Source organism: Bubalus kerabau, chromosome 20 (genome assembly GCF_029407905.1).
Source record: "Bubalus kerabau isolate K-KA32 ecotype Philippines breed swamp buffalo chromosome 20, PCC_UOA_SB_1v2, whole genome shotgun sequence".
Lineage (NCBI taxonomy): Eukaryota > Metazoa > Chordata > Mammalia > Artiodactyla > Bovidae > Bubalus > Bubalus kerabau.
Window position 1 is genome coordinate 51953320 of NC_073643.1, and position 481082 is coordinate 52434401.

The window sequence follows — 481082 nt, forward strand, 5'->3', positions numbered from 1 at the left end:
CTGAGTCAAGATGGGGACTCCAGTGCTGCACCAGCCTGCCAGGGCCAGCAGACATTCTTAGAGGGTCTGAACAGTCCTCTAGCTGATGCCAAGCCCCTAGTTTGCACTGAGTGAGGCTTGCCAGATGCCTGCTGCTCACAAGAGAAATCTCAGGCAGCCCTGCTCCTCAGTACTTTAGCTGCAGGCTCTCAAGTGTGGAGGCCTTGGTAGAAGTGTAGTGTGGTTCAGTATCAGTTCCCTGATACCAGGAAGCTCTTCAGAAGCCTAGGAGCCACAGAAGGCTGGGGGAGAGAGGGGTCTGCCTTGTCTGGATGTCATAACCTTAGGGGTAAGGGGTCACAGGCTGTAGAGAGGAGATGCTCCACCTGGGACATTCTCATTCTCACCTAGGGCTTGGGCTGGGGTTCTCTCCTCCCCAGCCTAGCCTGGGGCTTCCCTGATCTGGGTGTCTGGGAAGGATAGGGACTGAAAGAAAAGTGGGCAGGTGGTGGTGGGCTGGCCATAACACCCCTCTATCTTGTTCCTGGGGTTCTCTGTGGTCTCCCCATGGTTGGCCTGCCCATCTATGACCTCTGAAGGGCTGTTACTATATAGTCTCAACTCTTGGGCTCAAGGGACAGGTAAGATGGAAGTGACTTCTCTTTGGCCTTGGCCCCCATCTGCTGGCCCTGCAGTGCTTGGCTTTGGCACTCCACATCCATCCTGGGGAAGGAGGGCCCCTCTACCCAAATGACTGATGGGGTGGGATCACAGCCATAGGGAGAGCACAGGGGAGGCGGGGAGGGCGGCCTTGTTGCAGGACTCTCCCCATCTTCTGCCTTGAAAGCTTTTCTCTGGGGGAGGCATCGCCTGTGGGGTATGGATCTGCTACAGAGACAAGTCAAAGTGTAAAGGAATTACATGAACATGAGGCATGATGGGGTACTGCATGGGGCTTGGGGCCCCATCATTCTCTAGACCCAGTCTACTCTGCTCAGAGGGGCAACCACCTGTCTGTCCTGGATGGTTGGCTCCTCTTCTCCCAGTCAGGAGGCAGGTGGGGTGAGGAGGGGATGCTGGGCCTCAAGAATTTACGATGACCAGACTAATGAAGTGGGGTCCTGAGCAGAGAGGACACTAGTGGGAGCAGAAGGGCAGGGACTGGACAGTGTCTGCATCCCTCTCCCTCGATCCTTCTCAGATGCCCTCTGCCCAAATCCAGCCAGCACAGGGTTCCCTAAGCTAAGCTCCTTAATACCAGGACACAGTATAAACAACATCTGTGCCCTATTGTCCTGGGGTCTGTGTCCAGTGCCTTGATATCCTCACACGAGCCCTGGAGACATGGAGGGGAGGTCTGGGAGGGTCCCTACTGACTCTTTTTGCTCCTGCAAAGCCACACAGGCTGTACTCTCAACCAGGCCTCCCAAGTGTGCTGGCCTCTGCCTGCCCAGCCATGCAAAGACATCATCTTTCCCCTGTGGACCTGGATCTGGACAGGGAACAGGGAAGAGGCTGCCCTCTTCTCTGGGGTCTAGGGTGCATGAAGGAGTCGGGGAGGGATGGGGCCCAAGTCTTCCCACCAGCCCCTCTGGTCTTCTAGCCCCTCCCTTCTAAGATTCAGAAAAGAAAAGAGAAGAATGAGGTGTCTGAGGATGAGGATTGAGGGGTGGAAATTACCTCAACTGAATTTTAAAAACCCCTGGCTTGTTGCCATGGTAACAGAAAGGTGCATCCCATTGCCATGGCAACAGGCAAACACCGAGGTTTGCTGCTGGGATTGGGGATTTGGGAGGTGGCCGGAGGGGGTGGGTGGAGGAGGCTGAGCCTAGGCAGGAGCACTTTTTGTGTTGGGGTGGGGGTTGCTATCCAGCCTGGGATCACCTACCCCCATGCTTCCAGGAGGCCAGGCTGGGTGCCTTCTCCTGGTAGTGGGATGAGAGGAGAAAATACCGCCAGGAATAATAACCTAACCTCTACCACCCACTCCCTTCTCAAATATCTCTGACCCATAGGAGACCCGAGTGGGATTCTGAGCCTGCTTAACTGAGCTCTTAACTGGGCACAACCTGGACTTAGAGACTATCCAAGTCAGCCCCTTAGGGAGAGGAAGTCTGGGAGTTACTGTCAGTCACTGGTCCCCAAGAAAGAAAAGTGTATGGCCAAGAATTAGTTCCATGAGGTCTGGAGGACAACTATGTAACATACCCTGAGGACAGATGAACGTACCTGGAGGGCTGCTACATACACCTGGAAGATGACAACACTTACCTGGAGGTCGGTTTCTTAAGGCGACAGTCCTTTCCTCCAAGAGCCTCCAGCCTCCAGGACTCCAGATCTATCAACAGAAACTTGCGTTAGTGTCAGGGTTCAGGGAGGGACAGAAAGGCTCCTCTGAGGACACTCTCAGGAACCCCAGGACAGCCTGGCAACCAGAAGCACAAGTCCCATTTGATAGGTCTTGGTGTGGGCTCAGGACTGACCTGTGCAGCCATTGGGTCCCAAACGACTCTCACACTACAGGCTCCACGCAAGAGACTGGACATTCAGGTTCATTGGCCCTATGGCCTGACATCCTACCATCAGAGTCGGTCTCTGGGGTTCCCAGTGACGCCAGAAGATGCTTGTTAGACACACCTGGGAGCATCTTGGCTCCCGGAGTCTCAGGCTTTTCCATTAGTGCATTAGTGTAGCCAAGTTCAGAGATTATATGAGCTGCCTGTGGCCTTGGAGACCTGGCTCTGTGTGTGTGTCTGTGTGTGCAGGACAGTCAGCAAAGAAGGTGGGGGTGTCTACCCTCCCAGTCTCAGCCTCAAGCAGGCTTGTCACACTCTGGATTTCCAGACCCATTTCCAGGATTCCCTTCTGCCAAAAGCATGGCACAAGAGTTCTGAGGAGACACTGGAGCATCAATGAGGCTGTGTAGCCCCAGGCGACTACCAGGGGTGGGTGGAAAGAAGAGAGAATCCATCTAGGGGAAAAGCACCTCTCGGGCAGGTAAGAGATGCCTCCTGACTCTGGAGAAGGCAGAACCCAAGGCACTGTGATGACTCCTGCCCTTCCTCACTGCTGCCTTGGCCTGGTCTTCCAGGAGTCTGGGTACTTCTGGGTGAAAGAGAGGTATTCCTTTCCTCACTCCCCCAGCCCAACTACCCATCTCACAGGTGGGAAAGCTGAACCCAGAAGGGTCCTACCTCTGCTGAAGCTGCTCCACCCGGCCCTCAGAGGGGAGATCCAGCCCAGGGTCCTGCCTTCCCACCAGCCCAGTTGGCCCAGGTTAAGGAATTCTGAGGTCTGGACACCGGATGTTAAACACAAAACCTTCCAGAAGGTTTCAGGAGCCCGTAGCAGCCCATATCTGCCCTGCTCAGTCAGACTGCGGGTAGGAAGTGCCTGGCTGGGGTCAGATGGGGAGATTACCATTCAGTCTTGAGAAACCTATATGTAGGTCAGGAAGCAACAGTTAGAACTGGACATGCAACAACAGACTGGTTCCAAATAGGAAAAGGAGTACGTCAAGGCTGTATATTGTCACCCTGCTTATTTAACTTATATGCAGAGTACATCATGAGAAACGCTGGGCTGGAAGAAGCACAAGCTGGAATCAAGATTGCCGGGAGAAATATCGATAACCTCAGATATGCAGATGACACAACCCTTATGGCAGAAAGTGAAGAGAAACTAAAAAGCCTCTTGATGGAAGTGAAAGTGGAGAGTGAAAAAGTTGGCTTAAAGCTCAACATTCAGAAAACGAAGATCATGGCATCTGGTCCCATCACTTCATGGCAAATAGATGGGGAAACAGTGGAAACAGTGTCAGACTTTATTTTTTTGGGCTCCAAAATCATTGCAGATTGTGATTGCAGCCAGGAAATTAAAAGATGCTTACTCCTTGGAAGGAAAGTTATGACCAACCTAGATAGCATATTGAAAAGCAGAGACATTACTTTGCCAACAAAGGTCCGTCTAGTCTAGGCTATGGTTTTTCCAGTGGTCATGTATGGATGTGAGAGTTGGACTGTGAAGAAAGCTGAGCGCCGAAGAATTGATGCTTTTGAACTGTGGTGTTGGAGAAGACTCTTGAGAGTCCCTTGGACTGCAAGGAGATCCAACCAGTCCATCCTAAAGGAGATCAGTCCTGGGATTTCTTTGGAAGGACTGATGCTGAAGCTGAAACTCCAGTACTTTGGCCACCTCATGCAAAGAGTTGACTCATTGAAGAAGACCCTGATGCTGGGAAGGATTGAAGGCAGGAGAAGGGTACGACAGAGGATGAGATGGTTGGATGGCATCACTGACTCGATGGACGTGAGTCTGGGTGAACTCCAGGAGTTGGTGATGGACAGGGAGGCCTGGTGTGCTGCGACTCATGGGGTCGCAAAGAGTCAGACATGACTGAGGGACTGAACTGAACTGACTGAGAAAGCAGCTCAAACCACTACAAGCAGGAGTCATGACTGGTGGGGAGAGGGTGCAGACCCTGAGCCATGAGAGGGGCGGCAGCTGGGGTGCACTCGGGCTGCACCTCTCACTTACACTGGGCACACATATGGGAAATATAGGGGCAATGGAGCTGGCTGGTGGGGACACTGGGACCTCTTGCCACCACACATTCTTCTCAAGGTGGCCGTCCTCTCTTCAGAGCAGGGACCCTCCAGCTCCCCCAAGACTGGCGAGTCCCAGCCTGCTTCAGTCTCCATCCCCCTCCTGGTTCCCAATTCTGGTGCAGTCCCTGTGGCCCCAGGCCAGTATTTGATGCCCTGGAGTCACATGCAATCCCTGCTGGTTCATCTGGGCTTCTGGCTTTTGTTTCAGAGAACTCAGCAGGGCACCCTGCTCCCAGGAAGAAGATCTGGGGCCCCACTAGGCAGGAGCCATAGAATGCAGGTGGTAGGGTAGGGGGTCCTTCCCCAGGCTTCCTGAGGCTGCCCCCACCCCCTCATCAACAGCCAGGAGCCCAGCTTGGCTGCCTTGCTGGGTTTACACCCTGTAGCCAGGTCTGGAATCCATGGTGACCCCTTGGATCACCTGGGCCCCATCTCTTTAGCCAGGAATGCCCAGAGTCTCATTGGACTTAACCATTAATGGCATTCATTCATTCCCTCTTCAATTTCAGGGTTTCTTTGAATTACTGAGCTCAGAACTGCCCCTAAGTATGGCTTTAACCCCACCCTGGCTATAGCAGATATCCATGCTGCTGCAGGAAGTAAATGGGACCCAAGTACAGGCGTGTACCCTTCTCCCATCCCCATACAAGACCTGCCAGGGTTGGGGAGAATGACCTTGGCCTGTGTGGCACCTTGGAGGAAGCTCCTTTAGGCACCCAGGGCTTCAGGGGCAGCCCAACCCTGCCACCTCATTAGTGTATGGAGCCCAAGAGGCCTGTCCCCACCCAGAACCAGAGACCTAGCTTGGCCCCCAGACACTCAAGTCCTGAGGTTTTGACCCTGTCTCTCCCTCTAGCTCCCAGGACAAAGGTTTGGGCTAGGACCTGACAGATCCTACTTATCTTGTCATAAATATTTATCAGGCTCTAGGGGCTAGAGCCTGCAGCTGACTCTGAGCTGGGGGTGTGGGGGTGGCGGCAGATGCTTTAGAACAATCTCAAAGCCCTTTCCTAATGAGGGTGCTGCGAGGGGAGAGTGCCACCTGGGCCTTGGGCTCCTCGGGGAGGGGGGTGGACAGATGGACAGCGGGACAGAGTCAGAGAGAGCCTGGGGGTACTTAGGTATGCTCCAGCAACCAGACCTCCCCATGCACCCCAGGAATGTGGGGGAGGAGGATTCAGAAGAAGCCAAGGGTACCAGAGACATGGCAGCCTCCTCCCTGAACTGTCCTCTGACAGACAGAATATCATTTAGAGCAGCACTCCTGACACACATCAGGCCCCCAGATATGCCCCCCACCCTGAATGGTACTCCATATTCTCCACCCTCCAGAGCTGCACTCTCCACACATTCAGGAGCCCCCTCCCACCATCACCCATCATGGGCCTGCTTTCCCCACCAAGCAGGACTCCTGACCACAGCTGCTGGAAACCCCTCCAATGAGCAGAGCAGACTCCCCATCCCAGGGGTCCTGCCAGCGCCTCAATTCCAGCTCTCCCGTGAGCCACAGAGGCCCCCTGCCTCCCTCATTGGCATGCTGGTGGGGCCCACAGGTGGAATCAAAGCCCTTTGCTCAGCGCTGAGCTGCACAGCAGGGAGCGGGAGCCTTTGTCTCCCCAGCCCTGGGGGAGTAGGGGAGATGGGGCAGAGAGGGTACATTTTGGGGCCCACAGCCACTTCCTCACTGCCACAGGCAGGCACAGCTGCAGATAAGGGGGCAGCCTGAGCCAGTGAGCACCCCCAGTAGATAATGAGGGACTGGGGGGAAGGGACAGCCTCAGGCACAGCCTTGGGGGGGAAGGCTGCCTCCCAAAGCCCAGAGCGCTCATTAGTGGGAAGCCTGGGAGGGGAGACAGCTAAGTGGGTCAGTCCCCCTCCCCCAGCCTGCCTGACAGGTGTGGGTGGGAGGGAAGACTGTCAGTCTATTGTCCCCCACTGAAGCCAGTCCCACTCCGAGACGAGACCCCTTTCCCGTCAACCCCCTCCCCGAGTCCCCTGCCCCTCCAACCCACCCTCCAGAGTCTCCTTTCCCTCTCCAAGACCCCCTCTGTGGCCTTCTCCCGTTCCAGAGCCCCTCCCACTTTCTGCGCTACCCTCCCCCCCAGGTGCTGGCCCCTCAGTCAGCCTCCCCAAGGCATCCTCCAGACTGAGCCACACCTGGGAGAAATTGAAATCTTAGACTCTTCCTCTACCCCCGCCAATGAAGCAGACATCCCTGTCCGGGCCACGAAAGGCAGTAAAACACGGCTCTACTGGGGCCCAGCGGCGGGCTGAAGACTATGCCAGAACAAGCATCCAGATTTTTGGGGAGGGAGCCAGGCGGGGCTCGCTGTGGGCTCCAGGCCAGGGCTTCGCTGCCCCCCTACCCCTACAGTTGATCCTCTCTAGGTACCTACCCTGGGATCTCCAGCTTCCCTCTTTGCCCCCCACCCCCAAGTTATGAAGATAATTGTCCTATCACAGAAGTAAGGTGGGTGGAAGAAGGATGGGGGTGGGGAGCACCACAGAGGCAGGGTCTTCTCCCGGCTGGGTGGGGAGATTCAAAGAGACAGGGTCTGTTGCCTGGATCCTCCCTCCCAACTCAGGACAGAGCCAGGGGAACACAGGAAGGGCAGCCCGGCTGGCAGCTGCCACCCTCCTCACCCCTCCCCCTCCAATCTTTGGCTGGGCCCCTCCCTGATCAAGGACTTTCTAGGGCTCCCCATTTCCTGTCAAGGCCATCTTTCTCAGGCTCGGAGAAACTTTTGGACCGGAACTTCTGGTCTCGGGGCAGAAGGTAGAGCATGTATGGTGCTCTGCCACCTTTGATGCTGCAGGCACACAGTTCTGGAAAGGGTTGAGTGTCCTGGTTCCGCCAAGCCCCACCCCAGCCTGAGGCCCGGGGAGGGGGGCGGGTCACTATACACTCATTAATCTCTATCTGGCTACACAAGGGTTAATCTCAGGGTGCCGCCTCCCCCACCGCCTCCCCCCCACCACGTGTGCACAAATTCCAGGAACGCTTTCCATTAAGGACGCTGAGCAGATTTCATTTACATTAATAAGAACCAGAAAAATCTGTGAGAGGGGAGGACAGCGGTGTGTGGTTGCTGCTCACGTTGTGTATCTGAGTCTGGTAGAGCCTGCGGGGCTCAGGCTGGGGCTCCTAGACTTAGAGGAGAGGCCCAGAAAAGCCAGTGCTGGGGTGCGCACTCCTAGAGGAGAAGCCATCCAGTCCTAGGAGATTCCAGTCTGAGAAAGGAGGCAGAGCCCAGCTGATTCTGAGCACTACTAGCCCAGGGTCTCCATGTCTGTGTCTGCGGGGAATGAAGAACCCAGTATTGGGTGGGATAGGACACCAACCCGCGGAGATGGCCAGGGGCAGGGATAGGAGCCCCGTGCTTCCAAGAGCTGTAGATGAACCGTTTCATCTACAAACAGCCAGGGTTTGCCGGCAGCCCATCTCTGAGCCTCAGTCCGCAGTCTGTCTGAGAAGGCGGCTCCGTCCTCTCCCCGCTAAGCGCGGCTATGGCTAACAGGAAGGTTTTGAGCTTTGAGCCAGTATTTCAGGAGCACCGTGTCCCCTTCCACAGCCTCCTCTCCCGCTGCAGCTCTGCATTTCAACCCTTGGGTAGACCCAGGACACTGGATTCATTAAGCTCAGAAGCCTGTTTAGAGAGGAAACCCCAAGACCCACCTACCCCAGAAGGGGACGCCTGAAAGACTGCGCGAGAGCGGTGCGTGCGTGCGTCCCTGCTTGCAGTGCGTGTGCGCACGCGCACAGTGTGCCTCTGTTTTGCCAGTCCGAGCCCTTCCCGCATATGGCAGATAGGGACCTCCTACTTCTTTCCCAGCTCCCAACAGGTTGTCAGACCAAGTTTCCTTCCTTCAAGGGTAGCGCAAGCCTGATTGCTGCCCCCTTGGGCCAGAGGAGACTGTAAGCATGTGCAGGGGTTAGAACTCATGACTGGACCTGGCCTGCCCATGTACAGGTGGTTGGGAAGAGGTGTGTGTGAGCTTGCATGCTTAGGCATGGGCAAGGCCTGGGGTGGGGTAGGGTTTAGTATCTTCGTGTGCTACCCCAACACAGGAGCGTGCTGGAGAACCATGCCTGCTGCCGCAGGATGACTGTCCAAACCTGTGCGTGCGTGTGCATGCGTACACTTGCATGCTTGTGCATGCAGAGGACCACCCTTAAAGCCAGGCTAGGATTTGGGGAGAAAGGAAAAGCGCTCCTCCTCCCCCCCCACCCCCCGCCCCCCACGTATTTGGGCCCAGTCTCCCTTGCTCCAGGCTGGAGATCTGCAGTGGATGACCTGGGGCACTCTGCTGCGCTTTACCTCACCCTTGTATAGCAGGCCAGGGTTCCCATATCTGCATCGCCTTCTAACCCCCTTCCCCCTAGTCCCGCCTGAGCAAGGGGATAGTGTGGAGACACTTAATTGCATCCATGAATCATTCTCAAATAGCTCCTGTCCAACAGCTGGACTCAGGGTGCTGGTGCCTGCCTGGAGTGGGAGCCAGGCCTGGGTGGGCCAGGCTCTGGGGGGATGAAGGGCGCTGCTCACTCTGGCAGGAAAGCCGGCAGGGGTCCTGGCCAGACCACTGGCCCCTCCTCTTTCCACAGCCTGCTGCCCCTCACCCCCACCCCCCCCCCCCACCCCCGCATCGCACAGAATTCACCCACTGCTACTTGGCTGTCTTATCTCCTTGGCGGCCAGGGGGTGGAGCGGAAGCAACTCCCCCAGACCTGGCCACCCCCATTCCTTGTTATCTTGCCGGGCAGCCTCCTCCCACCCCTTGCAGCCACTGCAGACCTTTCCCTGCTCCTTTTCCCAGCATCCTCTAGGCCTTGCTTTGTCTGCAGTTGTCTTTTTTTCCTGCCTCTCCCTGTCTGTCTTCTCTCTCTAGGGCATTGAGGGGGGGCATCCCCCAGGCCCAACACATCAGCCGGAGCATGTCATCCTGTCCCAACTAGAGACTGACCCTGCGCTTGCAGCTAAGGATCCATTTCTACTGAGTCCCTTCAGCTGGCCCAGATATTAGTTGGGCAGGGGTACCTAGGTCAGAATCTAGGCTCAGCATTTGCCAGCCTGATAACTTCCAGCAACTTCTCTGCTTTGAGCCTGTTTCCTCTTTAAATGGGATGAAAATGGTTCAGGGACTAAAAGTGGTTCAGAGACTAATCAGATGCTGTGAGGGCGCTGCCCCTGGCTGTGCCTCCTGCTGGAAAGCTTCCCAGGCCTCCTACCATTTGGGAGGCTGGGTGAGGGCACGTGGACGTCCCTTGCCTCTACCTGAGAGCCCTGGGCAAGCTCAACCTCAACTTCCTCTAGCCTGCCAAGGGAGTATTTCTGTGTCAGTAATCATGCAGATGGGTAAAGGGAGTGTGAGAGGCAGAAATGCATTTTATCGACTATAGAAATTATTTACCTGGGTTGAGAAGAATTGCTAAGAGATTGAAGCACTTATTGTGCACAGGGCCAGCCTGACCCTTTGCCCCACAACTGGGCGACAATTTCCTTTTCTAGCCCGAGGTGATCCGTGGGGGTAAGGGACCTGTCAAGAACCTGCAGGTCCCCAAATTTGTTGCCTCTTCTACTCTACACAGATCTTCGAGGCCGAGTTCTAGCCAGGTCTCCTTGAATCTGAGAGACCTGCAAGCAGCCCAGCACCCCAAGACTTCATGAGACCTACTTCCACCAAGAGCACCTAAACCAGGCCAACCCATAAATGGTGGGGTGCTGCCACCTGGTGGCCACCAGCAGCACAGCCCTTCTCCAGGGTCCAGTCTCCAGGGCAATTTCTGCACCCCCCTCCATCCCCACCTGTCCCTGAGGGCTTCATCCTTTGGGAATCAGGGTGGCCAATGGCTGGACTCCAGGCGCACTTGAGACCTCCAGCAGACTGTGCATGCCTGGGGAGCTTAGCTCAGGCCTGGCTGCTCATCTGGGCTTTGAAACTCTTTTGATGCATGGCCATGACAGCTGCTCCTGGACGGCTCTCAAAGCCCTGCACAGTGTAGCAGCTGTCCCAGCAAAGGGCGGGTTGGACTTGGGAACCCTGGAGGATCCCTCTAGGTCAGAGGAGACCCTTCCAAATTCAGAATTTGGGTTTTGCTGATTGAGAACTTTGCACTGCTCTCATAGCACCACCATCAGCCATGGCTGGGAGGAACAGCAACCGTGTGGGCAGGGTAGGGCAGGGCAGGACCTGGCACACTCATTCCTGGGCTTGGGGTTGGAGCAGCCCATGACGGGCAGTGAGGAATGCCTGGGTCCTTGGGCTTAAGCCTCAGGTTCTCAGGGGGTGAGAGTCACTTATCACTAGCAGGATCTCCCAAATACGGTTTTACATGAGATCCAAGGCAAGTGTACAGCCTATCAAACTGGAAGAAACTGGACCATGGGTTCCGATACAGGATGAGGGCAGCAGTCACCTGCTATGCTGGTGACAGGTATAGCTGTGGAACAGACTGAAAGTGGGAAAGTGGGCTGCCAGCTTCTCTGAGGGGCTGATGAGAGGATGGATGCTAAACTCATCTTTATAGGAAAGCCCATGGCAGTGCAGACAGCAGATGCAGTGGTCAAGAGCTGTCTTCATGAGAGTCTTGAACAGCTGAGAGGACCAAGTAGGTTGGGATCAAGCGCCCTTCCTGATGTGGGCAGTTTGAGGCTCAAGAGAGCTGACGAAGGCCTGGTACTCCTGCTGGTGCTCAGCTGTGGCTTCCCCAGGGGACCGGCTTGCACGGGCTCGACCTTTGGTGCCCTGCTTCCCAGATCTCCTTCCTGATGGGTGTCCTCACCTGCAAGAGCTGTCCAGGCTGACTGTCGGAGGTGTCTAATTAAGCTGCTTGTGACTGCTGCTCTGATGCTGAGCACCAGCTTCTGCAAGGGTTCTGGAGGTGGGGCTGGTCTCCCCGCCCTGGCCCCTGCTGACCCTAGATGGGGATGGCAGTTGGGCCCTCATCTATGATGTTCCCAAGCCCCAGCCCACAAAAGCCCAAGCTTGAGCTTTCCGCATTTGCCTCCACATCTCCCTAGCAAAGCTAGGCTCAACTTCTCCAAGGTACCCCCAAGGAGACTGGGGTGAGGGCCCCTGCCCTTAAAGCTCCTCCTGTGCAACCCTTCATCCTGATTTTATACAGGCCAGGCCTGCCTGAAAACAGAAAAGTATGACCATCCACAAAAGCCATGGAGTTCGAGCTTTAACAAGTTTCCCCCTCCCTGACTAAATGCCAAACATGAAGCCCACTCACTCAGTTCAGCCAGATGGGCAGCATGGGTACCCCATCGCAGCTGGTCTTGGGAACAGCCTCAGACTCAGGCACACTTCCTGCCCTTCTCAAGCATGATCTTGCTGGCCAAAATGATGACAGGGATGGGACGACACCTTGAGAATGGAAAACCTTGCAATGTCCCTGACCACCTCCCGGGCAGCTGATTTGGAGAACTGGAGTGCTTCAGGAGAGAAAGGGCCTCTCAGCTCCTCCACCTCAGCAGAGGGCTCTTGTATTATGGCCAAAAGCAGGGAGGTTGTTCGTCACAGAGCAGTACATGCCTACCCCCATGTCTGGACTTAGTCTGTAAAAAGTGAAGATGCGCAAGTGCTCACACTCACTTAGGCCTAAAGGGAGTAGAAGGAAGTGGAAAAAGCTGACTCAGTTATGACGGAATTTTCATGAAGAATTTTCACGTACTTATTTTATCACCAAGCTTGACTGGCTCCAACATGCTCTGCTTACCTGGCTACCCAAGAATAAAGAGACACACACACTCATTTTTCAAGGTATTTCTTTTGTAAAGGAGCCAGATTTGGCAACTAGACTGAAAATCTTCCAAAATTCTGTACAAATGTGTAATATACAAATATACATAAGGCTTTTGCCGAGAAAAGACAGCACAACAAATGACGAGGCGGCTTTGGTGTCACATACCACCCTAGGGCATCTCAACACCCCCTAGGAATGCAAGGGGCTGATGGACCACAACATAGGCTACACATGTAAAACACACTACATTACAATATGTACATGAAGTATAAAAGACGCACTGTCCCCTTGGTCAGCTCACAGGCCCTCTGGCAGGAAGGCAAGCCATTCACCAGATAACCCATACAAGGGGAACTCAAGTGGGAGAACCTTGCAGAATGAACTGGTTCACCCTAAAAACCATTAACAGCACAGGGCATGCCCTTAAAGAGAAAGGTGGTCAGAGTGAATTCAGGAGATGGAGCATTCCTTGTGCTCTTTGGAGCTCTTCGTCATCTCTCTCTCTCATGCCCGTGTCTCACTCCATCTCAGTGAACCGGGCAAACATGGCCTTCCGGACAGCATCTTTGTAGGAATCTGCACCAGATAGTCCGTATGCGCTGCCTTTGGCGCCTAGGCCAGCTCCTTTTAGCCGGACTTGAGCCTGGTGGGTAATGAAACTGTAGTCAGCAGCTGGCAGGTACGGTGTGGACTGCTCCCTCTCCCCCACGTCTAGCCCACTTCCTACTGAGCTGGACCACCCCTCAGGAGACAGAAATTTTAAATGAAGACAGGGATTTCTACTTTGGAGACCTGGAAGGACTGAGGGGATCAAATGGGTGAGGGAGAAAGGCAGACAGCAGCACACCCTCCCCCAATTCCATGCCTGTTCAGCAAGCACCGTGCCTACTAAAGGGCCCCAAAGCCTTGCACCAAAGCCCAGCGAAGGTCTGGTAATTCTAGGTACAGATCATGGCAGGACAGCTCAAAGTCAGCAGAACTCGCCTGCACAGACCAACAGCAAGTGTTTGTTCTAAGCTATGCTGCCAGGTCAGGGAGAGAGCAACCACTGGCAGTGCTCTCGTCTAGAAGGCCAGTGGTCGAGGGCCTCTGGTCCTGAGCTCTGACTGAATAAAGCATTTCTTATCATGGATCAAAGTCCTACTAAAGGGTAATTGTTTTATACATAAGCAAAAGTCACTTAGAAATGAAAGCACAGTACCTTTCTGAAAATCCAATCTAAGCTACTGAGTCAGCGTTAAGGTTTGTTTATATCGAAGGACGTAGAAAGACACAGCTCCTTAGGAGAAGGTAGGCTTTATTTACCCAGAGACCCAAAAACCAGAAAAATCAAGCTGGGTGCCACACCTGTTCCTCCCAACTGACATCTTAAAAAGAGGGTGCAATATGGGATGGCTGCAGGGAATACAACTCCCACTGGGGCCCAGGCCCTCCGGGTGCTTCAACCTCATCCCATCTCTGGGACAAGCCTGCAGGCCGCTGAAGCCCAATCCCACTGCTTACCTCAATGGGGGCTGTGATGCCTTGACACTTTCTCCCCAAACCTGAGCCTTCCCGCCAACCCATGGCCTGCAGCATCTTGTTGCCAATGTTACTGTGGTCAATGCCATCTTTGGTGGGCTGCTCGTAATTCCTGCCAGTGGCAAACACACAGTTACTCAAAACAGCCAGAGCCCCGGCTCAGAAAGCGGAAAATGTGCACAACACATACACGGTGCCAGCATCAAACTGCTTCTTGCGCTTGGGTTCTGGAGGCTCTGGGATGCCGTATTTCTCCCGTCTTTCTGCAGCGCGATCCCGGTATTTCATCTACGTGGGAGAACAGCCCGGTTAGAGATATTCAGACTTCAATCAATCTGTCGCAGTCTCAAGCACCCACACTTCAGACTGTCACCTCAGGTGCTTCCTTCATCTGGAGCTTGGCCTTTTAGAGTGCCTGCAAATACCACATGCCCTGTTTCCCTGGCTGCACTTCGTCATATCCCAAATGGGAGGTTTGTAGAGATGATGTGTGTGTGGAACCTGGGGCAAAACTACGTTTCCAACAACCAGTTTTATTTAACGAGTCACCTCTTGTCAAGCTCTTCAACCAGCCTGCTGGGTGTGGGCATTGCTGGGTGTGGGCACAGCCTGCCAAGGTCCTTGAGGGAGAGGAGGGCAGGGCTACTGTTCTTCCTCAGCATTTGGACAGGCCCGCCTCCGGAAGACAGAGCCAAGAGGTGGCTTCCTGAGACCTGCTCTACAGTCCCTGGGGAGCTGGCACCATTAAAGAGTGGGAAAAAACAGGAAGGTAAAAAGCTTTAGCTATAGATACCTCAGAACTATCTTGGGGTGAGCAACTTCAAGTCACTTGCTCAGAGGTTCATCTCTAAGCCATAGGCCTCCATTTGTACTTAAAACTGGGTGGTTGGATCTCAACCTGCTTCATCAACCACCAAATGACTGCTCATTAGGGGTCCCACTGCTTCCTTCCAGGTCACCTGCAATCATTCTGTCCTGCTATTCCCTAGGCCTCGTCTGAGCTCCCCTCACTGTCCACAAAGGCTTCCCTGGCCAGGCCAAACAAGCTCACTCTGTCCTTACTACAACCCAGTGTACTTCACCAGTGGGTCTCTGGCACCCAGGACTTGTGAGTGGTCTCAAGCACCCTCATGAAAGGATACTGCAGGGCTCCCAGTGCACACAGCTTGGGTCCAGTCTACATGAGCCATGACGGCCAGGCGACAGATATGTGACATACCCTACCCTGTTCCTGGGACCTGGAACAAGTGCTACGAGTAAAAGACAAGGGCAGTTACCCCAAGACACGCGAGTGGCACATTGACCCCCATTCACCTCTCTCTCTCTCAGCTCCAAGGCTTCCAGCTCCTGCTCGCTCAGTCTGGATCGTCGGTAGATGTCCATGTTTTGCTGTATGAGAGATTTAATAAACATAGTAATTCGTATCTTCCTAATTTGAGATGTCAAAATATTAGTATCTATTGTGCTCCATCCAAGTCAAAGTCCAACAGGAAAGCCAGAATTGGGTGTACCTGGAGCTGCCACGCTCCTTTCTACTCACAATCTGGAACAGACTATACTGAGGAGCTGCCTTGTAAGAGGCAATCACTTAACGCAGGTATTTACTGAAGCTTCACTACCATCAGGGCACCCACAGCGTCTCATTGCCTCCCATCCCTGTCTCAGATCAGCTCAGAGAAGCATGGCCACCTTGTGGAGGTCTGAGAGTTGCTGGTGCCTGACCAGGGCGTCTTTGTTTGGGAACTGGCGCCGGCAGAGCAGGCAGGCCATCTTTTTCCAGTCGGCCAGCTTCTCTTCTTCGCTCTCGAGTCTCTCCACCAGCTCCTCTTCGTTGTCACTGTCACCACTGTAAGCGGCAACCAGACCCCTCTAGAAACAAGAGGAAGCTGGGTCATTGGAAATGTGCAACCGAGAAACAGCAATGGCTAAAGTAACGCCTAATCCAAGCTGTGAGAATGCCCATGTCCATACGTCACACATCAGTGAGTAGAGCAGCTAGGTCTTCCAGTGCTGGGCCCGACAGCCTCCCACCACCAACCCTCTTGGGAACCAAGAAGACTTCCTGGATGACTTTTCTCAAACTACTGACCATGTCTGAAAACTTCAAATACAACAGATCAGAGTAATGACCCACTCAGGTAAGTATCTACCAAGTAAAACACGCTTTTTTGGTCTTAATTTTCTCTTTCCAGACTGTTAAAACTCACTATTTACAAATGAAATAAATCAACTGAGCTCAGGAATCTGGGCTTTATTCTCTGTTCCATCTCACTTGCTCTCACACAGAGAAAACAAAGCCCTGAACATAGATTCTGTGTGCATAAGCTGCTTCAAATACCCACTGACAGGGACACATCCGTTTTAAGCAGGAATGAGATTAGCCAGATGCTTAGCTCAGATGGTAAAGCATCTGCTTGCAATGTAGGAGACCCAGGTTTGATCCCTGGGTCAGGAAGATCCCCTGGAGAAGGGACTGGCAACCTACTCCAGTATTCTTGCCTGGAGAATTCCACGGACAGACCATGGGGTTGCAAATAGTTGGACATGACTGAGTGACTAACACTTTCACATTAGCCAAGATGCAGATCAAAGTGAGACACAAAGCACAGACACAGCCTTCAAACACTGGTTTAAAGCTGGTATTTCCTTACTTTGAGGGGGTTCTCCTCATCTCCATTTCGCACCAATTCGGGGATGAGCTGTTGCCTTTCTGCTAAGGCTCCCTGGGAAACACAGAACAAGTCATAAGCCTCAAGTTTTACCTAAGCTGCCCTTATGAAGTAAGGCCATCCTTGTTACTGTTACCTTCTTCTCAAAGAGAGCAAAACCGGCATCTGCGGCAGCAGATTCTCTCCTTTCTTCTTCCCTCAAAGAATTAACAGGTTGAAAGCTGTTTTTAAAATTTTCTTTCTGCTTGTTTAAACTCTTAGCCCAGCGTTCCATGTCTTTGGCGATCTACAGTCAAACAACAATGACAGAGATTTAGGTAGAGGAACTTAGCAAACAGTCTCCTATGCCAAGAGAACAAGCCATTATTGTAACAAACTGTAACAAAACCCCTTTTGCCCTTATCATTTTTGAGATACTGCATATTACCAAAGTCATTAATGAATATTGTTCCAAAGTCTGTGAGTCTTTCAGGCAACTGACAGATAACAAAGAATAATACTAAAAAACTGCACAGTGCTCTAGGAACTTAGGGCTTCCCTGGTGGCTCAGATGGTAAAGAAATCTGCCTGCAATGCAGGAGACCCAGGTTTGATCCCTGGGTGGGGAAGATCCCCTGGAGAAGGGAATGACTACCCACTCCAGTATTCTTGCCTAGAGAATTCCACAGAGAAGCCTAGTAGGCTATGGTCCATGTGGTTGCAAAGCAGTTGGACATGACTGAGCGACTAACTAGACTATGAGCTTAATGTAAATAAGATGTATGACCCAGTCTTTAAGAATCCAAATAAAGCTAAACGCCACAGCCCCACCCCACCACTTGATTTAAAAAAAAAAAACAACAGATAAAAATGGGTCTGCTAGTTGGGTCATGATCTTACCTGCTGGGCTGTTTTGCTCTTGGGTTTCTCCTTCTTTTCCTTTCCTTCTTTTGCAGGAGGTAGGCCTGTCTGCTGGTGGGAGTTAGACTCTGCAGCCAGCATGTAAGTCTCCTTCTCTCCATCCCAGTATAGGTACTGCTGCGTTAAAGAATTGTAGTAATACTAGAATAAAAAACACAATTAATGTAGACTTTCTCCTGGGTCAAACCACTAACCAACCTAAAGGAGTATTTTTACTTCTTTACATCTCCATTATTTTGTCAAAAAAATTAAACATAAAAACATAAAGCATGCTGCAGACCAGTAATATTTCCTGGGCAGAGAGGAGGTGCTATACACCTTGGTGTAGGTGAGGATGGTGAACCAGCTGGCCAAGAGGTGTGAAACTTCTTGGGTGAGTAGAATGTGGTTTTGAGAGTCTCAAGTTCCCATTAATTAATGCCTGGGCCTGGAGGGTACCCAAAGAGTAATATGCCTGACTCCTTTCCACAGACAAGACCATTTACACAAACCAGGTGGCCAGAGCAAGTGGTTCAGGAGGAGCTTTTTCTCACACGTCCTCCATGACAATCAGTTAACATCTCATTGCTAGGTTCAACCATACAGAACCCTGCCTGTTCTGTTTGGATGCCCAGGCAACCAAACAGGGTTGTAAAACACCAGCTCGGGAATCTGGAAGGAGGTGACAGGTGAAGGAACCTGATCTGAAGTGTGTGGGGAGAACCACAACAGAGAATGGGGGGCAGCTACCTCTCCTCTCCTCTATTGTCCAATCGCTTACTCTACCTGCTCAACAGGGGCTCAGGAGAGACTGCCTTTTGTATCTTTTCCAGGGGAGGCAGTGCACGTCAGACACAGGAGCCACAACGTTTATGGCCACCAGGAACGGCCTGGGAAATGGCCAGACTCCACAAGAAGAGCAGTGGAAGCAACATGTACAGGCCCCAGCCCGCTTGGCAGGTCCCACACAGCGTCACACCTGACTCTCAGAAACCACAAGCTCTCAATGCCAAATTCCTGTTAAAAGCACTTATTTTTACTATTCTATATATACACACAGCTTCTGGTCATAAACAGTTCTTATTTATGGAGTGTTAATGTTGCCTCTCCTCTTTAAAAAGTTCTATACACTGCCAAAAATAAAATATCACTCCACAGATCTGCTGATTTCTACTCTCAAAAATACTAAGTAAAAAAAGAGCTGTACACAAAAAGTCACATATTATTTGATTCCATTTATACAAAATGTCTAGAACAGGCAAACCTAGAGACAGAAAGCAGTGGTTGCTGGGGTGGAAAGGAATTAGGAAGTAACTGCTTAATATGTAGGGTATAGGGGTTTTTTTTTAGGTTGATGAAAATGTTCATCAACATTAGATGATGGGTGTCCAACACTGTGACCACACTAAAAAAACTATTGAACTGAACACTCTAAATGGCTGAAATGTGAACTTTCTCTCAGCTGAAAAAAATCACAATTTAAAATTTGTATATAGGTGTCTACATGAAAATTAACAGTCACCTGAAAACTTTAACGTGACAAAATAATCCATGGTAATAGGAGAAAGAACAGTGCTTGGGGCAGGGGAGGTGGGACTGACCAACAAGAGGCACCAGAGAATGTTTAGAGTGCTAGGAATGTTCTTGCTCTTATCGTGGTGCTGGTAAATGAACAAATGTATATATATGTAAACAAACATTCAAAGAACTGCAAGAACTGCATGTGTCAGTTTCATGAATTTTTCAGTAAGTACATTACACCTCAAAACGTGTTTTACCCCTTAAATTACCTGTGAGTTGGGGTCATAGTACAGCCCTGTTGTTGGATCATAGTAATATCCTGAAGATTCATCATACTGATACGTGGATGTGTCAGGCACTGCTGCAAAAACAAAACCCAGCACACAGTCATTCCAGGGAAGAGACTGGCTTTACTTCCAATTCTAAGCCACTGAGATGCAGCAGGTCGTCTTCTCTCACATCCCCACGTGTCCCGCTGACACCCACAAAGGGAGAGGAGCACTTATTAAACAAAATCAACAACTAGGACCTTCCAACTGTCAACAGCCCCATGAGGTTTGGCTTACCATATTTGGTACCAGGAACTACACCAGTAGGGGAAGCGGCTGGGGCCTGTGTACTTGTGCTAGTGCTAGGCTGTGCTTCCTCAGTCTGGAAAGAACAGCAGCTTCAATATAATTTCAACTGTAAAGCCTCTCAAGAGAACTAAATCACTGCAATCATCCAGCAGGAAGGGTCCCCTGACAGACCCACTGTAGCAATGGTCTAGGGCAATCCTTGAGCAAAACACATGCTGACAACTGTCTTCCTAAAGGTCAAGTCGAAGCATGCACAGTATAAATAGACCCTGTGTGGAATCTTGCATTTAAAATATGGACACAAAATTACTTCAGTACATAATACAATTAGACAGAAAGAAGTAAGGTTGGAATGTGTGTGTATCAGTCAATCCTGGCTCACACAGTGAGAAAAGGTAGTACTTGTACAGCAACAGTTTCCCCAACAATCACCAGTTCTATATCTAAGATGACAGGATTACCGGAGAGCTGGGTGGGTTGGAGGTCTGATTATACAGCTGGGGACTCTGGGATACGACAGCCGCTGAGGTGGTGGTCACCGCTGTGCCTGATGATAAACACCGGAGTTACAACAGCCAAGGCACTGAACTCTAAACCCAACATCCTTACCTGGAATGCCCAATCGAAAATCTGTCTTTGTATATGTCAGTTCTTAACCACCTAATTCCCAGTAAGTACTCTTTAACCTATGATATTCTCACTTTTATAATCCTACTAGAATGTGATACACAAAGTCAGACATTCTGTATGATGGCTAAGAAGAAGGTTTCCACATCTGCTCTGGGGTTGAAAATAGATTTAACTGCCACAACTTTGTAATACTGGAACAAAAAACTAGAGCAATAGCTTTTAAGAGTGACCCTTCTGATTGATGTCTGGACAAGAGACTGCTCACCTGAACTTACATGGGCACCCACAATTCCAAACAGCACAGAGAGGGAAAATACTGAATTCAACTCAAGAATGAACGCTCATTATGGCATAGTCTCTAAGAGCTTCATATCAGCTCCTGATAGCCACAAGTGTTAATCGCTCAGTCCTGTCCGAATTTTGTGACCCCATGGACTCGAGACCACCAGGCTCCTCTGTCGTGGAATTCTCCAGGCAAGAATGCTGGAGTTGAGAAGCCATTCCCTTCTCCAGGGAATCTTCCTGACGCAGGGATCAAACCCATGTCTTCTGCATTGCAGGTGGCTTCTTACCATCTGAGCCACCAGGAAAGTCCATTGCACAAGCACTGCCGCTATCCCCCCAGAAGCTTAGGTACATGGTGACAACCCTGAATGTGCCCAATCCCCCATCTTACAGGGAAACCGCTCTCCTAGATTTATCTGAATCTAATGAGAACATCTAGCTGTATGTCCTCAACTGTATTTGCTTAAACAGGAGATAAAAAGAATATGAAATCTATTACCTGTTGCAGATGATGCATCGGATTCTAACCCTCCAGCTTGTTGCTGATAAAACTGTTGGTAATCCTGTGAGTACTGAAGAAGAGTCCACCATTAAAGCTGCCATTCTTGGACACACTCTGGAGACCAGAAGTCAGATAATGGTCCAGTCTACCCACCTGAGCATACTGGGCATAGCCATCTTGGCCTGGCTGCAGGTAACTGTAGTCCACACTGCCTCCTTCGCCACTCTGAGACTACAATGTCAAAAGAAGAGGAAACACAGACAAACTTAGTGGACACTGAGGTCTTCAAATGTCCTTGGAGAGCTTCTAAGGCAAGCACAATCACAGAGCTGACTTCTGTGAATCTGGGCACCACCACCACCACCACACTACTTGGAGCGAAAAGATCCTTCCCTTTACCTGGGTGGATGACCACTGAGCAGCAGCAATGGCTGTACTAGCCACAGAGAAGGCGCTGACCCTGTTACCATCTGGTAGGACCAAGTCTCTGAAACCACAAAAATCCAACCATGTGATTTTATATCAGTACGCTTCCCATCACTTAACCCCACACTACCCAGAAAACAGTAATTCACTCCAGACTTTACTGGAAGGTTTGCAATGCCAGCAACACCACATTTCAGAGTGAGGAAGGGTTTCCACGGGCAAAGCCCTAAGTGGGCATGTGTCCCTGCAGTATAGTTGCTTTCTTTTGTACTTTTGTATTTAATAAGGTGTCTACTTGATGAGCAATGATACTAGAAATGGGAAATTTACATCACTAGAATGAAGCTCTATATACATGAAGCTGTATTAGCATGCTGTTCTGGAAGGCAAGAATTATTTCCAGATGGGTCTGCACCATTCTGAAGCAGTTTGCATAGCGTATATTCTCAACCCATCTACCAAGTCTGTTTTGTCCTGCTCTCAAGCCTTCTGGCAACTGGTTATTGAGGACAGGAGGGAATAAGTGCTGTGAAGACAAGTGCATCCTCCCCAGCCAATCAGGAAGGATTCCATCTTGGTACAGAGAACATGGGCTTCGAGCGCAGTTAGCAGCACATTCTCGGACAAGCACGCAGATGCAGCGGTTTGAAGTAAGGGCAATGAAGCCACTCACTTTCTGGCACTTTTTGCAAAATCAACCCCAATGGTTTTGCCATCAATTTTCAAAGGAGGATGGAGACTCTGTAGTATCTGTAGCAGCTGAGAAGCATCCTGCAGGAGAATGTGAAGAAAAACAATTTTGTCATCTTTGTCATGTAACTGAAAATCTCTACCATCTATCCTAGTCAAAGAAATTAAAAAAAAAAAAAAAGCAATTCATTATTATCTGTGGATATGAAATCATGAGAAATTAAAAAAAGCCCTCTCTCAAGGTATCTAGTATTATTAAAGGAGCCAGTGCTAGTCAATCTAAAAGCATGAAAAAAGACTAAACTGTGGCTCGGACTTCAGTTCAGCTAGTTATCTACAGGTATACCAATGGTATTTTTACCACTTACTAAAGCCATCGGCCTATAATTTAGCACCGCAATAACTGTCATTACTTAAGTCTTGAACTTTGGGCTCCAAGAACATTAGACGTAGTATCACAACTGGATGAACCACATTCGCCTCTTATCTCAGTTTCTTTTAAAAGGAAAGATTCAATGAACATCTCACCATTGCAGAAGACAGCTGCACAAACGCGAAGCCTCTGTTTTGCTGGGTCTGTTTGTCTTTTATGAGGCGAATGTTATTGACAGCTAAGGATGCATAGGGAGACAGTGCTGTCATGATGGAATCCACCACAGTGTGTGGAGCTATGTTTCGAAGTATGATTGCTGCAGGTGAACGAGACAAATGACAGAGACATGCATTTCTACCACCAGTGCCTTTCAAAGCAGTTTCAAGTACAAACAAACCCATTTTGAGAGGTTTCCAGTATATTTGACCCTTGAATGCAGGGGGATGAGGGGGTGCTGACCCCACTCCCACCACGCAATAGAACATCTGTGCATAACTTTACAGCCAGCCCTCTGTACTGGTAGTTCCACATCCCCAGATTCAGCCAGTAAATAGTGTAGTACTGCGTGTGCTTAGTCGCTTCAGTGGTATCTAACTCTCTGCAACCCCATGGACTGTAGCCCACCAGGCTGCTCAGTCCATGGGGATTCTCCAGGCAAGAATACTGGAGTGGGTTGCCATGCCCTCCTCCAGGGGAGCTTCCCAACCCAAGGATTGAACCCAGGACTCCCACACTGCAGGTGGATTCTTTACTGTCTGAGCCACCAGGGAAGCCCAGTGTAGTATGGTAGCATTCATTAAAAAAAGAAAGAAAGAAAATCAGCATAGATGCATGTGGTTCAAACCCATTGTTGTTTAAGGGTCAACTATCCTTCACTTTGACATTGAAAAGAAATCCAAAAATCAGTCTTTAATGAGACAACCTGAAGCCACTGACTGCTCATTAAAAAAGAGCAGGAGAACACAAAACATCCAAAGGAGATCAGTTTCCAACTTAACGGCCGAAAGATTCCATTTGCACTTACTATCACAGTAGTAATCAACAGACTGAACTGATTCTGTGGTTCCAGGGGGCACTTCCTGTTCAGAGTCTACAAGAAAGGGAAGAAAAGAGGAAGAATCAGTAATTGAAGACAAACAACAAACCAACATAAGAAATACATTCAAATACCAAAGTTTTAAGTAAACGGAGCTGTTATTTTTTCTTTTTTAACCATTTGTGGCTACAGTAAAACCTCATTAATTTTGACATGAATTTTAAATGTGGAATGCAAAAACCAGGCCACTGGAGGACTTCAGAGGACTTCATCTCTGTAGTAAAAAAAAAAAGCAGATACAGAAAGCAAAGCAGGAAAGCTGACTTAATTTTGAAAAATAAAAGAACTCTTTGTATTCTTGCACTCAACACCAGGATCTACTAAATCTAAGGAAGGAGGTTTAAAGAAAATAACTACATAACCTAAGGTAGAAGGTTTAAGGAAAATATACACGTTATTGCTTAAACACCCCACAGTCTGTACTTTTCCTTAGGTTCACAGATAATCCAATTAGTCAAGTTTCAATACATATTCCCAAACAGCCAAATCTGGGCTTACCAAACTTGTCTGCTCCACATCGGAAGCATTTTAGTCTTTTCCTGAAATTGTTAAGGCAGCACTGGAAAAAAAAAAGTTTTATCTGTAATTCTATCTCATGGTAGGCCAGGTTTACTAGTAACAATGTGGATTAGAGCAAGAGGGTCACAGGCAAGTCCCAGTGAGGAGCAATAAAAGCAGAAGGTGATCCTATGCATTGAAGACAAGGAGCATTAACCTAAAAATTTCGCTATGTGAATGACCCCCAGAAAAATACATTCTGATGTATTTTGAAGTAGATTTCCATTTTTCTCAAGTTGCGGAGAAGTTTCAGTTCACCCCAAAACCCTGCAGCAAGCCACTGGCAAAGTTCTCCCTTATGTCAGAAAAGCACTATATAGACCACTCTATATACACAAGTACAATGTGAATGAGATTCTGTCTAGAGCCCTGCTGGACATGTGACACCAAATACTCTCAAAATGCCAATAGCAACACCTACTTTGTGACTTTGGTGACACTTGCCCCCTTAGGGTTTTGCCCATGGATACCGTTCCTCACTCATAACAGATCTTATATAACTCCCTTATATAACTCGAGCAGGGCCACAAAGGGTTTTGTTAACAAAGAGATTGCCAAAAGATGAGAGCGCTAGAATTCAGAAACCATAAAGTAAAACAAACTTAAAATCTTAATTGAAACACTGGGCTTAGAATCTGGTTCTTAAAATCTCTCATGTTTGAGGGAGTCTGTCCTCTAATACCTACTCAGGAGGACCCAAGAAACTCACAAAGTATGAAAATCACCTCCTGATAAAAGCTGGTAATCATATATTTTACTCATTTTCTTGTTTGGATAGTCAAACAAATAGAAAACAAAAAACCCCAAGAGTTTGGTTTGTCTGGAAAGAACACATGCTTACCTTGTTACAAAGCCAATCTTCAAACTTAGGTCTGGGATTGCTATAATGCATTGCAATATGCTTTCCTTGAATCACCAGCTTTTTCTGTAAAAAAAAAAGAAGTAATTAGTTATTCCCATTGTGAGGAACATGTGTCCATTTTCCCAGGGCAGAGCACACTTCGGAAAAATCAGTGCTCTGGAATTAAATGGACAACATACGGGGAGGACCAACCACCGCCACCTATACTCTGCCCATCCAATCCTTCAGATAGGCAGTAAGAGAATGGGATGCGGAGTAAAGGTAAACGGAGTCAGGGAGTGCTGAGAAAGCTGACACACGCTATAAACGCTGACATGCACCAGGCCGTGTCTCCAGCAGAGACAGAAGTCCTAACATTCAGCATTGACAGGCTGCCTGAGAGTTGACAATCTAGTTCAAAGAGCAGAAGACACAACTCTCCCAGTTCTGAGGTTGTCTCCTACTTTAGCCCTTAGCATGTTGTCCTTGGGCTTCGCTTCACTGTTCCCCCAGTCCCACATCCTTATGCAAAGTGAAAGCCTTTACATTTCCCCTTCACCCAAATTCCTGCTTCAGGATGTGTCCTTTGGGGACAATGAGAGGGAAACCCATTTTTAAAGGGAAGCTGGTGACAATTTTCTCAGTAGACACTAGTCTGAATGCCATCGATTCTAAAAACAGCTAAATGAGGTTTCTTCCTGCCAAGTGCAACCACGTGATGTCCTGAGTGACAGATGTGTTTTTCACTGAAATAAGATGGTACTCTCTTCAAGATGAGTAACCAGGAGGCCAATGAAGTTTCTTCAGGGGGTTAGGAAAAGTGTGTAAGTGTTCATATGCCACCTCATCCTTCTAGTCAACTGTGTGACTACAAGGGATTTTATTTTCAAAGGTGAAAATTCCAAGCTGAAACAGTTTACCAAGAGCACACCCAGCATCTGCCCCCAAAGAGCCTTCATTTTAACAGGAACACCTTTTCTGTTTTTTTTTCTCGGGGAGGGAAAGGGAGTGGGGTGTTCTGACACCGTCAGAAGGGATTTAAGTAGGAGGTTAGATATCCAAACTTTTTAAAGGAGTCTAACCCCTCCAAACATACATACTGTTGAGTAATTTGGTTCTTGCAAATCCTGGAAGAGTTAAGACATGCTGTGAATGTTGTCTCTGCAATATCTAAAGGCAAGACTGCATGTCTGGCCAAGAGGGAAAGAGCTGAAGGTCATCCACTCACTGTGTTGTATAGAAGCAAAAATAAAGAAGCTGGGAAATAAGTCAACAGATCATCCCACTAGGAGGGATGTGCTGGTTTGGGGAGACTCCAAACTATCACTGAGTCCCTAATCCTACTGGCCTTTCATTTCTGGAGTGAATTTGAACTGTAATGAAATAGTTACATATTAACACAGCTTTGTATACATTAAAATTGTGCCGCTTTTAAGTGTCTTTCAGGTTTTAATTTCCCAGGAGTTTTAAACTCCCAAGTCATTCTGATACATCCATTATATTAGTAAGATGCTTTAAAAAGATGCTGTCGTGTAAAGAAAGCAGGTTCACATGAAGCTTGTGTATGTCCTGAATTTTACTAGGATGGTGTCCATGGTATGAAATAAATTAAGATCTACCATTATGAGATCAGGTTGTCACCTCTGGGTTAAGGATGTGAGAGGCTTAAAAATCTAACAAGTCAATCAAGATGATATCCTCATTAGTGAGTCTCATTATTAATGATATTAAGTTTCCAAAGAATATAACTCTTATTTATGAGTAACAAATCATAAAATGCTACAGAGAAGCAACATAATGAGTTAAGCAAACTTCCCAGAATGCACTTGGCTAAGGCATTCAATACTGTGCTTTGGAGTTGTGGCAAAAAATGTTATTTATGTGCCAAGTACTGAACATTATCTTGATGAACTGCAGAACGATTCAGTTAATGCCACATCAAAGAAATCATCAAAGATTTGCTTTGAACAGACTGTAAGAGGCATTCTCAGGGAGATTAGGATGTTAATGCCACTCTAACTAGATTAGACAGCAGCAGGACACCAGCTCTTAGGCTAATCTCATCAGACTTACTGTTCATAAATTCTATTAGATCCTTAAATAGTTCTTGAAGACCCATATGAGCAGTTATGCCTCTAGGAGGCTTGAGGTCTCCAAGTTGAAATAATTACTTACAAAATTCCTACAGCAGACTTCAATTATATTCTCTTCATTGTCAAATTGAGAGTTGGATAATCTAAGATGACTCTCAAAGGACATAATAAACAAGAATATAATCAGGGGAGGAAAGGGGGAATATTTAAGATGTTCTGATAACTACCAGACAAACATTCAGTGGTTAACAAGGCCATGTCAGGTAGCCATGTTTAAAGGCAGAGCAAATTCTGCAGTGTAATGTGTGGTACTGTATTTATTCCAGTAACATCAATTTTAATATATACAAAGCCTTTTTTTTAAAAGTCACTCCTTTGGAACAAACCACTCCTTCAACCTTTTTTTTTTTAAATTGTACAGACTTGTTCCATTTTCATGAATATCTAGACTTGGTGAGTGAAGCAACCTGATTGGCTTCCATCCAGCTGGTAGCATCTTGCAAGTGATAAAACTCCACGAAGGCGAAACCACGGCTTACACCTAGAGACAGCATTCAGATATAGACGGGATACTCGTGTTAGTCAGTTCCTTTATAACAGGTGAATCTCTCTCCCACTGCTTCAACACTGCGTGACAAAGCCAATTGGGAAGCAGCTTTACAAATGTGACTTGACTTGGGGATCTTCTTGATACTTTGCCATGGCAAGGAACCAAGCCGCCTGAACTAAATGCCATTCGATTTGATTCCACGCTTAAAAACCATGCAACCGATTACAAACAAACAAGGAGTTTATACATCACTACTTACCGAAGGGAAAAAAAAGCCCCTAAAAACAAAGTTTTTAAAAAGGTCCTCAGGTGCTTTCTAACATCGTTTTCAAAGAGTCACATTCCTTAGCCATGGCAAACCTTTCATTCTGAATTCATGTGCTTGAAGACTGGGGAATATCAGGATGTTCTTTAGGGACTGAGGTGGGAATGGGGAAGAGAACCAGAACAGCAGGAACTAAGCAAGCTCTCACCTGTTTTCCTTTTCATCAGCCTCACGTCCGCAGGCTGAGGGCCTTCAAAGGATTCCATCATTTCTCGAATCTGCACAGGGTTTTACACATTTACTGTTAAAGCTTTAGCCACAAACCATTCCACACTAGAGAGTTCAAAGACTAGGGATTACATCAACTTAAGCTTATATTACTTAAGCTTAATTGGCCAAGCTTTTAAACTTCTATCATCAAAATGCAATTAGTCTAAAAATAGAATAAAAGAAGGCACGCTTCTCATAGAAACTGATGCACTATAATAGCTCTGAAAGCCTTCTTTACCTGCTGATGGGGGATTTCCTCAAGTACAGCTACTTTATGTTGTGAGACACAGCCTTGCTTGTGGTGTGCTGACCCTCAAGCCTCCACCCACCCCCCCTCAGGCTAATCTTGTCCTTTGTTCTAAAGGACCAGAGAGAAAAGAAAAAGATTTAAAAGAGGCAGATAATATGTCATCATACTCTGAAGTAGAGTCTCTGAAGGAGACTAAGAAATCAATAGCACCAAAACAAGGAACTCCCTTAAGATGTTTTTTGCACAATGTCTTAAAGAAATAGTTTCCTTATATTTACATAAAAAAAAAAAAAAACCTTTAATATTCTTAGGCTCCTAGTGAATCAAAGTGAACATGAATTGGGCCTGAAGAAAGACTTCTGGCTGCTAAGCTTATTACCAATTTCAAATCAAACCTTCACTGCAAAAGGCAAAATACATTAAAAAAGACATCAATTTCTCCAGCAATCATACCAGGCAGCAATACTCTCAGGAAAAACACCAGGGACAAATTTGTGAGAGACTCTTAGTGGCTTCCCCATTTCATTATTACGTGTAAAGGTTGCAGGATTATATAAAATCAGTCCTCATTATTTGGGGTAGATTTGCCTACTAATTAAAATTCATTATACTCCAAATGAATACTAATTGCGCTTTCAAGGTCATTTGCAAACCCGTGCAGAGTAGTAAAAAATTTGAGTTGCCTGATGCACATGTTCCTGGCAGAGGTTATGCTATGCTTTGTATCAGCTTTCATATTGTAAACCGACGTCCTTCTCCTAGTCTATTTAGTGGCAGGTATTTCACATTTTTGTACTTTTCGTTGGCGATTTCACTGTTTAAAATGGCTCTCCAAGTGTAGTGCTGAAGTGCTGTCTAGTGTTCCTAATGCAAGAAGGCAGGCTGTGATGTGCTTCACAGAGAAGATACGTTAGAAAAGCTTCCTTCAGACATGAGTTACAGTGCTGTTGGCTGTGAGTTCAATGCTAATGAATCAAAGTATATATTAAATAAGGCACCTTTAAACAGAAATATACACGAAATAAGGCTATATATTGATCTGTTAATGAAAATGTTGTGACCAGAGGCTTATAGGAATCTAAGTTTGTATCTCCCCTAAGAGCATGAGTCAATACTCCTAGTGGCTTTGGAGACTACCACAAATAGAGACTCCGTAGAAGTGTTACATCAAGCCAGACCCAATCACCTGACTCAAGTTCATGCTTGGTAACATAGTTACCGATAACTTAGCTACCAGAGTAACTAAATACAAACTGGATGAATATAGTGATACAGTAACACACATAGTAACAAAATTAACTAAACATAGTTACTCTAGGAGTTCACATGTCAGTGAGGGGATTACAAAGGACAAATGATGATGAAAGTGACAAACTAAAGTTCATTCAAGAGAACACTATAATTTTTAAATGCTTTTAAAGATCCCAATATGAGGAGGCTTCCCTCATAGCTCAGTTGGTAAAGAATCTGCCTGCAATGCAGGAGACCCAGGTTTGATTCCTGGGTCGGGAAGATCCTCTGGAGAAGGAAATGGCAACCCACTCCAGTATTCTCGCCTGGAGAATCCCATGGACAGAGGAGCCTGGCAGGCTACAGTCCATGAGATCTTAAGAGTCAGACACAACTTAGCAACTAAACCACCACCAAAGAGCCCAATATGCAAATTTCCCACAAATATTGCACAAATTTGGGGAATCTCAGAAAGTCTACTTGGAAAAACCTGCCTTCTTATGGTAAGCACTTCTAGCTCCCTGAGAAGCCTGAAGTAAGCAAGAATTACAAAAATCTTGTTTCATTACCAGAAGGTAGGTCCCCCAGGGCCAGCTAGGGCATTGCTCTCCCCATTGCCACCCACTTCTGCAGGCTTCAAGGGCCACAGGCTTAACCGACTCAAGGGAACAACATGATCAACAAGTAAAGTTTCCTCAACTGACTCCTGCAGGATTTCTTCTATCCCCTACTCTACATGCCCATGGCTACTGCTACCTGAGCTCAGCTCTGCCTTCCTTCTAGCCCCTACCACTCCCTGACTCTACCATTCAAACCTGCACAGCTTTGTTACCAGGCAAAAACTTCAGCAGCTTTTTTTAATACTTAGCTGGGCTTGCAAAGATTCCAGCAGTGGCCCCCAAATATGATTTTCTCCTGCCAAACGTCTTTGATTTCAGTCAAATCAAGCTAGTTAGGGCCAGTACACATCTTATCCTCAGTTCTCAACCAGATCAAAACATTTTCTATCCCTCAAGAATGAGCTCAACTAACAGCTCCCTGGAGCTCTTCCTTACCCTCCACCAGTAACACAGGTCCCTTAAAGAAGCCTCGAGTTACTACTCCACAGAACTACTTTCAACAAGACCTCTTCCGACACTTATCCCTTTCTATTCTGCATTGCCTTCATTATCTGTTGACTTTAGCTATCATCCTTAAGCGTTTATGAGGCAGGATCCATGGTTCTACAGTGTAACAGTACACAGTGGAGCAAGTGTGTTTTGGAACACAAATAAATACCCACTATTAACTCAAACATCCCATCTCACATTTTGTCACTTAGAAGACCAAGGCTGTGTGAACTCAATACAGCTCTAAAATTCATAGTCAGACTATTACCTTGAATACCCTAAGACAACAGATACTGGCATAATACTGTGCATTTATATGGTTTATAAAATATATTTCAAAACATCACATTCATTTTACAGACACTGGCTGGGCAGCCTCCTGAGAGTTCAAGGGTTGGGGATACACATAAGAAATTCTGCCTGGGGACGTCCTCGGTGGTCCAGTGGTTAAGAATCCACCTTCCAATTCAGGGTTCGATCCCTGGTCTGCGAACTAAGATCCCATATGTTGCAAAGCAGCTAAGCCCACGTCCACAACTAGACAGGTTAAGACTCTGTGCTTCCAACCCAGGGGGCACAGGTTCCATCCCTGGTTGGGGAACTAAGATCCCAAATGCCCACAGAGCACGGCAAAAAAAAAGGGGGGGGGGCATGGGGGCATATTGGTAGAACAATGGACACGTACAAAGTTGCCTGCAGCAGAAGCCAAGTGGTGGATGGGGCTGGAAGGAATGGGTGAAGGCCAGAGACACCAATGGAAACCAGGCAGTGCCTAGTACACCAAAGCCATAGTTGACCAGTCTGAGAAGGGGGAAGCCAGGCTTGTCAAAAGGCTTTCCAGAGGTTTCAAATGGATAATACAATTTCCATCAAATCAAAGGATGCTGAATCATTAAAATGTTCTTATGGATATAATCTCAGTGAATAAGTGACCAATTCAACAAAAATGTACTGACTACCTTCTAGGAGCTATTATTGAAAGAATAAAAACTGTCCCCTGTAGTTCTGAAAGCTGTATATTGAGCTTCAAAGTCTAAATACAAAGATTATCTATGAGCTAAGTTAAGAGAACTTCACCCTACTTATAGAAAGGTACTTCACTAGATATTAACTTGAGCTAAAAAGAACACAAGAAAATAATAGTAGAAGCTTAGAGTCTGTTGGGCCTACTGATGGCTCATTAGAACAGCTGGTCCCCCTTACATCGCTCTCCGTGATGGTGATGGGAAGGCCACGAAGCATGATGGTCTTGCTCTCCCTCTCGTCACTGATGTCATGCCTATAGTCATGTTCACCATAGTCACCATCAGAATGGTAGCCATCTTCGGATCGGTCACTGTTCCTTCTTTCACGTTCTCTCTGATTTACAATGAACAAAATTGTAATTCAAATCACACTGTGCTTTTTATACCCTTTGATCCCCTCCCTCCACTCCTAATAATTCATCTTTAGGAACAGATAATACAAGAACTCCATGATGATGTTCACCATAGTGTCTTCTAAAATAGCAAAAAACAAAAACCCCCAAACCTGGCAACAATCATTTAATTTCAGGAAGAATGGTTTAACAACTCACCGAACAGTATATCAACACACAAATAGTATTACTTGTTAAAGTAAGATGATTATATGCATAAAAAAAAGAAAAAAAAAAGTGCCAAATTATATGGGTAGCACAATATTACTTCTCAACAAAGTTGATGCATATGAAAAGAAAGGTGAAAAAAAGCTATGCTACAATATTAAACTACAACTTTCAGAAACTATCTGAGGCCAAGTGATGGTATATAATTATGCCCCAATTGCCTCATCTTTAAAATGGGTACAGTAACTACATTATATGGTTGTAGTGAGATTTGAATGAGTTCATCTAAGTCACGTGCTTTTCAAAAGAGTGCCTGGTGAGCCCTATGTAAACCCTGGCCAAGAATTCTGACTACAAGTCTCCGTCTGTCTTTGAGAGTTATAGCTGACTAAACAGATTTCAGAATACTGAAGTGTTTGAATAGAACACTCCTCCTGAGAGATTCTCACACTTGGTATACTTATTTCATAATTCTAACAACTCCATAAACAGTTGCTGGTCACTCACCTCTGGACTGTCATAGTCTCGGTAGTCGTCATATCTATCACCCCTCCGATCATCACTAGATCTTTTGTAATCTGAGTCCCTCCGCCTGCTTCTGGATTCACGCTCATCACGGTCATCCCTGTCTATGATGGAACCATATCTTCCACTGCGCTCCGTTCTACTCACACTGCCAGGGAAGAAAATTTTCCTTTATTCTTAAGTAAATCACATTTTGTCGCTTTAGAAAACATGGTTGAAAAAAATTTCAATCCAGATTTTGGTTTATAAGGTATCCAAATAGTTCAATGGATCCCTTAAAATTTATCACCAAATAACAACTTACAATTGAGACAATTACAATTGAGACAGGTTGTCTGTCCATGTTTATCCTGCATTTCCCCAAGCCTGTGATCTACGTATCACTCCTTTCATCCCTGATTTCAGATCTTACTGATCAATTTAAATAGGAAGAATGCAATTACAGTTGTTCCTGCCAGGGACTGTTTCCAGGACCCACTGCAGATACCAAAATCCATGGATGCTCAAGTTGCACAGTAAGCCCTCTGGTATACCCAGTTCTGCAGCTATAGATTCAACCAACCACGGATCATGTAGTACCGTATTTATTGAAGAAAATCTGCCTGTAAGTGGACCTGCACAATTAAAATCTGTGCTGTTTAAGGGTCAAATGTATTCTCATTTCATTCAGTTTCAAAAGAAAACATATCCTGACTCATCCACTCTGAAGGGTATTCTCACTACTGAGCAATGGACCACTGAACTGGATGAGTTAGTTTTTCTTTTTTTCCCTGTTAGGCAGTTAACCAAGTTCAATTGTTATAATAAGTAGCATCATCAGAGAACATTATTTCCTATAACATCTGATTTATTTTTGATTACTGGGCAGCACTGGGCTTTACAAGAAAATCTAATAACAAAAGGCTTAAACCCACTGGACCACAAACAGTTCTTTTTTAAAAAATTAATTTATTTATTTTAATTGGAGGGTAATTACTTGACAATATTGTAGTGGTTTTTGCCATACATTGACATGAATCAGCCATGGGTGTACATGTGTTCCCCATCCTGAACCCCCTTCCCACCTCACTCCCCATCCCATCCCTCAGGGTCATCCCAGTGCACCAGCCCTGAGCACCCTGTCTCATGCATCGAACCTGGACTGGCGCTCTGTTTCACGTATGATAATATACATATTTCAATCCTATTCTCTCAAATCATCCCACCCTCACCTTCTCCCACAGAGTCCAAAAGACTGTTCTATATATCTGTGTCTCTTTACAAACAGTTCTTTGATAAACTGTTTACCAGATTCATAAAACTCTGTGTAAGGACAAAATAAAGGGAAGGGCTATAGGGCATCATTTAGAGTATACAAATTTAATAAAGAGAAGTGAATGATAACAAATAGTCCAGGGCAATTTCACAATGTAAAGTATGTGAATGAGAGACCCTAAACCGGTAAATGTTTATCTGAAACCAAACAATGACATCATGTAACATGAACATTTCCTGAGTCCCAGTGGGCCATCAGTTTGATCTATCACTGGGACTGGATTCAATATTAAGAAGGCAGCTGACTGAATAAGCAGAAATTATGTGTTTAAATCAAATGGTTTGAGTGGGAGACTCCACAGATGACACAGGAGCCAAATGCTCTCATCTTAATTCTGTTAATTCTTCAGCAGTTTTTCTTTCTTCTTTTTTAATGTAACTCACGGTCCAAAGCTTCTCAGCTCTATAATCTGGATCATCTTGTCATGGAGGAGACAATAATGAGAACTGGCCTTCACTGACTGCTTTCTACAGCCAGGTACTGTGCAAAGCGACAGGACAATTTCCTACTTTCTGCCAGAGGCTGTTATCCACACCAGGAACCTTCATGATCTCCTACTCCACCAAGCCCTTCTTTGCTTAATTCTTTCTTACCCTTCAGGCTTCACCTTAAGAGAATACTTTCTCCAGGAAGCTTTCCTGGCTATTTCCAAGAAAACACAGGTTCCTAAGTGTTCTAACAGCCCCCTCAACTTCTTTTACCACAGGACAGTTCACACAGTATTTTTATTATCTCATTAAACCATGTGCTTATGCGAGCAAGTATCATGAAAGTGCTCACAGAATGCATGACACAAAACACAGACTCAAATATTCGTATGGTAAACAATTCTCAACAAACAGCTCAGTTGCCATTAAAATGTTGAGATCAAAGGCATTTACAGTAATAACTTACCGTTTGTCTGAACCCATTGTTCTACTGAAGATCTAGGACACTGCTCCAAAAGGTTCAAATTCGCTTTTTTCTAGGAGACAAGAGAGATCCGTTGCTGCAAATCTGAGAGATCACCTAAGTCAACTGTTTCATAGCTGGGACACCACTGAGACTGGAATTTCTTCAAACCATTAACAGTGATGATCTAAGGTTGAGGGGTGGGGGCCAACTGTCAACATTAAAATCAAACGATGGTTTTGTTAACAATGAGCATAGCAGGAAGGCGAGCAGAGTTAAAAATATTAGATTCCATATTCAAACACAAACCCATAAAAGGATGTAAGCAGATGATGCCTTCCCTGCTCCCACTGTAGGATTACAAAGCAAAAAGGGCACAGCTGCAATCAGCTCCCTGTGTTCTGAATCAAAGCAACTCCAATGGGGTAGTTGAGTCCTAAAACATTAACCAAAGTGTCTTTATTAATACAAGGAGCTAAACGAAATTCAAAAATTACTCATGAAAAATTTAAAACCTTTCAGAAAGCCGATGCTGGGCTAACTGAAAATCGACTCCGTTTAAAACGCAACGGCAGATCCAAAGCTATATCAAACAAGAGTAAACATCCGTACGACTTAATTCCCAGGTAACAATAATCACCACAGGTCCCTGAGGCAGCCAACCTGGCCCCGCTGCGCACTGACGGTGGTAAAACATCACACAGCTAGAAGACCTTCGATGCTTGCGAGGTCTGAGAAACTAGTTACAGCCGTCCCTGGCGCCTGTTCTAGGCAGGCGCTGAACGAACATGGGAATTAATACAGGGAACAGAACCATCAGGGAGGAACAAGGGCCTGGGCAGAATCCCTGCTGCAGCCCCTCAACGCCTGGGCACTGCCCAGACCCACCTCCGTGGGAGTCGCGGGTGAGATGGCGGCGCCACGGACTGCGCGACCGACTCAGGCGTCCAGCTTTCTCTTCCTGCTTGCATTTGCGCCTCCCGACCCCTAAGAGGTTCCCAGCCCCAGATCACCCTTCACCGAACAGCTTTTCGGAGAGTTGATTCCGGCGAACGTGCGGAGCTATGGCGGCTCGAGACTGTCAGGGTGCCCCTGAGAAGTATCTGAGGGACAGACGACGACTCCTTGCTCAACTTGGCCTGGGAGTTGGAGACACGTCCCGGGCGGGGCACACTCACAGCTCCAAGAGAAGAGGGCCTCGGGCTGGCCGGGAGAACGCTCTCTGAAAGCTGACAGCGCTGGTGGCCAAGAGGGGCGCGGCCCTCCAATGCTTCGGGTAGCCCTTCGAGATCCCGCTGGGGCTGAACGGCCGCAGCTTGCGGCTAACAGGGAGGCTCTATAGGGCCTGCCACAGCAGAAAGAACCGCCAGTCATTATGGGCGACCACCGCACTTACCCCCAAGAAGGACGGAAGTAGCAGCAGTAGCAGTTTATGCCAAGGAATTCCAACAGGGTACGGCCGCTTCACAAAATGGCGCCTCCGCCGACGGCCGTCTCCTACCCACAGTACTTCGCGCCTATCCCCTTCCCCCACTACACGTTTCCTAAAGAGGCGGCCAATCCGCGAAGGTGTCTGGCTGCGCGAGGGCTGCTGGGAACTGTGGTCGCTAGGGCAGCATGTCACTTAACTACAGCCTGTGTCAATTTCCTACGTATTTCCCTTTCTTCAAAATCTCGGCCTTGTCTGCCTTTTCCAGATCCGGATTAGACCTCTTATCTTTATTAAGCATAGTAATTATTTGCCTTTGCTACATGGGCCTTAGTGCAGTTTGTTTTCACTGACGCGATGTAAACCATCACATTTAATCTTACTTTAGGAGAAGGAACGTAGGTTGATCACCTTTTGCATTATTGAATACTAGATTTTATTACTGGGCTGCATGCTTCACAAATATCTATTTCCATCTTCATAACCTTTTTGGGATGACTATTAAACCCATTTTGTAAGTAAGAAAAATCGACGTTTGTGGTAATTAAGAGGATTCTTGAAGGCAGTCTTCAGAATATTATCTTATTGATAATCTTTAGTCTAAGGCAAGGACACGGGAAAGTTACTTTCCAGGGTTAATAGAACAGTTGAACGGCACCATCGACTCAATAGACATGACTTTTGAGCAAACTCTGGGACATAGTGAAGGCCCGGGAAGCCTGGCATGCTGCAGTCCAGACAACTGAGCAATTGAACAATTTAATAGTTACTAATTGGCTGTCTAATGTGTATGCTATGTTCAGTCATGTGACTCTTTGCAACCCCAAGAACTGTAGCCTGCTAGGCTCCTCTGTCCATGGGATTTTCCAGACAATACTGGAGTGGGTTGCCATCTCTTTCTCCAGGGGATCTTCCTGACCCAGGGATCGAACCCATGCCTACCTGTGTCTCCTGCATTGCAGGTGGATTCTTTACCACTGAGCCACTGGGAAGACATCCCAAAATTAACACAGCCTGGGAGCCATCCATGACTTTTTTTCCCTTGCACTCAATCTATCAGCAAATTCTGTTGACTCTATTTAAACAGCTGCCCCAAATGCTGTTCTCCTAGTCAAAACCATTATCACTGTCCTTGTTTTAGAAACAGTAGGTCACACTAAAAGGTCACACTATGGGTTCCACACTATAGTGGTGGAACTGAGATTTGAATTAGTAAATTTGGTTTGAGTCCATGCCTTCATCCACTAGAATGTAAACTCCAGAAGGGCGGGGACTTTTCTCCATTTAGTTCACTACTATATCCCCCAGTGCCTCTGCCGCTGCCAGGCACATTGTATGCCACTAATAAATATTCGTTGAGTGAACAAATGAATCCACTACCAAAATTAAAAGTGCAACATTTGCAGCAGAAGCAGCAGAGATGCTTCAGCAATTCGAGAGAGATTTGGATCCTGACTCATCAGTCAAATGGTGGTATACCTTTGTATCCAATTGACATAACTTGCCCACTGGCATTCTTTATAGATACAGTTTAAGGGAACTGATTTTTAAGGTCACATATACAGATTGAAAAACTAGACCATAACAATGCAAAGGAAGGTATTAATTATGGAAAACCAAACTTATACTCTTCTCTTTTGGGGTAAGAAGAAATCTTTCAAGAATTCAGTAGAAGGATGGCAAAAGAGATTTCAAACCAGAAGCTTCAGATTATACCGGGAAATCTTTTTCCCAGAAAAACATGTTTTAACTAAGGCTTATCCTTCAAGGACATTAAGTGACTGACACTGGAAACTCTTGGAATAATTAAAAACATACCTCACTTTGGCAGCACATATACTAAAATTGGGATGATAAAGAAGATTAGCATGGCCCTTGTGCAAGGATGACACACATATCTGTGAAGCGTTCCATATTTAAAAGAAGAAAAAAACCCCAAACACCCCATGAGAATAGATGGAAAGGTAGAAATCACTGGATTTCAGAATGGATAACTTTTCTCTCTCTCTTCTCCTGGCTCTATCTTCCTATCTACCTACCTGCTTCCCTATCTATTATCTACCTTTTGTTCCAGCTGCTATAACAAAATGCTGCAGAATTGTTAAGTTGTAAACAACAAAAAATTTTTTCTTACAGTTGTGGACGCTGGGAAGTCCAGGATCAAAGTTCCAGCATGTTTGGGTGAGAGCCCTCTTCCAGGCTGCAAAATTCTTGTATCTTCACATGGTGACTTCTGTGGAATTTCTTTTATAAGAGCACTAATCCCATTACGACAGCTGATACCTCCACCTTCGTGACCTTATTACCTGCCAAAGTCTTCACCTAGCAATACTATCACCTTTGGTGTTTAGGTCATAGTGGTGGTGGTGGGGAACACAAGCATTCAGACCATAGTACTGCCTACACACATAGATTTTTCTACATTTTCATATGTATGTATGTATCTATATGTAGCATCCAACAGGATGACACCAAGTTAGAAGGAAAACTTAGTCACTAGTTCAGGAAAAGCTTGGACCAGCTTCCAAAAAAGTGTTTTGACCTACTCAACAAAGGTTGGACAGAGAGTAATGAGATATACCACAGATGCACTTGTGACTATCAGTTAGACCAGAAGGGCTCTTCGAGTACGTCTGTCTAGGGCTGAAAGATTCAAATGGCCCTTCTTCTAAAATGCTGCCCTAGTGGTAGCAAGGCCCAGAAGACTTTTGATCAAGGCTCTTGATCCTGAAGCCAATGTACTCCTGTTTGTCTTCCTTTCCGAAGGGGTCAAAAGATTAAGAGGGGTTATTCTTGGACACAGCATAGCAAACTATTTAAATTCACATTTACTGTTGCTAGAAATGTTTATTCCTTGGTATACTCCTCCATCTTACCTCTCCCACCCCTCACTGCTCATCCTGTCCAAAAATGCCAATACCCCTACTCAGTTTTTTGTTTCGTTTTTATAGAACCCTCCTTGGTCCTTCCTTAGGCATGGAGACTGTCGTTTGACCAAAGATTGGCAAAAACCACAAGCCCTGGGCCAATTCTGGCTTGTGACTGTTTTTGTAAATAAAGTTTTATTGGACCACAGCCAAAATCACTTGTATATGTATTGCCTGTGGCTGCTTTCTTACTATAGTAGAGCTGAGTTAGTTGCAACAGAAATCCTATGACTTATAATATAAAGACTAAAATACTGACTCTCTGGCTCTTTACAGAGTTTACAAACCCCTACCGTATACAATCAAGATGTTCCTTCAAACATGCAGTTCTCTTCCTAAGAAACATTCTTCCCCTGAGATACCTGAAAAGTACAATTCTTAGTACCCTATGCTCCCTTGAGAAATTATTTTTAAGTTTTAATAGGTTCGCAAGATATAGTAGTCCTTTTAACTACAAGGAATTTTTTAAAAAACCCTTTCCTTTGGAAGCAAATTCTGTGAAATGGTATGAGTGATATGGTGGGCAATAAAGAAAGATTTGAAAGAGGGCAGACACTTCTTTGGAGAATCCTAGCCATGGAGGGAAGGAGAAGCTGGGGCAGTGGCTGCAGAGAAGTGGCATAATTCATATTATGTTGGCATAATAATTCCTATTATGCCAGCTTGCTGTGGTGATCACAATGTGTGAAGCACTGAACACGCAGCAGACACTCAGAAAAAGAGGTGTCACAACACTGCCTCCCCTGACCACCAACAAAGTCAGAAGAGCACTTCTAAAGGTCTAATGAGTAATAAACCCACATATGGAAATAGGTTCAGCCTTAGCAGTTACAATAATGAGATGCTGTTTTCACTAATTAGATTAGATCTGACAGTATTCATACAAGCCAGTGTTCAAAGGTCCCTGCAACCAGTCCTCTCACACTGACAGTAGGCAGTGTTCCAGGGCTCACTAAAACCCTTGCTGCCATTTCAGCATCACCTCAAATGGGCCCACATCAAGGGATTCTCCCCCTCCTACCATTAGCCCCAACCCCTACCCATCTCTGGAAGAAAAATTTAACCACCCCCCCCACAAAAAAAAAATCACATTGAAAAAAAGTTTATTTAAAAAAGTTCTAGCAGCAAGAACAGTAACAAAACAAAAAGAGAGACGGACAAACAAAACAAGAAGGAGGTTGTGTCCTACGGGACTTGTCTCCACTCTTTAATCGAGTTCTTTATACCGAGCAAACATGACTCTTCGCACAGCATCTCGGTAAGTCTCATTGGACTGTCTCTTGCTGGTTCTTCCTGGAGCTCCCACATTGGGACCCCTCATCCGACTTTCAGTCTGTAGAACAAAGACAAACATTGAAGTGGGCTCTGTAAATTAATTAGCTTCAGAGCTGGTTTTAACATTTCTGGACTAGTAAGGAGAGGAAGATACAGGAGAATTTTTACAGAATGCTTAATTAATCAACACTCAAGATGAATAAGAAGGATGGTGACACCATGACTTCAGGATTCAACACCAGAAATATGAGAAGCCAACCTCTTATACTTGGCATTTTCAGATGAGGACTAAGACAACACAAAATGGGCACTGTTCCTTTGTATCACCTTTTCTATCTTCTTTTCCTGAAACATGAGGGGTGAGACCCTTCATGAGAACCAGGACTAACATCATGCTCCTCAAATTTTAGCCATCAAAAACCTCTGATGACAATTCCTCTTTGAGATGCCTTTATACCTTTTATTGCTGGTTCCCTGGTTCTTTTCACCAAATTATTCTTCACTCTCAAACGGCCTGATTCCCACGCTGCCCCATGTCTTACTCTTTGTAACAGTAAAATGAGCCCCATTCCAACTTTTCTCTCTGCTTCCCATTGCCAATCAAACTGCAAAGAGCCTAGCATGCCTAGCTATAACCTAGGAATAAAGACTGACAGGCTTCTCAGCTCTCAAGTTCTTTGCCAGTGGTGGAGAAAGCCCATCTAATAGGCTGGGACATAGCTGTGGGCCACAGAATGAGAGGAAGCCAGGTATATGCCAGGTTCATGACACCCCTAACAAGATGGAAACCATTTCACCTCCTCCGCCGAACCCAATCCTGGATGGCCATATCCGAGGCCTGCCCCCTTCCTCCAGCCTGTGGCCTGTTGGACATAGCCTCCTTTGCTGCTATTGTCGATGCCTTCTTTACCAACAGGCTTACGATCGCTGCAAAAGAAGCATACATACTAAGACACCAGTGATATGCTTATGAGCCCAATAAAAACCTCTGTCCTCTTGATTCAGACATGCCTCCTCTTATTAAACAGTTAAAAAAAAAAAGTATTAAACAGTATCTTTCAGTGCCTGCTCTCTACGAAACCAGCTTTGTCCTGGGGATACAGAGACTAAGACCTGACCCTGTTCATGGGGAAGGATTTGAGAAGGATAATATGTTAACAGATGCTTATAGCACATTGAAGAGCTCAGCCACGGATGTGGCAGCAGTACATATCTATTATGGAAATAAAAAATCACAAACCTGAAGGGGTATCATCACAAATGAGGAATTCTAACAAAAGGGTATACCTGAACTGGTTCTCAATGAATGATGAGCTTGTGAGCTAGAAAAAGCATGGGAGGAAAGGAGGACACAAGCACAGAGAAGTGAAAGAATGCAACTTGTCCACAAGAGAAGCGGTAGGAGCTGACCAAAGGCTGCTTGAGCCAGACTATGAACAGCCATGAACATCATGCTAAATCATGACCTTTCCCCCAGAAGCACATTCTGTCCTGGCTACTAGTTCTTTCATTTACCAATGAAGAGACTTGCCCAGATTTCACTAGATCAACACCTTACTTAAAATCGTTTCATAACCTCCTATTGCCCTAAGACAAAATCTTAGTAAGGTGTTCAAAGAGCATGAACTTCATGAATAGGACTGAGCCAGCCTCATCTCCTTGTCACTCAACCACATTTTCCCAGTATTCAGCCCATCAGGCTATGTACAACTTCTCAAATGTATCACAACCTCGCTCTCTTTCATCCATGAAACATGCAGTTCCCTGCAACTAAAATGCCCTCCCCTTCCTCACTGGATTTCTGTGTCTGCCCTATGAGACAAAATATTACCGAAGCCTTCCTTAGTCTGTGTTCAGACAGCCAAAAATAATATTTATCTTTACCCCTGAATATTCCTTGCACTTGGTGCAGTATCTGTACACAGTGGGCTATCAGAAAATTTTCTAACTCTGGACTCAAAACTTGGGAGCTCTCTGACCATAAACAAGCACAGGAAGCTACAGATTATATATTACCAACCAACCACTTATTCAACACTTATGTGGCAACCCATTCCAGTATTCTTGTCCAGATAATTCCATAGACAGAGGAACGTGGCCAGCTATAGTCCATGGGGTTGCAAAGAGTCAGACATGACTGAGCGACTAACACACATACACGTGAGAATGAAGGTTCCCTGGAGAAAAAGTCCAAGAGTGTGACATTCTTATCAGGTTAATAAAGAGATACAGCATTACTGATGAGAAGAGAAAGGGTTCCCAACCACAGCCACTCCAGCCCTGGTTTTGAGCAGCTAAGCAGCCAATGATTCTTTCATGCAAACATATATACTGCCTGTGTTAAGACAGGTGGTCAAAAGGCTGGGGTGAACCTCATGCTCAAAGAGTTCAGACAGAACCTGCTCCCGATAACCTCACTCTCTGAAATCAGAAAAAGACAGCAAATCGGAGAAAGGTGTAGGCTGAGTAAAGAGTTTCTAGTTTACCTGTCAGTTTCCCTGGAGTATTTAATGCGTTTCCTTTCTGGAGAATCCAAAGACTGGAGCTTTTCCCTTCGATCATTTCCTCTTTCTTTAAACCTTCCCTGTTCGTAAGGAGAAGAACAGATCTGAGATTTCCATATGAGGGGATGGGGGAGTGGGAAAGTTTCACTTTATTCTGGGTATTTCCTATAACGAGAAGGGAATTCAACTGGTAACTCCTGGAATCTCTCACTTTAAACATTCGTGAGAAAGTAGTGGCTTCTCTTAACTGGTAAATTTGGGAAGAACAGGTTATCTTCCCCTCTTCTGAGGAAAAGATAGCCTTCACAGATGGATTCCTAACAATCACATAAGCCTCATCATAGGCCGGTAAAGCCTGTAGCTGCCTAAGTGAGTCCGCCTAATTGTGTGGTCTAAATAGCAAGTCCATTTGGCTCTCAGACTAAGGTACTTCCTCCAACTTGGCTTTTAACCGTAAAAGATACTATTTCAGCAGCCCAAGCCAACATTTTTTCATAGGTTTTAAAAGCTGGGCAAGAAAGAGGAGTGTTATTTGACCTACCCAGAGACCCTAACATTACTTTTGAAGGAACCAATTTTATTAAAGTACAATTTATAAATTAAAAAATGCAACCACTTTAATGTAGTTTGATGAGTTTTGAGAAATGTACACACCATCTTTTGGGGCTTCTTCGTTCTTTATCTTCAGCACAGCCTGCATATGTTACACCAGAAAACTAAAAGAGCTGGGGTCAAGGGACTAACATGCCACCAAATCTTACCTCCCGTTCTCTCCTCTCCAGATAGGCTAACTCCTGCTCAGACTGTTTTATCTTCCGGTGGATTTCCAGGTTTTGCTGAGAAGAGAAGGAGTTCTTTGAGTGTAGGTCTACAAAAAGAGTGGTCCGAGCAATGAGTCTAGGCCTTTTCTGATAGCTGTGTTAGGACTGTGGCTCCTTTCACTGGCCAACTCTCCTAAGTGATCACTGTACTACAGAATCAGCAACCCCTAAATCTTGCGTTAACCTCACCAATGGGAACCCATGTTCTGACACACAGATTAGTTCCATGTTGTGGCACAAGGCAGAATTTTATCCTACTTCTCCCTGAAATGTAGAAGACACACACCTGGTTTCTATCTCTTTATCCAAGGTAAATATGGGAGAGGGGACTCTGAAGACAACACTGATGAAAACCAAATACCCACACGCTCTGCCTACCGCCACCATCACCAGCCATCCTGACTCTAGTTACTCCTTCCACACCCAGAGAGAAACATGCAAAGGAACTCCAAGGACACAAAACAACAGATTGCTCTGAGAGTCCCGTACTCCTCATGTGTGGCTTCACTACACAATGCCCTCTGGAATATATAAGAAACTTAAGGTGTCTACATGAAGATATGGCAGAATGTGACTCACCTTTCGAGAAAACTGCACCCTGTCAGAGCTAGATGGAACCAGGTAAAGCCACCAAGTATCAGAGAAGTAAAGGGCCTTATCTGAAGACCAACTGTGAGGGTAACAGTAGAGCTAAGATGAGAAACCCAGCAAGTGAGTGTCCTTTTCCATGACCCCTGCTCCTCCTGACTTCAGCACAGCCTCCATTCTTGGTGCCTCAACCCCAGACATACTGCTTGCCTTGTGTCTATACACTGAAGTTTTCTGAAGCTGGGCACAATCTTAATGCAGTGCGACTCATGAACAAAAACGTGGAAAAACAACTCATTTTTGAATTAGACTGATTTAATTAGAGGAGTTGGGGAAGAGACAGGGTGAGAAGGACAGTATAAGCTTCTTTATTTACTGTAATGCTCAACGATGACAGTCAAAGTTCAGAAGGCCAGGGCCCAGTCCCTAATACCTTGTGCAGATCTGAAAGCTGCTGGTGTTTGATTAAAACTTCTTTATTGGGAAACTGCCTTCTGCAGAGCAGGCAAGCCAGTTTATTCCAGTCAGTGAGTTTGTCTTCTTCATTCTCCTTCTTGGTCAGCTCCTCCCGCTGTGGGGGCTGTGCTGTGCGGGGCTGTGGAGGAGGGGTCTGCTCCTCCTCCTCTTCCTCCTCATAGTCACTGTCTCCTCCATATTCACCCAGGAGGCCAATCAGAGGGTTTACCACCTTAGGCTGGAAGGAGAAGGCCAGGGATTAACACAACCTCAACCTGTATTTTGGAGAAGGCAATGGCACCCCACTCCAGTACTCTTGCCTGGAAAACCCCATGGACAGAGGAGCCTGGTAGGCTGCAGTCCATGGGGTCGCTAAGAGTCTGACATGACTGAGCAACTTCACTTTCACTTTTCACTTTCATGCATTGGAGAAGGATATGGCAACCCACTCCAGTGTTTTTGCCTGGAGAATCCTAGGGACAAGGGAGCCTGGTGGGCTGCCGTCTATGGGGTCGCACAGAGTCGGACACGACTGAAGTGACTTAGCAGTAGCAGCAACCTGTATTTGGGGCCTGTTTTCTAGATATTCTGATATGGGCATCTCATTTCTTCTCTTTTGGTTTGGATAATGAACTGGGTTCAAAACAGGCCCATTGACCACACTGTTCATCTTCCAGATGGAAGCAACATGGCTTGAGCTTGATTTTCCTCCTTGTCCACTGACATAAGCCAGAAAGGTTCCTTTAGAAGTGATGCTAGGAATAGAAGAGTGATGAAAAGGAAGAGAAATGGAAACTCACATAGCCCTCAAAGAAAGAGTCTAAAAATTACAAGTTACTTCTAAAGAGCAGAGTCATTGTAACCCATGGAGAAAAGACAACTTTCATCCAGGCCACAGAAACCCCTATAGCAAGAGAGATTTAGGAGATGGACTAAAACTAACTAAAGGATAAACACCCAGGTAAATAGATCCAGCTCCTGAATAAGGTAAAGACAAAGGCACGGTTAGGACAGATACTACAGTGAACTGAATCAACAATGTAGAGCAGCAAAAAGTATTTATCATGAGTTTATATAAAATGTTAAATAATGACACATGATCATTGGCCTAGCATCAAAATAACTTTTGATTACCTTAAGACTATTACTTTTAAGGCATCTAAAAAATGGGTACCAGTGTTAGCTTTGTTCACTCTGGCAGGCAAACGATAAAAATGACATATGCATGCACCTGACATTTAAGATGTTTTCATGCAGCATCAAAAAGTAGAAAACATTAGGGCCAGGAAAACATGTTTCCTTGGTCATTTAGAAGAGAAGAATTAACAAAATCAAGATTCTAACTTAAAAATGACTGGCATTCTCTGGTCTGGTAGGAACAGCACAAGTTAGAGAGAAAAAGGACAGATAAGGGCCTCTGAGTCTCAAGGAACACTCCTACTAACAGACAGGAAAATGTACCTCATGTTTACAGTCAAAAGGAGTCCTTGTCTGTGAGACACAGAGAACTACAGGACCAATACCGAAGTGAGTCATCAACTTTTGAACTTTCTTTCCCATTCGCAATCAGCCCCAGCCCTAGCTCAGCACATCAGCTTAGCCTTACTGGTGGAGGACTCTCTTCCTTCTTCACAGTGGGAGGCAGAGGCTTCTTAAACACATCTTCTGCGGGAGCTGTCCCCTCACTGGCATTTTCCTGAAACTGATCAAATCCCAGGTAATTTTTATATGATACCCATAAAAGCTGGGTTTAGAGTTCACCTGTTGAAATGAATCTGATTTTCCAAACCTCTTAATTTTTGAAATATCTGTGATATTACTATAGTGATTCCAAAATAAAAAAAGGTTTAAACACATCCCATTTAGTATATATTGAGTGATTACTCTACGTCAGGTACCAGATGGTGCATTTATATACATTATCTCCTTCAGCCTTTACTACAATTCTATCTTGAAAAATATATACATTTAGTGTGTATTGCATATATTTTTCAAGATAGAATTGTAGTAAAGGCTGAAGGAGATAATGTATAGTGTGTGCTGTGGAGTACACACTAGTCGAGTACTGTGGAGTACAACATTTAGTGTGTACTGTGGAGAAGGCAATGGCACCCCACTCCAGTACTCTTGCCTGGAAAATCTCATGGGCAGAGGAGCCTGGTGGGCTGCAGTCCATGGGGTCGCTGGGAGTTGGACACGACTGAGCGACTTCACTTTCACTTTTCACTTTCATGCACTGGAGAAGGAAATGGCAACCCACTCCAGTCTTTTTGCCTGGAGAATCCCAGGGATGGCAGAGCCTGGTGGGCTGCCGTCTATGGGGTTGCACAGAGTCGGACACGACTGAAGCAACTTAGCAGCAGTGTGTACTGTGGCGAAAAGGAAGCAGGATTCACAAGTCCTCTTACCCTCGTGACTCCTCGGTCTTTTTTCTCCTTGCTGTCTCTTTTAGACGTTTCCTTCTTGCTACTTGACTTTCCTTGACTGCTGGGTTTCTTCTCCTTGATATCTTCTTCCTCAGGGGACCCAGGATCCTGGGGTACATAGACTTCTTGCTGCAAAACAGTTAAGTCTATAGAACATTTCACTTTCCCAGAAATTCCAGGTCTAAGGAGCACAGTTCTCTTCTGAGGGAAAGAAACAGCTTTCTCCCTCTTGCCTAAGAGGAGAACATATCAAACAACCTAAAAACCCACTCCAGGGGTCAAGACGTAGCCAGACCATTCACTGTCCATTTTTTCCAAGAGCGGCGCTGTTCTCACCTGTAATGTCACAAGGCATTGATTTTTCTATATACACAACAGTTAACATGAAGATTACCATCTTTAAAATCCACCTACATAATTATAACTCAATATAAAACCTGGACATTTCAAAAAAACAAAATATACACACCAAAATAAGGACTTCCCTTATGGTCCAGTAGTTAAGAATCTGCCTGCCAATGCAGGGGACAAAGGTTCAATTCTTGGCTTTGGAAGATCCCACATGCTGCGGAGCAACTAAATCCATGCGCCACAACTACTAAGCCCATGATCTACGGCCTGTGAGCTGCAACTGCTGAAGCCCCATGCCTAGAGCCTACGCTTGGCAACAAGAGAAGCCACTGCAATGAGAAGCCCACTCGCTGCAACGAAGTGTAGTCCCCACTCACCACAACTAGAGAAAAGCCCAGGCAGCAATGAAGACCCAGCACATCCAAAAATAAATAAATAAATCTTTAAACAAATAAATAAATATAAAAGAATGATTTACAAAATAACAAAGCCCCAAACTCACCTGTGTATTGGGGTCATAATAAGTTCCTGCCAAGGGATCATAATAGTAGCCAGTAGCAGAATCATATATGTAGCAGTCAGATGAAGCTAGAGGGAATAAAACCAGAGCCAGTGTTAGCCCCTGTCCAAAGAAGCCTTTGCTGGGGACTCATCAAGAAATCTAAAAGGAGGCTGGGCAACCGAAAACCTGTAGATGGAGCTCTCTGAGTGAGCACCCTTTGTCTCTTTCCAACTTTGTGACCATCAAGATTTCAATTAATGGGCAATCAAACCAGAAAGAACAATAGAGATAAGACAAAGGTTACTCACACTGTTGTCCTTGTCGATTTACATCGGAAGACCAGTCTGAATTTCTGCCACCTCCCCGCCTATCTCGGAAATATTTTTTACCCTATCACAGAAAAACAAGTTAAAATTATGGAACTTCGGATAGCCATTTACCTTAACAATCACCCATTAGAGAGAAGTGAAGATCACTTTTTCAGTCACTTGAGGATCTTAACAAAGCACCCCCCAACTGCTGAAGCCTACCTGATAGTAGTGCATGTGGTCAGAATGGTCCCCAGAATCATTTCTGCAACAAACAACACAACATGTCTTGAGCCTGCTACCGAAAGCCACTTGAGGGGTGCCCAACCCTAACAGATCTGCTGAGAAACTCTATTCCCCCTGTGGCACGGAAAGGAATCAACCCAGATAGCAGCAGGTCTGGCGATGCAGAGACTCCTGAAGGGAGAAGCAGCGGGACTCCTGAATAACTATCTGCTGGAGGAAAACAGCAATTGAGTTGAGGGTACCAGAACAGAGCTGCCCCCTCCCTGTAAGCCTGCCTCTCTGATGCTGCCACTTCCCAGTTACCACTTCTGGGTCAAGATGAATGAAGGAGTAAAGAAGAATAAGATTTCCCAGCACTATGGGGGTATGAACAAAGTCAAGACAGCATTTTCGTAGGATTCCAGGGAGCAAGGATATATTGCAATTTTTTTTGCACATACAAGGTTGTACCATCACCTGGGGCCCAAGGGGAAAAAAATAAGTACTCAGTACTACTATTTAAAAGGAAAAAAAAAAAAAAAAAAAAAAAATCTAGAGAAAGAACAAGGCAAGCTATAGAAAAAGAAAATATACATGTGAATCTGAAGCAACTCACACTGGGAAAGCATGCTTTACCATCTGTATCTCCAGTCAGAGGTAAGAGCTGCCTCCCAAACATCTGAGTGGGGTAACACAAAGGAGCCCTATCCCTCTGCTTTACCTTCGTTTTCCAGTGGCCAGGTTTACAGCTACCATTTTCCCAGCAATGCTAAATGGTGGATCAAGGTTCTGCAAGATCTTCACTACTCGAAGAGCTTCCTGGGGAAACAAAGACTCATCTGAACCCAAAGAGAGAAAAGGACATGTCCTATGAAAGAAAACTGAACATGGATTTTCCTTCTCTCAAAAAAAACACAAACCCACAACTTTATTAAACATTATGTTCTGGTCATAATTATAATACTAAGAGCACACTGGCAAAAATAAGCAACCCTTAATGAAGCGTTGATCAGAATAATGGTCAGTGTAGCCATCAGTTCTTAGTATCAATTTCAAAAGTTCAAATCCTCTTCTTTTAGTCTGCAACTGTCACTGCATCAGATCCAGTTTACGAAGTCTCTTGTGATTTTTTGAGTGCAAAACATAATTTTCATTGCTACCTTCACATTACTTACATGGAAAAGGACCCCACAACTAGAAATTCAAGGCACAAGAATCTATTAAAGCAACACTTTGAGGAAAAAGGGCGAATGTTCTGTTACCATCAAACAGAAAACTGTGATTGGTCAAAATGATTTAATTAGAAAATTCAACAAAATCTTGACAAGGTTCAGTACTCAGATTTTCCAAGTGACTAAGTTGTCACTTTATTTTAACTGGAAACTGAAATGCCACCAGACAAGAAATGGACCTGCAAAGTTCCAACTTTCTAGGGCAGTCACTTCACTTGAATGAGCCAAAGGAAACAATAACAGGGGTTATGGTACCAAGTGGCACATGACAATTTTAAGGATCAAGTCCTTCAAACTTTCTTGAGGTTTCCATAGTCAGTTGTTCCTAGGCCATCCTGGGGTGAAAGGGTAGGGTGAGGGGCCTGGGGGACGGGGGTGATGGACAACTGCAACTCACTGCGTGGGAGTCCAGGTCAATAAAGCCATAGGTGTGGCCCATGTGCCCTGTTCTGTTCTTGATGATACGGATGTTGGCAGTAGTAAGGCGGACATAGGGCTCCAGCACTTCCACTATCACCTCAGGTGGAGTGGAACGATAGATGCGTTTTAGCATGATTGCTGAACAAACCAAGCACAAATGGGAGAGGAGAAAGCAAAGAGAGAAAGGTTTACAATTTTGAAGTCTTCAGAGTTTGAGTGTATTTTTTTTTTAATACTGCAGATGTTACCCTGCTTTACCAAGGGTGATTCTATAACAGAATGCTAGTCAAATACTTCACACTTTTCTTCACAATACTTAGAAATCTAAAGTTATGCCTTGCTGCATTTGAATAGCAACTTGCTAGTTGGAGGATATAGATTTTGTCAGCGAGGCCTGCAAAAAACAATAGCGTCTACAATCAGGTTGAGCAGTTTTACTAGGGTGTAGGAAGTCACAGTACAAGTCATCTATGCCCCAAGCATGGTGGTCACAGACTGGTATATGCCCTGACAAACCACTTACTTTTGCTTTCCCCATCCTGGCGTGTCTCCCCAGACCATGGCTCCTTCTCTCGGTCTCTTCGGAAGGTGAGCCCTTCCCTTCGAGGAGGCAGATACCTTTCTGATTCTCTCTTTTGATGTCCCAAGCGTGGTTCTTGTCCTTCTTCCCTCTTCTTGGGTTCAGATTCCTTATCAGCTGACCTTGAGGGTTGGCTGGCTTGTTTTTCTGATAGTGCTGGTATGGATGTTTTCTGAGGCTGAGGGTAGGTTACTAATTCTTGCTTGGCTTCTGTCATTAGATGAACAGAAATAGAAAGAGAATCTCCAACAGGTTTTAATCCCCCAAACACTACTCTTATGGTTCCTCCTTACTTGCCAACAAATACTCGCACTAGAATGTTTTTATTTTTGTTTTTTTTTTGGCCACAGTGAGCAACATGTGGGATCTTATTTCCCTGACCAGGGATTGAACCTGTGCCCCTGGCAGTGGAAGCTCAGAGTCTTAACCACTATACTGCCAGGGAACTGGCTTATATCCTGCAAGCTATATGGCTTGCAGGATCTTAGTTCCCTACCCAGGGACTGAACCTGGACCATGACAGTAAAAGTGCCAAGTCTTAGCTGCTGGTCCACCAGAGAATTCCCTGGAATATTTTTAAAAGTAAAAAGAAAAAAACAAACCTACCAAAAAGTCCTCTGACAAACTTTAAGCAGAAAGGCTAACAAGACAGTAAATAGAATAGTTTACAGAAGAAACTATTTAAAAAATTTAATCTTATGAGTGAGTTTTTTATCACTTCCCCAACATTTAAATCTTTCATGAGACCCTGGACTTTACTATTATAACCACTGATAAGAACAGATTTGAGGACAAAATTATTAAACATATGGTCTTTCTAGGAGTTTGCTAGAAACATTTACGTCAAATGTGTTATGCCTAGGAGTCTTTCTTTTTCCAGTGTTACGGTACTAAAATAGCTGCTCAAATTCTGTAAGATTTAGACACCCTAGTCTCCTGCGAAAGTAAGAAGAGACCTATCTGTACAAGGCTCATTTACATGCCAATAACTATAACAGGTAAACATCCTTCAAAATATAAATGATTCATTTCAAATCTCTTTCTATATCAGGATAATGTGTCCAGTTAATTGGGGGCATTTTTTTTTTTTTAAACAGTTAATTCATTCTTAAGGGAAGTCATGTGGCTCAAAGAGACATTCTGTGGGAGCAGTGTAGAGATTACTTAACAGTGGTGACAGGCGACTAGTGAATGCCTGCCATGTATGTTTCTAGCTTAAAGCTGTTTCAACCATCTTAGTGGTATGGTGCTCAAGGGTTTCTATAACCCATTTATTCATTTGTTAGAACAGACTGAAAAAAATGACTTTCTGGAGGGAAAACACAATTTTGCATAACTGGAGTTAATATAGCAAGCTAAAAATCTCCCAACTGTCTATAGGAAAGTTATTTACTCACCTTCCCACGTGCCAGTTTGGTCTCTAGAGCATATACAGCCTCCCCGCAAAGATTTTCAGAACACCTGCTTCATAGCCCTCACTTGAGAGCAGAATCTCCACTACAGGCCAAAAGCGAGCTAAAAAATTCCTTGGAGGCACACTAAAGTCTAACCTTGGAACAAACAAATCTTTTAGAAGACTACCAGGATCCCAGCACTGAACTGTATTTTACTGTCAGGTACTAGCTTTCCTTACAGGATAGTATCAGCAAGAGGCACATAACAGTCATCGTTATAGGACTACTGTTATAGATGCCTTTGACAGACTCTTAAGGCTGTTTACCTAGAGGTTCTCAGGAGAAATTAACTTTAAAATCAAGTCACTGAGAAGCTGGTAGGTTTATCACTATAAAAATAACACATACCCTCAATCCTGATTTTGTCTTGTTTATACTTTTACTGTTACTTTAAGGATGTGTTTGTGTTAAGACCCTCAAATGTTTATAACGTAAATGAGAAAGCAATAACAATAGCAAATTGTCCCCAATAACTTCAAAGAAGTGGGAGTGGAGGGGTCACATGGATGAATGCCATGCAGACTGTCCCTCAACCTAGTATCCTTAAACTATAACAATAGTCTAAGTAACAACACTGCTGACCTCTGGTCAGCTGCCCAAGCTAAGTAGCCCATAATCCATCTCCTGCCCTTGGCAGAACTCTGAGACCCAAAACTATTTACTAACAGGTCACACAAAGTTAGTTATCACATTGCACTTTTACGAGTTTTACAGATGAACTTGTATTTAGTGGTGATCAGTCTTTAAAGCCAAGGAAAGCAGGAAATTTGTCATGTTCAGTGTACAAAATAATAACTACCACCTTCGCCTCTACCACCACTCACCTTCCCTTGGGCACTTGCAGAATGAACATGAAGATCGGTGTCCACCAGTGCTGGCTTTACACTGCATGGGGAAAGTAAATAATTCAATTTGACCAAAAATATATACATATATATTTTAACCTTATATATATATCTAACACAGTTGACAACTGCCAAAAATGAAAGAAATAAGCCATATCCCAGATTCCTGTAAAACCTAACCATTCTGATATCCTCTACTCATCAGAGCTGGCACAGAATCTGGTGAGCTGCTGTCTGAGAGCTGCCTCTAACAGAGTATCTAGCTGGATCTTTGAGCAGCCCAAATGCCTTTGCTCTGGACAAAGATTTCTCCCGGAAGTAAACTTAACTAAGGAAACTGGACTATTAAGTGGTTTATAGGAGATTCTGTCCTAAAGCTGTGACTACTCAGCCTGCACCCAAAAATCTGATCCTGAACTGGTTATGATGGCCCGATTCAGGCTTGGCTGGAACTGAGAAGAATTCAGTGATCAATTCCTTTCTCAAACATTGATTTTAAAAAGGGCAAGGAAGGAAGAGGAAGATCCATAGGTAGCACCTCTGCTAGCTGTTCTGAGGACGTTAAAAGTGTTACAGAGCATTTACACTGATTTATCTACTATACGTAATCTAGAGATGATTTAAAATATATGAGGGAATGTGCCTAGGTTATATGCAAATACAAAATCATTTTATAAAAGGGACTCGAGCATCTGTGGATTTTGATACCAAAATATAGGGGAATCTACCCCCTATAGATACCGTGGGAAGACTGCACAGCAGAGCTTTAAGTGGGGGAGTTATGATCCTAACCTAGGTAGCTATAGTTAAGACACCATAAAACTGATCAGTTTTAAGTGTTCAATTCAAGGATTTCTAGTACATCTATAGTAAGATCATCACCAAAATTTAACTTCAGAACATTTTCTTCATCCCCCAAAGAAAAACCTAGTGCAGTCATCTTCCATTCTTACCTTCAGCCCCACAGAATTGATCTTTTGTGTCTGGCATAGTATTTTTAAGTTCATTCATGCTACAGCACTGATCAGTATTTCATTCCTTTTTATTGCCAAATAGTATTCCATTGTATGGTTATACTACATTTAGTTTATCCATTTGTCGGCTGATGGGCATTAAGGCTGTTTCCACTTCCTGGCTATTATGACTACTACTGCTATGAATTTTTTTTTAGAAGTCAGTGCATTTCACATCAGGCCAAAGATCCTATATGCAGGACCGGCAGTTCAACCCTTCCAGAGAAGCACAGAAATTACAAAATACCCCTGAAATAGCTAAAGGAGTGGCCTGATATTTTAGGGAACAATCTAACCAAGCCATTCTGCTCTTTCAAGCAACATCCTTGGTAACAGTTGTATAATTCTGACATCAGATACCAACATATTTTTTTTTTGCTGGTTAACAGAAAACAGAGTTCTAAAATTTCTCTTTAATGCTAGTTCCCTCCAGCTCTGATTATAAAATAAACAATACATGTGCATTATAGCTCATAGTGGAAAGAGATGGGGGAAAATCACTCATAATTCCAAGATGTAGAGACAATCACTACATAAACGCAAAATGTTCTCAAAATTCTAATGGCCTTTTTTGCAGAAATGGAAAAGATGATCTTCAAATTTATAGGAAAGTGTAAAGAGACACTGAGTAGCCAAGACAATGAAAAAGAACAAAACTGAAGGACTCACACTTTGCAACTGCCAAAACTTACTACAGAGCTGCAATAATCAAAACAAGTGGTACTGGCATGAGAACAGACAACAGAATAAAACTGAGAGTCTATATAACTAAATCTAGACATCTATGGGCAAATTATTTCCAACAAGAGCACCAGAACTATTCAACGGGGAAATAACAGTTAATTCAATAAATGGTTCATGGAAAACCGAATATCCACATTTCAAAGAAGATGGACCCTTACCTCATATCCTGAACAAAAATTAACTCAAAATAGATCAAAGGTCCAAATATATTTAAAAGCCAAAACTATCAAATTCTTAGAAGAAAACATAAGGATACGTCTTCAAGACTTGGATTTAAGCAATACTTTCATGATACCAAAGGGCAAGAAACAGAAGAAAAAAAAATAGATGAAATGGATTTTATCAAAATTAAAACTCTGTATATCAAAGGATACTATCAAGAAAGTAACACACAGTAACAACACACAGAATGGTAGAAAATATTTGCAAATCCCCTATCTGACCCGGGTTCAATTCCTGGGTGGGGAAGATCCCCTGGAGAAGGAAATGGCAACCCACTCCATTATTCTTGCCTGGAGAATCCCAAGGACAGAGGAGCCTGGTGGGCTATAGTCAATGGGGTCACAAGAGTTAGGCACAACTTAGTGACCTAAACCACCATACTTGATAAAGGATTAACATCCAGAATATATAAAGAACTCTTACAACCTTTTTTTGGCGGGGGCAGGGCCCACACTGCACAGTTTATGGCTCCTAAGTTCCCTGACCAGGGGCTGAATTTGGGTCACCACAGTGAAAGTGCTGAGTCCTAACCACTGGACCACCAGGGAATTGCCAAGAAGAACTCTTACAACTTAAAGACAAACAACCTACATAAAAACGAGCAGAAGACCTGAATACGCATTTTTCCAAAAAAGATACACAAGTGGCAACAAACACAAGAAAAGATGCTCAACATCACTAATCATTAGGGAACTGCAAATCAGCATCACAATCATGAAGATGAAATACTATTTCACACCCACTCTGTTCAGTTCAGTCGCTCAGTTGTGTCTGATTCTTTGCGACCCCATGCATTGCAGCATGCCAGGCCTCCCTGTCCATCACCAACTCCCGGAGTTCACCCAAACTCATGTCCATCAAGTCAGTGATGCCATCTAGCCATCTCATCCTCTGTCATCCCCTTCTCCTCCTGCCCCCAATCCCTCCCAGCATCAGAGTCTTTTCCAATGAGTCAACTCTTCGCATGAGGTGGCCAAAGTACTGGAGTTTCAGCTTCAGCATCGGTCCTTCCAATGAACACCCAGGACTGATCTCCTTTAGGATGGACTGGTTGGATCTCCTGGCAGTCCAAGGGACTCTGAAGAGTCTTCTCCAACACCACAGTTCAAAAGCATCAATTCTTCGGTGCTCAGCTTTCTTCACAGTCCAACTCTCACATCCATACATGATCACTGGAAAAACCATAGCCTTGACTAGATGGACCTTTGTTGGCAAAGTAATGTCTGTGCTTTTGAATATGCTATCTAGGTTGGTCATAACTTTCCTTCCAAGGAGTAAGCGTCTTTTAATTTCGTGGCTGCAATCACCATCTGTAGTGATTTTGGAGCCCAAAAAAATAAAGTCTGACACTGTTTCCACTGTTTCCCCGTCTATTTGCCATGAAGTGAGGGGACCAGATGCCATGATCTTCGTTTTCTGAATGTTGAGCTTTAAGCCAACTTTTTCACTCTCCTCTTTCACTTTCATCAAGAGCACTAGACCATTCAGGTATGACCTAAATAAAATCCCTTATGATTATACACTGGAAGTGAAAAATAGATTTGAGGGACTAGATCTGATAGATTTAGTCTGAACTAGCCTGATGAACTAGGGACAGAGGTTCGTGACATTGTACAGGAGACAGGGTTCAAGACCATCCCCATAGAAAAGAAATGCAAAAAAGCAAAATGGCTGTCTGGGGAGGCCTTACAAATAGCTGTGAAAAGAAGAGAAGCGAAAAGCGAAGGCAAAAAGGAAAGATATAAGCATCTGAATGCAGAGTTCCAAAGAATAGCAAGAAGAGATAAGAAAGCCTTCTTCAGCGATCAATGCAAAGAAATAGAGGAAGATCTCTTCAAGAAAATTAGAAATACCAAGGGAATATTTCATGCAAAGATGGGCTCAATAAAGGACAGAAATGGTATGGACCTAAAAGAAGCAGAAGATATTAAGAAGAGATGGCAAGAATACACAGAAGAACTGTAAAAAAAGATCTTCACGACCCAGATAATCACGATGGTGTGATCACTGACCTAGAGCCAGACATCCTGGAATGTGAAGTCAAGTAAGCCTTAGAAAGCATCACTATGAACAAAGCTAGTGGAGGTGATGGAATTCCAGTTGAGCTATTCCAAATCCTGAAAGATGATGCTGTGAAAGTGCTATATTCAATATGCCAGCAAATTTGGAAAACTCAGCAGTGGCCACAGGACTGGAAAAGGTCCGTTTTCATTCCAATCCCTAAGAAAGGCAATGCCAAAGAATGCTCAAACTACCGCACAATTGCACTCATCTCTCACGCTAGTAAAGTAATGCTCAAAATTCTCCAAGCCAGGCTTCAGCAATACGTGAACCATGAATTTCCATATATTCAAGCTGGTTTTCGAAAAGGCAGAGAGGAACCAGAGATCAAATTGCCAACATCCGCTGGATCATGGAAAAAGCAAGAGAGTTCCAGAAAAACATCTATTTCTGCTTTATTGACTATGCAAAGCCTTCAACTGTGTGGATCACATCCACTAGTGGTTGTTAAATAGTTTGACGGCTACTACCAGGAAAAAAGCGGGGGTGGGGGGCTTTGGGGGGCAAGAAAATAACAAATGTTGGCAAGGATGTGGAAAAACTGGAACCCTTAGGACACTGTTGATGCGAATGTAAACTGTGCAGTTACTTTCTGTGGAAAAAAGTTTAGTAGCTCCTGAAAGAGTTAAAACACGAAAGTACGATATGACCCAACAATTCTACTCTTGGGCATAAAACCAAAAGAACTGAAAACAGGTTTTCAAACAAAAACTTAAACCTGAATATTCATGGTATTCTTATTGTCAATAGCCAAGAAATGGAAACAATGCAAATGTCCACTGCCTGATGAATAAACAAAACATGGCATATCCATTAATTATTCAGCCATAAAAATAAATGAAATACTGATACACGCTCTAACACAGATGAACCCTGAAAACATGGTATGTGAAAGAAGGCAGACAAAAGTCACATACTACATGGTTCTACTTACGTGCAATGTTCAGAATAGGCACACTCACAAAGATACAAACAGAATAGTGGTTTCCAGAAACTCAATGAAAGGGGAATGGGGAATGACTGTTTAATAGATATGGGGTTTCCTTCAGGGTGAAGAAAAAGTTTTTGAATTAGTGTTGGTGATTGCACTTCACTGTGAAAGTACTGAAGGCTACTGAATTACATGCTTTAAAATGGTTAAAACAGCAAACTAATGTTATGTTTAGTTCATCACCATTTAAAAAATAATTAAATGTCTTTCTAAATTGACAGCTTATGGTAGATATCCATGAACTATGAATGCTTTGGTTAATGACAACTGTATCTATTCAAATTGTATTTCAAAATGTCAAGCTAAAGCCATTACTTAATTTTATCAAGTTGTACAATACTTTTAGTGAATCTTGGTTCAGAAACTGTATAGACTTTTCAAACTTACTTTTGAAACTAACAGCGCGATGAAAAATGATAAAATGTATGTTCACACTCATTTGCAATCAAACTGGACATCTAAAAAGAGTATAGCCTAAAATCTTTAAATATACCATTCAAGAAGAATATGAAGTTAAACAGAGGACAAATACTATGTTACCTGAAGTTCTATATCCTTGGAAACCCCTGAATATCCAAAAAAAATGTATACCTCTCATAGATCCAGCCTCTGTATATAGAGTTTTCGAAATATTAGTAAATCCTCTTTAACCACTCCCAGGAAAGGAAACTGAGGGTAGGCTTTAAATCAAGGGACTGTGTTTCCTTCAGTTCAAAACCAACAAAAACATGGCATATGTCCCTGGGAAAAGGTCTCCATCTACAGGCCTTGAATCCTCTATGGCCACAGGCAGTAGCTGGGATGACTTTGCCCTGACCTTCAGTTCATTTGAAGTGAACCAAGAAAGAACTTTGCCCTTGGCAATGTATAATACACCAGGCAGCATTCCTGGAAACATGGAGGAACTATGACGCTGGATCCTTACTTCTAAAGAGAGGAATTCTGGGCACTCACCCATTTGCAGTACCAAAAATCCAGGCTTGGTACATACTCGAGCGTGACCTCTTTGTCATGGATCATTAGAGTTCCCTGTGAAGACAAAGACAGAGCCATCAACATTAACCCTTGGAGAAATGAAGAGACAGGAAGGCACAAGAGAGCCTTTCCAGTCCCCCAAGCTGAAACATTTTACAAAGAGTGAGCTTATTCATGGACAAAAGGAAATGGCTGTTATAAGCCACAGTCTTGGGGCAGTGTCTGCTGGCAGAGCAAGCTTAAGCTTAGGGAAGGGAGTGGGAGAAGGTGAGATCAGTCTTCAGCCTTGGCTCCTGTGGGTTGGGGGGCGCTGTCTTTGGGCAGGTTAGGCCCGGTCTATCCTCCAAAGGTCATATAATCCCAGCAAGTCCCCCACCTGGCTAGGGAGCTAACACACTATCAAGAAGCAAACTCCTTCCTTCTCAGCACAGAGGCACAGGAGCCCTCTCAATCTCCTTCTTTGCCATAGCTAACTCAAATCCCTGTGGTAAGGTAGTAAGGGCTCTTCACTTTGGTGCCTGAAAACTTTTTTTTTTTTTTTGGCAATACTGCTGCGTGGCAAAAGCACCAAAAGAAAGAGATACAACACTGAAGACAGGAAGGAAAGAGGACTGTGAAAGCTTCACGGCAGGTCACATCCTTAGAGCAGGAAACTGAGTGGCTGCTGGTGGTGGCGGCGGCGGCGGCGGCAGCGTCACCGGGCTTGGAGCCTTCGGAGTGAGCTGGCCGTGAGAAGTGAGAGCAACCGTTGGCAAGTGAACACTTTGGGAAAGTCTGGCACAGGAACAGGTGGGGAAAAGGGGTTCAACAAGCCTGCAGTTACAGAGCTCCTTTGCCTCTGCATTTTGGACAAGACACGAATTCTTTCACACCAAGAAAAATGAAATAAATTTTGTTTAATAATAGACACTAGACAGCAGATAGGTGTTAGAGCAGAGGGGGGAAAAATCTCTGCCTAATGACAAGGGACCCTCACCCACACTTGCAAGTGAACTAACCGAGGATGCGACTCTGGAACTAGCCCCTGCGCTGTGTTCATTCTCCGCCCTCTAGGGTCCTCTGTGTCTCCTCAGACAGGGCTCTGAGTTATACAAGGCATTTCTTTGCAATTGGACCTCAGTTTCTTGCTTGAATCCATACATCTGTCAAATAATGCTTTACCTCTCTGCTTTTCACACCAAAAGAGTCAAGAGAAATACACAGAATAAAATTATTGTCTTGTCAAAACCAAAAAAAAAAAAAAAAAAAAAAAAAAAACCAAAAACCTGCCCGCCTACCTAGGTCTTAGAACCTGGTCTCTGAGAAACTGTTTTGTGGTTTGCTCTTAAGACCAGAGGATGATGATAACAAAAATTTGCTAACCAACTTGAAGTGCTTACTCAGAGCCAAAGATTAAGTGTGTTGTTATCTTCTTTAACCCCTAAATGATCCCATGATCATTCTCTCCACTTCACAGGTGAGGAAACATGCTCAGAGAGGCAAAGTTACCTAGCTCGTCAAAGGCAGAGTCAGATTAACTTCTAGGGCTGTAGGTAAGTGGCTATAGGCTACATTTGGCAACTCCTGCTCACTCTGAGGGTTAGGTAAGCTGCCCAAGAAGCCAATATAGGAAAGAGAGACAGCTGTGCAGACAGGGAGGGTCAGGGGATTATCACTCTGCCAAGCCCTATCATATAGGAGGTTGGTCAAGATGGTATCCTTCCATCCAGAGGCAGTATGTCATTTAAGTCATTTAAGAGTATGGACTCTCAGTCAAGTTCCCTAAATTTGTATCCTGCCTCCACTCCATGACCTTCAGCAAGGTCCTTAACTTCTCTGAGCTTCAGTTTCCTCTATTTGTAAAGTAGGACTAACAGTATGTATACCTTATAAGGTGGTTATGAAGATGGATTAATTCACTGCAAGTGCTTAGCATGGGATATAGTTAAGCTTAATAAGTGTATTTCTCACTTGCTTGTCAGGGGTTAATATTTCATACCCCATTTCAATTTATTGAAAGACTTAAGCTTTCATAAGGGCAGGGTCACTGCCTGTCAGAACCTATATTTTTATGACAGCCTTTAGTGTTAGTTTTCAATTGCTGGACCATATCTGATCAACCAAGCTAAATCTTGCTGGTCTTTTATTATCAGTAGTCAGCCCACTGCTTAGTACAGAAAAGGAACTTTATAAGCATTTATGGAATGAAAAAAAAAAGACTTGAATGCATCCAACTATGCCTGGAAGACTGGAGTGCTCAGCACACAGTAGCTCTGGAGGAAGGTTCTGCTGTCATAGTGCACATCTGTATAACCGTCCATAAAATATGTGGGATGCTATTTGAACAGTGAACAGTGCCATCAGAACAAGGCACTACTGTGAATCGCAGTCAGTTGCAAACTCTGATTTCACCACTTGGAGGCATCAGTAGATTCAGGAATTCCTAAGGCAAGGAGCACATTCTACTTCTCAGATAACAAATATGGATGGATGTTCCAGGAGCCTCTGAGGACTTTCTGCCAAGGGTAGGGAACTTCCCCTGCTAGGAGTACTCATAGAGGATCAATTGGAGATCATCTTCAACTCATGTTAAAAAGGCCATGTATGATTTTTTTTTTTTTTTTCCTGCACTGCAGAGCTTATAGGATCCTAGTTCCCCAGCCAGGGATTAAACCTGTGCCCACTGGAATGGAAGCACAGAGTTCTAACCACTGGACCACCAGGGAATTCCCCATGCACCATCTCTTATTTCTCAGGGTCCTTTATCTACAACTAAGATGGCCCTTTCTTTTCCACCTGCACATGGCTAGATATAAGGCTACCAGAGACCACTGCTAAGGAATACAAAATGGTTGTGAAAGCCATCACTGTTGAAAAACAGCCAACTGTTTGAGTAAGAATAAACAGACACAAAACAAACTCAAATGGTTGACTTATGATCCGATTCCCCAGTTGCTATCATACATCAGCTGCTCAGATATACCAAACACAGGCGTGACATATGCTGTACTCCCCCCAGGCCTGTCAAGTCTTTTCTTCAGGTTTCATAGTCAAGATCTGCCAGTGTCTCCTAGGGAAACAACCTGTGGGGAGCTGGGTAGGATGATTTCATCATTGTTTGGTTGTCCATATTTCATTGTCTAATACCTACCATCTTCATTCACACACTAGAAATTTTATTTATCATTGGAATTAGTGGGTTGTTTATTAAGGCTCCTGAAGCAACCCCATGAAGACTGCAAGTCTGATTAACCACATCTGGCTTCTAAAGATGTACCACCATATATTTGAAAGTAAAACCAAAGATACCCACGCCCTTTCTCAGTCATTGGAGATTAGGCTTAAATTAGATTAAAACCTACTTGAATCCTCCTAAGCTGAAAGCCCTCACTTGACAAAGTCATACAGATGCGTTCCTAAGTATATCTTAATGTGAAGCTGCAAGGACTGAGAGACAATCAAACTTTTGAACTGCAAACCGAGTCCTTGCTCTCCACCTCAGGGACACTGGAGAGTACCATAGTCTGTGCCTGAGGGCTGCTAAATTCAATATGCACAGTTCCATTTCCCTTTTCATCTGCTGCTTTTGGAAACTTGATAACTCCATTTTGTGACCTGTGAAAAGAACCTAGGTCAGAGAATTGAGACTCTACCTTAAGTTTTAGCTGATTTATAACCAAACCCAAGGATTCTTAAGGTACTAGGAGGTATAGGAGAAAATGGAAATGAAAGAACATTTCTGGCAGCAGCTCTGCGTCTTTGTTGAAGATCTCCCCCAAGCACAGTCACAGTTCTACTTTGTACTGAGAATACGGCTGCTGTGTGACATAACAAGTCATCCCATTCAAGAACGGAGAGAGACAGGCAGGATCAAAGGCAGGGGGAAAGTATGTGAGCCTTGTGAATACAACTTACACTGAAAAATCAGCAAGCCCTCTTTGTAGATTTATGCTTCTTCCAAGCACAGGATGGGAGAATCAGGTTACTGGTGGTTGAAAACTGGTACTATCAGAGATAGTAATCTTTATTCACAAAGCAATTATAGTTTACAAAGGCATTCTTCACGAATGTCATCTTGATCGATCCTTGCAAATAGGGGATATATAAAATCTATTTCCACATGGGAAAGTATGACTGAGATACAGAGCAGCCTATTCAGAATTATAGAGCTAGTTAGCAATATACATGGGACCAAACAGCAGGTTTTCTTTTCACCATCTTGCTTTTCTTTGTTTTTAAACTTCCAGAGTGTCAGCTAACTCTTAACACTTGCCACACCACCGAGGTGGCTTCTAATGAAAAAGTGCATAAGCTAGTGTCTAAAGAAATTCACAGGCAATGGCACCATAGGAATTTTTAGAGAAACTGTCACAAAGATCCTGATAGTGTTGCCGGTCCTCCAAACTGGCCTGCTCAAGGTATTCTTAATGTGCTTAAAGCACCTATGATTACTTTAGGCGCTGTGTCTAAGACAAAGATGGCTGCTAACTGGTACTCTACAAAGAATTTCAATAACAACAATCAAATGGATCTGCAGAAATAATAAATCAGGAGGAACAAAATAACAGGCTTAACACAGATGTACAGTCATCTCTTGATAACCATTGGTGACTGGTTCTGGAACTCCACAGATACTACAATCCAAGGATGCTGCAGTCTGGCACAAATGGTGTAGCAGAGCTGGCCCTCTGTCAACGGATGCAGACCTGTGCATGTGGAGGGCTGCTCATATGTCATTCCCCCCAGCATAAAAGGGAAGCTTTTTATAGAAATCTTTTGCAAACCACCTAGACTCATTCTTTCCGCTACAAGGATATGTAACAGCTCAAACATCTCGTAAAACTAAGTATTCTCAAAGGCCAAAACCAAAACGAGGCAGAAAGAGGAAAGGAGAGGAAGGAAGGAGAGGCCAAGAATCCTGATGAAACTACACAGAATGCTTTGTGACAACCTTAGCTTGGTCCACTGACTCCCGGGTACCTTCTGCTTAGAATGGCCTTTCACCTGACAGGAGCCGACTTGCCCCCTGAGCGAGCATGAGGTGAGGTCCTGAAGAGAACTCTGCTAGAAACAGAATCGAACTTGAGGGTCTAAATAACACTGAGGAGCAAGGAGACAATGCCCTCTGAGCAGCGACTTATCTTGATACCTTTTCTTGTCCAGACGAAAGCACAACAAACGTTTTCTAAAATGCTCCTTAATAACACTATTTTACTACCTGACTAATTTATCTGTCATTTCCTAAAAGGAAACAATTTGTATCACGCTAAAACTAAAACCTTATTTGTGTTCTCTGAAGCCATATGGCTGGACTGTGTTTCACTGAGCCCCTCGACCAGGCTCAGCCTCAGTGGAAGTAAGGTCTCAAGATGAACTCTGCTCCAGGAACACAACACAGGTCCCAGCACAGGCATTTGGTGCTGTGAATATAAACCGCCCACTCCACCACCACTCCCTGCCATTCTTCTGTGGATTTTAAAGTGAGATCCCAGTTCCTCCAGAGAATGCCTCTGTCATTGTCAAAGAAAATCAGTGATCTGCAGTTTTGGAGATGATGTCATACTTGGCTCCAGGAAGACTTAGGAAGAAATCAACTCGTCTACCAGGGAATATATGAGACTCTCCCATTCTAAGTCATCTGAGGCAAAAACAAAGAGGCAAAGTATAAACAAACAAATAAATGAAAAATCAAACAAATTAAATGATCAAGACAGCCAAAGTCTTTTCTTTCCTTGTTAGAAGATGAGGCTTGTCACTGCCAGGCAGATGGGGCACTCAGCAAATTCCTTCACCACAAAGAAACGATTTACAAGCTCCAGCTAACAGTACTGAGAATAATCAACAACTACGAACCACTAAGATGCAAATCATTTTTGAAACTTTCAGTTTGTTATAATTTTGCATGGTTTACAACAACATTTCAGCCAATATTTATAAAGACCTCAGTTAAGATTTCCTGGTTAATCAATTATTAATTTCCAAATAAAGATATGACCTAGATCTCTGTGGAAGAGGATATCAGGTTCGAACATAGCTTACTGATGCTCAGAATTCCTTTCAGAATTCAGGCTTCCATAACCTCCATTTTATTCTTTCATATTCCGAGATAACTACTGTTCTAGTTCCCCTGGGCTCTTTTCTTCTGGGAAAAGAGGACCTTAAATTCGACACATACTCAAGCTTCGTTGTCTAGGTCTCTAAACAGAGTCACTGTAGGGGAAGAAAAAGGAAGTTTCTAAAATCACTGTGGAAAACATCAAGCTTATTTTATTTGCTGAATAACATTCAAACCATTTCTCTCATTTCTTTTTCTTTCAGAGCTGACAACTGGAGGTAGCAGGAACAGCCAAGAGAATAGATAAAAGTCCTAAGACACTGCACAGGCCACACAGCTAAGCCCACCACAAAAGCCGTACAATGTTCCCCAGGCGTCCCCCAAAGAATCAGCAGCAGCTATTCTTCCGGCCTCACCAATGAAAAGAGATTATTTCTCCTGGCTCTTTATCTCCTACCTCCCACCCAAGAACCTTAGCTCTCTCAAAAGCAGTCTCTATTAGCCTCTCTGGCTTCAATGTCCTGGGCTCAGACATTTCAGAAAACCCAGTTGACATACTTTCTGCAGAAACAGGATCTTGAAAAGATGAATAAAATACAAACCTGCCAGATTTCTGAACACTGTTCAACTGCAGGGAAGCAACCACCCACCATTCTTTATTTCTTAGTCAATAAGCCACAGACCCAGTGCCACACTGACAGAAGCAACAAGACCAACAATGCAAGCTTCAAGTCAGAGAAGGTTCATTGGGACAGGATCCTTCACTCTTTTAGATTTATTCCTTCTCACACACAAATAACACAGAATTATCAAACTTCAGCCCCTAATAATAAGGGATGGCTTTTCACATGGAAGACGTGCCCATGTTAAATTGGTCCATACTGAGGAAGCAACATCTGCTGAGCTGTAATATCATGGCTGCTACCACAGCAGATACGTCTAGAGGATAAAGGAATGAATGATCTCTGCACAGGGCAGAAATCCAGGAGCCTGGGAGGAGACAAAGCCAGGAAGTCTCTAACACTATCCCAGCTAGAGGTACTATCAAGTGCTACAAAGGAACAGCCTCCAGCCATCAAGAAACCCTCCTGCTCAAACCTGTATGCTTTAGAAATCTAACATACACTTAACCTTTAGATGGCTTGAAATACTCTCAAGACCTAAGGATATACCTTAGAAATAGATTTAAGGGCCTAGATTTGATAGATAGAGTGCCTGATGAACTATGGAATGAGGTTCGTGACATTGTACAGGAGACAGGGATCAAGACCATCCCCATGGAAAAGAAATGCAAAAAAGCAAAATGGCTGCCTGGGGAAGCCTTACAAATAGCTGTGAAAAGAAGAGAAGCAAAAAGCAAAGGAGAAAAGGAAAGATATAAACATCTGAATGCAGAGTTCCAAAGAATAGCAAGAAGAGATAAGAAAGCCTTCTTCAGCGATCAATGCAAAGAAATAGAGGAAAACAACAGAATGGGAAAGACTAGGGATCTCTTCAAGAAAATCAGAGATACCAAAGGAACACTTCATGCAAAGATGGGCTCGATAAAGGACAGAAATGGTATGGACCTAACAGAAGCAGAAGATATTAAGAAGAGATGGCAAGAATACACAGAAGAACTGTAAAAAAAGATCTTCACGACCCAGATAATCACGATGGTGTGATCACTGACCTAGAGCCAGACATCCTGGAATGTGAAGTCAAGTGGGCCTTAGAAAGCATCACTACAAACAAAGCTAGTGGAGGTGATGGAATTCCAGTTGAGCTATTCCAAATCCTGAAAGATGATGCTGTGAAAGTGCTGCACTCAATATGCCAGCAAATTTGGAAAACTCAGCAGTGGCCACAGGACTGGAAAAGGTCAGTTTTCATTCCAATCCCAAAGAAAGGCAATGACAAAGAACGTTCAAACTACTGCACAATTGCACTCAACTTACATGCTAGTAAAGTAATGCTCAAAATTCTCCAAGCCAGGCTTCAGCAATATGTGAACCGCGAACTTCCTGATGTTCAAGCTGGTTTTAGAAAAGGCAGAGGAACCAGAGATCAAATTGCCAACATCTGCTGGATCATGGAAAAAGCAAGAGAGTTCCAGAAAAGCATCTATTTCTGCTTTATTGACTATGCCAAAGCCTTTGACTGTGTGGATCACAATAAACTGTGGAAAATTCTGAAAGAGATGGGAATATCAGACCACCTGACCTGCCTCTTGAGAAATCTGTATGCAGGTCTGGAAGCAACAGTTAGAACTGGACATGGAACAACAGACTGGTTCCAAATAGGAAAAGGAGAACGCCAAGGCTGTATATTGTCACCCTGCTTATTTAACTTCTATGCAGAGTACATCATGAGAAACGCTGGACTGGAAGAAACACAAGCTGGAATCAAGATTGCCGGGAGAAATATCAATAACCTCAGATATGCAGATGACACTACCCTTATGGCAGCAAGTGAAGAGAAACTAAAAAACCTCTTGATGGAAGTGAAAGTGGAGAGTGAAAAAGTTGGCTTAAAGCTCAACATTCAGAAAACGAAGATCATGGCATCTGGTCCCATCACTTCATGGGAAATAGATGGGGAAACAGTGGAAACAGTGTCAGAGTTTATTTTGGGGGGCTCCAAAATCACTACAGATGGTGACTGCAGCCATGAAATTAAAAGACGCTTACTCCTTGGAAGGAAAGTTATGACCAACGTAGATAGCATATTCAAAAGCAGAGACATTACTCTGCCAACAAAGGTCCGTCTAGTCAAGGCTATGGTTTTTCCTGTGGTCATGTATGGATGTGAGAGTTGGACTGTGAAGAAGGCTGAGCGCTGAAGAATTGATGCTTTTGAACCGTGGTGTTGGAGAAGACTCTTTGGAGTCCCTTGGACTGCAAGGAGATCCAACCAGTCCATTCTGAAGGAGATCAGCCCTAGGATTTCTCTGGAAGGAATGATGCTAAAGCTGAAACTCCAGTACTTTGGCCACCTCATGCGAAGAGTTGACTCATTGGAAAAGACTCTGATGCTGGGAGGGATTGGGGGCAAGAGGAGAAGGGGACGACAGAGGATGAGATGGCTGGATGGCATCACTGACTCGATGGACGTGAGTCTCAGTGAACTCTGGGAGTTGGTGATGGACAGGGAGGCCTGGCATGCTGTGGTTCATGGGGTCGCAAAGAGTCGGACACGACTGAGCGACTGATCTGATCTGATCTGAAGGATACACCATCTAGTATATTAAAAGGTATCCCTTTTATTTGATGATCACCAGAATAACCAAGATAAGTGATCATATAAATAAAAATTTCTCTTTTTAAGAAAAACTGGGGGAAAAACATATTAAAAAGGGGAGAGGTTTGAGCAGTGTCAGGAAGCATCCTGAAGTTTCCAGCACACAGAAGAGCAGGCACGTCTAGATTTTTTAGGATAGTTCCAACTTTGTGTTTTGTCCTGTCAAAAGGCAATGCACACCAGTTTGAAGTTTAGGAAGGTAGTCAACATTACAACACAGCTGGCTCCTCTCCAAAATATTTCAGTTCAGTATACTGAGATTATTTCTTCTTGTGGGAAGAGTTCTAGAGTTTTACAGATTAAAAATGCCTTTAACCTTTTTCCTACTGCCTCCTCATCCCCCAGAATCTATAGCCAGAACAGGCTATATTTTCATTATTCAAGAGCAGCTATTTCCTCACAGCAGATGAAATATGGGGGGTTCAGTACTGAATAAAATCTAGCAATGCTCTCATACAGATTTTTTTTATGATAATTTTTCAAAACACGAGAACAACAAACAAGTATTGTTTTAAACAAATAAGGAGCATATATCTTGACCTGAAATTCTTATCAGGAGAAAAACACACTGGAAAGTGTTTTTTATTATTGCCAGAAGTGAAGAGAGACAAATGGAGTAAGAAAGTTTATGCTAAGAGGTCAACTGTCTGACACAGTCCACCACATATAAAATGCACTGTAAGCAGCACATACAATGGACAAAGCTGGATGTTACCCATAGAGGAGAAACTGATAAACCACACTTATGTGAGAGAGCCAGCAATAAGTAGGATCAAGGCATATCTATCTATATATAGATAGATATAGATAACATGAGCCTGGCAGAAATGCTAGTGCCTTCAGGGAAGGAGCATTCTATTTCTGCCCTCTATAAATCGTACAGTTTACAAACAATAAGTCATAGAACAACTCATACAGAAAGGCTATACCCAAAGACGCCTAGTTAAAATATGGTCTTTATCATGCTCTAACTTCTCTAGCTTCTGAATTCAAATATTAGACACGAATATCAACAGTCTATGCCACAGTGCCTATTTAGCTACTATGTGTCTATTTAGTGTTTGTTTAGCTAGTATTTAGTGTCTATTTAGCTACTATTTAGACACTAATATCAACACTGTCTATTCCACAGTGTCTATTTAGCTACTAGTCCTCAGTCTATGTGACATTTTAAACCATACAAAAACAGAAATGTACATTTTAATATTTTATTTATATATTTTATTATTGTTTAGTATTTTTATTATTAGGATAATTTTATTATTGGGATAATTATTTTATTAGTAGTATTTTATTATTCATAATTTTTTAATTATTAGGATAAAGTTTGAAAAAATAGGTTTCATACATGACCTAAATGAATTTGGAATCTGGTTCTTAGCCTGGAAAACTACGAGAATCAGAGTAGTCTCCCAATGACTATTTGCTTCCTTTTTCTTGGAAGCAAATCCTTGATTTTTAACTGGGTACACGGCTGCCTAGACAAAGAATTTTCCCAATCTCCCTGCAGTTAAGTAAAGCTGTAACTAAATTCGAATAAACTGGACATAAGCAGAAATAGTACTTGCAGAGTTCAGGAAGCATTCATTCTTAAAGGAATGTCCATTTTCATCCTTTCGTCTTTACCACTGGTCGGCAAGTCAAAGTGATGGCCAACACCCAAGGTGCCACCTTGGACAATCAGGTCGCAGCCACACATTGAGGATGACAGGGTTACACGATGAAAAGAGCCCGAATCCTTGACGATCATACCACCCTAAGAACACCTGGATGGCTTGGATTTTGTTTATGTTAAAGAGAAATAAATCATCTCAATTTAAGCCATAGTTAATTCTAGTTTTGTGAGCGAGTTTTTTGGTGAGTTTTGTCACTCACCAAATCTAATCCTAACTTACCTAGATGCTTTTGGAGATTATTGGTGATAGGCAGAGGGAGGTATTACTCTGCCCCAAAGACTAAGACTTTAAAAAAAGGTGAAAACTAGTTAAATAGTGGAACAAAAGATATAAAAAGTAACAATGAAAAAAACCACATGTTTATGTTCTGCCAGGCACCAGTACTGAATCTCCGTCAGTAACCTAGAGATCCTGCTGTCAACTTCACACTCAACAAGCATCTGCACCTCTCCCTTCCCAATGCCTTCCTTTTACAGATGTTTACTTTCTGTTCAAGCTACTACTGTTCTTCTAACCTCTGAGAGGCCTCTAAATCTGCTCTATCTTGTTCCTCTGTCCAATATCCAGTGTTACCAAACCTTAAAGAGTCTTCTTTCAAGCCTGACATTTTCATTACATACCTGCTCCCACCCCCTAGTGGAAGCCATCATCTCCTCACATCTCAATTTCTGCTTCAGATTCTAACAGACTTTTTACTCTGCGGTTTCTCCCCTCTAGTCAAGTCTATATTCTATTACAAGAGTTTCCCTATAGTGTCATTCCTGTGGTTCCCTTGTGTTTTTAAAGACTAAATGTAAGGCCCTTGACAACCTACTTTGCACTTTCCAAGCTCTTCCTTTCACTACTTCCTGGAGTATGACAAACAAGATGTGGTGACCGCTATTAGAACAATACTATATTACTATCTGCTACCAAACATAATAGGGTAGAAACCTAACAGAAGTACCAGAATCTGGCAGGTCAAGAGGCTACTCACGTTGGGAGGATAAGAGCCCTCTAACTGTGCAGAAAGATCACTAAAGGCTTATGAAGAAGGAATAGTCAGAAACCCCACTTTCAGTGTGCATTACCATACAGAAACAAATATTTAGCACATTATACGCTGCCAGTTCAGTTCAGTCATTAAGTTGTGTCCAACTGCGACCCCATGGACTGCAGCACACCAGGCTTCCCTGCCTGTCACCAACTTCCGGAGCCTGCTCAAATTCATGTCCATCAAGTCGGTGATGTCATCCAATCATCTCATCCTCTGCCGTCCCCTTCTCCTCCTGCCTTCAATCTTTCCCAGCATCAGGGTCTTTTCCAATGAGCCAGTTCTTTGCATGAGGTAGCCAAAGTACTGGAGCTTCAGCTTCAGCATCAGTCCTTCCAATGAACATTCAGGACTGATTTCCTTTAGGATTGACTGGTATGATCTCCTTGCAGTCCAAGGGACTTTCAAGAGTCTTCTCCAACACAGTTCAAGAGCATCAATTTTTCAGTGCTCAGCCTTCTTTATGGTCCAACTCTCACATCCATATATTGGAAAAACCAAAGCTTTGACTAGATGGACCTTTGTTGGCAAAGTCATGTCTCTGCTTTTTAATATGCTGTCTAGGTTGGTCATGGCTTTTCTTCCAAGGAGCAAGCGTCTTTTAATTTCATGGCTGCAGTCACCCTCTGCAGTGATTTTGGAGCCCAAGAAAATAAAGTCTGTCACTGTTTCCATTGTTTCCCCATCTATTTGCCATGAAATGATGGGACTGGATGCCACAATCTTAGTTTTTTGAATGCTGGGTTTTAAGCCAGCTTTTTCACTCTCCTCTTTCACCTTCATGAAAAGGCTCTTTAGTTCCTCTTTGTTTTCTGCCATAAGCGTGGTATCATCTGCAAATCTGAGGTTACTGATATTTCTCCCAACAATCTTGATTCCGAGCTCAGTACTATCTTGAAATTACCTAAGCACATGCCTGACAACACAGAGTCCCATTCATCCCAAGTACTCAAGAGACACAAGAGGCACTTTCCTAGGCAAGGCACCCAGACTCATGTTCTCTGACCTTAAAGAGGTCCAGCTAAGCTTAGAAATATGATAGGAATAAGCTCAAATGTTTCTATGAGCTGCCTTCCAGTTCATAGTGAATTCATGCATTGCTCTGGATTCACAGTGCACAAGAATCAAGTTAAAGAAGAAGAAAGAAAAACACCTTTACTCTATATCTTTAAACTAAGATACCTCAGGAATTATTAAAGAAAAAAAAAAGTTGACTCTGAGCAGGAGAACCTGTAAGGAATGAAAAGAAGAAACCTGACTGTTCAACTGCAATTTCTGGATATGCTCAAAACCAAGTAACAAAGGCTGATCCATGTCCAAGGCAGCAAGTGCTTAAAACACAAAAAACAATCCACAGTCCAAGGGAAAATTCAAAATGGCAGTGTGAATGCCCAAGGTATCTAAGAACTGAAACCTGGTCATTGGAACTGTGAATATTCTGTGTTTTCAATACCACACCACTCCAATATGGAGCCTAATCCATTAGGAGAAAGCTCTTGAAAAACAACAACAACAAAATGCTCTAGCATTTCCACTCCTAGACATATACCCAAGAGAACTGAAATTTGTTTATACAAAAATCTGTACATAAATGTTCATTTATGACACAAATGAACTTATCTATGCAACAAAAATAGACTCACACACATAGAGAGCAGACTTGTGGCTGCAGGAGTTGGGGGAGGATGGACTGAGAGTATGAGGTTAGCAGATGCAAATTCTTACATACTGAACGGATAAACAACAAGGTCCTACTGAACAGCACAGGGAACTCTATTCAATACACCATAATGGCAAATAATATGAAAATGTATATATAACAGAATCACTTTGCTGTACAGCAGAAACTGACAAACACAACACTGCAAATCAACTATATGTCAATTAAACAAATTTTAAGAAGATATACCACATTCTGATCTGTGAATAATGTTATTGTGGGGAAGTTTATCCTAAGCCAGGAGTACTTTTTGTCATGAAACTAAAATAATCAATTCTTTCATTGGTCCTGTACATGAATTTGAATACTTGTTTTAATAAAAATGGTATTTGATATTTTATTTTTGAGATTATAATCCTGGAATAATCACTGAAACTGTGTTAAATTTCTTTGCTTTCTTTAAAAAAAAGGGGGGGGGGAGGGGCGATTCTCTTTTCTGAGAGATAATTCTTGGGAAACACCAGGTCATATTCAGGTAGTATACTTGTTTTCAGCATTTCAAAAATTCTAATAGATATCCCATATATATCTACCTTAAGACTGTGTGTTAGTCACTCAGTCGTGTCTGACTCTTTGCGACCCCATGGACTGCAGCCTACCAGGCCCTTGGTCCATAGGATTTTCCAGGCAAGCATACTGGAGTGGGTTGCCATTTTCTTCTCCTTATTCACCTTAAGACTAGACAGGGTGAATAAGGTGTCCTGTTGCTTTTCTACTTCTACCCACTATGTATGTATCAGGAACCAACAATTTACAAAAGAAAAAAGTAGTAATCAAATATAAGAACATTCTATTTCACTAAAACCTAAGACAAAATTAAATCATTCCCTTATTTGCTACACTGGTAACGTATCTAAAAAATTATGAAATATTCCAAACACATAGAAAAGTAGATAATACAATAACAAATATTCATGTACCACTACTCAATACAAATATTTTGTTATTAACACTTTGCACCTACTGGGACATGGGAAAGACAGGTACTCTCAAATACTGTTGGTAAAAAAAATAAATAAATAAATGGGGAAATTTCTGGGTGGCAATTTGACTACATTTATTAAGTCATAAAATATGCTAACCTCTTAATCTGGCAAGTCTACTTGGGGGAATTAACTTAAAGAAGTAATTAAGGATGTGTGACTATTTAGCCACAAGAACATTCATCATAGCATTCCTTAATAAAATAAAGAAGCAATCTCAAAATATCAAATGAAGAACTAGTTAAATCATGGTAACCTATACTATGGAGCATTATAGTCATTAAATTGATGTGCGAAAAATGTATTTAATGGCAAGGAAGTAGGTCCACAATATTTGAAGTGAAAATGTTATAAAATCAAGTGCTCAAGATTATCCTACAGAAGGAATGGCAACCCACTCCAGTATTCTTGCCTGGGAAGTTGCATGGACAGAGGAGCCTGGCAGACTACAGTCTATGGGGTCACAACTTAGCAACTAAACAACAAGATAATCCTACTTTGTAAATACAAAGGTTATAGACGACATGTGCACGGAAAATTCAGAAGGGCACACATCAAAATAACAGTAATAATCTATTCAATGATTATAGACTATTATTCACTAATATAGACAGCATTCTGAGCAAAAAAAAAAAAAAACAAAACAAACAAACAAAAAAAAACACCTTAACACTTTTAAAACAGAAATCATACAATGTATGTTCTAAGATCACAACAGAATAAAACTAGAAATCAATAACAGAAAGACAGCTGTAAAATCTCCAAAGATTTAGAGATTAAATAACACATTCCTAAATAACAAATGGGTCAAAGAAGAAAAATCTCTCAAGAGAACTTTTTTAAATTCGAAACTAAATGAAGCTGAAAACATAACTTTTTGAAATTTGTGGGATGCAGAGAAAAGAAAGCAGTGCTCAGAAGGAAACTTATAGCACTGAACGCACATAACAGGAAAAAATGAATATCTAAAACTTAATAATCTCAACTTCCACCTTCGAAAACTATCAAAAGAACAAGTTAAATCCAAATGAAGCAAAGGAAATAAAAATCAGCGCAGAAATCAACAATACTAAAAACAGGAAATTCATAGAGAAATATCAATGCAACCAACAGCTGGGATTTTTAAAATATCACTAAAATGTAAAAATACCTAACCAGACTAAAAATACCTAACCAGACTAAACTATTAGCATCAAAAATGAAATAGAGGCCGTCAGTATTGATTTCATGAAAATTAAAAGGATAACAAAGAAATATTATGAACAATTCCATGACCATAATTTGATAACCTTGATGAAAAAGGACCAATTCCTAGAAAAACACAATTTGCCAAAACTCATACAAGGTGAAAAAGACAATCTGGATAGGCCTATATCTATTAAAGAAATTATAATCTTTAATAATCTTCCCAAACTGAATGCACCAGGCCCTGATGAGTTCACTAATGAAGCCTATCAAACATCTAAGGTAATTATACTAATTTTCTATAGTCTCTTCCAGAACACAGAAGTAGAGCTAATACTTCCTAATTCATTCTATGCAGCAGTGTGCTGTGCTAAGTCCCTTCAGTCATGTCCAACTCTTTGTGGCCCTATGGACTGATCCTGCCAAGCTCCTCTGATCATGGGATTCTCCAGGCAAGAATACTGAAGTAGGTTGCCATGCTCTTCTCCAGGGGATCTTCCCAACCCAGGGATCAAATCCGCATCTCCTGCAGCTCCTACGCTGCAGGCAGATTCTTAACCGCTGAGCCACCATGGAAGACTTCTGTGCAGCAGACATCACCCTACTATTAAAACTAGACAAAGATATTACATGGAAAGAACCAGTATCACCCATGAATGTAGAAGTAAAAACTGTCAACAAAATACAAGCAAATAAAATTCAATAATGTATCAAAAGAATTATATGTTGTAACCAACTGGTTACAATAAGTATGCAGTGCAAGATTGGTTCAACTGAAAAATCAATTAACATAATCCATCATAACAGGCTTAAAAAAATACAGTCATATCAAGAGATGCAGAAAAAGCATTTACAAAATTTAACAGTCATTCATGATAAAAACTCTCAGCAGAATTAGATGGGAACCTTCTCTACTTGGTAAAGAACAACAGGGGTGGAGTGAGGGTCGGGGAGAACCTTAGAGCTGGCAAGTAAACTTAAGAAAAGATGTTCACATCCTATGTCATTGGAGAAATACAAATTAAAATGAGTTACCACTACACAGGGCTTTCCAGATGGCTCAGTGGTAAAGAAGCCGCCTGCCAATGCAGGAGATGCCAGAGATGCAGGTTTGATCCCCTGGAAGAGGAAATGGCAACCCATTCCAGTATTCTTTCCTGGAAAATCCCATGGACATAGGATCCTGGCGGGCTATAATCTGTGGTGTTGCAAAGAGTTGGACATGACTGAGCACCCGCGCGCACACACACACAAAGAGCCACATAGCTATTAGAATGGTCAAAATCCTGAATACTGACACCACCAAATGCCGGCGAGGATAGAATTCTCATTCATTGCTAATGGGAATGCAAAACACTATAGCCATTGTAGAAGACAGTTTGGCAGTTTCTTACAAAACTAAAAATACTCTTACCATGAGATCCAGGAATTATGCTCCTTAGTATTACCCAAATGAGTTGAAAACTTATGCCATATAAAAACCTACACATGGATGTATTTTATAGCAGCTTTATTCATAACTGCCAAAACTTAGAAGCAATTAAGTTGTCCTTCAATGGGTGAATGAATAAACAAGCTGTGGTACATTCAGCCAATAAAGTATTATTCAGAGCTTTAAAAAAAAAGAGCTATCAACCCACAAAAAGACATGGAGGGATCTTCAATCCATATTACAATGTGAAAGAAGCCAATGTGCAAAAAGTTAAATACTGTATGATCCCAACGACATGACATTCTGGGAAAAACTTTGGAGACCAAAAAAGGGATTTGTAATCTAGCAACCATTAAGGAAAGGATGAACAGGTAGAGCACAGCAGGTTTTTAAGCCAATGAAACAACTCTGCATGATACTATAATTACTGATACATGTCATTATAAATTGATCCAAACTCACAAATGTACAGCACCAAGAGTGAACCCTCATGTAAACTATGGACTCTGAGTTGATAATGATGTATCAGTGATTGTGGTAAATGTACCGCAACGGATGGTGAGAAAAGCTGTGGGTGCAGTGGTGGAGGTGGGGTGCTCAATTTTTTGGGTGAATCTAAAACTGCTTTAAAAACAAAGTCTATTCAAAAGGAAAAATCCACTCATTTATCTTTTTTAAAAAAAACAATAAAGAGATTACTGGAGAAGTTAATGCTCTTCATTTAACTTGCGTTTTCTACTTCTTGTACAGTGAAATGAATAACCACCACACAGAAGAGCAGGTGAGATGGTGGAGAACTAACCTAACTTGAGAAAACAGTATTTTGATATATACTCTCAGGCTAAAGACAAAAAAAAAACCTCTACTCAAATATGGTATTCCACTTTTACAGGGGTATGAATTAACAATTCTGAAACTAATTTATGTATACTCTAGGACTGAGCAAATAAGTCAATATACTGTGGATGAGACCCAGGATTTTCACTTTGGCAAACGTGAACGTGAAAGTGAAGTCGCCCAGTCGTGTCCGACTCTGTGACCCCGTGGACTGCGGCCCGCCAGGCTCCTCCGTCCATGGGATTCTCCAGGCAAGAATACTGGAGTGGGGTGCCATTTCCTTCTCCAGGGGATCTTCCCGACCCAGAGATCAAACGCAGGTCTCCCGCATTGCTTTAACCTCTGAGCCACCAGGAAGTAAAGCTAGAATGAACTCTGTAATACTGGATTGGAATTGGGGAAGATAACATGATGAAATCATGTTTGTTTGTTTTTTTTTAATATATACACAGATAGATATAAAAATGCATATATGTGTATACACCATATTTTTTAGTTCTGGTCAATAAATAAAATAAAGGATATAGAATGGTTCATCCTTAAAAGCAGAATTCTAAAAAATGTGTAAGAAATGATGGAAACAGAAAATTACCCTTAGACAAAATCTACAGTAGCAACTTTACATGCATGCACTATTAATGGATGCTAAAATTAAGTGAAAAAGGAATGCTAAGAAACAGGATATTTATATAATCAAAGTATATCCTCACAAAATACTTACTAATTACAATTAATTAGTAAGTTAATTATACCTCAAATAGTAACTTTACAGTGGTGAAAGCTGCAAACACCACCTTAGCCAAGTGGTCTGTTTAGTATCTCTAGTAGAACAAAATCACGTGCTATCTGATGACATATAGGGAAAGACACACATCACTCCTGGGGCATTTTTGCTGAAAATGCATAACCTGAATTTAATCACAAGAAAACAGACAAATGCAAACTGAGAAAAGTCCTACAAAATAACTGCCAGTACTTTTCTGAAGTGTCAAGGCCATGAGAGCAAAGGAAGACTAAGGAGCTGTCACAGAGAATAAAAGGAGACGTGTGAAGTTGCTCAGTTGTGTCGGAGTCTTTGCAACACTTTAGACTGTAGCCTGCCAGGGTCCTCGGTCCATGGGATTTTTCAGGCAAGAATACTGGAGTAGGTAGCCAATTCCTCCTCCAGGGGATCTTCCTGACTCAGGGTTCGAACCCATGTCTCCTGTGTCTCCTGCATTGCAGGAGGATTCTTTACCGCTGAGCCATCAGGGAAGCCCCATAAAAGGACATACCACAACTCAATATAACATGCGATCCTGGATTGCATCCTAAGCCAGAAAAATGACATTAGGGGATGACTGGCAAGATCTGAAAAGTTCTTTATATTCAGTTCAGTTCAGTCTCTCAGTCGTGTCTGACTCTTTGTGACCCCATGAATCACAGCACACCAGGCCTCCCTGTCCATCACCAACTCCCGGAGTTCACTCAGACTCATGTCCATCAAGTCAGTGATGCCATCCAGCCATCTCATCCTCTGTCGTCCCCTTCTCCTCCTGCCCCCAATCCCTCCCAGCATCAGAGTCTTTTCCAATGAGTCAACTCTTCGCACGAGGAGGCCAAAGTACTGGAGTTTCAGCTTTAGCATCATTATGCTAACAATGATTTTGATGACTACACTATGAAATGTTGGAGTGAAGAGTATTGGTCTTCTTTCTACTATTTTTGTACCCCCTTTAAAGTCTGCGATTATTCCAAAATGAAAAGTCTTGAAAATAAAACATGCTTAAACAGCCTCCTACTACTAGACTATATGGAGACATGTCCATTTCATTCATTAAAAGGCATATACCACCTAGTCCAGGGTCGTACACATAGAAGTGCTCAGTATTTGCCACCCTAACCAAAGCTAAAATGAGTTGCTTCTGATATATCCAATGTGACTCCAGATAGACCAACAGTTTTCATAGCATGGTATGTCCCATTAATAATAAAATGGTATTAAAATAAAATATATACAGTATATGAATCTTTTACTTTGAGTCTCTATAACTACTTCGGCATGCTGGCTCCAGGTAGAAGGCTCCGGGAAACCTTTCAAAATACAGTCAAGGGAAAAGTTGATCCAAACACTTCCAATATTTAATACACTATAACCAAGAGCTATGAAAATCAGCACTCACATTTTAAATTTTCCCTGGAAAAATGACAGTGAAATACAATCTGTTTAAGGAATTCTCAACTTTCTGGTTATTTGAGTAGTAATTGCTGCTTTTTGGTCTAATGCCAACTAGCATACAGTCCCTCTTTATGTATCAGGCATCCAAATGCCAGCTCTCCTACCATATAACCCTGCAATCCTACTCCTGGGCATATATCTGGAGAAAAACATAATCTGAAAGGATATATGCACCCCAATGTTCATTGCAGCCCTGTTTACAATAGGCAATACACAGAAGCAACCTACATGTCCATTGACAGAGGAATGAATAAAGAAGAGGTGGTACATACACACATCTGGAATATTGTGTGTAATGGGATATTACTCAGCCATTAAAAAGAATGAAATAATGCCATTTGCAGCAACATGGATGGACCACAAGAGTCTCCTACCAAGTGAAGTAAGTTAGAGAAGGAAAGTATCATATGATATCCCTTATATGTGGAATCTAAAAAGAAATGATACAAATGAACTTGCTTACAAAACTGACTCACAGATTTAGAAAAATTAGCTTATGGCTTCCAGAAGGGAAGGGATAGTTAGGGAGTTTGGGAAGGTCATGTACACACTGCTATATTCAAAATGGATAACCAATAAAGACTATTGTATAGCACATGGAACTTGGTTCAATGTTATGTGCCAGTCTGGATGGGAGGGGAGTCTGGGGGAGAATGGATACATGTATGTGTATGGCTGAGTCCCTTCGCTGTTCACCTGAAACTACCACAACATTGTTAATTGGCTGTACCTCAAAACAAAATAAAAAGCTTGGAGTTTGAGAAAAAAAAAAAAAAATGCCAGCTCTCTCATGGGGGAAAACATTTGTTCTTTTTGTTTTGTTTTTAAAGACCTTCAAAAACCTTACAGTGTGCAGGAGTGCAAGATTTGAATCTGGCCCTATTTCCCATCCTCCAAATCTAAACCCCAAGCTCAGTCCTGCCCAGCAGGGAAGCCTCTTGGAAGCACAGACAACATATCTTAAGCCCTTATCACCTTACAAAGCAACCACTCAACCCACCAAAACTACATATTACTCTCTCCAACCAAAGAGTACCTTCAACCACCAAGTTAGGGAGTGTGATAGGAAGGTTAAATTCAGTGATGCCTCTTCAAGAGAAAAGTGTAAATCACTCAGTTGTGACTCTTTGCAACCCTATAGACTGTAGCCCGCCAGGCTCTTCTGTTCATGGAATTCTCCAGTTAAGAACAGTGGAGTGGGTTGCCATGCCCTTCTCCAGGGGATCTTCCCGACCCAGGGATTGAACCTGGGTCTCTGGCATTGTGGACAGATTCTTTACCATCTGAGCCACCAGGGAAACATTCAAAAATCTCTGCATTCAAATTTGGTAAAATGTTAACATTTGAGGAATCTGGGTACAAAGCACACAGGAATTCGTCGAATTATTTTTGCAACTTATCTTTAAGCCTGAAATAATTTTATTTCTAATTTAAATGTATCCCTGAATAGGAATCTTAATGATTATGGTTGCATGACTTGGTAAATTTACTAAAAATTACTGAATTATACATTTAAAATGGATGAATTTTATGATACTTAAATTACGAAAATAATAATTTTTTTCCTTCAAAGAAAAAAAAGGACCTCTGTATTCTTCTGGTACTAGAGGTCAAAGATGACAGCCACAGTGTCAATATTGCCAAAAGGAAGCCTCTGAGAAAGATATATATATATATACAGGGAGGGCACAGCCTCACCAGTGATTTGGCCTTCTCTACCCCCACACCTCAATTTTGAGCTTTGGTTAACAATTCCAGGAAACCAAGAAAGATCCACATTGGTACCTACAAAGCATCTAGTTAAAGGAATATCACCTTAAAAAAAAAATTTCCAAATGGCCTTTTGGGGTTTTTTTTTTTTTTGCATGGCTTGCGGGATCTTAGTTCCTGGACCAGGGAACGAACCTGCATCCTCGGCAGTGAAAAATGCCAAGTCCTAACCACTGGACCACCAAGGAATTCCCTTTCCCTTTATTTCTGTGTGGATATTAAAAAAGAAAGCCCACTTGACTGTACTGAGCAACTACTGTGCACAAGCCTAACAGCCACTTCAAATGCGGCTTGTTACCAATTCCATCTATCACCTTTCAGACTTTAAATGTTCTTCTATGGTATGTAGATACCATTAACAAAGAAATTCTTCATACATTTTAAGATCAAAGTTTTAAATCTCTAGCTTTAAGATAAACTGACAGACTACTTTTTTGGGGGGGGGGGGTAAGTGAATCTGTATTTTATTTTAGACCTGGATTCATTTCTATCAGGCTGGGAGCCTGAACTAATTTCCAAGCAAAGTTTAAAGACTTTTTAAAAAACTTCATATGCCATAAAATTCACTCTTTCATAGGACCTTGTACAATTCAATGAGTTTTAGTATATTTACAAGGTTGGTCAACCATCACCACCATCTAATACTAGAACCATTTTACCACCTCAAAAAGAGACCCCATTACCCATTAGCAGTCACTCACTCTTCCCTCTTGCTTTCCCCCTCTTTAAGTGCCTGGTAACCAATTATCACTATGCCAAAGCCTTTGACTGTGTGGATCACTATAAACTGTGGAAAATTCTGAAAGAGATGGGAATACCAGACCACCTGACCTGCCTCTTGAGAAACCTATATGCAGGTCAGGAAGCAGCAGTTAAAACTGGCCATGGAACAACAGACTGGTTCCAAATAGGAAAAGGAGTACATCAAGGCTGTATATTGTCACTCTGCTTATTTAACTTATATGCAGAGTACATCATGAGAAACGCTGGGCTGGAAGAAGCACAAGCTGGAATCAAGATTGCCGGGAGAAATATCAATAACCTCAGATATGCAGATGACACAACCCTTATGGCAGAAAGTGAAGAAAAACTAAAAAGCCTCTTGATGAAAGTGAAAGAGGAGAGTGAAAAAGTTGGCTTAAAGCTCAACATTCAGAAAACGAAGATCATGGCATCTGGTCCCATCACTTCATGGGAAATAGATGGGGAAACAGTGGAAACAGTGTCCGACTTTATTTTTTGGGGCTCCAAAATCACTGCAGATTGTGACTGCAGCCAGGAAATTAAAAGACACTTACTCCTTAGAAGGAAAGTTATGACCAACCTAGATAGCATATTCAAAAGCAGAGACATTAATTTGCCAACAAAGGTTTGTCTAGTCAAGGCTATGGTTTTTCCAGTGGTCATGTACAGATGTGAAAGTTGGGCTGTGAAGAAAGCTGAGCGCCAAAGAATTGATGCTTTTGAACTGTGGTGTTGGAGAAGACTCTTGAGAGTCCCTTGGACTGCAAGGAGATCCAACCAGTCCATTCTAAAGGAGATCAGTCCTGGGTGTTCTTTGAAAGGACTAATGCTAAAGCTGAAACTCCAGTACTTTGGCCACCTCATGCGAAGAGTTGACTCCTTGGAAAAGACTCTGATGCTGGGAGGGATTGGGGGCAGGAGGAGAAGGGGACGACAAAGGATGAGATGGTTGCATGGCATCACTAACTTGATGGACGTGAGTCTGAGTGAACTCCGGGAGTTGGTGACGGACAGGGAGGCCTGGCATGCTGTGATGATTCATGGTGTTGCAAAGAGTTGGACACAACTAAGTGACCGAACTAAACCAATTATCTACTTTCCATGATAACACTTCTTTTTCTTCTTTATATTTTGCTTTGGAAACAGCATTTATACAGACAAAATACAAATTTCATTTGGTCAAAAATTCTAATAAAATAAAATCAGTATACAATATTAGCACCACTCATGTCACCATGTAAGATTAAAGATAATTATTAACTTGGATGTTTATCCATGACTACCAAAGTCACATCAATACTCTTAACAAGAAATGTGCATATATTATATGTAATACATATTAAATAGGTACATTTTTATGTACCTAGCTCACATACAAATGAGCGAGATGGTAGAATGACAACATCTGAACCCTTAGCCCTGTGGAGAATGAGACACAAAGATGCATAATAATCTCCAAGGTCAACTTGAGTGAAGAAGACACCTAATAAACATTTGATGCCAGCTGCAGCCTAAGTGAGTCAGTCCTATGCAAAACTACCAGCATTGCTAGATTCAGAAATAAGGCTTTCCACTGTGGGACGCTGGAATGGCCATGGTCCTCTGCCCTCACATGCCTGTGCACCTGTCCCTCAGACGCTGTCATGACAGGTGCTACCCAGCTTCTTTTACTTTCAGTCCAGACGCCCAAGTTTCACGGCAGAGACACTGGACAACAGCACCACACGAACTGGCTGTCAATGAACTGGCTTCCACTCAAAGCAATGCTACTTTTTAGGCATCTCTGAGTCCCAGGAGGTGGATTAGCAGCCAAGAGAAAGCCAGGCAACCAAGTACAGTTCAGTGTTGTAGAATCACTCTGTACTACTGAATATGTACCAGGTGCTTCACATATATTACATGTTGAAATCTCACAACAGCTCTGAGGTAGGTACTGTGATTATTCCTCCATTTTATGGACAAGGAAAACAAAACAGCTAGGAAGTGATGAAGCTGGAATCTTAAACCTATCTGTGCTCCTAACACTATGCTGTCTGGAGGTTTACAAAGTCATAAACCAAAGGTATAACCAAGACCACAGACAGTCTGTGCCTCTGTGTAATCCCTGAACTACGTAATTAGAATTATACATATTCTGCTTTTTTTTTAGTAACTGTCTTCAATCAAGTTCCAAAATTAGCACTTTGCACAATCTCATTTTTATAAAAAAGTCAAACATCAACTAAAATTACAAGCTGAATGAAACAGGACAACGTCAAAGTACAAGGTTAAAACATACACGCACATTTCCAATTTAGAACAAATCAGGAACTAAATTACCTCAATTCACAGAAATGAACCATGAAATATGTATAACAAAAATAATTATAAACTTCATCATAGGAGATACATTAGAAATTCCCCTTACAACTGCCAAATGATAAGTGTTTACTTCTCAAATTCAAGAACACTAAATTGAATCCAATTTAGAGCACCTTTTACAATAATTGAAGAAAGTCTGAGATATGGCAACGCCAGGGGCTAGTTATCAGAGTTTAGGGTTTTAAAGTCACAGGCTAGATTTCCATTGTGGTCTAACTATACTTCATGCTCCACGGAAGGTACGTTTCTTGCCCTTTCTCTCGAGAGAACTGGTGATTTGAACATTGAGGCAGTAGAAACTCTTAGAGAGACCTGGAAGCAGTATGCTGAAAATCAGTCCCAGTCAAGGCTAAATAAGAAGCATTGCTAACGTAAAAACAATCCTCTGGGCACTGCCCCCAAATCCTTTTTTAACCATATATGCCATGAAGCCAAGACTGGAGTTGCTGCAACTTCAGGACTTTCTTGTTCCAGTCAGATAAGAAGCTGTCGTGTTAATAACAAACAAACACTCAATGTTCACGCATGCCAGGCTCAGTTCTAACCACCTTACAGGCATTAACTCATTCAATCCCTAGAAGGATGAGAGGACACTAAGACACAGAGATGTTGTGTTAGGCCACTTGCCCAAGTTACACAGTAGAAGGTGACAGAGCTGGGAAACAACCCCAAGCAGTCTGCCTCCGTGTATTTACCCACTGAGCAGGTCAGATGGAGAAGAGTCCATGTATTTAACTACTACGATATATTGCTTGGTGCCCAGCCAAGACTCAAATTACTGGACAGATAACCAAACTGCATAATCAGATCACCAATCCTTAAAATCATTTTTGATCTTCCTGAATACCCCAACTCTTCAAAGAGGGAGAATCTTCAATAATTGTCAATTTACAAAAGAATGACATGACTCAAGCCACAAGTTATACAGCTGAGTTCTGGCCAGAACGCCACAGTCTTTTCAGTGAAATAGTTTTAGCATGAGGGTTTAGGCAACATCACAGCCTTGCAGGAATTTATAAAGACTCTTATTTTTTTGTTACCTGGAAAGCACACAATTTAAGTATTAAAATGTTTCATACAATATTGCTACCAACCTAAAGAAGATTTAAAAAAAAAACTGGGTTTTTGCTTATTTTTTCCATCATGGTCTCAGAACAGTCTTCCCATCCCCCAAAACATAAGCTTTTCCCATTCATCTCATTTCAGGGAACAGATTCCACTTAAGATTTGGCTTCCTTCACATACCTTCAGAAATACCCTGGCTATTCTGGTATCTACAAAAGCTCAAACTCTCTTAAGTTTGTTGACACAAAAAAACACTCATAAAACTTCATGTATTCTACAGCCTTCATCCCACGTACTAGCATAAGCCAGCGTCTTAAGGAATTTTCATGTTAGATGATAACAGCATTCTTTTCCTTGCACTTTATAAAATTAGGCTGATACTGTCATGTAGCCAAGTCATCTCTGGCTAAAGAAGGCCACTGATGCTAGGAAAGTTGAGTAAAAACTCCATAAATAACTTCTTCTCAGAGCCCTGTTAAGGGCATTTTAGTGACTGGTTGGTTGAACAGAAACAGTCAACCAACATCAACCTGCAAATCTGAGAGAATAAAATGCTGCAGACCAAATGACAACGGTTTGAGAGCACAAGTATAACTGGGCAACCACTGACACAGATATTCTACCACAACGCTTCTTACTCACCTCCCCAGGTCCCAGTGCAATGGCACACACAGGAGGTAACAGTAACCCTCAATCCCTAGGGACCTGAACAATAAAGAAAGCCAAGGGCATAAGATACTGCTAGAAATACCTTTCCCGGGGGGGATGGTATAAAATGCTCTGCTCCTCAGTGTTTGCTGGCTTTCCAGTTCTCCTACACAGAGATGGTAGGAGTTGACAGAACTCTGCGGGAAGTTATTTTCCTAGACAGACAGCTGTTGGCTAAGAGCTGCCCTGATAAGTCCCCTTGGCCACCATGCTCAGTATTGCTGCAGGGCATCCTGTTAGTTTGACGTTTCCATTAAGGCACTGGGAAAGAGCTGGAGCAGCCTCAGTCATCATCCTGAACCTCATTACGTACACATACCCAACAATACCTGAGAAAGCAAGCTAGCAGAAGGCTTCTTTATCCCCTTCCCCCAGACCTGTAAGTATCAGTCTATGAAAAATAAGACACTTCACACTGAGTCAGATAGCAAAGAGTTACAAAAATTCAATCCAAACCATCTCATAGAAACCTCCTCAGAAGCACACATACAGACTACTCAGAGGTGCCCTGAAGATAGTGACTCAGAATCCATACTGATTTGGTCTATAAGTAAAACTCAGAAGGAAGGAGAAGAGATGAATAGACATCTTTCACAAACACTTCCTCCTAACCCTAAGGACTTCTTCCCCCACATTCTTATGGCTCTCATAAGATTTTGAACTGCTATGTCACTGGGAGCTTAATCCACATCTATTACCTTAAAGAATATCCATATATGAAATTTTTTCCCCAAAATACGGTTGGAAATCATTTGACATGAAGAAGAGGAGGATGAGATGACAGTCTAGTTGCAAATGCTTACTAGATACCAGACACTATGGTTAAGTATTCTGTATACATTATTCACCAAGAGTCACTACTCAAATGCCATGTTATTCTTCAAGAAGTTTCCCTAACCACTTCATCTAAAACTGCCCTCATATGCATTCTCTTAATACCCTGCTTCAGTATCTTTATAGCATTTAGCACTACCATATATTATTTTAAATTTGTCTACTTGTGCATGCTCTGACTTCTATAACTAAAACAGAAGTTATATGTGTCTTGTTTACTGCAGCGTCTCCAGCATCCAGAAAGGTACTTGCTACACAGCAGGCACTCGTGAACTCAAGATTTCATTGATTCTGCTCCAGAGTCCCCTGAGGTACAAGTAACAAAGGGAACTGAAGCCAAGGGAGATTAAGAAATTTGCAAGAGACAACCCAGTTAGGAAGTAACATTAACATCTGACCACAGAAGCTACACTCTTCTTTTTCTTATCGAAATGATTTGTACACATCTGAATCATGGTGAAATGAAAATGAAAGTCACTCAGTCATGTCTGACTCTTTGCAACCCCATGGACTATACAGTCCATGGGATTCTCTACGCCAGAATACTGGAGTAGGTAGCCTTTCCCATCTCCAGGGGATATTCCCAACCCAGGGATCAAGCCCAGGTCTCCCACATTGCAAGCGGATTCTTTACCAACTGAGCTATCAGGGAATCCCTGAGTTGTGGTAAAGGTTATTTAAAGAAAGATACTGATCATATCATGAAGTCTAAGCAGTTCAGTGAGAAGACTCTACTACATGGCAGTATTAGCAGGGTGACCTCTGCCCATGACTAGGGGAGAATAAAAATCTAGGAAATGGGGTCATCTGGATAAGAACATCAGTTCAGTTCAGTTCAGTTCAGTTGCTCGGTCGTGTCCGACTCTTTGCAACCCCATGAATCACAGCACACCAGGCCTCCTTGTCCATCACCAACTCCCGGAGTTCACTCAAACTCATGTCCATTGAGTCGGTGATGCCATCCAGCCATCTCACCCTCTGTCGTCCCCTTCTCCTCCTGCCCCCAATCCCTCCCAGCATCAGGCTCTTTTCCAATGAGTCAACTCTTCGCATCAGATGGCCAAAGTATTGGAGTTTCATCTTCAACATCACTCCTTCCAATGAACACCCAGGACTGATCTCCTTGAGAATGGACTGGTTGGATCTCCTTGCAGTCCAAGGGACTCTCAAGAGTCTTCTCCAACACCACAGTTCAAAAGCATCAATTCTTCAGCGCTCAGCTTTCTTCACAGTCCAGCTCTCACATCCATACATGATCACTGGAAAAACCATAGCCTTGACTAGTCGGACCTTTGTCGGCAAAGTAATAGCTCTGCTTTTCAATATACTATCTAGGTTGGTCATAACTTTCCTTCCAAGGAGTAAGTGTCTTTTAATTTCCTGGCTGCAATCACCATCTGCAGTGATTTTGGAGCCCTCAAAAACAAAGTCTGACACTGTTTCCACTGTTTCCCTATCTATTTCCCATGAAGTGATGGGACCAGATGCCATGATCTTCGTTTTCTGAATGTTGAGCTTTAAGCCAACTTTTTCACTCTCCTCTTTCACTTTCATCAAGAGGCTTTTTAGTTTCTCTTCACTTTCTGCCATAAGGGTTGTGTCATCTGCATATCTGAGGTTATTGATATTTCTCCCGGCAATCTTGATTCCAGCTTGTGCTTCTTCCAGCCCAGCGTTTCTCATGATGTACTCTGCATATAAATTAAATAAGCAGGGTGACAATATACAGCCTTGATGTACTCCTTTTCCTATTTGGAACCAGTCTGTTGTTCCATGGCCAGTTTTAACTGCTGCTTCCTGACCTGCATATAGGTTTCTCAAGAGGCAGGTCAGGTGGTCTAGTATTCCCATCTCTTTCAGAATTTTTCCACAGTTTATAGTGATCCACACAGTCAAAGGCTTTGGCATAATGAATAAAGCAGAAATAGATGCTTTTCTGGAACTCTCTTGCTTTTTCGATGCTCATCCAAGGTAAGGAGCAGCAGCTGTGCTTTGCTGGAGCAGCCATGAAGAGATACCCCACGTCCAAGGTAAGAGAAACCCAAGTAAGACAGTAGGTGTTGCGAGAGGCATCAGAGGGCAGATGCACAAACCATAATCACAGGATAAGAACATAGCAATGTCTTATTAAGAAATAACTCTAGTGAACACTGAAAATGTTACCAGACAGAAATTTGGAGTTTGTCTGAGAGGACACTCTGCTGCTGCTGCTGTGTCGCTTCAGTCATGTCTGCCTCTGTGCGACCCCATAGACGGCAGCCCACCAGGCTTCCCGTCCCTGGGATTCTCCAGGCAAGAACACTGAAGTGGGTTGCCATTTCCTTCTCCAATGCATGAAAGTGATAAGTGAAAGTGAAGTCGCTCAGTCATGTCCAACTCTAGCGACCCCATGAACTGCAGCCCACCAGGCTCCTCCATCCATGGGATTCTCCAGGCAAAAGTACTGGAGTGGGGTGCCATTACCTCTATGGAATTCATAAATACTATATAATCTCTGTCATCTTTCTTACTCTGAGATTATAAGCTCTTAGAAGACAGAGGCTATCTCTTACTTGTTCTCCTGCACAGAGTAATGTATGGTACCCTAAGCATGAGGATGGCTACCCATCAAAACAATCTATTTCATTTAAAAAATTCTGGCCTTGCTCTTGTTTTATTCTGGTGTACCATTCACTGGGCAAGGGTCATTAATGCAGGATCTAGGAGTCCTAACAGTGTTCACAGAATGTGTGAGAAGGGTGGGGGGAGAGATGTCTATAGGATAGGCCTCACCCACTTAATACAGCTTATGTAAATGAACATTTTTCCAGATGTGGCTCTAACAGAAATCCAGCATAAGGATAATCCTTATTTCTACAGAAGCCTACCCTAGTTTTACATGACATCACTCTTTAGGAGGCTGGATACTTTAGATAGATAGGATTTTGGGTAGGGATAGAGGGAAGAGGCAGTTAAGACACAATATTGTTATTTTTTTCAGATTAATCAGCTATGATAAAAAGCAACACCCCTCTAAGAGAAACACACAGTTGGGAGAATGGCACAAAAGAAATGGCAACTGCCATGGCTTGCCAGTTCTGTTTCTACCACTCACAGTATTTAGCACAGTGGTAAAGGATTTAAAAGTTACTGATAAAAACAAAATACTTATGGGTTCTCAAATTAGCACAGATTGTTAGAATGGAATCAACCATAAGTATACAAACTAGAACTTTTATTCTTCTCTCCAAATATTGGCAGGTAGCATTTTCTGGCACATAATTAGCATCTGTTAAATGACTGGCTCAATGATGGACACTGAACAAATCAAACAAGAACTCTGTCAAGGGGATACAGCCTTAATCCACTTATTGTCTAAGGATCTAGAAGTATCTGCATCACTAACAACAGGAACAGATATGTCAGGTTTCTTCTAATTACTTCTTGATCCCAAAAGATTTAGAGTTATGTCATCCTCATTGACATAAGGGGAGAATATGGTCAAAGAAGGAAAAAAGTGAAGTGTAATGAGCCATGCTGAATGGAACAAAGCTGATGAGGGGCATTAGGCTATGAAAGAGGAAGAGTTCTCATGCAATACTAGTATGCCCTGGCAGAGCCTTCTTTTAAGATTCTGGGTACATCGCAATCACAGTGTTAAGCACAGGCAGTGGGTATGTAAAAATCAAATTATATCACTAAGCTTCTTTCTCCCACTTCACAGATGGAGGAACTAAGACATCACAAAGAAAACAACTTTCCCAAGGAAATATGACGACAAGAAAAATTCTACCCATTTCATATTTCCTCCCAAAACTATCAAGCAGGGTTCAGTTAAAGACCCAGATGATAGTCCTATGTGGCAAGCTAAATATATCTAGGTGTTTCAAACATAAGGTAAGTACAGATTTCAATTCACCAGCTCAAACTATAATGCAGCTAGGAACTCGAGTACGGAACTCCAATTTGTAAAGAACAATGATGAATGCAGAAGACCCCTACAATCAACTGGTCTCTTCTCCCCAGCGGCCCTCTTGCAAAAGTAGCACATGCAGGCAGGACCTGACTGCCACAGGACTTGCCATCGGTAGTCTTCACCTGAGGTCTGGGTACAAGTACTGACCTAAAATTCCTGTGCCAGGAAGTTCCTTGAGATCACAGACAGGCAAGGATCGTTTTTTTTGCATCTGGATCCCAAGCTCAGTCACACTCTGAAGGGAAGAACTCCAGACCTGTCATTTTTTTCCACCTACTGTCTTTGGAAAATGATCCAATGACAACTGAATGCGTTTCTAAAATACACTCTGTGCCCATTAAATTTACTAGAGAAACTTCCTCATCCTCTTTTAAAGTTTCTCTTGGTTGGAATGTGGAATGCTCTAAGTATAGATTTCTGGTACCTTTCCAAAGTTTGATCATTTGAAGCCCTCCCTCCCCACTCATGAAAAATATATCCTTTCAGCATCATTTGACCGAAGTATAAAGCAACCTGGTTGGCCTCCATGCATCCGATGGCATCTTCCAAGAGTGAAAACTCCACGCAGACATAGCCATAGTCGTAACCTGGGGACAGCATTTAAATACAGACGGGAGTGGTGTTAGTGCCTTGAAAACACAAAAGACACACTTAAATCCCCTGTTTCCGAACCCCTTAAACACAAGCCCTCCCAATGGCCCCTCCCTCCCAAGCAGAAAAAAGTACTGCTACCCCAAACAGAAAAAAAGTACTGAAGGAAAAGTCTGGATGTTTCTGGATTTAGAGAGTCATTCCAAAATGGCCTTTTCTATTAACCAAGAAGATCCTCTGCCCTCTTTAGCACTGATGATCTGGTGAGGGTATCCCAGAATTGGGTAATCCCACAGAAAGTTCAAAGGGGGACCCGAAACATTGTAACCACAGGCTGAGTCTTCTGGAAAAACAAAGTCAACAAGAATAGGAAAGTATCTGGAAAAAAAAACAATGTATCCTAAAACAGGAAGGAGAAGCAATTATCCAAAAGCTATGCTAATAGTCACCACTTTTCAAGCAGAAACCACCTTCAAAGACTGAAGTGCTGACAGACTGAGGCAACTATTCTGTTTGGACACCACAGGAAGCTTCTGGTTGGCAGGGGACAGACCATATCAGGTCATCTTTTTTTTTTCCTTGTTTCAACTCAAGTCATAAACCAGCTAAAATCTTTATGAAAGGAAGAAGGTGTAAAAGCATAAATAAGTACAAACAGCTGGGTCCAAAATTGTGCTTATGCACAAAGCTCAGGTAGGCTGGGGAGAGACAGGAGTTGTTAGTAATCAATACATGTTAAAGAATTAAACATACCATCAGACTACAAGACTCTTCACCTTTTTCCTGAAAATAGTCATCGTGGACACTCATGACCCATGAAACAGGAAGTCATGGGATTTACAAATCGATACACTCTAATACTAACCCATCCTATAATTTCCTTGATACTGCCACCATATGACTACAATACACCTGTTAATGCAATGCTCCTCAAATGGCTTCCATACTTCCTCCACTGCCTCACAGGATAAAGAAGCTCATCTTTAGGAGTGACACTGTGCAGATGGAACAGCAAGAAAAAGACGTGATCTGTTCAGATGAGAAATAAAACTCAGGGAAAGAGAAACCACATGACACCTAGGTCAATTCTGAGCACAAAGTATATATAATAATAGGAAACTGGTATCATTGGATCAAGGTAATAAAGGCCACCAAAAAAAAAAAAAAAAAAAAAAGAAAAGAAAAGCCAATAAACTAGGGCAATAGAAAATAGAACTTAAAAACAGGCCAAATTTGGTGAAATGGGTTGGATTCCTTGTCACAAGAAATGAATAGCCTGAAATGTTTTATTATGACAGCAAAGCTGTGACTTTAGGTTTGTTAAATACTTCAAGTTCATTACAAAATGTTACAATGGTGCAATTTGATTCTTGCTTTGCATTCTGGGAAATAACCAGGAAGAAAAGAAAGCTACTAGAAATCTCAGCACCACCATCCATGGACAGAGACTTTCTACCTGTATTTTACAGCTTTGACCAACACAAACTAGAACTCCTAAAATCTCTATTTAAACCTACCATAACAAAATCAGTTTCCTCTGATTAGTAACTATTTGAATAAATGAAACTACTTTAAAAATAAACAGTATATGCATTTGTCTATATCCTGTTGAAACAGCAGAAATTGTTTTGTTAGGTAATTCCTTTCAAGTGGACTTTCTTGATTAAATTCAGTGACCATCTCACACATAAAACACTCTGCTTTTTATAAAGGGCTCTGAATGTTCTTGGGAAACACTGCAGAATAGAAGCAACTAAGGTGCATTTTCTCATGAAGTATCTACTGTAAACATTCAAATGCACGTCCACAATCAGAAAGGCGCAGCCATGGAACAAGCATTCTCTCAAGTGTGTTGATTACCTCAACAGAACATTATCAAAAGAGCATCCACGTGTGTGGAAAGCAAACCCTCTTCATAGCTACCAAAATGAAAAACACAGAGAACTGACACCAAATTGGCCTAGTCCTGAGTCTCCTTTCTGTTCTTAAAAAAGTAACTATAGTGGCCCAGAGGAGCACACAGAATCTGTGTATAGAAAAAGAAAGGATTCATGACAACATTCACAGTTTGCTCAAGGACAGACTTTGATAATAATGTCACTGGAAGGAAAAGATAGTCTAGAGGAGACATAAGGGATATCTAATAGCGCTTCTATACAATCCTGAGATACTCCACGTTGACAATGTACTTTAGATATAGTATTAAATTCACAAGTCCAACACTCAAATTCCTCTGCCTGAAACTTTGGCTGTTAGACAAAAACAGAAATTTAGTTTAGGGAATTTCCTGGTAGTCCAGTGGTTAAGATTCAGCACTCTTACTGCTAGGATCTGGGTTCAATCCCAGGTCAGAGAGCCAAGATTCTGTAAGCAGTGTAGTACAGTCAAAAGAGAAAGAAGAAAAAATATTTAATACTTAAAATTTTAAAAATAAACAAATAAAAACTTAAAAGTACCCAATCTTGATCCAAGTCATTTTGTGTGTCCAAGACTCATAGTTGTACTAGAGGATTTTCATAAACTGCCAAAACCTGTGATGATACCAAGTAATATACACTCAGCCCTTGTTGGTACAAAGCTGTATTCTAAACATTTTACATATATAGTTAATCCTCACAAGACTATCATATAACATAAAGATTATTAACTTCATTTTACCCATCAAGGGGAAGTAGTCAAAGAAAGAATAAGTAATTTGCTCAAAATCATCTCAATGGTAAGCAGCAATACAAAGTTTCAAACCCTGGCAGTCCAGACTGAAACGAGTGCTATTAATCACTGCACTGTATTAAGTTAACCTGACTTCTAAACTTTATGGAGCCCAATTACAGAAAGGACCCCACAAGTCTGAGCACAGATAAGACTATGCCTATGGTTAAGAAATACTAAAATTTGAGCACAACAGATATTCTGAAATGTCTATGGCAGAACCATTATTGTAAGTGGGCCCGAGTGTGCAAGTTACAAGGCATTCACTCTCTTGAATTGAATATAATGGCTATCAAAATTCTTTTGAAAAGACAAAAAACCCAAAAGTCCTGTTGTGAATGATGATTATAAAAATTACAATGTAAGATACTTGATCTAGTATGTTGAAATATAGCATTTTAAAAACTTTAAAAATGAAACCAATTATATATTATAAACTGTGTACAGAAAAAAAGACTGGAATTAAATACAATGAAGTTGCATCTAACTCAGAGGTTAAAGACCAAAGTCTGCATAGGAGATGAAAACCAAGCTCTGTTGATATACTCGAACACCTGAAGGTGAAGAACATACCATCTCTCAATATAGGTTAAGTCCAGCACTGACAGTTTTTCCTCCAGCGTCGTAAGAGATCACTTTTCTTTTGGCTGCCACCAGATGAAGAGGTTGGCTTGCGTGTAAGGGCCATAATGTATGAAAAGCATATCACTTTAAATGACAGAATCACAGCCAGAACAGTGAATGCTCACACTCAGAGGAAACTGGAGAGACCACTTGAAGCCACAGCCAGGTCACACCCCCACCTCTCATGCTCACTCCATGAGAGGGAAGATGGGGTCCGTGTGGGGCAAGGGAGAGGGGTTGAGCAAGCACAGGTGAATATACACAAATTTGAAAATAATGTAATGTGACACAACTGTACATGAAAATGTTTGCAGTGGTTGTATTGTTATAATGAGATAATTGGGATTTTTTTTTCTTTAGTTTACAAATGTAATTTTACAATTCACAGAAAAGTTCTAGTAGACAAAGATGACGCTCTACTTGGAGACCTGACTGTTCTGAAGACCACCAACCAATCTTACATTCAGAATTGCTAGGAACCATCTGGAATCATCAAGATGGTAAACTCAGTGTTAACAACCCCACAGACAGATTCTCACTTAGTATATGTGCTGCCGAAGCGAGCACAGATTCTCACTTAGAAAGAGTAATAAAGTCTCTATCACCTTTTCCTCCTCAGTCACATGTTGGGAAGAAATTTGGTGGGCTGGTGGGTTTTTGTGGCTTATTTAGATGACTATTAAAAAGCATATCTTACTCCATTTTCTAACCTAAATGTATATATTTCTCATAGAAATGTGAATGCTTAATATTTTTTTTTCAATGCTGAGACGGATAAGAACAAAGCAAAGGAAAGAAATCTATAAAGGTAACATTAAATTTTCAGTTCTTTCCATCTTCATTAATCATGTGATTGCCTGGTACCCCAAAAAGTATCTGTGATAAAAGCTAACACGTGCTTAGGGGAAAGCGAGATACAGAAAACAAAGCCCTGATAAGTAATATCCAAACCCAGAATTTCTTTAGTCTCTGCCCCTAAAAAAGTTGACTCAGTGATGCTAGCAAACACGGCTCTTGACCAGTCAAGACAACTCTTAGTCTAAATCAGGCCCAACTTTAGTAACACTTATACACCAAGATTTTTAATTACGCAAATGAGATAAGCAGCCCTATATTCAAACTGATCTAGAAAAACCCAACTAAACATTAACAAGTCCAGTTGAATTGCCCATTAGGAGAGTACTGGTTGACTAGGAAGCAGCCCAGAATGTACATACCAACTATGAAATGTAAAAAAGAATCAAGATTTTAAAGAACACAGGCAGAGGGGGGAAGAAATTTTTAAAATGTTATCTGGTATCTATGAGGAAAAAGAAAACACAGGGATTTCCCCCTGTAAACAAGGAGTATTCTTTCTGTGGAAATGAAGCATTATGAATATAAAAAGCAACATGAAAAATCTTAATAGAAATTCAAGAGGACTTAGTTTTATCGGTCTGTCTTTCCTAATTCCACTCTACTGGGAATACAGGTATTTAGAAGAAAAGTAAAATATTATCAGGTTAGAGACATTACTAAGCCAAACAAAACTGATCCAGATGTCTGAACTCCCATCAAAGGAAGTAACGTGACAGAGAAGGCTTACATGAATGTTTCCAACAGGTACTTTGCTCTCCGTTAAAATCTCAGATTTATTTGAGTATGTACCTGCAGCTTTCATTAGGAAAATATCTAATTTATATGTCAAACTACAATCTGGGAAGAATGAAACTGGCCCACATGAAATCCATCACTTTGACATCTTAAAGCACTTGCAATTCTCTCCCCTTCAACCATGCATATAAGGACTGTTGGTTTATAATAAAACACATAAAACAAGGAAGATATGCACTGATGATCACTTGCTAAATTTTTGAAAACTGCATATGGTTCAGTATTTTATCTAGCTTTCCATATACACTAACTGGTTATTTTTGATATATAGATATTTTTTTTTGGTTTGTATCTTCAAGTAGTTTTCAAAATCCAAAATCAATCTTAGGGTCACTTCATCCTGATGATGGTTCTGTGGGCCGAGCTTGACAGTTCTTAGAAAATTATCACCTTTATTCAACTCACTTCAATTCCACTGACATTAACAATACTATGTGAGTACAAAGGAGGAGCGTGCCCTGGCCCTCAGAGAGCTGAGTCTAATGGAGGAGTTATGACAAGTAGATAAGCATAGATCATCTCAAAATGCTACCTAAGTCAAAAAAGGGAACATCTATTCTTTTTTTTTAAACTATAATTGACAAACAACATTATATTACTTTTGGGATACAACATGATGATCTGATGTATGCATATACTGCAAAAAGATTTCAGTAAGTTTAGTCAACATTCATCAACACACATAGTTACATTTTTTTTTTTTCTTGTGATGGGAACTTTAAAAATCAACTCTTATATTGTAAAGTAATTAGCCTCCAATTAAAATAAATAAATTAAAAAAAGATCAACTCTTAAGCAACCTTCAAATACACAATAAGGTACAGTTAACTACAGTCACAACCCTGTATGTTAGATCCCCAGGAATTTCTTTTTATCTGGCAATAACTACTCTTTATAGAGCCAATGATCTAGTTCAAATTTTGTTCACTTCAAAACAAACAAAAAAACCTACAGAGTAACCATCAGGAATAGGAATAAGATCTGCTCATGCCACTACCATTGCCACCACCCCCCTCCCCAAGCTTAGGACACTCTAACCTATCCCCGCTCCAAGCTAAGGACACTCTAACCTGGCAGGAATGGCAAAAGGATCACCCGAGTGAAGCAGCATCAATGCTGAAGCAAACTGCCCATGCAGAGATGATTCCAGACTAACTGTGGAGGGTCTTTTCACCTGGCAGGCAATGGTACTCATCAATGCCGCATTACTTGTGATGAGTATCATCCCCGAAGCACACACAAGAAAGTAATTTCTACAGTTCTGTACATAAGCAGGGAACTATAGCTAATTCACCATTCGCTCTCAGGCAAGACATTTTTCTGAGCCTGGGTTATCTCATATGCCAGCTACCAACGATGGTTAACTCTTTTCTAGGGTGGTTTCGGGGGTGCATGAGATAATGCATGTTAGTACTCCTGTGCTTCTATTACAAAGCACTATTAGGGACTTACCTGGTAGCTCAGCTGGTAAAGAATCCGCCTGCAATGCAGGAGACCCCGGTTCAATCCCTGGGTTGGGAAGATCCCCTGAAGAAGGGATAAGCTACCCACTCCAGTTTTCTTGGGCTTCCCTGGTGGCTCAGACAGTAACAAATCCGTCTGCAATGCATGAGACCTGGGTTCGATCCCTGGTTGGGAAGATGCCCTGTGGAAGGAACAGCTACCCACTCCAGTATTCTGGCCTGGAGAATTCCATGGACAGAGGAGCCTGGCAGTCCATGGGGTCGCAAACAGTAGGGCAGGACTGAGCAACTTTCACTACTCACTATTAGGGACTAAAGATGAGACAGTTGTCCCTGTTGGTGCTCAGTCACTAAGCTGTGTCCAACTCTTTGCAACTCCATGGACTGCAGCACGTCAGGCTTCCCTGTCCTTCACTATCTCCCAAAGTTTGCTCAAATTCATGTCCACTGAGTCAGTGATGTTATCTAACCATCTCATCCTCTGCCACCCTCTTCTCCTTTTGCCTTCAATCGTTTCCCAGCATCAGGGTCTTTTCCAATGAGTTGGCTCTTCCCATCAGGTGGCCAAAATATTGAAGCTTCAGCAACAGTCCTTCAATGAACATTCAGGGTTGATTTCAGCTGCCTCCGTGTTGCTGCTAAAATTTTAAAGGGATAAATTTCCTCACTGACATCCAGTGTATACTAAAAACATATCTGATTTTCCCACAGGTACAAAGGTATTTTTATTTTGACTGGGAAGGAAAAATATGGCCCCCACTGCCTTGGTCCTAGTACAAAAAGGACAATTCACCAATGTCCCAAGGGGCTCTGGGAACACTCCACAAAGATAATGTCTTCCTAGCTGGAAGCTGTTCAGGATGACAGCAGATCACACTAGCCCAGCCACTTACCTATTCCAAAGTGAACTAGTTATCTACAGAAGTTATTAGACAACTGGCATGCTGTGACACTCATGCTGACCAGAACACGAGCCTAGGTCATCTCTGACCTATAATAGAGAACTAATGCCCAACTAAAGGCAGCAGGTACCAGCCAGAGGTAGCTGTAGAATTTCCATCTGTGGTATCATAGAAAGATATTGGTCTTTGTTCCAGTCTCCTAACACAGAGCTCCTAAAACTCTGGGAATTTCCTGAGTGTAAGAGTGATGAGTCTTTTGTCTTAATGAGATGACTCTTGGTGGGCTCCTAGATAGCTTCAGGATGGCAACCGGTCAATAGAAAACCAAGACTTCATTAGAAGCATGGAACTTTCAGCCTCATTCCCTAACTTCCAGGGAATGGAAAAGGGAGTGGTAATTGGGTCAATCACCAATGGCAAATGAGTTAATCAACAACGTCTACATAATGGAACTGCCTAAAAACCTCTAAATCATAAGATTTGGAAAGCTTCCAGGTTGGTGAATGTATCTAAATTACAGGAGGGCGGTACACCCCAACTTCATGGGACAGAGGCTCTTACTCTTGGAACCCTTCCAGACCAAAGTATCTATCTATGTTTTCATCTGCTCCTTTATAATAAACTAATTATTTATCTGAGTCCTGTGAGCCATTCTAGTCAATTATCAAACCTGAAGAGGGTGTTGGATTATGGGAACCTCCAACAGAAGTATGGGTAACCTGTGATTGGTATCTGAAGGCACAGTTGTGGGACTGAGGCCTTAAATCTGGAGTCTGATGTCAACTCTGGGTAGTTAGTGTCGGAACTGGATTGAGTTATAGTTATCCACTTAGTGCCAGAACTGATTGATGTTAGGGCTTCCCTGGTAGCTCAGTTGGTAAAGAATCCACCTGCAATGCAGAAGACCCTGGTTCGATTCCTGGGTCAGGATGATATGCTGGAGAAGCAATAGTCTACCCACGCCAGTCTTCCTGGGCTTCCCTTGTGGATCAGCTGGTAAAGAATCTGCCTGCAATGCAGCAGACCTGGGTTTGATCTCTAGGTTGGGAAGATCTCTTGGAGAAGGGAAAGGTTACCCACTCCAGTATTCTGGCCTGGAGAATTCCACGGGCTGTATAGTCCATGGGGTCGCAAAGAGTTGGACACAACTGAACGCCTTTCACATGGGAGGAGAAAATAAAATCTCTCATCATCTCTCTGCCTGTACGACACAGAGGCATACACTGCTTTCTGCTGACATCATTCCAGAATACGTTAAGACCTCCATTTCTCAATTTACATGAGGTTTGCCCCCTATGTCAAGTTCAACTGCAAATACCACTGTAATCAGCTAACTTACTGGCAGCACTTGTCCTCCACGCACCCATTGCAAAATACGAGACTACTCTTAGTTAAGGTTTACCAAAGCTTTTCATCAGATTTGCTTGTACACTGTCAAACATATTTATTGTCTGATAAACCAGGTGAGCATGTTCTAGGACTTGATATTGATCTGAAAGCTAAAATGAAAATTTTTAATTTTCTAACAAATATAGAAGTACTTATACAAACGGAACAGAAAACTTGACTCCCTCAACATAACACCACTGCATAGTTTTAGAAACTAAAGTCAAATCTGTCAGAATTTCTGATAAAAATTTCTTGAGAGGATCTACTCATTCAGTATATTACTTCCAGAGTTAGCACTAATACTTTCAGGTTGAAGAAACACATCACAAACTGAACGAACACTTTCAGGTTGAAGAAACACATCACAAATATTATTTAACCTCCAATTCACACATAACCTCACACATTGCTGCCAGGAATTTTTGTAGCTTGAAGTGTGAGATAAGATAACAGGACTATTGTAAAGTAATTAGCCTCCAATTAAAATAAATAAATTTATATTTTTTAAAAAAAGATAACAGGACTAATGTTGTTTTCTTTGATTTGGAGGAAAGCAATCGCAGGAAATAATGTGACATAAATTCAATTGCAAGGTTACCAGGAAAAACCTAATGAAGCTTAAGCTTCACTCATTAAGCAATGATTTTCCTACCCTGTCACCATCACTCAGGTACATTTGATTCATTTTTTAAAATGTTATCTAAACAAGGTCCCAAAGGTCCTACTGAATAGCACAGGGGACTATATTCAATATCCTATGATAAACCATAATGGAAAAGAATATTAAAAAAAGAATGGCTATGTGTACAACTTTACACATTTGTCACTTTGCTGGAAAGCAGGTTGGCACAACATTGTAAATCCACTATTACTTCAATTAAAATAAATTTTTAAAAAATGAGGGCAGGAGGAGAAGCGGGCAACAGAGGATGAGATGGTTGGATGGCACCAATGACTCAACGGACATTAGATTGCGCAAACTCTGGGAGGTAGTGAAAGACAGGGAAGCCTGCTGTGCTGCAGTCCATGGGGAGGCAAAGAGTCGGACACAACTTAGCGACTGAACAACAACAAAGTACTCCAGATCATTTTAAAACTCCCTGAAGGCACAGCAGCCCTTTCTTAGTAAGAAATAGAGACATTTCTCCCATACCAAAATTGAAACAACCAAGGCCTCCAAGGTCTCCAAACTTAAAGGCCTCCAAAGGTCTCCTGTACAGAAAACAGCTCCTCTCTGGGAATTTACAAATTCTTACAACTCAACTACATTTTTAGAGGTTGAAAATATTCTTTTTTAAAAAATATGCATTGGAATGGAGGTATAACGAGACTTCCAGAAAACACACAAAAAGGTCAGGTCTATTTGTACACATTTTTCTCTACTTCTTGTCTGATCATTTCCTATAATACTCATGAAAAGTTGATTAATTTCATTTCTCTGACACTCAGAGGATGTCACTTTATTTGATCTCTCTGACCAATCATTACCGTCAAGCATTCACCGAGCTGAATAAGGATGTTCTCTTACATAACCATAGCCACAGTAGTACCAACTTCAGTGAATTTAACACTGATTCACCACTACTACAATCAATATATAAAACAGTTCCATCATGCCCGTCAATTCACTCAAGCTTCCATCTTACAGTCAACTCCTCCCCCGATACCTTGGCACCACTATTTTCTATTCTTGTCATTTTTCTTTTCCAGAACGTCATATAAATAGGATCATACAGTATGGAGTCTTTTTTAAAATTATGATCAAATACACAAAACATAAAGTGTACAATTCAGTGACATTAAGTACATTCACCATGTTATGCAACCACCACCACTATCTAGTTCCAGAAGAACATTTTCATCACCCCCAAAAGGAAATCCCATATCCATTAAGCAGTCACTCCCCATTTCCCTCTTCTCCAGCCCCTGACAACCACCAAACTACCCAATCCACCTTCTGTCTCTATGGATAGGGCTATTCTGGATTTCATATGAATGGAAGCAGACAATACTGTGGTCTTTTGCGCCTCACTTCTTTCACTGAGCATCAAGTTTTCAAGGGTCATCCAGGTTGTAGCATGTATCAGTACTTTGTTTCTTTTTACTGCAGTATGTAGCCTTTTGAGCCCAGTTTCGCTTAACACAATGTCTCTGAGATCCACCCATCTTGCTTTGTGCATGCAATACCTGCATGCATAGTATCATTTTTACTGCTGAGTAGTATTCCATAGTATGTATATACCAGAGTTTGTTTGCCCAGTCACCAAAAGACATTTCATTGTTGATACTTCCCGAGAAATGTAATCATATAAGTCAAGGTATTTTACAATTAATAGGGCTACTATTGTATCTGCACTTGGCAATAGAAAAATTCAAATGTATACAACAGGTATAGGTTCATTATCCATTATCTGAAATTCCAAAATCTAAATATCTCCTAAGTGTCAAGTTTTTCAGTAAATTTTCTGTGAAGTCACTTGGCGATACATCTTGACCTATACTATAGTCTCTCTATAGTCTTTCTTAAGTCTTCTTAGTGAGAATATTCATTTTCTACAGAAATATTTTATCTTATACACATTCCACTGGGGGATATAATTCACATATAAGCTATTGGACCACATTATCTTTCTATAATCAGAAAAATTAATAAATTCATCTGACCCCACGGATTTAGATAAAAGTTGTGGCCCTGTACTTACACAGTTCTAAATGAGACAAAAATTAAGCTGATAATTACTCGAGTCAGTGAAGAGGCATTAAGCTTTTCTCTGTTACAGACTAGCTCCCCAATACATCAACTACAAGGATGAACATTACCCCACAACCCCCCTCTTATGAACAACATCCAACCTACATGGTCTTTGCAGGTTATCCTAACCTAAAAACTTGATGGCTGTTTATAAAAGACACCATTTCTACAGAAATTCAGACATACTCTTTGAACAGGTAAATGTTAAAGTTCTCAGAACATCTGACTGTCTCAAGACATGTTCTTCAGCACTCAGGAAGAGTGCGCTGCTGTAAAACCTAAAGTACCCTGTAGTGCCATGGGGTCTCCTCACTTGAAAGGAGACCACAGGGGCTCTCCAAATACATTATTCCATATACACCGCACTATTCATTCCATGCATACTGGGAACTCATCTGGGCTAGGCAGAGAGTCAAGAACTGGGGAAACAGGAGGGAACAAGCCAAACAAGGCTCCTACTGTCATGAAGCTAACTCTCCAATGAGAGGAATAAAACACACAAAAGCACTGAGAAAAATATCTAAGTGATAACTCCTACGATTACAAAAATACGATATAAAATGACTGAGGAATGATTTTAGATTGGATGGTGACTCAAGGCCTCTTAGAGTTGAAACTGAAGCCAAGAACTAAACCCCCAAAGAAAATGAGAATCAGAGAGAAGAGCAGTGCAAAGGCTGTGACAAAGCAATAAGTCCATATGGTCAAGGATGAGAGAAGGCTCAGGATGGCTAGAGCATGGTTAAGAAAGGTAAAGAGTGTAAGTAATGAGGTCAGACAAAAAGCCAAGGGCAGGCTCATGCAGGACTGTGTTAAGTCAGAACAAGAAGTTGGGAGTTTCTTCCAACTGAGATGGAACGGTGTTAAAGGGTTTTAGGGAGGGGAATAACATGACATGACTGATAATTTTAAAAGCTCATTCTACTTGCCATACAGTGATACAATACGGATAACATGGGACTGGTAATCCAATCCTTTCAATTCTTTCATTTTAAAAAGTATATATACGTGTGTGTGTGTGTGTGTGTTTGTGAGCTTCTATAAATATGGTGTGTGTGTGTGTGCGCACGCACACGTGTATGCGTGCACTTATACAAATACGATGGCTTCTGTGGTAGTTCAGACCAGGTAAAGAATCCGCCTGTAATACAGGAGACATGTTTGATCCCTGAGTCGGGAAGATCCTCTGGAGAAGGGAATGGCTACCCACTCCAGTACTCTTGCCTGGAGAATTCCATGAACAGAGGAGCCTGGCAGGCTACAGTCTATGGGGTCACAGAGTCAACCGCACAGAATGACATGACTGAGCAACTAACACGTTCAACATTTTCATATATGCATATATTCTAAAGGAGATCAGTCCTGGGTGTTCTTTGGAAGGACTGATGCTGAAGCTGAAACTCCAGTACTTTGGCCACCTCATGCGAAAAGTTAACTCGTTGGAAAAGACTCTGATGCTGGGAAGGATTGGGGGCAGGAGGAGAAGGGGACGATAGAGGATGAGATGGCTGGATGGCATCACCGACTTGATGGACATGAGTTTGAGTGAACTCTGGGAGCTGGTGATGGACAGAGAGGCCTGGCGTGCTGCAATTCATGGGGTCGCAAAGAGTTGGACACGACTGAGCGACTGAACTGAACTGATCACTTCATGTATTAAAATGGCCAGAAAAGGCAGAATTTCCTGAAAACTGATTTTTTTTAAACTATTGTCCTGAATGATTTCACATTTGTATCAGTCTATGGTCTGCCAATTATGATTTTAATAGCTGCCAGAGCCAGAAAATTTAAGGACTTCCTCTGTGAACCCTACAGATCAATGTAGGTTTTACTCTGCTAATAAATCTGACAATACATGTAAAAAGTCAATGAGTACTAAAGAAATGAAGGATTAAAATTGCTGTTATTTAAATACCAAACACATCTTTTTCCTAAATACCAATATTTAACGAAAGCACAGTTCATGAAATAAGATCAAAGCTGAGGTTATTGCCTTGTGAGTCAAAAAGCAAATGCAGCCTATAAATTCTATTTTTAATTTCCAAAGTTGATAGTAAATCAAGAAAGTCTCTATGAGACACATACCCCTCATCCCAAAAAGAGTTGTGTTTGAGAACATACCTACTCTTAGTCATACTTCCACAAATTTAGAGTTGGCATATTTCAAACAAAGAAATAATTAGCTTTCTGAGAAATAATGCTCCTGAGTTCACTGTCAAATTACAGGAAAACAATGTCTGTACTTAACACAAACACCAGATTATTTCAAGCACCAAAATTTTTGTGGACAGTTTTATTCTGTAAAACCAATCAGAAGAAGTAATCTAGTTAATGCAAAAATGTTATTCCATGGTGAACTGTTTAAAGGTAAACTATATATTCAAAAATATGGCTTGCTCTTACTTGAAGAGTTCTTTAACATGAATTACTGAGACTTGTGATTCTAAGACTTGTGAAAAGACTAATGCTCTACTTTCTTTAATTTAAAATAGACCACTTTAAAATTACCTTTATTTGTTTCCTATTGGGTAGTCCTAAAAATACTGGTCCAATACCTTGAGTGCTTGGCATTTCACTTTTGACTACTTTTTCTATAATAAGGTTTGAAGAAACTGACCAAATTAGGTACTCTAAGATACTAGGAGGATATTCTGAAAATCTAATCTGTAGAGCAGAGGTCAAAAAGAAAGGTCTTCTGGATCTATTCATGGATTTCAACAAAATAGCTGGTGCAGGACTCTGTCCTCAGAAAAAGACTAAAATCTCAAGAAACTACTCACTTGTACAATTTCTCTGGCAAGTTGAAACTTCCATGCTGAAGCAACGAAACGTAAAGTTTTACGTATAGTAAGGTAATTAAAATCTTACCCAGCTCAAACAGAAACATTCCACCACCATGAAGAACATCAGCAGCAAGTTTAATGATTTAATTGCATAAAATATATTTGGGGACAAATTCTACAACACTCACTTTGTATCTCATAGGCACTCAGAAGTACTGGAACATACATCCTCATCACCCATGAGTGGACAAATATCCACAAAGAACTACAGCTAAGGGTATAGCTGGCTGTTGTTTGAAGGCATCAACAGGAGGCTTCTGGAAATCTTAATTGTGGTTTCTTAAAAAAAATTTTGAGGAACACAAGATGCAGAGATCTGACAGACTCTTCCTAACCCAAGGCTGCATGCAAGTCATGAAACTCACCTGTGTTATACTCCTTTAACTGCAAGTCCTTCACAGGCATGCCATCAGGAGTCCAAAAGGCGTTAAGAATCTGTAAGAATATGGTATGCACACTAATGACATACATCATAATCAAATACTAAACATTATATTTCCCTAGTGGTTTTTATTCTACCAACTTTAAAGCAATGATTACTTTACAAAGGACAAATTAAGCCAAGTACACTCCAGGCATTCCAAAACTATTCAATGAGTAGAACATAACTACTCAAAAATTCTCAAGTACAAAAAAAAAAGGCAGAGGAGCATAACCTCAAGAGCTCAAGCTCTGAAATGAGACTGCCAATATTCCAAGTCTCTCCTCCTCATGTGCTGTGCAACCTTTCAGCACCCAGAGTCTCATTTTCTAAACCTAAGATCATGCAATGAGCTCATTCCTATTCAGGGCCATGGTCCCTAAACTCCCTCAGCCTGGTCAGCTCTTTTCCCCATTTTCAAATGGGCTGTTCTCTTACTTGCATTCAGGCCTGGGCTCAAATGTCACTTCCTCAGTGATGCCTTCCCTACCTACCCAATCTAACACCGCCTGCACCCGAGTGATGCTCTAAACCTTTACTTTAGTTTTCCTCAGAGCATTCATCACTGCTTGAATTTTTTTTTCCTGCTTATTCTTCTTACTATCCATGGAAGCAGTGACTTTATAATGTTCACTACTGTATCACTCAGTGCCTAGAACACTGCCTGGCATACAAAGGTGCGTCATTTTTGAATGAATGAATAAAGAGTACCTGTTTCATAGGATGTTGTGATAAATAAATGAACTAATGCTTTTAAGTATCACACAATGCCTAACACAGAGTAAAGTTCTGTTTGCTCTAGTAATTGTATATTCTGACCAAATTCTTCCTTAAGGTCATCCATAATTTAGTTACCAAGTTCTTTAACATTGAGGAGTTAGAAAGTTCCCAGTTTTTACTACTATAAACAGCATCTTTATGTAAGCACTCCAACCCTCCTCCCTCCCACTTGGATTATCCCCTCAAGGATGATTATCAGGTCTGAGGACAGCAATCACTTGTCATATATATATAAACAAACCTCACCTCAGTGAGTACTTAGTAACTGGTGAAATATGAATGATCTCTATCAGATCAGATCAGATCAGTCGCTCAGTCGTGTCCGACTCTTTGCAACCCCATGAATCGCAGCACGCCAGGCCTCCCTGTCCATCACCAACTCCCGGAGTTCACTCAGACTCATGTCCATCAAGTCAGTGATGCCATCCAGCCATCTCATCCTCTGTCGTCCCTTTCTCCTCTTGCCCCCAATCCCTCCCAGCATCAGAGTCTTTTCCAATGAGTCAACTCTTCGCATGAGGTGGCCAAAGTATTGGAGTTTCAGCTTTAGCATCATTCCTTCCAAAGAAATCCCAGGGTCTCTATGGATTACACTAAAGCTACATTCCTGGTTTAGCTACTGCTCTATAGGCGGGGGAAGGCTGGGTGAATGATAACCAAGATTTCCCTGAGGATTTCTTTGCACCTTCCTGTGAATCTACAATTTCTCAAAATAAAAAGTCTTTAAAATTTTTTAATTGACCGAAAAAAAAAAGAAAGGAAAAGGAAAGAGAAAAAAGAACAAGAGCCTTACCTCTTCCTTTGTGGCATTTTCAGGCACCCCATTTAATCGAATAAGCTTGCTTGGTTTCTCCTCATTTGGGCCAGTCCTATAATCTTGATCCTTTAATCCAAAGCAAAAAAACTTATTTCAGAAAAAAATACATGTTAATGTGCAAAATGAAACAACATGAAATACAGGTACTCAGGATAAAAAAAATCAAAATGACTTGCATCATATTAAGATATAAAAAGTTATAATTGTCTCTTTTTCTGAATTCCAAAATTTGATTTTTAAAAAAAAATGGGATCTTACTTCCCCAACCAAGAACTGAACCCGGTCCCTGGCAGTTAAAAAGCAGAGTCTTAAGCACTAAACCACCAGGGAATTCCCCTCAAATTTTATTTCAAATCATTACAATGTAAGTGTTCTAAGATCCATGCTCATTGCAGGAATTTTGAAATAGTAAAGCAGAAAACGAAGAGAAACAACATTGAAAGGGACTTTTACAAACAGGAAAAAAAAAATCAACTAGATTTTCAAAACTAGAATTTTCTTTTCCTGAATGAGAAAACAGCACATAAATAAAACCAGATGTCATTTATCAAAGCTGTTACTGATAAACAATCTCCAGAACAAAATCAAAGGGTGTCATCTGATGATATAACTTAATAGTACAAAATCAGAGAAATCTGCATTTTCCATATGTACAAAAGTCTCAGCTCTGATTCTTCTTCATTTCAAGTTATAAAAAGGGTTTAACCTTTGGGAAAAAAGTCTCCTACAACTACTTGACCACACCTACTGTCCGAGCATAATTACAAATAGTGTCCTCTTTTACTCTTGAAAGTGTCCTGACTTGAATAATGAATTATATGGCCATCCAGTTCTAACAATCTCAAAATCCATTTTTTAACCAAATATCTAACCAGCTTGTCTTAGAATTACTGTCCAAAATAACAGAAACTGCAATAGAGATGGGTAACACCTATTTTTAAAAGTAGTGTTTTCAATGTCCAACTGCAAACATGATTCTAAGATTATATGTACATTAGATTATATATTAGACATACAGAAAATCAACATTTAAGTCAATTAAGTTAGCTTCAATATTTGCAACATTAACATTGCCTCCTCCTAAGTATTTTCTCTTATCCTAGATATTCTCTAAATGATTTTAAGTAAGAAAATGAACCCCAAACAGCCACAAGGCCTGACTATGTAAGAGACGAGAGAACCAACTCCCAAAGACAAATACTTTCAAACTAAATTATCCCAAGGCATTTAAATCAGTACCATCAAGCGAGATAATGAAGAGATACACATCAAAAATATGATCTGAACTGAGGGCCCTTTCTCTAGAGATATACACTCCACTCGTGACTACAAATCTTGCTTTTTAATGGCTGTATAAAGTAAGACCCAGGACTAATGGACTCTATACTTCATCCTTCAGAAAAGTCTTAAGAAGAAGCAAAACTCAACAAAGCAATCCAGGGCTTCCCTAGTGGCTCAGTAGTAAAGAATCCACCTGCCAATGCAGGAGACATGAGTTCAATCCACGATCTGGGAAGATCCCACATGCCACAGAGCAACTAAGCCCATTCATACAACTGCTGAGTCTGTGCTCTAGAGCCAGACAGCCTTAACTAAAGAGTAGCCCCCCGCTCTCCTCAATTAGAGAAAAGTCCGCACAGCAACAAAGACCCAGCACAACCAATAAATAAGTAAATAAATAAAATCTTAAAAGACAAAACAGTAGTCCACTCTATTAACATACCTGAAGGTCCCGTTGGGCATCTTGGGAAGTTTTGCCCTCAGGAAAAGACTTGCTCTGGCCATAGCCAAATATTTGGCTTCCGGGCACTCTGTGATCCACATCACAGTACTCCATGCTTCTGTAATCAGTGTCCTGACGGCCAAGAAAGTCCAGACCACCTTCTTCTTTAAACATACCAGCATCCGAGCTCTGTTGTTCACCTCCAGAATGCTGTGACTTGTCCTGGTCTTGAAGAGGACTTTGGCTGTTCTGAAAGTCTGGTGGAGATGCATGGTCAAAGGCTACACCTTGTTTTTCTCCTTCTCCTGTTTCTGAATGCTCAAATTCTCCCTTCTGAATGCCAAAAGCAGGTCTTTCCGTTGTATGGTCATGTGCAGATTCTTCTCTCTTGTTCACATTCATACCAGAATGTTCTCTGTTTTGTGTGGAGGGCTGAACGTAATCCAAAATATCTGGATCCGCAGAGGGCATCTCCCTATCTTTAAATTCCATACAAGGTCCTCCCTCTCTGCCCCTAAAATCCTGATCAGTCCTGGATCGGTGTCTACCTCTGAAATCTGCATGTGGTGTATTCCTGTCCCTAAAGTCTAGATCACTAGTACCTGAACCTCGGCCTCTAAAGTCCACCTGGGTTCCGTCTTTGTCCCTGAAGTCCAAATCAGACACATCTCTATTCCTAAAATCAGAACGGGACTGATCTCTGGCCCTGAAATCCAAATCTGATAAATCCCTTCCCCTAAAATCTGCACGGGCTCCATCCCGCCCTCTAAAATCTAAGTCATAAGTGCCCCGGCCCCTGAAGTCAGGAGGAGGAACATCCCTACCTCTAAAGTCACCAGTATGAGCCTCCCTCTCTCTGTAGTTCATGTGAGATGTCTCCCTGCCTCTGTAGTCCAGAGAAGTACCGTCTCCACCCCGATAGTCCATAGGTGGCCCTTCTCTATCCCGAAGGTCCCCAGAATGGATGTCCCTTCCTCTGAAGTCCAACTGTGATGAATCTCTGCTCTGGAAATCAGAAGATGAAAAATCTCCCCCCCTGAAATCATGTCCATGGCCCTCCCCTCCTCGATAGTCACCATGCTGTCCGTCTCTAGCTCCATAGCTGAAAGAATGCTCCTCTACATTTGCAAAGGGAGGCCCCGAATGCCCCTGGAAATCAAAGGGAAGTGAATCTCTGCCAGGAAAGTTGCCAGAGTGTCTCTCTTGAGCATGACTCTTAAGGGGAGGAGGAGGATAATCCCTGTTCCACCCGGGAGCAAACCTTTCTTCTTGGCTCCCACTGTAGAAACAAAGACAGTGTTATTCATATTGTCCAGAGAGTTTGAAATCTACACACCAGCATATTCTTCTCTAATCACAGCACATTCTTCTGTAAACATTTTTTTTTTTTGGCAGAGTTCTGTAACAAGGTCCTAGATCTGCAGAAAACAGCAATGTTTTGCTATTTTAAGACGAAGTGGCGGAGTAAACTTTTAAGTTCCCATTTCAGAACACGAGGAAAGTCAACACAAGGTTTTCAACATGACTGCTGCAGAAAAAGCTTTCACCCAGTCCTGCAACAGGGAAAATCCGCAACACCAGATAAGCTAGCAATGGTGACACTCTACAAAAATTTCCATTTCCTACAGCCAGGGAACTTAGAATTCCAAGATCAACACGATGATTCCTATACATCAGAAAAATCAATGCGCTGTAAATTTTATACAGTAGGTTTCAGGATGTGTCTTTCTCATTGGTGGTGCAAACAAGAGTAACATTCCAAAATATCTGATTGACAGCTACAGAGTGGACACCACCCAATCAGAACAGATGCAGGCCCAAAATGAAGAAAACACTGGCTGTAAGCCACTAGTTGGAGTACACTAGTGTTCACCAGCTAAGCATCACCCCTGGCTGCATCTAAACCCCAGTTCCACAGTGGCTCCACCTAGAAGTGCTCTCACCTGGGTCCTATTATTAACTACTCAAGGGTATCTCAGAAGGCAGCATGAATCATGCCACACAGCGTGCGTAAGTTGACCAAACCAAGCAACAGCATCCAGAAGCTTAATGCTGAAAGGGACCTAGAGAGAGCATTAGGCTTTCATGCTTTATCCCCAGGTCCCAAATGAAGAAACTGATTTTTTAGATTCTAATGCCTCATCTAATTTTTCATGGTAATACAATATATTTTAAAACATAGTATTAAATTCACATTCTCAGTTTACAGAACTCAAGAGAACTGAGTTCTAAATAAGAACTGGCCCTATCTTTCACACTACCTAGCACCAGACCATTTTATATGTTTTGACTTTGGTAAAAGACAGGGAATTTAAATAGGCAATTAGGTACCTAGGATCTTGAGCTGAAAAAGGGAGAGGAGGGCATAAAAAAGGAAAACATAAAATGATCTGAGTGGTTACCTGCTATTCAGCAGCAAAACAAAAGTATTAAGAGATCAAGTTCCACTCAGTTCTCTCCTCTCAGAAAATATAGGTTCTATTATATGACCCTTCTGAACTCAGACTACACTGCTATAGAAAGACTCAACAGACAACTGCTTCTGGGTCACTCAGTTCAAGAGCAATGCCAAACCCTTTCCTGGAGTAACAGAAATTTAACAATAGTAACCCAAACAGTAGAATGATACATATTTAATAGATTTTCAGAACATAACTTCCATTAGCTTCATTAACACAAAAATATTAACATTATTTATGTGTATGGGGTTCATCATAAGAGAAGCAAGTTTAAATGTGCTTCATAAATAATACAACTTAATGCTAAAATTAAGACACTACCACTAGTTCTAGTGTCACCCATATTTAAAATCATCCAGATCCCAATAGTTAGCTTGTAGAAGCCTTAAGCCTAAGCAGACGTTCATGGGCTGAGTGCTGAGCTATCTAAATCTACATGTTCTCTGACCAAAACACATACAACACTGTCTTTGAATATTACCCTAAGGATTACCTTACCAGATAAAACTGAAATCAAATACATCTACAGTAATCACTACACTAGGGTTCTCAGAACTGTATTTTATGTAGACTATTCAAGAAACAGTTCTACCAGTTATGAAACAGCAGTGGCTATGAAAATCATTTTCAACCAAATTTTTAAGACAAGTTGTTAAAATAAATACAAAATCATTTTTCTGCAAAATATCTTTTTTCACCCAAATTAGTCCCCTCCCAAAAGTTATGCTATATAAACTATGCCTCTCTCTGGTCAAAGACCTTAAAAAATGGCATGTAATGACTATATTTAAACTAAAATTAAGGTGGGGAAATACAATTTTATATAATAGATTCAAAGAAAAAAATGTTCTGAAAAAAATTTTTCAGTGATGCAATAGAGCTGAAGTTATTTCTTTAGCTCTGAAGGCTCAGTGTAAACAGCCTTATGCAGAAAATAATTATCCATAAATATAAGTAAAAGAATAGATTTTTAAACATTAAAGTACAAACGCACTAATCTAGACTAGGGATCTGCAAATTTCTTCCATGAAGAGTCAGACAGTAATTACATTAGGCTTTACAGTTTCTGTCACAACTATTCAACTCTGCCCCTGCAACATGAAAGCAACTATAAACAATTTGTAAACGAATGATCAGGGCTATGTTCCAGTCAAACAAAAACAAGCTGCAGCCTGTTGACCATTGATCCAGACCTTAATTTTTTTAAAGGAAAAACATAACCAGCATCACTACTGCTGCTAAGTCACTTCAGTCATGTCCAACTCTGTGCAACCCCACAGACGGCAGCCCACCAGGCTCCCCCGTCCCTGGGATTCTCCAGGCAAGAACACTGGAGTGGGTTGCCATTTCCTCCTCCAATGCATGAAAGTGAAAAGTCAAAGTGAAGTCGCTCAGTCCGACTCTTAGTAATCCCACGGACTGCAGCCTACCAGGCTCCTCCATCCATGAGATTTTCCAGGCAAGAGTACTGGAGTGGGTTGCCACTGCCTTCTCTGAACCAGCATCACTACCACTGCTTTAAAGATTGCTAAGCAGAAAGTAAAGATCCCTTTATTCACGAAATTAGCTTTACTAAGTGTTACATGGATTTACTTTTAAACTTACTTTTCTAACTAAATTTTCCATGGGAACCCCAAACTTCAGAATAATAAAATAACTGTTGAATTTGCACAGGAAGATCTGCAGACTGCCAGTCCAAAAGAAAACTTACTTGTAACAAAAGTTTCAATTGGAGCATAAATTTTTTTTTTTGGCCATGCTGCAGAGGCTTGTGGGATTTTAGTTCCCCAACCAAAGACTGAACCCAGGCCCCTTGGCAGTGAGAGCATGGAGTTCTAACCATTGGAGTGCCAGGGAATTCCCTGGAGCATAAATATTTTTAATGTATAACTTTAAAAGTAAGATTTCTTTGCCATACACAAACTACAGCCGTAAGTCACATTCCTATAGCATTTCATTAACTGCAAACACAATGCAAAAGTTTTTAAAATATCATCATCAGTGTTTATTACACTGGCTATAAAAAATTAACTCCCTATAAATCTATGATGTAATTCATTTACAACTATGAATGGTACCACCTTCTCCACTTATCAAATTGATAATATAATTCACTTTATTGAATTATAAATTCAATATTTTATATAATTTTATTGTATAGAAAGAATGTAATTCATTCTCCCTACAAATCTATAATATAATTCATTTACAACTATGAATGGTACCACGTTCTCCACTTATCTTTGTATCCAGTAACCCCTAAAATTGTAATGCAGCTTAGGAAACTGCATTAAGTAAATAATTTTTCTTCCTCACAACTATTTCTGGTGGCTGAAATACATGTGTCATAGGAAAGACAGAGCTCTGGATTCTAGACATAAATTACTGAACTTAATGAAACATTCACATTCATTTATAAACACATATACATTTTTACTAGCTTTCCTTATTAGTTGCGTATTACTTTGCTAAAAAAGATAAAAAATATTTTTTAAAAACTGGGGGATTTTTTGTTAATACTTTAAAAATGCTAATACACAAAATACTTGGCATGCTAGGTATTCACTCTGACGATCACTCTAGAAATGACTAGAAAAATTTTAAGTAGTTTCTATTTTTAAAAATCAGAAAAAAAAAATCAAAGCTATTTCTACACAAAGAAAATATCCCTCTTTATAGTAGGCCATAAATGTTATACAGTATCTACACTGTTATAACAGACATTTCGATATTCAAATTTTAAGACTTACCGAAAAGGTCCTGTTCTGTTAGCAGATCGAGAATCCCCCCACATCTCTTTCTATGTCAAGAGGGCCCAAAAAGTAGATCCTTTTGCTACTAAACTCTGGTTATAGCAGTACCTGTACAAAACAAACCACAATAAATGAGTATGTAGGTACATGAAGTAAAGACTAAACCAATTTCCTCCTGTTTGACTTATCAGGGACCACATCAGCAAGAATATTTTTAGAAGTCACTTTTAAACGTTTATATATTACTTTACAGCAACAAAAACACATTTTAAATTTTTAAAAGGGCACCATCAATCTCTCAAAGTACTAAGAATGCTTCATAAAACATTTATTAAATTTTCCAGCACCCATTCTATATGCCTTTTTGGAAACAGCACCTTACCGTGTTTATTTACTACCCTCAGTCCACGTGGCTGATCCTACACTATTCAGCCTGGCCAATCAGTAGTCTATTACCACAGCGATTGCTCTGAAGATGAGCACGTAACCTATGACTAAGAAGTCCTCATAAGACCTGCACTCCAGCTACCGAAAGAGGCAAACTTTTTTTAGGTCACACGGCACAGCCTGTGGCATACCAGTTCCTCATCTGAACCCTGGCCCAGGCAGTGAAGAGCCAAGTCCTGACCACTGGACCACCAGGGAATTCCCAAAAGGAGGCAAACTTTTATAACCTTGGATTTGGCAAAGGTCTCTTACCATGACAACAAAAGAAAAAACAGATAAAGTAGACTTGATCAAAACTGAAAACTTTTCTGCATCAGAGTACCCTATCAAGAGAGTGAAAACACAACCCACGTCAGCAAAAATAGCACACTATGAAATTCCAAAGCCTTCTTCCTCCACAGAAACATTAAAAAATAAGCAGTCTGAACCAACTTTGTCCAGCCTTTAGAAAACAGTCAAAGCTTTACGATGACCAAATGAATGCTCAATGAAGAAAAAGACATCCTTAAAATAATCAGAAAGTTTTGGGTGATCCCTGACCCACCCCTCACCGCAGCATGGCAGTGGTTTTTGTCTTGAAGCAGTGGCATCCCACTTTCCCAGCTCCCTCCCTTAAACCAAAGGGAAAAGTGATTTGTAAATAACTATGTACTTCTGTTCTAGTAATGTTCTGTTCTGTATGGGGGAGAGGCTAAAGGACTGATGTAAGTTACTTGTCTCTGTTTTACCTAACAGAACTCTGGGGGGAAAAGTGGCAGGCACTGCTAATAAAACTAAAAAAGCAGACTAGAGACTCACAGATAAGGGAGAAGTTGCAGTGAAAATACTGTGAGAAGTTAGACATTTCCAAGGCAATACATATGTGAAAAAATTTAGAATGTCACAAGCATTCTCAGGCAAGACACGTGAGTTCACCTGGACTTACAGCCTAGTTTTACTCACCACAGGGCCCCTTCTGCTTACTGCTGTGCTGCATCTACTGGGGGTAGGATCTAGGCAGCGGAGGTGGCAGGCCTTGTCTGCAGGTTCAGATCTTGGTGGTGGTAGTTAATAGGCAAATGAGAGTTTTGACGGTTGAAGTGAAAAGTAACTCCACATGAACAGTGGTTGAACAGGGGTCATTCTCTGAGAGACAACAAGCATCACGTTATGCTATGGACTACAATCCAGTGACGCTCTTCTCATGGATTCCTTTAACTTTCAGCTTTACAAGGACACTCCCCCAGAACATAAAGAAGGACTCAGGTTTCTTGGAAACCAACCAGTGGGTTTGGGAAAGCCTCCCCATTGTAGGTCAGCAGCCTTTAAGGTTAGAACCATGATGTCAGATGACTCTTTTCGAGATTCCTTTGCCTTTGATTCGTGATTAATAAAAAATTCTTGGCAAACACTTTGATTCAAGTCCATCCTGCACAGGTCCAAGAAATCGACCTCTAGCAGCATAATATCAAAACCCGGGGCCATCCCTCTTAAATCATGACCTAAGTTCCAAACGCCAACAAAACAGAACCGGGGGTCCCATTCCATTAGTTTTAGCTGTGGTCTACAGCAGGCCTGTTTCTGCTTTAAGCACTCTAATTTTTCCAAAGTAAATGCTTTGGGGCAAACAGGACACTCAGCTATAGCATCAAGGGGTCACGACAGGCAGAAATTGGTGGGAGCATCTACCCAACTAAGATCCAACTATGAGTTTTTAAACAGCAGCAACTTTAATGTGCCCTTTTGGAGCTAGAATTAGTGGCTGCTGGAAGCACCCTTGCCCCCTATCCCCTACAAATTCTCATTAAAAAAAAAAAAAAATTAAATGTATTCATTTCAGTTACAGGGCCTTGAAAAGACTGCTCCTCAATAGTGATAGTGGTTTTTCAGGCTTCCTCTCCAGACCATGCTTTGCCTACCATCATACCACATTCAAAAGTTAAAATTGAAAGTGGATCTACATAAATGTAGAGGCTAAACTATAATGCTTCTAAAAGAAAACATAGGGAATTCCCTGGCAGTCCAGTGGTTAAGACTTGGCACTTTTACTGAGGTAGCTAGCCCAAGGTCAATCCCTGATTGAAGAACAAAGATGTTAAAAGCCAAATGGCCAAGCAAAAAAAAACAAAAAACAAACAAACAAAAAAAACACTGAGATGGTATCAGCAAAGACTTCTATAAAGGAACCAGAAAGCATTAATCATAAAGAAAATATAAAAGTTAAAATCTGTTCTTCAAAACACACTGAAAAATGAATAAGTAAACTACAGAACAGGGAGTAAATATTTTTAACACATGTCTGACAAATGCTCTCTATTATTAGTCATTAAGAAAACAGATTAAAACCACCGATACACACCCACTAGAACAGCTAAAATTAAAAAGACTTCCAAAATCAAATATACAAGGATTTCCAGCAATCAGAACTCATACACTACTCAAAAGATGGCAAAATGGTACAACCAATTTAGAAACTGGTCTGAGAAATACTACTCATGACCCAGCAATTGAACTTCTAAGTATCTGCTTAAGATATACGAAAACAAAAGACCGGTAGAAAAATGTTCACAACAACTTACTCGTAATAGCTTTAAAAAAAAGAGAAAGAACAACCCAAATATTCTTCATTGGGCGATGACATAAACGCTGTTTGGTGTCCGAAAGGGGATCCTCCCTGGGGTAGTGTATTTCACTTAGATATCAAATGGAAAGGTGACTTTTTGGTAAAATGAGAGAAGCATTAGTAAGAAAGCGGAGTGAAAGTCACTCAGTCGTGTCTGACTCTTTTCGACCCCATGGACTATATAGTCCGTGTTATTCTCCAGGCCAGAATATTGGAGTGGGTAGCCTTTCCCTCCTCCAGGGAATATTCCCAACCCAGGAATCAAAGCAGGGTCTCCTGCATTGCAGGTGGATTCTTTACCAACTGAGCTACCAGAGAATCCCCCATTAAGGGGAGGTGGAAATGAAGAATCAATAAAAACCTATTTTAAAAAAATTATTCTTAAAATTGTGAAATACATTTAAGTTTACCATTTTACAGTTAAGAGGGATTAAGTACATTTATGATGTTTTGCAACTTTTATCCCCATCCATCCAAGCTTTTTGCATCTTGTAAAACCAAAACTCCGTACCCATTAAACAGTAACTCCCCACTCCTCTCTTAACCCAGTCCTTGGCAACCACCATTCCACTTTGTCTATATAGTTTTGACTACTCTAAGTACCTCTTAATTCTAGTGGAATTAAACAGTATTTCTTCTTTCATGACTGGCTTTTCTCACCTGGCATAATGTCTTCAAGGTTCATACATATTATACCATCTATTGGAGTTTCATTTCTTTTTAAGGCTGAATAATAATTCCACTGTGTACACATAGTATATTTTACCTACTCATCCACTGATGGACATTTGGACTCTCCCATCTTTTGGATAATGTTAACAATGAGCATGCACATACAAATATCTGAGATCAGTTCTTCTGGAGATATATACACTCACAAGTAGAACTGGTGGATCATATGGCAATTCTAGTTTCAATTTTTCAAGGAACCACCATACTGTTTTCCACAGCAGCTACATCATTTTACCTTCCCACCAACAGTGCGCAAATGGTTCTGTTATGGACTGAATTGTGCCCCCCACAGCTTCAAGCCCTAACTCCCAATGTGACTGTATTTGGAGACGTGGCCTTTGAGGAGGTAATTACGGCTGACAGAGGCCACAAGGGTGGGGCCCCAATTCAACAGGACTGGTGTCAGTGGAAGAGACACCAAAAAATGCATGCACAGGACAGGGAAAAGCTAATGTGAGGACATGGCCAGGAGAGGGCCATCTGCAAGTCAAGGAGAGAGGCCCCACCAAAACCTAACCCTACTCATGCCCTGATCTTAGACGTTAGTCTCCAAACTGCGGGAAAATATTTTCCATTGTTTAAGCCACCTAGTCTGGTATTTTGTTATGGCAACCCTAGCAGAATGATACAAGTTCCAGTTCATCCACATCCTCACCAACACTTATTACTCTGTTTTTTTGTATTTTAGTAACAGCCATTCTGGAGAAGGAAATGGCAACCCACTCCAGTATTCTTGCCTGGAGAATCCCATGGACGGAGGAGCCTGTCGGGTTACAGTCCACGGGGTCGCAAAAGTCGGACGCGACTGAACTGAACAGCCATTCTAATGGGTGTGAAGTGGTATCTCGCTGTGGTTTTGATTTGCATTTCCCATATCATTAATGATGCTGAGCATCTTTTCATGTACTTATTAGCCATTTTACATCCTCTTTGGGAGAAATGTCTATTCAAGTCCTTTGCCTATTTTTTGATACAGGTTATTCGTTGCTGTTGTTGAGTTTAGGAGTTTTCCACATATTCTAAATATTAATCCCTTACCAGGCATGTGATTTGCAAGTATCTTCTCCCATTTTGTGAGTTGCCTTTTACCTTGTTGACAGTATTCTTTGAACACAGAAGCTTTTAATTTTAATGAAGTCCAATTTGCCTATTTTTCCTTTTGCTAACTGTGCCCTTGGTGTCATATCCTTTAAAAGTTCATTGTCAAATCCAACATATAAAGCTTTCCCCTTCAGTTTTCTTCTAAGAGTTTTAGAGTTATAGCTCTTACATTCAACAGCAACATCATTCTTAAGAACAGCATTTGTTGAAAGCAAAGTTCTGCATATTGATTTGTTTAAAAATATACAAGCCCACAATCTTCCTGGAATGTTTTTGTGTACGAAGATTAAAGACTAGTCTGAAGACTCTACCCTTACCTTGTTCTATCACTATCATTTAACTATTATTTTTTTTAATATTTGGCTGCATCAGGTCTTAGTTGCAGCACAGGCCCAGTTGCTCTGTGGAATGTGGGCTCTTAGTTCCCTGACCAGGAACTGAATCCACATCCCCGGCATTGCAAGGCAGATTCGAAACCACTGCTACTGACACAGTAGCAAAGTCCCTTAACTCCTTTTTTGATCTATATTATCACTCTCAGCCAGTTCAGTCGCTCAGTTGTGTCCGACTCTTTGCAACCCCATGAACTGCAGCATGCCAGGCCTCCCTGTCCATCACCAACTCTCGGAGTTCACTCAGACTCAGTCCATCGAGTCAGTGATGCCATCCAGCCATCTCATCCTCTGTCGTCCCCTTCTCCTCCTGCCCCCAATCCCTCCCAGCATCAGAGTCTTTTCCAATGAGTCAACTCTTCGCATGAGGTGGCCACAGTACTGGAGTTTCAGCTTTAGCATCATTCCTTCCAAAGAACACCCAGGACTGATCTCCTTTAGGATAGACTGGTTGGACCTCCTTGCAGTCCAAGGGACTCTCAAGAGTCTTCTCCAACACCACAGTTCAAAAGCATCAATTCTTCGGCGCTCAGCCTTCTTCACAGTCCAACTCTCACATCCATACATGACTACTGGAAAAACCATAGCCTTGACTAGTCGGACCTTTGCTGGCAAAGTAATGTCTCTGCTTTATAATATGCTATCTGCTTTTGTTCATAAGCATACTCCAGTCTCTCTCATATAAAACACCCCCCCCAATACAAAACCTTTAAACATCAGTTGACTAAATAAATGAATGTCCACCAAATATGCTAACTAGGCTCTATTATGTTCCCTAGCACTGCTCATGATGCTGTCCCTGGGTGCTATGGACTATACTGAATGTGTGTCTCTTCAAAATTCATGTTTAAGTCCTAATCTCTGACTTGATGGTAACTGAAGATAGGGCCTTTAGGAGGTAATTAGGTCATGAGGGTAGAGCCCTTAGGAAAGGGGTTAATGCTCTTCTAAGAAGTAATAAAAGAGAGTGCTCTCTCTCTGTACCATGTGAGGATACAGCAAGAAAGCAGCTGTCTGCAAACCAAAAGGATCTCACCAGGAACCAAACTATCTGGCACCTTAATCTGAAACTGCCCTGCCTCTAGAACTGTGAGAAATAAATTTGTTATTAAGTCACCCAATCTAGGGTATTTTGTTATAGCAGTCCAAGCTAAGACACTGGCCAATCTTGTCCATTCCCAATTTAATCACTATCACTACCATCTCTACGATTATAATTTCCACATCTCCATCACTAGCTTAGACTTTCCTATAAAGTCCAAATGTCTGCCAGAAATGGCCACTTGGCCATCCTACAGGGATCTCAAGCTCATGCATAAATTAGACTTCACTACTGTTGGGAGACATTTAAACACTTCATTAGAGCCACTTTTTCTTATGAAGAGAAATTTTCCAGATTTTAAATATTCTTATATCTTCACCCCTTACATGAGCAAATTACAGTCAGGTTCCTAGTTTAAAAGTGAATTTTGTAAGATAGCAAAGTGAGTTTTATAAGATAGCACAGTGTGGCAGTGAAGGGACAGGAGTGCAGTCTCTGGACCTACTGTGCTGGTGGGGTTCACAGCTCGACTGCTGGGAGGGAAATCATGGCTCGGCCACAAGGTACGTCCTTGAGCAAGTGATTTAACTTAATGCCAAATCCGGAATAAAGATAATGTCTACTTCATAGTTATCAGGATAAAATGACAATGCAAATTCACTAGAGCAGTGGCTGATAAATAAATTGCTCAGTAAATGTTAGTACTATTTTAAGAGTTTATTTCAAAAATCATTGGGGCTTAGCATGTTCCCACTGATGCAGACTCATTTGGCTAAATGACTGATATTAAGGTTTGATTTGCCATAGATTTAAATGCAGACATTTTCCATAAATAAAATCATCAGTTCCAAGATTTTGTCAACTATATATTTAAAGCACACATGCAATATATCATGCCAGAAAATACATCCTTTGCAGCCATCTATGACAGAAGTGTTAAGATGTCAACTTAGAAATGTACAAAGTGGTAAACAATTTTTTCAAAATTTTAGGAGTGAAAAATTTTTAATCCTTTTAGATGGTTCAAGAGAATTTCAAGACCACTGGCCTAAGTGAATGTGTTTTCAAGTCAGACTGCCTGGGTTTGAATTCAAACTCCGGCTTTTGGGAATTCCCAGATGGCCCAAAGGTTAGAACTCAATGCTTCCAATACTGAGACTATAGCTTCAATCCCTGGTCAGGTAACTAAGATTCCACATGCCTCTCAGCACAGTCAAGGGGGGAAAAAAAGGAAGAAAAAATTCCAGCTTTCTATGTACCTTTGGTAAGTTATATTTAAATTCTATATGCCTCAATGCTCTCCTCCTACACAACGAGAATAATAGTGGTACCTACTTCATATGATTACTATAAGGGTAAATGAGATCGTGCATAAGAAGAAGTATATTGATAGCAACATTATTATTATGAATAATAGCCAAACACTGAAAAGAATCCAAATAGATGGATAAACAAATGTGATATACTCGTAAAAGGAAATGCAACATGGAAGAACCTCAAAAAAATTATAAGTGAAAGAAGCCAGATATCCCAATTGTATGAAGTTACATAAAAACATAAAACTACAGAGGCAGAAAGCAGATTAGTGGATGCTAGGACTTGCAGTTAGAGTGGGGAGTGGAGATTAACAACAAACAGAAACTAGGGAATGTTTTGAGGTGTTGGAAACATTCTAAATCTGAATTATGGTGATGACTGCATCAAACTGAACAGCTACAGTCAGTGAATTTTATGATATATAAGTCATGCCTCCAAAAATTTTTTTGAAAAATTTTAAAGCAACAATGTACTAAATATTATTATTACTGCTACTATGCTCAGGTGTTTAAAATCACAGTCACATTAAGCTGGAAAGGACCCTTCTGAGTATGTCTACCTCTACACTCTGAAACAATAATAAAGGCAAGAATAGTTGAGTACTGACTCTGCCACAGTTATGCATTTTACATGGGTTCTCTCATTTAATAATCACAGGTCCTCCATGGGGTAAATTTTGTTACAACCCCCACTTCAGACTCTGAAAATGAGACTTAAATAGTTTGAGAGGCTTGTCCCAAAACAATATAACTAATATGAGGAAAAGCATACTCAAGACCATCTGATTCCAAAGTCCATCCTAAAATTCATATGAAATTTCATAGGTCTCTGAATAGCCCTGAAAAAGAACATAACTGGAGGATACTCACTTCCCAATTTCAAACTTACTATAAATTTACAGTAATCAAAACAGTGTGGTATTGGTGTAAGGACACACAGAACAATGAACTAGAGATCCCAGAAATAAACTCTCACATACATGGTCAAGTTATTTTCAACAAGGGTCCCAAGACCAAAGGCGAAAAGACAGCCTTTTCAACAACTGATCATACGGAACCTGGAAATCCACACGCAAAAGAATGAAGCGCAACCCTTGCCCACCACCATACACAAAAGCTATCCCAAAAAGGGTTTAAAGACCTAAATCTAAAATTTAAAACTCTAAAACTCAGAAGAAAACAAGCTTCAGGCATTGGATTTGGCAGTGATCTCTTGGATACGACATCAAAAGCAGAGTCAACAAAAAAAATACACAAACTGGAATTCATCAAAATTAGAAATGTCTATGTTTCAAAGAACACCATTAAGAGAATAAAAAGGCAACTCATGAATGGGAGAAAATATCTGCAAACCACATATCTGATAAGGGATTAATATCCAGAATATACAGAAAACTAAAACTCAACAACAAAAGACAACCTGATTCAAAAATGAGGAAAGGACTTGAATAGACATTTCTTCAAAGACACACAAATGGCCAATAAACACATAAAAAGACTCAACATCATTAACAATTAGAGAAATGTAAATCAAAATTACAAGATAACCACTTTATACCCATTAAGATGGCTATTAAAACAAAACCAAATGAACCTAACAGAAGTTAGTGAGGGTGTGAAGAGATGTGAACCCTGTGCATTGCTGTCAGGCATGTACAATGTATGCAGCCACTGCATAAAACATACAGCAGTTCCTCAAAAATTTAGGACAGAATTATTACACGATCCAACAATTCCAATTCTTTTGGGTATAAACCCAAAAGAAATGAGAGCAGAGACTCAAGTAAATATGTGCACCCCTCCATGTTCATTGCTGCATTATTCACAACAGCTACAAGGTGGAAGGTGGAAACAACCCAGTACCTATCAACAGATGAGAAGATAATGTAATATATACATACAATGAAATACTATTCAGCCTCAGAAAGGAATGCAATTCCGATAGATATAACATGGATGAATCTTGGAGATATTCTGCTAAGTAAAATAAGCCAGTCATGAAAGGACAAATATTGTACAATTTATGGTTCTATGTATATGGGGTACTTCAGTTCAGTTCAGTCACTCAGTCGTGTCCGACTCTGTGACCCCATGAATCGCAGCACGCTAGGCCTCCCTGTTCACCACCATCTCCTGAGGTTCACTCAAACTCATGTCCATCGAGTCAGTGATGCCATCCAGCCATCTCATCCTCTGTCGTCCCCTTCTCCTCCTGCCCCCAATCTCTCCCAGCATCAGTCTTTTCCAATGAGTCAATTCTTCGCATGAGGTGGCCAAAGTACTGGAGTTTCAGCTTTAGCATCATTCCTTCCAAAGAACATCCAGGACTGATGTTCTTTAGAATGGACTGGTTGGATCTCCTTGCAGTCCAAGGGACTCTCAAGAGTCTTCTCCAACACCAAAGTTCAAAAGCATCGATTCTTCGGCGCTCAGCCTTCTTCACAGTCCAACTCTCACATCTATACATGACTATTGGAAAAACCATAGCCTTGACTAGGTGGACCTTTGTTGGCAAAGTAATGTCTCTGCTTTTGAATATGCTATCTAGGTTGGTCATAACTTTCCTTCCAAGGAGTAAGCGTCTTTTAATTTCATGGCTGCAGTCACCATCTGCAGTGATTTTTGGAGCCCAGAAAAATAAAGTCTGACACTGTTTCCCCATCTATTTCCCATGAAGTGATGGGATCAGATGCCATGATCTTCGTTTTCTGAATGTTGAGCTTTAAGCCAACTTTTTCACTCTCCACTTTCACTTCCATCAAGAGGCTTTTTAGCTCCTCTTCACTTTCTGCCATAAGGGTGGTGTCTTCTGCATATCTGAGGTTATTGATATTTCTCCCGGCAATCTTGATTCCAGCTTGTGCTTCTTCCAGCCCAGCGTTTCTCATGATGTACTCTGCATATAGGTTCAATAAGCAGGGTGACAATATACAGCCTTGATGTACTCCTTTTCCTATTTGGAACCAGTCTGTTGTTCCATGTCCAGTTCTAACTGTTGCTTCCTGACCTGCAAACAGGTTTCTCAAGAGGCAGGTGAGATGGTCTCATATTCCCATCTCTTTCAGAATTTTCCACAGTTTATTGTGATCCACACAGTCAAAGGCTTTGGCATAGTCAATAAAGCAGAAATAGATGCTTTTCTGGAACTCTCTTGCTTTTTCTATGATCCAGCGGATGTTGGCAATTTGATCTCTGGTTCCTCTGCCTTTCCTAAAACCAGCTTCAACATCTGCAAGTTCACAGTTCACGTATTGCTAAAGCCTGGCTTGGAGAATTTTGAGCATTACTTTACTAGCATGTGAGATGAGTGCAATTGTGCGGTAGTTTGAGCATTCTTTGGCACTGCCTTTCTTTGGGATTGGAATGAAAACTGACCTTTTCCAGTCCTGTGGCCACTGCTGAGTTTTCCAAATTTGCTGGCATATTGAGTGCAGCACTTTCACAGCATCATCTTTCAGGATTTGGAATAGCTCAACTGGAATTCCATCACCTCCACTAGCTTTGTTCGTAGTGATGCTTTCTAAGGCCCACTTGACTTCACATTCCAGGATGTCTGGCTCTAGGTCAGTGATCACACCATCGTGATTATCTGGGTCGTGAAGATCTTTTTTGTACAGTTCTTCTGTGTATTCTTGCCATCTCTTCTTAATATCTTCTGCTTCTGTTAGGTCCATACCATTTCTGGTCCTTTATCGAGTCCATCTTCGCATGAAATGTTCCCTTGGTATCTCTAATTTTCTTGAAGAGATCTCTAGTCTTTCTCATTCTGTTGTTTTCCTCTATTTCTTTGCATTGATCGCTGAGAAAGGCTTTCTTATCTCTCCTTGCTATTCTTTGGTACTCTGCATTCAGATGCTTATATCTTTCCTTTTCTCCTTTGCTTTTCGCTTCTTAGGACAGGCAAATTCAGAGAGACGGAAAGTAGGATGGTGGTTGCCAGGGGAAGGGGTGGGGAGAATGAGAAGCTACTGTTTAATGGGCACAGAGGTTCAGTCTGAGAAGACGAAAACATTCTGAAGCTGGATGGTAATGATGGTTGCACAACAATGTGAAGGTACTTAATATCACTGACATGAACATTTTAAAATGGTCAAAATGGCTAAGAAAAAGGGAGGCAGAAGGAAGACATGGAGGGACTACTTCACACCCATTCAGGTGGTTACTGTACAAAAAAACTCAGAAAATAACAAGTGTTGGGATGTGGAGAAATCGGACCCCTTGCATATTACTGGTGGGAACATAAAATGATGCAACTGCTGTGGAATACAGTATGGTGGGTAGTCAAAAAGCTATACACAGAATTATCATATGACCCAATTCTGGGCATACACACAAAGATACTGAAAGCAGGGGCATGAAGAGATATTTGTATACCCATGTTCACAGCAGCATTATTTACAATCACCAACGGTGGAAACCCAACTGTCCAGCAAGTGAACAGGTAAGTAAAATGTAGCCTATACATAGCAACTGAGTATTGTTCAGCCTTAAAAGGGAATGTAGATGTCAATTACATCTCAATTTTTTTTTTAATTAAAAAAAAAAAGGAATGAAGTTTGGATACACACTACAACATGAATGAACCTTAAAAACATTATTTTACCTCAAAAAAGTCAGACATGAAAGGATAATTATTGTATGATTCCACTTACATAGGGTACCCAGAACAGGCAAATTCAGACAGAATACAGATTAGAGGTTACCAGGGACTAGAGGGAAGGGGTAAGGGAGTTACCTGCTTAATGGTTAGAGTTTCTGTTTAAGGTGATGAAAAAGTTTTAGAAATAGATGTGGTGATGGTTTCATTACATTGTGAATGTAATTCATGCACTGAATTGTATGTGAATTTTACATATAGAAATGGCTTAAATGGCAAATTTCATTACAATATATGCAACAAAATATATTCATCACAACTTCGTTAAAAAAAAAAAAGTACTGTAATACATGAAAAAACATTGAATTAGACACCTTAAATGGGTGAAATGTATGGTGTGTGAATTTTATCTCAACAAAACATTTTTTTCTTTTTAATTGTTTGGCTGCACCACATGGCATGTGGACTCTCAGTTTCCAGACCAGGGATGGAACCTACACCCCCTGCACTGGAAGCAGAGAGTCCTAACCACTGAACTGCCAGGGAAGTGACAAAAAATTTTTTTAAAGTAACAGTGGCGGCTAACACGTAGTGAACACTTTCCTCACACCAGGCACCGTCCTAAAAGGATTACGTAAACCTCACAACAACCTTCAAAGCGGCTGCATTTCTTAACCTCATTTCACACATGAGAAAACTGAAGTTAGGTAATTTATCCAATGTTGCTCAGTTAGTGGAGGAGTCAACAGTTCAAACCCTATCAATTTCTAGAGCTCCTACAGTATCCTATCACAGTGTGATAGGAAGGTTATAAAAGGTACCCAAGAGATGCCCCCTAAGTGAATGAAATGAACAACTACTGTGGAAGTCTAGCAGAAAGTCTATTCTAAGCAAGATGACTCCATGATTTATGATCTTTAAACATTTCAGAATTTTCCAACAGTTTTTTAATATTTTACAATTTTGAGTTAGATTATTAACACATTATTTTATGTATTTAAACACTGGCAGAAGAGTATAATCTTGCCCATGTATCTTCAATAAGACAGGAGCATTCACTTTGTAACCTCTCCATTGACAATTCTCCTATGAAAGGCTACAAAAAACTAGGCTCCCAAAGGCAACAAAAGTAAACCAAATTCTGGTAACAGAATTAAATGAAGAGGAATGCTACAGATGTCCAAAAACAGCCTATCCTAAACAGCCTATTCTATGGGCTAGGTACCTGGTTAGATACTAACTAACCAGGCAAGGTTCAGGTGCAATTTTTGTGTTTCACTAAAATGGTAACATACCATTAGACATTGCTTGTCCTACCCTCACTTATCAGTTCTTGAAACCTCTCCCTATAGTCCTCACAAGTCTGCTGATGTTGACATTATTAAACCATTCACAGTGGCGGCACTACTCAACAGGAAGTTGAAAGCTAACAAACCGAGGGCACAATCCAGAGTTCAGAAAAATGAACCAGGTGACCAGGAGCATCAGAGTCTACTAAACTCCACCTAGATCCCGCAACTCTGATGTTCACAAGCATACCTAGAATGTGCAAAAAATACAATTACCCTTACAGTTTACCCTACAAAACAAGACCCTTTCCTTTATTTAAAAAAAAAAAAAAAAAAAAATGCACGCCCAGAGTTAAGCCCGGTAGCACAAGATCAATTCTAAAGTTAAGAGAAAAACAGACTTACTGATACACCACTAAAAGGAATCTAAAGAGTGCATAATACGAGGAAATAACCCTGTCCTCCCACATTCGCCCAACTGGCACAGGACCCACCAGACCACTCCCCGGGATCCAGGTTCTACAGCCCGGCGCGCTGGACTCCGCGCTCCCGCGCCCTGTTGTCCGGCCGAGCCCACTCCGGTCTGTCCAGGTCTGAGGGCGAAGCTACGTGCTAAGCACAAGAAAAACTCCCTTTCGAGCGATGCCTCACAACTGGATCAGATTCCTGCAAATGCAGGGGGAAAAAAGGAGGAAGAAAGGGCCGCCTGCCTGCAGCCCCTCGGACCAAGAGCACCGAACCGCAACCACGCGCCAGCCACGGACCCCCGGCCGCCCCGAGACGGGACCGGTAATTCCACCGCCAGGCCGGGCCCCGCCCCGGGCCCGCGACCGTTCTGGGGCGTTCCTCCCGTGGGCGGCGCCTTCCTCACCGCCACTTGACTCTCTTCTTCCTGAGGGAGGCCGCGGCCGCCCCGCGACACCGAAGCCGCAGCTTCCAGGCCGCGCGGGCCCGCGACGTCCAGAGCGGCCTGCCAGGCCGGCTCCTTCCCCGCTGGCTCCCGCACGCCCTCTCTACCACCCCAAGCCCTTACCGAGGCAGCGCGGCCTCCGCGGCCCGCTCCTCCTAATCCTCAGCCGCCGCTACCGACCCAGCGCCGCGGAGACCGGAACTTCCTCCGCGCCGGGCCGCTGCCTCCACAAAGGTGCCGCCGCCTTTAGCGCTCGGCCCGCCGGGAGATGGAGTACACAGCGGCGGGTCGCGCCGACTCCACTCCCAGCGTACCCTGCGCGCGGGCCGGGGGCGGGGCGGGGGTGTGTGCTTGCCTGCGGGGGCGGGGCGTGAGGGGCACGCTATTGCCCACGCCCAATGGGAGGGTGCGCTTCCTTGCCCCGGTCCGCTGGGCCTGCTGGGGGTTGTGGTTTGGCCCTTAGCCCACGGCCGCTCGTCTTCTTTCGCTCTTCCGAGTATGAGCAAAGCGTGCAGTCTGTGGGTGGCTTGGCTTTCTCGAGATTTGCTCCCTGCCAGAGTGCGGACTGGACCCTGGCCTGTCTAGCTTAAAAAGGACTTATTCTCCGTTAATGTGAAGGAAATCTCCACCTAAGCCTTCCGGGGCAGGAGTTTGTGGCCCACATAAGAGCCTGGCTCCCGACCCTCCCATAGGATAGAGGAGCAGTAATCACACGCTCGTCCTCTTTTCCTTCTGATGAGTTTTCAAATTAGCCATTCCCAGCTCAAGAAAATCACTGGTGGGTAGTAGTACTTTGTCCTTCCAAGAGGTAAACATATGAAGGAACTAATTATTTTTGCCTTATGCCCACTCTCTTTGGGCAGTAATAATTGCAACCCTTCATCACAAGTCTGCTCCTGGCCTTGTGCTGACCCTTCATTATCTCATTTAATCTTCAGTGCTATTCACAGATACACTGGTGGGTATCATCTGTCTTAAAGGTTTAGTAGCCCTACCTATAAAGGAAATTCCACTCAGTTTCCACGAGGCCTTGCTAGCTCACGGGCCATAAATCTGGCCAAGAGTGACTTGTGCGAGGTCACAGAGGAACAGGAAGGTATCTGCAGATCAACAGTCTAGTGGAAAACGGGGCAGCACAGCTTTCAGTGTGCAGCTCACGTCCAGAATCTCCTCACAGCTAATGTTCTTCAAATGGCCAGCTCCAAGCTTCCAAGTGGATTGTACATTGTTGAAATGCTTGCTGATTCCAGCTACCCAGTATCCTCAAACTGTGTCCCCTCAGGGAAGGTAACCTGATTATAGAGCCTGAATTCAACATCATGGGATCAAAGAAGTCTGCTGCAAGAAAAGCCTATAAATTATTCTAAAATAAAGTAATCCTCATCTGTAGAGAAAAGAGATTGTTGGGTTAAGTAGTCTTTAAAGTTACTTTTCCACTTCTCAGGCATCTTGTCTGGAAGTCATTCATTCAAGAACTTCATGAAGCACCTGCTGTGTACCAGGCACTGGATCAAGTACTCGAGTTACAGGAGCTTGAACAAGGCTGATAAACTTTGCTGCTCTGGTGGCGATGGGAGTGGGGGTGGCTATCAAAGACAGGTGACAAACTAAATAAGATACACAGTCTCTGCTCAAAGGAGTTTGGTTTCCATAAGCAGGGAGATGTAAAGCTGTTGGGGGGCTCTAAACAGAACAATATCATGATTTCCAGGTAAATAGGATCCCTCTGGCTTCCGTGTGGAGAATAGGCTGAAGGTGAAAAGGGCAGAAGCAGGCCAGCTGGTTAGGAGACTGCCTGGAAAGATGGAAGAATGTGGGAAGAGCAATTTTGGCAGGAAGAAGAGGAGCTCAGTTTTCGGTAGGTTGTTTTTGATGCCTAGTAGACAAGATTTGGAGTTGGCAATTGGCTACATTTGCCTAGAGTTCAAATTAAAGGTCAGGGTTAGAGCTGCAAATCTGAGAGGTATCAACATATCACTGGTGCTAGTACCTAAAGCCTTGGGCCTGGATGAGATGGCTTTGCAAATGAAGGAGTGAGTTATAGACTAGACTGGAGCACTAAGAGGTTTCAGGGACGAGGAAGAACACCTACACAGAACTGTGGGTACTTTGCTTCCCAAACTGGGCCATTATTGGTGGATCCCTCCCTTATCACATAGTACTTTGTCCTTCCAAGAGGTAAACATATGAAGGAACTAATTATTTTTGCCTTATGCCCACTCTCCTTGGGCAATAATAATTGCAATCTTTTATCACAACTCTGCTCCTGGCCTTGTGCTGACCCTTCATTATCTCATTTAATCTTCACAGTAACCACATGATATCCCCTTTTGTAGTTATGGAAACCAAAGCCCAGAAAGATTAATTTGCTGCAGCTGGAAAGTAGAAGATGGGGGGATTCCAACTCAAGTCAGTCCTACTCCAGGGCTCATGCTGTTGACAACTTTCCCCTTCTCCTTAGGGTGATGATGGAGGGCTTTCAGAGAAAGCATCTGGATTTTTTTTTTTAAACTTACACTGGCCCATAGTACTTGTAAGGCTGTTTATACTATGCTATGCTATGCTAAGTCACTTCAGTCATGTCTGACTCTGTGCGACCCCATAGACGGCAGCCCACCAGGCTCCCCCGTCCCTGGGATTCTCCAGGCACTGGAGTGGGCTGCCATTTCCTTCTCCAATGCATGAAAGTGAAAAGTCAAAATGAAGTCGCTCAGTCATGTCCAACTCTTAGCGACCCCATGGATTGCAGCCTAACAGGCTCCTCCGTCCATGGGATTTTCCAAGCAAGAGTACTGGAGTGGGTATACTACCTAAGACCAAAAAGTGTGAACTGTTTAGAAGAGCTGATCCAGAACAGCGCCCTCACCCAGAATGGGGAGTACAACATCCAGTTGCAGAGGTGGGTTGGCTCACTTTCGGCCCCTAAAATTCTCACACAGATGAGCCCAGCAAAGAGGAAGGCTGCTCTGCTGCCTGTGGTTCATTGCTGCCTTGATCACACTTGGGGCCATGACTCTTCAGCCCTGAAAGTAGAGACTTGATCAAATGTTAAAATGAGAGACAGGAACCAGGAAAGATACAGATGATACAAGGACCACAGATGAAATTTTCCAGCAGATTAGGAAAGGCAGTTGCTTTACCAGGAACTGCAAAAGCAATAAAGGCAGGAAGGAAAACCTCTTTGAAATTTCCAGGAAAGGACTATTATTATTAGTTCAGAATACTTCATATTATATAATCTTATATTTGTAGGAGGGGGAAACTGCTGAAGATGCTGAAAGAGTCATTAAAGAATTTGCCCTGAGTCACACCAGCAAGAGAGCAACGGGGCTGGAACAGATCCCAGCCTCTGGATACAATCAGGCCTTTTCACTTCAGCTGCAACTTCTTCACAGCACCTCAGGTTCTGAAATGGCCACTCCAGTTATGAAAAAAAAAAGAAATCTGTGGAAGAACAGAGGTCTTTTACCTTTGTGCTTCCTCCTGGTGGCTCCGATGGTTAAGAATCTGCCTGCAATGAGGGAGAGCCAGGTTTGATCCCTGGGTCGGGAAGATCCCCTGGAGAGAGGAATGGCAACCCACTCCAGTATTCTTGCCTTGTGAATTCCATGGACAAAGGAGACTGGTGGGCTGCAGTCCATAGGGTCACAAAGAGTCAGACATAACTGAGCGAGTAACACGTACTTACAACTAGTCCTCATTACTGCTGCTGTAGAGATGACACACTGGGTCGATGCAAATCATGGGCCTAGACAAAACAGGAAGCTGAGATTTTGAGGACCCCCTGACCTGGAGGTGCAGGGTAGCTTGGTGTTTGTGGCAAAGGCTAAGGCTTAAAGTAATGTCATACAGTGCCACAGAGCCATAACAGAATTGACAAGCGCTATCATCCCAAAAGACCTAGATTTGTTTCTTTGTAATTCTATCAGCAAAAGTGACATTTAGGATGGGTTGTCCCAATATTCAAATGTAGATCAATAGGTAGATTAAAGCAGAGTTTTTTTTTTTTTGAGAGAATTATGCTTTTAATATTTATTTGTTTTATTTGACTGTGCCAGGTCTTAGTTGCGGCACATGGATCTTCGATCTTTGTTGCAGCATGCAGGATCTTTAGTTTCAGCATGTGGGATCTAGTTCCCTAACCAGGGATTGAACCTGGGCCCCCTACATTGGGAGCACAGAATCTTAGCCACTGGACCTCTAGGCAAGTCCATAGAGTGACGTACACTCAAGCGTTGTTAGAAGCTCATGGGATATATGGTCACTTGCTTGGCTAAGGAGATGCAATACTTCCAAGTGACAGAGGTGCTATCTGATAGAGCTGATGTGCTTGAAAGCAAGAGACTCCAAGAAACCCTGAGGTCACACGGAGACTGTTGTGGTTGGTTGGGTATGTTAGAAATCTTTAAATTTGTCTTCTTTGGGGATCAATTCTATGGGCTGAAGCTTCTGGTTAATGGAATGTAGTCAGCATATTTCTGTTCAAATCAGAGAATATGAGATCTTCTTGGCTTATACTCTTGTAATATGGCAGGACTAGTGAGAGTAAAACTGTATCAATGATATTTATTCTAAGGGAGGAAGCCTGTCCTCCTGAGCCAATGAGGAGAAAAATTACTGAATGACCTGTGAAGACAAGGATAGCTAAGGAATTGGGCATTTTCTCACATATTCTTAACTAAAAGGGAGGAGAAAGCTTCCCTTAAACTATGTGCATGAGTTTAATAGCCCTGAGCAAAGCCATCTCTCATAAAAGGCCACAGCTTTTTCAGTGTCAGTCACAGTCCAGTTTGTGGACATGGGCTCCAACTGGCAGCTGTCTGAGACTGTAAGAAAAGCCCCGGGGGCAGGGCTCCCCAGTTCTGGTATAGGACTGAGATGGAGACAGGACATTGCATTGGGGTGCTTGGAGCAACAGGGATAATCCGAGGAGTGACTTCAGACTTTCCTTCATCCCTAAACTGTTGGGTGAATTAACCATGAGGCTATTAAGTAATTTAATTGCTTCAGAGACACATGAGCAGTATCGTTGTTAATCCCTAACTTGATTTCTTTAAAGTACTCTCCAAAAATAAAATTGTTGGGAAAGCTTTATGTTGTCCTGTTTGTTTTTTAAATCACTTTGTCTCTAGGAAATCACAAATGTTCGTAGGAGAGTTTCCTTGCCCTGGCAAATCGCCTGGGAAGTTTTTAAAAAGATATGGATGTGTGAGTCCATCCCAGTCCAATTAAATCAAAAGTTCCAGGCATTTGTGTGTTTTAAGTTCTCCAGGTCATTCTATGTGCAGAATTGAGAACTACCATTCTAGAGACTCATATATTAAAATGTGATTGAAAAGATGTCCTTTTAGCATCAAACCGTGTGCCTACATCCTTTACAGCCAGTGTGGCCGGGCTCACTTATGACATTTATCCAGTCCCCAAACTTGCACTGTCCTTCCACAATTAGTGGAGGAAACTACGCTAGGGAGGAAAGAAAAGTCTCTTTTCCTCTAAGTAAACCTCTTGTTCGCTCGGGCAGAGGGTCTGGCGAGTTTGGGCCTGCGGTCCACCCGGGGCTATGGGTTTGGGGAGGTGTCTGAGCTTGGCTGGGACCCTGCAGAAGGCGGAGCGGGATGCGGGGACCCCTGCCTGGGTCAGGCCCAGCCCGGGGCTCTGCCCAGACCCGCGACCCTCCCCGCCCCGCGGCGGCCGTGCACTGCGGACTACATTTCCCATAATGCACACCAGGGGCGGGCAGGGCCAGGCCCAGCGACTGGAGCCGGGCCTCCGCCGCGAGAGGCCGGCGAATGCTGTCTTCCTGAACCGGCAATCGGCAAGGGGCGGTGGGAGGGAGTGGTGGCCTGCGCCGTGGCCATGTCTGCGTCCACAGGGGGCCGTGGTCCTGCGAACCTGAGCCATCAGTCTGGGCCCGGCCAGATACCCGTGCCCTCCCTGGGGTCCGGCAGAGGGCAGTGACCGGCAATCTCTGTGTTCTCCCCCTACCCCCTTCCCCGAGAAACAGGTGAGTCCGACTGCCAACCCACGTGGCCTGGGGGCGCCGAGAGACTGGAGAGCTGTCATCTTTGGAGGGAGGGGCTTGAAGACGGGGCCCCTACCGTCTACGTTGCTGTTTGCGGTAGGAGGACTGGGTCTCTCTAGGGTCCCTTAGCTGGTTCCCAGCTGGGGAATACAAAAGCGAGGCCTGGAGCTCTTCCTTTGGCTGGAAAGGCAAAGTCCTATAGCGGGCAGTGGCCAAAGAGTACCCGCCCACACTTAACGCACACAGATTCGGCCGGGCAGAGTACTCTCAAAGATTGGCAGAGGTTGACTGGTGGGTGAGCAGGCAGCTTCTGAAGGTGTCTTGCGTCTTGGGACTTTGCTCTCAAGGGTGCCCTGGCTCGGATAACCAAGCTGCCTCTTGTACCTGGTGAGCCACCCCTTTCTGAACTGAGTTTGCTGCGGGAGGGTGAGCAGCCTTTGTCAGAGAGGGGAGTGGTCACAACCATTGGCAAGTACCAGGCTATACTCTCACCACGGAGTAGACATCCTCCTGAAGCAGCTACAGCAGAGCCTGACCTGGACCCTGTCTGCCACACATCCAAGCACCCTGGCACCATCGTCCCAGACAGCCCACTTCCCAAGCATCAAGGCAGATTAGGGCACTATCTAAGCAGGAAGAGGGAGCAAGAGTGCTAGGGAGCCAATAGGGAGGGGTTCTTGCCAGGCCCTCCCACTCTCCAGACCAGGCACCTAGAGGAGGGAGGCATACCGGAAGGGCTCATTGAGCTAACTTGTTTGGTGACATTGCTCAAAGGCACAGCAGAGCACTTCTGGGGAAAATAGCAAGCCCTGGGGGCTTCTGGAGAGGCCGCCAAAGAAGGGGCCCCATGGGAGACTCTGGGACTGGTTCCAAGAGACCTCTCTTGTTTAACTGCTTCAGCCACCCAGGAGCTTCTGCCACACAGGTTATGGCTCCAATAGGGTTTGGGGTGGGGTTTGCTGTGAGTCATTCACCCTCTCTGCCTAGTTTTTTCCCGTGTTAAGTGTCCAGGGAACTGTTTGTTTCTTCAGGGCTTTTGACTGGATCCCCAGATTGGCCTTGGAGATCTTGAGGTATTGCATGATCTCAAGTGGTCGGGGAACTGTTCGGAATGAGGTGCACACTAGCCCCAAGCAGCTGACCCTGCCCTCACTCCATGCAGGTACCATGTTGAGTAGTACTCGGTTATGCTGGTATTCAGCTCAGTTACCTGAAGTCTAGTGGTGTCAGTGGGAAGTGGGGCCTCAGTACACTGGATAAGTGCTGTGGCCCTTGTTTGAGTCTTTGAGTCAGAGGCACAAGGCTACAGAGCAGGAGCATGTGGCGGAAAGGAGTTCAACTTGGGAGAGATTTCTGGGAGCAGCAGAGAACCAATGGTCTGTCCCGCCACTTCAGGATGGAGAACCAGGGAGCCTGGAGGAATGCCCAGCCCTAGGCCCAAAGGCATCTCTTTGTCCCAGCATCACAGATGGGTCATTTCATGTCAGAGCCCACCTAGCTTCACAAGGTCAGAAGCACCTTTTCCCAGGCCTGTTCACTGAAGGCCTGGCTCAGGATGAGCAATCTCTAAGGCCTAATTTATATTCCAGAGACCACTGGACCTGTGTATAAGTGCAGGTGCACACGGTCTGAATGTTAACTAAACATAATCATGATATACTAAAGACAGCTGAGTGAGTACATGCCTACTCTGTCTCAGAGTAACCAAACTACATGCCTTATCTCATTTAATCCTCACACAACCCAGTGAATCAATGCTATCATCATCTTCATTTCATAGGTAAGAATGCTGAGACTTATAAAATCAAGTCAGGTTAATCCTGGTCCCTCTGACTCCAGAGCCGTTTTTTACCCCAAACACTGAGGACAAGTCTTCCCCACAGGCTGGAGTCTCCTCAGGCTACATGGGAGCTGGGTGTTTTTTGAGGAACTTTCACCTTCTCCCTTCCAAAGTTATTTATCTGACAAGTGTTAATTAAAATCCTCCTGCCTATGGAGCTGACATTTTGCGACAGCTCACAGGGTGACCTTCAATGTAGAAAAATAAAATAGGGCTAGGGAGATAAGAATCCAGGATATTCCAGGAAATCCTCTCTGATAAGGTACCTCTTGAAAGCCTCTCTGATAAGGTACCTCTTGAGCATCAACCTGAAGGAAGTGACAGAGTGACTCATGTAGATATTTGCCCAAGTAGTGAGGTGGGGGGCAGGAGAGAAGCAGAGTGGTATGGTCCATGCAGAGAGTTCAGCAAGAGTGAAGTTCTAAAGTGAAAGAATTCTCAGGAATTATGTTTACACTGTACTTGTTGCTGTTTAGTCACAAAATTGTGTCAGACTCTTTGTGACCCCCATGGACTATAGCCCACCAGGCTCCTCTGTCCATGGGATTTTCTAGGCAAGAACACTAAAGTGGGTTTCCATTTCCTTCTCCAGGCAATCTTCCCAACCCAGGGATAGAACCTGCATCTTCTGCATTGGCAGGCAGATTCTTTACCGCTGAGCCACCAGGGAAGCCACATTATACTTAAGGAAAGCCATGAAGTCAGTGAAGCTGGGTTGAAGCAGAGCGAGTAGGGGCAAGAATAGGAGATGAGGCCGAAGAAGTAATTAGGGGTGGTGGAGCAGGGAAGCACGTGTGGACAGTGGTTCTTGTACACCACTGTGAAGAAGCTGGCTCTCTCACTGGGTCAGGTATGACTGTTAAAGAGTTGTGGGCAAAGAAATTACATGGCCTGACTTCTGTTTCAAATCAATTACTTTATGTACTGTGAGAAGGACAGACTCTCCAAGGACAAGGACAGAAGTGGGGAGACTAGTTAGAAGCCCGTGGCAACCATCTGCCAGAGAGATCATGTTGGCCTGGACCAGTGTGGTAGTGGTGGAGGTGATGAGATTGGTCAGATTCTGATTGCAGGTGGTTCCCCCTGAACATCAGTAATATGTTTCATGAAAGTTGGACATTCTGTCCAGAATCAATAACTTTGTATCTGTTGCCCACTTTTTTTTTTTTTTTGTCATTTAACTTTTTTTTTTAATTGAAATACAGTCTATTGGTGATGGATAGGGAAGAAGGGAACAGTGATGATCTGAGGGGGAGGCGACAGCTGCTGAAGCCATATGCTTGGGTAGGTGAGATGGGCTGGAGTGGAGGCGTTAGCCCTCAGTGGAGCCAGGATAGTGCATCTTCAGCAAGAAGGAAGGCAGAGTCTGGCAGGTAAGGTGAGGTGGTGGTGGGCAGCTTGGAAGTTCTCTTTGTGACTTCAGTTTCCTCAGTGAACTAGAAGGAAGGTTCTCACTGATAGAGCTGAGAGTGAGCATGGGAGAAGATGATAGAAGCTTAAGAAGAGAGATGATGTGAAGGTATCGACTAGGGGAGTGGGCAAGTGAGTACACATAGAAATGCGGGGCATGTGCACTTAAAGCAATGCTTCTGGACCCTCTCCTTAGAGAAAAGCACATCCCAGTCTAGGTCTCCATCTACGGAGCCAGGTCCAAAAGCCCTGGCTCCCCCTCTGCCTGCATCTGGACAGACTCATCTGTCTACAGTCATTCTCTTTACACAGCAACGCAGACCCCACCTTGACTTTTACGTTAGCTTGTGGAATAATGGTCTACAGGGTTCCTGGTATCGGCTGTGTCTTCTTGCTCTAGACCTGGACATGCTCTAGTTGCCTTCCCATCCACTGCCCCGGGCTCTGTGGTGTTGCGGTGGCTGTTTTGGCTTGCTTTGGCTGGCTTCTCTTGGTCTCAGTTTCAAAGGAGACCTTTCTGGACGCCTCCCCAGGTTTCTGTTGAGGCCACGCAGTGTCTTAATTACTCTGGCCTTTTGTCAAACAAGGTGGCCCACACCTTGGTCTTCTGGGCTCTGACCCTCGCTGGGAACCATCACTCTTGAGTGCCCTGGTGGACAGGCTTGGGTGGGCCTAGAAAATCCCCAAAGGTAGATGTTCTCCCAAATAAACTTCCTTTCAAGGTTACTCAAAGCACACTCTGTGTGGGGTGATGCTGTTGGCCAGCGGTCCCCCCTCTTAGGTCGTGGTGCTCCAGGAGCAGTGTGGGAATGGCCATCAGGCCAGTCTCTGGTCCCTGCCTCCCTGTCTGTCTGTTCTGCACATTGAGCTTCTGTAAAAGATTAATTTGAAGAAAGGATCCCATGGCTTACCACAAAGATGACAAGAAGAGCTTGAAAATCAGTTCTTTGAGTCAAGAGGGTGGTCAGAGAGAGAGATCTGAGATACGGAGAAGCTGGGGCTCCACCAATGCTAGTGATGGTGACGCTGCTTCCCTAAAATCACTCTTTTCATGAACGTTTTTGAGCACCTGCCTCATGCCAGGCTCAGGGTGGGGTCATTTGCCCAAGATGACAGAGCTAGTAAAGGGACAAGCCTCAGTTATTCCTTGTGGACTCTGCCCCAGGAGGGGCAGGGTCTCCTGTGCTCACACTGACACCAGCCCCGCCCAGGCCCTGGGCCTGCCTGCAGTGCCTGCCTCATGAGTCCCTGGCTAATCTCTGCTGCCCTTCTAGCCAAACAAATCTGTCTCCCCTAAAGGGTCAATGCCTCAGATGGAACCTGTCTCCTGTAGATGGTATGTTGCCTGCCAAATGAAGACCCTTCAGCCTGTCATTCGGGGCCATAGAGGCTGAGCCTCAGTCCACCCAACTTCGTTATCCCTGACATCCACTCTCGGCCACATCCCCCTGACCCTGAGGCTGCAGGAGGACTGAGAGACCAGGCTGCATCTCTCCTCAGTGTCCATCAAATTGGCACTGAGAACCCACATGGCCATAGTTGGTTTTGACTGGAAAGGGGAGCCCTGGTGCCAGATTCAATAGATGCAAAATGCAAGCGGAAAAACAAGGCTCAGGCCTGAAGACAAGCCAGCTTGCTCTGACTCACTTCTTTCTTAGTGCTTAAATATCAAAAGGAACTGATCGGTCAACTCGAGTTTTGAATAGAGAAGTATTTACGGTAGGATGTACAAGGGAAAATATCAGGATACAGAATGGTTTCAGTTCCCAGCTCCAGCTCTTCTTTCCTGTCTCAACCTTGAGTGAGGAGGTGCTTATACTCTCTCAGCTGCAGTTCCTTCACCTGTAAAGCTAGCCTGACAAGAGTACCTCCTCAGACAGGAGTGATAGAATTGGATAAAAATCTACATAAGCTTAGCATGCTACTGTGGCATTTGCGGGGTTAGCTGCTATTATCAGTTTGTAGATAAATACATAACATTTTATATACAATGTTTTAAAAAAGAGTAGAGGGAATTCCCTAGCTGTCCAATGGTTAGGACTCCGTGCTTCCAATGCAGGGGGCTTGGGTTTGATCCCTGGCCAGGGAACTAGATCTCACATGCCACAGGGCGTGGACAAATAAATATGTATTTTTTTAAATTAAAAAAATTTTTAAAACACTAGAAAGAAATATACTAAGATGTGAACAGTGAGAGATCCTGAATGGTGGGGCAGTGGTGACATTTCTTTCTTTTTTTTTTTCTATTTTCCAAGTTTTATAGAGTGAATAGATACCATGTGTTCTTCCTTGCAGAATCATCCAAAGAAGCGCATGCTTTTTCCGAAGGGCAAATATGCCCTTCTGAATATAGAACCTATTCCCTAGAGGTCTGAGTTACTTGGGTCCTGGTAAGGGGTACTTTTCTATACTTAAGCACAGTTAATTGTGCCAGTGAGCCCTGCCACTAGCATCTTGCCCTCAATGATGCCTTTGTTTGCTCCACAGGAGAGCCCAAGGGATGGCCGCTGACATGCAGAGGAAGAGAAGCAGCGAAGGCCCCGATGGCACGTTGGCGCCTTCCGATGGGCAGAGTGTGGAGAGAGCAGAGAGCCCCACACCAGGACTGGCCCAGGGGATGGAGCCAGGTACAGGCAGGGTCCTCGGGCACCCCCAGCCAGCTCACAGCCAGAGCAGCCTCCTGGGCAGTCTCGATTTCCAGCCACTCTTTTGCTCCTACTCATTCATGCATGTGTTCACTCCCTCACTGACTATTTGTCATGAGCTGGGGATACTGGAGGGATCCAGGCTCAGTCTGCCTCCGGCCTTCCTCTCCACTTCATGTTGTGCCATTCGCCCTGTGCTGTCTGACTGCGCATGTGGGCTTTCCTCCTCTTTCCTGGGTCTACAGATCCCTGCCTGGCTCCTTCTCCCTCCTTCAGCTTTCACCTTAAATGTCATCTCCTCACCAGAGAGGCCTGCTCTGACCACACTCTGTATAGAACACTAGTTTTATAGGGTTGTATTTGTGTGTGTAGGTATTGCCCATCTCTCTCATCCACAAGATCGGGAGCTCTTTGAGCACAGAGCTGTGGGTACCCGTGTTGTACCCTGATGCCTGGTACAGTGCTGAACTCATAATAGAGACTCAAAACTTAACTCTTAAACTATTTTGTACCAAAAAAAAAAAAAAACCTCAGTAAAGGAAGATCAACCTGGTCTCTGCCTTGGAGGAGCTGCAGGCTAGTGAGAGCATTCCACTGGAGGGGGTTCAGAGCCATGGGTCCCTGCATGGGCCTGGGGAGGCATCTCCCAAGGAGAGAGATTCATTGAGCACAGTGGGTATTACATGCACAAGGTGAGGTACTGGGCACACAGTGATGAACAACCAGGTTCCTGCCCTTGAGGGGGAACTCCACTGCAGTTGTGGAGAAGGGCAATAGCTGATAGGTGCCCCATGAGAAGTCAAGGAGGGGGTATATGATAGAGTGCTTGGGGCTAGGGGTCAGGTGACAGGGACAACTAACATCTTTGCTGAGAGCTGAAGTGTGACGGGAGAGCTGGCCTGGGAAGAGGTGGGGAGGCTTCCTGGCAGAGGGAACAGGAGATGCAAAGGCCCGGAGGTAGGTGAGGGTATTCAAAGAGCAGAGGGCGAGGGACTGTGAGATGAGAGTGAGAGGGACAGGCAGAAACCAGCCACCACCTCAGCCTGGAGGGGTTTGGGTCTTATTCCCAGTGTGAGGAGACCAATGAGCTGTAAGTCACATGACTTGTAGCAGACTATAGCTGGAGGGAACAGTGGCTTGCCTCATCACAACTGCCTCAGGCAGTCAAGCTAGAGTACTGTATAGGGTGCTGTGCTGGTGAATCAGTCTGCCAACAGGTACCACTCTAAGCTCCAGTGCTTTTGGCTGCCAGGTGCCGGACAGGAGGGCGCCATGTTCGTCCACGCCCGTTCCTACGAGGACCTGACTGAATCAGAGGATGGGGCGGCTTCTGGGGAGAGCCCCAAGGAGGGTGCTGGGGGTCCCCCACCTCTGGCTACAGACATGCGTCAGATCAGCCAGGACTTCAGTGAGTTGAGCACCCAGCTGACAGGTGTTGCCCGAGACCTGCAGGAGGAGATGCTTCCAGGAAGCTCTGAGGACTGGCCAGAGTCCCCAGGGGCAGCCAGACGACCAGCCACAGAGCCCCCAAGGGATGGCACTGGCGAAGGGGATGAGGAAGAGGCTGCTGAGGCCTGGCGACGGCACCAGAAGCATGTCTTTGTGCTGAGCGAGGCGGGGAAGCCTGTGTACTCACGCTACGGGTCCGAGGAGGCACTTTCCAGCACCATGGGTGTCATGGTGGCCCTGGTGTCCTTCCTAGAGGCTGACAAGAATGCCATCCGTTCCATCCATGCAGGTGAGCCCCCTGGAGGGGGTGCTGGGAGGTCTCCCTGGCCACACAGTTCGTTCACACCAGGTTTTGGACCCCCAGGGACTAGAGGGCTGGGATATACTGTGTGACCAAGTCCCTCTACCTCAGTGAGCCCCAGGTCCTCATCTGGGAACACAGGGAAACAACACTGACTGCCTCATAGAGCTGTTGTGAGGTTCAAAGGTGGCTTGCACATGGACTTCGCCCTTAGAGTAAGAAGCCTGGGGAGCGGACCAAAAAATCGCAGGTCTTGAGTCCACCCAGCTCTTGCCACTTAACTTAGCCCAAGAATGTGTGGGTTTTGTTTGTTTATTTGAGGATTTTCTTTTAATTTAAAGAAAAAAATTTCTTTCCATTTTTTATGCTTTTTTTCTATTTTTGTTTTAATTTATTAAAAAATAATTTATTTTTTTGGCACACTGTAGGGCATATGGGATCTTAGTTCCCCAACCGGGAATGGAACCCAAGTCTGCTGCAGTGGAAGGGCAGAGTCTTAACCACTGGACCACCAGGGAAGTCCCAAGAATGCGTAAACACACTATCCTGAAGTGCTTCCTATGTTTTAGCTGGTGCCAGTCTATGAAGCCGACTCCCTGGTAGCTCAGTCAGTAACGAATCTGCTTGCAGTGCAGGAGACCTGGGTTGGATCCCTGAGTCAGGAAGATCCCCTGGAGAAGGAAATGGCAACCCACTCCAGTATTCTTGCCTGAAAAATCCTATGGACAGAGGAGCCTGGCGGGCTACAGTCCGTGGGGTCGCAAGAGTTGGACACGACTGAAGCGACTCAGCACACACACACACACACACACACACACACACGTGCCCGAAAGTGACAGGCTCCAGCCGAGAAATTGGGGCTCTGGGGGTGCTGGGCCAGGCCAATCCGGGAGGGCTTTCCCAGGAGAGGGGCTGAAGCTGATGCCACCCCCATCCATCCACCCCCATCAGATGGCTACAAGGTAGTGTTCGTGCGCCGGAGCCCACTGGTGCTGGTGGCGGTGGCCCGAACGCGGCAGTCAGCGCAGGAACTGGCTCAGGAGTTGCTCTACATCTACTACCAGATCCTAAGCCTGCTTACGGGCGCGCAGCTGAGCCACATCTTCCAGCAGAAGCAGAACTATGACCTGCGGCGCCTGCTCTCGGGCTCGGAGCGCATCACGGACAACCTACTGCAGCTCATGGCGCGAGACCCCAGTTTCCTGATGGGGGCGGCGCGCTGCCTGCCCCTGGCGGCGGCGGTGCGGGACGTGGTAAGTGCCAGCCTGCAGCAGGCGCGCGCCCGCAGCCTGGTCTTCTCCATCCTGCTGGCGCGCAACCAGCTCGTGGCCCTCGTGCGCCGCAAGGACCAATTCCTGCATCCCATCGACCTGCACCTGCTCTTCAACCTCATAAGTTCCTCCTCGTCCTTCCGCGAGGGCGAGGCCTGGACGCCAGTGTGCCTGCCCAAATTCAACGCAGCCGGCTTCTTCCACGCACACATCTCTTACCTGGAGCCTGACACGGATCTCTGCCTGCTGCTCGTCTCCACCGACCGCGAGGACTTCTTTGCCGTCTCTGACTGCCGCCGCCGCTTTCAGGAGCGCCTGCGGAAGCGCGGCGCGCACCTGGCGCTCCGGGAGGCACTGCGCACGCCCTACTACAGTGTTGCCCAGGTGGGCGTCCCCGACCTGCGCCACTTCCTGTATAAGTCAAAGAGCTCAGGACTCTTCACCAGGTGAGGGTGGGCCTTGGGGACGCTGTTGGAGGGAGACAGGGGCGTGGGGAGGGGGCGCCGGTTGGGCCTGAGCCCTGATGCAGTCCTGAAGCTGACTCTGGGAATGAGCCGACCTGCTGTGTCTGTCTGACTCTGACCCTAGGGAACCCCACCCCCTATCACCCTACTCCCCATCAACCTAGACCTCTCTACTTCATTCATTTCCCAAAAGGCCTTGAAATACCCAATTCACCCAGGGAAGGAAGCTTTCACCGAGGTCTCCTGGGTTACTGGCCCAGGAGCTACTCTGCCTTAGGGGTCAATTTGGTCCAGCCGGCAGGCAGGACTCCTCCACTTCCTCCAACAGAAAGGCTGGGGCCGATGAGGCCTATTCTATCCTCCTATTACCCCCTTTTTGGTCCGGGGGGTTCCCAACTCAGTTCTCTTCCCGTCCTATCACTCTCTCTGCTAAGTTGCTAAGTTGCTTCAGTCATGTCCAACTCTGTGCGACCCCATAGACGGCAGCCCACCAGGGTCCGCCGTCACTGGGACTCTCCACGCAAGAACACTGGAGTGGGTTGCCATTTCCTTCTCCAGTGCATGAAAGGGAAAAGTGAAAGTGAAGTCACTCAGTCGTGTCTGACTCCTAGCGACCCCATGGACTGCAGCCCACCAGGTTCCTCCGTCCATGGGATTTTCCAAGCAAGAGTACTGGAGTGGGGTGCCATTGCCTTCTTGTCACTCTCTCTAAGACACCTAAACTCAGATTGGCTTCTCCAGAGGGAGGTTCCCCAAAGCTGCCATGAACTTGGGGGCGAGGGGAGAAGAGGGCTGCAGTCCCAGGGCTCTACCCGACCCCACCCCATGCCCACCCCTGTTCTGGGCAGTCTTCAGCAGGGAGGAGACAGTGGCTTGGCGGTGGGTGGGATGCATCTGGAGGTAGGCCACATGGTGGAGTCTCCCTGGCTAGGAATAGGCATTTCTGGATTTCCAGAGAAGCCAGTGGGAGTCAATCCTTTGCGAACCCACTCCCCCATCTCCAGCCCTGAGATTGAGGCCCCTTACGACAGTGAAGAGGAGCAGGAGCGGCTGCTGGGCCTCTACCAGTACCTGCATAGCCGCGCCCACAATGCCTCCCGCCCCCTGAAGACGATCTATTACACCGGCCCCAACGAGAACCTCCTGGCCTGGGTAAGGTGGCCATGGGGTGGGCTGGGCTGCCTCGGGGTCCTGGGCAAGGTCCTTAGACAACCTGGATGACCACCCTGTGCCCCCTCCTCCAGGTGACGGGCGCCTTTGAGCTCTACATGTGCTACAGCCCACTGGGGACCAAGGCGTCGGCCGTCAGTGCCATCCATAAACTGATGCGCTGGATCCGCAAAGAGGAAGACCGCCTCTTCATCCTCACGCCCCTCACGTACTGATGAGAATGTGTGTGGGCGCAGCCCTCTTAGGCATACCGGGCTGTGGAAGCCGTGGGAGCCTCCAGGTGGCCCTGGCCTCTCTGCTCCCCCTCCCCCCGCTGCAGCAGGCAGCAACTGTGGGGTGGTGTGTGCATTAAAGTGCTTTGGGGAAGACACTGAGGGGCCTTGTCACTGGTTCCTTCATTCAGCCTCTCTCACTCACATACAAACCCTGGCTCCTCCTCCCTAAGCCCTGCCCGTGCTTCCCCATGTACAGGGGCACATGCACATTTTTAAATAGAATTCTCTTATGATTTTATTTGATTTTATTATTTTTAAAAAATTTTATTGGCATACAGTTGCTTTAGCACATGCACATTTGAGCCTCTCTTTCCCCTCCTTTGCACAGCATCACATGCGCTCAGAGTCTGCCCCTGGGCTGGGCTGTTTTCATTCAGCTGGAGTCCTGCCACATGTAAAGAGTTCTCTGGGACCCCAAGGGCCTTCCCCCAAACCCCCTGCGAAGCCCCACCCCCACCCCAGTCTGAGCCCCTGGTGTGTCCCCTGTCACTCCTTGGTGGGATCCCCAGTTGTGTGCCCCCAAAGACTACCCAACCACCTGGGAGCCCTGGCTGACACTCTGCTTAAGGGGCTGCTGTTGTTCAGCAGGGGCTGCGCTGAGTGAGACAGGTACAGCCAAGGGGGGAGGGTCTGAGCCTTGGCATGGCTGGGAGCCCTTGGTGAGGTGACCTAGTATTAAGCACAGGCAAAGTCAGAGTCCAGCCTCGCTGCAGCTGTAGGCCTCTGGGAAAACTGTCCCAGCTTAGGCTCCCTCATGAAGGCTGTCCACCTCAGCTCCCCTACTTCCAGCCAGCACATTCCTTAGGATGGCCTCATGAGTAAGCTGGAGAACCTGAAAGAAGACCCAGCTGACCTCTGGGATAGGAGTGGATCCTGCCCTAAGAAGAACAGCCGATGCCCTCTTCAGTCACCCTGATGCCTGGCATGGCCCAGCCTACATGGGTCACCATGAACATCCCAGGAGGCTCAGAAGTGAAGGCCCAGCCCCATTCAGTCAACCATGAGAACTTTTCTGGACAGAGCCCAAGGCACAGTGCAGAAAGCCTCTACCTTCCTGCTGGAGGCTCTCCCAGTTAGGTCATAGCTTAACCATCTCATTGGCCAGGGAAGCAGAAGACCTCAGAAATACTTATGGGAGAATAGTGTCCACGGAATATGGTCTTCAGACTATAGAGTGAATCACCCTCATGCAGTCTGAGTGCCGGACCAAGACACTGTGCCACTAAAACCAACCCATGCTAGAGAATGTGTCTGTGTGGGTGGCATGGGCCAAGGATGCACTGGAATGATTCACTTACTGTCCCAGGAAAAGGCAGCATAGCCCTTCCCCTTGGGCCCACCCCTTGGCCTCACCCCAGATCATACTAGAATGGATTAGGCAGCAGGCTACCTGCCCAGACCCCGAAGCACCTGTGGAGCAGCCAGAGGCTTAGTGGCTGCCACTCACACTGCACATGTCCTGCATCTCTTTTTTACCTGTTTCCTGTTTTTATTACTTCCCTGAATTTTGGCCAGGGCACCAAACTCGTCTCTGGGGCCAAGGTGATGCCAGGCTACCTGTCTCTGACAGCTACTGGTGTTCTTTTGGGTCAGTGGCCAGCCCCCCAGTGTCCCTGCTGGCTGCCCTGATCTCTGTAGGGCTCCCAGCTCCTTGCAGTTCAGCACCTATTCTGGGTGGAGGTGGGAAGAGAGAGCCACAATTAGATATAGTAAAGAAACTTATATGACAGGTTCATTGGGTTACAGTGAAGCTGGAGGAGTCTTTAAGGCCCAGGGTTCTCAAACTCCAGGGAAAATTCAGGCAATGGGGAGTCATTGAAAATTTTTAAGCTGCAGAGTGATCTGGATATTTTGTGGTTAGAGAGATCCCTCTGCCACCACCAGGATGATCTTTGGATTGGAGAAGGAGTCTGGCATAAGTTCTCTGTGGTAGCATTCACAGGGAAGTGAGAGCCCAGAGGGCAAAGTGGCTAACACTCTTTTCAAGGGCAGTGGGGTAGGTACTTAAGCTGAACCTTGGCCGGGCCTTGTGAATTCACCTTGAGAAAAGCACTTGTTCTCAGCACTGCAAGGCCCCATTAGCTGACTTCCCCGACATTGCTTGCTTGCTCCCCTCCCACAGACCAAGCAGATGAGGAGGGAGGAAAGGGCACTCTATCCAAAACCAGGGCTGCTGTCCAAAGTCTAGGCTACCTGAGAGGAGATGCCAGCCTGGAGGCAGTCAACAGCTTGGCCGCATGATGGCAGCAGAGAACCAACTGTTGACTACTGCACACCCACTCCCCACTCCCAAACAGGTGACCAGGGAAGGCCCTTGAAATTTATTCCCAATTCCTAGAAGTCTCTCCCAATATCCTGAGCCAGGATGGAGGTCCCAAGAACCCATGCCTCGGTGCCAGGCAGGGAACATTTTATTTCAGTTTTGTCCCGCTTGACTACCTTTTAGACACGTTGACTGTGGAATATAGGAATGGTGCCATAATTTCTGAAGGTGTCTATTCATTTCCGGGCAATTCAGGTTAGAGAAGGGAGTGCCTTTTATGTTGCCTCAGGTGCAGTATGCTTCCAGCACTGGGTGTGGCCACCCTGTGCTCTTCCCCACCTCCCCCCAGTTGCTCCAGGAGCTCCAGCCTGGAGGGGTAGGGAAGTCCCGAATTAGGAATCGGTGAAGGGGGGTGTAAGTTATTCAGAGTGAACTGTTTTGGGGTGGGTGTAGCACAGGGTGTATGGCACCCACAAAATGGACTTGGCACCACCCAGATCAGGTAGGCTTCCTGGAGGAGATGCCACATACGTTGCAAGAGAAGGAAGGGGAAAATGTGTTCCTGGAAGGAGGAACTAGGAGTATAGGCTGGAGATGAGTGGAGGAGGTTCTCGTAGGGCCAGGCTGAATCTTGTTGGGCTGTCTCCTCTCCTCACCCGCACTCCTTACCCTCCAAATCTCTGGGACTCACAGTTCACTCAGAACTCAACCTAGGGTCACTCTGTGAAGCTTTCCCTCTCTCCAGGGCCCAGGTGCACCTGGCTGAGGGGGATATCAGGCTAAAGATGTCCCCCAGGACACTCCAGTGGTGGGGGGTGTAGTTCCCAAAGGGCAGATGCTGAGAGATGGCAAGAGCAGACCTGGGTTGACTCCCTTACTCCCACCCTGCACAAAATCACAGCCTGGAGAGAGAACTCTGGGCAATCACCTCATTTTGGAGACTGAAAGCCTGAGGCCCAGCAAGGCTAACAGAACAGGTTAGAGGTGCCCTGAAAGCCAAAGCCCATGTCTCCTGCATATCGGGGAGGTGCTGGAGCAGAACCAGGAAGGAAGGCCAGCACTTGTGTTCTGTTGACCCCATCCCTGCAGCTGCCACCTACTGAGGCAGTGGTAGACAGGGCAGAGCTAGGGTTGGGCCTCCATGTAAGTTGCTTCTCCTCTGACTCTAAGATCCAGCCAACAGGGTGGGCCCCATCTTATAACTCCCACTGCCCTGGGCAGGCTGGATGCAAGGCAGTAGCCTCTGATCGCCATCCTGTCGCAGTCAGCCCAGAGCAGGTCCACAGAGGGATAGTCCCAGAAGGGAATGGCAACCCACTCCAGTATACTTGCCTGGAGAATCCCACAGACAGAGAATCCTGGTGGGCTACAGTCATAGAGTTGGACATGACTGAATAACACTTTCACAGAGGGTAGTGCCACTCCTGGGGTCTCCTCACACCTCCCCTGTGGTTCTCCACACATTCCTGGCTTCTGGTCCCCACAAGGAGGGTCCCCTGGGCCCTGACCAGGAACGAGTGTCTGAGGATGTTGCTGTATCCTGGAGCCGAGAGAAGGATACCAAATGGTCCTCAAACGTACTGGGGCAACCCCTCCCACTTCCGCCCAGTCGATCGTCAGGGGGCGGGACAGAACAGCTCAGATCTACTAAACGTCTCTCCGGGCCACCCTACACCCACTCACCCACAGGCCACTGAGAAAAAAGGGTCCAAGCCTAGGTGTAGGACCCAGGCTTCTGAGGGCGGGGAAAGTCGGCTAGGCAGAGGGGCTGGGCTAGGCCAGCCAGCCAACCGGCAGGCCCCGCCCACAGCTCCGCCCCCACGCCCTGGTCCTGTCCGCCTGCCGGGGTAGCTCCGACAGACTTTGCTCTAATCTCCGGCTGGGAGCCGCAACAAGAGCAACAGGTGAGGCGGCCTCTCTGTCTATGTGTGCCCGCCCGCGCCAGGCGCTCGGACGCTGAGGGCAGGAGAGGGCTGTGGGCCTCTCAGGAGTCCTGGTGGGGTCAGCTGCCCCAGGGCTCCCCGGATCGACCCTCGACGCGGGTCCCAACCCAGACTTCGAGTCTGCTCCCAACCAGGCCTGGGTCTGCGGGAACCTCCACGGGGCCCTACCTGGGCCTCGATGGAGCTCCACCCGCCGCTGTTCCAGCCTTTCCTCTTACTGCTGCTGCTGCTGCCGACGCTGCCGGCGGTGCCCGAGACTGGCGGGTCCTGGCAGTGCCCGCGCATCCCGTATGCTGCTTCCCGCGACTTTGCAGTGGAGTATTCGGTGCCCAGCTTCTCCGCCGGCGGTCCGGTACAAGCCGTTGCAACCTACGAGGGCGGCAGGGAAGGGAGTGCGGTGTTCGTGGCCACACGCAATCGCCTGCATGTGCTTGGACCTGATCTGCAGCCAGTTGAGAGCCTGGCCACCGGCCCTGCTGGGGCCCCTGGCTGCCAGACGTGTGAGGCCTGTGGCCCAGGCCCTCACGGCCCGCCCGGAGACACAGATACGCAGGTTCTGGTGTTGGAACCTGCGCTTCCGGCACTGATCAGCTGTGGCTCCAGCCTTCGTGGCCGCTGCTTCCTGCATGAGCTAGAGCCGGGCGGGACAGCCCTGCACCTGGCGCCACCGGTCTGCCTTTTCTCAGAGCACAATCGGCCAGAGGATTGTCCTGACTGTGTAGCCAGCCCTCTGGGCACCCTCGTGACTGTGGTTGAGCAGGGCCAGGCATCCTATTTGTACGTGGCATCGTCACTGGACTCGGCGGTGGCCGCCAGCTTCAGTCCGCTCTCGGTGTCCATCCGGCGGCTCAAGGCCGACGGTTCAGGATTCGCAGCAGGCTTCGCAGCGCTCTCGGTGCTGCCCCAGCACCTCGATTCCTACCGCATCGAATATGTGTACAGTTTCCACGCCGGAACCTTCGTCTATTTCCTGACGGTACAGCCCGCCGACGTGGCAGCTGCTCCTGGCGCCTTGCACACGCGCCTGGCACGGCTCAGCGCTGTCGAGACCGACCTGGGAGACTACCGAGAGCTGGTCCTCGACTGCCATTTCGCCCCTAAACGTCGGCGACGTGCGGCCCATGAGGGCGGGCAACCCTACCCGGTGCTGCGGGCGGCCCACGCTGCTCCAGTGGGCGGCCACCTAGCCGCTGAGCTGAGCATCCCTGAGGGGCAGGAAGTGCTCTTCGGTGTCTTCTCGACTAGCAGAGACAGCAGCCCAGGTGCAGATCCCAACTCTGTGGTCTGTGCGTTCCCTGTCCACCTGCTGGACACTCTCATCGAGCAGGGCGTAGAGCGCTGTTGTGAGCCTCCGGTCCCCCCTGGCCTCCGGCGAGGGCTGGACTTCTTCCAGTTGCCCAGTTTTTGCCCAGATGCGGTAAGCAGAAGGAAGCGGCTCTCACTTGTGAGCAGTGTGTGTTCACTTCCCATCCATGGCTGAGAGGGTCTAGGAGGGGGAAGGCAGGTGGGGAGAAGCTTTCTCTTCCACCCAGTTTCTTAGGGGGTCAGTCAAACCCCATACTGAAATCTCATCTCCTGGCCAGGCTAGATCCTGTTGCTAAACCTTTTTCCTGCTTCACCCTCTCACTTACCATGGCCTCTTGCTTTTTTGGGTAATTTTCCTGGTTATGGGAAAATTGGATTGCATCATAACTGTCTCTCTGCCAGGCATACTTCCAAACTCTGGGTACAATGGTGGTTGTCCCTTTCTACCTTCCCCCAGTTTATACACTTAAGGACACACACAAAAAGTAGCCCCTCACCCCCAATCCACAGGCAGATACTCACAAATTCACCCAGACTCACATCTACTCACCAACAGTTTTGTTTTCCCTGTGGGAGTGCTTGTTTTGCTCTGCTTTCCCAAGAGGGTGGGGCAGGAGTTGTCAGAGAATGCCCCCCTCCACCCCTGTTCCATAGATCCTTCTGGGCCTTGAAAGTTGGTTGCTTGTCAGGCAGCCTGCCTGCCCTAGGCTTTATGGACCCACTCATCACTGATTGCTCTCCATGGGGTGACGGGGAGAGGAATCAGGGCATAGTGGGAAGGCGGCCTGGCTCTAGTGGATTCCAGGAAACTCACCCCGGTCTTATGCAAGCAACTATAAACATCTGCTTATGAGGAAAGGCCTGGCTGGATTGGTTCACCATGCAGGAGTCCCAGGCTTTCTTTCACCATACTTGGGGCCCTTCTCATCCCAGGAAGGAGGTCTCCCAGCCTAAGCTGAACTAAGGTGCTCCTCCCGGCAGACCCTGCTCAGGTTCCCTTCAGCCATGGTGTTAGGGAGCTAGAACAGAGACTAAGAGGATGGTCCTTAAAATGCTTTTTCCCTGAGGACAAACCTAAAAAAACCCTGACTTCTTGAGGCCACTGAAACAGTCCCACCCTACTTATAAGAGATTAAAACAAGAAAAATGGGTGAATGAATGAAGGAATGGCCTTGGACAAGTGGCCTTTCAGGGAACTAACCCATAGTCACTGGTCTCAGAGTCGTTATCTGTCCTGTGGCTCTGGCCTTGCTGTAACATTCTTCGCTGTCTCCTTTTGCTCTGATTGATGCCCCAGTGGCAGGAGGAGAGTTTACACACAATGAAGGTGGGGAGATCTTCAGCCTCCTCCTTCAGCTGACTCCATCTGGGTTGAGGAGGCCCTAGGGGTGGGAATCCCTAGTCTGGGCTTAGGGAACCCTCATTGCCCTCCTCTCCTTCTCTCTGGGGAATCAGGACCTCTCTCTGACTTGGCTAGGGGTCAGGAGATCAGAAGACACCCGGCCCTGCTTGGCAGTACAAGGCTCGAAAGGGCGAATCTCCAGCCCTACCCACAGTCTGGCCAGGCCCCCAGGCAGTGTGTGAACCAGCCTGTCCTGTGTTTGACCAGTGACTGGGCACACAGCCTCTAGGAGGAAAGCCACTCTGTGTTCCTTGTGGCTGCCCTCATGAAGCCTGAGGGCCTCAGAGCTGGTCCCTGCCCTCCATGGGTTCAGGTGGGGTATTGGACACTTCAGTGTTTTCAGGAGGCTGGGACCCCCAGACAAGCCTAGGAATCCAGAGCTAAGGCCCTGGAGCCCAGGGGCACACAGGCAGGGTAGGGCCTCTGACTAGGGTAGGGCCTCTTTTCCAGCGCACAGCCCCACCTGTCCCTGAGTCATACAGAAAACACCTGGCTGGCTTCCTGCTAGGATCAGGACTTTTACTCATCTCCAGTTAGGACAGACTCCTAGTCCCCACCCACCCAGATCCAGTGTGAGGAGTTTCAGGACCCAGCTCTATGCTGAGGTCTTGCTCTAAGACTTACAATCAGTGCTGAGGTCTCAGGACTGGGTTAAGCACACATTGTCAGATAAGGGCCTCCTATCAGGAGGAGGACCCTTAGGGCTGGCAAGGGAGGGTCCCAAGTTACGAGGGCTACAGAGCCTTGCCTGTACCTTGCATCCACCTCCAATACCCTTGCATCCATACCTTCACTTCTGGTTTCCCAGAAACTTCTACAACCCTGACCTGGGGCACTGGGTGTCCTCCAAACACCTTCCTGTTAAAAACAGGAGAGAAATTAGTGTCTCCTGGCACCCAGGCCTTCAGGCCCTGGTTTATCTCTCCTGTACCTCGAAGGAGATACAGGTAGCGGCTGGAGGTGCTGGAAGATCTTTGGCGTCTCAGGGAGAAAGACCGTGTTACCGAGCCCGTGCCACCCAATTAATCTCAGAGTTCAGCTCCTTAAGCAGGTGGAGACATTGAAGCCTAAAGAGCTGACAGGGTTTGTTGAAATATGGGGCAGGACCAGCAGGGGGCAGGAGAAGACTCTGGTCAGGAACTCAAGACTATCAACCCAGCTCCTCTCCTGGGAGGTGACAAGGCCTTTGACAGGTGGGCAGACCTCTCTGAGCCCGTTTCCTTATCTGTAAAATGGGAGTGATGAGAGAAGCCAACTCCACAGCGTGGTAGTGAGAACAGAATGGGGTTGTATCTGGAAGGCTCCATAACACGTTATCAGAATGGCTGTGGCAGGGAAGGGCTAGGCGCCGGGCGGGGGAGCCAGCCTTCTGGCCTCGGCCTTTTTCCCTGGCCTGGCTACATCTGAGAGCCCCATGGTGGAAGGTGGGGTGCCTGGCAGGTCTGGGGCCTTCTCCAGCCAGGCCAGGTGAGGGGTGGGAGTTTAGGCCACTGTGGTCCCTGACAGAGGCCCGAAGGGTTCGGTGCATGGAGATGAGCCCTGACTCCTTCTTTGACCTTCCCCAGCCTGGTCTGGGGGCCTCCAGCCCCAATATCAGCTGCCGCCACTTCCCTCTGCTCGTCAGCAGCAGCCTCTTACGGGTGGACCTATTCAACGGGCTGTTGGGACCAGTGGAGGTTACGGCACTGTACGTGACGCGCCTCGACAACGTCACAGTGGCCCACATGGGCACAGCCGATGGGCGCATCCTGCAGGTGGGTCCCTTGTCTCTGTGGTCCCTCGTCCCTGGATCCCTGTCCCCATTTTGCTCATGGCCAACCTGTCCCAGGTGGAGCTGGCCAGGTCTCTCAACTACTTGCTGTACATGTCCAACTTCTCACTGGGCAGCAATGGGCAGCCCGTGCATCGGGATGTCAGACGCCTTGGGGACCACCTGCTCTTTGCCTCTGGGGACCAGGTAAGGTGGGCAGGGTAGGGCCCGGGGCTGGGCTGTTGGGAGCACAGGCTCCCGCTCGAATCCAGGGAGGCACTGACACACCGGTCTCACCACCCTGATTTACAGTGGAACCAGGGGTTCTAGGGGGCTTAGCCTTCCCCTTCAGCCACCCCTGAGATACCTGTCTGTTCCAGGTCTTCCAGGTACCGATCTGGGGCCCTGGCTGCCGCCACTTCCTCACCTGTGGGCGCTGCCTGCGGGCACAGAGTTTCATGGGCTGTGGATGGTGTGGGGGCATGTGTGGCCGGCAGAAGGAGTGTCCTGGCTCCTGGCAACAGGACTATTGCCCACCCGTGCTTACTGAGGTATGGCTTGCCTGGCAGGGCACAGTTAAGGGATGGGACCTGCTGGACCTGGGGTGGGAGTCAGCAGGTCTTAACCATGATCTTCCTCAGATCTGGGATGTCCTAAGTAGCTACAAAGAGGGCACATTCAAAGACTTTGAGACAGAATAGTATTGAGTGGCGACTAACATGTGACCTAGAGCAGGGGTCCCCAACCTCCAGGCTGCAGATCAGTACCTCCTGTTAGATCAGCTGCAGCATTAGATTATAAACAAAGTACATAATAAATACAATGTGCTTGAATCATCCCGAAACCATCTCTCCTCTTCCTGGTCCATGGAAAAACTGTCTCCCGTGAAACCAGTCCCTGGTGCCATAAAGGCTAGGGACTGCTGACCTAAAGTGAAGGGATTCCCAGGTGGCGCTATCGGTAAGGAACCCACCTGCCAATGCAAGAGATGGGGGTTCAGTCCCTGGGTCGGGAAGAGCCCCTGTAGAAGAGCGTGGCAACCCACTCCAATATTCTTGCCTGGAGAATCCCATGGACAGCAGAGCCTGGTAGGCTATAGTCCATAGGGTCACACAGAGTCAGACATGACCGAAGCAACTTAGCATCCAGCACGCAAGCATGACCTAGGGTGACTGGAGTGTGGCAGGCAAGGAGTATGGCAGAAAACTTAGGGGGAAGCAGACAGGGCTGAGAGTCCTGACCCATAGAGGGACTCAGGCTATGTTCTCCTCCCCCTTTCAGTTCTATCCCCGCAGTGGACCCCTAAGGGGCAGCACAAGGCTGACCCTATGTGGCTCCAACTTCTACCTGTACCCTCCTGGTCTGGTGCCTGAAGGCACCCATCAGGTCACTGTGGGTCGAAGTCCCTGCCGACTGTTACCTAAAGGCAACTCAGACCTCAGGTATGACCTGGTCCCTGCTGTTTCTGTCCCTGATGCACGTAAACCAAGCAGCCCCTTTGCTGTGAGATCCTGTCCTCAGCTTGCATGGGGTAAGCTGCGGTGGCTCTGCTTGATTTGTGTCTGGGGTGACACCCCTATTCCTTTCTGAGCCTGCATGTGCCTTATCTGTCTGTTGAGTTATGGCCAAACTAGTCCCTGCACCGACAGTTCCTGTTGACCCAGGATTGAGGCATGGGTAGATAGATGCTATCTTTAAGCTCAGAGGAGACCTGTGATTTGTGGTGGGCAGGCCAGTAGGCCTGTGTGACCCACCCCCCCAGCCGACCTTGAGTTCCCTTGATGTCCCAGCCGACTGCCCCGGAAGGACTTCATAGAGGATTTTGAGTGTGAGCTGGAGCCCTTGAGCACGCAGGTAGCCGGGCCTGCCAACGTCAGCCTCACTGTGACCAATATGCCACTGGGCAGGCACTTCCGGGTAGAAGGTACCTCCATGCTAGGAGGCTTCTCTTTCATGGTGAGGTCACCTTGCCTTGTATGTGTCCTTGGGCAGGTGGGCAGTTCGGGCAGGGAAGGGTTTGGAGGGGAGGGCCTCCTATTCCAAGCTAAGCCATCTCCATGCCCTCTTAGGAGCCAGTGCTGACAGCAGTCCGACCCTTCTTTGGCCCTCGGGCAGGAGGTACCTGCCTCACCCTTGAAGGCCGAGGCCTGTCTATTGGCACCAGCCAGACTGTGCTGGTCAATGGGACTGAGTGCCCACTGAAACAGTAAGAGCCAGTGGGAAGGGGAAGGGAGGCAACAGGGTCCCACATAGGGGAACCCTCAGCAGGTAGGGCTTGGATCCGCGACAGGGCAGGGGAGGAGGGCTCAGTCACTCAGTGGAGGGAACGGTCCAGGAAGAAGTGTCTGTTGCTCCCTCCAGCCCCGAGGTGGTTTGGGGGTGGTGAGAGAGCCCATTATAGTGTCCATTGACTGCAGCCAGCGCTATGGGGTCCCTGTTCCTCCCTGACTTCTTGGAGGCCTTACTGGGACCACCCTGTCTTCAAACAGACCATGGAGTTTGGGCAGATCGGGGAGATGACCGACAGAGAAACTGGGAGGGGTCTGTTGGCCCCTGGAGGAGCTGGGCCTGGCCATCACTTGGAAGGTGCCCCTGAGCCCAATCCCCCCTGTTCTGCAGGGTCAGCGAGGGGCAGCTTTTATGCACCACGCCCCCTGGGGCCGCTACTGCCAGCGTTCCCATTCGCCTGCAGGTAGGGGGCGCCGAGGTGCCTGGCTCTTGGAACTTCCACTACCGGGAAGACCCCATCGTCCTGGGCATCAGCCCCAAATGTGGCTATACGTAAGTGTCACCTCCTCGCCCATTCTGGTCTCTGAAGGATGAGGGATCCAGCCTCAGAGAGCACCCCGAGGCCCACCACCCCGCTCTCCTCCACAGTGGTTCCCACGTCACCATCCGCGGCCAGCATCTGACTTCAGCATGGCACCTCACGCTGTCATTCCATGATGGGGTCAGGGCAGTGGAGAACAGGGTGAGCGGGCGCTGGCAGCTGCTGAGTGGGCACTTGCCAGGAGGGAGGAAGGCCACACCAGTCCCCTGAGTTCCAGCTCCAGCCCACGCTGGGTTCAGGGGCCCGGGGTGGCTGAAGGTAGGATACCGGAGCTTACCGCTCTCACCTGGGCCCCACAGTGTGAGGGGCAGCTCCCGGAGCAACACAGGTGCCGCCTGCCCGAATACGTGGTCCGAGGCCGCCGAGGGTGGGTGACTGGGAACCTGAGTGTCCGTGGGGATGGAGCTCCTGGCTACACACTGCCTGGCTTTCGCTTCCTGCCTCCACCCCACCCACCCAGCAAGGACCTGGCCCCCCTGAAGCCTGAGGAGCACGCCATTAAGTTTGAGGTAAGTGTGGGGGATGAGGGGTGAGGACAGTGGAGGGGGTAGGGCTGCAGCCTCGCCGAAGGAGCGTGGGGGGGGTGCGGGCACTGGCCAGCCCCCGTGGCTGTCTCTGCAGTACATCGGACTGGGCACTGTGGCTGACTGCGTGGCTGTGAATGTGACTGTGAGTGGCAAGAGCTGCCAGCACGAGCTGCGGGGGGATGTGGTCGTCTGCCCCCTGCCCCCCTCCCTGCCACTTGGCAAGGACGGTGCTCCACTGCAGGTAGGCAGCTCTGTTGGCCCTCCTCAGGAGACACGGGTCGGGGGGGCGTCTACAGGCTGGGCCTGAGCTGCCACCTAATGCCCCTCAGGTCTGCGTGGATGGTGGGTGCTACACCCTGGGCAAGGTAGTGCGGCCAGGTCTGGAAGGGGTCTCCCAGAGCACGCTCCTTGGTGTCCTCCTGGCTCTGCTTCTGCTTGTGGCTGTGCTGGCTGCCATACTGGTCTTCAGTTACCGCCGGAGGAAGCAGCTAGGTGAGCCCTCCACTGCCAAGCTGACCCAGCCCTCACTCCCAAACTATGACGTCTCCAAGCCCCTATATCCTCTCTGTCCAGGCCTTGGGGGTCTGCCCACACCTCCTGGCTCTGGGTAAGCCTCTAGGACCTTGGAGTGGCTGGCTACTAGCAGGCATTTGTCCACAGTTCTTTCTTCAAACCTGGAAGACTTGGCCTCCCTGGACCGGACCCCTGGAGCCATGCCTCTGCCTCTGCTCCGCTCAGGCTCGGATTACAGAAATGGCCTTGGTGAGATGCTGGAGGTGCTAGAAGGTGGGACCATACTGTCTGCTCCACCAGCCCCTTATTCCCTCTCTTCCTCCACAGCCCCTCCTACCACTGGCCAGGATTCCTCCACTCAGGTCCACAGAATATCCTCCTCAGACAGCGGGGATGGGTCCCGTGTCCCATTGCTGCGGAAAGGATCCATCCAGCTTGGGGACCTGGACTCTGTGCTCCTGGCTGAGGTCAAGGATGTACTGATTCCCCATGAAAGGGTGGTCACCCACGCTGACCGAGTCATTGGCAAAGGTATGAGTGCCAGACCAGGTGGAGCAGGGGAGAGATGGAGTCCTGAGATGACATGGGCTCGAGGAACAGTTGGGCAGGACTCTGAGCCTCCATTTGCTCATCTGTGAAATAGGAACTCTGTCTTCAGTGGGTTCTGGTGCAGATTAAGAGGGTATGTGAGGGCTGCAGGCTCTGCCATCACGAGTTGGAGTTCTGAGGTCTGGTTGCCGGTGGGTGGAAGTGGTGTGTGCTCTGGGCCCTGGGGCCCCTCTCACCATCTCTCCCTCATCAGGCCATTTTGGAGTTGTCTACCATGGAGAATACACAGACGAGGCCCAGAATCGAATCCACTGTGCCATCAAGTCACTGAGTCGTAAGTGGAACAGAGGCTGGGAGGATCCTCGTCCCTGCTGTGCTACCACTCGGCTCCGTGACCCTGAGCGGGAGACTTTTGTTTCCTCCGTTTCCCCATCTGACCCTTATCAAGGGGTTCCCTGCCCTGGGCCTGACTCCAGCCTCCTTGCAGGCATCACAGAGGTGCAGGAGGTGGAGGCCTTCCTGCGCGAGGGGCTGCTCATGCGCCGTCTGCACCACCCGAATGTGCTGGCTCTCATTGGCATTGTGCTGCCCCCGGAAGGGCTGCCCCGCGTGCTGCTGCCCTACATGCGCCACGGAGACCTGCTGCAGTTCATCCGCTCACCCCAGCGGGTCAGTCGGTGCTTAGCTGACTCTGGGTTCTGGGGGGTGGATAGGTGGGGGGGGGGGGGGCTTGGGCAGCAGCTGGGCATGGAGCTGCTCGACCTCACCTACTGGCCCACCTGTGCTTCCCACCCACCCCCAGAATCCCACAGTAAAGGACCTCATCAGCTTTGGCCTGCAGGTGGCCCATGGCATGGAGTACTTGGCCGAGCAGAAGTTTGTGCACCGGGATCTGGCTGCTCGGAACTGCATGTGAGTAGCCAGAGAGAAGCCAGGGGGCGGAGCGCCGGGGCGTGCAGCTGAAGGCGCCCCCAGGGAAGGCCCACGCTCCATTTCTTGCTATATAGCCCTGGACATGTCCTTCTCTTTCTGGCCCTCCATTTTTCTGTCTGCCCAGCGCAGGCTTGGGTTGGATGCTGTAGCTCAGAAACCCTGTGAGGGCCTGAGATAGATGGGTTTGGGCCTGGTGGGGACCAGTCCTGAGTGTGATCCTCCCCTCCCAGGCTGGATGAGTCATTCACGGTCAAGGTGGCTGACTTTGGTCTGGCCCGTGATGTCCTGGACAAGGAGTACTACAGTGTCCAGCAGCACCGCCACGCTCGCTTGCCTGTCAAGTGGATGGCGCTGGAGAGTCTGCAGACCTACAGATTCACCACCAAGTCTGACGTGGTGAGGCCCCACCTGCCCCAGAGTCCACCCAGCCTCAGACAACACTCGTTCTTGCCCATTCAACTCTGGATGTTGATGAACCCAGGGAACCCTGTGTTGGGTGGTGCCCATAGACCATTTGCCCATCTCTGGGCAGGTATCAGGGCAAGAGGTGGCTCTCACAGGCAATCCAGGCCTTGCCAAGCCCCAACTCTGGGCAGGCTCGGAGAGGGGACAGAGCGAAGATGCTTGTGAGGTATAGAAGAACAATTCCGATTTGGGGGTGGAGCCCCTCATTTCCAGCTAGCAGGCTCTGGGAGGGAGCAGACCTGGAGGGGTCCACCTGTCCCCAGATTTGAGCTAAGAGTTGAGTCCCTTCACCTGTCCCCTCCCACAGTGGTCGTATGGTGTGCTGTTATGGGAGCTGCTGACACGGGGTGCCCCTCCATACCCCCACATCGACCCTTTTGACCTTACTCACTTCCTGGCCCAGGGTCGGCGCCTACCCCAGCCTGAGTATTGCCCAGATTCTCTGTGAGTATATGGACATGGTAACGGGGAGGGAGCTGGGACTAGAGACAAGGAGGTGAGGAGGGGGCTGGAGACAGAGTTCTTGCCTGGCTTTTTGACTCATTCTCAGGTTGACCTAGAAAGGGACCCTCTCTGGGCCTCAGTTTCCTCATCTGTGGACTGGTTCCGCCAGCATCAAGGCTTGGTGCTAGAAGGAGATCATGGTTGCCATGGTAACAGCATTCCTAATCATTGGTTGAGGCCAGTGATTTCATTTCCCAGCACTCCTCTCCCCACAATCCCCAGCAAGGGGGGCTGTTTTCTATCACTTCCACTTACTTAACCTCAAGGAAAGGTTCCATTAGCTCCCACACTAAGCCCCCTCCACATCTCCAGATCAGAAATTGTTTTTCATTGGATATAGTTTCAGATTCCCTATTCCCAGAGGCATGGCGGCAGCTGTGTTTCATCAGTGCCTGTCGGGTGGTTCAGCTTCATGAGCAGCTCGCATGCCTTAGCCATGCTCAGGTCTTTGAGGTTAGAACGGGAAGAACCAGGTCACAGGTAAAGGTGGCTAATGATTCCTGTGTTGCTCAGCTTGTGTTCCAGAAGGGTATGAGTAACCCTTCCTCACAGCCCTGCCTGCCTTGCTTTTGCTTTTCATATTTATTTCACTGATGCATCTGCTTCAAAGTCAGGGAAATTAACTTCTGCCTCCGGGTCAGGCTCCCTGAAACAGACTCTGAGATGGAGATTTACACGTATGCAGGTGGTTGATTCCTAGGTTGGGGGCAAGGGAAGCAGGACTAGGGAGGCAGAGAAGTAGAGCTGTGATGCAGATGTAAAAGAGGCTGCTGTCCATCCCCCGGGATCTCTGGAATTGGAGTGGCCCTTTAGAGTTTTCTGAAATTGAGACCCAGGGGCCCGGGTCTTTGCACCATACATCAGTCACTGCTTACAGCTGTCCAGGAGGAAGGCATGTGAGCCTGGAGGAGGCATTTCTTTTCTACCTAGGGCAATTCCTAGAGGGCACCTCAGTCAAGAGCCATCAGCAACCACAGGGAGAATGAAGGGGGCCATGCCAGGATCCTCTAGACCAGGGAAGTCCCTTGTCTCTGGGCTTCAGTTTCCTCATCTGCAGAGTTAGAGTGATCACAGTACCACCCTCAGAGTTCTCAGAATTATACAAGATTATCATGTGTAGGGCACTTTTAGTATCATTTAGGGCAGGGATGACATTTCCAAGATAAAGGGGCATGTGTTAGGACCCATCAGACAAACACAAAGAAACTGCTTGGGATCCATGGTGCCAAAGAAAGTGAAAGGAAAGTGAAAGAAAAGTGAAAGTGCTAGTTGCTCCGTCGTGTCCGACTCTTTGCAACCCTGTGGACTGTAGCCCGCCAGGCTCCTCCGTCCATAAAATTCTCCATGCAAGAATACTGGAGTAGGTTGCCATTCTCTTCTCCAGGGTATCTTCCTGACCCAGGGATCGAACCCAGGTCTCCCGCATTGCAGACAGAATCTTTACCACCTGAGCCACCAGGAAAGCCCATATGATGCCAATGAGTTGCCCCATAATCTTAGTGCTTTGAATCCCCATTTCCTCAGACCTGGGCTTCCTTCCTAGAAGACCTGATGATAAGTGCAATAGCTTGTGAGCTGGGCCCTACGCTCGGAACTTCACAGGAGTCTTCTCATTTTATACCCCAAAAGCCCTGTGATCAGAGAAGGATCCAGAGGCACAGAGAGGTTAAGAAACTTGTTGAGATCACGAAGCCCAGGTCACAGGACACGGGAGTCCAGCCTCTCAACCCCTGAGGCAATTCGACCTCTGCCAGGGTGGGAAGGCAGGCAGTTATAATAAGAGCTTCCCTGTAATTGGGAGAGGCAAGGCATCAGCCATGTCGTACGCTGTGGCCTGCCAGGGGGCTAAGCGCAAGTGGATAGCCCAGAAGCTCGGGGTGGGGGTGCACCGTGCCGCTAATGTTTTCCTCTCCCCGGTAGGTACACTGTGATGCAGCACTGCTGGGTGGCGGACCCCATGGCACGACCCACCTTCGGCGAGCTAGCAGGGGAAGTGGCACTCGTGGTGGCTGCGCTGCGAGGGGACCACTACGTGCAGCTGCCCGTGGCCTACGTGAACGTGGGCCCTGGTGCTCCTGACAAGGCAATCATGCCCTTGGAACAGTCACCATCCCCAACAGTGCACAGGAGCCCAGGGCGGCCCCGGCCCCTCTCAGAGCCACCGAGACCCACGTGACCTCAGCCCCAGGCGGGCCTTGGGGCTTGGACCTGCATAGTGGTGGCAGTTACCCCAAGCTGCCTCTGGGCTGGCCTCTGCCGTGTCCCGGTCCCTTCACCTTCAGGGGCATAGGAGGACTGCAAGGCATATTGGTCTCTCGCTCCTCGGGAGGACCCAGTGCGGGGATCCTTGATGCAGTATTTATGAGGTGTCTGCTGTGTGCCTGGCTGCTGGGCACAGGGGACTCAGGGGTGACCACTGGCCCTTAAATCAGTAAATGAACAAATGAATATTTAAGTACACTTTGTGGTAAATGCTATGAAAGGAAAAGACAGGCTGCTCTGAGGGAATGGAGGACAGCCCTAGATAGATGAAGAGGGAGGTAAGGGAGGCCACCCCAGGAGGTGACATTTTTGCTGGGATGTTGTCAGATGGTAACTGCGCCAGAAATGGTTGAGGAAAGAGAGTTTTGGCAGAGTGAACAGCCCATGCAAAGGCCCTGAGGCTGGAAAGGGGTTGGGTCAGCAAGAAGGCTCCAGAGAACAGGAAGGGCAAGCCAGGCCCACATCTAGAATACAGGGCCCTGGGGACTTTCAGATGGAACCCAAGAGGGGTGGGTTGAAAACCCAGACATGCAGCAGCCACGATGCCTTCTGCTGTTGCCCAGTCCTCCCATCCCTTTGCCCAGGCCCTAGCCCCTCTCCAGGGCTCCCTGCTCCACCTGCACCTTTTCCCTAACTGCCTGCCCCCACCCACTGTTAAGGCATGGAGACTTGTCCCCCTCTCCCCCAATCATGCCAGCATTGCTCTTGCAGCCTTGAGAGAGATGAGCCTGCAGCAAGGCCTCAGCTCCACACTTACAAGGCACCAGCTTCGAGGTGCAGACGGCTCAGGCTATTTATACTCGTCAAGGCCACAGTACAATAGCCACTAGAAGGGCAGCTCCACCGGAGGAGAGCATCTTCCTCCTTGGACTGCTGCTCCCCCATGCCCTTAAGGCTGAGGGGGCCACTGGGCCCTGTTTGGTGTGGACACCTGGGCAACCAGGGTGACTGGGCCCCGGACCTGTGCCGTGGTGGGTCCTCTCTCTTGCTCAGGCTTCCCATGGCCTCTCTCTCATCAGTTGGGGGACCCTGACTCACCCTAAGGGAAGTACGCTCCTGCCCCTTTGAGTCACCAGCTCTCTGGCCTGTCATGCATGGAACCCTGGGTTTAGGGCAAGAGCCCCCTGGTAAGCAGAGGAGGGGTCTCCTTGGGACTGGAGCTGCCTAGCTGTTTTCTACCCATCTATTGCCCACTCTGTCACCTCAGGTCAGAGGAGGCCCAGATATGGGAACCTGAAGGACTCTGAGGACAGGTAGGTAAAGCTTAAATTGAGACTCAAGCTCTAGCGCAAGGGTCTGAAGATCAGAGCTCTAGAAGCCACAGAGGAGTAGAGATGGGCTCCGTCTGCCCATTTACCACCTCACCCCTAATGCCCAAGAGTGCAGGCACAGAGGAGGAGGTTGTAGCCTTGCACACTCTGCCAGGGACCTCTGGGCTCCTTCCTTGCCTGTGTCACCCCTGAGGCTGGGAGAGAAGTGAGTGGAATGGTCCTGGAACCCTCCCACAGCTGTGGTCCCCGTACCAGTTGGAAAGGACTGTCTCCATCCCTCTGCCTGGTAGTCCTTGTGCCCTAATCTCATCCTGGGGATCTAAGGGTGACCCCAGGCTTGGAGCTGGGTGGGAAGTGAGGACAAGGCTCAGAGGCTTCACTGAAGTTAGACTGAGGCTCCTTCCCCACTGGGTCTCTGCAGCTTAGGGACCATGGTCTTATCATGAGCCCAGAAAAGAAAAGGATAAGAAAGGGTCTCAGGGAACTTCCCTGGTGCTTCAGTGGCTAAGACTCCATGCTCCCAGGTTCAATCCCTGGTCAGGGATTAGATTCCACATGCCACAGCTAAGAGTTTGCATGTCTCAACTAAAGATCCTGCATGCTGCAACTAAAGATCCTGCATGCTGCAACTAAAGAGTCCACGTGTTGCAACTAAGACCCGGTGCAGCCAAATATATATATATTTATATATGTGTAAGAGAGAGACTCAGAGAGAAAGGGGATTCTCTGGATGGGAGGGAAGCTTATGGAGGAGAGAAGGGAGATGGAAGACGCTCAGCGTGTGTCAGTTTCCCGTGTAGCCAGAATATGGGGCTTCGGGCCTGTTTCTGGGCCAAGGGCCTCCAGGGCCAGGATTCTCCAGGGAGGGGACACACTTAGCAGGTGCTTGACACAACTGCACTGCCTCTCCCTCACACTGAAGCCCCCAAGCTCTGAACTCTGTTCTCAGAGCCATTTGATAGTTCTACGTTCATCTGGAGTGACTGAAGATGGAACTGCTTCAGGGTTTCCAGTTCCTGCCTGGGCCACCAGGGAAGAAAGGAGGGGTTAGTCCTAGCTGCCCACCATGGGCTGAGCAGAACAGGAGCTTTGAGTGGCTTCCAGGGTTCATGAAGTCTGGGTTGCCTTTCCCTTATTTATTTGTTTGTTTTTTGCTTTTCCCTTGGGGGAGGACTGAGTAGGGGCCGGAGCAAGAGGGAAATTGCTGGTGGCCCTGGTGGGCCCCGGGCCTGTCACTGGGGCTGGATGGGATGAGCGCAGGTTTCTCCCACGGCTTTGGAAGTCCAGTCTTCCCATCATGAGCTGTGGGGAGTGGGTGTCAGCTCATCTGCCTCATCTCCCTCCATTGCAGCTCAGTGGGGCTGGGGGCCGGCAGGTGCCAAGAGAGGCTGGAGGGAGGCCAGGCTGGGAGCTGGGGCTGAGGAAGCAGCAGATGACTCACACCCTCCTGATTGCCCATTGGTGTCAGTGTCGTCTGGCACCTGGAGGGCAGACATGGGGTAGACCGACCTGCTTTGATGGACCAGAAGTCTGGTCTGGGATTCCCCTTATGCCAAAGCCCCAGCCTTTCAGAGAATTTCCACAGGGATCCAAAGGCTCTCTAGGGGTCGCCCCTGAGGGCTCCAGACACAACCCCATTTCAAACCCTGAGACCTTTCTGGGACAATGACTTCATCGGTCATTCCCTTGGTGCAGCCCATGAGGCCCTGGGTCCACCTCTGATGCCACTGCATGAACTAACTCTCTGCAGCTGTAGGAGACCCGCCCCTCCTCCAGGGCTGGGTGGGGTTGGGGGGCCGTGGGTGCTGCTGGGAGGGTCTGAGGCTCAGGAAGACCCAGCATGCATCTTTCACACTTAGTGCCTCTGCCTGGAGAGAAGCAGCCCTGAGAATCGATAACCGAGCGCTAATCTGGCATCTGCCAGGCCCAGGTGAAAAACACCTATCACTCCACGCTGGGCTGGAGAACTCTCCTCCGTGAAGACCCGGGAACCGAGCATCTCTTCACCCACAGCCTCTGCTCTGTCTGTGTGAGAGTCCAGTCAGCTCAAAGGTGGAGCTACTCCAGCCTGGAGGAGGGGCGATGACTTGAACCACCCCCAGCATTCCCCATCCGGCACTGGGAGCCAGCTGAGCCTTAGTCTCTCTCTCCATTCTTTTGGGGGTTCATTCCAGTCAGAGTTTTTAGCCCAATGAGCCTAGATGCCAAGAGAACCTAGCACCAGCTCCTGTCCCTCCGCGGCTACCCATTTGCCCACAACTTCAGCTCCACCCATCCAGGAGCTGGGACCGTGGAAGGGAAGCAGAGGTATTAATGGTCCTGACAGCCAGCCTGTGCCGTGCAGGTGGCGGGAGGGTCCTTGGGTTTGGCCCTCATCAGTCTCATTGTTTGCTCTGTGGGAGCTTGAGCTCGTGGGGCCTGTCCTGTGATGGTTGCTATTCTGAGCTCAGATGGTGGGAGCGGAGGGACATTGCTGAATCCCTGGGGCTCTGCACAGGCAGAGGCAGATGGAGCATGAGATCCAGGGGCATCCTTGCCTTCTCTCTCATTCCCCTTCATATTGGTTTAGCCACTCGCAAACTTGTGATCTTAGACTGGGCAGCTGGGATCTGGGAATGCATCAGGGAAGACAGGGGACTCAAAAGCAGCTGGTGGCCAAGATTGCAGGATTCAATTAGCTCTGAAGCCAGATCTCCCTTCCTCGTGCCACAAGTCCCCCAACTCCCACCGCCCCCTTCCCCACCCCCCACCCCCGCTGATTCCAGTGCAGCCAGGACCATGGAGACTTAGAGGCCCCCAGAGGCACACAGCCCACGTGTCTGAGCTGTGCTCCTGCCTGGAGTACCCTCCCTCCACAGATCTAAGTGCTACCGTGTGCAGCCTCTGGGACACAGGGCTGGTGTCTGAGCCCCTGGACAGTAGGCAGGGATGAGCTTCTGGGGAACCAGGCATTACTTTTCACTCCATTAGCAAGTGGTTGTCTGCACTGGGAACCCTTTAAGACTTTTTTTTTTACATACTTTATTTTATTTATTTATTTGGCTGCACCAGGTCTTAGTTTTGATACAGGGGCTCTTTAGCTGCAGCATGTGGGATCTAATTCCCTGACCAGGGATCGAACTCAGGGCCTTTGCATCAGGGAGTGTGGAGTCTTAGTCTGTGGACCACCAGGAGAGTCCCCCCAAGGCTCCTCTGTAGTTCCTCTGGGCTACACGGTAGTGACAGCTTCAGCCAGCCATCGATCCTGCTGACATGTCTCTCTGAGCTGGGGAGCCCCCTCTTCAAAGGGGGAAAGGAATTCTTTGGGCTGCCCCATCACTCTGCCCCCATGGGCTCCTGTCCTGCTCTCTTTGACCCAGCCATCTGTTCTTAAAGTCTCCCCCACCCTCCACAGGGACTGGGCGGGAAGGCAGCCCTCCTCACATCCCCATCGCAGGTGTGGTGGGAGGTCTCTTCTTGCTAGTCTTGAGGCCCTGCTTCTGGCAGCAAGGACTCCCTCCTCCTCCCTCCCGACTCCTGGCTGGATGGGGGGCTGCTCCCAGGGAAGTGGTGGGGGGAGCTGGCCGCAGCCCCTCAGCCAGCTGTGGACAGCAGTCAGGGTGGCTGTGCTGTTGCCCTCCCTTGTGGCTGGTGCGGCTGGCCATCTTTCACGCAGAGTTACGTAAGCTTGAGTCAATTGGAGCTCAGAGCGGTTCATTGTGGGCTATTTTTAAGCTGTAACACATCACAGCAGAGGGGTCACTGCACCATGGCTTGCAGGGAAGGTTGTTTAAACATCTGTTATTTAAATTTTCCTGCGCCTTAGAGCTCAAAAGACCCGTCTTCCCTCACTCTTGGATTCTGCCTTTCACATCCCAGGTGAGGGGTATTATCACCCCTCATCCCGCCATAGCTTCCTCTGGGCTGGGCTTTCCTGCACCATAACTGCCATTGTTTGGGATCAGGCAGGGAATGGGGCAGGGAGAAGGTGCCAGATCCATGGAATGGGTGCACCCCGGCCAGAAGAGACTTCCAGGGAAGCAGGAAGTTAGAGTTCACAGGGAGGAGAGGAAAACGCAGAGTGCTGGGTATAGAGCTGAGAGGCGGCAGATACAGCCTTCCTCCTGGGGGGGCTTTGGTTTCCCATCAGGACCCACCCAGAGAGGGTTGATAACAAGGTCCTTTCAGGGGGCTTTTCAGAAGCCTGCCTTTGCCTGGGCTGTGTTCCTGCCTGGAGTGCCCTCCCTCCACAGATCTAAGTGCTACCCATGTGCAGCCTCTGGGACACAGGGCTGGTGTCTGAGCCCCTGGACAGTAGGCAGGGATGAGCTGCTGCATTGCTTTTCACTCCATTAGCAAGTGGTTGGCTGCACTGGGAGCCCCTTAAGACTTCTGTTTTACATATTTTATTTTATTTATTTATTTGGCTGCACCAGGTCTTAGTTGAGGAACATGAGCTTTTTAGTTGCAGCATGTGGGATCTAGTACCCTGACCAGGGATCGAACTCAGGGCCTTTGCAACAGGGAGTGCAGAGTCTTAGTCCCTGGACCACCAGGAAAGTCCCCCTAAGGCTCCTTTTGATCCTAGATTTTTTTAAAGATGTCTAGAGTCTTCCCAGAGTGCAGGGTGGGGAAGGCAGGTCACCTGGAAGAGTGCAGGGCCAGGGACTTGATGAGCTGACCCCTGGGAACACCACCAAACCCAAGACACGTCTGTGTTGAAAAACCAGGTCTGGGGAACTTGGCTGCTCACGGGGCCTTTCCTGCCTACTGTCCCCAGAACCTCCTGGGTAGGAGGATTCCAGCCTGATCCGTGAGGAAGGAGGGTTTCTCAGAGTGAGCGGACTGTCCCCATCTCCTGGAGTCTGACCCTCTCCCCAGGGTTTGGGGCTCCCCCAACTCTCCGAGCCAGCCTGGAGCGGGTCAGGTGAAGTGTGAAGAGAGGCAGCGCTGAAACCTGCCCTCACAGACGAGTCTCGGTATGGCCTTCCTCTCAGACTGAGCTCCTCCCTGTTGCTTCTTGGCCCCTTCATCCCAGACAGCCCTCAGCCTGGGGAATGGGCTCAGCTGGGGGGGAGGGGCTCTCCAGGTTGCCATGGCAACATGTTGGCCCTCCTCACTTTCCAGAATCAGAAATAGAATTGGATGCCCTTCTTCCTGGTGAGAGACTATTTAAAAACATGTTGGGGGGAGGGGTACAGGGGCAATGTCCCTGCCTGATCCCCAAGAGGGGCTGGGTAGAAGGGGCCCAGCCTGAGAGCTTCTCTGACTGCCCCACTGCCCCTCCCCTTAGCTGGATGAAGCCGAGTGGGCTTTGATCAGCCAAGAATTGTGAGTACAAAAGACTCAGCCTGGTCCCACAGGGTAAGTAACTAGCCCCTACTCAGCACCGCCAGGTTCCTGGGAGGCACTGGCTTAGTGCCCGCCAGGAAAATGCCCCCTCCCAGGCCTGAGCTGCCTGCTAAGCTACCGGGAAAAGCAGCAGGGCCAAGTGGGATATAGCTTGAGTATCGAGGGATTGAGGCTGCAGAGCTCGGAAGGCGAGGGATTGAGGCTGCAGAGCTCGGAAGGGAGGCATGTTGGTTCCCTTCCAGCAGAGTCCATGCCCGCCTGGCCCTGGGCATGGCACCCAGTGGTGGCACTGGAAGTTACAGAAGTGTGGGTCCAGAGCTTGGTGGCCTGGCCTCGGATTCCGCTCTACAACTCACTAGCTGCAACCTCTGCAGTCTCTCTCTCCTCCCTGTGCCTTGGTTGCCTCGTCTGTAAAATAAGGATGACAGCACCCGGCTCTCACTGAATTGCTGTGAGGCTGGCTCGCGATGCTCAGCGCTCCCAGGTGCAGAGGAAGCGCCCAGTCCATAGCAGTCGGTGTTCTCTTTTGCCATCAGGGGTGTTTGCATCCCAGGTGGGAAAAGCCGTCTCTGCTCCAGACTGCCTTCTCTGGTCCTTCCTTCGTGGGCCACACCCTTCTCAGGTCAGTTTGTCGCAGAGGACCTCAGCCCTGGCAGAAAGGGTTATGCCTCCTTCCCCAGGAGGTGGGGGGATGGCTTAGGGATGGCCAGGCAGTGATTTTCAGGGCCTCCCTCCCCGCCCCCCACTCCAGCCCTCCCACAAGCACAACAGGCTGCTACTAGCATCTCTGTCACGGGGAAAAACAAAACCAGATTAAACAAACAAAAAAAAGCAGTATGCTCGGGGACAGAAATTACTGAGGTGAATATAGTGTTCAGCAAGCCTGTGTGTGTGTGTGTGTGTGTGTGTGAATGCACGCATGCGCAGGCCACAGAGCCTTGGGCCATGCCACCTTCCTGGACCATAATCCGTCCAGAGACCTCTGTCCCCCTTCTTCATCAAAAGCGGCATCTGGGGAACGGGAAGGGGCCCTGGGGGCCTGAGCCGTGGCTGAGTCAGGCTTTGCCCAGGAAGGTACAGATGAAGCACCAAGCTAGCCTTGGTCCCTGGTCACATCACTTCACACCCCATGGCCATCCGTAAGCACTATTTTTAACTTTGGTGAAAATACACCGTTTCAGAGGACAAGACTACAGCCGCATTCTCCACAGACCTGTTTCCTGGGTAGAAAGACTGAGGCCTGAGAAAATAGCCCTGGGGGACAAGAGGGAAGAGGCCCAGGGCTCATAGCTGGGGGCGGGAGGAAGGTCTGACCCCACCCCAGTCAGAACTTCCAGACCCAGGCTTCGGCTATGGGGGCGGTTCCCAAACCGAGCCTGTTTTCTATGGCTGCCAGGCTCAACTGGGCCTGGGCTGGTGGGCCAGAAGGGTCCCATGCCTCCTGGACCCTCTGTTTGCCCATCTACGAAATGGAGCGTGGAACCGCCCACCTGGTCTAATACCCTCCTTTCGGGTGTGCTGCCCAAGCCCAGTCCTTTGTCCCACTTGTCCTCACTGTGTGTGGTCCCGGTACCCAGTCCTTCACCCACCATACTCCCAGTGTGGAACCAGCCCTGCGCCCTCGGTGTGGGCAGTCCCCTAACCTCTGTGTCCCTGTTGTGCCCCATTGCATAATTGCTCTTTGGCTGGTCCGGTGTCCTACGCCCAGTATTCTGCCAGCGTGAGGCTGACACAATGGGACAAGAGCTAGAACACTGTGACTGGAAGGTTCTGAGCAGAGGCCCCACCCCCACCCATGTCACCCCCATCCCCACCTCTGTGGGACACTGGGCTGGGCCTGAAAGACATGTGGCTCTGGGGAGGGGGCTCTGGGAGGCACAGGCAGAGGAAAACCATCTGGAGCAGAAAGACTGCCAAGGAGCGTCTGTCCCTGGAGCAGGAGCCGGGGAACATGGGGGAGGGGAGTTAGAGCCTGAGTCTGGGCCCCTCACCCACTTCCGGCTCTCAGGACTGAGTGGTGAAGGGGCTTGGCCTCCTCTCTCTCCCCACGGGCCTCACACACTTCGAACGGCATCCGTGGGTCAGGGTTTAAGCATCAAGTTGCCACATAGGAAATGGGGAAAAAGAGCCAAGTCTGGCATCTGAGGTAGAATGGGAACCCAGGGGCTTCGCTCAGCGTCTTTCCTGCCAACACTTTTTCCCCTTGACCTTATACCGTCCTTCACCTCTAGGAGCTCTACCCTCGCTCTTGGGCTGGCCTGGGCAGAGTGACTACCTGACTGTCAGAGAGGAGGACAGTGTAGGGTTGCCAGACTTCACGGGGATCCCTTGCTCTTCCCATTACCCAAGATTCCCTGGGCAGGCCCCCATTCCTCAGGGGGGTGGGGCCCCTGGTTTCCCACACTCTCTCACCCTCCCCCAGGTCATGGGGGTGCTATGATGTGTGGGGTTGCCATGGCAATGAAGTGGGGGCAGGGCACCTAGGGCATGGAGCAGGACTATGGAAGTCACCAAGCAAGTGGGGGGCCCTGATCCATCGGGCCCCCAGGGCCACCCCTCAATTGGCAGCCAGCAGCTGGGGGGTGGCGTTAGAGGATCCCAGGGACCATGGATAAACTCAGGATCCACATCCTCGAGGCATGAGGTGCCATTGTCCACCGAGGCCAACTCTGATGGGGCCTATGGCTCAGCCTCCCAGGCCCACACCCATGAGCCCTGTCACCAGCACCTCCGGGAGCCTACGGAGGCTACCTCCCAATGTGGCTATGAGAGGGCCTCCCAGGACACCCTGAGACTCCGCTCCACTAGCTTATTCCCAGGCTCTTCCGTGGGAGCCCGAACACATCTCGTCATGGAGACCAGGACCCCGGCCCTCCCGGTGTACACGCACGGTGATGCCACCAGTGACACGGCCCAGCATGGACTCTACTGTTCCCGGCTTCAGGTGCAGGTGGTGGGGGAGGGCAAGACTCCAGCTAAAGTCCTTGTAGGCTGGGGCAAAGGCCCCTGCAGCCCGGAGCAGACTGCCCCAGCGGGCATTAGGAAGAGCCGATGGCTACCATATATCCCTTTAGGGGAGGATGGCTCACCTGCAGCCCAAGGTCCTTTTCTGGCTCCAGGTCATGATCAGGGCCAGGGCAAGGGCCCAGGTCCAGTTCAGGCTCTTCCAACGCCAACTCCAACCCGGGCCAGTACTCCAGGTGTGGATCCAATCTCAATGGCAGGAGCAGAATCTTATCCCTGCAACCCTGACCACCTGACTGATACCAAAGCCACCACCAAGGACCTGTCCCAAGACCTCTTGCCTGGGAAATATGGCAACCAGTGGCCAGTCCAGTTGGATTCTTCCAAAGGGGTCACATCCTGCCAGAACAAACTGAATTTCCATCCTCAGGAGGAGCCTCCCACCCCAGCACCCACCCTAAACAAATCCCCGGACCAGAGCCAGGTACACGAGGTTACCCAAAGGCCAGTGTTACCCAGGCATCCCAAGAACCAAGTGGAAAAGCCCCTGGTCAGTATCTCTAGGCCAGGCAGCCCCAAACCAGGCTCAGGGCCCCCAGGAACCCCCAAGAGCCAGAGGGACAGCCAGGAGATCCGCAGCACTCAGCAAAGTCAGCAGCCCCTCAATGTTTGCAACAACCCCTGCTCCAGCAGGCCGCCATCTGCCTGCCAATTAAGTGGCCACAACCCAGACCCAGTACCTCCCAGGGAAGCCATGCAGATACCTGCCTCCAGTGCCCCTACCTGCCAGTTACGGGATGCTGTGGAAGACCGTGTGCTGGTGTTTGACATGGCCACAGGCAACACCAGGATGGGGCTGCTGTGTCATGATCCCATGGGCTCCCAGGCAGTGTTGGTGGGCCTCATGCCCACCCACCCACCCATCTATGCCTCCGAAAGCACGCAACCCACCCGCCCACTGCCCATGCCCATCCTCACCCCTGACAGCAATCGTTCCAGCTTCTGGTCCACCACGGCCGTGGTGTCCAGCCCTGTGCCCTCCAGCCTTTCATCGGGAAGCTACCGAGAGGTGGCCCTGGTTCCCAAAGAGGCCAGGGTCCACCTGGAATCACAAGGCTCCACTGCTGCTGAGACACCCATGAGGATGGGGATGCTCGGAGGGCCTGTTCTACTGGGGACGCCACTCCAATTTGGAGAGAGCATCCTGAGCCATGCCCATGATCCTGGCTGGTCCAAACCTGATGCTGAAAAAAACCAAGGGAGTCACACTATCTGGATGCTGGATGCCCCTGGGATGCAGGACACCTCTCTGGACCAGACCAAGAAACAACAGTGGATGAGCTCAGAGCAGACCACAGAGCCGGTGCCAGCAGCCAAAAACCAGGAGGTGCTCAGACCCCCACTCCAGGAGGATATAGGCAGCCACAATCAGAAAGAGAGCTGTCACCCTGACAGCCCTCAGGTCAAACGTGCTGGGCAGACCCCCCTTGGTGGTCAGCCCCCACTAGCTGAGCAGGCCCCCTCCACCAAGCAGCCCCCGCTTCCTGCTCAACCTCCTCTCACTGGAACCCCTATTTCCAGGCAGCCTCCCTTTTCCCAAGAACCCCTCATCTCCAGTGAGCCCACTCTCTCAAGGGGTGCCCTGACCACTAGGGAGCCTGGTCAGGCTTCCACCCTGGGCCAAGAAGGTGAGCCACTGGGCCCGCCTACCCATGTGGAGGTACACCGGATGCCCCCCGAGGAGACCTGCGTCTATGTAAACAGAGAAAAGGTTGGTGCCAGTGCTGCCCAAAGCTCCAGCATACATCGGCTCTTGTCCTGGCAGCATGGCAGCTCCCCCAAGGTGCAGGAGAAGCAACTTTCCCTGATCGCGATCACCGCACCCAGCCCCGGTTGCAAGGTCTTGCCCATGGTCACAGTGGGCACTCAGCTCCAGGGTCCCCAATTCAAGCTGACAACCGAGGACATGACCCACTCGCCAGTGGTCGCACACCTCAGCCTGCTCCGCGGGGCCTGCTATGAGCTGGTGCCCACCATGGATGCTCTGGCCGTACGGTCCCCAGTGCTCTGCCGCCACTCGCTGGGCCCCTACCAGGACATGGCTGCCGTGGTGATTGACACAGGCACAGGCTTCACCAAATGCGGGCTGGCTGGAGAAGACCACGTCCTCAGCGTGCTGCCTTCACGCGTGCAACTGCTGCAACACCCAGTCCAGGGCCAGCCCAGGTACACGGTGCCCGAGAAGCAAGAGCCCTCCTATTCAATGCTAAATCGAGGCGTGGTCTCTGACTGGGATGCCCTGGAGGTGCTATGGCAGCACCTGTTCTACTGCAGGCTGGGCGTGCAGCCCGAGGAGCTGGCTGTGCTTGTGGCCGACTCACCCATCTCCCCGCGCACCAACCGAGAAAAGGTGGCTGAAATACTCTTCGAGCATTTCCATGTGCCAGCCATGCAGACAGTGCACCAGGCCCTGCTGGCGCTCTATGCTTACGGGCGCACCACCGGGCTGGTGCTGGGCAGTGGCCATGGCACGTCCTACGTGGCTCCCATTGTCACTGGGGATCTGGCCCCCCTTGACACCTACCGGCTGGACTTGGCAGGTTGCGACCTTACGGAACACCTGGCTCAGCTGTTGCTGGCAGGTGGCCAATCACCACTCAAGGCAGAGCTGGTCAACTGGATTAAAGAGACCTGGTGCTACGTGGCCATGGACATGAAGGCTGAGCTAGCCCGCATGCAGTCCCAGACCCAGGTGGATTTTGTGCTTCCGGACAAGCAGGTCATCACACTGGGCTCTGAGCGCTTCTGCTGCCCAGAGGCTCTCTTCCAACCCAATCTGCTGGGCGTCAATCAGCCGGGCCTTCCACAGCTAGCCCTCCTCAGTATCAGCCGGCTGGAGGCTAAGCAGCAGGAGCAGCTGCTGGCCAATGTGGTGCTGGACGGTGGGAGCACCCTGTTGACTGGCTTTCCTGAGCGCCTGAGACAGGAGCTGGGCCCTGGTACCACCGTGCTGGGCTCTCCACACCGAGCCGTCACTGCTTGGCTCGGAGGCTCCATCATGGCGTCTCGGAACTCCTTCCAGAGCCTGTGGCTCAGCCGCCGTGAGTATGACGAGGAGGGCCCATGGGCCATTTACAAGTACCATCTATGAGCACATAAAAGTTCTGTTTCTGCTTGCTTTGACTACCATGGCGTATTTTAGGCACAGGGTGGCGGAGAGAAGGGCAGGGGTTGCAGGCATGGGGTCAGGGATGGGGGCCTTGGCACTCCCAAGGTACACCCTCCTCTACACACTGGAATTCCATGGGCCTTGGCAATTCTGTCCTTTCCAGGGAGGCCCAGAGCCCTTTGGCTGACATTGGCCCTGGGCTAGCCTGACCTTTACTGCACCCCAAGGGCAACCAGAGAGAGTGGCTGCTGTGGGTTTTGCCCTGTTGCCCTGGTGACAAGCTCAATTACCCTTGATTGCCAGCTAGTTGCCATGGCAATTTCAAACATAATGAAATAACCCACACAGCCTGGAGTGAGTCACGAAGGGGTGGGGGAGCCCCCTCCCCAAGCTCCAGAGGAAAAGACTGCTTGCCTTCCCTCATGTTGGGTCCTCCATGGGGGCCGAGGTCAGCAACATCGACAATAGCCAAACAGTTCCATCGATGGCTGGGAGGCCTGGAGCTTTGTTGCCTCCAAGGGAGGGTCTGTGTCAAAATCTGGGCTTCTTGGGGGAGCTAACCTGAAAGTGCAGATTCCCTCTGAAGTCCAAACCACGGCTGGAGCTCTGTGCTAGGTAAGCAGGGATTTCTGTCAGCCAGTCAGAATATGAAGGAGTAGGAGTGCTGGCCTTTGATGCCGTGGGGCAGGAACTCTGGGTAGGGGGCTCATAAGTCCTGGGTCCTGGATGGAAGATACAAACTGAGCTGGAGGGTGAGGCTCCTTTGTAGCCTCTGTGGATATGGAGACTCCCACCTTATCCTGCCTCTCTGGTGGGAGCCAGAACTGTCAACTGGGGGGTCCCTTTGCCTCCTCTGTCTCCCAACCCGGGCCAACCCCTGCCCACAGGGTGAATAGGATACAGATCTCGTTAGGAGATCCTAATAGAGGCTATGGGGTAATGCCAACGCCAACTGCTCTGTTTTAGTCCCAAACTCCACTATGTGTTAAAGGGCCTCCCATTGGTCAGGGAGTGGCTAGAATCCATGGCCCCTGACTTGTCTAGCTCTGAAGAGTGGGGCTAGGAACAAAGGTCTGTGTCTTCCATGGCCAGGAAGAGGTGAGAGGAGGCACTCGGCTGTGTCGCTACTTCCTCTCTGGAGGGCAGCTGGTGGCCGAAGCCAAAATATTGAGGCCCTGCCCTGCCTGTGCCCCTCTGGCTGAGCACTGAGGAACAAGCCATACCCCGGTCCCAACCCTGGGTTCTCATCTTTAGGGTGCCCTCTCCACAAAGGACAGAGACCTGGCTATCTCCGCACATACCTGAGAGTGAGAGATGGCCCTTTGTGGACAGACTACAAATGGCCAATGATATAGGGTCATCACAGCCCACCCCACCCCTGGGCACGGTTTGCCCTCTTCCTGAGTCTAGTTTTCACACCCTGAGTCGGACTCCCCAATCCTGAGGCCTGTGTCAGGCAGGAAGGGGACCAGGACTAGCTAGCTACAGCGTCCATGTGCACATGCACGCAAGCATGCCTGGGTGCACACAGAATGCAAACACATGCCCCTGGGCACCACTGCACACACTGTGCTGTTGCCATCTCCTTTGGCATAAGAGCGCACACTCACAGACATCATCACACGTGTGCACATACACCCTGCCACGTGCTCACCCACAGGCACATGGAGTGTGCACGGGACCCAGAAGAGGTGGAGCACTGCCAGCAGCAGGCAAGGCTCTAGCGAGCCACCTCTTCCCCTGCCTCGGAATCCCCCACGTTGGAGCTTCTCCTTGGCCCCAAGTCTCCACCATGATCTTCAGGAAAGGCAGAAAATGTGTGTGATGTGTGGGGTTGGCAAGCCATGGATCCGATGTACCATACAACTCAGAGAACTGTTTCAATGACAGTGGGCAGACAGCAGGAAGCACTGAGTGCTAGGCCATTCATTCATTCTGCAGACATGAACTGAGCACCCGGAGACAGGACACAGGCTCTGGCCTGTGCCCAGCTCACCAGGAGAGTCCTCACCAGTGGTGGAGTTGGTGTGGTAACTGAGACCACCCAGAGCCCAGGGAGCTGAGAGGCTGTGACCAAGCCAGGGAAGGATGTGAAGGGCTCCTCAACACCCCCTGAGGAGAAAGATACTGATGGGTCCTGCTTAAGTAGTCATGTCCCAGGCTAGACTTCCAGCCCCAGCCCCAGCTTCAGCTTCCTGACTTGGACACCTGCAGCCACGGGGAACCATCCAGGAGAGACTCACTCATGGCCAAAGGTTTGGAGATGACCCCACCCAGGATGGGGTCAGAAGGGTTCAGCTGAGGTTGGGCCCAGCTCCAGGCAAGCCTAAGTCTGGCCTTCAGACACTGGCCTTAAGGCTTGGGCGTGGGTGGGGGGTGGCATGGCAAGCATTTGGTCCACTTGCATCCATGACAAGGGACAGAGAAATGGCCAAGGACTTCCTGCAGAGCCTCCTCCTGGCAGTTCTCAACCAGGGGGCATGTTCTCAGGTCAGGTCAGGTTCTCAGGTCAGGGGACAGGTCTGCTGGGACTCCAGGGGGCTGTAAGTTCTCTTGTATCCCCATATCCTAGCCCAGGCCACCAGGGGTGATGCTGCTCAGGAAGTGCTCAAGGGTGATTAAACTGGAAAGAATGCAGAGTTTACCCTTATCATAGGTAACTTTCAGAGCTTGAGAAATTCAGAGGCACACTGGAGGGGGTAGACTGGGCCATCCACCCTGGCTGGGACTTGGAGATGGGAAAGGCTCTGACTTGGCAGGAGGGGATGGGAGGGTGGGCAGAGAGACTGGCACCAAGGTCTGGGGCCCTAGCTTGCAAGCACACACCCCCCCATGTGTTTACTAGCTAGGGGAGACCAGTCTATAGTGAAGCTTGCCCTAGAGACTGCCCAGTTAGTTCTTTTTAGTGGGTTCTGCTCTTTGGGTCAAGTTTTGGGAGCTGGTGGGTTCAGGTGGTAATCTGCCTGCAATTCAGGAGACTTGGGTTCCATTCTTGAGTTGGGAAGATCCCTTGGAGAAGGGAATGGCTACCCACTCCAGTATTCTGGCCTGGAGAATTCCATTGATTCTATAGTCCATGGAGTCGCAAAGAGGCGGACACGACTTAGAGACTTTCACTCAGTTTGGGGGCTGGACAGAGTGCCAGTACCCTAGAGACCACTACCTGCCAAGACACTCCTGTGCAGTTCCAGGACTCAGGCTTTCTCCTCATACCTTCTACTCTGCCGCACCCTCTTACAATGAACATCATAAGGTACCTCCAGTCTCTGTCGCCCGGTCAGTCCGAGAGCCTAAGGGAACCTTCGAGAGCCTGGCCCGGGCCGCGCAGGCCAGTGCTCACCGTCTCTGCTGCCACCCCTCATTAGCCCTTCTTCGAGTGGGATTCCGGGCTCAGGCTCCTCCAGGGTAGGGGCGGAGCCGGCGGAGGGAAGCCCCGCCCCCAGCCCGCCCCCGGCCCGGGGTGCGAATCCGGTGCCGGCGAGCGGCGGGAGATGCTGGAGGTTCGCGAGCCGAAGTGGCTGCAGCTGGCGCCGCGTCTGCCCCGCGTGCCCGGAGCGGATTCTGCCCGCCGCCCCCGTAGCCCTCGGCGCCCCCACTGAACCCGCGATCGCATCCTCCCTGTGACCGACCAGCGCTGCAGGTGCGGGGTGAGCCGGGAGGGGGTGGGCCCCCGGAACGCACGTTGCGAGGTCTTAAGGGATTGGGTCTCTGGCTCGAGGTTTGGGTAGCCGAGTGCGCGGGGGCGCTGCAAGGGCTTGGGGTCCTGGCGCCGGCAGAGTACGCGGGCTCTGCAGATCCAGGGCTGGGCGTGCGGGGTTGGGCTGAAGTTCCCCATCACCTCAGACGGCTCGGGGGTCCCAAAGGAAGCCTCTGAGACTCAAGTCCAAGCCAATCTCCCCTCCTTGTCCCCCATCCCATCCCTCGTCTCGCTGGGCTCCTAATTGTGAAAACAGTAACCTTCCAACATTGAGCTGCCCCAGGGGGTTAGGGGCGAGGGCTCAGCTGTCCCTCTGGACTCCCAGAGCCGCCTCCAGCCCCTCCCAACTGCCCCCGGACCCCCCCCCCCTCCGGCTAAGCAGTCACTAATTTCCATGACAACGAGAGTTCTTTATGGGCGACAACCTGAAGGGGGCTGGGCGGGGCTGCCGCGGGGTGGGGGAGGAGGCTCAAGACCCTGGGGACCAGCAACCCCCTAGGCGAGATCCAGCTTCCAAGCCTTAACTCGGAGGCCTCCCCGGGGGTCCAGGGTACCGACCCAGCGCTGCGCGGTGGGGGTGGGGGACGCACATGTTTCTGCCGGGAGGTGCGGGGCTTGGTGCTCACACGTGTGCCTCCCGCATGTGTGTTGCTGTGCCAGCGGGGGCGAGTCAGCAGCACTGGGGAAGGGGGTCAGGGTGGCAGCACGGTTGGGGAGCAGGGCCCCCGGCTGGCAGGGTGAACAATGAGAGAGTGAGACTGCCTTCCCCTGCCTGTAGCATCTGGCAGAGACCCTAGGCTCTCCCAGCCCCCCATAGCTGTGCCAAACTGCTTTTGTCTGCACCCCCTAGGCAGAGCCTGCTTCACCAGGTTCCCTCCGAGGAAGCAGGGCTCTCTGTCCATCACCAAAAGCTCAGTCTGCAGCAGTCCAGCTACTGGCCAACCACCCTCCTCCAAGGGTGGATTTGAGCCCCCCAAGGACCACCTGCAGGGACCTGGTGTCCTCCCTGTCCCCCATCCCCAGTCAATTCCTGTCAGCTTTAGGCACCTGCTGGGCCCGATTTTCCTCAACTGAGAAATTGGTGTCTCTGCTCCCCTCTGTGTCAGGCTGGGCCCTGGGCTGGAGCAGAGGTCTCTCTCTTTTTCGTTTACAGCATTTGGTAGGGATCCTCCTCCCATATCAGCTACCTCTTCCTATATCATCTGCTGGCCCTCCTCTCCCATCCTTGTCCTGGCAGGTGGGCAGTCCTTGCCCTGGGAGAAGGCCACAGAGTCAGTGAGCTCTATCCAGGGAAACTGAGGCAGAGTCGGTGAGGGGGGGAGGATGCTGTGCAGTTGTTATCCTGTTTCTAGACTGCTCGGGGTGCTGTTTCTGGCCTTCAGGCAAAATCCACTGTTGGGGAGGGGGGCAGCTGTGGCAGGGAATGAGGCTGAGCTGCCAGAGAGGCCCTGGGGACCCAAGGCCTCTAGGGAAGAGCAGATGGGGGTGGGGGTGGCTAGTGCGTCCAGGCAGAGCTGGGTCAGCTGACAGGAGGGGCTGCAAAGGGAAGCAGCCAGGTCTCCAAGCTTCGTTTCCATCCCCCATGCCTGTGCCTTCGACATGTTGGACCTGCCTTACCTAAGCTGCCTTGGTGACAGGGAGAGGGGCTGAGGAACTGTTGTGACCGAGGGGACCACAACAGATGGCCTCTTCCCACACTAAGTTCAGTGTCTAGGGGGATACAGGAGGGGTCAGTCTCAAAGGTCTAGGCATCAGGGGCAGCTCCTGGCCCAGGTGTACAGAGCACATGGTCATGGAGACCTTAGGGCTCTGCTGGACATCCATAGGCCCCTTCAAAACCCCCAGCCCACCTTTTCTCCTGTGTCCTTGTGCCTGCATCCTTTTTACTATATGAATTCTTTACCCCCCACCTTCCACCGCAGGTTGTGCCTTTGTCTCTCTGTGGCCCTGCCCCTCTTTCCTAAAGTCTCCCAGTTCTTCCCTGATGAAGACCAGGATCACAGAACCCATAGGGAAGGAATCAGGACAGAAGTCTCAGGGAATTCTTGGAGAAGGGGTTTGAATAACACCTCTCCTTACCCCTCCCCCCTTTTAAAAACTTCCATCACCATAGCAACCCTTTAGTCCCAAGGCCTTCTCTGCATTTCCGCTCCTCCACTCAAAGGACAGCAGGGCCCCCAGTGGGTTTTCTTTCAGGGGCTCAAAGCTTGGAACCCGGGTGCCTGGAAGGGGTCAGTTGGCTCTTGGCTTAGCCTGCATGTTTGAAGGCTTAACTTTCTGGAGACAGCACTGGATTGTATGCCCACCCCAAGACTGGAGAGCATTCCCCCCAACCCCGCATGCGCTCTCATTAGATGGGAGATAGTCAGCAGCCGGAACTAGTGACCAAGGCCCAGCCAGGGCAGGCCCCTGCCCAGTTACCTCATGCAGCTCGATGGTAGACGAAAAACTTGACTCTGCCTCCTGACACAGACCTGAGAGTGAGGTCTCTATTTCTACCCATCCTGTGGATGAAATCTCTGCCTCACGCTGGGCAGAGCTCGGACCAAGGCATGTCGATTACAACAGGAAACCCAGCTCTGGTCCTGAAAGTAGACAGCAGGGAAGGGGAGAGGGTGCCCTCAGGCTGGTGTTCACAGCTGCCACTAAATCGGGAGGTGTTGCCCACAGTTGTTGGGAGGCTGCTGGAGGCCTCCTGGGCCCCTCCTGGCCTCCCTAGATTTACTGCAAGATCTGGAACCCCACATGGCAGAGGACCAGGGTGGCAGGAAACTCCTGTTTATGGGTATGAAAGGTGGGGCCGGAACCAGGCTGACCCCAGTGGAGGAGGGGCCAGGACTCTGTGGGACCCCTGGACCTCTGGAGGGGCCTCTGTCCCATTCAGGCTTCCCCTGGGCCAGACTTTCCTTAGGCTGCAATAGGGCTGCTTGGGACCCTTTATTACCAAGGCACCCATAGGCTGAGGCTCCATCAGCGTTGCCCGAGGGGTCCAGACCTGAGTAGCTAGGGAATGCTTGGCCCTCAGGCCCCTCAGAGGCTCCCCAGGCTCTGCGCTTCCCCCAAGCTCCCTTGGGACCACCCCCTGTGCACGCCAGTCAGTTTCTCTGCAGAGAATGGAAGGCAGCATGTCTCTAGGGAAATGGCTGCAATGGGACTTCTGTGCCCTCCCTTGTCCCACTGTGGACTTGAGGTCCAGCCAGGGTCCCATGTCACTGGGAGGGAGCTCTGTGCTGTTGGATGTTGACTCTGGGCTGTCCAGGCCTTCTGCCTGGCCTTCTACTGTTCTTGACGATGTCTCAGCTGCTCCTCTCAGCTTTGGGGCCAGGGCTGCCCTTGTTGCAAGCAGGTGCCTGGGGCTTGGTACACACACCGGCAGCCTCCTAGGCAGCAGCAGTGGGTAGCAGATGGGAGAGTGGGTGGGGGTGGAAGGGACCAAGATGCTAATCGGAAGCAGGGGCCCTCTTTCTCCTCTCTTCGCCCTGGGGCCAGGTTGCGGGTGGAGGCGAGTGAGTGCAGTTAGATGGGTGAAGGGAGGTAGTGACTGGCTGAGATCAGGGCAGCCATGGGAGCGGGGAGGCAGGTGTGTTCCTCCATGAGGCTTCAGGACATGGCTCCAGGTTGATGTGACTGAGCAGAGGTCCCCATGGTGGAGACAGACCCCCAAGACTGGCCCTGGGTCCCTGCAGGTTTGAGTGCATACGCACGACCAGAAGCAGGGCCAAGATCAGGGACAGGCATATACGAAACCTCCCACACTGCATGGCTGAGCAGGGAGCTATTGGCATGGGGTTGGGGGGAGGTGGAGGTGGTGGAAGTTATCTCAGCAAAGGGCCATGTTGAACCTGGAACCTCAGGATGGTCGCCAACGATCTGTGGCACAAATAACCTTAGAACGTTGGGAATCACAAGGAAAGAAGAGATTTAGCCTTGGTCTTGGCACCCGGCTCACGTGGAGGCTGCTCCACAGGGAGGCCAGGATGGGTAGTGCCCCTGACAGTGCCCACACTTCCTCCACTGTGTGGACACGGTTGAGCTGGCGAGTCACCTGTTGTTGGTTGTTTAGGTAGTTGCTGATTTTTTGAATGTTATAAATAACTCTGCCGTGACAAATAGGATACTGATGGGAGGCTTGGGGTGGGGGGAAGGGCATTCCTGCCAGAGGGAATGGTATAAGCAGAGCAGCAGAGCTGAGCCATAGGTCCCTTCTAGCCCTCTGAGGGGACCTTCAGGTTGAGGTATCACCCTCCCACCCAGTAAAGGGCCCTTGGATTGCAGTCTGGAAAGGGAATCGCTGCACACCAGAGCCATCAGGGCAACTGATGCAAGCCCCCTCCCTCGGATTGTTAGGCCTTAGAGATGGGTGGCCGGCAGTGGTGGGTGGCCTCGCCTCTGCTCTCAGCTGTGAGAGTGGGATTCCAGCCACATGCTCCTTCCCGGCAGATGCAGGAGCCAGGCTGTGACCACAGTGGCAAAGATACGCAGTCGGGGACGATCTTCAAAGCTTCTCTTGTTTGCCTCTGCAGTACTTCACAAGATGGCTTAAGCCCTGGCTTGAATCACGCTGATGAAAAATGCGTTTCTGTGCCCTGAGCCCAAAGAACCTGGGTGAGGGAATGGTGGAATTTGTTCCCTAATGCAGAGGGCAAATTTGAGGGAGAATTTGCAGGACTGGGTGCCCTGGGAAGCAGGTAACCTCCTCCTGGGAGGAAGCAAGCACCAGCCAGGGCCGGCCAAGGGGCTTGTGTGGGTCCTGGCCTTTGACCCCAGCTGGCAGAGTCCCTCTGAGCAAGCTTCTTCCTCGGGTGGGAGTGTCCTCTCTCCTCCATACCCTGTGGCTGTGAATCATTTCAGGCAGGGCACCTAGGTATTCAAGGCCCCAGGCCAGGCGTTTGCACAGCAAGTGCTAATCAGGCTGGTGAGAGACCGTGCACAGTCAAAAGCAGAGCGGTTTGAATGCAGCCTTTTGTGTGAAGCGTGTTATCACCTCAGTGTCACACCAACCAGGCATTAAGGAGGCCAACTTTGAGTCAGATCTGGGAAGGTCCAGACTCTCTCACCAGTTCTCCTCCTGAGGTTTACCTTTGAGCAAGGGCTGCAAAGGCCTTTTCCTGCGGGTGTGGGCACCAGTCCACCCTGCATCCCAGGTATTGGGCTGGCAGGGTGGCAGATCTGTGGGGTGCCATGCTCCAGGTGCCAGAGTGCCTGGAACCTAATGCAGTCAGCTGTGCTCCTCCTTCTGCCTGGAGTAGCCACCCGTGACCAGAGGCCTCTCCCCTGGGCCCAATGGCCAGGTCTCCTGTGGGCCCTGGCAGCGAGGCACAACACAGGCTTGTCTTGCTTTTCCAGACCGTTACCCCTGCACACCTCTTGGCAAATCCTTTCCCTCTAAGGCCCAGCCTTAATGCTGCTTTTTCCTCAAAGCCTTTCCTCGCTTCTCTACCCAGATGGGGGTTCTCCCTCTGAGGAATACCCCAAGCACTGTGCCTGAATGCAGTATTTATTAAATCAGTAAAAACAACCAAAGTACAAATTCTAACAGAAAATTAATGAACAGTAGACATCATCGACTCAATGGATGATGTCTGAGAGAGACAGTGAAGCACAGGGAAGCCTGGCATGCTGCAGTCCATGGAGTTGCAAAGAGTCGGACACGACTGAACGACTGAACAGCAACAGAATAAATCTGCCCCTCTGACACCCAATTCTTTCCCCCAAAGGGACTCTTATTTTCTTCCAGAAAGGACTTTGAGTGTACACAGATACATAAAGTTTAAAAAATTTACCCCAGTGTAGCACCCTTCACCCACTGTTCTGTCCCCTGCTTTTTCTCACACTCTCTTACTGCAGCACATTTTGATCTATTTTATTCTTTTTGATAGCGATCAAGTATTCGGCAGTATGTAGGGCCATAATTTTTACTCACATTTTTTATTGTGAAATATAACAAAAATCTAGGAATGAACCCGATACATGTATGTACATTTATCCAAATTATTATAAAGCTCAGACCTGTGAAACCACTACTCAGGTTCAGAAACAGGTCCTCCAGAATCCCCCCCAATCACAACCTCTTTTATTTCTCTTAGGAGGTCTCATGGTGTTTACTTCCTAGTGTTATAGCTTGACCAGTATGTCTGTATCCTTAAACAGTATAGATTAGTGATGCCTGTTTTGAACTCTGTATCAATAGATTCACATTCTATGTATTGTGGTTTTTTTCACTCAACACTTGTATTGGTGAGATTGACCATGTGGTTGGGTAGAGCTGTAGTTCCCTCATTCCCCTCATTTCCATTGTTGTGTAATAATATTCCATTGTGTGACTCTCCCACAATACATCCTGCTGCTGATGGGTATGTGGGCTGTTTCCAGTTTGGGGCAATTCGGAATATTGCAGCCATGAGCACTCTTGTATGAGTGTCCTGCTGCACAAATGTATGTTTCTGTAGGATGTATATTCAGCTGTGCAACTGCTGGTTATTAGGGAATGTTCGACTTCAGTAGCTTCACCAAACTATTTTGCAAACGGGAAACTTGCTCTCCACCAGCAGTGCTCATGTTCTTCACATCTTTGCCAATGCCTGGCATCTTTAGATTTGCGGAGATGACTCTGACTGGTGGGTAGCTACAACCCCCTTCATCTGTGAAATCACTGAAATTTAAATCAATCATTTGATAAATCTCTTTTTGATTATACATAATGCAGAATGAGTCTAGGATATGTCAGCTTAATATATTTTTCATAAGCAGGGGCTGCTATAGCTTGGGCAGCCAAGCTGAGTGGCTGGAAGTATGGCCAAAAAGGCAGGGGTTGGATCCCAGTCTGATCACCCTCTAGCCCTTCCTGGTGTAGACTTGGCCTCTGGCTTGATCTGAGCCAGGCTGGGGTTTCCCAAAGACAACCTCTACATTGTGCAGAGAAGTGGGGAGTGGGACAGCTGAACCAGACCCTATCCTGTCTGCAGCTCAGAGCCCGGCAATGCCGTTTGGGTGTGTGACTCTGGGCGACAAGAAGAACTATAACCAGCCATCGGAGGTGACTGACAGATATGATTTGGGACAGGTCATCAAGACGTGAGTGCCGGGTCTGTTGGGCCAGGGTGGGCAGGCCAGGGCTGGGGAAAGAGGAGTGGAGTACAGCCCATGCTGAGGCCAGGGCTGAGTGGAGTGCCTGCTGGCTGCAGTGAGGAGTTCTGTGAGATCTTCCGGGCCAAGGACAAGACAACAGGCAAGCTGCACACCTGCAAGAAGTTCCAGAAGCGGGATGGCCGCAAGGTGCGGAAGGCAGCAAAGAACGAGATAGGCATCCTCAAGATGTGAGTGTGAGGCCCTGGCGTGGCGACGGGGGGGGGGGGGGGGGGGGGGGGGGGGAAGCAGGGCAGGGCTTCGAGGGCCAGGGACCTCAAGCAGTACCAGCCTCCGGCCAGTGAGTGTGCTGTGGCCCACAGTGGCCACCAAAGCCTCTCTGAGGGGCTTCTCCCAGCTCTAGGGCTTGGCTCTTCTCTCTGCTGCCAGGGTGAAGCATCCGAACATCCTGCAGTTGGTGGATGTGTTTGTGACTCGCAAGGAGTACTTTATCTTCCTGGAGCTGTGAGTGTGGGTCTGGGGTTCCAGGAGTCCTTAGTCCTCCCAGGTCTATACCTGCTCTGCCCTCTGCAGCCAGGGCAAGCCCCACTTCTGTACCCCTGGGGTCTCAGGCCCATGTGCCTTGCCCAGCCAGCTGCCTGGTGTCGGTAGCCTGCCCATGTACTCCTGCCCCACCCCCGATCCTGCCCACGCCAGGCTCAGGGGCTGGTGTCCCTCAGGGCCACGGGGAGGGAGGTGTTTGACTGGATCCTGGACCAGGGCTACTACTCGGAGCGAGACACGAGCAACGTGGTGCGGCAGGTCCTGGAGGCAGTGGCCTACCTGCACTCACTCAAGATCGTGCACAGGAACCTCAAGGTGAGGCCGGCAACCAGGTTGAAGGGTCAGTTGGCAGCTAGCCTGGGGCTGGGATGGGCAGCACTTTGGGGCCATGGTCCAGCCTCTGAGGGTTTCATGGTGTCTTCATCTGCCCACCCGCATGCCATTCCCGGCTGGAGCAGCTGGAGAACCTGGTTTACTACAACCGACTGAAGAACTCAAAGATCGTCATCAGCGACTTTCACCTGGCTAAGCTAGAGAATGGCCTCATCAAGGAGCCCTGTGGGACCCCCGAATACCTGGGCAAGCAGGGAGTGGGGCAGGGCAGGGTGGGACACAGCCTTCAAGGACTGGCTCTGGGTAGTGGAGGAGGAAGTCCCCATCCCAGCAAATGGGTGTGGGTGGTACAAGGCCAGGCCAAGGCTGATACTGACCAGCAGATGGATCCTGTTTGCAGCCCCAGAGGTGGTAGGCCGGCAGCGGTATGGACGCCCTGTGGACTGCTGGGCCATTGGAGTCATCATGTACATCCTGTGAGTGGATAAGTGGGCAAACAGGCTGGCAGTGAGGTGGGATGAGGGTCTGCATCCATGGCCTTCCTGAATGACCCTGAGTGTGGGCCCCCATGCAGGCTTTCAGGGAATCCACCTTTCTATGAGGAGGTAGAGGAAGATGACTATGAGAACCACGACAAGAATCTCTTCCGCAAAATCCTGGCTGGCGATTATGAGTTTGACTCTCCATACTGGGATGACATTTCACAGGCAGGTGAGGAGGTACCCAGCATGAGAGCAGAGTAAAGGGCTGGTGTGGGGGACTACTGTCAACCTTCTCTGCTGGACTCTGATCCCATCCCCGAGCCCATTCATCACCTCTAGACTATGAGAGGGGTGCCCATGCCTAGACTCTCCCTGGCTTTCTCCCAGCCAAAGACCTGGTCACAAGGCTGATGGAGGTGGAGCAAGACCAGCGGATCACTGCAGAAGAGGCCATCTCCCATGAGTGGTGAGCAGGGAGCAGGGGGGCAGGCAGGAAGGATGGGAGGAGAGGCCAGGGGTTCCTTGTCCTCTGTCTTCCTCACACCTAGCAGTCTCCATCCTTGAGGCCTTGAGTTGGGTTGCAGGGGGGTACCCAGAGCTCAGGCCAGCTCAAGGGTCTGCCTAGGATCTTATAAGGAAAGGGTTGGGCACAGTCTCCATGAAGGCCGTATGCCCTCAGATCTAGACACACTTGTACCCTTTCCAGGATTTCTGGCAATGCTGCTTCTGATAAGAACATTAAGGATGGTGTCTGTGCCCAGATTGAAAAGAACTTTGCCAGAGCTAAGTGGAAGGTAAGGGTTGGATGGCTCTCTTTCCTGGCTTGATCCCCAGTGCTCCTTCTGGCACCAGTTTCTTGCCTGCATCACACCCCTGCAGACATACACAGGCTTTTCTTAAACCATCAGGTGTAGCTGTAGTCACTGTTATGACCTTTAGGCAGGTGTGCTGAGCAGCTGGGTCCCTGGCCCTGGGGTGGTCAGAGGCAGCCAGAGCCTCATGGAATGGTCTGGGTTTGGCCTTTGTGAAGAAACAGATCCAGTTTCCATAAGCCTCACTCTGAGCCTCTCTCCACTGTCCTTCTTTCAGAAAGCTGTCCGAGTGACCACCCTCATGAAACGGCTCAGGGCCCCAGAGCAGTCTGGCACGGCTGCAGCCCAGTCTGCTCCAGGCACAGACACTGCCACCCCTGGGGCTGCAGGCGGGGCCACGGCTGCAAGTGCAGCTGCCTCAGCCCTTGGGGGCAGTGCCACCCCAGCCACAGCGGGTGATGCTACAAAGAGCGAGAACGTGGCCCCCGCCGACCGTAGTGCCACCCCAGCCACAGATGGCAGTACCACCCCAGCCACTGACGGGAGCGTCACCCCAGCCACCGATGGGAGCATCACCCCAGCCACCGATGGGAGCGTCACCCCAGCCACTGACAGAAGTGTTACTCCAGCCACTGATGGGAGAGCCACACCAGGCGTGGAAGAGAGCACCGTGCCCACCACCCAAAGTAGTGCCACACCGGCTGCCAAGGCTGTTGCCACCCCTGAGCCGGCTTTGACCCAGCCGGACAGCACAGCCCCAGGGGGCGCAACAGGCCAGGCTCCACCCTCTAGTAAAGGGGAAGAGGCTGCTGGCTGTGCCCAGGAGTCTCGGAGGGTGGAGACCAGCTGAGGGGGCAGGCTGTGGGGGGCGGGGGATGGGCAGGAGGGTGGGAGAGTGGATGAGGGGCTTCTCACTGTACATAGAGTCACTGGCATGATGCCCTCGCTCCCCCCCGCCCCTGCCTCCCAGCATGGGGCATGTCTGGGGGCCGCAGGAGACCAGTCTCATCTCCTGTGTGTATGTGCGTGAGTGATGGGCAGGCCAGAGGTGGGACCAGCCCTAGCCCCTGCATGGATTCCTTGTGGCTTTTTCTGTCTTTTGCTAGCTTCATCAGTTTCTGTTTCTTGTGGGATGCTGCTCTAGGGATACTCAGGAGGTCCCTGCTCCCCTGCCCCCCTCCCCTCTCTGCCTCACAGTTCCCCCCAACCCAGGCAGGCCCTGAAGGTCCCATCCTCTCCCAGGCCCTAAATTGGGTGGCCTTGCCCTGAGAGCTGGTCCTCCAGCGAGGCCCTGTCAGCGGTCTTAGGCTCCTGCACATGAAGGTATGTGCCTGTGGTGTGTGGGCTGCTCTAGGAGTGGAAACAGGCTGATATAGAGAATGCTGTAATCTCGGGCAGAATGCTTTAAGACAAGATGGGTCACATGGCTGGGGGCGCTGCTTGGTAGCCATGGGGGTCCTCAGGAGTGAAAGAGAAAGAGTTGGGGGTAGAAGCTCCCACCTCTGTCCCTGGGATGTCTCTCCTAAGACCCTTGCGCTGTTTCCTGACCTCCTGGGTCCTGCGCTTCAGGAGCCTGCAAGGGGAAGGAGGAGCAGTTAGGATGTGGCCATGAGATCTGGGAGGGCGGAGTGCAGACCCAGGACCTAGTGTACCAGCCTAGCTGGGTCCTTACCATGGGCCGAACAAGGACAGCTGCTGCTGGCTCTTCCCAGTTGGGCTCCCTTAGGCTCAGTCCACAGTCCTCTCCATCCCAGGCAGGGGGCCTGCTGCCTGGCAGTGTCCTGTAGTCTGATTTGGGGGTTTGCCCTTCACGGGGCCAGATTTTCTGCTCTCTCAATTCAACAGTGAAATAGACAGGAACACTCTCTATGTCTATGACCCACTTCCCCTTCTATCAAGGCTTAGAGAGAGGCCCAGGTGTCTCTGGGCCATGCTGAGTTGCTTTTGCTGGAATTAGGGAGTGAATAAAGCTCCCCAGTTTCCTAATGGAGGCTCCTGGCAGGTGCCCTTTGTCAGACCCTACTAGAGCCTGGGCAGGCAGCCACACTGGTCCCAGCCCTCGCTTGGCACTCGGGGGTAGTCCTGCCCTTCTCCCTGCATGCCTGTGGGTCTGCTCTGGTGTATGAAGGTCGGTGGGCTGTGTACCTGCTGAACCTGGCAAATAAATGTCACTCTGCCAAAGCCTCTGGCCACCCTCTCGCCTTTGCTTCCTCTATATTACTGGGGAGGGCCCCTGGAAGGCAGTGGGGAGGGTAGAGGCTGGGGGTAGTTTCGCTGGTAGTGGTCTGAGCTCAGTGCCATGTGGATTGCTTGGGATGCCACAGGATGGTCCTTGATGGTAGGGGTCCTCTGGACTCTAGAAAACCATGTGGGGCTACTGTTCTGACAAGTCTTATTGAAAAAGGAGTCCTTATCTTGACTTAAGCATAAGACCTGGAACCTCCAAGGGCCATCCACCATAGGGAGAGACCTTTTGTACATGGCCAAAGTGGGTTTCCCTGGGTTGTGGAGTGGGTGCAGGATAGGCATTACACAATGATTCTATCCTGCCCTTTGTGTTGATTTCTCCTTCCTGTAAACAACACGGTTGCTTTCCACATAGATCCCAAGGACTTCACTCTGGGTCCACTTCAGGTGGAACAGATAAGCTTTACATTATGGGGCTGTGTATAAATTTTTTTTCTGGGAAGAGGGGAGTTAATCACAAAAACTCCTAGGAGTACTCCTTCCAGCCGAGATTAGCCCAGGTGAACTCACCAGGGATGCCGCTCTTCCTCACAGAGGATCCCAAAGACAACTCTGATGTGGGAATAATAAAAAAGGTTTGTTAGTCACTTGTCTAAGATGTATCTGGGCCTCCAAAATTACAACAGTCCTGAGGCAAAACTGATCCTCCCAAGAGCTAGGACCAAAGTCAGGATACTGGCCCTGCCACCTCTAATCACCTCTAAACTCAGGAATCAAGTCTTGCTTGTATAGATCCGGCGTGAGCTTGAGATGTCCTGAATGGTTCATCTTTCTAGGACCATTCAGAAAGGAGGGCTAAGAGAATGCAGCATTCTTTCGGTCTGGGAACTATGGGTTTCCACTATACGGTCAAGCACCGCCCAGAGCCCAGGGGACCCGCTCTCTATCGTGACCGTCGTCCCATTCCCTACTCTACTCTCCGAGAGTAGAGAAGGCTGCGCTGAGAGAACAGGGCTCAGAAAGCCCGTGCCCAGCGCACCTCGAGTCACCTCTGGCTTGGGACCATAACGCCCTGTACTGCCCCCAAAAGGGGCCCGGCTAGCAGCCTAGCTGGTCCCCGTACCAATGCAACGCTGCGCTCCCGCTATTCCTGCGGTCTCAACCGCAAGCAGCCTGAGAACTACCGCTAGACACTTTCAGGCCCGCGCTCCGCCCCAGGATTCTTCACGGCCGCGGGGCCGTTAAGCCCCGCCCCCCGAGGGTTCGTCCAATCGGGACCCAACCTTCCGTGCAGCCACTTCCGATCCTCTCACGGAAGTTGCGCCGTGGAGCCAAATTCGAAGCTAGTGAAGACGCGGAGGCACGGCCACCAAGCTGGACCCGTCGCCGTTTCCTTGGCTACCTCGGCTACTCGAGACCAGTCATCATGCCTATCCGTGCGTTGTGCACCATCTGCTCCGACTTCTTTGATCACTCCCGCGACGTGGCCGCCATCCATTGCGGCCACACCTTCCACTCGCATTGGTGAGTGAACGCTGTGTTGGAGCTGGCCCCTCGCTCCCGTAGGGCTACAAGACAGTAGGGTGTCGGGGCTCCGGGCGATCCGTCCCCGGAGCCCAGACTGGTGATGAGGAAGGCATTAGACGGGAATCCCACGAGAGTTCCTGACCTAGGCAGAGGCGAGTTGTGTGGCAGGCTTCCCCGAGGAGGTGACAGCTGAGCTGAGGCTGGGGGTGGGGAGAGGGGGAGGTACAGGCTTGGTTTAATGAAGACTGAGTAGAGGTTTCTTTGATTGGCTTGCAGAGAGATGTGGTTTCAAAATTATTTGTCCTTGCAGATGCTTTCACCACATTAGTGAGCCCTTTGTTTTCTGCCAGACCTGGTAACCAACAGTCTACTGGATTTGTTGTGGTTTGCTTGATGGTTTGGAATGATTCTGTCCAGAGTCGTCTTCTTGGTCAGACACTCCACTGTATTCACTGACCTAAGCAAACCCAAATTAACATCAAATGGCAAGGAGGTGCTCTCGAATCAAGGTGTTCTGCTAATTGGTAGGACCATTCTGTTGAGTGCACAGCTGGTGGGGGAACCCCCTGGTAGCTGTGGACAGGCTGAGTCTTGAGTTTCTTTTTTAAATTGTGATGAAATACGTGTAACATAAAATTAACCATTTTTTCCTTTTCCTTTTTTTTTTCCACTATACACTGTTCTATTGGAGTAATATATATATATGACTTAACATTTAACATTAAAAATTTTTTTTTATTGTAGTATAGTTGATTTACAATGTTGTGTTGATTTTAGCTATACATAAACTTATACATGAATATGTTTGAATATTCCTGCTGCTGCTGCTGCTAAGTCACTTCAGTCCTGTCCGACACTGTGCGACCTCATAGACAGCAGCCCACCAGGCTCCTCTGTCCCTAGGTTCTCCAGGCAAGAATACTGGAGTGGGTTGCTATTTCCTTCTCCAATGCATGCATGCATGCTAAGTCGCTTCAGTCGTGTCCAACTCTGTGCAACCCCATCATGGACAGCAGCCCACCAGGCTCCTCCGTCCATGGGATTCTCTAGGCAAGAATACTGGAGTGGGTTGCCATTTCCTTCTCCACATTTAACATTTTGCAAAAGCTTACTTAACAAAAAAGTTCAGTTATGAAAATGTATATGACCTGATTTTTATATCATAGTAAAATAGGCCCTTTGGAAAGGACATATGGAAGCAATTGATTTTTCTGGTGAACACAGCCTTTATTTATACTTGCTCCAAAACTTCTGATATGATGATACCATTTTCTCATATTAATACCATTTCAGTATTGTTCTGTTGCCCAGCTTCACACATTGATCTCTCATAAGATTCATAAAGGAATCAAATTCCTGCAATATTTCTTGGACATGTCTGCCACCATTTAATTTCAATGAAAACTTCAAAAATTTAAAAAATTTTTCAGGAGAATGTTTACTCAGTGAGCTCGAAGATACTTTCCATTTTGACCGTTTTAAGAGTACAATTCAGTGACATTAACATTCACAACGTTGTGTAACCATCACCACTATTTCCGGAACATTTCCATCAGTCCAGACTGAATCCTTTAAACAATAATTTTCCATTCCCCCCTTCCCACAGCCCATGGAAACCTCTGTTTTACTTTGTCTCCGTGAATTTTTCTTTTCTAGGGACCTCATATAAGTGAAATCACATTTGATTCTTTTAAGTTTGGCTTATTTCACTAAGTATAGTGTTTTCAAAGTTCATCCATGTTGTAGCATGTTTCAGAATTTTACTCCTTTTTATGACTAAGGGATTATTATTCATTGTATGAAAACACATTTTGTTTGTCCCTTCATCTGTTAATAGACATTGGATTGTTTCCATGTTTTGGCTACTGTGCGTAATGTTACTATGAACAGTGGTGTACAAGTATATTTTCAAGTTACTAGTTTCATTTATTTTGGGTTATCCCGAGAGGTGGACTAGCTGGATCATATGGTAATTCTATGTTTAATGTTTTGAAAAGCTGCCCTTCTGTTTTCCTGTGTCAGCTGTACCATCTTATGTTCCTACTAACAATTCACAAGGGTTCCAGTTTCTCCACATCCTTGCCAAACTTTTTTTTTTTAATAATAGCCATCGTAATGGGTATCTTTGCTTTTCCTGTGTGTGTTTAAAGCTATCAGTTTCCCTCTTGGCACTGCTTTTGCTGTCTTACACGGTTTTGATGTTTTCATTTTCATTAATCTCATGGTATTTTCTTATTTCCCTTGTGATTTCTTCTTTGACCCATTGGTTGTCTAAGAGTGTGTTGTTTAATTTCCACACATTTGTTAATTTTCCATTTTTCTTCAGTTATTGATTTTTAGTTTCATTCTGTTTTAATCAGAAAATCTATTTTGTGTGATTTTCAATCTTGTAAAAAATTTTAAGATTTGTTTTGTGGCCCACCATATGGCCTATCCTAGAGAATGTTCCATGTGCATTTGAGAAGAATGTGTTTTCTGCTATTGTTGGGGGGAGTATACATCTGTTAGGTTAGTTGGTATAAAGTGTTGTTCAAGCCTTCTGTTTCCATATTGATCATCTGTCTGATTGTTCTATCCATTATTGAAATTGTGTAATATTAACACCTCCAACTTTTATTATAGAACTTGCTATTTCTCCCTTAATTCTGTACAATTTTCTTTCATATATATATTTCATGTCTATTTTGTTAGGTGTATATATGTTTATAATTGTTATTTCTTGTTGGAGTGAGCCTTTTATCAATATATAAAGTCATTATCTCTTGTATGCTTTTTTGACTTAAAGTTTGTTTTGTCTCTCAATAATATAGTTACCTCAATTCACTTTTTGTTACTATTTTTATTTATTCTGCTTGAAATTCATGAGGTTTCTTTAACTTGTGGAACAATTTCTTTACTCAGTTCTGGGAGACTATCAGCCATATTTCTTCATATATTGCCTCTATTCCATTATCTCTTTTCTTTCTATGTTAGCATCTCATTTCTGCTGTAACAAATTACCACTAACTTAGTGGCTTAAGACAACAGAAGGTCTTTTGGAGGTCAGAAGTCCAAAATGGGTCTTGCTTGGTTAAAATGAAGATGGAAATGGGGCTGTGCCTTCTTTGGCTCATGGCCTCTTTCGCCATCTTCAGAGTCAGCGGTGTTACATCTTCAAACCTCTCTGTATGACTCTTAACACTCTGTCTCTTTTATAAGGACGCTTGTGATTACATGAGACACCCCTGGGTAATCTCCCCATCTCCTTAACTTAATCACAGCTCCAAATTACTCTTGTTGTATAAGGTAGCGTATTCACAAGTTTTGGTAATTAGGACATAGAGGTGAGGGCGTTATTTTACCTAATGCTTTCTTCCTGAAACTTCTAATTATATGTATCCTAGACTTCACGATAACTTTTATATCTCTTATCATTTCTTACGTATTTTTCCACCTTTCTAATTCTCAGTGTTTCCTCTGACATATCTTTCAATGTACTGATTCTTCAACTCTGCCTAAACTGCTATTAAATTCATCCATTGAATTCTTAATTTGGGCCATTTGTTCAGTTTTGGAATTTCTGTTTATTTCTTATTAAGTTCTGATATGTCACCTTTTATTTTCAAATTCTCTTGATATTTTCTATCTTAATTTTTGTTTATCCGGCATAGTGCATCTGTCATGGTGAGGGACAGTTCCAGTGTCTGAAGTCTCTGTGGTTATGTTCTGGTTTACAACGTACAGTGCTTTCTCTTGTGTGACTGTTTACTTTAAAACCAAGCATTGTATTGAAATATAGTATAATACATAAAAGTACAAATATAAGAAATGTATAGCTTGCAGAATTTTTGCAAACTGAACACACCTATGCAACCAGAATTCAGAGCAAGAAACTAGACATCAGCACTTCAGAAACCTCCTGCTGAGAAAGACTGGGACCGGGGACACTCTTCCAGAATGCCTGCGTTTGCACCTAGACAAATGCCTCCTCAAACAACAGAATACAAAGAAACTAAAAGGGACTAAAAGGACATGCGTGCTCAGCTCAGGCAAACTATGAACAAGAACATACAAAAAGGCCAAAACCCAGCTGCCATTTCTGGAGCAAAACCAGGGTACTGTACAGGATCCCTCCACACAGGACCACCGAAGGGGCGGGCACACCGCCACCTAAGCTACCCCTGTGGCTCAGCCTGCCAATCCGCCCCTCTGCACTCACCCCATATGAGGAACCCGCTCCTCACTCCCCTCTCCCCAGCGAGCAAGCAAGGACACCTGTTGCTTGTTTTTGCTCCCTCCTGGTGCAGTCCCAAGAAAGCCTTGCCTGAATTTCTCCTCTGGCCTCTTAACCAGTCTCTGTGGATTAAAGAGTCCAAGGGCCCCGTGCCAGAGAAGGCAATGGCACCCCACTCCAGTACTCTTGCCTAGAAAATCCCATGGATGGAGGAGCCTGGTGGGCTGCAGTCCATGGGGTCGCGAAGAGTCGGATACGACTTAGCGTCTTCACTTTCACTTTTCACTTTCCTGCATTGGAGAAGGAAATGGCAGCCCACTCCAGTGTTCTTGCCTGGAGAATCCCAGGGATGGGAGAGCCTGGAGGGCTGCTGTCTATGGGGTCGCACAGAGTTGGACATGACTGAAGCGACTTAGCAGCAGCAGCAGCAGGGCCCCGTGCAGTCTTCCAGTTACTCCCACCAGTCTGCCTTTCCTCCACACATGATAGCCACTGTCTTGACTTCCAGCAACATAGATGCGTTTTACCTACCTTTTACTTTATGTGAATGGAATTAAACACAATTTACTGTTTGTGTGTGTTTTTTGGTATCAGGTTTCTCTTCTTCAATCTTACGTTTATGTAATTCACCCATAATTTGTTCTGAGTTATAGACTCATTCATTCTCATTGCTGTGTAGTATTCCGTCATCGTGCATGGTTAGCTTTGTATTATACGTATTTGAAAAAATATTTATAGAAAAAAAAAATTGCAGTCTAGAAAGATGGTATCATCTTCCCAAAAGGACTGTTTTTCCCTGGTCCCTGGGGGGGATTGTCTACAAGTAGGCCAACTAGTAGATTGTCCACTACATCTTGATTTTGTTTTGACTGCACTACCTGGCTTGTGGGATATTAGTTCCCCAACCAGGCAGTGAAAGCACAGAGTCCTTTACCACTGGACCACCAGATAATGCCCTAGTAGAAGAATATTTTAAAGTTTAGGGCAGATCGATGGTGCATAGCTGGGCTGTGTTTTACTTTTACTTCTGCTTGCTACCTCTCGTTTACCCTCACTTTGAAAGTTACCCCTTTGGAGTATTATAATTCCTGTCTCTGAGGGACCCTGACTTTGACCATTGCCCCTAACCCCAGTCAAAGCCTAGAAAGTTGATAAAATTACAGCTCAGGGGAGAGAAGTCCAAGCCAGCAAGGGCAAAAAAAAAAAACAAAACAAAACGGCCAGTTGGTTGGATTGCTTGCACTAGTCAGGCCTTGTAGGATATACCATCACTACCTGAGGTGCTACCCTCCTGGGTGGGCAGGCGATGGGTCACAGAGGAGCAGTTCAGATGCTGTAATGGTCAGGGTGGCTACCTGGCCTGTATGTCTCCCCTAAAACCAGTCTGTTTTTCTGTTCTCATTCCAGCCTAATTCAGTGGTTTGAGACAGCACCAAGTCGGACCTGCCCGCAGTGCCGAATCCAGGTAAAGTTGGTGGGGTGAAAACTCCTCAGCCAAAGACATTCCTTGCCAGGGAGCAAGGATGAGGAGAGGTCTCTGAAACAAAGCAATGTCTTTGACCTGTCTGGACCATCTGGTTTGAGGCTGGTTGAGCCTCACTTGTGCTCTTAAACAGTGCGGGAGGCCTGCTTTTGCCCAAGGGGAGCTGGCAGATGGACTCGTTGCCTGGGCCAGTCTTCACCTGGCTAGATTTAGTCTCCTTATCTGCCTTTCCCTTGCAATGCCCACCACCTAGAGTTGGGGTATCTTTTGAGCAGTTACCACATGGATCTGTAATGACAGGACTCAGTAACTAGTGGTACCCAGCTTGGGACACCTACAGGATTGCAGAGGTCACCTCCCTTCAAGGGCTGTGCTGTGAAAAGTTAGGCGGGAGATGGGCTTGGCTGCATGTCCCCTGTCCTCCTTGCCCATGACCCAGCTATGCAGTCGCACTGTGTCTTGTTCTTTCATTCAGGTCGGCAAAAGAACCATTATCAATAAGCTCTACTTTGACCTTGCCCAGGAGGAGGAGAATGTCTTAGATGCAGAATTCTTAAAGGTACCCAGACTTTATCTCATTCTGCTGAATCCCAGGCCCTCTGAGAGTTCGCTTTCTGCTCCTACCCAAGGAGGGTACCTAGAGTCTGGAGATGGGTTCTGGAAGAGGAGACTTGATAGAGAATTCAAGGCTGGGACAGTGAGAGCAGAGAATAATTGATGATGTTCCAGTCATTGGAGAAATCCTCTGTCAGGAAGGGAGCCACCTGACTGTGAGCCCTCCTCTTGGGATTTCAGAGCAGTTCTGACCATAGTTCAGAATGTGTCTCTCGAAGTCCCCTCAACTTACAAAGTATGTACAACCATCTTTTCCAGTCCTCAGCCAGGGAAGGTGTGTGAACCCACTGTTCACAAACCTGCCTGTGCGTCACAACTGCCTGGGCAGCTTGGTGTGTATCCAGGTGCCTGAGTCTTTCCCAGAGCAGGAGTGGAGGGCAGGGACCCTGGAATCGAGATATGCAGCCAGGATGGAAACCCACACCCTCCCACACTTCTGCTGCTTCCCCTCCAAGCCTAAGATATAGCTTGCTTTGTGCACAAAGGGATTGGATTGGCAGAAACCTCTCAAGGAAGTGGGATTGGGGTTCGCAAGTGAACCTGGACTCTGAGGGTTAATTTTCTGGGCATCTGTCAGATTAGGATTCATTTGGCCCTGGCCCCCGGGGGGGCTGTGACGTCCTTGGAACCTCACTGCTTCAAGATGTGGAGCTTTTGTGCTTAAAGCTAACGTGTTCATCGTCATGGTAACTGCTCCCAGTTTTAAGCCGTGTCCTCCTTGTGAGAAAAGCAACAAAGGCAGCTTCAGTTCTTTCTGATTTTCTAAGCCATATCTGGGAGACAGGAAGGCAAAATCTTGAGTAGTTTTGAGCAAGGGCTTGGAAGGCACCCTGCTTGGGTGTGGAAGGTGCTAGGGACTAGCAGTAAGGTTGGGCTGGCAGCTGCTCTCAGGCAGCCTGTGTGTGCCCTTCTCTACCCATGGCTTCCAGCTGAGATGTCCAGCCTGTTTAACCAGCTCAGCCACCAAGAGCTCCTGCCTCAAAGTCCTGAGTAGAGAGTTTGACAACAGGAGCTTAGCCACGACAGGGGCCCAGCCTTGTATTGGTCATATGAGTTTTGCATTGACCTGAGAAGAGTAACCTGGATGAGGATTGTTCTGCATCTAGCTACCATCATGGGCCCTAGGCCAAGCCTTTCAGGTCTACTGAGCCTGGTTTTCCTGCTTATGGAGTAGGTACATCTCTTGCCCACAAGGGTGTTGAGTGCATGGGACTCCTGAATGGGAGTGGGGCTCTCTTCTGCCCCAGCCTCTCAGTGGTTCTGTGGCAGTGGCTTTGGAACATATGTACGGGCTTGGGGAGGCTCATTTGACCCTCACAGCAGTCTGGTTAGAGCCTAGCACAGGTGAGGTTTCATCTAGGGGTGCAGAATTGTCTTGGCTCCCCTACCCTATGGGATTCTGGGGCTGGAAGAGTCCTGGTACACAGAGCCAGCTTAGGGCTGGGAGCAGGTAGACCGTGAAGCAGGTAGGACCCAGGGTGGAGGGAGCAGTGTGGCCCAGGGTGCTTGGCCATCCCAAATCCGTGTCCCCACTGGGTCCAGCTAATGCCAGGGAAGGTCAGGACGGGCACAGGCCCGAGAAAACAATGGAAACTTCTGCCATAAAACCAACCGCGCAGGCCAGGCTCCATTTCTTTTGTCCCCTGTTATGCCTCTTTTCCCGTCCTAGGGTCTTGTACCTGAGATTATCTTCATTTTACCGACTTTTAAAAAGACACTCAGAGATAAAGCAAGGCTTCTGTCTCCCTTGTTGATCTCACTTGGCCTTGAGGAGCAGCAGGTTCATGCTTCCCTGGGCCCACAGGCCTCATTGGCCCCGCCGGGGGCTCCCCACAGACCTTATGTGAGGCTGGGGGTGGCCAGCTGTGATGCCTTCTTGCTGCTCACTGTGAGTATTGCCTTGCAGAATGAACTGGATAATACCAGAGCCCTGCTTTCCCAGAAAGGTGAGTTCTCAGAGGCCTTAGGAAGCCCCTGACTTGGGTATTGGACTGAGGCCTGGGAGGAAGGCTTCAGCCTTCTGGCATATCCAGGGGCTCTCCCTGCTTGGTATATCCAAGAGTCTTATCAGCTCTTGTGATGACAGAAAAGGAAAGGAAAGGGAGGTGACTGATGCTGTTCACCCAGATGAGGTGAGCCTCTTCTTTGTCTGGGGCTGCTTGCCTAGGACCCAGGCTGGGAGGAGTCTACTTGACAGTTCAGAATATTGTAGTTGAGGGTTCCGTTGCCAGATTTGGCAGGAACCTGCTTGAGGGGTTTCCCTCATAGCTCAGTTGGTAAAGAATCCACCTGCAATGCAGGAGACCCCAGTTTGATTCCTGGGTTGGGAAGATCCCCTGGAGAAGGGACAGGCTACCCACTCCAGTATTCTTGGGCTTCCCTTGTGGCTCAGGTGGTAAAGAATCTGCCTGCAATGTGGGAGATCTGGGTTCGATCCTTGGGTTGGGAAGATTCCCTGGAGAAGGGAAAGGCTACTCACTCCAGTGTTCTGGCCTGGAGAATTCCATGGACTGTATAGTCCATGGGGTCACAAAGAGTTGGACACGACAGAGCGACTTTAACTTTGACTTTTTCAGTGCTTGAGTTCTGGGATGATGAATTAACTAGACCATGGGATCAGGGAGCAGTGAAATCTTTACTCCAGTAACTCTGAGCAGCAGAAAAAGGGTCTCATCCCCAGAATGGCTGGGCATCCCTGGTTTGGTGCTTGCCAGAGAGATAAGCAGGCTGCCTGACTTGTGGCCCACAACTTGTTCCTCACCTGGCTCTGGGGTGGGGTGCTGGGGCCCAGGGGCTCAGGTTCTCATAGTGCATAGTGGACAGGCCTCTCCTCTCCCTCTGTCCCCCACCCCTGCTCCAGAGAAGGAAAAACGAGACAGCCAGCTCATCATTGACTCTCTGCGGGACACGCTGGACGAGCGCAATGCCACTGTGGAGTCCCTGCAGAGGGCCTTGGACAAGGCCGAGATGCTGTGCTCCACCCTCAAGGTGAGTCCCCAGCCCCCGTGGGCACAGGTTGGTGGGGAGATACAGCCTTCCTCCTGGGCTTACCACTGTGGGCTTGTCTTTTGTGTCTGCCTTGGTCAATACCGTGGTCTGTACAGTTGTAAAATGGAGGGAAATTCCATCTTCCCCAGGCCTCCCTCCCAGCCCATGAGAAAAGGGTCGTGTTGCCCGCATCTGTGGATGTTGTACTAGTTAGTTTGGAGAGGTGAGGCCTGCCCAGTGCTTCGTGGAAGGACTGCTCAACCAAGACCTCAGTGAGCCTAGGCTATGTTTCCCAAAGTGGTTTGTACTCCACTGACAAAGCCAGCCTGAAGAACCTTCCATTAGCGTGCCTGTCCTTGGCTGGGCTGCTCTTTGGAGCCAGATCAAACAGCATCCCAGAGAGGAGCAGGGGGCCTTTGAAGTCGGCTGTGCTGAGCTGACCGGGCAGATCAAAGCCTTCAGAGCAAGCGGCTCCAGACCCAGATGAATTTTGTATCGGCCTGGGTTGGTGAGCCTCTTGCTATCCAAGGGGCAGGAGGTGATTGATCTGAATCCACAGTTGAAATTCTGACCTCATATGAAGGAGCCAGTCATTGCTGGATGCCATTTGAGAAGGAAAAGGACCCATCTGGGTGAACAGATAGGGCCCCAGGGTGTTCGCCATTTCTGGCTCTGCTTGGTGGCTGGATTGGATCACGTGGCCTGGCCAATGGGAGGGAAGGAGCGAACCAGAACCTGGCCACAGAGCAGGAGTGTGTTGGCATTCCCAGGTCAGAGATGAAGTGGCCAGGTGCTGAGGGCAGCTGTCCTACCCTGGCAACTGTCCATAGCTGATGGATAGCACAGCCTGGATCTGTGCTCCAGGCTTCTTCAGCTTCCTACACAGTCTCTGGACTCTGGCAGCCCCCAGCAGGCCTTTAGATGCTGAGAGTGGGCTATACTGATGGTAAGACGTATCTCAGGAGGAAGCAAGCCAGGGGGGTGAGGAAGCAGCTGGTCCAGGGCCTCGTAGCAGCAAAAGCACACGTCAGAGTGGGGCCCAGGAGCCTTACCTCCTGGGGCTAGAGCACATGCTTATCAGCATTTTCAAAAGCAGACAGTTCTAGGGTGGAGTTCTCCCGGTGATTTTAGCCTTGGCCCCTGGGAACCTCCAAGCAACAGACATGTGGGGGTGCGTTTGCTCTTCAGAAGCAGATGAAGTACTTGGAGCAGCAGCAGGATGAGGCCAAGCAAGCACGAGAGGAGGCTCGCCGACTCCGGAGCAAGATGAAGAACATGGAGCGGTGAGCTTAGAGCGGGGGCCTACCCTGTGCCCTTGCACCCCCGGGGCACGGCTCTCAGGGCTACAGCAGGGGGTGGCTCAGCTCGGTGGCTCAGCTCCCCGTAGGCCACGGGGGGCTCAGGCCTTACTCAGCCTCTGCGGGCTCCTCCACTTGCCATGGGAAACCTGGCCGGCTTTTGTTCTAAGAGCCTCTCCCTGGGCATCCCTGACCTGAGACCCTCTGTCAACACCCCCTTCTCCCTCAGCAGCATCCCTGCAGCTGTGCTGAGCTCTGCGATGGGGCCTTTCTTTGGGCAGAGCTGCCTGCTAAAGCATCCTAGCAGCTCAGGCTGTCTCCATAGCAACGGCAGCAAAGGGAGGCAGAGCTGCACTGGGTACCTACCCATCAGCCTCCAGATTTTAAATGCCGTGGGCCGGGTGTTTTTCAGAATCGAGCTCCTCCTCCGGAGCCAACGGCCTGAGGTGGAGGAGATGATCCGAGACATGGGTGTGGGACAGTCCGCGGTGGAGCAGCTGGCCGTGTACTGCGTGTCCCTCAAGAAGTGTGTACCTGGCCCCTGTATCCAAGCTGAGTCATGGCCCCCAGGCCATGCCCCTCCATGTGTTGCCCATTTCTTGTGAAGCAGAGCAGGCAGAGTGACGAGCAGGCTCTGGAGCCCTGCTGCCTTTGTTTGAACCACATCCCACCTCTTACTGTGTGGCCAGGAGCCAGTTTCTTAACGTCTCTGATCCTTAGCTTCCTGAACAGATAATAATAACCTGCCTCACAGAATTATTGAGAATTGCATGTGAATTATAAGTGTTATTTCTAAGGAGGTTAGGGTTAGCACAGCTCGCCATGCTCCAGTTTGATATCTGGAGCCTGTTCCCCATTAGCACGCGGTTACTGACCCCGCCTGGCTTGCATCAGAAACTTAGCTCAGGTGTTCACTCCCCTGGGTGTGGGATTGGAGAAAAGGGGCCACTTGGCTGACAGGTATGAAGGCTCCCCAATGCCTCATGTGCAGCCAGGTGGTGTAGGGGGCCTCCTAGTGGGGTCAGGGTTTCCTGCACACCCTCTCAAATTTCCAGTGCCTCCAAGCAGGCAGGAAACAGAGATTCACTAGCTCTTCTAGCATCTGGGGTGCTCGACCCCCTGCAGTGCCAGCTGGTCCCTGCTGGGCTCCGGTGTCAGAGTTGGAATGAGAAGGGCCGGGGGCTTGGGCTGGGCTTTGTGTTTGCTTAGTGCTGTGACTCAGTCTGACCAGGGGATGTCCCAGGCTGACATCTCTTTTCCGTGGTCCCTTCGTAGAGAGTATGAGAATCTAAAAGAGGCACGGAAGGCCTCAGGGGAGCTAGCTGACAAACTGAAGAAGGACTTGCTTTCTTCCAGAAGCAAGGTAACTTAATGGGGAGCCTAGCGCGAGGGGAGAGGTGGCTGTCCTTCTGTCATGCGTGTGAGTCTCTCCTAGGCCAGGCCCTGGGGCTGTGGGATGACTCACAGAGACTGGCTTCTGGTCCTCACTAGGCACTGACTCTGGCTGTGTGGCTTGTCTGCTTAGGGTGGCAGGTCATGCAACTGTCGCCCCAACAGCTGCACACTTCTGTTTCCCTCTGCTCTCTGGATACCTCTCAGCTGGCCGGGGCACACAGGTCCCAAATGTGATGGCTTCAGGGGCCTGTTTTTTGTTCCAGGCCTAGAGTAGGAGGCCTCTTGTTCTTTTCTTTGTGGTTTGTTTATTTTATTTATTTATTGTGCGTGTGTGTGTGTTTTGCCATTTGGCTTATTCCCCTTGTTCCTCTGTTCCCTGACCAGGGATTGAACCTGGGCTGTGGCAGTGAAAACCCAGAATTCTTACCACTAGACCACCAGGGGACTGACTCCCTGTAGAAGGCCTCTTGAAACCTGAATCAGTCAACACAGCTGCTTTTATTTCTGGGCATGGTGCATGTCAGGGCAGGGATGTAGGGAGGAGCCCTGGACTGCTCCAGATGAACGCTGCCAGACTAAGACAAAGGTCCAGCCCCGTGGAGCTCGGGTCTTCCCTGTGTCCCCGCTCCTCCTGGGTCTGGGCTCCCATGAGCTAGTGTAGCAGCAGGTGGGGACAGGGCACACAGCCACCCCTGTGTTCGTCCTTCGCTCCTTACACTTTCTTGCAGTTGCAGACAGTCTGCTCTGAACTGGACCAGGCCAAGTTGGAGCTGAAGTCGTCTCAGAAGGACTTACAGAGTGCTGACAAGGAAATTACGGTGAGAAACATCTATGAGCAGGTGGGGAGGAAGGGTGGTTTATGTGCCCTCCAAGACGTGGGCTGGGTGAGTTCTGCCCACAAACCCTGCATCAGTCAGTGGTCGCAGATCTGGGCTCCCTGTATCCTCCTGGTTCGGGGTCAGGACAAGAATCTTGGCCTTTGATCTGGAGCCTGGGCTCCTTAGCAGAGGACAGAGAGCACAGGGGTCTTGCTCACAGTCTGTCCTATACCTGTATCCTTGAGGTCACCAGAGGAGGGGGGTTCACCGGAGGAGGAGGCGGTCACCAGAGGAGGTCACCGCCAGAGGGGTTCTGAGGTCAGGTGGTCCTGGCCTCCTGAGCCTGATATTTGACCTTCAGGTCTTGTTCTGGTCCCAGTGGGCTTGCCTTTCATGTATACTGCTCACGTCCGTGGTAGTCACTCTGGACTTGGTGCCTCAGCCTTTCTTTCACACTCTTCTCTTTCCTTCCTGAAGAGCCTGAAAAAAAAGCTGACGATACTGCAGGAAACCCTGAAGCTGCCACCAGGAGACAGTGAAACTATCAACCGCCTCGTTTTAGAGAGGTTCGTTGACCCTCGTTTTAGAGAGGTTCGTTGACCCTCTGGGGGGGAACAGGGGCTCCAAGCTGGAGGAGCTCCCTGGTAAGGGTGTCTTCACCCTTTCTGGCTTTGTAGGGAGTAGGTGGCCCCGGTCGGTCTGAAGGTTGTGGACCTCCTGGCCTGAGTGACAGCCAAGACTGAGCTGAAAAGCAGCTTTGAGGCAGGCCCTGGGCTTTGACAAAGAGAGGCCAGAAAGGACATAGGGATGGTCAGAGAAAGGGGAGGAGCATCTTGTGTATGGAGCAGCTCACCTAATATATCCGCCTGCCCCAGGTTCTGAAACAAACATGAAACCAGCCACCAAAAGAACTCTCCTCTGGTCCCAGCACCGGCACACTAAAGCTGCCAGCAGAGGGAGCCAAGAGGCCGAGGGATGGGTGTCCCTGCCTGGGTGGCCGCCCGGAAGCAGGCAGGCTGAGAGGGTCCTCAGGCCTGGCTGGCCCGCTGGTGGTCTGGACAGAAAACACGACCCAGCGACCCAGCTGCTTTTATTCGAGCCGGTTTTCAATGTTGGAAAATCACTATGCTCCCTCTTCCGTGCATCCACTCGTTTGCTCAGAGCCTGCCCATCTAACTTAGGAGCTGCCTCCCTGACCCCTTCCCTTTCTACCACCTCTGTGTGAGGCTTGGGACCCATCCTCTACTCCTCCCATCTGTCCAGCATAGCAACCCCTGGGAATCCTACCACTCCCTTGCCAAACACCTCCCAGGACCCTCTGCACTCAGCCCTCATGGAGCTGGCCTTGTGGGCGGGGTGGACCTTCAGGCTTCAGGCCAATCACACTGCCCCTCACAGCAGGACACCCTTTGCCTTACTGCTCCGTGTCCCCCTGCTCCGTGTTGTCCTGCTTTGTGTCCCCCTGCTCTGTGTCCCCCTGCTCTGTGTCCCCCTGCTCTGTGTCCTGCTCCATGTCCTCCTGCTTTGTGTCCCCCGCTCCATGTCCCCCTGCTCCATGTCCTGCTCCATGTCCCCCTGCTCCGTGTCCTGCTCCGTGTCCCCTTGCTCCATGTCCCCCTGCTCTTTGTCCCCTGCTCCGTGTCCCCCGCTCCGTGTCCTCCTGCTCTGTGTCCTTCTCCGTGTCCCCCTGCTCCGTGTCCTGCTCTGTGTCTCCCTGCTCTGTGTCCCCCGCTCCGTGTCCCCCTGCTCCGTGTCCTGCTCCGTGTCCCCCTGCTCCATGTCCTGCTCCATGTCCACCGGCTCCGTGTCCCTCTGCTCTGTGTTCTGCTCTGTGTCCCCCCTGCTCCATGTCCTGCTCCGTGTCCCCCTGCTCCGTGTCCTGCTCCATGTCCCCCTGCTCCATGTCCTGTTCCATGTCCCCCTGCTCCCTGTGCCCCTGCTCTGTCCTGCTCCGTGTCCTCCGGCTCTTCTCCACACTGAAGGGTCCACTGTCCTCTGTACTCCCTTCCCTAGTCTCCTCGGCAGAAATGAGCGTACTGTCTTCTGCACAGGTACTACTTCATATTCAGATGCCATTGGGTGCCAGGGGCCACAGAGGTGCTCTGGAGGCTTGTGTACACCCTGGTTCCTCCAGGATGTACACACCCAGCTGTGGCACGTGAGATCTTCCCCGACCAGGCATCGAACCCTCATTCCCTGCATTGTACAGCAGATTCCCAAACACCAGGCCACCAGGGAAGTCTCTAGGAACACTACTTGAATGTATGTCTCATATTGAAGCTCTGAAATTGCCAGCCCCTAGGGGAGTTGTTTGGACAGTCTCTAATACTGTCTACTGGCCATAATAAGTATCACTGGAAGGAACATCCATCTGCTTCAGTCTGTGGTCACCTCTCTGACAGGATCCTTGCATGCACTCTGAGAAATGCGGCTTCTTGAACAAAACGTTTTTCATTTGTGTATTTGGGTTTTCTGTGGGTTTCTGCTTGCTTCCTTGCATGTCTTCCAGACTTCTACTGTGTGAAGGATCAAGCCAAGGACTAATCTCTTTTTTCTGGAGAGATTAGGGTTTCCTTGAAGAATGGCTCTAAACCAGGTGTGAGCTCCAGGCCCCTGGAGCTGATCCATCTCTAATGCTTGAGGGGCTGTTGCCGCTGTGATCTTGAGTAACCAAACTGTCTCTGCCTTACAGCCCAGCTCCTATGGAAATGGTGAGCCTGAAGCTTCGCCGGCCAGCCTTTGGTGATGATATTGACCTCAATGCCACCTTTAATGTGGACACTCCCCCAACCCAGCCCTCCAGCACCCAGTATGGCCTTGCCAAGAGGCTCTTCCCTGAGAAGGCACAGTAAGTGGTAGTCCCCGGCCCTTCCACAGCCTGGAGGGAGGATGGCTAAGAGATCTCTGCAGGTCCTGGGCTAACAGCTCTAAGTGGCTGACGGGGCACTGAGGGTCACCTGGGTTTGGACATGAATCTGGTCCCAGCACCTCTTCTTCCCTCTCCTGAGTACTCACTCTATACAAAGCCTTTCTCTTGCTTGTCTCATTAATCCTCACGTCTCTCGCAGTTCTCCTGTTCAGGACGTTCCCAAGAAGATGCCCAAAGGCCCCAGGCAGGTAAGGCCCCTGAAGAAGTTCAGGTAGTCACCCTCCATCCTTGGGCAGGACTGAGTATGAAGCTGGTCTTCTGAGAAGTCAGGGTCTTGCCAGAGCCCTCTCACTCCTGGAGGACTGAAGCACTCTGGAGCCACCCTGGGAACCCTACTGCCTGTCCTTCCTGCCTCCAGATGAGGCACCAGAGATCCTGATCCTGTTCCCACATGCCTTCCACCCTCCTCTTTGCTGCCACCTGGCTCATCGAGCCTGGCTCTGGGGTCCCCTCTGCAGGAGTCCCAGCTCTCGCTGGGGGGCCAGCGCTGTCTGGGGGAGCCTGATGAGGAGCTGGCTAGTGCGTTCCCCGTCTTCATCCGGAATGCTGTCCTGGGCCAGAAACAGACCAAGAGGGTCAGGGCAGAGCCCTGCCGCAGCACAGATGCAGTGAGTGCGGTTTCCCACAAGGGAAAAGTGTCTGCCTTCTTGCAGGTGGAGCTGGGTGGCCCTAGCCCATTAGGCCAGCCCACTCACCTCTTCCTTCTGCTTTAGGTAAGGATTGGCTTCGATGGACTTGGAGGCCGAACCAAATTCATCCAGCCTGTATCCTTATTTTGTGGTGTTGGGCTGAGCTAAACTATGGTGCCCACATCATCCCTCACCTGTGCCCCCAGACCCCAGCTTACTGGTGGCTGCGGTGCTAGGTGGGCAGAGCCAGACCTTGCCCCGTGTAGCAGCGCTGCCCACCCCCAAGGCTGAGCTCTGCGTTCCAGTCCTCTCTGTAGGCCTCTTCCTTGACATTTCCTTCAGACCGACACAACTATGATCCGCCCACTGCCAGTTAAACCAAAGCCCAAGGCCAGGGCTAGGCAGAAACTGGGGGCCAGGACAGCGCCCACCCCGTCCCAGGCCACGCTGGATAATTTCCTGTGGCAGTGAAAACAGTGAGTCTGATCAGTGGCCAGATGCATGCCTCTGACTTACAGGCCGAGGACTGGTGACTGGCTTGGCAGAGGGTTTGGCAGGCGTGGCCCCTCTTCTAGGACCAGCCCTGTGGACAAGGATAAATAAGAAGATGGGGGTGAAAGTGGGGCCCAGAAACCTACTTTTCCTGCACACACCCTGCCCCACCTCCATCATACTGGGTCTCCCTGTGGGGGCTGACGTGATCAGCTCAGTGTTCTGCCAGCAGGGCTTGCCCCTTGTTCCAGACTTCCATTTATAGCCATGATCAGATGTGGCTGGGCTACTTCTGGTCCTCAGACCAGCGTCTTTTGTTGACCGTAAGCACCAAAGTCTTGAGGCTTCTCAGGCCGCCTCGGCCCGCCCAGGCTTCTGCCTGCCTCTGACTTGCTGTTGGCATGGCCTGGGCCAGGCAGGGCAGGGGATGGGCAATGGCGGTAGGGAGAGGAGGGGGGAGATTTCTATGTGAAATAAAAAAGATGCAGTCTTTTCTTCCTGGCTGTGGGAGGGTAAATTTGCACTCACTTCAAAAAACTGACTTGCATGATTTTCTAAAGGGGGGGACCTTCACCTAGACCCAGACCCAGAAATTCCACCCTTAGGCATGTGCCCTCTCAAAGAGCACAGGGAGACACTAACAAGAGCGATTTATCACCTAGCTTTGTCCACAGTCTGTAACCTGGGCACAGTGCAAGGCCATAAGCAGGAAAGCAAATGGGCGAACCAGGGTCTAGACACAGGGAACTCACAGCAAGCACAAGTGACCTGTGACGACAACCCCTTCTTCACCTTTCAACTCTACCAGCCAAGTTGGTAGTCTCCGCGGTTTGGCTTCAAGAGCACTTTCTTCCGGAAGACTTCTCTTTTAAGTCCTAACTTGGGTGCGGACTTGGGCTTCCCTAGTGGCTCAGCTGGTAAAGAATCCGCCTTGCAGGGCAGGAGACCCAGGTTCAATCCCTGGGTCAGGAAGACCCTGGAGAAGGAAATGGCAGCCCACTCTAGTATCCTTGCCTGGAAAATCCCATGGACAGAGGAGTCTGGTGGGCTACAGTCCATGGGGTTGTAAAGAGTATCTGAGCATGTTAGGTGAGGACCCCTAAACTTCCCTTTCTCATTACTGGGTGAGTGTTTGCCTGTTTCTGCACATTTCAGCATGAACCTGGCATAAGAGAGACTGCTTCAGATTGAGAGTGCCCGTCTGCTCCCCTGCAGGTGCGTGGGAGCCTGGGGCTTCTTGGGGGGAAGTGATGCTCTTGATTATGGGAGTTGGACTCCTTTGGTGCTGCCTCGAGCCAAGGATGGTTAGGGAGTGGAAGTGCAGCATCAAATGAAGTGCAGTGGCTGGCTAATAGCTTTCTTATAGATCAGTAATCAATTAGAATTAAAAACCGAGAAACAAAAAGAAGAAAAAATAATAACATTAAAAACCCAGCACCAACAAAGAAGAAGAAAGGAAACAAAATATTTAGGTATAAATCTAACAAAATAGGTACAAGATCTCTGTGAGGGTAAACTACAAAGCTCTAGGTCTATACGTACAATGGAACATTATTTAGGCTTTAAAAAAAAAATTCTGAAACATGCTACAGTGTAAGTGAATCTTGAAGACACTAAGCTACTTGAAATAATCCAGGGGCAAAGGACAAATTCTGTAGGATTCCATGTATATGCGATATCAAGAGTAGTCAGATTCACAGAGACAGAAGGTAGCATGGTTATTGCCAAGACTGGGAAGGAAGGAATGGAAAGTTATTGTCAAATGGGTTGCGAGTTCCAGTTTGAGAAGTTGAAATTCTGGACATGAATGGTGGTGTTGGTACAACAACGTGCATGTCTGTAATGCTACTGAACTGTATATTTTAAAACATTAAATTTCATCTTATGTTTATTTTCTTACAATAAAAAAAAGGACCAAAATTCTGGTACATGCTACAACCTGGATGAATGTTGTAAAGATATGCTAAGTGAAAGAAACCAGACACAAAATGGCACATATTTTATGATTCCGCCTATATTCATTATCTTCAGTAGGCAGAGCCATGGAGACAAAGTGCAATAGAAGGTCCTAGGAAACGGGATGGAAGATTGATGAATTATTTTTTAATGGGTGCAGTGTTTCTCCTTGCGCTAAAGTTGTGGAAATAGTGGTGTGGTTACACAACACTGTGAATGTACTTCATGCCACTGAATTGTACATATTTAAAAATTATTCAAACCAGGCGGTCCAGTGGTTAATACTCCATGCTCCCACTGTAGAGGGCATGGGTCCGATCCCTGGTCAGAGAACTAAGTTCTTGCATGCCACGTGGTGTGGCCAAAATATAAACAAAATGAAACATTAAAAATGAAAATGGTTAAAACCACAATTTTAAAATCCATCTATTTTAATGAGAGTGAAAAAAAATCAAGACTGGATATTGAATGTCATCAAATGTCTTTTGGTATCTACTGAAGACACCAGTTACTTCAGAATCTGGCCCTGGTTTCTGTACCTAGTACATATGACACATCCAATAAGAGTTTATTGAATGAAAAAAAAAAACCAGAATTGCCTACCACTTTACACCCACTAGGATGGGTATAATTTGAAAAAAAAAGGAAAAACCAGTTGGACCATGTTGTGGAGAAGTTAAAAACTTACATACATTGCTGGTAGAAAATAGTTTGTTGGTCTGTGAAAAACTTAAACATAGAATTGCCGTTTGACCCAACAATGCTGCGGCTGCTAAGTCACTTCAGTCGTGTCCGACTCTGTGTGACCCCATGGACGGCAGCCCACCAGGCTCCCCTGTCCCTGGGATTCTCCAGGCAAGAACACTGGAGTGGGTTGCCATTTCCTACTCCTAGGTACATACCCAAAGAAATAGAAAACAGGTGCTCAAATACTTGTTCAAGAATGATCATGTAGCACTATTCATAATATTCAAAAAGTGTTAACAATTCAAATGTCAACCGGTGACGGGATAATGTCTTCCCTGGTAGCTCAGCTGGTAAAGAATCCGCCTGCCATGTGGAAGATCTGGGTTCGATCCTTGGGTTGGGAAGATCCCCTGGAGAAGGAAACGGCTACCCACGCCAGTATTCTGGCCTGGAGAATTCCATTGACTGTATATAGGGTTGCTGAGTAACAAATTGTGATACGTGCCTCTCATAGAATATTATTTAGCCACAAAAAGGAATGATGTCCTGAGACATGCTACAATTTGGATTACCCTCAAAAAGATTATAAGTGAAAACATACCAAAGATCACATTTTGTATTATTCCTTTTATATAAAATATACAGAATAGGCAAATCCCTAGTGACAGAAAGCATGTATGTTTGCCAGGCGATAGAATGGGGGTGTATAGCAAGTATCCAAGGTAGTTGTGTCTTTCGGTGGGTGATGAGGTTTTGAAAGTAGAGAGAGATGCTGATTGCACAACATTGTCAATACACTAAATCCCACTAAATTGTATACTTTAAAATGGTTATTTTAAACCATTTTATGGTTTATGATGTATAGGTTTTACCTTAATTTTTTTAAAAAAAGAATTTTTGATAGCACTTGGTTTATTGTGGAATTTTGTGGGGAACTGTGGTCCATCCTCTAGAGGACTGGCCCTGGGTTCCTAAGCAGGCAGAAGGAGTGTGGGGAAGGTACCCCTCTTTTCTATTTTTTGCAACTTCCTCTGAATCTGTAATTATTTTAAAATATAAAGGACACATGATCATAGCTGCTCCTAGTCTTCTACTCAGGGCTGGCACTCAGAGACTGACCAACGCTCTTTGAGTCCTGGGACACATCACTGAGAGATCCTGACTGGCCTCCTGGGGCTGCCAACTGTCCCGGCTGTGCACTGTGGGCAGAGGGGAATCCCTGGTCCCGGAGGAGATGACTCTGGGACACGCAGGCACTCCCAACAGTGCTAGGCTGCACCCCAAGTCGGGTGAGCCCTGGATGTGGGCAGCATAGCCCATGAGCTCTTTCAGCCTCTGGGATGGGGCTGGCTCTGCCCTCTAGGGTCTCTAAGTCTCTGTGTGTGGATAGGAGACTAGGTGAGTCCTCAGGACAAGGGCATCCCCACCAGTCCTGTGGGTACGAAGCCCACCAGTCCTGTGGGCACAAAGCCCATTCAGACAGGGACCCCTGAAGAGGATAGGAGCTTGCAGTTCGGGACATCTAGGGAGCTACAGGAGACCAAAGGGATCCCTCCCATGGCCCTGCCCTCTTTCTTCCTTAAGAGAAATACCTGCTTTCGCAGAGAGAAATCGATCCAGGAATTCTCTCCCCAATTGCCAGTGCCCTGGGGCTGCCAGAAGTCTTTGCCAAGCCAGGCTGTGCAGGACAGGCCGGAGGCAGGACTACGAGCCCGTTCAGTTTCACTTTCACTTTTGCTTTACCCGAAATGACAGAGGAACCAGGAAGAAAGCTGCCAGCTGCATCTTTCATTTCTGAGCCTTAGCTCCTGTTTGCACTGGCCACTGCTGGTCACTGGCTCCTGCTGGCACTGCCTCCTGTCTACAAGCCCTGCAGCCCCGGGCCTCAGGATGGATACCCTGGAGACCTCCAAGTCGCTGGATAAGGAGCTATACTCACGGCAGCTGTGAGGCTCAAGGTGGGGAGAGCAGGGTAGCCTTCTAACCCCTGATTTCCAATTGCCTGCCCTCTTTCTTCCCGCCCACAGGTATGTGCTGGGCTTGCCGGCCATGCAGAGAATTCAGGGAGCCAAGGTGCTGCTGTCTGGCCTGCAGGGCCTGGGGGCTGAGGTGGCCAAAAACTTAGTCCTGATGGGCGTGGGCAGCCTCACTCTCCATGATCCCCACCCTACTTGCTGGTCTGACCTGGCTGCCCAGGTGAGGCTCCTGGGGGATGGGGGGGAGGGCTTTGGGTTTCCAGACCAGGGTGGGGGTGGGGCCCAAGAGAAAACTTGCTAAAGCCAGTCTGGGCATCTCTTTAGTTTCTGCTCTCAGAGCAGGACTTGGGAAGGAGCAGGGCTGAGGCCTCTCAAAAACTTCTGGCTGAGCTCAATGGAGCCGTTCAGGTGTGCGTCTACACAGGCGACATCACCAAGGACCTGCTGCTGGATTTCCAGGTGCCCTCCCAGCCCTACTCTCCAGGCCAACCTCCCCCACCCCCAGCCCTTAGCAGCAGAGTGGGCTCGAGGTGGTTCTGGCCCTACTGATCTCATGACATCCACTCAGGTGGTGGTGCTGACTGCCTCGAGGCTGGAGGAGCAGCTGAGAGTGGGCACCTTGTGCCACGAGCATGGAGTCTGCTTCCTGGTGGCAGACACCCGGGGCCTTGTGGGGTGAGATGGCTCGCCCAGCCTGCCACATCACAGGCAGCGAGCGATCCCAGTTCCAGGCTTGCTCCAGAGCTCATCCACCCAACCCCAGGGCTGTCCCCACTTTCCCTTCTTGATCACAGTCCCCAGTCCCATTCGTCTGCTTCCTCTACCCCAGCCTCCAGACTTGTTCAGTACATCTTTCAAACTCCAGTTTCCAAGCCTCTCCCAGCACTTTTTCCCCAATTCCTCAGGGCTTGCCCTAGTGCCTGTTGCCCTTCACCATAACCGTGGCGGTTAAACACTGAGTCAGCTCAGTGACCCCTGCCACCCCGCCACAGGCAGTTGTTCTGTGACTTCGGTGAGAACTTCACTGTGCAGGACCCCACAGAGGCAGAACCCCTGACGGCCACCATCCAGCACATCTCCCAGGTGGGTGCTGGGGTTGGGGGCACTGCCCCTACTAAGGATCCTGTGAAAGGCAGGGCTAGGCCCCCCTGAGCAGGCCGCCTCTCATCACAGGGCTCCCCTGGCATTCTCACTCTGAGAGAAGAGGCTGATGCCCACCACTTCCACACAGGGGATTGGGTGACTTTCTCAGGCATTGAGGGCATGGTGGAGCTCAACGGCTGTGATCCTCGGCCTCTCCATGTGCGGGGTAAGTCAACCCCACTCCAGGCTCAGCACCCAGGCTCCTGTGGGGGTGGACATAGCCTGGTTTTTGGAGATAAGGTCTCTCTCTACCTTCCTCAGGGTAGAGCCACATTGAGAATTTTGTTTTGTTTTAATCATTTATTTGGCTGCCTCGGGTCTTAGTGGCAGCGTGGGGGTCTTCCATGGCTCTAGCTGTGGCCTATGGGCTTAGTTGCTCCATGGCATTTGGGATCTTATTTCCTGACCAGGGATTGAATCTATGTCCCCTGCATCACAAGGCGGATTCTTAACTAACTGGACCACCAGGGAAATCCCACCTTGAGAATGCTGAGGCAAGACAGGATGGGCTGTGGGGTGCTACTCAGGTTCAGAAGTCATGCTGACTAGGCTCAATCTTCCCCAGAGGACGGGACCTTGGAGATTGGAGACACAACAGCTTTCTCTCGTTACTTACGTGGCGGGGCTGTCACTGAGGTCAAGAGAGCCAAGACTGTCAGCCACGTGAGTGCAAGGTCATCTGGGGTTGGGTGCCTTGAGGGGCCCACAGGGTTCTGGACCTGACCCTAAACTGAGTGCCCCCTGCAGGAACCCCTGGACACAGCCCTCCTTCAGCCCCGTGTGGTGGCCCAGAGTCCCCAGAAAGTTCGTGCCCGCTGCCTACATCAGTCCTTCCGCGCACTGCACAAGTTCCAGCAGCTCCATGGCCGCCCTCCCAAGCCTTGGGATCCTGTGAGTGGCCCCGATGCCCCTCTCCCTAGCCTCTGTCTTAATGGGGCCTCACCTACCAGGAGGTGACAGTGACTATCTTACAGGTCCAAGTTTGAATCCAGAAGCAGTGTCCCACTCATATAAAGAAGATAGGATGGGCTGCAGGGAGCTGATAAAGAAACACTTATCTCTAGACCAGCTGTTCTAAGTTGCTCAGTCGTGTCTGGCTCTTTGTGACCCCATGGACTGTAGCCCGCCAGGCTCCTCTGTCCATAGGGATTCTCCGGGCCAGAATCCTGGAGTGCGTTGCCATGCCGTCCTTCAGAGGATCTTCCCAACCCAGGGATCAAACCCAGGTCTCCTGCATTGCAGGCAGATTCTTTACCATCTGAGCCAGCAGGGAAGCCCTAGACCAGAGGCTGAGTTCATGAAGGGGCCAAGCACAAAGCCTGGGGACTCATGCCACTCCCCACCCTTCAGATCTGGTCTGGCAGCTGCTCTCAGGTTTGGGGAGCCTCCAGGGCCATTGTCTGGCACCAGGCATTGTCTAGTGGGGCCTTCCCACTCAGGCTTCTGCTTCCTCTTCTGTGGAACAGTGGGGATGGCTGCCTGAAGGATTCAAATGTGGGGTGGAGCTCAGGCTGGGTCTGCTTTAACAGAATTCTACCCACTAGGTTGATGCAGAGATGGTGGTGGACCTGGCCCAGGCCATGGGACCACTGAAAGGGACAGAAGGAGAGCCCCTGGAAGAGCAGCTGGATGAGGCTCTGGTGCGGACAGTTGCCCTGAGCAGTGCTGGTGGCTTGAGCCCCATGGCAGCCGTGCTGGGTGCAGTGGCTGCCCAAGAAGTGCTGAAGGTGGGCACAGGCAGAGACAGGGTGGGGCTGGGAAGGGTGCAGAGGTCACTGTGGATGCCACAGGGTGCCCAACACTGGACAGCAGCCTTAGGAGCTTCACCAACCTGGGTGCAGCCCTCAGCCAGGATCTCAGGGGATTAGGAGGTGCCAAGAGTCCCCGGACTAAAGCTCTGACTTACAGGCGATCTCTGGCAAGTTTATGCCCCTGGACCAGTGGCTGTACTTCGATGCCCTGGATTGCCTTCCAGAAGATGGGGACCCCTTTCCCAACCCTGAGGACTGTGCACCGGTGAGAACCCGCGGTAGGGATGCAAGCCTTAGCTAAACTCAGGACGCAGGGAGAAACATGAAGAATGGTCCTGAGGTCCTGACCTGGAAAACTGGAAGTGAGAGGGAGGCCCAGCACAGGCCAGCGGGCGTCACCGAGCCCTGTCTGTGTTGCCTAGAGACGCTGCCGCTATGATGGGCAAACCGCGGTGTTCGGGACCAGCTTTCAGGAGAAGCTGAGCCACCAGCACTACCTCCTGGTGAGCCACATGGTGAGGTCGGGCGTGTGCGGAGGGGGGAGGCCTGGCCCTCTGGCTAAGTTTGCTCTTGTCTGCCGGCAGGTGGGTGCTGGCGCTGTCGGCTGCGAGCTGCTCAAAAGCTTTGCCCTGATGGGCCTGGGGGCCGGGGACGGTGGAGGCGTGACTGTTGCCGACATGGACCATGTGGAGCTCTCCAACCTCAGCCGGCAATTCCTCTTCAGGTCCCAGGACGTTCATGTGAGTGCCGACCCTTCCCCACACCCACGTCCTGGACTGTCCTCCCACAGTACCCCCCTCCCCCCACTCCCAACATCTTCCTGCTTTCTTCTCAGAGGCAAAAGGCAGAGGTGGCTGCAGAGGCCACTCGCCGCCTGAATGCAGACTTGCAGGTTACCCCACTCAACCTCCAGCTGGATCCCACTACAGAGGACATCTTTGGGGATGACTTCTTCTCTGGTGTGAATGGCGTGGCTGCTGCCCTGGACACTTTTGAGGCCCGTGAGTGCCCGGCCTCAGAACTCACTCTTGTCTGAGGCTGTGCCAGCCCCACTTCTGACCCTCTGCCTCCCTTGCCAGGGGACTACGTAGCTGCTCGCTGCACCCACTTTCTGAAACCCCTGCTGGAGGCGGGCACCATGGGCACCCGGGGCAGCGCTAGCGTGTTCATACCACACGTGACTGAGAACTACAAAGCCCCCTCTAATGCAGCTTCTGAAGATGCCCCCGACCCTGTCTGCACCGTGCGGTACATTCCTGCCACAACCGAGCACACTGTGCAGGTGGGAGGCACCCCGGAGACGCCTATGTGCCTGGCTCAGTCCTCTGCCCCAGACCCATTTCCTAACTGCCACCTCATGGCTGCTCCCTCCCCCACAGTGGGCCAAGGGTGAATTTGACGACCTTTTCTGTGAGTCTGCCAAGACCATCAACAGCCACCCACAGTAAGACCCCCGACAAGGGCGAATGGGAGTCCAGGGTCCCTAAGACCAGGAGGCTCAGGGCTTAGCCTCAAGCTTTCCCAACCGTCCGCAGGGCACTCTCGTCTCCAGAAGACTTGCTTAAGTCACAGAAGCAGCCCCTGCTGCAGACAATGCGGGGTGTCCTGACAGAGCGTCCGCAGACCTGGCGAGACTGCGTGCTGTGGGCCTTTGGCCACTGGCAGCTCCGCTTCCATTATGGCGTCACACAGCTGCTGAGGACCTACCCACCTGACAAAGTGGGTGCCTGGGGGTCAGGAGGCTGAGGGCTTGGGGGCGACCGGACTGAGCCCAGCAGCCTCTGTGTTTCCCTAGGTGCAGGGGGATGGAACTCCATTCTGGTCGGGTCCCAAACAGTGTCCCCAGCCCTTGAAGTTTGATGCCAGCCAAGTGAGTGGGGTCCCTTGGCAGCCCTGAGATGGAAATGTGGCCCCTCAGGGCAGAGGTGGGCACCTCTGTGTTTTGTAGTGATGCTGAGACGCTGAGAGGGAGACAGCCACATCTGTGCACATATGGGTGTCCACATGGGAGGGGGAGGCAGACCCTCCAACAGATCTTCAAGTGGACGGTGACCCCCGCCCCACGCACCCACACACGCTCACTCAGGCCCATGCAGCCGCCCCTGCTCTGGGTCTCATTGCAGGATACGCACCTCCTTTACGTGCTGGCAGCTGCCAACCTGTATGCCCAGATGCATGGGCTGCCTGGCTCACAGGACCAGACTGCACTCAGGGGACTACTGAATTTGCTGCCACTGCCTGACCCCCAGAACTTGGACCGCATTTTTGCTAGTGAGCTGGAGCTGGATTCGCCTTCTGGTGAGTTTGGTGAGGTCCCCAGCCCTGACCCCTCTATGCTGCCACCCAAAGGCCTGAGCTTCCTCAGCCTGTGCTGCAGAAAGAAGATGGGTCTGGGGGCCCTGAAGCCAAGTCACAACCTATTAAGCCCTCTGACCTTGCTTCTCTCTAGCCTTGGATTCATCCCCTGGTCCCGGAGTAGGTCCTCTCCCTCCTATTTACCATCCCCCACCCATTCCCTTGGCCAACTCTCAGCAAAGGAAAAAAACCCACAAACCACTGGGCCCTGGGGAGCAACTAGCTGTGGCTCCCCAGATGAGGACAGGGTCACCTAGGTGTGCGTGTGTGTGTGCGGGCACACATACATGAGGGCTAGGGCTGCCAGAGAAGAGATTGCACCATCCATCAAGGGGTCTTCCTGCAAGTGGTAAGTGACAGACTTGGCAGGGACCAAGGACAGGCAGGCAGGCTCAAGAAGAGTACAGGACTTGGGGGCTAAGGACTGTTTCAACCCTCCTCCTTCTCCCAACAGGCTGTAAGCAGCTGCATGAAGCCCTGAAGACCTGGAGCAAGGGTCCTCCCCTTGAACCCTTGACATTTGAGAAGGTCGGAGCCCGAGTGGGAGTGAAGGGCTAGGCCAGAGAGGTTGATGGGGAAGGTCAAGAGCTAAGTAGGTAGCTTTGAAGTCCCTGGGCCTGAGTTTTCTTCCCTGAAGGAGCCCAGAATCACCTCAGCTTCCCTGAGCCTCCGTCTCCTTACCTGTTAAGTGGGGTGATGTGAGCCTCCACCCCACAGAATCGTGTGAAGACCTGTGCAGTGGCACAGGTTCGGGGGACTGGGACAGTGTTCACACGACTGTGCTTGGGTCTCATAGGACAATGACAGCAACTTCCACATGGATTTTGTGGTGGCAGCGGCCAGCCTGAGAGCTCAGAACTATGGGATCCCAGTGGCCGGCCACGCCGAGGTAACCTGCCCCTTGGGGCTCAGGCCTGGAGGTGGCGGGTCAAACCCTAGCCTTAGGCCTTGGGCCCAGATCAGATCTCTTGTCCTTGGCAGACCAAGCGAATTGTGGGCCGGATTATCCCAGCCATTGTCACCACTACAGCGGCCGTGGCTGGCCTGGTGGGCCTGGAGCTGTACAAGGTGGTGGGCGGACCACGGCCCCGCCATGCCTTTCGCCACAGCTATCTGCACCTGGCTGAAAACTACTTTAGCCGCTGGGTACCTAAGGCCCCAGACATCCAGAAGGTGAGCCCTGGACACTCCACCTGTACCAGACCTGAGTTTTCCCTGCACCTACTCAAACAGGCCCTACTCCAGCTTTAGGCTCTCGTGGGATGCAGACTCTGGGGGAGTCCTCAAGACGTCCTTCAGCCGCCTCCCTGCTGCACAGCCAGGCTGGGACCTGTCAGACACAGGAAGCAGCCGTCAGCCACCCCCAACCCCCAAGCCTCCGGGTCTGGGGGAGCTGCAGCTTTAACTCATTAGTGGAGCCAGACATCCATCCCCCACCATCCCCGCCTTCCCTGAGGGGGAGGGGGGACTAGGGCCCAAGCCCTAAACAGAGCCTAACGTCAGGCTGCCAGGCATGGGGATCCTCGCCCGCCCCCCTCAACTGAGTTAAAGGGCATTGAACTCACCAGCATGGGTGTGAGGGTGTGCAACCCTATCACGGGGTGTGAGGGCACCCGGGTCTGGGCATCCCTGGCCCCATGGTGTGTGGCCATGGAGGGAGCATGCTTGCACATCTGTGTGCCAGAGGAGACAGCAGGGCCCTTTCATGATGTGGGCCTGCATGGTTTTGCCTGTGAGTACACGTGTGGGCTTGTGTGCATATGTGTTCCTTCAAGTGTTGGGCTGTGAATGCCCCAGCTGTGTACCCAGGCTCTGCAAAAATTGGCATTTCCTTGGGGACACAGGAGAGGGTCTGGAGAGAATTCTCTCACAAGGGCAGAGGGGAGAGGTCATGGGCCGGCACTGGGCTTAGGCTGAGCAACCCTGGGGTCCCTCAGGGCACAGCACACAGAGCCCTTTTGTGAGGGCCCCTCCTCTAGCTAGAACACAAGCTGCCTTTGTCCATGGAGGAGGGGGAAGGGAGGGAAAGGGTCCCCCACATCACTTCTGGTCCTGTCTCAGCTTGACCTCGCTGTTTTCTGGGGAGCTGGCAGAACCCCTCTAGTCTTGGTCCCCGGCTGCCTGCCACCCTTATGCCCTCAGCTCTGGGTACCAGAACCCCAAGACTCAAGAAACAAGGAACAAAGGGACAGGAAGAGAGTCCTCTGTGGACTGTGTTCCCGCTGGTGTCACTGTGCCCCTCACCCATGTGTCTATGAGAAAGTCCAAGGCCCTGGTGGTAAAGGATTAGGGGACCGGATGTACACGCCCCCCCACCCTGTCTTCCAGCCTTGCATTTGAGGAACAGGCAGCTTTATCAGAGATTGCAGCAGCCCTGCTCCTGCTTCCTCGCTTCCTCAGGAAGTATTGCCCCCCCCTCCAACACACACACACACACACACACACACACACACACACACTCAGCCTGTGTGATGGATCGCCTGTTTCCCTGTGCAGGGGGCCCCATAGCCCCATTTCCTGTCCCAGCACAGGCGGGGAGGGTGTTGAGATTCTGGGCCTAGATCCCACGTTTCATCCCCACCCCCTGGCTTCTGCTTCCTGCCTCTAGTCCAGCTCCTCCCCTAGGAAAGGGGCCATAAGCTATTGGCAACTGGGGCAGGGAGAGGGTGTGTGTGTGTAAGAAGCTTCTCACTCCTCCTCACTGCCACCCCCCAGTTCCGTCATCTGAAGTGGACCTGCTGGGACCGCCTGGAAGTGCCTGCTGGGCAGCCCGAGAGGACCCTGGAGTCGTTGCTGGCCCACATCAAGGTGTGCCCCAGTTCTGCCCTGCTCCCAGGCCTGGTCCCGCTGGCCCCTGACCCGTCTCTCTCTAGGAGCTACAAAGACTGAGGGTGACGAAGCTCCTGCATGGGTCGGCCCTGCTCTACTCAGAAGGATGGTCTGAGGAAAAACAGGCCCGGCACCTGTCCTGCAGGTGAGCCCACACCTGGCTTTAACAAGGCCCTGGAGGTTGGAGGTGAGGGATGTGCAGCTTCTCCTCTTCCCAACCCCATTTGGGCCCCTCACACCTTCTTGAAGTTTTCTTTTGCCAAATGGAGCCAGCAAACGGGCTGGGGGTGGGGGGAGGGCCAGGAGCCCTCTAGGAGGGGCCTCTAGGAGCTGCCTGCTTGGCCAGCCCCACCAGCTCCTCCACACCCTCCTCAGCTCCCCTTTCACAGCCCACTCCCAGGGGACTCACAGCTTCCTGCCTCCTGCTCGCCCCACCAGCCGCTCCTAAAATAGTTTTCAGATGTTTCCTGTCTTGGGCTGCTCCTGCTCCTGGCTTGGGCTCCTTATGGCCCCCAGCACCCTGGAGCCCATGCCAGGACACTCTCTGCCTGTCACCGCTCACCTACCCAATCTCCCCACCCCTCTCCCCCCATGCCACCAGGGTGACAGATCTGGTGAAGAAGGTGCCTGGGCAGCGGGTGCTGGTATTGGAACTTGGCTACGAGGGTGAGGAGGATGACACTAACTTTCCACGCTTGCACTACAAGCTGTGACAAGGCAGCAGCCCCACCACCCAGCTCCATCGGGCCCTGTGTCCCGAGCCCTGCGTCCCAAGCCCACAGCAGACACTCAATAAATACTTGTTGAAGGAAGGTGTTCGGTGGACAGGATGGGTGTTGGAGCAGACGCATGGCGTGTGACACAGGCATGACAAGGACCCCTGCAGGGGAGGGAAAAGGCTCTTGTGATTCGCCTGCCTGAGTTGTGCCTTGCAGGGCTGGCACTGCCTTCTGGAACCTCGGGGGTTACGGAACCAGGATTGTCCAGAGAAAGGCCTTTATTTTCCCAGGCTGGAGGGCAGGTCAGAGGTAGCTGACAACATCATTGCAAATGATGGGCTGCCGACTGCGGCAACTCATGAGGGCTGCAAAGCGTGAGACATCCGCAGGTAGTTCAGGTTCTGGGCGAGGTGGGCATGACAGTCGCTTTCCTGCCAGCGCTGCCCGGCGCGCCCTGGCCAGCTGGCGCCGCAGCTGCTCAGAGAGGCCCAGCAGGAACTGGGGGGGCCGAGCACGCACACGGGGCCCACCCCCATTGTCCCCCTCACCCGCTGCCTCAGGCAGCTCCATCCAGTTGTGCACCAAGTCCGCAAAGCAGTTGTCCCCCAGCACCAGGGGCTGGCGACTACGACCCCTGCTCAGCAGGGCCGTGGTCCAGTCCTCGGCTTCCAGCCCCCGCCAGTGCTCCAGGCAGGCATCTGGGGTGGACTTGGGCCGTGGTCGGTGGACAGGAGGTACCCGGGCCACAGGCGCTCCGCCAGGCTGGGTGACCCCACTGGTTGAGAGGCGCTGTCTCCGGAGGGGCCATGCCGAGGGTGCTGGGTGCTGGGGTACGGGCAGCTCTTCCTCTCTCCATGTGCTGCCCGACACCTCTGAGAAGCCGGAGTCCCAGTCCAGGCCGTGCTCTCTGGGACCCCCCAAGGCTTCACTCCTGTCTCCTGTCACCCCTACTTCATCATCCTCTTCCTCCACACCACAGACCGAGTCCTCTTCCAACGCATCTGAGGCCCTGAGCTGGTGCTTGAGCCGCACGCCTGGGCGGTGTTTGGGGGGTGGCGGAAGGGGACCAGGCATTGGGGGTGAGCCAGTGTCCCGGCCACACAGCTGTGGAAGAAGAGAGGGCAGAAGTGGTAGGAGCAGTGCTGGTCACTCCGGCCTGCCTGGTCAGGCCAGTTCCAAAACAGAAGGCCCAGGAGGGCTGGGCAGGCCTGCAGGCCTCAGCAGCAAGGCCTCTAGCGGGCACCGTGTCGGCATGGGGCGCTGGCACACGAAGCTCGTGTGGCTCCCATCCGCCGACCTGGTGGCAGTCCGGCAGGCTGCAGCACGCAGAGCCGGGCAAGTTGGTACCCGCCACCAGGGCGGGAGGCAGGGTTGTGGGCCTGCATGGGGAAGTAGGTCTCACTCAGGGTTGGGGGGGTATCCTGTGCCTCTTGAGGGATTCAGCTCCCCAAAGCCCGCAGCCTCTTTCAGAGAAGAAAAGAGCACCTTCCAGGAAGACAAGAGGTACACGCCAAACTGGAATAAAGGGCATCGGTAGTAGCGCCACCACCTTTTTAGTTCCTTAAAACCCCCCTGTTATGCCTAAGAAGTTTCTCCCCCACAACTTCCTCCGTTGCGCCGGCAGCACGGCCAGCTGGGCGGCTGTTACTTGATGCCCAGCGCAGCTCCCAATCGTCCGAAACCCGACGCGGGCCATCTGGGCCATCTACGCCGCCCCGCCCCCATCCTGTCTTGGATGGGCATTCGGGACAGCTCCCCCCAATCCGAGTGTCGTTCGGGTAGGAAGGCAGCCGAGCACCCCACACAAGTCCTCACGAGCCACGCCCGCCCCCAAGCCTCACCAGTTCCCAGCGCAGCTGGCCCAGGAAACTGTCAAGCCGAGCGCTGTGCATGTCCGTGCCGCAGCCCCCTCCAGGCCTGCCAGTTCCTCTTCGAACTCCAGCGAGAGCGGTGCGGAGAGGGCTCGGCGGGCCGGCCAGCGGCGCCCTTGCCCTCCGCCTGGCTCCGCGGCTCCTCCCTCTCCCCAGCTCTTGCCGCCGCCGCCGCCCCAACATCTGGCGGCCCCGGCCCGCCCCTGGCGCCTCAGCCAATGGGGATGGGGCGGGGCTGGTGTGGCTCCACCCCCGGGGCCCTGCCGGGTGGGCGAGCCTGACGCCCACTACCCACTCCCTAGAAACAGCTCTTATGGGGAAGGGCGGGACTGTAGCTGGAAACCTGGCGGGATCCGGCCCGGGAGTCCCCGTAGTCCTGGGCCGTTGACCTGACTCCCAGGACAAGTCGCGCCCCTGCGGTAGCCTCAGTTTCCCCATTTTTTCCCAGGGGAAAGTTGTGGTCCCTCCCGCAGGGGTCCCTGGAGCGCACGGGTACCGCGGCTGCGCCCTTGAGCGGGTAGATCGGGCCCAATCGTCGGCTTCGGCAGTGCTGTGGCCCACTCGTGGTCCGACCCACTAAATCCGCTCCTGGAGCCGGCCTCCACAGTCCCTGGAAGTCATGGGAGGGGTCCGGACCCTCTGAGGACTCAGGGAGCGCAGAACTTCGCTGCAGCACCGGGGAGGAGCCCGGGCCAAGGCCCAGCCTCCCACTCCCTTGTCTCTCGCCTCGACCGAGCTAAGCAGGGCTGCCCTCTCGTGGGGATTCCCAACACCCGCATCCTGTCTATCCCGGACTACAGGCAGGCTGAGTGAATGCAGGGGTTTACAGCAGGGGGTTCTTTGACCAAAGGATTAGAGCCTGTTCCCTGAGGTGGCTAGGGCTACGTTCAACGACACAGACTAACTGGAGACAAACTAGATAAGTCAGTAGACAGGAAAATACCAGGGAAGGCCTAGATATTTCTCATGGTGGTAGTTGGGGGGGGGGGGAGGGGGCGGGGACTGAAGAGGTCAGCAAAACCAGGCTCCTAGCCGTTTTAGAAGGGAATAAAGGGTTTTGTTTTTGGTGTGGTGGGGAGCACTACAGGGCTTTTGAGCAGGGAACGACCTGGGCTGGCTGCTGTTTAGATAATCGCTGCTTTGGGAGAACCACTCTGTAGTCAAGAGTGGAGGCTCCTGCCTCATCCATCAAGGGAAGGGAGGGCCTGGATCTGGGTAGGTCTAGTGCAAACATACCTCAACATACTTTGAGGTATGTTTTGGAGTTAAAATCAAGCCTTGCTGATACATGAGTATGGGAAGACAAGGAGAAGCATGACTCCTAGACTTCCGGGCTGAACCACTGATTGGATGGAACTGGCACGAATCAACCAAGCAAGACTGGAAAAGAGTGGTCTTGGAGAAGAAAATCAAATGGCCATTTGTGGACATGGGGACAGAGGATGGCAGCGGACAGGAATGAACCCTGGAACACTCCACTGGATGGAGATAGGGAAGATGAAGAACCAGCAAAGGAGCTGAGCAGAGGGAGGTGGGAGGAAACTAAGAGAGCGTGGGCACTTAGGAGCCGAGGGGAGCAAGCATCAAACACTTGCTGAGGAGTTGAGAATAGAACATAAACTGCTGGACAGTTGGCAGGTCTCTGAGGACCCTGAGAAGGGCATTTTTATGGGGAGAGGAACAAGCTCAAACAGTGGGTAGAAAAGAGAGAGGCAAAGAGCTGGAAAAAGCATGTGAAGACAACCTTTTAAAAACTGGCATATAATTGTAAATAAGATGAATGGACAGCTCTTAACAGTATGGCTCTATACATGTTAAAATCTGTAGCCACCTGTGTCACCCAGATCAAGATATAGAATATCACCAGCCACTTGAGGAGGCCACCTTTTGTCCCCTCTAATTGCTATGCCCCAAAGTAACCACCATTTTTATTTCTATCACCAAGGATACCTTTTGTCTGTTGAATGTAGACAGATTTTGAGAGATTTTGTTGACGGTTGGGCTCAGATTTCACAGGCAGATAATGCTCTAATGGGGGTGAACAGCCGAAGTTCAGGCTTTGTGGGGTAGCAGGCCCTGGGCCCACTTTTCCTGGCTGCGTGTGTGCTCTGTCTTCAAGAACTGCATGACCAAGACTTCCTTGAGCCTTAGTTTCCCTATCTGAAACTTGGTCTCTCTCCCCTCACATCTCCTTCACGTGGTAGTGATAAACAGGGAAATCCACTGGGAGCAGTGAAAAAATGGAGTTTTCCAGGGCTCTTGATAACCTATAGTGTCCAGAGCTCAGTCACCAGGGGCTGGGTGGGGCTAGAATCTTGGAGGCCAAGGAGTCCTGTGTTTGAACAACAGACCTGGCAACAGGGTGGCCCTGACAAAACACGTCTGCCCTTCTGGAGTCTCCTCTGCTGTCGTGTCTTCAGGCCACTATGGTGCTGCTCAGGCCCCTGGCACTTCTTCTTGCTCTGGTTGTCTCTGGTGAGGAGCTGGTGGGTGGGGGAACTTCACTTCTCACCCCCTGAGTCCACAGTGGAGTCTTGCTCCCTCTCAGATAAGCTACCATGGAGGACAGTGGCTGGGAGGAACCAGGAAAGGGTAAAGATCTGAACCCCTGACTCTCATTCCTTATCTTAGCTGCTTCCTCACCCAAGTTTCCGCTGTCACCCTATCCTGGGGACAGTGGGAAAGACGACCTAGACAATGAAATGAGCCGATCCGTGGTTGGATGTGGGGGACAAGGGAAGACTTTGGCTGCCTGTCTCCAAGATGTAGCCAGGCCCCAAGGCAGAAGGGAAGGACTCTGTGTACCTGGTTCCATGAGCATGGGGGTCTCTAGCTTGAATCGTCTCTTTCTCACAGAACTCTACTGCCTGTCCTGGTTCATAGATGTCTCTGAGAGCCAGGGACCTGGAGCCACCCTTCAGTCTTTCTCCTTCAACTGCTCTCCATATATACCAACCCTGGAGTTGCTCCATGTACAGCCACCCACCACCTTCTTTAACCCACCTAGCCTGACCAGGTGGCAGGGGACCTATGTGGGCAAGGTAGGGTCATGGGCACAGCTGGGGACAGTGGGGGAAGGGCAGACTCTAAATTCACAAAGTCAGAGGTGGTGTGAAAGTGATGGTGTTAGTCACTCAGTCATGTCTGACTCTGCAACCCCATGGACTGTAGCATGCCAGGCTCCTCTGTCCATGGAATTCTCCAGGCAAGAATACTGGAGTGAGTTGCCATTCCCTTCTCCAGGGATCTTCCCAACCCAGGGATCGAACCTGGTCTCCTGCACTGCAGGCAGATTCTTTACCATCTGAGCCACCAGGGAAGCCCCTAGAGGTGGTGCTGGGGGATGGAGATCCTAGGCCCCACATGGCACTGCCCACCTGCCACAGATGACCTTGAGCAGCTCAGCCCGGCTGGATGCCCTGACAGTGAACCACTATGAGCTGCAGCTGAGGTTCACATGTGGCAACCAAGTGACAGAGGGGCGGCTTTCTGTGAATGTTCAGCGGGACCCTAATCGTGACCAGTGTGCTGGTCGATTTGCCAGCCCAGGTAAGGCCAGAGGCAGCAGGTGGGGGATTGGGGGGGGCAGGCATGGCCTGAACCTCCCTTACCTCCCCTCTGGCCAGCTGGGGAAATTATTCAGGTTCGAGAAACTGTCACACCTGGGACCCTGCTGTACACTCTGCTGCTCCCAGGCCAGGGAGCCCAGGTGAGGCCTGCATGTGGGCAGTGGTGGGGGGGTAGGATGGAGGGAGATGGGAAGACCAAGGCCAGCCCCTGCCTGGCCAAGAATAGTCTGCAGAAGGACTCTAGTCTATAACGGAGCCTCTGTGGGATACATGTTCTTGGAGAGAGCCACTGAGGGCTTCCCAACCCCCAATGACTATGGCTGTTCCCATAGGGACTTCTCAGGGGTTGAGTTCTTCTTTAAAGTTCTTCTGTGTTCTAAATTCTCCAAAAAAAAAAAAAAAAATCTGAATCATTTTTACAATCCCCAGAAGAAATGTATTTTAAAAACTGAATAGTTTAAAAGCAGAGATGATTTTGGATCAGGGCCAGGGGAGCCCAGGCTAGAGTAAATGTCAGTGGCAGAGTACAGGAGATTTGAGAGTGGGCAGATACCTGTTGGGTTCTTTGGGGATTTTGACAGGGTTGTTTGGGGGCACTGTGGTAGGGAAGGGGGCCTCCAGCATCTCTTTCCTGTCAGATGAACATCACTAGTGCCCAGGACCCTCCGTACTTCCCTGGACCTTTCTCCATCGATGGGCAAGGTCAGCTGTGGGCACCATCCCAGGGACTCAAAGGCCAGGCTCAAAAGGTGAGCACGACTGGGGACCTGGCGATATCTATGAACTGGGCATAAAATGGACAGAGCCATTACCTCATGGAGGATTGTTTGTTTCTGGCCTCATCAATCATGCTGCCTGTCCCAGACATAGCCCATACCTGCTGCCCCATGCTGGCTGTCCTCCCACCTTGGCTTGGTTCTGTGCTGGGCTCTGGAGCTCTAGAAAGAAGAGGGATCCCTGGCTCCAGGAGCCCACAGTGCCCCTTACAGAAAGGAGAAAGTTCTGAGCAGTCACATAGGAAGTGAAAACTCTGAGTACAGCAGTGGGTGTAGTCTGAAGGAGACTAGAGAAGTTCCTTCTTTAAAGCTTCCAAATCTTAGTGACTGGCTCTTGGCAACTCTACGATGCTAATTTATGTCGTGAATGATTCAGATATTACTCATTTGGGGGCTGTGTGCATCCAAAGAGAAGGACTTATGACCCAGAAGAGTAAGACACAAAGGAATATCTGTCAGCAGAGTGACGGGTCATGGGGAGGAGTGAGTGTGGGGCTCCTTATAGAGGTCCTGAGGGGGGCTGGGCACACACATACAGGTAGACACACATCGTGGTTCTCTTCTTGTTTTGTGTGCATGGCAGGTCTTCCAGCTTCAGATCCTAGTGACCTTTGGACAAGGCCGAAGCTGCCGTGGGATGCTGACGGTTAAAGTTTTGCCTGTTCCCTCTAGCCAAGTCTCTTTCCCGTAAGGCTCCCCTACCCTGGAGACAGTGGGAAAGACAGGACCCAGCCCCAGGGACTCGGGAGTAGGGTTAAGGTGTAGGGCTGCAGGAGCATCCCCAGCTGGCTACTGTACCAAGAAAGACCCAAGGGAGGGGCCTGCAGACCCTGCCGGGAGCAGGTAGGAGCCAGTGCTCCCATTTTGGTCCAGGCAGCAAGCCCAGAACATCACCATTCCCGAAAACCTGGTTCCCGGAAGTAAGGTGGCTCAGGTCCACGCCCGGGGCTTCAACGTGCGCTACGAAATCGTCTCCCCGGTGCCCTGCCGGCTCTTCTCCATAGCACGCGGTGAGGGGCGTGGAGGGCGGGTAAGGGGATGCCTCTGCGGCTGGTCTAGAAGTGACCCGCAACGCCTGGAGCCGAGGCAGAACCTGGGGCGAGGTCGCGTTTGGGGGCCCGGAGTTAGAGAGGAGCCTTGGAGGCGGCGGCCAGGTGGTCAGTCTCTGCGCCCTGAGAGGTGGGCGTGGAGAGGTGGGAAGGTGGGAACGGGACTGACCTGGGGGCGGGGCCGAACTCTGCGTCTGGCGCCCTGCCACCCCTCCCAGTCGACGGCGTGGTCCGGACCACCGCGCCCCTGGAGCTAGCGCAAGCCCCGGACGCCGCGGTCACTAGGCTGCGGGTGAAGGCCTTCGAGCGACTCCGGCCGTGGGACAGCGCCGAGCTTGATTTCCAGGTGGACGTGCAGTCGGTCAACCGCTGGCCCCCGCGCTGCCTCCCAGCGCTGCTGGTGTGAGTATTTGGGAGTCTAACCTTGGCTGTTGGGTGAGAGCCAGGGTTCGCAGCCCAGCCCCAGCTCCTGCCCTGCCACCCGCCCTCTGCTCCCAGGACTCAGATCCCTGAGACCACGCCTGTGGGCACCTTCGTGAATACTTTCACTTGCACTGACCCGGACTCTCCTGGCTCCACCCTGGACTACCAACTGCTGTTCCACAGCCCTGCCAGCGCTTCCAGCCTCTGCCTGCGAGACGGAGTCCTGGAGGTACCCGGACCCCGCCCTTAGACCCACGTGTAGAGTGCTTGGACAGGAAGGGGGTGGCCCAATGGCCCCGTGGGAGTGGAGACCATGAGGGCGAGGATATGGTGTTGCAGCCAACCTGCTTTACCGGAGGGTTAGGGTAGGCTCTGTGAGAATAACCTGGCCTGAGGCAGCCCTGTGGGCTCAAGGCTCTCATAGGCCTTGGCTGCGCCTCACTCTCCTGCCCCTCTGGCTAGGTGAATGACACGCTGGACTGTGACGCTCCTGGCGCCTGCTTGCAGCATACAGCCTCCATCCTGGTGCTTGACAGTGGTCAGCCTCCGATGACCAGTGAGTGACCACACCCAGGCCTGGACATTCAGGACAGGGCTCCTCTGTGCCCCTCTTCCTGTCTTCAGGGTGGCGTCATCTCTCTCGGAAACCAATAGGGCAGGGTTGTGTCCACTAAAGACCCCTGAGTGAGCTACTGCCCACCTCCCTCCAGAGCCGCTCCCTCCTCTGACCCCCAGGGCAGGGCCGAGCCAACCAGGCCAGTTCCCTGACTTTCAAATGGCTTCCAGCTGAGGTGCCTGTGCTGGTGCTGGTGACACCCGTCAACGAGTTCTCCCCAACCTGCGTCTCACGCACATTCTGGGTTCGTGAGGATGCAAGGCCCCACACCCTGCTGGGCTCTGTGGTGGGCACAGACCTGGATTACCCCCACGACAGCATTGAGTACTCCATCTCTGGCGGGTCCGCCCCCTTTGCTGTGGACCGTCTCAATGGTACTCCCACCCCAGGGCTGGGTGGAGAGGGTGGAGCCAGGGTTGACTCTGCAAGCTGAGGCTGTGGCCCCCTCTTCTAGGGGAGGTTCGCCTCCTGGGGCCTTTGGACTATGAGCTGCAGAAGTCGTACAGGCTCACTGTCCTGCTGACTGACCACAGCCAAGACCAGGACCCTACCTGCCACCGTTCAGGCTCCTGCACCATCACCATTGAGGTTGAGGTAAATGAGCCCTGAAGCTTCAGAAATAATTGGAAAGAGTTCCTCTCCTCCCTCGGGCACTCTGCTTTTCCTCTCTGCATCAGTTTCCTCTGACTTCCCTGGTGGCTCAGACGGTAAAGCATCTGCCTACAATGTGGGAGACCTGGGTTCGATCCCTGGGTGGGGAAGATCCCCTGGAGAAGGAAATGGCAACCCACTCCAGTACTCTTGCCTGGAAAATCCCATGGACACAGTCCACAGGGTTGCAAAGAGTCAGACATGACTGAACGACTTCACTTTCAGTTTCCTGTACTGGTTGGCTGGAGAGGGTTGGGGCCTTGTTATGGAAAGTTCTGGAAACTGTTGGCCAACACCGAGATTCTGGTTGTGGTGGGAGGAGGCTGAGGGGCTGGACTGGGGGTTTGGGGGTAGGTGATCTGACTACCTTCCAGCAGGATGTGAATGACCATGCCCCCGAGTGTGAGCCCCCATTTCAGGAACTCACTGTCTACACTCACCTGGGCCGTAGTTTGGAGGTGACCACAGTGTCGTGTCGGGTGGCCCAGGAGCCCCAGCGCCTGGCTTTCTCCTACAGAATTGTGGGAGGTGAGGGCCATAGGGGCCATGGGGGCCCTCCAGGCTGCTGGGGAGGGGCAGGCCAAGGCCAGCCATGGTCCCCTTCTTCTCCCACTCTGTTTTTCAGGGAATAGTCAGAGCCGATTCAGCCTTCGAGGAGCTGTCCTAGTGTACAACGACCTCATGTTGGGCGCCCCCTGGCCAGAGCAGCCCCATACATATGACCTATTGATCCGTGTGGCCGATGCAGGCCCCTCCACCCCCCACCTCAGCACCACGGCCACTGTCATTGTGCATATAGTGCCCTGGAGGGCCAGCACAGGGGCCACCAGCATCCACAGAACCACAGTGAGGGGGTGTCCTCAGGCCCTTGCTGGGTGGGGAGAAAAGATATAGTTTTCAAGGTGGAACAATTGGGGAAGGCATTTCAGAGGAAACTGCTGAGTGCAAAGAGTCTGGCAATACAGAGGAGAAACCTGGGGTGTGGGATGGCCCAGCCCTTGGAGGGGTTTGAAGGTTGGATTATTGGGGCGTTTTGGCAGGACAGTGGTGAAGCTGTGGCCCCATTTCAGGTGCCTTCAAGGATGACACCCCTGCTTGTGACAGACACGGAGGTTTTCTGGCAGCCGGAGCCCTGGTTTGTGGTGGTGCTGACAGTGACCAGTGCCCTTCTCCTCCTGGGTTTGGGCTGGTTCCTCAGCTGGCTCCTGCGGGGGTAGGGTTCCTATCCCTGTGCTGCTTGCCTCCCCCCACCCCCGGCCCTCACATCTGTGACAGCTGGTTCTACCCAAGACTGCCCAAATTGATGAGCAGACAGAATGATATTAAGGAGGACTGCCCTCCCTCCGGGGGTCATCAGCTTAGAGGCAGAGAGACACTGGGAGAAAGCTGTCTCCTTCGCTGGCAGAACCCAGTCTGGAATGGGATGGCTGTGGATAAGGTCAAGGGATTTAGACTCTTGAGTCTGTCATGCATTGGGTATTTACCCCTATTCCTGAGCCCTGCTTTTCACCTGAAATGTGACCTTCCCCTAAGATGCTGAGTTTCTCGTGAGCACAGGACTGAACCCAGGGGAAGATGGGAGTAACAGTGTGGCCATTGCATACGGACACAGGCTATCTCCAATAAGAGTGGCAGATGAATGGTGTTGATTCCTGGAGCCAGCAGGTCTGCTGTTCTCACTGCTTGGTCTCTCCTCCTGGCATTTTAGGTTGACCCAGGTGGTACAGACATCAAGCAAACCCACCCAGGCTTTACTGCTAAACAGGTAAGCTTCCTTTGCCTACCTCTATGCCTGGAAGTCCATCTCTGAAACTCAGGCTGGGGCTCAGAGCCCTATCCTGTACTTCTGCTCCTACTTTGCCCCAGTATCCAGGGAACTAAGGGATCCATTGAAGGGTTTGTGGAGGCCCCGAGGATGGAGACACCCCAGGCACCCAGCAGTGTCATGAGCCTGGTATGTCAACCTACCATCCTGTGCAGTGGGCACTGAGGCTGCTGCTGAGTGCCCCCTGCCAAGCCTGCCCCCTTTCCCATGGCTGGCTATCCCTGTGGGAGGGACCATACCAGCACCATCAGGATGCAGGAAGCAGGTGGGTTCTTCACCCTTTTGGGGGGGCAAGCCTCCACCTGCTCCCCATGGGCAGGGGTCACCTTGTTACACCCTCCTCATTCTTCCCCTCAGCACCATTTTGATGGCAGAGCCCAGGACTCCCGTGAGTTCCCCTTTTTCCAAACCATTCTCCACTTGGGCCCACTTTCTCTCCAGACCTCATCTCAATATCTCTGCCTACCACCAGACATCCACTATCTACTCTTTCCCTGAATAGGGTCTCTTCTCATCCCTACTCATCCTTCAGCCAGTGTTTCCCAAACACCTGGGACCCTGATCTGGTTCCTGCCTCCGGGGGGAAATGGGGGGAAAGTTGTGAGGGAAGAGGCCCCCAAATGGTCCACTGTCATCATGAATTATGGTAGAGTAATATGGCATGGGACTCAGGGGAGCTGATGTCAAGTTTCGGGGACTCATAGATGCTTCCTGTGTATCTGAGCCAGACCTCAAATGATTTGCTGAGAAAGCAGGGAGAGGACAAACCAAATCAAGGAGGAGGGAGGGGGGCGGTTCACACCAAGGGTCCTGGAATATCTTTCCCTGCCCTTAGGGGAGGGAAGCAGTGCTGCTAAAGCCAGAAAGGCCCTCTCTCTCTCCCCTGACCATCTGAGCTCAGGTACAGGCAGAGATTACCTGTTCAACACGCACACGGGAGCCCGACGCTGGCTCTGAGGCCCAGGAGCTGCATAATATTTGTGGAATTTCTTCTTCACATGATCATGTGTTTTCAAGCTGATTCAATAATAAACAAAATTACCAACAGAAGAGTCCTTGCCTGGTAACCTACATGTGGGAGAAGCTCTGAGATCTGTGCTTCCTTGTTTTCACTTGGAGGATGCCCTGTCTTGTGGAAACAAGGTTATTTTTTCTTTCAAGAAGGCATTGTACAGTGCTGATTAGTATTCTGCAGAAGTAAGACACTGTTATCCTCGTCAATGACTGAGGGGGCCTCCAGTTGGCCTGTCCCCTCAGAGGACACCTACTCTAGCAGATGGGGAGGGCCCAGGAGCCCCACCAACTTCCAGGGCAATTTGTGGACTGTATGTGGAGGTTTTCTTGCATCTGGAGCTTTTGCGTTGAAGCGAGGGTTGGTGTAGATTTGAGCACCCTGTGGCATGGGTGGCCATGGAGGGATGGAGAATAGCCCCCTTTTGAGCAGGTGTTCCCATATCCTCTTGATCTCTTTGGTTCATGGGTCCTCTGTCCTCCCTGTGCTGCACATGGCCAAGTGGCTCACAGCAGCCTGCAGGAGGGCAGGTTCTGTTGGGCGGAAGTGCTAGCCCACTCCCCATACCCAGCCTGGCATCAAGTCTCAGGATACTGCCAGCTCTCCCAGAAGACCTGCTGTCTTGGTGGAGGCTATCTTAACTGTGGTGTCTTCAAGTTCTCTCAATCTTCTTCCTTCTGTCAAGTTTATGGATCTGAACCTTCTTGAGAGTAGCTTCCCTTGTGGCTCAGCTGGTAAAGAATCTGCCTGCAATGCCAGAGACCTGGGTTCAGTCCCCAGGTTGGGAAGATCCCCTGGAGAAGGGAAAGGGTACCCACTCCAGTATTCTGGCCTGGAGAATTCCATGGACTATATAGCCCATGGGGTCGCCAAGAGTCGGACATGACTGAGCCACTTACATTTACACTTTCAGAGTAGCTGAGGACCTCCCTTCCTGAACCAGCTACAGTGCCCCAGGCAGAGGAAGAAGTCCAGTGCCTTCTGTGGGAAAAATATGCTTCATGGTGTTTCCAGAGAAGTGAGGGTGTTAGAGCTGGCCTCAGGGACAGCAACTTGACAGCAGGAGGTTATAGGAAGCAGCTGCAGGCAGACTTCCTGAGCACTTAGAATGCTCTAAGGGCTCATTAAACGCTCATCTCTAAGGAGCTTGATTTTTATCCTCATTCCACAGATAGAACAAGCAAGCCTCCAAAGTCACAAAGCTAGCTAGTCAGGTCACTTGATGTGAGTCAGGCTGTGTGATTACATTTGACGCCAAGCCCAAGGTAACAGTCTTCCCAAGGCTCGTAAGTTGCGCTTGGTGGCAGACCATGACAGTCCAGGGCAAAAGATGTTGTTATAAGAGCTGGAGACAAGATGCCCTAGGGCAGGAATAAGAGTGCCTGTTATGTGCCAGGGCTTGTGCTGGGGACTGAACTCCAGGCAGAAGGACAAACGTGGGAACAGGCCAGAGACTGCTGGGGCACAAAAGGCTGATGAAGGGCAAAGCTAGGGAATCCACTGGAAAGAGGGCATTATATACAGGAGCCAGTAAGAGGAGGCGCGAAACTCGGTGCTCACATTTCCAGAGGTGGCATAACCTTGGCCCAGCCTTCCCACACTGAGCCTCAGTTTCCTCAGTAGTGAGGGACAACTCCTGCCTTCCAGGGTGAGTGACCCAAAAAAGCATACAGCAGACATTCCCTAAGTGTGCATGCGTGCGTGAAAAGACGCTGTCGGCTCCATTCAGGAGCCGAGCACTCACGGATGCCAAGGGCGCTACGGCCTCCCGAGTAGCTAGCAAAAGCTCTACCTCCAGCAACTCCGGGAACTGCGCGCATGCGCCAATCCGTGCCGTCATAGTCACGTGCTGAAGCGTTCGGCTTGGGCCGCGAGAGGCAGGCTCTGACTGACAGGCCAGCCAACCTGTCATCGGGAGGCACTACACTGGACGTAGGGCAAGGAGGCTGTTGATTGGGAGTATTCTAAGCTGGGGGCGGGTTCTTTGCCGTCCTGGTTACTATGACGCCCGGCCCCCGCCCCCTCGGCTGGCCGCCATCTTGTTGTTGATCCGTACCTAGTGGGCAGCGCCGGGAGCTGGACCGAGCGGCCGGTGAGGGGCCGCTCCTGCGGATCTGAGCCACCTGCGCTGCCTGCCAGGGGGCGGGCCGAAACCTGGAGGCCCGGGGGGCCCAGCTCCCGTGGGGAGCCGTGGGCGCCCGCTGCCCGGGCCGGGCCGGTGAGTGACAGGAGCCGGGCCGAAAGACCGGCCTGACGCCGCGGGGCGGGCGGCGGCGGGCGCGGGGTTGGAGCTAGCGCGCGCAGGGCAGGGGCATCGGCTGAGCATCGCTCGAGCGTCCTTATTGGCCGCCCCTGAAGTCTCCTCGATGCTGGTGCCGAGGTCGCAGGACGGCCTCGGGATAGAGGTCCAAAAGCCCCGCGCCTGAGGGCTGGCCGGCGGGGTAGCGGGAAACTAGTTTCTGTGACTGAAGCCCTGGGCTCCACTGACCCGCAGCGCTGAAACGTGTCCAGTGCCAGCTTGATGCTCTCCAGGGTCTTGTGTTGTTCCCAGGTGAGAAATACACGTACTGTTTTCTTAGATGTCGCTCCTGCGAGTGACTTTCAGACCGATTGAGACTAAGACTAGGTCAACCAGTCGAAAGCCCCCGCAAAGCAGGCCGGCCCGTGTGACGGCCCTTGTGATTCAGACCAGGCTAAGGCCCCTCTGCCCGGAGCCTGCCTCTTGGACTCCTCGGAGCTCACCGTTTGCTTCTTCCTGAAGGGCCTCATCAGATGTTCCTGATGCCCGAATTTTGGTTTGGGACATATATATTTTGTTGTTATTGTTGTTCTGAATCACCACTTTTTGGAGTGGTGGTAAGGGCTTCCTCTTTTGGCTCTGGGAGAAAGTGAGTATTGGTGGTAACTTGATTGGTTTTATCTCCTAAAAAGATAATCTGCCAAGTGTAGTTAAGGAGACAAAAGAAATGTAAGAGGGTGTTAGAATCAGAAAAAGAAATGAAACTTCTTTTTGTCTCGTGAATGCCAAATTAACTTTTAACAGAGTAAATGTATCTTGCCCAATGAAACAGACTTCCAGGCCCCCTTCTTTTGTGAGGGTAAGAGGGTTAGAGACCCCACATAAGGTGTGCAGATCTAGGAAACCTCTGCATATAGGATGAGATTTGATGTCCTGATGTGCTGAGGGCTCCAGAAAACATTTCTGTTTGCCTGTGGTCCCTTGGCTTCTAAGCACAGCTTCTGTCTGTGGTCATACAGAAAGCCTGCCTGAGACCACTAAGAAGTTGAACAACAATACTTTGTGCGCTTGTGTCAGGATCTTATCACCTCAGAATGTTTAATTTTGCAAGAAACTATCCGTTTGGTCAGGAGATGCTTTTGGAGAAATGCTGAAACCAGAGGCAGCTGGTGGCCTGTTGCTGTTTGCCTTGTGAGGAGAGAGAGAAGTTGAGTGAGTAGTCTTTAGGCATTTCATTACCCTCCCTTGGGCCATTTTTTGAATCTTGGATGAATTTTCATTTTGGTGAGACCAGTTCCTTGGGCAGTTCTTTACAAGAAAGGAAGATGCGAAAATATTAGGAGCTTCTCAAAATGGCCTCAAACTAACTTCCCCCCAACTCCCCTCTGATTAACACTTCCTTTAGAAAGTTAAGGCTGCCACAGGGTTAAATGCTTGCTGTTTTCTGTGAAAAATAACCATAAATTAGGCTCTTAGTCTGTTTCAGTTATCTTTGAGATGTAGAAAGAGAACAAATCTCTTCCTTAGTCTACTTAACTACTTTAACTTTTGCATGCAATTTTAGGTTCAGGTGTCCATTATAGTCCATTCCCAGTCTAACGCTGTGTTAGAACTGTTGCCCCAAGGAAGTTACAGAATAGCCAAGAACTCTTATTGCCTTTTTTTTTTTTAATGCTTTATTGCCTTGTGAATACTTAGGAGTATTAGATTGTGCTTGCTTGATTAAGCCTATTTTGTTACTCAGAGATAGCTTATAGCAGTACTTCTATGCTGGGCATTTTTAAATGCAAATAAGTAGGGATGTTAGAATAGCGGACCTTCCATCTACTTTAACTTTGTATGTACATAATTCATCTGTTGGAGAAGGCGATGGCACCCCACTCCAGTACTCTTGCCTGAAAATCCCATGGACGGAGGAGCCTGGTGGGCTGCAGTCCATGGGGTCGCTAAGAGTCAGACACAACTGAGCGACTTGACTTTCACTTTTCACTTTCATGCATTGGAGAAGGAAATGGCAACCCACTCCAGTGTTCTTGCCTGGAGAATCCAAGGGACGGGGGAGCCTGGTAGGCTGCCGTCTCTGGGGTCGCAGAGTCGGATATGACTGAAGTGACTTAGCAGCAGTAGCAATTCATCTGTAAATGTCAGCATTTTTAACTGTTATGAGCAACAGACTTAATGAGTCAAAACTGCTTCAGGCATATAGGATGAGATTTGATGTCCTAATGTGGCATTTTCGGTGCTGCTGCCCAGCTGGTCCCAACCCACCTCTCCCAGGTATGTCCTAATCCTCACCACCCGAATGGTTTGGTAATCATTCCATGTGTGATATTTTCTTACACAGATCCTGTTGCCAGCTAATCCATTTCCTTTTGCCCCTCTTGGGGATACCGTTTGCCTTCAGTTTCACTTCTCTTTTCTCAAGTCCAGCTCAGGTCCTTCTACCTCCTTTATGAAACACTCCCCGAAACATTCCAGTCTTTGGGAATACTCTACTCCCTCTGAACTGCAATGGTATTACTGCTCTTATTACAAACAATAATACAGTATATACTCTTTTAATAATAGCTTTTTTCTGATTAGACCTAACCCCTTTCCTGCGGAGATTGTAGTTTTGTGTCTTCTTGTACCTGCATGTAGTAGATGACAACTAAATGTTCACAAAAATGTGCTAAATGTGCCTGAGTTGGGACACACTCTAATTAAACAGGGAATTGGAGGGAATAGGCAGATAGAAATGAGACTTTGACTGTGGAGCTCCATGTCCTACACTGCCTGGAGGGCTTGCACTCTCGCACGGCACAGAGGCCCATCATTCTATAAGAGGCAGGACTTGCACATAGTGCAGAACTGAAGCCCAACAATAGAAAGTAATTCTGCGTCTCAGAAATGGCTGTGTGGCTCTTCCCTTTTCCTGGCTACTTTTGACTCTCGGAAAACATGTATTGGGTGAGCATAGCGTTGAGATTCTTAGACTCTTCTTGGTTGGGTCTTCTCACTGCCACCTTGGGCTTCTGTAAATGTGTCAGAAGTATTTGCTGCTTGTCCTCCCAGTGCTGCCCTGAAACTGTAAGGAGCAGTGATGGGTGGAGCTGGGGAAAGCCAGGTAGAGCTGTCTCTGGGTTGGAGCAGAGAGGCATTTTGTATGTTTGCACCAGGAGATCTGTGCTTTTGCCCCGATCTTAAATCATATTTCATTTCTCTTCCTGTACTACAGCAGGATTTAAGCAATGAATTCTGTGTGGGAAAATCTAAGCAATCTTGGTTCTTTTATAAGATTGAGACTCTCATTCATGTTCTCTGCTATTACAGTTTGAAGTTGGGTTTATGTAAGAGGCATTGCAAATGAGTTGATGGGAACATATGTTCATTTCAGTGTTGGATCCCTGATAGAGACTTTGTTTTTTTGAATGCTTAGAAAATCTCATCTCTTCTGCAAAAGTTTTTATTTGTGGGTGGGGATTTAGCTCATTTATTCCTGTCCCCTCATTTTCCAGAAGGTGAGCAGGCCTAGGACTGGACTCTTTTCAAATCTAAATTTTGATGTCAGGAAATAAGAGTACCTTGAAGACCATAAAAATCTGAGCCTGTTAACGATTGAATGAACTAAGCAACTTACTCTGTAATCAAAAAGTTAAATAATGAGAACTGTTGGTTCTTATAAATTCGGCTGGTGAGAATGTAAAGTGATGCAGTCACTTTGGAAAATAATCTGGCAGTTCTTCAAATGTTTAGAGTTACCAGCAATTCCACTCCTAGTTATCTACCCAAGAAAAATGAAAACATGTACAAAGCGAAAACCTATATATGAGTGTTTATAGCAGTATTATTCATAACAACCAAAATGGGAAATGACCCAAATGTTTATTAACTGATAATGGATCAATAAAATATGGTGTATACATATTTTATATATACAATGGAATATCATTTAGCAATAAAAAGGAGTGAGGTACCAAAATATACTTCAACATGACTGAACCTGGGAAACATTATGCTAAGGGAAAGAAGCCAGACACAAAATGTCACACATTATATGATTTCATTTATAAAACATATCCAGATGAGGCAAATCTGCAGAGATCGGAAGTAGATGAGTGGTTGCTTAGGGCAAGATGAGAGGTGATCAGTATGTTCTGAAGCTGTAGTGATGGTTACACATAACTTTTATATACTAAAAGCCCTTGAATTGTACACTGTATTTCTTATTTTATTTTTTTTGGCCATGCCGTGTGGCATGGTGGGGTCTTAGTTCCCTGATCAGGGATTGAACCCGTGTTCCCTGTGGTGGAAGCATAGAGTCCTAACCACTGTACCACCAGGAAAGTCCCATGAACTGTACACTTTAAATGGGTGACTTGTATGCTGTGTGAATTATATCTTGAATCTGTTATAAAAAATAACTTATCAGTAATGTATATTCACTAATTTAAAAAAAGATCATATATGAATAACAAGAAATAAAAATAGGACCATCCATAATTTCACTGTTAGTGTTTTATTGTTTGACCATATTTCTTCAAGTGATTTTTTGTAAGTTTTACAAAAATGAAATCATGCAGGACACCCTAATTGGTACCTTGTTGCAGTCAACACTGTATTATAAACTTCTGGGTTGGTAAATGATGTATTTACATCAGGGGCTAGCTGACAGTAAATTAGGGAAGCTGAAGGGGAGCAAGGTGCTACTCTGCTGCCTCGTTTCAGCTGTAGTACAGATTTGCCTTAATTTCAGGTGAAAGTAGAGTGCTTTCGGATGAATGTAGAGTGCTCCTGTGAAACCTTTTGTGAGCCAAAATGACATAAAGTGAAAAAACAATTACCTTAGGACTCATCTTGCCAACGGACGTACAGTATAAATCAAGATAACGCACAGATGCTCACCGACAGTTCAGAGCTGTGGCAGCTTGAGATGCTGCGTGTCGTTCCCGGGAAAGGAGCTTGGCAGTGCCACTCTCGCTGCTCTGGGTGCACTCTGCCTCTGTAATGACTCCCTGCAAAACAAATACTGAATGCTGTTTTCACTTGCTGCCTTTTCCTAAAAGTGAAAATGCTCTTTGGATCTGTTTTGGTTAGTGAAAGCAGTACTAATGTCTGTCTTTCTTAAAAACACAGTGGTGCAAAGTGAATTTTTGAAAAGTGGGGGATACTCGCTCTGTAAACAGGTGTTCTTTTCATGATCTATTTAGTGGCATGATTTTTCATATTTTTGTGTTTTTTATGGATAATTTTGCTGGTTAAAATGGCTCCCAAGTAACCAATGCTGGAGTGCTGTCTAATCTTAAGTATAAGAAGGATGTAAAGTGCCTTATGAACAAAATACATGTGTTAGATAAGGTTTGTTCAGGTCTGAGTTATAGTGCAGTTGGCTGAGAGCTCAGTGTTAACGAGTCAACTATGTATTTAATAAAGTGTCTTTAAACAGTAATATACATACAAGGTTATATCTTATATGTGTGTAGCTGTGAAAGATTAAAAATTGATTGGTGAAAGTGCTGTGACCAGAGGCTCAGAGAAACTTAACTCTGTTTCCTCTAGGAGCAGCAGCTCAGTATTCACTAACTTTTTTTTGTTTGCAGTGACTTTATAGAACATAACTACTGTGAGTACTGGGAATTGGTTATATTTTCTTTCGTATCTAGTTTCTTTTGCTTAGTATGATGGTATGATGTTTCTGAGATTCATCTGTTTTGGTGTCTTCCTTTTTTATTGCTGAGTAGTATTCCTTTTTACAGCCGTATTTTTTGCTGCTAGGCATTTGGGTTGTTTCTAGTTTTTGGCTCTTATGAGTAAAGATGTAATAAATGTTCTCATACAAGTCTGTGTGTGTACATGTTTTCATTTCTCTGTGGTAAATATCCACAAGTAGAATTTCCCTGACCCCCAGACTACATCACACGGACACTGTTTAGGAGAAAGTTGAACAGTTCTATGGACTCTGGGCCCAGTTTTGTTATTGCTCCTCCTTGTAGTTCTCAGCTCGAAGTCTCATTTTCTGTTTTTTTGCCAGATTTCCAGATATACCCATGCTAAGTCAGAAACGAACGGGCATTCTGTTGAAGTGGGAAGTTGGAATAATTAGGAACTATTGCAAGTAGACACTAGCTTCTAGATTGAGGGGGTCTGTTTGCTTTAAGAGCTTCAGTTACTTGTCATGATCCTGGGTTTCTGTTAATTGATGCAGGTTAGGAGGCTTCTTGGTCATCCACAGGGTTCATCCTGCATCTCTCTGTGGAGCCTGGCCATGGTGATTTGCGCCTTTGTAAGTAACCAAGCTCAGTCCCCACAATTGGTACTGCCTCTTTAGACCATTGGTCATGTGGCTGCTATTTTGCTACCTAAAAAAAAAAAACCAACTTATACATGTGAATTAATTTTAATTCATATGCAACTTTTTTCTTTTTTTAAAAAAAGCTTGACTCTTCTTTGTCTGATGGTCTTCCATGGGTGCTGCTTGAAAACTAGTGCCAACCAGAGGCTCCTAGCTAAGTGTTCTAGATTTTAAATTTCCAGGAGCAGTGAGCAGTGATGAGTGTTCACCCCTAACACCCCATCCCATTGAGGTCATTTCTACACTGTATATTCACACCTATGTTGGGCAGATTGAATTCTGTTTCATTGACTTCTTGTGCCAGTGTTCAATGACTACTTCTTTACAGCCAAGAACTTGATTATCAGCATCCTCTTTTAAAGCGTCTTAAATCTCCTAAAGAATAACACTGATTCTTATGGAATTGCTAAAAAGCTATTTTCTGTATGGAAGGTAAGGTGGGTATTTAAGATGAGTGAAACTTTCATGTGGGAGTTGGCTGAAGCGAGAAAATTACTCTTGAAATACTGCTTCTTTAAGAGAGGCTTTTAGTAAAATTTTGAAGTATCTTTTATTTTTAGTTTACTGTATTTTTTATAGTTTGTTCAAAGAGAGAACCAGTATGTAATATTCCTCATTTGATTGGAATCTACAGTCCCTGGTCTTCATGGCTTTTTTCCCTTTTTTTTTGAATAACTAAGTGGATAAAAGAGAAGGAATTTCTTTTTTAATAGACCCACGAGACCAGTAGCAGTACATTCACTTTACATGTGAGGAAACTGAGAGCAGTGTTTAGGCAGCACAGCCAGGAGCGTCATTTCTGCCTTTTCAGGATAGATAAGCTCTGCCTTCCAGTGTTAGTTTAAGCATAGATTTTTTTCTCCTCAAATGATTGGTTTTTCCCTGTTAAATTTTTGTTTCCTTTTAAAGTAACTCCTACTGAAGTATAAAATACTTATAAAGTGCACCAAATTTGATGATTTTTACACCTGTATATACCTAAATAACTGCCCAGATGAAAAACTAGAACATTTAAATAATTTGCCTTTGGGGGGACTTGCCTGGCAGTCCAGTGGTTAAAACTGCACTTTCACTGCAGAGGGCATGAGTTCTATCCCTGGTTGGGGAATTAAGATCTCTTATGCCACATGGCACGGCCCAAGAAAACAAAACAAAATGAAAAAACTATAGCAAAAGAAATCATTTGTTATGATGACTCAGTGGTAAAGAACCTGCCAATACAGGAGACACAGGCGACTCGGGTTCAGTCCCTGGCTTGGGAAGACCCCTTGGAGAAGGGAATGGCAACCCAGTCCAGTGTTCTTGCCTGGGAAATCCCATAGACAAGAGAAGCCTGGCAGGCTACAGTCCATGGGATCACCAAGAATCAGACATGACTGCACAACTAAGCACAAGTATTTGTATGTGTATGTGTGTATATATACGTGTGTGTGTGTATAAAGTGGAACTCACCCTGTTTACTCTCAGCCTGGTATCCTCAGAAGGGTGCCACTGGGTCCCTTGCTTCTGGATAGGACCCAGATGTCTAAGCAACCTCTTTTCTGAGGATAAACAAAATGGATACCTTTAAGCCTCTTTTCCGCTTCCCCTTATTTCAGACCTCCCAGATTGCTCTAGGTCTTTGCACATATTTCTGCTTTCTAGGTGAGGGATGTCCCAGTCCCTGGTAGATTGGAAGGGCAATCAGGTTGGCAGCTATACTTACCTCAAGAATGTTCTCTATGTTTCTGTCTTCCTCAGAGGTGAGGTTTGTGAGCATCTTCCTGAAACAGTTCTTGGGGTGCGAAGGAAGGACTGTTTTTTTTACCCTCATAAGTATAACTATTCTTACCAGCACCTACAGTCTCGTGTGCGTGCTCGGTCACTTTAGTCGTGTCTGACTCTTTGCGACCATGTGGACTGTAGCTCACCAGGCTTCTCTGTCCATGGGATTCTCCAGGCAAGAATACTAGAATGGGTTGCCATGCCCCTCTCCAGGGGATATTCCCGACCCGGGGTTTGAACTCGCGTCTGCGTGCGTCTCCTGCATTGCAGGTGGATGGATTCTTTACCAACTGAGCCACGTGGGAAGCCACCTGCAGTCCCATATGTATTAATAAAAGCAAGAATTGGCTTGAATTTAAGAAAACATTAGTTTCCCTTGATTATATACTTTAGAGAACAAATATGCTTTCATGTTAGTTTTCAACTGTAGTGTTTTTTGTCCTTGAATTTGAAAGTATTTGAGAGTATCTTTTCCTCTTAGAGTCTGCATCAGCTTTTTATCTCTGAAACAGTTAGAAATGAGTTTTCATAAAGTCCAGAGCTATGCAACTAGAGCTTTATATGTTGTTCTTTTCTGTGAGAGTGACTATCTGTCCATTGTGTTCTTTTCAGTTGAGTGATTTTGCTCTTTTTCCCTTGGAGAATAAAAAACAAACCAAAGATAAATTATTGAAATATTGCCAAAATTTTACTTAGCATTCTTGCATTACCAAGTTTAAATTACTTTTTATAGACTTTTAAAAGACTAAATAGATCTCATATGCTTTGTTTTAAGGTCATGATATTTTGGCATTATACTTTTAGTGCTTGAGTATATTTAGTTTTAGAAGTAGAAATATTGGATTTCTAAACCAGTTTTAATGAAAATATGAGTAAATTTACAAATATACCTGTGCAGTTTGAAGGTACCAAGGATACTTCTTTTTACAAAAATATTGCATACCAAACTCAGGTGATTAGTCTGAGGCTGTAAAAATACATTGGCCACAAAATTACCAACTCTAAACCAGCTCCTTAGAGTGCACTCTGCTGATCTGCATTTTGGAGTGTCTGTGCCCGCCCAGCTAACAAACTTGGACAAACTTGGTGACCAGGTATTGTCTTTCTCTTTCTGTGAAGACAATGCCTTCCTAGTTCTTAAAATAGTTTGGACCTTATTCTCCACCATATCTGATTGGAATTTCTCTGTCTTTGCCAGGGCTTTTATTCATTGCCACTTTCTAGGCTTGCTTTGTTGTTGAATTAAACCAAACAAAACTAGTTATATCTCCTAAATTTAGTTTAAGTTCTTTGAGATGGTTTATTCTTTATAATTGAGATTTTCTGTATATTTGTCTGATTTTTTGCCGCTTGTTTCTCTTTTGTAGTAGTAATAAAAATGATCTTATCATCTTCTTCATAGGCTATCTTCCTTTTTCCTACATATCTTGTTTAGTTTCTGTTAATTGCCATTTTTATCCAGGTACATTTAAACCTCTTTTTTCATATATCAACTCTTTTTAGAGTCAAAACAGAATTTTACGTTCTCTTTCTTTGGTTTGGAATTCTGTCCTTTGGTTATCATACTTTCTTCTCTGTAAAGCCAAGTTAACTCTTTGTTCTGGTTTTGGTAGCCCTAGGTTAGAAATCTGTAAACTTTTTTGACTTAACAATCCTAATAGTAAACAAAAAAAGAGAGAAAAATCTTGTCCTGTCATGAACATGTTTCATATGTCGTGTACTTTTACTGCTGTACACATCTGTTATATACATCATATATATACATCTCTTTTTATTGTGTCGCTACCACATGCTGGACATGTTGAATAATATGTAGTGAAAAAATATGCTTTCCTTCATGGATCTGACATTGTTATAATAAAAACAATAAACTATGGACATTATCAATAAATAAAACATAGAACATGCCTTGAAAAAAGAAAAAGAGCAGAGTAAGGAAGATGGAACATCCAGATGGGTTTGCAGTTTACACTTAGGGAGGTTAGGGGAAACCTCATGGAGAGAGATTTGAGCAAAGGAGGTGAGGGAATTAGCCACTTGGATATCTGGGGGAGGAATGGTCCAGACAGAAGGAATGGCTAGTGCAGAGACCCCAGAGTAGGAATCTCCCTGTGTGTCTAGCCAGTGTGGCTTAGAGTGAGGTAATAAGCAAAGGGGAAGAGGATAGGAATCAGATTAGAGGGAAAATGGGGGTGGGGAGGAATGCAGAACTTGAAGGTTATGGCAAGGCCTTGGGTGAGACAGGAGCCATTGCAGGGTCTTGAACAGAGAAGTCACATGCTCTGACTCTCAGTTTAACAGAGCCCCTGGCTGCTGTGTTGAAAACAGGCTGCAGGAGGGCCATGATGGAAGCTGGAACACCAGTGAGGAGGGGGGAGATGTTGGTGATCATACCAGGTGGTAGCACTGGAGATGGTAAGTAGCTGGATCTGGACATGATCTGAAGGTAGACTCAGTGGGGTTACATGATAGCCTACTGCGCTGGGGGTTGAGAGAAAGAGGAAGCAAGAATGACTGTCAGGATTTTTGTGAGAACAGCTGTAAAGATGGAGCTGGGATGGGTAAGCAGGTTGGAGAGGTTTGGGGGGCTTTGGGGAGATGAGTTCTGTCTTGGCAATGTTAAATTTAAACTTCCTAGATCAAATAGTCAGTCAGTCATATGAATTTGGTGTTCCAGAAAGAGGACTGAACTGAGAGTGTAGCTAAACAAAGGAGGACCAAGGACTGAGCCCCGAGGCCTCCAGCGTTAAAAGTGTGGGAAGAAGAGACAGAACCAGCAAAGTAGATTGAGTACCAGGAGAATGAGGAGAGTGGTGCTTGACGGCCAAGTGAGGAAGACAGATTAAGCAGTTCTAATGTTTTCTATCCAATTAGGGCTTTCCTCATAGCTCAGTCAGTAAAGAATCTGCCTGCGATGCAAGAGGCCCCGGTTCGATTCCTGGGTCTGGAAGATCCCCTGGAGAAGGGATAGGCTACCCATTCCAGTATTCTTGGACTTCACTTGTGGCTCAGCTGGTCAAGAATCCACCCGCAATGTGGGATACCTGAGTTTGATCCCTGGGTTGGGAAGATCCCCTGGAGAAGGGAAAGGCTACCCACTCCAATATTCTGGCGTAGAGAATTCCATGGACTCTGTAGTCCATGGGGGTTGCAAAGAGTTGGACACGACTAAGCAACTTTCACTTCACCCAATTCCAGGTATTCATACCCTACTTTGGAACCATTGCTAGCACGTTCTTCTGTCATTTACTGTGTATTAACATCAGGCTTCTAACACTGTGAAGGCTTTTTGTTTTATTTAAAGATACACAAGTTCAGAGAATGATACTAGTGTGCTGGGCACAGAGATTAGAAAATGTTAACATTTTACCGTATTTGTTTCAGACTTTTTAAAAAAGAAATTAAAAATTATTAAAAGAGCTGAAGTTCCCTTTTCTTCCTAGATAACCAGTTTCTTCCTTTCCTTTCTTCCTGTAAAGTTGATGCACATTCTTCCATTCCACATCATTGTTCTTGTTAATACATGTATGTGTCCATAAAGTCATGTATGGTGTTTTATGTGTTAAAAATTTACAATGATGACACACTAGAAATATTTCCAAACATGCTTTTTCCAATTTGTTTTGAAATGTATTCATGTTGACACCTGTGGATTATTCATTCGGGACTGTACAGTTTATAAATACACTCATTCATTTATCCATTCTTCCACCGATCGGCCTTTAGGGCATCGCCCGTTTCTCTGTCACAGCAGTGGCGCGGTGATCGTTTTGAACCTGCTCTCTTGGGTACGTGCTGGGTTGTGGAGTGCACACAACTTTGGTTTTGTGTTGCCATCATCATCATAAGAGAGAAGCCATTTCTCCCTGGCTGGCCAGTGCTCGGGATGTTTATACTTTTTATTTTTTCCAGTCTTATAGAATTGAAATCATTTCCTGTTTAAGTTCACATTTCTCTAGTATTTGTGAAGAGGGGCATTTAATCACATGTTTATTAGCTACTGAGCCTCATCTTTTTTCCACCTTCTTATTTTCCTCCACTTATATTTATAGAAATTCTTCATATATTGTTTACTGATTTTCTTGATAATTATCAATATTGCAAATACCTGTTCTTTGTCTGACTTTTATCTTTACTTATGATTCTCTTATACAGAAAAGAAGAATTTTATTGTGGCTGGTGGTAGGAATGGGGCTATTGCGAGCGGGTATGAAGGGTCTTTTGAAGTGATAGAAATACTATAAAATTAGGTTGTGGGGATTGTTGTACAACTCTGTAAATTTACTAACAATCATTGTACACTTAAGTGAATTTTATGGTTTGTAAATTATACTTCAATAAAAGCTGTTACAATTAACATTTTTTTTAATGTGGTCTTATTCATCAGTGTTTCCTGTTGTAGTTTGTGTGTTTTATGTCTTATGGAATTTTACCTAATCTATTGTCAAAAGGCATTTAAATTTTTTTCTAATTACTTTCAAGTTTTATTTTGGACATTTGTATGTTGGGAATTTATTTTGGAGTATAGTTGGAGGTAAGGATAGAATTTTATCTGTGTGTAGCCTCTTATGAGATTATATCATCTTTTTCAATTGATTAAATGGGTATTTAAATGCTACTTCAGTTACACACATCCACTCTCATGTCTGAGCCTAAGATTTTTTTGCCTCTCTTTGCAAAATATCACACTCTGTCTTAATTGCTATAATTTCATAAGGAGCTTTGCTATTGGGGAGGGCAGATCATCTTTCATTACTTTTTGACATTGCTGTCTAGCGACATTACTTGGTCTTTACTCCTCCATGTGAATATAAAGTCAGATTGTCAAGTTTGTCAAAAAACCCTCTTAGAATTTTTGTTGAAATTGCATTGCATTTCACTATTGAGCCCCACACTCCATGAATATGGTGTATTTATGTCTTCTTTTAGGTCCTTCAGTGAAGTTTTATAATTGATCTGTAATACTTTTTAAAGATTTATAGGTACTTTATATAGTTTTGGTTGCTGTTGTAAATGAAATATATTTAAATAATTTCCATTTTCTAATGTATTCTGCTGGTGTAGAGAACTACTTTTCTTGTTCTTTATTCCCTTTTAAGTTCTGACTTAGAGTAAAGTTCGAAAATCTAGACACACAGCTGAGTGCATATGTACAGTGCTCATCTTTGTCACCTCTACCTTCATGTTCCTTCTCAGTTAGTATTTTCCCAGAGAAACCACTGTTGAGATTTTCATTATCATTTTGAATTTCATATATGTATAGAATCACAGCACATGGCCTCTTTTGTATCTAGACTCTTTCTTGCTACATCACACCTGTGAGATTCTTCTATGCTGTGTTTGGCAGTAGTTGGTTCTTTTTCATTTCTCTGTAGTATTCCACTGTATGAATATACCACAATTCACAGATTTTAATTTTTTTTATAAAATTAAATATCCCAATTATTAATTTACAAGCCATAATAACACCTTATAATCATTTTACCTCACAACAGCTTTGCTTTGAAAAAGGAAAATACTAATTTGAGCAATATGAGAAACTTTATTTTATTTGAATAGATACATAATTCATGTCAGAGTTCAATTATATGTTCAAGAAGTTAGTTACTATAACCAGAAGGTCAGTCTAACTAATTTAACTAATGTCTTTACAGGGCAAATTTATTTCCATGTGTTGCTGTTGACCAGTGAAAAAAAATTCAACTTGAGAATCTCGGCAGGTTCTTTTAAAAAATAGCCTCCTTCCCATTTTATGCAGTAAAATGTGGAACCAGAGCTTTCTAAAGAAAATGAAGGACAAACAGGGACTATATAGCTGGTGGTGCACAAACTCATAGGCAGAGCATGGAGCCCTGGGGAAGCGGTCCATTCATAAGCTGACAGAATTTTAACCATTTTAATATAAACTGCCAGGGATCTAAAAGAACTGATCCACACAAACTGTTTCCTCTCTGAACATCCATCACCAGTATATTTGGAGGACATCGCTGCTACTTAGGCCCCTCTTACCAGCATCCACATTTGTGAAGAATACCTGCTGCTTCTCATCCTCAAGTGTAGACCTTTGCTCTGCTCGTGCGGCTGGTGACAGTGGTGAAGAAGATGCAGCTGTTACTGAAAACCCTGCAGACCAAACCAGTGGTCCTTTCATTAGGGCACAGACAATCTTTTTATGATAAGACAAAAAAGGACTAAAACTGCATCTGGTATTTAGAGGGTAGGATTCATGTAATTTAATTACCACATGATTTTGCCAAGCCCCAAACTTACCATTTTCCAAAGAATCTGTTTTGGCAAACCGAAGCCTAACTTGGTGCTAATACTTTTCCTGCCTACCCTAGAGCCTGATTCAGACCACAGTTCAAACCCAGTGAAAATGACACGGTAATCAGCACAAGTGGTCTTGTCTACTTTAATGCATAATATTAGAGAATACTGTTGATTAATTTTCATTATTTAAGATTGTGTTCATCAAAAAGGAGCTTTACTACTAAATACAGAAATGTATCATGTTTCCACAGAGGGAATTTTCTTATTTTTAAACATTTTAAAGTAAAATAATTTTCATGCTAATACCCAGAAAGTTACAAACTATTTTCATAGAAAACAACAGTCTCCTTTTCACAAAAACAAGATTTCCTCGCCAAAATAGTCTACCAAGTCACGGCAGAAATGGTGAAGTCTAATCAGATAAAGAATAGATACCGTGGTAGCAGAGCTTAAAACTCTCATCATGATTCCTGCTCTAGACCGAATGTTTGTTTTCCAGATTCATATGTTGACACCTAATTTCCAGTGTGTTGGTTTTTGGAAGGGGAACCTTTGGGGTGATTAGGTCATGAGGATGGAGCCCTCATGAATGGGATTAGTGCCCTTGTAAAAGAGGCCCCAGAGAGCCCTTTCACCCCTTCCACCATATGAGGACGCAGTGACTCACCAAACATCAAATTTGCCATTGTGTTGATGTCGAATTTACCATCCTATGGAACTAAGAAATTTCTGTTGTTTGTAAGTCATTCAGTCTGTGATACTCTGCTACAGCAGCCGAAACAGATTAAGACAATTTCCTTAGGATCCTTCTCAAAACCCAGAGAATGTTCTTCCTTGTAGTTACTTTCTTTTCATAGTCCTTAATGCCTCCAAAATGAGAAATGCCCTGTTTATGCCAAGGACAAAAAGGTATAGAGAGGAAAGAAAATAGTACGTTTCCTTTCAACCCTGAATCTGGGTGAATGCCACTTCAGATGTTACTGTCAAAAGAATTAGGCTATAGGAATTCAGTCCTAACTGCCATTGCTTTTCACTCTGCGTGTTTGTCAGTCATAGCAAAGGGCCACGGGGATGCCTGGGGAACGTGTGGGAGCCTCTTCGAGTCCTGGAGATGCTTTTAATAAATTCCAGCTTTCTGCCCCTCAAGTTCCTCCATGCCTGTGGGTCCTGGGTCTGCGTGAGTAGTGGAATTGAAGTCGCTATTTTGTGGGTCTTCCCTGGCAGTTCAGTTGTTAAGACATTGTGTTTCCACTGCAGGGAGCATGGATTCCATCCCTAGTTGGGAAACTAAGGTCCTGCATGCCGTGCCGGGTGGCCAGAAAAATAGGAGGGGAAAAGTGACTATTTTGTAATGCTTAAGCACAATCCTTCATTGCTTTCCTTGATATCCAGGAAGCCAACCCTTGCCAGCATTGAGGTCTGTATCTGTAGGGATTTCACCTTTCCAGGGAAAAGCCTTTTGAATGTTACCTGGAAAGCAGACAAGACTGGTAACTTGGAAACACATTTACATGAGAGCAGATCTCTACAGAAAACTGAAACTTGGCCACGATTTCTAAAATGCCACATAGGGAAAAGAGCACTATTTATTAATACAAAGTTTTCCGCAGGGGAAACCTTTGGCGGTTTTGTTTACAAAACAAAAAACATCCTGGTAGGGAGTTTTTTGTTTGTTTCTAGTTCAACCCATGGGAATGAAACCATTGTCCCTCATGCTTTCTGTTATGTGATATTTTTGATAGTTTGTAGCTTTTTAAAGAATTCACAAGTTTTTCTTCATGCTGGGAGCTTCTTAAATCTAGAAAAGACTGCAGAAGCTGTTGACATCTTGAATGGCATAAACTAGTTGAAGTGAGGTCAGTGTATCTGCAGAGGACAGTCTGGGAAATCTTCGAGAAGTAATGACACTCTGGAAAGTACAATTTATTGACTATGTTGCGTTTAGATCCATTTGTTAAAAAATGATCAGTAAGGTCCTGAAGTAGCAAGAGTATAAATCTCTTTTATGGTCAGCCTCCTGTTGAAGCAAGGTAGACTCAGTTCTAAGCTAATTATTTGAACATTTGGACAGGTTCATTTCTACATGTGAGAGAACGAGTTTTCTGTTGGTCAGACTCTGGTTTAGTATCTTGGTACCAGCCCTGTGGACCAGACATAATTCCGATGCTCTGCCTTCAGGGACACTGGAAAGATTAGAGAATCACATTTTTCATTTTGAGGCTTACGGAGAAGATGCCCTTTGTCATTAGTGAGAGAGCTTGTTCATCATTTGTTGAAAGTCTCCTTGCTGTCATCAGAAAACAGTTAGTGACCACTTTATGTGCAAAGTGTAATAACTGGAGACTTTGGGATTTTGATGCAACTATTTCTGTCCTTTCATTTATGATGGTTTTGATTACAAGTGACAGAGTACCTTAATACGACTGGCTTGAAGAATAAAGGGAAACTTATTTTTGCTACATAACAGGATATCCAGTACTTCAGTGACAGTTTCAGGAGCCCTGATTTCTTCTTCCTGGTCTGTGTGCTCGGCGTGTTGGCCTTGTCCTAGGCAGGGATGTTTGAGAGTCATGGGGTAGCTGCAGTAGTCTCAGATGGCACATCCAGATATCGGAATAATAACCTGAGGAAGAGGAGGTGCCCTTCTCGTGTGTGAAGAGCAGGATAAGTTCCCAGAGAACCTCTGGCCAATTTCCCCTCATCTCATTGGGAAAAAGAGTTACGTGCTTTTTCCTAAGTCAATTCATAAGAAATGAAGTAATGTTCAGGATTCTCGCTGAGCTTGAATGGAGTTTCATGTTCCCTTGAAGTTTGGCTCAAGGAACAATGTGAAGAACACATGAAAGGTGTTGTTCAGTGTACGTGAACAACATTGGGACTCTGTTGGAAAGGAGTAGTGCAGCTAGACGCCGTCATCCATAGCTCTCAGCGCACAGGTTTTTCAGTGGGCTTTGGTGGGCCCCAGATGTCAAGAACAGCCTCTGGTTGTTTATCAGAACGAGTCAGAGCTTTTGCTAGAACCTTCAGGACTGTGCAGTAGGCGAGGAAAGCCCAAGCCCTTCCCCTCCATCAGCATACCCCACAGAGTTGGCAGCAGGCATGTCTTCACAAGGAAAATTGAAGTTTCTTACTTGTAAGTCATTACAAGGCTCTGCACCTTGTAGACCAGTAGGTATGTCCACTTTTTCAGGTTCCCAGGTTATTTAAAAGAAATGCCAAAACAGAGCTGTAGAAACATGGTATATTTTACATGTTTATTTCCCAGAAAGTATTTCAGACCCAGAAACAGTACCATGACTTTATGTAGACATCCTGTGGAAACAATATCAGAAGGCCAGATCTGACTGGAGATCGGACAGAATTCTGCCTTTCGGTCCTGTGGAGGCTGCAGAGGATCCCAAAAAAGACTGCAGAATGTTGAACTCAGAGTCCAGGGGAATGGCTCTAATGCCTGACTCCTCTGGGGCACTTGGCACTGTTGACCCCCTCTCCTAAACCAGATACCCACTGACACAGGCTAGACAGCATAGCACCTTCCTGGTATCCCATCTGTGATCAGAGGCCATCCCGGGGTAAAGGGGAGGAGGCAGGGCAGGAAGCACTTGGCATTGCTACCTGAAGTCTCCTGCCACGGGGGCACCTCCAGGAACCCTGAGGAAAGCCTTCTGCAGTTGATTCGTGTCCTAAGCACTGACACTCCTTTCATGTTTTGTTTTCATATAGTTGTGCTTTTACTCACTGTGGTTGTCTTCCTCGGATTATTTAATTCATTGTAACAAGCTTTTCTTTTGGTGAGCACTGCTCTGTGCCAGGAACTGCCTCAAACCCGAGTTGGAGTTAATCAGAGAGAATGGTTTGGTTGTGGTGACAGATGACAAATAGATGGCAGGACAGTGGACGTATTGCTGCTGTAGACTTGGCACAGGATGCCACAGGGGACGCAGAGGTGTGCATCAAACTTGTACGAAGAGAATGGAGTCTGAGCCATATCCCGAAGGAGAACTTAAAATGAATACCTTTAAAGGGATGCTGATCCATTTGGGGGAGTGGGAATGGTGTTGATAGCACATAGTTACCTGGACAGCTTTGGAGTAAAGAAAATTTTACATTTTGCAGTAGTGTTATTATATAGCTGATTTTGCTTCCCTGGTAGCTCAGAAAGTAAAGAATTCACCTCCAATTCGGGAGACCTGGCTTCAATCCCTGGTTAGGAAGATCCCCTGGAGGAGGGCGTGGCAACCCACCTTAGTATCTTGCTGGCAGAATCCCAATGGACAGAGGAGTCTGGCGGGCTACGGTCCATGGGGTCGCAAAGAGTCAGACACGACTAGCGACTAAGCACAGCATAGCATAGCTCATTTTGCCTGTAATTAGGAGGTTCAGAAAAACTAATAGTTTATCTCTTACAGGTAAAGCCGTATTTCTGCTCTATAAATATTTTTCTTACAGTCTTGATCTTTCAGATGTCTTGCCTACTATGTTCCTTTTTAAGTTTTAAAAATTTTATTGAAGTATAATTGATTTACAGTACCATGTTAATTTCTTTTGTACAGCCAAGTGACTCAGTTATACGTGCTGTGTTTCATTTTCTTTTCCATTATGGTTTATCACAGGGGATTGAGTATAGGTCCCTGTGCTGTACAGTAAGAGGCTGTTTATCCATCCTGTATATAATAGTTTGCCTCTGTTCATCCCAAACTTGCTGTCCTTCGCTCCACCACCTGCCTACCTACTACATTCCTAATTTAAAAGATATATTCATTATTAAGTGTTGCACTATAGTAACTTTCTTGAGGGAAAACTTATATTAAAAGGAGGTTATTTAAGTACAAAGAGCTTTTCTGTGTCCCGCTGTTTGTGTAGAATCAAACAGGAAGGGAAGCTCTGTGGTGCTTGGCATGGTCATAAGTTGATGACCATAGATTTAAAGTAGAAGAAATATGAAGTCTGAATTCCTTTGGGGGAAAACAAAATCTTTTTATGCTTCTACAATTCAGGAGGGAATGGCTTTCCCTGCCAGATCCTTGACACCTTAAGCAGAAAAGTTGGGAATCTCATGTGACCTGATTTTGGAGGTAAAACCCTTTCTTCGAGCCAGGGAGAGACTCTTGGCAGTACTGGGTGTCGTGAGAAATCCAGACAGAATGGTACAAAAGATGGGTGGAGGCGACCAGCATTGCACCATTCAGCAGAGCTCAGCCCAGCTCACTCCCAGGTATCCAACAGTTGTCCTTCTGGGGAACACATAGCAGGGAGCAAGACACACCCCTGTTCTTCCTCAGGAGTGGATATTCTGTGAACTCCAGAGAAACTGGAGCTTGCCGGGTGTTTTGATTCCCTCTTTTCCTCTCTTCCCTGTTAGGAGAGAAGAATAAGCTGAGCAGACTCTGACCGTTGGTTTTCAGCCTGCCAGGACCTTCTGCGTAGCTCTCCTTTCGTGGCTCATGTGCTACATCCTCTGGCCTCAGTGTGCAACTGGCCCCCAACGCAATGTGTGTTTGTCAAACCATGGAAGTGGGGCAGTATGGCAAGAACGCAAGTCGGGCCGGAGACCGGGGAGTCCTCCTGGAGCCCTTCATCCACCAGGTGGGCGGACACAGCAGCATGATGCGCTACGACGACCACACTGTGTGCAAGCCCCTCATCTCCCGGGAGCAGCGCTTCTACGAGTCCCTCCCTCCCGAAATGAAGGAGTTCACCCCTGAGTACAAAGGTCAGTCACTGGCCAGTTGGGAGAGAGCAGCAGCATATAGGCCCTCAGCCCAATTTTCCTTGTTCTTCCGGCCACGTGATATGATTGTAGGTCTCTGTTGTCTCTGTGCAGCTAAGTCACTTTGTTAAACAAAATTTGAAAGCATCAGCGAGGTCTTTCTTTCTTGAAAACTGAGTCCATTGATAGGTAAACCCGAGAAGAATTCACAGCATTAAGTCCCGTTGGCGAAGAGCATGCTGTTGTCTAGGAGGTTTCCCTGTTGGCTGGGATGATCTAGGAGAGAAGGGGCAGCCCTTCTCTGCTCCCAGAGAAGGAATTGGATGCTCTCCAGGCTCGGGATGAGGTAGCTGGTGAGGAGGTGCTGTGGAGCTTGTGTGTGTGTGTGCTGGGGGTGAATGGATAGTAAGAAGTTTAGAGAAGGACTGGGGCCTGGAGGTCCTAACTTTTAAAGGAAAAATAATCTGCTTTATAATATAACTTGATAGGCCAGAACCCCATGAATGTATATCAGAATTTAAGTCACTTTGTTTTAAAACCTGATTTTTGTCACTGTGTGTATACATTTTTATTGACCCTCATGTATAAGTTGAGGCTTCCCAGGTGGCACTAGTGGTAAAGAACTTGCCTGCCAATGCAGGAGACATAAGAGATGCAGGTTCGATCCCTGGGTTGGGACGATCCCCTGGAGAAGGGCACAGCAACCCACTCCAGTATTCTTGCCTGGAGAATCCCATGGACAGAGGAGCTTGGTGGGCTATGGTCCATAGGGTCGCAGAGAGTCAGACACAACTGAAGTGACTTAGTACGCATCCATGCATGTATAAATTACGTTTTCTGTGTTCGTTTTATTTTGGCCGTGCTGCATGGCTTGTGGGAACTTAGTTCCCTGACCAGGGATTAAATCCAGGCCGCTGCAGTGAAGCACTGAGCTGACCTCTGGACTGCTGGGACGTGCCCTGTGTTGTGTTTTTTTTTTACCTTTTCCAAAGCAGTGTGAATTCAGTCATGTTTGCACCGTGCTTTACTTGGGAGATCGATTTAGAAAAACAGTCCATATTGGTATTGGCTTTTGTTCCTTAACTCTCTTATTGTGGTGAAATATACATAACATAAAATTTAACCTTTTTTTAAGGTGGATGCAGCTTTTTAAAAAATTAAAGTATAATTATACAGCAAAATTTACCATTTTTAAGTGTTTAATTTAGTGGCATTAAATACATTCACTATGCTGTAATCCATTACCATTATCTATTTCTGGAACTTTTACATCACCTCAAACAAAATCTCCGTACCCATTAAATAACTCATTTCCCCCCTCACCTGGTACTCTCTAATCTACTTTCTGTCTCTATAAATTTGCCCATTTTAGATATTTCATACAAGTGGAATCATGTAATGTTTTTCCTTTTGGATTTGGCTTATTTCATTTAGCATAATGTTTTCAAGGTTCATCATGTGTCAGAACTGCATTTGTTTTTACGGCTGAATACTATTCCATTGTAAATATAAGCTGTATTTTATTTATCTGTTCATCTGTTGATAGACACCTGAGTTGTTTCCACCTTTTGGCTATTAAGAATAATGTTTCTGTAAGTATTACCTTACAAATACCTTCTTGAGTCCCTGATTTCAGTTCTTTTGGGTATATACCTAGGAGTGGAATTGCTGGATCGTATGGTAATTTTGTGTTTAGCGTTTTTGAAGAACTGTCAAACTGGTTTCCATATTAGCCTACCATTTGACATTCTTACCAGCAATGTTTCTTTTTCTCCACATCCTTACAAACCCTTATTTTCCATTAAAAACAATAGCAACAACTGTGTAGCCACCCAAGTGGGTGTGAAGTGGTATCCCATTGTTATGTACATGTTTTCTTAATGACTGATGAATGGTGTTGATGTGCCATTGGCTATTTGTGTATCTTCTCTGGAGCAGTGTCTATTCAAGTCCTTTGTGCAGTTTTGAATCGGTTGGTTTGTTACTGTTTTCAGAACAGAATCAGAAGCATATTGAGTTTGGAAGAATAAATACTCTTAACGCTGCAAAACGAGAGAGAAGCGAGAATCAAACACACTGCCGACTCCAAGTGGCTAAGAAACAAGTTACAAATGCTTTATAAATGTAGCTTCAGCCACCCACCCATCCACACTCAATACATCATGGCCAAATCTTTTGCTATAAAAATGCCAAAACCAGGAAAAAAAACTACAAGCCCTGTTAGCTCATGGAGTCCTCTTCTGATGCTAAGGGAAGAAAAAAAATCCTTAAAAATGAAGTGGAACCCCAGGCTGCAGAGAAATGTTTTCTAAATCACAACCACCAGAATTTGGACTAGTTAGAATCTCAAGGTGCCACCCAGGGAAGGATTGTCAGTCATACATTGGTTCGGTTTTCCTTCCAACTGACTCAGCTTGGGGGAACAGAAGTCTAAAACCCATAGCAAGTCTTTAGTATCTGCTTGATTTTCTTTCCTCAGGCTGCATTTTCACTAGGGAAGAGTAAATATACTTTCTCAAAAATATAAGTAAATTGAAACTGATCTCTTCTTTTTTTTAAGTCAAATGAAGTCCCAAGAAAATGGAAGATATGATGGGTTCGATTTGTGTATTTCCAAGACTGATACCATAGGGGTTTTACTTTTTTCTTGGCTGCTCTGAGGGCATGAGGAGCTTAGTTCTCTGACTAGGGATCAAACCCATGTCTCCTTCAGTGGAAGCACAGTCTTAACCACTAGACCACCAGAGAATTCCTTTACTTTTTATTTTGAAATGTAAAATTACAGAAAAGTTGAAAAAGTAATGGAGGTTCTCTAGTGCTCCCATGATGCCAGTGTACCGAGTGAAGCCGTCACTGTGCAGCTCACCTCTCCGTGGAGAGGCCTGTACTGGCTTTCCTGTGTGCATGGCAAGACCATCAGCCCTGGGTGAGATTCAGGAAGCGTCTTCAACCTCTTAAATTCTGCCAGGATGATGGTTTATTTTTACTTTTTCCACCAAGATGATATTTGAAAATATCTGTGTGAATGGAAAGCTGCAGTTGATGGTTCTCTCCAAGATGATTCAGATGCCAGAAGTGGATTTGGATGTAACCAATGTAATCCAAGCTGATGAACCCACTGCTTCAGCTTCCAGCACAGTGGGCTGAAATTCAGTGTTTGGAAGGGATTACAGGGCACTGAAAGACATCTTGATCAACACAAACTCAGCCTCATCCCTCCCCTTCTCATCCCTCCCCTCCTCATCCCTCCCCTCCTCATCCCTCCCATCCTCCCCTCCCCTCCTCATCCCTCCCCTCCTCATCCCTCCCATCCTCCCCTCCCCTCCTCATCCCTCCCCTCCCCTTCCCTCTCCTCCCCTCCCCTCTCCTGCTTGTGTTGTACTGGCTGCTCTGTGACCACTATAGGGTCCTCTCTACTGTTCACACATACTCAATGAAAGCATGCCAGAAAATTGGTGACTGCTTTGGTGAGCAGACGAAAAAACAGCCCTGTCATGAGTCAGCTGGGTGTTACTCTAATTCTGAAGAATGTGTTAAAGACTCAAATGAAGTTCGGTGTCCCAATGATGTATCCCATTGAAGGAGAAGGGAACATAAGACAATTTTTGGTTTTCTCTGTTTGACCGGAAGCATAATGCTATAGATGTAATCCCTATTGGTAGCTGGGTAGGAAGAGGTATTTTTCAGCTAGAAGGAGGAAGCCCCTGAGTTCTGCTCCATAAATTCAGCTTTCACAAAGAGCCCCTGGCTTGTTGGGAGTGAACTGACTGTGCAGAAACTGTGCTGTGGTCTGCGCTCCAGCAGACAGGAGGCTGCAGTGTGGTGCAGCACGAGGAACGGGTGAGACCTATGAAAACCTGGCCCTTTACACCCTGCCCTTAAGTCCCTCACGTGAATTTTAGTACCTGGTTTTAAAGGGTTTAGATTTCAAGAATGCTGCTATTTTATAACTGTTGGAGACTGAAATCAAAGGCTTTATTTAGGTTGGCTGTCTAGTATTAATGAATAAAAGCATCATTAAAAGATACATAACCATATCATGGTTTATAATTACCAAAGCGAGGAAAGGAGCTTTGGTGTAATACTATGAGCTAACCTGTACACTGTATTCAGATTTGGCCGTTTTCTCACTTATGTCATTTCTCAGGTCCTGGATTTCACGTTGTATTTGGTCCTCCTTGGCCTCCTCCAGTCTGGGACAGTTTCTCACTCTTTCTTGGTCTTTCATGACCTTGATGCTTTTGAAGAGCACTAGTAGTTATTTTGTAGATTGTCCCTAAATTTGGATTTGTTTTCTCTTTCTAATGATTAGATTGAGGTTCTGTATTTTGGGCAGTAGAAACGATCCAGTGTCCTCTTCAGTTCATGTCAGGAGGCCCATCTCTTGTTACTGGTGATTTAACTTTGATTGCTTTAAGATGGTGTCTGCCTGGCTTTTGCACTGTAAAATTATGACTTTTCTTGTTGTAATTAAGGAGTTTCATGTGGAGAGATACCTTGGGACTCTCTGGATATCCTGCTTCGGAGCATACTAGTTTTCCAATTGATCAGTGGTTCTTTCCTGTGATAATTACTAAATTGCGGAGTGAGGGACAGGGAGGCCTGGCATGCTGCAGTCCATGGGGTAGCAAAGAGTCAGACATGACTTAGCGACTGAACAACAACAAAATTGCATGCCTAATGATGACATCTCTTTTCATCTTTTCTTCTATACTTAGCAGTTAAAATACATTACAGTTCTGTAAGGGAGAATTGTCCCTCCTCACCCATTTATCTATCAGTGTGGACGTATGTATTTTATTCCTCAAATTATTCTAGATTTGGACACTGGGACTCCTTAACATTAGCTCTTGTGTACTTTTGACATAGACCCCTCATCATTTTTGGCTGTTCATTACTTTCAGTTACCACGAGATATTCCAGGCTCATCTTGTATTTTTTCTGCCCTGATTCAGGAACCAGACTTTGTAACAAGCTTTTCTTCCTTGTATTGTATGAATGATGGTTAGAAAAAACAAGATCTTGGTGCTGGATGTTCTGATTGCCACTGGAGTGGCTTTGCTTTTAGGCCCTTTCAACACAGAGGTTTAGAAAATGCATATATTAATTCTAACCCACAATCACATACACATTTCTTTATTGCCAGAAGCACAGGTGTTTTTAAAACTCAGCTAAGGAAAAATGCCAATAATATTCTATATTTTGGCAGTAGGTTTGAAGAGGGATTTTTGTTTATTTAATATGACCAGCTGTAGTCATCAAGTGTTACTGCTTGTAGTGCTAAATGCCTTGTATCGTTTTTCAGAACCTTGCCTCATTCATTTATCTAGTATTTACTGAGCATCTACTGGATGCCAGCCCCTGTGCTCATAGTGTATAAGACGAAAAAGACCCATATCTTCATGGAGCTTACATGCTAATGTGAGAAAGAATAAACAAATTATAGACAAAACAATTATAGGTTGTGTTAAGTACTTTGAGTTAAATAAGTAATCTGTAATTGACAGTAATAAAGCTTCCAAACCAGAGCCCTTGATATAGGATGATTGGGGAAGGAGTGTCTGGGGAGACTCAAAGGACTGGAGAATGAGGAGCAGCTGTGGGCAAAGGACAATGGAAAGAACACTCCAAGCTTCCAAGGATAAGCAAAAACCCTGAGGTAAAAAACAACAACAGACAAAACTTCAGTGCTCTAAGAAACTACTCTAGCTCTTTTTTGCCAATTAAGAGTTAAGAAACAGCCCTATTCGTAAGTGGTCAAAGGACTTGAATAAACATTTCTCCAGAGAAGACAAGCAGATGACCAACAAACATACGGAAAGACAATCAACATCACTAGTCATTAGGGAAATGCAAATTGAAACCACAGGAGAGACTTCTCTCACCCAGTGAATGGCTGTTAAAAGGGAGAAGAGAAGTGTGGCAAAGATACGGAGAAATAGGAACACTGCTGGTAAGAATGTCAAATAGAATAGCCACTGTAGAAAACAGTTTGACAGTGCTTCAAAAACATTAAAACACAGAAATTGCCAGCAATTCCATGCCTAGATATATACCCCAAAGAATCGAAAACAGGGACTCAAACAGATACATGTAAAGTAATACTCACTGAAGCATTATTCATAATAGTCAAAATGTGGAAGCAACCCAAGCGTCCATCAACAGATGAACTGGTAAACCAAATACATTAACGTAACAGATAAATGGCATGCATTTACAGTGGAATAGTATTCAGCCATAAAAACAAATGAAGTTCTGACACATGCTACAATGTGGATGAACATTGAAAACATTATGCTAAGTGAAAGAAAGAAGCCAAACCCCAAAGGATAAACATCACCTGATTTCCACAGTGATTCAGTATACATATATGCCTGTTCTTTTTAATATTCTTTTCCAGTATGATTTATCACAGGATACTGAATACAGTTCCCTGTGCTGTACTAGGACCTCGTTGTTTATTATGCATATATAATACTTTGCATCTGCACATCCCAGGTTCTCAGTCTGTTCCTGTCCCCCCACCCCCGCAAGTCTCTTCTCTGTATGTGAGTTTGTTTCTGTTTCACAGGACACATGAGTTCATCTGTGTCATGTTTGAGATTCCACATATAAGTGACACCATATGGCATTTGTCTTTGTGTGTCTTACTTCACTCAGTATGACAATCTCTAGGTCCATCCACGTTGCTGCAAATAGCATTAGTTCATTCTTTCTTATGGCCGAGTAGTATTCTATTGTATATACATACCACGTCTTTATCCAGTAATCTTTCGATGACCATTAAGATTGTTTTCATGTCTTGGCTATTGTGAACAGTGCTGTTATGAACTTAGGAGTGCATGTATCTTTTCAGATTACTGTTTTGTCCAGATACATGCCCAGGGGTGGGATTGCTGTTATCATATGGCAGCTCTAGGTTTTAAGGAACCTCCATACTGTTCTTCATAGTGGCTGTACCAATTTACATTTCCAGCGACAGTGTGGAAGGGTTCCCTTTCCTTCATACCCTCTCCAGCATATATGATTTGTAGATTTTTTTTTCATGATTGGCCATGAGTCACATGTGAGGTAGTATCTCCTTGTAATTTTGATTTGCATTTCTCTAATAATTAGCCATGTGGAGTATCTTTTCATGTATCTGTTGACCATCTGTTTCAAGTATCTATTCTTGATACAATAACAAAACTCGCAGCAAACTAGGGATGGAAAGAAAGTTCCTCAAACCTGATAGAAGGCATCTATGAAAAACCTACAGCTAGCTTCATACTCAGCAATAATACAATCACTTTAGCCCCTAAGATCAAGGTACGAGATAAGAATGTCTGTGCTCTCCATTTCTAGTTAACATTTAACTTGAAGGTTCTGGCCAGTACAGGTAAGCAGGAAGATAATAAAAGGCATTCAGATTGGGAAGGAAGAAGTAAAGCTGTCTTTATTTGCAGACAACATAGAATTCTGTCTTCAGCTAAACTATCCATCACTTGTTGGAGTAGGGTTCCCACAAAGAACTCAGAAAATTGACATCCTGAACCCTCTTTTGTTAGGAAGTTACTTGAAGATGTATCCCACTCAGATTAGGAGGAAGCCAAGGGAACGGGGGGAAAGGAGAGGATCGTAGAAGGAACAGCTCTGACTCTGGTCAGCTCCAGCGTGGGAGCTCCGTGGCAGGCCTGGAGAACACTCCACATCAGAGCACGAGGGGGAGCCCAGGAAACAAAGAATATTGTAGACTGGGGGCATTCAGGCTTGAACAGAATTGAAGCTCTGCAAAAGACAAAGGGAAGAAGTTATGAAGGCGGAAGCCTGTAGGAGAGGCAAGTTACCTATGTAAGGAAGCCAGGGTACAGTTGTGAAGCCCACTGAAGTGAGGTGTGCATTTAAGCAATGTGAGAAAAGAAGAATCCATTACACGTTGATGTTTCAAGGGTTTTTTCCCTCCTAAAAGAGACCAGGGTTTAAGAGCAGTGTCCTCCTGGAGAAGGAAATGGGCCAAAGAAAAGGATGTTCTTGGTCTGGCATACTGACATATTCTTAAAGGCTTGTCACCGATTGTCAGATCATAATGCTGATTTTGCACACCAAGAGTGTAAAACGAGACATGTAGCTGATAGTAGGTTGGACTATGGAAATCAGATGAAGGGCAGCCTGGACCTTTTTAACAACCAAAGAAACTCATTGAGTTAGATTTCTAGGTGCTGTGTTTCAGCTCCTTTGGTAATGATCCAGAAGAAACCAAGGACAAGCTGTTTGATAAAAATGGACACAACAAACTTGCATGAGTACTGTGTGGAAAATAGCTGTTTCCACTTTGGAATGCTGGTGCTTTGCTGAGGCCGAAGTTCTGCCTGGTGAGCCTAGACTAGCCTGATCCTCAGTGCAGAGACATGTTTTTGAGGGCTGTCTTGGAGGAGTCTTGATGTCTCTCTTGATGACACTGTCAGGCAGAAGGAAACCGGATCTAGAAGACAGAGGAGATGACAGCAGTGTAGGGCTCAGTAAGTGGAGGTTAGATTATGTTGGTGTGGATGTGTCAGTGGGAAGATGCAGTTCTTCTGAATGGTACAGCAGGCAATAGTTGAAAGCAAGAGAGATAAGAGGATGGGAAGTAAAAATGAATTGATCCAAAATCAAAGGTGAATGGTGGACTAAGGATGAGGAATGAGTGGTGAGGTATGTTCTGGAAAGATGCCCGCCACTCATTGTCCCTACAGTGGCTTCAGGGCAGGTGATGACTGTGTGTGGAGGGCCAGCAAGGGCCAGCAATCTGTGCTGAATGGACCCAGCCTCGGTGGACATTTGTTGACTGGCTGCCTCTTTTTCCCCAATAGGAGTGGTATCCGTCTGTTTCGAGGGGGACAGTGACGGTTACATCAACTTGGTGGCCTACCCGTACGTGGAAAGTGAGACCGTGGAGCCGGATGACACACCGGAGCGGGAGCAGCCTCGGCGCAAGCACTCCCGCCGGAGCCTGCACCGGTCGGGCAGTGGCAGTGACCACAAGGAGGAGAAAGCCAGCCTGCCCCTCGAAACCTCGGAGAGGTAAGGGGGTGGTGAGCAGGGCTGGCAGTTCACGTCTGGTGCTATGAGCACAGATACTCAGCGTATCTCTAGTGTCCTGATGCGTCACGGGGAAGCAGGGCTCAAGGTGGAGGGACAATGGCTGATGTTCACAGGTTCACCCCATCGTGCCATCTGCCGCCCGCGTGTTCCATCGCTCCAGTGAAACCCGCTTCTGAGTTTGGCTGTACTGGTCGAGAGAGAGAATGGAGTTCTCTCAGCTCTTTGGAAGCAAGAACACGCTGTTGTTTTCTTCCAGCTTTGTTATGTCTTGCTTCCCAAGGCAGAGGTGGATGCACTGGCCCGACCGCAGAGCCCAGAGGCAGTGAGTGCAGCCAGGCCCATGCTCTAAGGGTTTTGGAGTCAGATCTCTGAGACTCTGATATCACCATTAACCCTTGCCCTGCATCTAAAATTCAGTGTATTGAATTGGAATTTGAATTTTCTTACAGATCAGGAAAAATAATTATTTATCTTGATATATCATGCAAAAAATGTGAACCCCCACAAGCGTGGCCACAGTCCAAAGGATAGACAGTGAAAGTTTTGTTGAGGTTATGGAGAAACGGGAACCCTCCTGAGTTGCTGATGGGAATGTAAAATAGTGCTGGCATTCTGGAAGACAATTTAGGCAGTTTTTCAAAAAGTTAAATGCAGCAACTGCAGTCCTAGGTATATGCCCAAGAGAACTGAAGGAAAATAGTCATGTGTAAACTGTGTATGCAAATATTTATAGCAGCGTTATTCCTAATAGCCCCAAACTGGAAACAGCCTGAATGTCTATCAGTTGATGAGTGGATGAATTAAATGTGGTATTGGATATCACTCAGCAGTGAGAAGGAATGGAATACTGACACAGGCTACACTATGAATGAACCTTGAAAACATATGTCAAGTGGAAGAAGCCAGTCACAGAAAACCACATATTGTATGGTTCCATTTACTTAAAATGTTCAGAATCGGTAAATCCACATCTTTTCTGTCCAAGAGACAGAAAGTAGGTCAGTGAATGCCAGGGGTTGAGGGGGCAGGGTTGATGAGAAGTTGCTACTGCTAATGGTGACAAGATTTGTTGTGAGCGTGATGAAAATTTATAAAAATTAGATAGTGGTGATGTTTTCTAACCTTGTGACTCTACTTGAAAAAAAAACAAACTACTGAATTGTAAAAATAAATAAATAAAACTAATGTAAACAAAAAATAATGTGAGCTTTTTGAACCAAAGTGAAATCAAAATTATATGATTAAATTACTTTGTACATACTTAATCTCACTCAAAAATAAGTTTCAGTGAGGGAATCCATGGCAGTCCAGTGATTATGACTTGGCACATTCATTGTCGAGGGCCTGAGTTCGAGCCCCGGGAAATGAAGATCTTGCAAGCTGTGCAGCATGGCCAAAAAAAAAAAAAAAAAAAAATCAGTAACTAGACTGCTCTGTGGCTTGACTTAGAATTAGGGCTTTTCTTAGACGTGGCAACACACAGTTTCTCGCTCATCAGATCAGATCAGTTTAGCAGCGCTGGCTGCACGCTCTCGCCCCTTACTACTTACACCATTTACCCACTCGAAGGGGCCCATGCTCCTGGGGCCATGTGTCTCCCTTCAGAAAGATCTGTGGATGCACGTTAGACTTGATCCAGGCTCCCCAACCCTATGTAGTGAGACCCCAGAGGATGACTCATCTGAGCCCCTTAGCAATGTATATGTTCTTCCTTCTTAGCCCCCAAGAGGCAAAGAGTCCAAAGGTGGAGCTACACAGCCACTCGGACGTCCCTTTCCAGATGCTAGATGGCAACAGTGGCCTGAGTTCTGAGAAGATCAGCCACAACCCCTGGAGCCTGCGCTGCCACAAGCAGCAGCTGAGCCGCATGCGCTCCGAGTCCAAGGACCGAAAGCTCTACAGTATCCTTGTCACTGCTCCTCCTGCAGCGCTGCTACTTGGGACCATGGCTTCTATGGCAGGGCGCCTCCCGGTACCATGGTCAGCACCCGCTCTGTTCCGGGGCTCGTCTTTTGTTCTTATCTCCCTTTACCATAGGCTCTTCTTCATATTTTCGTCATTCTTTTCCCCCCTGCCTTTTGGGCCTGGTAAGACTGAAGCTTAAACTTAGCAGTCTAGAAAAGTGCTATCCAGTAGAACTCGGTGACGATGGAAGAACCCGTGCTAAAATCTGTGCTAGCCATTAGCCATACTGTTACTGAAATGTGGCTGCTGTGACCGAGTTACTCAATTTTTAATTTATTTAATTAAAATCTGCATTTAAGTCAGCAGGTATGGATAGTGGCTACCATATTTATCAGTGCATGTCTAGAATCAGGGGTGTGTATGTGTGTATCCGCATATGAACACATGTACCCATGTGTATTTCTCCCCTCCCAGCAGATATTTTTTAAAAAAATGTGTTTTAGTGTTTTTTCTAAAGATAAACAATATACCAATGTAAAATAGTTTTAAGATAGCAGAGGTAAAAAAAGTATTATGAAATGAGAACTCTTAAAATGGGTTAGTGTTTTGAAACAGTGGACAATAAATAACTAAGACTTACTGAGAAACTGAGGGGAAGTGTGCTGAGCACTTCATATGTACTTACTCAGTTTTCCTGTCTTTTGAGGGAGGAACTGTTCTGACTCCCATTTATAGATGAGTGTGTGGAAGCACGGGGGGATGTATTATGCCCAGAGCCAGTGAGTGGAAAGGCAGGGTCCTACGCCCCAGGCATCGTGAGATACCACTGCAGCCTTCTTCGAGTTTTATTCTTGCTTGTTTATAAATCATAGCAGGCAATGAGGCTAGTTAAAAGCCTCATGTAATGAATTTCACATTACTCTTTAAAGGGTTAGAGGATATGAAAATGTTCATCATCAGAGTGATGCTGAGGGTCTTACCCTCTAAGACCAGGTGATTGCTCCATAGTTCAAAATGTGGAACTGAGGGCTTGTCTGTGAGCCTCGATGATGACTATTGGCAGACCTGTGACAAGCCAGTACCTTTATCTAAGATCATTGCAGACAGGAGATGTAGATGAAGTCCTGGATGTAAACAGAAGATCCTGGAGGTACTAAGGGATAAGTTTAACTATATGGCTTGAAGTTTAGTCAGAAAATGGCAAGAGTGAAATTTAAATCCAGATTTTTCTAAAGATTCCTGTTTGGGAATGTTAAATCTGAGTCATTTTTGCAGTAGAGCTACAAAGGAAGTTTCTTACTTTTTAGGACTGAATGAGGCACTGGATTGAGCAGGGTCTTGGTTTATTGATGGTGCTAGGGATGTATGTGAAACTCCCAAATTTTCTTTGGTTTACTTCTGTATGCCTGCAAGACAGAGCTAAAGAATAAAATTAAAATGATGACATCAAAAAATGTGGCAAATACATACGATTAAAATTTATTCATAAAAGGCATGAAATTTTGTCACATGCTACAGTATGGATGAACCTCGAAACCAATTTGCTAAGTGAAGTAGCCAGATATAAAGGGGAAAATATTCTATGACTCTGCTGATATGAAGTACCTAGGACGGGCACATTCATAGCAACAAAAAGTAGAATAGTGGTTTCCAGGGGATGAGGGGCGGGGGAGGAATAAGAGTTATTGTTTCAATATTATCTATTGGGAAGGGAGAAATACACATGTGTACATGTGTTCGCGTGTGCGTACACACACACACACACACACACACACACACTCCCGAACAGTTTCTAATTTCTGTTTGGGAAGATGAAAAGGTTTTGGAGATTGCATGGTGGTGATAGTTGGCATACTTAAAGATGGTTAACCTGGTAAATGGTGTATGTGTTTTCCCATAATAAAAATGTTTTCAAAGAAATAATAAGCCAGTTGTGTGACACCCACATTTGAGAGTCTGTGAGGTGAACACACGTTACATTAGAAGGGAGTGCTTTCTTTTTTTTTTTTTTTAAATATATGTGCTGCCGAAGCGAGCACAGGGAGTGCTTTCTTTTGGAGTAAAACTGGATTGTCCTTTGCTGGCTGGGACTGCTGGCGAGTATGGTCGTTATTCCCCTTGACCGCGGCCCAGAGTTCCTCCTGCTTGAGAACGTGGTGCACCACTTCAAGTACCCCTGCGTGCTGGACCTGAAGATGGGCACCCGGCAGCATGGCGATGACGCATCCGCTGAGAAGGCTGCGCGGCAAATGCGGAAGTGCGAGCAGAGTACGTCGGCGACGCTGGGCGTCAGGGTCTGTGGCATGCAGGTGAGTCGGCCGTGGCGAGAGCCTAGGTGCTTGCGTGTTCGGGGTTGTGTGTGTGTGCCTGCTTGCTGTCCATGCCAGGGGTCCCCTCGGCCCACAGTGGGCCAGAGTCTCCTCTGGGAGGATGAGTCCCCTGGGGTGGGGGGCGCTGAGTGCCTGTTTGCAGATTTGTTCCCTGAGCCCTCTCGTCCTTAACCGGGGACCCTGGACTGGGCTCGAGTGCAGAACCACTGTGAGAGCCTGTTGCCTTGACATTGGGGCAACTAAGACTCACGTCTGTCAGCACGATCGATATTCCTAGTTTGAGTCCAGCTCGTCTCCCGGAGATCCCCACAGGTAATGGCGGAACACCTGCAGGCCTGGTCTCCACACTCTCCTGCCTTTACCACAGGAAAGCTCAGGGCAAACTTGGCCTGCTCACTCCAGCTGTGCAGGGTGGAGCAGAAAAGCACAGGTTGGTCAGAAGTACTTTCCAGACCGCGCCTGCCCAGGGCCCCGTGAGGTCTAAAGACCTCCCTGGTACTCACCCACCTGTCTCCTGGGGTTTTAGGTGTACCAGCTGGACACGGGGCATTACCTCTGCAGGAACAAGTACTATGGCCGTGGGCTCTCCATCGAAGGCTTCCGCAACGCCCTCTATCAGTACCTGCACAACGGCCTGGACCTGCGGCGTGACCTTTTTGAGCCCATCCTGAGCAAACTGCGGGGCCTGAAGGCCGTGCTGGAGCGGCAGGCCTCCTACCGCTTCTACTCCAGCTCCCTGCTTGTCATCTATGACGGCAAGGAGTGCCGGTCTGAGTCCTACCTGGACCGCAGGTCCGAAATGCGTCTGAAGCACCTGGACACCAGCCTCCCAGAGGTGGCCCCGCCCTGTAGCCCTAGCACCAGCCTCAGCAGCACCAGCCCGGAGGCGGGCCCCTTCTCTCCGCCCAAGGTGGACGTCCGCATGATCGACTTTGCACACAGCACGTTCAAGGGCTTCCGAGATGACCCCACAGTGCACGACGGACCCGACCGAGGCTATGTGTTCGGCCTGGAGAACCTCATCAGCATCATGGAACAGATGCGGGACGAGAACCAGTAGGCCCAGCTCGGGGCCCCCCGGACCCCGTTCCTCTCCACCCGCAGGCAGGGACCATTGCTCTCAACTCGCCGTGAGGACACACAGACTTGCTTTTAAAGGGTTATATTTCTCTTTGGTGTAAACTAAAAGAAATGTTTTTAGCTGTAGCCTGGAATCCATATATATAAAGTGACGGAGGGCAGAACACGTCCTCTCAGCCAGGCTGCCTAGCTCGACGGCTCTGACTGCTGTGTCCAGGTGGACTTAGGAAGGAAGAGGTGCCCCTGGTGGGCCTGGCAGCGGGGACAGGTTGCCCTTGGACTTTGGTTTCTCTTGCCCAGGTCTTTGGGGGCTGTGACTGCAGGGTCCTGCTAGTAGCAGGGTGAAGCCCTGGGTTGGCGCAGGGCCCTTCCATGTTCATTCACCCCTGGTTCCTCAGTCACAGAGGGTTGGGTGCCCATCTCTTGGGGGACTTTGTAACCTGTGCTGTGGGTATTACCCATCTCTCTGACAGGTGTTCCCAGGGCACCAAGGGGCCAACTGTACAAAGCTGGACCCTTCCTGGTTCTGACCTTGGCATGAGGCTAGATTCATGAAGCTGTGCTGAAGCCACCTATGGCAGAGGGCAGGCTCTGGGATCCCCAGGCACTGTTTGGCACTTGAACCTACTCCTGCCTGCACACCCCAGCCAGCCTTTCTCACCAAGATCCCTTGCCTAAGGAGGCCATCCCCTCTTGCCCCACTGGAGGGGGCCCTGCTCTGTGTGCTGAGGAGAGTCAGCCTCCCAGCAGGCTTTGGGGCCTCTGATGGCTCTGACCCAGACAGTATTTGCAGCCCCTGGGCTGTGGATAGGAATCCGCTTCCTTTGGCTTTTTGGGCAGCTCTGCTGCCTCGGAGAGACTGCTCCTTCCAGGGCTCAAAGGCTGTGGTCCGCTCAGGGTCTCACCTCTCCCCAGGCCAAGCTCAAGGCAGCAGCCCACTGTGAGGAGCTCCAGGCTTGTGAGGGAGAACTTTAGGCTTGTTTGCTTTTGAGGACATTGGGCGCTGGGTGCAGATGCCCAGACTCTGCTAACGAGAGTTTTGTCTTACCAGTACTGGGGTCCATCCGTCTGTCCATTCATCCATGTGCCAGCCCCTGTGATCTTTTTCCCTGGGGTATAGCCTTGTTCAGTAGTGAGTATTGATTTCCCTCATGCTTCCCTCAGCAGAAGATCCTCTTCCCCATTTCTGAGGTGAGTTTTTGCCCCTGTGCCCTTCCTCAGCAGGTGCTACCTTTTAAAAGTGGTAGCAGAATGAGTCAGAGGAGGTGTTTCCCTGCTGGCCCAGCACCGTCTCTGTGGGCCTGCAGCGTGGCCCCCTCAGCACTCAGCACCGACGGTACCACAGCGAAGACCTCAGGGGGGTGACCCCTTCCTTGGCGATGGTTTCGGTGATTTTGCTGCCAGCCTGTAACGGCACAGAGACCTGCCACCTCTAGTAGGTGTGGCCAGGAGCTCCCCTAGCTGTTGCCGAGGTTAGTGGCCTCCCCTCTGAGTCCAGGGCCACTGTCATTGTCACTGCTAGCATGTCCCTGTTACGGCATTAATGGTAAGCCTGCCAGCCTGAGTCTGAGAGAGGCCTCGGTAACTGATGGACTACTTTCCTGCTCCTTAGAGATGCGGCCTCACACAGCTTAAATGGGCTCCACGATGGGATCCCATCTCTCTCGGCCCTCTGACCCTGGTGCCATTGGGTGGGCAGGTTCCCATTCCTGGGGGCCAGGAGGAGCAGCTTGTCTGTTTCTGGTCAGTAAAGAGCATCTTCTCTCATGTACTATTCTGTGGCTTCAGCCATGGGGGCAGTAGCTCTTCCTTAGCGTGGCTGGTTATTTCCTGGCAAGGCCGAGGCTAAACCAAAGGGTCTGGGCCCACTCGGGACCCACTTGATGGCACGTCCCTAGTGTGGGGATGTGCCGTGCTTCCTGAAGTAGTGTATTGTGGGATTTGCTGCCCCATTCTGCTCTTCATTGTGAGAGAGGTTACACCCACTTATATTCAGTATTTTCCTGGCACTAAAACAGCAGGGCTGGTATTTGCTGCTGCTTTCCCAGGGCAGGGTCCCTTCTTTTCGGCACTTTTGAACATTTGCAAGACACAGCCCTGTTATCTAACGGGTGGCAGGCATGTGTGTCTGCACTCGCTCTTTGCCACTATTTTGCCCTGCTCCGTGCCAGAGAGCCCTGTCCCTGCCAGGCCCTGCCTTCCCAGCCCCAACTTGGGACCAAAGTGCAAGACGGGATCACGGGTTGGGGTGTCCAAGTGACCCCTCTGTATAGTGCTTCCGTGGGCCAAGTCGACACCAGCCCCCTAGCGGGGTGGGATGGGCGGTGCTTAAAGAGGAAGGGGACCAGTGTAGCAACTTGCCAGGGACCCCACCCCTCCCTCACATCCGGGCCTGTGCAGTGGGCGTGGGGATTCTCCTAAGGGGCCAAAGGCCTGGGCTTGTTCGGTATCCTCTGCTCCCTTGCTCTTATCTGGTCACATGCACACTCCTAGATGCAGATTGCTTTGAACTTTAAAACTGTTCAATTTGGTTTCGTTTGTACCGATTTAAAAAATGTTTTAATGGGGAAAATTTGGGGGAGAACCATGGGTAGGGCCTGGTTCCTTTGCTTCTCGGGGAACTCCAGGGCCTTGTCCGGAGGACCGCTCTCTGCTCCACTTTCCTGGAAGCTGCCTAAGCCTGTCCACGCCGTCCAAGCCCTGCGCCCGGATATGACACGTGGCTCCGGTCACGTCCGGGCGCGGTTGCGTTTTCTCGGGAACTTGCGTGCAGGGGAGGGAGTGGTCAGGCCTCGCGCCGAGTCCACCCTTTCTGTACACCTAGCGCTGCCCGCCCCGCTTGTGTCTGAGGTCGTGTATGTCAAAATAAATCCGCTAGAAACTGACGCGTGTCCGTGTCTTGGAGAAAATCCGCGTACTCCGGGAGTCTTGCCTGATCAGGCCCAGCCTGATCAGACACGCCCCGCTTGTGTCTGAGGTCGTGTATGTCAAAATAAATCCGCTAGAAACTGACGCGTGTCCGTGTCTTGGGAGAAAATCCGCGTACTCCGGGAGTCTTGCCTGATCAGACCCGGCCCTGCCCCTTTTTTCCGGTCAGGCGGGGTGGTGCCGGAATCTGCCGGGGCGCGGCGCAAAGGAAGCCTCGCCCTTGGCGCCAGCTCCTCTTTTGGATCCGCCAATGGCTAGCTGACCCGCAGGTCCGGGTCCCGGTTCCCATGGCAGCCCGGCGCGCTCGGCTCTCATTGGCTGCGTCTGTCGGAGCCTCGCGTCCCGGCGCGCCTACGTGGACGGCGTGCCACGTATACCACAGCTGATTGGTCTGCCCGAGCATCACGTCACTTCCCGCCCGCCGCCAGCCGGAGGTAGGAGCCCGAAGCTCTCTTCTCCGGCGTAGCGTTCCCGTTTGCTGTGGCCGCCGAGCTAACGTTATCGCGGACTGGGCGGACAGGGCAGAGTCACAGTTGATCAGTCTGGCTAGTGAAGGGCACGGCGGCGGGAGTGTGCGGCAGGGTTCCGCTAGGCGGGCCGTGGACACCTCGGAGCCTCGGACTCACTCTTCGGCCGCCCACAGGTGCAATGAAGGCACTGATTTTGGTGGGCGGTTATGGGACGCGTCTGCGGCCGCTGACGCTAAGCATCCCGAAGCCGCTGGTGGACTTCTGCAATAAGCCCATCTTGCTGCATCAAGTGGAGGCGCTGGCTGCGGTAAGGCCCGGGTCGGGGTCTTGGTAGGTCGTGGGATTGGCCAGGGATTGGGCATCGGGGACGTCCGTGCCTTCGGCTGAGCCTGCCTGGCGGCGGGCGCTGTTCTGTCCCCCAGGCCGGCGTGGACCACGTGATTCTGGCCGTGAGTTATATGTCTCAGGTGTTGGAGAAGGAAATGAAAGCGCAGGAGCAAAAGGTGAGGCACTCACTGACTTTTGGCCCTTTCCCTTGGTCCCTGCTCTTCACTCTGATGAGAGGAAACTGACGGGGCGTTTCTCCCTTCCAGCTAGGAATCCGAATCTCCATGTCCCACGAAGAGGAGCCTCTGGGGACAGGTCAGGAGAGACAGCAAGATCCCTTGGAGAGGGTTTAGGGCCAGGAAAGGGCAAGATTAAGCTTGGATGGGGATTGCTGAGCCTGGTTCCAGGGGCTCAGACCCTCAAGATGATGGTGGCCTCCGTTTCCCCCAGCTGGGCCCCTGGCCCTGGCCCGAGACTTGCTCTGTGAGACTGCAGACCCTTTTTTCGTCCTCAACAGTGACGTGATCTGCGATTTCCCCTTCGAAGCCATGGTGCAATTCCACCGGCACCACGGTCAGGAGGGCTCCATTGTGGTAAGATAGCACGTTTTCTTTCTCTGATACTCATGTCCTCATGCCCAGTGTCTCCCACTCTGCAGCCTTGAACTACCCGGTGGTGGTGTGGGTGTAGAGCTGTGCAGTTTGTGCCTTTAAGCATTGGGGACAAAGCGTGGGAAATTTAGGACAGCATGTACATCAAGGCTCAGGAGTACTGGACTAGGCCTGAAGTCCCCCTGCACTCAGGTGACCAAAGTGGAGGAACCCTCTAAGTACGGTGTGGTGGTGTGTGAGGCAGACACAGGCCGCATTCACCGGTTCGTGGAGAAGCCGCAGGTGTTTGTGTCCAACAAGATCAATGCAGGCATGTACATCCTGAGTCCTTCAGTGCTACGGCGCATCCAGGTGTGTAGAAGCCAGCTGCTGGGTGGGCTGGGTAGGACAGGCCACCACTGCCATGACCCTGCTCACGAGCTGCCCACTCTCACAGCTGCAGCCCACATCCATTGAGAAGGAGATCTTCCCTGTCATGGCCAAGGAAGGGCAGCTCTATGCCATGGAGTTGCAGGGTGAGGCAGGGAGGCCACCGGGTGGGGGTGGTCTGTGGCTGGGCTGAGCCCCCTGATGCATTCTCCCCCTGCAGGCTTCTGGATGGACATCGGGCAGCCCAAGGATTTCCTCACTGGCATGTGCCTCTTCCTACAGTCACTGCGACAGAAGCATCCTGAGCAGCTGTGCTCAGGCCCTGGCATTGTGGGCAACGTGCTGGTGGTGAGGCCCTTGCCCAGCCCATAATCTGTCTCCTCCATCCAGGAGGACAGGTGGCCCACTTGGGTTTTCCCCGCTGTCCTCAGGACCCAAGTGCCCGTATTGGTGAGAACTGCAGCATCGGCCCCAATGTGAGTCTGGGTCCCGGTGTGGTGGTGGAGGATGGCGTGTGCATTCGGCGGTGCACCGTGCTGCGAGACGCCCACATCCGCTCCCACTCCTGGCTGGAGTCTTGTATCGTGGGCTGGCGCTGCCGCGTGGGCCAGTGGGTAAGCTCTGGGCTGGGCTCGGTGGGGAGGGTGGGGACCACCTTTGCCTCACTGCCGTGCCCGCCTCCTCCCCGCAGGTGCGCATGGAGAATGTGACAGTGCTGGGCGAGGATGTCATCGTCAACGACGAGCTCTACCTCAACGGGGCCAGCGTGTTGCCCCACAAGTCTATTGGTGAGTCGGTGCCGGAGCCGCGCATCATCATGTGAGGGGTGCTGCGGGGCCGGTCGAGCCCATTTCCCCAGTGACAAGGGGAACACTGGCTTGACGCGTCCAAAGGCCCTGGACTCATTGCCATATGACTGGGGAGGACTGGATAAGACTGAAGTTGCCAGATACCTGCCTTCTCCCATGGACATAATCGGGCAAGATCCTTGTTGGACATACCCCACAAAGGCCACTCCCTTAAGAACAACTGGGCCGGGACTGTATGGAATAATAATTTAATGCTCACCGCGGCCCTGACTGAAAATCAAGCTGAGGCACAAATAGGGCACAGCTGGGCCTCTGCTGACGAGGTTCACACAGGCGAGGAGGTGGGATGGGGTGGGGAGGGGAGGGGGACGGGGCAAGGGGCTCATGAACAGGGCCCAGCCTGGCTTTGAGTTGAGGGGTGGAGGTTCCTGCGTGTGGGCGAGGCGGGCCTAGGCAGCCGAGGAAGTGGCACTTGCGTGGGCAGCCTTGTCCCAGTCCTCCACCGACACGATGGTGGCTTTGCAGAAGAAGCAGTCCTTATTGTTCATCAGGTGCTGGTCAATGCAAGCTCTGCAACGGCAGGGTGCGCCAGTGGCTGGTGTAGCCCCCTCCCACCCCCCCACCCCCCGTGCCCGAGGGGCCCACGTACTTGCAGGACTTGTGGCCACAGGGCTGGAACACAGCAGAGATGGGGTGAGCGTAGCAGATGGGGCAGAGGTCTTCCTCACTGGTGGGCTGCAGGGAGCAGAGTGCAGGGTGGGCTGGGTCAGACACCCAGACAAGGGGGTGTGCACTACACACACACGGTTGTGCTGACATGTACTGAGCTGCTGTGGCCCCACTCACCAGGGAGGCAGCTGCCACCTGCGCAGATGCAGAGGTTAGGTGTGCCAACATCTGTTCCACCTGGGCCAGCTCCTCCACATTGATGTAATCTGTATCTGTGGTGGGGGTGGGGTGGGAGGAGGTGTCAGGCCAAATGTGGCCTCAGAACCTAGTGCCTCTTTAGTATTTCCAGCCTGGGAATTTGCTCTTAAGACAACTGACCTGACCCAGCCCCAAATCCCTGTCTTCCCTGGCCCACTTACAACTCTGTAGGGAGAAATGCTTCCGGTCAGGGGCAGGCAAAGCAGTGCCAGGGGCTGGGGGCTCCGGCTGCCCCAACAGGTAGGATATGGAGCGGAGCTGGAAGCAGGGGTCAGCCAGGAGCACTGATGTGGCTCTCTCCGTCCTAGGTAGGAGAGGGTACAAGGGAAGTCAGGAGCCTGGGCCTGAAATCCCTATTATTGGAGGGGTGGGGTTCTGTGAAAGTCCAGCCCACTCCCATTACATCCTTGTTCGTCACACCCTATCTCCCTCCTGCTCTCAGATCCTCCCAGTAAAGTCCTCGATTCCAGTAAGGACCCGCTCCTGAGCAGGTCAAAGGGGGCACCACCATGAGATGGTGAAAGTCCACTTGCTCTCTCTTACACATTAACCCTACAGAAGAAACACCTGCCCCTCATACACAATAATCCTTCAAGGAAAACGCCATCTCTAATACACGTTTATCTTGTAAAAAAAAAAAACCACAAGCAGCTGGAAGGCGTACCTCCCAGGTTTCCTCTTCTCTTCCGGGAGACAGGTCCTCTGGAAAGCCGCCGGCCAAACTCGCGCCCCCTGGCGGCCACGCGAGGACTACGGTCGCGGGGGGGGGGGGGGCGGGGGCGGGACGCGACGGCCCCGCCCCTCCAGTGGGAGCCAATGGGAGCCGGCGGCCCCGCCCCCTGAGAAATCGCCTCCCGGGGAGTATTTAGAAGCTTGAGCGCGCTCAGGAAGGCACTCCAGGAGGGAGCTGGGGAAGCCCGAGAAGGGCGTGGTGAGCGAGCGCGGCCAACTCACATCTCCAAACGTGGAACTAGTCGGCCTTGCGAGAAGGAGCCCGCATCCTGGCTCGCTGACCGTCGCCCGGCACTTCTCACCGGAGAAGCGGGTGAGTCTCGGATCTGTGCCGCCCACTGAGCTGCCCTGTCCTGGCCCCGGCAGCCTCCGATATGGCCCGGCTGGTGCTGCAGAGCACACTACTGTGCCTGCTGCGCGTCGGATTAGGCACTCAGGACTCAGACAGCTTCCTGCCCCACGCGCCTCATAACTGCCCCCACAAATGCGTCTGTGCTGCCGACCTGCTGGATTGCGCCGGCCTGGGGCTGCGGGAGGTGCCGGTCACGTTACCGGCCGCGGCTGCAGACCTCGACCTGAGTCACAATGGGCTCCAGCGCCTGCCCCCTGGCTGGCTGGCGCCCCTGTCCCGGCTCCGCGCCCTGCATTTAAATCACAATGAGCTGGAGGCACTGGGTCGGGGAGTTTTCACCAACGCCAGTGGCCTGCGGCTGCTCGATCTATCATCTAACGCCCTGCGGGCACTTGGCCGCCACGACCTCGACGGGCTGGGAGCACTGGAGACGCTGCTTCTGTTCAATAACCACCTGGCGCACTTGGACGAACGTGCCTTCCACCGCTTGGGCACACTCAGTCGTCTCTACCTAGGCTACAACAAACTCTCATCCTTCTCTTTCAACCACCTGCACGGGCTGGGCGCGGCCCACCTACGTATTCTGGATCTCTCCTCCAACCACATAGGACGCACCCCTGTGCCTGACCTGGCTGCGCTGCCTGCTTTTCTCAAGAACGGCCTTTACCTGCACGACAACCCGTTACCCTGTGACTGCCGTCTCTACCACCTGCTGCGACGCTGGCACCAGCGGGGGCTCAGTGCCGTGAGCGACTTTGCCCGCGAGTACACCTGCCTGGCCTTCAAGGTACCTGACTCCCGCGTGCGCTTCTTTGCGCACAGCCGTGTCTTCGAGAACTGCTCGGTGGCCCTGGCTCAGGACCTGGAGCGGCCAGAAGAGCAGCTGCACGTGCAGGTGGGGCAGTCCCTGCGGCTACACTGCAACACTAGTGCCCCAGCCCTACGTGTGGCCTGGGTTTCCCCGCAGCACGAGCTGCTCGTGGCACCAGGATCTCGCAATGGCAGCATCGCCGTGCTGGCCGACGGCAGCCTGGCCATCGGCAGTGTGCAGCCGTGGCACGAGGGTGTCTTTGTGTGCCTGGCCACCGGGCCCCGCCTGCATCACAACCAGACGCACGAGTACAACGTGAGTGTGTCCTTTCCCCACCCGGAGCCCGACGCTTTCAACACCGGCTTCACCACGCTGCTGGGCTGCGCCGTGGGCCTGACGCTCGTGCTCCTCTACCTGTTCGCACCGCCCTGCCCCGGCTGCCGCCGCTGCTGCCGCCGCACCTGCCACTGCTGCCGCCGATGCCGCCGCTGGCCCCAAACACCCAGCCCGCTCCGGGAGCTGAGCGCACAGTCCTCGGTACTCAGCACCACGCCACCTGACGCACCCAGCCGCAAAGCCAGTGTCCACAAGCACGTGGTCTTTCTGGAGCCTGGCAGGAGGGGCCTCAATGGTCGTGTGCAGCTAGCGGTAGCGGAAGACTTCGACCTCTACAATCCCTCGGGCCTGTGGCTCAAGGCTGGCTCCGAGTCCACTAGCTCCACAGCCTCTGAAGGTCTGGTGATGACCTAGGCTGCCCATGGCCCCCACTGAGGCCGCTGCCTGCCTGCTGCTTGCCCTGCTCCCAGCTGCTACCCGAACAACTGCCAGCTGCTGGTGGGAAGCCGTGGGCTTGGTCCTCCAGCCTCCCACAGCGACCCCACTGGTAGAGGACTTCAGGTCTCCTACCTCTCTCCTGCTTCTCCCCATCACTGGGATCTAGCAGGGCCTATGTGTGCCCATGAGGATTGGAACCAAGGCCCAGCTGGAAGAGCCCTTGCAACCAGAGCCCCAGAATGAGTGGCAGGCCAAGGCGGCCAGCCATTATGGAGAGTGGTGGTGAGGCAGGGAACCGTGACCACTTCCCACTCCCCAAGGGGACGGGAAGGGAGCGGCCTGCAGGGGAAGAGGAGGAGGACTTCAAATGAAGACCAGTCCCCACCTGCAGGGTGCAAAGAGGAAATTCCAAGCCCTTGCTCTGGTGAAATATGACTCCCCGTGCACCTACATTCAGCTACTTCAAGCTTCACAAGTCTATGCAGTCTGGTGACCAGGCAAGCAGCAAGTAAGCTCCTTAAGGGACCCCGTGGGCATCACAGGCCACTGAGGGCAGGGCCTCTCCCATGGGCTCGCAAGACAGCAGTAAGGGGTGCCACGGCCTGTGCCCCCAGCTTGTCTGTAAAAAGCCTGACTGAGACCCGAAGGCCCAGCTGGAACTCGCTGTCCCCTGAGGGTAGAATCCTCTTAAGGGCTGGCACTGGTCTCAGCCCTAATGGCTAAAGTAGTGCCCTGGCTTCATATGCATCTCACTGCTCCCACTGTGGGGACACCAGGGAGGGGCTGGGCCAGGGGGCCCACAAGTGTCCTGGATCCAGCTGTCATGGGATTTCTTAATAAAGGCAGTACATGCTCACTGTTGGAGGCTTCAGACCCAGGTGTGTGCACTCAGCTCTGAAGCCCAGGAGGGCTGTCTTGGCATGGTAGGATGGCACCCCCACCCCTAGCACTGCCTCTCGGTGCCCGAGGCCAGGGCGCCTGCACTGCTGAGGTCCTGGGTTCTCCTGCTCCGAGCTGCTGCCATGGCCACCTAGTTACTCGTTACTGGGTTCACACCTCTTCTAGCTTCCTTCGGTGCCCAGGCCTGACTGAGGCCCACGTGAGGGTGAGCCCCGCCCAGCCCCCAGAGGGGAGCGCGCTCCCCAGCACTCACCCTGAGGCTGGGCCATGCACCAGGAGCCGCACCAGGATGCCGGTCACTGCCACCAGAATGGGGTAGTGGTCCACACTCTCCAGGCCTGTGGGGAAGGGAGCGGGGGGTGAGCCTTGAAAGTGCTCCTGCTGCAGGGCCTCCAGCGCTTCCCTCCGTCCTCCCTGCAGACAGCTGAGCTAGGCTGGGCGTGCCAGGCCCCAGCGGTCCGGTGCAGGCTGTCGGGTCAGGCAGCACTGCTCCGGGCAGAGGAACCGAGGCCTGCAGTGTGTTGGGTCCCGGGCTTCTAGGTCCTCACCAGGCAGCCGCAGGGTGACCACACGGTCAAAGAGGTTCCTCTCAGCTGTCACCCGGTTCAGCACCTGATTGAGCAGCTGTGGGGCAGGAACCCGTTGGTGGGTGGGTGGGCGGGCTCACCACTAGGGTGTCCCCAGGGTCCCGACCCCTTGCCCGGATGGACACACCTGTGCGAGCCGCCGCAGCAGCATCTCAGAGGTTGGCCGGGCCCAGTCGAGGAAGATCTCCGGCACCAGCGTGATGGTCATCTCCAGGACGCGCAGCAGGCTGACCGACAGGTCAAAGCAGGTGGCGCATACCTTAAGCTGCCGGCTGTCCACAAAGTTCCGCTCCAGGCGCTCCGCAGCCTGCTGGATCTGAGCCCCGCCACGTGGGCGCCTGTCAGGAGTCTGCCCACACTGCAGGTGGTGCCTCGTCCTCTGCCACCCCCGGCCCGCAAGGCGCCCCTGTGACCCACCTCCTGGATCATGCCAATGAACTCGGAGAAGGCCCAGTTGAGCTGGTTGAGGACACTGTTGAGGAAGCTGGGGGCCACGTCCGGACCCTCCCGCAGCAGGTCTGCCATGTGCTGCTGCAGCAGGGTGGAGGGGCAGGGCTCTGCGGGCACAGGGTGGGGGGCAGTAGCTGGGCATCATCACACCCCGGTCAGCAGCCTCGCCTGCCCGCCTCTGTCCTCCCTTACGGGGCCGCTGGCTAAGGGCAGAGAGACGGCTCTCTGGGAACCTCAGGTCTCAAAGGCAGGGGCACAGCGTGTAGCGCTACCAGGAGTTAGGGCTAAACCTGTCCCCTCCCTCTGCTGGGCCAACCACAGGCTGCAGTTGTTCCCAACCCCCAACCCACCCCAAGTTCTAGAACGGCCCCCAAGCGCCAGCAAGTCCACAGTCACATGCCCTTCAGGGTGTGCTAGACAGACAGGGCGGCCCAGAGCCCTCTCCTCTCATGTCAAGGCCATCCTCCCCAAGAGCCTACTTTGAGCCTTGCCATCCTCCCGTCCTCTGCTGCCCTTGGTGTGGCCTTGGCAGATGGCTGAGGTGGTGGGCGCCAAGTCTGGGCTGACAGGCAGCAGTAACCAGAGCCCTCAGCCGCACCCGGGCTGGCCAGCCCTCCCCCGAGCAAATCAATAGTTCCGGCAGCAGCGGACGTGGATCTGCCCCCTGCTCTCCACGGGCAGCTCAGGTCCACCCTAGAGCCAGGACCAAGGCAACTGGCAAGGACGTGCCACAAGGCCTTTGGCCTCTGGGGACCCCATTAGGCCCAAACACTGCCCACAAGGGCAGAAACACCCTGTGGGCTGAAGCAGGCCACCGTGTGGGGCAGGTACAGCATGGGGGAGGTGGGCTCTGCAAGCTAGACTGCCCAAGACTCTGGGCTGGGCCCAGTGAAGGTCCTCGGGCTCACAGGACAGAGAATGCAGACTTTGCTCCCAATAAATGGCCCCTTCCTCCAGGTAGCCCCCTGGACAGCCTCTGGGGCCCTGGCCAACCCCCAGTCTGTGCCCCTGCCTTGACTCAGGTATCCAAGGTCAGCACCACCAGGTGGAAGTAAAGGGGCAGAGAAGATGGAGTTGGGACAAGCCTGGAGGTCAGGGAGCTGGGTCAGAGGACAAGGGACAGGGCGCGCTCGGTGCATGAGCTTCCAGCACCCATGGGTGTGCAGAGATAGTCCCAGAGTGTCCTCGGATTGGAGGAAGGAGAGAATGGAAACCCTGGGGGATGGACAGGAAGTTCGGGGCCCACAGCGAGTACAGGACTGGGGCTGGGAGAAGTGGGGAAGTCTGTGAGAACCTCAGAGCAGCGGGTGAGGGTCCCCTGCCTGCCAGACCTGGGTACTCACTCTGGAGGCTGGGCAGACTGGCATCCTCAGGTTTGGTTTTTAGCAGGTGTGGCAGCCGTGTATAGCGGTACCCGAACCCACAGCCCTGGGGGTAGAGACGCCAGGAGGTCAGTGGGGCAGGGAAACCCCTCCAGCCACAGCCACTTCCCCTCTAGCCAGCCTTACCCGCCAGAGCCGAACCAGGATCCAGTTGGTCTGGGCCCAGGGCCGTTGCTCATAGGGAGCCAGGAGGTTCCTCACCATGGCAATGCGCCTGCAAGAGCAACGGGTGGTGGGCCCGGGGTGAGGCTCATGCTGTGCAGGGCAGCATGCCTGCCCCCTGCCCCCGGACCCCCACTCACTGCTCCTCAGGGATCCGCTCCACGGCTCGCAGGGAGTTGGGGTAGCACACGTAGCTGGCCAGGGCCTGCATCAGTGAGTCCCGGATGTCTGCCGGGACAGGCCATACCTCAGCAGGTGCCTGGCATGATCCTGGTGCCCATGCCTTACCCCGACCTGGGGGCAATCTGTGCAGAAAATGGCCAGCCCGGGGTGCTACCCTGTTCCCATCCCCCCAAGCCCTCTGTCCAGCGCCTCACCAGTGCCCACAATGCGTGTGTCTGCAAAGTGTTTGGCAAGGATGGCAGCCAGACGGGTCAGGGTCTCCTCGTAGCCTGCAGGGTGGGGTGACAGGATGAGCTGGTGGGGAGTGCAGACGCCAGCAGCAGGCACATCTCTTGGTGGTGGGCTTGGGGAGCGGGCTCCAGAGCCAGCTCCAAGGGCCAGTCTGGGCCCAAGCTGCCATCTGGGGACTTTAGGCAGTACCTTCACTAATGGTTGGCCAGAGACTAAGGCACAGACTCAGGATGGGGGCTGGGTAGGCCCCGAGGCTGAGGGCAGGGCAGGGGACAGGCCAGGAGCCTAAAAGCCCACAGCCTGATCCAGCCAAGCCCATCCTGGAATCCGGGGTCTGCGCGAAGCCCCTGCTCCTTGTGGCCACCGGCAGGGCCCCCGCTCCTTGCTGTGATCTGCAAGCCCACCTGCCCCTGCGTGGGATGCCACACCCCATGGTCAGTGCCAGGGCGGAGGGTGAGAGGCTGGCTGGCTCCTGGGCCGCAGCAGCACCAAGAAGGAAGTGACAGTCCTGGCGGGGCGGGGCGGGGCTCCTCACAGCCTGTACTCCATCTTGTCTGCTCTCCTCCTCATGCAGGGAGCAGCTGTTAGGTCTGTGGCTGCTGGTCCTAGGATGGGGCTCTCCGCCAAGCGGGACTTGTGCAGATGCTTGTCTGATGCTGTCTGAGCCCATGTGGGATGTGTGCTTCTGGGTCATGGGGGCTCAGAACAGGGCTCCCGGGGCTCACTCCGCAAAGGCCCCTTTTTTGCCCCCTCCCAGCCTGAATGGCCCCATCACCTGGGAGCTCCTCCATGCTATGCACGGGGCTGAAGTAATTCTTGAGGGCGCTGTAGCTGTTGATGGCCACGCTCAGGTAGAACTCGGGCATGAAGGCAAAGAGAGAACCCGTGCGGTCACCGTGCTCGATGGTCCGCAGGCAGACTCGAAGCAGCCAGTAAATGTCCTGCATCTTCTCCTGCGGGGGGAGGTGGGGTGGACAGGTACTGCCAGGCTGCTGCGGAGCGGGGGGGTGGGGGGGTGTCATGAGGTGCAGCCCAGTCGGGGGCTGAGGAAAGCTCTCCCAGGAGCACGACGTAAGGGCTGGACTCCAGGAAGCAGGAGAGGAGCTCACGTAGATGTGATCAAGCACTGCTGGGCGGGCAGGACAGGCCACCAGCCTGGCGAGGCAGCGCTACAGCCCCGGCCAGAAGCCTGTCTGCACTGTTTCAAGGTACGCAAGGCCTTAAGTGAGAGGTGCCTTGTGACCAGAAGCCTCTGTTGGGACGCTGCCCAGAGCAGAAGGGGCTGCAGGTGCAAGTGGGGATGAGCCCGCGAGGAAGCTACAGCCACGGCCAAGTCCAGGACAGCAAAGGACTGGACCGCCGGGAGTGTGGAGGCACGGAGGGGCCGTGGGAGCGAGGGACTTCCCTGGTGGTCCAGTCGCTAAGACTCTGTGCTCCCAACTAAAGAGTCCACGTGCCTCAACTAAGACCCAGTGCAGCCAAATAAATTAATATTTTTAAAACTTTTAAGTGTGCATCAAAGAACACAATCAACAGAGCAGTAAGACAACCCACAGAGTGGGAGAAGATATTTGTTAATTGTAATGTGCTAAGGGGTTAATACCCAGAATGCAGAAAGAACTCCTACAAGTCAAAAACAGAAAAACCATCAAATTAAAAGCTAAGCAAAAGGATGGACTAGACATTTCTTCAAAGGATATAAAATACCCAGTAAGGTCGACGTTACTAACCTCTAGGCAGATGCAAGTCAAGCCATAATGAGGTACCACTTTACACAGGTTAGGATTATTATCAGTGAAAACTTTTTTTCAGTGACAATTATTGGTGAGGAAAGGCAGAAATTAGAACCCGCAGTCCTGCTAGTGGGGCTGCTGCAGTCGCTACGAGAAATAATACGGCAGCTCCTCAAAAAAATTAAAAACAAAATTACTACACGATCCAGCAATTTTGCTTCTGGTTATATACCCAACAGAATTTTTAAAAACGGGATCCTGAAAAGGTATTAGCACCCCATGTTCACAGCTGCATTATTCATAATAACCAAAAGGTAGAACCACCTCAAATGTCCACAGAGGGATAAGTGTGTAAACAACACATGATACACACACAACGGAATATTTACTCACTCTCAAAACGGAAAGAAGTCCTGACATGCTACAGCATAGATGGACCATGAGATGGTAATGCAACGTGAAATAAGCCAGTGACCAAAAGTCTACTTATGTGTGGTACCGAGAGCAGTCAACTTCAGAGACAGAAAGTAGAACTGTGATTGGGAACAGAGGTGCGGGGGAGTGGGGAGTTAGTGGGTCTAAGTCTCAGTTTGGGGAGATGATGGAGAGAGTTCTGGAGGTGGCTGCCCAGCGATGTAAACACATTTAACGCTATTAAACACATGATTTAAAACACGTGATTTAAAATGATCAAGACGGTAAGGCACGTATTGTATTTTACCATGATTTTTTCAAATGATTAAGATGGTAAATTTTATGTTGTATATAGTTTATCATGATTCAAAAAGAAGGTAGAGAGATGGGAGGGTGAGGTCCCTAAGAAGACAGTGAGGGAGGGGGTGGCAAGACTGCCTATGGAGGGAGGTGGATGGGCATGAAATCCCAGTGGTGGGAAGACAGTGCCCATCTTTGTGGGGCTGGAGCAGAGGGGTAACAGGTGGAGGTGGGTGGGGTTGAGGAGGAGCCACCAGAAGAGAGAGCAAGCAGAGATGGCCGGGTAGAGACAGGGAGACCAAGGGTTGTGATCACCCACTCATGCGGGAGGGGCATGTCCACGAAGGTGAACAGACGCCCTGACACGGGCACCTGGGGAGCATCCAGGGGCGCTTGCTTGGTTGCAGGGGAGATGCCAGGGCAGCTGGGGAGATAAAATAAGTGCTGTAGGGCCAGGGCCGGGAGAGGGGTGTCGAAACAGTCACAGAAGGAGTGCACCGTCTGTTCATGTGTCCTGGGAGGGCAGACTCAGCTTTCTGGTTTGTTGCTGAACTACCAGGTCACGAAGGCATGTGACATTCTCCAGGATCTGGGCACACTATTCAATGAATGAGGGAATGAATGAGTGAGAAGGGAACAAGCCAGTGTCCTTAACAACAGGGGATGGAGGGAGTCCGAGAAGCAGACTGAGGCTGGGGAGGCCAAGCACCCTGGACGCGCTGGGAGAAGAGGAGGAGAGGCAGCAGGCCCGGGGGCAGGCGGGACAGACTGGTCCTCCAAGGGGGACCATGAGAGCTCGAACGGGGCACTGCGGCCCACGGACGGCATCTGCTTGAGTTCACGGGCATGAAAAGATAGGGGTTATGGCACAGGGTGGGACGGAGCCTGAGGAGCTGGGAGGGGGCAGGTGTGTGCCCGAGGCCGGCAGCACCCGGCCCAGTCAGTGGCCAGTCCGGGAGCCGGCGGAGGGAGCAGCCGCGGGCCGAGGCCGCCCTGCTCACCTGGGAGTAAACGGCGGCGTGGACCCAGGCCAGGCGGCGGCTCAGGTGGTCCAGCTTTTCTGAGAAGACCTTCTGGCTCTTGCTCAGCTCTGCCAAGATGTCCTTCCTCTGCCACCCAAGGAGGAGGAGCAGAGGGCAGTCAGCACAGGGCCCCGTGCCCAGACCCACGCAGCTTGGCAGGGCCCACTGTGCCCAGGGCAGGCACAGAGCGGGGTGGACCCAGCTCCACTCTTCAAAACTCTCCTCAGTCTGACCTGCTGGTGGGCTTGGGCAAGCCAGGGCCTCGGGGCCCCTCAGAGCATGGACGTGGGGCTGAGCTGAGCCCGTGGTGGGGTCCCCCCAGGAATGCCAGGCTAGAACTGCAGCTCCGGCAGCTGCTTTTGCCCTGAACAAGCCCGGGCTCTGTGGGCAGGCAGGTGTGGGCCAGGGGCTGCGCAGACAGGGAATGGCTCTGGTCTCCAGCTCGGAGAGCTACGGCACAGGGACTCCAGGGGAGGCAGGGCGGCAGGCCCTGCTTCCTGCTGACTCTGCACATGGCCGAGGAAGCACTCGGGGCAAATCCATAATTGATGAGGAGAGTGGGTGTGCATCAGCACTTAGTGGCTGGGCGCGGGCACCTTGGCACAGGCCACGGCTCGCTAACAGGGCTCAGGCTGGGCCTGGCCCTGCTGCAGGCCCCACTCTCACTACCGTGGGCGGGCCACGGCGGGGGGTGGGGACAGGGGAGCTGTTGGGCAGCCCTCAGGGGCAAGGAGCAGGTTTCCCTCGTGGGCTGCCCTGGGGACCCCCAGTGAGCGAGCTGCCCTCTGCCACAGCCTGCCCTCCCCAAGTCCCACCTGCCCGCCCACCTTACCCTCTTGGGGCACCGGCGGAGCTTGTCCTCTGTGTCCCGCAGGGCCATCGCGTACTCGTTGACATCATCGGACACTCCCACCATCTAGAGCACCAGATAGCGGACACCACACGTCCAGGGGGACCCTTGGGCACCTCGCACGTGGTTCTCCACACACAGCCCAGACCCCAGCCCCACCAAACCCTTCACCTTAGGACAGCCCCCTCCCACAGAAGTCAACCGGGTCAGGCCCAAAGGGCAGAAACACTAGTCTTGCTGTGACATATGCTCACGCGCACAGCTGTGCCCAAGCACCCCTGCAGAAAGTGGGTTTGTGGGCACACACAGACGCATGCAGACACACAGAACCACGTGACACACGCGTGCGAGACCTTGCCCAACTGCTGGTGAACACTGAGGTTATACATCATGACGACGCCATCTAGGACTTCCAGCAGGGAGTTCTCGGTGAGGGGATGCTCAGGTTCCTCGGGGGGCCGCCCCACCAGCAGACCCTCATTCCACTGGCTACCCTCGACTAGGGAACAGGGGAAGGACAGGGTCAGGGTCAGGGTCAGGGTCGGGGCCATTCCAGTTCTCGTCTAAGCCTATGGAGCCAGGAGGGGTCTCGCAACAGAAGGGAGCCCTCACCTGTGGCCCGGGCCCCAGGACGGACCTGCAGGGAGAATGTGGGAGCCGGGCGGGGGCGGGGAAGGTCCTGCATCCAGGACCTATTTCTGTAGCATTGATCTCCCGCCCTCAGAGTGCACTTCCCATACCCTTGAGATGCTGCCAGGCCACAGGACCAGGAGGGAACGGGTGTACTTGGCTTTGCGAGGGGGAAGAGTCTCACAGGACAGAAGGTTCTGCCAGGGGGGCCCCGCCCGGCCCTGCCTGGCACCTACTGTCCTCACGGGTCCTCTGCTCTGCGCTCAGCGTGCGGACCTTCACTTTCTCCGAGGCGCTCAGGGGCCGCCGTGGGGTCATCAGGCTCACAGCTGCGGTGCTGAGGAAGCGGTTGGCTCGGCCCAGGGTTGGAGAACTGAGCCAGCCGGGCCGAGGCAGGGGCAGCGCGCCCCCCACGGCCAGGGCCTGCATGGGGCGCTGCGGTGGAGAGAGGAGGCCAGACTCCACTCAACAATGCCAGGGCCTGGGCCCGCTCAGGGCTCTCTTGACTTGGCTGGGGGATAGGCCCCACAGGGCCCCGTTTACGCACGGCTGCACCTCGTCCTCCAACTGCCCCCGCCCAGCCTTCACTGTTCCTCTCAAGGCCCGGGGTCTCATACGGCCTCAGCAGCTGGCAGCCCTCCCACCACACCGGCCCTCCACGCCTCCCCTACAGCACGGGACCCTGCCGGGGGACAAGTTCCTTGCCAGCACGGACAGGGAGATGGCCCGTGTGACACTCCAGCCCTGATGCTAGAGGGACAGCCCAACACAAAGCCCCCGCCTGCCCCTACCGCGGCACCTGGGCCGCAGCTGGGGCTGGCTCCTCGTCCTCGTCCAGGTCATCCATGGTGGTCGCCTGGAGCTCCAGTGGGTCAATCAGGATGTTGGCCTTGGAGGCAAGGTCATCTAGAAGGAAGGGCAGGAAGGCTATCAGGCTAGTGGAGGGGAGAGGGGTCACAGGTGGAGCTGCTCCGGCACCCTCAGCGAGAGCGTGCCGGAGTCACATTGACCACGGTGCCTGTGCCTTGCTGTCCACCTGCTCCAACCCAGCCTTCACTCTGCACCGTAAGGCCCTGGGTCTCGTGGGGCAAGTCCTGCTGAGTGAGGCAGGAGGCTCTCCCGTTGCTCCTTCTGTCTTTATCTCCGTGATCTCACTCTGTCCAGGGGCCCCCTACTCCTCTGACTTTCCTCCTTGTCCTGCTCCGTAAACTGAAGCTGATCCAGAGCTGTCCGGGCCTCACTGTAGACCTGTCTCCACCTCTATTCTGACAGCCAGACATAGCAGCTCTGCCTCCAGCCCAGGCCTTCATCCTGGCTGCATCGCTGGGCCCTCAAACACACCGCACTACCCTCTCCTGCAGCTCCTGTTCCTGAGGGGGCCTCAACCCCACAGTCTCTGGCAGGAAGCCTGGGCTCATCCTTGACCCCTCCCCTCCCCCCCGCATCCTCCCATCTCCTCTGCCGCCTGGATGACTTTGCTTCCTTGTCTCCTTTCTGGGCCCTTGCACTCCACCCTCCATACCCCAGCGTCCAGAGGGAGCTTCTTACGATGCAGACTCCCAACCCCAACCTCGCTCCTCTGCTTCAGGACCTTCCGAAGCTACCCCTGTCCCTGAAGGAGCTTCCAGCAACTCTGTAGCCCACAAGCCTTCAGACTCTGCCGTGCAGACTCCTGGGCCTCGTCTCCCATTGCTTCCCGCCTCTCATTTTCCTCTCTGGCACACCGGCTCTGGCACACCTCTCCAGGCCATGCTGGGCTGCCGCTGGCACCTCTGCCACCGTTCACACTGTGCCCTCAGCCCTCTGCACCGGAGCCGCTTGTGCTCAACCTCGAAAGCAGCTCAAGCAGCAAACATGTGCCACCTCACCCAACGCCACCCCTCACCGAGACCCCGAGGCCCACCCCCCCAGCTCCATCAGCCCCGGATTTCATGACAGGGCTCCCAGACCTCCTCTGGGGTGGATGCAGGGGAAGGAATAGCTGGCCGACAGCCCGAGGCAGAGGAGGGAGAGCAGCGTCTTCCCGGCTGAGCAGGTGGGAAGCTCGGGCACCCTCTGGTGGACACAGAGCAGCTCAGCAGTCAAGGCAGGGCTGGCTCAGGAGCTGCCCTGCTCACCACCCACCGGACCACGCGCACCTTTGAGCGTCTTCCGAAGGTGTGAAAGGAGGCCTCCGAGGCGCTGCAGGTCGAAGTAGTCCACCTTTCCGTTATAGAAGATCTGGGGTGGGACGTAGGCCTCTGCGAGGTCAGACCAGCAGTCAGAGCCCAGCAGGACCCCTGGCCTAGGCCACCGACCTGACCAGCCTTCCCCTACAACTCCTGCCCTCTGCCGTTTCACGCCAGTTCCAGGAACGGCACAACTTGGGGTGAAGGGGGCATTCTTGGTTGTGCGTCACCCAGGGGAGAATCAGAGGGCCCTGACCCAGCCCTGTGGGAGATCCCCCAATCCAGGCTGCTCCCACTGAGTCTTGAGGACTCTGTTCCACACAAATACAGGGCCCCCAGCACCTCAGAGCCCACCCAAGGCATCCCCGACAAAGGGATGGGCGGGCAAGGACCAAGGAAAGGGGCCTATGGAGGACAGGAAGCTGGGGACCATCAGAGCAAACACTGTGCCCCAGGGAGCAGGGCTCCATCAGGCAGGAGGCCTGGGACAGTGCCCCCAGCCCTGGCCTCAGCCAACGCCCAGGGGCTGCCCGGTGTCCAGCTCTGCCCAGCGCCTGCCACGTGGGGCCCGGGCCACACTCACCCTCACTGAAGGAGGTGCGTGGTTTCGAAGCCTTGTACTCGTCCCAGTAGAAGCGCAGGGCTGAGATCAAGCGGTGCAGGAAGCAGACCATGTACTCGGGGGGGCAGAGCATGGGTGTGTTCTGTAGATACAGGTGTGAGACACGTGTCTGTGTGGCCCAGGAGCCAGCCTGCTCCTCATCCGAGGCCCTGCCCTGGGACCCAGGACTCAGTGGGGAGGGCGGGGCAGCAGGGGACGAGCAGACGGTGCCCGAAGCCAGGTGCAAACCGCATGACACAGCTGGGGGGCCGTGGTGGGGACACCTACCCCCCGGCCGCTGGCATTCTCCTGCAGAAACTTCCGGAATTTGGTCAGGAAGATGTACCTGGAAGCTTCACCCTTTGGGGAAAGGAAAGCTGAGGCTGTGAGGAGCTGAGGACGCTGGCCCCAGGCTGGACCCAGTGGCGCGTCCCAGCCCGCACCCTGCACCCTGCCACAGGGCCCGTGCCAGCCCTGCCCTCTGGGTCTCTGGGGCCCGTCTGGCACCCTCCCCACCAGGGTCGCAGGCAGGCCTGGGAGTCACTCACCCCGTTGTTATCCTTATTGTTCAGCAGCAGCTTCAGGATCTGGACCTGTAGTTCTTCCACCACTGGGGGTAGGGTGGGGAGCAGGACACCCTCAGGCCGGGCCAGACCCTCAGGCTCCCGGAGACGGGCGGGGGGAGCAGCTTTGGATCAGGGCTCCACCACCAGGGATCCCTGCGTCCCACCTAAGCATGCTCTCCACCAAGTGCCCCAAGTACACCTGAACGCAAATCCTCCACCCCCACCCAGTGCCCGAGGCTGGGGGCCAACCTTCAATGCGCTTCTTGAGCCTCTGGCAGCCCCGTTCGTAGGCACGCCGCCGGAGCCTCTCCTCAGAGGTCTCTTCCCTCACCTCCTCTTTGCCCTGGGCAGGGGCAGGGGGATCCGAGACAGCAAGACTCAGCCAGGACCCAGGAGAGCCCTGCTCCAGCCCTCAGCCCAGGAAGTGGCCTTGTGTGCCAAGCGCAGGTGGTTCAGACAGCCCGGGTCAGCCCTCGCTGAGACCGCGCCCACCTGCCTCAGGCCTGCTCACCTCCCTTGGGGAGCGGTGGGGCCACCACGTGGTCGGGATAAGCTCCTGGAGGCCAGCCTCCTCCACACGCAGCGGGCTCTTGATGTAAAAGAAGACGACAGACCGCAGCACATCGAAGCTGGTGGTTGTCAAGGCAGAGCTCCACTCACCGCCAGGGCCCCGGACACCCTCGGGAGTCCTCCCTGGGAAGCCCTCCCAGAGCCTGCCCGCCTCCCTCCCAGGGGCCCGTGGCTGCTGTGTGCCTGTCTGCCCTGCCTGTGAGCCCTGAGAAAGGGCTGTGGTTGTCAATTCCCTGCCCAATTCCCTGCAAGCACCCGCTCACGGCTTGTCACAGGAGCAGAAGACGCTGGGACAGCTGGGCGGAGGGCTGTGGCCTATCCATGTGCTTCTGCCTCCTAGAGGCTGAGGACCCCAGAGAGACAGGACAGTTACCGGCACAGGCTTCCCAGCCAGGGGCCCGAAACCATGCTCTCTTTCCTACTCCTGTCATTCTCCATGTTTTTCTGGAAACACAAGAGCTGACTCTGTAAAGAAGGTCTCGCAGGAACACCCACCATGGACCACATATAAAAGTGCGGCACTTTGGCTGAAGAGCGCAGGCGCGGGTGGCACCTCACCCACCTCTGCGTAGTGCTACCCTCCCTGCTCTGGAGAGAAAGTGCTGGAAGGCTGAGTCCTGAAACAAGGTGGCTCTGGTCCTCCTGAGCCTCCGTGGCGAGCCCTGGCTGAAGGCACACCGCCCTCCCAGGGCCTCTGCTGACCCCAGCGGGCACCGCAGGGCTGGCCTGTCTGGCAGCAAAGGGAGGATACAGGACGTTGCTAAGCAGAAACTTGCGGGACTTCTCGTGACTGAGGATGGCGATGGTGAGCCGCAGGTAGTGGATCTGTGGGGAGAGGGTGCTCAGAGGGGGCGGGGGAGGCCCGGGGGGCTCAGGGCCGGGGCCGGAGCTCCCACCTGCAGGCTCAGGTCGGGGACGATGGGCGAGAAGCGATACAGCCGCAACAGGGACATCATCAGCTGCTTGAGGCAGTCCTGCACCTCGTAGTCCTGAGAGAGGGGGTCAGGCTGTACGGCGAGCCGCTGAGGGCAGCCCCGGGCCAGCCGTCCATGTGGCCTTCTCCAACACCTGCCCACACCTCCCCCATCCTGGCCTCACCTCCATGAAGAGCCACAGGAGGTCCAGGACGTGGTGCACCACGGTCTGCGCCTGCTTGGGGGGGCCCGCCTCCACGACGCCCAGCAGGAAGCTCATGAGCACGGCCTCCACCACGTACACCTCGCACTGCAGCAGGGCCGGGTGCTGGTGAGGTGGCAGCCTTCTATCCCTCTCAGGCCGCCCCCCACCCCCACCCCACCCTGCTCCTGGGCCCCTGGAGGACCCCTAAGACATGGAGGAGCCCTTCCGGGGTCTGACGGAGACACAGGAAAGGCCGCTGCCCCACAGCCCCTCTGGGCTCTGCACAGGCTGTTCCCTTGGCCTCGGACGTCACCATCCCTGGATCTTTTCTAGAAAGCCCGATACCCTCAGCTGGAAGCATCTCCTCCTTCCCGCTCCCGCTGCCCCATGACATCCTTGAGGTCTGAGAGCTCTGGTCATGGGGGCCCTGCCAGGTGAGGCGACTGGACCTCACACACCTCAGCACCCCAGCCCTCAGCCTGGGCCTTTCCCCTCCCTCGCGTCCCCTCACCAGGAGCGGTGCAAAGTGATGGAAGATGTGGGCCAGGGTGAGGAGGACGGTGGGCTGGCCCTGCAACTGCCACTCAGAGCTCTCCTTCTCCACCAGCCGCCCTTCCTGGGGATGCGGGGGAGGAGAGGACGGTGAGGGGCAGAGGGCCGCAGAAAGTCCCCAGCCCACCCGGCCCGGATGCCGGCTCACCACGGGGTCCAGCTCCACGCTGAGCACTGCCCGGAAGCAGCCCAGCAACCTCTGTGCCCGCACCAGGCTGGTGCTCGGCGGGTCTTGCAGGGGCCGGTAGCCCGCCACTGGGTAGGTACCACCGAGTTAAGCCAGCAACAGCTGCTCTGTGACTCAGCACACCCACCGCTCCCACCGAGACCCCTGTGGTGGGGCCTGGGCTCCAGGGCAGGGCTGCGAGGTCAGACTGCCTAGTCTGCACCACACCCCTCCCTCCCCTTTCTCTGTGGACTGAACCTTCTCTTGCCACTTCATGCTCTTCACTGTTCAACTAAAGCAACGATGGTTAGTGTAAGCATCATCCTTGACATTCACCTAAGCTGTACCCCGTTCACTCCTCACGGCAGCAGGGCCCGCCCCAGCCCACAGAGCTCCGGGAGCAGGGAGCCCCGCTCCCAGCTTCCTCAAGCGCACCCAAGCGGCCCACTGCCTTCTTCACAAAAGGATATCACAGCGGACGGCTGCCGAAGTTGAAGGCCACAGACTCCTTGAAGGAGAGGCTGATGGCTGGGAAGTAAGCCATGCCCAGGCCCCTGGATAAGTTCTCAAAGGCGGTGCCCAGTGACACACCATTCCTGGAGCAGAAAGGAGGGCCCGTGAGCCAGGGCTAAGAAAGAAGGAGGTAGCTGAAAGGGACCCGCGAGCAGGCCTCTGTCGGGGCTGCCCACCCTCCGGCTGCCAGAGCCAAAGCCCTTACAGTAGGGCCTGGACCGTGAGGGCAGCCTGGGGAGCCCCAGAGGCCAGGCCTGGGGACAGAGGGGAGACTCACAGGGAGAAGGACAGAGTGCCTTCGTCCAGGTCGATCAGGCAGCTCACGATGTCCCCCGCTGCCCATGCCTGCCAGGGGAGGACGCCGTGCAGATGAGCAGGAGCCCAGGGCCCTGCCCACGCTGCCCCCCACCTGCGTCTGCACTGCACCAGGGAAGACTGGCCCGAGGACAGAGGACCCGAGTCCGTGCCCCCTCTGGTGCCCTCCACCCCCTCACTGCTGCCTGCACTGAGCCGCGGGAGGGGCAGAGGGCAGGTGGCAGCTGGTGAGGTGGCCTCACCTTTCCGTAGTTCGTCGTGGTCACGTTCCACTTGCGTACCCGGTTGCCGTCGTAGGCGTAGGAGTTGTGTGTATCTCCAACCCCCTCCTAGGGAGAAGCCGTCCGTGAGGTCCGGGGAGCGGGGAGGGGCAGGACCAGAGCCCGCCAGGCACCAGCCTTGGACCCACATGGCTCTACTGAAGGGGGCTGATGCGCCGAGGGAAGGCACGAGGGCTGTTTCGGGGCTGCGGTGTCCTGGGATGGGGTGGGACACGGTCCTCCTCCAGAGGGCAGTCCAGGTGAGGGTCCTCAAAGGACCCCATTGGGCTGGGGGTTGCCTGAGCCCTGCTAAGGCCTGGGCGGGGCCCCTCTCCACCGGTACCTCCTGATTGAAGCGGCAGTTGATTGTGCACCAGCCAATCTGCATGAGCCCCTGGGAGGAGATGAGCACCTCGTAGATCCATTTCCCTGGAAAGAGTCGTGTCAGACCCTGCAGGGTTTTAAACAAAGACTGCCTCCTGCCTGAGGCCTGGGCCCTCGAACTCCCTGCCAGCTCCCTGGGCCGTGGTGGAGCATGGCCTCACCTTTGTACACACACGTGGTGGAGCGGATCGTCCCAAAGTTGCTGTGTCCAATCACCTGGGTGGGGAGCAGGGGGTGGTGAGCCTCCTCCCGGGCACACGGGGGCCTCCCCAAGGGAGCACAGTCCCATGCAACTCGGCTCGCCTCGGTGGCGACACCTGTCGTGGCCAATGCTGAACCGTGCCGGAGCAGGGCAGAAGGGCCCAGGCCCGGGTCAGCAGGGATCCTGGGCTGGAAGCGTGATGGGAGGGGGCTGTGATGGGAAGACCTCGGGGCTGGGGTCACACCAAGAGCGTTTCGGGGCTATTGTCAGGAGGGTTTGGGGGCTGGGGACTCAGTGGGCCACATCAGGAGGGGTTTGGATGTGGGGCCCCATGCTTGCCCTTGCTCACCCCCAAGAGGTCATCATCCACCAGAAGCAGCCCTTCAAAGCCACCTGTGTGGTCGAGGACCACAGTGGACGGGCCAAGCCGCCCCTCAACCTGTTCTGAAAAGCAGAGAAGAGGGTGAGGGGTTGGGCCGGGCACAGGCTCAGGCAGACACAGAGAGGGCACCGAGCCCCCCAGGCCCACCCAGCCCCCGAACCCCCTTCCAGATTGACGCTGTCACCTACCCTGGCTCTCCTCCTCCTCCTTGTCGTCCACATGTAACAGCTGGTCCAGATGCTCTGGCAGGTTCTGGAAGTTCAGGGGTTTCCTGGGGAGAGTGAGAGGCTGAGAGGGGGCCCCCAAGTCCTTGAAACCAGCCAGATGACGCCAAACCCCTCTCCCAGTCCCCTTCTCCTGAGCTGAGGAGGGGGGCTGCCCAGACTCCAGAACAAGGGGTGTGCCAGTCCCACATTCTGGGATGCTGGGGGTCAGAGACTGGGTTATCCACTAAACTTGGAGCATTGCAAGACTGATTTGAAAAGAAAAAAGAAGAAGAAGAAGGAAGAGCCCTCTGTCAGCCTTAATCCCCTCATCTGTACAAATGGAACAACAGCTGTATGTCAGAGATACTGTGAAGAGTCCGAGCAATAATGCTCCCTGTGCAGCCCAGGACCTGCCCACTCCTGAAGGTGGCTTGTTGATTACGCCTGGGCCAGGAGGGCTGGGAGAAGCGCGGAACCCCAGGATGCTCAGTACCAAGACCAGCCAGTCCAATCCTTGACCCCAGGTCTGTGGTCCCATCCAGGGAAGCCTGTGTGTTGAATGAGACATGTCCTGGGAGGATGCAGGGCTCAGCCCTCTTAGCTTCTGGCTGGCTGTGTCCTGGACCCACCTGCAGAGGAGAGGAGAGCACACGGCAGGCCACCTGCCCCGGCCAGAGGGGCCGGGAGGATGTGTCTGAGTGGCCCCCTCATCCTCCCAGCACACATGCCCAGAGGAGAAAGAGCTCTGTCTAATGCTGGCCAGCTAATCCTGAGCTCAGCTGCTAAGAATAGCCAGGAATGAGGTGGTGGTAACTAGCAGGGCTCCAGCAGCAGAGGCCCGAGGCCCATCCGGATCCAGCCCGCAGACTGCTGGCACCTGCTCTTCCATGTCGAATCCCAGGTCACACCCTGCTCCCCGCCCGAGAGGTCAGGCCCTGGAAGGGCACATGTATGGGCCAGCACACCGGCTCTCTGGCTAAGTAGCTTCAGCCCAGGCCCAGGGGCCGTATGTTCCCGCACCATGAGCTACAACTGACCTTGAGCTGCAAGAAGGAGAGACTCACGAAGCTTCCTCCCCACTGCTGTGGAGCCCCAGGTCAAGGCCAGGAGGCAGCTGTGCAGTGGGGTGCCTTGCCAGTAATGTGGAAGGCTGGAGCCCCTCTGTGTCTTAACACCCCCAGCGGGCCCACAGATCAAGCAGGCTTCCTCAAGGCCCACGCTTCTTACAGGCCCACACTGGGAGGGCTGCTCCAGTCCTGTGCCTGCTTTTAAGAGCAGCTGTGGGCAGGCAGTCTGAGACTCGGCCTCAGTGAATGCCTGCAGCACCTCCCATTTGGCCACCCTCAGCCCTGGCCTGGCCTTTCTGGCCTGCCCAGGTCCTGGCCCAGAATTCTGCATCCCCAGCACCACTGACTAACGGCTCCGCCACCTGCTCTCACTCCTGGCAATGGCAGCGCCAGTGGCAGCAGGATCATTTCTGCCGTCACATGAGGGAGGGATCGGGTGGCCTGGGGACAGGCCAGGACTGGGGCTGGGGTAGAGGTGGGCCCCACAAGTGGAAACCCTTTGGCCACCATGGCTGCTAAAATGGAAGAGGGGGCCCTTTGGGCCTGCCCAGTGAGCAGAGACTGTGCAAGACAGAACAAGGCTGGCTGGCAAGGGAGCTGAGACATAGGGACACCCATGCCTCACTGCAGGGAGGAAGAATGTTCAGAACCCTTTGAAGAAGAAGAAATTCACCAGCAGTCCTACGAGTGACTGAGATTCAAACACTCCAGGCACGTGATCCCAACCCTGGGTGTCCATGCAGCACTGTTTACAAAAACCAAAGCTCCCCTAAACCGGGGCAGTGCTCGGGCAGATTCCTGGCCCTAAAAGATGCCCACCAGTATCAATTTGTAGTGTAGAAAACCAGGCAGGAATAACCTCTGATGACAAAAACAGGATTTAAAACTCCGATAAGCTTTTGGGGTATGTCCATGCAGTGATGGTTTCTCAGGTTATCTGTGTCACAGCTTACTAGATGGTGTGCTTTAAATACACGCAGTTTATGGTACGCCACTTATTCCTCAATAACTTTAAAGAAACTGACAGTGACAAAAATTTTAAGCAAATTTCCCACACAGCAAAACCCAAACTGCATACATTATGAGATAACACAAAATGGAATCATGCGCAGTCATTTATATTAGGAGAAGATGGCAGATGCTTTTGCTTCTATAAGTTGCTGCTAAACTGCACTTATAACTTGGATATAAGCTCAACTTAAATACATTAAATGTATGAGGAATAAGGGGCTGGTGGAGTCTGCATATTATAGATCCAGGAGAGGCTAGAGGCTCAGGGTGCGTTGGAGGTAAGGGCAGGCGCGCACAGACCAGATGCTGCGTGTGGAGCAGGTGTGAAGCGCCACACTGAGGACTAAGCCTGCACTGTGCCCCTGACCTCCGCTACTCCCTCAAGGGAGGTACCAGCACCGCCAGGGCAAAGACTCTGGTACTCTCTGGGCCACAGGTCTCGCAGTCAGGAGCAGCAGAGCGAGGACGGAATGCAAGCCAGCCTCCCCAGAGCCCAGCCTCCCTCCCCACACCCCAGCCTCCTGCCTCTGGTCTGGCCCCGCAGAGGAAGGGGAGAGCCATCCGGCCATACCTGCTGGTGGCTGCCGCGGGTCTGTGATCAGGAGAGGCAAAGACACGGTGCAGGTAGTCGCTCAGCAGCTTCTCATGCACGATGCCTGGGCCACAGGTTAGAAGGGAGAAGGGACACATGGTCAGTGTGGCTCCTAGCCCCTGCCAGCACACAGGCCAGAGGAGCAGTCCCGGTGGGTGCCCTGCTCCACGGCTGCTGGTGGAGAAGAGGCGGCTCACAGGTACAGGGAGGCTCAGGAGGGCCTGGGGCTCAATGGACCCGGGACATGCTTGCCTCTGTGTCTTCTTCCTGCTTCCCTCAACACTGGGAGCCTCCTCCCTGCCCTGCCAGCCCTTACCTGTGACCCTGGATCTCTCAGCATCTGAGGTCAGTTTGTAGCTCTTGCGCGAGAAAGCCATGCCGCCCTCCTTGGATGCCATCTTTCATCTCTTGTGGGCAGCCTGTAGTCCTGAGGGCTTAAGCAGAGGCAGAGCCTGTCTATTCGAAGGAAGCCAAGACTCCCATATTGACCTCAATCCTGGGGTGTCAGGAAGGCCTAGGAACAGGTGAAGCCGCTGCATGGGCACTCACACACGCATCAACCCAGGAAGTCTCTCATCGCTCTGCCAGACCCTGGGGCCCTCCAAGCAGGGGTTTCCCACTTCCTACACAGGGAGGGTGGGTGGGGGTCTGACGGTGGGACAGACCTCACCCTGGCCCAGTGCTCACCCAGGCCCCAACAGGGAGCAGATGCCAGATATGTGTTTGTTAAACCAAACTAGTAACGAACGCCTCAACCCAGTGGGAAATCAGACCAAGGCGTCCAAAGGGAGGTGGCCCAGGAGCAGAGCTCCTGCATCGTTCTCAGCTATCAGCCACGCTGGGTCCAAATGTGAAAGAGAGAACCCTACACCTAGTCCACCATCCAAAGGCCTTGGTGCCATCTCCAGCTCCAAGTCTTACTGACATCCAAGGCCAGGACCCCCTGCCTCAGTTCCAGGATCCTCCTCCCTTCTCTATTCCAAAGGTCTGCAGGTTTTCTTGTCCCTACTCACACACACAGCATCCTATCCCCTTACAGCAGCACCCCTGCCCTCATTACAGAACAGTGTTCGCACTGCCGTTCGTCCCTCACACACCATGGTGTTGCTACAGCTGCTTCCGAAGGGGCACTGAGTCGCTGGTGCCAGCCTCACTGATCTAGAGCTGTGCAGCCCAACACAGCAGCTACTAGCCACATCTGGCTCTTTAAATTTCAGTTCAAGTTTCAGAGGGCTTCCCAGGCAGAGCTAGTGGTAAAGAACCCGCCTGCCAATGAAGAAAGACCTAAGAGATGCGGGTTCAATCCCTGGGTCGGGAACAGTTAAAAAATTTAAAAGTCAATTTCTCAATTAGAGTGGTCACGTTTCAAGGATTTCCGTGGCCCCATGTGGTTAATGGTTACTGGACTACACACCGAAAATAAAGAACATTGCCATCATCACAGAAAGTTCTATTAGTCGGTGCGGGTCTAGAGCCTAGTCCGCCAGCAATGCCTGAGACAGAACTCCTCTCTGTTATCTCACCCCACACAGCTCCTCTGCTCCCGCCACACACTCTTGCCCGCTCCCAGTCGGCACCACGCCTGCCCCTCAGGAAGGCGACTCCCTGCCCTGCCGCCCAACACCGGCTCTCTGACACAGAGCAGATGCACGACAGGTTAGACGTCGTCACGGAACCGATGAGCAAACCTCCAGACATCCACTCCAGGGGTCAGGTGTTGAGGACCCAGGTGGGAGGCGGGCCTTGACTTTTGCCCGGGGGCTCCCTGCCACGTCGTCCCGTTCAGCCCCGCCGAGGGTTCCGGGCTCGGAACCGAAGCCACCCCCAAGGACGCGAGGGCACCGCTAGTCTCCCCCAAGTCGCCTCGGTCCCGGCCCCAAGCTCTGGCGGACCCTCCAGGCCAGCTCCGGGCCGGATTCCGGCACCATAGGCTGCGATCCCTCGCGCGGCGAGCACTCTCACAACTGGACGGGCCGGGGACGCAAGGGGAGCCACGGGGAAGCCCGCCCATCTCGGAGCCCGGCCGCCCCTCACTCACCCCCCAGCCTCCGCCGCCGAGTCCGGCTCACAACATCCGCCCAGCACTCGGCTACGGCGCCCGTCCGTGGCCAAACCGCGGGCCGCCGCGCACGCGCACGCGCACCGACCCGCGCCCGGCCTCCGCTAGGTGGCGCCCCCCTCTGTAGCCTCCAAGCCGGGATGTTCCCGGAGCCCGCCTCGCTCCGGCTGCCCAACCTCTTTCGCCTCCGTCCCCCACCTGCGCGGGAGGAGCTCCTGGCCCAGCCGTGCCGTTAACGCTGTGTCCTGAGAGACCTTGGCCGCCTATCTTTCTACTCCTGCCCGTATTTGGAGATCCGGCCCAAAGGTCCGCTAGGACGTCCGAAAGGCTGCTCCTCCCAAGGGTCTCTGCCACCTGTCACCCTCACCTCCATTCAGGCCAGACGCGTGGCCTCGCTCTCCTTTCCCAGGGATGGCACCTCTGGCCGGGTGAGGAGAGCTTCCCTGGGCTCTGCTGACAGGGGCGTAGGCAGACCTGCCCCCGTGGGGGCCCATCAGTCATCAAAACAACAGGGAATTTTCTCCACTTTACAGGGGAAAGCTGAAACTCAGGAAAATTTAATATCACGACTTTAAGGCTGGAACCCTGGCCTCTGGCAGCAAGCATATCCACACAGCCCTTCCCTTCAGAGGGGCTAGGCTGTGAGGGCTGCACACCCCCACCCCACAGCACCTCAAGTATCCCCAGTGAACCCTTCCAACACTGCCCACTATATTGGGAGGCTTCTTGGGGGTAACTATGCCAGAGTGAGGACCCCTCTACCTCACCTAGGGGGCTTGAGGCCTGGCACCACCCCCATTACTGCCACTGGGTCTCAGGTCAGATCCCAGCAAGCCTAAAGTGGGGGTGTGGAGACAGAGCCACCCAATCCCGTAGGGACAGGTTTCACAACTTCCCGGACGGGGCTGTGGTGGGTCACAGTGCAGCCTCCAGCCAGGAGGATGGGGTGGCTGCCACTCCTGCTGCTTCTGATATGGTTCTCAGGGGCCCCTGGTAAGTGCCCTTCCCCTCAGCCCTGATCCCCATCTGCATTCAGAAAGGGGTCGGCCCCAGGCCCATCCCGCTATCTGAGCCAGGAACTTGCTTTCCTACTGAGCCTGTAGCAGTGAGTGACCTTGGCTTCTTTCACAGAGCTGGGCAGCCAAAGGAACACAAACACATTGCCTATTCAGGCCTGCGGTGAAATGTCTGCTGTAGCTTTGAGGCAGTGTTAGGGCCACATAGACACATACACACATGTAGGCATTTATCCCTTATGAGCCAGACCTAATCCTCCTACCTAGCATATATCCTTATGCTGGTTAGGTGGCTCAGACAGTAAAGAATCTGTCTGCAATGCAGGAGACCTAGGTTGGGAAGATCCCCTGGAGAAGGAAATGGCAACCCACTCCAGTATTCTTGCCGTGAGAATCCCATGGACAGAGGAGCTTGGCAGGCTACAGTCCATGGGGTCGCAAAGAGTTGGACAGGACTGAGCGACCAACACTTTCAGCATTTACCCTTATGCTGGTTAGAACTTAGACTTGGAGTCAGAATGCTTGGGTTGGGCCTTTGCCTTGTTAATAGGGTAGCTCTGGGCCTTCACATCCTCACGTGAGAAATGAGCTAGCATAAGCTCCATAGGGCCAGCACCAGCATGCACTGCGCTCAGAGTATATGTTTTACAGCTGAGCCCAGTACCTTGCCCACTAAACAGGTGCACTAGTGATTACAGAGCCTGCTCGTCCTATCCAGTACAGGGGTCTGACCCTTGAAGGGTCACTGACCCACTCCAGAGGCCTTGTATTTTGATCTCCTGAATGAATAAAGTGTGCACATGCTGATATGCATGTGCTGATTTGCATGCCCACCCTGCAGGGCAGCGCTCGCCCTTGAATGACTTCCAGGTGCTTCGGGGTACGGAGCTGCAACACCTGCTACACTCAGTGGGGCCCGGGCCTTGGCAAGAAGATGTGGCAAATGCTGAGGAATGTGCAGGCCGCTGTGGGCCCCTCCTGGACTGCAGGTGAGTTGCCACTGGACCTAGATAAGACTGGAGGGAGAGGAACCTGGGCACTGGTGACCCTGTGCCTCTTCTTCCCAGGGCCTTCCACTACAACTTGAGCAGCCATGGTTGCCAGTTGCTGCCATGGACCCAGCACTCACCTCATACACGACTGCAGCGTTCCGGGCGCTGTGACCTCTTCCAAAAGAAAAGTGAGTGGCTGCGAAGGGTGCTCTGGGGAGAGGGCTGCTGAGGTCTCCAGCCTTGTTGATTCTGGGTCTTTTGCTCCCAGACTATGTCCGCACCTGCATCGTGGACAACGGGGTCGAGTACCGGGGCACTGTGGCCATCACCGTGGGTGGCTTACCCTGCCAGCGCTGGAGCCACAGGTTTCCCAATGACCACAAGTGAGACAGACAGCAGCTTCCCTCTGCTTCTGCCCGCCTGGCGCCTGCCGCCCAGCTCGCACTGTATTGCTGCTCTCACAGGTTCACACCCACACTCCGGAACGGCTTGGAGGAGAACTTCTGCCGCAACCCGGACAGAGACCCGGGAGGTCCCTGGTGCTATACAACCGACCCTGCCGTGCGCTTCCAGAGCTGCGGCATAAAGTCCTGCCGGGAGGGTAAGCGGCTCCCGGTCAAGCCTGGGGCGGGAGGCGCGTGCCCACGCCCGTCCACAAACCCATCGGCCCCGTGTGTCTCCAGCCGCTTGCCTTTGGTGCAATGGCGAGGATTACCGCGGCTCAGTGGACAGCACCGAGTCAGGACGCGAATGTCAACGCTGGGACCTGCAGCACCCGCACCCACACCCCTTCGAGCCCGGCAAGTACGCGGGGGCGGGCTCGGCGCGAGAGGAGGGTGGGCAAGGGGAGGGCCGAGGTCTCCAGGGGCGGGGCGATAGAAGGCTCAGTGGATGGGGTCAGACAGGGGAGTACCAGGCTCTTGTTTACGCCCGGCCACTGCCCCCAGGTTTCTGGACAAAAATCTGGACGACAACTATTGCCGGAATCCGGACGGCTCGGAGCGGCCCTGGTGCTATACCACCGACCCGAAGATGGAGAGAGAGTTCTGCGACCTCCCCCGCTGCGGTACAGCGTGAGGGCGGGGCCAGGGAGGGCACCTGGGATACGTGGGGGCGTGGCCTGAGGGCGAGAGGCAGGGCTGGGCGTGACCCGGCGAAGGGCCAGAGACCCTAGGGCTCCGCACCAGCCCGCGACCGGGTCTCAGCTCCGACTACGGCTCCGACCGGCCTCGGTCCATCCAAGGGTCCGAGGCACAGCCGAGCCAGGAAGCCACGACGCTCAACTGCTTCCGCGGGAAAGGCGAGGGCTACCGGGGCACAGTCAACACCACCGCCGCGGGCGTGCCCTGCCAGCGTTGGGATGCACAGCTCCCACATCAGCATCGCTTTGCGCCGGAAAAGTATGCGTGCAAGTGAGTTGGCTGGCAGCCGCTGGGAGCTGAGTACTCCTAGGGATGGGACCTGAGGGGGGTCCCGGGCGGCGCTTGAAGGAAGGCGAGACCTGGGGAGAAGCTGAAGGCTGGACTGCGGCTCCTGCTGGCGGGCTGGGACCCACCTGGGCTAAGCAGCGTGCCTGCTCAGAGACCTTCGGGAGAACTTCTGTCGAAACCCCGACGGATCGGAGGCGCCCTGGTGCTTCACATCGCGGCCTGGCATGCGCATGGCTTTCTGTTACCAGATCCGGCGCTGCACCGACGACGTGCGGCCCGAGGGTAAGGCCTATGCTGGGGCTGGAGGCACGGAGCCGGAGGGCTGGGGCAAGAACCGGCTGACGGTCTCCCTTGTCCGCCCACTGCAGACTGCTACCATGGCGCGGGGGAACTGTACCGCGGCTCTGTTAGCAAGACCCGAAAGGGCATCCGGTGTCAGCACTGGTCGGCTGAGACGCCACACAAGCCGCAGTAAGCTTGTCCGCGCACCTGGCACCTCCCAGACCCAGGCCACAGGCCCCGCCTGGGACAACGCCTAGGGTGCCAAGCCTAGGCATCTTGGTCAGTGCTTGGGGTTACCCTTTGATCTTGCTCCCCTCTTCGGCCTAGGTTCAAGCACACTTCTGCCCCACACGCGCCCCTGGAGGAAAACTTCTGCCGGAACCCAGACGGGGATAGTCACGGGCCCTGGTGCTACACCACGGACCCAGGGACTCCATTCGACTACTGTGCACTGCGGCGCTGTGGTGAGCACCCGGGACTCAACCCGGCCCCGCCCTTAGCCTCCACTGCCGAAGGCTGGCTCCCTTAATGCTGAATTTGGATCTTTCAGATGATGACCAACAGCCGTCCATCCTGGAGACTGCACGTATGGACCTGGGCCAGGCGTTCCTTGTGGCCCCTTTACACCCCCAGGTCCATCCAGTCGGGGGTCTCATCCAGCACACTCTGTCCCCCAGACCAGGTGCTGTTTGATAAATGTGGCAAGAGAGTGACGCGAGTGGACCTGTTGCACTCCAAGCTGCGTGTGGTCGGGGGCCAGCCTGGAAACTCACCCTGGACAGTCAGCTTGCGCAACCGGTGAGGCATGACTGCCTGACTCCCCAAGATGGGCTGAAGCTATATCCTCTGTGCCTGTGCCAGTAGCAGGGTGGGAACCTGCCCTCACCTGGAGATGGCAGGTCCAGCCTGGGTCTCAGGACCATTTCCTAACCCACATTCCTGCAGGCAGGGCCAGCACTTCTGTGGAGGCTCCCTAGTGAAGGAGCAGTGGGTTCTGACTGCCCGGCAGTGTTTCTCCTCCTGGTGAGCCTCCCTTAGGCTTGGGGACCCAGACCCAACCCCCTGCCTTCGTCTCCCCCTCAGCCACCTTCCCTGGCAAGTCGCCAGGTGAGCACTGGGCAGCAGACCCTGAGTCTCAATTCATCTAGCAGAGCTTCTCTCTCAGCCATATGTCTCTCGTGGGCTATGAGGTGTGGCTAGGCACCCTGTTCCAGGACCCACAGCCCGGGGAGCCAGACCTGCAGCACATCCCAATGGCCAAGATGGTCTGTGGGCCCTCTGGTTCCCAGCTTGTTCTGCTCAAGTTGGAGAGGTGTGTGAGAACTCAAGAGGGTGTGAGGTGGGGTTGGGCCTTGTGGCCTCAGACCCTGAAAGCCCTCATTCTCGCTCAAGACCCGTGATTCTGAACCAGCGTGTGGCCCTGATCTGCCTGCCCCCTGAGCGGTATGTGGTGCCTCCAGGCACCAGGTGTGAGATTGCAGGCTGGGGTGAGACCAAAGGTAAGAGAACAGCAGAGGCATGGGCTTCTCCAGGCCAATAGGCCCCAACTTGGTTCCCACGCGCAGACCCTCTCCTTCTGCTCATTCCCTTCACTGTAGGTACAGGGGACGACACAGTCCTGAACATAGCCCTCCTGAGTGTCATCTCCAACCAGGAATGTAATGTCAAGCACCGAGGACGCGTACGGGAGAGTGAGATGTGCACTGCAGGACTGCTGGCCCCAGTGGGAGCCTGTGAGGTCAGTGGCAGGGTCCCTGGCCAGCTTCACCCCCAAGGGGGCTAGTCTCTGCCACGGCCCAGGCCCCCCTCACCAGTTCTTGCACCTACCAGGGTGACTACGGGGGCCCACTTGCCTGCTTTACTCATGACTGCTGGGTCCTGCAGGGAATTATAATCCCCAACCGAGTGTGCGCACGGCCCCGCTGGCCAGCCATCTTCATGCGTGTCTCTGTGTTTGTGGACTGGATTCACAAGGTCATGAGGCTGGGCTAGTCCCAGCCTCAATCCTGTGTGCCTTGGCAAGCCTGAAGCTTTCTGTCCAACATAAAGCCACCTTTCCTCTTGATGTCTGTGCAGGGTGCTTCTTAGCCTCTGCTTCTGGGGAAGGAATTGGCAACTCCGCAGCAGGGCCTGCGTGACTCAAGTCCAGGACATCTTAGGCAGGGTGATCTGCCCTAGGACTGCCTTAACCTGTGGGTGCTATGGAAGGGCAGGGCCTCACTAGTCCCCTAAATCAATGGCAGGGAGGAGAAAGTGATGTAGGGCAGTTTCTAACACAAGGGGCTGCAGCTGAGGGAGCTAGCCTGGTGGAGAACTACTTGGCCAGGAGAGGTGATAACTGAGCCTCTCACTGTCCCCTACCTCTCACCCTGGAGGTAGATGCCAACCTGATGGCTACCATATCCAGGGGCCTACAGTCTCTGAACCCCAAGGGTGCGGCTGGGGTTAGCAGTGGCTTGGTACAAAGTACCAGCAGGAACCAGACTCCGTGTCTTCATTTATTATGAGTATGCAGCCCATGTTCCTCGGCTCACCCGTCTATGAAGTCCAGAGACCCGGAAGCCTCTCGCCACTCTGCCAGAGAGCCCGGTGTGGCATATGCCACCCAGCTCGTGCTGAGGGGCAGGGCTTCAGTGGCCCAAGTGCGTACACATCCAGATCACAGCATTCATGAAGCTGTCGGATTCCACCTCCACCTCTGAGAGTGAGTGGGTGCTCTTGGGATAGAGCAGGAGCCTGGGGGATTGAGCAGCAGTGTGTGAGGATCGAGGTGCTTTTGCTGCTCACCAGCCTACCAGCTGCAAGGGCTGTCTTGCTGCATGCACTCACCGAACAGGCACGTTCCGGGCTTTGAGGGCACGGTAATACTCCATGCCCTGCTTGAAGGGCACACGCCGGTCCTCCTGGCCAAGCATCAGTAACACTGGTGTCTTCACCTAAGTATGCGGGGAGCAGTGGTGAGCAGGGCCCAGGGCCCTGGACAGACTGGTGGTGCACTGGTGGTGGGGAGGCGAGGAGGGCTCCATACCTGAGGGGTGTACTTGATGGGTGACTTGTTCAGCATCTCAGACCACACGTTGGGGTCTGGCAGGCAATCGCTGCTGTAGAGGTAGCCAGCCTCCACCACACACCTACAAGACATCATGCTAATGCAGGTCCAGGAGCCCTGGGGCCCTCGGGAGCTCCATGAAGATATGGAGGGGAGGGGAGAAGGGCAGGGGGCCTGTGGGCACACCCACCAGTCAGGGATGTCCGTGGAGCCCATCATGGAGGCAATGTTGATCACAGGGTTCCGCACCACGCAGGCGCCGTAGGTCTCGGGATACTGACCAATCAGGTGGCAGGACAGGAAGCCGCCATGGGAACCACCCAACAGGGCCACTCGGCCTGCGTCAAAGTGTTCCTCCTGGAGCACCTGCTCGACTGCAAACTACAGGGTGGGGCAGATCATGCTGCAGCCAGTGGCCTGCCCAGCTGAATGGAGCCACACCCCCGCTGTCCTACCCTCCCAACCTGTCCAGAAGCCCCAGTCCCTGCTACCTGGACATCCTTCACATCCTGGCTGCCCACATTGCCGGGGAGGGAGAGGATGCTGTCCTGGCCAAAGCCCGTGGAGCCACGATAGTTCACTGGAAGCCAAAGAGGGACCAGACAGGGTGGTCAAGTGACATTCCTGGAGCCCTGGATACCCTTTCACCTCTATGTGAAGTAGGCCTTGGGGCTAGCTGCATCAGACGCCGGGGAAGGGGCCAAGAGGTCGGAGATGGCCCAGTGGCCACATGCCCTTTCATGGGAGTTCCAAGTTAGTCCATGGAGCCCGAGGCTGGGTCAGGGCAGTTTCTGATAGTGATTACCAGTTCAGGGCTGCAGAGAGGCCTGGAGATGAGGGCAGTACCCACAACACTTGCACCAACCAGGCCCACCCCATGACCACCCCACAGCCCCACCAGAGCTGCAGGGCCCTGCCCCCTCACCTAGTAGAGCTGCAAAGCCCATCTTGCAAAGCATGGCTGGGAGTAGCATCCAGGAAGTGACAAAGGATGAATGGGGTCCCCCTGCAGATAGGGAACAGACAGAGGGTGAAATAGCCAGCTAAGGAGGGGTGGAGAGGAAGGGCAGGGGCTGTTAGGTCAGTTGCCTACCGTGGGGCATGACCACCATGGGCACCTGGGTCTTATCTGGAGGGTTGCTGGGCTGGATAAGGATCGCTTCAAAGTCAAGACCAGCTGCAGGGGAGAAGCAGTAGTCAGCAGACCCAGGGCTACTGCCTAGGGCTCCGCCAAATAAAGCCTCTGCTGTAGCTGCAGGTCTGGGGCTGACCTCTGACACAGGAGGCTGGGCCAAGGTAGCCCACACTGTGATGCATGGACCCCAGGGGGCTCATTCATGCTCCTTCTACCCTGGTTGGGGAGTCCCGTTCTCTGCAGGGACAGCATTCTGGAGGAGGTGTGGTCACAGAGGCCTCGCGCACACCTGGCTTCTTTGGGCTCCGCTATCCCACCACAGATGACACGGACCGATGATGCCCAGAGCAGGTGCTTAGATGCCTGGACACTACTCCCCATGATCGTCCACAAGAGGAGCAGAACAGCTCTTAGAGACAATCTCAAAACCCTCCCCTCCAAAATGTGAGACAGGAAAACAGGAAAGGTGACCACTGATGCCGTGTGCTTGGGGAACCTGGAGAAGGTGTCCCTCTGCCCCTGCCCAGCTCACCATACTGCGCATGCTCTTGCTCTGGGGGTGGCTGTAGTACCCGGATGCTCCAGGAGATGTCAGGAATGGGCTCGGCCTCCTCCAGGGACACCCACACCACCTCCTGCTCCATCCCCGCAGGAGGCAGGAACCCGACTTTCTGCCAAGAGAAAAGAGTGGGTCACAGGTGGCCTGGCTGCCTCCCAGCCTTCCTACCGCTGTGAGCGTGGAGAGCCCTCGCTCTACTGGGCTGTCTGCCCACCTCCAGAGGGCACGGCGTGGACTCCTGTCATAAGCTGGTATATACACGGGCACTCACCCAACCACACAGAGGTACCCCTCCCTCCTCAGCCTCTAGGCTATTTTACGCCAGAGGACTGAGCACTTTCCCAGGCACCCTGTTCTGTACTCAGCAAACCTCAGCTCAGCCATTCCTCCCCATGGTGCCAGATCTCGTGGACTATCCTGAGCTGAGTCTGCATCCTGGCTACTCATGAACTAACCAGCCAGTCAAGACTTGGGTCAGTTCCCAGACCTGGGAACTCCACCTGCACAGAATCCCTGCCTCCTGGTCTGTGGCCCACCAACACTCACCAGGCACGGAGGAAGGTTGGGCGTGGAGAACTGGGCCACCATGAGGTCCCGGTCAATTGTGAGCAGCTTCCAGCTTCCACCTGACCCGCCTGGAGAAGGCAGAGGCCACCACTACTTCCATACCCCCCGCCCCCCAACTGCAGAGCCAGAACCCCCAGAATGACGGCTTTAAAGCCAGGTGCCCCTTCCTCCCTGAACAGCAAAGGGATGCCCACAGAGAGATGTCACAGCCAATGACAGCCAACTGCACACAGCTCCAGGAGAGCCTCCTTCTCCGCCCACCCAGCCAGTGGCTGTGCCCTGGTACGGCCAGATATGGAGACACACCAGACCCCATGGAACATCCACCCACCCCTTGATGAATGTATTCTGCAGGGTGGCAGCTGGGCCCAGGAGGCTGGGGGCAGGGGTACGCTGCTGATTCTAGGCAGTGGGGTCCAAGGAGAGTAAGATTCCTAAGCCGGGGACTGTACGATGAAACGCAGTTTGGGAATAACGCTTTGGTAACTTTGTGGAGGGGTGAGTACAGCCTGGGCAGGTGGAGAACTCAAAAAACATTTTAGGGGCATTTTAGGATTATCAGGCCTGGGTAAAAGGAAGATGAAGGAGCCAACAGGGCTTCTCCTGGGCCCTGGAGCAGCAGAGGTACCTCTGCCTGAGGTTTGAGGAGTGGGGAGGGTGATTCTGGCTGATCCTGGCCAGAGAGACTTGTGTGGGTTTGAGGAGCCACATGGGGGCTATGCTGAGCAGTGCCAGGACACGGGATTGGGGGGCGGGGGCAGGCAGAGGCGGGGAGGCAGTCTGTTGGCTGGCGGAGGGTCCTGCAGAGGTAGGGTCTTCAAAGCTGTCAGTAGAGGCTGCGGGACAGTCAGGGGTGCAGAGTGGACGCGAGCGCGGCTGCAGCCCTGTGTGCTTGAGCTCCGGTCCCTCCCTCGGCCTGGCTGGCCCCTCCCTCGCCCTGCTCACCAGCTGTCAGAGGGGTCACAGTGCCCATCTGGGTGTCCACAGCAAACAGGTCCTAAAGCAGAGGGGAGGCCACGTGTGGCACCACATCCAAGGGCCCTTCAGGTCCTGCCCCCACCTCCTCTCTACCTTCCTGGGAGCCCTGGGGCCAGGCCAGATCCGTGAGTGACTATGGCGACAGCTACTCAGAACAGCAGGTGTGGCCTGGGGACCTGGGTTCAAATCCCAGTTCCATCACAACGTGCTGAGTGACCCTGGGCAGGAGAGGGAATGCCTCTGAGCTCCTTCTAGCTACCCTGAGGACCCAATGATATCACACCCCAAAGAGGCTGGCATACTGTGGTGTCCCTGCTCAACCCTGAGGAGAGACCACTGTCCCACCTCCATCAACTCCCCATACGGTGGTGTTCAGGGGTCCACTCCCATGGCACCCCTATGTCCCCTAGATGTCCCAGGCCCGCAGCTCCTGGGGATTGGTCAAGGGCTGCCTCTCAATACAGTCGGGGCCCCTTACCTGCCGGCTGCGCTGAGCTGTGTCAAAAACCACTCTCTGGCTGTCAGCCGACCAGCATCCCAGAGGGAGCAGGCTGCAGTAGATCCCAGAGAAGTTCTCTGCAAAGGCAAAGAGCTGGGGGCCACATCCAAGAGTGGAGAGGGTTGGGGGTGGGGAGCAGCAAGACTATAAGGAAGGCTGGGTTGCTGGGGAATTCACCTGGGGCCCCACACATGGGTACCCGAGGTGATGAGGAGCTGCCTGAAGTGTGGGCTGAAGGGCAGAGGCCTCTGAGGGCCCAGGAGAGGGGGAGCTTAAGAGCTCCTGAGAGAAACAGTAGGCACTGGCATTCCTGTGAGCTGCTCTTATTGGGCCCCCGGTAGGAGCAGATGCTGTAACCAAGGTAACACCTGTCTGTCCGTTACCATACTTAGCTGACTGCCTGGCCCAGGGGCCTAAATAAATCCTACCCTCTAGTATCATCACTCATTTAACCCTCACTACAGTCCCACAAAGAGCAGGGACGACTACTTCCCCCTCACATAAAGGAATGGAAGCTCAGGGGATCAGGATACTGCCCAGTAACACCCAGCTAATACGGGGCAGGGCCAGAATTCATACCAGCTGCATCCCTGTAGCCCAAAGAGAGGAAAAGGAGAGCATCCCTTGTCCCTGTGTCCTGGAACGGACCAGGTGGCCCAAGAAGGCAGGAGACTCACCCCTCACATCCTTGGGATAGCCTGGGATCCCAAGCAGAGCTGTGAGCGCCTGAGACTGTGACTGGAGCTTATCAGCCAAGAGCCACCCTCCCAGAGGGCTTGGACTGGACAAACGCTGGGGTGGGGGTTCACCCTTGGGGGTAGGACCTGCCAACCTAGTGTACTTTCCGAGAGCCCGTGAAGGAGCAGGGGCTTTAATCAGCCACTGGAAGGACAAGAAAAGTTGTCCTTTGGGCTGCAGCCTGAATGAAACCGTCTCAGCTCTGGTCCAAGTGACTTCTTTCTGTCAGAACCATGCCTGATGGTGATGGCCCCACCTGCTGCGGCAGCTGAACCTGGGGTGGTCTGGCAGAAGGGAAGACTTCAGAAGGAACTCAGGACAGAAGAGCTGAGGGGGCTGCCCCTGAGCAAGGGGAACAGATGGCTAGAGAACAGAGCTGCAGGCTCCAAGCAGCCGCCCTGCCACACACCCCTTACCTCCCAGTTGCCGAGGCACGACATCCACCACCACCACCGTGACCCTGGTATACCAGTCATACTGCAAGACAACAGGGTGGTCAGGCCCACCAGGGGACTGGCAGCGCCCTCAGGGCAGGAAGGGGAGGACCTGAGAGGAGCCCAATGTATCTCCTTTCTGGTGACCTGGACCAGAAGTCTGGAGAGGCCTCTGACTTTCACGAGGGGCCCAGAGCCCACTATCTCCCAGCCCCTTGCAGAGCCCAGCCGCGTGCAGATGAGAAGCATTCCTGTAGACAGAGAATGCTCTCCAAGTGGCGAGTCTTGACTGTACAGAGCCTCCGAGAATAGCACTCTCAGCCTCTAGGCCCTGCCTGGAGAGAAGGCCGGGTGGAGCTCACACCGTCACTGCACCCAGGACACGAGGTCCACTGAGGGGCTCATGGGGAGTCGAAACTGACTCTTCAGCTCTTATCCACCATCCCCTCCTCCTGTTGACCTCCCCCCACCCCTCCCTCCCCGCAGCTCACCAGGCACAACTGGCCACACTGCTGATGGGGGACCAGAGATGGGAACTGCAGGTAGACGATGCGACACTGGTCTGGGCTCAGCCGGGGAGAAGTGACAGCCAGAGAGTCATCCGAGAGGAGCTCTGGACCAGACAGAAATGTGAGCATCGTGCAGGCTGCCGGGGCCCAGTGTGTGTCAGTAAAGCACGGGCAGGTGCTAGCACGTACCGCAGTTCCCCCCAGTGAGGTCCACGTAGTACAGGGCTGACCTGGAACCACCAGAGAGACACTCAGCTTCAAGGCCAGTCTGAGCTGCAAGGCGCCCTGCCCCACCCCTTCGATTGTCCTCACCTCCGATTGGTGCAGAAGCGGATGCCCAACCGGAAGGGCTCATGCCACCAGCCTGCGAACACCACACCTGTGTCTCCAGGGGCCCAGAAGGCCTGTAAACGAGACCATGGGGCAGGTGTGAACAAGGGGCAGTCGCTCAGGCAGGGCCCCCAGACTCCAGGAGTGATGCAGGCCAAGTCAGCACTAACCTGGCCGGGGGACACACTCTCAGGGACCCCCTCAAGCACAGAGATGTTGCCACTCTCGATATCCAGCACACACAGTACAGGAGTGCCTTTGGAAACCATGTTTTCTCCCCAGTCTTCGTAAAACAAAAACTGGTCCCCCTGAGAACACAAGACACTCAATGCCCAGCCTGTCTTGTGGGAGCCTGCCCTGCCCCCTGGAAGCCAGTGCCTCCCCAGTTCTGGTAGGCACAGTGTGGGCAGAGAGCGTACTGAGCTCGAGGGCTACCCGGAGGAGCCTTCACCAACTGGCCATGGCCATGAGCACCTTAATGGCCTGGTCTGGCTTCTTCGGCCTGGCCATCTCATCATCGCTGCCACTGATGTCCAAGGCTTTGGTCTGAAAGAAGGACTCAGCCTTGGGGCGCTTCTTCTCTGCCACGTATAGTAAGTGTGTCTCCGAGTGCGACCAGGACAGGCAGCCAAAGCAGTCTGGGTGTAAGGAAGGCCGATCAGGGGGAGCCCGGGGCTACGGCTGCCCCTCCTGGCCGCCCTGCCTGCTCACCAGCCGGCTGCCTCACCATCCTCGTAAACCGGCCCATGTTTCTCCAGCGCTGACAGGTTGAAGCTCTTGAGCTTCCGGTTCTTCTCCCAGACCTGAGGACATCTGGTAGTCAGGCTGCCTGTCCTCCAACAGAACCTCATCGGTGGGACAGAGCCCCCAGCTGCCTACCACCTGGTCCTGTGCAGACTCACCTCCAAAAACTGCTTCTCCTCCCCAGTGCTTCCAGCCTTGCGCAGCACGGCTTTCATGGTGCCTGAAGGAGATTCTCTGCTTAGCAGCCTGAGGACGGTACGGGATAGCGGGTCAGGACGACTCCCACCCAGGGACAGCCCATCCGGTCCCCTTACTGGTCAACCTCTTAGACAAGATTCTTCAGGCTCCAGCCCACACCCACCCTTGCAGCCCTTCTAGTCCTTTCCCAGCAGCTGCCTGCCTCTGCTTCCTGGGGCAGGGCCTCTAGTCCCATCCCAAGTTTGGAGCAGGCCTCCAGCGCTTATGACCATGTCACTAGAGGCTGCCTGATCTCCCAAGGAGCAGGAACCTGACTCCAGGCTTCCCTTCTGGGTCATACCCACACCATGGCCCATGGTAGGCATTCAGGAAAGGCCTGCAGATGGCTGGGGCCTTGCGCACAAGCTTCCTCCCTCAAACTTACTCCCCCCGGGTCTCCACACTGTTGCCTGCAGGCCCTGCAAACACCACTGAGTCCCCATCATGGAAAACCAGGTACTGGCGGCAGAATCGGATGTTCTCCATGCGTTCCAGGTCCCTCTGGGTCCATTCTGCGAGGAGAGGCATGAGACTGCTCAACTTGACCAGTCCTGGCACGGGCTCCCCTCCCCAGTCCCCACCTCCCTCAATCTGTCTCCAGATATTCTGGGGGCAGGATGGGTAACACCCAAACCCAGCTCAAGTCTAGGGCTCCAGAGCCTAAGCTGACATCTCAGGAGAGAAACCATTACTGCTCCTAGCATCCACCCTGGAACCTTGAGGGTGGGTGTGGGATAGGGGGCGATGGGGGCAACCCTTACAAGGCCCACGCTCTGCACTCATGGGCACCAGCTCATAATACTCCAGTTAGCCCCACCCCCACCCCATACACCTGTGTGCACGGGCCTCTTGGGGAGGCACCCTTTCACACCCTTTCCAAGAACGGCCTTCTTCCGCACACCCGTGTGCACTGTCAGGCAGCGAGCCCTCCACGTCCCCCTCCTCTCCCCGAATCCCCTCCAAACACACACCAGTGTGCACCGTCCTGTAGCGACCCCCGTACTGCGTGGTGACCTCCGGGCCCAGGCAGGCGGCGCTCAGCGCGGGCTGGCGGCTAAGGCCCCGGTACAGCGCCGCCGCCTCTTCGGGCTCGCTCAGCAGCACCTGCGCAGGGGACACAGCAGGGTCAGGCCCGGCCCGGGCTTCAAAGACCACGGGAACCGCGGGCCGATCCCTCACCTGCCGCTCCATGGTGGCTCTGGGCCGCCAGGGCGAGGCGGGGCCTGCTGGCTCCCGGAAGTGAGGCTCCGAGGGCGGAGCCCGGAGAGGCCCAGCCCGCCTTCGCCAGGGGCTTGCAGTGAAGTGAGAGGGGCGGGATTTTCGACGAATGGGCGAGGACGGTTAGCCAGTGGGGGCGGGACCTCGATGGTAAAGAGGCGGGGCCTGTAAGGAACCAGTAGGGGCTTCGATCGCTGGAGTCCTGCAGGGGAAGAGCAGGGATCTCCCGGGAAGAAGGCAGCTTCTCGGGGCGGGCTAGGCTGATGAGAGGCGAGCTCTGTGGGCCAAGTCCTCGCCTATTACTGGGAGGGGACGGAATAAAGGCGCTGGCCTTTAGGGAGGGGCGAAGTGTGCGAGTAACTACAGGGCCCACGAGAAGAGGGGTTGAGGCCACACTATAGACTGAGGACTCTTCGAAGACGCGGGAGTCGGGGGCGGAGTGGGAGGTTCTGAGCCCAGCGAGGGTAAAGTCGAGTCCAGCGAGAGGTGAGGGGCAGAGCCTAAGAGGCGGGATGCAAGCCAAAGTCAGCCCCAGCTGGGGTCTCCCGCAGCCCGGAGGCTGGCTGTCGGGTCCTCCTGGTCTATTGCTAGGCATCATTCACTAGACGCTGCTCTGCAGAGAAGGGCGGAGGTGTGCTCCTGATAGAATGCAGAGCTCTGGCCTTATGGCAAAGAAGGGCGGGTACAAAGTTCACACAGGGTGTTGCCAGGTCTTATCGGACACCAAGCCTGCCCCAGAAGCTATCTGCCCCTCCAGCCGTCCCCCACCCTGCTCCGTGGCATGTGGATGAGCGCATGAGTCTCTGTCTGCCTTCCCAGGCCTCAGCCCAAGTTCTTGGGTGCTGAGGGCCTGGTGGGTACAGGCTCCACCCAGAACCAGAGTCCTTCCTGTGGAATGAGAAACCTGGGCAGAAAGGCTCCCTCAGGACACTGGCACTGGACAGGGCAGGTTACCATGGCAGGAGAGGCTGGCCAGTTGTCAAGCCAGAAGCAATGGATGTCTCCTGAGCTTGGCTGGAGCCAAGGACCCTGGCTCCCTCAAGACCCTGGGTCCCTGTGCCCTGCCTTGCCTGTGACTCAGATCCCACTTGACTGGCCTGCAGCTTCCCCTTCCCCATCAGACTAGTCAGGTAAAAACAGTTTCCATTTGCTGGCTGCTGCTGCTGCTGCTGCTGAGTCGCTTCAGTCATGTCCGACTCTGCGTGACCCCATGCATCCGTAGGTGCAGGCCTGTTAAGGCCAGAACTGGGAGCAGAAAGAGTGGCCCCAGCCACTCATCTGGGTGGAAAGTTGGAAATGAGGATGTTCGCTACAGCGTTGTTTACAACAGGAAAACTGGGGACGTAGCGCCTGTCTTTTGAGGGCACTTTCAGCAGCCTGGCTGTAAACTCATGGTGCAGCTCTCTGGAGGCTGGGCACTGGAGGATGAACATCTAGGTATCTGGAATGAACGTGTAGAAATAAACAGAAGGCTAGAAAACAGGAACTGCTGTATCTTCTGGTTCTGTTTAAAATGAAAAACACAGGAAGTAAAGACATGCATCAAGGAAAGACACGCATCAAGATACTAACTTTGAGGAAGGCCAGAGGTGAAGCTGATACTCTTTTCACGTATCCGTGTTTTTAAATATTTCTAGAAACTCAGGGTTACTTTGATAAGAAGGCTTTCCTAGTCTGGGGAAGGACTAAGATCTAGTAGCCCCCAAGAGTTTGGGGGTTGGAGTGGACACAGCCAAGGCAGACAGGTGTAGGGCTTGTTGGTGGCACCAGGGGGCAGCACCTGCTCACTTGCGTCCCCAGGAATCAGGCCCCAGAAAAGTGTGCACCCCAGACACTCGCAGACTGTGAAGGTACCCTCAACAGTCTGCCCTTGAGGGGGGGTAGGTGGGAGGGAGGGGTTATATGTATACTTATAGCTGAGTCACCTTGTGGTATAGCAGAAACTAACGCAACACTATAAAGTAATTAAACCCCAATTTAAAAAACTTAAAAAAATTAACAAGTCTGCCCAGTGAACTAACTGCTCTCTCCAGGTTCAAGCATTAAACTTTGCCTTTGTGGAGGGACCCACTGTCTTTGGCCAGATTGCTGTGAACTCTGCCCTGGCCTTGCCGGTACTTGCGCAACTTTGTCTTCTCATTCTTTCCCTTTAATGAAAACACGGGGCTGTCACAGTTGGGGGATTTGTTCCTCTGCCTGCGCCTGCCCATTTCAGAAACCATCCCAGAGACAGTCTGTAGGTTGTTTATATCAAGTCCTTTTATTCTGATACCACAGAATTACCTTGTCACAATACAGGGGGAGGGACACTGAAGTACCACGAGTTCTCACAGAGCACGGAGGACGGCACACGGTTCACAAGGTCACGTGAAGGACTCGGGTCATTGCACTTACAACTGTAAACTTGTTTGTTTGACTTTGTACAGCACTCTTCCCCCCTCAAAGAAAGAAGGAGAGAAGGAAAGAAGGGAAGAGAGGAAAGAAGGGAGGCAGGGCAGGAGTGTGTAGGGGAGAGCCAAAACAAGACATAGAAGCTAGCAGAGGAAAGGCGTGGGGCGGCCACCACTCTCCAGGGCGCTGCTCTGAGAGAGGACAGGCTTATTGGGTCCCAGAGGCCGAGTGAGGCAGACACGCACACACATACGCTCACACGCTTGTTCACATGCGCACACACACAATAACCTCACGACTCTTATGGCTCTCCCGTGCCCCCCAGTGCACACGGCACCAGGGCTGCTGGTACCCAGGGAGACAGAGGTGATGTCTCTGAGGCGCTTCAGTTGGTCAGGCCTGTCCCTTTGACCCGTCGGAGTCCATGACGACAAGTATTTACAGAGTGGGGGGAGGGGGCACGAGGGCAAGGGAGGGGCCAACAGGCCAGGGCCTTGTTGCCATGGCAAAGGATCGGCCTGGAAAACTCCCCACAGGCTCCAGAAGACAGGACATAGTTGCTGCCACTGCTGCCTCTCACCATGGGCCCTGAGACCAGTCTCTTCCCAGGGACTAAGCGATGGTGGGCCAGGGGTTGTCGCTGTGAATGCATTGGGCCCTGAAGTAGACAGAGGAGGCAGTGCCCTTACTCATGACACTGGGGTGGGGGAGGGTATAGAGAAGGCCTGGACTGCTTCCCAGAGACATCCCCTTGCCTGTGTGGAGGTGTGCTTGGCGCTCCCCAGCACCCAAGGCATCGAACACTCGTCCCTCAGCCTCTGGTCCCCGGAGTCACAGCGGTATCTACACAAGGGCCAGCATACCTGTGGCCCAGAGGCCTGCTCCAGCCACCTTCACAAGGGGGTGATGGTACAGATGTGTCCTGTGGATATGTTGGGGGGGGTAGGGAGTGGCAGATGTCAGAAATGTCCAACTCAGAGAGCTTGACCAGAAAGATTTGCTGAAAAGTCAATGTGTGAGAGCCTGAAACTGGCCTTGATGAGGGCTGGCCTGCTGTCATCTCCTTGCCTGTTCCCCGCTTCTGGACCCGTCCCTTGGCCTTCTGCGGGGAGGCTCACTGCATTAGTCCCTCACATACGTATCCAGCCACTAGGCACAGCTCACAAAAACCTGGCCCTGGGTGGTCAGAGGGGCCAGATGATGGCCTCCCTCAGCCCTTGCACAGATGGGCTCACATAGCCCAGGCCTGCTCTCTGCAATGAGGCAGGTGTCCCGTTGGATGGGTGAAGCCCAAATCCAGAAGGGCAGGGCCTGGGCCCAACAAAGTGGGTAATAGCCTCCTATCTCATCCACAGCTGCCAGAGGTGGGCCAGGATCCCTCTCTGAAAGGGCTTGTAGACCTTTTTGGAAAGGAGAAATGCGGACCCCTGAGAAATGCATGGAGCAAACTCTGGAGGAAGGCCAGGCCTGGAGGGGTCAGGTGCCTGCTGCACGCTTGGCTCAGTCATGAGCAGTGGGACGCTGAGGCTCCAGAGATGGGGGCTGGTGGGGTGTTTAGGTCCTGGGGACAGACGCAGAGAGTGTCACCACAGAACCTTCTGGAAGTCTTGTTATTGAGATTCTTCCCAAAAAAACTCCGCTTGAAGCCACTGTCTATAGGAACACCCACTCTGATGTAAAGTGACTCTGTCAGCTGTCCGTGCCACAAATGCAAAGGTCCAGCCCTTCCTGAGCATCCTCTGGCCTCGAGTCCCAGCCTAGATTTCCTGGCTCACAGACCTTGGAGCTTACAAGCTAGAGGAGAGGCACAGATCAGGCACAGTCAGGAGCTGGTGTCCTAGGACACAGGCAGACCCCACTCTTGGCTTCTGTCTCTGGCTGCAGAGGCAGCCCAGCTCTGCCCTCAAACACTGCCCCGCTGGGAAGGGGCAGCCAGATGTCTCTGGCTCAGGGCCAGGGTAAGGGCGGGGGGCAACTTACAGATGGAAATCCCACAGCCAACCTTCCAAATGTTCACGTGTACACATCCTGTGTGGGCTCCCACCATGTGTCTCCCCGGAGACGTCTTGGTCAGAGAAACACGCAGGGTGTGTGGGGCCTTGTACTGCCGGGCCCGCGGCCTGGCATGCTTGGGCAGCAATTCCGGCTGTCCTCACTAGCTCGTGCAGAAGTCAGCTAGAAGCACTCCTGAAGGAGGGGGTCTGAGACAAAAAGAACTCCAAGCAAGAGGGTCGAGCTAAAATGGATGAGATCGTGCAAAGAGGCTGCGAGCTGTGCATGCTCCGCTGCGGGACCGGCGGTGACTTGCTTGGCAGCAGCGAGTCCTGCCACAGGTCGAACATGCCACAGACTGAGAACTTCACACACACGGTGGGAGCGGGGGAGGGGGAGGGGAGTGAGGGGTTGGATATGAGCTGATCTATCCAGTTTCTCAATTGCATCTTTGCAATTAACTCCTTATACGTAACATGGAATTTAATAAATATTAACAGTTGTCTTTGAGGGTTTATATTTCATTGCATAGAACGTTAGAGATGAGACTTGCGGCTGTGCCCAAGATGAAGGGAGGCCCCAGATGGAAGGGCCTCGGGGAGGAGCCCCGCCCAGTCCACTGGGGTGGATTGGACGGCGCCACCCACCCCAGCACAGGACTCTGGGCCCTTCCCCTGCTCGACTGGCAGAAGCCCTGGCCCCTCTGCTCTGAGCACGTCCACTGGTGATGGCTTAAGAAGGACTGGAGTTCCACGGTAAACAGAGGCGGGCTGAGGGGCCTCCCTAGACCCTGCCCTGGGCTTGTGCTCTTGGTGGCCTGCTGCCCACTATTGCTTCTTAGTCAACATTCTCCCTGTGCTGAGCAGGGGCAGAGCAAAGAGGAAACCAAACCATCAGTCACAAGGTGGTGGTGGAGCGGAGAGGCAAGGAGATGAGCCGAGAGAGGGAAGAGAGAAAGGAGGGGTGGGAGGAGAAACGAAAGAACAATGTTTATGAGGTATACACTTAAATCAAACTGAAATGATTAAGGCTGTTCTCGAAATCAAAAGAAATCCCCAGGTGTACGAACGAGGAGCCGGCTGGTCGAGACAATGGAGGGGCCGCTGGGATGCTCATGATGATTGGGGGGAATGGCTTTGAAGATAGCGGCGGGCGTGCTAGCACGCGGCCGCCCACAGGCTGGGAGAAGCCTCAGCCGGCGCCCACGCTGCTTTTCGGTGCTATGGCCTCTGATTTCAGCGATGAGACAGTGTTAGGTCCTAACGTTTGTAAAGTTCTCCCAATCCCACGCTAGCCACGTGGACACCTGCTCCGGTGTCACCCAGAGGGCAGGATGAGGTGGGGCAGGGCCCTGTGGCCACGGAGGGATCTGGGCCAGCTGGAATGTGAAGGAAACGGAGCCTGGGGCCCCCAGCCCTCGGTCAAAGCCCCTCTCCAAGGCTGTGGAAAAACTTCTGGCATGGTGGAGGGAGGGCAGCATCCGTCAAAAACAGGCAGCGTGCGCCCCAACTCTGTGTATAACGCATTGGAGGCCGGGCCGGCCGGGCCGCGGAGGGCAGCTATGGGAAGAGCAGCAAGACTGCCATGTGGCAGGGTCTCCAGAGGGTGTTCCTCCCTCCCACTGATGGCTGCGCCTTGACGGTGGCGCCCGGAGGAGAGCAGGGTCTCTGGGAAGACAGTCACGGGTACCCGGGTCCAGTGGTCCCACGTGACCAGCACAGGCTTCACCCTGGCAGCTGCTGTTAGAAAACATCCTGTCCTCAACTGAGGCCCGACAGCCACGTCCCACCTCGTGTGAGTCTTTGGGCCGAAGGTTTGTCAGATTGTAGATGCTTGGAGGAGAAAAGGAGGAAGGAGAGAAGGAAAAAGGAAAGAGAAAATTTTGGTCAAGCACCGTGGACAGCTGCCTCTTGCCCACCCTCCTTCCAGCTGTCAGCCACAGGTTGATGGCCCGGCTCCTCCGCACCCACGGGATCCCAGCCCCACTGAGGTGGAGGAGATGGGTGCTGGGGCAGGTTTAAGGTCATAAAGAGAAGGTCAGGAAGAAAGAAGAATCATGTTGGCCAGGAAGGGACATTTCTTTAACACAAGTTGCTTCATATATATCTATTATACATAATCTCCAGTCTGTGTGAATTTATCTGTATTGAGTCTGTGTTGTGCTATTTTGTTACTATAAAGTTAAATCGGCCATTTCTGAGACAGCTTTGGTTTCAAAAAAAAAAAAAAAAAAGAATGGTGCCCTTTGACTGATTAATACTAGCAAATAAGCAACAAAATGTGGCTCTGAAAACAATAATACTGAACAAATAATACTGATTTGATGTACAGTCTATGGCACTTCATGAGAATCCTTAACAACATGGTACTTAGAGCCATTATGTGCTTTAAAAGATACACAGTTGTGGTTTTGCTTGGCACATTCATCTCTGTCAGATCCCTCCCTCACCACATCTTAAAATCTATTACATCAAAAATATTACTCAAACAAAAATGACTCTGCATGTATGCTCTCATCTATAATGGCAATTTTAAATACAAGGTGCACCTGTGTTATTTGTAAACCTTGAAGCAAATAAACTTATTTAAAAAAAATTTTTTTAAAAGGAATGAGGGAGATGGGGTTTTGTTTAAAATGACGAGCCTCTCCCAGCCCACTTCTGAAATCTCCACAAAAGGCACCAGGAGACGGACACTCACAGCAGCGCTGACTGCTTGGCCCGATCAGCTGGATGCCAGACCTTGAGGGAGACTCCTTGAAGTCCACAGTCAGTGGCTTCAGTGGCCCATGCGCATCACGGGGCAGAACGTGGGCTGAAGCCACGCCAGTGGCTCCTTTTGCTCCCCAGTGACACAGCCCTGGCCCTACACCCGAGGCAGATCCTGCCATGGGCCTGGTCCCGAGCTGCCCCTACCTCCCCTCCCTTCAACACAAATTGCCATTTCACCTCTGTTCCAGGGCAACTCAGAGAAAACATGTGGTGGAGCGGGAAGGTGGCAGGGAGTCTGCTGCCCTGGGGGTGAAGGTGGGATGAACACTGGAGTGCTGTGCTGTGACTAGTCTCCTTGGAACAAATTCTGGGCTCTCCACTTTGGCCTGCAAAGCCCAGCCCAGCTGGCTCCTCTGACTATACCCTTGGACATCTCTCCCCTCCTCCTTGGCTCTGATTGTGCTGGCCTTCTGTCTGTCCCTGAAGTCTGTCTCATTGGAGGCTCTGCAGGTGCCATTCCCTCACCTGGGCACATTCCACTGCAGCCTCTTCTCCCTGCTTGAGCCTTACCTGTTACTGACCACCTTCTCTAGAGTAGACCCCTCTGAGCCATAACTGCCTTTAGAACACTTAAAACCTTCAGAAATTCCTTTTTTTTTTTTTTAAGACTTTTTTTATAGATTCATATGCTTCTCATTTTTAAAAATATTTTCTTTTTACTTAAGGACTCAATTTCATTTTATTTAACATTTTTGGCCATGCTCTGTGGCATGTGGGATCTTAGTTCCTTGACCAGGGATCGAACATGCACCCCTGCATTAGAAGTGCAGAGTCTTAACCACTGGACCTCCAGGGATATCCCAGAAATTACCTTCTCATCTTATTTTTTTTTAACTTATTTCTTCTCTGCCCCTCTTAACGGGCTGCCAGCTTCAGAGGGCAGGGACCCAGTCCTATTCTCTGCTGGATCCTCAGCACTCTTCAGAACAGGGCCCAGCATCTACTTGTACCTGACAAACACTTACTGAATAAATGAATAAATGGATGGGAACTGGACCTTTCCAGTCTCCCCACTGGTCCTCCAGAGACAGGTGACCTTTTCGATCTCACTCCTTCCTACAAGCAGGCCAGGCCTGGGCAAAGGCCCCGGCTGGTCCCAGGGCTCCCTTGTGATTTGACTGTTGAGCACCTGGCCCTGCCACACACATGCCTGCCCACCATGAGAAGCACCCATACCTCTGTACTCTTAGCAGCAGAAGTGGCAAAGGAGGGATAGGAAGAGGACCCTAAGGCTATGGAATGTGAGGAGGTAGTCCCTGGTTTTGCACAGAGCAACGCAGACAGCCAACCTACCCTACCCACCATCCTGCAGGAGGTACCACTTCTTCTTGCCTGCCCAGAGGCAAGGCCAGGGCCAGAGAAGGCTCTAGGTCCAGGCTTCTGATCCTGCTTTGATCACCACAGCCCAGCAAGAGCCAGGGCCCCCCTCCTGAGGCCCTTCTGCTCTCTTCCTGGGCTGACCTGGTCTGGAGCTGAGACTCCCGTCGGTGTCCTACCGGCTCTCTGTCCCTTTCCCATCCACCTCTCCGCTCATTCTTCATGTTCCTCTTGCAACTGTGAGGTCAATTTTATTTTGACGTCACACTGAGGGCTGCTAACTCTACAGGGTTTGGGGACTCCAGCTTCCTCTGAACGTCTGGAACAAAGTGACCAGCACTAGGCCTCAGAGACAGGGCTCTGGAATCAGCGCCCAGTGTATGGAGCCCCAGTTGTGGGGCACAGTTGGTTCTGCCCGGCCCTTTCCTGAGGTTACTACCTGAGTCATCTCAGCCAGCTCAGTTGTTTCTGCCTCCAGGTAGCTGCTGGGCCTGTCCCAGCTGAAGGAAGCTCCCGTAGGCCCCTCCTAGTTCACATTTGCAGAAGCTGGGTCGGCGGCCTGGGCCCTTCACCTCCTCCTCCGCCAAGCCCAGCCTGGTCCTGATACTCACTGTTATACGCAGAGTCCAGAGCTGCGCCCAGGCCTCTGGCTCCAGAGATTTTTCCACAGCAATGATATCATCTCCCTTCATTTCTTCAAGAGCCTGTGGAGTATACACAAGGGAGGGCTGGGAGGAGCTGCACCCCTGTGGAACCCCCTACAACCTACTGTCAACGCGTAGCTCTCAGAACCCTGTCAGGGGCTGGGGGTGCTGGAAAAGGACAAAGGGAAGCTGGCCCTGGCTTCCCTTAGCTGGGGATCTCTACTGTATAGGCCCCACGTTGGGCCCTCTGTGCAGAGGGCCCCTCCTCCCTTTCCTCCTCCTACACTCACTGCAGCTCTGACCACATCACCCGCTCCTGAAGTGAATGCTTCAGTGAATGCTTCTGCATCACTGAAGACCATGCTCCTCCCAGAAGTCCTCCCCCACGTCCAGTGCCTCAGGCCTTTCCCAGGGGAAGGTGGGTACAGGAGGCTTATACTCACCCTGAGGGCATGGTCACCAGAAGGAGGAGAATTTTTTACCAAAAGCAGACACAGCTGTGACACAGGAGAAAGGAGAGAGGTGTCAGGAAAGTAGGCAAGGCTCCCTCCTAGTCAAGGCCATTTGGTGCAAAGCCAAGCTTGGCCTGAGGGGCAGGGACTGCCTTAAGAATAACTAGGCAGCAGCAGGTGCGCCCTTGGGCTGGCCCGTGCCCGGGTGGCCCAGCCCGGAACCATTCCCCAGACCCAAACTCTGCAACGGTAGGGCCCGTGAGCACTGCCCACCACGGACCTGGCCATAGGCACTGATTACCTTCTGTCAGCTTGCCAGCCTGCTCCGCGGCCCCACCGGGGAGGATCTTGGAGAGCACGCTCTCCCCTTCGGCACCTGGCTGGCTGGCAGGAGCCCCTGGGGTCCCTCCAGGCTTGGCTCCAGCCTTCACGCCTACGGGGAAAGGAACCACCATCATGAGCCGTGCCTGGACTGGCTCTTCAGAGTCTGAGCAGGCAAGTAATGGCAACACAGGTGCCCTGTGCAATGAAAGGTGAGGAGGATGACAGAGAAATCAAGAGAGAAAGGTAAGAACAGGAAGAAAAGAGGTGTGAAGAAGCAGAAAAAAGAAAGAAGTTGAGGACGATAAAGAAGGAGCAAGGAAGGCAAAGGCAGAAAAAAAAAGGGAGGAGGGAGGAAGGAAAATAAGGAGCTAGGTCGTGGCACTGTGCTCACCAGCCCCTTCCAGGCTCTCCATTCGGAGCTGCCTGGGCCCTAAGTCCCCCGTGCTGGTGACCCATTGGCTAATTCTAACCCCAGGCTCGTTTCTGCTGGGGACGCCTGCAGTGCTGCACTGGGCACTTCTCAGGAACCAGTGACGGCACGCAGTGTGGGGAAGCTCAGGGTCCCGGTCAGCATAGGAAGAAGGCAGCCCAGGTACTCTGGGTGATAGCCAAGGGTGCCCAAAGGCAGGCTCACCTGCAGGGCCAGGTCCTGGTGGTGGCTGGGCCTGAGGAGGCCTCCCCTGCTGGGGCGCTTTGGCTGTCCCTTTAGAGCTGTTCGCCTGCTCTGCCCGTGGCTGCAAAACACACAACACAGCTGAGCTACTGTCCATCCACTCTGCCCAGCCTGGAACCCAGGGCCCGTCCAAGCTGCAGTCCCAGCATCCACCCTGCAGGGGATCCGTATGCTGGAGCCCTACTTACTGGTCCTGATGGCTGGGGGCCTGTGGCTGTCGGGGGGCCTGCCTGAGGCTTCCCTGCTGACTGGCTGGTAGCAGAGGCTGGACCCCGGGCAGCTGGCTGGCCCTGCTGCTGCAGCCGCGCCTGCGATGGGGCCTGCTGCAGAGGCTGCAGCCCAAGACTTTGCTGTGGCTGCGGCTGTGTCTGTGGCTGGCGCGACGCTGTTGCCGAGGGCATCTGCCTGGATGGCGGCGGCTGGGACGGCTGTGGCCCTGGGGCTGCCTGCCGGCCTTGCGGCTGCGGTTGGGATTCTAGCTTTGGCTGCAGCGCCGCGGGCCCAGGGTGGGCCTGTCGGGAGCCCTTCTTGCTCTCGGAAGAGTGATGGTATGCTGATGGGGCACGGGATGGCTGTGAGTATTCGGCGGAGCTGGGGTACCCAGGCTGACCTTTCTTCTGCATGGCCGGGGCAGGGCTGGGCTGCGGGTGAGGCCGGGCCTCATGGCGACCCACGTCCCGAACATGTGGTTTGGCAGCCCGTCGGCTCAGCTCCTCGCCGGCGTGGCGGCCTGAGTGCCGCCCGTGGTCACCGTGGTGTCGGTGTTCCTTGGCTGAGGCATGGCGGCCAGGGCCACCCTCATCATGTGGCCACAGGCCCTCCTCGGGGGGCTCATCGTAGTCGTGGTAGCCGTGCCTGGCAGGGCCTCGCTTCTGGGAGGAGGAGGAGACTGCGTGGCCCCCATGGTGCCTGAACCGGTCAGAGCGGGCATCCCGGGGCTTATCAAACCAGTCTGTCTCCTCCTGGCCCAGGTGATACGCTTCAGAGACCAAAAACAGAACACGGTCAACCCCCGGGCTGGCCGCAGGGGGCTGGCCCAGCTGAAGCCATGCAAGGAAAACAGAGTGGGCGCCACAGCCACAAGCGTTAACGCCAGGCCCCCAGCCCCCCCCCCACCGCTGGGGCCAGGGTACAGGCGGAGCAGGAGGAAGGGCAGCCAGCAGCAGGGCCCACCAGGTGAGGCACCAGGCCCGGCCCCACTGGGACACCTCAGGGCTCAGGACCCCACGGGTAGGCAAGGCCCCCCAGGTGCTGAGCATCCGCAGACATCACCCCCAGCTGCCATTACCTTCGCTGTCGGAAACTACGCAGTGGGAATCATCCAGGATGTAGCCCTCGTCACGCTTATATGAGTGGGACCGTGGTCCCTCCTTGACGTGCTCCTGGACGTCAGGCATGGAGTGGCTGGAGCAGAATGGTGGGCAGGTGTCCCCGGGGGGAAGGGGGCCCCCAGCAGGGCGGGGCCGCCCCAAGGGGCTGACAGGGCTCTCCTCTTCAGAGGCCTGGCTCCGCATGGGGGGCCGGGTCCGGCCGTGGGCCATGCTCAGAGATGAGGGCTTGGGGCCCGCTTTTTGAAGTCGCTCCACAGCCTCCCGTTCCCGCTCATATCCCTTGGCCCGGCCCCCGAAGTCATGGCTGGACAGCTTCTCCCCGCTGTATGCAGGTGCCCCCCGGGACCTGCTGCTCCCACCATACGTGCGGTCATCCTCCTCCGCTGGGTCCCGGCTGGACACCCCGTAATACCGCTGTTGCTCATACACGTTCTTCTTGAGCCCATAGGTGATTTCGTCCTGGAACTTCCTTCCCCGTGAAGCCAGGCTACTGCTGACTGCAGAGGAGGGGTAGGAAGCCAGGTCTGACTCCACATCCTTGGCCTCTTCGATAGGTGAGAACTTGGAGATCTTTTGCTCCATTCCCTGCTTCCGGTGCTTGCTGCGCTTCGAGGGGACGGCAGCTGGGGCCAGGCTCTTAGAGGGGTGCTTGGGCCCCGCAGGGCCTGGACTATACTTGTCCGCTCGAGTGCCGTGTCTGTAGTCACTGTCGCTGTAATAGTGCGTGCTGGCTGCTCGGCCATTGCTCTCCACACCCCGGTGGTGGCCACTCTTACCACGGGGCTCGTAAGAGTCTTCCTCGGATTCTTCCTCCCCTCTGGTATAGCAGCAGGGCAGTGCGGACCCCTCAAGGACCCCTGGTTCTCCTGGCTCTTTCACTGGACGCCCACTGCTGCTTGGCCCCAGGGGCTCCAGTCGCTGGCTCTCGGGGGCAGTGGAGGTGCTGTCCTTGGTCAGTTCACTGATGTCATCAATCATCACATAGTTCCGGGGGACAGTCTGCTCTAGGCTGGTGTAGTGTGAGTCAGAGGAGTAGATGGGGGCTGGGCTCAGGCTCACACCGCCGCGGTCACTGGCCCGCGGCAGCTCGGGAGCCTTGCCCTGTTCGTAGCTGCTGCTGGCGGCGGGGCCAGAGCCGCTGTAGCTGGTTTCCGATGGGGCTGAAGACATGGCCACGACGGGGCTGGCGATCACCTCGTAGTTAGTGGGCACTTTCTGCTCCAAGTCGGCCAGTGATGTCTGGCGCGGCTTCTGGTGGGGGGCACGGCTGTCAGCCAGGGCTGGGTAAAGGGTGGTCTGTGTGGTTGGCAGGGGCGTCTGGGCTGTATAATGGCCCGGGGGATGGAACGCTTGCTGGCTGGGAAGGCCAGGCTCAGCGGGGTAACTGGTGCCAGGAGGAAAAGCAGGTGCTGGGTATGTGCTGGGACCAGGGTAGGTGGGTGCCTGGTGGGCTGCGAATCCGTTCTGAGTTGGCCCAGTGCTGCCTGCAGGGTACAGTGGCGCTGGAGGTGGGAACCGGGGAGGCTGGAAAGCAGCAGAGCCGGAGGGAGTAGCAGGGGCGGCGGCAGTGACAGGGAACTCCGCGTATTGCCCAGCCGGGGTGGCACAGCCCTGGAGCCGCAGCTGGTTGAGCTCACTGTCCGACAGGTAGTCACGATGCTCGCTGAGACCACGCAAAGGTGGGTAGTCCCGGCCACCCCGGTCTTTGGCCAGAGACTCTTTGCGCTGGGTGATGCCCAGCTCCAGGTACTTGAGCTTGGCGTCGATCTCTTTCTCCTCCTCGTCCAGCTCCGCCTGCTTCTTGCGCAGCTTGGTGGACTCATGCTCCACCAGCCGTAGGTCCCGGTCAAGCTCCCGGAGCAGGCTGGCCTTGGTGGCGGGGACAGCAGCAGGCCCCACCAGCCCGCGCTGCAGCAGGCTGGCTGCATACAGCTGTGGGGGAGCAGCCTGGCCAGCCAGGGGCAGGTGAGCCTCCTCTGGAGGGGGGCTGGGCAGTGTCCGCTTCACCTTGCGGACCAGGCCGTTGGGCGGCGGCGCCGACACCTGAGACAGAGGGAAGGGCGGGCAGCACTGAGACCCAAGGTGTGGGTGGCTTGCTGGGGCACGGGGTAGAAGAGGCCTGGCCTAGCCGGGGTCAGCGCCCTGGTTCTCCAGGCAGCCTCGAGGCCTGCCCTGCCCACCCAATGGCCTTGGAAGGAGGACCTGTGATTGTCTTATGGGCCTTTTCCTTCCCAGAGCTCAGGGCAGTGGGAGGGGAGGAAGGAGCAGAGGCCCCTCTTGCTGATGCCCAGTACTGGCCTGACCCCCAGCGGCTCTGAGAACCCCTGCTCATCTCCAGTGGGCGTAGCACCTTCTGCCTCCCACTGAGTGTACTGAGGGCAGGAGGGTACAAGTTTGGCTCTGGGTGTGGGTCTGAGCAGCTGGCAGGCACCAAGGGTAGCGGAGGGCCATGGACAGGAGTGGAGAGGGTCCTGGGCCCACCGGGTTCCCTAGAGGGTCGTGGCCAGGGGTGCGTGCTGACAAAATCAGGGGCTGCAGGCTCTTTTCTGCCTCCTGCCCTCCTCCTCTCTCAAGTGAAAGGCAGTTCAGCTGCCTGTTCACAGTCTCCTCCTCCTGCAGCCCTATATCACCCTCTGCCAGGCCATGTTCTCCGCCTGGCCCCAGCTTCCTCCACATCCCTGTCAGCCCCTGCATTCTGAGGCTGCCAGACCCCTCGAGGGCCTCTGCAGCCATATCTCTGGCTCCTTGGCTTCCTGGTCGGGGCTCCCTAATGTGCGCTCTGTGGGGCCCTGCTCACCTGCTCATTCTGTGTTGCCGCAAGGTCCACCCTGCCAGAAGTTTTGCCCTCCAACTGTCTCTAGCTCCCTGGCCTCTGGGTTTTATGGCCCACCCAAATCCCCCAAATACACTGGGGACTAACACTGGACTTGCCAAGCAACTCTCAACCTGCTTTCAACACATGTCCTAAAGGAAATGCTAATGTGTCCCTAAACCTCAGGATGAAGGGTGGTCTTTGAGGGAATGGAACGAATTTCCCTCTTTGAATTCCTCACGCTGTTGTCCATCGCTTGTCATTTTGATCACACGCCATGAGTGCTCACGGTAGAGCGCCCAGTGCACGGGACCTCTGTGCTGACCCTCGTGTGGAGGCAGGACCCCCGCCTCTCTGCCCTGCCCTCCCTGCCAGCGCTGACTCTGTATCGCACCCCCTCCCCTCTGGGCTGCATACCCCAGGGTTCTCCTCCACAACCCCACCCATCGAGGCCTCACCTCTCCCCTCTCTGCATCCTACCCAGAAGTATACCTCACAACGCCTCTGGCTCCTGCAGGCTCTCCCCAGGGCCACTGTACAGGCGGTTCCTTCAGTCCACCTGCCCACATTCTGCCCAGGAAGCTTCCTAAGATACTCATCTCGTCCTGTCTCACCTGCCTGAAACATCCAGAAGCTTCAAGGGCCTTTGAGAAAAGCCCACCCATCCTGGCCTGGCAGTCAAAGTCCTTGGTGTCAGGCCCTAGCCATCCCCATCTTCCCAACATGCCAGGCCCTCTCTCACAGTTCCAGGACATCACTGGCAACTAAAGTCACAGACAAGGAGCTGCTATCTAGGGGAGCAGACAGGTGTGTGAACAGATTCGCTAAGGGTTGGATGTGGGCACGGGACAAGATCAGGTGGAGTGCACACTGCAACCTACAGGGATGGGCCCTGAAGGGTAGTTCAGGGGGCTGGGGCTTTGTGTGGGGCAAGGGGAGCCAGGCTGGAGCTGGGGACTGGGAAGCAGCTCAGCCAGGTCCATGTTACTCATTTTCCCAGGAAAAATCCAGAGAAGAGGTTTGCACTAGGAGGGGCACAGGCCAGATGGGAGAGCTGAGGAGGCCACAAGGAGGAAGTGGCAGAGCCTAGGCCAGCTGTGGGCCGTGAAGAGGCAGCTCTAGGGAGGGGCTGAAGTTTCCAGCAGGGTCTGGATGGCCGCGGGGGCCCAAGTGTGAGTTTGTCTTGCCCAGGATCACCTTGCTGGGCTGTGGGCTCCACCAGATATGGACCCAATGTGCCTCCGACTCTCGACTTCTAGCTCTGGGCCTCTGGAGCTGGAGGTGACTCCACCCCCACCCCAGGAAATGCCCCTCCCTGTGGGGCCCCCCAGGCTAGGCTGAGACCCCTGTCCCACCCTGGCCCAGCCCCGGTGCCCATACCTGGCTACCCAGTCCCCCCTGGTGCTGGTAGAGGGGGAACCTCTCTTTGGCAGACTCCTCGGCGGTGGGGCTGAGGGGCTTAGGGTCGGACAGGGAGCGCTGCAGGGTCTTCATGGGGCGCGGCAGCGTCTGCTGGCGGAAAGCGCTGTCAGCTGTGAAGTGCTTCTGGGGACTCACGTGAGCTTTGTTCAGCCTCTCACTGGAAGCAAAGGAGGTGTCCAGGAGCCGGTGTGGGGACAGAGGGGAGACTGGTGAGTAGAGGACCTGGGGGGACTTGGGAGGCTGGCGGCTCACGAGCTGAGAGAGGGACTCCGGGGGCAGGTGGGCCTGGTATCCGATCTCCAGGGGATCCGGCTTCTTTTTTTCGAATCTGCCCAGGGGCCCTGGGGTGACGATCTGGATGCCAGGCAGGTAGGGACTGATGGCGGTCGGCCCCATGAGCTGCGGCCCGGCCACGCCCTGGGCTTGCCCCTCTGGCTCCGTCTGGCAGGCCAGGCTCTCACCGCGCCCAGTCTTCTCGGGCGCCGATATGTACCTGACGATCTCCACCTTGGGGTCGGTGACGGCTGTGATGTGGATGGCTGGAGAGACTCGGGGTAGCTGGTCAGGCTCCGTCTGCACGGAGCAGTCACTGATGGTCTGGATGCCCACGCTGCTCGTGGCCCTCGTGGCGGGGGCAGCAGCGGAGGAAGAGGCCATGGCATCGTGCTTGCTGTCAGAGCCAGAGTCTGAGTGGCGGGAAAGACGGGACCGACGGCGGCGCACAGGCTGCTCCCACTCGGCGCTGTCCTCGTCGTCGGTCTGCACGCTGCAGTCGGTGCTCCGCCGTGCCCGGCGCCGTCGGGTCAGAAGGTAGCGGCCCTCTCCATCCTCCTCGTCCGTCTGCACGCTGCTGTCCGCGATCCTCCTGACCCCGCAGGGCTCAGGCGCCGACTCCGGCTCGCACGCATCTCGCAGGCGTGGCATGGAGTGCCGCTTCTTGAGGCCACCACTGCGGCCCGCCTCCCACAGCTCCTCCGTCTGCAGTGACATGTCTGAGGCAGAGCTGGGGAGACCGCGGTGCGGCATGGGCTCACGCGGCTGCCCGGACCCCTCGGGCACGGCGATGAAGGCTGCATGGGTCAGGGGTGGCCAGTACTGGCCATTCTGGGCCATCTCTGGGGCAGCCGGGGGCGGCCCTCTGCCAGGTGCCTCACAGGCCATGGGGAAGGGCGGCTTCTGCCGCTGCTTCTGTTCCTCCAGCTGCTGCTGCAGCTGCTGCTGCAGCTGCTGGATCTGCTCCAGCTGCAGGCGCTGTTGGGCCAGCTGCTCCCGCTGCAGGGCGAACTGTGCCTGCCGCTCCTCCTGCTGCTGCTGCAGCACGTGATGCTTGAGGGTCTGCAGCTCCTGCAGCTCCCGCTGCACCAGCAGCTGCTCCTCCTCGCGGTGCCGCTGCAACTCCACGCGCTCCCGCTCCAGCTCCTCCTGCAGCCGCAGCTGCCGCAGCTTTTCCAGCTCCACCCGCTCTCGCTCCAGCTGCAGCAGCTGCTCCTGCTGCTTCCGCTGCCTCTCCTCCGGCAAGGTATCCTCCTTCTCGAGCCCCGGCCGGCCCAGGGCCCCGCCGCCACCGCCGGGAGTGGCCTCTCCCAGCGGCTTCTGGCCCGCCCCCAGGGCTGGGGCTGCTCCTGTCTCCTTGGCAGCAGCAGGGGGTGCTGTGGAAAGAGGTTCTTCCCGAGCAGCCCCGGCAGGCAGCTCTGGCCTGGGGGGCCCCCCAGTCCCTGGGCCCTTGGCAGCAGCCGGCTTCCCCAGGTAGACAGGACCCTCAGTGGGTGGAACACTGGCAGGGGTGGGGAATCTACTTGGTACAGGGTATCGGTACAGCCCCGTGGGCCCGAGAGGTATGCGCGGAGCAATCACAGGCATGCGCGTCAGGCTGGCAAGCGGCACGGCTGCGACTCCACCGGGTGGGTAAGGCCTGTACATGCCGCCACGCACCATGGGTCGCAGGACTGAGGCAGGCTGCGTGGTGATGGGCAGTGTTGCAGCAATTGGAGTATTGATGGTCGAGTAGATCATGCCATCGGCCGCCCGCACCGTGGCTGTGGATGGCAGCAGCTGTCTGACTGCTGCGGCCTGGCCGGCTGTAGGCCGGTACTGGGCCAGGTTTCCAGGACTACCCTGGCCCTCTGGGAAGGTGGGGTTCCCAAGGAGGCCAGGTCTCAGGGGAGCCAGGCCCTGTGGGGCACTGAGCCCAGGCTGGGGCTGATACTGCATGAGGTCGGGGCCCCCACCACCGCTGCCATGCCTCCCTCCGTACTGGTCCATGGAGTTGAGGGCCGCACACATACGGCTTATCTCACGCGCTGTGGTGGCGCTGTACTGGGCCAGGCTGGCCTCCTGGAAGCCAGCTGCATCTCCCCGTGGGCCATACCTGTGGTCCGAGTAGATGTTTGACACTGAGCTGTAGCGCCGCATGGGAAGCGGGTGAGTCAAAAGGTCTGTGGGGTGACGCAGGTCAGTGAATGAACCGTACTGCAAGCCCTGCCCAAGGTAGCGGCCATCTGCAAAGCCCAGGCTGTAGGAGTGCTTCAGGGAGCTGAGGTCCATGGCCGAGTCTCGCCCTGGGCCCTGGAAGAGCTGCCCAAACCTGTGGGCATGATAGTTGAGGCCGGCCTCAGCCAGATTGGTGTCAGACATAGAGGAGTACAGCCTGCCAGGGAGGCCCTGTGGGTAGGGCCTCTGCTCTTCGTGGGGGCCGGGTCCCCCGATCACCTGTGCCCGGTAGGTGGGGGGCTCGGGAGGTTCCGGGTCCCGGGGACTGTAGAAGGGGCCGCTGCTTTGGCCAGCTGGGGCAACTTCTGCCACACTTCTCTCAGGTGCGCTTGGGGCGGCACGGAAGCTGCCCGTGCAGCTGCTGCCAAACGGGAACTTGTAGACCATGTCGCAGCATGCCAGCTGGCTCTCTGGCCTCATCCCCGTGAGGTCCAGGGCCCCTGCCGGCTCCTCTGGGAGCAGTGTGCTCACGGTGCCTGCTGCACCTTCGCCCACCTGCACCACCACCGTGTGCGGCTTCCTGGTGCCTGGCAGGGCGTGTGACCGCAGCTCTGTAGGGGCGGCCCGATGGGGTTCGGTACCGGGCTCTGGCACTGGGCCCGACTTGAGGCCAACACTCTGGGACGGGCCCACCTGAGTGATCAAAACGTCCCTTCTGGCCAGAGGTGCTACCTGGTTGGACAGGTTATACCTGGCAAACTTAGTCTCCCGGGTTCTTCCCCGAGGCCCACCACGATACGGCGTGGTCTGGACGGCCTGCTCTACCTGCTTGACCTGGGCCAGGCACACTGGGCTCCCTGCACCCTGGCCAAAGTCAAGCCGGCTCTGGAAGGGGTCTCCATAGACCACAGGCTGCTTCTGCTGAGCCATGAGCACAGAGGAGGCCATGGTGATGCTCACGGTGGTGGCGGTGCTGAGGAAGGCATGTGTCTGCTCCTGAGCATTGAGGTTGATCACCAGAGGCTGCACAGCGGTTGACTGGCGTCCTGGGATTGGATCTAGAGCCAGGCCATACTTCCTCGCTTCCACGGCCAGAGAGGTCAGGTCCATGCCCTGGTCGGTGAGGATGATGGGCGTGGGCTTGACGGCAGTGCGAAGGTCTACCACGGCACTGCCTGGGGGTCTGGGGCCAGGCTCAACCCTAGACGTTCCAGGGACGGAGGAGATCCGGCACAAGGAGATGTTCTCGGCAGGCAGGGCGCCCCAGCCATACACTGCCAGGGGCCCATCTGCACCAGCGCTGGGTGCCCGCGGGAAGCCAGGGGGCCCAGGCAGCTCGGGGGGCTGAGACCCACTTGGAGGTGTTGTCTGGCTGTAGCTGTGGGTGATGGGCTGGGTGTCAACAGGTGAGCACACTGGGGAAGTGGAGGCACTGGCATGGACCATCTTGGTCTGGCTGGAGGCATCTGATGCCAGGGTGATAACCATGAACGGGGCATCCTGAGAGGATTGCTGCCATACCAGGTGAGGCGTGCTGGGTCGATGTGGCGTTTGTGTGCCCTGAGCTACCGTGGGTGTCGGTGCAGGGGCACCAGGGCTCCGTGGTGTGTCCGAGGCAGGGGTCGGGCTTGGCGTTTGTGTAGAGAACTCTGCGGTGGCCCTTGGGCCCAGCTTGCCAGGGGAGAATGTGGGACTCTCAGAGGGAGAAGATGGAGAAAGAGGGGGGCTGGAGCCCGCAAAGTAGGGATATCCCCGGGAGGTCTGTGGGGGGCCACTCTCACCCTCACTCATGCCCAGGGGCTTCTCTTTGGTAGCCCGCCCACTGACAGCTGGGCCACGGGGGGCCTGGGGTAGCTCCTCAGTTTGAGACCCATAGTTTGCAGTGGCCGGGCTCTGTCCATAGCCATGGCCAGCAAAAGAGGGTGAAGGGCTACGCTCCGAGCCTGCTGGGGAAGTCGGAGCCATGTACCCTCGTGGCAGGCCAGCCGGACCAGGGGTCACCGCCATGGAGGCCGAGGCCCCGAGGCCCTGGGCAAAGCCTATGCCTACTTCCTTGGAGGTGGAGATGGGGGAGGCAGGAGTGCTGTGCAGCTTGACGGGGTCCTGAGGCTCTTTTGCAAAATGCTGAGTCACACGGACATCAGGGATGACTCGGCCCCCGCTGCTGTCTGAGGTGGTGGAGGTGGCGAAAGACACGGGGGCAGCGAGCTGGGTGGGACTGGTACCAGGGGTGAGTGGGCCGCCATTCTGTTTCATCGGGTCCATGTACGCGCTCTCAGCATTCAGAAACTGCTTCTCCTTCTTCTTGTCCTCAGCAAAGGCCAGGTCCCGCGAGGAGGCCTGGTGCATTCGGGCGATGCTCTGGGACGTCTGGAGGATCTCCTGGTACACGGCTGCTCCCAGGCCGGCTGGCGTGCCCTCCGCGGCTGGCTGAGCAACCCCACTGTAGTCGCGGTCTGGGCTGTCCTGGTATTCAAAGGAACCCTGAGCCCGGGGAGCTGTGGGCTGAGAGGAACTACTGTGGGGCCCGCGGCCCCCTGCCGCCTGGCCCTGTTGCCGCTGAAGCAGCTCGGCCTTCCGCATCATCTCCTCATAGGCCTCCTCAGCGCTCTTGAGGGGCCGGCCGGAGCTGGGGGTTGTGGCGCTGCCCGAGGGAGTCTCGGTTGGAGAGTAGAGGGACATGAAGGTGGGCAGGTTGTACTCGCTGCCCGACTTGTAGAGCCGGCCGGGGCCCCCCTCCGGGGCCTCGGCCTCCGAGTCGAGGGAAGGTGAAGGCGAGTACTCGGAGCAGGAGGAGCGATGGAGCTCCTCCATCTCAGCCGCCTGCCTCAGCTCCTCCGTGGGCGAGGCATCCTCGATGGGCGACAGGTTGCTGGGCGGGGTCTTGGAGCGCTCGCGCCGCCGCTGGGCCCGCAGCTCCTCCTTGTCCCGCCGGGTCTTGCGGGCCGTGCTGCGGATGCGCTGCTGCTCCACCTCCCGCATCTTCTCCTGCTCCCGCAGCAGCTCCTCCTCCTCCCGCAGCTCCTCCTCCTCCGAGGAGTCCTCGATGGTGGGCAGCAGGGGCCCATGCGAGCGGTGCCGGGCCTTGCGCTGCTGCTTGGCCTCCTCCAGCCGCTGCCGGCGGCTGGGGCTGCTGTCGCTGTCCTCCTCCAGCGAGGACAGGGAAGTGGGCGAGGTGCCCGACGTGTAGCTGGGCGTGGAGGCCGGCAGCGTGGATGAGTGCTCCCCACGGGAGCGGTCCTCCGGCGAGCCCGTCAGGCTCTCCATCTCCAGCTCGGGCTCCCGGTCCAGGCTGGGGTCGGGGCCTGGGCCCATGTCCAGCTCATGGCCGTAGCTGCCCGTGCTATTGAGCTCGATGGTCTTGAAGCGGCGGAGCCCACCCTGCAGGGCCCCAGCAGTGTCGTCCACGTCCTCCGCAGGGCCTCCCTCGGACAGCAGCTCCTCGTAGCCCGTGGTGGCGTTGTGGGGCAGGCGCCTCTTGGGCAGTGCTCCTGGCTCTTGGCTGGGCTCGGGCCGGGGCCGGGGGCCACCCTTCTGGGAGGTGTGTTTGGCGGGGGCGGCCTCGTCCTCCTCCAGGTTGTCTTCCTCCGCGCTCATCTCCAGGATCTGCCGCCGCATGAACTCCTCATCGGTCAGGTCTGCCGCCCGGGCCGGGGGCTGGGGCGGGAGGGGGGACAGGCCACCTTCACTGCTGTCCTCCACATAGTCGTGCCTCAGCTGGCTCCCGAAGTCGTCGGAGGACTCTGCTGCATCCTGCTGCTCCCCCTGGCGCCCCCACTCTGTGGAGTCTTCTTCCTCCTCCAGGATCTCCTCCAGCTCCTCGTCGGAGTTGAAGGCCTCAGGCATGATGGACAAAGAGCGGGGCCTCCGCTTCTGCCCCTCAGCACTGCCGCTCGGCTGCCTGCTCCGCTCGCCACTGGGCGCCGGGCCCTGGGCCTCCAGCGAAGGCCGCATGCTGCTCCCCACCTTGTGGAGCTCCGAGGGGCTGGGTGGGCGGGGCCCCGTCACCCCGGCACTGTCCAGCTGCTCCACCTCCTGCCGCACAACACCAGTGATCTCGCTCTGCGAGCTGGAGATGCCATCAGAGGAATAGCCTGTGTCGCTGAGGCTCTGTGGGCTCCGAGACAGGTCCTGAGAGTAAGGCTTGCCCCCAGGCTCCTACAGCGGGCAAGAAGCAGATGCTGACTGCCAATAGCAGATGGCTCCTGGGGGAGCCCCAGCCTCTCTGTCAACCCCCGGGGCCCTAGGGAGGGGGTGCCTCCACTCCTGGGGGAATCAGGGCCCACCACCCACTCCATTGCTCTGGGCTTGCATAACTCACAGGTTCCATGTCAAACCACAAGCATCCCTAGGTTCTCAAAGAGAAGTGTTACTAGATCTAATGGTAGCAAAAATGCAACAAAGCATCTAAAAAGGCATCAAACACAGATCAGCCTAGAACCCACAGGCTCCAGGCCCACCATGCCTCAGCAAGGCGGCCCTGCTGTCCTCTCTGGCCCAAAGGGCCGTCTCAGGTCCATATCCCAGTCCCGCAGGGAGCTAAACCCTTCTCCACACTCCCCTGCCTGAAAGCCAGGACCCCTGGGAATGATGACTGACCTCTGTCTCCCCACCCTTGGGGGCTTCTGGAACAGCCTTGGTGATGGGGGTGGTGGGTTCGGTCCTCCGCACCCCAGCCTTTGCCTTAGGAGTCCCAGGGGGCAGGGTGGTCTCTGGAGGGGGCTTCGGCACAGGCTCGGCTTTAGCTGGGACTCCTATCTTCTTTTCCTGGGCACTGCTCGGGGTTCTGCTGGGTTCAGAAGCCCTAGAGGGCTTGGCCTGGGGACTGGCCTTGGTGGGCAGAGGACTGGCCTTAGTGGGCAGGGGACTGGCCTTGGTGGGCAGGGGGGTGGCCTTGGCAGGCGGGGGGCCTGATGGCTGGCCCAGCCCCTGTGGCCCTTTCTGCTTTGGAGGGGCTGTTCCAGCTGTACGGTGAGGGGCCACCACAGGGGGCTGCTGTGAGGTGGGCAGCGGCAGGGGCGTCGGCTCTCCCAGGCTGCCCTCGAGAAGCCGCTTAGTTTGGCAGTTCAGACAGAGCCACTCAGTTTTCTGTAAGGAAACGAGAGAGGAGGGTTTTGATGAAAATCACAAAGACACTGAAGTACTTAAAGATGACTTCCATGACTATTTCTATAAACATAAGGAGGAGAAAGACTCCCAAAGCATGACACTACAGGCGAAAGGACTGATGAGGAGCAAAAGGCTGATGGGTCTGTTGGTCCCCAATGACAGAGGGCCCCAGCCTTTAGATGCATGTGTACAGAGTTAAAAAGACAAACCCCAAGGAAGGATCCCTTCCTTACCCCACAGGGAGCTTTTTACTAGACTGAAAAGGAGGACCTGTATGAGAGAGGAGGCTACAAAAGCAGCACATGGTCTAGGGAAGAGGGGGGCTGGGGACTCCCCCCAGGTTGTGAACACCCCTGGGAGTGGAGCAGAGTCCCCCAGGTGAGCGCACCCTTTCAGGAAGGGCATCAGGCTGAGAGCACCTCCCAGATGCACTGCCCCTCCCCAGCCTCCTAATTCTCAGGCCTCAGGCACCATCCTTCATTCCCAAGTAAGTGCTGTGCTGGGAGGGGACCGGCTCTCAGCTCTCTAGGGGCCAGGGGAGGCAGTCTAGGGGAAGTCCTGCTTGGCGGTTGGGGGTGGGGCCAAGCAGTCCCCTTTGCTCACACCCTCCAACCCAACTCACCTTGTCTTAGACCAGCAAAGACCCCCATGCAAAAGCCTCCTCCTGCTCCCCGGGCTCTGGGCTGTTCTGATGGGGACTGTGTGCTGGCTCTGAGGCCAGCGGCCCTGCTTCCTCCAGCGCCAGGCTGGGATCCTCCTCCACCATCAGCCCCTCACTTTCAAGACTACTCTCTTTGTGTCAGTCTCAGTGCTGGGGGCTGGAGACACAGCCGTAACTAAGACAGACACATGGGCTGGTACACAGTCTTCTTGGAAGCCAGAGCCCAAAGGGGTTGTTCCAAGTATGACATGGACATCAATGGTGAAGTTTCCAGAACCCCAGCAACCAAGTCGAACCCCCCCCTCCAGGTGCCACTGTCTGTACAGAGAAGGGTCTGAGCAGCTCTGAGCCGGTGATTTCTGTAGCAGCTCAGCGGCAGGCAGGGGATGTCTTCCAAGGGCCTCCTCCAGAGTCAGAGCTCCTCCTTGGCGGGACTTGGGCGGGGAATGAGAGTAACAGGCACCCCAGTGCCTGTTCTCGCCCCAGGGGTGCAGAACCTTGGCACCCCTACTGTCCTGCTCTTACACATGAGGGTGCCCAGACTCTTGGGATCCTGCCAGCAGCTTGACCATCAGGATGGGGAGTCAGGGGAACCAGAGGACATGGAACCACAAGGTCAGAGAGCCAGGGACAGGGCCAGAGAGCGCCCTCTGCCCTTACCAGCCCAGAGGACCAGAATCCTTAGCACTCTTAGCTCACATACCGCCCCTGGGCCCATGACATCCCTGAGTCCACCCAACAGAACCCTGGAAGTATGGTACCTCCAAGATGTCTGCTCTTGGACTGGCACCTGCAGGCCACCATGGTGGGTGCTGTATCAATGGTTCTGCCCTGGGCCCCGGTGGAAGGCCAGGCCAGGCTGGTGGCAGGGCCTGGGTGTTGACTGAGGGATAGGTCTGCTCCACAGGCTTGCAATTCGGGCCTTGAGACTGCTTCCCTGAGACTGGAGCTCCTGGAGGCTGAATTCCACACCCAGGTCCTGAGCAGAGGGGCTCAGCTATGGAGGGGAACCCTTCAGAGGTCCCACATGTCCTCACCCTGCTCCTTGCAGGGCCTGGTTCCAGCACCACTGCTGACTCCCTGGGACCTTATCTGATGCTCTGTGTGTCCCCTGTACAAACTCCTACAAGGTCATGGGTGCTGGCCCCTGGCTGGGCCATGGGCTCACTTGGTGCCTAGAGCGACTGCTGCGGGGGCTGACCCAGCATCACCTTGGGTCACAGTGGGAATCCCTCCATGTTGGAGATAGCTGTGACGTGGCAAAAAGATTGAGAGGGGTGTCAGCAGAGGCCCAGAGAAAGTTCTAGAAATGAGCAAACAGTCCCTTCCCTAGCCCCATGATCAGTATCATGGGGTGAGGATCTGGGCCTGGATAGGGGGGCTGGCCCAAGGTAACACTGCCCTGGCTCCCCCTTGGCCCCATGTAGATGGCCATCCAGGTTAGGCCTCTCGAAGCTTGGTCATCTGCCTTGCTCACCTTGGTGATCTGGCAAAGCTCTGACCTCCACCTCTGGCTGGCAGACCCAGCCCCAGAAGAAACAGTCCAAATGAAGCAAGGACACCTTGGAAGGGTGGCCAGAATGGAGGCGACAGACTTCATGCCTAGAGCTCAGAGCAGCCCCTGCAGCAGCCTGCTTACCTGAGCCCAGAGGCCCAGCCCTCAGCAGAGCGTGTCGACTATGGTCACAGGCTCCCTGGGGCCTTGTTCCTTCCCACACTTACTCCTCACCAAGGCAGCCAGGCTGCAGAAGGGGCGCCTCAGTTGGCCCTCTTGCTCCTGGCTCTGCTATAGCAGGCAGCGGGGGAGGGAGGTGGGGGAGGCAGAGGCATGTGAGGGAAGAGCTAAAAATAAACACCTGACCTGGTAGCTGGAGGCCCTTCCCGAGCCCCTTGGGGGTGGGGGGAGAAGGGTATAGGGCATTGGGGCCATTAGAGGGGGAGCCAGAGGGAGACCTGGCCAAGGCCCAAGTCTTCTGGAGGATGAGGCTGGGATAGGAGGCAGGCCGTGCCTGGGGATGGAAAGAAGCTGGAACTGCAGCCCTGACTCCTCTGTTTGTGTTGCTCGCATCTCTGGCCCTCACTTGCCCCGACTCCACCACCACCCCTTCATTCCCTGTTCATTCATTCCCTCTCCCCATTTAGTGTCTACCCCTCATTCATTCATTCACTTGCGTGTTCTCTGTCATACTCTCCGTCACCCAGCCCCAGCTTTGAGGAGCTGCTTGCTTGCTCTTTTCCTACCCCCTTTGGCAAGTGGGCTGGGGATGATCTGGGACCTGGGGATGGACAATGGGAGGCTCTGATGACCATGTTGGCTTTGCCTCCCTCTGTCCAGTGCCTTTCCAGGGGCAGGAAGGTAGCAGCCCCCGAGGGCAATCACCATCTCACGTGCTACCCTTCGGATGGAGCTAGGTGGGTTCGGGGCGAGGCAGGGGACGTTGAGTTGTCAGAGAGTTGGTAGGGACCCCCTGGCAGGCATGTGAGACCTCCTACCTTCCAGAATCACTAGCTGCTGTGCCTCGTGGGCCGAGAGAGCCCAGCGCGGCTGCCCCGGCAGCTGGGCCTCCTCCCCACACTGTGCCTGAATGACCCTGCTGAACATAGTCTCTCTGCAGGTATTGCTGGCTGAGGTGTCCACCTGGTTACAGTGACACTGGGCTGGCTGCCTAGCCCAACGTATCCCCAGTCCTACTGCCAGACCCGGGACAGCCAATGAGAACTCCTGAGACAAGGATGCCCAGAGGTTAAAAAAATAAAAGCCCATGAGTGGCACACTGGACCACAGGCATGGCCATCACTGGGCTGCTGCTCCTCTCCTGACTGTGGCCTCTGCCTCCAATAAGAGGAATCCTCGCTGAGAGCCCCAAGGTGTGCCTTCACAGTTGGGTTGCCCTCTACTCACGCTGCAACAACAAATGTGTTCGTTCCCTGGGGCCAAACCTGATGAAACAAGGGGCTCACACTGGCCACAGGCTCAATTCACACCCAGGCAGTCGGGGCTGGTAGGGACTTTCTTGTCCCTGCAGAGACTTCCTTTTCGGACACTCTGGTTCTGACCTCCTGGCTGAAGGGCTGCCTGTGTGCTGGACCTTGCACAAGGGTCTGAGGCATGGCATTTCACTGGTTCTCACAGAAACCTAAGAGAGAACGCTATGGCTCCCATTCCGCGTGGAGGAAATGAGGCTCCCTGAGATCTATTCCCAGAGGCAGACTCAGGCAGGTGTAGAGCAGAGGTAGCCCCCTCCCCCAGGCCCTTCCACATCACAGGCGCCAGGCCCTCTGCCGCGGGAAGGCCTGACTTCTTAAGGCCATGGCTGCTACTTCAGCAATTATAATAAAAGAAGAAGCTGGTGGCATTACTGTAACTATTCCGATTGCACTAATTTCTTCACAAACCCTATTTTGAACCTAAAGCCAATTAAAAATTAAGCCAGAGGGTACTATTATCCTTCAAAAAGATAAATAGGTAAAAAAAATTTGGAATCAACAACTCTTAATTATGAAATGACTCACTAAGTAGCACTATGGTTAATTTTTCGGAGGAAATTTCAAAGGGAAAAGAGATCTAGCTTTTCAATGCCACCTCCATTGTGTGCTCTGGACTCCCTCTGGAGAAAGGTGGAAAGGTTTTTACGGCTCAGAGATGTTGGGGATGGTCCCCACCCTGGCAGCCCAGACAGGTGGCTGGAGCCACAGCAGGTCTAAGAGGCCTGCAGGGAGCTGGTCCGTCCCTGCCAGGTACCCAGCACGCATGCTGACACGGCTCCCTCTGTTCCATGTTATGCATAGAGGCAGCTTGATGGGGAGAGACTGCCAAGGCAGACCTAACCCTTGGTCCTGGAGAAGGCTCTCTTCCCTACCTCCTCCTGCCACCTCCCTCCCAGGGAGGGATGTGTCTGGGCCACCTGCTGAGAAACCAGGAGCCTCTTACCAAGAACACACAGGTCTTAAACACAAAACTGCTCCAAGAGCCAAGCAGCCATTTGCTGAGACAACACCAAAGATGGCCCACCGAGGATAGGCAACAGTGCTCGTGGGAAAGGCGGGGGAGGGGGACACACCAAGCACCAGTCCCTTCCCATCAGCCCCTCGCAAGACCCAAAGCAGGCAGAACCGTGAGAAAACTCTGATCATTGTCTGCAGGGAGAGAGGACAAAGGCTTGGAGTAAGGCCGTGGCTACTGGGATGGAGAGATGAGGCCAGAGTCTAGCCAGTGAGAAGGCAGAGCCGCAGGGCTTGGGCCATGGAGGATGTTCAGGGGGACAGGGAGCTGAGGATGTCCCAGATTGCCACCTGGCACCTCTGATGGATGATGGTGGCATGGTCTCATGGTAGGAACCATGAGAAATGGCATGATGGCTACCCATCCACACTTCCCCAGGAGCAGCCCTGGGCCCTCTAGGGATAGCAGCTTTAAGCAACAGAGTCCTGAGGAGAAATGAGTCAGAGAAGCTGGGCAACCTCCAGACTGCTATCAGGAGCACAGGACCAGGACACCCAGCAGCTTTGCCATCAAGCCCATGGAACCCACAGATCCTGTGGAGGCAAGGGTGGCCCTGGCCCAGGAGGAGGCAGTGGGGCAGGACGTGGAGACAGAGGGACATGGACGATGCGGGCAGAGGCCATGACCACTAAGGGGCAGAAGTTCCAGAGTCCAGGAAGATGACAAGCCAACCTCTCACGAGAGGCTGAGCTGAGAATCCAGACTGCTCACCCCGAGTCAGCATGTGACTGAGACTCTTCTGTTTGGGCAGAATCAGCACTTCCTCTGGCCCGGCCCGGAGGCCGCTGAAAGGCACTGTCAGGAACATTCATCCTCCTGGCCAGAGACAGTTCTGCCTTCCCCTCTGCACAGCCTGCCTAATGAGGAAATGTGGGCCAGGAGGTCTCCCGGGGACAAGGTCCTCTGGGCTGGGCAGCACAGTGGGCCAGAGGGGCTTGGCTTAGGCCCCTGCCCAGCAGTGTGTGCGTGCCTGGCTCTGACCAGAGCGCCTCTGCTCTGCGGTGGCTCCTTGGTGTCCCCTCACCTCTCTGGGCTGCCAGGCCAGCCACCTTCCGGTGAGCCACCAGACTTAGGGCTTGGGGCAGCAGCACTGAGGGCCTGGAGGGCCACACAGGCATCCATGAAGAGGTCATCTGTTTTGCTCAAGCCACCCCTCCCTGCATGTTGGAAAACATGGCCTCTCGCAGCCAAAGTTATTCTCCTTATCGTGCTGCTCCCACGGAGGCCTGACCCAAGACAAGTCAGAACTAGGTGCCACAGAGCCCATTCCACCACCACACACACTCCTCTGTTGTCTCTGGGCCGGTAGTCACAGCACCACACTTTTCTGCCCGCCATCAGTTACACATGGCTCAGCCCAGGGGCCCCAAGACTCAGGCAACTGCTGTGTGCCGGAGAAGGGGGCTTGACATCTCCTGATGTGACACAGCTAGGGACACATCAACCTGCCCAGATGAGCCAATCATAGACCCCAAGGGCACTCTCGGAAGGGGACACATTCAGCTACGTGCAAGGCAGCAAAAGTGGAGTTCGCATGGATGAACCGGGTGGGGCGGAGTGGGGTGAGGGGAGGAGCCAGAGCAGCCTCCCAGCCCAGGCTCACCCTGCTCTGCCAGGGTAGCTCCATGGGCACCTTCGGAGCCTCCCAGGGTGGGCTCCAAGCTTCACGAGAATACCAAGCCTCCTGCCCGCTTTCACCCCACTCTGCACAGGGCCAGAGCCCTCCAGTGGAAGAGGGACTACAGAGAGATGGGCCCCAACCCCAGTACTTCCTCAGACTTCCCTCTGGGTAAGAAGAACATCTCATCTCTGAGCATCTCCACAAATAGCTCCATGGACAGCCAGGCCCTGCCAGGGAGAATCTGTGGACCAAAGGTTATGGCATTGACAAGTAAACATTAACACCCATGACCTCGGAAGAGGGGATGAAGGGAGGACATTGCCTGGCTAGGCTGCCATGCTATGAGGAAGCCTTCTGCCCGGCCCTGGGCATGGGGACACAGCCCACTGCCTAACTGCCCTTCAACCCCTGTGAGGGTCACAGACAGTGGGCAAGGTGGGACCTCAGGCCCTTCTTGCATGCACAGGGATGACTGGAATCCTCCATCAGGGCCATGCCCATGATAGCTGGGAATGGGGAAGCCAGCACAGGCCTCCTAAGCCTGGTTACCTTTGGGACCAGCCTCAGGCACTGGTCAGCTGGTCAGAGGCAGTGGACACCAGGACTCCATTCACTGCACCAGTTAACTCTCGGAGTGGAAGGAGAGGCTGGGGCCAGGGCCAGATAAGGGAGCGGAGCCCTGCTGCAGCTATAGGGACAGTCCCGTGATTGCTCCAGAATCAGCTTTCTGCCGCGATTTCTGACTCTGATGCCCTCCATCACCCCAGGCTCAGCCCCTCACCAAGGCCCAGAGGAACCTGCTTGGTCCAGCTCTTACCTCCACCAGGTGGGGCGTCGGGTTGAAGCCACACAGGTTGCACACCTGGAGTTTGCAGGTGGTGCAGGTGTTATAGTTGGCGGGGCCCTTGCTGCCCACGTTGAGCTCAGCTTGGCACAGTGGGCAGGTGGCCCTTTCCTTCGGCGTGGTCTTTGGCTTGGCAGCAGCCCTCGATGCTGCCTGGTGTTCTGTTCTGCCATGTTTTGGGCTGGTAGTTCCCCCCGTTCTCGCCTGGGCTCTGGGCCCTGAACCAGGCTCAGTTTTGGCTCCAGTTGTGGGCCCGGGCCCAGGCCCTGAGCCTGGGGGTCTTGGGCCAGCCTCCTTGCTGGCATCGCTGAAGACAATCTTGGGTGGCCCCTTGCTCGGGGCAGGCTGGCCCTGGGAGTCCGCTTCAGGCTGCGCAGACATGAGGGTGCTCGCCTGGGTCAGCAGCGACGCACCAAGGCCAAAGAGCTTCCCAGTGAGGCCCTCCTGGGTTGGCTCAGCAGCACCAGGCCCGGAGGGCGCTGCGGTGGCACTCTTGGCCGGGGCCTCTCCTGCTGGGGGCCTGGGCTCGGCTATGGAAGGCTTGATGGGGAGAGAGGGCTGGGGAGACACCTTCCCCACCTCCGGAGGGGCGGCGGCTGGGGCAGGCCCCGGCACTGAGGTGGCCCTGGCTGTCTCGGCCTGCCGGGGGCCAGGCTGTGGTCCCCCTGGGCCCCGAGCTCTCTCTTGCTCTGGCTTCCCCAGGGGCTGTTTGGCTGGGGAGTGGGCAGGAGACAGGCCCGGGGAGTGCAGCTGCTGCTGGCTCTTGGAGCGAGGCGCCGTGGTCATGTCCATCCCTAGAGCCCTCTGCATCTGGCAGTTCAGACACAGCCACTCCTTCACCTGAGGAGGAAGCAGCAGGGTCACCAGGACGTTAAGGACTGGGGTGCCCACGGCCCAGGTCCTCGCAGCCCCCAGCAGCCAGGGCCAGCTCCTCGCACAGGCAGGAGCACCAAGCCTGGGACAGGTGTTTCTGGGCTGCCAGGAGGTGGGCTGAGGGGCAGATGCCCCCTAGCAGGGGCAGCTGCCAGGTACACGGAGATGAACGGAGGCACTCACACACCCCCCAGCCCCAAACTGCCGACCCGCTGCCGGCCAGGGTCCTCCCCACACCCACTGGCTGTACCTGGGTACATCGTGCGTCTCCACATCCCACCTCGCCAACCCACGCTCCCATCCTCCTGGTTGGATGACCCCTCGTTGTGCATGCTAAGTCACTTCAGGCATGTCTGATTCTTTGCAACCCCATGGACTGTAGCCCGCCAGGCTCCTCTATCTATGGGATTCTCCAGGCAAGAATATTGGAGTGGGTTGCCATTTCCTTCTCCAAATGATCTTTCCGACCCAGGAATCAAATCCACGTCTCCTGTGTCTCCTGCACTGGCAGGCGGATTCTTTACCACTAGAGCCACCTAAGAATAGCCTCCAACTGCTCACTCTCTTTCCCCTGCTGCCCGCTCCAGGTCACTCCCACAGGGCAGCAGAGTGAGCTTTTAAAACGTATATCAGGACAGACCGCATGGCCCTAGAACAAGTGCCTGGTATGCAACAGGCACTCAATAAAAACTTGCAGAATGAATAAAGGAGTGAAGAATAGTAGGTGGGAGAGGGAGGAAAAGAAAACAAAAAGAAACCATGATCCCTGTCCTCGAGGAGCTCAGAGTCTTGCTGAGGAGAAAAGATACAAATGAAACTTCTTGAGAGTGAAATAAATGAGGGCAAAGTAATATGACGTGAGTGACGTAAGCCGAATGAAAAAATCTTTTGCTTTCTTAAGGAAGACAAATTTTTTTTTAGGGATAATTTGTGCCTCCAGACTAAACAAGGCATGTGCTGCTGTTCACAGGATGGATGTGTCATTTCTCTCTGTCATTAAATCCTTCCCAAGGAGAGGAGGCTCACATTTGGGTTGGGCCAATCACTGGCTTCAGCCAGGGTTGCAGGGACGGGCACATGACCTTGCAAACAGGGCCAATCAGTGCCCTTCCATATTTCAGGGTGAATGAACAGTAGGAGATAGCGTCACTCATCAGAAGGACGTAGCGGTAGAGTGGGCAGGAGCCTTCTTGCCCAGCGTGCAGAGAGGCGCTAAGAATGAAGTGAAGAGACAGTCAGAAATGGAGCCAAGACAGGAGAAACAAGCAGACCCCATGGCTTCATTTAATTCCCTGGATTCAGCTCTGCCTTAAATCTACCCTCAGATTCCCAGTTACATGAGCCAATATTATCTTCCTCTCAAAATCCAAATATAAATCAGAGCATGTCACTTACAGGCTCAAAGCCCTCTAGTGGACTCCCCCTTCACTTACCATGGGAACTCTTTTCTGTGATCCGGGAGGGCCCCCATCTACTCCAGCCTACGCCTCTCTCTGTCCCTCTCTCCTGCCCTCTCACCTCAGGCATCCTCTTCTACCAAGCGATCCTTTGCGCTCTCTTCCATAACCAGGCCTTTCACTCACTCTTTCCTCAGCCCCAGAGCCAGCTACCTGCACATGTCTCAGCCAGGATCACTTCCCCATCAGGGCCCTTCCTGGCCATACGATTGAAAATCCCTCCGAAGCACTCTGTAGCTAACCACCCAGTTTGTCTTCATGGTACTTGTTCTTTCCCAAAGCGTACGCTACTTTATTTCTCTGGGTGTCTCCTTGCCCTGCCCATGAGCCCTTACTGAGGTGGTCCAGGGACAGTGCATAGTGCCTGGCACAGAGCAGAGCTTACGCCACAGAGTCTTGCTGGGGGATGAAGCCTGATAACCTATCAATAGGGGCATGGCTCTTACAAGGCTACAGCCATGAGACTGGAGAGTCAGCACCCCATGGTGTGGAAGGAGCTCCTCCTTCTCAACCTGAGCCAAGGCAGAGGACAAGTCTGCTCATCCATGGTTGCAACTAGAGTCTGAATGCACACAGTAGCCTAGTTGCCAGGGAAAGTTCAGTCTGGTCCCTGGGGCAGAAAGCCCCTTCTGCCCATCCTCAGCAGGTACCTCTGGCCCTGCTCTCTGCCTTGAGGTCACAAGGCTGTACGGCCACCACTGTGGCTGACTTGGAGTTTGGGAGCCTGGGCTTGGCTGTCTTGCCATGAAACCAAGAGTAGCATCTGAGACAGGGGAGAAACATGCACTTTGGTGAGTATCCCATGGCGCCCTGCATCATGCAAGGCATGTTTGCAGGCATTCTTTCAGTTTGTCTTCACAGTAGAGAAAAACCAAGGTCTAATATGATTTAGCCTCTGGCTGTTGCGGTTACCCGGCTAGGAAGTGATGCTGCTGGAGAGACTGGCCCTGCCAGCCCTTCCCAGCTCCTGAGCTGCAGCCTGGAGCCCAGTGCCTTTCACATGTCTACCTCTTCTTCAGGCCACTGAGCCTCATGCAAGTCAAGTGAGAGGTCTAGAAGCTGCCCTCGAGAAACTCAAAGACCAAACCCAGCTCTGGAATCCATAAGATCAGTCATGCCATAGCACTGGGTGTGAACTGCCCCGCCCCAAGCCGGGAACTGTGAACTCATCTAAGCGCTTTGAAGACCCAAGGCAGCTCTGTACACTTTTGGACAGAGAAAGCCACAGAGAAGACAATGTGTGTCCTTGGGACTCAGCCCCAAGACTCCTTTAAAGAAGTCATATTTGGTAGGGGTGTCAGGGTTCATTTTTGTCCAAAGTAGGAGCTTGCAGAGGCTAGCTGTTTGGGCTAACCCTCAAAGAGACCCAGGAGATGATCACCCTCCTGAGCAGGATGCAAGGCCCTGGCCCAGGGCGGAAGCCACAGACTCAGCTCCTGAGGTGAGTACACTGCTCACACCCAAGGTTCTGTCTCTGAAGCATGCCCTGAGGTGGGACTTTCGGAGAAGAGGAATCTGGGAGGTGAGACCCTTTGATTCTGAGACTTCAGAGAGACCCTGTTTTGGGTCCCGGATCAACAAGGGGTCAACAAGGGCCTGTGCTAAAATTGCACTTACCACAAGAAGCTCCCCTTATCCAGCCCCCGGCACCCAGGCTGTCACAGGCGTCTCACCCAAAATAGAACCTCGCCAAGAAACGGCTAAAACGCCCCTCAGTGAGTCATCTCCCAGATGGGCGCAGCTATTTCTATCTAGCATCTTCCAGACGGTGAGGAGCCTGCACTGTGCCCTCTCCCAGCCCCTCCCAGGCCCAGGCCTGGGCTGAGAGGACCAGCACACAGGCCTCCTGGGGAGGATGCTGGCTGGGCAAATCTCTGAGTCCGTAAGACTCCCCTCTCTGGCTCCCCCGTGAACCCCTGGGAGCCTGCTGGGAGGGGGTCATCCTCAGCCTCTTCCTCCCTACTCCAAGGTCCTTATCCCACGTTAGGGACATGCGGGTGGCCCACTGGTTGGGCAGGGAGATGGCTGTGCATCACCAGCCCACCTAGGCTATGGATCCATGACCAGGCCTGGGGCAGGTCCCCAGACTCCGGGACCAACCACAGAGAGAGTCTTCCTTGGCTGGACCGTGTCTGTGGCTCCTGGGCACCCTCCTAGCCTACTGCCCACTAGAATCAGAGGGCAGGCCTTCCATCAGTGTGACAGAGGACCTCTTTTAGAGCCTTGTTATCAGATATCTCCGTAAGCCTAACTTGGCACTTGCTGGGAGATGTGCCAGTCACAGACCTCCTGTCCCAAGACCCAGAGGTGGAGCTAAGGGGAACCCCCAGGGCTCCAGCTACCAGGTAGATGGCTCTGCCAGGTGGTGGCTGATCCTTCTTGAAAGCGAGGGGCCCATCCTGCCATCTCAGAGGCGCAGAGGCCCCTGGACCCCGCCCAGTGGGGGCCTGAGCAGCAGCGGGGGTGGGGAGGCTCAGGGCAGTGTGCTGGTCCGGAGGCAGGGAAGCAGAGGCCCTAAGAAACTGGCTTCCGGCAGGGAGGCAGTGCCTGTGATGCAGGAGCCGGCTCGAGGGTGGGCACAGCAAGCCCCGTGGGCTCTGAAGGGAGGTCCTCCCCGGGACAGCCTTCTCAGCTGCTCCCTTCCTCGCACCGTTCAGTGCACAGCAGGGCAATGGAAGTGATGCCACCCTCCAGAAGCCGGAGGCTGGGGGCTCTGGGAACCGCACGCCTGCATGGTCTCTCCCTCCATGGGGCTCCGGGGCAGGAAGGGGAGTGGGGACACCTTTCAGGACGGGTTTCTCTATCTTTCCCACAGGGACGCTGGTGGCACTGCACCTGCCGCCCTGTGTCTCAGCCCCAGAGGGTAGAATCCAGCCTTGCGTGTGGTTATTTGGCCCCAAAGAAGGCTGCCCAGGGTGGGGCCTGTGGCACTGTCACCTCCAGGGCTGCTGGGAAGCTCTGGGCCCCCAGCAGTAATGGGTGCTCCCGCAGCATCCCCTTCCACGGTGCCACCAGCAAGGAGGAAGGAGGGTGGCACACGTCACGTGGCCCACCTTCCTGCGGAGAGCAGCGGCTTGCCTCGGAGCCCAGCCCTCCCAGGGAGAGCAGGCAGGCTGCATGTCGGATCACTGCACTGACATCATGCCTGATGCTGCATTCACGCCTTTTTCCATTTTGGTACAAGCTGAAACATCACAGAAGCGGGTTATAAATGAGCCCTCCCTGCTGGTGCCAAGTCCAGAGGTTCCTGGGAGGGCCCCATTGGCCAGTATGATGCCATGCCCTTCCGGGCTGTGAGTCATGGTCCAGGCCGCGACTGGAGGCATGCAGCCCACTGTGGGCCAGGGACGGGGGCGGGACTGTGTGCTCACACTGCCCACGGCATCGGACACGTCACCTGCCTCATCCAGCATCCGACTATCTCAAGTCTGCCACTAAACTGCTTCCCCTGTCAACTGGTTGACCTCAGGCCTAGAGGTGGGCACCACAGGGTCCCACAGGGCAGGGCACGTTGGTTCAGAGCCTGTTCAGCCAGGCCTGGCCCACAGGAGAGGTCCATGCCAATGTCATTGGGTCAGGACCCTGAGAAAGGTCCTCGGAACCTGCCTAGCATCTGAGGCTAGGATTTGGATAGTGGAGGCTGAACCCAATTGCTGCTTGGGGCTGGAAGGCCTCACTAGCCTGAAGCTCCATGAAAGGGAGAGAGTTTATACCTTGCTGGTCCTTCCCCACCTCCCAAGGGCCCTCAACTCCCCCGGTCCTACACCAGATGGCCCCCCTCCCTCCCAGGCCTATCTTCTCTGCGCTATATATTCATTCTCAGATAATTTTACAGCCCCCTCTCATAGCTAAAGTTAGGTGTGCCACGCCTGATGGCCACAGCAGTGAAAAACCCCTCTCCTGCACAGCAGCCTCATCGGTCTGCCCCAGTGACTCTAGCCTCCACCTCTCAGTGATCCAAGCGAGATGACCGAGAGGCCCAGCTCCTGGGAGCAGGGCTGGTAGGGCTAGCTGCCCAGGGCTGGCTGAAGCTTCAGGGCATTTCCCCACTGACTCAGAGATGGTTTGGGTCAAAGTGGCTACTGCCAAGCAAACCCACCCAGAAGGGACAAAGGCCACCTAGAGGTCCTTTCACATCCCCTCTGCTTGGAGGTGGAACAGGGAGGGCTGGGCCCAGGAAGAGAGGAAGACAACTTAGCCGCTCCTCAGCCCACCGCTGATCCATGTCCTTCTAACACCTGCTCCTCTTTCCTCACGGCCTGGGCGGGTAGCAAGGCGACCAGGAAGGAGCGGAGGGAAGGGGGCAAGGCTGGAGGCTGCGGCAGAGGGATCCGGGCTGCACTCACAGCACCACCCCCGGGCCATCTGGTGGCCCGGCCCTCGCCGCCGGAAAGAGTGGGATGCAGGCAGGAGAGGAAGAGGCCTGTGGCCACTGCGTCTCTCCCTCCCTTCTCCACACCACCCACCCTGGGTACATACCTAAGCCCAAGGTTTGCCAGGGGGGTGGGGGTGGGGTGATGGCACAGTAGCTTGATCTCGACAACATCTAGACCTTGGAACAGGTGAAGAAAGACCGTGATCATGTTTCCATAGTTTTTAGAGGGGGCTTGTGAGTGATTCTGACTAGAGCAAGGGGGGTGGAAGGCACACGGGTTCCTGGACCTGGAAGAGTGGGGAGGAGGTGGCAGCCCTGCTGTACCCACAGGGGCAGAGGGTGGGCGCCCCTGGGTGCAGGATGCAGCCTCATTTTGGGTGGTGCTCCAGGAGAATTCTGCTGATTGGAGTGAGACGCACAGGCGTGCAGTCAACCCTGCCTCCGCACAGCACTCACTCCCGTGGTGCTGTTCCTGGAGTGAGGACGGACTCCTCTGGAGGAGTTCCAAGCCAGGATGTGTTGCTGGGGCAGCTCCAAGCGGGGCAAGGAGGCCCCCAATGGGGCTGACAGACAGGGCACGGCTCGTCCTCTCCAGGAGTGGCTCCCACCCCGACCTCACCATTCCCCTCCACTTGCTGGCCCACGGCCACACCTGTCTGCTTTGCCCAGCTATCAGAACAGGTGTCTCTGTCCTGGAGGAGAAAGGGGTGGCAGACCTGAATGCGGAGCCACTGAAGAGCAGAGAGGCGGGCTAACAGGGCGGAGCAGGCTTGGGGCATCGGCAAAGCCACCAAGGCTGGCACCCACAGCCTGCTTCTCCCTGAGAGAAATGCGACCTTCGGGAGGTTACGGTGCTTGTGTAGGAACCCACATCCAGGGAGAGAGCAGCCTTCCGGTCTTGTCCCCATCACTGGGCACTGGATAGGCTTAAATGTGAACACCTCTGGGCTCCTGGTCAGTGCGTCCTCACTGGGAGGGGCTCCTGGGGCTGGTGAGAAACGTTCGGACCCTGTCAGGTGAGCAGCTGGAGAATGGTCAGCATTTCCCAAACTGGGTTCCATAACCGCAGCCGTGAAAGCAGGTCTGGGGAAGGCGGCCAGTGACAGCCCTGGCTCGGAGCTCCTGCCTGGACGTGCTGTGAAGGGCCTGGCCCGGAGGCCTGCTCTTCCTCTGCAGTAAGTTGGGGGCCCCTTTCCTCCTGGACCGGAGCCTCATCTCCTCCAGGCACAATGAGGCAGATGGACCGAGTGTCACCAGGCCCTCCCACTCTGCTGTTTTTCCAGGCGCGGCCCAAGGCTGGCTCCCCTCCCTGCTCACCGAAGGTCGTCGGTGTGGGGGAAAGGCTGGGAGGCCCACTGGGAAACTGGTGCTGCGTGTGTGGCTCTCCCTTGATCTCCGCCCACCGCACCCAGCGTCATTCAGGTCCTGCTGCTCTATGAGCCTCTCCGGAGGCTGGATCCCAGGGGGCAGGGCCAGCATAAGGTGGCGGGGGGTGGGGGTGGGGATTCCCGCAGTGGCCTCTCATCCCTGCCTGCCAAACCCCCTGCTCCTGCAAGGCTGGGTGCTTCTGGCTTCTCGGCAGCAGGATCACAGGTGAGCTTCCCTGGCCTTCATCACAGTGCTCTAGATACTACGGAGCAACACTTACCTAACTGATCAGTGCAGGGACAGGCCGTTTCTAATCACAGATGTAATAATCACGAGTGTGCACGCCTCCGCAGGAAGCCCCCACACTCTAGGAGCGACTCCAAACGCACTGAGTCATCTCCCTACACCGGCAGCTCCTTCCTCGGAATCTCACACTTACCTCTCGCAAACCACACGTCCCACACCCACAGCACCTCATGTCACAAATAGACCCTGACCTGTGAACGATTCTCACTCAGCCCTCCCCCACCCACGTGGTCCAAACGGCTCCTGCTGCGGCTAATCCCAGCTGCAGCCACAGCCACGCAGTCACCATGATCCAACCAGCCCAAGAGCAGAGCTCTGGGGGGACAACCGGAGACTTCTGGGGGTTACCGCAGCGGGGCAGGAGGGAGCCACTCATTTCAGAGGCATAGGCCCCAGCCCAGCTAGTAAACTGGAGCACTTGGCCTCCAGGGCACCTAAGAGAGGCTTCCTGGGCTTGGATGAGCACTCCACAGCAATTCAAAGCATCCTGACACAGCCAGGGTAGGGCTGGGGACCCTGGGTCCTCTAGGGCAGAAAGGGGGCCAATCTCATGGAAATGGCCTTCCAGTGGCCTCGTGGTGAGGGTAGGACACTGTCACCATGTGAATCCTGGCTCCTCACCTGGGAAGGGGAGTTGCTCCGCCCCCTCAGGCCCCAGCTAACCGGAAGGGGACACAGAGGAGGCTCTTCCCGAAGCCCAGTCCCCTGCTTCCCTTAACACCTGCTCCCCTCCCCTGCTCCCCTCTCCAGGACCCACTGGAGGGAGGCTGGCCGGGGGTCAGGGAGATTTGCCTCTCTTTGGGTCCTGAGGCTGCTCATGACCCTCTCCAAGTGTGCACCCATTGGAAAAGCTATCCGTAAGGCTCTCTTTGGCCTCCCTACGGCATTTTTCCAGGTCGGACTTGGAGCAGATAAGAAAGCACCTTCTACACAGGACTGAGCCCAAACTTTCAGGAGGCACAGTAATCAGCCCCTCTGGAGATCTGGGACCAGGACTTGCTCTCTACTTCCACACCTGGGAGCCAGAATCCCAGCCCAGGGAAGACGCAGGGGCTGGCGGCCAAGGGAAATGACCAGGAAGAGAAAGGGAACCAGCGGAGGCCTGGGAAGGCAGGTGGGGTGGGGGAGCCGGCGCAGAGGAGATTACCTGGGTGAGGTGAGGGTTGGGGTTGAACCCACACTGGTTGCAGACCTTGTTGTGACACTGGGTGCAGGTGTTGAAGTTTGGCTGGCTGGGGGTCGACGTGAGGTCCGAGGTCTTACATATGGGACACAGCGTGCTGCTGGGAAGGGGGGCGATCTGGGGGACGGAGTAGGGTGATGTGGGGGTGCTGCCTCTGTCTGGTGACACAGAGGGGGACCGCCCTGATCTCTGCGTCCTGCTGTCTACCTGCAGCGTCCTGCGGGGGCCATCGGCCTCCTGGCCTGCAGGGCCCTGCGCCCTCGTCTCCCGGGGGCTCTCACGGCCAGGAGTGGTAGCAGAAGGCTGCTTCGGGGTTGGGGAAGCTGCTCTCTGGCTACCCAGGGGCTCCTTGGGGTCCAGTCTCCGGGGAACGCTGAAATGACATTGAAAATGACAAGGTTAGAGAAGTCGCCTGCAGAGGTCTCCACCAACCCGGGTGGCTGCCAGGTGCCCTCAGCACCCCCCTCTGCCAGCCGGTGCCATTAGCACAGCCGTCCAGCAGCCCAGTGCTAACTGTGCTCCATGCTGAGCCCTGACAAGTGTCCCCACCTGAGCCGTCAGCGCCAGGCCATGCGGTCGGCTCAGGAATGTTCCCTTCATTCCCTGAAATGCAGAGTCTGATTCAGTAGGTCTGCGGTATAGTCTGTGTTTTTACAATCTCTAAGGTGATGCCTTTACTATGGTCTGCAGACCACACGTTGAGAACCAAGGTTCTAAACTATGTATGAGTAACACCTAGACTGATTTTAACATTTCTGACTCTTAGACTGCACACCAAATTACATCAATACCTGTGAGGGCAGGACCCTGGCATGAGTATTTTTTTTCCTCCTTAGGTGGGTTCAAATGCAGCTAGTTTAGATCAACTGCTCTGGCAGGTCTGTTACATTCTGGCTTGTCTGCTTCAGAGGCCCATATTGGGCAGCTGGAGGTAAGCAGGGGAGGCCCTCGAAGGCCCAGCTAATGCCACCTCCAGCAGGGACAATGGAGCCTTCCTTCTGGTGGTCTTCCAGAATGTCTAATGCCAGACCAAGTCCATCAAGATGGGTGATGTGTTTGCTACTTTTCTGCTACTGTAAGAAAGGACAGGGCCGGAGCTCTAGGATCCGGGCCTTGAGGAACCATCGAGGGGAGTTCAATGTGCCTGACGCCACCTCCACCCGACACGGCCTAGCTGCAGCAGAGCCATCGGAGCTGCGTAGAAGGCAAACCGTGAGGCTAAACCCACATCCCTTCGTTTGACCCCCCTCCCAGTTTTCCAGTTTGAAGAAAGCCACATACAAAAAGCCAAAGGCAAGGCTTCACACTGCTTCCATGACATTTTATACTTGCTTCAGTGTGTATTCGTTTGGGTGGATGCTGGAACCCAGGCAAGAGGGCAGCCTGGCTGAAAGTCACTGCGGAGGCCTGGTCACAGCCGCCTGTGGAGCATCCTGGCCTGGCCCCTTCGGCCCGTGCCCCCAGTCCTTGTAGGGTCTGACTAACAGAAGGAGACTCTAAGTCTGCTGCCCTTATGTGAACGCCATCTGCTTGCCAAAAAGATTCAGGAGCCCACTGGTAGGCTGTCTCAGGTAAAGCCATTTTAGAGGGGAACCGCAGAGCCCGCCGGGAGATCCACTCCAAGACACTCTACGGTCCTTCCTCCCTTCCAAGGGACTGCCAGGGAGGAGACACACCCTCGGTCTAATAAAGACTCTTCCAGGAAAAAGAAAAAGGACACTGTTAACTGTCTGTCAGCCAACACAGCACACACCCATCCATCCAGTCTCACAGACTGGCCACTCTGGATGGCCAGAGCCTGAGTCTAGCCCTCTGGAAGTCACCTTTGCCGCCAGCTGTGAGGCCCAGTGCAGTGTGGTGGCTGGTGGTGGCTGCAGCCATCTCTAGGCCCAAAGGGCTCCAGGGCCTTTCAGTAGACTGATTTCTAGGTGTCATAAAGAAATAATCCCACTTGGTTGAATTCATCGTTTCATTTCTTACTTAAATTACTTGGGGCTGGAATTTAAAGAGCAGCCCTTGAAAGCTCATCAGAAGCTATGGAGAGCCCTTTATAACATGCAAAGGGACCAGAACCCTGTTTCCAGGCTGGGCAAGGTCCATGGTTTCTTCTGAGAAAGTAAGCAATTTCTACTGTGTTTGTTTTGCATGGTGTGTGACACGCAATCTTTTGTGTACACAGTGACTTTTTAATTCAATGTTGAGTCGAAATGCAGTCTTTCTGGGGACACTGTATGTGATCATCAGGGATCCAAATTCAGGTTAACTTTCAACTCAGCTGTGGTGGCAGTGAACAAACAAGCAATGCCCTCTGCACCCAGCAGAGCCTGTGTGGCGAGGCCGGTGCCCCCTGCACACAGGCCCGATGTGTGTCCACACACCATGCGGTGGCTGCAGCTGACACCCAGCAATCGCGATACACACCCGTGGACCCTTAACTCTCCTGTCTCCTGGAGGACTCCTCACACCTTCTCCTTGATCTCCAGGCCGCCAGCCACCTCCCTCTGCTCACTGCCACTGACAGCCTGTCCACCATCTTGCTGGAAAAGTGGGAGCGCTGGAGGGGAATTTGTACAACTAAGGCCTCTTGACGACTGTCCCTATGTTTGCCAGTCTCCTGCTCCCAAGGCCCACTTCTCACCTTCATAAATTCTCCCCTCTCCTTCATCATCCTTGTTTACCTCTCTACTCAGATGATTTTAATGCCCATACAAAGATGCTTCTCCCATCTTGAAAAAGAAAAAGGAAATCTGGCCCACTTTCCCCTCCAGCTACTGCCTCATTTCTCTGCTGCTCTAACAGCAAAACTCCTTGAAAGAGTGGCCTCCACTCATGGCCTCCAGCCCCACTCCTCCCTTCCTCTCAACCAGGCCACCCGGCTTCGCCCATCCTTCCACAGAAGTCTCTCAGGTCATAGTCACTGGTGACTTCCACGGCATCAAATCCAAAAGTTGCTTCTAGGTTCCTCCTCTCACCTGATCATCCCCTGACCCGACAGCGCTGAGCCCTCCCTCTCTCCCGAAAGAAACTCTTAGCTTCCTCTGGGAACACCACCCTCTGCCAGGCGGCCTCCTCCCTCCTGGTCACGCTGTTCTGAGCTCTTCTGCAGGTGCTTCCTTGTCTCCCAAACCCAGAATCCCACTTCCGACATTGCAGGGACTCAGCCTTTGTGCACATGAGGCTTTCTAAGCCCACAGCTGCCTGAGGCTCAAGGCTTTATCTCCTACTCCCCACTGGTAACTGCAAATGTGTGTCTGGCCCAGACCCCTCCCCTGAACTCCCCTCTCCTCTCACTGCCGACCCCATGTCTTCACTGAGATGTCTTACAGACACCTCGAACGTGACATGCCCAAGCTGAGCCCCCGATCTGCCCGCATACGTGCTCCTCCCCATCTTCCCCTTGGAGACTCTGACTCCTTCTCCTCTCAGGCCTTATCAGTCATCAGTAAATCTTGGGCTTCAGTGTCTGGACATCCCCGCTGCCTCCTCGCTCCACCTGGTTCAAGTCGCGGTGCCCTCTGTTCTCCAGTTTTGCACAAGCTGGGCTGCTCTCTCTTGCCCGTCTACGGTCTTCTCTGTGCGGCAGCTGGGATAATCCTTCATACACATGAATCAAACTGCTTCCCTTGTCTGCTTAAACCCTCTTTTCCCTCCCACAGGAAAAGCCAAAGGCTTTATAACGGCCCGTGAGGTCCCGTGAGGTTCGGCCCTTTCCCTCCAGCCTCCTACTCTCTCTCTCGCCCTGGGTCTGCTGCCCTTCTGCCAGGCCTGCTCCTGTCTCTGGATGTTGGCACCTGCTGGCACTTGCACGCACACTCAAGAGAGTGCATGTAGATACAAACGCCCAGAGACAGGAGTGGGACCGGCAGAAGGGGAGCAGATACAGGGAGAGTCTTGGCTCTGGTGGCATTGTTGTGGGGACACTTTTGCGGACCAACCTATTAAAAAACGCAGCTTCCGGATTTCCCTGGCCATCCAGAGGTTAAGACTTCACCTTCCTGTGCTGGGGGTGTGGGTTCAATTCCTGGTGGGGGAGGCCAAAAAACCAAAATATAAAACAGAAGCAATATTGTAACAAATTCAAGCCCATTCTTTACCGTCTGAGCCACCAGGGAAGCCCAAGAATACTGGAGTGGGTAGCCTTTCCCTTCTCCAGGGGATCTTTTTGACCCAGAAATCAAATTGGGGTCTCCTGCATTGCAGGAGGATTCTTTACCAGCTGAGCTACCAGGGAGGCCCTAACAAATTCAATAAAGACTTTAAAACTGGTCCATCTAAAAAAAAAAAATGCAGCTTCCGTTCCTCCGGCCTCTCTGTGCTCCAGGGCACTGAGACCTCCTGACTCATCATTGCTGCACCCGTGCACCCTCTGTGGTCCCGGCAAGACCTCTGGGCTTCCTCCACAGCGTTGCCCCAGAACCCAGCACTCACTGGATGCTCATACGTGTCTCCTGGGTGGATGGACTGCACTCATATCACGACTTAGAACAGTAAACGTGGCCCCTAAATGTGTTTGAGCTGAGGAAACACAGCACATGATGGGCGTGCACTTGGCCCGCCCTGGATCTGGCCTCATGCAGGGCAGAACGGCAGGAGCAACACCCCGAGCCCTCTCTGGCCACTTGCTGTATACCCCCAGTTCCACCACACAGAACACTCCACTGACCACAGGAGTGCTTGTGCCAACCGTGCACTTGCACACACCTGAACACCACCATGTACCAGGTACCCGTCACATGTTAACTCCTTTAAGCCTCACGGCAAATCCATGTGGTAGGATGCAACTTGCCTATTTTACAGATGAGAACACTGCCACACATAGAAGTTAAGGAACTTGCAAAGCCATTATGACCTGTAAGTGGTGGTGCTGTGATTCCAATACCAAGCCCAACAGTTCAGACTTCTCTGGCAGCCCAGTGGTTAAGACTGTGATTCCACTGCAAGCAGCATGGGTTCGATCTCTGGTTGTGGAACTAAGATCCCACATAACGCATAGTGTGGTCAAAAAAAAAAAAAAAAGGCCACCAGTCCTTGTCCTAAAACACATTCCGCGTTGCCTCTGGGTGAGCACAATGAGGCTGTAGAGGAGTGGGAAGCACGGCAATGTGATTCACAGAGAAAACCACACTCAGGTCACTTGCTCATTCGAGCATTCAGTCATTCACAAACATTCACTGACCCCTGGAATGATAGCTCCAGGCTGTGTGATAGGTGCTGATGGTATGAATGGATTGCGACTCACAAATGCAAGGTGGGTCCACAGGTGCTCATTGTATTGCTATTCTTTACATCTTATACATATTTTATAAGTATTCTTATATTCTGTATAATTGCTAAGTCACTTCAGTTGTGTCTGACTCTGTGTGACCCCATAGATGGCAGCCCACCAGGCTTCCCCGTCCCTGGGATTCTCCAGGCAAGAACACTGGAGTGGGTTGCCATTTCCTTCTCCAATGCATGAAAGGGAAAAGTGAAAGTGAAGTTGCTCAGTCGTGTCCGACCCTCAGCGACCCCATGGACTGCAGTCTTCTAGGCTCCTCCATCCATGGGATTTTCCAGGCAAGAGTACTGGAGTGGGGTGCCATTGCCTTCTCCGATTCTGTATAAACACCTATTCAATATTTAATTAAAATAAATTTTTTAAAAAGTGGATCAGACAGGGATCCAGTCTTCGGGGAGACTCCAGTCCAGAGATGAGACCAGATGTGCAAACAAATCATTGCAAGACATGTCCACACAGTCCGGGGTGGAGTTTGAGAAGGCTTTGAGAACTCGGAGGCATCTAAACCAAGTCTTCATGGATGGGCTGCCTGCCACCCCCCTCCCAGGTAAAGGGGAACTGAGGCAGAAGGGAAAACACATGCAAAGACCCAGATGCATGACAAGGTGTTGCTGTTGTTGAGTCGCTAAGTCAAGTCCGACTCCTTGCAACTGCATGGACTGTAGCCTGCCAGGCTCCTCTGTCCATTGGATTTCCCAGGCAAAAATACTGGAGTGGATTGCCATTTCCTTCTCCAGGGGTTCTTTCTGACCCAGGGATCCAACCCGTATCTCCTGCATTGGCAGGTGGGTTCTTTATCACTAAGTCACCGGGGTAGCTCCAGGACAGGGTGTAAGTCAGTGCTGTTCTCAGCATTTAGAACAGCTCCTGGAGACAGTGTGCAGCAAACAACTTGAATTCAGAGGCAAGATGGGAAGGGCCAGGAGAGCAGGGCCTTTAAGCTTTTCAAACAAGGAAGTATTCCACTCTGTGACAAAGAGATGGTGGAGGTAGGGAGACAGAGAGAATAACTGAAAGTTGCTCAGTCGTGTCCGACTCTTTGTGACCCCATGGACTATACAGTCCATGGAATTCTCCAGGCCAGAATACTGGAGTGGGTAGCCTTTCCCTTCTCCAGCAGATCTTCCCAACCAAGGATCGAACCCAGGTCTCCCACATTGCAGACGGATTCTTTACCAGCTGAGCCACCGGGGAAGTCCAAGAATACTGGAGTGGGTAGCCTATCGCTTCTCCAGCAGATCTTCCTGACCCATGAATCAAACCAGGGTCTCCTGCATTGCAGGCTGATTTTTTTCTAGCTGAGCTAGCAGGGAAACCCTACCAGGAAGATAGAATAAGGTGACAGCCCAAAAGACAGTCCAGGGGCTGAGAGAGAGGGAAGGCTCAGCAGGAGTATTCTGGCCTGGGGTCTGGGGAGTAGGGTCCTTTTGACTGAACTGGAGGATCTGGGGAAAGAAGCCAATTGGTGGGTGGAGACTGGGGGGTGAAATGGCAAAATCACAAGGTTGAGCTGGTTTTGTCGAATTGGTGACCTCCGTGGGGGCATCCAAGAGACATCAAGAGATGGGTTGGAGCTTGGGTTCAATTCAGACAGGTCTAGATATTTTTACCTGGGAGAGTTAAGGGTTCAGTTCATAAGCAAGTCTCCAGAGGAACCTCCTTAACAAAGGTCTCCACTGGGCACAGAAGGGAGGGAGGGAGGTGTCCATAGGTGGGACCCAGCCCAGCCTCCGGAAGCCCTGGTTTCATGGATGTGGCTCATCAGCAGTGAGAGCCCTGGAAGCCAGTGTACCTCCCTCAGCCTCCGGGAGCCCTGCTCCTTGGGGAGGGCTGGGATGAGGACAGGTGAGCAGGAGGGGGAGAGGAAACTGCCATGAAGTGGGAAAGACACAGGAGGACAGGCAGGCGGAGGAGGGAGAGGGCAGAAGCACGGAGGAGTGGCTGGAAGACAAGGAGGGGAAGACTAAAAATGCCTTATCCAGGCTAGATATTTTTAAAAGATGGCCACGAAAGGTGGAGGATGTAAAAATAGCTGTATTTCCACCAGCTCTCCTCCCTTTCAGCATTTAAGGCTACTGACTGATCAGAGACAAGTCTTAAAGCTGGTTAGCAAAGCAGGAAGGAGCCTCCGCCACAAGGCCCAGCCCATCGGCCTCCCCCGCAACTCTCCTCAGTAACCCAAGGCCTGCTGTCCCATTCCATGACCGCTGCCAGGAGGAATAATCCAGATTGCGCTGGTCAGAAGCTGGGCTCTGCTCTGTCAGAAACCCCCAAGAAAGGCAGGAGGCCAACAAGCTCCAGTGGCCGAAGATGCTCTGACCCCAGGTACGACCCTAGGGTCAGAGCCGGGGCTGCCCTGGCAGGTGTGCTCGGGGGGGCCTGCTCAGGCTGGGCAGACTGGCCGGAAAAGCAGGGAGAGACTGTGTGAGGTCCCAAGGGAAAACTAGGCTGGATTCCACATGGCAGCCTTCTAGAGCATCACACCCCACCCCCCGCCCGCCCCCTGCCGCCTCCAGTTGAGTATTTGAAAGAAAGATACTTCACACAAATAAATAGCTGTCTTTGCTCACCAGGAGGGGAGTGAACTTAAGGACACTGTTTTTTCTAAGTCAGAGCAGCCGGAAGAGCCCTGCAGGGTTCAAACAAGGTTTTTGATAAATCCCTGGCTGACCTTTCTGTAACGGGCAATTACAGCCAAGGAGATGCAGGGGGAGGACTTCTTTAAGGCCCAGGCTAGGAAGGACCTCTAGGATGGCCCAGCGGCCCCCGTGTGTCCAGGCAGAGAATCAGGGGCTGCAGAACATTGGGCACCAGGATCTAGTTCTGGGCCCCGGAGCAGCTCTCTCAAGAAGGGATGGTAGAATTGAGAAAGTTTGAGTTAAAAAAAAAAGGCCAGTTTTCACACAAGAAAACATTTCCTGACTTGCCCACTTTCAGGCCAGTAGCCTCCTGCCTTTTTGATCAACAGTCCCTATCACTAAAACATGTTCACGTATCCCCGACAGATGACTATTTACCAATTAAGTGCATATATATTACTGCTAAAACACACCTCCCTAACTGGCAACGTTTGAAAGGATGAGATAGGGCACAAATGTAAATAGGAGTTTTCACGTTTTTCTCCCATGCCTCACTTGACTGTCCTGTCTCCCTCCTCTCCCAGCACGTGTGCCCCGGTTCAGAGGGAATTCTTACCTTCCCAGTCTTTAAAGGGGTCTCTGCTGGTTGCCAAGACCAGGTTCTCTCCTGCTCTCAGCCCTGCCCCATCACAGGTGTACTGAGGTCAGGGTCGGGGAGGCCTGAGGCTATCAGGGGGCCCTCCCCAGCCTTTCTGACCAGATGAACCAAAAAGGAATTGTCTTGCTAAGAGCAGCAGCACAGAGGTGAGGTCTCCACAACACTCAGCCGCAGGCCTCAGGAGCCTGTGAGTGGACACAAAGCCAGCACCAGGGGCTCAGAGTGCATCTCTAGAAGTTTTTATTCATTCATTCATTTTTTAAAAGTTCATAGGAACCTTGTTCCCTAGTCTGGGTCTCAAGTCACAGGCTGCTACCTTTCACACCATCCTGTCTCTCAAGCATTGTCCACACATCCCCTAATGCAAGCCCTGCCTGAGGCCTGGGAGCTCCCCAAGGGGCCAGAGGCTTTCCTGCATCCGTGCCCACAGGCTCCCCAGAGCGCTGGCTGAACAGCACCATTCCAATGCGGCTTCTGGCGCGGAGCCTCCCGGGGTCCCCCTCCCTGTGCGTCCCCCACCTGCCCGGTCCCCGTGCTGCCCCACTGCAAGGCACTGCCCACTGTCTGCCTCTTTGGTCAGACTGGGCACCCCAGGAGGCCAGGGGCTCCCAGAATCTAATTTGGTTGCAATCTCTGTTTGCCAGTCGAAGGAAGCAGAAGTTCACACAGGTAGTTACAATCAACTGATGAAAAATAACTTGCAATTAGGCAAGATTTGTAGGAAATGAGTCTGGTAGGGCTTGAAAGCAACTTCGTATTTTACGTGAATTAAACAGTCATATTTACATCATTTACCTTTTACAAATGTCTCGTTCAGCCAATTACCACAAATTCCAAGGGGAAGGGATCCAAACATTGTTTTTACTATAGCATATAAAGGAACTGGCTTCCTTAGGTAGAACTCAGTAGGAGGGGAGCGTTACTGCTTTTAGTGCTCTAATGTCTTATTCCCACTTATTCATCAGTCTTGGGTAACAGCACATCAGTAGGAGATTCCTGAGGGAGCCGGGAGCAGGGGCCCCGGAGTCAAGAGGGCCAGAGGAGGGAAGAAGCAGCAGGTCAGAACAGAGTGACCAGAGTCACCGCCCAGAGCTGAGACCCAGGTCAGCAGCTCCTCAAAGGCTCTCCCCAACCCCTCCCAGGCGTTCCAGGTGGCCTGACCTGGGACATCAGAGGAAACAAGGGCCCCACCTTAGGGACCCTTCCCTTTGGGCACCATAAGGACTGGACCTAGTATGCTGACATTCGTGTGGACTAATCCCTGCACATTCCTGTCCTAAGGGCTACGGCATCGACAGCATTTGAACTTTAAAGAACTCCCTGGCCTTTCTAGCCTGTGGTGACTAGGGTACCCTTCAACAGTGCATCCAGGCCAGTCACATGACCCCGTGGACTCCCCTCCCAGGCTCAGCTTTCTAAGGGCACACATGGTAGACAGGCAAATTCTTCACCCCTCCTACAGCCTTCTCAAGATCTCTGGCCCCAGTCCAGCCCTTGGTTCTCATTTACCAACCCTGTCTTCCAGGAGTGCTGTGGCTTCCAGGCATGGCCCAGGAACTCTAACCCAGCCCAAGCCACTGAGGCACCTGCCCCCAGACAGCCCTGGGTTTGCAGACATCTGCACCGGGACCCCACATGAGGACCACTTGGAGCTGCAAAGCCTCCCAGTTTTCTGGCTCAGGGGGAAGATTCCTGAGCTAGGAAGCTCTAATCAGGAGCCAGGCATTATTACATAAAGCTGAGCCAGCCCTTCCCTGCTTCTCGCTCCAGCAAATTCTACAACTGTAGCCTTTTACCAAGGGGACAGCGTTATGCTTGTCAGCTCGCCTTCAGATTCTGCTGAAACCAGGAGATAAGTTAAGAGGAGACTCTAACTCTTTGTGACAATGGAGGCAGCAGGCCTCACCCCTCGCTCCAATTGGAAGCCAGGACCCTGGCTCACAAAGCTTGACAAGCTTCGGCCCTGTCTTCAGACCAAGCACAGCAGCCTGAGCCCTCAGCCTGGCCTAAGGGCCAGGGACACATCCTGTGCCACAAACACGGCTATGGGCCCGCTTCACGTCCGGCCGTGATCCAAGCGCTGGAAGGAAGACAGGCCAGAACAATGCTGTGAGTAAGATAAGCCAGTGCCTGCATCATTAATACGTGAGTTAGCTGAACATCTGCCGAGCGCGGGCAACCAGGTGGGACCTGAACACACCTCAAGTGTCTGAGGCTTCCCATTGCCTGCTCTTCCAAGACCAGCAGGGAAACCCCACCAAGCCTGAGGAACCCTTAGCTCCCTTCTCCTGGAAGCCAGTGGGATCCAAAAACTACATCTATTGTGTATTCTGGGAGAGAAAGAAACACCAAAGTAATATCTCCATGTTAAAAACCTCTCTGTCCAGAAATAAGGCCTGCTCTTTTCCTTTCCGCCCACCCCTAGTTTAACATTTTTTAAACTGGTAAGAGCTTGTCTGCTCTTTATGCTTTTATACCATAAAGAAAAACTTACCTGTGACCCAAAAATGGTAAAAGAAAATTGTGACCGAGGGTCATCTCTGGCCCCTAGTTTCAGCTCTAAATGAAACAACAGAAGGGGGTCCCCGCCTGCTCATCTCCCAGAGCCACCCTGCCTGCACCTGCCTTCTGTCCCTTGCGCCCACAGCCCAGAGCACACAGCTGGTCCTTGGGCAGGGCTATTCCAACCGCTAAAGAGTCCTGCCTTCCGACAAGGACCTGCAGCACTGGAAACCACAGGTCCTGAAAAGAGAAGAGAAGCCTCTGAACAACGCCTTTGCCTGGCGATTTCAAATTTATTACAGTCAAGGTGCTGAGGAAGTGTTTAACTAGTGAATGCGATTCTTTACAGGGCCTGTGAAAAAAATCAGAATGACTAAAAACTGACATCTCAAGATGGGAAACGAGACTCAACATTCCATCAGGAAAAAGCAGGCCTTAAACGACACTGCAAAAGCAAGAGTTCCCACCACCCTTCCAGCCTTCAGCATCCCCGTGTCCATTGTTCTGCCTGCCCCCTCAGCCTAGTTGCAGAAAAATGCACATGACTAGGGGCTCAGTTTCCTTGTTTGCCAATTTCACAGCCTTTCCTCTGTGGCTCTCTTGTCTTTCACTTCTGAGGGCTCTAACTCAGAGGGAGAAATCTAACATCTACTTGTGGCACTTGGGTTCCTGAAACTCCCTCTCCCTTAGACTGTGAGGGCTAGAAAGGTGCTGGGAGTTCCTTTCTAGATTCCTCCTGTTGAAGGTTCACCTACCAGCCCCCCAGGGGGCTTGCCTGCCACTGGGAGAGATTTCCCAATAACATGAGAGGCCAGGGAGGCGCTCCCCTCGCCCCACCCCTCCTTACCCCACCCCATTCTTCCTCCTGCTTCAAGGGGCTGATTCCCACGGCTCAGCCTGCTGCTGTAGGATAGCTCTCTTGCAAGGCCTCTTGGGCCTGACCTAAGGCCAGAACTTCCTATCCAAGCAGCCTAAGTCCTTTTCAGTGGGGGCCCTTAGGCAGGAAAAGCCCTCGACCAAGAGCTCCCTTCCCTACTCTCCTCCCTTTCCCAGGGCTCAGCCTCCAACCAGCACAGGCTTGGGGATGACCGTGTTCCTACTTGACACGTGTTCACATGTCGAGAGCATTAAACTCAGCCACTTGGGCTTAAAAAATCCATTAAGACAGATGTACTCATAAGGAAAATGTGGGTCTGAGAGTGGTGATTAAGACTGAGATGATGAGATGCTCTGTGAGTACACATGCACACGTGTGAGTGGGGGGTACGCGTGAGTGCTCACATGTGTGTGCAAGGTTGTGTGTGCATGTGGGCACTAGTGTAGGTGCTGTTGTGTGCGTGGGCAGTTCACTGCACATACACGTGTGTGAGCGCATGTGCGGCCACATTTTTCATGGTACATGGAGTTACCACTCTGAGTAACAAGTCCAGGATGTCTGCTCCCAAGGGGAAGGGCCGATGTCCTGAGGGACTAAGCCAGCCCTGCGTCCTCACCCAGAGTGCCCAGGCCAGCCTGAGCCAGCAGAGAGAACGGGGTCACCCCAGCCTGCAGAAGAGCAATGCCAGGTGCCCAGCAGGCGCTGAGAAAAACACGCGCTCTTTCCTTCCTCCCTTCCTTCCTTCCCTGGCTTACCGCAAGGGGAGTGGGCAGGGAGCCTGGGATTCTGATGCCAAAGTCTTTAGGGAAGTGGCAAGTAATGAGAGGTGCAGGCAGCGATGCCGAGGGAGAGAAAGGACTAGAACCATATGGCCAGTGGCTGACGTGAGAGGAAGGACCGGGGTCTGAGGGCCGGGCTCATGCCGCCCCAAAGGCCCCCTGGCCAGGAGGGACAAGTGAGTGAGCAGGGGTCTGGATCGCCCTGCCGAGGGGGTGAGGGGAACGCTGCGGCCTCACGCAGAGCCAGGTGCTCAGCTGGCAGAAGTGGAGGGAATGTCTGGGGAAGGTGTTGGGGACTCAGGTGGTCTGGGGTTCCTGATAACAGGGTGATGCCTGGACAGAGGATGTGGTGGGTGCAATCCAAATGCACGATGGGGAGATAAAAGGGGGTTGGGCTCCGGCAGCAGCCACAGCGGCACAAGTGTGAGGCGTCACTGAACACCCATTTCCCAAGAGCTCCAGGGCACCTGGCACTGTGCTGCACTGCAGACCATGGCTACCTAGCAGTGAGCAAGGCGGACAAGCCTCTCTTCTCCTGGAACTTGCCGTGTGGTGCAGAGACAGGCAAGCACCAAGAAGACAAATGGGTAAGCCTGACTCGTTCAGAACAACATAGATGAGAAAGGAGGAGGGGGCCCTGGGAAGAGGGGACACTTGAGCAGAGCCACACAAAGGCCATGGGATGGGGGAGCAGACCCTGCTTCTGGACTCGTCCCCAAGCCTCAGGACCTCGTCCCAGGGCTGGGCTCTGTCTGTGCTCTCCCTGTCCACCAAGATGCAGGATCCCTGCATTATTCACAACAGCCTAAAAGTGGAAACAACCCCAAAGCCCGTGGATGGCTAAATGGATACACAGAATGTGACATATACACACTATGACATGTTATTCAGACTTACAAAGGAATGGAGCACTGATACATGTCACAACATGGATGTTCATACTGAAGACATTATGTTAAATTAAGTCTGAGTAAATATTACACGATTCCACTTATATGAAGTACCTAGAACAGTTAAGTTCATAGAGGCAGAAAGGAGAGCAGTGGTTACCAGGGGCTGGGAAGGGGGATGGGGAATTCTGTTGAATGGCCACAGTTTCAATTTGGGGTGATGAAAAAGTTCTGGAGACGGACAGAACTGTGGAGACGGCTCCACAACAATGAGTGTCCCTAACGCTCATATACTATCCACTTAAAAATTATTAAAATGGAAAATTGCATGTGATGTATAGTTTACCACAATAAACAAAACAAAAGGAATGAAATCCTGATTCATGCTATAGTGTAGAGGAACCCTGAAAACATTAGGCTCACTGAAAGAAGCCAGACAAAAAAGGATACATATGTTGTGGTTCCATTTATGTGAAATATCTAGAATAAGTAAATCAATAGAAAGGGAAAGCAGACTACTGGGTGCCAGAGGCTGGGGGAAGAAACGGGGAGCAACTACTTCATGGGTGTGGGGTTTTCTGTGGGGTGAAGAGAATGTTTTAGAACTGGACAGGTGTGGGGGCTCTGCACTCACTGGGAGCTGGCGAGCTCAGCTGGCCACTTCTTTGGGCTGAGCTGGGCCTTAAGCTTCAGCACAGAGTGACAGCGAGGCTCACCAAAACCTGCTAGAAGAACAACCAACAGGAACGCTATCTCCCTGGGCCTTCGGAGCTACCAGTATCCCTGTAGGGAAGAGCTTCTGGGCGTCTCCAGCAGTGGAGTGGGGTCCACTCAGGACTCCTCACACAAGGCTCGCCCTTGAGAAAGGCCTCTGGTCATGTGCCAGTTCTGTTCTCACTCATGATGCAACCTGATAGGCCTGTGTGGACTGGGGTGCCAATCAATCCTGTGACACACCTGGGTAGTTGGGAAACTGAAGAAGGAATCAGGTGGAGCTGATGGCATCTGCTTACCGTGGCCTCACAGTCACTTCGTGAGCCCCTAGGAGGAGGAGCCCACTGAGGCTATACGTTGGCCGGGCAGCGCACCACCAACCGGCAGAGGTGAGGGGCACGGCACGTCCAGTGACAGTTCAGAACAAGGCCTCCCAGCTCGAGCAGAAGAGGAAAGCAGCAGGGTAGCACCCGTGCCCCTCCGGAGTCCCCAGGCTCCTGGTCCTGGAGGAGCCGGCAGAAGCTGGGCACGGCTCTATGGGCCCAGCCCCTCTGATGGATGTGGAAGGCCAGGCCCCAGCTGCCCAGCAAGAGGCAGGTCTGTGAGCAGGCGAGTGAGGCAGGCCAATCTGCTGATGGCAACGAGGCTGGGATCTGAGAGCAACTTGCTCCGCCCACAGAGCAGCCAGCCTCGCAGGGTGAAAGGGGACATGACCACCTCACGTGCTGTGCCCGACTCCCAGCTCACCTCTTCTTTCACTCGGCGTGTGAGAGAGACCTGTCACTGATGAAGGAGCTGGCAGAGGTCAGTGGACAAGGAGCCCTGGGTGTGAGCTCCTGCCCACACCCGCCTCACCCAAGCTCAGTGGACAAATTGCATGGATCACACGTTGAGAAGTTCTCAGGAAACAGGGTCCTCTTCCCCACATCTTTGCTTGTGAGACTTGGGCCTGACAGGCAGGGCCAGTCATGGTGAGCGCCCAGAACACCAAGTTCTCCTGCCTCCTTTATAGCTTAGTCACAGAGAACAGAACTGGAGACCACGCAAAGGCAACAGATGGAGTCCTATCTATTTCAGCCAACTGCTGTGACTCATTTAAACAAACCCCACATTTCCCAGAAATCTAATAATTACCTCCTATGGAGAAATAAAAGTATAAACTCTTCAGAAGCAAACAATGCTAGTGATAACACACAAAAACTTGGGAAGCTGTCTGGTGTCTTTCTGAGACTAGATAGAGAGCTGTCACTCTGAAGCATTATGGAGCGAATTCAGTGAGGAAAACCACATCCGGGGCATCTGCCCCGGGGACTAGCACCAGAGCCTTGGCCTCTGTTTACCAGCTCTGGACTTAGCTTCACCCTCAAATTTTTTGGCCAAGACACAGAGCCATAAGGTAGCACTGGAAGAGGTGTTACAATCAGAAGACCAACCTCAAAGAAATCAGATTCTTACTAAGGTCTTTCTAGGTTTCTGGTTACTCACATAGCTCTCTAGGCCTCAGAAAGGCAAGCCGAGTTAAGCTCATTGCACACTGGAGTGCAAGTAAGGACCTTCTTAACTTCTCCAGAACCTTCAGGGGGCAGGTCTCATGTATGATGTTCAGGTAGTTCTGAAGGTTGCCACCTGTACTGCAGGCCACCTCCTCAGTCCCTCCAATTTTTCTTCCAGCCTACTGCACCCACCATGGCTTCCCTTTTTTCTGGAGCCTAGGAGCCTCCCTACTTTCTCTCTTCTCTGCTCCCTGAGAGGAGTTCCTCTGATACAGCATTGGTACCTGCCACTGGTCACTGACCATGTCACGGGGGCAAGGAAAATAAATGGGGGCTTCTTGTCTTGCCTTGGTCTAGTCTTGAAGATGGCGCCTCATCTACTTCTTCCTCACTTCCTGCATGCCATTCTTCTATCTCAGGCCCATGTTCAGCAACCTCTGACACTGGCTCCAAGATGAGGCTCTGGGCTGTGACTATAGCCTCCACTCATTCCCAGGGCTCCAGGCTCCCCTCCTTGATGAATGTCACAGAGAGTGTTCAGAAGAATTTCCTTAACAAACTCAAGTCCAAATCCCGCTGGCCAATCCAAGCCCTCTGGTCTCTGGCCTCATTGCCCCCTTAAACCTGATACCCAGCACTCCCTCACCACTCTTAGTCAACGTAGTACTGCAAATTCTAACTGCTGTAATAAGGCAAGTAAAAGGAATAAAAGACATCCATACTGGAAAGGAAGAAGTAAAACTGAATATATTGCACATGACATGATTATCTACATTAAAAATCCCAGAGTCCACAAAAAAAAATAGAGTTATTAAATAAGTTCAGCAAGGTTGAAAGATACAAAATAAATATATAAAACCAATTCTACTTCTAGATACTAACAATAAACATGAAGAAATCACAAGTAAAAACACAATGTCACTTATAATCATTCCAAAGAAAATAAAACTTAGGTAAACAAAGTTTTTTTATAGAATCTGTAGCTAAAAATTACCAAATGCTGATGAAAAAAATCAAAGAAGTCCTAAGTAAATGGAAGAGCATACTATGCTCATGAACTAGAAGATTCAGCATAGAAAAGATGTCAACTCTCCCCAAATTGATCGATTAGGTTTAATGCAATTCATATCGAAATTCCAGTAAAGTTCTTATAGACATAGACAAACTTATTCTAGAAGTTATATAGAAAAGAATGGGACCTACAACACTAAAATAATCTTGTTAAAAGAGAGTAAAGTGAGAGGAATAACTCTATCCAGTATTAACACTTACTATATAGTTATGTTAAGAAAACGGTATTGTTAAGATGATAGACATATAAATTGATGGAAAAGATTAAAGGATTCAGAAATATATGCACACAAATCTGCTCAACTGACTTTTTACAAAGGTGCAAAACCAACCAACTGAGGAAGGACAGTGTTTTCAACAAACTGTGTTGAAGCAACTGGACATCCAAAGACAGGGAAAAAAGACAAAACACAACTCTTTGGCCTAAGCCTCAGACTTAATACAAAAACTAATTCAAAATAAATAATAAACTTAAAGGTCAGGAAAATATTCAAGATCTAGTTAGGCAAATAGTTCCTAAACTTGATACTGTAAGTATGATCCATTACAGAAAAATTGATTAATGGACTTCACCAAATTTCACAAGTTTGCTTTGTAAAAGCCTATGTAAGGAGACTGAAAAGAAAAGCTACAGAGTAAGAGAAAGTATCTGAAATCACATGTTCAATAAAGGACTAGTATTCAGAACATATGAAGAACTCTCAAAACTCGACAGAAAAAATATCAATTCAAAAATGGGCAAAAGACATGAACAGACTAAAGAGCATATATAAATGGCAAATAAGCATATGAAAAGATGTTCTACATCATTAGCCATTAGGGAAATGCAAACTGAAACCACAATGCATATCAGAATAACTAAATTAAACAAGTAATGAATATACCATAGGCTGGAAAGGATGCAAAGAAACTGGATCGCTCACATACTGCTGATGAAAATGTAAATGGTACAGCCACTTTGGAAAACGTTTTGGCAACTTCTTTAAAAACTAAACTTGCAACTGTCAAAAGACTCAGCCGTTGCATTCCTGACATTTATCCCAGAGAAATGAAAACTTATGTTCACATAAAAACCTGTGCACGAGTGTTCCTAAGAGCTTTATTTGTAAGAGACCAAAACTGAAGTCAGCCCAGATGTCCTTCAACAGTGACTGGTTGAACAAACTGTGGCATATACATACCATGAAGTACTATTCAGCAATAAAAAGGAACGAACAACTGATAGACACATCAGCTTAGACAAATCTTGATAGAATTATAGGTTAAAAAAGGGAAAAGAGCCAACCCCAAAAGGTTATGCACTGTAGTGACGGCACTTGTGCAACAGTCCTGAAAGGACAGAATTTAAAAATGGAGGGCAGCCTGGTGCAGCCCGGGGTTAGGGATGGAGAGGAGCGCAGAGGCAGGAGGGAGGCTGGACACCATTATACAAGCACAACGCAAGACAAATGTGCAGCTGGAACTGTTCAGAATCTTGACTATGGTAGTGGGTACCCAAACCTACGCAGGTGATAAAAGTGTATACCTTAGTAATTAATAAGCACACATACAAATGAGTACAAGTAAAACTAGGGAAACCTGAATAAGATGGCATGAATGTCAGTGTCTTGGCTATGATATCATACTGTAGTTTTACAAAGTGTTACCACTGGGAGAAACTGGGTAAAATATAGAAGGAATGTCTCTGCATTGTTTCTGAAACCACATGTGAATCTACAATAATTTAAATTTAAAAATGTGTCTCAAATTGTCCATTTTTTAATAAAGCCAATTGTCCATTGGCGTGCCATTAAAATTTTTTTGAACATTTTTAATAGTTTTATAAACTGTGAATAAGAAATGTGTTGATATTTCATCATTTCATAATATTACTTTGTCCTTTTGGTTCTCAATCTTATCAGAGCCAACAATTTTTTTAATAACATAAAGTGAGTTTAAAAATCTCTGTAAAAACAGATATTTCTAAATGAAGGCAAAATAAAGCATTCTCAGATAAACAAAAGCAGAAAAAAAAGCATGTTGATATCAAATTGCCCCATAAGAAACAATAGAAGTCAATTATAGCTCAATAAAGCTAAGAAAATAAAGAAAGAAATAATAGAGGAGATTATTTCGACAGATAACAAGTGATACCATATAGTAATTCAAATCCACACACAAAAAGACAGACAGTGCTGGTGAAGATAATTATGAAACCAAGTATAAAAGAATGTATAATTGCATATTCTTCTCTTAACTGATAAGAAGGCAACTGCATAAAACGGTGTGTGTTGTTGAGCTTATAATGTATAGAAACATAATATGTTTGACAAAAAGAGCAGAAAAGAGGTGCGTGGGAACAAAGCTATATTGAGGTAGGGAAATGACATCAGCTAGTAACTCGAAGTCTCAGGAAAGAATGAGGAGACTCAGTAAATAAGAAAGTCAGTATAACAAATTCTGCAAATATATACTTTCTCCCCTCTTTCTCTCAATTTCTGTAAAAGGTCTTACATGATTGTATATAACATTACACAATATTATATAAAGTGCTGGGAAAGATTAAGGGCAAGAAGAGAAGGGGGCAATGGAAGATGAGATGGATGGATGGCCTCACTGACTCAATGGACATGAGTTTGAGCAAACCCTGGGAGATAACAAGGCACAGGGAAGGCTGGCATGCTGCAGCTCATGGGTGGCAAAGAGTCAGACATGACTTAGCAACTGAGCAACAACAGTAATTATAATGATGTACTTGTTCAGTTCAGTTCAGTCACTCAGTCGTGTCCAACTCTTTGCGACCCCATGAACCGCAGCACACCAGGCCTCCCTGTCCATCACCAACTCCCGGAGTTTACCCAAACTCATGTCCATTGAGTCGGTGATGCCATCCAACCATCTCATCCTCTATCATCCCCTTCTCCTCCCGCCCTCAATCTTTCCCAGCATCAGGGTCTTTTCAAATGAGTCAGCTCTTCACATCAGGTGGCCAAAGTATTAGAGTTTCAGCTTCAACATCAGTCCTTCCAATGAATACCCAGGACTGATCTCCTTTAGGATGGACAGGTTGGATCTCCTTGCAGTCCAAGGGTAAGAGACATAGTAAGTGTAACAATAATCATATAAAAAAAGGGGGTAAAGTAATAGAATTGTAAAGGAGTGACATTACTATATTTCAATGAAATTAAGTTAGCATAAATCTGAAGTAGATTCTGACAAACCAAGATGTATACTGTGTCAGTCTTAAAGCAACTACCAGGCAGATAATCTAAACATATGCAATTTAAAAATCATCAGAGGAACTAAAATGTTACTCCAAAAAGCGAGTACACTTAACACAGAACAAGGCAGTAAACAGGAAAAAATGAATTAAAGCAATGAGAACATAAAAACCAAACTGGCAAATGTAAACCCAACTACATCAATAACATGACTTAAATAAAGATCAAACAATCTAATCAAAAGGCAGAAATTAGTAGACTGATTTTAAAAATTCAACTATATACTCGCTATAAGAGACATATTTTTAAGTCAAAGATATGGTTTGAAATGTTTTAAATGGGAAAAGATTACCACACAAACAGCAACCATAAGAGAGCTAGAGTGGCTATACTAATATCAGACAAAATAGATTGTAGAAGAAAAGTGTACTGAAGATAAAGATTGATTTTAAGAAATCAATTCATTATAAAGATTTAAATTATATATAACTATATATAATCAGTATACAATATCTGCTGCTGCTGCTGCTGCTGCTAAGTCGCTTCAGTCGTGTCCGACTCTGTGTGACCCCACAGACGGCAGCCCACCAGGCTCTGCCATCCCTAGGATTCTCCAGGCAAGAACACTGGAGTGGGTTGCCATTTCCTTCTCCAATGCATGAAAGTGAAAAGTGAAAGTGAAGTCACTCAGTAGTGTCCGACTCCTAGCGACCCCATGGACTGCAGCGCACCAGGCTCCTCCATCCATGGTATTTTCCAGGCAAGAGTACTGGAATGGGGTGCCATTGCCTTCTCCATACAATATCTAACTATATATAATTATAAACATATATACATCTAGAAACAGAGTGCCAAAATACATGAAGCAAACACTGACAGAATTAAAGGGAAAAACAGAAAATTCAACAATGATAATTGGAGACTTCAATACCTTTTTTTTTTAATTGTTTGGTTGCACTGCGTGGCTTGCGGGATTTTAGTTCCTCAACCGGGGACTGAATACAGGTCCTTGGTAGTAAAAGTGCAAGTCCTAATCACTGGACCACCAGGAAATGTCCTTCAATACCCTATTAACCATGGATAGAATAACCAGGGAGAAAATCAACAAGAAAACAGACTTGAACAACATTATAAACCAACTAGAACTAACAGGCATCTATGAAACACTCTGCCCAACAATGCAGAATGCTCATTCTTCTCAAATGCACATGGAACATTCTACAGGTCAGATCACAGGCTAGGCCATAAAACAAGCCTCAATAAATTTAAAAGACACGAAATCATAAAAAGGATGTTCTCTGAACACAACATACAAACAAGTAAATTAGAAATCAATAGCAGAAAGAAATTTAGGGAATTCATAAGTAACTGTAACTTATACAACATACTCCTAAACAGCCAATAGGTCAAAGAAGAAATCACAAGGGAAATTAGAAAATCAATCAGAGAGAAAGATAACGACACATGTGGGCAAGGATGCAGAAAAAAGGAACCATCATTTACTGCTTGTTGGAATGTAAAATGGTGCAGTTACTTTAGAAAAGAGTCCAGTAGTTCTCCAAATGTTACACATAAAGCTATCAAGTGACCCAGCAATTTCACTCCTAAGAATTCATCCAAAATAATTTAAAACATATGTCTACAGAAAAACTTGTACTCAGACATTCATAACAGAATTATTCATAATAGCCAAAGCCAAAAAGTGCAAACAACCCAAATGTCCATGAGCCGATGAGGGAATAAAATTCAGTAGATCCATATAAGGGCATATTATTGGGCAGTAAAAAGGAATAAACTAATGACATATGCAACATCATGGAGGAACCCTGAACACATGCTGAGTGAGAGAAGTCTGACACAAACAACCACAATTGCATGATTCTATTTGATCATGAAATGTCCGAAGTAGGCAAATCTATAGACACAAATAGTATAATAGATTATTGGCTGCCTGACCCTAGGGGCGGGAAAGAATAACAAGTGACTCTTAATGGATGTGAGATTTCTTTTGGGGGTGATGAAAATGTTTTAAACTTAGATTATAGCTTTTGTGATCCAACTCTGTTCTAAAAACCATTGAATGGTACACTTAAAATTGGGTGAATTTTATAGTCTGTGAATTATACCTTAGAAAAGGATTTCAAAATAGTACCCTCAAATATGCAATATTCATTTCAAAATTATAAGCATGTGCTATTGTGCTAATGTATTAAGCATTCACAAAATCAGAAAATAAAAAGTAATATTTAAAGAAAAATCCTGGCTGATGAAATACATAATGGCTTCACTGCCTTTCGTTCACTGGGAGTCAGGTCACAAACACCATCACCCCCAGCACCATCACGCTCTCCGCTCACTCAGCGCGCCAGACTGGCCCTTTACATAATTGACCTCCGAACAACCACGCAGGCTGGGTATTCTTATCATTTCCATTTTTTTCCAATGAGAAGACTGAAGATTAAAATAACAAAGCAGTAGGGATCTCCCTGGTGGTCCAGTTGTTAAGATTCCATGCTTCCAATGCAGAGGGCAAGGGTTCAATCCCTAGTTGGGGAACTAGGATCCCGTAGGCTGCGTGGCCAAAAATTAAAATAAACAGAGAAACAAAGCAGCTTAAGGGCACCAGAAAAACAGACAGCAAGGCTGCATCCTGGCCTAAGAACTGCTGCCCCTCCAAGCCCCACTCTCAAACTCCCAATCCTTAAAACTAAGTGCCTGGGCTTCCCTGGTGGCTCAGTGGGAACAATCATCTGCCATGCAGGAGACACAGATTCCATCCCTGATCCGGGAAGATCCCACATGCCGTGGAGCAACTAAGCCCGTTCACCACAGCTACTGAGCTGGTGCTCTGGACCTGAGAGCCACAACGAATGAGCCCCATGTGCCGTAACTACTAAAGCCCAAGCGCCCTAGAACCTGTGCTCAGCAACAGGAGACGCTACTGCAATGAGAAGCCCACCCACCGCAACTAGAGGGTAGCCCCCGCTCACCACACTGGAGAAAGCCCCTACAGCACAAACACCTAGCACAGCCAAAAAACAAACAGAGCTGCATTAAAAAAATAAATGCCTCCTCAGAAACATACCAAGGCTCGTTTCTAGGAAACATGCCTCCTGTTTGTTTGGCATTTCATAGGAGATTAAAACTTTAGTTCCTGGTAGGATAGAATTTGAGTAGAAACTCAGGGAAAAAATTCTTGTGATTTATTTAGCTGGACATTTAAGTTTCATGTTCCTGAGGCAAATTTAGAGGCAAAAGCCTCTGCAAGCAGTGAGGAAACCAGCAAAGCAAAGAAGAAATTTGGGAGGAGGACATGATTAATAGGCAACAGTAAGGACTGCCTGGAACAGTACTTAGCATGTAGCATGTGCTCAATAAATATTTACTGAATACATAAATGACCTCAAGTACATTCTGTCCTGGGCTAGAGGTCTGACCGAACATGGAACTGGGCTGCATTAAAAAACCTTCAAGTTTCAAACCTCAAAACTCTTAGTGGGAAGAGTTAGAGAGTTGGAGTCCAGCCTCCATCAGATTGGGGGTTGGGTCTCTGCAGGGGCATAGGCAGTGTGTACTAATACAGGCCACCAGGGGGACCAAGAAGAAACGCAAGATGCTGGCTCAGGCGATTCCTCGTGCTGTAGGTGGCCCTGCCCTGCAAGCAGTCTTCTACTCAGATGACTGAACAGCGCAACCTGCAAAAGCTATGAAGAGAGAAAGGGAATTCACACCACATGTCAGGGAAGAAAAAGGAACTTTGCAGGGACCTCTGCATCCAGGAGACAGCCCTAGCTGGCAAAACAGACCAGAACCCTGAAACTCGCTGAAGCTTGGAGGCAGAGCCTCAGGGTCAAGACCACTGTTGTACCCCTGCAGGCTGCTGCTGTAGCTCATGCTACCCTCAAAGGCTGAGCAGTTAGGTGTCCAGCTAGACAAAGGTCTGGTAGCTTGCCTGGAGATACGTCTGGGACACAGGGGTGACCAACATACCCCAAAAGGCACAAGGATTACTCCCATTCAGGAAGGGACAAGGTGACAAAAGGTTATCTAGGGCCCAAACTGTTGATTCTTTGAAAAGTGGGAGGGGAGGAAGAAATGTTTCCTCACACTGTTCTGTGGGGTGGGGTGGGGGGAGCTGGCTACAACACAACATATTCAATGTGATCCCATTTCTTTAAAAAAAAAAAAAGTATGTGTGTTGATCTTTTAGTGGCCAGTGGAGAGGGTGGGCGGATTCAAGATGGCAGATGGTGAAGGAGCCACAAGCACAGTGGAGAAAGGTGCAGGAGCCATGGCCAGTGCAGCGGATGCAGTCGGTAGGCCAGGTGGTCCTGGAAGCCCCAGCAGCTCAGGGCCTGGCACCCTAGGGACTCTGGGTGATCCTAAGGCCCTGGCATCACAGGAGAGGAAGATGCCACAGCCTGTTGCACCCCCCAGATAGAACAGGTACCCAGGTGTATACACCAAGGCCCGGTGGCTCGAGGTCCATGTAACGCAGTGCTCCAATCCAAGCTTCACTGTTCCTCTGCTAGGGCCCATGGAGGCGGAGATCACCCACCAGTTTCTGACTCCAAATGGTTAACTCTGAGGGACAGTTCAGATGTAGCTCCATGTGAATGGCTGAAAACCCTGGTCAACTCCGAATTTCCCATCCCTTCCTGTCTTGACCAGCTTTCTCTGGTGGTGCAGAGCTTTGTGGCGTATTTTTTGTGAAGCCTTAGCAGGGAAAAGGGGAGCTGAGTCTAACTCCGTGCCCCTCCCAGACAGCACATCCTTCCCCAGGGCGCTGATTTCTGGATTAGATGCCACTTTATTGTTGCAGCCAAACATTCTGCCTGTCCAGAGGGGGCACAAGATTTGTTTGGTGAGTAAATGTTTGTTACTAGAGAAAATAACACTGAGCTATTTTTAAAAAGTGTGTGTGTGTGTGTGTGTGTACACAACAGATTCAAGAGTATAAATACTTGGAGAAAGATCTAAGAAGTATAGATAGAAAAGCAATAATGCTAGAAAGTGAAACAGAAGTTTTACTCAGTACATGATTGGATAGTTTGAAGGTTTACATCAAAAATATATTCAAATCTTACTTATATAATTTTTAATTAATTCCAGAAGAGTCTCATCAACAAAGCTAAAACTCAGAATTACCTGGATATATCAGAAGGAGGGAGAGTAACATAAAACAGGGAAGCCAAGAAAAAGCCTAGGAACAGAGACAGAAAACAAGCCTCACTGGCAACAGGAGTCCTGGTCAGGCAAGATCTCCGAGAAGCAAGGGGGCAGCAGGGTTCAAAGAGGACCCTTCCCCAAGATTCCTTCCCAAAGTCCCTGCTGAGGGTCCAGCCCATTCCTGGGGCCCCCACTATGTCTGGGATGAAAACGTAGTAAACTTGCTCTCCATGTCCCAGTCATGCTACAAGCACACAGTCAGCACCTTGGTCAGTGGTATCACGGTCACCCGGAGGAAGCCACCCCAGGCAGGCTTTCCTGCCCCCCTGCCATTCTCCCTGCCTCTCCTTCTGGTCAGTCCTGGGGAGGGGGAGTGGGCGAGGGGGAGGCAGGGTCTCTGTTCCATCTGTCTGGAGGCCTGGCCTTGGCTTCCCAAAGGTGTGACTTGTGCTGTGGGGGTTTGAAAAGGCTCACCTTGAAGCCAAAGTTGCAAGAAGACCTCCCTGGGAGCACTGTCACAAGCTGATAAGGCTGATGAGAGCTAGCGGGCTTGCTCCAGAGAGACCTTGCTGCACACCTGCTTAAAAAAGGGAAATTGACAGCATCCTCAGGGGAGATTCCAACAGGACAGTTCAACTCCAAGAGAAACACCTGGGCCCACCCAGAAGCTTCTCCACAGGGAGGCCATGATTCACCACGGCCTACCCTGAGCCCCATCCCACCCCAGCGCTTCTCACTTTCTCTGAACTGGGTGGCTCTGGCTGAGTCCTTCATGCTCGGACTGCGGGGTCCAAGTAGGCTGACTACTGCATTTCCTCTGTAAACCCAGAGCCTGCACAGACCCAAATACACTGCAGGATTAATAAAGGCTTGTTGAATGAACAAACACTGAACAAAAATAAATAATGAACAAAAATGTGGGACAAAGAAACAGCATTCTCAGGATGGGAATCATTTGAGAGCAAAGCCTTCCCTGGGGATAAAGCAGGGCCTCTGGAGAAATCAATTTGTCAGGGGAAAGTGTTGGTGCTGCAGAGATCCTAGGTGTCTGTCTACACCTACCTCCCAAGGCAGGTCATGGGATAATAACTAGCATGCTTTATCAGAATCGCTTATATGGCTGTGGGTCTTAATCTGAAGGCTGTGCATGCCACAAGACCCTGGAGCTTGTGGGCTTGTACACAAGGGGCCCCCTGCATCCACGCCAGCACATGAGACGACTGAACTGTCTCTGTGCTTGCTCCCAGCTGCACCCAGAGGTCTGGCATGGAGTGAGTGCACTACAAGACAGAGCTGTTCGGAGGAGTCTGCGGCAGAGGCCTTGCCCGTGAACTCCACCTAGTGGGGGCTGGGCTTTTCTCTCTGGCCCTGGAGCTTTATACCCCCAGGCCACCCTGAGATTGTCACCGGCTTCCCACCCTGAGCCCACTCTACCCAGGGGCAGAGGGGGTACCAAGCAGACCAGTCCTGGACTCTAGATGTCTGATCCATTTGCTGGACACACAAGAGTCTCCTTATCCGGAGTGGCCATGGAGACTTCCTGACCCTGTCCCACACCACAGTCCAGCCTTCCTGGAGTTTATGAACACAAGGGAGTGTCAAGAGGGAAAAGTGATACTCTCCCTACAGCGAGAGGGTGTTCTCTGTGGCTCTGGTGGTCTGGGCTTCAGACCCAACCAGCAATGAATTCTGAGAGCCTATGGTACAGGCCAGGACTTTCAAGTAAACTGTCAGGTCTAAGGCTCAAATTTCTGTATCTGCTTTAGTAGCTTTTTGTGAAGATGAGCAGGATGGACCACAGTCCTCTCTGCATCCTCTGAGCATCTCCCAGAGGGTAGAGACCATACCTTCAATCAAGTTTAATTCAAAGATGCTCTGTAGCAGGAAACAGGGATGCTAATCTACCTGTTCATCTTTATATCCTCAGCCCTGGGCAGGAACCGGGCACCAGCTGGTATTTAATGCCAGGCCTCTTGTGAGTGCTTTCATTTCTAGCATTTCATTTGATAAAGTAAATGCTTGTAGAGCTAAATATACTTGACTTGCCCTCTTGGAACTTCAGTACTGCCTCAATTTATTCCTCTTCCTTATCTCTTACTCCGAGTGCTTGCAAGAACCAGGTGGCATTAATATTAAAGCATTTGAAGGTGAAATGCTGCTTTATTTTTTTAGCCCAGATCAGACTTAACAACCCCACTGCCTACCTAACATCTCTCCTCGATGCCCCTAAAACACAAGCTGTCCCGGAACAAAATCCTGATCTTAGGCCCATCCTTGTTGGCGCCAGTGTACACAGACACTCAGGCCAAAACTCAGGGGTCCTCCTGACTCCTCTCTTTTTCTAACTCTTCACAGTCAACCCTCCAGCCACCCAGCTGACTCTACGTCCAGAATCTATTCAGAAGTCGAGCACTTTCCAGCACTCTCAGCCCCCTCCCCACTCCATCACCCCCTCCTCATCCTCATCCAGTGCTATTCTCTCTCACCTGAATACTGCCCAAACCCCTCACTAGCTCCCAGCTTCTGCCTTTGCCCCTCAGACTTGGCAACACAGAGAAAAATATGCATTTACCATTTCATTTCCACATCCAACAGGAAACTATCCTATAGGTACACTGAAAAAAACACAATGTATCCCATAGACACACTGGTAAAAATACAAATAACATATACACCAGGGCTCTCACTGTGGCGCACTTTGTAAGAGCAAAAGACTGGACACAGGCTGATGTTCATGGGTTAACCATGGCATGACCGCGTGCTAGAGCGGTGCACACACGGAAAAAGGAATCAGGAGGATTTCTGGATTCTGCTAGGAAATGATCTTCAGGAGACATTAAGTGAAAAAAAGGCAAAGTATAGCATAGTGTTTAGGGTTTGTTGACTCATATATAGAAAAGAAAAGAAATGTATTTTTTCCTTACATTTTCAAAGAGAAACAATCTAATAAAAAATGGTTTCTTATCAGGGAAGGCAGAGAACAAGGTGGAAGGGAACAAGATGTAGCTAGCCCTCTCTCAGTACACCTTGTTTTATTTGGAATCACATGAAAGTTGTATATAATTTTAAGAAAATTAAGTGGAAAAGAAAAAATAGGTAGATGGCATTGTTCTTCAATCCTTACCTTCCCTGGATCTCTGCTCTTTACCATGTGACTCTGCAATTTTTCCCACTAGAGGTGCAGTATATTTTTCCAGCTGCAGCAGACTCTATTTTTGAAAATAATCTCGGCAAGATTTCCTGTCTCATATGCTCTTTTTTTTTTTGGCCAAGCCACATGGCATGCAGGATCTTAGTTCCTTGACCAGGGATGGAATTCATGTCCCCTGCAGTGGAAGCACAGAGTCCTAACCACTAGACCACCAGGGAATTCCCTCATATGCCCTTATAAAACCTGGACACTCTCAATCAAGAGATGGAGTCTGTCTCCCCCTCTCAAATCTGGGCAGGACTTTGTGACTGCACCAATGAATGGAATGTGGCAGAAGTAACAACGCATCTTTTGAGATTAGGTAATAAAGAAGTGGGCTTCCCTGGTGGCTTTCCACCAGGGAAAGGTAGGCTTTCCTGCCTGCCAGAAGGAAACGCACAGTATGATCCCTAGATAGAGAAGATCCCCTGGAGAAGGAAATGGCAACCCACTCCAGTATTCTTGCCTAGAGAATTCCATGGACAGAGGAGCTTGGTAAGCTACAGTCTACAGAGTCACTAAAGAGACAGACGTGACTTAGCAACTAAACAACAACAATAAAGGCAGAACAGCCTCTACCTGCTTCCTTTCTCAGGACACCCTTGGAACCCAGGAACCATGTTGTGAGGAAGCTCAATCTAGTCCACACTGGGAAGTACTGAGGGCCCCAGCTAATAGCCAGCATAAGCTGTGAGACGCATTAATGATGAAGACATGTCAAATGACTCCAGTCCGCAGCCTTCAAGTCTTCCAGCTGAAGATCCAGACATTGTAGAGCGGAAATAACCATCCCTCTGTTCTCTGCCTCAATTTCTGACCTACAGAATCTGTGAGCAAAGCAATGATGTTTTACAGCACTAACTTTTGGGGTAATTTGTTATATCGCCACTGAAACTACAGTACCACACCTTGATGTTGGGCTTAACTATAAATTACCTTGACTCAAGAAATCTTAGTGGATGTGTCATTCCAAGCAGTGGCTTGGAATGTGTGTGTATGGTTAGGTGTGCCCTCCTGTGCCTCTATCATCAACATGGGAAACACGCCCTGGGCAGCCTGCTATCTGAGGAGGATGGGAGACACGGAGCAGACCTGGACTCACCTGCAGCCTGGAGTCCAGCCTGGATCAGTGAATTCTATCCAGCAGGCAAATGCATGAGTGAGAATTAAAAAAAAAAACAACTGCTTTTGAAGCCACTGAGTTTGGTTGATTTATTGTGCAGTATGACAATAGCAACAGATAAGTGATCAAAAAGCAATCTCTACAAGCTGAACACAAACTGGAAAAACAAACTTAATTGCATATCCTCTTAGTAGCATAACTAGAAAGAGAAGAATCATTTATAATAACTCTAGAACACAAACTTTGACTACAAATTCCTGAAAAGATATAAGCTAAGGACAAAAGAAACCACAAGGGAATCTTAAACTACACTCAGTATTAAGTGAAGTCACTCAGTCGTGTCAGACTCTTTGCAACCCCATGGACTATAGCCTACCAGGCTCATTAGTATTACTGCTAGTAAAAATATCTATATTATTATTTTGAAACAAGCATATATATATATATCAGTCTATATATATATATGCAAGATTTGTTTGCATTCTGATGTGAAAGAACAAACTCTAAAATGTCATTTTTGGAAATCACATTTTTCTCTGAACTCCCCCAGACATACATAAATAAAAATCTATCTTTTCTCTTGCTAAAAAAAAGTTTAATTTAAAAAATTAAAAATAAGGAGTCATTTTTGAGATAATCAAGGAAAACTGAACATGGACTAGGTATTAGATTATATTAAGAATTTACTAACTTTGTTGTCTGTGATAATGTCACTGGATGAAAATAAAAATATCTTTTAACTATTAGAGGTACATCCTAAAGTATTTATGACTCAAATGATACATTAGGATTTTTATTGAAAATACTCCAGCCAAAAAAAAGTGGGAGGAATATATATGAAACAAGTTGGCGAAACATTGATCATTGCCAATGTGATGGGTTCATAGGAGGGAGTTCACCCTGTCATCTTTTCTCCTTTTACGTGTTTCTGAAACTCATCTTCAGAGATCTGCAGTCCCAGGGACATCTAATCTACAGAGCCAAAGGCCAAGGCACCCTGAAGAGTGGCCAGCATGACCTGGCCACCAGCGAAGGACAAGCCTGCACTGGGTCTGCCATGGCAAGGGTGCCGGCAGTGGCTGCCTCTCCATTCGAGCCCTGACTCTGCCACCGTCCTCAGCTGGCACTGCTCCAAACCCAAGCCGGCAAGGCTGTGGCCTCTAGACCCAACACTGGCCACTCAAGAGCAGACAAAGGGGTTTGGAAAGTGGGCTCGAGGGGCCATAGGAAGGGGAGAAGTTCTCATAACATAATTACCAAAACGATGACTGCCTTAGTTATTACCCCAATTCAGAGGTAAGAATCAGGATCCAAAAGAGGTCTCACTAGGTTGGAATGGATCTTTAAGTGCAACCAGAGAAGTCATGCCAGGGACCCCTGCAGAACCCCCAAAGATTCACACTCAGGTTGCACAAGCCTAGGAAGGAGGGAACCCAGCCTTCACGATGAGATGCCCAGAATGAGGCTGGACAACCATGGGGTGCAGTGCCACGGGAGCTCTCGGGAAGGTGTAGGGTGGTGTTTTCAGGCTGTATGAGGCAAGGCACCTCATCCTCAGGCTGCGTCACTCACAGTCCACCTGACCTGCTGAGCCCTGTTCTCCGAGCCTCCCTGGCCTCAGGATCTGACAGCCCTGGGTGGACAGCCCAGGTCAGCAAGGGTCCCAGAGCCACTTCCCAGCCACGGGAGCTGGAGAAGTCATCTCGAGAGAGGACCAGGGTTGAGGAGGTAAGAGCATCATGCAATTCTGTCAAATCTGTAGCGGGTAAGTCAGTGGGGCCAGAGGGCGGAGCCAGGACCAAGAGACGGGAGGTGCAAGGAGACCCACAAAGGGAGAGAAGAACTTCCCAACATGGGGGTCATCTGCCTGGGTGGGAGCAAAGGCCTGGACCACTGGGGAAGTCACACCAAGGCGGAGCTCCTACCTTTGGGGAATATGGAAGCCGCCGTCCTGGCATCCCTTAGGGGTTTGATTAGATGCTCAAAATAAAAGGAGGACAGAGCAAACATATCAGGTGCTGAAGCTCAAACATGCTCCTGAAGGAAGTGGCCTCACAGGCCAGACCTTGACTTTGAACGAGACCTGGCCTGAGCCCACAAAACCCATGCAGCTGCAGGAGAAACTGCAGAGAGGACCACATCCAGCTCCTCGCTTTACAAGTGGAGGAAGCCGAACAGCTGCCTGACTGGAGAGGGCAGAACTAGGGTCTCCTTCAGGCCAGCCCCTTCCACCCTCCTCTCCCGCACCACGAAGGGTTTGCCAACCCCGCTCCCCTGGAAGTCCTGAGCACACAGGCTGCCGCCAGAGCTCCTGAGGAATGTGGAGGGGACAACACTCAGGAGGTGAGCCGTCAAGCACAGCTGGGGAGAGGGCGCCGGCAGCAGGCTCTGCCAGCCCGCCTGGGCGCCTTGCTGGCCCGCCGGCAGAGCCAGTAGGAGGCCGTCAGCTTTTCAAGAGCCCCTGCTTACCAGGAGCGACCAAGTGGCAAGGCGGCAGCCAGTCCCCCTCCTGGCTCCCGGCTTGATTGAGAAGTCATTTTGTCCACTCCAGAAGATCTCCGGGCCACAATGGGAGAGCAATCCTCTTCATTTAAAGCTCTCCTAATTAACCTAAAGGCAGCCGGTTGGACTTGTTTTCTCTACTCTGTGAAGCTGAACAGCGGGAAGCTTCCCCTTTCCTTTTCAATCATCTCACAGAAATAAGCTGTCAGAGGTGGAGGGGACTTTGGAGATTAGTTAAATTTCTCAGTTTACAGATGGAAAAAAACCAAGGACCAAGCCCACAGGTACAGTCCATTTCAGGCAATGTCAGGACTCATTACAACGTGAGTTTCTGAACCCCCTTTCCCACCGCCCAGTGTCCACTGTTCTTCATCCCCCACCCCACCCTACCCTCTCCTTTGCTCAAATGTCCTACTTCCAGATCTTTTCCCTGTCCTCAAAGCCCTCGCCATCCTCTTGCTAAATTTTCCATCTTCTGAGAGCAGGAGACAGGGAAGTGACGTGGTTCTCCAGCTGTGCTCAGTGTATGGCATTTGGGTTTGCTAAAGTCAGCGAAGCTGGCTGTTCTTCTGAATCTCTCATGTTAGACCTTTGGAGCTCCCAACAGAGTAAGTCAGTGCTGTGAATGTGTTTTGTAAGCTGTAAAACATCATACAAATATGTGCTCTACTATTTTAGAAGATGAAATGATACAACCCCTTTTCATGGTGCGCTCTTTCCCCTTACCTCTGTGAGACAAAGGCAGGAGTGAACTCTAATTTAGGGAAGGCAAGGGTAAAGATCTGAACTGAAGTGTCTCTTTCTCTCCCATCACACTGTGAGCCCCTTGAGGGCAGAGCCCACCTCCTGAGCTTCTTTCTTCCTCTCATTTCACCCAGGGATAGGCGTCTGATAGGTGTTGAGCAAAGGTTTCCAGAATACATGGATGAACTTCACTTTAAAGTCCTCCTACTTCTAAGTAGAATTTAACTGTAGAAATCCCTCACATATATGACTCCTCATATCCACTCCCATTTATGAAAAGTGCACACAAATGTATCCAGTGTACGGATGCGCCTACTGGCAAATTTCCTTACCTCCCCTTTCTTTCAAAGCACCCAATGTCTTACTGGTTCTTCCAGCATCCTTGGAGGGACAGCCCCCTCCCTGAGCCTGGGGCAGTGGAGAGCGTGGGCTCCTCTGGGTACAAGTGGTGGTGCCAGATGGGACCAGGCCCAGTGACCTCTTGTGTGAGCTCCTGGACAATCTGTGGAGGCTCCGTGATCTCCTCAGTGGTTGAGACCAAGCCCTTCTACAACTCCTTAGGGAAAATCTCATCCTCACCTTTGGTCCTGACAGTGGTCTCACCATTTCAGAAGTAGCCGGGTCCCTCCAAAGAAATCTGGATTTGGCCCCAGGGGTGACCTACAATGCCTTGGAGACTCACAATACGCTTCCAGGTGAGCCTCTTGTTAGAAAGAAGTGAGGATACCAGGTAAGAGATGTCTGCTAGAGCAAAGTTCTCTTAAGAACCCTAGATGCCCCTAACAGCAAAGTACAGGAAGGAGAGAGCAGCCTGGGTGCCCAGGGGAATCGGAACATGCACCTTGGCTCCGTCCCACAGGCCCAGCTGTCCCACAGGCTCAAGGATAAGACCATGGGCTCAGAGAATGCCAGAAGAGGACAGGCCCCCGCCAGAGGCCCAATCCACAGCAGGTGGGTCACCAGAATCCCATCTCCCTGAACACAGGCCAGGGTCCCAAGTCATCCCCCAGCTTCGACCAGCTCCCATCACTGCACTGGTGAATGGAGACAGCAGATGGCCCTGTTGGAAAGGAGCCTGAGCAAGTCCTCCAGAGGCAGGACCAATACCCACATGACATACTCAGGCATCACCTGAGATGGGAGTCCCCACAGCTGGAGTGTCCACTGAGGCCCAGCTGACCAGGAGGGCCTTCAGTCCTAGTGTGACACTCAGCCCTTGCTGCAGGCATGCAGGTCTCCACTCACCATTTCACCATTTTAAAAAGTGAATCCCTAGACAGGAAGGGCAAGTAAGGCCAGGGCAGACAGAGCCTGCGGGAGCTGCATGGCCAGGTAGGTGGAGTGAGGAATGTGTGCATGCTCCGTTGCTCAGTCGTGTCCGACTCTTTGTGATCCCACGGACTGTAGTCCGCCAGGCTCCTCTGTCCATGGGGATTCTGCCAGCAAGAATACTAGGGTGGGTAGCCATTTCCTACTCAAGGGGATCTTCCTGACCCAGGGATTGAACCAGCGTCTGATGCATTGGCAGGCAGATTCTTTACCACTGAGCCACCTGGGAAGCCCGGAGTGAGGAATAAGTGTGTGTAAACACCTAGAGGAGTGACTGTGACGGAGCAGGCACCCAGCAGTGGTAGTTCTAACTGTTACAACAGCTCTGCCAGCCTACCTCCACAATCAGCCCCAACTCACAGCACACAGGCCAAAAGCTCCAGAACAGATTCTCCCCAGGTAACCCATACATAGTCTGTCCCTCCCCGCCTCCATCACAGACACGGGGAAAGGGGTCCACTGAAATGGGCAGGACCTAGGAGAAGAGGGAGGATTTACTGAAGCCCCAGATCTTTTCTCCTGGCAGCTACTTATACATATATAGTACATAAAATACACATACAGGGAAGGCTCCACCTGTGACGCTGGGGTGAAAAGGCATGAGCTAGGGGGTCCGCAAGCTTTGACTTCTTAAACTCAGAACCAAACCTACTCGGTGGAAGGAGAACTTTAGAAAAAGAATGGAAAAATGACCCATGGAATCGATCTTTGTTCTCAAACTAACCCAAAGTCTGGATCTTCTTTCAATGAACTCCTAGCCGCTTCCAATCAGAAGTGCTCAACAAACTCTTTCTTAAAAAGCTAGGATTTCTTGGCCAAAAAAACCCTGATGCGATTCTGAATGCCTTCTGGATGTAATTCCCTGTTTTGAGGAAAAATATGGGACAGGGGAACATCTTAAATGATACCACAGGGATATAATCAGCATAATCCAGAATATGAGTGTGTGTGTGTGTGTATGTATGTGTGTGTGTGTGTGTGTGTGTGAAACCACAGGAAAAACCACACAGCCAATCATAAATCCCAAGCGGAACTTACGGACTTAAAGAAACTGAAGAGACATAGCAAACAAATGCTATGTGCAGACCTCGTTCAGATTACAATTCAAACAAACCATTATAAAAATAAATTAATAAAATAATCCCAAAAAACTGAACCCTGATGGAATATTCACTGAGGTTAAGAAGAGATTGTTACCCTCTTTAGATGTAATAATGGTGCTGTGGTAATGTTTATGCTGCTGCTGCTAAGTTGCTTCAGTCTTGTTTGACTCTGTGCGACCCCATAGATGGCAGCCCACCAGGCTCCCCCGTCCCTGGGATTCTCCAGGCAAGAACACTGGAGTGGGTTGCCATTTCCTTCTCCAATGCGTGAAAGTGAAAAGTGAAAGTGAAGTCGCTCAGTTGCGTCCGACTCATAGCGACCCCATAGACTGCAGCCCACCAGTCTCCTCCATCCATGGGATGTTCTAGGCAAGAATACTGGAGTGGCTTGCCATTGCCTTCTCCGGTAATGTTTATATAAAGCCCTTATTTCCTTTCTTTTTCACCTTACCATGCAGCATGCCAGAGCTTAGTTTCCCGTGAGCACATGCTAAAGTCACTTCAGTTGTGTCCAGCTCTTTGTAACCCCATGGACTGTAGCCCACCAAGCTCCTCTGTCCAGGGGATTCTCCAGGAAAGAATACAGGAGTGGGTTGCCATGCCCTCCTCCAAGGGATCTTCCCAACCCAGGAATCAAATCCGCATCTCTTACGTCTCCTGCATTGGCAGGTGGGTTCTTTACCACTAGTACCACTTGGGAAGCCCCTAAGGTCCCCGACCAGGGATCACACCTGTGTCCCCTGCATTGGGAGAATGAAGTCTTAACCACTGGACCACCAGGAAAGTCCCCAAAGCCCTTATTTCTTAGAAATATACACTGAAACATTGATGATGAAATGTTTGAATATCTGGAAGATGTTTCCATTGAAGATGCTTTAAGTGGAGTAAGGGAGATAGATAAACTTGATCAGCTGTGAGTTGATGATGGCTATGGCTAGGCAATGGGAACATGGCAGTTCATTAACTTATTTTCTCTACTTTTATGTATGTGTGTTTGAAATTTTCCATAATAAAAAAAACTTTAAATAAAATAGACTTTCTCTCCCTAACAAATCCATAGCTTTTTTTTTTTTTTTTGGACCTATGGCATCTTATCAGTCTTACCAAGGCTACAAATAGCTATACTATCAAAACTGCCCCTGTCTCCCAGGCAAGAAATGCAAAAATGGCTTCTCTCTTAGGGTGAGTTTTTTACAACATCACCATCCAGATATTGGGGTCACTTTAGCACAAACTCCATGACATGTCCTGCATGAGAATCCAGTGGCCTAACATAATCTCTAAATGATAAAGGCCCATTATTTCTAAACCTAATAATTGTATACTTTCTTTCTGGCCTTACAAATTAATCCCAGATTTTTCTAGAGCCTGACTGTTAGCTGATATAGTATAACAAGTCTGGCTAATCTCAGACCAGAGATACTTTGCCTGACAAACCTAGTTATTCATTCATTAACTTATCTTTGAGATATAATTATGGCAAACCTATCTTGAGAAAGGAACTCTGGGTATGGTTCTCAGGGCAGCCTCGCCTACCTGCCCACAAATGCCCAGGCTCTCTGTGCCCAGCTGCACTGGGCTCAAGATGTCTCCCTGACATATGGTCTGGAAGTGAGTGACAGCTCAGCTCTGATCACTGATTTCAACGGGGTAACAGGAGGAACCTTATCTGGCTTGCCGCAGTTTTTCACACCCCTGCACTCAGCCCCAGTCTCTGCCTGTGTAGACCACGTGCCTCATGTCATTTCTTCCTCTCTTTACCTCTCAGGGCCACCTCCCTCACTTTCCCAAGGAGACCTGGGATTCTCCTTCTTTTGAAGCCTGGCTCTGCTTCTCTACTCTTCTCACTTGACAACCCTTCTATAAGCGTTACCTACTAGAATGCTCCTCAGACACTGAGCTGCCTACGGTGTCACTCCTAGGATCCTTCCGTATTCTCCAAGAGCTCTTCAAGAGCTCTCTGACCAACCAGACTGTGAGGTGCTAGAGGCCAGGGGAGCATTGTATATCCTTCCAGATCCTCCACAAAGCCCAGCACAGTGCTTGCTCTTGATACTGGTAAATATACCTTGCTTGATTGACTAAAGATCAGTTTGCAAATGTCAAAGCTCTGCAAGTCCACAGAGCTGGTGTAGATTAACCACGTCGCCACTGGTCTACATGGCTTCTTTGTGCAATTTTTTTAAGGTGCTTTCTGGAGTACTGATAAAGTTTCTCTTGAACTGGTTTGTGTACAGGTAAAAATCCCATCAACTCAGGACCTTCACTGAACATCAGCCATTCGGCCATAAAATCAACTGAATGAATGAATAACTGAAAGGTGCCCCTTCCTGCAGGAAGATGCAGCCCACACCAAGGCATAGAACTTGGAGCCTGAGACAGAGTTCAGCCTTCCCTGATCTGGCATTCCTCAGGGAAGGCACAACCTATGTAACTGCGCATGTGACCCTGGGACCAGGAGCAGAGAGCCCTGCCTTGAGAGACTCTCTGATGCCCAAAGTGCCGTATCATCCAAACAGGTTAAGAGGCAGCACTATGGGTGTGGCGAACTGCTACTCACAGGGTTCTAGCTGAGCTCTTCAGCCTCAAATGGTGAAGCTGGCCCCTCGCAGGGCCCAAGCCAGCTCAGTATTAGGAGGAAAAGACTAATTCAGCCTGAGGTGACAAGGGGTAATACAGCAACAGGAAAGAGCCAGGAGTCCAGTCCCCAGCAGCCTCAGTTCCATTCCCCTCTGGGGTCAGTAAAATGATCTTCCCCTTACCTGGGCCTCCACCTATCTCTATTCACCATGTAATTCCCCCAAATTCACAAGCTGGCTTGAAACTATGCCAATGCTCTTTCCCAAATGCCCAGAAGCACATGCCACAGGGCTTTTTCTCCATCAATGGGCCAATCTGTTCAGCAGCATCTCAGAACAGAACATGCTAAATTTGGCATTAGGTACCTGAGACGCTGGGTGAGAGGAAGTGAAGCTATACGGATGCTGAAGGAGAGACATATCATGGAGCTGCGGCTTGGCTGAGGTGCCCAGACAAGCGAATATCAGCTGGAAGAGTAAACCCCATCTCCTAAGGACCTCCAATCCCCAGCTTTGGTGACAAATAGCCAGCTCACCCTCTGAGCTTGATAGCTATAGGACCATATCTAAACAGGCCCGTGTGTATGCACTGCCTACACCCAAGAGCAAAATTACGTGACTGCTAAATCCAGCAGGAGCCCATGATTCCCTACCCCACAGTGGTTCATGGGTGTGCCCTGTAGTAGAACACGTAGACAGGGTAGAAATGAAATACTGAAAAGGAATATGAATAGACACTAGCTTCTTCCTATCTCTTTGAGATGTCCAAGTCTTTCCAAATTTTCATATGCTTGGCTCTGCAACATAAGATAAACGATAAGCAGAGCAGCCTGCTTGGTTACCAGAAGGGAAATGTCGAGTTTCCCATATAGAGAACTCCCAATAACAAGGTATTTTTCCACACAGCTGTAGAGGCTTTCCCTTGGAGGGAGTGCTCTAAAGCCTGAGTGAGCCTCCCTTGAGCTAAAACTCAAAGAGCAGCTCAACACGCAGCAAAATGGACAGTATTTGCAGTGCTAAGAACTGTATGCTCTACAACTGCATTACCAAAAAGGCTAACGTAAAATGGGCAAATTCCCCCTCTAAAAGGGATGGTCACAAGCTGGCTTGTCTGCGGCAGGTTTCAGGCTACCAAGCGCTTTTCATTACCGTTAATTGTCTAAGAAACGATTTCTGAGAAAATAAGCCCATGAGAGGCACAGTTGGGCAGCTGAAGAAGCAAAAATTATGCTCCCTTACAGTTTGTGGGACACACAGAAAAACCAAGGCAACATTTATCAGCAGACTCACATGGATCCCAAGCACACCCCAGCTTCGCTACTCCCCGGGTCTATCTGCTGTGAAGATAACACCTTCCATTTTATCTTGTCGTCTCTTAGCTTTCCTGAGTTTTCAGTTGACTGATTTATTATATGTTGGTATTTCCTTCCACTGCATTCACTGCCACTTAATTGTTTATAGGACCATCACATGCATTTTAAACAGCTGGTTTCATAGTATTTGATCAGATATCAAATACTGTTTGTTTTGACATGTTCTGTTTAAAACATGTCACTGATTTGAGGTGGGACTCTAGATCATGAGGCAACAGAACATATTTGGTTCTAGATGATTCAACAGCATTTGTGCTTCACCCCAAAGTGTTTCACTAAACCATGGTGAAAGCACATGACCCTGTTAGTATTGTTGAGCCTAAATAAGTGCCTTTTGGTGTCCAGTTCCCCTCCTCCAAAGATTTTAGCTACTAAATGCCTGAGGAAAGCGCATGACCAAGTTCATGGTTCAACTATTTCCACATCTTTATGCTCCTCACAGTGACACTTATCTTTCCTGACAGCCACTCCCATTGTGCTCTTTCCTCGGCCCAACACAATGGACACAGGCAGATACCAGCAGACAGGGAGGACGTTTTCCATCCCACTGCTCCCCAGTGCGGAGGGACCAGGCTGAGGTTACATAAGCCCCTCCTTAGCCCAGCATTGGGGTGAAGAGAATTTGGGGTTCATGACGAAGTCACGGTCTGCAGGCCCGGACTGACCCTGTGCTCAGCATCGTGCTTTATACTAAGGCAGGGCGGCTGTAAAGGGAGGGCCGCGTCCCGCGACCACCCTCCCTCATGCCACCTCCTCAAACCATCTGGGTTCAAAGTGTGGCCGGACGTCCGACCTCGCTGTCCAGACTAGACCGCAGGGTCGTGGGCCCCGGCACTGGCCTCCGCCTCAGGCTACACACTCCCGTGCCCTCCTGCCCCCGCCCCAGGGAGCTGTGCCGCGCGCTTACCTGCCCGGGCCACCCCCAGGCCCGGGGCCTGGACCCGCTGGTCCGGCGGTCGCCCGCGCCCCGCCTGTCGCCGGGAGCTGTCCTCCGCCTGCCAGTGCTGAAGGCGGCTTCCCGGCATCGGGGCCCGGGCCGGGGCCGGAGCCTCCGGGCGGCAGCGGCCCGTCGCCAGCGCCGCCCTCCAGGCTGGCCTCGTTGCCCATGGCGGGCAGGCGGGCGGGCGGGGTCGGGGTCGCACTGGGCCCGGGCCGGCGGCTCCCGGGCGACTCTCACACGCTCCGCTCCGCCGCCGCCGCCGCCGCCATCTCCCAGCTCGGCTAGCGTCGCCGCCTGCCACTGCGCATGCGCGGCTCGCGTGCCCCTCTCTGCACACGCCCCCCCCCCCACCTCCACGCGTGCGCGCGCTCCCGCCGGCCTCTAAAGACTTTAGTCCACGAGCCTGAGGCTGGATCGCCGGGATACAGCCGCCGGCGCCGGCGCATGCGCCCTCCGAGGCCGACGCGGCCGGCGGATACTACCAGGCGTGTGCCGCGAGGGTTGGTAGGAGCGTCCCACCTTACCAGGACTGGAGGGACACGGACAACGAGACGGGTCCGTGGGGGCGTCACTCCGTGCCCTGTCCTGGAGTCAGTGGCGCTTTCTGACTCGGGGAACTTGGGCGTGGGAGCTCTCATTTGGGTAACTTCAGTGTCCCAGCTTTTGGCAGACTTTATGGGAACTGGCCTCAGAGAGGGGACGCAGAGTGTGGCGTTAAAGTATGTTTAAGAGTTGGAAACGCTAATGAACGAAGAGTGTTCAGAGGCGCAATGTCATGGAAGGACGGAGATTTTAAAGGATGCTAAGATATGGGGCTGGTTATGAGGAGTCGGACACGACTGAGCGACTTCACTTTCACTTTTCACTTTCATGCATTGGAGAAGGAAATGGCAACCCACTCCGGTTTTCTTGCCTGGAGAATCCCAGGGACGGGGGAGCCTGGTGGGCCGCCGTCTATGGGGTCGCACAGAGTCGGACACGACTGAAGCGACTTAGCAGCAGCAGCAGCATGAGGTTCTCAAAGCCTAGCTGGGGAGTGAAGACGTTATACAAGTGGCACGGTGCAACCATCTGGGATTCAGGTCCAGGCTTAGTCCCGGGAGATGGGAACCTCAAAAAGTGTCCCTGGGAAACGTGGACGGTGTGTCAGGGTTGGCCTGAAGCCAGATGGAATGCTGTCTCAGTAGGCCCTGGAACAGTGACCTTGGGGATGGGGAGTGGGGAGAGTTGATACTTCTTGGAAATTTTGAACTGTGGTTCCCATGGACTGTCAGATGAAGGACTGCAGCCTGCCTCTGCATGGACCTGAGAGCTTACCAATTACTTTTCCCGTACCTCACTTTTACAGACTTCAGTGTTTGCATACTACTCTGACTCCTCGCTTCTCACACAAACCTGGGTTTTCCTGAGGGAGATTATTTCTTAAAAGATATTCCAAACTATTCCTGGCTTCATAAATCACAGCTGTGTAGAGGAACTTAAGTAAACTTGGACCTATTTTACAAACTCATCTAATTCTCCTAATGATGGAAGTGAAAAGTGAAAGTGTTAGTTGCTCAGTCATGTCCAACTCTTTGTGACCCATGGACTGTAGCGTGCCAGGCTCCTCTTCCCATGGGATTCTCCAGGCAAGAATACTGGAGTGGGTTGCCATGCCCCACTTCATCCCCTCCTCCAAGGGATCTTCCCAACCCAAGGACTGAACCCAGGTCTCCTGCTTTGCAGGCAGATTCTTTACTGTCTGAACCACCAGGGAAACCTAATGATGGAGAATATATCAAATGGGATGTCAGCAGTTCTAACCTGACCTGGAATAATCCAGGGATCCCTATGAACCGATAACCAGAGGGACAGACCTTAGCTGGGCCTTCCCATGCACACTGATCCGCTCCCTATGACCTCTAGGATGGAGTTTCCATGCAGCCTGGACTGCTGACTTGACTACCTGACTCTGACTGCCTGGAATAATGAGAGCCTCTCTGCCCATGTTATGATGGTCTTCACTGTGTTTCCTCCTATGTTTCAATCATCTTTGTGTCTGGTGAGTATGTGTATCTAGGCTCCTCAAGGATCCATACCTCAGCCCTGCCACTTCCCAGATGGGACCTTGGCAACTGAGTTAAACTCACCAAGCCTCCATGTCCTAACCTGCAAAGTTATAATACTAGCCCCCTCTAATGTGAGGGATTGTGAGAGTGGAGTGGCTGATACAAATAAAACACAAGAACAAGGGCCTGGTGTACACATGACCAAATTTATTATTAGTTGTCTCTCTGGTGGATGGTCTGGGATTTGGAGATTTTGTGCCACACCTTTTCTCCTGGGGAAGAACATGAACACAGGCACTATGAGCAGGCCAGTGACCTGACCTTGGCCTGACCCAGGCCCTTCCGGCTTCACAGACACCAGTCAGTATGGGCTGGACTGCTTGAAAGTAGGGGAGAAAAGGATGTTTGTTTTTGTAAAAGCCATAAGAGCTATGGCTTCCCATAGATTTAAATCAATGTGCCCCTGGTTCCAGTGGGGGTAATTAGCCCTACCTGGGCAGTGGACCTGGGGAGTTGCCCTCGTCAGAGTCGATTGTTGGCTGTTAGCAGACCTCCAGGGTCTCTGCTACCTTGGTAACAAAGAACACAGTGCAGTGGAGACCTGGAAGTGTGAGTTAGTGGTTCCCCTGCCCTCCCTTCCAACTGTCAATCTCACTTCCTCCGAAAAACATCCGCAGGAACACGCCTGCCGTGTCCACATCCATCCCCTCACATTTGGCCCAGGGACTCCTGCTGACCAAAGGATGGCACTGGCCTCTGGTGGTTTGGGGCTCTGACTCAGTCTCTGGTTTTTATTCACTGTTCCAGGAGTTGTTTCCTTCCTTCTGACTTAGTAGGGGTTCTTCAAGAGCAGGACATTGTCTGGCTTGTCCTATTCCCTGGGCTGGCCTTCAGCAGGGCTTCGGGGTTGCTGGTTGGGCTGAGTTCTCTAGGTAGCTCCAGGCATTTCTCTCACTGGCACTTCCAAGGGCTTCACCAACCACCAGGCTAAAAGGACCCCAGAGGGACCTTTGAATTTAGCTCCTGCATCACTGCGCATGGGTTATTCACTTCATGAATAACAGGGACGGTGCTGAGGTTGTGCCCAAAGTGTCTCCTGCTGGAGGGGTCATAGATGAGCTACCTATACTAACTAGAAGAATTCACTAGGCTTGACTTCATGACAAGTGAATGCACAAATCTCTAAGTTTATACAAACCAGCAGTTGGGATGTCTGGTACCATTTCCTCCTGGGTCCAGCTGCTGCCCAGCCAGAGACAGGATGGACCTGGAGCCCCTACAGAAGTTTCCAAGCCCCCTAAACTTCACTTGCCAAAGGTATTTTCTTCCCACTTCGATGTGACATATGACCCACAGCAGTCGTTTTGGAGAAAGACCAGATGGGAGGAGAATCAGTCTACATGCCAAAATAGAACTGATGGATGGACACACGTCCACTGACTTCTCCAGCCTGTTCTCTCAAACACTCATAAAAGACCAGAAGGAAAATGTAACTGGGGGAAAGAAAACATCTATCCAGGTAGAAAAAGGCCTGTTCAGAGCCAGTTTGTGGAAATGATTAGTCATTGGGAGGCAAATCTTGAAAGCATGAAGAGATGCAAGGCCTTGGGACCTGCACCTGGATGCCATCTGGGCCATGGGTGAGGCACCATGCAGGCGAGCCCAGGCACAGGAGGGGCAGCGTGCAAACTCTGAGGCTTTCCTGCTTCCCCACAGAGCCCAGTTTACCCCAGGCTGCTACTTTCAGCATGGTGACCTCCACAGGGAAGCTCAGGAGTCAAAGATGAAGATGCCCACAGTGGTGACGAGGAATGACAAACTTTGCCAGCAAGAAGGGGAGGCAGAGAGCATGGAGGTGGGAGGGAATGAGGATGGATGGCTGAGGACAGTTCTGGATGGCATGGTGCCACGGGCTGTGGACTGTTCCTGAAAGACTGGGAGAGCCAGCTCCCGGGCTGACTGACCTCTCTGCTCTTCTGTTTTGTTGTAGTGCTGCTGAGGCCTGTCTCACCTCCCAGGGAGAAGCCACTCAGGAAACTGGATCCCTGTCTGCATTCCTCCACCGGGATGGAAAAACAGAACTGAAGAGGAAGGAAGGAAGGAAGCGTGAAGAAACAGAAGGTTTCCCTCCTGGCTGAGGTTTATCAGCACCACCCACCAACACAAGCAATAAGGCAGCTCCCCAAGCAAGCGGCAGGCCGATATGAGGCTACAAATGAGAAACCTGATCGATCTGTGTCCTGCTCAGCAGCCTATCCGGGCTGGCCAGGACACTTTTGCTTGTGTACTAGGTTCTTTAGATGAGCCATGCCTTTGGTAGAGTAGGAAAAGGGAGCAAAACTGAAAGGTATAGAACTTGCTGGAGGCCTTGTCTGCCTAATTCCTTTCCTGTTGCACTGTGTGAATCTTTACTTGAATTCTGTGAAAAGATCCAGGGGAAAAAAAATCATCAGAAATGTTTATCACCAACCTAGCCCCACCGCCCATGCAGTGCTCCCAAGAAAGCTCATTAAGCCCCATTGCTATTAGAGTTATGTGCTTCCAAAGGCTTGTTGTGACAAGAAAAAAATAACGAAGACATGCTTTCTCCAAGTTGTAAGTGCCCAAGTCAAAACACGCTGCTTTTCCTTGTCCCTCTGCCTTCCCTCAGACAAGCCTCCAGGCTGGCTTTGTGGATCTCATTCATGCATACCCGCATACTCATCCTCCTTCAGCCAGTGCCAAGCCAGTATTTACTCAGTACCAGGCCCAGTGAAGACTAAGGGACCTTCCCTCAAGGAGTTCAGTTTGCAGAATGGGAGAGACAAGCACATAAACGGTTTCCTGTAAACTATAGAAAATACCATCTCAATCCCCATTTCAATCCTTCCCACTAGGATTCTAGTTTCCATGGAGTTGCCTCCACCTACCTCTGTCCCACAGGTGCGGAGCTAAAGGGTGGGGAACAGACCCAGGTGGCAAGTCACGTCTGTATGCCCTCTCCTGACGAGCCCATGTACCCACTCCAGGCAACAGAGGTTCAGACATGACTTGGACAGTTCACGGGAAAGGGACAGTTAGCTCAGCCCCTTCATCAGACTCAGTTCCACAGTCTTCAGGGAAGTCTTTTAAAGGGAACCCTATCTCGTGAGACTCTGTGGCTCTCCTACTGCAAATCCAAGCCCATTACTGAGAATTACCCTTTACCACCAGGGATTTCATGGGACATAGCTATGCTCTGCACTGAGCTTTGTCTTTTCCTGGTCAGAGTGGATTAACATAGGATTGGTTTGTCCAGGAAGCTTTCAGGAGTCACTGGAACAGTTCCTGCCTTCCAGGAAAAATAGAAAAGTGCAGGTCAGTGAAACAAAACCCTTTTGACAAGTAGAAAGGTCCACAGTCCCTTAGGCCTCTTCCAGGATGGATGATTTCAATTTCACTAAATTCAATGTAGTTAAATTTAAATTTCAGTTCAGTTTGGCACTTTCGAGCCCTAGGACAAAGACAGCATCACACTAGGCCCCAGGGATGCAGCAGAAACTAAGACCGTTGAGCCCACACTACCCTCACTAAAGCTGCAGTCTCCAGGTCTGGCCTTTGCCTGCTGCTCAAACCAGGCCCTGATTCTGGAGGCCCTGACAGCTGGCCCTCTGTGCAGGGACCGCTGGCATCCCCTGTAGCCCTGCGTGTGGCCAAAGCAGACTCGACCAGGTGAGGGCTGAAGTCACATGCAGGTCTCCCCAGATTCTGGGGTGGGGAGCAGCAGGTGTCAGTTGTACAGAATCATCTGGGTTACCACCGCTAGTTATGTACTGATAACTCCTCCAGTTGGCAGACCCGGCATAGGCATCAGCTCTCCCAGGTGGTAGCCTTTCTGACCAGAAGCTAATAATGTAGTCTGAGGAATTCCTAGTAAGGCTGAACAAGAGACAGCCTCCACTTGCCACTGAGCCTTCCCTCCCCCAGTCTCTGCTCATTTCAACCAAGCCCTCCCCCTCAGCCCCGGATCTGCTCCAGATATCTTCCTGGGGCTCACGGGGTAGCTGTGTCCCTCTCCTAGCCCTACCTAGTCCAGGGCCTCTCTGAGGAGAGACCTGGGACCCAGGGCTGGCCTTGGGAGGCACAGTGACTGCTGAGTCAGAGCCATTGGGGTCCCAGTGGATGCTCCTCCATCTCTCATTTGCACTATAATCACTGTAGTGGACATAGGGATGCAGAGCTGGCCTCCCCACTACACACATGTACACCTTGTGCTCCTCAAACAAGAGGAGGACTCCACCCCCTTCCACATCCACCAAGCCCAGGCACGTGTTCCCTGAGGGCGAGTGCATTCAGGACCAAGCTGGTCCTCTCCCCCAGGCACACCCAGGGACAAGCTGCTGCCACCTCCCACAGGACCTCCCCACCCCTGCCATTGTGGGCTGGAGCCAGCCCCTTTCCTCACCTTTCTTTCTCCTGACCTTGTGCAACAGAGGTGCCAAGGGAAATAGGGTGCGATCCCTGAAAAAGAAGCGGACTGACTCGGCCTCAATTCCCAGCCATTTTGGCAAATCCCAAATCTGGGCTTTGCCCTCTATGACCTGGGGCTGCAACGCCACGAGGAGGACACAAGACAAGAGTACCCTCGGGGTTAGGCCCTACCTATCGCCTTAGCCCTCCTCAAGACCTCAGTCCAGTCCCTGGCCGTCTTCGCCCAGCCCTAGGCGGGGTTCCACCCTCCCACAGCCAGCCTCTCCCAGCTCCCAGACTCTCCCCCGACCAGCTGTGACTTAACCCCGCCCACAGTCTGACTTGCCCATTACTGTCAGGCTTACTCCAGCCTGTGGCGCCACCTCCTGGGAGCCAGTGGACACTGTCCCTCCTCTTTGGCCCAGAGGGCCTGGCAGTTGGCTCTCTGCGGGGCTCACACGGGACACACCTAAATCACCACCCAAGTCGAGAGCTGCCCCTCCAACCGCCCAGAAACCACCCAGGGACACCTCCTGGACACACAGAGTCTTCACAGGGACACAAACAGACCAACTTTGCCCCATCTCAGCTGTGATTCTAGGGTCACCACCACCGAAACTGAGGGCAGAGCGGCCTGCAGGTGCAGGAGCACCCCACTCCCAGCAGATGGAAACCCTCACTTTCAATCTCTTGCCTACCTTCTCTGCGTCTGCTAGCCTCCTCATAAGGAAAAGGGGGCCCCTATCTCCTGAGGTGAGGGGACGGGGCTTCAGATAATTTGTTGCTGCTCTACCATAGGAACAAAATTTTACAGTCTAGGGGAAAAAAAAAAACCCTACTTAGAATTGAATCTGTTTTGCACTGGCCACGGTACCTGGACCTTGCCCTCAAAATGGTGGATTGAGAAGGGAAGCATAGCAGGAAGTGTTAGCTTAAAAACTTTAGCCGGTCTGTACTTTTAAGATACAGTAATAGAGAGAGAGAAATGAAGCACGCCTTTGAAAGGTGAGTGGGGCCTGAGTGGGGCTTTCCACGCTTTAGAGGAGCCAGAGAAAGGTCTCCTGTAGGAGATTTTTCTGCCTGTGGGGAGCAAGGTGAGTCACGGGGAGCCTCCAATCCTCACCAAAGTGGTGATGTTCTAGACAAGGCTGGCTCTTAGGAGCTCTTAGACACCCTAGTATTCTGCAGCCAACACCAGGACCCAGGCCTGGCCTGAGGCAGTGCCTTTACACCGGGAGAGATGGAAGAGTCTTCTAGCCTTGCTTAGATTCCCTGCCCTTTCTAGAGACAGATGCACTGGGGGTGACTTGTTATCCCGACTCCACCCCACGGTTCCCAGGATTTCTCAGAATCCCTTGGAGACCAGCACCGTCCTATCTCACAGATGGGGAAGCCAGGCCTGACAGATCCTGGGAACTTGCCCTGGGTCAGAGGCAGAGGGGAAGGCAGATTTCTGTAGGTCAGACAGCTCCCTCTCCCTTACTGTATCCTTTTTTTTCCTGCCTCTGCCCTACACCACCCGCTCTAGCTTGAAAAAAAAATGTGAGTAAATGGTCCCTGTCCCCACCAAGGTGAAGCCACAGAGATCTGGCAGGAGTGCGGTGGGGCAGGGCCCCGCCAGGCCAAGATCAGACATCCCTAAAGGAGAGAAAGGCAGGGCTGAGGCAGGAGAAACTTGTGGGTTCTCCGGCACCCACCCCGCTATCTTACTGTTCTTGGCTGAAACCAGAAATCCCTTTCCTCGAGTTCAAGAGTGAGTCCACTTAATCCAGTGGCTTTAGGTTAAACATTAAGCAGAACTTCCTGAGGCCAAGAGAGCAAAGGGCAGGGTCATTTCCTAGGTCCCTGCTGCTGGGTCCTGGGGTGAGGTATATGTGTCTCTGAACTTTCCTGGGGACAGCTTTTCCTGGAATTTATCAGTGTGGTATTTAGTATGAGGCACTGGTGGCTCAGAAGGTAAAGAATCTGCTTGCAGTGCAGGAGACCTGGGTTTAGTTCCTGAGTCGGGAAGATCCCCTGGAGAAGGAAATGGCAACCCACTCCAGTATTCTTGCCTGGACAGTTCCATGGATGGAGGAGCCTGGCGGGCTACATTCCCTAGGGTCACAGAGTCGGACACGACAGAGCAACTAACACTTTCACTTTCCTCCTCTGAGTAGTTGTCTGACCAACTCCCTGCTCTGGGACTAAGTTCTAGCTGCAACATACGACCAGTCTCAGCACTGGGTCTTGAAGGTTCTGAGCAGAGGAGCAGCCTGGGGGCTGTAGGTGGTGAGGGCCCTGTGGCGGTGGGAGTGAGCCCAGAAGGGGCACCAGTTGTTCCGTGACCAATGGCCCCTGATCCTGCCTCTGAAGACACAGCTGCTGTATCCCCTGCCTCCCACGCCCTGGGCAGTGTCCTCAGACAACCCGGCCCTTCCTGGGCACTAAGTCATACTAAGCCTACCCAGCTGGCCTGTCCACCCCCGGCGGGGCACTTAGGGGGCAGGCCCCCAGAAACTATAACCATAGGCCCAAAGAGGGCAGAACAGCCTGACCAGAAACCACCCTCCCCTTCTCCCCACTCAAGACCAAGGCCAAACTGCCTGGAGACTCCCTGGGAGGTTTGGCCAGCCTCAACCCCACAAGGTGGTGGGCAAGGGGCCCAGCCTGATAGACCCCTGCCTGGGACCCACTCTGGGGCAGACCTCCTCTGTAAGACCTCTTGCACCATCCTCCCCTCCCACCCAGTCTCACTGGGTTTTCCTGCCTGTTCTTCCCCCCACCCCCCAACTACAGATGAGGAAACTGACGCACAAGCTATGTCTCAGCTGGTTTAGGCAGAAGAGGTGCTAGGGAGGGCTCACTGGTTGCCAGAACTCCCAGTGCCAACCACCACCCCTCTCAGAGGCACAGAAATGGTAAGGATGTGAAGGCTATCTGGACAGCTGCTCAAAGGCCACCTCTGAGTGGGCCTAGCCGGGCCCCCTCTTTGCCTCTGTTACATGGACTCCAGTCCCACCCTACACTCAAGTCGTGTAGGGGCCAGGGAAATAGATGCTTGGAGGCAATGGCATTGTAATAAAGACACTGCTTTTATTTAGTTCGATATGTTTCTATACAGAATGCAGAAAACACATCTTAAAATCATATAGAAGGAAATAAAAACACGTCAGTGGTTGGTGAACACTTGAATGTGAGATTGGCTCTCTGTCTCACAGAGTCCAAAGACCATTGCCAGCCAGGCGCTCAGGGGAGGAGGCTGCCTGCAAGGGCATTGTTGCTGTTGTTATTCTGTTCACTGCCCCATTGCCTCCTGTTGCCATGGCAACAGGCCATTCTGGGCCAGCCACGTCTCTGCGTGGCAGTGCCCAATGGTGGGGTTGCTAGGGGCAACGGAGCTTATTTGGAAGGCCTTTCAAAGCCCTCACCTGGAACACTGGAAATTGTTTATTTTTTGGCGAGGTCATCAAAAAAAAATCATCCCACCAGGTCAGATCCAGCTTGTGCTCCTGACTCTGGGGCACTGGGGGAACTCCAGCTTGGATCAGGACATGGAGGCACAAGGACCAGTCACCACAGGTCCAATGAGCCCTCACTACAGGCTCCAGCCACCAGGGGCACCGCTCACCCCACTGGCGGGCCAGGCAGGAGAGAGAGGCTGGGCCCTGTTGGAGGAGGTGCAAAGGGGAACGCCCTCCAGAGAAGGGCAGGGTGAAGACCCCTCCACTCTGACCATCCCTCCCGTCCTGAGGCAGCACACGCGAATCCTCTGCAAAACGGTCAATATGGCTTAGAAGTGGCTGCTTGATGTGCACAGGGAGCCTGGGTCCACCCACCTGCCCTTGATCACAGAAGGGACACATTATTGCAAAAGGCATTCCTCCCTAAAAGGTACCCAAAATAACTCTCAGACATCAAGAAGTCCTGCTCAAAACAGTTTCTTCCAAAGGAGGAAAATCAAAGCTGAGTGGGTGCCCCTGAGTCACGGGACAGAGATGCGGATGGATGGACGGACGTTCTGCTAAAAAAGGCAAAAGGAGCCCCAGTGTAATTCTGGAATTTAAACCATTAGGAAAAGAAGGGGGGGAAAAATCAAAATGAGCAAAGCTGTCAGTCCCATGGAATCAACACTAAGAGCTTGTACAAACTGCTGTTAAGCATCACCATTTTTAATCTTTTTTTTTTTTAATAAAACAATTTGAGGCTGTATAAAAACTTTAGTAAAAAATTAGCTTCGAGAGCCCACAGATTTTTTTACTATGAACTATTGCTGGCACTCCTCCCCAGCCACCAGACCTTGCCCAGCTGTTCAGGCCCGAGGCCTGGGACTGGAGCGCCAGAGAAGAGGGGTGATGTGGGTCAGGGTGGGGCTGTGGACTGTTGGGACAAAGTGGCCAAGGTCAAGTGAGGAAAGAGCGTCACATGACATAAAAATATTGCATCTTCACCAAAATGTCCCCCACTGAGTGTTTCAGAAACCATGATATTCCTTGGGGCGGGTGGGAGTGGGGGGAGAAAAAAAACCACACACAGAAGAAGGATAAAAGAAAACAGATTGATGTGGTCGAGTTCCTCGACCTCCCCAGCCGTCCCCACGAGCAGCTGGCCCACCCTGGAGCACCTAGGTTGGGGGCCACGGCCACCGCCGCCTCTCGGAGTCCCCTTTCCATGGAAATGAAGACCCCTTGGTGGTGGGCCGCTAGCGTGCATGGGGTGGGGGGTGTGGATGTCCTTGGCCTAAGAGGCCCCCTCCAGCTTCCAGCCCCTGGCAACGGTGAGACAGCAAGCCCAGCACCAGGGCCCTGGCCCCTGAGCCAGGGCCAGGAGGCCCCCAGGCAGGCTCTCTGGGGTATCAGAGCAACCAAGTTTACGTAGTGTGAAAAAATAGGATTCCTTTGATAAAAAATACTGTCCCTTGGTCTTCTCTAAGTTTGAAACACCCTGGGAGCTTATTTTTAGCAAAGCAATTTCCCATACCCACCCCCAAATGATACATACAAGTTTAGGTAAACAGCAGATTAAATGTAAAAACTTAACCTTAACGTCTGAAAGTCCTTTGAATTTAATCTTTAGCTACTGTTTTCCATGTTACATCCTGCAGCTAGACACACGTGAATAGAAAAAAACAGTACAGTTAGTGTTAAAGGCAAAACGCAGAGAGCCGCCGGGAGGCCGCCCAGCACTGCCTGCGAGTTCATTCACGGTTCCTCGCTCCCTCCATCTACCTCTACTCCAAACGGTGCTTTCAGAGCCAGCCAGCCTTCAAAAAACGCAGCGAAGGATTTTCTATGAACAAACAAGAAGCTGTTAGGCAAAAATTAAAAGGAAAAAAAAATGTCCCCAAAGTCTCTCCAGCGGCTTTGGGGTTTAGGAGGACCGGAGAGGGCGGGCTTGTCCAGGCCCCGTGTGTGTGTCCGTGTGTGCTAGGTCAGGTGTCGGCTCCCAGTGGGCGCTGGTCTGCAGGCCACCGGCCTCCACAGACAACACCGTGTTGTCTCCAGGGCCCTGCCCTACCCCTACCTCCACCCAGGCGCTTGTGGGTTAAGGGGGCACGTAGGGAGGGGGCGACCGGTAGGGGGTCATGTTCTTGGGCCGGGAGCCCTTGCCCTCCATGGGGGCTGTGAAGGGCGGCGGGGGCTGGTAGGGCGGTGCGCTGGGATCCTCATCCCGCAGGGGCGCATACTCTCCCACGGTGTCCTGGTTCAGGGGAGTGGTCTCGGGCACGCTCTGGTTGGGGTACTCGGGAGGGGGGAGGGGGGCTTTCTCCTCCTGCAGGATCAGTGGCATGCTGGAGGAGGGCGGGGGCTTGGAGTCGTCCAGCTCGTCCGCAAAGATGATGGGCACCCCCTTCTTGATGAAGGTGGCTTGGTCCTCCAGGGTGAGCTTGCCCTTCCGCTTCTTGCGGTAGCAGATCATGGCAATGATGCCCGCGATGAGCAGGATGGCCGCCACCACCACGGCCGGGATGACCGTGTGCAAGTACACATCGTCCTCGCTGCTCTTCTCGGGGTCCCGGTCTGGCACCTCCGTGGCTGGTGCCTCCGAGGGCACCCTCCTGGGCGGCGCCACTGGGACAAACTGGAGATGCCGGCAGCTGCCAGAGCCCGTCACTGTGATGCTCATGGCCTGGAAGTCAGGCTCCAGTGCGTTGATGAAGGCGGCTCGAGGCTTCCCGTCATCCTCAGCGATCCTCCGGCTCAGCGCCGTGATCTGCTCCTTGGGGCAGGGCTCCAGGGGCAGGGTATTGTTGGTCCACTCCACCACGATGGAGCCCCGGGTGATGTTCTGCAGGGTGATGGTACTGCAGTTGCGGTCCCCAAAGGCAAAGGCCAGCTTCTTCACCAGGGCGATCTTCTTGTGAATGTCGTTCGTCACGGCTGCAGGGTCACCTGTCAACTTAGCCTTGAAGCGTGCAGGGGCCTTGTCCCCTTGCGGGCGCCTGTGGACGTGGATCTCAAAGGCATCCACCGCCGACAGGCCCCCCTTGTCCGTGGCGTGCATGAAGTACTCGTGCTTGCCCACGTGGCTGCTGTCTGGCAGGCCATACATGAGCTGGCTGTTGCTGTTGAACTGCACCCACGACTTCTCGCCTACCAGCTGCTGCTCCCGAAGCTTCAGGGTCAGCTTCAGCTTATCAGTGGTGGTGTCCTCATTGTCGTAGAAGGTATCCGATGGGATCTTCACCTCAAAGTAGGTGCCGACCCAGGCGTCCACCCTGTCGATGTGGTTCTTGAGCTCTGGACGCTGGTTGGGTTCCCCTCCGTGGGGTACCCCGCTGGTGGTGGTGCGGATGCGCGTCGGCGGGGAGGCAGTTTCCAGTCTGGTGATGGGTGCCTTGGTGGTGACCCGGGGCACCGGTCGGGATGTCCGCGGCTTCTTGGTTGGCCTTCGAGTGGTGGTGGTAGAGGAGTCAGTAGAAGGTGTGGCTGGTCTGGGCGTGGACACTCGTGGCTTCTTGGTGGTCATCGTAGGAGGGGTGATGACTGCTGTGGGCTCCACGTAACCAGGAATGGTCATTGTTGGGCGGATCTGGCTGGGAACTGTGGTGCCAGCTTCTGACACCCGAGTGGGCTGGATGGGGCCAAGGGTTGGGGTCTGAATAATGGCACCTCGAGTCCGAATGGTGACTGTGGGCTTCCCGGGAACAGGGTCCCTGACCGGAGGAGCCATGGTCTCGGTTGGAGGAGCAATGGCTGGAGACGTGGGGGTGGGCACAATTCTGGACGGTGGCTCCTGGATGGCCGTGGTGGGGGGCCCAATGGCCGTGACAGGCGTGGGCGTGGCATGGATCTGCCTCCGGATGCGTTTGGGCAGAGGGGGTTTCTTGTTGGCAATGTGCCAGCCCACCACAGGGTAGCCGAGCTGCGCAGACATGGTGCCCTTCCTGGCGGGGACCTCCACACCACGAATGTCAGGCACACTGTTCTGGTTCAGGGCGCAGCCCAGCTTCCAGGAGAGCAGGGCCCCGTTCTCCACCACCTTCTTTGCGTTGCCTGGGCCTGCCATGAAAGCCGACATGTCAAACAGTCTGTTGTTCACCACGGGTACCAGCTTCATGTTGTGCGGCTCAACTTCAGAGAAGCCCCGCATCCGGCGCAGCAGGTCGATCCTTTGCTTTGGGGTCATCTTGGTGAGGTCAGCGTCCAGAATGACTGTCAGGACGGTCACGGGCTCATCGGCAGCACAGACCGAGGACACCACCTCGCCGGGGTCCGGTGAGGCCGCCCGCAGCGACTGCGGCTCGCTGTGGTCTTCAGGGTAGACCTCGATAGAGAACACGCTGGAAGTCTGGGGGACGTGGCTCCCGTTGGCCCCCAGTCGTGCAGCGCTGACTGAAATGTAATGCACCCCCTTATCGGTGTCAAGGGGGAGACCCTCCAGGGTGTGGCTCTGCAGGTCCCAGTGCAGCCAGGATGGTAAGGCCTCCTTCCCCGCGGCTGATACCTACGAGAGACATCAGTGTGAGTTAGTCACTACGCTCACTGCATAACGTGATCACAACAGTTAACAGGGGCCTAGCCTGTGGGGCAGGCCTGAGGTACAATTCAGAATTCCTGTTGGAGGAACCACCTCCGCTTCACCTGTCACAAAAGACTGGGGCCGCCAGATGGGCTAGCGTGGAAGGCCAATGACTCGCCCAAGAGAGTCACACAGTGGGGCAGTGCTGGCACAGGACTGGTGCCACAGAGCTCAAGAATGCTGCAGTGACATGCCTGCCACCTACTCACCCACTGTGCCTGCAGGGTCAAGCCCGAGGCTCTCCCTCCTCAGCACTCCTTTCCACCCTCACCTCAGACTTCTCCCCGGCCCTCCACAGACACCACAACTTTGCACACGTCCTACGCTTGGCCTGGAGTGCCTTTCCTGCCCAGAAGCAGAAATACAGCGGGGTGCAGGGACAGCTCAGTGCCCCCAAGTGACTCATTTTACAAATGCCACGCTACATTCCAGTGCAGTGGGGCACATCTGGTTAGCTGTAGCTGATGTCCCCATTAACCCTGCTTTTCGAATCTCAAGCAAAACTGCAATGCCCAGAGAGGGGGGGAATGGAAACAATGGCTCTAAGAAGAGTGTTTACCAAAGGCATCCCAAGGACCTCTGGCCTGAGAGAAAGTTCAGTAGTCCACTTCATTTGGGAAATACACGGAGCTTACCTCCGCCCTTGGAAGGCTGGAGCACAGAAGCAGGCCTCGGGAACTCATCCCCTTTTCCACCCAGCAGCACCTCCCAGACTTATTTCAGGGCCGAAGTCCTCTTCCACCGTGACGTGACTGGTGATACGTAAAGCCCCCCAAGGGAATGCCACCATAAAAACTTCCACTGTCAGCTGACGAGAGGGAAACGAGACTCACCTCTTGTCCAGGCCTTACCTCTGACTCCTCTCACCTTTGGGAAATACCCGCTCCCGCCCCCCGTGCAAGAAAGGGGGGACCTACTCTCTGGTCTGTCTCGAGGCACTCGGCTCCACTGTCCTGTCCGTCCAGTACAGAGACACGCTGGCTAGCAGACGGGATGTCTCACTGCCAGCCTCAGCCCAGGGACTGCCCTTCATGGTCATTGCTGCTCAGGAGAGGGACACCCCAACAGGCTTCCCTCCCTGTGGCAGGAAGGCCAGAGCTATGTCTGCTGGGTTCCCTAGGGGCCCTGGTTCCTCAGGCTTCCTCCTTTTTTTTGGCTTCCTCCTCCTAATTAGCCAAGTGGCTAAATGATTGGGGAGGAGACCCTGAACTTGTACCTACTCTTCCCAGCTGGGCTCTAGGTGCACATTCATGTGGCACGCCATTCCATCAGCCTTATCAGAGACCCGAAGTTTACCCCACTTCTAAAGAGATTTTCCACCTCCAACAAACAAGCCATGAGAAGACATGTAACATTATTAGAAGTTGTCCTTCACTGACTACTCTCTGAACCACTGAGTTCACTCAGGGTCTGTGAACACATTCCACCTAATTAATGTACCATCAAGAATCACCCATCTCATCACTCACCATGCACTGCAAACGCAACCAATTTCGGAAATATATTTTACTGTATACAGTTATATACAGTAAAATATATACTGTATAACTGTATAGTTATTTTACTGTAAACATGGGTGTCTTCAAATCCATGGAAAATACTAAATATATTCTTCCCTTACAATCTTTTTAGCTACAAAAATACTTATTACAACTGCTTTGACTGAAAAACCTGTGCTTTAAATTTTTTCAGTTCATGTATGCTAAATACAAAAACTGCCACATCCACATATAAACATGTAAAGCAAAGGCTGAACGATCCAGATTTGCGAAAAATGTGAAGCAAAGGTGTAAGGCCAAATGGAGCAGTCAGGGGACCATGACGTGTTTCCCAGGGGTGGCACAGGGACTGCGGAGCTGAGAGGAAGACAGTGGGTGGGCCAGGGTGTAGAGCCAGCTCTCCGGCCACCCACGGCCACTTCTCCTAAGCCCACTCCATGCCAGTGACCACCACTGGATGAGAGCACACCTGCAGGACAGAAAAAGGAGAAAGGGAGGCCGGAACGGAGCTCTGGGTGAGGTCAGCCAAGCAGGAGCTGCCTGTAGAGAAGATGCAACAGGGGCAAGAGAGACCAGGAGAGGCTCCAGGTGGCTGCCAAGTGGCCTGCCTCAGTGGTCGGGCAGTTAGGCCTGCACCCAGCCCTGCGCGTTCCAGCAGCACAGATGAGCGAGCAGTCCCAGTGCTTTTTCAAGTCCGTCTCGGTTATGTAAGGGCGGCCTATGACAGAGAAGGGCGCCCACCTCCTCAAGCCGCCCTGCCTGCTCGCTTCTTGTTCTGCGGACCCCAAGAGCCACAGTTCTGCTGTCAGACATTTCCAAGGAATAAACCCAGGTTGGCCAAGACTCTCCACACGCCAGTCTTCTTTAAACTATGCCAAGTTAACATTTTAACATGTTAATAATGTGTTAACATAAATAACAAACATTAAAGAAAACCCCAGGTTTTACCAAAAAGCAAGTTATAATGCTCAATCTCAAACTGGGCTATGGAAGAGCAGACTGTGTAGCTTTATTTTGGTTATGGAAATGAATTCTTTCACTACGGTCTACCCACAGCTTTATAGACATGTGGGGTAAGCCAAGTCAGAAAAACAGAGCCAAGTCACTCCAACCTGCACCTGCCTTCCCGTCTGCAAATTCTCGCTCCTCGGAGTCCCAGAGCCCTGGCCACAGGGCAGGTGTTCCTCCCGGATCTAGAGCCCAAAGAAACAGTTCCCAGCATCGTGGGTCCTCCTCAGACAGGAAGGAGAGGCATTAACGTGCACAGACTGAAATCCATGCATCTCTGAGCGTCTTGGCGCTGCAAACATCAGATCCAGGCCGCACTTTGGCTGGCACTGATTCATTTTAATAGAGGGGCTACAGGAAGCAAAACAAATCCAAGTTCCACAAGAAACCTAGCCAAGACGCAGGTAAGCTGGCACCTCTGCATTTTCAAGGCCATTTTAGGGAAAGTCCCTGAACTGGGAAGTCTGAACATGCCTGAAGGTCTGGCAGTGTCCACGTCCCCAAGGATTCCACCAGCTGCCCCTCCCCCTCAAGGGCCCTCAGTCAAGGAAATGCTCTGAGATGCAACACCTGCTCTACCTTGACAAAGCAGGAGACCCCCCAGCCCAGTCCACAGGAACCCCAGACATCCTCCCCAGCTTTCAAAACTTCCCACTTCCAGACCACTTTTCCTCTTAGGGCCTGAGGGTGAAGCAGGATGTGAAAGTTCCTTCTCAGAGACACAGTGCCTGTGACAAGCCAGGGCTCATCTCTATAATAACACCCTACCCAAGGGGAAGCCCCATCTTCAGGAGCTCTTGGCTGACTCCCAGCTGCAGGCAGTCTGCAGCTTCATCCTGCCTCAGTTTTCTCATATCTAAAAACAGGGGGAAGATGCCAACCTTGTGTGATCACAGGGCCAGGCACACGCTGGACTCTGTCAGTGCTGGTTCCCTGCCCACCCCTCTGGGCTGAGAGAGGACACAGCACACATTGTGAGGCTCACAGCCACAGGAATGGGTCCAGGGTGTGTCCAGGCTCCACTCCCCAATCATCCTGCCCAACTGGCCTCGGACCCAGCAGACACTGAGGCCTTGTCTCCCTGCTCATAGCCCAAAGCAGAAACTCAAAGCATCAAAGGAGAGCGGAGAGGCCAGAGGAAGAGGAAGCCAGGACCCTCTAAGGGAAGCAGGCCAAGGCTGGGGACCCTCAGGGACTTGCTTACCTGTTAAGACCTGTTTGCTAAGAGTGGATGAAAACATCGAGGGGGCCTGGGGGTGGGGAGAACCCACTGTCAGTGACAGCCCACAGCCAGCACTCACCTCCTTTAAGTCGAAAATGGGTGCGACTGATCCTGGCCCATTTGCACTTGAGATTCTGACTATCCTTGGAAACCTTCATTTACTTGTACAGAAATTTCTGTCTTCACTGTACTGTAGCCAGCCACGACTAACCCCTAAAAGCTGCTAGGCTAGGAATGGCAGGCAAGAAGCAGGAATCAGAGCTCTGTGTGAAGTCTCATAGCAGCAGCACATGTATTTAGGGTGACAGGCTGTCCTGGACATGAAACTCCCCCACCATTAAATACCAGCACAGCCTGAGAGTAAGGAGACCTCAGGCAATGGGAACAGGAGGCAGAAACGGCAGGAGGAAGCCTGACTTGACATCACAGGCTCCAGATCACAGGTCACCCAGAAAGAGCCAGAAACCTCGTCGGCTTCAGCAACCCTCAGAGAGACCACACTTCTGAGATGGAAGTTAAGCCCGGCACTGAGGAAAACAAGATCTTGAACAGCTATACACCCAGTTTTAGAGGTCTTGATCAATAAAGTACATCCAAAAACATTGGAATCAAATCACTGAATCAAAATCACAAAACCTGAGCAGACCCACAAGGAGTTCTAAAGACTACCTGCCCTGTGATGCCCGCAATTAATCAGCACAACCAAGGACTGGGGAACTACCAAATAGAGAGGTTTTGGTCACGCCTCAGTCTATACTAGCAAATGACTAGTAACTGACTTCCTGTTCAGTTCTCAGACATTCTCTCCAATTGCTTATCTGGTACCTTCTCTTGCACAGTAGCCTGTCAAGCACGCAGTATGAAAAAAGACCTGTGTTGCAGGTAAGACCATGCAACATACGTAGAGTCTCTCAATCCAAATCAGTATCCTTCCACTACAAGAAGAAGAAGAAACGGGCAGAGGAGCTTCTATTACTTCGCGCTTCATCAAAGAGCAGGTATCTGCCCACAGTCGGGGCCGTGGAGCTAGGCAGACCTGAAAGACAAAACTGAGGAGTTGGACTCTCACTAGGGCCTAATTAACTCTTATGATCACTGGCTCCTAAAACTGAGAAAACCTAAGTTTTATCATTCAGAACCCACCAAGTGGTATCTTATCCATGCAGGTGTCACAGGACTTATAAACAGCAAGCAAAGACTCCGGAAAGATGGATGAGCACTTTCATACTCATGTCACTTGGAGGGGCTAATGACAGACAGCAAAGAGGGATCTTAGGAATTAAGTATAATCAAGAAACTTCTCCTCATTTGGTGAGAAGTCCCTGACACTACAAACATTTTGGAGGGTCTTCTGGCACCTTCCAACCAACACCTTGAGCCAGGACAGTCCCAGGGAATCGGCCTGGGCCCTTCCCTGAATACCTAACCAACGTGCCAGCAGAGGGTGTTCTCAGAGGCCCATTTCCCAGAGGCACAAACTGCTGCCCTGTGATACCACACTGCTTGGGCCCCTGAGCAGCCTGCCCTGGTTAAGCCCCTGCCTTCACTCAGACCTGGTCACTGGCTCCTGGACCCTGCAGACCCTCTCCCCTCAGAAAAGCTACAGACCACCTGTCTGGCTGGGAACCACAGGCAACACCCCGAAGGTACTGGCACATGAAGCAACTGTGTGGTGGGCTCCTGTGCTGTTCGGGGTGAAGGAAATTGTCCTTCTGATGGACTCAGCTTCCAGTTTCTGAGTCCCTGCCCCCCCATGGCACTGACTCACGTTCAGGATGAGCCTGTGTCTGGCCGTGGACTATGACAATGAAACAAATCTGCTCTGCGGCCAAGCTCAACTTCTGCAAATGATGCACGTGGGCAGTCACATGGCTAGGCTGTGGGGAGATGGCACATGCCAACAGGAAGAGCCTCTGGCTGGAGGTCAAAGGGCCAAGGCTTTGCCCCCACATAGGAGAAGGAACCAGGGTGGACACACTTTGCTTTGCTGAAACACGATCATTGGTCCTGCTGCGTGACATTCAAAGCTCACACCAGAACACGTCCAATACCACAGAGGCCAAGGCCACGGGATCATATGTTGAACACAACTTGTCCAGCCTAATTGGTGCCCCTCTGGTCTGAATTATGAAGCATTTTACCTGATGTTAACTGTTCTCATCTAAAAAAAAAGAATTCATCATTTTCCCCCCAAACTAAGGGACAGCTGAGCATAATTATAGCCACTAGTAAATTCTCAGAATCAGTCCATCAATCCCAAGCCCTGAGATCAACCATTTTCACTCTGTCGTGTTCTTTCAGTCATCATCAGTAATTTTTTTTCCCCCTAAAACATAGATGCTTACATATCTAGTAAGTATTTGAGCTGATGTGTCTGGGCAAATGCCATTCTGACGACCCACCCCCAAGGATGCCTGCCTTCGCCAACCCGCATTTCCCGGTGTGCCCTGTTCACAAGGGAGCCATTCAGAGCCAGGGAACACCCACTTGAGGCAGGAAGAAACTGCAGTTCATCTCACGCAGGCGGGGTGGCCGCAAAGCTCTCAAGCATCCAAAGAAATGCTCCTTTCATGAGCTCCCCTTCCTGGCCAAAAAGAGTGGCCATTGTTCTGCGGGGAACAATTGGGGGCCGATGCCAACGGCTGAGAGCACAGTGCCAGGAAGGGCTGCTCCCAGTCTGCCGACATCTTGGGCTGGGAGAAATTCCACATTGTCTCCAGACAAGGAGACTGAAGGGAAGCAGGGATGAAAAGCCATCCTCGAGGGCACTACCAAAATGAAACATCCGAGGGGGGCCCCAGAGGGGCAGCCCAATCGTTCTGTGAGACGCAAAGACTTCTGATCACCCCAGAGAGGAGGGGTTGGAAGGTCTTGTCATATAATCACCTTCCTCAGCCATTCCTGCTTGCGTGCATGCTCAGTCACTTCAGTCGTGTCCGACTCTTTGCGACCCCATGGACTGTAGCCTGCCAGGGTCCTCTATCCATGGAATTCTCCAGACCAGAATACTGGAGTGGGTTGCCATGCCCTCCTCCAACGGATCTTCCCGACCCAGGGTCTGAACCCACGTCTCATGTCTCCTGCATTTGGCAGGCAGGTCCTTTACCACTCGCGCCACCTGGGAAGCCCTCAGCCATCCCTACACTCACTCAACTCAGAGGACAGGCGCCCTTAGGGAGCCGGCGCCAATCCTGCGGGAAGTAAGGAGGGTCACTTACACTATGGCCTACTTGGAACAGCTTCAGATCTGCCCAGCGAAGGCAAAGCTGGCTTCTGTGGGACCTCTCCCCACAGGACCTGAGAAATCTGCCTGCGTCAGGGTGGAGGAAAAGGGCTCCAATGCTAAAACTGAGCCTGAAAGAGGCAGCTGTACCCATGCTGACAGAAGAGAAAACGAGCCAGCGGCCTGGGGTGGGTCCTGAGCTTGGCGTATCTGTGGGGCAGAAAGGGGCTGCTGTGCTGAGACATGGCATGCACAGGGCAAGGGGAGAGAGGAGCCAGAAGCCAGATCAAACAGGGCTTAATCCTAAGTGCAGGGGGCTTGGGAGGCCTGTTCTGAGCAGACTCGAACTTTACAAAGATGTCTCTTGCCTTGGTATGGAGAACAGACTGAGGGGTTAAGAACGGAGGCAGGGTGCCTGGGAAGGGGTGAGCGAGTGCTACTTTGGCTGATAGCAATGTTGATGGATATGACTTGGAGGTCACCCCAACAAGGCTCCTTGGGACCAAGATCTGAAATGTTCCTCACATACCCAAGAATACTGGGCAGCCATTAAAAGTTATACTCCCAGAGAATACTTAAATAACAAAGGAGAAAAACTCAAAAGTACAGTGAATGATAAAAGGTTAAAAAATATGATTTCAGGTCTGTCTAAAATGTCTGTGTGCCTATGTGACATGGATACTTGTTGACGAATGCAGAACACGATGCACAAGTACACTAGTGGTAGGAACCACCAGAGGTTTTTTTCCTCCCTTTCCTATACATTTATACATTGTTATTTTAACGGCGTGAAAAAAAACTCCTTTACTGTAAAGGCTTTTCAATCCTGTTTTACACATAGGGAAACCAAAGCTCCAGGAATGAAGTCAAGCTTTAAGATTTTTTTTTTTTAATGTAGACCACTTTTAAAGTCTTCACTGAATTTGTTACAATATTGCTTCTGTTTTCTGTTTTGGTTTTCTGGCCGCAAGGCATGTGGGAACTTAGCTCCCCAACCAGGGATCCAATCCACACCCCCTGCATTGGAAGGTGGAGGAAGTCTTAACCACTGGACCACCAAGGAAGTCCCTGAAGTCAGGCCTTCTGATCTGATTCCCACCCCACACAACCCTGATGTTAAGACTGTTTGGGACAAAGAGTCACACACTTTCATCTGTTTTTCTACAGGTTAATCAGCTACTAAATGGTCTGCTTTCCACAGATAAATACGCTCAGATAAAATCCTGTTTTCCTAATAAAATCTCTGCTCCCCTCGTGAGTAAGCCTGTTAAACATCTCTCTGCCAGCTATAGCAAATAGCCAGCTCGCTGTATCAACTCAAGGCAACTCTGGTCCAGACTAATCCATGTACAACATTCCAGTGGCCAACAGAACAAAGGTAATCAATCACTACAGGGTTTGGATATTCCGAAGATGAAATGTGATGCTGGGTAAGAAATGTACTACCAAAATTGCCATTCTTCATCTAATAGTGAGACTAGAATCTGGCTTACTGGGCTATTATGAAGATAACATGGAAACCTTTTGCAAAGACTCTAAAAGCCAGAAGGAGCTCCACAGAAGTGAGCTAGAATCTTCAGAAGTATGATGACCTCTGAGAACACGAGGCCACCCTAAGAGTAAGCTGTGACATAAAGAGAGGGGGCCGAAAAGGAAGAGAACACAAGGAGGGTCAGGGGAGGAGTGAGTCTGCCCAGATTCAAAGGTGCAGAGACACACCTCTCAATGCATAGTGGTATGGAATTTGTGACCATTTCTAATCTAGAGGCCCTGAGTTTGTGGGTCAGAGAGAGGCAAGCTGGTGAAGACTCATTAGAGCCTCACTCTGCTTTGACCAACAGAGTACAAAGGAAGTTCCAAGCCCAGGCCTTAAAAGATGGGCAGCTTTCATTTCCTGTATCTTGGAATACTCAGTCTTCCAAGGAATACCTGTACACAGGTACAACCCAGCTATTGTACCTGTGAGGAAATCCAAGCACCGTGGAAAGGTCTACATGGGGAGAAACCAAAGACTCTGATGGGCAGCCCCAGCCTGCCAGCCGTGAGTGAGCCTCATGTTGGAAATGGATCCTCCAGGCCCAGGTGAGCCACTCTTAACTAGTGCAGCAGAGATGAGATCCCCAGATGAGCTCTAAAGCCCTGAATTCTTGGCCACAAAATTGTGTACAAAACAAATTGGCTGTTTCAAACCACTATTTTTGATCCTTTGAATATACCAATAAATCTCCAGGACACTATATGTACGCAGAAGTCTAAATACAAAACCGATATAAAAACTACCATAACAAAGTATAGATCTTGGAATATTTTTAATTCATATTCAAGTTACGTCTCTGAGGAAAGTATGCTATAGCGCAAGGGTCAGAAAACTATGGCCATGAGTCAAATCTGGGCTGCCATCCGTTTCTGTACAGCCCATGAGCTAGACATATTTTTTGCCATTTTTAAATGACTGAGGGGGGGAAAAAAATCAAAAAAAGATACAGCATTACTTGACATGTGAAAATTATATGAAAGCAAAATTTCAGTTTCAGTCAAGTTTTTAAAAGTACAGTTTTACTGGAACAGAGCTACGCGCATTCTTGTGCACACTGTCGGCGACGGCTTTCATACTGCACTGGCCAAGATGGGGAGCTGCAACAGAAACCGGACAGCCAGCCAAGCCAAAAAAATACTTACTCTCTGACTTTTTAAAAAGTAAGTGTGCTGACCTCTGCTCTAGGAGATGCTCATAGCCTGAGGGGTATACCCCACCCACCCACCCTGCCACCTTGCACCCTCACTCAGGAGTTAGGGAAAATTCCATAAGCCTAAAGGGATGGTCCTTCTTCAACAGAAGCTTCCGGTTGCACCAAGTTCCCATCCTTCATTGGCCATCTCTCTTCTGTTACCGAGATCTCATGCTCCTTTGTTCTCTGGGTTGCTTGAGAACAAAGGAAATGAGGCGAGGCTGAAACGTATGTACTAATTTTGGGTCTTAAGGGACTGAATATATTAGTAAACATAGAACACCCAAGCACAGCAAAACTCTTGATATTTACTTATACCTTATATTTTTAAAATATTTTCAAAGCATTTAAAAGTTCCATATTTCTTGGGTTAATGAAAGGAGACCGCTTCCTTATACACAAGCCCTTCCATCGAATCCCTAACTTGATGACCAAAAAAATCTTCCAGAGAACAGATGTAAAAGCTTTTTAATAGTGACACTCTCAAAATGGGAGTAAGAATAAAGGTTTCGGATGCTACGCTGAGGAACATGGGGACCCTCTAGTGAATGTCAGCAGCTGTCCCCCTCTTAAGGAAGGAACACTTAATAGGTCCTGAAAGAACTGAGCTCAGAATTGCCGGAAAACTGAAAAACTAAACTTTAACTAAAATAACCTAAAACTAACACTAAAATCAAAACTAAACTGCAAGATGAGAATTCTTCCTCAGTTACAGCTTCTATCCAGTCTCACCTTGATGACTTCTCCATTGGAGGCAATTAAATCTGCTGGAATGGTCACTCGAAATGAGCGTCCGACGACAGCCGTGCCATCAGGAATGCCAACCACCGTGGGAACAGCCTCGTGGAGGTCTGAGAGTGCTGAGTGCATGGATGCCTCGAGCTGGTTCTCCCAGTCCCTGACGGCCTCCGAAGGTTCACTGGGCCAGTGGGACTGAGTCACAGCCACAGACAACAGAAGGAGAAAGGTCCTCCCCCAGAGGGGAAGCGGCAGCGATGAGCCCACAGACATCCTCATCCCCGGTTCAAGTCTGTTCAGGCAGATAAGTCTCTCCAAGAAAAGAAGCAAGCGACGTGGTCCCAGGACTGGGTCCTCACCCTCTGCACACCTGCTCCATCCCAGAGCACCCAGAGCCTGAAAAAGAAGAGAAGACTCAGACTTCAGCAACTTCCACGGTTTCCAAGTTGAGCACAGGCAGTTAATACCCTCTAAGTGTTCCTGCCCAAAATATCTACCCTGAGTTGGATTAAGTCTCCCCCCGCACAGCCCAGGGTGAGAGCCACCAGCTACACGTGGCTCCTGAACACTGGAAACGTGGCTGGTCCATTAAGTATAAAACACACAGCAGATTCTGAAAACTAAGTATAAAAAAGGAATGTACAATATCTCATTAATACCTTAAAAATATTGATTACATATTAAAATAATATTTTGGATATAAAAATATCTAATATAGTTAAGTAACTATTAATAAATAGTATATAATAAAAATATTAAATACATGATTAAAATTAACTCCACCTGCTTATTTTTATTTTTTTCCATATGGCTGCCAGAAAATATTAAATGACATAGTGGATCACATCATATTTTTGTTGGGTAGTGCTGCTCTATACCTAACTTCCAATTTATAGGAAACACAGGGCTATGAAGACACAGACAAATCTGGAATATATGACAGGACCTTCTACAAGATAACTGATCTGGTTTTTCCAAATGCTGACACCTCTAAATATAAGGGGACTATTCTAGACTTGAAGACTGCAACCAGATGCAGTGTGTACATCTTGACTGGACCCTGGACTTACTTTTGTTTTTAATTAATTTTTTATTGAAGTACAGTTAAATTACAGTGTTAATTACTGTTGCACAGCAAAGTGACTCATATACTTTTACGTATATGTGCAGTCTTTTCATATTCTTTTCCATTATGGTTTACCACAGGATACTGAACACCATTCCCTGTGCTATACAGCAGGGCCTTGTTGATTCATTCTATACATACCAGTTTGCATCTGCTAATTCCAAACTCCCAATCCAACCCTCTGCCACTTCCCGCCAGCTTGGTAACCACCGGTCAATCTTCTATGTCCCTGATACTATTTCTGGTTCATAGATAGGTTCATTTGTGTTGGAGGTACTTTAAAAAAAAAAACAAAAAACACACACAAGACCAGCTCCCAAAGGGATAACTGACAGATTCTGTATGTGGGCTGGAGATTAAATTTATTGTTAATTTTCTTAGGCAAAATATGGCAGTGTGGCTTGATAATATCATCCTCAATTCTGAAGTATTCAGAGATGAAGTGTCAAAAATCTCTGCAACTCATTTTGAAATGGTCCACTGGGGGGAAAAAAGCGTGTGCACGTATACAAAGAGATAAGACAATGTGGCAAATACCACAAATACTTTTGGAAAAACTGAAATACCAAGTATTTGCACAGAGGAGTGTGGCCAACTGCCCACTTCTTACACCCCCAATACTGCCTATATTTGCACTCAGTGCTAGTGAACAAAATTTACTTGAACTCTCTTATCCCCCACCCCCAATAGTGCCTAAAACCCTGCACATTGTCCCCTGTCCGCCACACCAGCTTCAAGCAGCTCATGACCTGCACTGTGGGGCTTTCTGGGTGCCCACAGATGGCCACAACCATCACAAGCAATTTCCCATTCTGAAAAAGGAAGAAGCCCTGCCCCGAGCCAAGCTGTCTTGGGGCCACGTGATACTTTCTGACGTGGGTAATGAAAAGTAAATAAAAACGCTGAAGAAAACAAGGTCACTGAAACAGCCAGCATACTCTAAAGTCAGTGTAAGTCCAAGCCAAAGCCAAAAGGATTTTTTCAATGTTGATTTTGCTATTCTTGTTCATATTTGTTGAACTAAAATTCATGAGACAAAAGCCAAAAAAGTGTAACAATCCTGAGGGTTGGAAGTCCTATCCTACCAAACCAAGACTTATCACAAAGCTACTGTATCAGGTGGGGCAGAGCAGACAGCAGACTGCGGAACCAGTGAAAGTGGAAGTTGCTCAGTCATGTCCGACTCTTTGCAAACTCATGGACTGTATAGTCCATGTACAGGAATTCTCCAAGCCAGAATACTGGAGTGGGTAGCCTTTCCCTTCTTCAGGGGATCTTCCCAACTCAGGGATCGAACCCAGGTCTCTTGCATTGCAGGCAGATTCTTTACCAGCTGAGCCACCAGGGAAGCAGAGGGACAGCCAAAACCAGCTCGCAAAGGAGATGTTCAAAGGCGCCAGGACAAGTGTCCGTCTATATAGAAAAAAAGTTAGGTTCTTCTGTCATTTCTCCATCGAAAACAAAACAAATCCCAGGTGGATTAGATACACAGATGTAAAAAGAACTCTGAAATTTTTAGAATATAGTAGAATATCAGCATAAGGAAGGATTTCATTTTTAAAAGATCTCCAAAAACACAAAACTTTAAAAAGACAAAATGGACTTTCACTTCCAAGAAGATGAAGGAGGTGTATTTCTCCTTAGTTTCCCACTAAATACAAGAGAAAATTCTAGACACTATATAGAAAAAATAAACATGAGACTTTTTTTTAACATGAGACTCTTAAAAAAAGTCAAGAGAAGAAGGCAGAGCAGCTAGGGACCCCAGGATTCAAGGAATGATAAAAGTAGTGGGCTCCCTGGGTCTTCTTTTTGACTCATATATCCCAGAATTGGGAGCTGAAGAAGCTGGCAACCCAGAAATGCCAACAGAGGAGGCAAAAAACATTCTAACAAAAGTCTGTTCTCTTTAGCCAAAGGAGCAGGAAAGGGGTAGGCTAGCAAGACAGAAAACATTTAGACAATAAAAGCTCTATTCGAGCCAAACACCACAGAAAAAAACTGTGGCCCTACTCCCACCCATGCTGGCGAAGGCCAAGTGGGGAGCCTAGACTTCCACCCTCAGGAGGCTGTAATAAGACCCCCCCAATATCTCCACTGGGGAGGGCGCTGGGACTTTCATCCCCACTGGCCAGTAACAATGCACCACCCTCTTCCTCCAGCCTCACGGTATCAGTGGAAACTATTTGGGAACCTAGACTTCTATAAATTCCCACCCAAGTAAGAAGCAGCAGCCTCTCCCCTTCCCTGCTGGATGGTGTCAGAGGAGGACTGGTCAAAGTCAGAACTTTATCATCACTGCTCAGCAGTGGCGAGGCCCACAGAACTGGAACTCCAGATCTTTGCTGCAGTGTGCAGGCTTTTCTCTAGTTGTAGCAAGCGGGCTCCAGAGTGCATGGGCTTAGCAATTGCATTTCAAGGGCTTAGGTGCCCCATGGCACGAGGGATCTCATTTCCCAGACCAGGGATCAAACCCAAGTTCCCTGCATCGGAAGGTGGATTCTTAACCACTGGATCACCAGGGAAGTCCCCATTTATGTAATGTTCTTGAAGTGACAAAATTTTTTAGAGAGCAGATTAGTGGTTGCCAGGAGTTAAACAGGGAGTTAGGACATAAAGAAAGCAGATGTGGCTCTGAAAGTGTAGCGTGATGGATCCTTCTGGTGACAAAAAGATTCTGTATTTGACTATATAAACATCAATATCCTGCTTGTAAGATTGTAATATTATTTAAGATGTTATCATGGGGGGAAATATGTATGGGTAAAGGGCACAGAGGATCTCTCAGTATTATTTTTAACAACTGCATATGAATTTACAATTTTTTTTTAATGTTTTAACCTGTCCCCAAAAAAAGAAATCGGAATTAGAATTTTAAATTTCTGTACAATAAAAGGATACCATAAAGAAAGTAAAAACAACCAACCACAGCCTGGGAGAGAGCTTTTTCAGGGCATACAGTAGCTGAAGGGTTCCTATCGAAATACATCAGGTACCCTAAAACAATAAAAATGGGTTGAGGAGATAACAAGTACTTTACAGAAAATCTGAACAGCAACAAACATACAAAAAGATGCTCAACCTCCCTAGTCATCAAGGAAAAGGAAATTAAAGCAACGTGAAAAACACGTCTGCCCACCAGACTTGCCAGCAGTATTAAATGCCATACTTCTCGAGGGGGATACCAAATAACCATGGACTTAGAAGCTGGGGTCCTGCAGGCACTGGTGCCAGGAACAACTTAACTCCCAGTGAGGTTCTCTACCAGGAAAGCCAAGGTAGGAAACACCCAAACTCTCCAACAGCTGGTGTTCACTGCACCCTGGGTGGAGGTCTTCTCCTGAGACCCTTATATAAACTGCCCCAAATTAAAAGCTTTTCTTGAAGCTCTTTTCCCAAACTCTCCAACAGCTGGTGTTCACTGCACCCTGGGTGGAGGTCTTCTCCTGAGACCCTTATATAAACTGCCCCAAATTAAAAGCTTTTCTTGAAGCTCTTTTCTGAGTTTTTGTTTGCTAGTTTGTTTTTAACTATCTCCCAGTTTCTTAACTGTCTGTGCTTCTGTACCCCTTTTACAGTTTATCACTTAATTTTTAAACTTTCCTGGGTCTTCTGTTTTATACTATCTTAAACTGTAACATGAGAGTTTCTTTTACTGTTCCATAATGCTTTCTCCAATGGCCTTTTCCTTTCTTATACATAGTAATTATTATTTAGTAAATGGTGCAGCTTCATCAACACCCCCACAAGACTGTAAGCTGTGGAAGGCAGGAATGCAAGGGCGGGAATGCAATCACTGATGTGTGCCAAGCACACATCTAATACACGAATGGAGAGGATACAAGAGGTGTTGTTTTGTTTGTTTGTTTAAATCTTGTTCCCATGTCTTCACTCTTCTGTGCACTTACTTTTCTATTTATTAGATCCAGACTATCTTTTACTTTTCCGATCCAATTCTCCATTTAAACATTCTCAGCTTATGTGAAAACAAGCCAACAGTATGAGACACACCCTTTCCTAGCAGGAACACAGGCTCAGTCTGCTATCTGCGGACATATGACGACACGGGGTATCTGGTTCATGAGCATGACTAAGTGTTCTGCATTTAGCAAGCGGGCAATGACCAGGGCACAGCTCCAACTGCTGCTATGTGTTGATTTTCCATGTTCTGGGGAGAAAAGGTCTTCTTGAAAATTGGCCTTGCATCGTTCTGATACTGGCTTCCTATAAACAAGGGTCAGTCTCCCTGTGCTAGGAACTTGTCAGGCTGGATCCAAACACCAGGATTCAGACATCCCTCTGGGAGGTTTTTCAGTCAGTTCAGTTCAGTTGCTCAGTCGTGTCCGACTCTTTGTGACCCCATGAATCGCAGCACGCCAGGCCTCCCTGTCCATCACAAACTCCCGGAGGTTTTTACGCAGAGTCATATAGTAGGTCATCCAGAGATGGAGGCACTACAGAGGTCCTCCTACCCATTCTTCAGAAGCAAGGCCTAAAGAGAGGTAAACACTCAACCATGGTCACATACAGCCTGAGGTTAGAACATGGTGGGAGGAGAAGGTGCCCAGGAACCAGAGGAAGACTGTGGAGAGAGTCATCCAGCCTCCCTGACACAGCTGCTCATTTCAACACTGCGCATGCACACTCACAGGATACCCTCCGGAACCAGGAAATGCTAACAGTAGCCCAAGAATACGTCTTAGTTCAACTCACCGCCGTGTGGCTGATGGAGGCTGCCGAAGCTCTCCTGCTGAGAAATGGGTAGTGGCTTTGGGTAACGTACTCCTCTGTGCCAGTCCCCAGTGCAATGTCCACCATCGAGTCTGAGCTGAGCAGTGCTCCAGACCCCAGCAAAACCCAACTTTGTGAAGAGCGCCTTCCCAGAGCCCGGGTGAAGCCCCTGGCACTCTGAACACCTGCTTGGCCAGCCACGGCATACAGTGTGGGAAATGGGCACACTTCCTTTCTCCAGCTGTGACGCTGGGGACTCTCCAGTGATGGGCAGAAACAGAAAGCCAAGTTTTCAGCAGTCGTCTACAAAGTGGTGTCCTTTGTGAAACAAAATGCGTCCAACCTGCCTTGGAGGCAGGTGCACTTCAAGTTGACCACATCAGGCAGCAGGGACACAACTAGAGAATCAACAGCAATTACTCGATGACAGACGAGGGCCCCAGACACCGGAGGCAGAGTTCACCAGGAATGAATGCTTCTGGCCTCCCTCCTGTCACTAATCCCTATCTCTACGCAAATGAAGCACGTGGAGGGGGCAGGCAGAGCATCCTGTGACCCTGTCCAGACACACCTGGATCCCTGGGAACTAGAGGACTCCCTCTGGAATTCAGCCCCAGCAAGGAAGCAGTTCTGTTCAACTAAGGATATCAGACCTGCAAGTACCGCCAACACAGAGGCGGCTCAGGCAATAAAAACTTTCCACTCAAAATACTCGAGGAACAAATGCACACCTGGCATTAACACAGTTCATAGTGAACTCAATGTTTCCTCACATGCAAGAAAAACCCACAGAGAATGAAACTTTAAAATATCTTAAAAAAAAAAAAAAAAAGTATTATTCAGCCATTAAAAAGAATACATTTGAATCAGTTCTAATGAGGTGGATCAAACTGGAGCCTATTATACAGAGTGAAGTAAGCCAGAAAGAAAAACACCAATACAGTATACTAACGCATATATATGGAATTTAGAAAGATGGTAACAATAACCCTGTGTACGAGACAGCAAAAGAGACACTGATGTATAGAACAGTCTTATGGACTCTGTGAGAGAGGGAGAGGGTGGGAAGATTTGGGAGAATGGCATTGAAACATGTAAAATATCATGTATGAAACGAGTTGCCAGTCCAGGTTCGATGCATGATACTGGATGCTTGGGGCTGGTGCACTGGGATGACCCAGAGGGATGGAAAGGGGAGGGAGGAGGGAGGAGGGTTCAGGATGGGGAACACATGTATACCTGTGGCGGATTCATTTTGATATTTGGCAAAACTAATACAGTTATGTAAAGTTTAAAAAAAAAAAAAAAAATCTTAACATCTCTGAGAGAATGGCTCCCTACTAGTTTTTACTTTCTAGGAATGAAGGAGAAGTTGTGGGATTCAACCCATTATTAACCACACAAAATGAGGCAGAGGCAGCCTACTCCACCATTGGCAGGAACCCCCACATCTCCCACAGCTAGTTAGTTACCTAAAAATAGCGGCTGCACTGCCCAGTTGCTACCATTCACCACGGTAATTAAGACATGTAAGGAAAATGGGATTTGTCTTTTTAAAACCGAATGAAAGTAGTAACATCCCATGACTTTATTTTAAATGGTGAAAAGGAATCATTTTAACTGAAACCACCACTTTAGGTTCCATCCAGCAAGAAGGCTTTTGTCCAGACACTCTGAAGTTAAAAGTAAACGTTATGTGTCTATTATTAATCTAAAAATCCGGGAAAGTTAACCAGTCTAAAACTGCTCAATCTGACTACCAACAAGATGTACTCAACACAATGGAAAACAATAGTGTGAAGTCACTGTTTATTTGGTTTTTAAATACCAAAAAGATGGGCAGATTCCTCTGCTCTGAGTTTAAAACAGGCCTTTTTCACACCTTGGTCAGATAAGGAAGGCGCTGAGCCAAGTCACTGGTGAAGACACAAGGTGTCACCTTCAAATTGTTCACAGCGCGCAGGAGGCAGGAGAGGTTCCCCTGACACGAGGCAGGTTCCTGTCTGGCCTGTGTGCCATGGGAGCATCACCAGAGGTGTGGGGGCAGCCTGGCAAAGACGCCAGCAGGGAGCTCAGGAATGCACCAAGCGTCCGGGGCCACATACACAGCAAGAATAAAAGTAAAGAAAATGTGGGAGGAAAAAATGACCACTTGTGAGAAGCAAGCACTACTCAACAGTCTATCAAACACAAACACCACGTGAACGCCTTTCTCACCCAGGGAACTCTTGCAGACGTTCAGTGATCACAGATACCAAAAGCGGAGGTCCAGGAAGGGCAGTGGTTTCTGCTAACGGTGGTGTGGTTTTCTCAACAAAGGCAGGAAGGAAGTACAAGTCTTCTACCTGGGCACAAACCCATTCAGGTGCAAACACATCCCAGAGGAAGGGGAGAAAGACAAGGTTCAGAAGCCAGGGCCAAATGGCCACTTCTCTACTAGACTGTGATTTCAAACCTGGGTAGATTTTTAACATCCTATGTGATACAGCTCACGGAAAAACCAGCTCCTTCTACACTCCACTGAACTCCATATGCTGCAGTTAAACATTACTCAGTACTCAAGTGCACACCGAAAACAATTAGGATGGTTAAGTTTTATGCTGTTTATCACAGTTTAAAAAAAGTTAATGGTTAGGGTGGCAAACTTTGTTATATATATTTTACTACAATTACAAATATTTTTTGAAACTCCACATTACTCAAGAGTTACACCAATTAGACTTTAGGAAAAACACTTATGTGAGCCTTAGATCAACTTTTAATTATTGATTAAAAGTGCCTCAGGCAAATTCCCTGGAGGTCCAGTGGTCTGGGCTCTGCGCTCTCACTGTCGAAAGCCTGGGTCCGATCCTTAGTTGGGAAACTAAGATCCCATAAGCTGTATGGTACAGCCAAAAAATAAATAAAAGTGCCTCGGGTAAGGCGCCAAGGCTGGAAAAGGATAAACTGAGCGCCCAAACACAAGGACCAGGCCTAACTGTCCGTTTGGCTGCAGCAGTTGGACTTTGCAGGTGGGGTAGAAGTAGTGGAGTAAGTGTGAGAGGTGGGTGGCCAGACCCAGCAGAAACAAGCAGGAGTGAATTACTCCATTCACGTACCCTTGTGGCATCCAAGAACCCAATTAAATTACAATCGTCCCAAAACAGCCCAACAATAATTAACAGTTCAGCGCATGTTTACCAACTACCTACCCTGTACTATGTGTGAGGCTTCATTTGCTACGCATGTAGTCTTTCCAAGTTTCATACAAAAATAGTCAATTAAGATTTACATACATTACTAATAAGAGGTAATAAATGAAATACTTATATGTTATACACAAGAGGCAATAAACTAAACACAAGTGTTTTTCAAGTAGGTGCTTACTAGTAAATACAAGTTGCAATGATACCCCAAACTTCCTCTGGCTATCCAACCCATCTCAGGACAAAGGTAGGGCTGGGATAACACTGTAAGGGCAGGATGGCTGGGACCTGTCGGGTCAAGGCTGGACGCCAAGTGTTGCCTAGAGAGGAAAAGGAGGAGCAGCGGTCCCCCTCCTGGAGGGGTCTGGGGCCACGTAGGCTCTGCCGCCCTCTCCCCCCCTCTCCCCCGCAGGCGCCTAGCAGGCCCTGAGCAGATACCAGGGTATAGTGACAAGGTTTCCACTGAATCCCCAAAATGATCCACCAAGCACAAAGCAAATAATCTTCTGACTTTACACTTTGAGGGCTTCCCTTGTGGCTCAGCTGGTAAAGAATCCATCTGCAATGCAGGAGACCTGGGTTCAATCCCTGGATTGGAAAGATCCCCTGGAGAAGGGAAAGGCTACCCACTCCAGTATTCTGGCCTGGAGAATTCCATGGACTGTATAGTCCATGGGGTCCCAAAGAGTGAGTTAGACATGACTGAGTGACTTTCACTTCACTTCACACTTTGAAGTTAAAAGCTGAGCTTTCTGATATTTGTTTCCATTGTTCTACAAAAGACTAAAAATAAGTACCCTGGCTCAAAACTAACATGCTAATTAGGCTTCAGTGAATTAAGGTTAGAAAAAGATAGTTGACTGCTGGCCTTCCTGACCTAACTGGCTAATCAGATTTCAGAACAGAGGAGTGAGATGAAATATTCGGGAGGCCCCAGCCACTACCAGCTCCCTCCTCAGGCCCCCCATTCCTGCAGCCCCCTTGACCCCGCCAGCAACCTCTCAATACAGGCGTCAGGAGCCAGACAGGGGAATCCCGGCCCAGCCCCTGGGACTGGGAGCTCTTGCACCTTCACAGGAAAATGCCATTGTTCTGGGTGTTTATCTGGGCAAATACGCAACCTTCAGCATTAAAGCTATGGCCTGGGTGAGAGGTAGAAGAGAGGTTCAAGAGGGAAGGGACATATGTATACCAATGACTGATTCATGTCGACGCACGGCAGAAAGCAATACAATATTATAAATCAATTATCGTCCAATTAAAAGGAAATAATTATTAAAAAATAAAGCTATGACTTGCTTTAGACTATAATCTTTTGGGGGGCCACATTCTTAAGTCCCGACCATCAAGAACATTTGAATCACGCCAGAATTGGCCAGATCAACAAACCTTGTTTACAAAAGGACAAGACACAAGTAACACCCACTCCATTCGCTCAGACTTTCTTGCTAGCAGAATTCCTTCCCTCCCACATATGGCTCTGTCCAACTGGGCTTTCTACCTACCTCAGCCTTGCCACAGCTACAGAATCTAAATCATCACAAACTTCTCTGGTCCGTTTTAGGGGTATGCTTCCAAAGGCTGGAGCAAAAAAGCCAGAAGATGGCCTTGCAGACTCTGGGAACCCCTGCTCTGGAAAGCCACAGTGACTGTGTAACCAGGCAGTCAAGCAATGAACAAGACCAATGCTGAGAAGGTTATGCCATGCGTGACCTCAGAATCAGGCCTGGAGTGGAACGGACTTACATTCGGGTTGAACACAGCTGAAGAAACCCTTGAAAACGCCCTTGTCCTCACCTCCCACTGCTTCTACCTCCTCGTTCTGCAGGCTTTGATCCCTCCCTGAGCACAAAGGAAGAAGTGGGTGTCCACTCAGCAGTAATTATTTGGAAATTCCTTCCTGACTTTTAGAACCCAAGGATTCAAAGTTAAAAGCAAAAACAGGTAAGAGGAGGACAAATGCAGAGGACCGTCTGTCTTATCAAAAGGGTGCAGACACAATTTACCTCTTCCCAAGTACTGGGGGGACAGTAGCGGCTACCCAGTATCATACTTTTCAGCAGTGGCCAACCTTTCCTGATGCACGAAGGTGTTGTTTTCTTCTTCCAAACAGAGCCGAGATCTTCTAAATTTCCAAGCTGGGCCACCATCAAGCAAGAGTGGACTCCCACAGCACGAATGAACAGAGATTCCCACCAGCCCATAGCTTCATTCTTCAGATACTCTTCACATATTCTTTTCCCAAGGATCTTCAACTGGCTTCTGATGCGAGCACCAAGGGACCCTGCACTCTTCCCAGGCTCTAGGTAAATCATTTGTGCTGGGAGCTAACTGCCCCTTTTATAAATGACAAGTTTATTTCATGTCTTCTCATTGTATACCAAATCCAGTGAACCTTAAAAGTTCTGCTGGCCTTAAGAACAGAGCTAATCAAGAGTCAGGAACCTCTTTGCATTTATCTTACACAGGGATAAAGCGGACACTGTGAGGGATTCATGGCAACACAGTCCTTCTAACAGGCTGGCCCCTCAAAGAACCACAGGGATAGCTGCTGCCCACCCATCAGAACGTCCTTGGTCAGGAAAGGAGACAGGAAGGCAGAAAGGTCACAGGCAAAAGAGAAAGTGTAAGTAAACCAGATGGAGCTCTGTTTCTATCTTCTCAGACCCAAGCTGCCCCCCGTAGAGCCTGACTGATAAGTGAGGACTTGGTCTCTGCCTCTCCATGTGTCCCGTCACCTAGTTATCCCTTGATAAGATTTCTGTACGGGGGAGTGGGTGAAGCAGAGACAGTCAGGACAACAACCGACAGGAACCAGAAAGAGTGCCCTCCACAACCTGTTCAAGCTGTTTATCCTAAGGCAGCAAGCTAGGCTGGAGACACTTTAGTGAGATGAGAAAATGGCCACAAAGACCGCAGTCCTCACTCTCTAGATGACTCTTGTAGGGTCCTTTCTGGGATTTCACTGACTGTTACAACCCAAGTAGATGTCTCACCATCAACGTGACTCAGAACTGGACATGGAGCAAACGGAGCCTCAAGCTCCTTGGAGATGCTTCTCATCCGAAGGGAGAGAGCAGCCCTCCAGTCCTGTGCCACAAACACTGCCTGGATCACTGAGATCGCTGCCTGCTGTATTCAGCAAATGAGTAGAGGAAAATCCTGACTTCTTTGTGACAAAGAACAACCGAGAGTAAATTCACCAGTTATCAGGAGCATTTATCTAAAGCGTAGCTTTTTTGTTTTCAAGTCAAGCTCTCTATAAACTCATGTTCCTCAGACACCTCAAGTCACTCAAGCTCTCTAAAGCTAAGAAGCAGGAAGTCACCCAGCACGCTCTTGACACCAGAGTTGCCACCTCTCATACCCAAAGATTAGTGCAGCTGCAAACTTGAGCAGCGGTCTCTGAGAGGGTCCACCCTGTAAACAACCACAGCTAGTTCAAAGAGCAATTTAAAGCGTGCATACGTTTTTTGGTTTACCTGCAACGCAACCAGGGACCTCAGCTATCTCTTGCTTTTACAGACGATTAAGTGTTTGATTTTGACACTGACCATAGAGCCAGGAAAGCAACACGGCCTGAACCTCAACAGGCACCTGAGACTCAGTGAGCACTTCACACAGGACTGAGGTGCACCTGCCTGGTACTGGTTACTCCGCTGCAGCTCACATCCTGCAGGATGACCCACAGCAACGAGTAGAGGGCCTGGGCACTGAAGCCTGTAAGGGGCTGCTTGCTTGCTAAGTCACGTCAGTCGTGTCGAAGTGTCGACTCTGTGCGACCCCATAGACGGCAGCCCACCAGGCTCCCCCGTCCCTGGGATTCTTCAGGCAAGAACACTGGCTGCTGCTAAGTTGCTTCAGTCATGTCCAACTCTGTGCGACCCCAGAGACGGCAGCCCACCAGGCTCCCCCGTCCCTGGGATTCTCCAGGCAAGAACACTGGAGTGGGTTGCAATTTCCTTCTCCAATGCATGAAAGTGAAAAGTGAAAGTGAAGTTGCTCAGTCGTGTAGCGACCCCATGGACTGCAGCCTACCAGGCTCCTGCATCTATGGGATTTTCCAGCCAAGAGTACTGGAGTCGGGTGTGGGATGGGGCACAACAGGCTTTAAAGGAATCACACCTGAAACATTCTCAAGGAGAATGAACATGTTCTAACTTCATCTACACCTCAACAGGGAAGCAGTGGTCCTGCCCAACAGAACCTCAGATATGGCAGTCCTCTGGGGATGGGACAGGAAAGAGGTCAGTGCTTACCAAAGGTCGCAGCGGTCCAGAGTGGAGAGCTGCCAGCCTTCTAAATGCTGCTTCCTCGAGAAACCCACCCATCTCAGTCCTCCATTAACCAATTAACCCTCCACTATGGTTTCCCTTCTTTATTAAATCCTCAGAATAGAGACAGCCCAGGGGCCGTATCTGATTTGTCCACATCATCCTAACGATGTCACAGGGGGAACACAGGCCAGATCCAGGTCCTCCCACGACACTAGAACCCACCTGGGGGACTCTGTCATAGGCCACCTGACACTCTAGGACACACGGGCTTCACTGCCTCGATGGACACCGCCGTTACTCCAAAGCTCTGACAACAGAGGGAAGGGCACAGCCTCATGGGGCTGGGCTTCAGGCAGCCCACAGCTCGGAACAAGGCTCCCTAGCATCGATGTTCAGGTATATCCTTCCTCTTCAGAAATTAGCTCAGTGGTTCTGCTAATTTCTCTAACAGTTAAGCAGAAATAAATTATTTTTGAGCAGGTGAAATCTTTTATTTTGTTGCTAAAGTCCATCTCACTCTGTTAATGTTGTGTGTTTACTTGTTCCACTTATAGCAAAAATCAAGAACTGGAACTCCTTTATTCAGTTCATGAAATGCCTTTATTGAACTGCAACAAGATTAAGTAACTGAATACAAAATTAGATTTATTTTAAAAGACTTTAGTAAATAAACATATGTACCATATGTATCCATATCCTGGTTTCTAACTGCTACTTTAACTAAAAGAAACCAAGGCTCCTTGTGGAAAGGGTTGACTACAGGCCAGGGAAAGAAACCTGAAACATCTTGTTGCACTGGAAAATCAGGAAGTGCTCAAACCATGATGGAGACATGTCAAAAGAACACAGGAGCCAGCCTCGGTGTTCCTGCTAGCCAAACCTGGGACAATCTGGGCCTCAAAATGAATAATGACAAGAATGGGTGATATCACACTAAGTTATCAATGTGAAATCACATACACAAAGCAATGAATGGAGGAGAGAAGGCTCTTCGAGTGAGATGACAATACAGAAGGAATGATGGTCTTAGAAGCATCACTGCATGCTGAAAGCAGAGGGTCCAAGTCTGATAAGGAACAAGATATTTATATAGTGTCCTCCCATGAATTACTTATTAATTGCAAAGGAAAAAACGGCAACTTTACAGAGGAAAAACTGTTAGGTACCTTCCCAGCCAGGGCTGATCATCAGGACAAACCAGCATTGTGTACCTACTCACATGGGGCTGGTTATCAAAGACACTGTTGGACAACTGAGGAATCTAAACATGGAATGTACTAACAGATTAGACACTGCACCAATATGATATTTCCTCATACTGACAGACATATTGTGGTCATGTAAGAGAACATCCTTATTCTTAGGAAATACATGATTAGGTATTTAGGAGTGAAGGGGTATGGTGTTTGCCAATCACTCATAGATGGTTCAGGGGGAAAAAATGTATAGACGGGGAAAAGAAAGAGAATGATAAAGCAAAAAGAAGGCAAAATAGAAACAAATAGTGACTCAAGGTAGCATATTTAGGAGTTTCCTGTACCACTGTAGCAATTTTTCTGCCAGTCTGAAGTTGTATCCAAATTTTGAGTTACAAAAATATAAGCTATGCGACATGAACATAAGTGCTAAGAGAAAGGAAGGTGGGGCATGGTCTGCCTCTCGTCTCACGACCTCAGTTCTTCCCCGACAAAGCAGCAATGTTCATCAGCAGTCGTGAGGCAAAGTCAGTAGTAGACGGGCTCTGTGAGCACTGAGGGCCTAAGCAACCCCCATCCGACCACTCACCTCACACCCTTGCACTCTGTCAACCAGCGCCCCAGGCCCCAAGCTCCGTGACTACGTGATTCAAAACACAGCCCACCAGGCCCCTACGTCCTCCTCTGTGAGGCGAAATGGGAGTATCTTAAAACCATTTCCCTCTAGAAACACCACAAATACAAAGTATACCAAAAAAGGACTTTGTTTATTTGTTTTAAAAGTGACTCGGATGATAATGGAAGAAAATGTCACACTGGGGCCTGAAATTACTACACTGGGCTATGTTTGCTCAAGATTAAAAATAGTTTCATCCTTCCTTCCCAGGAGCCTTCCCTCCTGGAGGGAAAAAACCCCTGACCAGACCTTCACCAAGTTCAGAGGCCCCAGAGCTAAACACAAGCTCTGGGCAGGCTGAAACCAGAGTTTCCCAGTATCAGATTTCCCACTAACAATCCCCGGGCATGATACAGAAGACACACAGTAAGCCTCGCAATGATGCCATCAGCTGTCAGGTCCTTTGGACTTACTGCAATAAAAGTAATTCACATGGAGGTGAAACAGATTTCACCAATATCCTACGACGTACATACGTGAGAGGCTGGGTTTCTTCAGCAGCTTTCCACAGATGACACATTTAAAGTATCTCTAAACACTTAAACTAGGACATCTCTTTTTATTTCATTCTTACAAAGTTCAACTGGAATCACATAGCTCCTAACTAATACTTTTTACACTTTACTAGAACTGGAAGACCGCAGCCCGAGTGAGTAGATCCACCTCTGCTCCCTCTACTGCTGCTCGTGGCACGGACCTGCCCAAAATCCTGCATGTTCTGGTCTGAAGGGTGCGCTCCCCCTCTCAGACATGCATGCTTCTGGCAAGAAACTGGTGGATAAAATCCTAGATGTAGAATTGCTGGGTCAAAGGTTATGTACCTTAGACCTACTAGAGACTGGCAAAATACCCTTCTTATGTACATTCCAACTGAAAGAGATGAGTAACTTTTCCCTTACTTTCACTAAAACTGAGTTACTGTTAAACTCCTTTATTAATAACCTGAGATGGAAGAGGAAGGAGGGAGAGACTGGTTGAAAGAGCATGAGACGGCCTGCCCCCCTCATGCTGTTGGATTAATGGGCAGAGTGGGCAGCAGGTGTCATGAATTCCAGCTGGGAGTAATGGTGCTTCATAGTTAGCCAGTGTGAAAACAGGGGAGTGTGATTGTCCAGATGACTAATGAATCACAACATGGCACTATGTTTTTCTAGTCGGACTTGACTACCTCAGGGAAACTGCTATGGAAAATTTACGAGCTAATTACTCCCAATAATAAGGTATCTGTGGTGCTCTCTGCTCCTACTGTGGGCCAGCCCTGGGCCAGGGTGCCTCTTGGGCCCATCCCGGAACAACTCTGGGCTCAGGGTAGTGGGGACACAAATACTAGTGCTGAGCCCAAGGAGGACAGGAGAGGGACGCTAGAGGGCACCTGGGGGCTCCCAAGTCTAATCTTCATACTGTAGCTTCACTTTTCTGAAAAACATTAACCTTTTCTAAATCATATCGCTGAATCTAAGTTTGAGGCCTGTTGTCTTTCAACTGAGGGGCAGGGTCTTGGAGGAATGCTAGAGCCCAGCTGTCCTGGGGGTCACACCCTCCAGACTCTAGCAGCCCTGCAGAAGAACCATCTGTCCCAGACCGGTGCAGCCACCTGGGAGAGGCAGTTGTGTATCTGAGCACAAAAGAAGTACTCACCAGTCCATTCCTACCTTCCTCTCGGATCAGCCTAACTTGTACACATGACAATTAATCCAACAGAAAGTGGTGCCCACCACAGTGACGGACATACCAATGTCCTAAGATGACCCTCCCAGCTCTACACCATGCTGGCTCCTGGTTCAAAAACTGCCGGCAAAAGCAGGTGACACAGGCAACTCGATCAAGATGAAGGGTAGACAGGAACCGGGAGCCACACTCTACCGTGAGGACAGAGAGGAGCAGGAAGCCCTTCAGCAGCCGCTGTGGCTCCATTACCTTTTACAGGTACACATTAAAATACTGAGGGATGAAATGACAGGATGTCTGAGATGTGCTCCAAAACAGTGGCGGCTGCAGGGGGACAACAGTCGGGAGTGCAAATGCACAAGACTGGCCCATTGATGAATGGAAGCTGATGGACGTTGGGGCTGGTGACAGGCCCATGGGATTCACATTACTCTGTCTTTGAGTGCACTTGAAATTCTCCACAAGACCAAAAACAAAACACAACAAAGGCATATCAAGAAAACTCCCAGCAGTTTAAATGTGAAATGTACCTAAGTCACTCTTAGGTGTTAGAAGCCATGGAAAAGGATGGCTTTTCATCAGTATTATTCATGATAGCCAAAAGTTGAGACTACCCACATGTCCACCAACAGGAAAAGCAGTAGACTGTAGTATATTCATGTGTGAAATACTACACAACAAAAGAGAACAAACTGCTGTACAGACCCACAACAATGTCAGAGACCTAGCATTCAGCAAGAAAAGACAGGCACCTCAAAGTACATACAGTACATACATACTCTATACCATTGCACGTACATAAAGGTCAAGAAAAGTGTGAGACTTCACTGGTGGTCCAGTGGTTACGAACTCACCTTACAATGCATGGGATGTGAGTTCGACCCCTGGTGGGGGAACTAAAATTATGCCACAACTAAGACCCAACACAGCCAAACAAATAAAGGTCATGAGGAGCAAAACTAGGCTCAAGACCAGAACAGTGGTTACCTCTGCAGAGATGCTGATTGGGTAAAGGCATGGGAGAACCTACTGGAAATATTCTATATCTTAATCTTAGTGGTCTATACATATATAAAACTGTCAAGCTATACATTTATGATTTATGCATATTGCTACATGTAAATTTTGCCTCGGCTGTTTTTAACAGTGAGAGTTAAAAAAAATAAAATCAAACACTAATAGTCAGCAAGTGATTCAGTGAAACAACATCTATAACAGAATCGATTTTCAAGAATGAGATGACTCTGCTCTGGCCTGGGATCATTTTGGTTAGGGTCTGCTACCTACCTGCCACTTGTTAACACTTGAGGTAAAAGCAAGGACTCCCTCTAAGGACCTTCACTCTTAGGAGTGAAGGACACCAGAGCAGCCAACTCCAGAAAACATGGCTTTAACTCCTGCTTCACCACCTAAGCAACTAGCCAGAGCTGCAGTCTGGACCTCACCAAATTCCAAGGAATTCAATTCTTAAATGTAGTGGTACAGATCTCGAATACAGAAAATTCAGCACTCCCCTCCCCGCCATGCCCGCTGCTGACACCGGCTCCTTCGGGCAGCTCCTGAGCAGTGCCCAGTAGCCTCTCCAGCCCTTCCACCAGCACAGCCCACGCCTCCCTGACTCTGGAATTCCTTACATTCTCCTCCCTAAAGGACAACCCTCAGAAAACTTGGATTCAAGGCAAGAAAACAAAGCCTGCTTGGCCTCCTTAGGCCTAAACAACCTTGATGCACACAGAGGATGCAAAAATCTGAATGCACCTGGCTTCAAAAGTATTTAAGTGTAAAAATAAATGGAATTTTTAATGTGTGACTTTAATGAAAACACCACAGGCACATGGGAAGTGTCATAGCAGGGGAAGGCCAGATCAATTCTGACCCGTCGATCACAAGACACCTCTTCTCAGGGGCAGTTACCATCTGAAGGGCAATGGGCTTGCTATATATTGGGTTGGCCAAAAAGCTCATATGGGTTCTTCCTTACAGCGTATGGAAAAACCCAAACAAACTCTTCAGCCAACCCCACTCACAGGTAGAGGCCAGCCGTGAGCAGAGCCCTGATCCTCCAGGGCCTCACAGCAACAGCTCACCCGGCAGCAGCGCTCTGAGGTGACCACGTGGTTGGCCCCACACCAGACCCTGGCTCAGGCTGCTCATCAAATTTTGGGGGTAAGCTGGGGTGGGCTTCAGACAAGAAAGCCAAGACTAGTGGACAAGTCCCTGGGCCTGAACCCTGAGGCTACCCTCACACCGAAGCAACACTCACCTTGGCCCTCCACATGCCCCCCCTCTCCAGCTGCCAGTCAACAACACTGGCAGCTGACATGCCTCCCCATCCTGTCAGGCGAGTCTCTGCACCCAGGGCTGGAGACCAGCAGGTGAGGCCACGACCACAACCCACAAAGGGTCCCACTATCCTCCCAACCTCCGTGGCCTGATGGCACAGATATGGCGAAAGACTATGGAGTCTGGCTGCTCTCTAAGCTCTGACCCCTGGGGCTGTGTGCGCCCTACGTGGAGAAGGCAGAGGCGCTGCCTTGGGGAGAAGGGTCAGTGCGGAGGAAGGAGAGAGGACCTGAGAGGGCCCTCTGTGAACCCACCTTGGTGAATTATGTTGTTTTTTTAAAGTCATGACTCTTGTTTTGCATTTATTTATTTATTCACTAACTTTTGGCTGTGCTGGGTCTTCGTCCCTGAGTGCAGGCTTTTCTCTAGTTGCAGAGCATGGGCTTCTCATTTTGGTGACTTCTCTTGTTGTGGCTCAAGGGTTCCAGTGGGGCTCAGTAGTTCTGTGCTGCACGGGCTTAGCTGACCCGTGGCATGTGGCATCTTCCCAGACCAGGGATCAAACCCATGTCCCCTGCACTGGCAGGTGGATTCTTAACCACTGGACCACCAGGGAAGTCCCATCAGTGAATCAGACCAGAGAACACATCCAGCCTTTTCCCCTTGCCACACCTGTCACACCTGTGCTGGGGAAACTGGTTTGACAAGGACGGCGGAGCCACTGAGAGGCTGAGCTGGCCTGGCCTTTCCTCAGGCCCCACTGTCCTGCCACAGAAGTGGCACTCTGGGTCCCTGCCTATGAGCAAGATATGGAACAAAAGGAAAGCAAAGGCCCAAACCACCTCCGCCTTGCCAGAAGGACCAGAGCTGAGGCAGATCGAGCCTTTAGATCCAGCTGCCGATTCACAGTAAACACAGAGAAGGGCGTGCTGATCTGCACCCTGGGACACAACTGCTCACTCTGGACTGGGAGAGATCCCACAGGTCTAATGGCCCAGGTTCTACAGCAGATAACTGCCGGGAAACAGGACAGAGCGGGGAAAGGTAGATAAAGAAACTTAAAACACACGCCAATTAACAAAACATGCACAAATTAAACTGTAGTGCCTAAGGACAGACATTTGGGAGAATAAAACTATTAAAAAAAAAAGTAAGGAAACAGCTACAAAAGGACAGGATGGGGTCACCTTGGGAAGGAAGGGAAAGAGCAGGCTGTGGCAGGATTGGGGCGCGCCGAGAAGCCTCTGGGGGAACAGATAAAGCTCTTTTCTTGACCTTATAATTTACTAAGCTCTACTTTTTTTGAAGGGGGGTGCTCTTGTTTTCTCCATTTTTGTTTTATTTTTTTACACTAGTGAAGTTTTTTCCAAGTCAAAAATATATTAAATAAATAAATAAGATGAAGTAAACATAAAACTGGGCTTCCCTGGTGGCTCAGCTGGTAAAGAATCCACCTGCAATGCGGGAGACCTGGGTTTGACCCCTGGTTGGGAAGATCCCCTGAAGAAGGGAATGGCTACCCACTACAGTTTTCTGGCCTGGAGAATTCCATGGACTGTATAGTCCATGGGGCCGCAAAGAGTTGGACACAACTGAGTGACTTTCACTTTCAAACATAAAACCAGTCCTGGAAGAGCTTGAGGGCTTTGTGAAGCAGCATTTGCAGAAAGTGAACCGCACCAGGAAGCCTGGAAAAGAGAGGGTGGCCTCAGAGGCAATTGGGAGGGGACCTCCTCTAATTCAGGGGTTCAGCCTCGGGAAGCCCACTGGCGGCTCACTCTCCAATAGCTCTGCTGCTTGTTAAGCTGGCACTGCAGACATAACTGGTTTCCCCGGGCAGGGTAAAGGTAGTGTAGTTTTTTTAAACTGGGTGCCCCCAAATCCCGACATGTCTAGTCATTAGTCCCTTCACAGCAGATTTTCCTGACTCCCAGGGCCTGAAGGGTTTTTAACTTGTTCCCTTGGCAAAGCACACCAACACCGCCTTTCAGGCCCCTCAACTCGGGGCGAGTCCACCCTCACAGCCTCTGTTTCTGTTCAGCTGGCTCTATCTATGCGGCCAGAAGTCTGTCACCTCAGGATTGGCCAAAGTCGCTATACTCGTCTCCCACCGCTACCACTAGCTGACCTGGCCCATGGTGGCCTCCAGTCCCCACCCCTCACCATTCCCAGACAGTAACCCCTAGCACCCCTGCTTCCCACCTCCTCTGATGACTTGGGGATTAACAAAGCAAACAGAGCAAGGTTCCTCCGCACACTGGGAGTGATCCTCTCCCTCCCGACCTCTTGCTAAGGCTCACGTTCCCTAATTCCCCTCCCATCTCCTCTTGCAGCTTCCCCAATTATCCCCAAAGCGCCCTCCCACACACAAACATACACACTCTCATCCATATCAGCACCACACCAAAATGGCTCCCCACAGTCAACTCTGCCAACTCCCTGAAACTTCACCTCGAAGGCCCCGCCAGAATCACGACTAAGGTATGGCATCAGGGTCAGGAAAGAGCCCCACAGGTCACAGACACGTCAGTGTGCACCTGAATGTCAGCCTGGCTTTGAAAATAACCTATTACTGCCTGCCAGCTCTGTGAGGTCCTCTCCCCGATCCCTCACATCACACACCTTAAAATATATATACAAAATACAAATGACCTTAATCCAGTCACCCACAATCTCTTGATAGTTTTAATACTTCTGTGCTTCAGACAACCTAAATGAGCAGCTTAGCGAAGGAATGTGGACATCACTATGCACACCTCTGGGCATCCTGCTTTCTCCACCCCAGACCCAAATCTGAAATCAAACTGCCAAGGTCAATGATCCCCCCACAACGATAAGGAGTCTGTAGTGCCTGCAATAGAAATGGACTACTTCCACAGCAGGGTTTCCTTCTCTTGTCCTGAGCATCAACTCCTCACAGTGGCCTCCTCTGTGAGGCCCTGCCCTGACTCAGAGCTACTCTCAGGCTGGGAGAAGCCCTGTGGGCTCTGCTTCCTTTCAGAGGATTTAGTGACCGTTTAGAGATTTTCCGCTCCCCTCTGGGGGGTATCATGTCATTTTCTTATCTGATAACAGCCAACAGTTTTATCCTCAATGCCTCTAAAACAAAGGTCAGAGACCAAATGCCTTCACTATCTGGAAATCACCTGGAGCCTTCTCCAGTAGGAACCCACAGGCAGCTCCCTCTGGACACAGAATCATAAAGTCTGGTGCTTTCATTATCTGGAGGCTGGAACCCAATTTTTGTCTTTAGGATAATTATCCTCCACTCAGAAATCAGGCAACAGTGCCTGTACCCTTATCTTCCTTATACTCAGCAGCTCTAAGCTCAGTTTGTCCCCCAGGGAGTCAAGGAAGCCCCAAACACTTCAGGTTTCTAGGAAAGATGCTGACTTTACAGAGTAAGGTTCTGACATTCCAGACTAAATTCATCCTGCTGCTGCTGCCGCTGCTGCTGCTGCTAAGTCGCTTCAGTCGTGTCCGACTCTGCGCGACCCCATAGACGGCAGCCCACCAGGCTCCTCTGTCCCTGGGATAAATTCCGGTTCTAAAGAGTTCCAGCCCTACAGCTCAGCTGGACTGTATGTTCCAGCTACAGAAACTGCTACTGCCCAACATTCAACCAGGCGCGCCCACTGGCTCCAAGTCTCTTAAAATGCATCTGCTAGCTGAAAAGTCAGTTTTATAAGTCCCCTAGTCAAGAAGTCATATGGTCACATGGGGAAAAAATAAGTATATGTTAAAAAAAAAAATAAGCATACATGTAGCCCTTTGAAAACCAAGGGCTTTTCAAACCAGGCATGCAGTGCAATTGAACATTCAGAGATAAATATTATACCAAAAAAAAGGAAACCAAGCACTTCTAGTCAATCAATTCATATGACAACCTTGCCAGGCTGAGCTCCTTCTACCGCACCAGTGAGGCTCAAGAAAACAAGCTGGGCACATCGAAAAGGAGCTCCTTACAAACACTGCTGTCCAGCTACCAAAATCCTTGATCCTCAAACTATTTTTGTCTTTTATTCATCTCGCTGGGGCCAGTCCCTCCTGGATCACCCACCCTAAGAGAGACAGCACAGCACGCAAAGCTCCACAGGTCAGGGAGCAGTCAAGCCAGTGCTGCTTTTTGGGAAGCACAGATGGGAGAATCCCATGGACAGACGAGCCTGGACACAGAAGTCCACAGGGTTGCAAAGAGTTAGACATGACTGAAGCGACTTAGCACGATGGGCTCACACCCTAAGGCTTTTTAAAAACATATGTGATACTACTTGGTACACATAAAATATAATAAAAAAAAAATAAGATACTACTTGGTACACATAAAATATAATCTATTACATATGTAAAATGAAACACAATTTTAAAAAAGCCTGAATCAATCACTTAGCCTGAGAAATATGTCCAGCCTTTATTAAATATTGGGCTTCCCTGGTGGCTCAGATGGTAACCAATCCGCCCGCAATGCAGGAGACCCAGGTTCAATCCCTGGGTTGGGAAGACCCCCCTGGAAAAGGGAAGGGCAACTCACTTTAATACTCTGCCTGGAAAATTTCATAGACAGAGCAGCCTGTCGGGCTACAGTCCAAGGGGTTGCAAAGAGTCAAGATGCGACTGAGCAACTAACACTTTTTTTTTAATTATTAAATACTAGACTCTCAAGTTTATACCAGAAACAGGTACAAGTGTAAGAATAACAGGTACCAATTATGGAGAGGTGTAGGACTCACTACCAGAAAGTTATACTTTCTCTTCAGCAGCCTACGGGGATGAGATTCTCTCCCGATTTTCCTGAGGCAGCGGGGACAAGGGAGCTCAGGACCTCTGGTATATTCCCTTCTCAGGCTCAGGTTTCTACTGCTGAGGGTACTCAGTGTTTTCACTGTCCAACCTCATCGAACTTGTACCATAGGTCCTTGCCTGTCTTGCTAAAAAGCAAGGGCCTTTAGTGGATAGACCTCACCTCTTGGGAGGTCACAACCCAAGAGACCATAGCATGATGAGGCACTATCTGAAAGAACAACTCTCCTTTAGAAAACTCAGTATCATTTATAAAAAGAGCTGGCATCTGCAGTGTTATCTCAGCACAGCAAGTTTTATTCCTTTATTTGATAAAAACGAGTGCCACTCCCAATCTTAAAACAGAGAAGGAAGCAGATCACTCTGCTCAGGTAGCAGGTTAAAATAGGCTTGAAATTTTTTTTTTTTCTGTAATAAAAGAAAAAAAAAAGTAGGAGGAAGGCAAACATCCAGGGCAATGCAAGTACCAGCTGCTCCTTTCACAAGAGACTTCCCAGAAAACAAAGAAATTGCGCATGTTGAAGCATCATGGGAAGAATGGATTTTTTTTTTTTACTATGATCAAGAACAATTTCAAATCGAGACATTCGTGGTATAGTGGGTAGCTTAGCTGCCTTCCAAGAACAATTTCCAGGACCGCTCCAAAGTCAACCTACCTGGGTTTTAGAGGAGCAAATTTCTCAGTGGCTTTCCAGGCAATCAATATAGACCTCATGTAGAAAAGGCCTTCGCCAGCTCCAGGAAGGCCTGACTGGGCCTTCTCCATCTCCCGTTCCACTACCAGCTCGCTCAACTACCCTTCACAGAACCTGCTAAACAACTGCTGATGACAGACCTGGCTCCTTATCTGAAGCCAACACCCTCGAAAGAGAAGCAGCCAGTCACCTCTATCTGTTCACTCTTTAAGTCATTAAGGTCTCCTTTAAATCATTAAGTATCTCTTACATTTTTTTCCCAAGGACACACTGGCCTGGGGTCAGGAGAACTACCTGATGGGTAAGGCAGTTTGGTATCAAGAGAGAGCTCCCGTATCCAGAACAAACCTGTTTCTTAAAAGGCTGAGTCTCGGGACTTCCCTGGTGGGCCAGTGGCTTAGACTGCATTCCCAACGCAGGGGGCCTGGGTTCGATCCCTACTCAGGGAACTAGATCCCTCATGCCACAACTGAGAGTTCTGCATGTCACAACCAAGACCCAGTGCAACCAGACAAATTAAAAAAAAAAAAACCACACACATTTTAAGTTGAGTCTCTCTGGCTTCCCCTATCCCATATTCCAGCATTTCACATCTTCAGCAAATTCTACAGTTGATTAAGGCCAAAATAAGTTTTTCCCTAAGTTTTTCCCCAGCTCTACTGAGATACAACTGAAGGCCAGAATAAATTTGAAAAGCAAGAATCTAAGTCCAGTTTCATTCACAAATAGATTAATCTGATGCTTCCCAGTGGATTCAGAACACAACAAAGGCCTGGGGCAACTCCCCAGCCTCCTGTGATCAGCACTCAGTCACCCTTGGGAGCAGCAGGCCTGCCTCTCCAAATATGGCCTGAGATCTGCCGCAAGAGTGAGCTCAGCCCTGGAAAGGGGTCCACAAGAATGCTGACCAAGACATGACAAAATCAGAGCGCAGCCCCAAGGGCAAACAGCACTGGCACCGTGGCTCAGAGCACTCCTGAATGGCAGGGCAGCCTGTGAGGAAATGACGGCTCGTCGGGCTCGTGGCCCCCTCAGCATCCCGTCGCCACAGCAGACTGAAGAGAGGCCACGGCAGGCCGGACACTTAAGTGGAGGGCTGTGCACAGCCCACAATGGGCCCCATTCTCCCTGGAAGTGCATGGCAGGAGGGGAGAGGGGAGGCCGGGACATTCCTTCACCCCCTCACATGGAGGGAAAGGGCACAGGCAGCCCAGGGCAGCAGAGGCCTGCGGAAGAAGACAGCCTGAGCAGCCATTTTCCCTTCTAGCTGCACTAGCCAGAAAGGACCCCTCCTGAAAAACCAGAAGGGAGTCCTGAGGTGCCAACTGATTAAGTCATGTGGATGAGGTGGCCTACACAGGTGTCCCCTCTCTGGTCAACAGTGTCCAACCAGAAGGAAAAAAACAACAAACAAACGCTCAGGCACCCCACAGTCACCGTCAGCCCAGGGCTCCTACTGCAAGAACAATCAACCTTTCCCGCTAAAGATTTCTTCCCAGTGCCCAGGAATCCAGTCACTTTTTAGACTACTTTTAAAACTGGATAAAGCACATACTCAGACTAGCAAACACAGTGTGTTAAGTCTATATTATTGACCCTCCTGACAAAATATTGTGATCTTTTCCAGGTAAGCAGAAACAACAGCTGGGAACAACCCAGAGAAGGAAAGGAGACAGGAATTCTGATATCGGTGACTTTAATGAATTCTGTTTTTAGATCTTTAATAAAGAGTTTCTAGTCTCCTCCTACCAAGTTTCTCTACTCAGGCAATTCAGTCTTCCCAACCTTGCTCAAAAGTCTAAAAATAAAAGACACTTAGTCCAGGATGCTTAACATAACAGGTGGGGCAAAGTTCTCGACACTTCCTCATTTTCCACAAGACCCAGAATGCCCCCCTGTTTAAGGACTACTCATCAGGCTAGTCTCCACTACTCAAAAATCCAGTAAGTGAGGCTCCCTGAGGTCAGAGCAGATGCAACGCAAAGACAATCCACCAGCCCAAGCAGAAGCAGGAGCAGGATATTTACAGCAACGAGAGGTGAATGCTTTATGAAAGCATTTCTTGTATAGTAAGGGCCCAGAAAATGGATGATGTACCACGTGCTGATTAACAGCCAAATAAAAAGAAAATAGTATTTGCAATTCTATCATTGACTTCATCATTTTCCTTGGCAAAAACCAGCTAAAGAATCAACCCAGTCCTGGAGAACAACTAGGCTAATTAAAAGAGGCATTTCCAAAAACCAAAGCAGAACTGGTTCACTTCTGCCACAGACAGCCTCGGGAGCCTCCTTAAGTAATCCTTTATCAACCCCTGGAATTCCTGGGGGAAATGTTCCCAGTGCAGTGAGAAGTAAAACAGAGACAACTCTAACATTTGCCAAAACACGCATCTTCCAACTCCACGAATTTGTTTCAATGCATATACATTAACACCAGCTATTAGAAAGGACCCTGTAAGCAGCGCTTCTTATTTGTGGATTCCCATACTCCATATACAAAAACTCAACTTCCACAGAAATGAAGAGCAAACGCCAAAACAGACAAAAATGGGCACTGGCCTCTTCTTCCCTGAGTGTGACACATCCTTCCAAGGGCTTCACTCGTCCTTAAGCTTCCCTCAGCTGGCACACTCCCCTATACTTAGGGTATCCAAGGGCTGTGACTGCCTCAGGAAGAATGAATCTGTGGCTACACATACCCCCAGTGGCAGGGAATATTGAGTCTTGGCCTCCAGGCAGCTCCAAAAATTGCACACACATGCAAGTCACAGAAATGGGACTAGGGAAAATGTACACAGTGCTTAAAAAATGACATTCAATACAAACCTGCCTTACTTGATGTTATAAATGGGCTCCTTCAAAACTGTAAGTCACACTGCACTTTTCCCAAAAGTTTTATATTTAATATTGTGGAGGTAAGAAAAAGATTCTTAAAAAAAAAAAACTACGTACAAAGATGGCAACTGCAATATTATCTACTATAACTAAAGTAAGATTAACAACCGTGTAAGAACCGAAGACAGGTTAACCATCAGAAATGTTATATTTATAGAACAATGAATACTATAATGCTGGGAGGGCAAAAGCAAGATTAAAAATTAAATTTTAACTCGGTAAAAGTGCTGCCCAAGGGCCATCTCTGGAGGACACCCAGGAATCAGGGGATGCCAGCTGCTTCTAGGGAGGGGAAGCAGGGACCGAGGGGATAGATTGAAGAAAGATTTTTTTCCCCTGTACATAAATCCTTTAGAACTTTTTGAGATTAACCATGTGTTGTTAGCATTTGCTATTTAAAGAAGGAATAAAGTTGGTGAAGACTAAAGGGGAAAAGATTTTCCCCTCACTTTCGACTTTCATCTTCCACGTTTCTTTTTTTAAATACATGTATTATTTAATACAGCGTTTGCCCAACTACAGTGTTTTAAAATTCCATGATCATTTTGCCAAGTACATGATTATCCCTCATCTTGCTTTAGCAGCAACCTCCCTTTCCAAGTACCTTACTTCAGGCTCTAGTGCCAGGCTGCTTTAAAAGCCTTATCTTAAGGGGACTTCCCTGGTGGTCCAGTGGTTAAGACTCCTCATTTCCACTGCAGGGGGACTAAGATCCCACATCCTGTGCAGCAAGGACAAAAAAAAAAAAAAAAAAAAAGTCTTATCTTCCTGGAGAGCAGAAGCCCTACAGGAAAAGAAGGAACCAATATTGGTGAATGTCCACAACCAAGGCGGCATTACATACACCACAACCACCACCTCCAAAGGAAGTGGGGCGTGCCACTCAATCTGCCCACACCACCAGTCACCCTTTATTGCCAAAGGATGACAGAGAAAATGAAATGTCTTCTGTAGAGTCAATCTAGGATCAAAAAATTATAAACAGTTTCAAAACATACAAAATTAATTTCGATGTCTAAAATTTAGACAGGGGTATTTTCAAAAATAATTAGCTCAAGAAGGTATAACTGAGAAGCAAAACCTCAACACTATTAAATGCATCACAGGATGTGTAGGTTAAAGACACTGTTATAAAAATGATTTTTTATATTCAGCTGATCATTCCCATTAGGATTCTACTTGTAAAATATAAATTAAGTCAACATACTGCAAAAGTTCATTCAGATTTACTTCATTCCAACAGAGAACACAGGACAGTTTCATCAACTTAGACACACTCAGTTCACAATACTGTACCATGGCAGGCCATCCATCCTTCCACCCTGGACCCAGAGCAAAGCTAAGAAAATGCTTAGCTCTCTCAAACCCAAGGAATGGGAAAATAGGAAACCCTATTCACTAGGGCTAAATTAAGCCCTCTGGCTGGTGTAATTTTGTAAACTACTCTAAAATCCTATTTATAGAAATTGCTATCTGAGCAGTATCACTGACTAATGATCAGAGTGAAGAGTGGCGGTCAAAAGGCGAAGCAGGTTATGCAACTCAAAGGAAGACTACTTTAAATTAGTGCCCAAAGGCATGGGCACACACAGACCTACTGGGAAATGACCAGATTAATTACCTGCATATTCAAAACCACCAACATCTTATTCCAGGACTGGAGCGTCAACCCAGGAAAAGGAGAGAAAGATGGAGGCTTAGGCAACCAAACTGTAACACTGGAAAGGCACAGAAATACTCCTGAACGTGGAGGAGGGAGAAATCCTTGACAGAGCACCTAGAAGCCCACACTACCTGTATTCTCACTCAGAGTTCCCTTATGGTTCAATACTCGAGTCCCCCTCTGGGTCCCCTTCCATGTTCACACCCGCATTTCTTACTTCTTTGATACCCTGGAAGCCTCCAGCCTCCAAGCCGTTACCCTCTGCAGTGGCTCAAATCTAAACAACGTACCCCGGAACCTGGAATATTGAATCAAACTTCTCATTGCTGACTTCCTACACTGGTTAGGAAAAAAACTCTTAAGACGGGACTTCCCTAGTGGTCCAGTGGCTAAGACTCCACTCTCCCAATGCAGGGGGGCCAGGTTCAATCCCTGGTTGGGGAATAGATCTCACATGCGCCAACTAAGACCTGGCACACCAAGTAAAAATAATAAATAAACAAAATCTTAAAAAAAAAAAAACCAACTCGGAAGACCTCACTCTTATTCTTGCCCACCCGCAAAATCAGTCTATCACCACTTGCCATTCAGCTCTACTAGTTATGTGCCTCTTATCAAAAATGCTACGACCAAAAAAAACCCAACTTAAAAGGAAGCATGGGGTAAAGGGGCTCTGACGTCACACCATCATGGGACACCTTTAGTTTGCCTTGCACAGGTCAAATGTGCAAGTCACTGGCAATTCTTTACCTGAAATCCAGTCTAAAGCTACATTACACCCACAATGATTCTGAGTATCTGAAAGTATAGATGCTTCCCTCTACCTACCAAGTGGGTCAACAAGTTGTGCTCTCTTTCGTTAAGTTTACCTCTTTTTTGCCCTGTTGCTTGCCTGCCACAAAAACTCAAGCCTTCCCCACTGCAGGCAATCTAGGGGCCCTTCTTTTTAATTTTTTTTTTTTTTTTTGGCCATGCCACACACCTTGTGGGATCTTAGTTCCCCGACCAAGGATGGAACCCAGTCCTCCTCAGTGACACGCTGGGTCCTAATCACTGGACCACTAGGGAATTCCCTAGGGGCCCTTCTTTATTCGGAGTTTCTCAAGTCCTTATCAGTGCTTGGCTAATGCAGCCTCATATCCTCATCTTTTCACTGTCAACCTCCTGCCTCAGTCTGTGGTAGATCCCTGCTGGTACCAGCAGCATTCAGGTTCCTAACATCTGCTGAACTGGCTCATCTTGAACCTTCTTCATCTCCACTGCCCTGCTGACCACTGTTCTAGTTCAGAGCCACTATCTCCCCAATGGACCACAGCAGTAACCAACCTGTCTCTAATCCAGCCCAACCTCAACATTCACACTGGGGGCTCACTTCTGAAAACCCAGAGGTGATCCCATCACAGTTGTGTTTTGAGATCTCCAAGGTTTCCTGTTCTTCCGTAACATCAAACTTTTCCATGTGGCCTTCTGACTCCAACTCAACCTTCCAGAACATACAGAAAAACAGACCAGCCTTCTCCCCCCAACCCCTTTCCTCTGTTCACTTCTTTTTCTTCCACGCAATTGTGACCTTCTTGCCACCACTCCTTCACCAATCAAACCATTAACCCTTCTTGAAGGTCTAGCTCAAATGTAGTTCTCCCCTAAGGTCTGCCCTCTCCAGCCTAGGACCCAAGTTCACTGGCTTACTTTAGTACAGTGCCCAGAGCCACCAGCACAGGGCTCAAGAAGGCTCTGATAAACCCTAGATTTCTGAAAATAGCCCCTCAGAGCATGTTCCTGGAGCTCCATGTGGGATCACTGATCACTTTCTCATATTGTCCCAGCATTCTGCCCACCACCAAACACCTGGGCTTGGTCTTTGCCAGAGAAGGACCCAACTGAGACCACCATTATTAGTCCGATACAACACAAACACAGATGGGTATAGCCAAACATCCAACCAGGGTTCAAATCCTAAATCCGACACATGACAGCTGTGTGACCTTGGGAACATTCCTTCATCTGTGACTCAGTTTGCTAAGCCACTGGAAAGGACTCTCAGAAGCATTCACAATAGTGCATGTAGAGCAGAAACTCAGAAGGCCCTAGACTGTGCTGGTGTAGATCCACCGCATCACTGATCTAGAGCTCAGGAAAGGCTGGAATGACTGTGAGGTTAAAGGACTGAACATGCTCTCATCTGCCTCAACAAGGATGAGCACGTATCTATTTACTTCAGGGGTTAATATACCAGCCCTGCCCAAGAAAAACTGCGATGCTCCCAGTTCGATGCTCCCAGTTCGAGTGAGAAATAAGGTTAAGGTTAACAAAAAAAGAATGCTATGCTTCTCCTTTCATAAACAACAACCTCAGTCTAAGTGGCCCAAGGGTCCCTCCAAATTCCACCATATTCAGTGTTCAAGAGACACTAGCAAATTTACAGAAGGTGATTTAAAGCCTTGGTCATGTTAAATATTCTGGCCCACACATTCCTGAATACAGCCTCCTCCCCCATCACAGCTTGGAATTCCCTTTGCTCAAACTTTTCAGCCAGTCTCCTAGGCTGGCTCCTTCACCCTCATCTGTCCTCTAAGGGTTTAACTCAGAGCTCTAGGTCCTTTTCCCATCCTCTCCCTGCACCACCTATGTGGCCACCAACAAGACCTTTCTAAACATAGGTCTGGACCACACCACTCCACCAAGGAAAACCCTTCCCAGACTCTGGCACCTTGAATTTGAAGTCTGAATTCCTTGGCACAAGACAAAGGCCAGAGGCCCCCACCTCTCAAGCTGGAGGACTCACAGGTGCTATTTTAGGCACTCATGTACATGTGGTTCCCTGAGTCGGGACCTTGCTGTCCCCCAGCTAATTTCTGCTGGCCCTGCAAGCCTTGGCTCAGGAATTCCCTCTCTCCTCAGGCTCCCAAGAACCATCTGAGCACACTGAGTGGGCAGACACTATCAATCACAGGTCCTCCATCCCCCACTGCCCACCATACTGACTTCCATAAGGGCAGAACCAGGCTCTTTCTTAGGGTTGGATAAAAAAAATTGTTAGGGCTTTTCTGGAAAAGTGTAAGGACAAATCTCAATGAACTTTTTGGCCAACCCAATACATGGGTCCCCTGGACCTACCACAGAATCTGGTAAGTAGTGAAGTCAAGTATTGGTTAAATAAATGAACGTACTTTGCCAAATCACTTTTTCAAAACAGTGAAGGCTGGCTCTCTGCCTCTTTCAACAGAGGTACACAGCAACACAAGCTTTCATGTTCCAATCAGATGTTTGTTGCTCAAATTGCATTGCTTGCATCTCCTTTCACACAGTATCCTGCAAGCCTTCAACAAGCTCATCGAACTTCGTCCCCAAATCTCACTGCTCCAAGAAATGGCTCCTCAATCTCCTTTAAGCACGCAGTTCAGGAGCTCTGATACTTGGCTCCAAGGCCAGCAAAGTTCAATTCAACTTCTCCATATTCAAACTATGCCTCCCATGTTGAATTCTTTTTTTAGAAAAAAGGACATCCCCAAATTACCTCTCTCAAGAGCTAAGCACAGAACAACATGATAAAGTTACAACAACCCATCTACACCAAACTCCCATACACCTGGTAGCACAGTCAACTCTTCCTCTGAACTGATGTCCTGTAACCACCACCTCCCTGCACAGAAGTCTGGCTTCCAAGCCAGGAATCACATCTACTTGCTTATTTAGGGAAACAGCAGGCCGGGCTCTTAAGTTAGAACTCTAGGCTATAACCGTGCTGTCCCAGGCTGTGTAGCTCTCACCAAGGCCAAACTTCACGGTCACCATTAAAACTCATTCTGAAGTTCACAGGTCGAAGAGCTTCTCAAGTCATAGAGATTAAAATACGCATTTTAAATCAGCAGCTGAGATGGTGTGAAATTAACTTGAAATTTACAGAAGCCTTCTAAACCCAGAGAGCCATTTCTCCGAAGACATTTTTCCAAATATTTCTGCAGGTGAAGATGGTTTTCCAAAGACTAAGTGAAAAGGTGAAAAGGTAGCAGCAGGCTTCCAAAGAAGCCCAAGTGTGTCTGTGTGTGAAGGGGTGACCCCAAGCCTCTGAGCTCAGGCTCCGGCGGCTGCGGCGCCCTTCCCCGCCTCCTGAGGGGGCTCAACGCCCCAACCTCGGGATTTGGCCAAGCTGGGAGGCGCGACCCTAGGTGGAAGCCCGGGAGGCAGTCCGCAGGCCGGCCGCACACGCCCGCGGCCGACGCGCAGGCCCCGCGTTCCCGGGAGCGCGGGCCGGGCTGAGGCCTGGCCCATCGCCGCGGCGCGCAGCCCGGGCCCGGACTCTGGACGCCCCCAGCCTGTGCCTGAGGGGCCGAGAGCAAGGGGCGGCTCTACCCGGGCCCCGCCGCCGCCTCACCCGCAAGGACGTCCGCGACCGTGTCCCCGCCCCGGGCCAAACAGCGAGCAGCAGCAGGTGTTCCTCGGGAGGCTCCGCCGGCGACGGAGATGGGGGGCCTGGGCTGGCAGGCTCGGCGGCAGTGCACGGGCGGCGCACTCACCGAGCGCCGCCGGGCGGGCCGCGGCAGGTGCTCGCTCTTTCCGGCCGCGACACGCTGCCGCCGCCGCTGCTCCCCAGGGACTCGGCGCGAAGCTCCCGCCGCCGCCGCCGCCGCCGCCGCCGCCGAGCCCCAGGAGCGCGAGCGCGAGCGCCGCACCGCAGCCTCCGCGCGAGCACGTACCGGGCGGCGAGAGGGCGCGGAGCGCGAGGGCGGGGCGCGCGACCGAAGCCTAGCAACCCCCTGACACGCGAGTGCCGCAGCCAATCCCGCGGCCAGCTCCGCGCGGCGCCGACCGGCAGTCCCCGCGACGCCCGCTTCTGCCTGCGTCGGCCGCCCCGCAGCGCGCCGCACCCGCGCACAGGCCCCGCCCCCGTCCGCGCCGCGCCGCTCATTGGCCCGCCACGCCCCCGCTCTAAAGGACACGCCCCCATCCTGGAAATCCCGCCCGCGGCCAGCCGGGTCGGTCCCCGGGACACGCCTCGGCCCGTCCGGGTTGCCCGGAGAGCTCAGGACTGGGGTGGGGGAGGGGCTCCCCACCCTACCTCAGGCATTTGGGCGTCTGACAGACATCCAGCCTACCCGGGTGGTCAGGCTGGATAACTTGGCCCGGCCGCAACTGGCCACCCATAGTCTGCCTTCCGCCTTCCTGATTTCCTTCAAACTCAGATCAGGTTATTTGTAAGCCAAGAAAACAATCAGGAAGCGTCCTCCAAATTGGAACGATGATGGCCCCGTTGCCCGACTCTTATATTGATGGGGAAACTGAGGCGAGGGCCGGAAGAACAGGAAGCCGGCCCCTCTCCGGGGGGCCTAGCCCCCAGCAGGCCGGCGCGTCTGGGAAGCGCCTCAGGCCTGACCCTCCTCCATCCTCCTCCTCCTGCCCTGAACACCCGGAATCCGATGCCTCCTCAGCCACCAGAAATAGCTCTGACCCGCTGGCACTGGTCACTCGCTCGAGGCCCCACATTCTTTCAGGGAGTTGGGTGAATAAAGGGCTGGGAGTTACTGCTGAGGTCTGTCTCCCTTCAAGGAGAGGGTCCTAAAGACTCTCTCACTCTCCCCAGGGCTTACCTAGATCCACTATCTCAAAGGCCCCAGACTCCACAGATAAGGGATGACTCTGGGGATGTGACCTGAGGTGGGCTCTGTTCCCCAAACCCTGTTCAGGATGGTTCCATCCCCTTCTGGGCCCGGGGCCAGCCTGGAATTCCAGGCCCGCACTCTTGTCAGCAAGTACATTCTGAACACAGAACTGGCTGCTGCCTGCCTCGGATTCCTCCCAAAGAATCCCAACAGCTCTTGGTCTCCCCTGCTTTCTCCCCCTCGATAGTGAGAACTGGAAGAAGCAAATTTCAGAGAGCAAAAAGAACGCCTTGTCTCCAACACACATACCTGTTTGTGATTCTTTATACTTAAATGCAGAGGCTCCAAGGTTCATTCACTGGAAATGAACTGGAAAAAGAACTGAAAACCGGGAAAAAGTCCCAAATTCCCTAATCATCCCTTGGATGTTAAGCCTAAAAAATGTATGTCCTCTCAAATCCAGTTTTAAAACTCTGCTGCTTCATAAAGGCTAAAAATGCAGGAATTTATTCAGGTTTATAAACAAAATACATTCTTTCATTCACTCCTTCAGCTTACAGAGTTTCCCACCCACCCACAAAGGCACACCAGACACTGCTTTGCAGCTTGAGATTCTGCTGGGTATTTTAGTGTCTGACTATATAATTACATATATATATGTGTGTGTGTGTGTTTTCCCAAAACAAAAGACAGCAGTGAGTACAGGCTTCATCTCTCATAGCATCTACACAGAAGCTGCTGTGTGTGTGTGTGTTAGTCGCTCAGTCCTGTCCAACTCTTTGTGACCCCATGGACTGTAGCCCGCCAGGCTCCTCTGTCATGGGATTTCCCAGGCAAGAATACTGGCATGGGTTGCCATTCCCTTCACCAGGGAATCTTTCTGACCCAGGGATCGAACCCAGGTCTCCTGTGTTATAGGCAGATCCTTTACCATCTGAGCCACCAGAGGAGCCCAAAGAGTACTAGCTGCTCTTTGGTCTTCACTGACCAGCAATGGATGCTAGAGTAACAGTCCTTCTTCATTTTTGGCACTGGTCTTGCTAGATGAGGCACCAGGCTTCAATCTGGCCTCCAGAGTCCCAGCACCGCATCCATGCCCAAGCTCCCCCAGAGCTCCAACCAAGAGAAGGTCTCGCTACCTTGACTAGCTGATGCCAAAAGGTGGGATAGGCCCTTCCTAGTCCTAGGAGGAAAGGAGCAACAGCCAGAGTTTGCCTGAAACCCTTACAGCCAAATCTTTCCAGTCCTTGCTTCTCCAGGTTTGGGGCTCATTGGTGATGCTGTGGTCCCAGGCTGGCTCTGATGCTCTTCCCTTCCCCCAGTCCTCCAGCCTTGGCAGATCCTCCCACAAGGCCAGAACAGCTGCAAGCCCTGGGCCTCATTGCTGGCTTTCTTCTTTTTTGCCTGGAGGTGGGGTTCCCCCAACCTCCTATTCCTTCAGGCCCCAAAGGTAGGGGGCCTGGACAGCCAGCCTCTTGGGGCCTAGCCAGTCCCCACTGGAGCCCAACCAGCCCACATGGAGACCACCCCAGAGTAAAGAGGGAGGCCGACAGTCTTCATGGGCCCCTAGGTTGGGCAGGTGCTGTAAAGTCAAGGCCCTGTTATTTCCTGGAGTCCTGAAAGTTGAAGCCTTTCCCCTCCTGGGGCTCTCACAGCTCACCCTAGGGCTCAGCACAAGGTCCTCAGTGACTCACCCTTGGGAGATTATACTGGAACCCCAGCAGTGCCTAAGCCATCGTAGGTCAGGCCTGGTATTCACAGCCAGTTGGAAAGCACAGCCAAGAGTGAGGCCCAGGGCACACCCAGGAACAGCTGCCCAAAGGCCCCATGTGGTATGCGCCCAGAGAGAACTGATCAAGAGACAGAGAATGAGACCCTTCAGGCATGACAGTCGGCCCTCAACTCGCCTGGCCGTGTAGCCTCCTGTGCATCCTCCACCCTCCACTTAGACCCCCAGTCAGAGGCTTTGGGAAGATTATCAGATTAAGTAAGGTTTGTCTTCCACACTAGATTATGAGCCCTCAAGGCCAGTTACGTGCACCTGCCTGATCCCAAGTCGCAATGATCGCCTCACATCACGCGCGTAATAGAGGCTCAACTTCTGTTTGGGAAGGTAGGAATCAGGGAGTGCTGGCTGCCTCTTAGTTGGCAATTATTCCCCAAAAGTCTAAGCCTTGTACAAGGCCCACAGCAAATGACCCAGTGCTTACTTGGGGCTGATATGATTGAAGCGAGGGCTTTGGTTCTAGCTCAAGTGAAATCCAGCAGACACCTACCTAGACCAAACTTTCTTCTGGTCCTAGGCTTCCAGAGCTTTATTATTCTAGCATATTCCCTAGGAACCGAGGGCCAAGGGCCAGTGCCCAGCCTCAGACTTTTCCAGAGAGAGGGAGGCTGGTATTCCTGATACTCCCCCAAGGCCCCCAAGGAGAAGAGAAGGGGTCAGTGCTGGCTGAGGGTGGAGGCCCGATGATACAAATGCTGGGCCTACAGGCCTGCCGGAGGCCATGGGCTTGGCGAGCAGGAACAGCCAAATCAGAGCAAGGGAGGGGTCCCTTTTGTCTGGCTTTAACAGAAGGCAGATTGTCCAGCAGCTCTGGCAGAAAGAAAGGGCTGATAAGTTTATCCGGGAGAAACTGCCAGTAGGCGTGTTTGCTGGTCTCTACCAAGCCTTCCCAGAATGCAGTTCCTACCCTTGTAGGACCCTCTACCACAGCGCTTCCCTTCATATGTGTCTGGCCAGGGCCATCCTCTAGCCAGCCAGGTAGCTGGCCTTCCAAGAACACGCAGTCCTGTGGGGACAGGAACTCCATAGAAAGGGTGAGGGTTGGTCGAATGAATGAAAGTCACCTCTCGGGACCTCCCTGGTGGTCCAGTGGTTAAGATGTTGCCTTCCAAAGCAGGGGATACCACATGCCTCCTGGCCCCAAAAAACAAAGCATAAAACAGAAGCAATATTGTAACAAATTCAATAAAGACTTAAGAAAAAAAAAAGTCACCTCTCCCCTGGATGGACACATGTCTGCTGCCCTTTCCCTTAGCCACATTCCACTCCTTTCTGACTCAGGGATAAGATAGTCCCCCAAGGCCAACTCTGGGTGATTATTCTCAAAACGCTGGGCTTGTGGCCTTGAGCACTGGACTAAACACCAGATTAGTTCTCGTCTGGCCGAGGATCCAGTGGAGGCAAGCAAAGCTGAGGGACCTATTTGTTAATTCTTTTCAGTCACTGACCCGCTAGTCCCTAAACCCAGAGTCTTAGGGGAAGTCGCTCACATTCTTTTTTTTTTTTTTTTTTTTTGCCACACTGAGTGGCTTCTGGGCTCTCAGTTCCTCCACCAGGGAGGAACCTATGCCACCTGCAGTGGAAGCTCAGAGTCCAAACCACTGAACCGCCGGGGGGTTTCCACCACCCGCACTCTTCTTGTTCAGCCAGATCGAGAGTCCCTTCCCCACGCTTAGTCATATGTCCATGTCTGGCTTCGAGCTCAGCCAGAGTTTCTCCAGGACAGAAAGACCTCTTATTCTCAGAGGAGGCCTGTGATCTGGGCTTGTGCTTGTCATCAGCCTGGGCTCCTCTCAGTGGCCTCTTAGTCAAGAGACATTAATAGGCTACCCCACAACCATGGGTTCTGACTCTGCACTCGTGGTTGATGTGTATGTCCTTAGAACACTGGAAAGCATTGAACCTCTATTGGACAGATAGCCTTTGCTCTAAGCTGTGTTGACACATACAGGCAGAGCCCTGGGAACTTCACCTGTAGTCTAGGAAATCCCCAGCATTTCGGGGAAGAATAAGAGGGATTCATCCAAACATCTTGAGGGGCACTAATAAACAGTGGGACTTCCCGGGTGGTACAGTGGATAGGATTCCGCCTGTCAATTCTGGGGACACAGGTTCGATCCCTGCTCTGGGAAGATTCCACATGCCACGGAGCAACAAAGCCTGTGCGCCGCAACTACCGAGTCTGGGCTCTAGAGTCCACGAGCCACAGCTACTGAAGTCCTTGTGCTCCACAACAAGAGAGCTGCAAGAGAAGCTTCTCAACAATGAGAAGTCCTCACACCATGCCAAAGTGTAGCCCCTGCTCGTCTCAACTAGAGAAAAGCCCACTCACAGCAACAAAGACCCAGCACAACCAAAAAATAAATAAGGGTAAAGAGCGATGGGACTTTCCTGGCAGTTCAGTGGCTAAGGTTCCATGTTCCCAAAGCAAAGGGACCTGGGTTCGATCCCTGGTCAGGGAACTAGATCCCACATGGGGAAACTGAAGATCCTGCATGCCCCAGCTGAAACCTGGCACAGTCAAATAAACTCAGTAAATATTTTTTTAAAAAGAGAGAGGATGTTAGCATATCGGCCAAATGTCCAGGTGTGTCCATATGAGGAATAAGCCCCCACTGGGACCCAGAGCTAAGTTCACTGTGTGACCTGGAAGAAGCTACTTGCCTTCTCTGAGCCTGTCCCTCAGCACCAGTTGCCCTCCTATGCGGGTTTCAGACCTCCTGCTCACTGAGAGTGATAAAACAGCACTTTTGGGGACTGAGTCAGAGCCAGTGTGAAACACCCATCAGTGTGTTGTTGATCTGCAGGTATCTGCTGAGCCTTTTGTGTGCTGGAAACCCAGCAAAGGACAGAAGGAGCAAGCTGCTCTCGTGGGACCCAGATTCTAGTGTAACAAGCTCTACAGTAGACAAAAATGTAGTCATCAGGGGATGAGAGACCCGGGAGGGGCCAGGATCTGCTGTGTGCTACAGCTCATCAGGGACGCCCTTTCTTCGAAGGCAGAGGCCACAGGAGGTGAAGGAGGGAGTCCTGGGCGTTTCTAAGGAACGGCCACCGAGGTGAAGGCAGAGGAGAAAGTGGCCAGACGGGTCTGAGGAAACCAGGCGGTCACCATGGCCTGACCAGTGAATGGAACACAAAACAAGGGAGCAAGAGTGACCGGGGATTGGGGGAGGGTGGGGTAGCCGGCGCTGGAGCTGCACTGAACCAGGCTAGGCTTTGAAACAAGTACAGGATCCCAGAAGCCAGCAGCAGGGAAGCTGGAGGTGGGAGTGAGGAGGAGGGGAGTGGGGACCGTGCCCTCAGGCCTCCTGGAAGGAATGCAGTGGGGCCAGGAAGGAGGGGGCGGCAGTTTGGCCCCAGCCCTGGAGCCCGTCCTTCCCCTAGGTGGGAAAGGAGGTGGATGAGCAGGCAGGGATGGGGCAGAGATGGGGGTCCCTCAGGAGAGGGGCGCCAGGTGCCAGGGAAGTCAAGTCAGAACAAGTGTTTAGAAGACGAATTTCTCCCTTTCCTTGCCTCCACCTTCCACTGGAATGCAGCGAGGCCAGAGAGGCAGCAGCATCCTCTCCTTCCAGCCCCAGAGAAGGAAGAATGGGGAGTGTGCGTGCAGGTGGGGAGGGGAATGGCCTGAGCAGTTCCTGTTTTACCCTGCAGGCTTTAGGAGACATCCTGCAGAGCCCACCAAAGGGCCTAGAACCTTCTCCCTGAGGAAGGGAAGCCCGTGGACTGGGTCCAGGTGAAGGCGGGGAGAGAATATAGGAATAGGGGAGGATGTCCCGCCCCAAGACAGGGGGGCGATACCCACTCCCCACACACACACACACACACCCGCCCACCCAACTCCCCTAGGACTGCTGCCAGACACAGCTTGCAGGAGGCCCTCAGGACACGCGGGGTGTCACCTGGCAAATGCAGGAGGCTTCGGCCAGCTGTCCCATCCATCTCTCTTCCGCTCACCACTCAGGACCCGTAACCTTCAAAGGTCCCTCCCTGCAGCTGCCACTTGGCCAGAATGGACAGAGGGCCTGGTTGGGGTCACCCGGAAATGGGCAGGAGAGGATCTGTATTCGTCGGATGGATTCCGTTGCCTGAACCTAACAGGGGACGCCAGGGATCAGGAAGGCCTGTAAGGGGACAGACTGGGGACTGGACTCAGGATGGGCCCTTGAGGTAAGAGAATCCCCAGCTTGAAGCCAGGGCGCTGGACCTCTGGCTGTGGGCACGACTGGCTGTAAGCATGGCGGTAACTTTTTGCACTCTGACAGGACCTAAGAGCCCTACAGAGACCCATTCATGATCCGTGGAGAATTTTTACAGAAAAGGTAAAAAGAAACATTTCCTCCCCATCCCAACTCTGTGCCCCTAAGTGTCTGAGGGAACGTGGCAGCTGGAAAAACACAACATCGGGGACCTCAGGTGGAGAGACGGCTGCTCCCAAAGGGGAGTCTGGACCTCACAGAAGCGCCAAGCAGCTGCTCCTCTCAGGCTGCGGAGCCCCAGGACAGAACACTGGCCTCAACTGACCCCCTGCCTGCCCACTGCCTGAAACTTCCATGTACCCACTCCACTACCCAGACCCTCAGCCATTGGTTCAGTGGCGGTGGCGGTCCTGAGGCCCTGGGGTTGAGGTAAGCAGACGAGTGGGAACGCACAAGCCTCATTCCTGCACCTACAACCGCTGGGACCAGCCTCACTCCCGCTTAATTTCCAATCCACAGGAGGCAGTTCCTGGCCTGGGGGTGGATACCAGGCCTACTTGCTCAACCTCCTCAGAGCTGAGGCCCCAAGGGCCAGGGGCACACAGGCAGGGGCCCTGGCACCGGCCTCTGACTGACTGGGACCTTGGGCAAGCTCCTTTCTCTCCATGACCCATGGGCCGGAGCTTTCTGAAAGACACCGGTTGTGGTTGTCTGCTTTCCTTCCTAGAAGAAGGGCCAAGGCACAGGTGCAGACAAGGAGCTGAGGAGTCGGGGAGAAGGGGAAAAAAAAACAGGGAGTAGGGAGGGGGAGGATTCTAGAGGGTTCCTGAGGGAGCTAGTGCAGCCCAAGAGAATGGCTTGGGCGGTAGGTGGGGGGGAAACCACTGGAACACGGAGGAGATCCTTTGGCCATGATCCCCTACCCCCAAACTCAGCCCAGCCTTTCCTTTTCAGAGTAATTCCAGTTGCCTCTGAAAGCCTGGAGCCAGGCTGGCCACCGTGGGCAGCAGATGCTGCACCTCCCCCCCCCGCCCCCGCCCAGGCCCTCCCACCCCTCACTGGCTCTCTACCTCCGTTCCCAGAGCCCAGCAGCCAGGGGGCATCTTCACCTGCTGCTACCCTGCGTCCTTCCCCCTTCCGGGCCAGCAGCTGTTCCCTGACAGCTGGATCAGAGCAGGACACTGCCTCCCGCTGAACCACCACAACTTCCTCCTCCCCTGCCCCTGGCCCTGCTAGCCCACCCACAGCCCTGTGGTTCAGATGTCCTTGACCTCAAATTCTGGGGACCCGTCACAGCTGTGGGCTGCCTGCTGCTGCTCCCAGGCTCCTCCAGGGCCAAGGTCCCCTTGCCTCCTTGTCGGCCCGACGGTGAGGTGCCAACCCCCACCCTTCGCATTCCCCTAGTCTTCTTGGGCCTCGGTCTCCCGAGCACCTTCTCCCATAAAACCACATGGGAACTTCCCTGGTGGTCCAGTGGCTAAGACTTTGTTCTCCCAATGCAGGGGGTCCGGGTTCGATCCTTGGTCAGGGAACCGAATCCCACATGCCACAGCTACGAGTTCACATGGCGCAAATAAAATCAACGTGCTGCAACTAAGACCTGAAGCAGCCAAATTAAAAAAAAAAAAAAAAAAAGACAAATAATTTTTAAAATCCACGGTGGCCTGCCAGGAGGGGGCGCTGTGGGGCCAGGTCCACTGCTAACTCAGCCCTTGGGTGGCAGCCACAAAGTCCATGGGGTCGCTAGGAGTGGGCCACCACTGAGCGACTTCGCTTTCACTTTTCACTTTCATGCATTGGAGAAGGAAATGGCAACCCACTTCAGTGTTCTTGCCTAGAGAATCCCAGGGACGGGGGAGCCTAGTGGGCTTCTGTCTATGGGGTCGCGCAGAGTCGGACATGACTGAAGCGACTTAGCAGCAGCAGCAGCAGAGTTCATCCCTGGGACAGACAGAGGGCCTGTGTCCGGCTATGCGCTTCATCCTGGGAATCTATAGGACTGGAGACAGGGCCTGGCACTTAGAAGGTACCCAGTAAAATTGGAATGAGTGAATGAACACTTGATGGAAAGTGAGGCCTCTTCAGTTCAGTTCAGTTCAGTTCAATTCAGTTCAGTCCCTCAGTCGTGTCCGACTCTTTGCGACCCCATAAATCCCAGCATTCCAGGCCTCCCTGTCCATCACCAACTCCCGGAGTTCATTCAGACTCATGTCCATCGACTCAGTGATGCCATCCAGCCATCTCATCCTCTGTCGTCCCCTTCTCCTCCTGCCCCCAATCCCTCCCAGCATCAGAGTCTTTTCCAATGAGTCAACTCTTCGCATGAGGTGGCCAAAGTACTGGAGTTTCAGCTTCAGCATCATTCCCTCCAAAGAAATCCCAGGGCTGATCTCCTTCAGAATGGACTGGTTGAATCTCCTTGCAGTCCAAGGGACTCTCAAGAGTCTTCTCCAGCACCACAGTTCAAAAGCATCAATTCTTCAGCTCTCAGCCTTTTTCACAGTCCAACTCTCACATCCATACATGACCACAGGAAAAACCATAGCCTTGACTAGACGGACCTTTGTGGGCAAAGTAATGTCTCTGCTTTTGAATATGCTATCTAGGTTGGTCATAACTTTCCTTCCAAGGAGTAAGCGTCTTTTAATTTCATGGCTGCAGTCACCATCTGCAGTGATTTTGGAGCCCCCAAAAATAAAGTCTGACACTGTTTCCACTGTTTCCCCATCTATTTCCCATGAAGTGATGGGACGGGATGCCGTGATCTTCGCTTTCTGAATGTTGAGCTTTAAGCCAAGTTTTCCACTCTCCTCTTTCACTTTCCTCAAGAGGCTTTTGAGTTCCTCTTCACTTTCTGCCATAAGGGTGGTGTCATCTGCATATCTGAGGTTATTGATATTTCTCCCAGCAATCTTGATTCCAGCTTGTGCTTCCTCCAGTCCAGCGTTTCTCATGATGTACTCTGCATAGAAGTGAAATAAGCAGGGTGACAATATACAGCCTTGACGCACTCCTTTTCCTATTAGGAACCAGTCTGTTGTTCCATGTCCAGTTCTAACTGTTGCTTCCTGACCTGCATACAGATTTCTCAAGAGGCAGGTCAGGTGGTCTGATATTTCCATCTCTTTCAGAATTTTCCACAGTTTATTGTGATCCACACAGTCAAAGGCTTTGGCATAGTCAATAAAGCAGAAATAGATGTTTTTCTGGAACTCTCTTGCTTTTTCCATGATCCAGCAGATGTTTGATCATGATCCAGCAATTTGATCTCTGGTTCCTCTGCCTTTTCTAAAACCAGCTTGAACATCAGGAAGTTCACAGTTCACATATTGCTGAAGCCTGGCTTGGAGAATTTTGAGCATTACTTTACTAGCATGTGAGATGAGTGCAATTGTGCGATAGTTTGAGCATTCTTTGGCATTGCCTTTCTTTGGGATTGGAATGAAAACTGACCTTTTCCAGTCCTGTGGCCACTGCTGAGTTTTCCAAATTTGCTGGCATATTGAGTGCAGCACTTTCACAGCATCATCTTTCAGGATTTGGAATAGCTCCACTGGAATTCCATCACCTCCACTAGCTTTGTTCATAGTGATGCTTTCTAAGGCCCGCTTGACTTCACATTCCAGGATGTCTGGCTCTAGGTCAGTGATCACACCATCATGATTATCTGGGTCGTGAAGATCTTTTTTGTACAGTTCTTCTGTGTATTCTTGCCATCTCTTCTTAATATCTTCTGCTTCTGTTAGGTCCATACCATTTCTGTCCTTTATCGAGCCCATCTTTGCATGAAATGTTCCCTTGGTATCTCTAATTTTCTTGAAGAGATCTCTAGTCTTTCCCATTCTGTTGTTTTCCTCTATTTCTTTGCATTGATCGCTGAAGAAGGCTTTCTTATCTCTTCTTGCTATTCTTTGGAACTCTGCATTCAGATGCTTATATCTTTCCTTTTCTCCTTTGCTTTTCGCTTCTCTTCTTTTCACAGCTATTTGTAAGGCCTCCCCAGACAGCCATTTTGCTTTTTTGCATTTCTTTTCCATGGGGATGGTCTTGATGCCTGTCTCCTGTACAATGTCACAAACCTCAGTCCATAGTTCATCAGGCAGTCTATCTATCAGATCTAGGCCCTTAAATCTATTTCTCACTTCCACTGTATAATCAGAGGCCTCTTAGAGCCTTAAAACTGTGCTGGAGACCCGGAGCCTTCTGAAGAGACCTCCCAGTGAGTCCAACTGGCATTTTGGAGCCCAAATCTTACAAACCAACATATCTTCAGAGATTTCTAGCCTCCTACAGAGTAAATTTGCACTCCATTCTACACCACCCTGGGCTATAGGGACCTGCCCCAAGTGGTCAAGATGCCCCAGTCTTGGATCTTCCCTGGTCGTCCAGTGGCTAAGAGTCTGCACTCCCAATGCAGGGGGCTCAGGTTCAATGCCTGGTCAGGGAACTAGATCTCACATTTTGCAACTAAAGATCCTGTATGCCACAACTAAGGCCTGGCACAGGCAAAAAAAAAGATTTGCCAGTCTCACCGCTTTCCTTCAACTCACTGCAGAATGCCACCTGCCTGGGCCCCTCTTCCTCTACCTACTCAAGTCCTGCCTACTCCATAGAACAGCATCCACAAGCCTTCTCAGCACCTGACTCCCTATGTTTCCCGGAGACCTCAGGCTTCTGGAGGATAAACACATCCCTGATAATAACAGCTGCCGTCGCTGACCTCTGTCCTGCACCCTGGACACGCAAAATCTCACTTGGCCTCCCAACAACGCTCTGCAGAGGCTATTATTATTGGCCCCATGTTACAGATGCGGAAACTGAGGCCTGAGGATAGAGTCACCGGAGGTCACACAGCCAGTCGATAGCCAAGCTTCGGATCTGTGTTCACTGTCATACCCTTCACTGTGCCTAGCCCAGAATAAGGAGCTCCACTGGCGCTTGCTGAGTGAGCTGTTGTTGTTGTTCAGTCGCTCAGTCATTTTCAACTCTTTGCGACCCCATGGACTGCAGCACGCCAGGCTCCCCTTATGAGTGAGCAGATGGATACAGCTGGGTCAAAACCTCAACTCCCAAGAGGGAGGGCTTTCCAGACTTGGAAGAACAGGCCCAGGTCTTTGTCTTCTTCTCCCTTTGTTTGCACGGCATCGCCTTGGTGGGGTCTTGACCGTGTTGAGTTGTGGGAGTGATCAGGGACTAGGGAGGGCAGGGAGAAATCAGTGAGGAAAAGGCAGAGGACTCTAGGTTCAGCCAGCCCCTTTCAAAGGGCGAAAAGAGGGACTTCCCTGGCAGTCCAATGATTAAGACTTTGAATTCCAATGCAGGGGTGCAGGTTCGATCCCTGGTCGGGGAATTAAGATCCCACATGCTTCTTACATGGTCAAAAAAGAAAAAAAAAAAAAAAAATCCCCAAGTCCTTTACTGTTTTCCCAGACATGAAAGAAGGTCAAAGGCAGAGAACTACAAGTCACAGCCAGAACAACAGAGAAGCGTGTGTTGCAACTCCCCTGGGAAAGCTGCAATCAAGGAGGGGGGCATCAGGCAGCCTGGCCCAGGCTAGGAGTGCACCTGGAGGAGAGATCACTGAAGCTGGGTCTTTCCTGCTGGATTGGGGAATTCCCAGGAGGGCTTCGGCCGCATCAGAGCCGGTCCAGGCCTGGCCACATGGATGAGAATGGGGTAGAGGTGACTGCCTGAGCAGGCCCTGACTAGGCATCCTAGACTCTGCTGAAACTTGCCTGGCTCCAAACAGAAGGTTCTGGGATGGGATGGAGGGTGGGGGCTGAGACGGAGGAGCTCAGGGAAGGAGGGAGGGGAACCGACCGGACAAACCTCTGGGCAGCCTCCCGTCGGTCCTGCATTGCCCGGCACTAGAGTCATCTCGTTCCAGATTCCTTTCATAATGGGATAAAATGTACCAACGGTGAGGCCAGAGTGGGGCCTGGTGGGGCCCAGTGACTTCAGTGTCAAGAGAGCGGGTCCCAGGAAAGCCAGGGAAACACGGGCAAGCATTCCCTGGCTCCTTGTCCCTAGCAGCTGCAGGAAGCTGCTCCAAGTGCCCAGCTGTACCCAGCAGCCCCCAAGGACTAGAGAAAGTCTTATTTCCTGCCACCCCCTCCTACCATTGGACACAGGCTCCCTGGATGAGAGCAGCTGTGTCCTCCACAGGCCCCAAAGGACCTGGGGCTACTGGCCAACCTTTAGGAAGAAAGTGTAGAACCAGTGTGCACACCAACTCTGGGAAGTGGAGACCATGGATTTCATTCCCTGTGGCAGAGTCCCCAGCCTTCCTCACCTCCGTAATCAGAAAAAACTATCGACACTTTTCCCCAAATACTCCCTGAACGCACAATCTTGCCTCTCATTTAAAAAGATCCAGACTTCCCTGGTGGTCCAGCAAATAAGAACCTGCCTGCCAGTGCAGGGTACACGGGTTGGATCCCGTTCAGGAAGACCCCCAGGTGCTGCAACTACTGAGCCCCTGTTCTAGAGCCCGTGCTTCACAATAGGAGAAGCCACTGCAGTGAGAAGCCGCACATTGCAACAAAGAGTTGCCCTGCAACTAGAGAAAACCCTGGCAGTGGCTACCCAGACCCACTACGGCCAAAAATAAATTAAAAAAAATAATTTAAGAAAATACAGAAGGCCCTGAACATCCTGCAGTGCTTGCAGGCCCTCCAGGCTAGAAAGCCCTGCAGTGTGCTTAAGGTCAGAGAAATGCTAGTCTGGTTCCGCCCCAAGTGGCTGAGCCGTGGGCCAGCTCCTGGCCATCTTGACTTGCACTGCCCTCTAGAGCCTAAGAGGCTGGACCAGGGAGACTCAAGGGGCCGGTCTGCCATGCCACCTCTTTGGAGCGACTTCAAATTATCTTATTGGAGATACAGTAAAACAGCCATCTGAAAAGTTTTGGGCATCAGGGACTGATTTCATGGAAGACAATTTTTCCACAGACTGAGGGTGGGGGTGGGGGGGATGGTTTGGGGATTATTCAAGTGCATTACACTTACTGAGCACTTTATTTCTTTTCTAACGTTGTCGCTGGTCTAACAGGAGGTACCAGTTCTCAGCCCAGAGGTTGGGGGCGCCTGGTGCGAAAGAAAGGGTGGCTTCAAACTCAGCTGAGGACTTTGTGCTGCACTCACCAGGGCTGGACTGGTTACATTTACACCCCAATAGAATCTGCTGCCCGCTTGCCTGGTTCCAGATGGGTCTGGCCACCAACCTGTGGGCCTCTGAGAATTCTGGAAGCTCTAAATGCTCATTTACACACACACACACCCATCAACACACCTTCTTGGGTTTTGTTTTATTCCTTTCAATTATCAGCTCTATCAGTCAGTCATTCACTACCTTACCTGAGCACCTATTATGTACCACACCTTAAGCTAAGTGTAGCTCAATTTAAATCACGCCTTATTTCTGGATCTTGCTTGAGTCTCAGACCCTCCCAACCTTCACGGTCCACTCAGCTCAGCCTTCCCAATTGGTTCATCTTGAAACTGAATCCCTCATCTACTCATTCAGGGCTTTGGGTGTGGTCACCTTTAAGCAGAGCCCGGCCTTGTTGGTCACTTTCTTGCCACAAACTTTCTTTCCTGCTGCCAATCAAAATGCCGAACCCAGGGTAGGAAATGGGGAAAGAACTATTGTCTTCCCTAGGGTCCAGGTGGCCTTTTTGGGTTTTTTTTTTTTTGCCATGGGGCTTGCGGCATCTCACTTCCCCCTTCAGGGATTGAACTGAACCCAGGTCACAGCAGTGAAAGCCCCAAATCCTAACTACTAGACCACCAGGGAATGCCCCTGGAGGCTTTTAACAGAAAGCCTAGCTGAATCCTAGCAAGACTGTGTTGTATGCTTTACTTGCTGTTTTGTTCAGAGTGCTTATCTCTTGTAGACATTATATGTAAACTGATTTATTTGTCTTATCTCCTCCACAAGAATGAATATTCTATGAGAGGAGAGACTTGTTCACTGCTGTATGCCCACGTTGAAAAAAAATGTGCTCAGTTTGTATTTATTAAATTACCAAAATCATAGAGTTGAAGCCAGATTCTGTTTACAACACCATGTCCTTCTGCCAAAACTGAAACCCAGTTTGGCCACTCATCAGTTATATGGCCTAGGGCAAGTATTTCAACCTTGCCACACATTTCTCTTACCTGTAATATATAATTGTGATTTCTACCTCGAAGGGGAGTGGAATGAAGGAAGAACACAAGCATAAAGAGACCAGTGCCCTTACTTAGTAAATGCTAAATGTTAGTGGTTGTTATTACTGTTATTATTACTATTCTCCTTTGTTTACTCAACATTGCTAGGTGCTTTCCCCACCTGGGTCAGAAACTTGATTGTTATTGGGGACTATGCCATTAGACAAGGGTACCATTCATTCAGCACAATTTTATACATACGGACTCTTTCTGGAACCCCAAACATTACAAGCAAGAGCAGCTTGTGTGTGTGTGTATGTGTGTGTGTGTGTGTGTGTGTGTGTGTGTGTGTGTGTGTGACTGGGCAAGGTATTCCCTGGCAGTTCAGTGATTGGAATTCTTGGCTTTTACTGCTGAGGACACAGGTTCGATTCCTGGTCAGGGAACTAAGATTCTACAACCTGCCAAGGCTGACCAAAAAAAAAAAAAAAAGAATGATAATAAGGATTTGGCAGAGGACTGGGTTGTAGGATACTCTTTCAGACAGTAATTTCCAGAGTTCAGGAGTAGACCAGGCAAAAGGGAGCCTAGCATAGTCTCCTTGTTTTGATTATTGATAGAATTCTTAATATGATAGTTACTTTGGTAATACTAAGAGATAAGGTATGAGAAAGATTTTTGGAAAATTGAGGGTCCAAAACACAGGTAAGGAATAACGTTCCAGGCACCCAGAGCCCACCTCCACCTTACATCCCCTCCACCAGCCTTGAGTCCTGGAGCCTGATTCTCATGGGTGCATTACTCTTCATTCCCCACCAGATGGTGGTGTTGTCCCTATTATGTCCTAGGGTTGCCAGCAAGGCGCTATGTTCATAGCCCGGACCCGATTTCCATCGGTGTGTTACCCCCATTTCCCACCAGATGGTGCTGTTGTCCCTATTATGTCAGAGGGTTGCCAGCCAGGTCCGTCTTGTCAGAGCTAAGGTTTTTCCAGTAGTCACGTACGGATGTGCAGTTGGACTATAAAGAAAGCTGAGCGCCGAAAAATTGATGCTTTTGAACTGTGGTGTTGGAGAAGACTCTTGAGAGTCCCTTGGACACCAAGGAGATTCAACCAGTCCATCCTAAAGGAGATCAGTCCTGAATATTCATTGAAAGAACTGATGCTGAAGCTGCAACTCCAATACTTTGTCTACCTGATGCGAAGAACTGATTCTTTGGAAAAGCCCCTGATGCTGGGAAAGATCGAAGGCAGGAGGAGAAGGGGACGACAAAGGATGAGACAGTTGGATGGCATCACTGACTTGATGGACATGAATTTAAGCAAGCTCCAGGAGTTGGTGATGGACAGAGAAACCTGGTGTGCTGCAGTCTATGGGGTCGTAAAGAGTCAGACACGACTGACTGACTGAACTGAACTGCCAGCCTCGGAGATGTGTTCGCAGAAAGCTGGGACGTGGTTTTCATGAGTGCATTGCCCCTCACTCTCATCCAGATGGTGGTGGTGTCCTTATTTTGTCAGAGGGTTGCCAGCCAGGAGATGTTTTCTCAGATTCCTGGGACCTGTTCTAGGGAAGGGTGCCAACTGCAGACCATTCCAATCTATCTCTTTGCACGTTCGTTTACAAAATATTAAGAATACTTTTTTTAAATGTTATAACATAACTACTGAGAATTTTAAAATTACATATGGGGCTCACATTTGTGGCTTGCATTTTATTTCTGTTCGACAGTGCAGTTCCAAAGGGTGGTCAGACATATAAATGAACGTGTAATATGATGTTAGGTAAGGAGATATGGTGACTGCAGCCATGAAATTAAAAGACGCTTACTCCTTGGAAGAAAAGTTATAACCAACCTAGATAGCATATTGAAAAGCAGAGACATTACTTTGCCAACAAAGGTCCGTCTAGTCAAGACTATGGTTTTTCCAGTGGTCATGTATGGATGTGAGAGTTGGACTGTGAAGAAGCCTGAGCGCTGTAGAATTGATGCTTTTGAACTGTGGTGTTGGAGAAGACTCTTGAGAGTCCCTTGGACTTTAAGGAGATGCAACCAGTCCATTCTGAAGGAGATCAGCCCTGGGATTTCTTTGGAAGGAATGATGCTAAAGCTGAAACTCCAGTACTCTGGCCACCTCATGCGAAGAGTTGACTCATTGGAAAAGACTCTGATGCTGGGAGGGATTGGGGGCAGGAGGAGAAGGGGATGACAGAGGATGAGATGGCTGGATAGCATCACTGAGTCGATGGACATGAGTCTCAGTGACGGGAGTTGGTAATGGACAGGGAGGCCTGGCATGCTGCGATTCATGGGGTCACAAAGAGTCGGACATGACTGAGAGACTGAACTGAACTGAACTGAACTGAAGGAGATATCAGGGCTGAGAAGGAGAAAGGAGAGAGAGTGAGCAAACAGGTGGAAGTAAACCTGTAAGCCTGGGATAATGTGGAGGCTAACGTGGCCAGAGCAGGGAATAGAATAGTGTAAGAGATAGATTAGGAAGGGAGGGCCAGAGATGCAGTTTAAAAAGATTATTGCTTATTGTTATTTTGGGAAGCAAAGGACCATTTGGGGAAGAAGTTTGATGTTATTGATTAAATGTAAGAATATTCATTCTCTCACAGCCATGATCTAACAATTTATAAACCCTAGAACAGCGGATCTCAAAGTTTTTTATTTTGAGAACACATACACTCTTTTTATTTTTTGCCTTTCATATTTTTCTGTATTCTTTCTCAAAAGTTGCTTAACCTCCCCCCCAAAAAGTTGCTTGACCTAACATCTTTCTGTCTGCACTATACAATGAAAATACAAACTAAATGAAAACCAAAAAACAAATACAGTGTTAAATTTTACAAATAACAAATCTGTCCCAAAATATACTTAAATCAAATATGCATTTCATTAAGGCATCTACTGTGCATTCTGGGAAGCTTCATAACATCTAGGCAGGACCAACATTCGTGGAAGGAGCGAAAAGAATTTGCGTGCAATCAGAGTCTGGAGCATGTTTCTGATTGCCAACCTGCAAGCTACAAAGAACACATCGTTAGCATCACCTGAGCAGGGAACTGACTTTGGGAAAGTGCACATAGGCAGCTCTAGCCTCAATGTTGAGCTCATTACAACTTCTCGGGAACCTCATCAACAGCCTGTACAGTGCAGTTTCCAAAAAGTAAACATGTTAGGGTGAGCAGACAGCTCTTTAGAACCCCAAACACATTTTCTTCCTTTATTTATGTGTAACTCTCTGACTGCAATGGGCAGGCATGGAGCGATTTTTACTCGACTGGGGAGGGAACAACCTTCTGCTTTCAGTTGAAGGCAAACTTCTTTTTTTTTTTTAATATATGATTTTCTTTATTTTTGGCTGTGCTGGGTCTTCACTGTTTGCATGGGCTTTTCCCTAGTTGCAGTGCGCAGGCTTCTCATCGCAGTGGCTTCTCATGTTGCGGAGCGCGGGTTCTAGGGCGAGCGGGCTTCAGTAGCTGCGGTGTGTGGGCTCAAGACTTGTGGCTCCTGGGCTCTAGAGCATAGGCTCCGTAGTTTTGGCGCACAGGCTTAGTTACTTCTTGGCATGTGGGATCTTCCCGGACCAAGGATTGGAAACTGTGTCTTCTGTATTGGCAAGTGGATTCATTACCAGTGAGCCACCTGGGAAGCCTGGAGATAAGCTTCTTAATGCGCGATCCATGGCCTTGCAGTCTGCTACTCCTGTCAGCTGGCCTAATGTTTAATGTAGTCTTCAACTTTATTCCGGAAGTTCTTCTTGTCCCACAGATGTTGTTCTGCAGCTCCAATATTTAGTGGATCATCGAAACTCAAAAGATTAGTAAACAGTTTAATCCCCAAACAACATCCTTCCCAGTCCTCGTGGGAGTCCAGCCAGTGCCCCAAACAGTTGAGAACATTGAGTTTTCTCTCAGTAAACTTTGGGGTATTTCACCTGTCTCTGTGCTGTTGGGGGTGCCAGATCCTGGACAAGCATTTCACTTTGGGAGGCAGCATGTTGTATGCATCAGAAACTTCAGTTTCAAACTGAAATTTGCCACCCTGGTAGTAACCCTTATCCGGAGTGACAGCTGAAAGCGATGGAACTGTTCAGATTAGGAAAACGCACTTTGCACGTACAACGTAAATTAGCTTCAGCTTCTGCCGCCTCTTTAACAAGCAGCCGAGTGGAGTCAGAGGCTGTACGTGGCACCCAGGACTCTTTGAGACCACCACCCTGCTTCAATTTGCTTGGTAGTGTCAACATTGTTGTTGGTTTTTCAAAGTTGAGCCCAGCTCTTTGTGACCCTGTGGACTGTAGCATGACAGGCTCCTCTGTCCTACACTCTTAAAATAACCGAGGACAACTCAAGAGAGATTTTATATGAGTTATATCTCTCTCAAGTAGATGTTTATGTGTTCGAAAATAAAACAGGAAACTTTAAACTTTTTTTTTAAGCTACACTGCCAGGCACATGGGAATCTTAGCTCCCTGTGCTCTTCAGGTCGTTCAGTTGTGTCCAGCTCTTTGTGACCCCATGGACTGTAGCCCCCCAGGCTCCTCTGTCCACGGACTTTCCCAGGCACAAATACTAGAGTGGGTTGCCATTTCCTCTTCCATGGGCTCTTCCTGACCCAGGGATCAAACCTGTGTATCCTGCGTTGGAAGGCAGATTCTTCACCACTAGCGCCACCTAAGCTCCCTGAGAAGGGACCCAGTTTGTGCCCCCTGCTGGGGAAGGGTGGAGTCTTAACCACAACACAGGAAAGTCCCTATTTACTTATTTAAAATAAGCAACAATATAGCAGGAGACCTGCCCTACAAGAAATGCTAAAGGGAGTCTTTCAGGTTTAATGGAAAGGACACAATGTAACTTGAAACCATCTTGAAAATAAAGTGAAGTAAAGTGGGTCCCGCTCTTTGCAACCTCATGGACTGTAGCCTACCACTCTCCTCCTTTCATGGGATTCTCCAGGCAAGAGTACTGGAGTGGGTTGCCATTTCCTTCTCCAGGGGCATGTTCCCGACCCAGGGATCTAACCCGGGTCTCTCGCACTGTAGGCAGACACTTTACCGTCTGAGCCACCAAAACCTCACTGCTGGTGCTGCTGCTAAGTCGCTTCAGTTGTGGCTGACTCTGTGCGACCCCAGAGACGGCAGCCCACCAGGCTCCCCCGTCCCTGGGATTCTCCAGGCAAGAACACTGGAGTGGGTTGCCATTTCCTTCTCCAATGCATGAAAGTGAAAAGTGAAAGTGAAGTCGCTCAGTCGTTCCCAACTCTTAGCGACCCCATGGACTGCAGCCCACCAGGCTCCTCTGTCCATGGATTTTCCAGCAAGAGTACTGGAGTGGGGTGCCATTGCCTTCTCAGTTCCTTCTCCTAGTTACCATTAAAAATTATGACTCTCCTTGAATGGAATGATCAACACTTAAATCACTATGCTAAATGGTAAAGGTGAACACTCCTCTCTGAAATGAAAATCTTTTACAAAGCAATACCAAAAGCATAAGACAACTTCCAGTTACTACCAAAGACTGAAAGAATAATTCACCACCTGATTAATATACACGCTGAAGATACAAACACTATCAGCTGAAGTATAGTCTTAAATATGCATGCAAAAACCTAACTAATTTGCATACAATGTTGAAAAAGGGCTTTCTACATTCAGTTATGTCTGGTAAGTAAGCCTTGTTTTAAGACATGGGTTTTTTAAATATGGTTATTATCGAGGTCTCCATCTCTTTGGGAATTAAAGGATCAACGTATTTTTTAGAAAGAATGTGTAAATCACAATAATAAAACTATAATATTATTCAGTTATAACTATGGCTTCCTTGAACCTTTAAAACAATTTTTCCTGAAAAAATTAATCTGAAACAAACTGAACTACATGTTTTCAACATATACTGATCTTTATCATGAATTAAATCCTTCCATTGTAACTGTACTTCTAAGACAGACATTTCAGGAATGGTATGCAACAAATCCTATTAGAAATAAAGATGATATTCAATGAATAATAAGCCATTATCACTAAGATCTGATTAATTTTTAGTGCCTTTTTTATCCTGACACTTTTCACTGGGAGTTCAGTAGTTAATTCTAGAGCATACGGATGTTCATAAAGACTAAACTTGTTTGTTGATCTTGGTTAGCTATTCCATAAATTCCTACAGACTTTAAACATCATCAAATATCTATCTGGAGATAGAATCAAATTCCATGGGTCAAGGGCTCAGTCCCACAAGACTGCCCTCCACTGCAGACAGAGGTCACAAGGCCAGGTTGTTACCTGTGCTTCTAATTAACTGGCTACATATTGAGTTTACAATAACCCTCTCCAATTTATGCTGCCAATCTCAACTTTTGTCACCTGTATTTCTGACCCGCTGGCTGTACATCAGAACTTCCAAAGCCTGCTTCTCAATTTCCATTAATTTGCTAGAACAATTCACAGAACTCAGTGAAATATCTTAGTTACTAGATTATTGATTTGTCCTAAGAGGATTATTAAAGGATACTGATCAATAGCCAGAAGAAGAGATACAAAGAGCAAGGCATGGGAAGGGGTGTGGAGCTTCCATTCCCTCTCCAGGCACCACTCTCTGCCCATCTCCACATAGTCACCAACCCGGAAGGTCTCTGAACCCTGTCCTTTTGGGGTTTTTATGGAAGCTTCATTACGTGATTGATTAAATCATTGGGCACTGGTGACTGACTTAACCTCCAGCCATTCTCCCCTCCCTTGAGGTCTGGGGAGTGGGACTAAAAGTTCTCCTGCAATCAGCTCCCACCCTTGGGTGGGATCCAAAAGTCACTTTCCCTAAAGGGTTTTCAGGATTTGAGGACAAGAAGCCAAGTATTATCCCATTGCTCTTATCTCTCAGGAAATTCCAAGAGTTTTGAAAGGTTGTGAACCAGAAACTGTGGGTAAAGATCAAATATATATGAGAAATATATATTTTGGTCATTCAGATGACATATATAGTATTTTTATTATGTATGTGTTGGCCATGCTGCACAGTTTGTGGAATCTTAGTTCCCTGACCAGGGATTGAACCCAAGGCCTTGGCAGTGAAAACAGTTGCATGCTCAGCTGCTCTGTTGTGTCTGACTCTTCGTGACCCCGTGAACTGTAGCCCACCAGGCTCCTCTGTCCATGGGATTCTCCAGGCAAGAATACTGAAGTGGGTTGCCATTTCCTTCTCCTGGGGATCTTCCCAACCCAGGGATCAAACCCACATCTCCTGCGTCTCCTGCATTGGCAGGCGGATTCTTTACCACTGAGCCACCTGGGAAGCCCAAAGCGTGTGAGTCCAGTTTTGACCACTGGACCGCCAGGGAATTCCCCAGACTGAATTTTTTTTTTTTAATGGTCTATCTATATGTATCTATAAGAGGCTCACTTTAGGTATAAGGGCACAAAGAAACTGAAACTAAGGGGTGGAAAAATATATTCCATTTGAATAGTTACCAAAAGAGGGCTGGGTGGCTCTTTGATTGTAAGGCAAATTAGACCTAAGTCAAAACAGATTACAAGAGACAAAGAAGAAAAATATTAATAAAAGGTACAAGAAGATATAACAGTTATGAATGTACATACATCTTACAACAGAGCCCCAAAATATTAATATATGAAGCAAAAATCGACAGAATTGAAAGGAGAAATACACAGTGCTCCAATAATAGTTCAGTATTCCACTATCAATGATGGATAGACCCAGACATAATCAATAAGGAAATGGAGGACTTAAGCAATACTGTAAACCAACGAGACCTAACAGAGATGTACAAAACATTTTATCCAGCAATACCAGAATATACATTCTTCTCAAGTGGTCGTGGAACATTCTCCAGAGTAAGTCATGTGTTAGCCCACAAACAAGTCTGCTGCTGCTGCTGCTAAGTCGCCTCAGTCGTGTACGACTCTGTGCGACCCCACAGACGGCAGCCCACCAGGCTCCCCCGTCCCTGGGATTCTCCAGGCAAGAACACTGGAGTGGGTTGCCATTTCCTTTTCCAATGCATGAAAGTGAAAAGTGAAAGTGAAGTCACTCAGTCGTGTCCAACTCATAGCGACCCCATGGACTGCAGCCTACCAGGCTCCTCCGCCCATGGGATTTTCCAGGCAGGAGTACTGGAGTGGGTTGCCATTGCCTTCTCCACAAACAAGTCTAGATAAATTTAAAAAGATTGAAATCACACAGAGTATTTTTTCCTTTCTGGTCATAAGGGGATGAAACTAGATATCAATAAGATAAGGAAAACTGAAAAAAAAGTCTTATATATGTGGAAATTTAAAAACATACTGGAAAAAAAAAAAACCATACTGTGTGCTGATTAATTTTATACATCAATTTGAAATGACCAGGGAGTATCTAGATATTTAGCCAAGCTTTATTAGGTGTGTGGGTGTGTGTCTGAGGGTGTTTCTGTGTCAGATTAACATTGGTTTATTTCTTTTCTCTCCTTTTTTTTTTTTAGTTTTTGAGATTAATATTTGAATAGATTGAGTAAAGCACATTACCCTTCCTAATATGGGCGGGCCTCATCCAATGAATTGAATTTCTGAATAGAACAAAAAGGCTGAGTATAAAAGGAAACCCTCACATCTGATTGCTTGAACTTGAACATTTTTTTTTTCCAGCCTTTGGGTTATGACCAAAACATCAGCTCTTTTAGGGTCTCCAAGCCTGTCAGCTATTGGACTGGAATTTATACCATCAGCTCTCCTGGTTCTTATGCCTTCAGACTTGAACTAGAACTACTCATTGGTGGGACTTCCCTGGTGGTCCAGTGACTTCAGTGGCACTCCCAAAGCCTGGGATTCGACCCCTAGTCAGAGAACTAGATCCCACATATGTGCTAACTAAAAAATAAAATAAAATGAAGACTCCACACGCCACAAGAAGATCAAAGGCCCTGCCTGCCACAACTGAGACCTGGCAGAAGCAAATAAATAACAATAAATTATTTTTAAAAGAAGGACTATACACTGGCTCTCCTGGGTTTCAGATCTGCCAGCTGCAGATCGTGGGAGTTCTCAGCCTCTGTACTCATGGGAACCAACAGTCTGTAAGTTCATAAACTTAATCTTTCAGTTGAGCTCTCTCTCTCCATACATATATGGTGCAGAGGCAGCTGTCTACTGGAGAGATATGACGTGAGACTCATCTGTGATGAGGGCCCTCATGGGTCTGCTGTCAGAGCTGAGTCCTGAAGACCAAAACCTGACTGTGTCCTCCTGATTCTCAGGAGGCCTATAGTCCTCTGGAATGTAGGGAAGCCACTGCTCCAGTATGGGGGCAGGGAGTGCTGCTCCCTAAAGGGGAAACCCTCAGGAACCTGGAAGGACCCAGGCGAGGAGTCTTTAGTCTGAGTCAAAACGGGGATAGCAGGGAGCAGTCTGGAAAGCCCAAGGTTCCAAATTACAATGAAGGAGGGAAGGTTTTCTGTCACTGGAGGCCTCTAGGTCTGGCCTAGAAAGGCTCAGCTCCTCCAGACTGCTCCTTGGACTGGCCTGGAATTGTGGTTTTGTGTCTGTTTGATGCCCCACTATAAGAATTCTATGGGTACACTGGGCCTGTGTCTCTTGGAGACCTCACACAGATAAGGCCCGGGTCACCAAAGGTGGAGGGTTTGTCTGGAGAGTTCTGACTTATAAGGAA

General features: G+C 50.0%; 18 protein-coding genes, 3 long non-coding RNA genes and 4 pseudogenes across 41 annotated transcripts; 15 read left to right on the plus strand and 10 right to left on the minus strand.

The window, feature by feature from the left end:
* Positions 1-12341: 12341 nt before the first annotated feature.
* Positions 12342-36552, minus strand: RBM5 (RNA binding motif protein 5). Of its 3 annotated transcripts, XM_055557088.1 has the most exons (26): positions 36385-36548; positions 35298-35424; positions 34992-35061; positions 32765-32930; positions 31876-32031; positions 28022-28091; positions 27466-27539; positions 24906-24989; positions 24005-24065; positions 23435-23500; positions 22566-22726; positions 22021-22118; positions 21321-21408; positions 21075-21152; positions 20919-20991; positions 19966-20051; positions 19493-19577; positions 19196-19287; positions 17406-17567; positions 16663-16812; positions 16509-16580; positions 15547-15726; positions 15172-15246; positions 14048-14145; positions 13840-13969; positions 12342-12979 (listed from the first exon to the last, which is right to left on the minus strand). In XM_055557088.1, exons 3-26 carry the CDS (start codon positions 35006-35008, stop codon positions 12854-12856), a joined length of 2448 nt encoding a protein of 815 aa, XP_055413063.1. In that variant the 5' UTR covers positions 35009-35061; positions 35298-35424; positions 36385-36548; the 3' UTR covers positions 12342-12853. The 3 variants fall into 3 exon arrangements, with proteins under 3 accessions (XP_055413063.1, XP_055413062.1, XP_055413064.1); XM_055557087.1 differs by lacking the exon at positions 35298-35424 and having other exon boundaries at positions 36385-36545; XM_055557089.1 differs by lacking the exons at positions 12342-12979; positions 35298-35424 and adding an exon at positions 13038-13615 and having other exon boundaries at positions 36385-36552.
* Positions 36553-38236: 1684 nt separating this feature from the next.
* On the plus strand, positions 38237-38337 carry LOC129635661 (uncharacterized; annotated as a pseudogene).
* Positions 38338-40430: 2093 nt separating this feature from the next.
* RBM6 (RNA binding motif protein 6) lies at positions 40431-129793 on the minus strand. Of its 6 annotated transcripts, none has more exons than XM_055558318.1 (21): positions 129602-129787; positions 115048-115158; positions 109839-111117; positions 108092-108181; positions 106463-106532; positions 91685-91758; positions 59317-59391; positions 53311-53371; positions 50976-51242; positions 50430-50590; positions 49522-49619; positions 48798-48840; positions 48576-48657; positions 48268-48353; positions 47397-47543; positions 46595-46690; positions 44966-45226; positions 43885-43959; positions 43106-43203; positions 41417-41546; positions 40431-40677 (listed from the first exon to the last, which is right to left on the minus strand). In XM_055558318.1, the coding sequence occupies exons 2-21, from the start codon at positions 115089-115091 to the stop codon at positions 40552-40554; spliced, it is 3363 nt and encodes a 1120-aa protein (XP_055414293.1). In that variant the 5' UTR covers positions 115092-115158; positions 129602-129787; the 3' UTR covers positions 40431-40551. The 6 variants fall into 6 exon arrangements, with proteins under 6 accessions (XP_055414293.1, XP_055414296.1, XP_055414295.1 ...); XM_055558321.1 differs by lacking the exon at positions 129602-129787 and adding an exon at positions 129440-129560; XM_055558320.1 differs by lacking the exon at positions 129602-129787 and adding an exon at positions 129063-129234.
* Positions 129794-129998: 205 nt separating this feature from the next.
* On the plus strand, positions 129999-133551 carry LOC129635194 (uncharacterized). Its single transcript, XR_008706144.1, has 3 exons — positions 129999-130256; positions 131190-131336; positions 132731-133551. It is a non-coding gene; the product is annotated as an uncharacterized LOC129635194 (long non-coding RNA).
* Positions 133552-135227: 1676 nt separating this feature from the next.
* MON1A (MON1 homolog A, secretory trafficking associated) lies at positions 135228-146424 on the plus strand. 2 transcript variants are annotated; one of them, XM_055557287.1, is made up of 7 exons: positions 135228-135482; positions 141046-141140; positions 141238-141377; positions 142648-143133; positions 144097-144862; positions 145885-146032; positions 146125-146424. In XM_055557287.1, the coding sequence occupies exons 3-7, from the start codon at positions 141251-141253 to the stop codon at positions 146263-146265; spliced, it is 1668 nt and encodes a 555-aa protein (XP_055413262.1). In that variant the 5' UTR covers positions 135228-135482; positions 141046-141140; positions 141238-141250; the 3' UTR covers positions 146266-146424. The 2 variants fall into 2 exon arrangements, with proteins under 2 accessions (XP_055413262.1, XP_055413260.1); XM_055557285.1 differs by lacking the exon at positions 141046-141140.
* Positions 146425-150397: 3973 nt separating this feature from the next.
* On the plus strand, positions 150398-163760 carry MST1R (macrophage stimulating 1 receptor). The gene is made up of 20 exons (XM_055557356.1): positions 150398-151948; positions 154804-154992; positions 155067-155195; positions 155369-155539; positions 156270-156430; positions 156779-156944; positions 157058-157194; positions 157608-157769; positions 157866-157959; positions 158118-158327; positions 158440-158586; positions 158675-158837; positions 159006-159107; positions 159186-159389; positions 159661-159741; positions 159895-160076; positions 160210-160319; positions 160571-160736; positions 161113-161249; positions 163230-163760. The coding sequence occupies exons 1-20, from the start codon at positions 150710-150712 to the stop codon at positions 163483-163485; spliced, it is 4206 nt and encodes a 1401-aa protein (XP_055413331.1). The 5' UTR covers positions 150398-150709; the 3' UTR covers positions 163486-163760.
* Positions 163761-172673: 8913 nt separating this feature from the next.
* On the plus strand, positions 172674-176288 carry LOC129635060 (mucin-17-like). Its single transcript, XM_055557685.1, has one exon. The coding sequence runs from the start codon at positions 172674-172676 to the stop codon at positions 176286-176288; it is 3615 nt and encodes a 1204-aa protein (XP_055413660.1).
* Positions 176289-179846: 3558 nt separating this feature from the next.
* CAMKV (CaM kinase like vesicle associated) lies at positions 179847-190792 on the plus strand. Of its 2 annotated transcripts, XM_055558069.1 has the most exons (11): positions 179847-179946; positions 186969-187077; positions 187188-187319; positions 187519-187593; positions 187809-187947; positions 188091-188211; positions 188366-188441; positions 188540-188676; positions 188835-188913; positions 189154-189241; positions 189537-190792. In XM_055558069.1, exons 2-11 carry the CDS (start codon positions 186983-186985, stop codon positions 190107-190109), a joined length of 1515 nt encoding a protein of 504 aa, XP_055414044.1. In that variant the 5' UTR covers positions 179847-179946; positions 186969-186982; the 3' UTR covers positions 190110-190792. The 2 variants fall into 2 exon arrangements, with proteins under 2 accessions (XP_055414044.1, XP_055414045.1); XM_055558070.1 differs by lacking the exon at positions 179847-179946 and having other exon boundaries at positions 186765-187077.
* LOC129635255 (uncharacterized) lies at positions 185593-191469 on the minus strand. Of its 2 annotated transcripts, none has more exons than XR_008706184.1 (3): positions 190760-191469; positions 188343-188439; positions 185593-186655 (listed from the first exon to the last, which is right to left on the minus strand). It is a non-coding gene; the product is annotated as an uncharacterized LOC129635255 (long non-coding RNA). The 2 variants fall into 2 exon arrangements; XR_008706185.1 differs by lacking the exon at positions 185593-186655 and adding an exon at positions 186947-187244.
* A 1275-nt stretch (positions 191470-192744) lies between these two features.
* On the plus strand, positions 192745-211759 carry TRAIP (TRAF interacting protein). Of its 3 annotated transcripts, XM_055557916.1 has the most exons (16): positions 192745-192970; positions 198594-198651; positions 199145-199228; positions 201191-201230; positions 202145-202272; positions 203461-203555; positions 203983-204096; positions 204846-204933; positions 205694-205783; positions 206261-206349; positions 208476-208631; positions 208852-208900; positions 209171-209320; positions 209426-209476; positions 209684-209817; positions 210496-211759. In XM_055557916.1, exons 1-15 carry the CDS (start codon positions 192873-192875, stop codon positions 209810-209812), a joined length of 1419 nt encoding a protein of 472 aa, XP_055413891.1. In that variant the 5' UTR covers positions 192745-192872; the 3' UTR covers positions 209813-209817; positions 210496-211759. The 3 variants fall into 3 exon arrangements, with proteins under 3 accessions (XP_055413891.1, XP_055413890.1, XP_055413892.1); XM_055557915.1 differs by having other exon boundaries at positions 209684-211759; XM_055557917.1 differs by lacking the exon at positions 209171-209320 and having other exon boundaries at positions 209684-211759.
* On the minus strand, positions 194205-194461 carry LOC129635496 (small nuclear ribonucleoprotein G-like; annotated as a pseudogene).
* Positions 211760-214224: 2465 nt separating the features above from the next.
* Positions 214225-223342, plus strand: UBA7 (ubiquitin like modifier activating enzyme 7). Of its 2 annotated transcripts, XM_055557959.1 has the most exons (24): positions 214225-214422; positions 214504-214672; positions 214777-214911; positions 215021-215127; positions 215445-215535; positions 215626-215761; positions 216161-216258; positions 216343-216486; positions 217140-217322; positions 217504-217611; positions 217769-217849; positions 217931-218086; positions 218182-218347; positions 218426-218628; positions 218726-218790; positions 218882-219065; positions 219142-219216; positions 219470-219644; positions 220156-220229; positions 220498-220590; positions 220683-220874; positions 222417-222509; positions 222575-222675; positions 223132-223342. In XM_055557959.1, the coding sequence occupies exons 1-24, from the start codon at positions 214367-214369 to the stop codon at positions 223241-223243; spliced, it is 2997 nt and encodes a 998-aa protein (XP_055413934.1). In that variant the 5' UTR covers positions 214225-214366; the 3' UTR covers positions 223244-223342. The 2 variants fall into 2 exon arrangements, with proteins under 2 accessions (XP_055413934.1, XP_055413935.1); XM_055557960.1 differs by lacking the exon at positions 217504-217611.
* INKA1 (inka box actin regulator 1) lies at positions 223289-225413 on the minus strand. The gene is made up of 2 exons (XM_055557961.1): positions 225091-225413; positions 223289-224353 (listed from the first exon to the last, which is right to left on the minus strand). The coding sequence occupies exons 1-2, from the start codon at positions 225301-225303 to the stop codon at positions 223553-223555; spliced, it is 1014 nt and encodes a 337-aa protein (XP_055413936.1). The 5' UTR covers positions 225304-225413; the 3' UTR covers positions 223289-223552.
* Positions 225414-227546: 2133 nt separating this feature from the next.
* Positions 227547-234986, plus strand: CDHR4 (cadherin related family member 4). The gene is made up of 19 exons (XM_055557487.1): positions 227547-227595; positions 227977-228161; positions 228507-228669; positions 228747-228829; positions 229328-229438; positions 230049-230152; positions 230339-230475; positions 230733-230916; positions 231013-231166; positions 231400-231493; positions 231724-231927; positions 232008-232147; positions 232582-232732; positions 232830-233050; positions 233275-233417; positions 233913-233969; positions 234071-234158; positions 234387-234417; positions 234931-234986. The coding sequence occupies exons 1-19, from the start codon at positions 227547-227549 to the stop codon at positions 234984-234986; spliced, it is 2355 nt and encodes a 784-aa protein (XP_055413462.1).
* A 2080-nt stretch (positions 234987-237066) lies between these two features.
* IP6K1 (inositol hexakisphosphate kinase 1) lies at positions 237067-274745 on the plus strand. Of its 2 annotated transcripts, XM_055558345.1 has the most exons (6): positions 237067-237259; positions 257008-257231; positions 266187-266397; positions 268138-268319; positions 270457-270632; positions 271180-274745. In XM_055558345.1, exons 2-6 carry the CDS (start codon positions 257090-257092, stop codon positions 271711-271713), a joined length of 1245 nt encoding a protein of 414 aa, XP_055414320.1. In that variant the 5' UTR covers positions 237067-237259; positions 257008-257089; the 3' UTR covers positions 271714-274745. The 2 variants fall into 2 exon arrangements, with proteins under 2 accessions (XP_055414320.1, XP_055414319.1); XM_055558344.1 differs by lacking the exon at positions 237067-237259 and having other exon boundaries at positions 257013-257358.
* LOC129635391 (aminoacyl tRNA synthase complex-interacting multifunctional protein 2-like) lies at positions 258611-265194 on the plus strand (annotated as a pseudogene).
* Positions 274746-275087: 342 nt separating the features above from the next.
* Positions 275088-277510, plus strand: GMPPB (GDP-mannose pyrophosphorylase B). Its single transcript, XM_055558346.1, has 9 exons — positions 275088-275438; positions 275554-275634; positions 275725-275773; positions 275909-276051; positions 276262-276420; positions 276506-276584; positions 276659-276786; positions 276870-277052; positions 277130-277510. Exons 1-9 carry the CDS (start codon positions 275310-275312, stop codon positions 277259-277261), a joined length of 1083 nt encoding a protein of 360 aa, XP_055414321.1. The 5' UTR covers positions 275088-275309; the 3' UTR covers positions 277262-277510.
* A 49-nt stretch (positions 277511-277559) lies between these two features.
* Positions 277560-305358, minus strand: RNF123 (ring finger protein 123). 4 transcript variants are annotated; one of them, XM_055558337.1, is made up of 39 exons: positions 304566-305358; positions 300678-300795; positions 300341-300425; positions 297674-297756; positions 297453-297547; positions 297063-297117; positions 296861-296946; positions 296500-296586; positions 296220-296287; positions 295900-296025; positions 295412-295526; positions 295223-295327; positions 294691-294816; positions 294489-294581; positions 294344-294417; positions 293534-293651; positions 293272-293365; positions 293005-293066; positions 292745-292816; positions 292439-292559; positions 291826-291927; positions 290487-290593; positions 289924-290122; positions 289411-289556; positions 289040-289123; positions 288187-288294; positions 285514-285691; positions 284702-284776; positions 284465-284552; positions 284289-284376; positions 284124-284208; positions 282748-282887; positions 282458-282646; positions 282292-282367; positions 281997-282081; positions 278336-278478; positions 278094-278188; positions 277897-277982; positions 277560-277817 (listed from the first exon to the last, which is right to left on the minus strand). In XM_055558337.1, exons 2-39 carry the CDS (start codon positions 300757-300759, stop codon positions 277697-277699), a joined length of 3942 nt encoding a protein of 1313 aa, XP_055414312.1. In that variant the 5' UTR covers positions 300760-300795; positions 304566-305358; the 3' UTR covers positions 277560-277696. The 4 variants fall into 4 exon arrangements, with proteins under 4 accessions (XP_055414312.1, XP_055414311.1, XP_055414314.1 ...); XM_055558336.1 differs by lacking the exon at positions 304566-305358 and adding an exon at positions 302400-302469; XM_055558339.1 differs by lacking the exon at positions 304566-305358 and adding an exon at positions 302400-302469 and having other exon boundaries at positions 289924-290024; positions 290479-290593.
* On the plus strand, positions 279012-281702 carry AMIGO3 (adhesion molecule with Ig like domain 3). The gene has a single exon (XM_055558342.1). It carries the CDS (start codon positions 279281-279283, stop codon positions 280817-280819), a length of 1539 nt encoding a protein of 512 aa, XP_055414317.1. The 5' UTR covers positions 279012-279280; the 3' UTR covers positions 280820-281702.
* On the plus strand, positions 302561-308548 carry MST1 (macrophage stimulating 1). Its single transcript, XM_055557686.1, has 19 exons — positions 302561-302646; positions 302803-302848; positions 304244-304425; positions 304504-304616; positions 304697-304811; positions 304893-305029; positions 305112-305232; positions 305376-305494; positions 305672-305840; positions 306010-306140; positions 306227-306329; positions 306468-306604; positions 306691-306726; positions 306818-306938; positions 307086-307163; positions 307306-307452; positions 307533-307639; positions 307739-307878; positions 307971-308548. The coding sequence occupies exons 1-19, from the start codon at positions 302561-302563 to the stop codon at positions 308130-308132; spliced, it is 2250 nt and encodes a 749-aa protein (XP_055413661.1). The 3' UTR covers positions 308133-308548.
* Positions 308549-308625: 77 nt separating this feature from the next.
* Positions 308626-317212, minus strand: APEH (acylaminoacyl-peptide hydrolase). 2 transcript variants are annotated; one of them, XM_055558340.1, is made up of 22 exons: positions 317099-317212; positions 316891-317023; positions 316305-316431; positions 315841-315928; positions 315666-315741; positions 315413-315576; positions 315109-315246; positions 314921-315012; positions 314798-314838; positions 314591-314712; positions 314082-314142; positions 312907-313004; positions 312396-312447; positions 311430-311518; positions 310857-310995; positions 310283-310366; positions 310115-310195; positions 309681-309769; positions 309380-309570; positions 309169-309271; positions 308970-309076; positions 308626-308876 (listed from the first exon to the last, which is right to left on the minus strand). In XM_055558340.1, exons 1-22 carry the CDS (start codon positions 317108-317110, stop codon positions 308771-308773), a joined length of 2193 nt encoding a protein of 730 aa, XP_055414315.1. In that variant the 5' UTR covers positions 317111-317212; the 3' UTR covers positions 308626-308770. The 2 variants fall into 2 exon arrangements, with proteins under 2 accessions (XP_055414315.1, XP_055414316.1); XM_055558341.1 differs by lacking the exons at positions 315413-315576; positions 315666-315741.
* Positions 317213-323211: 5999 nt separating this feature from the next.
* On the minus strand, positions 323212-397833 carry BSN (bassoon presynaptic cytomatrix protein). Its single transcript, XM_055558005.1, has 12 exons — positions 397557-397833; positions 357461-357869; positions 347908-348774; positions 340296-340784; positions 333225-339854; positions 328990-331075; positions 327890-328680; positions 327663-327762; positions 327006-327137; positions 326696-326749; positions 326220-326312; positions 323212-323352 (listed from the first exon to the last, which is right to left on the minus strand). Exons 1-10 carry the CDS (start codon positions 397754-397756, stop codon positions 326709-326711), a joined length of 11745 nt encoding a protein of 3914 aa, XP_055413980.1. The 5' UTR covers positions 397757-397833; the 3' UTR covers positions 323212-323352; positions 326220-326312; positions 326696-326708.
* Positions 397834-397985: 152 nt separating this feature from the next.
* Positions 397986-401765, plus strand: LOC129635370 (uncharacterized). Its single transcript, XR_008706252.1, has 3 exons — positions 397986-398144; positions 399495-399630; positions 401628-401765. It is a non-coding gene; the product is annotated as an uncharacterized LOC129635370 (long non-coding RNA).
* A 5352-nt stretch (positions 401766-407117) lies between these two features.
* DAG1 (dystroglycan 1) lies at positions 407118-456530 on the minus strand. 3 transcript variants are annotated; one of them, XM_055558315.1, is made up of 3 exons: positions 456380-456530; positions 422480-422881; positions 407118-411991 (listed from the first exon to the last, which is right to left on the minus strand). In XM_055558315.1, the coding sequence occupies exons 2-3, from the start codon at positions 422762-422764 to the stop codon at positions 409589-409591; spliced, it is 2688 nt and encodes an 895-aa protein (XP_055414290.1). In that variant the 5' UTR covers positions 422765-422881; positions 456380-456530; the 3' UTR covers positions 407118-409588. The 3 variants fall into 3 exon arrangements, with proteins under 3 accessions (XP_055414290.1, XP_055414292.1, XP_055414291.1); XM_055558317.1 differs by lacking the exon at positions 456380-456530 and adding an exon at positions 456200-456332; XM_055558316.1 differs by lacking the exon at positions 456380-456530 and adding an exon at positions 456058-456306.
* Positions 456531-474819: 18289 nt separating this feature from the next.
* Positions 474820-475741, minus strand: LOC129635165 (NEDD8-conjugating enzyme UBE2F-like; annotated as a pseudogene).
* Positions 475742-481082: the final 5341 nt, after the last annotated feature.

Coding starts and splice junctions, on each gene's coding strand:
- RBM5 (XM_055557088.1), bottom strand. Junction 17,568..19,195: donor ACTATGACCCCAACTCACAG/GTAATTTAAGGG, acceptor TTTTTATTCTAG/TATTACTACAATTCTTTAAC. Junction 16,813..17,405: donor AGAGCAAAACAGCCCAGCAG/GTAAGATCATGA, acceptor GTTTGACTGTAG/ATCGCCAAAGACATGGAACG.
- RBM6 (XM_055558318.1), bottom strand. CDS start 115,091: ATGTGGGGGGATTCTCGATCTGCTAACAGAACAGGACCTTTTCG. Junction 48,354..48,575: donor AAATCGACAAGGACAACAGT/GTGAGTAACCTT, acceptor TATTCCCTCTAG/CTTCATCTGACTGCTACATA. Junction 45,227..46,594: donor AGGAAGAGAGTCCTCCACCA/GTAAGGCTAAGC, acceptor TTCTCCTTCCAG/CCTAAGGTGGTAAACCCTCT.
- MON1A (XM_055557287.1), top strand. CDS start 141,251: ATGGCCGCTGACATGCAGAGGAAGAGAAGCAGCGAAGGCCCCGATGGC. Junction 141,378..142,647: donor GGCCCAGGGGATGGAGCCAG/GTACAGGCAGGG, acceptor TTTGGCTGCCAG/GTGCCGGACAGGAGGGCGCC. Junction 146,033..146,124: donor ACGAGAACCTCCTGGCCTGG/GTAAGGTGGCCA, acceptor CCCCTCCTCCAG/GTGACGGGCGCCTTTGAGCT.
- MST1R (XM_055557356.1), top strand. CDS start 150,710: ATGGAGCTCCACCCGCCGCTGTTCCAGCCTTTCCTCTTACTGCTGCTG. Junction 154,993..155,066: donor CCGATGGGCGCATCCTGCAG/GTGGGTCCCTTG, acceptor AACCTGTCCCAG/GTGGAGCTGGCCAGGTCTCT. Junction 160,320..160,570: donor CTGGCTGCTCGGAACTGCAT/GTGAGTAGCCAG, acceptor CTCCCCTCCCAG/GCTGGATGAGTCATTCACGG.
- LOC129635060 (XM_055557685.1), top strand. CDS start 172,674: ATGGAAGTCACCAAGCAAGTGGGGGGCCCTGATCCATCGGGCCCCCAG.
- CAMKV (XM_055558069.1), top strand. CDS start 186,983: ATGCCGTTTGGGTGTGTGACTCTGGGCGACAAGAAGAACTATAACCAG. Junction 188,212..188,365: donor TGGGACCCCCGAATACCTGG/GCAAGCAGGGAG, acceptor TCCTGTTTGCAG/CCCCAGAGGTGGTAGGCCGG. Junction 188,677..188,834: donor GGATGACATTTCACAGGCAG/GTGAGGAGGTAC, acceptor GCTTTCTCCCAG/CCAAAGACCTGGTCACAAGG.
- TRAIP (XM_055557915.1), top strand. CDS start 192,873: ATGCCTATCCGTGCGTTGTGCACCATCTGCTCCGACTTCTTTGATCAC. Junction 204,934..205,693: donor TGCTTTCTTCCAGAAGCAAG/GTAACTTAATGG, acceptor ACTTTCTTGCAG/TTGCAGACAGTCTGCTCTGA. Junction 209,477..209,683: donor GAACCAAATTCATCCAGCCT/GTATCCTTATTT, acceptor CATTTCCTTCAG/ACCGACACAACTATGATCCG.
- UBA7 (XM_055557959.1), top strand. CDS start 214,367: ATGGATACCCTGGAGACCTCCAAGTCGCTGGATAAGGAGCTATACTCA. Junction 215,536..215,625: donor CCATCCAGCACATCTCCCAG/GTGGGTGCTGGG, acceptor CTCTCATCACAG/GGCTCCCCTGGCATTCTCAC. Junction 219,645..220,155: donor GGAGCTGGATTCGCCTTCTG/GTGAGTTTGGTG, acceptor TTCTCCCAACAG/GCTGTAAGCAGCTGCATGAA.
- INKA1 (XM_055557961.1), bottom strand. CDS start 225,303: ATGTTGGGGCGGCGGCGGCGGCAAGAGCTGGGGAGAGGGAGGAGCCGC. Junction 224,354..225,090: donor GCCAGCTGCGCTGGGAACTG/GTGAGGCTTGGG, acceptor CTTCTTCCACAG/CTGTGTGGCCGGGACACTGG.
- CDHR4 (XM_055557487.1), top strand. CDS start 227,547: ATGGTGCTGCTCAGGCCCCTGGCACTTCTTCTTGCTCTGGTTGTCTCT. Junction 230,917..231,012: donor TGCCTCCCAGCGCTGCTGGT/GTGAGTATTTGG, acceptor CTCTGCTCCCAG/GACTCAGATCCCTGAGACCA. Junction 232,148..232,581: donor CCATCACCATTGAGGTTGAG/GTAAATGAGCCC, acceptor ACCTTCCAGCAG/GATGTGAATGACCATGCCCC.
- IP6K1 (XM_055558344.1), top strand. CDS start 257,136: ATGTGTGTTTGTCAAACCATGGAAGTGGGGCAGTATGGCAAGAACGCA. Junction 257,359..266,186: donor GTTCACCCCTGAGTACAAAG/GTCAGTCACTGG, acceptor TTTCCCCAATAG/GAGTGGTATCCGTCTGTTTC. Junction 268,320..270,456: donor CAAGGACCGAAAGCTCTACA/GTATCCTTGTCA, acceptor ACCGCGGCCCAG/AGTTCCTCCTGCTTGAGAAC.
- GMPPB (XM_055558346.1), top strand. CDS start 275,310: ATGAAGGCACTGATTTTGGTGGGCGGTTATGGGACGCGTCTGCGGCCG. Junction 276,585..276,658: donor CTATGCCATGGAGTTGCAGG/GTGAGGCAGGGA, acceptor CTCCCCCTGCAG/GCTTCTGGATGGACATCGGG. Junction 276,787..276,869: donor TTGTGGGCAACGTGCTGGTG/GTGAGGCCCTTG, acceptor CGCTGTCCTCAG/GACCCAAGTGCCCGTATTGG.
- AMIGO3 (XM_055558342.1), top strand. CDS start 279,281: ATGGCCCGGCTGGTGCTGCAGAGCACACTACTGTGCCTGCTGCGCGTC.
- RNF123 (XM_055558337.1), bottom strand. CDS start 300,759: ATGGCATCCAAGGAGGGCGGCATGGCTTTCTCGCGCAAGAGCTACAAA. Junction 297,548..297,673: donor GGAGGAGGAGGAGAGCCAGG/GTAGGTGACAGC, acceptor TCTGCTTTTCAG/AACAGGTTGAGGGGCGGCTT. Junction 278,189..278,335: donor GCATTTCTCCCTACAGAGTT/GTAAGTGGGCCA, acceptor CCCCCACCACAG/ATACAGATTACATCAATGTG.
- MST1 (XM_055557686.1), top strand. CDS start 302,561: ATGTTCCCGGAGCCCGCCTCGCTCCGGCTGCCCAACCTCTTTCGCCTC. Junction 304,812..304,892: donor AGGTTTCCCAATGACCACAA/GTGAGACAGACA, acceptor CTGCTCTCACAG/GTTCACACCCACACTCCGGA. Junction 306,605..306,690: donor CTGTGCACTGCGGCGCTGTG/GTGAGCACCCGG, acceptor TGGATCTTTCAG/ATGATGACCAACAGCCGTCC.
- APEH (XM_055558340.1), bottom strand. Junction 315,247..315,412: donor AGCCAGACCAGGCCATTAAG/GTGCTCATGGCC, acceptor TTGTGTTCTCAG/GGGGACCAGTTTTTGTTTTA. Junction 309,077..309,168: donor CCATCAAGTACACCCCTCAG/GTATGGAGCCCT, acceptor CCGCATACTTAG/GTGAAGACACCAGTGTTACT.
- BSN (XM_055558005.1), bottom strand. CDS start 397,756: ATGGGCAACGAGGCCAGCCTGGAGGGCGGCGCTGGCGACGGGCCGCTG. Junction 348,775..357,460: donor CCAACCCTCACCTCACCCAG/GTAATCTCCTCT, acceptor CTTCCTCCTCAG/GTGAAGGAGTGGCTGTGTCT. Junction 327,763..327,889: donor GCCCCCAGCCATCAGGACCA/GTAAGTAGGGCT, acceptor TGTGTTTTGCAG/CCACGGGCAGAGCAGGCGAA.
- DAG1 (XM_055558315.1), bottom strand. CDS start 422,764: ATGAGGATGTCTGTGGGCTCATCGCTGCCGCTTCCCCTCTGGGGGAGG. Junction 411,992..422,479: donor CCAATGGAGAAGTCATCAAG/GTGAGACTGGAT, acceptor TGTCTCTCGTAG/GTATCAGCCGCGGGGAAGGA.